At 47.1% G+C, this 558,684-nt stretch overlaps 31 protein-coding genes and 3 long non-coding RNA genes across 97 annotated transcripts; 17 read left to right on the top strand and 17 right to left on the bottom strand.

Moving 5' to 3' along the window:
* Positions 1-3,072: 3,072 nt before the first annotated feature.
* tcf7l2 (transcription factor 7 like 2) lies at positions 3,073-79,486 on the bottom strand. 19 transcript variants are annotated; one of them, XR_015103871.1, is made up of 17 exons: positions 78,829-79,485; positions 78,565-78,631; positions 78,289-78,413; positions 53,790-53,891; positions 48,356-48,415; positions 19,494-19,626; positions 17,776-17,878; positions 16,641-16,727; positions 12,597-12,737; positions 12,349-12,511; positions 12,147-12,254; positions 11,242-11,305; positions 10,442-10,492; positions 8,582-8,654; positions 7,982-8,054; positions 7,420-7,444; positions 5,404-5,523 (listed from the first exon to the last, which is right to left on the bottom strand). XR_015103871.1 is itself a non-coding variant. In XM_086137699.1 (16 exons), the coding sequence occupies exons 1-15, from the start codon at positions 79,015-79,017 to the stop codon at positions 8,012-8,014; spliced, it is 1,509 nt and encodes a 502-aa protein (XP_085993825.1). In that variant the 5' UTR covers positions 79,018-79,484; the 3' UTR covers positions 5,376-5,523; positions 7,982-8,011. The 19 variants fall into 19 exon arrangements, 17 of the variants coding, with proteins under 17 accessions (XP_085993813.1, XP_085993816.1, XP_085993814.1 ...); XR_015103870.1 differs by having other exon boundaries at positions 5,437-5,523; positions 7,420-7,480; positions 78,829-79,484; XM_086137699.1 differs by lacking the exon at positions 7,420-7,444 and having other exon boundaries at positions 5,376-5,523; positions 78,829-79,484.
* Positions 79,487-93,649: 14,163 nt separating this feature from the next.
* vti1a (vesicle transport through interaction with t-SNAREs 1A) lies at positions 93,650-163,939 on the bottom strand. Of its 4 annotated transcripts, none has more exons than XM_086099408.1 (9): positions 163,766-163,939; positions 162,427-162,485; positions 161,599-161,709; positions 150,067-150,144; positions 145,564-145,584; positions 140,862-140,946; positions 114,780-114,850; positions 113,695-113,767; positions 93,650-94,202 (listed from the first exon to the last, which is right to left on the bottom strand). In XM_086099408.1, the coding sequence occupies exons 1-8, from the start codon at positions 163,857-163,859 to the stop codon at positions 113,702-113,704; spliced, it is 585 nt and encodes a 194-aa protein (XP_085955534.1). In that variant the 5' UTR covers positions 163,860-163,939; the 3' UTR covers positions 93,650-94,202; positions 113,695-113,701. The 4 variants fall into 4 exon arrangements, with proteins under 4 accessions (XP_085955534.1, XP_085955532.1, XP_085955535.1 ...); XM_086099406.1 differs by having other exon boundaries at positions 113,706-113,767; XM_086099409.1 differs by lacking the exon at positions 145,564-145,584.
* A 265-nt stretch (positions 163,940-164,204) lies between these two features.
* On the top strand, positions 164,205-168,306 carry zdhhc6 (zDHHC palmitoyltransferase 6). Of its 3 annotated transcripts, XM_086138007.1 has the most exons (12): positions 164,205-164,328; positions 164,691-164,879; positions 164,951-165,221; positions 165,314-165,405; positions 165,629-165,788; positions 166,246-166,404; positions 166,620-166,673; positions 166,800-166,967; positions 167,050-167,091; positions 167,208-167,356; positions 167,508-167,554; positions 167,818-168,306. In XM_086138007.1, exons 3-12 carry the CDS (start codon positions 164,967-164,969, stop codon positions 167,916-167,918), a joined length of 1,227 nt encoding a protein of 408 aa, XP_085994133.1. In that variant the 5' UTR covers positions 164,205-164,328; positions 164,691-164,879; positions 164,951-164,966; the 3' UTR covers positions 167,919-168,306. The 3 variants fall into 3 exon arrangements, with proteins under 3 accessions (XP_085994133.1, XP_085994136.1, XP_085994134.1); XM_086138010.1 differs by having other exon boundaries at positions 164,691-165,221; positions 167,211-167,356; XM_086138008.1 differs by having other exon boundaries at positions 164,211-164,328; positions 164,721-165,221.
* A 146-nt stretch (positions 168,307-168,452) lies between these two features.
* coasy (CoA synthase) lies at positions 168,453-173,092 on the top strand. The gene is made up of 10 exons (XM_086138002.1): positions 168,453-168,994; positions 169,584-170,285; positions 170,576-170,790; positions 170,882-171,013; positions 171,198-171,387; positions 171,472-171,536; positions 171,599-171,683; positions 171,760-171,857; positions 171,948-172,094; positions 172,207-173,092. Exons 2-10 carry the CDS (start codon positions 169,610-169,612, stop codon positions 172,264-172,266), a joined length of 1,668 nt encoding a protein of 555 aa, XP_085994128.1. The 5' UTR covers positions 168,453-168,994; positions 169,584-169,609; the 3' UTR covers positions 172,267-173,092.
* On the bottom strand, positions 172,872-180,517 carry LOC147190107 (myosin light chain kinase, smooth muscle-like). The gene is made up of 15 exons (XM_086138001.1): positions 180,303-180,517; positions 178,797-178,895; positions 178,606-178,704; positions 178,149-178,279; positions 177,316-177,472; positions 176,939-177,250; positions 176,753-176,849; positions 176,320-176,523; positions 176,029-176,246; positions 175,838-175,961; positions 174,991-175,143; positions 174,758-174,884; positions 174,411-174,492; positions 173,823-173,963; positions 172,872-173,448 (listed from the first exon to the last, which is right to left on the bottom strand). The coding sequence occupies exons 1-15, from the start codon at positions 180,439-180,441 to the stop codon at positions 173,243-173,245; spliced, it is 2,289 nt and encodes a 762-aa protein (XP_085994127.1). The 5' UTR covers positions 180,442-180,517; the 3' UTR covers positions 172,872-173,242.
* pus3 (pseudouridylate synthase 3) lies at positions 178,173-185,105 on the top strand. Of its 3 annotated transcripts, XM_086138004.1 has the most exons (9): positions 178,173-178,318; positions 181,186-181,221; positions 183,166-183,541; positions 183,614-183,879; positions 184,013-184,196; positions 184,291-184,400; positions 184,504-184,676; positions 184,762-184,970; positions 185,060-185,105. In XM_086138004.1, the coding sequence occupies exons 2-9, from the start codon at positions 181,205-181,207 to the stop codon at positions 185,081-185,083; spliced, it is 1,359 nt and encodes a 452-aa protein (XP_085994130.1). In that variant the 5' UTR covers positions 178,173-178,318; positions 181,186-181,204; the 3' UTR covers positions 185,084-185,105. The 3 variants fall into 3 exon arrangements, with proteins under 3 accessions (XP_085994130.1, XP_085994131.1, XP_085994132.1); XM_086138005.1 differs by lacking the exon at positions 185,060-185,105 and having other exon boundaries at positions 184,762-184,994; XM_086138006.1 differs by lacking the exons at positions 178,173-178,318; positions 181,186-181,221 and adding an exon at positions 182,858-182,997.
* Positions 185,106-185,592: 487 nt separating this feature from the next.
* Positions 185,593-188,085, top strand: dcakd (dephospho-CoA kinase domain containing). Its single transcript, XM_086138011.1, has 5 exons — positions 185,593-185,859; positions 186,339-186,453; positions 186,678-186,881; positions 187,234-187,321; positions 187,448-188,085. Exons 2-5 carry the CDS (start codon positions 186,342-186,344, stop codon positions 187,731-187,733), a joined length of 690 nt encoding a protein of 229 aa, XP_085994137.1. The 5' UTR covers positions 185,593-185,859; positions 186,339-186,341; the 3' UTR covers positions 187,734-188,085.
* Positions 188,086-191,275: 3,190 nt separating this feature from the next.
* Positions 191,276-194,805, bottom strand: LOC147190104 (C1q-related factor-like). Its single transcript, XM_086138600.1, has 2 exons — positions 194,047-194,805; positions 191,276-192,051 (listed from the first exon to the last, which is right to left on the bottom strand). Exons 1-2 carry the CDS (start codon positions 194,656-194,658, stop codon positions 191,872-191,874), a joined length of 792 nt encoding a protein of 263 aa, XP_085994726.1. The 5' UTR covers positions 194,659-194,805; the 3' UTR covers positions 191,276-191,871.
* Positions 194,806-197,256: 2,451 nt separating this feature from the next.
* Positions 197,257-210,622, top strand: LOC147190103 (vinculin). The gene is made up of 20 exons (XM_086138970.1): positions 197,257-197,588; positions 202,466-202,536; positions 203,168-203,427; positions 203,589-203,711; positions 203,800-203,960; positions 204,636-204,726; positions 204,801-204,948; positions 205,083-205,236; positions 205,315-205,490; positions 205,647-205,837; positions 205,952-206,151; positions 206,407-206,535; positions 206,720-206,869; positions 206,943-207,051; positions 207,675-207,977; positions 208,040-208,164; positions 208,388-208,573; positions 208,742-208,945; positions 209,027-209,131; positions 209,217-210,622. Exons 1-20 carry the CDS (start codon positions 197,421-197,423, stop codon positions 209,361-209,363), a joined length of 3,201 nt encoding a protein of 1,066 aa, XP_085995096.1. The 5' UTR covers positions 197,257-197,420; the 3' UTR covers positions 209,364-210,622.
* A 467-nt stretch (positions 210,623-211,089) lies between these two features.
* Positions 211,090-269,977, top strand: LOC147190102 (adenosine kinase-like). 2 transcript variants are annotated; one of them, XM_086139036.1, is made up of 11 exons: positions 211,090-211,251; positions 213,029-213,103; positions 213,190-213,243; positions 221,406-221,484; positions 237,597-237,769; positions 238,630-238,738; positions 257,042-257,212; positions 261,481-261,516; positions 263,027-263,141; positions 267,846-267,932; positions 268,079-269,977. In XM_086139036.1, exons 1-11 carry the CDS (start codon positions 211,202-211,204, stop codon positions 268,201-268,203), a joined length of 1,074 nt encoding a protein of 357 aa, XP_085995162.1. In that variant the 5' UTR covers positions 211,090-211,201; the 3' UTR covers positions 268,204-269,977. The 2 variants fall into 2 exon arrangements, with proteins under 2 accessions (XP_085995162.1, XP_085995163.1); XM_086139037.1 differs by lacking the exon at positions 211,090-211,251 and adding an exon at positions 212,059-212,201.
* A 575-nt stretch (positions 269,978-270,552) lies between these two features.
* Positions 270,553-293,424, top strand: kat6b (K(lysine) acetyltransferase 6B). Of its 6 annotated transcripts, none has more exons than XM_086138776.1 (18): positions 270,553-270,698; positions 273,097-273,115; positions 273,181-273,945; positions 279,378-279,486; positions 280,079-280,194; positions 280,956-281,037; positions 281,409-281,538; positions 281,614-282,533; positions 283,754-283,875; positions 284,485-284,597; positions 284,716-284,857; positions 284,983-285,144; positions 285,609-285,702; positions 287,124-287,355; positions 287,610-287,769; positions 288,108-288,377; positions 289,232-289,520; positions 289,668-293,424. In XM_086138776.1, the coding sequence occupies exons 3-18, from the start codon at positions 273,325-273,327 to the stop codon at positions 292,247-292,249; spliced, it is 6,144 nt and encodes a 2,047-aa protein (XP_085994902.1). In that variant the 5' UTR covers positions 270,553-270,698; positions 273,097-273,115; positions 273,181-273,324; the 3' UTR covers positions 292,250-293,424. The 6 variants fall into 6 exon arrangements, with proteins under 6 accessions (XP_085994902.1, XP_085994903.1, XP_085994898.1 ...); XM_086138777.1 differs by having other exon boundaries at positions 273,097-273,429; positions 273,511-273,945; XM_086138775.1 differs by lacking the exon at positions 270,553-270,698 and adding an exon at positions 271,519-271,716.
* Positions 293,425-293,876: 452 nt separating this feature from the next.
* Positions 293,877-296,304, bottom strand: LOC147190100 (dual specificity phosphatase 29-like). Its single transcript, XM_086138786.1, has 5 exons — positions 296,013-296,304; positions 295,033-295,068; positions 294,722-294,948; positions 294,272-294,495; positions 293,877-294,141 (listed from the first exon to the last, which is right to left on the bottom strand). Exons 3-5 carry the CDS (start codon positions 294,868-294,870, stop codon positions 293,906-293,908), a joined length of 609 nt encoding a protein of 202 aa, XP_085994912.1. The 5' UTR covers positions 294,871-294,948; positions 295,033-295,068; positions 296,013-296,304; the 3' UTR covers positions 293,877-293,905.
* samd8b (sterile alpha motif domain containing 8b) lies at positions 295,866-299,926 on the top strand. Its single transcript, XM_086138780.1, has 6 exons — positions 295,866-296,066; positions 296,571-297,135; positions 297,266-297,361; positions 297,594-297,711; positions 297,849-297,999; positions 298,200-299,926. The coding sequence occupies exons 2-6, from the start codon at positions 296,588-296,590 to the stop codon at positions 298,502-298,504; spliced, it is 1,218 nt and encodes a 405-aa protein (XP_085994906.1). The 5' UTR covers positions 295,866-296,066; positions 296,571-296,587; the 3' UTR covers positions 298,505-299,926.
* Positions 299,927-300,854: 928 nt separating this feature from the next.
* LOC147190098 (non-selective voltage-gated ion channel VDAC2-like) lies at positions 300,855-303,792 on the top strand. The gene is made up of 9 exons (XM_086138781.1): positions 300,855-301,015; positions 301,669-301,757; positions 301,844-301,893; positions 302,125-302,277; positions 302,356-302,408; positions 302,535-302,762; positions 302,845-302,995; positions 303,116-303,173; positions 303,257-303,792. The coding sequence occupies exons 2-9, from the start codon at positions 301,691-301,693 to the stop codon at positions 303,346-303,348; spliced, it is 852 nt and encodes a 283-aa protein (XP_085994907.1). The 5' UTR covers positions 300,855-301,015; positions 301,669-301,690; the 3' UTR covers positions 303,349-303,792.
* On the bottom strand, positions 303,216-307,743 carry LOC147190097 (catechol O-methyltransferase domain-containing protein 1-like). Of its 3 annotated transcripts, XM_086138784.1 has the most exons (8): positions 306,701-306,853; positions 306,001-306,125; positions 305,746-305,851; positions 305,405-305,523; positions 305,011-305,065; positions 304,685-304,818; positions 304,351-304,551; positions 303,216-303,330 (listed from the first exon to the last, which is right to left on the bottom strand). In XM_086138784.1, exons 1-7 carry the CDS (start codon positions 306,780-306,782, stop codon positions 304,399-304,401), a joined length of 774 nt encoding a protein of 257 aa, XP_085994910.1. In that variant the 5' UTR covers positions 306,783-306,853; the 3' UTR covers positions 303,216-303,330; positions 304,351-304,398. The 3 variants fall into 3 exon arrangements, with proteins under 3 accessions (XP_085994910.1, XP_085994911.1, XP_085994908.1); XM_086138785.1 differs by lacking the exon at positions 306,701-306,853 and adding an exon at positions 307,661-307,743 and having other exon boundaries at positions 303,216-304,551; XM_086138782.1 differs by having other exon boundaries at positions 303,216-304,551.
* Positions 307,406-325,398, top strand: LOC147190096 (uncharacterized). Its single transcript, XR_015104119.1, has 6 exons — positions 307,406-307,555; positions 308,469-308,628; positions 321,766-321,866; positions 323,386-323,470; positions 324,424-324,487; positions 325,130-325,398. It is a non-coding gene; the product is annotated as an uncharacterized LOC147190096 (long non-coding RNA).
* A 25-nt stretch (positions 325,399-325,423) lies between these two features.
* Positions 325,424-328,473, bottom strand: LOC147190095 (zinc finger protein 503-like). The gene is made up of 2 exons (XM_086138779.1): positions 327,885-328,473; positions 325,424-327,297 (listed from the first exon to the last, which is right to left on the bottom strand). Exons 1-2 carry the CDS (start codon positions 328,164-328,166, stop codon positions 325,903-325,905), a joined length of 1,677 nt encoding a protein of 558 aa, XP_085994905.1. The 5' UTR covers positions 328,167-328,473; the 3' UTR covers positions 325,424-325,902.
* A 30,105-nt stretch (positions 328,474-358,578) lies between these two features.
* On the top strand, positions 358,579-390,863 carry LOC147190093 (short/branched chain specific acyl-CoA dehydrogenase, mitochondrial-like). Of its 9 annotated transcripts, none has more exons than XR_015097525.1 (18): positions 358,583-360,260; positions 361,432-361,481; positions 361,705-362,001; positions 362,082-362,246; positions 362,339-362,480; positions 362,570-362,723; positions 375,035-375,083; positions 375,443-375,521; positions 376,059-376,396; positions 379,406-379,582; positions 381,345-381,551; positions 381,691-381,796; positions 382,710-383,011; positions 383,563-383,700; positions 385,651-385,732; positions 388,769-389,165; positions 389,266-389,992; positions 390,091-390,863. XR_015097525.1 is itself a non-coding variant. In XM_086099460.1 (6 exons), exons 1-3 carry the CDS (start codon positions 382,946-382,948, stop codon positions 385,708-385,710), a joined length of 264 nt encoding a protein of 87 aa, XP_085955586.1. In that variant the 5' UTR covers positions 382,863-382,945; the 3' UTR covers positions 385,711-385,732; positions 388,769-389,165; positions 389,266-389,992; positions 390,091-390,863. The 9 variants fall into 9 exon arrangements, 1 of the variants encoding a protein (XP_085955586.1); XR_015097528.1 differs by having other exon boundaries at positions 358,584-360,260; positions 381,691-381,787; positions 382,839-383,011; XR_015097526.1 differs by having other exon boundaries at positions 358,584-360,260; positions 382,839-383,011.
* On the bottom strand, positions 382,627-389,030 carry LOC147190094 (uncharacterized). 3 transcript variants are annotated; one of them, XR_015097519.1, is made up of 7 exons: positions 388,890-389,030; positions 388,745-388,821; positions 388,631-388,682; positions 388,461-388,547; positions 384,703-384,759; positions 384,617-384,635; positions 383,373-384,537 (listed from the first exon to the last, which is right to left on the bottom strand). It is a non-coding gene; the product is annotated as an uncharacterized LOC147190094 (long non-coding RNA). The 3 variants fall into 3 exon arrangements; XR_015097521.1 differs by lacking the exon at positions 388,890-389,030 and having other exon boundaries at positions 382,627-384,052; positions 384,132-384,537; positions 388,461-388,682; positions 388,745-388,822; XR_015097520.1 differs by having other exon boundaries at positions 383,373-384,635.
* Positions 390,864-391,864: 1,001 nt separating the features above from the next.
* Positions 391,865-426,098, bottom strand: LOC147190092 (calcium-activated potassium channel subunit alpha-1a-like). Of its 2 annotated transcripts, XM_086099451.1 has the most exons (32): positions 425,865-426,098; positions 423,774-423,920; positions 420,016-420,077; positions 418,906-418,999; positions 418,670-418,781; positions 416,789-416,864; positions 416,562-416,637; positions 416,295-416,465; positions 414,474-414,565; positions 411,485-411,595; positions 411,116-411,221; positions 410,933-411,015; positions 410,738-410,807; positions 410,212-410,367; positions 410,035-410,144; positions 409,883-409,951; positions 409,708-409,794; positions 409,538-409,614; positions 408,039-408,071; positions 405,620-405,713; positions 403,554-403,677; positions 403,233-403,457; positions 402,565-402,757; positions 402,020-402,133; positions 401,735-401,865; positions 401,268-401,480; positions 401,002-401,120; positions 400,721-400,925; positions 399,696-399,741; positions 399,057-399,597; positions 398,455-398,985; positions 391,865-398,210 (listed from the first exon to the last, which is right to left on the bottom strand). In XM_086099451.1, exons 1-30 carry the CDS (start codon positions 426,096-426,098, stop codon positions 399,584-399,586), a joined length of 3,444 nt encoding a protein of 1,147 aa, XP_085955577.1. In that variant the 3' UTR covers positions 391,865-398,210; positions 398,455-398,985; positions 399,057-399,583. The 2 variants fall into 2 exon arrangements, with proteins under 2 accessions (XP_085955577.1, XP_085955578.1); XM_086099452.1 differs by having other exon boundaries at positions 399,057-400,925; positions 401,286-401,480.
* Positions 426,099-427,667: 1,569 nt separating this feature from the next.
* On the bottom strand, positions 427,668-446,472 carry LOC147190091 (disks large homolog 5-like). Of its 2 annotated transcripts, XM_086099449.1 has the most exons (34): positions 445,745-446,472; positions 442,389-442,457; positions 441,706-441,874; positions 440,905-441,048; positions 439,288-439,471; positions 438,914-439,170; positions 438,515-438,821; positions 438,106-438,336; positions 437,029-437,213; positions 436,813-436,938; positions 436,532-436,664; positions 436,333-436,457; positions 436,029-436,204; positions 435,809-435,912; positions 435,619-435,711; positions 434,478-435,296; positions 434,248-434,371; positions 433,834-433,978; positions 433,617-433,732; positions 433,318-433,401; positions 433,020-433,182; positions 432,741-432,812; positions 432,455-432,617; positions 432,252-432,385; positions 432,020-432,184; positions 431,706-431,889; positions 431,181-431,329; positions 430,793-430,963; positions 430,504-430,703; positions 430,179-430,322; positions 429,830-429,957; positions 429,318-429,427; positions 428,626-428,735; positions 427,668-428,479 (listed from the first exon to the last, which is right to left on the bottom strand). In XM_086099449.1, exons 1-34 carry the CDS (start codon positions 446,043-446,045, stop codon positions 428,376-428,378), a joined length of 5,889 nt encoding a protein of 1,962 aa, XP_085955575.1. In that variant the 5' UTR covers positions 446,046-446,472; the 3' UTR covers positions 427,668-428,375. The 2 variants fall into 2 exon arrangements, with proteins under 2 accessions (XP_085955575.1, XP_085955576.1); XM_086099450.1 differs by lacking the exon at positions 432,741-432,812.
* A 1,086-nt stretch (positions 446,473-447,558) lies between these two features.
* On the bottom strand, positions 447,559-453,682 carry LOC147190090 (annexin A4-like). The gene is made up of 15 exons (XM_086099458.1): positions 453,545-453,682; positions 452,256-452,625; positions 452,146-452,183; positions 451,884-452,009; positions 451,714-451,801; positions 451,496-451,590; positions 451,279-451,392; positions 451,041-451,131; positions 450,784-450,863; positions 450,637-450,693; positions 450,468-450,561; positions 450,259-450,354; positions 449,962-450,020; positions 449,615-449,737; positions 447,559-449,281 (listed from the first exon to the last, which is right to left on the bottom strand). The coding sequence occupies exons 2-15, from the start codon at positions 452,614-452,616 to the stop codon at positions 449,222-449,224; spliced, it is 1,482 nt and encodes a 493-aa protein (XP_085955584.1). The 5' UTR covers positions 452,617-452,625; positions 453,545-453,682; the 3' UTR covers positions 447,559-449,221.
* Positions 453,683-453,794: 112 nt separating this feature from the next.
* On the top strand, positions 453,795-457,958 carry armc7 (armadillo repeat containing 7). Of its 2 annotated transcripts, XR_015097518.1 has the most exons (5): positions 453,795-454,324; positions 454,532-454,675; positions 454,812-456,498; positions 456,747-457,413; positions 457,546-457,958. XR_015097518.1 is itself a non-coding variant. In XM_086099459.1 (3 exons), exons 1-3 carry the CDS (start codon positions 454,249-454,251, stop codon positions 455,156-455,158), a joined length of 567 nt encoding a protein of 188 aa, XP_085955585.1. In that variant the 5' UTR covers positions 453,795-454,248; the 3' UTR covers positions 455,159-456,687. The 2 variants fall into 2 exon arrangements, 1 of the variants encoding a protein (XP_085955585.1); XM_086099459.1 differs by lacking the exons at positions 456,747-457,413; positions 457,546-457,958 and having other exon boundaries at positions 454,812-456,687.
* LOC147190088 (uncharacterized) lies at positions 455,359-463,557 on the bottom strand. Of its 4 annotated transcripts, XM_086099455.1 has the most exons (22): positions 463,301-463,557; positions 462,946-463,090; positions 462,285-462,437; positions 461,932-462,128; positions 461,806-461,832; positions 461,427-461,672; positions 460,611-460,676; positions 460,076-460,192; positions 459,644-459,721; positions 459,276-459,345; positions 458,928-458,968; positions 458,703-458,857; positions 458,394-458,627; positions 458,041-458,121; positions 457,831-457,913; positions 457,590-457,716; positions 457,172-457,354; positions 456,959-457,043; positions 456,761-456,876; positions 456,305-456,472; positions 456,149-456,241; positions 455,359-455,737 (listed from the first exon to the last, which is right to left on the bottom strand). In XM_086099455.1, exons 3-22 carry the CDS (start codon positions 462,386-462,388, stop codon positions 455,621-455,623), a joined length of 2,388 nt encoding a protein of 795 aa, XP_085955581.1. In that variant the 5' UTR covers positions 462,389-462,437; positions 462,946-463,090; positions 463,301-463,557; the 3' UTR covers positions 455,359-455,620. The 4 variants fall into 4 exon arrangements, with proteins under 4 accessions (XP_085955581.1, XP_085955583.1, XP_085955580.1 ...); XM_086099457.1 differs by lacking the exons at positions 459,644-459,721; positions 462,946-463,090; positions 463,301-463,557 and adding exons at positions 461,163-461,288; positions 462,736-462,905; XM_086099454.1 differs by lacking the exons at positions 459,644-459,721; positions 462,946-463,090; positions 463,301-463,557 and adding an exon at positions 462,730-462,905.
* A 314-nt stretch (positions 463,558-463,871) lies between these two features.
* On the top strand, positions 463,872-477,567 carry heatr1 (HEAT repeat containing 1). 2 transcript variants are annotated; one of them, XM_086099180.1, is made up of 45 exons: positions 463,872-463,961; positions 464,261-464,416; positions 464,497-464,713; positions 464,914-465,055; positions 465,150-465,251; positions 465,568-465,708; positions 465,795-466,006; positions 466,120-466,250; positions 466,334-466,406; positions 466,502-466,603; positions 466,699-466,816; positions 466,999-467,106; positions 467,188-467,286; positions 467,874-467,962; positions 468,096-468,307; positions 468,382-468,503; positions 468,670-468,867; positions 468,985-469,156; positions 469,236-469,384; positions 469,492-469,684; positions 469,810-469,982; positions 470,061-470,216; positions 470,329-470,568; positions 470,723-470,854; positions 471,025-471,128; positions 471,345-471,491; positions 471,566-471,684; positions 471,770-471,891; positions 471,987-472,115; positions 472,434-472,646; positions 472,753-472,882; positions 473,088-473,272; positions 473,403-473,467; positions 473,537-473,660; positions 473,850-473,990; positions 474,142-474,446; positions 474,576-474,726; positions 474,902-475,075; positions 475,245-475,379; positions 475,445-475,549; positions 475,639-475,801; positions 475,889-476,043; positions 476,122-476,280; positions 476,371-476,479; positions 477,076-477,567. In XM_086099180.1, exons 2-45 carry the CDS (start codon positions 464,275-464,277, stop codon positions 477,162-477,164), a joined length of 6,447 nt encoding a protein of 2,148 aa, XP_085955306.1. In that variant the 5' UTR covers positions 463,872-463,961; positions 464,261-464,274; the 3' UTR covers positions 477,165-477,567. The 2 variants fall into 2 exon arrangements, with proteins under 2 accessions (XP_085955306.1, XP_085955305.1); XM_086099179.1 differs by having other exon boundaries at positions 469,810-470,216.
* Positions 477,568-478,188: 621 nt separating this feature from the next.
* Positions 478,189-481,708, top strand: arg1 (arginase 1). The gene is made up of 8 exons (XM_086139182.1): positions 478,189-478,424; positions 478,526-478,598; positions 479,663-479,837; positions 480,009-480,168; positions 480,386-480,480; positions 480,921-481,028; positions 481,098-481,234; positions 481,353-481,708. The coding sequence occupies exons 1-8, from the start codon at positions 478,278-478,280 to the stop codon at positions 481,514-481,516; spliced, it is 1,059 nt and encodes a 352-aa protein (XP_085995308.1). The 5' UTR covers positions 478,189-478,277; the 3' UTR covers positions 481,517-481,708.
* A 482-nt stretch (positions 481,709-482,190) lies between these two features.
* LOC147190085 (prolyl 4-hydroxylase subunit alpha-1-like) lies at positions 482,191-488,304 on the bottom strand. Of its 2 annotated transcripts, XM_086139178.1 has the most exons (16): positions 488,093-488,304; positions 487,135-487,209; positions 486,803-486,899; positions 486,559-486,710; positions 486,336-486,473; positions 486,198-486,236; positions 485,827-486,072; positions 485,592-485,749; positions 485,349-485,525; positions 485,061-485,131; positions 484,517-484,616; positions 484,377-484,430; positions 484,233-484,307; positions 484,073-484,141; positions 483,709-483,805; positions 482,191-482,488 (listed from the first exon to the last, which is right to left on the bottom strand). In XM_086139178.1, the coding sequence occupies exons 2-16, from the start codon at positions 487,205-487,207 to the stop codon at positions 482,418-482,420; spliced, it is 1,617 nt and encodes a 538-aa protein (XP_085995304.1). In that variant the 5' UTR covers positions 487,208-487,209; positions 488,093-488,304; the 3' UTR covers positions 482,191-482,417. The 2 variants fall into 2 exon arrangements, with proteins under 2 accessions (XP_085995304.1, XP_085995305.1); XM_086139179.1 differs by lacking the exon at positions 486,198-486,236 and having other exon boundaries at positions 488,093-488,302.
* LOC147190084 (testican-2-like) lies at positions 484,486-497,462 on the top strand. 3 transcript variants are annotated; one of them, XR_015104147.1, is made up of 12 exons: positions 484,486-484,633; positions 489,847-490,148; positions 490,717-490,744; positions 490,833-490,947; positions 491,530-491,638; positions 491,761-491,872; positions 492,734-492,853; positions 493,048-493,266; positions 493,346-493,408; positions 493,577-493,720; positions 493,815-494,038; positions 495,647-497,462. XR_015104147.1 is itself a non-coding variant. In XM_086139180.1 (11 exons), the coding sequence occupies exons 2-11, from the start codon at positions 489,951-489,953 to the stop codon at positions 493,940-493,942; spliced, it is 1,236 nt and encodes a 411-aa protein (XP_085995306.1). In that variant the 5' UTR covers positions 484,486-484,633; positions 489,847-489,950; the 3' UTR covers positions 493,943-494,806. The 3 variants fall into 3 exon arrangements, 2 of the variants coding, with proteins under 2 accessions (XP_085995306.1, XP_085995307.1); XM_086139180.1 differs by lacking the exon at positions 495,647-497,462 and having other exon boundaries at positions 493,815-494,806; XM_086139181.1 differs by lacking the exons at positions 484,486-484,633; positions 495,647-497,462 and adding an exon at positions 486,895-487,242 and having other exon boundaries at positions 493,815-494,806.
* ppa1a (inorganic pyrophosphatase 1a) lies at positions 494,653-497,690 on the bottom strand. 3 transcript variants are annotated; one of them, XM_086139185.1, is made up of 11 exons: positions 497,541-497,690; positions 497,398-497,462; positions 496,851-496,904; positions 496,649-496,768; positions 496,299-496,385; positions 496,066-496,192; positions 495,872-495,999; positions 495,708-495,793; positions 495,122-495,191; positions 494,859-494,898; positions 494,653-494,766 (listed from the first exon to the last, which is right to left on the bottom strand). In XM_086139185.1, the coding sequence occupies exons 1-11, from the start codon at positions 497,599-497,601 to the stop codon at positions 494,738-494,740; spliced, it is 867 nt and encodes a 288-aa protein (XP_085995311.1). In that variant the 5' UTR covers positions 497,602-497,690; the 3' UTR covers positions 494,653-494,737. The 3 variants fall into 3 exon arrangements, with proteins under 3 accessions (XP_085995311.1, XP_085995312.1, XP_085995310.1); XM_086139186.1 differs by having other exon boundaries at positions 496,299-496,376; XM_086139184.1 differs by having other exon boundaries at positions 495,872-496,192.
* An 835-nt stretch (positions 497,691-498,525) lies between these two features.
* lrrc20 (leucine rich repeat containing 20) lies at positions 498,526-501,387 on the bottom strand. 4 transcript variants are annotated; one of them, XM_086139189.1, is made up of 5 exons: positions 501,238-501,387; positions 499,982-500,063; positions 499,629-499,778; positions 499,368-499,535; positions 498,526-498,867 (listed from the first exon to the last, which is right to left on the bottom strand). In XM_086139189.1, the coding sequence occupies exons 2-5, from the start codon at positions 500,049-500,051 to the stop codon at positions 498,731-498,733; spliced, it is 525 nt and encodes a 174-aa protein (XP_085995315.1). In that variant the 5' UTR covers positions 500,052-500,063; positions 501,238-501,387; the 3' UTR covers positions 498,526-498,730. The 4 variants fall into 4 exon arrangements, with proteins under 4 accessions (XP_085995315.1, XP_085995313.1, XP_085995314.1 ...); XM_086139187.1 differs by having other exon boundaries at positions 501,200-501,354; XM_086139188.1 differs by having other exon boundaries at positions 501,284-501,307.
* A 295-nt stretch (positions 501,388-501,682) lies between these two features.
* Positions 501,683-504,330, bottom strand: ndr2 (nodal-related 2). The gene is made up of 3 exons (XM_086138867.1): positions 504,036-504,330; positions 502,268-502,995; positions 501,683-501,891 (listed from the first exon to the last, which is right to left on the bottom strand). Exons 1-3 carry the CDS (start codon positions 504,328-504,330, stop codon positions 501,739-501,741), a joined length of 1,176 nt encoding a protein of 391 aa, XP_085994993.1. The 3' UTR covers positions 501,683-501,738.
* A 1,093-nt stretch (positions 504,331-505,423) lies between these two features.
* On the top strand, positions 505,424-529,774 carry pald1a (phosphatase domain containing paladin 1a). Of its 6 annotated transcripts, none has more exons than XM_086138275.1 (20): positions 505,424-505,618; positions 511,927-512,118; positions 512,837-512,939; positions 513,916-514,095; positions 514,212-514,376; positions 514,519-514,679; positions 514,753-514,828; positions 515,043-515,197; positions 515,473-515,575; positions 515,650-515,754; positions 515,971-516,066; positions 516,131-516,265; positions 516,508-516,624; positions 516,737-516,916; positions 517,155-517,352; positions 517,555-517,695; positions 517,777-517,848; positions 518,377-518,517; positions 526,093-526,248; positions 528,668-529,774. In XM_086138275.1, exons 2-20 carry the CDS (start codon positions 511,940-511,942, stop codon positions 528,821-528,823), a joined length of 2,619 nt encoding a protein of 872 aa, XP_085994401.1. In that variant the 5' UTR covers positions 505,424-505,618; positions 511,927-511,939; the 3' UTR covers positions 528,824-529,774. The 6 variants fall into 6 exon arrangements, with proteins under 6 accessions (XP_085994401.1, XP_085994399.1, XP_085994400.1 ...); XM_086138273.1 differs by lacking the exon at positions 505,424-505,618 and adding an exon at positions 508,325-508,570; XM_086138274.1 differs by lacking the exon at positions 505,424-505,618 and adding an exon at positions 509,894-510,005.
* On the bottom strand, positions 505,566-508,204 carry LOC147190080 (uncharacterized). The gene is made up of 3 exons (XR_015104021.1): positions 507,751-508,204; positions 507,397-507,588; positions 505,566-506,556 (listed from the first exon to the last, which is right to left on the bottom strand). It is a non-coding gene; the product is annotated as an uncharacterized LOC147190080 (long non-coding RNA).
* A 4,026-nt stretch (positions 529,775-533,800) lies between the features above and the next one.
* Positions 533,801-557,273, top strand: adamts14 (ADAM metallopeptidase with thrombospondin type 1 motif, 14). Its single transcript, XM_086137904.1, has 23 exons — positions 533,801-534,316; positions 535,167-535,220; positions 535,380-535,762; positions 541,112-541,253; positions 542,212-542,414; positions 544,349-544,432; positions 545,326-545,482; positions 548,096-548,201; positions 548,371-548,514; positions 548,592-548,724; positions 548,807-548,920; positions 549,802-549,953; positions 550,644-550,816; positions 550,900-551,033; positions 551,768-551,891; positions 552,105-552,185; positions 552,529-552,692; positions 552,772-552,937; positions 553,489-553,621; positions 553,697-553,904; positions 553,997-554,129; positions 555,314-555,412; positions 555,540-557,273. Exons 1-23 carry the CDS (start codon positions 534,238-534,240, stop codon positions 555,968-555,970), a joined length of 3,597 nt encoding a protein of 1,198 aa, XP_085994030.1. The 5' UTR covers positions 533,801-534,237; the 3' UTR covers positions 555,971-557,273.
* The last annotated feature ends 1,411 nt before the right edge of the window (positions 557,274-558,684 follow it).

The following is a 558,684-nucleotide window of genomic DNA, read 5'->3' as shown; positions in this document are numbered from 1 at the left end:
GCACACAGAGACGAACAGCCATCCGCGCTCACATTCACACCTAGGGACAATTTAGAGCGTTCAATCAGCCTGCCACGCATGTTTTTGGAATGTGGGAGGAAACCGGAGTACCCGGAGATATATTTAAAACTTACAATATATATAAAGATGAATACATAATACGTAAAGTATCCAAAATGGTTCATATCATTTTTTTTAAAAATTGTAATTTATAAATTTCTAATTCATTTCATTAGCAAACTGATCAATTTTTTTGTCATTATTTTCACATTTTATGACAAGAAAATAAAAACTTAATATCACTCACGAATGATAAATAAATACATGTAAAATATAACTTTTACAATGAAATATTTTGTAATATTTTTAGCTGATAATAATTATGTAAATTAGGATAAAAAAACAAAACAAAACACGCTCTCGATCGGCCACAACAGTGCAAAGCTCGACTTGCGCACACTCACCTTGTCTTTTGTTTTTTCCTAACTGCAGGTTGCGATTGCGGATCACTGCACTTACTGAGACAGAAGGGGCGGGGCCACTGACGCCGGACGCTGGGGGTTGTTTTAATCACGTCCTGAAAATCAGAAAAAACTGAAAAGGTGAAAAACAAAATTGAACGCTCCACGAGTGCTACGTAGTGATGCTGAAACAAGTTTCACGTATTTAGAGACAAATCTCAAAATTCTTTTTACAGGGTCTTTCAATAAATTTCTCGCGCCAAACGAGCAAAAGGGAACCAAGCCACTCATTTGATCCACCTTTGCCGATCCACAGGACAGCGTTTTTATTATTATTGACATGTGACAGCCACGCAAGTTGCATCACCTTGACAAGGTGGGGGGGGGGGGGGGGGGAGCAACACGACAATTTTTTTTTCCTTCTTGAGGCCCTCTGGTGGGATGCGGCTTCAAATTATTTTTTGTGAGGAAAAGGCGCCAAGCAAGGTGTGCTATTAAGCCCGGGGAGTGTCAGGACTGTTTAATGAGGCAGTGTGGCAAACTTTCAGCCGTTCCAGATCATATGAATTATTTGTCATTGGCAACGTGTGTGTGTGTGTGTCCCATCGCAAAGCGGGATGAAGGCGGACCTTGATGGAGAGATGTGGCACTAGCCTGGGGGCACGCTCCACTCTGAGGCTAGTTAGCCGCCTGCACGGCACAGCGCCATCATTAGGGAGGAGGGCGCTCGTGGCGCCAAGGTGACACGCATGCAAGCGCACGCCCAGACTCGCACACACCAGTCGTCAGTCAGCAAGTGTGCGGACAGACGAGCGCGGAGGTGTGCCGTCGGGCCTCGTATCGGACTGGATGGCACTTTCCTTTTTGTTACAGGGAAGCAGGCTAAAAATAAAATAAAATGCAATAAAATCGCGACTTCACAAAAGGTCAAATGTCAACTGTAAAGGGAATTCGAGTCAAACGTTTGGTGGCCACACTCGACGCCGTATTCCGATTAAAATTGCAGTCGTGGACAAAGACGGAAGCCAATTAATCCAGCGACTTTCAGCCATGTCGGGGGCTGACAATTTGACATTGCGCCACCCTCTGATATTGACGACAGAGTGCCCTCGCAATGAAAACGTCACCGCTCACTTGACTTTTGCAATGCCAGCTGAGGGCACTTAGACGTCAATTTCACTTGACAGCAGAGGGCGATAGAGTATTCGGTAATGCAAAAAAAGGACATTAGTCCAAGAAAGTTTTGCTTGCTTGCGGGGATTTCTTGAGGTTTTGCCGATACAATACAAGCTTTAATACTCCCCCGGAAGTCAATTCAAAATCCATAAACTGACCTCACTGACTCCAATTTTTTTTTTGATTCGATTTTTTTCCCCAAAACTAAGGGCCTCCCTTCACAAAATACTCAAGTACGTAGCCGAGGAAGAAAACAACCTCCAAAACCAAAAGGACACTCAAAGCAGCTGAACTATGGCCAATTATCAAAGCTTTCAATTTGCTCAAAAGCATCGAGAAATGGGCAGGGGGGAGGGGAGGAAGACAACATATGTGATTGCGGCGAGCTGAGGGACGTGGAAAAATGGCGCGCTCGATTCGTACGCTCGCCGGCGGCGTTGGCCTTCGCCGTTGTTGTCGAGTCGCCACATCAAAAGGCGTGTTTCTTTGCCGGGGTATACAAAGCCTTTGGTTCTCCTCGCTATGAAATTGAACCGCTCCCGTGTTTACATGGCGCCAAGACAGTTCAAGGGCAAGGCCCACGTCGATGCATTGAGGGTGCACACTCTAGACGCTGCATTCACGGAGAACAAAGACCACCCCCCCACCCCACACTTCTCCTCCCCGGTTGTTGTTTGCGTGATTGGAGGACAGCCTATAGCAGAATACCTGTTCGGAATCCATATATAAAAGCAAGTATAGAAGCAATTTTACACTTAGAGGAAACAAACAAACAAATAAATAAATAAACCAAGAATGGAAAAGTCTGAGCGTGATGCCATCATGCGCTCGATAGGAGAGCACGGTAACCACGAATGAGCTGGTATTTAGAAGGTCAAATAACATGTATTTCTATGTTGAACATATACAAAGCCGCAAAGGCAGAACATGGGCAGATTCGTGTCGCTGTGCGCGCGCCGTACGGTGGCAGTAGACGCAACTCAGTTTGGCAGATGTTCAAGTGTTTTTTTTGGGGGGGGGGGGGGTTGTAAAGTCTTCAAGCCGTTTCTGCCAAACTGAACCGAGGACACTGTATTTTAAACAACCACACCATATTGCCTTCCAGTCTGCTAGCTTAAATAGCTTCCCTGTGACGGAACTGTAACACTTAAAGCGATGGACATTTGAACACAAACGGCGTATCAACGCCTGGAGGCAAGACAGTATGAAAATACACACGAGCATATATTCTTTATCCTCTGAAAAGAATATGACTATTCTAATACAAATGTTGCTGTAGCTTGGCGAGCTCATCACAAGCTCGCCATTTGTCAGAAGGACGAGTATGTATGAGGATGTTGCACTCTCCTAAAATCAAGACAACACACGCAAGTGTCCACATCAGTCTAGACATAGGACGTCCAAGTTGAGCGGAAGCAAAAGGAAGACGCAGGCGTGCACATACTAAGTTGCTTTTATTAACACAGAACTGCATGCTACAGAGACTGTACAGCATTAACATTTATTTTCGTTACAAAAAACGTGGTTTCGGGGAACCATTTCAAAAGAACGGGAAAGAAACAAACAAACAGACAAACAAAGAGAAGAAAAGATAAGAGCATAAAAGAGAACAGGAACATCACAGCCGTTAAGGAAACATTCAAACTATTTATCATTAGCATCTTAATAAACCAGAGAAGAAATCGACAGTTTACAGTCGCGTCGTGTCAACTACAATGGCACCGAGTGGATGATTTCTCTTGTAGCTTTTTTTTTTCTCAATATTTTACAGCCTCTTGCAACATCAACATGCCTATTTTTTCCTACCTACCTATATGTAGTAGTGTACTTAAAAGTGGCAGTTTGTGTATTTTTTTTTTTTTGGCATTTAATAGTTTTTTTTTGTATGAACCTCCTAATATACAGAATTTGGCCCGTGTGGGTTTTATACAGTATGATGCCCGTGATTTTTTTTTCCTTTTTTATTTTTTATTATTATTATTAGGTTTAAATTTTTAATATTTGACAATTTGCTACCAAACACATTTGTTATAGCAACATTTATACTACATACATAGCAATCTATGTAACGTCACAGCAAAAGGATGGCATTGAACTGAAACGAAAAGAGGAGGATCCTTACAGCGTGGTCTGGGGCAATGGGGGGGGGGGGGGGGGTGGCAGATGAAATTAGCGAAAAAAAATTGGCACGGAAAAATCTGTACACGGCGGAGCAACAGTCTGAAAGGTGAAAATGGTGACGGGTAGGGCTATCGACGCACTGGTTTTCGTGTCATGGCTTATCGACCGACGCGTTCCTCGAAATATGTGCAGACGTTCGCTTGGTGAGATCGACACGGGACACAAGGGCGGAATCTCGGTTTTCAGAAAGAAGATGGTGTGGGGGGAAAAACTTCTTGTAAAAATGGATCATTCACACACACACACACACACACATATATATATATATATATATATATATATATATATATGTGTATGTCGCTTACCTTACGAAAAAAATATTTGTACATTTTTTTTTAAGAAGAAATAAAAAGTCCAAAAAGAGACACGAACAAGATACGACGAGCAAAAATCTCTAAAGCAATAAATACTACTGGTCCTAGCGTGGTGACATTTTCAATCCAACGACCCCTTTTAAACACCCGCCCACCCCGACCCCTCCCCCGAAAGGTAAACAAAGAAAAAGCAGTGGAAGAATGCATAATTAACACGATATCCCCGACCCGACCAGCCCGTCCCCCTTCGCCTCGAAGCTCCAATTTGTTTGATTCTGTACATTTTAAACAACAAGTAACATCACAATTAAAAAAGTTGTTCCTTGGCGGCATCGCCGCCAGGCTCTCCGCCCTCGCGCGCTGTGTGAAGGGGTGTGATTGGTTCGCAAGCTCGTATTTAATACAAATAAGAAGGAGAACCAACGCTAGCCTTACGCTTGTCCTGTCCATTGTTGTGAGATCTTGAACAAGAGCTTCTTCAGTTCTAAATGTTGACTGGAAAAATCTTTTGGATTGTTCACCAAAATGAGGAAAAGTCCACAGTTTGTTCGAAAAGCTTTGGTCAAATTTAGAACTGACGAAGCAAAGTCATCAGAGTCACGACCGTCCGCAAAAGTCGAATGGAGGCAACCCAACTCTTCCTGGTTGTTGAAAGGCTTTCTGTCAAATTTAGAACCGGAAAAGCCTTTCGAAGATTCCAGGTCCTCTGATGACCACCGCATCTAATTTTGACCGCAGAAGCCCTTTGGCTCAAAAGTCTTCAACAACCAAAAGTTGCGTCACCTCCATTCAACTTTCGTAGAAAGCAAAAATAAAATAAAATAAAATGTTTGAGCTGGTGTTGCAGCTCCGGGTGATCGTTCTTGAGGACAATTCGACAGGCTCCTTGGCGGGTCAAATATTGACCAATGAACTTGAAAACACAACAGTAGCGAGCAGCGGCGGCTAGAAGGAAACCAAGAAGAAGAAGAAGAGGGTCCGACTGCTACTCTATGGACTTGGTCACGAGCGACAGAGGCTGCAGCGAGTGGGAATGACACAGCAGTGGCGAGGGCCGGGCCATGGGGGACACCACCGAGGGGCCCGGTAGCCGCGAGGGTGGGGCGTCGCCGGGTTCCGGGGTCAGCGTTTTGCCGCCCGCCGCCGTGGCGTTTTCCGGCGGCCCGGCCAGGAGGTGCGGCGGGTGAGGGAGGAGCGGCTGGTGGGCGGGTTTCATAGTCAGTGAAAGAGGTTGCATTTGTTCAGTCTGAGGTTTGGACTCTTTTGGCGAGGGGGACGGGACCACGGAGGAGGGCGAGGACGGGGGGGAGTCTGGGAAGCTTCCGTCCGAGGAGGGAGGACTGGCGCAGCTGCCTTCACCTTGGATGTAGCGAATGCACTTTTTTTTCCTCCTGGATCGGGAAGGGCAAGGCGAGACAAGACAACCTTTCAGACGTCTGATTCCATGGCGGCTCGCGTGAATGCACCGCGAGGCGGCGGTTTGCCATGCGTGATCGAGAAATGGCCCGCCCCCGCCCGCCCCCAGAGTGGGAAAACAGGACATCAAGCAGGCGGGAAATGAGCGTGGCGGTGATGAGGAGTGGACACGAAGATGGAGTAATGCTCCCTCTCTGGGTTTACGCTGCCGCGCGTCTTGTACGCCGTTTTGTACCGATGGCGCCGGAAATGCGATGACCGCGGGGGCCTCTTCAGAAAGTCAAATCTCCTCACTCTGATAGTAACTTTCCACAAGCTGAGTGGAAAGTGACGAGATGAAAAGTTGCAAAATGATTTCAACTCCACTTTGGCTCACCGACATCATTACGTGACGGCAATGGAAGAGGTTGTTTAGGAGTGGCCCATACAAAAAGGTGGATAAAAAATTGTTTTGAGGCACCCTCGGCATTTTGGAGCATCCGATCTCACTTTCCTCCAAAGCACTTCCGGGGTCAGATTGCTCGGATAGGAAAGGAAAGCTCTTTTGCAAAAAAAAGAACCCGAAGAGGCCCCAAGTCTGATTTCGGAGGAGGTCGCAGAGACGTAACAGAGGCGGGATGATGCTTGTGTGTCCGTGTGAAGTTCAACACCCAACACACAGACTTCAGCCACCCAGCAATCTATCAATCGGTCATCTCATGACCCGATTCTAGAATTTTCCGCGGGTGACGATTTCCCACCGTCACTTCGCGTGGCCTGCTCCTGTTGCGCGCTATCCTACAAGGATTTTAAACGTCAGACACTGTCGCCAGCTACTAGCGATCCAAATGCCTTCTTAGCTGGGTTCTGTGTTTAAAAAAAAAAACACTTTGATCCAGCGTTTTCTGTGTGAAAGAGGCTTTTCTTCTAGAGAAAAGCTACAATTGCCTATCAACGTGCTCCTGAGCCCCGACCCCCCCCCAACCCCCACTCTACGTCCTCCTCCTCCTGAGGGGGTCCCAGTTTGTACACTCGGCACAGAATTTTGCTTTCAAAAATAATCCAGAAAGATGCGCACTGGCGAGCACCTGCCCCACAGACACAAGCGTGTACATGAGGGGTCACGGCCTCGTGTTTGCATTCCTGTCGGGTTCGGGACCCCTCTCGAGTCCTAAGGTGACCACCCCGGGCTGGATCTGGTTAAGGGGGGGGGGGGGGGGGGTGAAATCTGCCCCCGCTCGTGCTTTTACCTTGACCCTGGCGGTGAACCTGCCTGAGGGCAATAACGGAAACTCAGACTAGCAAAACAAAACACAAAAAATATTTTTTTCCAATTTTGGGGGCGATAAAAACCAGAGAGAGCACATTACTGGGGATGAGGCAACACCAACAAAGCACATACATGCTCGGTGGGGGCAGGGGGGCTGGTTACACATGCAATTCAAGGAGGCGGGACTTTGAGAAAAGCATCGAGCGGGCCCACCGGGGTATCGTTTGGCCGCTAAGTACGTGGCCGGCTCCTGCTAACTGTCCGTCAAAGAGCAACAAATGAGCTCATATCCATCTTTTTTTTGAACACGCGCATTGATCCATCATATGCGCCGCTATTGATTTCTCTTTCTTTTTTTTGGCCCCCACCACCTCCCGGGAAATTACGGCGGATTTTCAGCAACGGGAGCCCCGGAGAGGACTCTTAACCTCTCGGCTTCTGTAATGAAGACGGAATTATCGTGCGCTGATCTTGCGATCTGGATTGAATACGGCGTGTTCCTATGTTGGAAAAGGGGGGTTGTCCACATCGGACACGGTGGTCACAACACAAATGGAATATGCCACGGAGAAAAAGGAAAGGAGAGGGGCAGGGAATTTACTTAGCAGAAACAAATACCTACCATGAAAGCATTCCCAATTCAAAGACTGCTTGTGTCAGAACAGAAAGACAACAGGTAGGGACTAAGTCAGGGTTATTGAAGAGGAGGAAGAGAGGGAAGGAAGAGGAGGAGGAGCACAGAAAAGAGTGTCACTGAGCGGGCCCCTTAAGAGGAAGCAGGGCTAAAATTAAAAAAATGGCGAGCATCACATCGCTATTCAATGAAAGGGAGGCGCCAATTAGGGCAGACATGACAGTTAATAAGAAAGGGCGGGTGTCAGGGGAGAAAATGGATTTCTAACATTAAAAGAAGAAAAAAAAAAAAAGAAATCCATTTTCTACCGATTGGCTCAAACTCATCCTAATGGAAAGGGATTTATTTATTTTTTTTCAAATTTGTCTACTGCAGGAAGTTCCGGTGGGGCGGGGGGAAAAAGCAGTTTTCCATCTGTTAAGCACAATGATGGAAACGTGGCTTCGAGAAAGACAGAGCGAGGAAATCATCAAGGAAATAAGGAGAGGAGGAGAAAAAAAAAAAAAGGCTCATGGCGGTCGCCTTCCTCTCATTCAGGCAAGTTATGTACCTGCACGGTTTGCACCATAAACTCAGCTGGTCAAGCCCGAACAAGGCACGACACTTCTTTGGGGTATTTGCATCTGTTATAGCCAAAGAGGTAAGGACACAAACAAAAACACACACACAGGAGACATAGGAAAAAAGAAAACAAAACAAAAAAATGGACACGTCATTGCACAGACAAACCAAACAAACAAAAAAACCCACACACACACACACACATACACACATGGAGCCTGGGTTGAGGTTTAGGCTGGTAAACACTGGGACCTCCTCCATTTTGGACCTCCCCAAGCCCCCATCTGCCAGTCAACAAATCCCCCCTCAAATTTGATCACACTCATACAAGCATCACTCAGGCACCCTTCGAGATAGAAGACAGACCGGCAGGGCGTGGCTGGAGGAAGCTGGCGTAGCTTGGCGATACAAACATGAAGGGGGGGGGGGGGGGGGACCAAATGAAAAAACAAAACAAACAAACAAAACAAGGGAGCGAGCGAAAGGAGGAGGAAGTCCCAGCGTGGCGTCACCCCCACCCCGCCGAGCCTGCACCCGACCCCGACCCCCCCCCCCCCCCCGACTAGGTGCAAGCACACCCCATACACACCTGCACGGGCCACACCAGTTATTCTGTTGATCGAGCCCAAAGCGCGCTCGACACTTCTTAGGAGCGCTCAGGTCTGATGCCGTGACGGCGAAGAAAGGGGGTGGGGGAAGCCAGCAAGGAGGAAGAAGAAGGGGAGAAAAAAACCCAAAACAAAAGTCGCACCAAAATAAAAACAAAAAAACAAAACAAAAACAAAGCACAAGCAGGAGAGAAATAAAGAGAAAGTTACACTGAGTCTATGGAGATTGACAGCTATTCTCAATAGTGCCTCATGGCTGGATTTACACTGCCTGGTTCCACTTTGGAAATGGGGTTGAAAAAACCCCATTTGATTCATTTGTCAGCGTGCAACGACGACGTACTGAGTGAGCAAAGCCCAAATATGCTACACTCATCGATTACCCCCAAATGGGGTTCAGGCCTGATCCCCGATCGATGCCAAAAGTGTCTCGCCAAAATTAAATCATGTGTGAGGTGAACCCAAACGGCAGCAAATATCGCCAACAAATATCGCTGACTATTTTCCGTCCTCGCGTGATCTGAAGACGCCGATTCATGCCACGTACAGGACGAGCAGCTACGCAAACAACACAAAGTAAAAGACGCATGTGGTGAACCATTTAAATATTGCATTGCTCTTTAAATATTGCAGTTCAAATATGGCGTTCAGCAAAAGGCTTTGTTGTTCATTCGTTCAATATTTTTATTTTTAAACATAAATGCACGCATTTTCTCCCTATTTAAAATGCCGTTTGTGTCACACAACTGCTCAATGGCCCCCGCACTAGAGCTGAGAACAGAATTGTGGCCGCCGCCATTGTTAAGTTGCCCATTCCTGCTCGAAATGGAAATGACACATCAGGCAAATAAGTTTTGCAGTTGAGTCACTGGAGATGATCTCCATTTCACCTGGACTTCGACCTGCAGTGTAAATCCAGTCTTCCATGGGATTGTTTCCAAGCATTATTAGTAGTCCAACCACATTCCATGCACACCATCAAATCAGGATATCAATCGCATTGCAGTAGCGGAATCTAAGCGGACAGTTAAAGTTAAGAAAATGCAAGGTGGATTCATCAAAACGGCCAGACAGTGGCGACTAGTTGTTGTTAGCCCTTGCCAGGGTTGAGGATTAATAAGGCGGAGGGGAAACCGACTTCCCAGATACTTTCAGCCACTCGCGTGTAGGCATGGGCCGGTTAACTATTCCAAGGTTCGACGTGAGCCTGACAACTTTTCCCTTTGTCAAAAAAAGTAAAGAGAAAACATTTAAAAATGCAGTGGACCCCTTAATTATTTAAGGTTCCGTATTTGCATGTTCACCTATTTGCAACTTCCTACCTGTTATTCCGGGAAACCCCTTTTCCAGTTTTTTTTTCTTTTTTAACTCAATCCCTTGCTCCACACTCGGTCCTGAATCGCTGGCAACAGTTTGGGTCCACTGTAATAGTTTTTTATTTGCATCAATATATATATCTATATATTTTTTGCTCATGGTTATCAGACCATCCAAATTTGCTCGAATCCGGCCCATGCTTAGTCGCTTGCATTAGTGCAGGAGAGTGGCTTAAAATAATCTCGAGTGGGCACGCGAGCCTACAGATGAGGCACAAGGGGGAGCGTTTTATCCATTAAGGAGGTTTACCCTGGCATCAAACCGTTCAGACAGTAAGATCATAAATGATATCAATGTATATCAACATTTTTTTTTTAGCATTTACAGATTTTTTTAAAAAAAGGCAGCAGAAAAAAAAGGAGAATATTTTGAAAGATTCAACACATCCATCGATAGATAAAGAGCAATTAAAAAGGAAGGAAAACAAGTTAGTATATTGAAGAGTCAAAAAATGACATTAGCACCTGTAATCGGAGGGAGTGAAAGGCAAGGGTTTGGAAAATATTCTCTGTGTTCTGCAACGAAAACAAGAACAGATAGAGAGGCCTTCAAGAGGAGATCACCGTCACCAAAAAACAAAACAAACAACCCCAAATTATAGATATTTAAAAAAAATAAAAAAACAGCGGCAATAATCACAATGAAAGCGAACGTGATCAGGAGAAATATATACGTGTGAATGATGAAAGATGGAGCAGTCACAGAATGAGGAAACCTCCTTAATTTCTGTTTCGATTGTGATCAAGAGCGAGGCAAGCGAGGGGGCAGCCCAGTTAGTGTCCACACACACGTACGCATGCACGCGCACACTGTGCACACACGCGCGCACACCGACACACACAGTACGAGAGTGTATTTGCAGGCTGCAGGCATTATAAAAACAGTTAATTTCATCGCAGGGTATTCTCAAATACACATATACCACACAATGCTAGCGGGCAAAAAAGGAGAGGGGGGGGGGGTATGGGATGGGACAGGAGGGGGTCTTAAGGGGCTTCATGCATATTCAGCTATTATTAGCAAGGGAAGACTACAGAAAAGAGGGAATGGAGGGAGGACGGGGGAGTGTTACTGTACAGCCAACGCTACCATTTAAATATTGCATTGCATGACTATGATGAAAAAAAAAAAGCAGCATAAACACACACGCACGCACACACACATACACAACAAAACTAGCTTGACTTTTATCTGGCGGGGTGTCACATGTGGCTGACACATGACGGGGCCGCTCTAATATGGGAGATAATTGCCGCTTGCTTACCGTTGCTCTCCGCTTGCTGCTTTTCCCTTTTTCTCTTCTTCCTTTTCCCCTGTTGGTTAGCCGCCAAAAAAATAGAAAGAGGGGGGAAGAAAAAGGGGGGAGACAGACACAGACAGGAACCTTAGTTATTATATTGCAGGACGCCCCAAAACATGAAACCGGGAGACTACAACTCTTCTTTGTGTTTACTTATTTATTTATTCACTGCTTCTTTCTCCGTCCTTTTTTTTTTTTTGCCCTGCGGTTGGTACGAGCCTGATGAGGATTGTGTTTTCTTGTAGCGCCTGCGCTCCTCTCGCTTATTTTCCTCAATTTGTCTTGATGGGCTCCCAAAACCGGACTTTAATGACCAATCGTTTGCGAGGCTGGATTCACACGGCGCTAAAAACGACTACGGGAGAGTCAACGTGGGCCAGCGTCGACACCAAAGTAAACAAAGACAGATAAATAATAGAAATACAGAGAGTTGCAACGGTCACAATTGGATTTGAACAGCAAACAGCAAATTATTGACTCTGGAACCGACACTGCAAGAACGACCTCAGGTGATGAGCCGCATGCTGCTTCACCAAGTTTACCCACAGATTGATGATTCTGTTCCGCTCACAACAGCGGGCGTTTTTGCTATTCACAACATGCCGAAGGTTTGCGACGTAACAATGAGTGAATGGCTTTGGTCTGGTGAGTGACGTGGGCGTCAGTGAGTGAGCGTCGCCGGGGCTGATGGGTGTTCGAAGCTTTCGCCTTGTGGAGTTACAAAGACTTACAGTTCTACAGAATGGTTTCTCTGACAAAAATTGATTTCTGAGGAAGCGGATCCAAAAGATTATTTGAAGGTGAGAGGCTTGGGTTTGTTGGGGTGAGGGAAGAGGAGCCCGTTACGACTTGTAAACTTAAAAACTTACATAGTTGTCTCGGGCCGACCAGCCTGGGTAGAGCTGCATGTGGAGCTGTCGCTCTTTCCTGGCCAGCTCGTAGTATTTGGCTTGCTCCTCCCTCGATAGCGCGTGCCACTGGAAGAGGACGAGAGGGGAGGTGGCAGATGAGGTGAGCAGGAAGCGGGGAAACGCGGCGCGAGACCGAAGCGCTTCCCGCGAGGTATCTCACCCTCCGCCCCAAAATCTGGTTAATGGCGGCGCTTTCCTTCAGCGTGCACTCGGCCACCACCTTGGCCCGCATCTCCTTCATGTAGAGCATGAAGGCGTTCAGCGGCTTCTTTATGTGGACCTGCTTCTTCTTCTCCTCCTCCTTTTTAGCATCGGACTGTTTCCTATGCCAAAGAAAGGTGGAGAAACTAAAAAAAGGCCTGCCCCAAGAAAGGGGGGGTTGGGTTCCATCATTGTGTGACTACTTACGAACTGTTGAGGGAGCTGATGTCGCTGTGGGAGGATTCCTGCTTGACGTTGGGTGTGACGATGGCCGGGTGCGGGATGCCCGTGGTGTGCAAACCGTGGTGGGGGGGCACCATGTGTGGGGGGAACCTAGAGGACAGAAGACTGTGTAAATCGTCAGAATGGACACGGGTGAAATGGGGGCAATGGCGCACATGTATCAATAACACGACAGTTCAGCGGGCTAGGTTCCGTTACGCGGATTGATCGTCGCGGGTAAGGGCGGGGCAGCAAAATGCAAAACAGTGTACATATTTACCAACAATCAGTGAACAGTCATTCAACGTTGAGAAACTTGTATAGTGTGGAAACGACTTTTTTTTTGTTGCGTTCCGAGAACATAAAGCTGCTACTAAGTGAGACACGAATGTAACGCCGCAGAAACCGAAAGCTCCTTCGTTTGTAAATTGGTGATTACAAAAAGTAGAAAAGTCGGCAAATCCTTCGATCCGTCCATCTGCTTTCTTCCACTTATCCCGTTATCAAAGTCCATAAATTGCTCCCTTGCAATCTAACAAGCTTTAACTCGGCCAGTTAGCTGCTAATTGGTGAAACATGGGCATGAAGTCGAACAGTACAGACTTGTTTCGGTGGTGGACTACAGAGCAGAAGTCGGCAAATCCATCCATTTTCTACCGCTTGAGTCGGACGGGAGAGCCCATCTAAGTCGATAAATGGCAACATCGAGCATCGGCTCGCCTCGTTCTTTTCTCTCATCCTGCCTTCTCTTCTTCCCCGGTCATTCCGTCTTCTCCGTCAATTTATGAAAGCGGGCGCGTTCCCGCAGGAATGCACTCGAGTGTGCACACATCCAGCCATCCGCAATTGTTGACAGTGCAGGGCCACCATGTGACCAAACATCCAAGAGAGAGGGATGAAGATGAAGGAGGAGGAGGAGGAGAAAAGAAAAGAATATTTTTTCCCCAATTTCTGCCATTTCTCTCTTTTTTTTCTTGTGTGTGTGTGTGTGTAAAGCTCATTATCTCGCCGTGCCTGGCTGCATGGCTCGGAGCCAGAAAATAATGATGAGGATAAACTCGCCAGGAACAACTACTTTCTGTTGGAGGCCATCTCAGGGGAGAGCGAGGGCGCCGCCCCCCCCACCCCCCAAACACACACACCCTTCACACTCTTTTCCCTTTCCCTGCCTTCATCCCTGACACGTTGGTGTTTGTGCCATGTCATGTGCTGATGGGGAGCTCGGCGGGGCGGGCGGCGGCTGAGCGTCGCCCATCATTAGGGGCTGCCGCCGCCGCCGTTTCCTCCCTCCCTTTCGCCTCTCGGTGCACTTGTTAAAATTTCCTCAGTTCCAAATCTATTTCCCCCCCCATCCCTTTTTCTTCTCTTTCCTGTCCCCTCGCCACCACCTCCACGCTGCCTGAACCAACCCCCCCCCTCGGCGGGCCCAGGTTATGGTTAAAACATGACGGCCGTCCCTTTGAAGAGCAGGGGGCATCGTCATCGCCATCGTCAAGAAACGCGGCGCCTCGGCCCAATTTAATCAACACAGAGAAAGGAACGCAGTGGAGGGCTCCGCCCCGACCCCGGGCCCGTATGTCTCAATCAGAAAGGTATGTCGGTGGGGGGGGGGGCGTATCGCGAAGCAGTGCCGCTTAATTGCCGAGGTGAAGCGCAACCCCCCGTGCCTGTTTAATGTGTAATGATCCGGCTGAGAAGGAGCAGGAACGACGGGATTTGGCAGTGGGTGGGGGCATATCAAAGGGCAGCCCACCTGTCACAGGCAGCTGTGTGCGCACACACACACACAATACAGGTACCGAGAGCCCCATTATTATCCAAAATCGTATCTCACCCCATGATGCATTTTTAACAGGAGGTGCAAGGTGCTAGCAGGTACCAGATCCATTTCCTGTCCGCTAATTTGGGGTCAGGTGTAAAGAGCACGATGGTTCCGAAGTCGAGAGAGAGGGAGACGATTCTTTTCTATGCTCAAGTCTTCAACCTGCCGCAGAGAGCCGTGCGGCCAAACCCTCGCACACCAACCAACTTGCTGTATCCTTTGGGTTCTTATCGGGTATTTTACACAAAAAAAAACAAGGCTCGATTTTTAAGGAAGACATGGTCATACTGTAATAATACAAAGCGAGGAAAGGGGTACGAGAGGCTGTTGGCCGCATAGTCCAATAAATCTATGGCAGTCATGTTTTGGCGACAGAGACTCTCCGCGTTCCGCTTTTTAGCTACAGGTGCATATTGTCAGTCTATAGCAAAATGGCCAAAGTCATTTTGAGTGTTTTTTTTTTTGAAAATAAAAAATAAATAAATTGAAGAAACCTGCTGCCTCAATTAAAATTTTGCTGATTATCATGACCTGGATATCTACACGAAGGGGGGGGGGGGGGGGGGAATGACATTTTAGCAAGTACATTGGAATTTTTAAAAATAACGCTCAGTCAAAATGACTCAATGACAATCATACTACTCGGCTAAGAATGTGAAATTCTAAGTAGAATTTCATTGTACTGTACATTTGTACGGCTCGGTGGTCGCATTGGTGCCCCCCGCCCCCCGTCTTTTCTCTATTGGGTAATTAAATTAGGGGTTTCATCACAGGGCATTAGCTCCCCACACACACCCCGCAGCCGGCAGATTCAATTAGCCACGATGGAAATAGGATGATGACAACGCCGAGAGTGAATTATCAGTCACTTAAAGGCCCAGTTGGGACGCGAACGCCACTGCCAGATGTCTGGACCTCTGCTCCCGCGGGGAGAATCTGGAGAGGCCTTTTCCATAAAGATCGTCTTCAACGAGGTAGACGAGTTACTGAGGACAGTTTAACGACTTGGGAACAGCTGTGTCAGATTGAAAAATCAGTTTACTCACCCCCCCACCCTCTCCCGAAATCCCTGGTTCCACACCGCCTGCCTCCCCGCATGGACGTGATCCATCAATGTCGCAGAGGTCTAAATACAACACCCACAGGAGCTGCTTTTCCATTCGGGCCGCAATTAAACTCCAGCTCCAAAGGGTCCCTCGGCGCTGAACGCAGCCCCCGAAGTCCCGGGCTGAGTCCAGCTATCGAGGAGGAGAGCTGGAAAATGGCTGACAAGGCGGTAATATGTACGCCAGGACACTAGTTGGCGGCTTTGCAAAGAAACTACACCCAAAAATGTCTTGTCCTCAGGGATTCGATCATTTTTGGACTACCTTTCATTGGCGCGATAGATAAATGAATACACGACATTATTTGTTTCCTTAGGTACATTCGAAATAGCAACATGACAAGTCGGCGCCATCTTTATGGAGTGAACGTGGAACATTGAGGACATTTTTTAGGCCAGATTTTCTACTTCTGCGACTTCTGAGCTTTTTTTTTTTTTGCAGCAAATTGATTTCCATGCGTCCAATTTTGATCAAAGTGGATTCGCCAATATCAAATGTTGGTGTATCCAAAGTGTCCCGCAAGAAATGCCAAACATGTTTAATTCATTTTCCACACAAAGCCAGTTTCTCAAGGGCATTGCATGACTGTAAAAACAACAAAAGAGGAAAACACACACACACACACACACACACACACACACACACACACACACACACACACACACACACACACACACACACACACACACACACACACACACACACGCATGTATGCACAAAATGCTTACACGTACACATTATATGCATGAACGTTCATAGTGGCACTTTGGAATAAAACTATGCCTCGTAACTTTTGTACCTCCCAAAGCGCTGTTGTGTTTTGTTTACGTCTGCCAATTACGCAGCCCGGCTGATTTAGCATTAGCCTGACGTGCAGCGGGGGCTAAATGTTCTTCGGGGGCCTCATTAAAGGTTGGGGTGGGGTGGAGAAGATAAATATAATTAATATTTGAGCACCCTTGCTGAAGATTTGGCCTTTTGAATATGAGAAGGCGTGAGGGTCCTTAAGGGAAAACTTGCAACGCTAGCTAAGAGGGGTTTGTGTACACGGATGTGTGTGTGTGTGTGCGTGTGTGTGCACGCGCCAAGGGCTCGACTCACCTTGACATGGATGCGTTGACAGTGAGCGCAGTTGGGTAGGGGTGTCTAAAACCCCCTGTTGTGATTGGATAAACAGGTTGACCTTGCCTGGGAAGAAAAAGAAGAAAGGTAAAGAAACAAGGTTGACAGACGAGAAGGTAGCGAGCCCCCTCAAGTCGGCCTCTTTCATTCTCATTTGATCGGGGACAAAAATCTAGGGGATTGCCGAGCGGCGGATCAAAGGCGGGGTGGGAATAAACTCCCGACAATATTTAACGCTGCAAATCTTGATAGAGGCGGCTAATTAAATTTCATAACCCTTCGCTCTGTGCGCCGGCCCCCTGGTGCCCTCCCCAAGCTGGAACTAGGTGTTTTGTTGTGATAATTAAAGACGAAGTGCGGCTCCCTTTAATGGAGCCATCACGCTAATTGAGGTCTACACCTCCAAAAGACAAACAATAATGAATGTAAATTTATACCAAAAATAAAGTGCAGCAAATCAAAGGGCGGCGTGGCGGCGCTCGGGGGCCCTTTCTCGCTATTTAGATGGCGGCGAGAAAACATTAAATTAACAGAGCTTAATTTGTAGCCTTTTGTCAAATTAACAAGTGTTGACAAGAGTTACCAAGGGAGAGTCCCAGTACGGGATTGCGGGTAAAAGGCGGGCAATCGCCATTCGTTTACTCTAATTTGACCCTACAGAGACATGCAAAGCAGTGAGCGCCATTAAAAAAAAATTTTTTTTTTTAAATGCTAATGAGAAATTCGTGTCAGGATTCTGCTGTTCAGCAACTTTTATTTACCGAGAAGCCAAATCCATGTCTCCTGAATAATATCGCTTTGGGTGCCATCTTTTGTGCTAAGGAACTAGGTTGAACTGAAGGGAGTAGCTTCATTTTGTCAGTCTAAAAGAAAAAAAAAAGGTGCTTTGTCGCCATCGTGTGGCATTTGAGGGCGGTTCTAAATCTTTTCCCGTGAGCGTTCAATCACTCGGCGATTTCCCTGGCTTTGCCATTAAAAAGCCGATTTTTCACAATATCAAGGGGTGTTTACTCACAACGGAAAGTGGACTCGTCCTAACTTTTCGCACAGTTTGTGAAAGAACAAAGTACAAAGAGGAGAAGTAGTAGTACAAAAAAAAAGGGGATTCGCTTACTGTGGTACTAACCATCCTAGGGGATGGGGGATCTGGCCGACAGTGCCAGGTGACAGCGGGTAATAAGGAGAAATATCTGGAGGATGCGGAGGCCTTGGAATTCCTGCGGAAAAAGGAAGATGACACATTGAGGAGGTGGACAGGATGAAGAATCAAAATCTTTTGTCAGAATCCGGAGCATCGCACACATCACGGGGGGGGGGAGAAGCCTTGTTGCTAGCGTGTACGTGTCGCAAAAAAGAGAAAAATATATCATAAATAAATAAAGAAATGAACACAAAAAAGGGAAAAAGAAAAAAAAATCCTGATCAAAGGCCTCGTCAGGCGACAGCGGCACAATGTGTTTGGAGGAGGCAGAGAGGGGAGAGAGGTGAGGAAGAGGAGGAGGATTGGAATGAAAATAAATAAATAAGACGCAGGCGTGATTCTTGTCACGTTTGTCACGCGAATTCGGGAGATTAATGATCTAAAATGACGCGGGTTTAGAAGTTAACAAAACTCAACAATATCATTACGCCGTTGCATGTGATCAGAGGGAGGTTGCCTCCCGATTCCCTGTCAGCCCCATCATTCTATATGCACAACAAAAGCTATCGGAAATGTGCAGCTGTTTAACATGGTTAGCAAAGCGGTTTAGGCTAATTGGTGACTACGACAATTGCTGTTTGGTGTCAGCGCCGGTGAAAAATGTACAATTGTCTTTGGGGAGCGGGCTCCTTTGATTTAGCCACATCAATCAAAGCGTGCGGATCGCGCAGCAGGCACGAGTGTCGCTTCTGACTGCAGAAGACGAATAACAATAAGGCGGATGAAAGGGCCTAATATTAGCTTTGGGTGAAGTGAAGGCAGTATGCTAACGCTGGCTATCGATCGCAAGTGCGCTCTATAAATCAGGATGTATTGTATTGCGTGAGGAATTTTGAGATACGTCGCACACACTGGCAAAGCGTTAAGAGTTGGTGAAACGACGTGACTTGCGGCATGTAAGGCTAATGCTAGCTACCGAGCCCGAGCTAACATCCTCAGGTTATTCCATTGGTATGTTTGAAAGACATTCTGTTCTCCTGATAAGATACAAATGTCCTTTGCAGCCAGTCTGGTTTAAAAATAACTTCTCACCTAAGTACGAGACTTTTTTTTTGGGCAGGGTTCTTCAATGGTGCCATCATTTCTGGAATAGCACCAGGAATGACTGCATCTCCAGGCTGCAGCGTTAAAGAAATCTATAGTGCATTTTTGGAGCGCTATTTTGCTTAAAAGCCACACAAGCAGCTCACCGGACCTAATACGCCTCGTTAATTAAACACTGAGCCCCGATTAAGGCCCCATTAGGCACCGCATTAAACAGCAGCTGCTACATTATTTCCCTACCCGTGAGGGCCGTTGTAATAAGACATCATCATTATCTAAATGACTGACTGGAGACCAATGAAATACTCGATAATAGAACGACATGGTTCGGCATGAAGAGGCAGGTTGACCATAAAATAAACAGACAAATAAATAAATAAGTAAAGGAGGGCAGCAGATCAAGTTCCAGTGACGGCCTGAGAATGACTCATGTGAGAAACTGTGAGACCCACGGGGGTAAAGGATTAATCACAGACTGGGCTATAGAGTTACCCCCCCCCAAAAAAAACCTTCAGGTTTCTGCAGATGCAAAAACCATCTTTGCTTTAGTACTTGGTGTTGACTTGATCCAGAGTCCCGACACTTGCCTGTTTTGGGGTCCACGTCTGTCTGTAGGTGTGGTGGCGGGTTCCCGGGTGTGAAGTGCTCATTGCTGTAAGTGATCAGCGGTGTGAGAGGGTGCACGTGGTGAGGGTGCTGAACCACTGGAACCTTATTCGACTGCAGAAGAGAGAGAGAGAGAGAGTGACAGAGAGAGAAAAAAAAGCGGTCAGGGTTCATATTCGGAGAAACATACAATAAAAGCGTCTCGTATTTTGTGCGTCCTGGAGGTGCCAAATCGCTGGGCCTCAGTGAAAACATTGCGGTTTGTAATTAAAAACACTTCTGCGGTGTCACCCTGGAATTCAGAGAGCGTCTATGAGGCCCTGGGGGGACAGGGGGGTGGTGGGGGGGAGGGGTTGTTGCCACTTCTCATTTGGAGCTTGATGAAGCACTTTTAACCGCAGCGGCAGCGCAAGTCATCGATCTTGTGCAAACCGCCGAAAATCAAGACAACGCATGTAAATCCAGAGTCATTAGTGGCTTCGGTCAACACGCCGCCGTTGCCTCCGTCTTCCTCGCACCCCCCTGGGCCTGATTCTCGAGGGGTAGTCGGACTATATCCTACTTAAAGGGTTAGCAGCTGAAAATCCATTTCTGCATTTTTGCCAAATTACTTGGAGCTATGTAATCTTTTCTTTGTGCTCCTAAGTGGCGCAGCCCTCCCTTCTCCTTTTATTTTTTTTCAATTACCCAAAGATTACAGTGGAGCTGCCGTGGCCATCTCCCCCTCCACCCCATAGTTCTGGGCCCGGGACTGTACCCCCGGCTACCAGATAACCAGATTAGAGCGGGTCTGTAGATTAGCCTGGTGGCTTTCGCCCGTTCACCCACACATCCTTATCCTACCCTCAGCAGTTAAAGAAGCAGCACTAATCAGGCTTATCATAACATGGATGATATGTTCAAGGGGAGTTGGGGGGGGGGGTGAGGAGTGGTGTCAAAAGAGAGGGAAAGGGGTGGATCTGCTTGAGTGCATGGTCTCGTGTAGGGCCTCATACAACCTCATTAGGGACTTAAATCTATGCATAAAAAAACAATCATGGCGGATGTAGGGTTGACTTTGAAAAGCATTAATAGGACCGGGGGGGGGGGGGGGGCATGCGACTCAATATGGGATTTTGGAGTTGATCTTCCCCAATGGGTTATGGCAACCCGACTCGGGTAAATTTTTGGACTTTGTTGTGTAGAGGAGATAGTCAACGCCATCTCTCTTCCAAGACCTTTTCTATTTTGGTTGGAGAATTGCGGAAGGTGGCCGGGGAGGTGGATGGCGAGGAGGGGGCGGGGGGGGGGCGCTTAGGGTGGCGTTCCCTATTGCCATGGTCCCAATGAAAGATTAATGAACCCCCGCAGAACTCCGGGGAGGCAAGCGAGACTCCTGGGACTCATTCACAGCCCTGAGCTGAAAAGGCTGAGGAGGAGCGGGGCTGAGAAGAGCAGGGAGGGGTTCGGTGGGGTGGGTGGGGGGGTCGCGTATATGTTCTTGTGTGTCGAGTTGGAGGCGTGGGGGTGTGAGGTGGAACGGGATTCGTTAGAAAGAAACACAAACCAAGGCGCTCGCGATCTGATCTGCACATCCACAATAGACGGATGATGAGACGGAAAAAAAGCAGGGTGATGACAGCTGTCGCATGCAGCTGACGAGTTCTGTCACTGTCACTCTGTTTCCCTTGCCCCCCACCCCCCACACTCTTACCCCCATTCCTCCTCCTCCTATCACCTCCTAACCTCTTGCTTCGCAAATGCCTGCTCCTCCCTCGGGTTAGGATGTGAAAGAATGTTGTCGATTCTTCATCTGTGTTCTGAAAAGCTTTACTGGCTATTTGAAGGAAGTCTTTTGTCCGCGGGCCTCGGCCATTGAGAGGACGGTTCAAAATGCCCGCGTCGCAACTTAAAGGGGGAAAAGGGCTCGAGACCAAGTCGATTTACATCATAAACCCCCTTTCTGTATTTGGCTACAGTAGGCAAAACCTTTTGGGGTTCTGGGAGTTGAGGACCAAAATGGCTGATGCGCGCCAAGCTCCCCTCTGAAAGAAAAAAGCAAATTCCAGATAAGCTTAAACACGTGACTACTAACGGTCTCCGACGACGCGAGTGGCGGCACGCGGTTGCATCCGCTTCGGCCGCCCATGACGTCAAGTCAAGAAGCCGGCGGTCCCCGGCGAGCAACGAAGCCCGGCACCTGCTCCGAATCCTCGCACTTTACTGGCGGGGAGGCTCGGGCGCTTCTGTCGCACAACAAAGCGCCCAGAGACAAAAGCGGGCGACGTGGGAGGCTTCTCTACAAGGGCCGCGGTAAGAAGAAAGAACGTTTCCTGCCCCGACACCCCCGCTGACTCGGATCCTTCGACACTAGAGCAAACAAAAATAGCATCAGACAAAGACGTCCGAGCTTTTCAAGGCGCTGAAAAACAACTGGCGTCAATGAACGCGCAGACTTCCTCAATTGTCCAGGACACGCAGGGCACCCGCTTGTCGAGTACGGCAACCTACTCAAGTGTGTGCGTGGGACTTGACACCTCCGGTTATGCTACTGAGATTACCAGAGCTTCTATTTATTTCACTGCTTTGCTCCTACTTCCTGCTGTGGGTGGGGCTTACATATTCAAAACAGAGCTTTTAGTCCCTTTTTCTAGCATGCCATTTCCAACAGGCTGTACTTTGCAATTCCCACGCGGCGACGGCAATTCCAACGGGAAGACAAAATGTGCGCGGCGCCGCAGCCGAACGCCCCGATCGGGATTCGGCGTTCGGGTTGGCTTAAAAGTCCTTCGCAGTCTTCGAGTCTCAACACTAATCTACTTTTGGAAAGAGCAGTCACTAACTGTTAAAAAGTGCCCCCGAGAGGCGGTCAAATCAATGTGATGCTTCAAGTCAGACCGCCAGTGAGAGAAAAGGAGCAGGGGGGGGCGGGGGGCGCGCGGGAGGTAGGCCGGAGGGGGCTCAAAAAGTGACAGCGGGACAGAGCGAGACAAAGGCGGCGGGGGAGGCGAGGTGAAGGCCGGACAGGAAAAAGCTGTTGGCCCGCATTTCCGCCTGCCGGCACCTCGCGGGGGCCCTAAATGCGAAGGTGCCGACCTTGCGTGCCCCCCCGGAAGGGGAGGGGCTGTCCTACGCTAGTGCCGCCGCCTTGCTTCTGCTTTGTGTCATGATATGATGAGTTGTCACAACAGCTCGCCGGGCCGCTAATGAGCTGCGAGTGAGGCCAAGGCAGGGGCCGACCTGGAGGGATGAAAGCGGCGTGATGGATCGGGGGTCCGCTCGGGCCGGCGCATTGCAGGGCAGGCTGGCCCGGGGGGGGGGGTCGACACCGGGCGGGAAAACAAAAGTGCACCACATTAAGTTTCGATTAAGTTCGATTCTCATAAATGTCAGCCCTGTGGAAAGCGGATTCTTCTTTTTCTTTTTGGCGGGGCCGGGGGTTTTGAATGCCCCTTCGGGGCGCAAATCCTCAAATTCAAGCAGACAATCTAAAAGGAATACTTAAGAGATTAACGGCAATGGAATATGAAATGCCGAGACAAATTAAAGGCTTATCGGAGGCTGGATCCGCCGGCATTCCGCGCTGATTAGCCCTCACAAATCATATTTCTTGGCCAGCCCGAGATTGATCCGGAAGTGTTGATCTCTCTGCCGAGAGAGGGTGCATCTCCGGGGGCAAAAAAAAAAAGTGGGGGCGGGGGTACCCCAAGATGTTTTATTGAACTTAATTATTCACTTTGCAGTTGCTTGATCAGAGTGCCGAACAAAAATATTACGCGGGCCGGGCCTTTGCTCCCCCGTCCTCACACTGCCACTCAGGTCGCTCGTCAGCGTTCATTTCCCCGCTTGCCGCGCCTTTGATAGTCGGCACATCAAATGGAATGACAGAGAGGACACGTTCTGATGTGTCACACGCAAATAAAGCGGCGCGCAAGTCGCTGAAATATGAAGTGCTATTTGGTGGAAGTGTTGACAAATTGACTCTCAGGCGTGCATGTGCGTTCAAGCTGCCCCCCCCCCTCCCGTACTCCACCACCGAGCTTCCTCTTCTCGCTACACTTTTCAACATAAACAGCCTCTTGAGCTCTCGTACCTGAGTTAAATGGCCGATATTGTGTCAAGAGCGCCAGCGAATTCTGCTTTTTGAAATGCAATCAGCCGCGCAGAATTTCACTTGAAAGGCTGGCAATCAAGATTTTGAATTGGACGCCGACAAAAGAATATGTTAGGCTGTCGAGCGCGTTGATCCCCCCCCATGCCGTGGATAAGACATGAGATTGATTCAACAGTTTCCTCGGTGAAATAAAACCGCTTTTAACGGGGGGATGAATAAAATCCACTTGTAAAACGGATATTGACGGCTTTTTAAAGCGGATGACGCTCAGTGTGTTTACATCAACCAAAAGCAGGTGGCCTTGCCTTAAAAACAACAGCTCAAATTTTAAAAAAGGGCCCCCCCCCCCCCCCCCCAAAAAAGACACGGCCTACTCACCCAACTGCCCAGATTGAGATGCCAGGCGCCCACCCTCTGGACAAGTCCCGAGCCCAGGACTCCAGCATCCTCAGACACGGATGGAGATCCATCCCGCGGGTACATGACCCCCGGCCCCCCTTTCCGACCGCCGCGCCCCCCTCCTCCAGCGATTCCCGCCCTCCCTTTCGCGGCGTGCAGAAGCGCCCCTTTTGCGGCGCCGTAAAACCTCTTCTTTCCTCGCCGCCTTCCCGCGCTGAGTGAAGCGTGCTTGCGTGTGGGTGAACTTGTGTTCATTGTGCACTCTCTCTTTACACTCGCCCGTGGCCGACCATTGTTCCCCAAGGGTGTTAGTCATTTGAGCAGCTCTCCGGCGGGCTGCGAGGCCTAGCGCTACCTCATCCCGCCTCATCCATCACACGCGCTCTCCTTGCAGAAAGTTTTTGATACCGGTGACAAGAGGTGGGGGCGAGGGGGATGGGGAGGCGGTGGATGACCTCAGGCAACAATAGTTCAGAAGAAAAAAACCCCCAAAAACTGCCGTAAGTATGGTGACTGTGTGTTGGGAGGGGGCGGGGGGGGGCTGCCTTGCCCCTCGGATGACAAGCTCTGGCAAAGGGGGGGAACACACAACATAGTTCACAAAGAGAAGGCAGTCGCTTTGCCAAACAAGAGTCTGCGTTCCTCACAAAGGGTGGGGGAAGCATTCTTTAAAAATTCGGGGGCCTATGAAAAAACAAAACAAAGCAAAAGCAGCAAAAAAAATAAATAAAAATCCTCTCAAATGTTATTTCTCACGGAACACTCGAGCAGGCCATTTCAGGCCCATGAGGTCCTGATTTCAAGAATCCCTTCAACAGGTTCACCCCCTAAAAAACGTCTCCATCCAAGACCTGACACAATCCAAACTTTCTCCATTGTTTGTACCACAGGGCACGGCCAATCAGCGACTGCGACTACCACTGCCTTGAAAAATGACACGGCAATAAAAGCTCACGGGAGCGGCCGCTTTGAAATGGTTTCCATCTTGGTGATATTAGAATGACGCATTTCCAACATCTCTCAAAAATAAAAAATAAAATTACAACTGAAAAAAAAAAACCCAAACAAAACATTTAGGTTCATCATATTTTTTACGGCCTTAAATTCCAACCATACAGTATGCTTTAATGACCTAACATCCAAGCACCTAACAACAAGAACCACACCAAATTAAATATTTATAGGCTATATTATTTAAACATGGGCACTGTAGCTCTGACGCGAAACACACCGAGTCGAGCCAAAATAAAAGTTTCAATGATAAAATACTTACAAATCAATCATGAAATTTTAAGGAGAAAACCGGGCACTTCTATCTCATCTCGACCAGGTTTGCCAAAGTCGAATTTCTGCGAGTGCCTGAATTTTTAAAACTTTCCCAAATATGTACCTGTACATTTTCCCCGGGCGTCCTGCAGGCCGCATCGCAGCGAGTCCCGTCCCGAGGCCCGAAAGGCAAAAAAGAAAAACAAAAAAACAAAGGCGGGGGAATGTCAGGCACAATAGCGGCGGGTGACGGCAGGGGGGCTCCTGGGCTTGACAAGTAAAAGAGCCCCACGACGAGGCGGCGGCTAATTGCCCGCCGTCCATTCAGCCGGGCCCGCCACGCTCCCGCCGCCTCCCTTTTGTCCCACGTGCACTTTCTTCAGTCAACGCAAAGTGATGGACAGCTCGCCATCGCGCAGGCACAACGCCATCAACAACACAGGACGGGAAAAAAAAGAGAGGGGGGGGAGCATGAAATAGTTTCCACTGTATTAAAAGTGGCGCAAGAATTAAGAAAGCAGGGAGGACAATTCAATTTCAATGATAAAACAAATTCTTTGCTTTTGAAATATTTTCTTTTTGGGGGGGGGGGGTCAAATGTGATGATTTTTACACGAAGAAAACAAGTGTTGTTTTGAGGAACAGAAAAGTCTTTGAAATATTTCCCTTGTTTGTTGCAACTTAATATTCATCACGTTGGACTCAAAACAAATACATACAAAAGACTGAATGCCAAAGTCCAAATGTGATGAAATAAATCAATACAACGAATGTCGTCCTTCACGTCAAATCAATTCTAAAAGACGGCAAACGAATAATCAGGAACATCTTCTTCGGGACGCCTCGGACTAATTCATTCCTGTCAGCCTGTCTGGAAAAAGCCATCAAACGCCGCCTTTCATCAATCCAAATTGTCAATCTGTCACTTAGCAACATAAGTGTTATAAATTTCCCAAACGGCGCCCCGGCCGCAGGAAAAGCAAGAAAACAAAATTCCATATGATCGTCGAAGCCATGCAGGGGAGAAACGGCATTTGCACACAAGGGGGGTGAAAAAAAACCAAGAAAAAGAAAGTGTGAAAAGTCTTACCATTTAAAAGAGCCGGATTTGGGATGCTGCTCGCTTCCTGGTTAAAACGCGCATGCCGCCACTCGCGCTCGTGCACTCACTCCAAGCAGACTCCCACCACCATGTCAGCCACTAATCCACTGGGGGGCAGCACCTCGTCTACGGCGGCCCCCCTCGCTCACGCCCCGATGGGTTAAGCCGATAAGACGGCCGCCGCTGCCGCCATGGCGTCCGGCCCGACACCGGCCGGACGGCCCTTTGGGGTCGCGCCGGCTGGCGCGGCCAACGTCGCCCGGGCCGGCCGCGCCCGGGCGCCATCCGACGCTCCGTCGACGCCGTCCACCCGGGACTCCCTCGCTCTCCACCTCGTGCATCTTCATATCCACCACCCCCCCCCCCCCCTCGCTGCAAACGGCCCTTTTGTGTCCGTGTCTCCCGTCTTTGATAAAGTGAAAAGAAAAAGAAGAGAGGCTTTCACTCACCGGCTCGGCGGACATAAGGCGAGTGGAGTGATGCGTCTTTTTAGGAGTTGCCCTAACTTGGCTAAACACGAGCAGCGGGGTGTCTCTCCCATCATGTCAGTAATCCCCCCCCCCACCCCAGGAAAAAAAAAAAAGAAAAGAAAAACTAGCCACGCTCCATTCAGCGCCGGTCACACTACGTTAGACACAAAATCGAGGGGTGGAAAAAGCATTCCGAAGATTTTCCACAGCTGGGAAAAAAAAAAGCGTCAAAAAGAGCAAGCGGAACACTTCCAAGTCTGCCGAAAAAGTCAGCAGCAACAACGGCAAGCCTGTCCGCAACGTCGCCGACATCAACAACAACAACGACGGCAGCAGCTAAACAGGGAAAAGTCAGGGGTGGGGGGAGAGAAAAAAAAACAACACAAAAAGTCAAGGCGGAGGAGCCGGCGGAGGGAAATTGCGGCCAAGTGGCGTCGGCGCGAGGAGGAAGCCCACTCTTAAAGCCGTGATCCGACCAGCCGCCGCTCACCACCGCTGTGAGCCTTTCAACCGCCGCACACCAAAAATGACTATTGATCTTCAAATGCTGATAATTGAAAAGATCAAAAAGATGAAACAAAAAGGAGAACAAGGAAAAAAAAGAAAGGGGAAGAAGAAAAAATCAAGAATGCGCCGACTTACCATTTTGTGCGTCCTCTCCTTTTTGTTGCCAGCTTTTTTCGGAGCGCTTTTGCGTTTTTTTTTTTAAAAAAAAAAAGAAAGGACCAAAAAAAGTATTTCGCATTGAAGGTGTCAAATTTTTTTCCCAGCCGCGTCCTCTTGATCGTATTACTTCCACGGTCCTGCGTTCCAATGCGTCTGAACTTTTTCCCTTTTCTCTTTTATTTTGTTTGTGCTACCTTGCCTTTTCTCCCCCCCCCCTTTCTTTTTTCCTCTTCTTTTTCTTGTCCTCCGCTTGAAGACTTTAAAAAGGCTCGCCGCCGCCGCACGCACACTCGCCCGCTCGCTCGCGAAAGCAGCACAAATTATCTCGCCACCTTGCGCGGCGCTCTGATGCTTTTGGCCGCCAACTTTGCGAGGCCCTTTTACGACTGCATCAAAATTAGCATTGTCAAAGCGGTTAATGAATATTAATATTGTATTTGTCATTGGAGCTGGCCCATTGCTGAACTCCGAGTCATCCATCAGGGACAAGATTAAGCACACAATTATTTCTGACTGACAGGGACCAAATCTGGAAGATTTTTTTTTTCCTCCCTCCCCTCCCTTCTCTCACCCCCCTTCTGACAATTTAAAGAAAAAGACACAACATCGTCTTTAAGGTGACTCCCGGGAGACCGGGCGAGATTAATACACTTTTAATGAAGCAAGATTCCGTAGTTACTTGAGGGGAGAAATGGGAAGGGAGGGGGGGGGCATAAAAAATATATACACTTCAAATCTTGTATTTCACTGTTTTGACGAAAGATACGGGATTTTGTCTTTTTTGGGGTGCGGACAACAGTGGATTTTTTTTTTCCTGCCACGAGCGCTGCTTAAATCTATCATGAAAGATTTATTAAGAAAACTCCGGACCCCCGGCATTCGCCGTCTCCCACGGCGGAGCGCTGCCGGGCCGACCGCCGCGGACCACACAGGCAGCCTTCTGCTGCACCCGGCAAGTGAGAAGGACGACCAAAAAAAAAAAGCAGCAACCGTGTCACTCTTCAAATGATTTCTGTCATTCCAAGTCAATTTAGCTCTCTCAACGAACACTTTTCTTCGGACCATAAATTTTCTTCTTTTTACCGATCATTATTTTGAGCAATATTGTTTTTTCCCTTTTCTTATTTGGCCACTCTTCCCTTTTTTTGGTGAAATAATTGTAACCTTTTCGCCACCAAAATTGCTTCCTTTATTTTGCACAAATTCAGACCCTCCCCCTCTCACAAGACCGAATAAGTCTCGCTGCAACAAAACGGCAATAATTCCCAGACTATAAATGTGAATTGCTGTTCCTTTCCCGGTCATCATTCTGTCCTGGGAGCTGTCATCATAAAATAAAGCGAAAAGAATTTTAAGACTCGGCAGATGTGGGGCACAAACGCCGGCCGCCCTGCGAATCGACGTCGAGTACGGGAGGTGGGAGAGGTGGCCCTCGCCAGACCCGACCGAGCAGCCGCCCGGACGGGCGACGGGGCGAGCGGCCACCCCGCAGGCTGCCCTAATACCATTAGCAACCCTTCGATGAACACACTAAATTGGCTTTTGTTCTCCGGGTTGCAGATCCGGCACGCAGATGGCGTTTTTCTTTTTCTCCTCTTAAGTCGGCTGCGAGCGCAAAGGGGAAAGTTTGCTCATTCGCTCCTGCCGAAAAGCTGTCGGGTTTGCTTCGTACACACAACCCAAACATTATTTGCTGGTTGAATTCATGCAGAGGAGACGCATCATTTGATGCTTTACTCACGTTAGTCAAGGCAACATTCAAATGATGTTATTTTCATGAGTAGATTTGGTGAGGAATTTTTTAGGAGACCGATTTAAAAATAACAAATCTGTCGAATAGCTAACATCAAATGATATTGTTTTTAATTTGCAATTTTTCTCAGAAACTTTGTAAATAGCAGGGGACAAAAGATGTTTTGGATTTTTTTTCCCAAAAAGTGAAATTGGCCTACAGAAAGAAATATAATAGTGGCAATAAAACCAATTGGTGTGACTTAAAAAATAAACACAATTTCAAAGAGGTAATTTGGGCTACAAATAAAACACATGATTACTCAGAAACAATGAATAATATTGTAATTTGCACCTAGACCAAGATTTTTTTTGGGGGGGAGGCAGATTTCAAAGAGGTTAAAAAAAAAGATGAAGCAGAATAATGAATTCATACAATGTGCTTGCGAATTCACATGAATAAATAATACGAACGCTAAAGACGTATCAAATGATCAATTTTGATGAACGATGCCGCTATCGAACGCTAACATCACAGAGATGTCATTCTTGCCCTACGCTGACGTCCCGGAAGGGTGATCGTTTTTCAAGGATGCTCCAAAAAAAGGAGGTTTAAATTGATGAGCAGACAAATCCTGCCGACTAAACACAGCTCCAAAAATGTGGAGGGGAGAGCAAGCGAGCGATCGACCAAAGAAAGAGAGAGAGAGAGAGAGAGAGAGAGAGAGGCCCAGCGTGATCACATCGGTGCTGGTATCAAATTAACGCGGCGACTTTGAAACTTATTGATCTGCTATTAAGACACTCGTGAAGTTGATGAAGTGAGTGCTGTAGGTGACTCGGGCCACTTCAAAGCAGCCGCATAAAACAAGATACGCTTTGATCAGGAGAGCGAGGCCTTCACACGACCGGGGAGGATAAAAAAAATAAATAAATAAAAAACACCCACCCCCAACCAAATTCGCCTCACACTTAACCCGATCCAGCCCGGGTTTAGATCCGGCTCCAGCAGGAGTCCGAAAGCATTTCAAGGATGCTGGTGACATTTTTCAGATTTTTGATATTTCGTACCTAGCAGATGAAATTGCATGACAAAAAAACAAACAAACAAACAAAACCCCACTGTGGCAATATATATATATATTTTTTTTGGCCCAAGTGCTTCTGTTCAGACGCGCTTTGCGATTCAAACGACAACACGACGCAACGATGGCCATTAACGTTCGGCGGCAATAAGAAGCCGGGATGGAGGATTCTTCGCGGCAAATACGGCATGTAATAAGGAGCACAATGAGCCAGACAAAGCAAGAGCGCGAGCGAGATAGCGGCACTATTGTGCGCGGAACACCCGTACCCACTTGGCTTCAGGCACACAACATTAAATGCGGCGCGCTGCCAATCACACCTGCACTTTCTTGTCCTTGTTACCGCTGGGTGGTGGTAGTAAGTCGATGTTTCCGCGCTCGCAATCCTGCCAATGAGACTGATAGACGTGTGCCATTTAAAGGATGCTTCCGCCAAACGCTAACATGGTCGTGACAGGAGGAGACGAGCATGGTAACGACTACATTTGACCACGTCAGAGGGATGACGTATTTTGTGGTGACATTTTTGACACACATGACAACTGCCTTTTTCTGCTTAAATTGGAAACATTGAAGTCAACGCAGTATGACTCTGCGAGCTAACAAACAAAGATGCTAACCTCAAAGAGATATTTAGGGAGAAATAAATCTGGGGAAGCTGGAAGCACAATAGGACACGTTTTATGTGCGCTCCACTGTGTTTGTGACTTGACATAAATATTAACGGCTACATTAATCGTCGACAAGAGGCCGCTCGTGTGTGTACGTGTGCATGTGTGTGCGCTAAGCCGCCTGTATTTCATTAAGGGGCCGAAAACTGATGACGGTTAAACATTTGAAGCGCGCTTATCCCCCCCCCCCCCATTTTGTTGGGCGGCGGAATTAAGAGCGGCCGACGTGTCACGACAAGTCAGGAAAGCGACAAAACAGCTGTTCGCTGACAGTTGCGTTGACGTTCTGCGACTTACTTGCGGGTGTGATGGAGTTAGCAAGAGGTTGGACGGGTGCGTGGTGGGCAAGGGAGGGGTGGGGGGGCTGCGTGATAAACCAAAGACTAAATGACAGCTCCACTTAATTATGTATATAGGGATGTTGAGCGGTGGAAGAACAATTGCAATTAAAATAAGTGAAATAAAAGCTTGTTTCTCCCTTTTATCCTGACTGCCAAAGACCTGATATGCTTTTCCGCAATGATGCCCATATTGCCTAGAGTCAATGTCAAATCCCAGCACAAAATAAATACATAAATAATAATAATAATACTATGCCCACTCTGCTTCATCATCACCTCAACTTGTAATGTGACTGCATTCAACTGCCAAAACAGCAACATCGTGACATTCCACGTGTTAAGATGGAGGTTCGAGAAGCATCGGATGCGGTGGTGGGGGCGGGGGCAGGAGAGATGATTAAAAATAAAAAATAAACGCTCAGGGGCCACATTTGATCTGTAAATCAGACAGATGGGCTTGGTCATTACAAGGTGAGGTAAAAAAAAAAAAAAAAAAAAAATAGAAACATAAAAGCCTAATTCTGTCATTACTTTCATTTTTAATTATGTTCTTTATATCAATTAAATGTACCAATTTACTAAAATATTTCTGAGCTGCGGAGGTTATTATTTATAATAAATAAAATGACGGAAGGACAAATTAATAATTTAAAGAATACAAATCAACAAATACATGTCAATTAAATTAACCAATTAACGGGGGGCGAACTGCTCAATTCATGCAAAAAAATACATTTTTGTATTCACTGTGTAATGACTTCCGTAATTAAAACGGTTTAATTATTAAACAAAATGAAAGAGCTGCTAAACAAAAAGAATTCAAACAATAAAATTATTCATCCTTATAACTAGTATTGAAAAAACAAACATTCTAAAAATATCTACAAAACATTTCACTATGTTTTGATTTTTTTTTTTACAGTTGATCAATTAAAATAACTGTTTTTTTAAATTAGCATTAGACTTTACATTACAAAAAGTATTTTTGAGATGTAAAAAAACAAAAAACAAAAAAAACAAATCTAAAAAATACTAATAAAAAAACCCCTGCAAGTATAAAAAGCAAGCTGGGTCAATGAGAGAGTAGAAACGGCAAAGGAGCCGGTACTCATGCTTGGGCTGCTTGTGCCGCTCAAGCTTCTGCCGCTGCACTCCAGAGTCGGCGGGACTCTGGGCGGCGCTGTCATGTCGGCGGGATTGATCAACAGGCCCGCCATTTCCAATCGCATGTGGTCATGGAGAAGCTAAAGTCACCTGCATCCGTCCTCACAAAACCTCCGTTTATGTAGATATATTTATGGACCCGAAAAAAATCGACGGGAAAAAAAAGGGACAATTTAACCGTGCGTCACATTTCAGCCAAAATATAACCGGCAAAAGTCGTCGCTCCGTTTCATTTCGGGGGGGAAAGAAAATTGCTTTGAGCTTTTGGCGACGAAACGGGCGCGCTTGGCAACAACGGGGATAAAGTCAATCAAAAGTTTACGGCGAACTTACGAGTTCAAGGTAGCGGCGGGCGCGGGGGTGGTGGGAGGGGCTACTCGGAGTGCATGTCACGTACAGTTAACCTTTTTATCGGGCTCGCCTGTGGTCTCATCAGTCGATGAAATTCTTCGCCGGCGGCCGGTGGCGGCTTAACCGAGGGGACGCCGACCAATAGAAAAATATTTCATGGTGTTAGCATTTCAAATGGCGAATGGAGGGCGTTGAGGGTGGGGGGGGGGGGGGGCGCCAACCGATCGTTGCCAGCGGAATTAATTGCCTATTTCGAGAATAATGTCCCTTATCCGCAATCCTCGAAGGGCTCAACGCGAGCAGAGGCTACTTTGTTTTTTTTTTGGGTTTTTTTTGTTTCAAAAAGCAAAGTGTCTAGTGGGGGTCGTGGCCCATTTAGGGCCAAAAAAGTGCACTCGACTGAAATAATCCACATGACAATTGTATTATTTTACTGCTACTTAAACAGTGTGCGAATTCATTCAAAACTACATTTAAAAGCAATCAAACAACACATTTTTTGATGTTTTAGATTTTTTAAAAAAATAATAAATGTTTGACACTTCTGCGTTTGGCTAGCCGCGAAAGCTCGCTAAATGGCTCAAGATGGTGCGACCCCGGTGGCGCTCCTATTCTTTTATTTGGGGGGGATTTAAGATCAGGCTCTGTTACACATCGGCCAAGCATATGCGCTGACCCCGACTTATATCGCAGCATTTTCTTTTCTTTTCCCCTCCTGAAGCTAACCCTTTCTGAAGCAATGCGGCTTTTCAAACTCAAAACGGCATTCAAAATGCGGATTGTTCCTATGCTAAGAGAGAAAATCTTGCCCCCCGCCCCCACTAGAAAAACTGCGCTCTCATTTGGAAGAAAACAGTCGCCGACGAAGAAAAAGCAAATACTAGCGTTAAATCTTTTGGTTTTGGTGACTTGTGAATGAGCGAAATTCTTGTTCCGACGGTGTCGATTTCACTCCTGGCCAGATGGACGCGCTAAATTCGCCGTCGACAAAAAAACGAAATTACGCGCTTCCCATGCGTTCATTGCGGATTCGGCCCGATGGAGTCAATCTTATTAACTTCCACGCCGGTTCACATGTGACATTTGCTTCAATTTTTCCCCGGCCAACATCAAAAACATCAATTAGCAGCTGGAAAATGGGAAAGCGCGAATGACGGACGCCGATAACGGCGGCTCATTTGAAGCGAGAAGGGAAATCTATTCTCCGGTTTTGAATGTGCTCATTACGATTGCCTGTTTTCAAAGAAGACCTCCAAATAGCAAAGAAATTAAATTTATCTCATCCAAATGGCCAGGAATTGTTTTTTTCCCCCTCCCTTTCTTTCTTTCTTTCCATTTTTAATCCGACGTCTATCTCGCAGCCTCAGCGCGGCAACACTTTGTGTCAAAGCTGCATTCTTTCTTTTTTTTTGTATTATTTCTCATTAGAACAGATCACAATTCCCCACAGAAGTTGAAACCCAACACCGTTGCCCCGCGCGTGACCCGTCGAGATTATTTTTTGAAGACGGTCCGGCGTTGCTTCAGACGGGGGAAAATTATGCGCTAAAGTCGCCTAAATGTGACCGAGCGTTCACAGCCAAAGCGCTAGAAACGATAAATGCCGTTATCACATGAAAAGAAATATAATTAGATGATTCTTTTTTTTCCGGAACGTGTGTCAATGTTGCAAATCGAAAGCATCCGCTATTGTGCGCGTTTGGTAAACAAAGCAGGCATTTGCTAAAGTTGTAACATCTAAATATTTTCATACACCGGCTATTTATTATTATTATTATTTTTTTAAATATTTCTATTCTGTTTTTATTTTAATTGTTTTGGTTTCAATTGTTCATTAAAATTTCAAAATAGGTAATATTGCAAGAGGATTATTATTACATATTTCAAAATATATGCTTGCACCACAAACGTGTTTTTATTTCCAAATATAGAAATGTATCGTCATTAAATAAAATCATTTTCAGATGAACCCTGATTTTGCCATTTCAAAACATTTTAAGAATTGATTGTGTATGTATCTATATAATTTATATAAATAGATTTTATTCTTAATTTGTTGTGGAAATGAATCACATCCCCAAAAAATATATATTTTTACACTTTCAGAATAATCAACGTTCCTAAAAGATCAAACACTGCAGGAAATTGAAAAAATAACCTGATTCAAACAAATTGGGGGGAAAAAAAACCAACATGATTTTTATTTTTATTTTTTAAAGATCACAGAGTGGCATTTGATTTAATTTAATCTCATGTTTCACGTCGGCATTGATTCGCGGCTGCCGTTTCATTAAAAATCTGAAATCGGATGCCGGCCACCCGCCGCAACTCAATAAAGCCGCAACCTTTAAGTAAAAGGCTATTTTGGGAGTCCAAATCCAGCTATTGTCAGTGGCTTCCTTATGCTTGAATTACATCTCCGAGGGACCCGAACAAAAGCAACTTTGGCGGCGGAGGGAAGACGCTCGTAACGTATCAAATTCCTCCGGCCCATCATCGATTCCTGCTCTTTTTGACGTTATTTCGATGCATTTTTTTTTTCCGTTTCCTCGGCCGTCTTGTTGCTCACGTGACACTAAAGACAGCCGCCGTCCAAACAAGCCACGCGGGAGAGTATCTACTATCTGTCAAAAGAGCGGGCCGGTTCCCGGTATGAAGCGGCCCGACGCTGGGATGCGGTGCCGAGAATCAGCGGGATGAAAACATCACTCTTTATAATGGAGGCTAATCAGATTTCGGGCTGCTGTTTGCCTCGGGGCTAAAGACAAGACAAAAGGTCTCGTAAGCAATACCCTCGCCGAGACAAAAGGCCAAAAGGAAACATTTTAACAAGCGCAAATGTGATGCTACGCTCATCGCTACGATTCACATAAGTCAACTGAACACATTTTTTTTCTTCGCCAAACAATTTCATTTTGGACATTTGTAGTTTAGCGCCGGGTGAACTAAAAAATGGGTGTCACGTGGCCACATGGGGCTTGACCTTCTGCCATCAAACCTTTGACACCAAGTAGCATGTTTTGAAAGTCACTTTTACTCTTATTTAATTCAGTGATTCTGAAGTGAGCCCCGCGCTCCACACTTTGAGCAAAACCGGTCGACCGTGTGTGTTTTAATATTAGATCACTTCCGAAATGGCCAAATGGTCTATTTGCAATTATTTGCATTGTAATTATTCGACGGGGGGGGGGGGGGGGGGACAGGCTGCTTCACAAGTTTGCACAGTGTCTGAGCAAACAAAAGCCTTGTGCATGCACACTGGTTGGAGAGAGCCACTCCAGGCTATTAACCCATTACGAGGCTAAATATCAAAATGACAAACAAACAAAAAAAACGGCAGCGAGGCGCAATTAGCATCGCGTATTTCCCAGATTAAGACTAACCACCCAAATGGACTTTCCACGACAACGGGAGGAGAAAGAGTACAAAGGCACTTTTGCATTCCGCGCACCGAGATGTTCCCCTCGCCTCAACATTGATGCGTGCGAAGTCAACGTTTGATTCGCAGGTGTTGACGGAATTTTGCAGTCGCGACAACCGTGCCCTGAGGGTCGACTTTTGAGATCCTGTTCTTAAGCCTCGGAGTCTTAAAAGGGTCCAAATTACTCAGCCCTATTATAAGATCATACCCTTACCGTTCCAAATGACTTTTAAGAGTTTGGACAAATTTGCACTTTCATGTGCGCCGTGTTGGCGGACAAGTCGCTGCTCGGTGGGGGCTCGAAAGGAAAGATTTATAATGAGCTGCGGTGAGGTTAATTGGTCCGAGTGATGTACTTCTTCCTTGTGAAATAAAGTCCATTTCTTGGACACCTTTAATAAACAATCACTTCATCCCAATTTTAGCTTCTTGCCAAAAGAGAGACAGACAGAGAAGGGCGAGCCACCGCCCAATCGATGGCGTTTTAAACAATACAGTTTTCAAGGGATGACACGATGATGACACTTGCCATGAGGCACCACAAGCAATCTCGTAATCAAGTGCGAATGGAATACGGCCGCGTACGGCTGGCCGTTCACTGGTCCTGCCGCTGTAATTACGGAGCAAACTATTCCATCCGTCTTCATCGCCGCCGGCGACGCCCCACCCATCGATGGATAGTTAGCATTCGAAAAGTGACAAAGGCCTGAAACAACTGAGGCGTATGCAGCAGAGTGCGTGCGTGCAGTCGTATGGATGCGTCCTGGCCGAGAGCCACCATGGCAACCTTTCCTGCTATTTGATATCACTCAAGGCAGAGATGGGAAATCCAGATCCGGAAAGCAAACACCCTGCCTCAGTTTGGCTTTGGGCCGCAGGTGCTCCGACGCAACCGGCTTGTAAACAAGCTCATCAAGTCCAATGTATGTCCTCATTATACATGAGAAAACCGTCACTCGGTAATTTGCCGTTACGTATTGTAAAACGTAACCCGCGCTTAATGAGGACCCCCACAAAGGTCTCCAACACAAGCACAAATGCTAACAATCATCACACACCCAATACCTGACACTTAAAATGCAACCGAGACATTCTCACTATCCATGGCAAACCTGACACGCTCGCTCTCACACAGGCGCACACACACACATTCCCATTCTTTGCAACTATGTATACGTGTTCACATACAGATGCAAAGATTTGGCTGGCGGTGAGCCCCACACGCAGAAAAGCCAAAAAGCTTGAGTAGCTAGCCTTTTATAGCACGCTGCTCACACACACACACAAAGATGCACGCACTTGCGCAGAGTCTTCAGCCAAAGATGAAAACCACACGCTGCCACTGGTCTATATTTTCAGTCTATATATTCAGCAGGCTATATATCTTAATTATGCATCTTCTCCGAGAAGACAGAAAATGAGGCATTTCCCGTCTTGACTTTTACGGGGACATTATTACACGTCTGCGCAAAAAAGAAAAAAAAATCACCCACGCGCACACACATTGGGCTTTATTTCGCTTGCAGGGCCCAATTCACATTGTCGTCGAAGAAGAAAAAAAAAGCAAACATGCTGTCAAAATGAAGAGCAGCAGGCTGTGCTGGATTAAGACCTCACAAGGTAGAGAAGACCGAGAACAAATGGCCCCCAAGACTTCCAGCTCAGTGTGATTATCTCCTCCCTTTTTCCTCATGGGTCGCAGCTTTTCGGGGTCACCACCATTGCGTTCACACACACGCACACACACACACAGGTTGAGAGGGCTTTGCCGTTTCAGTGGCTCAATGGCATCTGCAGCTCTCCAGCGATAATGCTCAGCGACCCGGCAAAGGCCCGCATGGCGGGCGCCCGGCCCCACCTCTCTCCTGGAATTAGATGGGGGCCCATATCACCGTTGGGCCCCCAGGTGGCGCTGCTGCAGGCGCGTGGGAGTGCGACTTGAGCTGCGGCCAGCAGGAAAAGCACGCGGCGATTAGTCCAAGATAGCAAAGAGCCAAAATGAGTGATAAGGTCTTAAAACAAAGGCGGCAGTCGACAAAACCAAACAAAAACTACAGCAGAAACTCCCTGACATAAATTTTGATCCAGTATGTACCGTTTCAGATTTGACGAATCAGTGAGAAGGCAAAAAGTGAACAGCAATATGGCAAAGGACGACTGGAGACTACCCCAAGATGGCACTCAGGAAGTCTCACCCAAAATCGGAATAAAAGGCCCTTCAGAATTGGTGACTCGTTATCTGAAAACGACGCCTCCGTCTGCATTGGAGGCCTCGGTGGGCCGGGTGGCCTGCTGCAGTTTGTTTAGCGACACTTTCTTTGACGACACCCCAAGGTTACAATTAAGCTCCATTAGAGCCTTTTACTGAGTTAAGAGGTGCAGACTGGTCAGTGGGGGGGGGGGGGGGGGGGGGGGGGGGGCAGCCGAGGAAAAACGAAGAAGAAAAAGAAGCAAGCGACTCTCTGGCAGGCCAGCAGCTGAACAGGCACGAAACAAATGTGACAGCCAGTGAGAGTCAACGAAATGCCGGTGTCGCTGGTGACTTGGCGGGTCACGTAACTCCGGCTGTCAAAAAAAAAGAAGAAAGAAATTTGACTTTATAAGTCTTTTTTTTAATCAGAGAATCGAGGTTACAAAACAAACCGCTCTATAAATACTCGTCGGGATGCAGATGCCACAAAGCAATTTTTCGGAAGGGGGTAAGTGGGTGGTGGCTGTGCGCATCGTTCCGTGGCCCCCCCCATACGCTGAATAGAGCAATACAGCTGGCTGCGAACAAAAAACGCCGCCTCTCTTTCATCAGCGAATCAAAAACAAGACCCCCCCCCCAAAAAAAAAGACGACGGCGAAGAAGAAGGCGGCAAATGAATGTATCATTTCCATCCCTCCTCCTCCTCCTCGTCCTCACAATTCCTTTTCCGTCGACCCCTCGATGAAGATGTTTACAGATCAGCTCTCATTCCCCCTCTTTTTCACATTTGCGCTTGGACACGTTTCAAAAGCGCGGGCCTTTTCATCTGCGGGGAAATTTTGCTCCTTCATGGCTTTCAAAACAGGAAGCGGCGACAATATGAAAGCTGAAGGCGCATCACTGCCGCCCCTTCAGTCGACGCATCCGAGTGCCAAGGTGCCAACTGTGCCAGTCATGCTGACCCCCCCACCCCACCCCACCCCATCTGCACCAGGCAACTCAACACCACTGCTCCACCAGCCTGAATGGCATTCACGGCTCGGGCTGGGAATTGTGGTTCGAGCTTGCGCGCGCTATTGTGCTCTTTGTTCACAGCTGCTGCGTTTATTCCAGAAAAGGAAAAAAAAAAACTTTATTCACGGATGTCAAGGGCAAAAGGATCGAGGAATAAATTAATGTGCAAATCATTCCGTCGTGAGCCTGACTAGAGACGATTCCCTGAGTTTTATTGGTGACCCGCAAAATAAACGATTTTTAACCTGACATGACCATAAAATCTCTTGTGCGTGCTATACAAACCAAAATATTCATTCAATCATTCATAAGTGACTTGGCATAGTACCGGGACGGTCCTGCGGGGGGCAGCAACAAGTCTAGGTTGCTCGGAAACCGTTAAAAAAAAAGGGGGGGGGGCGACAGCAGACCAAAAATCCTCATTTTGTCCATACTTTGTATTTAATGTCGCGCGGTTCAGATTACGTTGGGTACAGGAAAGGACGCTAACGCTAAACGAAGAGTCCTATCCAAAGACGGCCCCCAGAAAGTTTGGTCCAAATCTAATGTGGCATTTCAGGGTAAAATTCCTTTGACATGTGCAAATTTGATTCCTGTCTGAATTCAGGGTGGCATTCAAGTTTGCCCTGCTTCCACTTAACCGCTCCATTTGTGGCCATTGCTTGCTAACCCAGGAATGCCCCCAGGGAGCTTCGTGAAGATTTGCTGTCTCGTTGCAGAAGGAAAAAAAAACAAAAACAAAAACAAAAACGTATGGGTAATTATCTGCGGCTGTAATTGCCTCCGACTTGCCGCTTCCCTGTTATCAATCAACCATTTCAATTGTGGCTGTTATTAGACGATTCCAAGATGACACCCAGGAAGTTTCGCCCAAACGGACTCTCATTAACGACGGACTCTTTGAGAGCTTTTACACAGCCGAGGATGCTTTCCCATCCAAAACGGCAAGTGCTATTTTAATGGCACGTACGTAGGTGTCTGTTTACTCATGTTGTATTCATAATTCGGCCTCCTGCAGGGCATGCGCGTCCACCGAGTACCCTCGAACACGCCGTGAGGAGCCTTTCCAAAGGCAGCTACTTGTACACGCGCTGGTGCACGCTCGGATGAAACAAAGCCTAACCGCACAAGTCAACCTCACCAAAAGAACTCTTTTCAAATGTTCAGATGTTCTCTCCCTGGGTAGGAAAGGAAAGAGGAAAAAAAAAAAAAACAACAACAACAACAACAAAAAAAAAACATTTTTCCACATTCACAACTAGGTTCCCCTCCCGTAGCGCCGTTTCCACGAACCGGAGTGAATTCCCTCCCATCGATTTCCTCCCGGCTTTCCGAGCCCGGTGTCATCTCCTTGTGCCCTCCCCCTCTTTTTTCTTCCCGTGGCATGACGCTAAAGAGGGACGGGAGGATTCACTGATACGGGCGCTGCAAAGTTTTGGATATTGATTCCGTTTTGATGCGAAAAAGAAAAACAAGCTCAAAAGATGGGCAGAGTCTTTTTGATCAGCACTACGGCGAGGCCAGTTTGTGGTGCCGATTGCGCATTGCATTGCATTGCCGGCCATTGCGCAGCCTCCAAAAAGGTATGCGGGGCCTATTAGATGCAGTGACCATAAAGGAATGGCGGACAGGATTCCTGCTGTCCGATGGCCCAGAGAAAGTGTTACCATGAGGCCTCCAACGCTAAAATGAGAAAACAAAAACAGAACGACTGATGGACAGTACGTCCGTCCGTGTATTCAAGGACAGTTACAAAAAAAAAAAAGAATCAAAGGCACGTAGCGTGTCGAAAAGTGTGCTTTTCACCGTGCGCTCAATTGCTGTGATGTGCATCCGTGTCCACTGGGGGCTACAATTAGCCCATCAAACTTATTCCGGCAGGGAATCCACAGCAGCACACCAATCGCCTTTTCTGGCTCTCTGAAGCCGGGGCGACTTGTCTAAGGAGGTAGCCTTTCATGTGCTGCGGCTGCGCGCCGCCCTCCCCGCTCGTATTTTGCAGCCGTCAGCGCTGACGAGACGCAATTAAAATGGCGGCAGAAGCTGGTCGACGAGCGATCGACGCCAAATCAGGTAAAGGAGTGACTGAGGAAGCACCTAGAAGGCTTTTGGCTAACGGTGCCTTCCCTGCAAAAGAAAATAAAAGCTGCATGCGAGCATTTATTTCTTATTAGGAGACTATTTCGCCCAGGCAGTGAACTAACGCTTGCCGAATACAATCATCCCATTTTTTGGGGGTACAATTTTCTTTTCTTTTTAAGAATTAGCCTTCAATATGTAGCATGGAAATTCACAATTTAATTTAAATTACATCGTTTTTTTAATAGATTTTTTTTCAGGCTGATATGAATATTAGGTGCTTAATTATTTTTTTTTAATCACCTGATAACCGATATATTGGCCGCTAAATGAAATGATATAGACGAGATATATTCTGCACATGAACACAAATTCTCACGCGGAAAATACATCATTTTTGTTCATGGGCAAACAAACGTGCCGTTTCGGGGGGTTGATTTTGGAGTTACCAGGTTTCCACCTGACGCCGGCGAGATAATCCAGTGTTACACAACAAAGGTGGACGCGAGCATGCACAGAGAGCTCGCAGGCCGTGACCTCATCTTGGCCTCGCAAGGGCCCGCATTTCGCCCAGAACAGGGAAGCTCCAGAGGGCCTCGGTGGCAGGCGGCCAGGTGATTACACACAAACGCGCACATTTGTATGGAGAGCGCAACAATTGCACCACTGGCAATCTGTCCTTCTCCTCCTCGTCCTCCTCGTGACACACACTCAAACACGCGCTAATGCCTGGCCAAACACAAGGACGACATTCTGTCAAGGAGGATTACAACCATTCCAACTTGACCCCCGCTTCCAGCCGGCCCGCCTCTGGCGTGACCGCGCCTGAATTTACGGCAGCGAGGCCAAAGAGCGTTTAAACAGGTGTGCGGCCCATGCAGATGCTCGGCGGGCGAGCATGTGCTTCACATTAGCGAGCGCGGCGCGGGCCAAGGGAAGCTTGTCAGGCGCAGTCATTTGGCCGCCTCGTAAATTTCCCGCGTCGAGGAAGCCAATTCTGTCCGGGAGATTCTGAAATGCGCAACTCGGGAGGGAAGTGACAGTAATCTTGCTTTCATCGAGTATTTCGGAATCACGAGTGTCGACAGAAAATCTTGACCCGAACCCTCCCTGAACCGGAGTGCCACTCCTACCGAGCATCATCTTGTTCAAGTGTGTATGATGTTACCACAAACCGTTGCCAGCTCCCATCAACACAACGCCACCCCATAATTATTGGATAATGCTAATTGAACATACTGGGAAAAAAACAAAAAACATGACTCACGGTGCAATACGGTTGCAGCAGACTACAAAGGCTGCGATCACACCACACCAATGTTAGAAACGCGACGACTGTGGTTATAGCATCTTACCAAACTCTTTATTCAAAAGTCTTAGAGCCACGACTGATGCAATAAAAAAATAAAAAAATAAAAAACAATGAGCTGACTAATAGTTAAGTTGGCTGAAATGAATCGACACACAAACGTACTTTTGTGGCCGACCGGCCCCTTTTTGCACTGAAGCGATTGTAGCCAGCCTAACGAGTTTCAACACTTCTCAGACGCTTCGCGTGTTCCAAGAGTCGAGGGTTTTTGTTCTCCGGCTATTTGCGACACTTTCATAACCGGCGGCATGAGGGCAGACCAAAAGTATCGAGCGCTCTTAAAAGATATGAATTTGAAACTAGCCAAAACTCCGAACCCAAACTGCTAACGTTCGAAATGTGTACATTTAGCAAACATCCTGAAAAAGGTCTCAGCAGTTGCTTTTGTACAACACGGACAGATTTGTCAGATGCAAACATCAAGGCGCAATGAATCGAGTCGAGTAACAATGAGACATTACAAATGCGGAGGGGTGGGTGGGGGGTTTGGGGACAGTGTGGCTAAAATGCAGCAACAAAGCGAAGGGGTAGTCACGCTTCAAGGGAGCATCTTCCGCGTTCGTTATTCCAGAGTCGCCCCCCCCCCCCAAAAGAATCTGCCATAGATTGCCCCTGAATGCCAGCCACAAGCAAGGCAGCCATTCATGCCGGCGCTTGATTTAGGCACGCCTCACTGCACGCCAATCAGCCCGGCCCCCTTCTGCATCAGCAGCCACTCAACTTGTCTGACGTTCCGACGCAAGATGGAGACACTGCCAAAAGTTCCAATTACAATACCCGTTGGTGGGGGAGAGAGAAAAATGAAAGGAAAAAGAAAAAAAAATCACAACAAATCCAAACCAGATTAGCTTGAGGAGGTGAGTGGATTCAACGTCTGCCGATTCAACATCAGCGCCATTTGCTGTCCGCTAATGAGCCCGCAGAGGAAAAGGCGGCTTCTGTCCAGTTCCAATCACAACGCCGGATCTTTTTCTTTCCATATCCGGCGCAACTGTCACACAAACTGGTGCCGAAGCACAGCTCGGTTAACTCTGGGAGGGTGTTAACAAGACAAATGAATGAATAAATACAGCGCTAATGTGTTTTGGTCATGTTAATCATGAATGAACGCTAGGCTGCTTCTTTGACAGCGCCGCCGATTCCATGACAGGCTCGTTTATTCTTTCCCTGGCATGCAGTTCTCGGAATCTTTCACCGGTCCGCCGTTATTAGTTTGGACGTATCGGCCCCGATATGCCGTCAGGATTGAGCCATCAAGCATGATGATCCCCCCCTTAATCTCGCAAATCCAGCTCTCCTTTTCACCCCGTCACACTCGCCTTACGCCGAGGGTTTGTTTTTCCTCCCCCAAACGGGATCTTCAAGTTGTTCATTTTAATGCAACTCGCTACCTGAGCAGGTGTCATATTTTGTATTTTTTTTCTAAGATATTGTTTACTGATATTTCTGTGCCAACTTTTGACATCTATTAATTTTGTATTTTTTATTGGATTTTTTTAAAAACATTTTTGGAGAGTAATTTTGGAACTTTTTTTTGGGGGGGGTCACAACATTATCAAAATTGATGTGAAATATTTTTGCATTTCTTTTTGCAGTTTGTAACAGATATTTTGGTGGAATATTTTTTTTTCTGTTATACATTTTTCCAGCTAATATTTTCATGCGTATTTTTCCCCTTTTTTTTTTTAATCAGATGTTGGTATCATTATACTATATTGTGCTATTTTGTTGACAATTACCTGAATGTTACACATGATTTATGTTATATAGTTTATTCATATTATAAAAATGTTGTCGTATTTTTTGCACGCTTGCATGTTTTTGCTAGCTATGTCATTTTCGCGATATTTTTGTCATTCTCATGTCATATTTTGGGGGTGTGGGGAAGTGGTGGCGTGTTTTTTCTTTCCTAGTAAAATGGAGTTGAGTACCATCTTAAGCATTTGGCGTTCAACTAGGCCAGCGTATGTAATGTTTTGCCTCGTGCCACTCCCATTGGCAAACGCTGTATTTCTTTTTGGCAAGGCCACAATAACACCGGTAGGTTAAGGATGAGTAACCCGCCGAGCATGTGCACACCTGCACAGGTATGCGTACGCCGTCTGATCGCATCATCGCCCGTCTCACTCAAGTGGCCAAAACTTCCAGGACAGGAACAGGAAAGCACGCCGAGAGCAAACTACGCCTCATATCGAATTCCTTCCAAAACAAAACCCTGGCACGCCGACAACGTCTGCGACACCGACTTGGAAGATGGCGCATTTAGAAAAAAGAATAGAAGAAAAGAAATAGATATCGACACACAGCAACAAGACGCGCATCAAAACGAGTGCCAAACAAACTGGATGGAGTTCAGGTGGGTCTTTCTTGGAACTGCGGAGAAGAACAAAACCAACCTGAAAGCATTGTTTGCAGTACACCGGCAGCGTGACGGTGGAGTAGGACGGATGGGGCCGGGCCGGGTGGGGAGGGAGGGAGGATCATGACGCCAGACGCCTAAAAACAGAATTGAGCAGATACCCCGCGTCCACCCCTGCAAAACCTCCCAAAAAAAGCCCCTCTCCTTTTCTAAGGGGGCTGGAAACAAGAATTCCAGGCAGCTTAAGTACTCAAGGGAATCACTCGGCATTCCACAACAACGTTCAAATTTGACTGCGACGGTGTACTCATCCACAACTTCAAATTGTTCCTTAAGGGAATTCAAATATCCCCACCACCCCCACTGCCCCAAAAAATAAATGTCAATGCTTGCTATACACTTTTGTTTTGCCACCTTGACTTCAATGTGCACGCACGCACAAAACAGCAACTTTCAAGTCAATAAAACTGCAGAAAGGGTGTCTTGATGACTCGAATGCGGCATCCACTGCATTTACAAGTTTGCAACTTCCACCACAACCGAAGAAGAACCCTGACCCCGAATGCTCAGCATTTATTGGCACAATTGACGCACTCTTTGACATTAAGCCACATGGTTTTTTTTTGTTTTGGTTTGTTTGTTGTTTTCCCTGAAAGCCTGACACAAGCATTGTTAGCAAAGCCTCGGTCTCGCTTCTTCTTCACAATGATGCCCGTCTCCCTTTTGTTCGTGCACGCCGCGTACTTTGTCTGTGTCTGCGTGGCTTCAGACTGCCGCGTCTTATGAAAGGCAAAAAAAAAAAAAAAAAAAGCATTCACCTTCTTCTCAAAAGCTTGTCGTCTTGAAACTTCATCGAAAAGCGGGGGCAGACCTCTTGGGAATAACAAAGCGGGTCATTCACGGTGACGGAAATGTGACGAGGCCCACACATGTCGGGAGCGACAACAGCCTACGTGTTATTTTGTGGATAACTTTGAGAAAAAGGCCAATAGTTAGTTGGAGCTTTTCAAACTTCATTCCTGAGAGCAATTCATTTTCGGTTTCTCCCATCCAACCCCCCAATTTTTTAAAAATCTAATAGGGATTGTATTTTTTTTAATCTTTGTGATATTTTGCTGTTTTTACTTCTTTGTCATAAAAAAAAACGGACCCCCTACCCTTGAAATAATCTCCTTATTGTATTTTACATGCGTGTCGTTTTGTCAAATGACAGGTTTTACTCCTCATTCCATCACTGCAGCCAACTTGTCATCCCCCATCGAGCCCGCCCCCGCCATCCAACCCCTTGTTGTATTCCCTCCTCCTCCTTCTGGCTGCGCCCCCGCCCTTCCCTTCCCTTCCCGTGCCCTCAGCCCAGTGCTAATTGCTAAATCTGTTGAACCATGCCTGAGCCAACAATGAGACACCTGGAGTTCTGTCAAAACAAGTTTCCCTGTGAAACGGCCTCCGGTGTTCATACAGTAGCACAGCCAGCCGCCGGTTCTGTTGTCACTCAACGGGCCGGCCAGCCAGCTGCCACAGGCGGCTCAAGTTTGGACTATGGCAGACGGGGGCTGTGCAGTCGGCTGTGCAGTTCGTCAACAATACATTGGATTATTGATGCCACTTTGACCCTAATTATTGACGTAAAAGCTGCGAGTAAACTGTGATTACCGCATTTTTCCAACGCCTACTTAACACCGCCGGAGGGGATTAAACGAGTTCAAGTTGTTGTAGGCCGTGACAAGCGACGCTTGCGACTCGACCCGCGTCTGACGAGCTGTCATCTGAAACTCCGGTCACGCCTTTCCACGGCGGGCCGTGAAAAAGTGTGTTCGTGTGACACCAATGCATACACGCGAGACAGACAGGCAAGCGAGAGGGCACACCCAAACGCGATCCTGCCAGACCTCGTCAAACAAGTTCTAGCAAAGACGCATCGCATGAGAGCCAAAGCCGGCCAAGGTGACACGGGGAAAAACAGCACCGTTTCCCTTTGTGTTTGGCTCGTCTCGTTGGCACAATCAAGCGCGCTTTGTGCCTTGAAGGGCTCGGCTAGTCAACAAGGCCGCGACGAGCCAAATGATCCCGGGAGGAAGTCCCGACTCAACCCCTCCGGGATTGATCTGAAGTACTCCAACTTTGAGACAAACACGGACAAACTTTGGCGTCCTAACTCCCTCATCGTTGTTGATTCGTCAGCTGGAATCCAACAGTTTATCGCCACCGACAAATCTATTTGTCAAGTCCGTTTTGCGACAGGTGGGGGCGTTGGAGGAGGGTCTCGCCCAGCTTGTGCTTGTCAAGCAGTGGAATGACAAACAGAGCCTTGTATATTATCCATTTTTCAGAGGGGGTATGGTGCATGAAGCATCTATCTGTCCATCTATATTTTGGCAGATTGGTGACCAAGTGTCGCAAGTAAAAATACAATCCAAGCTTTGGTTTTCCATATGCGGACATGCGTGCACGTATTTATTTGTTTTTAAACAGACTCGGGCTCGGAGCTCAACAAGTATCTCGTCGTCATGTTACTGAAAAGGCTAATAAGCATGCAGGGGCTCATTTGCATGAAACGATACCGCCTCCTCAAAACAGGCCGATTTCAGAGGAGTGTAAAATTACGGGCTGGGGGGGTGCGGGGAGGGGGTATGTTGACGAAAGTATTTTGGCAGGTGTGTTCTGAAGACACACGCCAACTGTTATTTATTGGGAGGGTGGGGGGGTTGCACAATAGAAACACATCAGCTGGATCACCAAGGAATGTTTAGGATGAGACAAAAAAAAAAGCATGAGGGGGGGCGGAGCAAGCATACAGAAAGAGAAAATATCAGACTTAGTTTGGTTATGGGAAAAAAGCCCAAAAAGCCCAAGAAGCAACATAGCGACAAGAAAGCAGCAGCAACTGACTGAGCAACAAGCAGAATCAAAGCGGGATCATCATCATCATCATCATCATCACCATCATCCCACGGTATCTTTTTTTTTCTTTCAAATCAACAATTAGCAAGGGTTAATTTGGGTGGTGTGGAATAAAAACAAATCCATAAAAGTCTAGCATGATATCTTGGGGGAATTCAAAGGTCTCTCACCAAATGAAATTGGTGAAGGCTCAGATCTGACTGTCCAGGGAATTCCCAGCAGAAGGGCCCCTGAAAGGCAAAGATGGACGGTCCCAAGTCACACAATTATATGAGCTCTTCACAGACACGCGCACACACGCACAAAGCGGACCAGGATTTATGCAAAAGCAAGGCGCTCTCCTTAGAAAATCCCACACTCCCTTATTTTCTGACTTATTCAAACGACGAGCTCGTCTCTCTGGACTCGGCCTCCTCCGGGGTGCATGTCGGAGTCGGTTATTAGAGCTTTTACTGTCAGAAACCAGCAGAAAGACGGCGCTCGTTTCTGGTTACGTCGCTGTCTGTACCGGCTGGCTCCTTGTTCGAACAATATTACACTCTTGAGTACGTTCCGGACATTTTGCTTGCTTTTTGAGAAGAAAAAAAAAAGGGGGCCGGGATTCAGTGGCACTGCCGGAATTTGTTGTGGGGGAAAAGAATAGTCCAATTAAAATAAATAAATAAATGCGCCCCAAAAATGTGCAGATTTAAGTAAGAGTCTCACAATGGAGAAATTTACATGCCACCTTCAAGTCCTAAAAAATTGGGCAACCGTAAATCTCCCAAAGTTGCACGGGCCAAAATAAAAACGAAGAAGTAATAAATCAAAGTAACCGTAAATCCTCCAAAATCTATTCAAATGAATACAAAATAATCTATTAGTAGGTGCGGACCCACATCCTGCCCCTTCCTTTTTTTTTTTTTTTTTTTAATTCATTTGCCAAGTGTGCATATGCAACATTGGGCTACCTCGGGACATCCGCAAAAGAGCAGCACAGCCGATCACATCTTTGTACGTGTTGTTGAGCGTGCAGCTGTTGGCGCGAGCTATCTCAGCCGGCCCTCGGGGGGGTTAAGTGCAAGTGCAAATAGAAGCCAGTGATCTCAGCGCAGAGAAAGCAACTTGTCGGATTGCTTTCGGGCACCGGAGTTGGTCAGTACACCAAAGGTTAGGTTGGGTTTTCTCGGCAAAGTTCTCTGCCCTCTCTCTCTCTCTCTCTCTCTCTCTCTCTGCCTCACTCTTAAAGGGAGCGTCAAATTATATTTACAGGAATAGGTTCCATGCAGCCCCACTGGTCTGAACACGGTATATTCTGACTGATATCACGTACGTGGAATAGAAATTAGGCAGTAAAATCCAGCCTTTTTTTCTGTCCATGTCAGGGAGCGGCCATTTTGCCACTTCCTGTCGACTGACAATGACATCACAGCTACTCAGAGAAGAAATCATTCTGACAATGTTTTTCAGAAGGGGACCTCCTAGATACGGGTCCTCAATTGAAAGGATCAACGTGACTCTTTGAGTCATTGTTGTCTTGCTGACAAAGTCAACACTGTGAGTGGATTGTCTACGTCCAGACAACAACATAAGGCCCAATAGGGCGCCTGCCTTAAGCAAACTTCTGCGGAGGACGACGTGGAACAGATAGGCATCAACGCGTGCGCGGTCTCGGTGAGGTCCTAAGCTCGGTGCGTGGGTGGTGTCTGCTGATCACGGGGTCATTCATTCATAAGAAAATCCCGTCAGGCCTCCCCCCTCAGTCCTGAGTAAATGTTCCGACGGTCCAGGTGCACGGCCCATTCAGACCACAGGAAGCCCCCTTGTATCCGACTGGAGAGAGAAGTGACAAAGAAAGGTGAATTTGATCCGGTAACTGTCTATTCACTCGCTGACCTCATGGAGCAGTCACGTGACCATCCAGTGCCACTCAAGAGTTCAACGTGCTCCTAATGTTAAAGTTAAGGGCGCTAAAATGCTGGGGGGGTCCCGCTAGCCGTAAAAATGTCCAGATTCCATCACTTCCTCTTCGCTAATTATCACACACTCAAGGTGAGGGGTGGCGGGGGGGTGGGATGGGGGTGCGACGCGGCAAGGGCCCTCTTCGCCCGCCCCATTTCCTGGTCCCCGGGACGCTTTCTCTTCACAGCCTCGACGACACAATGACGCGCTCGTCGAAGCGCAGTCGGGAAATGGTTAACGCTCCAGCCGGCCCCTGCTGCCAGTGAAAGCCGGCGAAACAATGGCGGCATTGTTGCCCGCTAGACGTTGATGCTGTGAGCGCGCGCGAGTGCGTGTGTTCGTACTCCTGCCCCAATTGCGAGAGTGGCAAATTAAGACAACCAATCAGATTGTGAGTTGCTTCTACCTATGCCCACTTTCCTGTCACCAACAAATGATGTCATGGTATGACTTCTGTTTAAAAAATGTTTTTCAAAAAATATTTTTCTAAAAAGAAGACAAACTGTTAATGTGGCACTTTCCTTTTAAAAAAAAACAATATTGATGTACTTTTCTATAATAAAAAATGAACTATTTCTGTTGCTGGGGTTGATATTTCACATTCCGCAAAAATAAATGAAAAACTATCAATATAGCAGCGAGAGGTGACAAAGCAACAAGTGTTTTATTTCGCCCTTTTCCCTGCGGCGCTGCCATTTTCTTGGAATGGCTTCCTCGAAAGAAAAAAAAAAAACATCAACCGTTGTGGCAAAGTGTCTACAAGCTATATTTTCCAATTTGCCAAATCCGAAACGCGTGTCCATATCGCAATAGGTTTAATTTGCAGTGGTTTCGATTCTTCGCCTGGATGGCCCCTGGCCATTTGGCCGCTTGTTAGCAACACTCAAACCGGCGGCTCTTATCTCGCTGACCAATCTGCGGCGGCGTCTTATCGCGGCGGGAGCAGCCCTGATACAAGCGCTGCGGGCGGGGCCAGGTCAAGGTGTCGGGAGTGATTTCCTCTCATTTGCAAACAAAAACAAGGAAACCACTGTTGACAGCGCTTATTGATAAGGGGAATCGCGGTGCTGAAACGACGAGGCCGGCTTGCGGTCAAAAGATTGATTGAGTGACACGGGCAGGGGGTGGCGGGGTCGACAATGAACGCAGTCCACAGGAATCAGTCCCCCCCCCTTTTTTTTTTGCTCTTCTCTTTTCCAGATGCAACACAGTTGGTATGATGCAAACCAAGGAAACATTCAATTGCACCTCCTTCTCAGTCAAGAGGTTGATAGCAGAGCAGGAGGAAAAGAAGGAGCGCCAACAATACAAGCTGCGTTTCACGTTCAATTTCATCACGCGCAGCAACGGCAACTTGTGTGTGCGCGTGATGCTGCAATGCCCCGGAGCTTTGCGTCCTGTGTGCTGAAGGGGAAAAGAACGAGGAAAAAAAAATTAATAAATGGGGGGGGGGGGCCCTACTGAGTTATTTATCATCAAGTTCAAGAGTTTTTCTTGACCTAACAAAGACACCTTCAGAAATGGACGCATCAACTTAGCTACAGGGGTGTAATACGCTGAAAATAATTTCATACAAAGTGTTTTGCCATGGCAATACACTGACTTGTATTTGATTCACTGCGGACTTGTAGTATTCTCAAGCAATTGAGGAATTAGACACCATCACAGTAGAGTAGTGCCGAAATATCTGCAAATGGTGATAATCCACAAACAGCAAAAACTCATGGAGATCGACAATCCACAAACAGCAAATCCTGCAAATAGCGAAAAACCACAAATGGCGAGCTTTGCCCAAAAGTAATTAGCACAGCCTGTATACATTAGCCATCCATCCACCTACTATTTGCAGCGCTTTGACCTGACGAAGGTTGCAGACGCGCTGGAGCCCTTCCCAGCTGACTCTGGGCAGTGGGACACCCTGGACTGGTTGCCAGCCAATCACAGGGCACACATACAACCATTCACGCTTAAAATCACAGCTCGGGACAATTTAGAGTGTTCTATTAACGCATGTTTTTGGAATGTGGGAGGAAACCAGAGTACCCGGAGAAGACCCATGCAAGCACGGGGAGAACATGCAAACTCCACATAGAAAGCCCTGGGCCGGATTCAAACCCCGGACCTCTACACAGGGGTCCACCATTAATGTACTATTAATATGAGTGTTTGTGTAAACATTGCAGCTGTGATCATCGAATTTCCCCCAGGGGATAAATGATGTTGAAATATAGAGTGCAGTATTTGTCTGCAACCACTAGAGGCGCTGTTGATTCACACTCAGCCACGATGGGAGGAAGAAGAACAACGGCGACAGCAGGCTGCAACAATGAGCTGCGTGCGTGTCGATTTGTGCTTTGGCGTGACGCAGCAGCGTCAGGATCCAACTTAACATGCCGCTGGCGGCGATGCGAGAGCTGAGCACAGCAGAGATTGTCAAAATGACAAAAACGGCCAAACGTGTTCATTTTCCCCATGTAGCCAAACGCCAGTTTCGAGTTGTAACGCACTGCTGCCTTTTGTTTTGCACTTCGGACTGTTTTAAAGAGAAACAACAATCACAGCCACAGTGATGTCAGACGCTTCTTTGTTAGTGCACAAAGGTTGCAACGCCAAGCAATAAACTTTGTTCCCGAACTCCGTTTAAAAGGAGTCATAAAAAGCGCTCGTGGAAGTTGGAAGCAAGGCCCCGTGGGCATTTCAAGCCGGATGAGTCATTTTCAAGAAAAATAAAAAACAGGAGTATTTACCTGCCTACCACCGCTTTAAGGACTCATTTTCAGCGAGTCCTGAAATAACAGCGCAAGATAAAAAAAACAAAAAAGGGGGACCCGCTGAACTGGCGGGTTTAAAAATAACACCACCATTCAGCGCAAGAGAAGGAGCGATTCCAGCCGGTTTTGTTGTTTTGTTTTGTTTTTGTTCGCAATCACACTTACACTTTCACACTTACCAGGGAGGCTGAGGAGTGTGAACCCTCCGGTCCCCCTTCATAAAAAGAGGGACCACCACCTACCCCGGCCTGCCAATCCAGAGGCAATTCCAAACAATAAAATGAGAATAAATTCTGTTCTTCAAGTGAACATATTTCATTTTGCCCACTGCTGCTCCAACGAGCACTTTCTCAAATTCTCCATCTCAAACGCAGAAACTTAAGGTTGTTAATTTGCCAGCAACCCCACTCTCATTGATTTTCCCTCCTGGCTGACCCCGGCGGGCGACCACCGCCACCTCATCCTCACACTCAACCTTACTGCCGACCTCTGGAAAAACTTTCCGCCTCTAAGCGCAAACTAAACAACGAGGCTGGAAGTGCGACCGGCTGCCTCCTTCGGTATCGACATGCCCGCGGTGGACGGATGCTCGGGCCCGGCCGGCTTCTCTCGTTCTCGCCGACAACTGCCAGAGTTTTCTGTCCTGCATCTCCGCGGGGTCGGATAATCAATGTTGGACAACCGCCCACACTCGGCGTTACATCATTCCCGAGTAAGCTATCGAAATGCTTGCACCTGCCGCTCTCCCAAAGGTTAGCGCCTCGCCAATGGAGTCAAAACGTGCAAATAAACGCAGGCATTTGTTTATTATCTCTGTTGGTGAGGGGGAGAAGAGGCTGCATTTGGCTTTGGAGAGGGGGGGGGGGGGGGGGGGGAAGCAGTTGCTACTTACGACGATGTGTGCCGGTGACGGGGACCTGGCATCTTTAAGTGCTTGTCTACTCTGAAGACCTCCCGGTTGAACATCTAGCAGGGGCCATTTCATCTGTAGGTACTGAATGGCAGAAAGGAAACAGAATGGAAAGAAAGGGAACAAAACACGTTAATGCAGAAAGCAAACGAGAACAACGTAAAGTCAGACGACGACAACGGACATTTCTTTCGATGGCCGTGCAAAACTCAAAAACATGGATGGTGGATGGATGGTACGATTGATTTCACACTCGGCCAGTGCCGAGACTTTTTTTTTGTGTGCGTGTGTGTGTGATTTTCTGCATTATGTACATTTTAACCTCAATGAAAACCAGACAAGGTAAGGTGGAGGTTCCAATGAGCGCCACGCTGTTTGTGGCTCGGCGGTGACCTCATGTCATAAATGGGACTGTTGAGAGTCTTTTATTGACAGCCATAAAAAGGTCCGAGCGTGGCGTCTCAGCAGGCTAGACCTCCTGACGGCTCGCATAAATGATTGACTCGGCCCATATCAGACGTTTCACCCAAAGCCTTTCGCTCTCGCTCGCCGCTTCACACGTTCGCGCACAGATAAGCAGAAACAAGGGTTCATGTGAAACGTTTGTCAGAACGGGATGACACACTGGATGGACGATTCCGGCATGTCGTACTTTTTCCCAGCAAGACTATTCCCGGAGACTTTTCCTTTACTCGCAAATCACTTTTTTTTTTTAATGTGTGTGTGTGTTCCACCGCAATTCACCTGAACCTTAAAATGTCAACCTAACTGGAACGACCTGGAAACGTGCTTCAAATATGCTGACAATCAGGCAAAAAGATGTCTGGTAGAAATTTCGGGTCCCCCCACCCCACTGAAAATTGACAGTTTTGGAGATGCACGATTCTGCCCGACATCGGCGCCTTGAATGAGTAGTTCAAATAAGATTTCTTTGACCCTAAAATGGCTGCTTCAAAACAAAATGGCGGGTTCTTTTTAGGGATTGGTTTCTCAAATCTTTTTTTTTTGGGTGACTTTTCACACGCACATCAATTCAACTTAAATTACCCACAGGAAATTGACTTTAATGTCTCCTATTGAAATCTTGATATGGGTGTTAGCGTGTTCTAGAAGAAGGACCTTTTTGTTCCTTTGAGCACACTGCCTTTTTATGTCCAAGGAATAATATTGTACATTCCCACCATCAAGACATCCGCACGAAGAAGTTTGCTTGAGGTCGAGACGGTGTCAGACTGACGTTCCGTATAAAGCGTGAGCGCGGATCTTTGTTTATTTTTAATGCTGACCTTTTTTGTGTACGTTGCCATACAAGTGCAAGGTCAGATTAAGTATCTTTTGGGTTGCCATCCAGCAGGAGTGCCCGCTAGTTTGTATGCGCGTCTGTGTGTGTGCGTGTGTGTGTTTGAGTCAGCTCTGATCGGAGAGAGTGTGTCACGACCCTTCCTGAGACTGTGTCTAAATCAGTGGTAATTAGCGCAGAGTTCACCATGGGGTGCCTGCAAGTGGTCGAGGCTGGAGGGAGTTATTGACTCCATGACCACGGTTACAACCCCTGCAAAGGAGGGGGTGGACTGTTGCCTGGTGTTTCTTCACTTCTCATTTATGACCACAAGACAGATTTTAGTGCTGGAAAGCTGTCTTTGTTTATGCTTGTTTGTATGTGTGTGTGTGTGTGTGTAGGGAGGACGGGGGGGGGGGGGGGGATGAACCGTTGTAAAAACCTGCGTTGAGGTCTGTCGAGGATTTATGGACCCCCTACACGCTGGTAATTAATTGTCACGGCGGGGCAAGGGGAGAATGATGGGGAGCGGATGGAAGGAAGTGACGGAGCCGCCATGTATGCAATGTCGCCGCCATGTTGGATGTGTCAAAGTGGCGCGGTCGGAGAGCACGCGTCCATAATTTGCTGACTGAAGACGTATCGACTATTTGACAAAACCAATTTCTCTTGATTACCTGTCAAGTAACAACGTCATGACTGTATTTGGCCATGACAATGTCATTTTGCAAACAGAATTGGACGAATTGGTGCCGAACTGAAGTGCCACATTTGCAGAATATTGAAGCTAGCCTCCAAGCATTTAGCCTCTTTAAGTTATTAGGTTGATATAAATCATGAGTTCAATATTAGAGGAACAACGTTACATACACTGATAGCTGTAAACACTCATGAAAACATAAAATGACATGAATTATTAATATTTTGTGCAATGTGTTTTTTTTTAAATGCATTTTAGTCAAGTCATATTGTCTTTCAATACTGCCGAGTTTGGACTATGGTGCTTGCGCGGGCCAGGAACGAATCCCCTGCGATGGACGCCGTTCACTCGACTTGCATTCGTTTACGGGGGAAGATCTGACATTTTCAATTTGGCGGAAGTGCCGGCGGACTGCAGCAACAACGAGCCAATGAGGAGTCTACGCATGTGCTGTATGCTGCTGTCATCTATGCGGTAATTCAAGATGAGTGCGGGAGATGAGCCAGCGAGGCCGGCGAGGCCAGCGCCGCCGCAGCGGAGGGGCAAACTGCAAAGCCGACCGTTGGAATGTCCCGTCGGCGCATGTGCGCACATGCTCGCAAATATGTCAACGCAGCTGTAGCATGAGGACATTCTGAGGGAGGGTGAAGGTGACACCCTCTCGAGAGTGGCACAGGGTTGATTTCTGGGGGGGGACGGAGCGCATGTCCAAACAAGTGGCCCCACTTTAGCTCGCCGATTGCAAATGTCCTCGCGCACTAATCTCTCCTGCAGCTTTTACATGCATGCCAAGGAAAACGGAGCCCTGGCAAGCGCCGGCTTTTCCGACCAACGCCCCCTCCCCCCTTTCCCCATCTCTCTCTCCCTCCATCAACGGACACACTGCCTGGGCTTGAGTCGGCCGCAACCTCTGACCCGTCTCTGCTGCTCCCAAGCCCCTGCCGGCTGCCCCCCGCCCCTTTTCGCCGCAACCTGAAAACTCTCCCGCTATGAGGGGGGCCTCCTGGGTAACTCAAGAGCCATTCCAAAGTGACAAATTGCTGCAGAGTTCCAGGATAACTCTCTCGTCTCCGCTTGTCTCTCTTCCTGCACTCCCGCCCCTCCTCAAACAACCCCCCACATGGTAAGAACCACCCAGATTGCTCCTCTCTTCCCTTTGCAGCCCCCCCCCCTTTCCAAGGCCACCCCTTCTCGTCACCCCCAGCCGGCCCCACAACGGAAGCTGAATGACTCAATTGTCTGATGAAGTGAAAGACAACGGGGTCCTCCAAATCATTGTATCGCAATGAACTCAACTCCCGCCGGGGTAAATTTTTCACCCCAGGCAAACCAAAGCTTTTTGGTGGGGGCCGGGGGGTTGGAGTTGGGATTATTTCTGGTTTTCATCCTATTAAAAGAAAGACTTTTAAAAGGCAAAAGTCTTGAAATAGCTTGGGTGCTGGAAGCAATCATTTGAATGATCACGAGTCCAAGTGACACGCGTGTGTGATGACACACACGTGTCGAAATGGGTGTGTTAGTCATTCACAAAAGCCAAAGATTTCTTCAAATTTCCAGTGAAGACCAGCGCATCTCGGGATTTGTGTGGAGTCCTTACCTATTTATGTTGGACGAGCCATTCACTTTCCCATTCTCTCTGGAATGGCCGTTGCTCGTTTGTGCCTTGATCAGAATTTATTTGCGGCCGGCAGATTTATTGACCGAATGATTGATGCCGTTTCACTCATCCAAGTGCGAAAGGCCAAGTCTTTGGAAAGTTCTTAAAAAGAGACCATTGACTTTTCCACCATTTTTTTTCTGTCAATCAAGTTGCCACCTGATAAATTGCATCACACGACCGCTGAAACAGAAGCCAAAGCGCATCGCGTTCGTCGTGGGATTACGAGTAAACGCTAGCGCTCAAATTCTGTTTCGCTCTTCGGCAGGAGGGGGGGGGGGGGGGCGTTGGACAGACGAGGGGTCTGACAGGCACCCCGGCCGCGGCGGCAACGTTCGGGCCAAGAGGAGGGGGTGGCGGGGTCATAAACGGACAAATAGCAGCTTGGGTTTACAGTCAGCATATGGATGTTGTGTGTGGCGATGGGACTGCAGCAGAGCTCCAACCCCTCTGTCAGACACGGCCGACCATAAACCATACACGATTGTGCGGAAAATTCAGACTTGCGCAAATTAGACACACCTGAAAGCCGCATTTGGAAACACGTTTGGTAAAAGAAGCCCAGAAAAATAAAAAAAACAACAACAAAAAAGAAACACGCTCGGAGATAGGATTGACATCATACAGATTAACACACAATTAAACCGCTGGCGCTTTAAAGAGCTTTATTAAAGTCTGACGAGCTAAAAACGAGTTTGAGAAGCCCATTAAAAAGAAAACCCATGTGAGTAAACTACGCGTGGATTAACGGATTAACCCAACTAGTTTGACTCCAATCTGATCCCTCTAAAAGCACCCAGGCCGCGTCTTCACTTGATCTGTTTGCAGTGAGAGTCCGTTCTTGGGAACAGGTGGAAGGCAAGGCGCAAACAACAGTTGTTGAGGATGGGACACTTTAATTTGGTGTGCGACAGAGGTCAGCGGAAGCTTAATTCTCTCCCCCCCCCCCCCCCCCCCGGGTTGAAAAACAAATGCGGGGATACAGATGTTTTTGGAGAGGTCACTGGATGAAATTCCGACGCAAAACAAGCAACGCAACTACGAATACACATTTTATGAGTAAATATTGGAGCGGAGAAAAAAAAATACGCCCCACCTGCATTGATAGCCGGAGGCAATTCGCAAGCAGGAAAATAAAAGGCGGAATACGGGAAGGCCTGGGGTTTGCGTGCCCTGCGGCGGGAACGGGTCCAGCACAGCGATATTCACTCCACTTGGGGGATTGAGGGGAGGGTTCCGCCGGCCCCGAGAGCGCTCGGGCCGACTTGGTGCCTTGCAGGGAGGAGCTCGACCGGACTCTTACAAATCAACGCGAATTCTGACGGGTGGTGCCCGCGCGGCCTCCCCTGTCTCATGACCAAACGTAGACTTGACTCGCATTTTAAAATGAACGCACGATTGTCAAACTGCAATTTTTAAGTTGCATCAACCTCAGATATTCTTTCGCCGCCTGGGACTTTTATATTCGTCACTTGGAATCTAACCACGGACCAACATAAAGGTTTGTTTGTTTTTTTGCTTTAAGGTGAATCTTCTGCTTCTCATTACAAAAAAATGGAAAGAGCAAGAAATAGAGACTTTTTTTTCTTTTTCGGGTGAAAGAAGTCAACACTTTGTTTCAGCAGTAGAGGGAAGTCGGCTTTAAAAACGTTTGGCAGCGAATGAGTTGGTGTTTGTCAACTTGGTCATTGAACAGCCAAGAGAAGACATGTACACCACTCCCGTCACAATATCTTGCATGATTTCGTTCCAGAAAATGTTTCCAAACTCAGCACGCTCGATTAGTGGTTGTGTGTCATGCTTGGCATGCCTGCCTCAAAGAAAGGCGATCCGGGTTTCATTCTGCGCTGGAGTTTCCACGTTCCAGGTCCCAAAAACACAATTCTTTGGTTAACTGGACAGACGAAATTGTCTATAGGTGCGACTGTTTGTCTACATTTGCTCTGCCATTGGCTTGGTGACCAGTCCTGGGTGTCCACTGCATTAGTTTTTTATTCTTCTTTTTTTCTCTCCCTTGTTTTAAGACTCCGTCAACCAACACTTGACCTTTGACCCGGCCTGTCATGGATGTTTATCCTGCTCCCTTGAACATTGCTTCGTGAGATAAATACAGTTTCTGCTCTTGCGCTGTTGACTTAATAGGTGTGGACAAATGTGCGAGTCAAACACCGACCCCATTGACCAGTAAATGGTGAGGATTGCGTAACTGCTTGCTACCTTGTAAAATAAATTAAAAAACGTCCACAAGAAAAATGTTGCAAAACGACGGCGAGCCTGCTGGCTATTCTCAGCTCTACAGCGCAAACGTTCGGTGTCAAACGATGCATCTTATGTACAGTACATATCTGAACCATTAATCTGAGCGACAGAAAATGTTGAAATGATGACGTTAGCCATGTCGGAATTTTCCCCATTTTCAAATCAATTTACCCGTTAAAATGAAAATTACAGCTGGACTCGCAAATACCGTGACATCATCGGGAAGGTCAATTCAGATTTTTAAAATAGTTGAAGTGGATTTGACGTGAAGATCCAGTGACAGAACTTGGCTTCAGTGCAATCTTTCACCTTCTCAATTTGACTCCCGAGGAGTCCGCAGTGTTCCATTTCTTCAAACTCTTCCCTCCCCCGTCCCGCCTCCCCCCTCATCCCGCGCCATCAGGAGTATCTTGGACGCTCTATAAATAGCGACGGTGAGGATGGAGGGCCAGCAGGAGATGGCGAGGCTTCCATCAGCCTGACTAATGAACAGGCCTTCCCTGGCAACCTTTAGCATCGGGCGCCGCTGTGGAGCCTCTTTTTAAGATGCTTCCTACTCCAACAAGAGTCGCGCGAGCTGTTCATCTGCCCTGCGACTTACCGGCAACCAGTTCAGGGTGCGGTCCGACCCTCCGCCCGAAGTCAGCCGGGATAGGCTCCAGCAAGCCCAATGATCGGGATAAGCGGTGCTGAAATGGTTGAATGGATGCTAACCAAAATGAAAACATCCTTTTGCCTGAGGTGGAGCCTATCCCGGCTGACTTTGGCCACTAGGAAAGGCCCCCCCCGGCTGCTTCTAACTATCATAAGACGATGAAAATATTTGCGTCATCCAACCCCTCTACACATCAAAATATTTTTCACATAATCCTGTCAACTAAAAAACAGCATTCAGAACATTTTTGGGGGTGTCATCCGGCTAATCGACCGACAATCAACGTACAAAACTTCCAACGACCCAAACAAATGGCACTTGTGCTAACGGACAACGAAAGCAGCGACAATCTTTTTGAGTCATCGTCCTCAAAAGCTGGCCAATAATTAAAAAAAAAAAACAATAATAAAATTACACTTGAGGGTGCCAAGTCTTCAACTCTTTTGGCTCGAGCGCGCGAGACATCAGTTGTCGTTTTGCTGGCATTGGGTGAACACCCTTCACATTGTGAAAAGGGATCAGAAATGAGTCCCTTGGCTCGCCTGCCGACTCATGTTCCTTTCCAGCGTGCAACTCGCAATCTACCTGTGCTAACGCCGCAGAAACTGGATTTACTGGTCCGCCATCAAAAAGGCCGTCACATTCAGCAATTCGAAGTGCCCGAGAAACCGCTGCAGTTCAGCGCAGAAGCCTTTTCAAAAGCATTAGAAATAAATAGAAACATGAATGTTGCCTGAAGCCATTTTCCCGAAATTTATGTGGTTCAGCAAAATGTCCGGCCAACAATGTAACACAGTCTTCATACATATTCGTTCTGTCCCTTTGGGTACCTTGTAACGAGGTTTGACTGTATTATAGTCTACGCCCCAAAAAATCTTGAGTGGCTCGACTTTTTATTGCATTTAATTCGCAGTTATGTACACAATACTTTCAACTATTCAGATTGAAATCTGTAAAAACTAAAAAATTTTAAAAATCTCGCGTGGGTTGTAGCGCTCTTCCGTGAATCCCGCTCTTGGATTGTCCGCGCTCTACCGCGCTGATTGGACTGACCTACGAGATGGTCCGTCTCCTTTTTGGCGAAAGGCAAGGCCAGGGGGAGGGTTGGGAGGAGGTCGGGCAACCCTTATCATAAACTCATCGCGAAAGAGGGGGAGCGAGTTAAAAAGGTGAAGCGGCAACTGAGCTCAGCTGAGGGTGTGAAATGCGCAGCGCCCACAGTCTGCCGTTATTTGTTATAGCGCTACGAGGAGAGCTGCCCTTGATGTTTTTTTATTTTATCTGTTGTTTTTTTTTTGTTCTGCGAGAGTTCGCTGTGAATTAGTTAAACGGCAGACGGGATATAAGGAAGCTGCTCCTCACAGGGGAGACAATGTGTGCACTCTCAGGCTTCAACAAAGACTTCCGACACGCCGGGAACGCCGCCGCGCACTATCACACCAATCCACCTACACATATTCATCAATCCCAAAGTATCACGCAGGAGGCACCGCGTACACACACAAGCAATTAATCCTCACAAAAGCAACGTTCCGAGCGGCAAACAAACGTTTTTTTTTTTGTCTCGTCGGCACCTGAAAGTGCACCTCCTGGAAGCAGTCCAGCCTGAATATTCATGACTTGAGAAATGATGCATCACAACTCGAGTCCCAGTCAAGTTCTGGATTTATAAACACATCATTTATCAAAGGATTCGTTTTTAGCGTTGCGTCGCTCGCATCGTGGCGCAATCAAGATGTTTGGATGGCACCTTGATTCTCGGTTGGTCTTTTCCGTTCAAATAAAATTCTGCACGCAAGCACTTGCTTGGTTTGGCATCATCCAACCTACAAGCGGTGATCAAAACATCAACTTCCCAACCAAGGTCACACAGGACTTTTTTTTTTTTGTGGAATTCTTTTTATATCAAACATGATCAAAACATTTTTGCCACATGGTAGCACAACGACCAGTGATCAAAACATTTTTTGCATAACATGCCAATTATTGACGAATCCAACAGAACCACAAAAATACTCGAGTGAGACTAATTGACTTTCTGTGTGTTACAATTATTGAAATAAAGTCCATATTCTAACCCCCCCCCCCCTCCCCTGCCCCGACCCCTTTCCCACTTCGGTATCTTCAGGCCTCGCATTGAGTACCCCACCACCCGCACCCGCCCCTGGACAAAAATCCCACGCCGAAGATAACGTGTCAATAATGAGCTGGGGCCATCTATTGATCAGCTTAATTTTGCATCTATTAGCAAGGGAACAGTTTGCTCCGGGGGCGAGGGAGGCTGGGCGCTAACACGCACCGACAGGCTAGATAGAGATCATTACAACTGATGTTCACACACACACACACACGCATGCACACACACGGATGCCGTGACTGACGTGGAGATAAGGCAGCAGAAGCCGGCGCACGCCTCCCCGCACACCGAGCTAATGGTACACCAAAACATGCGCATGTGCTCAAGTCTATCAAGGAAGCTGCAGCGGGGAAGAAGAAAAGCAGGCCACACTGCTTTTTTTTTTTTTTTTTGTCGTTGTTGCTAATTGGCACAGTCAGACAAGGAAGCTCATATGCAAGAAAGAGAGCGAGAGCGAAAGTGAGAAAAAGCGTTTAGCGGAGCACCTTGGCTGGTCTCAACTCATTTAAATACTGGAAAAGCAAAGCGGAGTCAGGCTACGAGCGGGATTTAGTGGCACTCACTGTGGGGGAATAAAGAATTTTGCTTCCCTTGTGGACGCTCCATCGGCTCCTCTTTTTAATCGAGGCACGGGGACAGACTAATTCCTGGTTCATGGCAGCGAATGCTCACAAGTGGAGCATTTCGATTCTGTGGTGGACCGAAAAAGTGAAACCAAAATCTCTGCACCCAATCTGCATGAAAAGAAACTTTTGCAAACATCTGCTAAATATGATGGCGGGACATGGAAGATGAGCAGACAGAGGGTGAAATTCTCATTCATTGATGCGCAACTCACGAAACTGTGTGCTCTTATTGGGATATTTTCCTCACTTCTGGCAGGTGTGATGAAGGCAAGGGGGAGATTAATTCCCGGAATAACTACGTTGCGATTCCCCTCCTGCCACAACGGGCCTCACGCTTGGCATTGATGCAACCGCCTGAAATATACAGGAGGAGGTTGCCCTTTCTAACCACGCAGGCCAGACAGCAATACCTTTGTGTACGTCTGAAATTTACGCGGGGAGGAGGTCTCGCATCGCGCAACCTCGACTCGATGGAGGTGAGGTCGGAGGTATTAAAAACCTTGGCGAAAAACAGTTTGTGTTTTTCTGGTTGTCAGCTGAGAGATGCAGCAGAGGGATCGAGGGAGCGGCGGGAGGGCGTGTAGCATTGGGGTGTGCAGCGGTGGTGGTGGGCTAGAGGAGGAGAGGAGCTGAGGGGTGCAGCCTGGTGGTGGTGGTGGGGGGGAGGCAAAAGCCCTCAGCCAAGCCATCAAGTTGAACATTGAACTTCACAGTAGTAGCTGCCTTTCTGTGCCGCGGCGTTTGATGTTACCTCCAAAGCAAGCGATCAAAGGCTTGGAGTGTGTGGCGTGGGGAAGTCCCAAGCTCTTAGCCTGCCAGCTTGTGATATATGCAAAGAGCTAAAAAAATAAAATAAAATAAAATAAATACATCAATAAATAAAATAGAAAAACGAAAGAAATCTCATACGATGTCGACGAGAAGAACGCGTTGCAACCGGCCGCTTGCTTGCGCCGCGTTTGGATGGTGACAATGGAGCAAACGCGAGGACTGCGGCTGCAGGTGAGCGCCGTTGACTTGAAAAGAAAACGACAGCTCTATTTACAGCATGGTCGCCATTTCATCACCCAACGAGCACATCGGTACCATTGTGACTACATTCCCATAGGGGTTTCAGCCGTTGTGATTTCGACCACAATCGACTGTATCTCCTATGAAAAGGTGAAACATACATTGAACAATTCATTAGGTACTCCGACACAGTTGTACAACCATCATGTTAGATGTTCCAACAATTGTGCATTCAAGAAGTTAATATTTCGAAACTGTTTCCATATGAGCTTGAAAGGCGTGATTGTGTGATATGGGCAAAGTGTCATCTCGATATTTTTGCCAGGTATCTTTAACAGTACAATAATGTTATTACTTGTGACCTGTTGTAACTGTCATATGCTTGTGCAGGAGTTTTTTGCCTCACTCAAATTATCCTCAAATGAGGGTAGTTCGAGCGTGGTTTTTTTTTTCTCCCCCTCTCCCTCCCTTGTTTCTTTCTGACTTTCGGGTTGAGTGAACGCTGGCGCGTTTTGGCTGCCGCTGCTCAACCCGTATTGTTTTGTGTTTTTTGTTATTGTAAAGTGTCCTTGGGTGTCTTGAAAGGCGCTTATAAATAAAATCTATTATTATTATTATTATTATTATTATTATTGTTCCAATCCAGGCAACAGAAGAGTCAATTAGCCAACCCCTCAATGACGACATTTTAGGTGACGTTTAAAAAAAAAAAAAAAAAAAAACACGGGATTACAGGATTTAATTGATAGGGGGCTATGGTATGTGAGAGAGGGGGGGGGGGGGGGGGGGGTTGCTGGTGTGACAAGTACCTCCGAAGCTCCCTTCGTCAAGTGCTGAGAGACGGAAGTGAATATCGAGAGCGGTGTTTAAAGGCAGGACTGCGGTAAACAAACCTCGGTTGTCTCAATGGAGCGCAAACATACACGTGGACTCAGCTGCGCCACAGTGTTGCGAGAGGTGTGCATGAGAATTGACACACACACACACACACACACACACCCTTTCCCCAAGGCTGTAGGATTAAGAGGTCCAGCTGGCTGACAGCAAGCCCCTTCCTTCCCACGTATCCTGTCAGCCCGGCTTCACCCCACCCCTGCAGAAGCCCGGGTCTGTGTGCCAGTCAGCTGGGCCGAGCGTGCTAGCGCGACACACACCTGAATTTAAGGCACATCATCTCTCGTATCATTTCAGGAAGCGGCGGTCTGCGGCGCACGAACGTCGGTCGATTGATGGCGAATCGGTAAACTGAGCCCGGGAGCCTTAGAAACCGTTGAAAACATTAAGCTGGGTGTCCTCAACGCAAGCGACTGGATACGTTCCCACGCTCGGATGGTGAGGTCATATCAACCCTCCCCTACGTGGGCTACATGAAGTCATCTTTCCTACGAGCTCGACACCAAATCCTGATCTGGCCGGTCTCGGCGGCGTCCACGACGTCATCGTGCGACGTCTTATGCGGCGTGACACAGCCTCAAAGACTCATTTTGGAGTCTCGCTTAGCATCTGCAGCCGGAAACAAACACGGAGCGAAGATTTACCGTCGAGCAATCAATGGACTGGAGCTTCATCCAAACGGGGCTGGAGTAAGGCGGCTGGCTCTTCGAACGTTTCAATAAAAACGACGCACTGATGAGTCACGTTAGCATGAATTACACCGAGCATGGCTATACTCTCAGATAAAGCCGTACGCGAGGAACCGTAGCAGCCTTGTCGTATGGCAAGGAGGAAAAGCTTTTTGCACATCGTTAACGGACACCCTCCAACAATGAAGATGCAAAGCGGAAGAAAAAAAAAAAAGCCCACTGTGCTGCGCCGAACCAAAGGGAAGTCGAACGGCCTCGTCGAAGCAAAGGAATATTCCTTGAGGAGCGGCGAGCATCCCAACGAGAGAGCCTTTTCCTTTCACTAGCATTGTCATTTCAGTCTTGCGCTCATAAATATGGATCGCAGAGTCAGAGGTGAGAAGCCCCAAACACATCAATTCTTCAACTTCCTTATTACCGAGCCCGGCATGAGCGACGGGGCCTAATATGAGAAAGTTTCGGCGAAGACGCAACACGAGCGGCACAAAAGGTTGCGAGCACGACCACGGAACGCAAAGGCGCCCAACTTGGAGCTGCCTTGCTTGAATATATCGCTAATGAGAGCAGAAGAAGAAAAATAATTTATCTATCCAGCTACCCTGATGCTGTTGGCGGAGCGGAAAGGGGGCGGGGGAGACAAGGTGTACGGAAAGAATAAGAATGAGGGAGTGAGAAATGGGGAAAAGGAGAAGGGGGAAAGAAATCACTATGATGACACGTAAGTGCAAAGAGCGATTAAGGATTTACTTTCAAAAGGACTCCCATTGATCTTTTTTTTGATAGACCTGCAATAAATCAAACTGGATTGACTCGCATGAGAACCAGGCCTAATCCTTGAGTCAGATCCGGGAGAACTCCGACCAAACCAGCTGTTAATTTAGGCTTTGCAAGATAAAGAAGGAGAAATCCAACCTGATGTACCCTAGGGCAGAGGCTTACATCATCTCTGTAAAGCAATCAACTTATTGCCAGTTTGGAGAGGTAATCACAGCGCGTACGGAGAGAGAGCGAGATGGCAGCGGAGGGATTTCCAAGAGAGTTTGAAGGCTGCAAGCGTGGCAGACAGAAAAAGAAGTTGAGAAGAGGAACAACGTGAGGCATGCTGGGGAGACGTGATGACGGATTTTTGAGTACGTTTAAAAAAATATGCTGACATCATTTACAACCTGGGGCAGCACGGTGGGCCGAGCGGTTAGGGGTTCAAATCTCAGCTTCGGCCGTTTTCCCGCGCTGGTTGTTAACCGTCGCGCTCCGTCCACGGCGCCCTGCAATTTCCTTGGAGGTCAGCCCGGATCTCACCCCCGGGCCTCCCATGCCACCTCAAATCGGGTTCCTGGCTGCCACGAGGCCGCCGCCGCCGCAACCTAACGCAACCATAGCAATTTCGATGGTTATTTTTGGTCCGGCGGAACCAGAGGGATGTTGTTCCTCCCCGAAAGAACGGGGACGGGCGCGTTGCAAGGCACAGACCGAAGCGCGCTAATGTCTCTTACAGATCCGTTATTTCTGTTGACTCGAATCGGACCGACGCAGGGGTGTCGGCTCCTCTTCACCGCGTGTCACCGCGACAGCGGATGCAGAGGATAAGGCTTGAAAACTCCGTGCGCGGCCGCCCGCCGCGCTCACGCTGACACAAAGACTCATTAGCTCGCCATCTTTTCCCCCCACCGCCACCACCACCACCCTCCGTCTTTAATGTCCTGTTTACGCTGCAAAAACAACCAGATCAGGCCTGAAATCCAATAACGGAGCTTTGCAGGGCCCTTTACGCCGACCTGGCTGGAGTGCTGAGGAGAAGCAGGCCTTGTAGTCTCTGGACGCCGTCCAAAAGAGAAACCAAAGCTCGGGAGTCCGTACAAAACCACACGTATAATAAGGAGTTAAAACAGCAGTCGTCGTCGAGGCTATGAACGCACCGCGCGGACACACTCGGTCAAGCTTTCGTCTCAACCATCGTCACCATTATTTAAGGCAAACCCAAGACGGGGCGGAAAAACGTTTCATTGTAAACGGCTGTGTCCTCATCCAATGCAATTTGTTTTTTTAAACTTTAAATCTTTGGCTACTGGCACCCACCAGAATCTCCCTTGATGGTCCCCCCAAGGTCACATTTAATTACAGAGAGTATTAATCTCACCGGACAGATGGAAAGCAGGCTGCCTCTCAATGACTTTATGCCCAATTGAATCATTAAGCGGGGTGATTCGCTAAATCACGGCATGGCCGAAAGCGAGGCGAGGCGAGGGCTGGGGTGGGGTGGGCTACAAGTGGGGTAAAAGAGCGAGTCACAAGGGCAGGTGTGCCTCTTGTTTGTCAGAGTTGAGAATACAAGGCGATGACTGTGTGGCGATTTGGGGGGGAAAAAAGGGAAGTTTGGCACTGATCGCTGCGGTATTTAAGACAAAAAAAGAAAAATAAATAAATACAGAGGCCCTCTTTTTCTTGAAACTAAAACCAGAGCGGAGGGCTGATGGGGAAGCAGTCGGCTCCAGGCAGCCCGATCCGAGCAAACCGCATGGCAAGGCCAATTCCAAACATGAGGAAAACGATTGTCTCCTCGCCGTACGCCAAGAAAAGTGCGATTTGCTGTGGTTAGCAGGGGGTCGATTTTATGACAACCATTTGTCATTGGGGAGCAATCCCAGCGGGCTCCACTGGCTTCCAGCTAACCCCCCCCACCCCCGAGTGGAAGCAGTCCCATCGCAGCATCCACCCATGCTGATGCCTCAATCATCATTTTGAAGCAATTAGAGGCCGACTCTCTCCGGCGTCTCCGACCGCATCTCGTCGTCTCGCCAAGGACGTCGAGAAGCCAACAAAGGAGACTCTCATGGAGTTGGGGCCAGTTTTGTCAATTCATTTGTCGCTCAAATGTCAGCGGGGGCCTCTTTCCGCCTCAGCCGCAGAATATCTCAACCGTGCCGACGGTCCAGAAATACGTGCGGAATTCCACGCGTGTTCTCCAGGTGACGTTTTTTTTTTTTTTTTGGAAAACGATACCTTGAATAGCTCTGCAACTGAGCGGCACAGTGTGGAACTAAATCCAGCGGTAGTGAAAACCATTTGTCCAACTGGCGACCCGAGTGAGACTGGCATCCCGCCACTAACTGGGAACAGTTGTGTAAAGACCGCTGGCCCGACCGATGAAACTCGATCCGCAGGGGCGTATCGAAAACTTCCACAAGTTCTCCTTTTTCCGAGTCGGGGAAGGGAATTCCTCCTGACTAAACACGGCAGAAAACAGTTGTTCTCTCTGGAGATTGGGCAAGCACTTTGGGCGGCAGCTCGCAGCCGAAATAGGGGGAGGATGATGACATATGCACATGCAAAAGTTACAGGGCTGGATTTTCACACTCCCATGGATGGGGACTGGGGGAGGGGGGGGGGGGGGGCTGCCACGAAGATGCACAGAGGACTTCCTGGGGCAGCCCAGAGACCATTAGGTGGCTCCAAAAAGGTGCATCCAGCTCACTTCCGCTACGGGGATTCATTGGAGTCTTGTTGTTCCCGGCCGGCTCCTTCACAGTCAAGGAGGGAATTCAAGCCGAGGCCTCTGACCCGAACTTGACCGCGAGCCTTAAGTCCTTCCCCAGCTGCGGCGCGTCAAGCATGAGGGACAGCAACCGGCACCTGTCTTTGACAAGCCTCCAAATTCACGCCGAGGCCGGCCGGAATTTCTGTCAGGTGACAAATGCGAACACGCGCACTCGGCGTCCAACTGTGACGAGAGACACGTCGGAGGGACGCGAGCGACGAAAGGGCTTTTGTCCCACGTCTGATAGCAAGACGGCGGGATGAAGAGTTTGAAGCTTCCCTCGACACGGACACTGCGCTAGTCACTCTGGTTTTTTTTTGTTTTGTTTTTTTGCAACTGCTAAGTGATTCGACTCCGGCGAACGATGGACGAATTTCAGCGACTTCCGCGTCCGGGCGTCATTTGTTTTGTCCGCCAAGGAAACTCCTTTCGCGAGCGACGGGCATCTCTCTCACGTTCTGTTAATCCTTCCGCGGCCTCCCCCGGCGCCGCCGCGTCCTACCACGCCGGCGAGACGCCACACGCGCGCGCGTCTCCCCCCCCCAACCTGACTAATGTGCCCTGACACTCGTACATCACTCCGCAAATTGGCCAAATGAATTAAGCGCGGACCCTGCTGAGCTTTACGGGCTTTAAATGGATTTCCTCCACTGCGGGTCTGCCCAATAATTGCATTTATCCATCTTGTTGAAGGTGGGTTTACACACTCGCAAAAGATCACGCCAATCCCCTGGAAACATTTTCCGCTCCGGGGGCCGGCGCACGAGACATTTGTCATCGGATCATAACGTGCTAATTCAAACAACAATTAGCTCGACGACTGGACCGTACGTCAATGTCGAGCTCCTCGTCAGAGTCGCCGTCGACCTCTTCATCAGTCTATACGCACGCACGCGCACGCCACCCCCCCGCGAGGCAGGCATTGAGCACTTGTTTAGTAGTAGGGGTCATCTCAACACTTGGGAATGTTTGAAGAGACGTCCATTAGACACTAGAGGGGGTAGGAGACGTGGGGAGGGGGGAGCAAAGCACAATTCAACTATGTAAACACGGCAGCTACTTCCTTCCCTTCCCTGCGCTCCTGAAACAAGCCACTGTTCAAACAGTGGATATCGCATTCTTGCGCAAAGGAGCCGACACCAACGCCTGCCTGGACCGTGACGGATCGGGAGAAGGGCGACAAGAGCGACGGCTTCCGGAGCTGGTCCTCGGGGCGCGAACCCAGGGAGTCGCTCGTCTCCTCCGTCTTTTGTGACGAACCGGAATAGGCGCAAGCGTCGGCGGCCAATAAAGATAGGCGGCACCGTAAAAAGTGAAGATAAGGAGCCTCCAGGTTCTAAAGGGCACTGCGACGTGCGTCACATGACACGGAGGCCACCCCCGCCGGAGTGATGCCATCTTCTAATCTCGACTTTCATAATGACGGCTGTGGTTTCTGATTCATAGCCGGCGTCGTTTAGCAACCTTTCGATTGCGTGCCGATAGATTGTGACCTAAAATAACTTCCCATCGGCGACTCCGATGGGTTACGCTCATTTTATCACCCGAAGCGACTTGGGCGGGAACGGCCCAGATTTTTTTTTGGGTGTCCAAAAGTGAACGCCGTGTTATTCCAGAGTTTCGCATTGTCGCCGAGGCCTCCAAAGACACATTTTGCGGTGTTAATTTTGGACTTCCGACACTTATGTGGCTTCCAAACGAAACAAAAATAAATAAATTTTAAAAAAATTCGGTCTCCCACTCCCTCGGATAGGAAAAGAAACTGCCACTTGGGAACCTGCCGTAGAACTCGTCCCAATTTTGTTTCCAGACCCCGTCATTACAGAGAGAGCAGGATATCGCCCGCGAGGTGCTGAGATTCAAACTGCAGGGACGTGCGCGCCATAAAATTCCAATATATCCGTCACCGCTGGGGCTCGGCTCTGCTCGCCTCCGCCTCGCCTCGTTGCGGCAAAACAAATGCCATTGTTCAGCGGGGGAGATGCGGCGAAAAGCTGTCAGCCACCGTGTACCGTGCGATCATTATTCCAATCAAACAAGTCATTCCGGGGTGACCAAATTGCATCGCCTTCCGCCTCAAAAGTGCCAATTCTGGCCCATTCCCCTCACTCTCGCTCTCTCTTGTCGATAAGTCAAGTTAGTCAATCCCCGCCTGCTGGATGGCGAGGGTTGCGGTCGCCCACGCAAGTGACTTGATTCAATCTGACCCCTCCACGCAAGGAGGACAATTGACAATTCACTCAATGCGGCGAGTCAATTTGGGAAGTGACCTACACCTGATGCGGCGCACTGAATTGAACACGTTGACGAGGTGGAGCCGAAACGAAATAATGACTGGATTTTGGGCCTCAAAATGAGCACACCGTTCGGTGTTTCTAGTAATGCGCAACGGCGAATTTGTGTCCCGCAGATCCGAAAAATAACATTTTGGGACATGCTTGCGGCCCCACACAGGTAAAGGGTGATAACGCCCCACAACAAAACTAATTGGAAGTTTAAATAAGTCATCGGTGAAAGTGGCGTTAAAAAAAAGCAAATCAAACCAATTATTAAAAATAAAAACCCACAGCAAATCCGCTTCGCAATTTGTCGCCGTTGTGTTTTTGGAGCCGTATTAGCGACGCCATAGCCCATTACCTTCATTATAATGCTTGGCAGGGCCCACATGTTGGGGGCTGGGGGGGTGCCATGTGTGGCCACAACAAGCTGTTCACATGAAATGTTATCTCGAGCGGTACACAAGTTGACAGCTGTCTCTTTACAAGAGCATTATTATTGTGCAAATAGGTTTCCAAACATCTGCTTTAAGAGCCAACATTGGAATTTACTCTTAATCTGCTTTTCCACTAGAATTTGCTCATCAACCTCCGAGGGTGGAGGGATTTAAAAAAAAAAAGTGCACCGCGGGGGTTATTTTATTTATTAGCCTTTCGCATTTTCAAATCATGGCGCATTTTTTCCCTGTCTTTTAACGTGCAAATCCTGCCATAATCCGTCGATGAGCAGATGAATTTATTGCGCCGGCAAATCTCCGCTTACCTTTGGCATGCGGCTACGCGTCCGCCACTCAGATCGCCTCATTAGTGCCCTCGCACTGTTTTTTTTTTCTTTACACAATTGCACATAACTCCTCAGCGCTTATCCCGCTTCAATTAAAAGTTTAATGAGTAGATTAAAAATACACAGGCTGGAGTTTTATCGCCATTTAGGATACAGCAAAGCCAATTTCCAACAGGAACTCACTGCAGAGTGAACGCGCCAGATATAAATTATTAGCATGAATAAAAATAAATACATTGTAGAAGTGCATCAATGAGAATGGACAGATGGATAATTGGTGAGAAATTAGTTTTATTTTGACAACTATGATGACCCCATCTTTGACCCGATCCCATGCTGCAAACTAGGTCAACCAAAAAAACCAAAAAGACTTTTATGTATTTTCTATGAATTCATTTTGATGTGGTTTGATTGATGATGAAATGTGTGAAAAGTGCATTTTGGGGGTCTGCAATGAGGAGCGATTAAGCTGCAGTGGCGCTGCTCGGAGAGAAAACAATGACCAACAGTTGTCACAAGGCGCGTGTGGTGGTCAGAAAAAAACACCAAAGAAAGGGTTCTTTGTCAACGACAAGCATGTCAAGCACCGGTGCCCTTTGACCCTTTCCCAAACTTTCCGCACAATCCGCCGGCGGCAGACCAGCACAGCGAGACTTCAACACCTGCGGGAAAAGTGAGTTGGCCAACCGCGCTCTATTCCCGCTCTGCTTTTTGTGGAGCCATCGGGGTGGGTGGGGTGGGGGTGGGGGTGGGGGGTCACTGTTTAGACATCTAACCAGGAACTGTCACCGCTCTCATTGCCCCGCCATTAGGAGCAATTATGCACTCCATTCAGTTGGCTTTTGTGAGAGTGACCCCGCAGCCCAACTCCACTGCCGCTAACCCCCCCGCCACCCAGCTTGTCCCCACCCTCCGACTCCCTCCTCTCTACTCGCAGTCGTTTCCCGCTTTCTTGTACTTTCCCCTCCCACTTTACGACTTTCCCCCTGTGAATGAACTTGAATTTTAACCACGAGCAACTCTCCAAATCATCCCCGGGGGGTTTTGTGAGTAGGCTTGTCCCGATTCCGACCCACATGATCGAAAATCGGGGATTGATCACTGATCGGTATCAGCCGAAAAGATCGGATTTGTAAATGGACTTGATTCAAGAATAAAATATTTTAGTTCATTACTGCTGATATATAGCCATAAAAAATTTTTTAAAAAACATCATCTTAGGTTACTTTTACCCCCCCCCCCCAAAAAAATTAAGATAATTGAGACAATTTTGATGCGGTTGTTAATTTCTCAGTCATTGCATTGCAGAGGTTTTGAATCATGACAACATATTGGCGGGTACTTCAATCAAGTGGCTCGGACTCAGACTGCGGTGCAAAAAAAAAAAAATGTGGTTGGAACATCGCTCTTTAATAGTCACCTATCCGCTTTGGAGAACAAAAGGAAAAGCCATTGTTGGCACTTGTGACACTTGCGTTCATGTAACTGAACTTGAATGTGACACCACGAGGAAGCCTCCAAATCGCTGCCAACGGATTTATTCATCTTCTATCCACTTTGGAGAGGAAATCAATGCGGCATTTACGGACGTTTGATTGCGCTCGTGACGCCTGAGATACTTCGAGTTTGTGCGAACGTACTTGAATTTACCCGCTAGCGCGCTCTCCAAGCCGCCGCGGGTTGATCCACTCGTCCGCCATTTACGTCTTTGCTGATGAGCTGATCATTTTGACTCAGCTGTGTTAGAGGAGGGGAAACATCGAAAGCGCGCGAAATAGAGGCCCTCGAGGGCCGCAGTTTAACACCTGTGCTAGGAGAACAAATGAATCTGGCATTTGTGGCCCGTGTTTGCACTTGAGAAGCACTTGAGGCCAAACCGCGGAAGAAAGATGCCACTGACAAGCATTTTGATGGTTATCCATCGGACTCCAAAGCCCTCTTCGCAGCTTCTCGGACGCTGAGGTTGCTCTCGAGGCAAACGGAGGCGTGGCATTTCGGCGAAAATAAGAGGCCCGCTTGCGCTCCAGCCTTTTATTTTTTTTAAAAATATGTCAACTTTTTACCGCAGATTCGAGAGATGGAAGAAGGAAAACGGGTTAACGTAAACACACATGGATTTAAGAGCCGGATGGGGCCTGTATTTAACAAGATGACAAAAGTTGGCGTTTCGGATGTACGGTGCCATCTTTGTGTGCTGCTGCCACGACTGCGGCGGCGGCTATAGAAATGCACGGGAGAAAGAGCAAGTGAGCGCGGGAGGGAGGGAGGGAGTGAATAAGAGAGAGGGGAGAGCGACGGCGGGAGGGAAGGTTGGGAGTGCGGCTAAAAAAAAAAAAAGAAAAAAAAAGGGGGGGTTACACTAAAAAGGGGGTTGGGGTTACTCGTGCACAGCTGCCAAACGAATGCCTTTGTGCAAGCCTGTCGACATAAAACTAAAAATATGTCAAGATGTTAAAACAATAGTGTCAATAAAGTTCATTTTAAGAAGAAAAAAAATATCCAAGCTCGACGTGACTGCAGCTGAACCGCCCCGCCGCCATTTTGCTCAACACTCCCTTCGCACCAGTTAAAAATCTGATAGGAAACACATCCACATTTTTTTATTTTTAGATGTTTCAGATGGTGACAGCTCAGCCTGCCAACATCCTCCGATTTAGACAATTAAGCCCTGCTACCAGAGATGATGGGGGCCGGGGGGCGAGGGGGGTAAAAAAAAAAAAAAAAAAAACACACAGTCATCCTCTCAGTAAATATTTACGGCTAAAATCTTTCCCATTCATTCGCCAGGCACTGACAAAACCTTACTGTACTGCCTCTCCAAAGTCCCCCCACCCCCCCCTCCCTCCCTCCCGCGCTTCTACATCTGCGATTCATTGACTTCACAATTTACCACATGTCGAGCCGGGGAGAGGTCGAGCCTCCACGTGAATCACAGCACAAATATGCGAGTGATTTATTGTTCTGTTAAAAAAATTAATAATAAAAGTGAAAGAAAAAAAAGAAAAACCTCTCACTCTCTCTGCTCACAGAGCGTGAACAATTACATTTCGGACTAATTAAGCCGAGAGAATGCGAGGCCGATAATGTATTGCAGGCCCCGTTTTAGTGTGCCAAACTTCCTACCCCCCCCCCCCCCCCCCCCCCCGCAGTCGCTTAAAGTTAACTCGGCAAATCCAAAGCAGATTTTACGAGTCGTGGAGGGAAAAAAAATTCTGGAAGCTTCCACTGCCACACTTTTTTTTTCTCTCAACAAAAATGATTTGCAAGACAAAAGGGCCCAGCAACGTTGCGCGGTTTTGACGCCCAGCAGCCCCCAGCCCAACTCCCTGCTCCCCTGCAGACACCAATTAGACCCCATTAGCATGTAAAGCCAATTTGATAAGGTGTAGCCCCCTCCCACGTTCCACCCCCCAAAACGCGCATACACACACACACACACACACACACACACACACACAATCCTTTAAATCCTCATCTTTGGCCCAAAAAGGAAGAAAAGAGAAATCCATTTACAGGAGGACGAACACACGTAATCCATACGATGACGCATTGTTGTGCTGACAATGCCGCCATGTTGAGCCGAGATACCGTCGCTCAGCGCGCCAATTAGAACGGATACAAAAGGATGCCGTCGCTGCACGTTTCTCGGGACAATAAAAGCCACATGCATTATTGAAATGAAGAAAAGAAAAAGAAGCGTAGTGTGTTTAAATGTTTTTTTTTAATGAACTATTGTTTCAGTGTGGGTGGGGGGGTGGTAATATTACATCCGGATGAATACAATCCCTTGGCCAAAATTCTAAATAATGAGGCCATGGGGTGGGCCAACGTGGAACGATGGAGGGCATTTACCTGTTGCGGTGGGATGTAAGCCCACACTGAACCAGTGTTAAAAAAAAAAAAAAAACATAAACGAGAGGCCAAGCGCAGCCCAGCAAGTCTTTGTGCCGGCTTTAAGGAAAAGTCCGAGCTGAGCGGACGTCTGCCGAGTGAACAGAGAGTGGGGGGGGGGGGGGTGCTTTTTAAAGCCTGGACACGTGTCAAAATTATACTCAATTGGCGGCCTCTTTGGAACTCGGCGGCGCTTGACGAAACGAATTCCCACCAGAGGTCACATAAATGATGTTAACCCTCCCTGCCGTTCTGTTTAAAAAAAAAAAAAAAACATTGCCTCCAAATCCAAATCAAAGCCTCGTTTTTTTTTCCTCTCCGTCATCATCGCGAGTTGCCACGTAACAGACAGCTAATCAATGTCCAGGTGAATTATTAATGGCGGCTTTAAGTCGAATACATTGATATTAGAGCCACCGACCACTTCAAAGACGCTAATGGCTTCGACACAGCAGGAGGGGATGTTGGGGTGGGTTGGGGGGTTTATTTACAGACCATCCGCAGGCTCAAGGAAGTCCAACTGCGGACATTTTGAGGGTTTTTAGGGCCCCACCTTGATGAAATGTAAGAAAATATTATCACCTTACAAATAGCAAAGCTTCCCCACCACAAATGACTCGCAATGAGTCCGTCCACACAAAACACACAAAGAAAAAAAAATTAAGCAAGAAGTAGCAATTAATTTTTTTTTTTAAGCGTAATTAAGGCCTTCCTTTTGGAGTTCGAGGGATGTGTGTTATCCGGGAATCGAAGCTACTTTTTAGTTGAAGTGAGGAAAGTCTTAACTCTGAAAATTCACATGTTGAACGATGCATTTAAATCAGGGAAAATCTGGATCAAGAAATTGAAGACGATGCTCATTTATTTGTGGATCACAATTATAAAAGGATAACGCCGAGGTGGAATCGAAAGAGCAAAGTGCAAAGCGTCGTCACACGACTCCTTATACGAGGAAGTGCTTTCCACTGATGTGTGTGTGTGTCAGTTTTAATGAGACTAAATGATGGACGGCAAAAGACCTTAATAAAAAAGGGAGACGGGTATAGTCCCGTTTACCTTTTAAATGACATAATCCAGGAATAGACGCCTCAAAGATTTACAGCGGCGCACAATATTTTCTCCCTCATCCAACGTATTCATTTTCAGGGTGTGCACAATAGAGAATGGAGGAGATAAATATGAGGCGTTGAGCTTGTACTGAAAAAGGGGGTGAGGGGTGTATTGCGGCTTGGAGGGTTCCAATTTCCTACATGCCTCGCTTACGCCTTAACCTTGTAAAATGAGATGACAGGCCCTAAAGTGCTTGACTAGTAATTGCAAACATTTAAAATAATATAAGGGGAGTATGTAAAAAGGGAGGAAATTGGGGGTGGGGGCGGGGGGTTAACGGCGCTTAAGGCTCGCCCTTGCCCCAGTGGGAATCTGCGAGTTGTATAATTAAAACCCCAGCTAAATAAATAACCTGAATTTATTGATGAACTTGGAATTTCAATTTCGATTTCATGACAAGGTGCACTGCACCCCTGAAAATAACATGGCAATAATCCTACAAATGAAAATAATCGAATGTGTGGACGTTCTTCCTGCTTTTTTTTTGACACATGCAAATAGCAGCACACTTGCAGCTCATTTGCATATTTTATTGGGGGCAGCTTTCACATTGTTGAGAAGGGAAAAGAGGGCATTTTTGATGAGGGCTGAGCAAACACCACGTAAATGCATTATTCATGACTTAAAGAAATCCCAATCAAGCAATATCATTTTTTATAATAACAATAATAATAAAGAAGAATTGTTGTTGTTCTTGTGATCAAAAATTGAACTATGCACGCACGCACGCACGCACACACACACACACACTTGGCCTGCCACATAAAGCCCTTTTTTCATTAGCCACTTAGCATGCTAGCAGCGACGACAGCCAGGACTCGGGAGCCGCTCCAACTGTACACTTCACGGACAGTGGCAAAAAGTCGACTATTGATACACTGTCTACTTTTGCCCCCCCCTTCGCGAGACGCCGGTGACAGGGTTTGCGCGTGTCGTGTCGCGTCGTTGCAGGAAAGACAACAAAAAGGGTGAACTTACTGTGCGCGCTGTGGGAGAAAGTGATCCGTTGGGGAGGTAGGGGCTGGTGAGATCGGGGATCATAATAAACGGGTAGCCCGGGTACGGTGGGCTCTTGAACAGCCCTCCATCTTGCCTCTTCGCTGCTAACATGGCGGGACCGGAGTTGTGGTTGTGGCGGAAAGAACACAGTAAAGAAAGGGCCAAAAGTTTTGTTTTTGAACAATAAATAAAAAAGACACAAACAGGGCGGGTGTGTGTGTGCTGTGTGGAGTTTCAAATGGAAGCCAGACTCACCCTCCTCTAAACTTTCTCGCGTTTTGTCTCTGAAAGTTTCAGACCGAGGCGGAGGCCGTCTCTCCGCCTTGAGAGACGTTGGAGTGGAGAGACAAAAAAGAAAGAAAGAAAAAAAAACTATGAAACACGGGCATTGCGTGAGCGGGACCCCGGGCCGAACTTTGCCTACGAGTTGGCCGCCTCACGAGCCGCCGCCGCCGGCCACTCGGCTCGGAGTTGTCCGGGGGGTGGCGTTGTGGAGGGGCTGCCGAGCTCCCAACTTACCTCCGAGTCAGACGAGCTGTTCTGATTTGTTTCCGACTCGTTGACGAGCGACGACTTGACGTCCGCTAAATCCCTTTCGGCCGACGAGTTCTCCGAGGTTTTCTCCTCCTGCTCCCCTTCGTCTTTGAAGGAGATCATTTCATCGTTGGCGCCCAGGTCGTCCCCTCCACCGCCGTTCAGTTGCGGCATTTTCGCTCCGCTTTTTCCCCCCCACGAGCTTCACTGAAGGCGGCTAGCTTGCTGCTGCTGCTCTCGTTAGTGGTGGTGGGGGGTGGGCGGAAGTCCTCCAAAAGGAGAAACTTTTTGTATATATTTTTTTAAAGGACCCCTCACCGTCGAAAAAAAGTGCCACTTTGCGCGACTTCGGGGGTGTCGTTGGTGGCGTTGCCCCCCTCCAGTAGAAAAAAAACCCGCACACGCACACACAGCGTGTGGCGTTCGCGGTCCCCACTGAAAAAAAGTCCCCAAAAGAAAAAGAAGGGGACCCTTGCCGGAAACGGGGAAGCCGGTGAAGGAGCCGCGGTGCTCGGATTGAGAGAGTTGAAGTTGGTCGGAGTGGTTTTCAGTTCAAAGGCGGCGCTGATTGACAGATAGAGAGGGATGGAAATAGAGAGAGTCTGGATTCGGGATTATTGACAGGGAGAAACACACAAGAAACTAATGAGATTCAAACAGGGAGGGACTTGAAGTGACGTTTTCATAAATCGGAAAAAAAAGAAAAGGAGGAGGAGGAGAGAGGGAGGAAGGAAGCCGGCTCTGTCGGAGCATGCGAGGTAGGACAGTGAAGGCAACACTGCAGGAAAAAAGACACCAAGGAGTTGTTGCATGCATGAAAAAAATTAAATAAAAGCACACATGGGCGGGCTGAAACGAGAACTAGCTTCACCATTCCCTCACATCTATTTACATTTTAAAATATTTCACCATCTTCCTCTCCTCAAAGGCCATCTTGCGGGGAAAAAAACACAAACCCTTGTTTGGTCTGCAGTGATCTATTTTTCATCATATTAGGTAATATTTCCTCACAATTTTTTTTTTGCACTCGGCCTGCGTGACAGGTGAGGTGTCCTGTGGGACTAACCAGAATTCCTCGTGGCTGCTCAAAATAAGATAAGATAAGATATCCCTTTTTAAGGGAACCAAGAAATCTCTTTTTAAATTCCATTTTGTATTATCATCCTCAGCGGACAGGGGAAAATTGTTTGTAAATGAGATTGTGGAAAGAAAAAAAGAGAATTGTTTCTACATGTAAACATGAATTATAATGTAGACATACATATACATATATATATATATATATATATATATATATACACACATATATAAAATTGAGAGTGGGAAGAACAAATGTCCATTTGCTTTCTATTTTGGGGGTAAATGATGATTATTATTATTCATTCAAAATCATCTTCCAACCTTTTCTTTGAGATAAAAAGACAATTGATCCACATGTAAAACGAGATCACAATGTGTAAAATAAATTCTTTTTAAACCAAGTCTGAAAAATAAATACTCCATGTGGACTTGTTTGAGGTGTTTCTTGTTGTTTTTTAAATAAAATTATTGGATTTTTACCACCATCTTTAAGATATTTATTCTCAAGACATTTTCATAAAATTAACCCATGTTAATGAGATGATGAAACATGCTCACATAAGGTGTTTTCCATGTTGGGGAGAGGGTGTCAAATGATGAGCTTTTTTATTTATCTCTTTTTTTTTTTTAATGTACACTATCCTTATTTTCAAAAAGGTTAACAAAAGACACACAATGCTGTACTAGTAGTTTACCTGTAATGTAAACAAAAGGAGGAAGAATCATTTTCCCTTTCCAGGGGCTGTGTGTGTGTGTGTGTGTGTGTGTGTGTGTGTGTGTGTGCGTGTGTGTGTGTGATATCAATCGGTGATGAGCGCCGCTTCCACTATCTCCTCGTTTCAGAACATGCCATCTCCCTTTGGAGCTGTGGTTTAATGGAACTGTGAGCAAATTCACAATGAATTTCACATGGACGACACACACAAATGACACAATTATGAACACGGCATTGGCAATTCCAACATTCCAGCCAATTACATGGGGAGGCAGCTTACACACACATACACACGCACACACACCCGTTCCCTGAGCTCATGGGCATGAGCCCCCACTTTCCAGACCAAAGCAGACGAGCGCCGAGCAGTTGTCGCTTCGGATCACGACGATCCAACGTGACTGTCATTGTGAGCTCGATTTTCACCATTTGAACAAATACACGTATTTGTTGTTTTAAAAGTGTACAAAGGGCTAATTATGCATTTAAGCACCACCCCTTTTGTGGCCAATATTGCCATTTAACAAAAGACGGATCAATTCTCATGCGCTAATCCCCAAGGCTAAATCGTTAACAAATGGGACCAAACCAAAACCTGATTTGTGAACCTCGCAAAGAAGTACACAGGCGAGGTTCCGCAGGGCTCACCACTTCAGCCACAGATTTTTTGACGGAATTCAATCAATGACTGTTAAAATTCTTGGCATGGCTGTAGGAAAAATAGTAAAAATGTATCCAAATCAAGGGCTCACGGCCAAAGAATGTGAGTTGTTGTTAACACCTGTGTGATTGATGTCGATTTTCACCGCGCTGCAAGTCGCCAAGACGGCTGCTACTCACCCCCAAAGCATGATGGTCGCTGGAAAATGTATGACGTTTTTCAACCGCAGACGCGAGAGTCATTCATCATGGTCCGCGGCGGGTCCTGCACACACCCAACATGGAGTCCACCTGCGAGACGAGCGACCTCATAGGATGGACAAAAAGCACACACGCACACTCATAGACACAGGCTCACACGCCTCAGCTGTCCGTCATACCGCAAAGCCGAGAAGCAGACGTCTGCTGCCCGTTAAATGCAACTCAGAGGTGCATTTTGACAAAAGTGAAGTTGATCGCGTGCATCTCTTTTTAGCAGGGGCGGACAAAACCTTTTTTGCTCAAGGGGCCCAAGTTTGATCAAAGGTGAATGTCAGCAGGACACCCATTGACTTATGCTTATTCATGTTTTCTGTTTCGTCCCTCCGTTGCCTATTTGGTTTTTTTTTTCTTTTTAGTAAAAATTTTTTACGCATGGTTTAGATTTTCTTATTGGCAAGAAAAAAATGTGACCAATTATTTAATGATGAATCATTACATTGTTTATTTATTTTAAAATTCTTGTTAAATTATGAATTATTTAATTATACAAACAACTACAAATTTGCGGGAAATTGGCCAAATATTGCAAGAAATATGAGAAGGCTCGTGATAAAGTCCAGCTCAATGCTTGTCATCACGAAAGGAAAAAAGAAAGCACTTCCTGTTCCCACCCAACAAGTCCCACGTTTTGACCGAGGGGAACCCCCTCCCCCATGTTTTAATAGGGACAAAATGTCCTTTAAAAGGCCGGGGAGCATCTTGTCGAAGGGTCTTCCTCAAACAGGAAGCAGGAGGTCTGCTTTGTGACACAAGCAAAAGAGGTAAAAGGGTTCTTCAACAATTACATTCCAAGCCTTTGAGGGACTAAAAAAACAAAAAACCCCCACAAATTGCCTCTTTTGAGGGGGCTGGACACATACCCCCTTGCCCAAAAAAACCTCACCAATTTTTGTAAGCTCCTTACAACGATTGTATTGAAGGGTTACCGTTGCCTCTACCAAAATTTGGCCAACTCGACATTTCTCACATGCAGCTTCCCCCAAAGTCTATTGCGTTGTAGAATTTCGGCTAAATTCAAGTCCTGTTATGATATGACATGATTTTGTATTCGACAAGCAAATTCAGCCAATCGCGTGGGTGGAGCATGGCAAAATAATTTGATCACGATTTTCAGGATTAGCCATCAAGTAAATCCAATGTTGAATTTTTCCATTCGAAATAAACACACTGTGCAAAACCAAGTAACGTTTTTTTTTTCTTCTCCGATTTCAACGAGACACCGCCGCTCATTTGCTCATTTTACAGCTGTCGCAGGTGATTTTCTTCCACCACCGACGAGTCTGGCAAAAGCTGAAGAATCTTGTCGAATCTTTTCCCTTTTGAAACGCCACACACTTATTAACGAGGGCCACAATGGCGGCTGACCTTGAGTCAAACGCCGGCACAAACGAGAGCTACGTGTGCCGTTCATTAGCCGGAGGGATGGCACACGGGGGGGGGGGGGGGGCTATTGTGTTCGCCACAATGCAAAGTCAAAAAGGACGCCGAGCGTCATCAAGGTTGCGGTGGCGACGGATTTGTGTGAGCATATTGTGCTAATAAAGGACGGGTAAAGCGGCGCGCGCTAAACTACAGTCAATGTATTCATCAGAATGTTTCGAAAGTTGGTTTCACTTGCGAAAGCACTCCCACGCTTGCCCCCCCACACACACACACACACAGCACACTTGCGTTGGGCAGCGGCGGAAGACGCAATCACAGCTTCCGTTTGTGTCAGAAGGCTTTTTAATAACAGTCATTCTAGCGAGTTTGAAGACAAAAATGGATTTTGCAAATTTCGGTTTGACCCGAGCTACAATACGGGCCACCTTTTCTTCGGCGATGGCGATAGCAAGTAGCAGTCCTCACAAATTTCGCGGCAAAGCCGCTTTGTTGAGTGTGAGACTCCCGCACGCAACCGCCGTCTTTTGTTTGAAATTTCAGGCCACATTTGTTTCACCTATCGATTATCTCTCAGGTCTTGCCAAAATGTGGATCGTTAGGTGCCGCAAATAAACACTCGTAGACGAGCGCGCCTCGCTGACACTCGAGCGGAGTTTCGGGGCTGCGGCCCTTGCGGTCTTCCTCGGTCCTAATTTGAGAAAACGAACGCGGCAAAATCAATGGGCCTCAAGTTTTGCATCCGAAGGGTCTTCTTCGTCTTGCGCAACAATCAATGCGCTGCACATCGCTGCAGGATTTGGCCAGATGAATTTCAATGAAAGCGGCGGCGCTAATGAGTTTTGCCTGTGATGAAAAATGAATATTCCGGGCCGCGGGATGACATATTGTCTCGGCGTCACTGAGGTAAAGGCCTGGAGCTGCTGGATCACAAGCTTCTCCTGCTCAACTTTTTAGAACGCACGCGAGTCCGTCGCCCAGGAAAGATCTTATCAAACTTTGGACGACAATAAGCACCGTCGGATGCAACATTAAAACGAATTGCCGCCATCTCCTCAGGGCTTTCATTTGGACCATTACGAACACCTCGGCATCTTTTAGATTTATTAAAAAAAAAAAAACACCCCTCCTTTTATTTTATAATACCCGACACGCATCTCCTAAAAGCTCGAAGAAGACAAAGATTTGATTTGCATCCCCATACAAGTGTCGTTTTCAATTGATTAGCAAGCGGCTATTGATGTGGCGCAAATGGATGTTTTCCCCTCTGTTCTTAAGGGCGCCTAATAGAAGGGGGCGGGCAACCTGCAATGGCGGGGGGGGGGGCACTTTGCTACTTTGATGTTCAGTAGGGCGGAGGCAAAAAAAAAAAACTTCTTTGTCGGACTGTGTTTGGTCGATAACGACGAAAGGCAAAGATGGAACCAACGGACAACGTGCTGGAGCCTCTCTCAATTTGTGCAACACATTCCAACGTGACCTACACGTGCACGCGCACACACACGCGTGCGCACTAAAAATTGGAACTGAACCCCCCGAATAACACAACAGGTGGTTACGACAGTGGCACAATGGCATCAACCAACTGGAAGCAACAACAAATGGAAACAATTACCTGAAATCTAATTTAAAAAAAAAAAGAGAGAATGAATAATAATGTAAAAGACATACTGCAGGTAAATATATATTCATTCATCCGAGACAAAAGTGTAAGGAATAGAAAATGAAATAAACTTGCCCATTTATTTATTGTATGTGTTGATTTAATATGTTTCTGCAGCTCTCCTCCATGGACAATGATGATCATTGTCAATGGAAAATAATGAAATACTTAAATAATTAAATAATAGTCTAAAACAAAATCATAAGAATACAACCAACCAGAACAAAACAAAACGAGAAATAAAATAAAATAGTCATGAAGGGTGACCTAAAAAAGTAAAATAATAAACAACAAAAATTAAATGTATCTAACAAAACAAAAAAAATTAAAAATTCAAAAACTTGAAATAATACAATTAAACCTATTTCTAAACGATGTAAACGAGCACAAAAATATAAAAAAACAAGTCCCCCTACATAATAAACAAATTCATAAAAACAGCAGGGCGGCCCGGTAGTCCAGTGGTTAGCACGTCGGCTTCACAGTGCAGAGGTACCGGGTTCGATTCCGGCTCCGGCCTCCCTGTGTGGAGTTTGCATGTTCTCCCCGGGCCTGCGTGGGTTTTCTCCGGGTGCTCCGGTTTCCTCCCACATTCCAAAAACATGCAGGCTGATTGGACACTCTAAATTGTCCCTAGGTGTGAGTGTGGGCGTGGATGGTTGTTCGTCTCTGTGTGCCCTGCAATTGGCTGGCAACTGATTCAGGGTGTCCCCCGCCTACTGCCCGGAGATGGCTGGGATAGGCTCCAGCACCCCCCGCGACCCTAGTGAGGATCAAGCGGTTCGGAAAATGGATGGATGGATAAAAACAGCAACAAAAAAAAGAAATCTATTTAAAAAAAAATACCCAAAAATGCAAACAAATACAAAATAAAACATAATTAGAAAAATAACTAATAAATCGAATCTTTAACTTCATAATTAAAATGAAGCATTAACTCTTAACCGGTCCTGATTATGCATCCCTATTATTTCTCAATAGCAAAGATTGTTGCACAAGGTCATCCTAATTTGCGAACGACCTTTTCGTCTGCGCTGAGCCGTGCCGGGCGGCGAAGCTACGAGGCGGTTGAGCCTCGTCGGCCCCGCCGAGGACGGCCGTCGCGGCGGCGGCTCACTCGAGCCCCTCGCAGGTCAGCCAAGCTCAAAGGGAACAGAAGAGGCTCTTTCTTCCACTCGCGTCCCCAAAAAGCTTTGCTGCCTCAACCTCAGCCCAACATCAAGCCAAACTCCAAATATATCTCACCCAAGCGACTAAAATACAAGGGCAAATTTACATCTTGGTGCCAACCGACCGCGGGGAGAAAAAATATTGCGCAACTCTTATCTTTCTCGATCTTTTTATTTGCGGCTGCTGCAAGTGAGGACAATGAAGAAAAGTGGATCGGGATCGGGCCTTATTTCAAAGTATCGGGTACTCCCGAAGGCTCCCGATACCAGCCACGACACATAAATGATGTTGGCTGAAAATGATGTTGAGTAAGTCATCCCCAGCACTAGTAGGCGCAACACTACGGCAACTTATCTTCTCAGTCCGAAGGAAAGGAAGATCCTTGCTCACGTTTGTCATTTTGCTCACAGAAATGTTCTGTATCAAAAGATTTCATGTTATCGATAGTCAGTCTCTACTTGTTGAAATGAACTGTCGAGCTAGCAACAACAACAACAACAATTCCATATTATCATATGGCTTTAAAAAAAAAATCAAACTGTCCTTGGCAGCAAACTTTGTTGTCTTTGTCGGAGGCTCGAAATAAAAATTGCAAGAAGGGCAGGTCCACCCGCACCCGTGTCAAAAAGTCTGTTTGGGCGCAGGAGCTCATCTGCATATGTGAATAATACATGCTGCTTATAAGCATATTAAATGGCGGGCCGCAATGTGACGGCTGGCCACTTGGTGTCATGTGAGGAGGAAGAGATTAGACCTCGCCGCTTAATTATAAAGATGTCAAGTGTCAGCGGGTGAACTCGCTCCCGGGGGGGTCGGCGCCTTTAGTTTGCTGATTATATGCACAAACTATAGATAAAGTCTCATCATACGGGCTATTAAGGCGGCCGCATTAGCATGCTAGCGCTGTGTGGCTGAAGAAGAAGCGCGTGCGGGCGCGCGTGCTGAAGCGCGACGCTCTGTTGGAGCTGCACAATTCATCGAATTTCAAAAGAGACGACAAGCTAATTGACGTGAAGTGGTTGCACAAAATGAAATAATACGGACCCAGATGGAGATTTTTAAAGTCGCTGGATAGTCTTCTAATGGAGTAAATACGACAAAAAAAGAAAGTTCACCTGAGCTCAAATTTGACCATGTCCGCAAAAATAGCTTTGACTCAACTCAACCGAACTTGATTTCAAGAGCGCATGAAGAGCGGGACAGAAAAGACCATCATTGAAATCCTAACAGAGTGGAGTCTTTGCGTGAAGCTGGACGTCGACGAGCCAGCGCAGCGAGATCCAAGTCTCTGCCATTTTTTTAAAACCAAAAAATAAAAATAAAATCATAAACAAAACATCTCGAAACTGTCACAACGTTGTAGCATCAATGCTAACACTAACATAACATGGGGTTACCACGACAACCGTAGGCAATAGGATGACCTCTTTTTTTTTTTTTTTTTTTTTGCTTTTTGGGGGCGGTGTTGATTCCAAATAGGGAAGGACACCTTTAAATGTGTGTGCGTGTTTTGGGTGATTAGCAGCACGATAAGGAGCCAATCAGGGCAGCGGTGCGGTGTGCTGGAAAGCGGGCGGGCAGACTGGCGGAGCCCTGAGAGAGCACCTCGGCTTCATCCTGACAGGAGAGCCCGTCAAAGCGGGTCGACCTTTTCTGTGTTCCTGTCAATCTCAAGGAGAGCCCCCCCCACCCCCGAGGAACCCCCACCTCCACCCCCCCTCCCCAAAAAGCAGAAGTTGGTTTAGATCACAGGCGTGAAACATAGGAATGTAAACAAAATCATTTTACAAAAGCGAAACAAACAAACAAAACATTAATTTCTGAAGGTAAGGCTTTCATACGTTTGTTTTGATTTGGGGAGCTGGTACAGCAGCCCCCCACACGATCCCCCGTCTCCTGCCACCCATCAGCCCCCCCCACCCCACCCCCCTGCCTCCTCAATATTTCATGTGTTGAGCCCATGCTGAGTATGTGAAGGCCACGCTAGCAGGCTACAAAATGAAAAAAAAAAAAAGAGAGCAACAACACAAACAGAAAGGACGGCTACAATCTTGCCTGGATCCGAGTTGCAGATATTTGCCATTCACTTTGGCTTGTCAACGAAAACAACGTAAGGCCATTCTTCCTATTACAGTAGAGGAACACCTGCCTGGATGGAGCAGCCGACATTGCAGCGGTTACGTGTCCTGCCTGGAACCCCAGCGGAATGCATAACAAGGCCTCAATTTCTCTCTCAGCTCATTAGTGCGGCGCTAGTATCAGTCGCTATATTTGATATTTGAACGTGAGTCCTGTTTGCCCCGCGCGCATGTTGCTGCGCCGTTTTGTTTTCAGTCACTTGCTTGAAAGGTTAACACACTGCAACCTAATTAGCATTAGCATCAAGCTTATTGGATTGAGAGGCTCAGCGAAGGGAAAAAGTCTTCAGTCAGGCGCCACTAGATGAGTAAACGGAGTACAACTGCTCGGGCAAGTGACGACTCATAGATTAGATTGGCAGCTGTTAGCATTGATGCGAACCTCCAAAGTGGTAAAGGAGGTTGACCTGTTTGTTTCCCCCCCACCCCTCCAATTTAGGTTTTAGTTCATTGCATATCTCTGTTGGTTAGTTTGTAGCCCCCTCCCCCCCCCAAAAAATCTGCAATTAGGTGAGTTTATCAGTGGCAAATGGACAGGCTCGCTTTTGTTGCTTTTTGGAAAATGCCGTCCGGATGCATGCGTGGAAAAAAAAACATCAAACATTTGCCGTTTTTCTGCCTTCTTTTGTCTGCAGCTGGATGTCATTGGAGAGCAAAAAAATAAATAAAAAAAACTAAAAGTGTGTCTCTCTCGCCCCCCCCCCCCCACACTCTACATGCATGCGTGCGTGTGTGTGTGTGTGTTTCGCAAACGAACACGCACGCAGGCTTTGTTTTCCTTTTGAACATCCCTTTGATGCCGCTGCTTACTTATTTATTTATTTCCCCCCGCTCACTTGCCGCCTCGGCCGGATGAGGCGCGCCGAGTGGCATCCATCAGCGAGGCGCCTCTCTGGGTGACCTCCACTCCCTGTCAGCGTCGAGGGGGGGCAATTGTGAAAGAGGAAGCGCGCAAGCAAACCGGAAGGCCGTTATTTGTGACTTGCGATTTAATCCGTTACATACCCTGCGTGAAAATGAAATAAAATGATGACACGGTGGCGACAGTGCTCGAGAGGGAGCTTGAAAGAGCCCAGCGAACTGCCCGTGGTCTCGCCACATTTGTGAAGGTTCCCCAGAGAAACGCGAGCACCTGTTGGTCGGGGAGGAATCTTGAAAATGTGAAAGAGGAAAACAGCATAAGAATGAGTTATGGATACAAAAAGTGTACACACCCTTGCTCAAATGCCAGTTTTTTGTGGTATTAAAAATGAGACCAAGATAAAATGATTTCTACCATGAATATGACCCAACCACTGGTCAGCGGCATGATCGATGAAAAAAATAGATCTCTTACTTTGTTGTTGCTGTCGCGGAGCATAAACGTCCTGATCAGGAAGGTCCGTGTTTCCTTTTTGACTGGGAAGTTCCGACAGCATCTGGACAATCTTTCCGGTCAGCTCAACGATGAAGGAAGCTGCAGAATCTGTCCATGGTGCTGAAATCCCTCCAGCATTTTTTTTCTTTTCAAATTTCTTTTTTTTGGGGGGGGGGGTGCAAAATCCAAATGATTTCTTGCAGACATGCATTAATTCCTCTCTCACATGACAAGAATTTCTTCCCACGCGTTTTGGGATTAGAAATTTTCACCATATTTTATTTAAGGGCTTTTGTAAGGCGTCATATTCTGCGGCTGTGATCTGTGGTTGAATGATAATTTTCAGGGTCAAGGAGGGAGCGGGAGCAATGGGGAAAAGGGGTTGCAACAGGTGGCGTTGTGGTGTGGAGGGGGGTGGGGTGTGTGGTTGTGGTATTGATGGGATTCAAAAAATCTGAGAAAAGGGGACAGAAGAATCTCATGAGTCGTCTTTAAAAATGAATGAGGAAATGGGCAATCCCAGAGTCATGAAAGGAGGGGCTGGTGGGGAGGTGGGGGTGGGGGGAGATCAATATGGCCTCTCAACTCACGGGGGTCTTCAGCAGGCCTTGACATGAGCAAAAGTTGTTGCCTTAGCCCTCGGAAGACGAGTTTTGTTTACCCCAAGAAAAACAGTTGGGCTCATTATTTGTTATCATCACGGGGGGAGAGGGGTGGGGCACAAGGCGGTCCGCCCCTTCCTGCAAAATCTGCGGTTTCAACGGAGAACCAATCAGATCGTCACGTTCTCCACCGTGCCTCGGTACCCGTACGCCTGCTCCAAAGGAGTTTGGTGGCAAAGCACGAATTCTGCTCGCCGTCGGTCCATCTGTTCATCGCGGGTGCTAAACGCACCCCAACACCCACCCCCGCCTCGGCACCCCCAACCCCCTCATTCATTAGCAAGCTCTTCAGTAGCCTGTCACGGCGGATGTGCTCCATCAAAGCTGATCGGCCCGCCGTTTTTTCGCGGCGAGATGTCGCGGGTTATCACGCGGCGCTCAGATCTCGGGCTACGGGCGGAGCGTGACTGGCAGGCCGCCTTTTGAACAAGCTGATTCCTCCCAGTTGGAAATTTAGAATCGTGTCGGCTAAGACGCCGCACGCAAAGTAAATTGCCGGGCGCGCGGCTGGGCGGAGGGCCAGCAGAGTAAAAGGTGCTCGCTCTCGATCAACGTCCGAGCCACCTCCAGGAGGAATGTGTCTCGGCTTCTTTGGACTGCGATGGGACACGAAATACGCGTATTCTGTCAGAGACGTAACCAGACTTCTTATCCCGCCGTCTTCAAGTCTTCGATTGACTTCAAAGAATTTTTCCAGGCAATTCAATTTTACAGCGGCTGCGCATCATGCGGTAGTCTCAAAGGAAAAAAATAAATAAAAACAACTAGCTATCTCACGAAAGAAGAAAGGCTATCGGATGCTGTTGTATTGATATTGTACCAAAAGAGAGGACAGTATCACCATGCAGTGATAACGATGCCATAAGCCAAAACTCTGACAGACAAGCGTCAGCGACGCGACAATCTCAACGGATCTGAAAATGACAAACATTGGATGCTGGTGGATCGATACTCTCCCGAAAGCGATATCAGCGGCGAAAGCACATCTATGATACAAAAGGATATCGATGTAACAAAAGACGGAACGAAATTGGATGTCGGTGTATCTAAACCGTACCGAAGAAATAACGTCAGTCATGAAGCGATAACGGGTGTGAAAAACAAAATCCTGGAGGAAAATCATCGGTGATACCGTACGATATTGATGGATCTAGAACGACATGATATTAGATGCCGGTGGATCGATACTTCCTGTGAAAATGGCGGCCATTGTTGCATCAGCGGGAGAACCTGAAAAACTCTGCCGGCCAAACAAGCCGTTCGCTCTGGCGTACAAGCGGAGAATGTGGCGCCTCTTGTGAACGGCGTAACACTACACCGTGTGTCCCGCCATGCTGGGAGGAGGTGGGGGAGGTGGGGGGGCTTGACAACAACAGTGGCGGATTGATTGTGGCACTCAAACGACACCATTGTTGTGTCTCCTCGGGGAGTTGTCGCAGTGACGAGCCTTCTCATGTGCACGTGTGTCGGTACGTGTGCATTATAGGGTGTTACAGGTAGGGGGGTGGGTGCTGGGATGCCTTATCCAAGTGGACGGCCACCCCCCCCCCCCCCCCCTTGTGTGACGGTGCTCCTCTCGTCACGATCCCTTGTCATGGTAAATGGCTGACAAACATCAGGCAGGTGGGAAACTGGTACTGTTTTTTTCCCCACTTGCTCTCATAGAAACGCCCCACCGAGGACGTAAGAGGGATGCCATCAGCATTTTGTCGGTATGAAGGGTTGGGGGGGGGCAGGTCCGCAACTTGGGGCAGGTGCCTCTTTGAGTGGGTGCAAGAAGACCAGCGAAACAATCATTTGGAAATTCAAGCAGGAATGTCTCTCGATGGTCAAGAGTCAAGACCACTCGGGGAGTGGAGCGCCCCACTGAGGCCAGGGGTGGTATAACATCATGAAGGGTGGGGTGGGGTCCCAAAGTTTTATTGAGGGTCCCAAATCATCTTCCCACCATTCACTTTGTCAACATTGCAGATGGGGAGCAAATCCACGACACTTTTTTTTTTTTTAATGCTCATGTGGCGGAGGGAACTGAAAGAGGCGGAGAGTGATGTCAACGCTCTTTTGAACATTCAAGCAGGGACGTTTTCACTCTCGCTGGGCCCCCCACACTGAGGATGGGGGCGGCATGACATCATCACCATTTGTTTGTTGCTATGGAGGGCGGGAAGGGGGTCTGAGACTTATTTATTTATTTTTAGTCCTGCACAATAAGGGGAGTGGGGGGGGGGGCTTAAGCGATCATTTGAAAATATAAGCGGAGACGTGGGTGGCGTCTCAAAGGGAGAGGGGTGGCCGCCTTACCTGCCTGCTGGAGGAAGACCTAACCAATATTTGACAAGTTTAAAAGGTGGGATACTAATGAATGGGAAGGGGGGGGGTAGTGGGCTGACGTCCCTCAAAACGAGTCTTGGCTTGCCGTTTTTTTTTTTTTAATGCTGCCTCTTAATGAACATAATCGCCCGGTGACAGTAGTGACAAGAAAATAAAAACATCTAAAAAGGAGATGGGGGGGGGGGGGATAGTAAGCACACACCTCCCTTACCCAGCGCACCCCCAGCCCCCTCCCTCAGGTTGTCGCCGGCGCTCAATTATTTCCTTGTCAAGTGGCGGTGTTTTTAATGAGGCCCTGTGGGACTGACGTCTGTCAGTCAGCCCTGACTTTTTGACACCATTACAACTTCAAATAGAAGCCGCCGCCGCCCGCCACGCTGCCTTCCACCCTCTCGTCTGACAGGCTGGCGGGGGAGGTGAGGGAGGGGGGGAGGGAGGGAGGTAAGGAGGGAGGGGGTAGGAAAGGTGCCAGGAGAGGAGGGAGACGCAGGAAACACAAGAGCGTGCAGGTAGGCTGAACACACGCACGCACGCATCGCTGGTCATTAACCGGCCTACATCCCCCCCCCCCCCCCCCCCACCCGTGCTTCCTGCATCACTTCCCGTTCCTGTTTCGTGACAACATTCGGTGGGTCGCCCCCCACCCAGCGTGGGACGGGCTGCTATTTTGTCAATTGTTAATGGGAGACTTTGAAGCAGATGACGGTCGGTTTGTGATGCTACTACCCCCCCACACATTAAGGGAGGGGGGTGGGGGGGTAAAAAAAAAATTGCTAATCCGCCAAGACGGCAGGTACGAGCACCATGTTTCTCGCATGGGCGCCGGGGGTAAATCCAGGTGGTTTGGAAAATGGGCGCGGATAAGAATGTCGACCTTGCTCCTCTCTTTGCTGCGAGATTAATTCAGAGGCCTGCGGTTGGGGCAGGGCACAAGTTGCATCCGGCGCGCCACAACTGCTCCTTATGTTTGGATTGTAAATGACCTTGCAGACGCAGTAACAGGTCGACACTCCTTCCCCGGCCGTCAGGTTGTACTTGATCCGTCTCCTTGCCTGCTCAAATGAATTTAATTAACTGTCATTATCCTTAAAAGTTGTCGCCCCGTCTCAACCTCCAACGGGCTGGGAGGGGAAAAAAAAAAGTTTTTGCTCGGGCTGTCTTTTGTGTAAATGAGCCAATCAATCGCTAGCCTGCGAGCTAACATGAGCGCTGTTGCCGGCAGTTTTTCCAGTCGGATTTGCACAAAATGGCTACTTTGCACAAAAAAACCCCAAACAAACAAAAAAAATAGCCAGAGTTAGCTTGCCAAATAGTGAGCCCTGTAAATAACTGTTTAAATGGCTCAAATTGAATTTGTAACCTGTTAAAAAAAAAAAACTCAGAAAATAGTTTGAGCACAAAAAGTTACGCCTTTATAAATAAATAGCAGAATCACTTTCATAAACATCTCCAAGCTATACATGAAGTCCATTTCGACATTAGTGCACAGTGTAGAAAGTTGAGTCGCGCAGAGAAGAATGAGAGGGGAACGCGTCTGTACCATACATTGAAATGAAACCAATCATTGACATGAGATCACCATTTCTGACTAACAACCCGTCATTGATCTCCCGGTTCATTTTAAAAATTGGGGCGCGAGGACGGCGATCTGAAATAAGTTCCCGCGGATCCCACTTTGAGACAACAATACGCAAGACGACGACGACGAGGGGGGTTAAAAAAAAAGAAGTCCTTGTCAGCCGTTGGAAAAGCTTGATTCATGGTGACCATTTGTCCTAATTACAGTCCAACAACGCTTTTTGTCGCTATTAATCATGTGTGTGTGTGTGTGTGTGTGTGTTTGGAAGATCAGCGGCCCCGCAGATTGAAATAGATGGCCAGGATGATGGTGAGAACGATGAAGGCTCCCAGGACGAAGACCAGCACGCGATTCTGGATGATCCTGCAAACATAGAAAAAAGGGGTGGGACCTCACTTAGCATATCACGCAGGGCTGGGCAAACATGCAAAACGTTTATGTGTCATAATAAATCATTGTGTAAAAAAAAAAAGTGACAACTTGAAGCAAGCACGCTAGAACTATTTTTTTGGCCTTTGGAGGTCATACCGGAGCAGTAACAGAGGCGGGACACCGGCAGCTACGTGTAACACCCACGCAAGGCTGCGAGAGGAGTGTGAAGTTTAACACAGTTGAGACTCACTTCTGCCGCGCCGCAAGTCAGCAATTTTAAACGTGGTGCACACCCTATCTTTCTCTATGTCAAAGTTATCCAAGGTTCTTTTTGGTTCCAGCTGTGTGATCTCGCTGTGTGAATAACTGCCCGCCAAAGGGTTAAAAGGCGTGTGTGAGGTCAAAAAATTACAGTGAGAAACCTTGCAACAAACAAAAGTTACATGCCAGCGCAGAGGTGCGCCCCTAAAAGTTTATTTGCGAGCGCGGAGAAAAAAAAAAAAAGTCTATCACTAGTTTGCTGGGAGTCATAATAATAGCAAACTAACGACGGAATTTACCATCAAGACATTTTGACCAGGCCTGACTTTGGAGGAGGACGGAGGATGGAGGGGGGGGGGGGGGGGGGGGGAGAGGGGGTGGGGGGGGGCACAAGGGTGCGTTCGCCTGGTAAAATGTCCACAAGATAGATCGAGCGCTGAAGCATTGGTGCCCCCCCCCCCAAAAAAAATTCTCCACACTGGCTGCTGCTGACAAATGAGAGAATTATCACATTTGCTGACATGTGGAGGAGAGGGCGAGCTTGGGGAGGTGCGCGCTGTCCACTTCTCTAAGCGGGAGATGAATAGCCACCCCAGTGGTGGTCATTTATCACCGGGGGTGCTCAGTCACCCCGGCCCAGCCCGCTGCCCACCATCTTGTGCTTACGTCTTTATTTCTAAACGCGCTCATTACTGGAAGACGTGCATGGGTTCAAAAGTGCCGGCGGTGACGGTGGTGCGCCAGCTGGGGGGGGATGCCGCGGCGGTGTGTTTCGCCAAGCCCCGTCTCACCGCTATTAATTGACATGCATTATTTACTGTCATTATTTATTCCGGCCAAATATCCCAGAGGAGGGAGGGAGGGGGTGCGTGTGAGTGTGTGTTAATGCTAATTTTGCACATGAGGAACTTAAGGGAGGGGAGGGGCTGGCAGAAAAGCCTGCTCGCGTTAGCACGCGTGCTAACAGAGGGAGGCAGGGGAACGACCAACTCAAGGCAGTTATTGGATGGTCTCTGACTTCAATTGGGGAGAGTTGGATGCTCGTGGCCCACCACGCACCCACTCCTGCCGACTGTACCACAACAAATACTCATACAATCTCTGTTCGAGCATCAGGTGCCCAAACTTGTCATCCATCCAAAATGTTGCCATTTCATTCCCTCATCATCAACGTGACCTGCCGAGATTCGCCACCTCATCTGTATCTTCTCTTCAAAAGCTGTGCTGACCCTCTTCCATGCCTCGCCATTGGAAAATGTACTCGGCGCAGATATTGGCGGGTGGCAGAAAAAGCCTTGGATTCCACTGAAAGTAAGCCTCCATGGCAATCCAAGACTTCACACACACACACACACACACACACACACACACACACACACACACACACACACACACACACACACACACACACACACACACGTGCCTCCGCCCCCCCCCCCCCCCCCTCCTGTCAAAGCTGCAGGACGGATGTGGTTTGATAAGTTGTGTTCCGTCTCGCCACGTGTCAGGACAGGATCAACGAGTCGCGTGTTCTTCACACTTGAACTTCTCCTGGCTCCCCCCCCAGCCCCCTCCCCCCTTCTCTTTCTTCCTCGCGTACAAGCTGAAGCTGAAGCAGACGACACTTGGGTGCGTGTTACGGGGCCACCGAACCTTGTCACGCTCACCCAAAACACGCATCCGTGTCATTTTGCATCCCGGCGTGGGGAGCGCATCGCAACATTTGTGCCGAGCTGAACCTTGGCGGACTGTTCGCTCGCATTTGACAACCCCCCCCCCCCCAAAAAAACCCCAAAACAAAACTATGTGAGTCTTTCACCCTGAACTTTCGTCACTTTTTCTTTACTTTGCTTTGAAATGTCTTTAACTCTTTTGGGTGTGAATGCTTTTAAATGTTCTACTTTCAATTGTGAAGCACATTGAGCTACCTTGTGTATGAAATGCGAAATAGAAATAAAGCTGCCATGCCTTGGCTTCATTTCGTTTTACAAACGCACTGGCCGGAGGGTTGGAGTCACGCTTACGGTGCAACAGGTGAACCGAAAAACGGGCCGATGGCTGCCAACCCACATTGGTTGCTCTACAGACTGACGATGCGTGTTCAGTCAGCAGCTTTGGGGGAGAGACAAAAAAAAAGACAAGAGGCAAAGCTCTAAAGAAAAAGGACGGTGACGGACAGAACAGTGGAGAGAGAGAGAGAGAGAGAGAGAGAGAGAGAGAGAGAGAGAGAGAGAGAGAGAGAGGGAGGGTCCATTTAGCTGCGGGGGGTTGGGAGGGCTGGAAGGAGAGTGAGCTAGAGAGAGAGAGAGAGAGAGAGAGAGAGAGGCCCCTCGGAGTCCACATGAAAATAATGAGGACTTTTCTGTCAGGAAAGATTTACAAAATCGTACCAGTGTTATTAAAATTTAAAATCTCCCGTTTTTCCTCCTCCTCCTCCTTCTTCTTCTTGCTCCCTTCCATCCTCTTCTTTTTTGCCTCCCTCCCTCCGCAGCCTTATTAGCTGTAATGAGCGGCAGGGTACACCTAACCGTGCGTGCGTGCGCTCGCGCGCGTGTGTGTGTGTGTGTGTGTCGGGGCTCGGGTCCGACCTAGATGCCGCCCTCGTATCTTGGTACGCCGGCACCTTGATTGGCAAGTGGAATTTATTCCGCGAGCGCGCTCGGAACTCACGCGTGGCAACTCGCATCTCAAATCGACGTTGCCCATCGCGACGACGAGAAGGACACGAGTGGTCTGGCAGCGTGTCAAAAAAAAAACAAAAAAAAAAACAAAGGATTTTGGGAAGCTGATAGGCAAACTGTTTTGTTTACTGGTTAAAAAAAAAAAAACGGTGAAAACTGCTCGACACGGGCCCATTGCAAAGGGCTAGGCCCCACCCACTCAGTGGGCAAAATAAATAAATAAAAATAAAGGCCCCAACATGTCCGCTAAGAACAAAGTTAGCTGCAGAGTTTCATCTCCCAGGGCCTCCCTCCTCGGCACCAGAAGCCCGATAAAATAAAAATCAATGGCTGTCTGAGCTGCTCTGACTCTGCCCGCCAAGAGCCTGGGAAGCTGCGGCGGCTGGCGAACGGGCCAGGAACAGAGCGGGAGAGAGGGAGGAGAGAAGGAGGGGGAGGAAAAAAGGGAGGGAAAGATCAATGCGCTCACAAATGGTTTGAGTGACGGACACGGCGGAGGGGAGGCGCCGGACCAAAGCCTCCACTTGTTAGCAAAATCCCCAAAACAAATAAATGCTTCCTTGTGCTCGAGATACACGCGGATACCCCCCCCCCCAAAAAATTCCTTTTGTACAACGAAAAATTATTTTTTTGGGCATCATTTTCTTGATTTATTCTCAAAGAAATAAACCTATTTGTTGTTCACAGGATTTTATATATTTACATACACTTTAAGAATTATTCTTATTATTTTTTGTGAATAATTTGAAAGGAAACGAATATTCGGCTGACTTGAAACATGTTCCGCGCTCCGCGTCGACGCGAGTTGACCCGAGCCGCCGTCCCGCCGCCGCGTTTACGTTGCGCCCGTTGCTCTCGAGGGGGCCGTTCAAGATAAACGATTTGACTTATCTGTTGCTTTTATTTTGGAATGTTTTTTTTCCCCCTTTTGAGCAAAGCGGCTGCCCAAGTGTGGCGCCCGTCCGCCCGCCGCTTAATTGCAAGCTGTTTACGCGAATGAATGATTGAAAGATCATCGCTTTTATTTGTTCTTTTCCGACCAATGTTGACGACGCGTCGGGTCCAAAGTGATCGTTTCCGTCGCGGTGAAAGTGCCGAGGCGTTTTGTTGCAAATGATGTTGCAAAGGATCGGATCCACCGCATCAATGAGCAACAGGTTTTTATTTTGTGGGCGAGCTTGCTTGTTTTCCTTTAGGGTTCCCCCAATTCGCCCCCCCCCCTCCCAACTGCACTCAGTGGGAGCCGCGAAGGCAGGAGAACGGCGGCGAAGGCTGTACAGGTTCATCCATTTTTAATTCACACGGCTAACAAGGCTGGCTGCCTTCAACTGGGACCTCCTTCTCTCCCGGGCCACAAGCAGCCAGCCAGCAAGCATCGACTCTGTGTGAAATGGAAAGAGAGAACGAGAGAGATGAAGAGGACAAAAAATGACGCCAAGGAGGAAGAGAAAGCGGATACGCTGCAACCGGCACTGGAATTTTCCCTGTTTTTGTTTTTTAGCCGGCAGCAATTTTGGGTGTCGCTGGTGCTCTCTGCTTCCGTGTCATCCTTTTAACTCATCCTTCGCGTAGTGTGTCGTCCATTTGCAACTGAAAAGCCGGATTTTGAGGATGAGGAACAACGTACGGATGCTTTTTGTGAGCAACGGGGCGGTATTCTTTGTTTTGCCGATTTTTCTAGCGGGCGGCTTCGGCAACCTCCGCTTTTGTGAAAGTCGGGGATTTTCCTCACCCGGCTCGGCGTCATGCAAACGGACGGAAAAGCCTCCACGCTCGGCTACTTAACACCAAGTTCATTGTGGTGAAACGTGACCTCACTACTTCGGGCGAGAAACACAAGCCTCAAGTTCCAAGTTTCATGTGAACATTTGGGAAAAAGATGCGCCGTATCTTTGTCCTGATATCCTTTTCCTGCATATTAATGAAATACCCCAAGGATCAAGATTCAAAGCTTTGAAGAGTATGACTCTCGTTAGGGTGAAATTAGCTCGTTTTTAAACAACTCCCGCTTAGAACATATTCGAAAATCTCCGCAAGTGGTCAAGGACAGACGCAGCCAACGGTGCACTAAGAAAACAAACAAGCACGTTCATATATTCACACGGCCAATTCCGTGACACCCACGTCACTCACCGGGCTGAGCTCGGCCTTTCAAAGCCATCCGCGTTCAAAGTGACACATACGACACACTTGGCAAGTGGCGCATCAAAGGCTCCATCAAGAGCAACACAAGCTCCGTATACAAGGCAGACCTTCAAAATAAAAGCACGGGCAGGCTTCGAGATTTGGGACGTTTTTTTTGGATGTGCGCACGCGGGTGAGGTAGCGGAGAACGTAAGGGCTCTCATGTCATCCTCCAGCTGACTGTTTGACACTACAAGGGAGGCTTTAGTCATCCTAAATAATCCATGCCGTTCCATTAAATTTGCACACCAGCTTCCGCAGCCCCCTAACACACTTGCTTGCCTTTAACTGTTTAAGAGGAGAGAGAGAGAGTCTGGAAAAGGAAGTTTGATTATGACAACACATGGATAATGTCGCAGACTCAACAGCCGGGTGGTCAGTCCGTTCGGCAAAAGGAAAGGGGGCAAACGAGGGAAGAAAAGAAAAAAAAAGTTGTCTTTTTTTTTTTTCTTCCTCTCTCGGGTGCGAGAAACTCTCAGCATCAGCAGCATCGGCGTGGGCGTCAAGCGCCACGAGAGATGCAGAATCGGCAACCTCAACCTTTTGCGTTTGCTGCCGAACCGGGTTCAAGAGTCAAGGGGGCGCCCCCCTAGATGCTTTGGGACTTTTTGAAAATGCAAAAGCCAATCCATATTTGCAGGAAGCCACGGTGAAATCTCAGGAGTGGCTGATACATAGTGCAAAAAAGGTGCGTGGGGGGGGGGCGGGGGTACGAAGTGTTGAGAGGGCATTCATTGGAAGCACGTGCGTGTTACTCAGAAGAGAAGCCGTGTGACCAACAAACACACAAATGCCTGGTTTTGTTTTGTTTTTGTTTTGGGGGGGGGGGTCACCGGTCAGCAGGCCGAGGCTATCTATCTGCATTTGAGTGTTGGCCACATCACAAGCCCGCAACGATGCAAAATTCATGGAGGAAATGTCCATCAAGTATTCATGATCACGTTTTTTTTTTCTCCTCGTGGTCACCGAGTTCCCCGAAGAGCAAACACCAAAGAGAAAAGCAGACGACAGAGAGATGGAGACTGGAAGAGGGGATGGGGAGGGATGGGGGGGAGGCGAGGGCAAAAGGTGGTGGGCTAAGGAAAGGCTACAAACATCTTTGGGTGTACAATATTTTTCTTTTTGAAGGCCGGCGCCTAAAAGCTGGCTCTTGATATGCGGGTCCCCGGGTAGCAAACACAAACTTGTCGGCAGTTTGTGCCTCTCTTTTTTTTTTTTTTTTCCTTTGCAGCACGCCAACACCCAATTCACAACATCTTTTGAAACAGACACACCTGAAACAACCCGGGACTGAACTTTCTGTGTGTTCAGACAATAAAAAAGTCCGTTTTCCATCAGGCCAAGGATGGCAAAGAAACCCGACGCTCCCGAATGGGAAATTTCAGACAAGCTCCCGCCGACCACCGGGAGCGCGGCAAAAGTGCGAGGTCAGCAAAGTGCCCCTACGGCCTTGCTGACCGACACATAATCATAATCGCCTTCTCCTCGATATGGGGAGCAGGGGGGCTTAAGGAGCCGCTTGGATACGTTAAAACAGGGGGGGGGGGGGGGTGATCAAACGGGCAAATACCTCCCAGGTCAGCAAAAGGGCTACCCGGCATCAGTTAACAATGCAGCATTTAAATATCAGACGTATGCAAAGCGGCCGGTACACAGGAGGGGAAGGAGAAGGAGAGTTGTGGGAAGCAAAGCCCGCCCGGACCGGCGAGATAATGAGAAGCGGGGGCGCCCCGAGGGAGAGCGTCAGGAGCTGGTTAACGTTTGTCGCATCAGCGCCGCAAACATTTGGGATGCCAGACAAGGAACGGAAGATCGGGCTGAGCACAGGACTCAAGTCGGGTGACCGTTTTCTTGTCCGTCTCAAAAGTACGACGGCAGAATCTTGATGGGACGCTTCCGGAACTTTTACGAGGACAAACGTCAACGGCACCAAAATGAGACAAAAATGTCACTCCCTCATAAAATGGATGCCGATGGGCCGACAAGGGCCGCCGAACCTCCTGCCGGTGGACTTCTTCTTTCGGCTAGTAAGTGTAGAAGCAGAGGGCCCGTTGAAGGAATCACAGGGGTGAAAAGGTAGAAAAGGTTTGGGGGTTTTTTTTCCTTGTTGCCCAGCCGATTCCGCGTCTGCTTCTGTTGCTTGCTTGCTTAACCGACTGACCTGCTGTCAAAGGAGCCTTTGTGATGGCGCTCTGGCAGGAGGCCCATTCGATCCTGCGCTTGCAGGACTCACAGAGAAGGGGGGGGGCAGTCTGCCGTCGGCGGCAGGAATGTGCAGACAGTCTGACTGGTGTGGCCTGTCCGGAACGATGTCCCGGGAATTACCTGCTTGGCACGGAGGGGGTGCAAGGGACGTGAACGGCCCGCGTTGATTCACTTAGCGAAATTCGCGTCGGCATCGATACGCTAACGTAAATGAGTTTCTATGCGCACGGCCCGGAAGATCCTCGTAATAATTGCATGCGAGTGTTTGGACGCCGTCAACAAGGAAGTGACCAGGTGACAATTCAAAGTTGGAGAAACTCGGGAGTCAAGGTAGCACCGTACCGGACGGCCAACAACCGGAGGAACACTTGAGATAAACCAAACGCGTCACGACAAGAAAAGTTCTGACGGCGCTGCATTACGCTAAACGGAGATCACAACTTGAACACTGTACTTTACAACTTGGTAGGAAAAAAGAAAGGAAAAAAAACCAAACTTCGAACCTGCCAGAGACAGAAAACAAAAGCGCCGCGACAAAGTGCCACTTGTGACACATCATCGCGGGTAGCAAGTGTTTCCACGGCTGCTTCACAAACACAACTTCTGACAGTGGCGGATGATCAAAAGGGGAGCAGGTGTAAATGATCCCCCCCCCCAGCCCCCCATGCACCACCTTCCATACTTATCCGAAGCCCCGCTAAAGCTGCCGTAGCCTCGAGCGTGCCCCCGCCCCCTCGACTTCGCCCCGTGGGAGAAGCAAAGCGGGGCGGACCCTCAGGAAGTGAGTCGACAGGAAAGCGCAGCCGCATTTTGGAAAATGAAAGAAAGAAATCAATCGTATGACACCAACGCGTCGCTTGAACCCGCTTCAACTACGCTTGCGATTGCAGATCGCTAAGATGAAATTGAGCTACCATTTCACACACACAGGCACGGCCCGGTCACTTCGCATGGCGAGGTGAGCCGAGGAGCCCGAACACAAAATGCGCCGATAAAACCGGCGAGGGGGGGGGGGGGGGGGGGTGAAGGAGAACCAAAAGGGCCTTGTCGAAGCCTTTTGTTGCTCAGGTCGATCCAGAGGGCATTTATTGGTCAAGCGCCGTTGCCGCGGTGCCACGGCGAGCGCGGAGCGGATTTGGTCGACTGGTCTATTCTGGTCCGGAAGCCACAGATGAGAAGGAAGGCGATGTTTGGGGAAATCTAATTTGAGAGCTTTGTTTGTTTTTACTGCCTTATTTTGCAAGTTGGAGCTTGGCTCCAAAAATGCTCACTCTCTCTTCCCCTACTTTTTTTTTTCCCCCCGTCCCTGAAAACAACATTGAACAAAATCGCTTATTTCCAAGAGAGGCAAGAAGGAAGTCCGGTCGTCTCGGGCTGGATGTGCGCCGCGATTACGCGTCTGGTTAATTGCGAGGTTATCCCCGCGTGTCACCGGAACATATGCACGCGCGCAGCCGTATAGGCGCGTCTGAAAGGAGAGAATACGAGCAGCCATCGTTAATTGGGATGTATTCCCAGCGGGACAAGCGAGGAGCCGTTTTGGGGGAGAGTTAATGCGCATTAATGAGCGGGGAATGGAGCCAAGCACCATGATTTACAAACGCCCATAATCTGGAGCATTTTGTTTCATGTTACAGAAATATGGCGGCGCCGGCCGACGGCGGGGGTTGGCGGCCCGGGCAAACAGATGGGGAAGGCCCGAAGAAGGTACGCAGTGGCGCTTGGACGAAAAACTTTTTCACCGGTGAAACGGACCGAAATGCCATTCAGCTGTTCCGGTCAGTCGCCCTGCGGTTGAACGAAGTAAACAGCAAAAAAACAAACAAAACAAAAAAAACATGGGCGGGTTTCAGCCAAAACACTGGTTTCTGATCCAAAATCGGGGGGAAAAAAATGTGTCAGGCAGAACTGTGACTTTGGCGACAATGTTTTTTTGTTTTTTTTTGCCTCTATGACACCTCAAACTACAAAACAAAAAAAAATTCTTCATTAAAATAATGATTGAAAAACACATTTTCATGCGTGATAGGAGAAATAAAACCGGCAAAGAATATAAAACAAACCAAATAAACTTTTTTTTTTAAAATCAGTGGCTACTGTATTTGTTTATGAAATCAGGTCACGGAGGTGACAACCAAGATGTATTTTTATCCCATTATGTCGTTAGCCATGAAGGTTTTGCGTCCTTGAGGAAGCAGTTTAGACACGAGAGGGGGATTAGTTGAGCTGCTCAGACGGGGAGTGTGCTCACTGCGTGGTTTTAGGTAACAGTATCCGGTGTTCGCTGACACCGATGACACGGCCCGAAGCACCCCCACCACCGCCCCCCGCGGGAGACCCATTCGCTCTCGGTTGCTATCCTGTGTCCTAAACAATGCCGGCTGTCAAGGAAGTCAAACTCGAACTGCCTTTGGAGACGCAACGAGCAAGTCAAGTTGCATTGTTAGTCCGCTAATGAGACGGTGGCTGTTGTTTCCCAAACCCAAAAGTTGACGACGCCGGGCCACGAGATTGAACAAGGGCTTCGCTTGACCCCCCCCCCCCCCCCCCCGCCGCGAGCTGAAGGGAAACTTCCCAGCGAAATTCAATAGCATCCGAGAGGAGCGGGCGTCTCTAATTTGTTCATCCCAGCTCTCGCCACACTTGCACGACCTATTTTCCCTCCGACCGACACGCCGATCGATCTACTTATCTCTGCGAGATCAAAGCCTCGCACCGCCCGTGTACATTTAGCCCCGACTCCGGTCCTCCCACGTCACGTCTAAATATTAATGATAATAAAGTCTCACAGCCCTTCGCCGTGTCAGGCAATTACGGCCGACATTGATCGCCGGTTGGGCGCTCCAATTAGAAGCCGCGGCTCGCAACGTGTCCTGGCACATCAAAGGATATCCGCCATTGATCCACTCCGAGATCTTAACATTTACCGTTAGGAGACAGAAGACGGGCGGGGGATGTGTGATCCAAGGGAGAAGGTTACCCCCGCCTCCAAAAAAAAAGAAAACAGAGAATCTTTTCTTGCAGCCAGGTCCGACAAGGAAGTGTACGGAAGATGGGCGGAAATTGGGAGAGTGATGCGCCACGCAGGGGGTGACTGGAAAACAAAACCAAAAAAAAAAAAAAGTTTCCGACAAGAGGACAAAGGAAGTGAGGGTCCGGAACCCCGTGACGAGGCGTATGCAACACCGCGATGGAGTGAAACAAGTGGGAGCCCTTGAACATTTTTCCGTGGCCTTAAAAGACAAATATGGCTATTTTGCTAAATTGTTCATAGTCATAAACAACGTCATCAGTGATACAGTTTCGTGCATCTCGGTAAGAAAAAAAAAAGTTGACTTACAGGGCATAGTAGACGGAAATGGCGATTATTTTTTGGGGGGGGGCAAAATTGTTGATTCTTGTCTTTGTCAAATTGCAGTTGTGACCAATTCCTATTGATAGAACAGATATGTAAAACGGGAAAACAAAGGCACTGGCTGATTTGCATACGTGGTCGATGAGTTGTTTGGCCAAGCCGTTCATTAAAAATAATGCAGATCGAACAAAAAGGAATTCCACTTGGATGGATGAGTGTGGTGTGCAGCGGTTGAAAGGTGACATTTCCGACTTAAAAAAAACAAACAAGAGGGAAGTACGCTGAACAATTGGCCGCTGTCATCTTCCCTTGTACGATTGTCAAGCTCGCAAAAGAACAACGTCGCGCATACACTAAAGTACAATATCGCGCAGGAACAGACCCAAGCCCCCCCCCCCCCCCCCCCGTCCAGTCAATAGACAGCGACGTGTCCCCATTAAACCGGCCGCATTCCGCGCACAATTGCCACCAAACAATCGGGCCGTTGACTGCGTGACAGGGCTTGTTGTTGGCGTCTTTCTCCGCCGGGCCGATAGCTCTGATGGTCGCGAGGTTTATCCGTTGTTCTCCTTCACAATGCCGCGCTTCACGCCACTCATAATGGACCGCGGCGGCGAGCGCCAGTGAAATGCCGGCCCCTGTATGCACAGCTGATTGACTGGAAGTATGTTGGGAATGAGGCAAGTTAAGCGAAAGAGGCCAAATGAAGGAAAAAAAATGGATCAGGATGGTACTCGGACAATTTTCGACAAGCGGCCATTCATCGGGTTCTGTAGGGCTTGTCGGCTAACGACAGAAGACAGGCGGAGTAACAACCCGGAGTGGTTGCCAGCCAATCACATGAACCGACAACAACCATTCACACTCACACCAAGCGACCGTATCGAGCGTTCAATCAATCTAGCAAGCATGTTTTTGGAATGTGGGAGGCGGCCGGAGCACCCGGAGAAAACCCTCGCAGGCACGCGGAGAAAATGCAAACTCCACACGGGAAGGCTGGGAGGGCGGATTGGAAACCCCGACCTTTGCCCTGTGAGGCGGACGTGCTAACCGGTCGCACACCGTGCCGCCGGGGGAAAACCCTTTTCCCAAAACTTTTAGCCCATTTATGGTCGCAGAAGTCGTAGCCGATCATAGTAGACACCCAGGACTGGTCGCCATCAAATCAACGGGCACCTATACGAGGGAGACTACCATGAACCGGGTTAGGCGAGTGAATAACGACACCACCGGGGAGTAAAATCATTAAGCCCGCGCACCCGTGATACCTTCTTGCTTTTTTTCCAAGGTTGGTTTTTGCATATGATATTTTTGCCTGTGGATGCGGTGTCCCTCACTATTATACGCTTTGCGAACACGGTGCCCCACTTCAATTCCGTACCTCGGCTTTCCTACCAAACGATGTAATTAAAGATTGGTCGAGCGAAACCAGTGTTTAGAAAACTGTTTGCGTCAAGTCCCGTCGTCCCCGACATTCTCGTCCAAAGGAAAAACTTGTCGGCTGGTTGCTCTTGGAACATCTTGGAACAGACTCTTGAGACTATTCAACAGTCAAACAATCCAGACTAAAAAAAAACAACAAAAAAAAAACATGGGAAAACATTTGTTGCTGGATCCTGGCGTCTGTGTGCAATAGCCGCTGATGCAGTCGGGTCAGATGAGGAGATGGGGAAGGGATGGGAAAGTAACACAGGGACGCCAAGCCAAAACTTCAAGATCCTCACCACTCGCCTTCAACACTCAAGCGACGTTACAAGGCTGGCGCCGACGGAATACGGGGGGGGGGGGGGCATCAGGGGTTAAAGTTCAGCCAATGGCCCACAGGATGTGCCCGCGTGACCCCCCGACTGGGAAGACAAACAAAACCTGAGAAATGTGAATTTTCTGGGCTGTACATGATAAGAATTGAACATGGTGGACTCTGTGGTATGTGCCTTTTCACCATGATGTCAAATCCATTGGCACCACTAGTAAACATACCACCTGAAATAAACCGTCATCTGACCATTCGAGACTAACTGAGAAAGCTTTGGGCATGTTCAGGCCCCTAAAAAAAAAAGCTTTGAATTCATAGGAAGGCAACATGAAACACAAACAGTTCTCAAGACTTTTCAAACTCGCCCGTGAAGACAGTGCTAATGCCCCCCCCCTCCCCCCAAATTTATGGCTCGTACAGTTTCACAGCTTTAAGAGACAAAGGGTCAAGTTTGACCCAGGTCAGCCTCCATATTCGTGAACTTTGTAAGACCCGGACAAAAGACTGACTTTTGGAAAGAATTTAACGTCGGGTAAGTCTGTCAAATGTCGTACTCGTCTTCCATCTTAATTTGTTTTGCACAATTTCCTCAATGTGGAATTTCCAGTCGGGGGAATCGTCGAGTGAAAACCTGACGCAACTTAGCAACGGTAACTCCAGGCGTCGGGTCTTTTGGCGAATACATTCACAAAGGGCGGCGCGGCTAAACGGGGGCCGATGACCTTTTTGGGACGGCGGCCGCACCTCCGCGCGAGCTTGCAGAGTCTTCTGTTCTGCCAGGAGCCGTAACATGTTTGTAAAATGTGAGCCTTATGTTGCCGTGGACAAAACAGGCGTTGGCTGCCAAAACTATAAATACCCAATTACACAGTACAGTAGCAAATTCTTGCGCGAGACAGCTCGTGGAATGATGATGTTGACCCCTCGAGGTGAAAGCCGAGGTCCCGGTCGCCACAGAGACGTGAAGACCGCGGTGTAATCCCTCCCCCTACCCCCCCGCCACCCACTTGACCACCACAGGCTGGCAGTGAGCCTAGCCTAGCACCGGGGTGCTCGGCCAAAAGCCTGTCCCCCTCTGTCAGAACTCCCACCCCTCCAATCGCCTCGCGCATGCCAGTCTGTTTGGCTGTCGTGGGCCAAAGGCGAGAGGGGAGGGGGAGGGGGGGTGGCGAGAGAAGTGCTGCCAGCTGGGCCGCTACTTCGTCGCAGAGTAGCACTCTCCCCAAACAAACACAAGCCGTCGGTTACATGCAACCTGTCATTAGCAGTCGTGCATGACTGACTGGTCGACTCCCCGAAAAGCTCCGCCAAGGCTCGAACATGCGCCGCACTTGTCTCGTACAAACGTTTCGGCCAAAAGGAGATATTTTGGCTGCTTCGGAGCTTTATCAGCAGCGGTGCAACTCGTTTGACTTGTATGTATTTTTATGTTTGGAAGGTGCGAGACGAATGCCAAACGGTCTTTTGGGGATTAACTTCAGACCTTCTAATTACACAACAGTGAGTCAACTTCCACCGGCTAAAAATGGAGGCTCGGCATCGGACATTACAGGGTATCGATCGAGGCTCGACAGGCTTTTGCGGCGTCATTCTTCTTTGGGTTTGGGTTTACGTCGTGCTTGCCGGAAAAAGGCATTTTTGCGAATTCCCGAAACACTAATCAGTCGGCGGCGGGGGGAGTTGCCAGCGGAATGCTCTTACATTGGCACAAAAGGCATCCAGGCATGAGAGTAACAAACCAAATAATTTGCGTCAGTGCTGCGCACAAAGATGAGAGTGTGCTCCAACGGGTCTGGTGGCTTAATTCAATCGCGTCAAGGCGGAAAATGCACCTAAGTGGTCATGCCTGTGTCATTTATCTGAGGCTGATTGTTCAAATCAGCATGATGGCCTCATAAAATACGGCTAGCTGGTCGGTGGCTAACAAGACAAGTTCATCGAATAGTCTGCAACTTCACTCAGTGATCCTTATGATGGGTTTGCTATGGTTAAAAAAAAAAAAAGTTTCAAATTTTCAATAAATCTAACAAAAGGCATCTTCGTGGTCCACCCGCACCAAAAAATGGAGTTGATGTGTCGTCAAGCATCTTTTTTTTTTCCTAGCCCTCCTTTAACCCTGGCTGACTGTCACTCTGACAAGACGGCGGGAGATCAGTGGCGCTGGGGTCCCTTGAAGTGCCTCCAGGTGTCACTCCAAGGGTACCCGCCCCGTTTGATCCGCCGTCGACCGCCTGTTGGGCCGAGGTGGCCTCTGATTTTGCCCGTCGGAAGGGTGGGTGGATGGGGGGGGGGGGGGGGGTCCAGGAAGGCTTTACCTGTCCAAACGTTCTTCGGAGTGACGACTAGAGCTAAAGGACACAGAGTGGGAATCAACGTTTTCCTGTTATAGCTTTCCGAGCAGTTCGTAAACGCCCTACTCAGGTTGTAAAGAAGTTTTTAAAATCATAGAGGCGATTGTTTACACGAGCACCTTCTATTGCGCACCAAAACAGCAGCACCGCACATTTTTTCAACAGACCACACAGGGTCTGAAGAACAGAAGATAACCTCAGTGGATCGTGATGGTGCTTTCGAAAAAAAATAAAAAATGTCACCATTCTTTCTCTTGTCAACATCAGTTTCCTCTAACGGGGCCAAACCAAAAGCGCCGCATCAGCAATCTCTAATGGGCGAGCTGGGAGACGGGAGAGGAGAAAAGATGAAGCGCAAGAGAGAGAGAGAGGAGGTGGCGGTGGCGCTTGTTGGGCGAGTAATGAGGGTGAGGCGAGCAACGCTGCCATTGTCCCAGCGGCGGCCCGTACAAACACACAACCCGTTATTAGTCTAGCGTAAGTATCGCCAAAGTATTGTTTTGCCTACACGCAGCAATTCCTCAAATAGCGGCTGTCACCGTATGCGCTAGCCACTTAAAGACAAATAAATGCCTCCCTCAAATTGTAGGGGGGAAAAAAAAAAAATCGAAGCGGTCGTCAAGTAAATAAATGTTAAAAACGCCTCCATCAACTTATTGGGAAGAAAAAAAGATCGCGCATCCCAATTATTGCAAGATGGTCTTCGTTGAAAGACAAATAAAAGCCTCCCTCTAATTGTGGTTGAAATCAAATGGAATGGGTCCCAATCCGGTCACCGGGTAAATGAAACAAATCAATGCCTCCATCAAATTGTGAGGGGGGAAAAAAGATGGTATGTCCGAATTAGTTGCAAGGTGCATCAGTTAAAGAAAAATAAATGCCACTTTCTAAATACAGCAAATAACAATAAGTCACAATTAGCCTTTGGGTGTGTCGTCCACTTAAGTAATAATAAACAACAATAAACACCCGCAAATGACACGTAAAAGTGTCCCGTACAGAAAATAATGGAAATATTCACAAATAGTTGACAGGTAACCTGAAACCACCGAGCCCATTCAAACTCAGTTGCTGACCAAAACAGCAGTGCCTTCTTGAATGGTCTTTTGCTGTTCATGTCCACGACGGCAATAAATTCAGCACTTTGCTTAGCCGACCAAAGACTCCCAATCCGTGGCATGCGTTCATGTACAGAGCGCAGCTGCGCCCATTTCGGCACTTAAAAGTTGCAAGGGTGAGACACAATTCACGTTTTCAACTTGACGCCAGAATCAAGACATGAACATGAAAAGCTTCCCCGGCGGGCTCGGCGGGATGAGGACTGACCCACAGGGGATGTGACTATATGGCATCGTAAGCAAAGGCAAACGTGTTTCAAAGTACTACATGGAATCTATGGGCGAGATCACAGGGAAACGGGATCCGGCGGGAGTGTTCTGCCGCTCGGGCGATGATGAGTTCACGTTAGCATGTACGAGTCAAGTTCAACAGCCAAAACAGACTGTGCTTTTCAAAGACGGATTGCGCCCTTTTAAACTATGTTGCTAACCCAAACAGTGACCACAAAATACAAAAGCTTTGTAGGTTAAAAAAAACAAAACGTGTAGTACTTGGTCCGAATTGGTCGCGAGATGCACGTAAAGAAAAACAAAAACCTCCCCCAAATTGTAGTCTCATTGTGAAACTTTTTTGAGGGACAAAATATTCATCAAATGCCAATTTTACAAATAAAGGCCTCCCCCAAAAGATGACGTCCTGCGTGGAACTCCCCCCCACCCCCTTCCACGTTTTCCCCACTCGTCTGCCCCTAAAACTCGACATCAACACTAAATAAATCAACGGAGAGTACAAAAGGCGACGGCGAAAGACGTAAACAGCAGTGCGCTCTATCTTTCAGCTTCAATTATTGCCAAAATCAAATCGTTTCATTCGATCGTGCGCTTCAAGAGGGTCCCGGGATGCCACCATCAGTGACGTGACCTACATAGCCGTATTCCACAAAAACAGACCCACGAGCCGGGAACGTTTACAACGTATGTCCCTAATAACACCATAGCAGAGGGACAAAGGGAATTTTAGCCTGATTTGCTCAGATCCTAAACAGCAGACATAAGAGAATGCGGAGCCGGGGGGGGGGGGGGGGGGGGGGGTTATGATTAGTGATCTGGCATGACACCTTCTTGTGACTGGCTCCAGCCATTGGGATCCTTCCGGAACTCCAAAATTGCAATGCCTTCGTGAGTTAAAAATAAAAATGAAATAAACAGCAATAATGTTGCTGGATCCAGAAAAGACTTTACACACGAGGGTAACGGGAGCCTCCCAACTGCCAGTACTAGCAGCGGAAATGTCTGGGTTGGAAACGTGGCTCCCGGCCCAGTTCGGGACCAATGGGAAGAAGTGGGCACGGTAAAAAGGGGGCAGTGAAGCAGGCAAGACAAGGAGGAGTGAAGCGGCGGTGCCGTCGGTCGGACCCTGGCTGGCAGCTGATCCCACATGCAGGTGGTCGACTCGGTCGCCAGGCAGATCAAAAAAGTCAAGGCCCCGGGTGGACCTCCCTTTGAAATGGGAATGGAGGGGCCTGGATATCAGACGGAAAACATAAGCAAGCTCCCGGCCGCAGAACAGCTCCATATTCATGCGGCGCGGGGCTGACGGGATGGACACTGCCTCGGAGGTGGACCGCTCACATAAGCCCGCGTCAGGTTCCCGGTGCCCATGACAAAGCCAGAAACACAAAAGATGCCTCGCATTTTAGTTCTGGTCACCCCAAAATAACTGAAAGTAGATGCCCCGGAGGTCCTTTTTAGACAAAGCCGCGGCTACGTGGTGATGAGCGTTGAGACTAATTGGCTTTTCTCGAACCCTGACAACTGGCCTAATGGGTGTCTAATTGTTTCTCAGCTGAGGTGACAACTGGACAACCGAGGCGACGCTTGAACAGGAGGCGTGAGGGAAAACATGCCATTCAGGGCGGCTTTTTTGCCTTCAACAAAAACGTCATGTTACCACCACAGTCATTTTGTCTTTTTTTCATTTAATTTTTTTAAGAACGTTAATTTAGTTTGACATTTGCGACTATTTACACACCGAAAATCCTACGTATCATGCGTTACCATTTGAAAAGACTCAAAAGATCGATTGTTGACATTTCATGCGTTTAGATTCAATACCTTTGAAGACTTGAACGATCGGCTGTTCGAAGAATTCAAAGTGCGCAAAAAATGTCATCTGTGAGAGCGGCCAGCGCGGCGGAGCACTGACACAATGAATCATTTTTTATTAAAAAAAATACGTGTATTGGAGGCGTCAGAAATGGAGGTCATTTCTATTCATTCCTATGGGCAAAGTTGATTTTGAAGGAACAAATTACACTTGTAAGTCAAGAGTCCCACATTATCAATGAAAAGGGAAGGGGTAAATGCTGGAAAAAGGAGGGGGGGGGTGCAGAGGAGCCGTCTCGACGTACTTTTCTGAGATGCGCCTCTTCCAACTTAAAAGGCAAGTTTTCTTTTATTCAAACACAATCCAAATATTTGTGCTTTGAGAAGCGGCAGAAGGGGGATGAGAGCGGGAGCGCTCATAAATCCTGATTTGAGCTGGGCGTTCGGGGGGGGGGCTCGCACGTTGGTGGGATGCTACGTCTGATTAAGTCTTCCCATTAGGTGACAGCTGAACTTTAACATTAATATGATAATATTGAAATAAGGCTGTTATTTACTTAGCGCAGGAGACGGGATGATGAATGATTGTTGGACAGTTCTGGGTGACTGACCGCCCCTCGCCCAAGGCCCCCCCGCTGGCAATCTCCCTTCGCTTGCCGTAATCAAACGTGACAAAATGGAGACATATGCAGAAATATCGGTTACAGTCGGCCTGTCTTCTCTCGTAGCCAACCCCCGGCTCCGCCCCCCCACCGCAAGCCCAAATTGTCTACGGGCACTGAAGCATCTATTTCAATTGGCACTTCCTTCCCGGCCCCTCGATTTTACATTTAGGCGCTGTCATTTACATATTACTCTTAATCAAAATCCACAGTGGGGCGACAGCCAGAGGGGGTGAGGGGTGGGGCGACAAGAAAGAGGGAGCGGGGAAACAAAACCGTGGCGTCGCGGTTCAGGGGCCTGGCACTTTATGAAATGGAGATGTGATTGAGCGTGCGTGTGTAGACACGGGTGGCGCAGCAGCGAGGATTGAATTATTCGTGTTTGAATTGAGTGTTTGATGGCGGCAGCAGCAGGACACACACGGGGCTAAGGCAAAGTTTTACATCGACATCGCGCATCATCATGTATGAACAGAACAGGGAGCTTTCCAATGCTGTCGAGCTTTTAATCGTGTTTGTGAAGGGGAGGCCCACTTCTGGCTGCCAGAATGAGATTGTGTCTCATCGGCTAATAAATACATGGAGGCCAATCTTTTTCCCTGCGGTGTGCGTACGCTGGCGCGATTCCGCTACTTCAGTTGGACGCCACAAAATGAGATCGAGAAGTTTGAACATACGAGAGACGGTCGCAAAAGTTCAAAGAGGAAATTTTACAAGCGCGGAAATGGGAGTTTTTGGTGGAGGTGGTGACGACAAGAAAAAGAACAACACCCCCCACCCCCAAAAAGCCTCTATGGCACAAATGCGATGTCGGCGCTGTGTGTTTGCGAGCTGTTTGGACGGCACGTCGGTAGAGTTTCGTACCTGCCGCTTACCTTCTCAGCATGCCAGTGAGGATGCGAGAGCTCTTGCCCAGGTTGGCGTCCGTTTCTCGCAGCTGGAAGGGGGAGAGGATGACGTTAATGATTTGTTGTTAGGTCCTGAACCGTCACTCGTCAAGTCGAGCTGACTACATTTTTTTTTTTTTTTTGATGATTGACAATGAAAGACCAGGATGAAATGAAAGCAGGTGGGTCGGGAGTAGGGGTGCCCAAGTCCGGTCCTCGAGGACCGGACTTGGGCACGGCTGCTCTAGAATGTAGCCGCCATCATAAACGGGCATTCAAGATAGAAAGGAGATTCTTCGCTTGAGGTGAGACAACTATTTTGGACCGCAAAAGCAAAACAAAACGCTGCATCTTCTTCTGAGCGTACTGTAGCACTTGATGCTGTGGGTGCATATGGTGGGTTGTTTTAAAGGTGTGGGGGGAGGAGTGGTGCAGAGGCACGGCGGTTCAAAATGGAACAAATCTTCATGCATCAAACATTTCTATGGTTGTTAACTACCTCTTCTAAACGTGTCTATTTATCTCCTGGCTTCTTTTTACTTTGCTTCTGCCCCGCCAATGGACTTTAAAGTTGTGCGCGTGTGTTTGTGTGAGTGCAGTGGGGGGGCGTTGAGTAAAGAAGACTCTCGGGAAGAAAGTAGAGAGAGAGAGCAAAAAAAAAAGAAAGAAAGAAAGAACATAGCCTCAGTAGACACAGTGGAGCATTTTTGAAAGGAGATGTTTGATTTCCTTTGAAAAGGCCTGAGCGAGGCCCACTGCCTTGTTGTGATCCTTAAGCAGTCTGCGTTGAGGGGGCCGCCAGGGGTGGGGCGGCCCTTCCTGTCTTTGCTCTCCTCTTGCCTACCTGCCGTGTCTGTCTCTCTCTCTCTCTCTGTGTTTGGCAAGCGCCGCATGTGACCTGATGGACGCCGGTGTTTACGCAAACAAAACAAACTCATTCAAATAAATAACGAACGGAAACCCGCAAACACGAAAGTGCAGACGTTCCCGAGGCGACGCCGCGTCATGACCATGTTTGTCCGCGTGTATCGGCCGGGCCAACGCTTGGCTGGCAACGCTCACCCGCTCTCTGGCCCGCTGGATCTTCTCGCGGTCGGTGTGAAGGTTGGAGAGAATCTCTTGGCCCACTTGTTCTGTGGAACAACAAAGCAGTTGTGCCGATTAGATCTACGGATCCTTGAAAATGGTAACTAGCATGAAAAATAGTCCATCAACATCACGGAGGGAGGAATACATTAAATGAAGCAAAATGATCTGCCAAGTTGTACAGTAAAATACCTGATTGAGATTTTTCAGGGGGAGTTTGCAATTTTTGAAACTCAGCCGACTAGTGAGCGACTGACATATCGACAGACCGACACAGAAAGATACGTTTGACAGCTCAGTGGACAGATATTACTGATCCATCTTGGTGGCCTGATTTGAGTTTTTGCAGCATTAGTCACGATGAGTAACGGCTTTCTGTTTCTTTTTCTTTTCTTTTTTTTTTTAAATCCCTTTGTTTTCTTGAAATGCTTCTCGCCAGTCGTGGGTGCAAACGTATTAACGCACAATTACAAAAAAACATTGCCGACAAGGCACCTGACAAGCTCCACGTTGGTCACTGTCAGTCTTCTGTCCCTTGGGTTGGATACACCAAAAAAAGACCACCCCCCCCCCACACACACACAGAAAAAAACAAAACAACAACACTCCTTCCATCAACGTAGCTGCAGCATTAGCGTTTAAAAATGATGGAGGCGAAAGGATGAATCGGGAGGGGAGTAAAGAATCCTTGCGCGGATCAAAGACGGGCTTTCAAGCGCACCAAACAAATGCGGGATAAACAACACAGTTGCTGACTGTATTACACTACACAGGTGCCGCACACCAAAGGGCCCACGTGCTGAGCGCCTGTTTGGGAGGGGCGGGGGGAAAAAAAAAACGGGGCTACATCTGGCAGCTAAAGAAGAGAGTGCAACGGGGGGGAAGAAATAGATGGCATTGTTTTTTTCTTTTTTTGGGGGGGGTGGTCTGAAAATGAGACGACGCCGTCAAACGAATGACACGCCATTTATCTGCCGAACCTTTTAGCTCGCCGACACTGTAAGTGACTCAAATGCGTCGCTTCCTGCCTTCATTAATTTCTAATCCGGGAGTAGACAGATTGAAGGATACCCAGATTAAACAGCGCAGTCAGACAGTCACATGTGACAAATAGGGCAGATTAAAAAGACTGAGCGCAGGTATTAATAACCCTAACAGCCCACCCGGCCCCCCCCCCACCCCCGCCTCCCGTCGCTATCCGAGTAGAACAAGGGAAGGAACAGGAAGGCGGCGGGAGCGGAAATCTTCTGTTTTAAGGCACAACTAAGCACATTGGTGTCACGGCTGTGTTTTCTCTCCTAAATAAATGAGTGTGACAAGCAGCACTGCTAGCAAGTAGATTTGTGTCGGAAAGGAGGCCCCCCACCCACCCCATCATGCTCGAGGTTGTTCCATTCGAATTTCGGCCTGACCTTGTGTAAGAGGGAAAATTTAGACAATGACCTTCTCAAAGGGAGACTTTTTTATTATTATTATCATTTTTTTTAACATGGCTCAGTAAAGTCCTTTGCTGTCTGACGAACAAGGTTTAATAACAGCTTGTTAACGCAAATACTTAAAATGGCAACAACAACAACTTTATTGGATTGAGCGTACTTTGTTTCGAGCGTTACTCATTTTTTCTATTCATCACAATTCTCAACGTTTTGGTTTGCAGAGTTCATTACAGTACTTGATGGGAACAACAACGATATATGCGAAACTAACACGCATTCATCATCAGGAACAGGGAATGGAAACAAAACAAAACAAAACAAACAAAAAAAAGGCCATCCGAAGCCAAGAGCCGGAGAGCAGGAGAAATTCTACAGCCGCTGCCCTGGACTTGTTGCTCGTTAGCGAGTCAAATATTCCCTGGCAGTTTAAACAGTGATTAACAATTTAAATAACCCCGGCGCTGAGAGCTCGCGCTGACTCACTCGCAAAAGATGGCCGTACCCTAAGGTCTATTTAACAAGCCCATTATTACATTACGTGACGCTCCACAGCTCCAGTTTAACTGGTCGCTCCGAGCAAGCGCCGCAGGAAAGAATTAGCCTCAAAAACGAAGGCCTGCATTTAAGATTGTGAAGAGGGAAATCAGATGTGAAAAGAGATCTCCCTCCATAAAGCGAGGAATTGGCCCACTACGTTACGACGATCGCTGTGGCTCGCAGTTTTACGAGCATGGTTGGGAAGTGTGTGTCGTGGAAACACCTACCGCAAAGAGCAAAGGTTTATTGGCAGATGTACCCCCCACCCCCGTACCCCACAAACACACACACTCCAGCAAACAGTCTCTGGCGACCCCACAGGGGCATGCACAGAAACCCAGACAACATTTTAGACCACCCCCCCCCCCCCCCGACTTTTCTGTAGCTCAGACAGTGTGTGTGACAAAGCGGAGCAGCCGATTGCCAGCGACTCCCTGGTACATAAAGTTACCTGTCTTTGTACACTTTTTTTTTTTTTTCAGGGAGTAACAACTTCTACAACTGGCTGGTGACACACTTTCATCACCTTTCATCAAAGTTGGACTCACACTGGGACGCATTTGTGATGCCGAGCCCACAGGCCATGAGGCTAGCGAGCTGAAGTGCTCCCGCTTCTTCGGCTCGGAATAAAGCGGTGCCGAGCGCACAGCATGTATCGCACAAGATTCAGTCGAGGAACAACAAACTCCTGTCCAAGTTAGTTGGGAGTTGGCAGATGCTGTCAGCATGGACATGAGGGTACCAAAAGCATCAGGATGAGACTGTTTGTTTCGGGGTACAGTTTCGTTTTGGATGCGGCTAACTTGATGGCTTCAGCCAGGATTTGGATTAGGGTCGGGTTGGTCTTTTGCTTGGGTTAAGGAGTTTCTCCAAAACATTACACATTTACATGAGCCTGATTTTGTAAATGGACATTAAAAAAAAGAAAAGAAAAAGGTAATAGTCCTTCCTGGCCTGCTGTGGAAATTGAATATTCTGGGTAAGGCAGGCTGGACTCCATTCTATCCCACGTTAGCCCTTCCTCTCGTCAGAGGGCAGTCAGGGTGGATTTGTGGGGCCTTTCTTCACTTGGCCAGGCTGTGTTTTATTCATCGCCGGCGCCCTGACCCCGCACGGCTCCTGTTCTGACAAATCACTTCTGATTAAGACAGATCTCTGTTAGTCAGCCACTCAACTTGGCCTATTCATCATTCCCGCTTTCTCCTCTTACCCCCGCCGCCTCCCGCGACCCCTCCGCCATCCCTCGCTCCCCCGCCGCCGGATCGTTTGCCTGTCCGTCAGACCGAAGCGTGGCGCGAGAGAGAAATTTCCGCCGCCGCTTTAAACGGCTGATTATGGACAATGGCGGCACGGCGCGGCGTAAGGTAGTCTTATGGGTGATAAGACGCCAGTGTAATGGGTATAAATGACCGAGCTGGCAGGAGAACAGCTGCTAATAGACGCATTTGTTTAAAAATGAGCAAAGGTGCAGAGAATTGAAAGCTGCATTCCAGCCCCCCCCCCCATCCTCTCCCCCTTTCAAAGTCTCAAAGCTTCAAATTTACATGTATTATTTAAGCCCCTCAAAGTCACTCTTGTTCAGCCGGAAATCAACTTCCTCCACTGCGGCATTTTCCTGAAGGCCGGCTCATATTTAATACCTGGCATGACACGTGATATTTACAATAAATGCAATCACCAAAGCGAATCAAAAAAGCATTCATACGCAAAATGCTTTAGCGCCGTAAACAGACCCCTGACAATGTAGCCCGGGCGCGCGTCGACAGGCATTGTGTTCACGCGCTCAACAAACTCCATTAAATTAGCCTGAACGCCAACCGGCGCCGGTAGCAGAGGGCGGCGGGGCGGGGAGGGATGAGCGCGGAAAGCCCGGGCTGCCGCCAGCGCAAATTGCTTGGACTTAATCAAGCGCTCTTTACTCAAGCATCCAAATGAAAACTAATGGACTTTGGCTGTTTGGGTGTGACAAGGCAGGCGAATTTTTTTTTTTTTTTTTTTTTGGGGAGGTCATCAATTAAAAAAAAAGGCAATGATAAAAATTGAACAGACGACCGGTCAGCCAATACAGCCGAGCTGACATATGAATTCCATTTCCACTGTTGAGAAAATGTTTTTTTTTTAAATTTAACTTGCTGCAATTGGTTAAAAAAAATGGATGAAGCGCAGAATTAAAAGTCACCTTCGAACCTTGTATGCATTATTCAACACACTGTCGCGCAAGACTGTATGACAAAAAAGAAAAAAAAAGAAAAACAGTACACAAAAGAATAATAAGTACTGCAAGATGAAACTAATTTAAGTCCATTAAAACTGCTTAAAACGACCAGCGTGACGCTGAAGGATGGCGTACGATTAACGACACGATGCTGGTGGAGCAGGCGGAAATGTTCATTTGTCACCTGCAAAATCAATAACACTGTTACGGTGTGGATATGTTGTCAAATTTTATGGATCGGGGTAAAGCACGAGCTCCCAGAACAATTAAAAACAACAAATGATGACAGCAAAGTCATTTGACAGGCTAAGTGTCGAATTTTTCTTCTGAGTTGCAAAAATAAAGTCGAAGAAATTGGTTTTGTAGTTTGCGGTTTCCCACTCAGGCAGACAAATGGCCAAAACAGTGTTTTGTGTTTTTGTTGTCTTTGTTGTCAACCTGGAGTAAATCGGTCCTCAAATTGCTTCCAAATGTGCAAATGTGGAACAGATGCTGCTTTTGTACGCGACATGCTGCAGCTGAAATGTATTCGGGTTTTTGAGTTCCTACACAGATTTTGGTGAACGGACAGGGACTGACTCATGCGCTCGTCATACGTCCACTCTGAAAACAAATGCAGCGCAGCTCAGCCTCTGGCTAGGTGTCATCATGGCTACCGCTATGCTTTTGGCAGTGCAGTCAAGTTTTTGACTCATTTGAGATGGCAATAGCTGTTTGCATTGTTCGACTCTTAAAAAGACAAACGATTGATATTGCATTTTCCCGAACCATAATTTTCAACATTACACCCCATTAAAAAAAACAAAACCCTGCACAAACAAAACGCAACTTTTCGCACCCCCTTTTTGACTCTGTTTTGGCCACGAGCACACCATGGGCTGTCATTTTCAATCAAATACAACACGACGTGGGCAGAGGTGAAAAGTTTCCCAATTTGTCGGGAAAGCGGACGCGGCAAGAGACGTCTTCCCGGGTGGTGGGAGATGGGGGCGTGGGGGTAACTTGACGTTCAGTTTCAACAGTTTAAGAGCGCTAATCATGGCGTTACCATTGATTAAAGGTGTGGGCGTCTTTAATCAAGAGAGTTGACGGGCAGATCAAAGAGGCTAACACAACATTTCTTGCCTTTTAATTATGTGTACAACAGCACACCTCGGGCACACTCCTTCACTGCCCATCCTCTCAAACTCCACGAAAGGAGATCTAACACTCCAAAAACCAGTTCATTACCCAATCAAATGGGAGACGGGTGAGAAAAAAGAAAACACACACACACACACATTGACGCAAGTGTTCAGGTTTGATGATTAGCGAGGATCTGGGAGGAGGTCTTCCGAAGCCCGTTAACATGTCCCGAATTGGAACGCCTTCATTATCCTTGTCAAAAATGGGACACGGCATCAAGCTCATTTGCATGTTTTGACAAGGCCTGTCTGGGAGCCGCCTCCTCGCGCATTTTATTTTTTATTTCTTCCCTTTGAGTCCTCCAAGTGTCTTTACCTCAATGACTACTGATTACAGGCCCCTTGCCGCTAAATGAATTAAATAGCTTGTTAAACGCCACTCAGGCCGACCGACCGCCCGCCCGCCCTTCCGCTGAGCGAGCGAAGTCCACATGAAGGAGTTGCCGAAGGAGATAGCCACATCACAAAAAAAACAACAACAAAAAAAAAAAACAAGCGACAAAACCAACAAGAACTTCCAAACGTTGACTATGTTTGCGTCCAGCTGTTGGCTGTTTTAGGACGTTTCCCAAAGCCTGACAGCTTTGGCCACAACTCCTGCTGGATTTGTACAAGGGAGAAGCTCAGCAAACGTTGCACATCAAGGGAGCGTGGCACCCCGATTTCCTTGCCGTGCAAATATAAAGGCGCATTTAACAAGCGGCGGCGACAAAAGACCGATGACGAGGCAGCTCCAACACAAAGTTTGTCTTTGACTTGAGGGTTAATAACAATACGAGTGCGATATAAGGACAATAACAGCGCTATTATATATCGGCTGGCGACATCACGCGCCTCATTTAACAGCGAGCGGGGGGGGGGGGGGGGGCAGGGTGGGGGGGGCTCTCAGTTGAAGGCCGAATATTGTCATTTGCCACTGTGAAGACGCGTCGTGGCACCACATGCGAGGACATTTCAACACACTTGTGTACAGCATGAGGGTTTTTTTCTTCTCCCTCCCTCTCTGTCCCTTTCTTCGTTCAGTCGTCAAGTTATTGTGCTTGAAAGCCATGTCGCGCAGTGTGGGATATACAACATATAAGAGGACGAACAATGGGGAGCTCTTATGGCCAAGATCTTTTCTTACGAACCGCATGTTGGTTGTCTGCTTTGAATGGAAAAAAATAAAAAATAAAAATAATAATAATAAATGCATGGTCATTCACTGCTGATTGTGTTGAGGCAACGTGACTACACTTTCATTTTATCTGGGGGGACGGCGGGGAGATAGTCTACGCTGTCATAAAAATAAATTCGGAATAAAATTCTGCGTTTTCTGCCTCGGGTTAACAAAACGGATTATATTGGAACAAGTATGATGTTAATTTGGTATTATTACAGATTTGGAAAAATAACCCCCCCCCCCCCCACCCTGAATAGATGTTTTTGCAGCCAGTAGAAGAGTTCAGTAGAAATGAGTAAATAAATACCGGGCAGCTACTTAGGAGGAAATAGTGCAGCTGGACATGCAAATATTTTATTCCAATATGAGCACGCTCCGTTTTGATTGAGGCTGACACTTGACAGCCCGGTGCAGGGTCCCGGCCCGGCACGGCCACCTCGCCGTACCCCGGGGGGCGCCGACCCGGCCCCCTTCCGGGCACTCTGCCCCACCTCGGTCACCGGGGCGTCACGGGGGCTAACGAGAGCGCGGGCGGGGGCCGGGGGGGAGCCTGCTTAGCCATTCAAGCTCATCCGTCGGCTGGATGTGTAAGCAGCTCCCCGAGAGACCCTCGGCGAAACAAGTGTCAAAAGCTAAGGAGACGCTTTGTACCTGGGAGGTATATTAATGCTCTGATAGCTTCCGGAAGGAGGTGAGCAGGGGAAAGAATTAAAAAAAAAAGTCTTTGTCCTCGTAGAAGAAGATGAAGGACAAAGCCCGAGACAACTTTTGACGGCGTTAACTTGGACAGAACAAAAGGCAGACCTTCAGGGAGAAATCGTGAAACCGAGCTCCCTAAGACGCCTTAATCGAGGCGCCCTGAACAACAGCGGTGCGAGCACAACTTGCACGGGGATTTAAACAGCCTCTCTGTGCTCCTCCGATAGAGCAAAGCGTGAACAAATTACTCATCTACTTTCCTAAAAAGATCACAAACTTGATGTGACGCTTTCCTATGAAAAGAAGACAATATTTTGATGTTTTACTTACTGAAAAGGAGATAAAACAGTGAGGCGGCACTTGCCTAAAAAGAAGAAAACTAATCTTAAATTCGGAACTACTATTATGAGCTTCCTTGCGCGGGACTGAGTTTGAACTCCAACTGGACCCTCCCAACACGGGTGAGTCTACGGAGGCCTCCCGCCCTCCGTAGGGCGATGCATAATTGAAGCAACGCAGAGACGGAAGCGTGTTGCTACCAATGTTTTCATTAGGCAAAGCTAGCACATGGGACCCACCGACCACGGGCAGTTGAGCGTGCATAGAACCCGGAACAGGTTCTGCATCCTCTCATGGTCATTTAATCCCGACATCAGACCTTATAAAAAGGCATGCAGGCGTGCTCTTTTTTTTTTTCCTTCGCCCTATGATATTTTTTCAATCTTTCCAAGCTTAAATTAGCCGGGATTTTTTAAGATCAGGGAGTGTTTTTTAAGCTATGAAAAATGGATTAAATGAAGAGGAAGTCGGGCCTTAATGAGCTCCCTGGGCTACGGAGCAGCAGGGACTGTAGGGGGGGGGGGGGGGGGGGGGGTCGTGGGGGTTGGTGGGTTGGAATGAGGCGAGCCTTTGAGGAAGAAGGGGGGAGGGGGGGTTGTAGGGGACGAGGCCGTGCCCAAAGTGTGCCGGCTTCTGCCAATGGCACAGACGGCACCTGGGCAAAGCCTTCATGCCAAAAGGAGGCGAGGAACAAGTTTGCGTCCAACCGGGAAACTTCACTCCGAGTTGGAATTTCATCACTTCTGCACAAGGGGTGGGGGTCGATTTGTGAGCATGGGTCGGTGGATATGGCGCTGTTTTTGTTTGCTAGAGGTTTTGGAGAAAATGTTTAAACTACACAGATACGTTCAAAATCATCTGTTCATGACAAAAACGCAAATACCTCAACGATCCAGACAATTTCCAAGAAATTTCTAAGAAAACTACCCCCACTCCTAGAAAACAAACAAAAAAAAAGCAAACAGAAAGTGAGGTTCAGAGAAGACTTAGAAAGTAAGAAATGTTTCGCTTGACAAAAATGAAGTTCGCCCACTCTGCGGCTCAATAACAGCTTATTAAAAGCAGCTCATTTTTTCCGAGACGGCAAACACAAGCGGAATGCGCAAATATTACGTCTGAAAGTTGCACGCAGCTGTCACAGAGAACAGCAGTGGCGGAAGAAGGTGAGAGGAGAGATGGGGGTGGCGGGGGTCCATCTTTGGCACATTCCTGGGCTACTTTTTACCTGACAGTGATTAGAAGCTGTCAGAGGCTCTCCGACCTGCCACTCCTCAGCGCTCAGCGGAGGCCTGTCATTACAAATAGACCCGGATTAAAATACCACACCGCCGGGGTGCGCGGGCCTTGACCTGGACAACTTCCCCGGCTACACCTGCTTCAAACTGACAAATGTCGACATACACCAGCGTACAGGGAGGGGGCTGAGGTTTACGCCGGCCGAGATGCATCACTTCAACATAGTGCCTTGACACCGTCTCGTGGCATCTGAGTGTGTTTTAGCACACAAATGCAAATTGTTGAGTGTCCGGGCGAATAGTAAACGGCAAATAGGGGCATTACTGTACCGTATCGCCCTCAAATTGCGCGCGCCGCGCAGTTGAATGGGGGCTAATTGCGACAAAGCACCGAGCGCACCCGGCCGTTTTCCCAAGTTGCTGTCGGCGTCAGGAAAGCTAACGGAGAATAACGAGGCAGGCGAGTTCACGGATCTATCCGGTGTCAACGGCAATTGCCTGCCTTGACATTGACAAATGACCCATCTCGGCGGGATGACAGTCGCCGGCTGCAGCGCTGACAGGCCAATACAGTGCAGGAGGAAGGCATCAGGAGGATGAGCCTCCTGAAATGGACACAAACACAAACTCTACTAATGTAGAACACAAAAACAAATCACGTATTTAAAAAAAATAATTCATTAGACCATTTAGTACAACCGATCGCTGAAAGATTGAACAAAAAATATTTTACGGATCATCAGTGGCTGGAAGAAATGAACTCCATTAATTAGCCCGAGACGCGACCGGCTCGTTAAAGACAAACAAGCGCAGGGCTACAACTAAATACAACAAGAGCTTTCAGCGTTAACGGTGAGTTGTATTTTTCTGTCAAAATATTGCTTGACTAAGAAAGGTTGCAGTTCGTGACCTACATGACGGATTAGCTGAATGCAGCCTTAATCAGAGTGCAAACATCCAACCCGGGAGAATGTTATTCTAAGAGATTAGCCAGAAATCACCTGACAAACACAAATCAATGTCTCTATTGCTTTTTAGGAAAAGAAACACCTGCACTGGTTTCGGCATCGCCTGGTTTAATGACAATGGGGCGCGAATGCAAAAGAGTCGCTGCCAATTACATCAAATGAGCCAAAGCTGTTTCCGGCTAACCTGTCCGTGGAATGGGGGCAGCACTCTGGATGTTTCTCAAGGTGGCAACGCAGGTCACGCGCACCCAATCGTGAAAAAGCACCTTACCTAATTAGAATAAAATGCAAAAAGCAAATCCCTTAGCTGCCAGTTGTACGGTGTTCATACAGTATATGGTCGTATGACGGTACAAGCATATAATGTTTAATGTATAGTCCGCTCTCCGGGCACAAGTGGGGAAAAAGAAATATGCACATATTCATAAACCGGGAGGTGGTACACAAGTTCCAAGTGGCAAAAAGGAAAGGAAACCAATGCATGCTTGTGTGTGTGTGTGTGTGTGTAGATGTGCGTGCTTAGAAAAACTCCCAATAGTGACCCCGTTCCTCATCTCCAGGGCATAAACAAATATGTGTGCAAGGGCGCCGGTGGATTATAATCACAGAGAGAAAAGGGAATTCAATTTATTCCGCAACGGCCATTAATATTTCAGGCCCGTTACTGTAGCCCATGTGAGGGAGCATGAATGATTAATTTAGACATCACCTCTGTCACAAGCCCTTACCGGGCTCGGCCCGGGATCAACCCATGAGAGCGGCAAACAAAAGGGGGGCTCCCCCAATGTTTTTTTTGTTGATGCTGCTGCTGAGCTGCTCGGGTTTGGGGTTCGTCTTGTCTGGCAAGACAAGAGGGAGGACTGGCGGGTGCTTGTGTTGTTGGACAAGTTGGCTGCCTTTGTGCTTTTAAGGCTTTTCTTATGGTGCCGTGGCCGTAAAGACACAACTATCCGGAGGATGCAGTCACCGTGCTGAGAACAAAAAAGCCTGTGTTGCTAACTTCGAGCGATCAAAACTAGCTACTAAGTTGGAACACCCTTGTGGCGCTAGTTTCGTGACCAGCTTAAATCCTGCGCGGCACAAGGGTGTCTCCCCGCGTGGAGGCAAGTTGGACCCGGTAATTCGGGAGATGAGCACAGGCGGGCCGATCAGTGAGAGTGAGGGCTGCGCCGCTTTGGGAGTGGGCAATTAAAGTTATGAACGCCGCACAATCAATTGGTTTGCCCGGCAGTTTGCCACCGCGACCGTCTTGTCAAAAGACACTTGGCCCTTGTACCGTATGTAGGGTGTATGCATTTCGGCGTCAGATTATTGGTCACTAAAAAATGTTCAGTCGAAAGAGAGCAAATGAAAGCTTTTTTGCTCTGATTTAATGGGGTGTTAAGCGGCGGGGTGGCGGGGTATGCGCGGCAACCTGCAGTGAGCCTGGCGGGGGCGGGGTGGAAATCAAGGCGGGATGACACTGATGGAATGTGTTGGCACATGCCCTCGGGTGGTTTTGGTGTGGTTGTCATTTTGTTGTTTTCCCTCCGTCGTCACAAATGTTTCATAAATAAATAAGAAACACACGTGCACGTGCACGCACACACACACACACACACACACACACACACACACACACACACACACACACACACACACACAACAAGATGAATTGATGAGCTCTGATGTTTTGGTTGTTGTTTGGACAAAAGTTGTTGACAGGCACTTTTCTCTCTCGGGAGCTCGTCACAGAGAAAAAGAGCTGGCTAAGAATACTTGTGTGAGGGCTTCTCACCTGCTGCAACCACCTGGATGATTACCTGCATGACCTATGACACCAATTTCCAACATGAGGGTCGGGGGCCAGATTGGGACCGCCATATTATTTCTGGTGGTTTCTTAGAAGGAATTAAGCTCATCTTTATTCGCAGCCATGTTGTTAGTGTAAGCAGTGCTTCTCAACGGGGAAAAACTACAAAAGCACCGGGGAAAAAAAGAAGCGATTAAATAAAATGTTTGATGTTGTTCGTATTTGTCAACTGCGAAGCAGCTTGGAGACTTTCTTGAGATTAAGGGCCATGTGAGTAAATTTGACTTGTCTTAAAATCGCCCGCACAACCTTGGATTACTCGACATACTGCATTCTCTTGGAATGCTTTTCTTCCCGCACAAACACAGACTAAAAAACGTGAAACATATCTGGAAATTAACATGATAAAAAAAAGATTACATAGGGGTCTTATTTCTCGGCGCGTGGCTCATGGGACTTTCAGAGGTCAGCGTGCATCTGAAAAACTTTCCCCGGATGCAAGAGTTGGGAAAAAATATATATATATAAAAATGTGTAGGACTTAAAAGCAGAGTCAACTTCGCGACTCTGCTGGCTATAGTTTCTAACGCCAGCTGCGGATCGATACATAACCATACATATAGCGCAAGTGGAACAAGTCCTGTCAAAGGTTACTCCTTTTTTTTCTCCACGCTTGCCTCTTCATTCGGAACGAGGAGGCTATGGAAGAGGAGATGGAGGCGAAAGACATGAGAGAAGAAAGAGAAACCCGGGCAAAAAACAAAACAAGATCCCAGCGCTTGTAGTCGCGGAACCGGGCGTTTAATGGGCTTTGACGTGCTTGCCGGAAGGGCGGGGGGGGCGGCGAGGGAGTCCGGGGGTTGCATCGATAGCAGTGCGCGAGAGTGGCCGCGGGGAGCTCGGCGCGGCGGCTCGGGCCAAATCCCCGGTACGAGCACGGACTGGGGGCCTGACCGCTAATCATTAGAAAGTCAATGAGTTCTGAAGCGCTCGCAGCCACGCTCGGTATGCCGCGGATATACAAATGTATACGAGAAATTCATCTGCCGATGTAACGCAGCGTGTAGAGCCAGAGCACGACTGTGTTAGGTTGCCATTCATCTCAGATTTTCATCTCATCCATACGCAAATCGCGACCTCATCGACTTGTGCAATCTGTGATCAGGGAAGAGGAGGAATCGAGACCAATTCCAGACTTTGGGGATTTGGGACCAGGTCAAGACCAAATACCTCAAGGAGTTGAGACCAAGTCAAGAATAAAACAAGATCATGTCAAGACCTAGACTTTGAGGAGTCCAGACCAAGTTGAGCCCAAAGACTTTGATGAAGGTGACGACTTTAAAAATGCAGTCGCCCAATGAGCTCGACACTTTGCTTTCCCCAGAGCTTGAGCTGATCTCGGTTCATTTTGTGTTTCGGGGCCCATCTGTCAGTTCTAAAAAAGCTCATTTGGCCCTTGAGCTCATCAAGGTTCCCCACCCTGGCAGGAGTATCCGCAATCTATTATTTGACTCAAGTGAATCCCCAAATGATGTCTACTCAATGTTTGTTTTTTTTGTTGTTTTTGTTTTTTGCATCAGGTGCTTGTACATTCAAGCATATGCAACACCCTAAATCCAAATTGTGCCCAATCAATATCCTCCAAGCTACTTAGCCTCCCTCTGATCAATATGCACCCAACCTAAACATTTTTTTTAACCAACGTTACTACTCTGACCGTCACATAGATCGATGGCCTATCGATCAAGACGCTCAATCTTTTAAGGGCAAGATTTGGAAAGAACCCTTCAGGACATTTGGGTTTGTCACCTTTGACTTTAGAGATCTTTTACCAACAAAAGGGTGGAACTTGTTGGACACTATCGGTTCTGAAACGGAACACCCCGCAAGGGTTTGGACCAGGCGTGGGCAAACTTTTTGTGCTTTTTGGATTTTTAATAGTGACAGATGGGGCCCGGCTCATTGGTGGCTGTGGTAGAAAAAATAAGTTCAATGTAGATGTAAATGATGCAAAATTGTATCTGTAAAAAATGTTTGTTTGTTTTTTTTACATCTAAAATTAATATCTTTTTCATAACTGAGACAATCATTTAGTCAATCAAAATGTATAAGAATGCTCTTTTTTTGTTTAGTTTTTTATTGAGAGATGTGAATTTAAAAATGACTGACGCGTATTCGATGCAAAGACGGGAATCGAAAGGAAGCGATGAAAGAACATTTGTGGAAAATGCCTTTGGATGAGAAGATCACGCGAAATAGGAGCAAAAAAAAAAAACAAAAAAAAACAAATGGAAGAGTGACAGAGGGCGTGCGAGGGTGTGGGGCTGCCGCAAACAGGGTCTTGAGAGGTGACTGACGTTCACTGAGGCTTCTCAAAGCCGGCGAGACTCCTTTGAAGGGATTATTAACACATTTTGATTACTCTGGTCCAGTTGTCGCGGAAAATGTAACCCCCATCAGAGCTCGGGAACAGGCGGCCATAGTCTCCACCCCCCCCCCCCACTCCCCATTGACTCAAAGTCGGCCGCTAATTACCGCCTCAGACGTTGCGGAGAATCGACGATCACCTTATTAGTCTCACAGACGCACGTCGCTACGTCGGCCGTGACCTGCATTAGCAGCAAAGTAAGGCCTGAAGTTGAGCACAAACTTTTGAGGGGCTGGGGGGGGGGGGTTGGCCGGACTCTTCGAACTCATTATTTGGTGCAGACTTCTCAAAGTCTTGACTCGCTGCTGGTTTATGTGGTCTTGGGTCCACTGGGTCTCAACCCCTTCAGGTAGATCGCTTGGACACTTCCTATCCCTTGACCAAAATGCGAGTTAACATCGTGAACGTGGCGCTAGATACGGAGCCAGGTAGGAAAGCTAGCCGAGTGATCGTAGTTGCAATCGTGGGCCCGAGATCTATTTAAAAAAATGTTAAGCTGAAACTGAACATTTCTTAGCAGATGACGAGGGGGAAAAAAAAGAAATACCTGAGCTGACGATACAGTCACTTCATTTGAGGGTGTCAACTCCAATGGACGTACTGCACAAGGATATGCTGGTTGCAATTACATTTTGCCCACGTTGCAGTTTCGAGAAACTGTGTTGAGGCGCCGGGAACACTCGGAATTCCCTAGCAATTACAACCACAGCCCACAACGTAGCATACATTCTGGCTTTTGAACTGTGACAATTACTGTCTTCAAGAAAATATGTCACAAGACCGAAACGGGGAGTTCAATGACGGACCAGCTTTGGCTTTCCAAAGGGAGGGGGGGGGGGGGGGGGGAGAGAAAATCACCTTCACAAATAAACTTGAAATAATCAACAGATCGGCGGCATCCCTACTTAGGACATGCAACCTTTGTGATTTTGGCTGACGCCGGCTTACTGCTGGTCACCTCACATGAATAAGACGCCACACAAGATCTAAGACGAGGAAAAGCCATTCACAACAAACTCTGCGGCGTTGAAAAGAAAAGGCCAACTTTCAAGTTGCTCTTGATAATGAGCGCAGATAATGCTCACTTTGTAGCCGATCTGCAATGCTGGGTGTGAAATGTATCGTCATAAACAAACTCCAATGAGCCAAGGGGGGTGTTTTTTTTTTTGAGAGTACTGTACACATGGTTAGCGGAGAGGGCCAACAAAGTCGACATCAAAAGGGTCCGGAATGATGCGAGTGGTAAAAGTAGGCCAGGCCACAGCCTGGGAGGGAGAGGATGCGGAGGACAGTGAACGAGCGAGAATGAGGGAGGCGGCGTGGCTGTGGAAGGGCTCAGTCCCAAGGTGGGAGGAGCTCAGGTGCGAGTTGTGAGGAGGCACCTTCTGCTCATGGCTCGGAGGCCCCGCGGTGGAGAGAAGAGGGGCCCGGACAGACACGGGCTCCTCATGTTTGGCCCAAATAATCCAGGTGGCTCAAGACGCCCCCGTCACACCACGCGACTTCAGCCCCCAAACTCCCTAAACTCGTGCCAATGCTCAAAGTTGACTGAAAAGTGACTGTTGAAAATGGCTTGGGAGCAAAAGTACAACAGCAAAAGGTGCTTAGATCCAATGATGCATTCATAGAAATTGGTTTGGATCAATAACGTTTGGGGTTTTGACAGTTTCACGACTGTAAAAACAGGTGGCGAGTCGTCGTGGCGTAATCAAGACCACATAAACCAGGACAAAGTCACGAACAAAATTTTGGGGACTCCAAAGTAAGTCTTAGAGATGTCCAAGACCAAGTCAAGATAAAGATGAAACCAAGACAAAAATCTTTCAAGAGTCCAGACTAACATTTTGGAATGATTTGATTCAGGAATTTGAACCAACGTGACTGGTGCGACATGACCACACTGCTTCACGAAGTCTATACGTGTCGGGAAGTACATCTCATTGATGGACGTTCAGACAGAGAACCGTCGTTTATAATGGGGGGGGACACGTTCCAGACTCACCCAAGATAGCTTCAAACAAACAAACAAAAGGATGTAGACCCAGAGTAAACCAAAACCCATTAAAAACAATCGCTAAAATATCTGCGATATATAAGGACTGTGAAAGATGAACAGTAATGGAGTGGGGGGTGTCACCGCGGAAACAATACAAGATTTTAATCAGCGCCATGTCCTTTGTGTGAATGCAAGTGCACGTGTGCATGTGTGTGTGAAAGGCATTTCCCTTTGCTCTGCATTTGCATGAATTCCATACATTCGGTCTTTCACAAGAATTATCGGCAGGACCGCTGGTCAGGGCCTGAACGTCTAAACAGCTCATTAAAAGCTCCACAATACCTGACTTCAAGCACAGGAACCGAGGGGAAAATTGGCAGGCGACGCTACGGACTGCGGAAACGTCCGCGCGGGATAACGCACGCCGATTGCAGCCTCGTGGAGACCGCTGTATATTTCCCTTTGATTGTCAGACCCCGCTGGCTACCCCTGTCCATAAATGTCTGAAAAAGGAAAAGGTGCAGTTTCTTCGTTAAAATTTGGGGGTCATTGCTTCTCCGGTTGTTGTTCATGTAACTGTCCCGACATTAAAAAGTCAACATGAATTCTGCGTGTTGCCACGACCGCGTGCACCTTCACATCAAATCGCGAGACGGTCCAGACCAAGCAAACGGGTCCCTTAGGCCACCTTAGCCAGTCCTTCACAAGTCCACTTAAAAAAAATATATAAAATTTAAAAAAAGCGGGCGGCGGCTGGCCTTGATTGATGCTCGACTAACCCGAGATCAGAGACGCGCTCGGGGAAGGACCGAGCCGAGCGGCCCTGCCGCTACCCGAGCTGCGCATACATCAGCCCTTCAGGATTAGCGGCACACGTCTCACGCGGCGAGGCTCCGACTGATGTGAGCGTCGGGGACCATGTCGGCCACTTAGCCGCCAATTTCTACCTGCTAGTCAACAGTCAAAGTTGACACGAGAGCCATTAGAGTGCAGGACACAGGAGGACTTTTTTTTTCTCCCCCCCCCCCCCCCCCCGCCCGCCCGATTCGCTTCTCTCTTCTAAATCCGGAATGAACATATGACTTTAGGACACACGTGCTCATGTATGAATGTGCCGCTACACTTGGCAAAAGCAGGGGTGGATGAGTAACTACTTTCTATTCGCCTTCTCTTTTTAGGAACTTGGGCTCACACACCCGTCCAAATGATTGGTGTGTGTCTGCGTGTGTATCCAGGCGCACTCCCCTCAAGCACTTTGTGGTGAGAGCAGGCGGCGCCACTTTCTTCGGCAGCTCAAGGGCGCAGCCTATCTATCGGAGAATAGAATGCGGGAGAGGGCGAGAGGAAGGAGGAATTAAAAACTGCTTGGCTTTCAAAGAGCATTTACGGAAGGTTCTGGTTCTGGTTCTGCTACATCAACGAGCTACGAAACGAGAACGATACAGGGCCGAGTCATTGTAGTTGTTAATTTAGATGTATTTTTGGGGTCGTTTTTGACACACACACACACACAACAAAAAAAAGAAACCGCCACCCAACAAAAAAACCCAGAATTTGTTTTGTTGTCTAAAACTGTCATTCAAGTTGCACGACGTGCCCAGGTAGCGGTTACCCCTCCCCTGCCCCCAAGACAAAAGGTTGATGTGATTGCGCCTCAGATGGGAAGTTTTTGTTGTCTTTGGAGAAATATGACATGAATTTTGTTTATTAGTTTAAACTGTGACTCAGGGTGATGTGCTTGAGTAGTAGTAGCAGAGCGCTCACCGAGGCTTGGCCTTTTTTTGTTTTTTTTTTGTTCGGCTCGGGCTTATCAGGAAAATATTTTTTTTTTTTTGTTGTTGTTGCCACATGAAGACAAAACCCAGTCGTTTTCTTTTTACACTGCGACTCAGGGTGATGCGCTTGAGTAGCAACCACGGAGCAGTCCTGGAGTGACCTTCCTCCCCAAAGACAAAAGCTTTGGGAAATTGTTGTTGTCTTTGGTCCCGTTGTAACAAAGCAAATTGGGTGCATTTGGTGTCGCCTTAACTGTGACTGAGGGTGACACGCTCGGGTAGTAGCCACAGAGCGTTACCTGCCTCCCACAGGGGGAAAAAAAAAGCCTCCCCTTATTTTGTCTCAATATGGCAACAATATCTAGATTTTTTTTTTTTAAGGGCTTTGTCTTTTAAAAACGAGACCACCGTTTCTTGTGTGACGCACTCGAGCAGCAGCGGTTGAGCCCCGCGAAGGTTAGGCCCCTTCCCAAGACAAAAAGCTTTCTCTTCTTTTGCCCCAGTAAAGCAAGAATAGTTGTGTTATTTTTGGTAAAATGATGGCAAACAATATCATCTTCTAAGAGACTCAAGCTGAGCGACACGCTCCAGCGGCAGCAGCGCTACGGTTAGCCCACCTCGAAGACAAAAGCTTTTTGCTCGCTTTGCCCCGGCGTGGCAACGAGAGTTGTGTTTTTGATAACAAGCCGGGCAAATAAGTCGCTTTGACTCCGGTTGTGTGATGCGCTCGAGCGGCAGCCTCCGAAGATTCCTTCCAGTGACAAAAGCGTTTGCCTTGCTCCTGAAAGCTTTTGTTTGTTTGTTTGTTTGCTTCTTCGAGGGAACAACCCAGAATGGTTAAAGAGTTGTTTTTGTCCTGAAGCTGTGACTGGCAGTGGGCGATGATGACGTGTTCGGGTGGCATACGAGCAGCACCGGTCAGGTTAGCAAACGTCGTCGTCGTCTGTGGCCACAATGGGACAAACCCAAATCGGTTTGTTTTCGTCCACCTAAAAACGCCGGCGGGAGTCACGTAAGCGGGCTCGAGGAGCACCCACCGCCGAGCACTTCTGAGGTTACCCGGCCTCCCACCCACTCCGAAACCAAGTCCCCGCTGTGCCCCTCCCGCCACGGATGGGCAGATGGGCCGGCCAGCTGATATCCCGGCCCGGCTCCGTTTCATCTTGCTTGGGTGTCTTAAACAGGCGGCTAGTCCGTCTGATGGGCACTGGGACGGCAAAAGCGGGACGCTCCTTTGACACGCTCGAGGGAAGAGTGTATTGAGGGGGGGGGGGGGCTTACGGTTGGAGGTCCTTGGGCCGTCCTATTGAGGAGACGCGAGGACAGATGGAGACATTTAATGTGCCTGGGCGGATAGGAAGCCCAGGCACAAGCAGATGAGGAAGGAGCTCGTGGCCGGCGTTGAAAATGCGCGTTTCTTTCGCGGGACTTCCCGAAGGCACTTTAACTTCACAGATGCTGCTGCACTGTCCATTTCTTTCTTTTTTTTTTAATTATTATTTTTACATTTGAAAAGGTGTCACGTTGCAAAAGTGAGGCTATCAGGTCCGCACGTGCTTAAAAGAACACAAAAGATTTGTGGCGAAACGGCAAAACTGCTGCATCCTCAAGAGTGTAAAACAAAGACGTGCATCATCGTTTTTTTTTTTTTTTTTACATGGGCTTGCTTATTCATTTATGAATCATGCATCTTCGTAATTTTGGTCCGAATATTTATAGTGATTATCTGAGATGGAGATTAGAAAAAAAATAGACAAAAGCAATCAAACTCAAATATTGCTTCTTGAAATCTGCTTTTACTGTTCCATAACTGTTTTTAGATTTGTTTTGAACTACCAATTACTCAATATAGAAAAAAAAACATTATCTTAATTAATATTTAGTATTTATATAATGTATCATGAAATTTGAATTACACACGTATATGTAATATCAAAAATTGATGATGACACTGGGATTAGTGACCAAGTGAAATCGATATTTGATTCCAATTTAAGAAGCATCAGCAATTGCCTTTTTAGATACATTTAACTTTTTTTTGGTTTCTTTTTGTTTCAGGCCCAGCGTTAAATTCTATAATCAAATAAAACCCCTTGAGTAATTTTTCAAAATATATTTGACTAACATGCTATGAGATAATAAACATTTGATTCATAAATGGCATATGGACTTTTTGGTGGAATTAAAACAGAAGGAAGGTTCCATTCAGGTGGTCTTTTGGATTAAAAAAAAAATGTTACGCTAAAATGCTCGTTTCATGGTAAAAATATGATAGTTTGTCATCCATCGAGTCGTGATTACATTGTTTCTCTCTCCCACTTGGGTCTCCCTTTCCGCCCCCCCCCCTTTTTTTTCTTAAATATAGCGGCGGGCGCCTCAGATGTAGTGGCCCTTTCAAGCGCCCGTGGGGGGGCTCAGAGTCCTCGCTTTTGTCTCCCATTTCCTTCTGAAACTGCTTTTCTTGAACCCTGCGCCGCTCTTCACAGTTGTTGTCTCGACTCTCTGCTCGCTGTGTGGCTCCTTCTTTTTTCCTACGACCAACAACCCCCCACCCCCCGCCCCACCACCACCACCACCACCCAACACCACACTGCTGCCCCCCTCCACCACAGCCCCCCACCCCCTCCTCCCATCGACGCTTCCCTCCCTCCTCCAGCTCTCTCCGTGTCAGCCAGAGGTCAATGCTACACTTTTTCTTGTGCATGCAACAAGGCTCGGAGTGTGCATGTGCGTGTTGGGGCGTGTGGGGGTCTTTTTACTCATTGTGACCTAAAAATAGAAAACTATATTTGCCCATTTTTTAAGACACAGGTGTGAGCAGGTGTTTGGAATCTACTACCGATTGGATGAGGGGAAGAAGTGGATTAGTCAGTCCTACAAGCACATCTGTCTATACACCAAGACAACAATATGCTGTTATGTTGTTAAAAAAAAACAACAACAAAAAAAACGCTTTTTCATAGACTTCAAATATTTTGTTGACTCATTATTACTGCCATCATCCAATAATTCCCCCTAAAATATATAATTTAATTGGTTTATGGTTAAAAATTAGCGGCCATATTGACCCAGGAACATTTCTGGTGTATTGTGCCAGAGGATTCGGGTCAAACTGACCCAGGGGACAATCTCGCTATTAAGACAACACGAACAGAAAGGTTAAATAAATCTAACATTTTTTTTCCAAGTTTTGTGCCACCTGCCATATTTTATAATTCATACAGATCTATTTCATGACTTTTTCCTCCCCGCACGCTCGCTGTTTGTTGTCTATGTTCCACAATGTGCTTTGCATATTCTCTTTTCATTCGGCTGCTTAAATAAAAAAAGTAAAATAAAATAAATAAATCCAAAACAAAAGGACACTCCTTGAGGTATAGCATAATCAATGACTCTTTTGGTACGCCGCCGCAACGTAGCATTGTGTGTTCACACGGAATAGGGCGTCATTTGATAATTGTTAGATTAATGGCGCCCAGAGCCAGGATGTAAATATTTCACAGCTTTGAGAAAAGGAGGCCTTGGAAGAAAAAAAAAAAAAGAAAAAGAAAAATCATGTTTTGAAGAAGGAAGGGGGTGGTTGGGGGGCAAGTGTGTTTTTCTTCAAATTTAGTTAACTCTATTTCCTGAATGTATATGCTTCAGCTCTTTAAAAAAAAAAAAAATCCAGCCGCCGGCATGCTGTTTATCGCCAGATGAAAGGCAATGCTGTAATTATTCCCTCCCCCACCCCTTCTAATCGGACCTTGTCAGCACGCGGTCTTATCGAGAAGAGGAAAATGACACCGATGCTATCGAGGAGCCCCGGAGTCCGAGCCTGCGGCGCGTGTCCTCCCGCCAATCACGGGCCCGGGCCTCGTCCCCCGCCGTATCTAGCGCCGCCACAAACAGCGAGCGCACGCTTTTTCTTTTTTTCATGTGGACTTCAAAAAAAGCGGTCGCAAGTCATTAAAATTGCAGCGGCGTCGTCCCTTTTTCGGCGGCGGCGACGGGGATCAGCCGCAACGAAAATGGGATGTGGGACGAGGAGACTGGCTAAACGTGTTAATTCCGTCCTCACATGTTTACGGCTTAATTTTAATCTGTTTGAGGAGGAAGGGACGGCTGGCGAATGGAAAAGGGGCACGAGGGCCAATGAGAAAGCCGAGCGCCGCAATAAATCGCCATTATCTTTGACACCCTCGGACTGAGCTGTTCCGCGGGGATTTAGGGGCAAAAAGGGAAAAAAAAATTTTTACGCTTCAACTGCGCTCGCTGAGGTGCCGCTGGACAAAAGGCCTTCGGTACACAAAAGCCAGCTAGCATACGGAGCCCTCAATGGGACGGGAAGCGCTGAATCAACAGACTCCAGCTTGGCGAGAAAAAAAAAATACAGTAATTCCCCGGTGAGCAGTAGACCTTGTTATCAAGTTTGGAGAGAATCTGTGCCAGGGTACTTTCAGGTGGTGGAACTGGGAGTGACTACTGCTGACTTGAACTGAAAGCAATGAGGGGAAACTTAAGATGATAATATTAAATGTGATATTAGCCACCAGGGATGCTTACTGGAAAGCTCTCCACTTATTCGCCATTGCTGCCGAATCTCCCAATCAGTCTTCCATTTGACAAAGACTGATGATAGTTAGGCTTTAAAATATTAAGATAGGCGTTTATGACAAAAAATATATATACTGTATATATAGATGGGGTTGGTCTCGAACGCTCACACATAGCAAGGCCCACTTTCAATCTTGCGCTCAGCCCATTTTGGGAATCCCTGCACGACGGGGGACGAGCACAAATTGTGTAAATGCCATATTTAGTTGTCTCTTTTTTTTTGTTGTTGTTGTTGGTTTGTTTGTTTCTGGTTTTGTTCCGGCCGCCGACTAATCTTTTGGTGTGGCGCCGACTCTTCGCAGCCCGCCCGCCTGCATCCCTCCGTCTAATAGAGCCGCCGCCCCAAATCAAAGCGCTTTAACACAAGCCGGTGCGGCCTTTAATAGTGTCGTCACATCATCACAGCGCCCTTGCTTAGCTTAGCCTCTGCTACTGCTGCCACTTTGTTGCTCGCTTCAATGATTTATGACAAAATAAATAAATAAATAAATAATCAAGAGGGAGTGAGCAGGAAAGGCGGATAGAAAGAAACAATGTGGTGCGTCTCCCCCCCCCCCCCCCCCCCGACTCTGATTGAGAGTCTCTGGAACCTTTGATTGACAAGCTTTAATCAGCTTATCTACAATCCTAATAAAGTTGATGGCCCGCGGTGCTGCTCTCTACCTGGCACGCCGTAAACTTTGGGGGGGGGGGGGGGGGGGGTAAAGGCAGCAAAGCCTAAACCACTCGGCTTATCGAAACGGGAGTGAAATCAATCCCAAATGAGCTGTGTGTGTGCACACACACACACATATATATATATATTAATGTTTACGAAAAATGACAATTTCTTATTCGTCTCTTTAATTTAGATGAATGTCAGGAGCCCCTGTCATGTCCTACTATTGTAAACAAAACAAAAAAATACAATGAAATTATTTTTCTTTTTTTTGTTGTTGTTAAAATGACAGAAAATCTGAATTCAAGAATACGTGTACATCCACCCATCAGGTTTTTCTCCTGAGCCAGATTGGAAATTGCCCTTGAGCTTTGTTATTTACAATTCTACATCTTATATTAGATGAATAGTTAAGAGCGGTTTTATATATACATTTTTCTCCAAGCCAAAGCTAACTGCTATGCACGTTTGCTTGTTGCGGCCACTTGCCTTTTTTCTTTTTTTTTTTTGTTCTTATTCACTAACGAACTTCTATACTTTATTTATGAGAGAAACAGAAAAGCCTGCTTGTCAGTGTGTTGGGGAGGGGGTCCGTGTGTGGTAAATAAATAGCGCCGCGTGTCCAAAGAGTGTACTCGCTATCCCTTTGAGGGCTCTCACCGCTCTTGACAAGCCTTTGTTTTCTTTAAATACACGCGAGACGCTGAGAATAGTTTAAAAAGAGGGGAAAAAAACAAGAAAGAAAAACACAAATGCTAAAATGTGATGATGATACATGGTGAAGATTCGTCTTTTCTTAGAACAAGTGCACCCCCTCCCTTCCCTTTAAATCTGACCCAGAAGCATCCCGGCTTTTTGTTCGCGGTCATTACAAGAGACGACGCTCGAGTCGGGAGGGGGAGAAAAAAAGAAAAAGAAAAAGCGGAATTTCACCACCGTTTCTTTGTTCTCTGAAATAGATTTCAAACTTCCACTTCTCGATCGGCGGTCAATTGCATTTCTCAAAGGGCCCCGCCGTGAGAACGTGGGCCGCAACTTTGAATGAGCGCAAGATAATGACCACATCTGGACACAGCTGACGTCCGATTGGATGAATGACATGAATGATTGAAATGCTGCACCGCGCTTTGTTTTGCTCATTTGATATTTCCGCTCGCCGTTCTTTCCCTGCTTTCCTCAACTGTGGACTTGATTGCGCGTTTTCCCCCATAGGACTTTCTTCAGGCTTCTGATTGGCTCAGGTACGGCTCAAAAACGACTTGTGGCGCCACCTGTCGCTTTCGCCCATGTTTGCCTAAAACAGACGCCATACGTGTGTCGTCCGTGTCAAAGTACGGGATAAAAACATTGGGATCCTTCGGTACGGCTCCTTCACAAAAACGGATGTAAAGCGCAAGAAGAAAAGTACGTGCGCAAACAAATACAGTGCAGCTCAGCCTACGATTTGCGGAATCGTCACGGCCAGCGCTACGCTGAAGGCTGCACGTCATTGTTTCGAACGGCGTCACGTCATCATTCAAACATTCCGCCAAAACAAGTGCTCTATTTTGGATTTGGCTCCTGAACCAAACCATAACCATGGTTACGTGGCAAACTGCGATTTTTAAGCAACCTGTTTTTATTCTCGATGCTTTATTCTTTATGCTTCGCATTTCTATCCAAGAGCGGGCGAGAAAAATTCTTGCGGCGGTGGAAAGCGGCACGCTGTCTATTCCCAGCGTATCCTTCTTCTCTGTTGCAGATGCATCGCTTGTTTGACCCGAGCAGGCGTCGCCATTTCAGGTTGCGCAGCTGAGCACAGGGCTGCGATCGACAGGCGAGTAAAGCGAGGGGTCACAGATTAAATGCGCCGGGGCGAGGCATCAACCCCCTGCTTTCCATCCGCCCCCGCAACCAAACAGCCGACCACCGCACCCTGCCGTCGGTGCACGCGGGACCTCCGCGGGATTTTACTTGGATGAGTCGACCAGCGGTGACAGAGAGGGTCAGAGTTCACAAGTCAAGCGACCGCTTCAAAACGCGATTTTCCTCAAAACGTTATTTTGTTGCAGTGAGTTTGTATACATTTGTTCGTGATTTGTCCAGTTATGTCCTGCTCGTGCTTATTCCTGAACACTCAGCGCCGAGTCCCTCCACAGATAAAAGATCCAAGTAACTGCGTTTGCTCTGCGGGGCTTTCGCAGAATTTGCAGCATGGATGACGACGCCGGTTTACGCGCATTTTTAAGCATCCGGCGGCTTGTATTTATGTACCCATGAATAGTTACACGAGCAGAAAAATACAAAAGTCTGTAGTCCTCCCTCAACTTGAATTATTCAATGTGTCAATGTCGCACGCGCGCCATTTATAGTGTAAATTGACAAACTTTCTGGAAAACTACAACGGAAGCCGCGGAACGACACTTGAAGAACTCGCCTTTGATACCTCTCGGAGGAATACGGCGTGGCAAGGAAAACGAGACGGGATACAAAAAAAAATAAAATAAAAAGTTGACGCAAACTGGTTAAATCTATTTAAGAACCAAATGAGGTGATGGAATTATAGGCTGAAAAAAAACAACCTTATTAATAAGTTTGGTTTGAAGATGTTTTATTTATAAAATCTTCCACCTGAATTCGAAAGTTTATTTTTGTAAGAATTAATAAAACACCCAAACACACACACACACACACACACACACACACACACACACACACACACACACACACACACACGCACACGCAAGACGCACCCAGTGTGGTGCGGCATATGCATGAATTTTCCTCTTTGGGATGTGTCGCTCGCTTTCTCACTCTCAGCCTGCCTCACCTTTGATGTGCACCCGAAAATGTCATCAGGCGTCAAGGAACCATTTTTTTCTTTTTTTATATATATACTTCGCTGCCAAACATCACCCTTCCCACAATCCTCCTCCCCTGCCCCCCACCCGCTCACACAAACACACATTTCCACCTACCTCTCATCTGAGCGAGGCAATTTGCTGCCGCTCACTCATCCCTCACAGAATCGCACCCCAATCCAAAACAAGACGACGTACCGGTTTCCACCGCAATCTGGTAGCCGGCCTCTAGTCGTCGCGATGACCTTTCCAGCCTCTCTGTGTTGTCCAACAGATGCGCTCTCTACGATGACAACAACAAAATGGAGAAAACGTTGAGGAAAAACACAAACATTGATTGAGAGAGAGCGCTGGGACGCATTTCAAAAGAAACACGTCGCCAAGCCTAAACGCGGCATGACCGACGCAGCGGCGCCAAGGTTGCCAATAACCTTCACGGATAACAATGTTTTTAATGTGCTCGTGGAATAGCAAGCGCATGCATGTCGGCGATGACAATGACAACATTTAACCATTCGCGGACCAACGAAAGCATCGATACCGAGGTCATTAGGACCCTTTAAGAGACTGAACAAATACAAGGAGACTTAAAATGTATACATTGGACACAGTTGTATCGAGAGGTCGAGAAGGCAGAATATTGATATTGCCATGTTTGGTATTGTTAGCGGCGACAGTAGCGTATTGATACTTGAGGTGGGATGAAATATCAATTTTGTGACGTATTCTACCTTTAGTTCACATTGCACAGCATCAATATAAGGGATAGGACAACATGTAACCTTTGTGATGTATCGTCACAGTAGCTCGCACGATACTGATCCAATACAAGTCTGGGATAAAATATCTACAGTGCTCGCGACCGTATGGATCATATCGTCAGCGCAGACAACATAGTATCGAAGATACTTGATGGAACCAAATATCGAGAGTGCAATGTGTGATCTTGTCGGGTCTCAAGGACCGGTACGATATCAGTACTGAGGTCGGACAAAATACCGATACGTCGATGTATCGTTTCTCTATCTTTTAAAGTCAACACCACAGGTAGGGGGAAATTGTCGATATTGTGATGTATCATTAAGTTAGCTCTCATCCAGTCGACACCATATCTCACCATATATCATACGGTCGTTTACTGATACTAATGTATTGATGTGTATCTTTATCGTTTGGGGCCAAATGTAGATCCTGCAATCTACGTTAGGTTTTTACGGTATAGTATTGATATTGTGTCGTTGCATTAGCTGTCAGGGCACCAAATATATTTGATTTCCACCGCCTTCACTAGAGCACACTGAAGATCACGAGGATGCGAGACTTCCATGTTTACACAAACAGGGTCGGCGTTTGATGGCCTCTCTAATATGCGACGTTTGTTGACACCCAAAAACAAACTGAAACGAGTTGATGCCCACCACATGAGCGTAGGGGACAGGGAGAGCGGGGGGAAATAAAATCTGGTGAGTGGGTTTCGCTGTCAAAACACGTAGCAGCTAATCACTCAGAGGAAATGGGAAAACACGCGAGAAAGGTTGCAAATGAGTCGACACACTTTTCAAAGTTTGACAATAAGACGAAGGGGATGGAGAGAACTTGGCTTCCATCTTCTTGACAGATGTCATTTAAAATAGCGCAGAGTGGCTTTTTAGTCGCTAAAAGCCAGTGCATGCTAAGGATGGGGGGGGGGGGGATGGAGCAAATGTGAATGTGATGGCAAGGGAGGCAGCGGAGGAAATGACTTGTTTTCAAAAAGAATTTGCCGTGAAAAAATGTTTTGCGAGCTCTCGCCGGACAGCATTAAAACTTGGGAGAGATCAACAAAAAAATGATACTAGATATATCAGTATCTCTTCGATACTAGGGGTAGGGATAATTTTCATATTTGTAAATGAAGGTACGAAGGAAAATAGAGAACTCCTTCTTTCCCTCGGCTTCTATATCAGATGTTTCAAATACAGGAGTGGCTTTTTTTTTCGTCGCTAAAAGCAAGGGCAGGCTAAAGATATGTGGAGAGAGCAAGCGGCAGGAAGTGAGTTGTTTTTTGTTTTTTTTGGCGTGGAAATTGGAGGCGGTGGCGCAGTGGCGCGGCTTTGGCGGATGGCGACAGCCTCGTGTTTGGCTATATAATGAGCCCCCACGGAAGAGCTGAGGCGGCGGCGACCACGTATTGACGCGCGATGTCGAAGCCAACACACCTCGACCGTGGCTGCAGTGCGCGCACGGGCACACTGACAGAGTGGCGCACTCCCCAGGCTTCTTCAAAGAAGCCCAAGTGATTAGTATGTTATCATTACCATCGGAAACGTGATTTTTCTATTCCCTCTTGGCAAAAGGTGACACGTCTCGGGGAGAGACGGCCGGCAGACTCGCTGCGATGGGAAGCCACTTCAAAGCCTTCTCCCCCTGAATCGCTCTCGCTTCTCTTCCTCCGTTCTGGGCCGGGGGTGGGTGGTGAGGGGTTGGGGGAAGGTAGCTCGCTGGAGGTGGCAGAGTTGGATGTGTGTGTGCGCGCATGTGTGATCATTAAGAATAATGCGCCCCAAGTTAGACGGCAAAAGAACCCGAGGCGAAAGGGTGAGGGTTCAGCCGCTAAGAATGCAATAATGACACGCTGTGACGCTCCTAATAGTGACACAAACCCACCGGGATTTTTTTTTTTTAAATACCTCACTTAGGGCAAGACAATAAGAAGTCCTTGCCATTCTATAATCTCGATTTTCACCAGAACTGTCGGCGAAAGTACACTTCTAAAGTTGATGCATGGCATCATTAGTGTGCAAATGAATTCCGTTTTTTATGACATATATTACTCATTTGAATTCCTGAAAGGGGATAGTCGAAATTATCGATACAAGGGGGTTGAACAAAATATGGGGAAATATACGGCATGGTTATCTCTGAGGCTACAGTGTAGACACTACGGGGAAGGCAAATTATTGGTATCATTATATTGGATTGTTATCACCTACAGTACCGTATCAATGGGATTCTGACAATTATCTTAAAGCACCATAGCAAGACTAGGGCTGGGATGAAAAAGCGATATCAGCATTCTATGATGGGTCGCTAACACAAGCAGTAGAGTATTGATAATCGGGTGAGACAAAATACTGATATTGAAATCAGAGTATCGATAACCGGGGTTGGGACTTGATGTCAGTATCGCAATGCAGTGTATGGTTTTGGCTTCACAGTACGACATCGATACCAGAGGAAGAACAAAACCGATATTACTACGTACGGTATCAACAAATTCAATGCTGACTCCTGCGGTTGTGATCTAAAAAAAAAAAGCCTTTCGATCCAAATCTACAGGACAAAGAGAAATGACCTCAGCCCGAGCCTTTCAGTACATTACAGGCCAAATGTTGTGTAAATACAAGCGCAACTCCTTCCATCTGCGCATCCTTTTTTCCCCCCATCTGACGCCTACAATTTCATCTGAGGAGGAGCGAAAATTGTGTTGTTGTTTTTGGTGTGTGTGTGTGTGTGTGCGCGTGTGGCGAAACGCTCCTCAGTTGTAAGTTATTAACAGGAAGCCCCGGAACAATGCAGCTGGAGCTCAAAAGAAATCTCTCTCTCTCTCTCTCTCCCCTCTTCTTTTTCACTCTCCTGCCTCGTTTTTTTCTCCCTTCCTTCTTCCACTATCAAACACGGGCGGTTTCTATCACCATTTTCCAAAGTTCAGATGATTTCCTTATTATTTCAATAAGGGGCGGAGGAGGAGGGGGTGAGTCAAAGTGAATAATGATGACAGCTGTGATTCAGACTGACTGTGTGATCTTCCGCGCCGTTTGTTTGGGACTTGTAAGACGAGGAATTACAAGTGTCAAACAGCTGTGAATATGGCTGCTAAATATTTAAACATGTTTTGCAGCTGAAGAGAGATGGGTGAAGGAAAAAAAAAGTATAGTTTTTTTTTTTTTGCTCTTTCTTTAAAGCCAAGCTTAAGTGCGTATAAGCTGTGCAGTCTTTGAAGACTGGCGGCGAAAAGGGGGCACCCGATCGAGGCCGATTACACCGAAGCCGCTTAAAAAGGGGAGTCGACAGGTGAGGTAAACGCGAGGTGTCTCCTGACCCTGAGGCGAGGAGGAAATTAACAAAAGTGTAGGAGGAAGAGAGGCAAAATCGAGGACAACTAAAAAAAACAACACAGCATCTGGGCCTGTTGGGTTGGCACTCTTAAATTATGAATCACCATGAAAAGGAGTGCAGCTCCGCAGATTGGCGAGAGAGAGAGTGAGAAAAAGCAGCTGGAACGTTTAAAGGTGGCACGTTGCAGCACCTGCGAATAAAAGCAAACCGTCTCGTAGGACCTGAACGGGGTTTCGGCAAAAATAAGCAAATGCTAAATATTGATATGAACAATGTAACATATCGCACCGAGCTTGGCATGTCTGACTTAAAGTTCTAAGGATTCGAGTTTGGGGTACTCGGCTTCTTCCCACATTCCAAAAAACAGGCTTCTTATATCCACTGCAGATTCGAAATTGTCAATAGGTGTGAATATTGCGTGCGTTGTTTTCGTCATGACAAAACCAACAACGTTGACGAAACGCGATGGATCGTGTTCGCTCACACGCACCACAGCATGTGGTGAAGGATGATAATATTGCAAACGATTGTTGACCGATGACGTTATGGATTCGTTGCTTGAAAAAAAGGGGCAAAACTCTTCACCGTCTTAAGTTTGAGAGAAAGAAAAGCTCGAGAACCTGGCATTTTTGTGAACTCATTATCTTTGACTTGGCCTTTAAGCGCTTCAGACCAAAGTCGGTCCAAATGAGCCCGATTTAATTTTCTGCGCAACAGACGAAGAGGGCAAATGGAAATTGCAGTGGAGGGACAGTGGGGGTGAAAAAAAAAAAGCAATTTAAATAGTCAGAGAAGCACTTACCTCTTCGCGTAACTTTATCAACTGCATCACGAGAGCAAGGCAAAAGGGGGAGCGAGATAGAAAAAGAGAGAGAGGAGAAGGAAATGAGAGAGGAAATATTTCCACGATGAGTGATCCGTCACGCGGCGGCGCGTGCAAATTAACCTTGACGATTTTTCTGTTTGCACGCCGCGCGCCCGGAAATCAGCAGACAAACGCGCTAAACGCAGCCGAGCGCTGACTTTTTTGTGCACAAACAAAGATCAAGTCGTCGCACTGTCACATTAAACGACGGCAAGGACGTGGAGAGCGCCGCCTGGCACCATCAGCTAGCATTAGCCGCAAAGTCACGGGGAAGGATGTTGCCGGAGAAAAGGGAGCACACTTTCATACGGGCTTACGCTCTGTTCGAAATATGTCAAAACACGGACTTTAGCGTTGCTCAGTTGTCAGTCGCGTAAATTCTCTGGAATGGGATTTCGCGTAGCCGAGTTTCACGGCGTTGGCGCGACGGGAATTAGTCAGACACGTTTCTGATAAAACAGGCACCGAAACTGAAGTCGATCAAAAATGAATTTCACGGGGAAGAAAAGTGAGGCTCGGTATTCACGAGCAAACCATTTTCGCCGCAGAGGGGCGAACTTCCGTAGAAATGGGCGGCTAACGTTGTTTAACGCGACGACAATTACGAAAAATTGGTGGTCCGTTATCACGTGTTGTTACAAATTCCAACTCAATTCTTGCAGATTTGGGAGTTTTTGAGCATTCCAGGAAGAGCACCAAAAAAAACCCCCACAAACAGGTGTGTACATCAGCAAAAAGAAAGAAAGAAGAATACAATGCGTTTTTGAATGACACCAGAGTGCGTGGGTTGCCATTAACTCATCGTCGCAGTTCACTCATCTAGTTTTCTTTTCCACGAATAAAAAGACTACGCAAAGTAAACATGACAAAATGTGCGTCTTCCGAAAGAGCCGGCCGGTCGCAGCTAACAAGATGCACACAGCATGATTGGCTTATTTAAAAGGGCAAAGTTTAAAACGACGCTAAGGCCGGGGAGTGGGGGCGGGGGCGTGATGATGTGGGGGCTCACTGGAGAGTGTAGCAGATTTGATGATCGCTCAATGGGCCGCCAAACAAAACTTTTTCTAGGCTGGTTTGTGCCGCCTGACCGATTGCAAATCCTCACGGGAGGACTTTGCACAAAAGCCTGCTTGAGAAGTGTGTTTTTTTTTTTTTAAGCTTGATTTTCCTTCGCCCGACAGCGTCTTTAGCGCGGCCAACGACGCCGCTCGCATTGTGGAACGCCGTGAATGTCGTAATTATGCCGTGTTCGCCTTGTGTTTTTGTGGTGCCAGCCAGCCAGCATTCAAAATTGCACTGCTGCAATTTTTCCATTATGATAATCAGCATTTTTTTTTCCCCCCCAACAAAAGATTTTTTTTTCCCTTTCTTTTTTTTTTCTCTGCCGCCCCCTACCCCAATACGGAATTCGACACAAGTGGTAATGTGCTTCCTTTGTAGCTCCGGAAAATCTGGTCGGTGCCGGCTGAAACCGGCACAATCTCTCGTGGCCAAGCCTTCTGCTGCCACTGAAATCGAAACTATTCGGCGTTCCGTTTATGTGTGCGTGTGGGAGAAGAAAAAAAAAACAAAAAAGACGGGGAGGGCAAAAAAAAAAATGTGCCTAGCACGTGATAGCGCCAATTCCGCCTCTGCTGGCGTACAGATAACGAATAAATGTGCGACTCTATTAAATGGTCCTTTAGCCATTATCGCAACTTGGGACGCTGGCCTATTTCCTTAAGCTGGGAATCCTTTGGCCTTGTAACCAGCACATTTGGGAGCCGTAATGATCGGTGGTGGCGGCAAGGGCCTACGCCGCACCTTCCGGGGCCCCCGTTTTACAAACGGCCGACAATTTCGTTGACCCCTCCTTGCCCCCGGCTTCTGGTCCCTTCTCTCTCCGATCGCCGCCATCCTTTTAGAAAAATATTTTTATACATTTATTTATTTATAAGTACTCTCATTATGACAACACAAAAATTATTGACACAAGATGTTAAATGCAAAACCAGGCCAAGGACGAGTCATAAAGTCCCCAAAATATTGGTTTACTATTTCTGTAATACTCGACTTTCATTCTTGACTGAGTAAATAATAATTAAACAAAAAAAAAAACCTACATTTTTTTAGGGTAGACTATATTGAATTATATTCCGAATAAAAACAAAATTCATTTGAGAGGCATCTCAATGTTTTTTTAAAATACAAATTTTTGGCAAATTATTATGGTAGTTAATGTTGTTTGTTTCTCTTTTCTTTTTTCAGAAACAAATGGAACTAGAAATGAAAGAACAACATTAAATGCAAAACTAGGCCAAACTGGTTTATTTTAACTGTATTTTTTTCCGGGTTTTCAGTCACACTGATTTCTATCATCACACTCTACCAGTTTAGTTATCTTTTTGTGAAGAATTTTGGGGATTTTTTTAAAACCTATTGAGATCCACATAAGATCTGAAGATACATTTTTTTGCATTATCATTGCTTATTTTGAAAAAAAATAGTGCATCTTATGTAGCACATATTTTATTTCTCATTCAAATGTTTTGTTGTCGTCTCTGAATTTTTTCCCAAGCTGTCTGCAAAAAGCCATTTAAGAAAAAAATAGATGAATGGTATTCCAAACGAGACGGCACAATCTTTCTTTTTGGGCTTTTTCTTTTCCGTTTCTTCTTTTCTCCTTGATCGGCGGCCGTCAGCGTCTCAAACGTGACATTGGTGACAGCGGATCTCCTTTCCCACTTGCGCGCATCACTTTTGTGCCTTGCTAATTTGCCGGCAAATATGCATATCAATTACGCAGCCTGTATCAACACACTCACACGCGCACACACACACACACACGCGGGCATATGTTGGAAGATGGTGAATGATCATTGAAATGGTAATAAGGAGATGATAAGAAAAAAAATGTGCCTTATTTTACTTCTAAATATAATCTCATTTATTTTAGGCTAATACGATTTTGCATTTTGAATTGTCGCAATCTATAAATGAGTCGAAAGAGGTTTGGTCCGAGTTGTGTGTGTGTGTGTGTAGGTGTGTGTGTGTGAGTGTGGCGTAGGTTTCTATATCTTTAAGAATGCATACTTAAGAATGCATACAAAACAACACGAGACATATTTTGCACTTTAAAGGCTGCAAAAAAAAAGAAAAAGGTTGTGAATGAATATTCTACTTTGGTATGTTTGTTTTGTTTTTTTTTTATGAAATGAAGCAGACGCTACCATTTTTTGTGTGCAAGGGTTTTGTTGTGCGTGTGTCGCGATATTAAATAATTCCATACAGCTCTTGTCTTATTCTGAGTGTTAAAATTATGATTTTCGGCATTAAAAAAAATACTCTTGGAACAAAATGTGAAGTGCAAATAGGAACGCAAAAAAAAAAATGCTGATCATATAAAATTGACTGAATGATCTTTTTCATTACATTCAGCTTTGCTCATTTTCATAGCTGCTATGCAATAAACTGTTTTTTTTGTCCTGATAACAACTAATTTTGAACAAGCTTGCAAATTAGAACCAGGCCGAGGAAGAAAGCCGGAGTTGTGCACTCCATGATTGCTACTGTACTTTTCTAGACTCTCAGAAACACAACATTTGATTGGGGCTGTCTAATTGTGAAAAAAAAAGTTGGATTTTGCGATCAGAACATACGTGACCTATTTTGCAAAACCGCTGTGAATGAATATTTTAGTTTTGTTAATGCGCGAAAACAAAATTGTACGAAAGGAAACACTGGTTGTTGATCTCATAGCATTGCAATGTGATGAGTAATCCTTGAATTGTTTTTGCACTTTGAGCAGAGTTTGGAGTGATTGTTTTTGACAGCTTGTGGAATGAAAACAATCAGATCTTCAGCGATTTGTGCATGTTTTTTGCGCAATTGTTTTGCACTTAAAAGTCGGGGTGGGAGGCAAGTGAAGGGAACTGATATTTTAAAATCATGACATGCCAAACTGAGATTTAAGGAAAGTACAAAAAAAATTTTTATGAATAATCTGAATGCCCCTAAGAGTAAACTTGAACACACTAGTGGGTGATTTATTTATTTTTTAATCGATTGACAGATGTGCAAAGAAGCAGATTTGATCGGTTTGTGTTTGAGGGCCTATTACGGAGCGACACCCAGCTGCGGCATGACTGCGGTTTGCTATTGAACTGCTGCTTTGCATTGTGTGTGCATACGCGCGTGCGTGCGTTCGGGTGGGTGCTGTCAATCTGGCCAGTCCCATGCCCCGCGTCGGCCCAGCTTTGCATTAAACAGTGTTGCTTCCGCATGACTTGGTGACAATACGCCGGCGTTGTCCTCAGATCTGGCAAGGATGAGGGGAGCCCGCTACCGCCCCCCCCCCCCCCCCCCCCCCAGCACCACCACACCAAACCAACCCCCAGGCCCCGATGTCGGCCTCCCACACCGGTCGGTGTCCAGTCAGGCCGAGGCTGATTAGCGGCTCACCTGGCTCTCCGAGGAGCTGGCGTCGTCCCCCAGGAGCTCATTGCGCACCTCGTCACTGTAGGCGATACGTGACCTTTTCTGCCAGGAGGGAGGAAAAAAGAAAAGGGGGGGGTGGGGGGTGGGGGTGGCAAAAAAGAGAAAGACGGTTGAGAAATATTGCTTAGTACCGTTGTTTTTTGTATTGAGAAGAACAAGAAAACGACATTCCTGAAGCACGAGGGCCCCCTAATGGAAGTGGGTGACAAACGAGAAGCACCCCAAAAAAAAAATGTGGACTGACAAAAAACTAAAATCACCTAAAGGGCAGTCAAAACGATTTGAAACTGAAAGCTGAGATTTAGCTAAGCCAAACAGCAGCAGCCCTAAACATGAGGAAAAACATAACATGAATGTCTTGTTGTACGGGAGAGGTCCTTGCTCGGCTGGAGAGTCGAAGGGGGAGCTGTTCTCGCATACGAGGTCAACTCGTGCCACGGGGTGGTGCCCGCACGAGTAAAATCAAATCCTGGAATCATGAAAAGTCTGTGGGACGTTTGTGGTGATATTAGGAGGAAGTAGCACTTGTCAGCACTAAATCTTTTCTTCCAAGAGGAGCACTAGAGGCAGATGGGGGGGGGGGGGGGGGGTGACTGTCAACGCTGTCTTCCCAGTGCAGCGGCAGCCTCTGTGATAACGCCAATGCTGGGACTCAGACAGGGAATAATTCATCAGCCACTGGTCCGTACACACACACACGTGACAAAAATAAGACACCTGCAGGAGTGGGTTGGCAATGTAGAGTGTGTTTACAGACGGGTGCCCCGTGGAAAAACAACTTGTCGGCGTGCCCTCCTAAACCGAGCGTGTGGCGACAGACAGCACGGGCGCTAAAGTGTTTACTCAGCCGCATTCGCTCGCACCACCAACAACCAACCCCCCTGCCCCAACAAAGCCCACCCTGCTCTGCTTCACTGCTGTTTTTGCAAAAAAATATCAAAAGATAAACAGGCTGACAGGACGATTTCTTTCGTAGGCGGGCATTTTGCTGCATTAACTTTTCATTTGAAATGAGCTGAAAATTGAGCAGAAAGGGACGCAAATGACTTGTTCATGAAGGTCATCAAATAGAGGCCAGGTATCAATTTGGATTAGAAATCTGAAATTTTTGTCATTAAAAAAAAAGTATTAGTCATAGATTATCAAAATAAATCACAACATTTTGAGGGTAAGATCATTTTTACTTTTGTTTGATTTTATTGACTATATATCTAAAATTAAATGGGGTCACGTTTTTAAAAAGTTACAAAAAATTGCTTATCTCATCGAAACAAAACAAAATATATTTTTAGAGATTAAGTCCTTTTTTAATTTCATAAATGTTGAATATTTTGGTGAATTTGGGTCATATTTTCAAGACAAAAGGGAATATTTTTTAGAGGGAGAGAAAAAAGTCCACAAATTTAGCGGACACTACGTCCAATTTCACAAATCAAGTAAGCAACAACGGCGTGAATTTGCAAAAGGCGCTCCTGATTTTGCAGGCGAATCAAGAAACAGAGACCCCAAAACAAAAACAAAAAAAAACACCCACGTATTGCATTTAAGTGGAGATTCATCCTAAAGAGCCTGGGTGCAACTTCGGGGGAGCGCCGACTTGCAGCCGTAATTGAGACGAAGGAGCGTCGCGAGTGCCATTGATTCCGATGTCTTCAAAAACAACAAACGTGTTTCTAAATAGCTGTTTGTGTGTGAAGCACTTCCGCAATGCGACGGGTAACTAAAGCAAAACGGTACAAAAGGGCGGGGAAATGTCAGCGCAATGAAAGCGCCGCCGCCGCGCTCGCGGGCGCACGGGGGAAACGGTGGCGGGTTTTTCCGATTCCCCCTCTGGAAAACAACACCTCCCCGCAATGATTAGCACCTTGCCATTTCATGTCAAACATCAACGACGTGTGCCGCCGTAATACGCTGACACGTTTGATAATAAGCAGACAAAAATGTGCATTTGCTGCTGGAAACCTTCAAAATATGAATACGAGTTGAAAATAACGGGAGGCAATCATCCTCGGAGGCTACAGTTTTCATTTCGTGTCGTCTTTTTCCAATTGGGTTGTAAAGGTCAAAGGTCATTTAATGCATTGATCTCAAGTTTCATGTCTCGACGTCACAAACGCCTGCCGTTTGACCTGGGGTGTGTAGACTTTTCATATCCCATGTAAATGGATACACAGCCAGCATCTTTAAATAAAATCAGGCTTTGTCATCTAAAAAAGAATGGTCGCTTATTCCCGAGATTAAGGGAGGAGCAGGCTTTTTTTTTTTTTTTTGGAATCCTTTTCAAAGGTCTGTCTTTTGTCACATTTCTAATCTTGGGTGAACATTTTCGCATCTTATTCCCACAGGCGCACACGCGAGAACGGTACAAAGGTACTTCTTGAACTTGATGCAAACGCCGTCAAAACAGTGCAGGTGTTGGTGTCCTGTCAGGAAGTGGGGGGGGGGGGGGGGGACACATCTTCGTCACCCATCAAAACATAATTACATATGCATGCAGAACATTCACACCAGATATGCTAATCCATTTTGCATAATCCTCTGTGTGTATTATCTCATTATCATAACATGTTTCAACTTTTTTTTTTTCATATATTTGAGAAGTCGCAATCTGCCAATAAAGTCCTACGTCCTTTATTTTCAAGAAGAAAGGAAAGTTTTTGGGGGGGATGAAATTGTATTTTTAGATAATCTTTTTCTTATGTAAAAAAAGTTGCGCTTTTGAGAAAAGTCTTTATTTTATGCGATTTTTTTGTGTCCTGTTTTCTAGATTTAAAAAAAATATCAAACAAAACAGAATTAAGTCCGATTTTTTTTTTCAAGTGAAATTTTCTTTCACAAAATTGACAATTATATATATTTGGGAGGAAAAATAACAATAAGAAAAAAAGAAAAATAAGTCAATGTAGATTCTGTTTTATCTTGATTTTTTAAATGTTATTTTTCTTGGGGGGGGGGGTTGAATACAAGACATGTCTATTAAAAAAAAAAAAAAAAACAGAGGCAGAGTGTAATGAGGGGCCCCCGAAGTTCCATGCTCTGTTTGGCCAGCAGGCATGACGTGAAGTGCAATTAAGCCATTTCGCTGCAAGGTGGCATCTTCCCTCGCTTCCCGGCAGGAAGACCAAGAGGAGGGAGGACGTGGCGGAAAAGCGCCGCAAGTCAGCAAATGGAAAAAAAAAAAAAAGAGAGAGAGAGAGGATTTTCTTAATTCCAATGTTACGCCTTCAGACAACTTTCTTTTCTCATACACTATTGGATTCTTACATACAAATAATTATTTTTGAATTATGAAACATTTGTCTTTCCTATTTGTTCTTGAAAAATAGACACAGTTTCTTCAAAATCAGATTCAGCTGTCTATTTAAAAAAAAAGAAGCAGATTTCTGTCGAGAAAATATATGCCTTTAATCTTTTTTTTAATCCTTCTTTTCCAATGTGGCCCTTTTTACTTCCTTTCCGCCATCCAAAGTGGAAATCGAGCAGCGCAATACAGTGAAGCACAAGCTTGAATATTTTTTTCTCCTCGCACAGGAGGGTGTCGTTTGTTTTATTTCCGTCTTTGCCAACTTCCTTTGCTTCGCTCGCACGAGGGGCTACTGTACACGGAAAATAAGAAAAAAAAAAAGAGAGAGACAGAGAGAGCGCGAGCGTCCTTTGGAAAGAAAGGCGACACACGGCAGAGAAAAGAGGAGCCGGGTGCCTCAGATAACAGCATGGGGGCCCCTCTCATTAGCTCACAGGTTGGCGCCTTTGGTGGCTTTCCACTCGACGCCTTCAATGTGTTCACTCTCCTTCCATGAAAACGCAAAAAGTGTGTCACCCAACAACAACAAAATAAGCGCGCTAAGAGTGAGGTGAGAAGTCTTTTTGGGGGGGGGGAATTGCGTTTGCTTGAAGGCATCCATTTCACTTAAAATGACCACCATCCATCAAAGATGGAGTAAACAGTGTCCCTGGGGGGTCCAAAGGGTGACAAGGGGTGGGGGTGGGGAGGGGGGGCTTTGAAGCTCGGGCCTCTGTGATAGCAGCAAGCCGTCGAGTCATTTGAGCGGCCCGAAGACGACGACGGCGGCGGCGAGGAGTGCGGACCCAACAAAAAGGGAGCAAATTGATGGAGGGCTTTGATTGTAGGAGCTCTCCAAGGCTTGGTTGGGGGGGCTCTCCATTCCACCTCACATTAAAATATGGTGGTGCGCCTAATGAAAAATCAAAGGTGGCCCGTTTTTGCTGCCTCCTCGCCGCGGTTGTGCGGTAGGGACGTGTAAAGGCGAGAGAGGAACACGGACGAATGGGGGGGGGGGGGGGGGGGGACTGCCGGTGCGAAAGACAGGCAGACTGCGTCGATTCGCAGGATGGAATCGATAGAGCACAGCCGTCAGGGGGGAAATGGGGGGGTTTGTGGGGGAATAAAGTGGGCCTCCCCAGGTTAGCACCGGAGAGAAAGGTGAGATTACAGCAAAGTGGAGGAGGGATTTTCCTGACAGGCTACCTGGCAAGCCCAGCAACCAAGCGGCCCATTAGCCTGTGGCTACCTACACAAGGCTCACCAAACACCTCCCCCTCCTTGCCCGACACCTCCACACAAAACTGCGCACACACACACACACGTTTAGTTTTTTTGTCGAAAGAAATACCTTCACTTTTAACCCATTGCTCCACTTTGGAATGAGGCTTACTTCTGACCTCCACTTGTGATTCATTTTTGTTTGATGTCTATTCTCAGCCTCTTACCTAAAATTGAAAACTGTCATAAAAGAAAAAAAAAGAGCTAGACACAAAAGGCGGGCGAGTTGGTCTGGGTTTTATTTTTATCGCAAAATGAGAAATATTTATTTTTCTTAAAAATGTATGACTTGCTGAAACAAACATATGCCTGTTTTTCTCAAGAGATAATATCAAAAAATGGTGGCAAATAATTGGTTTCTGACGGGCAAATGCCGCTTTTGTTTGCAAAATCTTTTTCAATCAAGAAAACTTTTTGTCAGGAAATATACAATTTCTTCATCATGAAAATATTGTCACCTAATAACATAGTCGCCCAAGTCATATTTGAAGTATCAATCACGACTATGTAACTCAAAAACAGACATTGTTATGAAGAAAAAAATAATAATAAAAAATAACCCCCCCACACACAACTTTTAACTTTCAAGTATTGACATGAATAAATACACTAGACACTACAGTGGACTGGACTTTCTGGGAAATAAAGCGCTTTGGAAGGAGACTTACTTTTGACCTCCATTTGCGATTCATTTTTAGTTTGATGTCTGTTCGCGGGCTCTTATCTAAAATTGAAAACTGTCGTGAAAAAAAAAAAGGGAAAAAAAGCGAGACACAAAAGGCGGACGACTCGGCCTGCCGGTGTGTGTGTGCAGTGGACATGGACTCGCCGAAGACTATCTTGCCTTTTCTTGTAACGTGACAATTGTCGCTGGCCAATGGCAGACTTGATTAGCACAAGAATACGACGGGACTTAGCCAGATGATTATCGCTAACATATTGAGGTGTTACTTTGTTATTTCACATGGCGGGGGACGCATTCACATGCTGATGAGAACACCGTCCCCTCCCCCGAGCACACGCACGCTTGGACAAGCCTCCAATATGCAGAGTCCTGAACCACCCGAGCACTTTCCCGGGAGTCCTCGGGCCTTGTCATGGAATTTGCAAAACAAAAAAAGAAGACATTGTCATGGCAGTATTCAAATGTCTAACTCATATTTGAGCATTTTTGGAAAATAAGAACTATATATATATATATATATATATATATATTTATCACGCACAGTGGTGACAAATATATATATATATATATATATATTTATCACGCACAGTGGTGACAATGTAATGTTTGAAAATGACTTGGTCAATTATTTTATTAGGCTAACGACGTGAATAAAGAAATACTAATATGCAAAAAAATTTTGCTTTTTCGTGGTTTTTTTTTTAAGTTGTTGAAAATGTCTGACTTGCAGTCATGTTTAACTGCTGCAATGGAATTTTTACATTTTCGGAAAATGTTCAAATATGATTTTGGTAGCTATGCGATTAGCTACACTGTTTTTAATCAAAAACGATCAATTATTCTGAAAAAGAAGTGCAAATTTATATCTCTTGTTGCACAAAAAAAATCTAATTATTAATGCTGTCTTATGGTAATAAGTACTCTAAAGCCTGCTGATTTTTTTTTTTTTAAAGTAACACAGCGAACTCATCTTGTACAACGTATTTGCGGTCAAGGAAGTGTCAGAATCAACTGTGGCGGGGAGGAAAAAAAACTGAGCCAATTTAACTTAAGCAAAAATATGTTATACACACATGCACATACATATATATATGCGCATGAACCCTTCTGTTGTTCTCCTTCTGTTCAAGCAAAATTCCAATGCCTTGAAAAACAGCGATAGAGAAGCCAATGATTCATAATATATTTCATGAATACTTCATGAATCCTCCATACTTAAGCCAGTCTTGGAGGGAGGGGGAAAAAAAAAAAAAAGAACATTGTCACCTATTCTAGTACCCGCTTGTCAGCACATCACTGGGGAGCGGGTGTCACATGTCACTTCTGGTTTACGGCGCTGCGCGGGACGGGCTGCAGACACCGGGGGTAGGATGGCGAAGAAGAAAGTGATGCGCTAGAAGGGGAAGGGGGGGTGAGGAGGAAGGGGATGTTATCATATCATCACCCTGCGTCTTTATGTTTCCCTCCCTTATTATCTGCGCCCTCCCTCCACACTCACGGCAAGTCACTCAATCACACGAGCCCCGAGGACAGCGAGGGGACCATGGGAGGGCCTTTTTTTGTTTTTTGTTTTTTTGCACAGCCAGACGAGCGTCTGAAAGCTATACTGATCGCTGTCAGCCAACGAGTGAGTGTGCGCGACTTTGTGAGATAAGCGAGAGAGGAAGCAAAAGGAGAACGAATTGCGGGCTAACAAACAAACAAGCGGAAAAACGCGGTGGGCCATATAGACAAGTGTCAGCGAGAAGAGATCACGTGATTGAGGATGCGGAAAAGAAACGAAAAGTGGGGGGCGGGAAATTTTACATTACAAACATTAGCGTGTTAGCATAGTTGCCCAAGTCATCTTTGAATGGAAAATACTTTTTACATCGATTTTGGCGGGGAGGGAACAGGAAGTGAAAAATTACATGGGCCAATTATGTTACTAGACTAGCAATATACAACTTTTCCCCCCCAAAAAGATCAACTTTTGTTCTCCGGGTATCAAATCACAAAATATACAGCTTCCATGTCAAGCTACTACAAACAACCAAAACAAGACAGAGAAAGGAGCTTTTGATGGCAAAATGAGAATTGACTTTCAAATTCTAAGCTATTATTATTAATCTTGTGACGACTGTCCGTTAAGAACGTAAAAGGTTTCTTGAATCCTGTCCCGTGCAGTTCGTTAAAATTCATTAAGAGTGACATGCAAAAAAAAGCGTGCTCTGCATCAACACACCCTGCAGTTGTTTGTGCGACACCGTCCTCCATCCCTGCTCTGACCCTCCACTGCCAATCCAATATCAAATCCCACAAAAAGAAATGGAGTCAGCGCGAGCGGGGTGGAGGAAAAAAGGGGCTTATCCCGCAAACTTGCATGTTGTTAAAGATGAGCCCCTGACGACACGACAAATCCGCGCAAAAAGGGAAAGGACGCATGTGTACGACAACAAGATCCGTTTGTTTACATCATAAATCTTGCCTGGCTTTTCATGGTGAGCGGCGAGTGCTTAGACTTTGGTGTCACTGATGGGGCTGCCGAAAAGAGCCAATCTGCTTTGGCTCCTCGGCTGAATTAGAACAAGTGAGGAGGGTTTTTTTTTTTAAAGCACCCAACTCGTGTCGGACTGTCATGTCCGCTGCTGTTTAAGGACGACAGAGGTCAAAACGACGAGAGGCCTTCATCACGGATTACAACAATGTGAGCGTGTAATGGTGAAGAAACTACATCTCGGCTTTCAAATTAAAAGGAAAAAAAAAAATGACATTCAAAACTTTCCATTTTTTTGGTCAAGCCTCCGCAACCTTGACTTGTCCCCGACCGCTAATTAAAAAATGCCCGTGAATATTCATTCATGCCTTAAACAACCCACGAGCACAAAATACTGCGCCAACATCTCAAGAACGTGGCTTTGAGAGCAAGGACTAATAACATGCAGAGGCCAGCTCTAAATCGGATATAATTGAGATGTCATTTTAAAACCCACAAAAAAAAAGGACAAAATGTTATTTCGGTGACATCTCGCAAAATGGCTGTCTTTTAATGCAAAAATCCCACAAAATTGCTGTGACATCCTGCGCTCATAGATCGCATTTCCTCAGACATCAGAAAAATGAAGACATACCTCAAATGAACGCCTCCCATTTCCCATTCATGAACAAAAAAAAAAGTTTACACAACTCAGCAAAGTTGGAAATTGCAAGGACAAGTTGAGCTTTCACATTGCTACATGGCGCCCACTACGCAGATAATCGCATTTCCTCAAATGGCTGTGGGAAATGTGCCATACATACAAGTAAAATAAATACATGCCTGCTTACATTAATATCTGCGTTTTCCCAAAGGGGAAAAATAACGATAGGTAACACAGTAAAGTAGCATGCGATGGCAACTTTTTGCACTTTCACAATGGGCTTGTATTTCCTCAAAATGTGAGGGCCGGGTGCGTCATCCAACTTTGCAAAAATAAACGCCTTCCTCCAACCAATGTTTTTGACGAAGCAGTGACAATCGGCACAACAAATGCCATTGTTTACAGGCAGCGTAAAAGGGGGCAAATCATGAGCTCCTTCCCAGAGCAATTACCGCCATCATGACACAAAGTGCGGCACTTTCCCTCGATCTCTTTGCGAGGAACATTCACCTGGGTCCAGTTGATCGTTAAATGATTTCGTATGCGACCATTTGCACACAAGGGGGGGCTGGGAGGGTGTTTGGCGATATTCATTAAACACAGATTGCGTGGTTGTTGGGCCCATTTGAAAGCTGAAGTTATTTCGAGAAGGTCACGAATGAAACTGATAGAGCGGAAAAAAAGAATACAAAGAAAGTTGCGGAGGGTGAGGGGGGGGGGGGGGCTGGGGGGTCTGCACTAACATTCTATTCACCAGATCCGTCTGTCTGGCAAATAAAGTGCTCCGCATTTCAAGGTTGGGCTTTGGAAAGGCATTAATTACCTCCCTGGGCGGCTTCTTTTTTTTTTTTCCCCCCCAAATGAAAAGGCACAGTCACAGATCCCACTTGACCGTGACTCAAACGCTAAACAACAGAAATGAGCAAAGGGATAGGTGAGCGTAACGGCGCACAGAATGCGACTGAGGCCTCACTGAAGTGAAGTAGGGACGTAAGTGGCGGTAGGGAAGGGTCATCGATGACGCCCAATGCCGGCCATCTTATAGTCAACTCGCACAATGTGACGAAGACAACATGTGGAGCAATAATGACGGCGGATTGAAAAGAAGTGTCTGGATGAAAAAGTATCAGGCTCACAAAGGGGACTTTGGCAGCGCTGCCAAGCTGGAGGTAATCAATGAAATCGCCCGACTTATTGTGAGCGGGAACATTGCGTCCTCGCTTCTCAGGCCGACGCCACCTTGACCGTGGCCCGTCTCGATTTCCCACTTCTGCTGTGTCCATCAATAAGATTCTGCACGCTTTTGTGTTGAATAGCTGCCGACGAACCTTCAACTAAGTGGAGAATGCAAAATAGAAGGAGAAACCTCTTCACAATTTGCTTGTCAAAAGTACACGTTTGTGCGACAGTACAGGATATAGACCTGTGACACAATAACGCCAAAATGTCGCGGGGAAACCTGCGATGGGAAAATATGAAGAACAGTACAGCGATTATGGTCACTTAAAAGTGAGCTTCCGCGACGAGATGGCAACAGCCAACTTAAAAACACTCTGCCACAATCAGCTCACGGGGTATTTTGACCAACTTTCCAAATTAACCGTGGATCCCAAGAAAGTGAGCTTTGCGAAGAAGCGGATGGATGATGTCCATTCGATTCCAGCTTGAAATTAGAGGGGCAGTGATTCTGTCACAACTCGTCGATTTATAGATGAATCAATGACAATCAATTTAATGGTTCAGAGACACTGAAGCAGAAGGAGTGGAAAAAGAGCATCTTTTGGCATTTGAGAGGGTCTGGGTGGAAATGGTTTGCGTTACGAGCAAAGAAATCGAACCCTTAAGTCAAGGTAGCACCGTGCAGGAAGTTGTGCCACTTGAACAAATGACCAAATGATCAATTTTGGCCGAGGGTTTGGTTCCGTGTGCGGCAATAAATGGAGGCAAATTATCTCCCGCAAAGGACATTAGCGTTGCGTTATTTTCACATCTGTTTTACAAAGACGGAAGATCAAGCAGCGCAATAAGAGGATGTCTTTTATGATCAGACATCAAAAAAAGGGACGGTCATTTGCTAAATGGAGCCCAATATTGTCCTTGTCGTGAACCTTCCACAGAAAGTGGGTGGGGGGGTGGGATTCTTGGAGCAATGGTGCCATCAGCTGGAAACAAAGAGGAAGCGGCAAGCAGGGATGCTTAAAACACCCAAAAATCAAAAGGGTTGCAAGAAATGCTTTTTAATATTTTTTTTAACTAGCTTGTGTTGAACACAAGCTCGAAATTTATTACAATATTTTTTCTTCATTTCACTTAACTTAAACTCCATTGAAATTATTTATTGAATCCGACACAAAAAATATTTTTGTGTGTTTCTGATTAAAGACAAAATCATTCCATAATATGAACAGATTATAAAAATAATAATAATTCATTGTATTTTATCCCAAGTATATCATCGTCTTGATCGCCATTGTTTATTTTAATTCTGATTTTTGTTTTTCAATGACATATTCATTCTTGTCATTCTTACTATCATTATTCATGTAGAATGTTTTATGGCTGACATCTCATCGCATTAGACGTAACCAAAAAAAAAAAAAAACAAGCCCGCTCTTGACACCCGATCATTTTAAAAGCAAGAGGAAAAGAAAAAAAATGGGAGTGTTGTTCCCAAGCCGCGGCAGACGTGTGCGGACCCCCGCCGTCCCCGCTGGGACACGGCGACAGGCTCCTTTGAACACGGCGGGCTCTGTTTACCCGATAAATTTGATGAGATTAAGCCAACGTTGGGCCTCCTCTTTGCGTGATCAAAGTGGCGGTTGAGAGGCGCCAGTTTTCTCTGCCTCTGTGAGCAAAGTGCATCCGTCGGCGGCTGCTTTTCATGACAGCCTTTACTTCAGCCATTCTCAAAATGTCCTACAACGGCTCTCTCTGGTGGCAGGCCATTGAATTACTGCCTAAGGACTGTTCAGTTGTGTTTCACCGTTTTGGTGTGTGTTTGTGTGAAAGGGCGTTACCGACGGGCTGGAACAGTTACAGCGGGAAAATTCACAATTGAGAGGTCTCAGGGTTACCGATTGCATTTAGAGGATTTTGGTACAACAAAAAAATGAATTACGAGTACTTACAAAGTCCTTCTCCAGCTTCTCCACCTCCTGCTTGTAGCTCTTCAGGCGACTGTTGTACATGGCACGGCTCTGGACGGGGATCTCCCGCACCTCCAGGTCCATCTGCTCCAACTGCCAAAACACATTCAAAATGAATACGGTGCTTTCGCGTTGTGGATAAGATGGATGGGTGAAATGAAATTAAATATTTTCCTTGAGTTCCTCTTTGAGAGGCAACCTCCAATTTTATGACATTCCTGCTTTATTTTCGTCATTCTTTAATTCCATGGAGAGTTTCCAACTTGGCGAATTTCCAGAATTTTGGTAACCCTTCTCGTACGTCAAGGAAGCACAGAACACGTTTGTGTTCTTGTCAGTATGATTTCATTTACATGTGGCGTGGCATAAACATGACAGCTCTGAAAATAGTCAACTTCAGCAAATGACACAAGCGGCGTGCCGTTAATTAAGCGCGCTCCCGCGTAGATCGCAAGGCGGCGTCACTCATCTTGCCGCCATCAAAGTTGCGACAGAGGAAAACGTCGACAAAAATCTACGCAGATGAGGTGCAAGTGCATTTGATGCATGGCGAAGGCGGCTCTTTTGACTAATCACCGTGACATAACGAGACAATTTGTCTCTTGTCGGGCTTGTTCGCATGACGACTCCTACTCGGTGAGAACGGCTTGAAATGTGTCACGGTGGGTGTCACTTTAAAAAAAAAAAAAAGGACATTAGCGGCGAGTAATCGCGCAAAAGTGGGGAGCCTACTCGACGTTTGACGGGGCGCGGTGACACTCCCGCCCAGTTCGTTATTTCCGAAGTGGAAATGAGCCATCAAAGACGTACCAACTCTCTGACTTCTTCAAGCTGTTTGTCGACATTTAGAACCAGCTGAGTCTTCTCCTCTGAAAGGGAAGAAGAAGAGAACACATATTGATCAGGAGGCGCTTTGTGACAACAGCCCCCGCAAAAAGGTGCCAATGGTGGTGGCGGGTGGGGGTGGAGAAGAAGGGGGAAAAAAAAGCAACACGAGGACACGTTTGAAGCTATATTTACACGCTGCTGGTGCGTTTGCCTGACGCCTCGTAGTTATTGGCGTGCGGGGGAGAGGCCTTTGTTGCATCGACGGGAGAAGCGACGTCGTGTCAGCTCGCCTCGCGAGGCGGGAAAGCGCCGCGTCTCCTCTCACCCTGGAGCTGTTCATCTTCAACAATCGCCCCGTTGAAAACACTTTTGGACTGCTTGTGCCTTTATTTTGGCCAGCGACATCCATTTGAATGATTGCATCATACTGCTCTTCCCTAATTGAGGACATTTGTTGTGATGTTTTCCATGGCGGCAAACCGTAACAAAGGCCAATGTGGCCCTTCCTTATTCCAATACCAAACAGAGGCGGACAGTAAGCAATTCCGTTCCAGACTGAATTCCCAGTTCAACTTGATTTCCAATTATATTCTGCTTTGACTCGATTTCCGATCCAATTAATTTCTGATTCTATTGTTTTAATTTCCTATTTCATATCAGATTCAATGACCAATTAGATTTCAGATCCGTATCCCTGTCACCCTACACTTGATGCGGAATAGCTTGATATGATTACCAATTCAGTTTCTGTTTTAATTTCCAATTTGATTATCTTTTTATTGCTGACCACAGAGGCACGTGTTCTGAACTGCAATCAATACAAACTGAGAAGATTGGATTTGTTGTACAGCACTATTTTCTTTGACTTGAACCCCTTTGTGTTTTAATAATCAATTTATTTGTTCATTTTCATCAATTCATGTTAATTTGCTTGTATCTTTTGTAAGAACTATATTAATATTAGTTATTTTGGTACTTAGGGGTAATTCTCGTCGTGTTCACGTATTGAATCTTATTTTGTCTGACTTGAGTGACTTCAACGTGTAACCTTTGAAGGATATAATGTTAATAGAATAAATCTTATCAGGTGCGAACAGAAAGGTCAATCTTTTGGTCAGAAGTACGATTCATTTACGAGTCAGAGCAAATGACACAAAAAAATAACAAAGAAAGCGACAGAATTAAGAGTCCAAACTACTTAAAAACGTACATTTCCGTTTTGAAATGACGCCATTATGATTTGAAACACTCAAAACGTGAGGCTCCCCCTGCAATCATTAGCTTTCCTCGTCTACCGACGATGAGCATTGCACAAGCTTACCTCCACCCAGCTTGGGAATTCTGCCGATTTTGTTGGTAATTTCCGCCGTAACGGTTCCAAAGTCTTGCTCGTAGGCTTCGAAGTCTGAAGACATTTTGTCGTGTGCGTTTAAATCAAAGTTATCTCGGAGGTTTCAAGCTCACAATAGCAAAACCAGAAGTACTCGGCTATCACTTCCTTGTGTCTCTCTAAAATACATCCGCCAAAGAACTGACTCTGCTCCTTCTCCTGTTTTCCTTTTTTTCTGTCTTTCTTTTTTGTATGACACTACAGATTGTTAATTTGATATCAATCATTTATTATACATTATTTTCAATGAATTCATAATGTCATATGATTATGTTGACGTGTATTGTCAAATATATAATAATTAGTTGATGCCATAGGACAGTAACTTCCAAAAATGTCCGAAACAAACTACGACATGAGAAAAGGTTCCTTTCGCGACACAAACGAAGGCAGAAGAAAAAAACAAGGAAGTGGCCGGCTCGGTCAATTAAACTGACGGCTTTTTCGTTGTCATTCAAACCCAAATATCAGCACAAAGTGTGATTTCGAAATCTGTAAGTAACATTATCGTCTGGCGTTCGTGTAGACTGTCGTAAATTCATTTTTGACGCCTGTCTTGAGCTGCCCGCTCATGTGCTAGCCGACTAGCAAGTGTCGATTGTCATTCGTGACGTTCAACACGGGGTGAAATGGACACACACTTACACAAAAATCGTTACTCCTTCATGCAAAGTGCTTGGTTGATTTGTTTTTCTTTGGCTTGTGTGGCCCGTTGAACCGGTAACTTAGTTTAATTTCAAACGCATCCTCTCTGCTTACAAGAGGCTTCTTGAAAGCAATTTTCAACTTGGATATGTCATTATAGACACAGACCAAAGACTAGATGTAACATTTTGGGCGTTTTTTTTGTCTCTAGATGTCATTCGTACTGTTTCTTCCTTCCAAGATGGGGAGCTGGTGTGTGTCCCAAGCATAGCATCCTCCCAAGAGCACCAGTAGAGGATGTTGCTCACTCTCAGGACGAACAACAAAGGCACACAGGATGTCCTACTAAGACCAGATCATTCCCTTTACTGGGTCACCGGAGGCAGAAGCGTCAAAATATGTGCGCCGTCCTCACCGCTCACTTTGCAAGATAACACCAAATAACCCATTGGACCGTTGTGTTTCAAATAGTCCCTGTTGCATCATCATGATTTTGGTGGCGTGGGACAACTTCCACGAGGTGCGCCGGTTGTGCCACTGGGGGCCGGTCATCGCCCTGTCAGTCATTGCCGTGTGCTCCACGGTGGCAGTGCTGGATTCCATCATCTGGTACTGGCCCCTGGACACGGCCGGCGGCAGCATCAATTTCATCATGCTCCTCAATTGGACCGTCCTCATCCTCTACAACTATTTCAATGCAATGTTCGTCGGGCCGGGGTACATCCCTCTCGGGTGGAAGCCAGTGAGTAAGCGCTCTCAGTGGGGATCATAATGTGAGATTAGCAATCCTTCATTTATTTGTGTACCCCTCTGCTCCACAAACCTCCCAAACAGGAGAACCAAGACGACACGCAGTACTTGCAGTTTTGCAAAGTTTGCCAAGGGTTCAAGGCCCCGAGGTCACACCACTGCCGCAAGTGTAACAGGTACAAGTCACACAACAGGCTGCTTGTGTGATATTTAAAATAATTTGCAGAGGAAATAATGCAATTTATTCCAAATGCATATTCATTTTTGTCATCATTCTTTTACCCTGAAATGTGATAACTCAGACAGATGACAATGTACAGGCGCTACAAAGTGTTTGTTCACTCAGATTTTCTGCAAAAGCAAATTTCAGGACATATTAAGTGTGTTAAATCGCCACAGGTGTGTGATGAAGATGGACCACCACTGCCCATGGATCAACAACTGCTGCGGCCACCGGAATCACGCTTACTTCACCAGCTTCCTGCTGCTGGCCCCGCTCGGCTGCGCCCACGCCGCCGCCATCTTCGTCATGACCATGTACACGCAGCTCTACGAGAGGGTGAGCGAGCGCACCGCCTTAACCCTTTCTAACACCAAACAGTGAAACGCTTCTGTGGACGCCCTTAAAAATGTTAATAATTCCCTATATTGAGAGTTCAATCTGTAAATATATGACAAACTATGATATTTATTTATCTATCTATCTGTTTATTTATTTATTTATTTTACTCAGTGATGGAGTAACTCCCCACTAACGGTGGATTGGCACCGAGTAATTGACACTGCCTAAAAAGGTTTACAATTGCATATAAATGTCACGAGAGGGCGCCAAAGCACTCATTTTCTATTAGACAGGGCCCTGAGCACCATCCTGTGGCCTATTCAGGCATTGCACCATCACCACAAATACAGTGAATTGGAGAGTTTTTCACAAGCGTAAGCGTAAGATAGGTTCGAATTATTTTTACATCTATTCAGCAGTCCAGAAAGATCAATCACTGTGGGTTTCTGTTCAGATCTCCTTCGGCTGGAGCACAGTGAGAATCGACATGAGCGCCGTTCGTCAGAGCCAGCCCCTCATGCCGTTCAGCGTCGCCGCCTTCGCCGGCACACTCTTCGCTTTGGGCCTGGCGCTGGGTACCACCATCGCCGTCGGCATGCTCTTCGTCATACAGGTACGTTGGAATCGGGGGGGGGGCGCGAGCGGCCATATTGTGCTTGCTCGGGTTGAGCGCTGCTCAAGTCAGACTTTTCGATGAATTGTTTTAATTGTTTCCAACGGTTTTGTGGCATTTTTGTTTTGTTGGTGTGCCATGAGATTTTTTTTTCCTCATGTAAAATGCCTGCTTTGGCTAAGTGGTATGTAAATATGTCATTTATTTATTTTCAGATGAAAGTCATCCTTCGAAACAAAACCTCAATCGAGTCCTGGATCGAGGAAAAGGTCAGAATGGTTTTCTTATTATTTTTGCTTCTCAGCATCACAGAACAGATTGTGTTCGATTCAAGAGCTTTCCTTCTTGTGGGAGACGGACCACTAAAAGACCGGGCTTCTCTCCCGGCCGAGCAGGCCAAAGACAGAATACAGCACTACCAAACTGGGGAGGAGTTCATCTTTCCGTACGACCTCGGCAGCCGCTGGCTCAACTTGAAGGAAGTCTTCACGTGGTCGGGGGTGCCCAAAGGAGACGGCATCCTGTGGCCCGTCCACCCCAAGTGTCACCAGCACACCTTAACGGTTAGCTCGCGTTCCTTTTCCCTCCCACCGCGTCCATGTCATGATGGAGTCGGTTTTAATTGTCCTTGCCCCGTTGCCACAGATCGAGCAACTCAAGCAGAAGGCCGACAAACGGGTGAGAAGTGTAAGTACCCGGCGACGATGGGCGGCCAGGCTAGGATCCCTCAAGTGTCGACATTTTTAGGGGCCTGAAGCACCAACCTGGTCGAATAACCAACATTTGTGGTGTGGCTCGCCCAGCAGGTCCAGTACCAGGCGGTAGAGGACTACAATGGCGCTTGCTGCCCAATGACCAAGGGCGTCAAGACCTTTTTCCTGACCCCTTGCACCGAGGAGCCCAGGATACCCTTACAACGGGGGGATACCATCCTGGCCACCCGTGGCACCAAGTGAGTCTCACTTGCTCTTGGCTTTAAGGAGACATCTATTCTCTACATCCTCTGTCGTACATTATTATTGACATGCGTTTATGTGTGAACTTTTCTGCTCCGTCAATTGAATTTCTCTCAAATGAATAAAGCATCTCTTTCTCTTCTTTAGGTGGTGGATGTATGGAGACAAAGTCTTAAATGAGGAGCAAACAAGAGGTAAGAACAACAACAAAATGAGTCATGTGACAGCAGCTCATAGCTGCATAGCCACTGTCGTTGTGGATGTAACAAGGGTTCATGATTGTGCACATGCTACATGCAAAGTGTTGATGCTGTTATGTTTTGAGTCCTTTGCTGCCATTTTCTGGCATCCATACGCATTTACAAACCTCCTTGAGGCAGTCTTTAATTTGTGGGTTTTCGCGATCGGCGGGGTTCACTGTATTTGAACCGATACCGAAACTATCTTTCATTTCCAGCGGGAGAGCGCATCCGCGGATGGTTTCCCCGGCGATGCGTGGAGAAGTGCCATTACGACACCGCCGCCGTCAACAGCGCCGCCGATAAGAAAGCCAACTAATACGGTTGTCCACTCCCGTATGACACTGTCACTCCGGGTGCTACAGATCTCGCTGCGTACATATTCTGGTCAACATACATTTTGATACTGACTTGAATTTGTCAAAACAAAACAAAAAAACCTTACTGAGCATCATTCACGTGAGTTGAAGAAGAGTTTGAATTTCAACAAAGCTTTAATGTGACTTGAATTTTGTTCTTTTTTTACACGTGCCAATGTTGTGCATATTATGCTAATTATGCAACGCCTCTGCTGCCCCAGCCGGCCACCTCCCAGGGCCAGTCATGCAACTCTTTCTACTACTGTAGCCCAATAAGTTGTGCTTGATTTGTTTTCAATTATGTTTTGTAAAAACAAGCTGTTTGCCTCAAAACGATTTCGAAACATTCTCAGAGACTCTTTGTATTTGTCAATAATTATGTCATATCTCTCAACTTGCAACCAATATTGGTCACATGTTTTCCTTCCTGCCATTTTCTCTTGCGCTTGTCCTCGTTAGGATGAGGCTGGATCTGATCCCAGCTGACATGTGAGAAGCAGGCTACACGCAGGACTGGTCACAAGCCACGAGTAGGGCACATTAAGACAAACAACCATTCACATTCAAGTGGATGTAAAAAGTCAACTGTTCAAATGGCAGAATTCTTTGTACAAAATAAATCACTTTTTTAAAAAATCCCCTTAATTGCTAAAAGGTATTAGAAGAACAGTACAAAAAAATGCAAGGAAACATTTTGGGTGAAATAGATTGCACAGACGCTAATTGTTCATTTTAAAATATTGAATGAATGAAACAAAATGGGCTGCCGCAAAACGGGCACTTTTTCCCATCCTATTAGCACTATTCCTTGTCTAAAAATCCTTCACTTCCATAACGCAAAAAGAACTTCACATCCCAAGCATCACTTCGGTTTTTCACCAACCAATCAAGTAATCCTTGGGTGTCACGTGACAGTCCTCATACTCTCTCTTCCGGTACTGCTCTGTCCAAGGGGCTGTTTAGCCGTTTGGGCGAGCTTTGTAAACATTCCGTTTTCTTAAAGTGTGGACCAAAAAAAAATAACGGAATTAAGCAGGTATGTTAACAGGCAGACTACTTAAATATCACCCTTTTGTGTATTTTCCGTGAGTGTGTGTCAAGCTGACGAGATTTCTTTTTCACTGTGCAGTGAACAACTCTTGCTAGTTTTACGAACGCAATGCGTACGTAGAGCTTCCCAACGATGATTTGTGGATATTAAAAATAGATACGCAATTTTTGGTTGGAGTGTTTCTGTATGTCTAGCAAACTAGCTATGGCTGCCTTTTATATTCTGCTAAAAAAAATTAATAGCCAAAACTGCGCTAACTTGTGGTGAGCCAATGGAATAATAAACAGTTACAAACTGCATTCCCAAAGGCAAACACAATGTCTAATGAGTAACCACATTGATGACTGTGGTGTTCTTGTTGTGACCCAGTAATGACTTCCTCCCTCTTAAATACACATTTAAAAAAATCAAATACGATCATTTTAAACCCATGCAGATATTTTTTGTATTTCACACGCTAAAAACAAATATAATTTTGCTAATTAAAAGCAGACAAATTTGAAGATACAGGTATGTGATTTTTATATATATTTTTGGCTTAATGTTGTTCATATCTCGTCTTACCTCCAATCAGGTTTTTTTGTGGCAGTTACCGTGGCAATGGCATCCGGGACCATGTCGATGTTCAGCACAGGCATCCTGGTACTGACATCGCCCATCCACACCCTGCGCATCGCCCCCGTGCTTCGCTCGGCTGCGCAGCTGGTGGAGCGCACCCTCTACGTCCACCTGCACCCGGGCCTCAACCTGTGCGGCGGCGGCCAAGCGCGACCCGTCTTCATCCCGCCGGCCGTCGACCTATGCTCGCTCATCACGCGCCTGTACAGCAATGCGGCTGACGTGTGCTCACACCTCGACGTCCGCGTCCTGCTCACTCACATCCACCCCCCGTCCAACATGGGCGGCCCCTTCCCCACGCCGCAGTCCCTGTCCCACTCCCCCGAGGTGCTCCTGACAGACTTCCCTCTGCAGGACCCGGCGCAGTCGCACCAGGTGACGCAGTGCCTGCAGGGCTACGCCGGACACTGCTACACGTGCCAGCCAGGCCTGCCGTCGGTGTTGCTACGCCCGCAGCCGGCCACGCCGCACGAAGAGTCTGAGTCCGGGGTAAAGGAGCCCCAAGGGGATGGTAAACCATTGGAGACGTATCCTGACGTGGTGGTGGGTGGCACCTTCGACCGCCTTCACGGGGCCCACAAGACCCTGCTAAACGTGTCGTGCTTGCTCGCCACAAGACGCTTTCTTATCGGAGTGTGCGACCAGGGAATGCTGAAAAGTAGGACTGCACCTAACCATTATTTAAATCATTGATGAATCAGTTGAAAAAACAAATTGAGTGCATCACACTCAAAACATTTGAGTACTGGATATTAAAAAAAAGCATGAATGTGTTGAATTCATCTCATTTAATCCTGAACTTTTAACTGGTGGCCTAGTCGGGCCAGCTGAAGTAAATTCTGGGGGGGCCGACAGAGTCACGTGGTGGCCCTGGGCCATAGGGCCACTGTTAATATTGGACCCTGATTCAGGTTTCCGACATTCAGATTTCCTCCTTGTCGCCCACAGAAAAGGTCCTGAAGGAGCTAATCCAGCCATACCACCTGCGCGTAGAAAAGCTCCACGAGTTCCTGCGGGACGTCAGGCCCTCGCTACAGGTGGAGATTGTGCCCCTGGACGACCCGCTCGGGGTGTCGGTGGTCGACCCGCTGTTGCGTTGCATCGTGGTCAGCGAGGAGACACGCAAGGGGGGCGAGGCCGTCAACAGGACTCGCATTAAGAATGTAAAGTAGCCCCAGGTTTATATAGAAGAGTGACCGTGTTGTGTTTAACAGGGGTTTTTTTTGGGGTTTTTTTGCTTTCTGTGTCATTCAGGGCCTTCCCGCTTTGGTTCTTCACGAGATCCAACTGCTCAAGGATGCGCATCACTCCGAAACGGAGGAGGAGAAGATAAGCTCATCCAGCCTGCGCTCCCGCTTGCTGGGAACCCTCCTCATTCCACCCAAAGTAGATTCACCAATTTAGATTTTTTTTGTTGTTGTTGGTTTTTTTCCCCAAGAAATTGAAAAAGCTTTTGTCTGTGTTTTCGGTTCAAGTCAGCTGTAGCTTATTGTTCACAACCCTTAGGAAAAGGTAGGAAAAAATCATTCCACTGAGCTGTATCTCGGCTCCTCCTGTTTTCCCGGGTTAGGACGCGCCACATCTCCCCCTCCAGCCATACGTGATCGGCCTGACGGGCGGGAGCGGCAGCGGGAAGAGCGCCGTGGCCAAGCGTCTGGAGGACCTGGGAGCCGTCCGCATCGACTGTGACAAGCTGGGCCACCAAGTCTACGAGCCGGACACCGCCGCCTACCACCGCGTCGTGGAGGAATTCGGATCGGGTATGCTCTTACTTGGCCTCACGCCCATCACTGGAAAATAGTCAACCCTCACTTTAATTATATATATATTTTAATCATCCTTAGATATCCTAAATGAAGATAAAAGCATCAACAGACGCGCCTTAGGGAAGAAGGTGTTTGGAAAACAGGTAACAAAACATATTGAGTCACATGTTGCGGTCCCGGCTGATTTGTTTTTTTCCCTTTTCAGGAAAGATTGAAAGCACTAACGGACATCGTGTGGCCTGAAATTGCACTTCTGGTCAAGAACATTATCAGCCAAGCCAGGGAACAAGGTAGAGGTTTAATTTGTGACACTGTCAGAAGTCACAGAGAATACAAACTTGATTTTTTTCCCCCCCAATTGGTCAGGTAAAGATGTATGCGTGCTCGATGCGGCGGTTCTGCTGGAGGCAGGCTGGACAGACATGGTCCATGAGGTGTGGGTGACCATCATCCCCGAGGAGGAGGTGCGCTACATGTCATGCAACCGGTTGCTGTTACTCGGCCATCACTATGGTCTACCAAAAACCTTTTTTACGGGGGTGGATGTTCTCTAGGCGGTGTCTCGGATAATAGATCGAGACGGCGTGTCGCCGGAGGACGCCCAGCGCCGCCTCCAGAGCCAAGGTTCCAACGCACAGCGGCTGGAGCACGCCAACGTGGTGCTCAGCACGCTGTGGGAGCCAGAGGTCACTCGCAAACAGGTGGACTATTCCTCGTCCGCTAAGTATTCACTCAAAAACAAAGCTTTCCGTTTGCGCATCTCGTCAGACTGTGACGTGAAATTGTGTTTTGTCCACTTTCCATTCCAAAAAGGTATTAAAAGCCTGGAATCTACTTCAGAAGAGGATGCAGCAGAGACGGGCAGCACTATAGGAAATAATAGAGACGGCGGTCAAGCCGGAGGCGAAGAAATGGTACGACCATGAAAGTTGATGTGCCTCTGCAGTTGCCTTTTGACACGAAGATCAACTCAAACGTGTGCCTTTCACACTCAACCCAGCAAAGGCGGTCCCCTTTTCTGGACAGTGACAATTGCTTTCGACACAAAGGGCGGGAGAAAACTTTGTGCCCCTGATTTTTGTAGGCTGAATGAATCTCGGTTGTTCTTGTAACGGCCCACAAAGCGGGAAAATTGCCACCTCATCTTGCATCCCGTGTCAGTGACGCGGGGTCAAAACTGTGCGTACGGGGCCATTGACATCGCTCTGAATTTTTATTCTTTTTTTACTACCATAGCTTTATCGTGCGTGAAATGAGTGTACGGGGGGCAGTTAGTGTAGAAGATATTTTTTTCAAAGACTGCTGTGGAGTCAAATATTGGGAAACCTGAAGTGGGGCAACCACAGCTGTCTTTCAACCCATCCAATGGCGTATTTATGCACATCTTATTCAAGCCATTTAAGAACTTTGGTCTTTATGACTCGCACCGGTCAATTCTTTTGAGTTCACAAGGGACAGAACGTTTTACGATTAAGTCATGCTTTTTTTTGTGCCGTGGAGAATGTCCCCGAATAAAAATCAATGGTCTTTATTTGCTGAAGTCGAAATTTAGCAGTCGCTGCAGTGGGCAGCATTCTGCTACTGTCAACAACAACAAAAAAGCTACTGTAGTGACTGATGCGCCAGTGTGACTTCAACTCACATGATTGTTTTAAATGGAGCTTTTATTTACGAATGCTATTAAAAGATTCACATTGAACATGGACTATGCAAAAAAACAAAAACAATTTTCTCAACTCATGTTGAATAATGCAAACGTCTGACCTTGTAACAGCATGCTTTCTTTCAAAAGGAGGAATACTTGAGTAAGTGCGTCTGCCGGCAATGCGACATTGCCGTGTATTTCCCTTTACGTGTCTACTGTGAGTCGGGCGGAACATGAGGCCGCCCCCAGCTGGTTGCTGGCCCGGCACACGTAGACGCCCGCGTCCGATACCTCCACGCCGGACAGGACCAGCGAGCAGTGGCCGTCTTCGCTGTGTTGCATCTTCACTCGGGACGACTCGGACAGCGGCTTGTCATCCTGGAGCCATTGCACCTCCGGATGAGGGTACCCTAGAGGTAAAAGACACAAAGAAACACCCAAACATACAGTCAATATAGGCATCGTGTATCGTCTAAAGTTTTATTCCCATTTCGCCATAAGAACAGTGTCACGATTAGTGACATTGCGATATCATATCTTGATCACATTTCTTACATGATCTCCAATTGCATTGAAACAAAATTCTTGTCTTTTTGGGGGTCAACTTAGTTTTTGCACTGACTTCGTGACTGTGGCAACTTGTCATGTTCAGCTCATAACTGACATGATGCGATTTAATTAAAAATGCTCACTCCAATCAAAATATTCCTGCTGAAGTGGTTTTTTTTGTGTGTGGCTGTTGTTTTGCCTCCCGGGTTAATGAAGCGCCGGCGGTCGTTCTAACCATCCAGTCGGCACGCCAGACAAGCAGTGGCTCCCACAGGGAGGCTGGCGTCCCTCAGGGGCTCCTGGAAGCGAGGCTCGCCGTGCAGCTGCTTATCCAGTGAGCGGATGGCTTCCTCTGCCTCTTGGCTCCAGCTCGGCTCTGGATCAAAAAGAAAAGCGCGCTTTCGGGATTTTTTTGCGGCAGGGGGCGCAAACATGTAGTGACAATGTGAAAGTGAGAGTCATCTGACCGCCATCCAGATGGAGCTCCAAGACCGGGAGCTCCAACTGCAGTGCATCCACAAACGACTCACTTTTCTCATTTTGTGATAGCCTCATTCCACAAGGGAGTTCATTTTCCTCTTAAATTCCACATGCAACAGAATTATTTTTTGTACAGCTTCCTCTTTGCACCATTCTGAGCATTATGGCCAATAAAAAAATTTTTAGTACATTTTTTTTAATCCTTTTACATTTTAACAATGGGATATGTGTAGAATCTTGAGAAAAATTATTCCATTTTGAAATAAGACTAACGTTCCAAAATGTTAGTGTGCAAAAAAAAAAAAAAAAACACTGCATAGCTTTGTGTGTTAACCAATCTTACCGTCTGAGGAGCTGCCAGGAGAGTCTGGCTTGTTGGAAAGGTTGGCCATGCGCTGCAGGGCCAGAACAGCCTTGCCAGTTTTCTGCAAGTTTGAGAAGACAGCATGACTACACAGCAATGCGCTCAAACACACTTGGGATAAAATCGGATCCACTCCTCAAACACCCCAACAACCATTTTTTCCCAATTTAGGGCACGCAAGTCTACTCCAGCAGATGGCAATGTTGTTAAAAAAAAAAAAAAAAGCTAGTCGAACACAATTTTCTTTCCTTGCATATTGTGGTTTTATGATTATAATCGTTGCTCGGTGTTGATGTATGCTGTGTTTTTTGTTTCCCCCTCGTTACCTTCCACTTGCACTTGGCCAGGAAGCGTCTCATCTTCTCCTTCCTGAGGGACTTGGTGGGTCGGTTGAGAGCGGTGAAGGAGGCCATCCATGGGTGGACCAGGGCCTCGATGCACGACATCCTACTTCTGGGGAGGTGAAGCAAAAACACCTCACAGGTAAAAACTCAAATCTGCGTGGGTTGGAGGGCTGTAGCAAGAGTTGACGCCCTGCGTCCTCGAGCTTCCTACCAACCTTCGGTCTTTCTTCAGAAGGCCGCTGATGAAGTCTTTGGCTTGGTCTGAAATGTCCTCGAAGCTCTCCGGGTCGAAATTGTAGTGAGCTGCGGTGACGAGTGCGAAGGTCTCGGCCTCACTCCCTCCCTGGAAGGGCGACTCTCCGCTTAGCCTGTGGGTTGGGGAAGGAGGGAGGGAGTTGATGCCAGCGATCAATTTTTAAAATGTTATCACTTTGGCACCTTCTTGTGGCCAAGGAACTATGTTTTAGTGACAGGAGGCGCTTCATTAAATCAGGCTACAGTCTTGTTCAAGAGAAAAAGTACCAACTGGTGTTTTTACAGATAAGAGCGGCGACATGTGTCCTCACACTTCCAAGAACAAATCATATACAAGCTATTCATTTTTATGGGTAATGTAAGATGTGTTTGAAAATGATTTACAAGTGTTTGGAGATCATAAATCAGGGTGTCTTTACGGTTTAAACTATTAATATAGGTTGTTGAAACAAAGACTTTGCGAGGGGTGGGGAGGGTCATCTATCATTCCAGGCTTGGTCGCTAACCCCCACGGGGGGTTCGATGTTGCAAGAACTTTAAGAAGGGGGCAACTATGAAGGTGAAGATCCAAATTTGGCCTGTTGAGCCTTGGCGGAGGTCTGCGGCCCGACTCTAATTCATGTCCTTGGTGTACTACAGGGGTTAGCGGATTGTATTCTGCCATTTAAGCCAAGATGGAAATGCGTTGCCTTTGCCACAGTGTTATTTATAGAAGAAAAACTGGGGGATGAGAATTGAATTCCCTCTAGAATTTCAAACAGTATTGCCAGCAGGGTCGTTTAAAAAAAAAAAAAGTGATTTATTTACAATATGAAGCAGATGACTCCGATGCTCCACATGTCCGTCTCCACTCCCACGGCCTCGTAGTTGATCACCTCAGGGGCCACAAACTCTGGCGTTCCATGCATCACCAGCAGGGGCTTCCCCTCTTCTAAAAACGCACATCAACAGGTCTTGTAAAGAGCCCAAGTCCTGGCGGTCCTCAGCCGTTTCCTCACCCAGTTTACTAGCCAGGCCGAAGTCTATGATCTTGATGCGCGTTCCGGTGTGGTCGGTGCAGACGATGTTCTCGGGCTTGAGGTCCAAGTGGACAATGTCCTGCTTGTGCACGTACATCATGCCTTCCAAGATCTGCCGCATGTAGCCGGCGCTGGTGGGCTCCGTGTGCTCAAAGTTGTCATCCACGATGCGCTCGAAAAGCTCCCCGCCTGCGATGCTATGACGGACGGAGGAAAAGACCAAGTTGCGGTCCCGCTCGAAGTCCCCGGTTGCGCCTCTCAGTTACTTACTACTCCATGACCATCACCGTCTCGGTTGGGGCCTCGTAGGCCGCCAGACACTGGACCAGTTTGGGGTGGTGGAGGCAGTTCATCAGCTCGATCTCCTGCCGGGCGGCCGAGCATTCCTTGGAGCTCCTGACCCGATAGAACTTGCCCGCATACACCTCGCCCGACTCTTTGTGGGACAGACGGAACACCTCCCCAAACTTCCCCCTGCGCAGGAGAATAGTTAACAGCATTTGAACCCAATCGTAGATGCTTATCTCGCAGTACATCCATGAGCACCATATTCTGATACATTCAGTGCTGTATCGCGATATCATAAGATCATCACCAATTGTGAATGGTTTTCTTGTATCCATTGCGGTCTAAAATGTGTCTCATGGATGCTTTGATTCCACACCATGTTTCACAGAGGCTTCGATGGTGCAGGCAAACGTACATTCCCAGCTTCTCGTGGACGTTGTAGTGGTCCTGAAGCACCTGTTTGGTATCAATCACCACTTTCACAAAAGGTCGCATGTCGTCCTTCTTTTCTTCTAAAACAAACAAATGAAGTGGTACTTCAGCAAGTGGTCAATTTGGAACAGGTCAGGGGGCAAAGTGTCAAACGTCCAAAGTAACTAACTGGTTGTGGCCATCGTGACGGTGTCCGACTCCTGACTTGGCTCGCTGACGCCCTCGGCGTTGTAGGCCCGTACTCGGAAGCGATACTTCCCGTAGGGCTCCAGGCCCGCGCTGACCTGGGTTGAGGTGTTCTTACACCGTTCGGCTATTTCCGTCCAGTCTCCAGATGCGTCGGCACCCTGCCGCCGGACCTCCACGATGTAACCCAACACGGCCGTGCCGCCATCGAAGCTGGGACCCGTCCAGGAGAGGACGAGGGACTCGGCCGACAGCTGGGAGATCACCGGGTGAGACGCGGGCGGGTCGGGGCGATCTTTTGCAAAGGTTCGGGAATAAGTACTTGGGTATCAGAAGGTTATTTCAAAGCTGCACACTCACGTATGACGCTGAGGGAGACAGTGTGTTCAGAGGAGCCGCTTCGGTTCCGAGCGATGAGCGTGTAAGAACCCGTGTCGTCCGGGTGGGCTTCGGAAATCACCAGGCTGCTGTGCGCATCGTCGCTGCTGACGGACATCCTGGGGTCCGACAGAACCGCCTGTAGAAAAGCAGAAAATTCTGTACTGTAGTTAGCAGCATTAGTGCTGCGTCAAATTATTATTTTTTTTTACTTCCAGTACATCTACTTGCACCGTATCGCGATATTGTAACATGACGTTGGTCTGTTGAGGGTGGTTTTATTGCAATCTATCCATTGTCATATCACGATACAGCTCAAGTATCAAAAATGCTTTCCTTCTAATATTTGGGTCTCCAGTGACCCCGCTATATGGTGTAAAAACTGCTCAACCGATCAATGTCGGAATCAATAGTTTGCTGCCAATGTATCAATTAGCTTTATCACGATATCACAATGCATCAAAGATGTTTTCATTCCTTTGAATCCAACCGTAGTCTAGTATTTTGTGATATCATCTATGTATTGATTAACACAGTATCACACGACTGTATCATCATTGCGCTGAGATTTTTGTCTTGTGTTGTATCAATTTATGCCAGATTGGCACATCTCAGGATCATGCGTTTCCTCCAACACGCGCATTAGAGTGATTTGTGATGTCGCCACATCATTACGTGTCGTGGCCAGTTTTCTTCCAGTCACTCCGTCGGTGTTGTAGAGCGATATCACTGTATCATGATGTATGACACCTCTGCACCCCCCCAATATATCCATCGCGCTCAAAAGATCATGCCAAGCGAAACGATCCTGAGACCTTTCCTCTGTTGAAAATCCAGCAGCAAGCCACGGGGACACAGGCGGAGCGGAAATCGCAGCGTAAGCGGGCCTGCTCGCCCGCCCGAACCGCCACGTGCTCCGGCGGGTTGAGAAAGTCGACAGGCGAGCCTTGAAAAGACAGAAACAAAGCACCAACTCAAATCAAAGGTAATTATGCGCCGTGTTCCTGTCAGGCCTTTTGTTTGGGGCTCCAACTGCTCGCGGCCTGTGCAAACTGAAGAAGAGGGCGAGGTTACGAGGGCGTGACGCGATTGGCAGACTGAAATAAGATGAGACCAATCGTGAGTGAGCAGGTATTGATTTGCTTTTGGCGCCAGCTGGCACTAACCAGCCGTTGTCGCTGGCAGGTGAGCTCAAGACTTGAGTGATTGAGGTGTCACGTGATCACAAAACTCGATGTGGCTTTCCTCCAATGCTTCCTCTGGTGAACGTACCCGCTTCGGCTTCCGTCCTGTGACCGCTCTCTTCCCCGGACGCTTGCGTGTTGTCTGCCGCCAGGTCCATCGCGTCTGAGCTGCAACTTGTGTTTTTCTCTGTTTGAGTGCACACACAATGTCGTGGCACGCCTTTACTCAAAGACAGGACCTTGACCTTGATTATGTCCCGAAAAAAAATCGAAACATGCCTGTAACGTGACTTCCAGATGAATTCTCGCAGCTCAGTGTTGTGTCATCTCCGGTGACGCCATTTATGAAATTTGATGGACTCTGGTGAACCTTCTCACCTAGCCAAAAAAAAAAAAAGAGGAAATAACAATTAGCACTTGACTGATTTCAAAGCCACAACGCTTGTTTAAAACCCCCAAGCCTTCCCTGGAGTATTCATTTGAAACCCTAACCCAGGTTTTGGACCTGAATTTGAAGCCATATCCCTAGTTTGAATTCCTAAAAGAGTGTCGAAACCCGAATCCTTTTTGAAGCCCAAACTTGCAGCTCTAATTCATGCTTGAAACATTAGTTGGAGAGTCGAACCCAAAGCAAACACTCCAATATAAAACTCAACAACATGCTTGAAACCTTAATTTAAAACCCGAAACCTTTTTGAAGCCCTAATTTCCAAGCCTATCCAAGGCTTGTGTGTATTCATCCCCCTACCATTTTCTCACTCGCTACGCATTCCAACTCCTACTTCACGTGGCGTCTTTATGACCTCTGTTTTTGAACATTTTTTCACATCCAATTGAATGAATCACAATTCTTTTCGAGGTAAGGCGTCTACTTCTTCATGTGGACGACCGATACATCTGGACATGTTAAATACTGTATTTACCTTCACCCAGCCATCCCTTTTTTGTATGTATATTTGTTTTTGAGTATAACACTCGGAGGAAATGAAACATCAATTGCCGGTAGGGTGTTCATTCTTTTCAGTGGTCGACTAACACACCCGGTAATTAATGGCTTCTACTTTATAAAATGTTGCAGCATGAGAGCAAAGTATCGCCATCTCATTGTTGCATGTATTTTTTTTTTCGCATGTATCAGACAAAATGACACATGCATCAGTGGTATGGAATTTATTTCTCTCAGCGGACATCCAACGCATCCGGCGAATAACAGAGGCATTTTAAGAAATAGGATCGTAGCAAAATTGTCAAGAAGCTAAAGTAGCTCTAACTCTGTGATGTATATACAGTATTTGTCACTTGGATGAAAGGACTCATCAATTAGCGGTATGGCGTTTATTTCTCGCAGTAGACGACAAACATGTCCGGTGATTAACCGAGGCATGGTGTCTATTTTCGGAAATATGTTAGTAGCATGAGTGCAAAGTAACTCTACCTCTTTGTTACATGTGTGTGTCAGCACGTACCACTTAGACGAAATGAAATGTCAATCGGCAGTAAGGCGTTTATTTCTTCAAACGGGACGGCAAGGATGTCTGCGCATTTCGAGTGGCGGCGTGCAAACCTCCAAAAGTCATTAATGTCGCTCGCCCCTGGTGACGCTCTGCAATGTTCTCATGCAAAAGGCTGCGAGTTAAAAAAAGGTCAAGCGTGAAGCGCCCGCAGCCTCGCAAAGGGGGTGTTAAATGCTTCTGTACAGAAGCCAAAACGTTTCACAGGAGATGCGCTCAAGTTACAAACGGTCGTAAATAAGAAATGGGCAAAATGGAAGTCGAGGATTTTTACCTGTTGGACGTGAGAACCCCGCGGCGTTTCTCATCGCCGTCGCGTCGGCGAGCGGGTCGGCTTTGCTGCGTGTGCGCCCCCGCAGCAGCAGGCGCACTGTGGACACATAAGTCTTTGGCTCGCCAACATCCTCGTCCATCCTTGCGTTTTAAAATAGCAGCTGACTTTCACTTTGAGAGATTCATCCCACGGGCCTCCTCCTGTGCAAAAAAAAAAAAAAAAACGCCTCTTATGTCGGGAGGAGATTGCGTGCCGTGACCCCACGGGACCCCCTCTCCCCCTTCCCCTCCTCGCCGCACCCCGAGGGACGCAGGAAACTCCTTGTTTTGCCGCCCTTGCTTTCTCGAAATCAGACAGTCACATGTGATGGTAAACAAAAGAAAAGCACTTCAGTAGGAAATGTGTGGGAGAGGCAAAAGAACAGTGATGACGAGTACAGCGAGAAAGAAAAAAAAAAAAAGGAGTATAGATGTGCAAAACAAAGTGGAGGAGCGACCAGAGTGGCCCCGGGAATCAGGAAAAGCGAGTAGGGCGGCAGTGCCTTGTAAATGTAGACGTCTTCACCTCCATTCGTATGCTTCGGTGCTGCTCCTCTATGGAGGGTGCGGCCCGCCGAGCTGGCGCTCTTGTGGCTTTTTGTTCACTGACTGTTGTCGCCTTGACAATGGCTGACTTCATTCACTTAGATAACCTCTGAATAGAGCCCGATGCGCTATTATCTCTGTCGCTAATTTTCTGGTCGGCATACAACAGTCAATAAAAAAAAATTTTAAAAAACGAAACGGCGTCAGGTGTTTATTTCTATGAAATGCCGATGTCGGTAATTTGTAAGAATGCAATCGTAGCTCACGTGTGATTCTCTTTGTTGCTGTTTTGTTTCCAGTCAGCATGGAACACGTGGGATGGCTGTCAATTCGGGGTGAGGCATTTATTTCTTTAATTTGATGACGTCTATTTGAGGAAATGAGGACTGCATGACAAAAATTCGATAACCCATTTTCTTTGTGTAACACAAACACAAGCATGTAGCAATCTCGTTCTGAAGTCATTTGAGTCTGTGGTGGAGAATGTGTGCGTTCTGCTCTCACAGGAGCTGCTCCGTGTCAATTTTAACCATATGGGGGAGGGGCAAGGTGCTGGGGGTCACGTTATTTACTACCAGCCGGTCCCCTGATGCTTAAAGCGTGCAAAACGCTTGCGTCAAAATACCCTAAGCTGTCAACGTAGTTGCTTTTTGATCAGTGTGGCCCTCACGGTGACCTTTAAAACCTCCAACAGGAGCTTTGAAAAGAAGCAGATGCTCTTCACCAAATATGGAAGTCTCCCTCACAACATGAACGTTCGTCCTGATATTTCTGAGGTCTCCATCCGGCCCATTCGCTGCCGTGCCTCTTTTCCGGGCTATCGCCACTATCGTTCCAGCGAGTTCTGAGGAATTGTAAACAGGAAAAAGCAAACGCGAGGCACAAACAAAGTCGAGGCTGGCACCGGTTGGTCTTCCTGTTGCCAGGAAGATGAGAAGAGGCGCCGCGTTAGTAGTTTCGCATCCTGTTCCCACAACAAAGCCAAATGTGGCCGCTCGATTAGGACTGACATCATCTGGATACGGCTTAAAAAGAAGGGTGAAATGAGGCCCTCCTGTGGCTGAACGCTTCACCCCGCAGCAATTGTTGCCTTGTAACGAAGGCTGTGGGACGCCGTTTCAGAGCGCAAGTCGAATGACTGTCCTACTAGTCATTTTTTCCCCCACTACATGTGCCACTTCTGGCAACTTCGTCTTCATTTGAAAACATACTAATGTGTGTCAACTAGTTCCATTACCCCGTCTATGGCGTTTTGCGTGTTATGCAATTCGGAAGAGCTGTAGCGCCACAACAGTAAATCACAATTTGAAAGAAGTATTTTGACATTATGTGATTAATATATGGCAGATAGAAACACACTTTTGACATTTGACTCGAGACATTTGAGATGCAACAGGTGGTGTCCACGATAAAACCTTATCATGGCTCCAGGTGATGGAGACCAGAATTCATTCGATTTTTTTTTTTTTAAAGGAGCAGCAAATAACCTTTTTTGATCTGTATTTGCTGCCAGTTACTAACAACCTTTTCAATTTAAAATATATAATTCAAAGGTTGTGTTTGGACATCACTTGGGGGGTTGACTACATCCGAATATAGTGACTTGGTTTGCACGGCTGTCTCCGCAAGAGGAATCTTGGTTTTGGGCTTGCTGTGTGAAGTTTCTGCAATGGTTTTCTCCAGGAATTACTAAAACATGCAATTAGGTTCAATTAATTTTCAGGGTTTTGCATTTTTTGGTGCTTGTTTTAAATAACCATACTTACACCCTATGTGCATTCCGTATTGGTTTCAAGATATTGACAAAATACATGAGAAAGTGAATTAATGTGTACAAGAAATGGACAATTTTAGTCCATCGTTTTTATCCGTTTGCATCTTTTTCTGTCTGGAGATTATGACGAATGAATGGGCGTTTCCGCGCCTTTTGAGTCATGGACTTCATTTCCCAGAGGACGTCACTGAGTATCGTAAATTGTTTGGAATTGACGTAAAATCAGCCCGTAAAGTAAGCGTGGGTGCAAATGCAGCAACAACTCTGAAAATCGAATGGGATAAGCAATTTAAGAAGAAAATCACGCTCGTCAACTATCGTGACGTTAAAAGTGAAGGTAAACGGTTGTTTTATTGCAATATTAGCTATTACTGGCGTAAGAAGTTGAACCGTAATTTAAACGATAGTTTGTTTTTAATAGTCCGTAGCCCAGCATTGCTCCACCATCATTATCCTATTGGAACCTTTTCATTTTGGTAACACATTGTTTTCTGTCCGTTTGAAGCAAAATGTCTGAGAACTTAATCCAGAGGATAAAGCAGCTGGAGGGGGAAGTGGAAAAGCTCAAGTCCCAGCTGAATGGAAACCACATGGAGAGCAGTCCGCCCCCCAACAACCAGAAGATCAATGTTAAAAAAGGGAAGAAAGCAGGCAAGGAGCGGCCGTTTGACTTCTCTGCACACCCTCGCCGCCACGTTGCCCTACGTCTGGCCTACCTGGGATGGGCCTACCAGGGCTTCGCCGTCCAGGAGAACACGGACAACACAGTTGAGGCCAGGCTCTTCGAAGCCCTTCTCAAGACGCGCCTCATCCAGCACCGACAGAGTTCGAACTATCACCGGTGCGGACGCACAGACAAAGGCGTCGGCGCCTTCGCACAGGTGAGTTCACCACTTTTCTAAGTTTGTGGATTTTCACATTCCTTTCTTTGTCCTCTCCTCTCTCCTGGACAGGTGATAACAATCGACCTTCGCTCCACACAGTATTCCGGGTTGGGCGTCTCGCTTCCTGAAAACGCCAAAAAAGACGCCGTCGCCGCCTCCGAGCTCCCCTATGTGAAGATGCTGAATAGAGTCCTCCCTCAGGACATTCGGATTTTAGACTGGGCCCCTGTCGCTGAGGGCTTCAGCGCGCGTTTCGATTGCCAGTCCCGCACGTACCACTACTATTTTCCGCGAGGCTCTTTGGATGTGGCAGCAATGGCGAACGCTGCGAAAAGGTGGGACAAAAACACTGTCAAGCAGGCAGAACTACATGGCAAAATGGCCAACTGAAGTTGGAGTCCAATCAACTTTCTTTCATACATATAATGTATCTTGAGTGCATATAATCTTTTATGTCCTCACCATCAGGTATGAAGGCACCCACGACTTCCGTAACCTGTGCAAGATGGACGTGGGCAACGGCGTCCTGCAGTTTGAGAGGACCATCCTGTCAGCCAAGGTCAAGCCGGCAGAACCCCTATGTGCCGACAGCACAGACCCACACGACTTGTTCGTATTTGAGATTCAAGGACTCGCCTTCCTCTACCACCAGGTATCCCTCTTATAGTGATGAAGGTCTCTCCTTAAGTAGTGTTGAAATGTGATTTGAAGCATTGCCCCTAACCGCCGTTGCCGTGACGCTGCAGGTTCGCTGCATGATGGCCGTGCTGCTTCTGATTGGACAGAAGTTGGAAGCTCCAGAAATTATCCAGAGCCTCCTTGATGTTCACAACAACCCCAGGAAGCCACAATACAGGTGACGTCACCACATGCTATCGATGGATCTATCCATCCATTTGTCTCCTGGCTTGTATTTCAGAAAATGAATGCCCCCCACCCCACCCCCACTTCCCATCCAGCATGGCGGTGGACTACCCGCTTGTCCTGTATGACTGCCGCTTTGACGGCCTGAGCTGGAAGCAGGAGACCGAGGAGCTTAGTCTCGCCCTATCTTCTCTTCAGCAACAATGGACGCAGAGTGCAGTCAAGGCTCAAGTCCTGCGCGACATGATTCGGGGCTTGGAGCCCATGAGTAAGAATTCGCAAAGATGAATATGAATGGATAGGAGTAACTCTACGTATGGTTAAAGCTGCTCGCCCAACCACTTCAATCACAGGCGGGGTGTCGTCCAGCCTATGCTTGCTGGTGGAAGGCAGCCGCCAAAGGAAATACCGGCCCTTGCTGGAGCGCCCGCTCTGTGAAAGTCTTGAGTCACGCATCGAGCACTTTGTGAAGAGAGGCCGGCTGGAGTTGGAGGAGGGTGAGGGCAGCGGAGAAACTGTTCACAAAGGGAAGCGATCCAAAAATGCACCTGTTGTCTCTGAGGTGACTAACATAAGTCTAGAATAGAAAGGTTTTTCAAAAGATTTGTGTTGAGGTTTATTATTATTATTATTGTTGTTGTTGTTTTTTAGGTGGAGGGGGCCGGGGTTCCGTGAAATAAACACACCTCTCAATCAATTCAGGCTGCATCTCATATGTAAGCACGGTAATGATCCCACTGCAGAAAAAAAATGAAATAAAATGGCAACTTGTTATTGGAGAGACGCTCTACAAGCACCACAAATATTCAATGAGAGATAATTTTCCCATTGACAGTAATGAGTATAATAAATTAAAAATAGAGAGAGAGATATACACAGAGAGAGAAAGAACTCTCTCTCTCTTTATACATGTGTATATATATATATATATATATATACACACACACACACATACATAAATAAAAAGGGCCGTGTGTCTGTGGATTTATGTTGATTGATCATAAATCTAAATACAGTTGCGAGCGTGAATGGAAATAATTTTATTTTATTATGGAATTCATTTCTTGTATTATTAACTCAATTATGATATTGTGAAAAAATATTTTAAGTACAGTAAAGCCGCCTATTTAATGTACTAGGAGAGCCCGAGTATGCGGAACCATTTTGTTGGACTACCGGAACTATTTTGCAAAACACACAATCGCCAACATCCGGTTGGTAGCATGAAGTTGACCTCAAGTGACTTAACGCTGACATCTTGATGAAAAACATCAACCAATGCCGATTGTGAAGTTGTCGAGACCCGCTAATGAGAACGATGGCTTCTTTTGTTGGTCCATTTGCAGCCGTGTTGACGCCGTCGTCGACATTTAGCTTGTTAGCCTTAGTTTGAAGTCCGGATATTTAAGTGCCCATTCGTCTTCGTCTAAGGAGCGGCTAACAACTGCGAAGTAAGGAAACAATTAGAATAACTTTTTATTGTTAATCATTTAACAACACACACACACGTGTGTGTGTTGTTAAATGATTAACAACACACCCACATAGTTTTTTGTGGGCGTGTGTTGTCCTCAAATGAAGTCTAGTCTTGCTACAAATAAGGCCAGCTGGTCAAATGGTACACTTATGCAAGGAGTGGAAAATACTCTCATGATGCCAGAAGATGTTGCAAACTACTTCAGGTCAGCGAGCTCATGAGGGAATGACTCCGCTGCCTTGTTCATCTATGTCAGCGACGTGTATTGACAGCCAGAAAAATTAATTCCTCACCCAACTACATGGCAGAAGGTGCATGTATAGTCTCCTCCTGACATAAAACTGTTCAATCAAGGTCGATGAAACACCCGTTTAGATAGTACAGGGTGAGCCTTAACCAGGTTTAGATTTCAATGTTATCTTTATTTCATGATTTTTTTTGTTTATTTTTTAGGAGATGTTTCTGGTGGGCCTGACGGGAGGTATCGCCTCAGGCAAAAGCACGGTTTCTGCGATGCTGCGCGAGCTTGGCTGTCCCATCATCGACGCGGATGTCGTGGCCAGGAAAGGTAATTTGGTATCAGTGGTACAATTTCAAAATTCCGCCAACACTTTCTTCCATGGGAGTGTAATGGGAATTTCCAAAATTGAAGGTTAGCTCTTCCTAGGGAACTTCCACATATTGAGGGAAAATCTTTTGGACCACAAATTTGCTCCAGACCACAAACACTGTCGACTCTTTGAGTGTGTTATTTTTTTTATTTATTTATTTTTTTATTTTTTTTTAATGCAGTGGTGGAACCCCACTCACCCGCCCACTCGCGCATCGTCTTCCACTTTGGGCGTGAGGTCTTGCTGGAGAGCGGCGAAATTGACCGGCAGAAACTAGGCCGCCTCATCTTCGCCGACAAGGAGAAACGCAAGCTGCTCAACACCATCACACACCCGGAGATCCATAAGGAAATGCTCAAGCAGATCGTGTTCTACTTCCTCCGAGGTAGGACTTGATTTGAAAAAAATAAAAATAAAATCGGCATCTTCCCGTTAGGAGTTTTATATTCCAGGCAAAGCGCAGATCGCATTGCGTAATCATTATATGTTTGTTGTTGAGTCTGTCAAGTGGGCTTGGCTGACAGTTTCCTCCGAATGAATTCTGCTTAGCAACTGACTGGCCAACTTCAAAAAAGCATTCAGATAGTTCTCTTGAGTTTGAATTTTTACTGTAATTTTTCCTGGTATGGAATCTGCCATCTTGCATGGCGCTGGCATTTTGTGTCACCCTTTCAACATGTGTTCATTTATTATTTTGTATCTTATGATGTGCATTTAATGTTTTTGTTTTTTTTCAGGCTATCGCTACGTCGTGCTGGACGTGCCGCTTCTCTTTGAAACCAGAAAGCTCACGCAGTTTCTCAACCACACTGTTGTCGTTTACTGGTAACTCTGATGAAAAGCAAGCGTCAAACAATTGCAGAATGAAATGAAATCAAAAACTGTGAAATGATTCAATGTATTGTCATTACATTTAGCACATTGAGCCATCATTTAATTCCCCTTTCCCAGCGACCCGGCCACTCAGCTGGCGCGCCTGATGCAGCGGGACGGCCTGACGGCGGAGGAGGCCGAGCAGCGGCTGGCGGCGCAGATGCCGCTCAACGAGAAGCGGGGTCTGGCCAGCCACGTCATCGAGAACTCGGGTGCGCGCGAGGACACCCACCGGCAGGTCCTGCGGCTGCACACCAAACTGGAGGACTCCATGGACTTCCTCCTGGTGCGGGTGCTGGCCGTGGCCGCCGCCGCCGGCCTGGGCGGAGTGCTGCTCTATGCCGCCAAGATGCTTTTGTCCTAACGGAGGGCGGATGACTGTAATTGGGTGTGAAAGGCAGGCAGGTTGGCAACCGGGTGCTGAACTGTGAGGTGAGGCACTGGAGCCACGTTCTCACTGGGATTTCGAAGGATTTCTGACAAAAAACGTGCACTTTAATTTATAGCCAACTGACTTTTACTTTATTAAACACGTTTTACGACAATTTCATGGTTGCTTTCAAATGCAAAGCATGTACGTATCTCCACAGGGTTTTTTTCAACATTTCGTTACTGTTCTGAAATTCCCAACTTTTAGGTATGGGGGAATAAAAAATGCAGATACCAGGATGTTTTTGTAAAACCAAGCCGCTTAACATAAACGAAATCAAACACTGTTTCTTGCGACTTCTTCCTGACTCTCTGCTGCCCCCCGAGTAGAATTCGCGGCAAAGGCCAAAGTGCAAAGTAATCGAAAACTTTCTTGGACAGAAAAGGAACATCAAGACCCGCGGACAGGAGGATTGACTCACCCCCCACCCCCCACCCCACCCCTCGCCGATGTATGTCACTTGGCTCGGTCTTGGGCCCTCCAAGCTACCGAGTCGCTAATGCGGAGTGATGGGTAGCAGGGCTGTGCCTTCAATACGTCCAGCGGCACAAGAGGTTACGACTACGACTCATATCGTACGTATCAACACCTCAGGTAGCAAAAATAGTCATGCACGCAATAGTGAGTACACACCTCAAATTAAAAAAACAAAAACAAATTTATGACCGCTTTTCAGTGTTGAGCTTGTATAACAGTGGAAGTTTACCTTCACCTGGCAACAAAAGCGAGCACACCCCACAATGAAACTGTCCAAATTGTGCCCAATGTGTTGGCGTCGGTGTCTCCCAAACAAAAAAAACCCGGCATACACTAAGAAATATTTATGTTGCCTTCAACCGCGTTTCCCGCATGCCCCCGGACAGCAGTTTGTCTTTTAACCGCTGCGTGTCAGGAAGGGCACATTATGCAAGCTTGGACTTTATCTGAACCAGCCAGCGTGAAAACTCCCGAGGGAAGCCATCCTGTCGGAATACTAATTGTGGCTTGAACAAAGCCAAGAAAGTTGACGGTCCTAAAAGCGTCGCGGAGCCCGCCGCCACTTGCTCACCGTTTCCCGACAGCGGGCGTCTGTGATCTGGCCATCGCCGAGCCCTGCCCCCCTGCGGGCGCCCGCAGAGTGTCATCTGTCTGAGTGCTTTTTCATCACTGCGCGCCCACCGACCATCAGGCAAGACCAAGCTGGGTTTGTGCTAAATTAAAAAAAAACTGCTCTAGCTGATAAGCAAGCAAAGCAAAATATTAAGGATGGCTTCACTGTGACATTCAATTGCAATTGTTCACAACATGAATGCTAATTATTTTTTAACCCCATAATGGAAAAATACGTTGGTTACGTATGTTTGCGTGACTGAAAGCTAAATTGTGCATAGGCCTCAACAAGTTTGTCTACATGCCCTTGCAGTGACCCTGTGTGTGTGTTTTTTTAGAGCCATTCAGTTGCAGCTCCACACAAACGCCCTTTCGCACATAAAGAAAATGGATAATCGTCGACCGCAGAATGCCCCGTCGGCATCCAAAACTTGCTCGATAACTAGTCCAGGAATCTAAAAGTCGCAAGGCGCAAAAGCCGACTGCTGGCAAATGCAGCTCGACACCAACGGGTGCCGTGAAGCGGCCCTCCGTGGTCAGCCATCTTGAACTCTGGCGTCACGCTAGGCCGAGGCGGGCCGCGCCTAGCGCCTCCGTAGCGTGTTGTCACGCCGCATCCCGCCGACATCGGGTGAGGCGAAGAGACAGGCAACACGCCAGCAGAGCATCCCCGGCCACATGAGTCAACCTGTCCGCGCGCGTTAGGCCCCGCTCTGTCAGGGGCGGGGGGGCCACGAGGGCAGCGCGGAGGGCCACTGGTGTTGAGTCACTGACACACTGGACTTGTTCCCTGGGATGCGGCGGGGAGGGCGTGCGGCGTACGCGGTCACGTTCTCCCAAGGAGCGCTAACACGCGGCGGCGGCGGCGTGCATGGCTGCACACATGTCGGCCCACCGCCAGCCTCTCGGCGCTTTCCTATTGCCGCAGCAAACTTTCTGCTCTATTTGCTTTCCGTTGGCTACAATGTCGCATGATGACAAAGGGTTAAACGTATCGGGCAAGCAATTGTTAGTGTGCTAGCTCACCTCGTTTGGATTTTTCAAGAACACCGGCTGATTATTTATATACTGGTGAGATGCGAACGTTACTGAGCTCGCTTCTCGGAGTCGGTGAATTGGTGATGGGTTCACTGCTTGCTCAGTTTGGGAACGCGGCGCGGGAGGCGCGGGGCTAATTTAGCCGAGGCATTAGCCTCTAATTCCGATACCTCTCGCTGAGTTAATTGGGGCGGGGTGGCGACGCGTAAACAGAAGCGAGCCTGGATGAATGTCACAGTTGGTCGTAACGCACACAAAGTAGCTGCAGAATACTATTTGCGCATCTCTGCGGGATCGCTTTGGGGAGTATCTGGAAAAGCCTTTGCAATCCATCTATATGACGGGTGCCAAAGTCAAGGCCCGGGGGCCAGATCTGGCCCGTCACATCAATTCATGCGGCCTACTGAAGCGAGGGAAGTGTCGAGTTTACGGTTCTTGCTCAATGGACTTGTTCCTTTGTTTGGCTGTTAAAGCTGTCACAGAATTGCAATTTTTCTTTTGCCCGTTTTTTTTTTTCCGCCAAACGCCTTCCTCCCGTATTTTGCTTTTTTCTTTTTCTCCTTCCGCTTATTCTTCCTGTTCTCTTCTTCGTCCTCTTGATTGATTTCTTTTTAAAGCCGAGTCTTTTCGGCGCGCCCTTTGCGGCGTTCAGGTCGGCGCGGGATGCTCTGAGGACGTCCACGGCAGCCGTTGCGACGCGTTGTCGCGGCGCCTCGGGGCCGTTCGTCTTTGACATTGTGACATGAAGTCTCTAATTTGACGATGCTCTCATAAGCGCCCGAGGGGAAGCCAGCTTCTCGGCCTCCCCCCGTGGCTCGGCTGACCTCTGCCGAGGCACGGTCGCTCACTTTTAATTGTGTCTGGAGGAAGTGAGCTGTCCGTCTCCGAGGCATTAAATAACACTGATGCTCTGACACTGCAAAGCAATCCAGTCGTCGCTGCTGTTTTTCTTTTTTATCATCTGCTGACTTTTTTGGGGGGTCTTTTTTGGATGGTACTGAACACTGGTAACTCTGACACCGTCGCAACTTAGCATTGGATTTTCGGTGGTACTTGAGAGTTTCGCAATACTGAAGATAACTCGAGGGGGGAATTAATCGGATCTCTTAGTTGAAGTCAGGAAGCGACTGTCTTGTCGCCGTTTTGCCCTCCTGGATGATGTGCTGATCTCAGCTTTGTCAGGACACATCATCTGACTTATCAAACTGTTTATGTGCTTTAATTTACAGAACGAACTTTTTCTTTAATTAGAAAAAAAACACAGGGGGGTATGCATTGAAAACCTACATTTGGAACATACAGCTCTGGTAAAAAAAAAAAAAAAAAAAAGCAAGAGACCACCCCTGACGTGAAGAACTTTTTCTTTAATGAGAAAAAAAAACATTGGGGTTTCCATTCCAAACCGAGCAAGTTTGAACACATTTTCTGCATGTTTAGTCGTCGTCGGAGGGCTCGTGGATTTTTGCATGCAAGATGGTCATTGCCAGCACATCACATGAAAGAATCACGACAGTTTGAAAGGGTTTTAACAGACACACACCGGCACCGGGATGCATGCGCACGACTCGGATTGACAAAATTCACTAACACATATCACATTTGATAGTGCCCAGTGAACCCCCAACTATTGACAAATTCACCAATTGGCATTTTCCCCGTCCAAAAAAAAAAAACGACGAGTGGGTGAAATTGTAACACGTGTATCGTCTCCCAAAGCAATCACCTCATTTTGGCAGCTGAATTAAAAGTCTTGACACAACAGCTGACTACGAATAAAGCAAAGAACACCAACAAACATGTCATCGGGCGGTGCGTCTTCCGAATCGTGACGTCACGTCAGCACGGAGACGACGCGGAGGTAAAGAGGTAGACCGTTCGCCTCCCATCCGCAAATTCCGGGCCAACGCCGGCCTGCCTTCCGGCCCAAGTCATCGACCGGCGCTCGTCAGTCGGCGTACAGGATGAAGCCCGAGAAGGTGCTGTACTTGTTGCTGTTGCCGCCGTGCGCTTTGCCCCCGTCCAGTTTAACGCACACTTCGTCGCCGGCGTCCAAGTGCACGATGACGCTGTTGCTGGCGTAGTCGTAACTCTGGTCCTGGTCTTGAGCGATGGCGCTCGCCCTGACCTGAAATTAAGAAAATGCTCCAATTAGAACAAATCGGGCCAATGAACGCATGACTGGAGAACGAGCGGTGTTTATTGGTATTTTGCTTTGCTTTGTGAGCAAGAATTTGACTTGATCTTTCTTGCTTTCCCGGACTTGGCCGCTAGACGGCGACAACAAACCCGGTGTTCCATTACATTTGGTCCAAATCTTTTCTCTTCTTTCATGAAATATGACTATTTCTCATGCGGATGACAATGACGTTTTGAGCATAAATAGCAAATGCATCCACAAAAAATGTGATTTTGTATCAAACGTGGAGATAATGCTATTTTTCAACTTAAAAAAAAAGAAAAAGGGAAGGTTCCATTCGTTTCAATGGAGAAAGTTAATTTGAGATCAGAGTGATTTGGGGTCACTCAGGGTACCACTGCATTGCTATGAGCATTCAAAATGTGAACCTATGATGCCTATCTTTTGCAGACAACCCCCCCCCCAAAAAAAAAACAACAAAAAAAAAAACGTGCTGATGAGAGGAATCCTCTGCGTCCGTAGTGGCTACAAGAACGTGGTGACTCAAGTGTAAAGCTTCGGCTTGACTCACCCCGCCTGAGAGGATGCACAGTGCTGCCAACGATCCCCCTTCACCCACCCCTCTCTCTCCTGGTTTTTTTTTCTCTCTCTCTCTCTCTCTCTCCAAGTCTTGAACTTTGATCATCACTGCCTGTCTGCACGGAGTATTTGAAACCACCACGACTGGAGTGCCACGTCCCATAGGCGTCATGAAGACACCATAGGGCGAGAGGGCATTCAAATTCCCCCTTAAAACATTTGACAGGTGGGAAGCGGAGCGCCTCGGACGGCCACTGCGCATCTGTCGTTGCCTTTTTGTTTTGATAAAGTACATGTAGTCACCACAGTGCACATTACAGATGAACGGTGTGTGCATGACGATAATATGTGCTTTGGGTCCGTAGAGGTTGCTCAAGAGTGTCCTTAGGTAAACTAGTGTTATTTGAGGTTACACGTTGTATCTGGACTCCCATCATGTTTGCGTTTCAGTTCCGATTTCTGTGGTGTTTGATCAGCATCACCACCTGAGGCCTCCAAGACATTACAAATCATCCGTGAACGTAACCAATACCTCATTTTCACGCCAACGCTGCCTAGCCCGGGCAGGCCGCGCGATAAACGGAATGCGCACAGACGTCACGGCGACGGCGGCGAAAGAGTTTGTATTTTGTATTTCAAAGCGCTTTGAACTTGTTTGCTAAGACCTCGGGCGACGGTTTGATGTGCGGCGGGGCTGCGGATCGCACTCGGCTCGTTTTCCCTTTGCGTACGCCATCTGGCTGCCTGCCGCAGCGCCTTTGTCGTTTTTTGCGGGCTTTGAACCGAGATCGCGACACACGTGAAGGCATGACGATACGTTGCCGGCATAAATCGATGAACAACAGTTCATTATTTGAAATACAGTAAATGAATCATTTTCAGACCCATCCATTATCCTCATTCGGGTCTTGGGTGTGCTGGACCTGATCCCAGCTGACTCTGTACAAGAACCAGTCCATCCCGGACTGGCCGGCTGTCTATCAATCAGAAAGTGAGCCTTCCCACCGTTTGCGAATATCTGTAAATAATTGACGCTCTGAAAAATGGTGTGCAATTGCCTACAGATGCCACAAGATGGCAGCACGGCATGTGGCCTGACGAAAAGAAGCTCCTGGCCTCAGTTCAACATAGTGGCCTGGCAGCAAGATGCCAGCGGGTGGCGCCAAGGTCAGATTTTTAGATCACAAATGGCAATCAGCGAATAATGGAATGCGGATAATGCTTGAAAACAGTCTGCACCAAGGTAGCTTACGGCGGTCGAGAAAACTAAAATCGTCATTCCCATCGGTTAGCCCGTACTCTCAACTGCTCTGACCTGATCAATTGACTTGTTGTTTCTGAAAGATGACACCTGAGCTTTTTCCACCTCATGGCGAAAAGCTCTTCAGGAAGTCAGTTACTCACCAGACCGTTCTTGAGCAGGTCGGCCCACATGCTGGTGCCGTCTCCTCCCCTCATCAGAACGTTGTATATGAAGAAGTAGGTGCCGGGAATCTTGCAGGTGAACTTGCCCGTGGCGCCGTCATAATTCCCCCCGATGTTGGTCACCACGTCATCGAAGCGCAGGACGTCGTAGCCTTCCTGTGGGTTCCGGAGCCCCGCGTAGAAAGCCACCCGGGGCGTGGTGTTGTACATGGCCGTGCTCACCGAGCCCGTACCCCCTAAGCCTAGAATCCCGGTGCGTACCACGTCCACGCCGTCCCCGGGCGGACCCTTGGGTCCCGGTGGGCCCGGCTCTCCGGGAGGCCCCGGGGGGCCCGGCTTGCCAGGGCGTCCGGGTCTTCCCTCTGAAGCGTGAGCGGCGAAAGTGGGCAGCGGCGGCCCGACGCCGCGGTCGCTGGTGTCGGCTTGGTCGTCCACCTGTTGCTCGGCGGTTATCGGCTCCTCCGCCGTTGGGAAGGGGTCGCACACCATCCGGCAGCTGCCCAGCATCTCGAACCTGCCGCCGCCCTCCTCGCCCCCTCCGACGGAGCTGACCAGCACGGGGATGAGCATCACCAGGACCAGCACCAGCATGACCCCTACGGCGGCCGCCACCAGCGTCTTGCGCCCGATGCTCAGCCGGGGAAGTGGCTGGGCTGCCAGCGTGGAGCTCTCCGGGGTGGGAATGGTGACTCCGGGTGGCGGGGGTCCACTGGGATGAACGTGAGGAGTATATTCCGAAAGATGCTGAGAGCTGGGGAAGGTTTGAGTGACAAGCGAGCGAGCCGAGTGAGCCGAAGGAAAGCGAGGAGGAGAAGGAGGAGGAGGAGGAGGAAGGAGGAGCGAGAGGAAGCAACATGCACACACCTACTCTGAGTCAGGGCTGAGGAGAGCACTTTCTCATGGGTGACGGCGGAAGTATCTGCTCCATCGTCTTTTCCTTGGATAATAAACTGGAAAAAGATGGCCAGATAAATAAACAGGTAGAGCAAAAGCAGACATCTCCATTTTTTTGAATTGCTGGTTTCTAGGTTAAAGCTAATCAATCTTATATGTACACAATCTCAATGATAAATCTAAATATTGAATATGTGAAGGCAGACCTCAATCGTACATTAATATAAATTCCGAAAACGGGAGTGAAGAGTCAAAACAGTTTGGGTGGAATTTAGTGATAAGAGTTCTTTAATACCTGATTCGACGTCAAAGCTTATTTTTATCGACAGACACTTTCGCTTTTACTCATATTCAGGTTTCAATCAGTAAAATCATATTTACGATTCTTTCTTACGCTAAAATCTGTACTTCTACTTCGGAGAGTGCACAGTTTTGTATGATATACTGTATGTTCCAGATTCAAAGAATAAACTCAAAATAAAAAAAATGACCATGTCCTTATTTTTACTATGCATAAAATTATTGATTAGAATAATGATGCGAGAGTAAAGTTGCAAAAGTAACGTTGTACTTTACAAGAAACGAACCTTTAATATTACAATAAACTAATTTTCGTTGGAAGATTTTAGTGCCCTCAAGTGGTCATGAGGCGCAGTAACACTTGGCTTCGCTTCCTTCCTTTGTCCAGAAGATGGCGCCCGCTTCTCACTTTTCCTTCGATGATCTTTTCATGCCACTCGTTTCACTGCGCTTGGTTGGACTTTTTCATGTAAGCTGCTCTTATCTGCTCGACTGGGGGTTGAAGGTATGAGGGTCAGGGGGTGTGCGGGGCGGGACCCCCCCCCCCCCCGCGTCAACAGCGAAACACATTCCACAGCGGGGAGGGTCTTGTCAGCCGTAAGCGGAGAACCACAAAAAACAGTAGGGCATCTCTGATGTCGACATTGAGACTGGACATGATATTGTAAGAATAAGTCAACGTGTGTCGGAAAAGTACCCGTACTAATTTGCTTTTCATTTTTGTCTGCTCAGCAGGGGTGCGCAACGGGTGGGGCCATTGGGGCGGGTGTCCCGAGCATCCACCTGAGGGGAGGGGCGGCACACACACGCACTACTGTTTTTGATGAAGGGCCATAAACATAGAATATCTTCCATCGCACCCCCCCTCCAAAAAAAGTAACTTTTCTCGGTAAAGTGTGACTTTCTTCTGTGGATATTACAACGGCTTCAAGGAGGGCACCCATATATGCTGTCCTGCAAATGTCAAGATGGAAAATACATGCAGCACTGGCTTGTTTACGCAGGTCGTCAAACTTCCTTGAATCCGTCCTCGGGCTCTCGAGTCCTTTTTAGGAAAGGAGCAGCTGCCTTGCAGCTCTTTGCGGCATTCGCTGCAAATTCCTTTGCTGCTTTTCATATCAATACGTTCAAAGCCGGGATGTCGGACAGATGGATTAATAAATCGCTTTAATTGTCATGATGTAGTGAATTCGTTTATTGTATTGGTGATAACAGAGTGAGGGCAAATATTACAGTATCCATTTTACTGATAATTAAATACATTATAAACCGCATTTCCCCCATGACATACATTATTATTATCATAATCATATGTATCCTACTTCAAATAAAAATAACCGTCTACCAGAGAATTTGGAATAGTTTAACCATGATGGCCATTTTGTTTTGAGAATAAATCCAGCTGTTTTTTTATTGGGGCGGGTGGCGGGGGTAAATTCCCCTTCATGTCATATTCTCGCTATTTCAAATGATTATCCATTCTGATTGTTTTGTTTGTTTGTTTGTTTGTTTGTTTGTCTGTGTAAAGTGCCTACCATGTCATACTTTGGCCAACTAAAACCATCCATAAAACGACAATAATATTTCAACGACATCAGATTTGGCGTCGTCATTTTATCGTTTAATCAGGTGCGTATGAAGTTAGTAATGTGTTGTTTTGTTTGCGGTGTGATCAGCTGTGCAGCGTGTTAAAAAAAAAAGAAAAGAAAAAGCGATAACACGTCCAACCGGTTGAATTTCCGCGTGTGGAATGTGACAAACACTACACACACATATTCGCCTTTTTAGGGCATAAGAATCTATTACGTAATCGCAGACGGCAGCTCTCCGAATCTGCTCTCCAAACGGGATGCGGAAAGGAAAGAAAAGGAAAGGCTCGGGATGTTGAGCGACGGCTCTCCTCGGCCAATGGGAACCGAGAAAGACCGCCCTCCCGGCATTGTGATTGGCCAGATGGTGGGGCGTCGTAACGTGACGTCGCCCTGCTTCAGTTAGTCATGGGAGTTTGATGGTTCTTAGGCCGAGTGTCCGAGCTTGCAGGGGCGGAAAAACGTCACTCGAAAGAGGGCGTCTGACTGGGAGAAGCGGCCTCCTCCGGTCTTTGCAAGTTTGACTTTTCCCCCCTTTCTTTCTCCTGTGTTTGAAAAACCCCTATCGCCATGCCGGTGTTTCACACGAAGACGATAGAAAGTATTCTGGAGCCGGTGGCCCAGCAAATCTCCCATCTGGTGATCATGCATGAAGAGGGCGAGGTGGACGGCAAGGCGATCCCCGACTTGACGGCACCGGTGGCGGCTGTGCAAGCTGCAGTGAGCAACCTGGTCCGGGTGAGTGAACCGCCGCGTTTGCTTGTGACGGCGACCTGTAGCTCTCCGAAGAAACTTTTTGGGACGTTACTAGACGGTTGGTGGGGAGTCGTCTCGGGCATCAAAGAGGTGCAAATGCGACTCAAGTTACTGAACGGGGCAAAGGCGCTGACGCCCTTTTTCCCCTTGAGAATGGCCCCTCTTGCCTCCCGTAGCCTTGGCACGTTGGCACAACTTTGCACCGAAACTGCAGATGTATTATGCACTTTAAATCATAATAAAGTGTATCTTGAGCTAGCTACCTAGCCCTCAGTTCAATTGATTATTTGAAAATCAAGGTTCATAAAAGATTGCATTAAAATTAAGAAAATAAATGAACCTCAAGGGCAATCCCAGACCCCCTGCAGGTCCCAGGTAAGAAGTATGACATCCTCTGTTAAAAAATGCATATATAATAATAATAATATACCAAAGTTTTCTCTGAGGGGTGTCCTGCGAGAAAGATTCCTAAATCCGAAGGGTCATTCCAGTGCCTGTAGGCCACGGGTGTCAAGGTCTGGTCCTGGAGGGCCACTGCTCTGTATTTTGAAGACGTTTCCATCCTCCAACACACCTAATTCGAATGATCAGCTCATCAGCAAGCGCTGAAACAAACTATTAATTAAAAAAAAAAAATGACACAAGAGGAAATGACAACCGCTTGGCTGATACTGTAAACTTTATTCAGGTAGTTCCTGTGTGTGGTCAGTTTTCTAGACGTTTGAATGGTCGCCACATTAAAGATGGACTGATAATCGCCGTGTCGTGTTTACGGCCATTTTTAGTTTAGCTAACTTTTTTTTTTTTCCTGACTCTCACTATTATTATTTTTTGGGCTGTTTAATCAATGGGTCTTTTACTGTTTCCAGTTGCCACGGCAACCATATAACATTGACACCGCCATGATGTCACTTCGGTTCCACGGTAGTGATCCATCTGGTTGTGTGTTCATGATGACTCATACATACAAAGTTCAGAGGAAAAACTGGAACCCCGCACCCAGCTCCGTCCTGATTGGCGATGACGTGAATCCTTCCAGAATGTATTTCACCGCTCTTGAGTGATCTTTGCCACGCAGCTGTCAAGTAGATGAGGGAGTCCGCGACGCGCTCTTCCAAAGGAGCAGGAAGCCACCGTCTCATCTAAGTGCATAGTTTGTTGATATCCGACGGGCGCGGCTGCGCCAATCGTCCTTTTCAGGGCTGGGTTAGGAAACCGCATGTTGCGTACACGCTTCCTGTGAGTGAATTTTGATGGATGGTCTTGCGACAGAGCCTCGAGAATGTTACCAAGGCACATTGGAGACGTTCAATTGACTTATTTGACAGTGTTCAGTCCCAAGAATGCCCCCCCCCCCCCCCCCCCGGGGTGATACTCGGGCTTGGATTAAAACATTTGCATCCACCGAAAAAAATCGGGAGGCATCAGGCGGCACAACGAGGCACGTTGTGACACACGGACTGTGGTTTGTGTGCTTCTCTCTTTTTTTAAATTTATGACCTTGAAGTGTTTTTCGGAGCAATATTTACTCCAGTTATGACGTTACTGTTGCGCTGGCGTACAGTTGGTGAAAAATCATGCACGATATCTCATTACAATTGATGTAAAAATTGTTACTTTTACTTTTTGTGAAATAAAAAGTCCCACAAAAGTCAGTTAAGGGAGCCAAAAAGGTGTTGAAGTGCTCTTTGGCTGATTGAGCTTGAAATGATGAGCCGGATGCTGATGAGAGATGAACGTCGGCTATGTGAGGAATTCCCAGCGAGCAGGCATGCATCCCGATGCACTTTGGAAGTGTACCCCCCCCCCCCCCCCCTTAAACAAGCAGCTTAAAATGAAATTTGGAGAAGACGGGATGGAGCTCGACCTCAGTTCACATTTGCAGACCAGTGCTTCAGTTTATTGGCAGAGCGCCGATCAAATGACCTCCTTCTGTTCTGCCGAGGCCGCTAATCAAATATGCGAGACTCCGGCTCTGTTTCTTCCTTCCGCCGCTTTCGTTCGCTTGCCTCTTAAGAGTCAAGCTTTCTTTGCGTTTGTCGTGTCCTGAAGCTACCTCTGTCCAAAATTCTGACAACTTTGAAGAAGACGGGCCAAAGCCGGCTCAAAAGTAGGCTAAAGTCGGCGCCACGAGGCGCGCAATGTCGTTTGATTTCAAGTGCACGGCTTCTCGTGTCGTAACGGAGCCTTGCGCAACAACGACGCGGCCGGAATTACTCGCTCGTGAGCCGCATATCAACAAGCCCCAAGCCGGCTCGCGGTGCGCGCGGCTGCGTGCGGCTTTAGCGGTAAATGACACGGGCAAACCGATGCAGGGGCTAAAAAAAGGAACCTCGCTATTGTAAAGCGGGACGCCACTTTTATCTGTTGGGAGTTCAGACTCCTCTCTGAGCCGTGTTGGGCCGCATCCATTTTTACGGTTTCTTTTTATAGACTTTGGGAGAAGGACAGGAATTCCCGGGACACGCGGTTCCGCTGAGGGTTCGCTTCCTGTTTGTGTTGCGCCCCGATCACAAGGCTCGGACTGCCCCTGGAGATGCTGCATTACGCGGAGCGTCCCGCCCCGTCCGAGCACTCCGGGGCTGATTTCGCACAATCTCCAAAAAGCAGCATGTTTACTCTCTTCTGGAGTGTTGCGGGCCGTCTACTAAGATTGAGATCTTAAAGGAAGATCCTTCATAGGGGGCGCATCAAATCGCGTGCGTTGTTGCCAACAGGGGGGTCTCAAACGCTGAAATGCCCAAAATCGAAGGGAACGCAGGCTCGAAAGCACTTTTGCCAGAGATGATATGACATGACACCTTCTTGTGAAGACGTTCGCCCTGAGATGACTCAGAATTTCCCAAATTGCATCGCCGAATAGCCCCCGTGTGTTGCTCTCATTTTTGTTTCTGACGTTTGCAATACCCGCCGTCGCGGTTACACCCGGCGTTGCCCGTTTGCACGAGAAAAAGATGTCAAATCAGCCATCCCAGGTTTGATCACCTTGCGCCTGGTAAAGTCATCGGTGTGGATATACAGTCCGGTCCTGCCTGCGTCAAAATTTAGTTTTGTCTAAAGTGATCCTGGTGAGCTCCCACATCTGTTTTGGTGCACGCGGTCTGTTTTTGCACGTGAAAAACTTCAATAAATCACGGCGCCCCACCCCCCCGTGTCCTCTCTCAGATGGAAACTGGAGTACAAACGGCGCTTTGTTGAGGTTTGCTTGAATCTCTTTCAGATGGGGAGCGTCAAGTGGCAAGCCATTCTTAGTCTCGCTTCAGTCTGGAACAAGAAGGACAAGTCTCGGGACACACCTTTCTACCTTTCAATCTTGCCAGGTCACACCCTGGAATAAACTTGCGGGAGAGCTTCGGGGGGGGGGGGGGAGCTCTGTCTTCTGTTAAAATGATGAATGCTTCGGGGGATTTGGTGTGGAAGAAGCCCAACAAATCTTGGGAACAACTCCCGAAAGCTTCCCAGATGAGTGCCACGGCCACATCGTTAGCTGGCATGCAACATTCAATTCAAGATGAACGACCGGTGGGGGGGGGGGAGAAGGGTGCACGGACGGCATGCCACTGGTCCACTGTCGCATGGAGCGTCTGGAGTGGAAACGTGGAGGCAGATGAAGTGGCCGCTCTCAAGCGGGAACAGACTTGGCTTTGTTGACGGCACATCACTCCGCCGAGACAATGAAAGGCGGCTCAGACGCGAGCGGGCCTCTCGCACGGCGGCCAGCTTGAGCACAATGCTTCGCCAGTCCCCAGAGAACAGATCGGCCGCCGTAGTAAGGATGTGTCGAGCCGCCGCGTGGTTTTTGCAGCCTCGGGTTCTTGATTCCCCGACAAGGGTCCAAAAGTGTGTGTGGGGGGGATAGGAAGAGGAGTCAAGTCACACAGTCGCAGTTGGAGTTTTTAGTCTGTATCCATGTCGTTGTCGTTGGCAGTGGCGGTGGTCCAGCCGTCCTCAGGACCACCCCCACCTGCCATCGTCGGATCCCTTGAAAAACAGCCAGTCAATTCAGCAGCTATCAAAAAGCCTTTGACCAATGTTGAGTCCGCATCGTATGCCGAAGGCCGCGCGTGCCCTCCGAGGTCGACGCCTTCATCGCGTCCGTCAAGCGCTATCGATACATCGCGGCGGCTTGCCTCATTGATGCCTCGTCTGCGTCGCTGGTTACAAGTCGTGCGGAAGTGGCCCGATTCAACGCATGAGCCGTCGAATTCAGTGGCCGGTGAAAACTGATGTGTTTGCTCAAAGCAAACAATGGGAAAGGCAGAGCATCCTCCGCTCCGGCCTGTAGCCTTGAACGTTGTGGAGGGGGAGAGGGCCTTTCCCTTTTGATTGGCTCCCCGCAGCTGAGCCGGGGGGGTGACAGCTGCCGCGTCTTCCTGACTTGGCTGCCTGCATTTCCTCGCCAATTTAACGCTGCGCCACGTATGAGTCTCCGATGTTGAGGACAAAAGCGACAGGAAGACATGAAGCATCTCTTCCGAAAAACGCAATGACATGATAGGTTGAATTGGTGTGTCGGACTGATTCACTCACACGAGATAATAGAGGTCCGCAAAGTCGGAAGTGGTCCAAAAAGTCTTGGTCCGAGGAACCGACTGAACCAATGACATTAGTTTGTCCATGAAGCGTCTTTACAATCCGATGCAATGAGAAATTTAGGACAACCGCTAATGTGCTCTCAGGCTTCTTACGCCCCTCTTGACATTTTGTGTGTTTGATTTGTCTGCCCATCTGGAATGATTTAAGCGATTGTCTTCAAATTTGGCACCGGCGTCCCACTTGGACTCGGTAGATGAACGGAGAGATTCGATTTTTGTTCGCTAGTGTTTTGTTATTTACGCGTCTTGTCGTCGTTCTTCCAGGTGGGGAAGGAGACCGTCCAAACCACAGATGACCAGATCATGAAAAGGGACATGCCGCCGGCGTTCATCAAGTAAGTCGTCGTCATCTTTGCCGCTCCGACTGAAACGGAATGGTTGCCGCCCGCGCAAAGGTCACGTGTGGCATGTTAAGCGCCTTTGCGCCTTGGCCTGCTGGAGCAAAAATAACGGATCGCCACAGCCTTCGACTCGTGTGGAACCGGACTTACAGTCTTTAATGGGGAAAATTTGATTTGAAATACGAGTAAGTCAAGCCAAGCTATCTATTTTTTGCACGATCTCAAACGTGGCTTTTTGTTTGTTTTGGGAAGATCATTTTAACCATTAAGCAGCGCTCAGCTGCCGCCTGTTGCATCTCACCGAGCGCAGCCGAGGGACATATCTCAGTCCCTCCGAGCCCCCCCCCCCCCCAAGGTTGGGGATGAACTGCATTGGCAGGCGCAGGTTGGCCCGCACGATGCATTTGGCGCCTGCGAGTCACATCGTCACCCTGCCGTCATCCGTCAACGCATGTGTCGGAATGTGTCGCCGGCGGCTAAATATAGCAGGTGGGGGGGGGGGTCCGATGAGTGGACGCTTGTTGCGCCTGAAGGACACTTGGGCTCTGAAATAGGCGTGCCTTAACCCCCACGGTTCTCCTCAAGCGCCACAAAATAAAATAAAATAAAAAATGTCCTTCCGCAGAGTTGAGACCGCCTGCACCAAGCTGGTCAAGGCCGCCTCCATGCTGAAAGCCGACCCGTACTCGGTTCCCGCTCGGGACTACCTCATCGACGGTTCTCGGGGCATCCTCTCGGGAACCTCGGACCTGCTGCTCACCTTTGACGAGGCCGAGGTCCGCAAAATAATCCGGGTCTGCAAAGGCATCTTGGAGTACCTGACGGTGGCAGAGGTGGTGGAGTCCATGGCGGACCTGATCACGTACACGAAGAATCTTGGACCAGGTAGAGGTGGCAAACGTGCTCTCGCTCTGTAGGCGAGGCAAGATAGCGCGATGTGCTTCACAACATGGAATACGCAACGTTTCAAAAGCATTGACAAACAAAAGAGTGAAAGACATCTCAAAGCAAAGCGTGGAAATGAAAAAAGGCGTTTCAATGTCCAGGAATGACCAAGATGGCCAAGATGATCGACGAACGGCAACAGGAGCTCACCCACCAGGAGCACCGCGTCATGCTCGTCAACTCCATGAACACCGTCAAAGAGCTGCTGCCCATCCTCATCTCAGGTAGCGACGCGGCGGCGAGCACGGCCGCCTTTGCCCCCCTTTTTTTTTTTTTTTGGGCTTGGAAGTCTCATTGGCGTCGCTTGTCCAGGGATCAAAATCTTCGTGACCACCAAGACGTCGGGCAGCCAGGGCGTGGAGGAGGCTCTAAAGAACCGCAACTTCACCGTTGAGAAGATGAGCGCCGAGATCGTGGAGATCATCCGAGTGCTGCAGCTCACGTCCTGGGACGAGGACGCCTGGGCGAACAAGGTGCGTCCTCCAGTACAACCTTGTTTTGTTTTTTTTGCGGGGGGGGGGGGGGGTTAACTGTCCTAAATCCACTTTTCTCACCTTTTTGGTTTCGATTTCTCTTCCTGCCATCAGTTTTGGGATCAGTGCTTGTATTTATGTGGTTATTCTTCTTCCTGTTTTATCTCTCTTTTTTTCCCCACTGTTCTTTTCTACCTTCACTTCTCCCCCCCCTTCTGTAGAAGGTAAGCGTCACCTCTCTCTCTGTCACTGGCATGCCTCAGCTGTTTGTTTGTGTTTGCGTGTGTGCGCGTGCACCATCTTGGTTTTTATTTTATTTTTATTTTTTGTGACGCTTTTGTTTTCCAGTGCGCAGATCCAATTTGGGATGCTAATAAATTGTTGTGGATTGAGGAATGGTTAAACGATGAGCATTTGCTGTTGTTTGACGGTCAATTTGGGATTTTCCTTCCTCCGCCAGTGTGCATCTGCGGCAGAGGTCGAAAGTCACCCTTGAAGTCGGCGATTTTCGGACTTGAACACTTTAGGAAGTTGACTGGAGTTGGCTTGACTTGCTTTTTTTTAACCCAAGCGACGGCACCAGTCACTGAAATTTGAGTGTGGACTTGCCTTGCATGAGTTTCCTTTGATTTCCCCCGTAATAGATTTTCCATCCTTTTCTGTCTATCGCTAAAGGACACGGAGGCCATGAAACGAGCCCTGGGGCTCATCGACTCCAAGATGGCTCAGGCTAAGAACTGGCTGCGCGATCCCAACGCCCCGCCGGGTAACAAAGCCGTGAGAACGCTCGCGCCGCCGCTGCGGACTCGTTCGCCGACGCCGATCTCGTCGTCTCCGCAGGGGACGCGGGCGAGCAGGCCGTCCGGCAGATCCTGGACGAAGCCGGCAAAGTCGGCGAGCTGTGTGCGGGACGGGAGCGCAGGGATATTCTGGCAACCGCCAAGACTCTGGGTCAGATGACGGACCAGGTGTCGGAGATGAGGGCCAGGTACGGACGCCAAAACTCAACTCACCGCATCGCGTTTCTTGTTTCTATCCTGCGACGTGTCACGAAAAGCACCGAAAGCAGAGTCGCGAGGCCTGATGCGCGCGTGGCGCTTTATTGCCCGTGTTCCACCCCAGAGGTCAGGGTGCGTCCCCGGCCGCCATGCAGAAGGCCCAGCAGGTGTCCCAAGGTCTGGACGTGCTGACCGGCAAGGTGGAAAACGCCGCTCGCAAGCTGGAGGCCATGACCAACTCCAAGCAGGCCATCGCCAAGAGAATGGACGCGGCCCAGGTGAGTTGCCGCACCCCCGGCGGGGAAATCATTCGGCCGCCGGGGCCGCTCTTTCACGCCGCTTTTCCTTCTCGGCAGAACTGGCTGGCCGACCCGAACGGCGCCCCGGAGGGAGAGGAGAACATTAAGGCCCTGCTGATGGAGGCCAAGAAGATCGCCGACATGTGCGAGGACCCCAAAGAACGCGATGACATCCTGCGCTCCGTCGCAGAGATCGCCAGCATGACTGCCAAGTTGTCGGATCTCAGGAGACAGTAAGAACTTGAGCTCTGGGCTCTTCGTGGGGGGATTTTTTTTTGGTAACATCACCAGTTTGTCTTCTTTTTAGGAAAGTGGAATCTCAACGTCGTTTCCTTTGTCGGTTGAGTCGTTTGCGTTGAGTGAAACCAGATTGTCGATGTGCCCCGCAGAGGAAAAGGCGACACGCCTGAAGCCAGAGCCTTCGCCAAACAGATCGCCAGCGCCCTGCAGAATCTCCAGTCCAAGACCAACAAAGCCGTGGCCAACAGTCGACCCGCCAAGGCCGACGTCCACTTGGAAGGAAAGATCGAGCAGGCCCAGCGCTGGATCGACAACCCCAACGTCGACGACAACGGCGTGGGTGCGGCCCCCCCCCCCCCCTCCCCCTCGTTGTTTTTGTCCCTCCGGCGCCGTTCCCCTTTCCTGAAATACGGCGAAAGCCGCGAATGGTGAATTTCCACGCGTGCGTCTTCAGGCCAGGCGGCCATCCGCGGGCTGGTGGCGGAGGGCCGCAGGCTGGCCAACGCGCTGCCGGGCCCCGTGAGGCAGGAGCTGCTGGGGAAATGCGAGCAGGTGGAGCAGCTCATGGCCCAGCTGGCCGACCTGGCGGCCCGCGGCGAGGGCGACTCTCCTCAGGCGCGCGCCATTGCTCGCCAGCTACAGGAGGCCCTGAGAGTAAGATCAGTTTGCCGTCACGGACTGCCAAACGACTCGCTCTGCTGGCGATCAGCGGTAGTACAAGGCAATTTCGGGGCTGCCCTAACGCAGTCTCGGGACAGAAAAAATAATGTCATGAGTGTTTGAAGAAAATACCAAGAAACGAGTACAACAATATTTAAAGAAGACAAAAACAAACTCGACGACAATCCAAAATGTTTGGTCGCGCATCCAGTTGCCGCGTCACGCTAACATCCGCGCGTCCCTTCGCAGGACCTGAAAGGGAAAATGCAGGCGGCGATGACTCAGGAAGTTTCCGACATCTTCAGCGACACCACCACGCCCATCAAATTGCTGGCCGTGGCCGCCACCGCGCCGCTGGACGCGCCCAACAGGGATGAGGTCAGCGTTGGGCTCCAAAAGACATTCTCGCCGTGATGCCAATAGCGCGAGCGTTCCAAAGGCCGAGGCGCAGAGAAAACAAACAAAAAATAATAATTCTTAGCCGCCTTCTCTAAAGTCGTAGTTGGAACTTTTGAACGTCGCCGAACCTTGTGGCTTACTTGTCCGATCGGATGGCGTGCAGGTGTTTGACGAGCGGGCCGCCAACTTCGAGAACCACGCCAACAGGTTGGGCGCCACGGCGGAGAAAGCGGCCGCCGTGGGCACGGCCAACAAGAGCACGGTGGAGGGGATCCAGGCGGCCGTCAAGTCCACCCGAGACTTAACGCCGCAGGTAGCGACTCCTCACGGCTCGCCCGAGGCTTTTCCCAAACGTAGTTGACGACTGGGCGGGACTCTGCGTGCAGGTGGTCTCCGCTGCCAGGATCCTGCTGAGAAACCCCGGCAACCAGGCTGCCTACGAACATTTCGAGACCATGAAGAATCAGTGGATCGACAATGTCGAGAAGATGACGGGTACCGAGGAAAATACTCCAAAAAATAGATAGCGGCACACAGGCATTTATGACTAAGGATATACATTGACTAAGAACAAAAGCCCACCCCCAAAAAAAGCTCAATGATTCATATTATATGTCATAAAACAAAATTACAGATTTTTTTTTAATTCGCAAAATATACTGCAGCAAATATATCAAAAATTGATATAAAATGTCAGACAAAAAAAATACAAATGTAGTCCACAAATATGAGAAAAATACAAAATGTGAAAGGAAAAATAATTATAATGGTGAATAATTATATGGTCAAATGAATGATAAAATAATTAGCGTTCAAATATGAGTAGAAAATGTACAAATTGTGGGGGAAAATACAAACTTTGATCAATTACACAGATATATTATGAGAAAAATAGTCGAGTAAAACTGACACAAATGTTTTGACAAAAAAATAAAATTTTAGAAGCATACAAAAATAGAGAAAAAAATATGCGAGACAAGAAAAATACGATCATGTATGAACCCACAGGTATTAAGGAAATAATACAAAAATATTACAAAAGATTTGGGGAAAAAATATTTGCCCCCCTGCCCCCCCCAAAATAATAATGATAAATAAAAGCACGGGCGTGCGTTTAGGTCTGGTGGACGAGGCCATCGACACCAAGTCCCTGCTGGATGCGTCGGAGGAGGCCATCAAGAAGGACCTGGACAAGTGTCGCGTGGCCATGGACATGCAGCAGCCGCAGATGCTGGTGGCCGGCGCCACCAGCATCGCCCGCCGGGCCAACCGCATCCTCCTGGTGGCCAAGCGCGAGGTGGAGAACTCGGAGGACCCCAAATTCCGCGAGGCGGTCAAGGCGGCGTCGGAGGAGCTCAGTCAGACCATCTCGCCCATGGTCATGGACGCCAAAGCCGTGGCGGGGAACATCCACGATCCCAGTACGTCCGTCGCGCCGGCGCCGCCTCTCTAGCCGGCCTTTTCAAAACGTGTTTGCCTGCAGATCTCCGCAAGGGCTTTCTGGACTCGGGTTACAAGATTCTCGACGCGGTTGCGAAGGTCAGGGAGGCGTTCCGACCTCAGGAGCCCGATTTCCCGCCGCCGCCTCCCGAATTGGAGCAACTGAACGTAAGTCCGACCGAACGCACCATTCACTATTGTCACGGTTTGTTGCTGGCCTTTTTGCTTATCGCAAAATCGTCTGACGGTGACGTTATTCAAAACAAGCTTTCCTCTTTCGGGGTTTTGCTTTCCTTCCCCTGATCGCAAAGAAAAAAAAATCCTGACAACTAGCCCGAACTCAATGCAATACAACGATTTAATCGTCCGCGAATATTTGTCTGGCCCGCAGCTCAACGATGAGCCGGCTCCACCCAAACCTCCTCTTCCCGAAGGCGAGGTTCCTCCGCCCAGGCCGCCGCCCCCCGAGGAGAAGGACGAGGAGTTCCCCGAGCAGAAGGCCGGCGACATGGTCAACGAGCCCATGATGGTGGCCGCCAGGCAGCTGCACGACGAGGCCCGCAAGTGGTCCAGCAAGGTACATGCCTGCCATCCCTTGAAAAACAAGTCTTTACGGAAGTTGAAGTGAGGCTCGCCAAAGATCTCGGGATTTTTAGTGCTTTAAAAAGACAAAACGGCTCAAATTTCCCTTGAGCAATGTGGAACGAAATCGCCAGCATCCTCACGGTGGCCATTTGCGCCGTAGGGTAACGACATCATCGGCGCAGCCAAGCGAATGGCCCTGCTCATGGCGGAAATGTCGCGCCTGGTGCGCGGCAGCAGCGGCAACAAGCGCGCCCTCATCCAGTGTGCCAAGGACATCGCCAAGGCTTCCGACGAAGTCACGCGGCTCGCCAAGGAGGTGGCCAAGCAGTGCACCGACAAGCGCATCCGCACCAACTTGCTGCAGGTCACGCGCTCGCGCAACTTGCAAGTGAATTGACCGACGTGATTCCAGTCGCTTTAAATTATACTCTGACCTGAACTCCAGGTTTGCGAACGCATTCCCACCATCAGTACCCAACTCAAGATCCTGTCCACGGTCAAGGCCACCATGTTGGGTCGCACCAACATCAGCGAAGAGGAGTCGGAACAGGTGATGTTTTGCTTTGCTTTGTCTCTTCGAGGATCATAAATGAACATATCGCGCGTGTCTCACGGTGCCTTGTTCGCCCCGCCAGGCTACCGAGATGCTGGTCCACAACGCACAGAACCTGATGCAGTCCGTCAAGGAGACGGTGCGCGAGGCCGAGGCGGCTTCCATCAAGATCCGCACGGACGCTGGATTCACCCTGCACTGGGTCCGCAAGACGCCTTGGTACCAGTGAAAAAGACCGGAGGACGCAGGACGCCACTGAATGGGCAGAAAAAGCCTCACCGGGGCTTCCATTCGGACTGTGAACGTGTGTACAAATGTGTTGACAAATCCCGGGAATTTACAGGATATATTTGGAGTAGAACTTGCATTTCTTAGAACTTAGATTTCTTTTGCTGTACTCTTGAGAGTTTGGACATCGTCGTACTGATAATTGCGTCTCACCTCCGCAAGATAGCGTACAGTGGTTTGCAGGTTTTTAAGATAAAAGTATTTCTAAGCTGCCAGGGAATGATGTCGAAGTGAGTTGAGGAGCTGCTTTTAGACAAAAGTTGTGGTTTGCTGCCGCCATGCTGCACCTATAGGCAATCATAAACCTTTTTAAGGGCCGACAGTTCCTTGCGGATTTTTGCCTAACACGTATTTTGTAAGTGTTTCCCAATCTTCCTTGAGAAGGCACATGTTTCACGTTCGAACAACTTTACGGCACACCACCAAGCAAAAAAAACCCAAAAAAACAAAAGCTTAAAAATAAAAGCAGTGCATTTACTGTAAAACTGACACAACATAGAATTAATCATTGTAAAATTTGACAACAAAATGTTCAACTAAACCATTTTGGAACTAAAGTCTGATAGCTTAATGCTAACTACTGCTCCTTAAATGCAAAACGCTATAGACCGGCTAATGTAAATTAGATATCCATGTTTTGGACCAAGTTAGCGGAATTGAATAACTGGTTTACACTACTTGCTGTATGATCACAAACATTCAAAAGAAACACTGCTCTTTTATTTTTTGTTGTTGTTGGTTTTACGTAGCAATACGGTTTTAGCAAATTACTTTTGCCAAAGACTGGTCTTCAGATGCCTCACTTGCGTTGCGTAGAGATTAAAATGATTGCGCTGTAGAAATTCAGACAAAAACTATTCCAAAGAACGCCACGCTGTTGTGCACAATCATGGTCAGGAATTTTTGTCAGGTAGGATGCGAACTAAGAAGAAGCACATTGTCACCGTGAGCAAAAAAAGAAAAACACACACACACACAAAAAAGACCGCCAATGTGCCTTGAATTGACACATTCTCAGATGTTTAGTATCATTTGCGCAAAGAAAAAAAAAACTGCCTTGCTATGCAAATATCCTAATGAGGTGTGCTTATTAACAGAGTGCCTGGATCATGCCAAGTGTACTCCAGTGGCAACGATCGGGCCTCCTCATCATTCACCATTTTTTTTTTTTTTTGTAATAAAGCATTTTATAGCACTGGAGTTATGTTTGGTCCTGTGTGTGTTGTTACCCTTGAGTCAGAAAATTCAATAGAATTCTGTAAGTAAACCACTTAAGTGCTGAATATAGTAATATAAAGATTTGTTTGATCAAAAAATACTGTACAATATGAGCAATAATCAAAAATTTCAATTTTTTTTGTGTGACATGGCTTTTTTTTGAGTGAGTTATGTTCCTGAAAGATACCATTGCATAAATAAAGCATTTTTTAAAGGAAAAAAAAACATTTTTACTCCAAAAGACAATTAGCAAAGAACATTAAAAAAAAAGTTTATTTGTTCATGAGAGTAACATTTGTGAAAAAAAATGTTTTCAGAGCTTTATTCCCCCAGTTGTTTTTAAATTATAATTTACATTATTTTGGCCATATACATATTTTATTCATTGACGACTGTTTAAGTTAGAGAAAGACACAGCCCGATAGAAATCTCCCCCCTGCAGTGAACTTGGCACCATCTGTATTTATTTCAAGAGGAAGCTGCGGTGTCTGTGTGTCATCACGAGTTCTTTCAGCATCTTCATCCTCCACAGCAACATCCAACAAGATCATTGAACCAACCATGTCCCATGAAGACACACATGCTTCCAAATGGAGGAAAATTGCCTTGAGGTAAGTGTTTTTTGATGGGAGCTCTTGTGCTGTTAGCCACATAGCTAGCTAGCCACTAATACACGGTGTCGCCGCGATTAATGTTGAAGAACCGGATGCGAACCGGCCACCGGGCACTTTTCACGCCGCTGTTGACATCGTCTTCCCGGGCAGGATAGTTGTTAATCGCCGCTAGTCGCCCCGGAGGGTGGAGGGTGCTCGTCACGTGATTGACCACAACCGCCTATTAAGTATTTCTTTTTTATTATCAAAATACGATTTTTCATTAAAAAAAGATAGATTAATACCAATTTGCCTTGCAATCGACCTTATCTATGAATTTTGAATGTCTTTTAAGTAACCATAAATGAATATTTTAGCATTTACTCCCAGTCAGCACTTTCGTCATCGGTTATTCTGTACCTCTCTGTAAATGTTTCCAAATCACACTTTCGTCACTCTTGAAATACAAATTAAAATTGCATACTAAAAATTCTGTTTCATTATATTTTTTATGTAATCTGAAATGACTTTCCACTTGTTTTAAAAATTGATGAACACAAATCCTGCTTTACAGTAAACCAGAGCCCAGAAATAACTGGAGGGTTAACGTGGGCGAAAATAAGGCGTCGCCATTTTTACACCCGTTGAATTAAAACAAACCAAAAAAGAAGGTGTGTGTATTTTTCAACGAATGTTAAATAATGACCTTTATTCGGGTTTTAAATGTATGGTGTTATATTGAAAACGGAATCCCGCTTCGTTGGAACTGGGAATAACTGAGTGTACACGGATGCTGATCTGTCCCATTTGCCGGAAACACAACCCGCCTTCTTTCTCAGCGAGCCAATCAAATGCTCCTCGCCAAACTGCTGAACTTCCGGTATTCCCAAAAACCACGTTGCTAGTCTTTTAACAAACCCGTTAAATAGTTTAAAATTCACATTTCGGACAATTATGACAGCTCCAAGGTAAGACAGCACTTGTGACACGCTTTCTATAATGTAAAAGTAAACTTTGGCGGTTACCGGACAGTTTAACATCATTAACTTGAATCACTTTTGGCCGTGAATCCAACTGAAGAACGTGACACCGACATACTATCTATTTTTTGCTAGTTCTTTTCATGTCTGAATTTATAGTGCGCTATGTAACTTTTTACACGAGACAGTTAGTTTGTGCCGAAAGTTGGCTAACGTAATAAAAAAATAGACTTTGACCACAGATGTCACAGATACCTTCTACTGTTCTGTGAATGGCAATTGCGAGTCCAGTGGCCGGCAACCTGCGTTTTTTAATTAATAAAAGAAAGAATATTGGGAAAGATTTTTACATATTTTTTTCAGGAAAATCACTATTTAAAAAACAACTCTGACCTCAGCGGATTTTTATGTAAGGGGAGAAAATTTGAACCATCAAGGTGCTCACAATATCTACTGTGTGTGCGTGTGTGTGTGTGTGTGTGTGTGTGTGTGTGTGTGTGTTTGTGTATATATATAGATATATATATTAGATATATATATCTATATATATAAGATAAGATAAGAAAACCTTTATTAGTCTCGCAATGGAGAAATTCCCGATTCACAGCAGCAAAGTTATGAAAGGAAGAAGTAGAACAACAAAATATAGGAGCTGCTGGAAAGGCAGCCACTCATATATCTATATATATATACACACAGATGCTCACAATAGTCCTCATCCCACAATAATCAACAACAATCATAATACAATCAAATATTGCCTCTGCCATGTTGTAAAAAATACCCCTCTCTCCGCCAAAACAATGTTCTTTCAGTGAAAACACCCTTTTCGGGATGGGCAATCCCCTGCTGGACATTTCTGCAGTGGTTGACAAAGACTTCCTCGATAAGTAAGTGGGAGTACAGTATATTGTCGAATTCCTGTCATAACTGCAATTATCTGTGACTAACGACACCCGTATCTGTCTTGAAACAGGTACGGACTGAAGCCCAATGACCAGATCCTTGCTGAGGACAAACACAAGGCCTTGTGAGTAATCAAAAAAAAAAAAACTCAGAAAATAATAAAAACGCTCAATGTTAAAGGATGTGTGTTGGAGCCAAATAAGGGCTCATGCTGGTCATTCATCCCAAAGCCCAAAATAGCCACGTCATATATCCGCCCTGAACGTGACACGCCCACCGTTTGGCAACACGAAGGTGCAGCCATTAATATCATGTGGCTTTAAAAGTCAATAGAAGTGCATTTGCATGTTAAAAAGTAAAATATTTGTCTTTACCTTTTATTTTCTTCAAGTTACTGCACCTTACCGTAAGTCCTCCAGTTTTCATTTTTTATAAACACCATGAGGAGTACATTGAAATAAAGCTGGAGAAATATTTCCTTTAAAGTATGTACAACTACTGTACTATGAAATAGCCAATCAAGTAAATTACATTGATTACATTTATTCTTATGGTATCAACATGTGTAACATCTAACATCGTAAAAAGTGCATGCCCCCCTCCTTCCACAAAACATCGGCGTTTTTCGTGAAACATGCATGACAAGGTGGCCCGTGCCAGGTCAACACACACGCGCTGACTCAGGCTGGCGTCTCAGCTTAGGGGAGAGTGCAGATGGCGCCCCTTAGGGAGTCTGTCTGGGTTCACTTGGTGCCCACATGGAAAAGCGTCGCCATCTGTAGCACGCGTGACGGGAGCCCACACCAATATGCCATCCAATATGTCAGTAGGAGTCATCCAGTCAAGACGTTTTCATCGCGACATCACGTGTACTTCCGGCTGCTGCGGTCTTATCTGCTCTAAAACCAGATAAGCGTTGTTCTCAGAAATCGTGCAACACGAGTGTGACTTGTAAGCCCGCAAGTGAACTTGCGAACCTTTTCTTCGCAGGAGATTTTTTAAATATCTGTCCACGAATGTGGTCCACCACTCTTGAGTTGCGTTTGTGACACGGACACCAAAAACTGAGCACCCAAGTCTGAAATTAGTTGTAATTTAATTATTTTTCCATGTGTACAGTTTCTCTCCCTTTATAAAAAGATGTTCAGTTGAAACTTTGATCCAGTTATGTTCAGATATATGTAATAGTCTGCATTTCCCCATTAAAAAAATGCAAAAAACAAACTTTAGTTTGTCTGGTGAAAGAAAAGCTTCATTTTTTTCTTTTCATTGGAGAGTATATTGTGTCAGTGAGTTTAAAAAAAAAAAAAAAAAAAAACAACGTAGAGCGGCTTTCAATACTGTACTGTGCTTTGAAAAGAGCTGGAAGTGAGTGATTTTCCCCTTTAGATCTCCACTTGGTGTCCACCAGGAGGCAACAGTCGCCTGTTGTTTCTCCTCCTTGTGCCTCCTGCAGCTTTCCAAGGAGCCTCAGCAGGAAATAACATGTCATCATGGTGAATGCCCGCCTCTTTTCTGCTGGAGATGACAATGTGGGCAAATACTGGATTCCAGGGAGGCACGTAGCATTCCGTAACACTGCAAAAAAACCAACAACATATCACTGCTAATGATTCGAAACAGTGTGTGTGTTTGTTTTTTAATCCCTACCATTCCATGATAATGAATTGTTGATGGTCTTTGCAGAGGTTGTTTGCTCACAGCAATTAAATTCATCAATCTCCCTCTTCCTCTGCGCTAAATGCAGATTAGCCGCGTCACAATCGCAAACTGCTCATTATATTGTGCGTGTGACCCCCTTTGCCGCATGAATAATTCAAGCCACGTTAGGGAAGAAGGGGAGGTGTTCCTGCGAAGGGGCTGGGCAATTTGAGACTCACGCATCGTCTTCGCACGACACGGAAGATGAGACGGCGCTCCTCTAAGTCTCGCGTGCGCCCCGCCGTGTGGGTACGGCGCACGCACCCCTCCCCGCCCCTCCCACTCAATTGTCTTCCCAGGAGGGGAATCGACAAGGATTGCGGCTGTGTGTGACGTACTTTGCTTCGTCAACATACTCGACTGCCGCGTTTCGAGGGCTTTCCCGAACTCCAAAACGCAACAAAATAGCGGTGAAAATTCACGTGTGACACCCAAAGTTGGTCCCTGAAGCCAGTTTTGCTGAGCAGCATTTCAGGCGAGGCCATTCTGGCATTTGTGCGTGATCCACCTTCACAGGATGCTCTCATGCTTCGCTGAGTGTGTGGATACAAAACAACCACCCTGCCTCCTTCGTATGCTGCTAAGTGGCGCTATCAGAGTACACCGTTTCAATCCCCCCCCCCCTCCCACAGCCACGGTCAGATCATCCAGCAACCCACCGGCCACGACCAGCGTAAGGTCACGGGCCGGCATCCATCAGTGGCGGACCCCCCGAGCCAAAGAGACAGCGCCGAGATTAATGGCATTCGAGCCGTAATTGAAACATCAGGAACGCGGCGCTCGTCATGTTTTATTGATCCGCATGAACGTGATCAAGTGGGGCGCTTGCATAAATGTGACATGGCCCCCCTCGCGCAACGGCTCAGCTGTGAGAAATGTGCAGCCGAAGGACATGACTTGACATGACTGCCAGAGAGTTTTGTGACTAAAAAGAATTTTGGGGGTGCTCATTTGGACGCCAACAAAGCAGGAAGGAAGGTTAGCTTCAGGACAACATTTTAGTGCATTTCCATTGTAAAAAGTTGAAGTTCAAAACGTTTTTTTTTCCTTTACTGGTTTGTTACTGGACAGTACGCATTTCCGTTGTCACAAGTTCCCGAAAATATCCAACTTGATCCAGCTCGATCTTGACTTGAATGAATGTCAGGACACAAGTGTGGCATGAGAGGGGCTCCGGCTGATGCAATGGTTGGCTGGGGGCTGTTGTCTTGTTCGGCATCTGTTGGTGGCCAGCAGGTGGTGCACCAAACATGATCACCCCCCACCCCCGCCCCCATCCCTCCTTGCCAGTCGTTTGCTTCCGATGCTCCCTTTGAAAGAGCATTTTATAATTAATCCGTGGGTGTCTCAACTGCTGCATAACAGTGTGTTTTAGGAGGAAAAAAATAAGCGTGCTCAGGGCTATTTTTAGCCATCTTTGATTCCCCCCCCCCCCCCCCCCCCCCCACCTCCTCCAGCAGCCACAGAGGAAAAGCCGCGGATGGCAGCAGCTTCTCTCTTTTTCAGCGTGGAGACTGATATAGTTCAAGTGTGCTATGTGGGCTGATGTTTGAGACGTGATTGGAGGGGGTTCACACGGGGCCACAAGGTCCCCCGCAGGAGGGGAGGGCTGCGGACGGCCAACCTCTGAGATAAGCAGAACGTCTCCCCGGCTTGGAGTCTCAGTCCTCGGTTAGAAAACAAAAAACCGCCAGAAGCTTCCTCACGTCCTTCCGCTCACCCACCCCTTCCTCTTTTCCGCCACTGTCGCACTGTGACAAACAACGCCGCCCTCTGCAGTGCAAAGAAAGGGGTGGGGGGAGCAAAAGAAAAACTGTGAAAGGAAGTGATACGTGTGAGTGTGGCCTCATTGAGTACACTCAGTCCCCACGCTAACGCTAACTGAAGGGGGCGTTAAAAAAATAAAATTAAAAAAAGCACAAAACCGAAAAGCAGCGCTGCCTGTTTGTTCTTCCAACATTCTAATGCAATTAGTCCCCCATTACCGCCGTGTAATTGCGCAGTCATTAATTGTGCACCCGAAAGCTGGAGGTAATAGGGTCTTGTTTTCTCCCGCTCAATGGGGATTTCGCCAAAACAGGCTGCGATACCTGAACAATGTTTTGATGCTTTCGGCAAACGGGCGCTCATCCCACTCTCGATTAGAGCGTGTCCTCCAATCATGACTCATTTGCACTCAGTACTTCTTTTTCACTCCCATGTTCATACAAACGGCCAATTCATTCTGCGTTCATCATCCTCGGCGGGTTGGGAATTAAAAAAAAAACAAGGCCCTCTGTGAATTTTGGCACCGCTGGTTAAGAAGCGTTTGAAGCCTTAAAATGAAGGCTGTTTCCAAATGAAGGAAGTAAAAGGCAGGATTTGCCAGAAATAGAAATGCTCTCATCCAGATACCTGCAAAATCGACTTAAGCGTTCGAACAAAAGAAGTAGCTTCCCTTCTTTGGGAGGCGTGGGGGCGGCGGGGATCACATCTTTTTCTAAAGGCCGAGGAGATACTTATTGATTTGCGAATAAGAAAAGATAAGGCTCAACCTTGAGGCGTGGGGCACCGGCGAATAATTAATGGGGCTGTCTGGCATCGGGACCGGCACTCGCGCAGAGACGCCGCAGATCGATTTTTCAACAGATCAACTGCCTAACCCCCCCTCACAAAGGCTTTGATAAACAATTTAATTGGGGGGGAGGAAACAAACAAACAAACAAACAATACCCCTTGCCCTCTTCCATCTACCTTTCAAGCTGTTTTTTTTTTTCCTTCCCAAGTCAGCCTGACCGATGGAAACAATTACTGCGCATCGGGCCTCCAGACTGCCACGGAATGTAGGCTAGCGATGCACATGCTGATGGGGCTTCTAATCAGCCATGCCACTCGGCTCCACTCCTGGAACGGGGATTTCTGTGAGCCCCCCCGTACTCCCTGTCAGATAGACAGATTGGGTGGCTTTGCTTTGGTCCAAGCAAAATCAAGTGAGGTAAACAGTGGCTCTTAACGATGACCCTATTATTATTTTTAAAAAATTGTCAATTCAATTGATAATTGATTAGTAGTCATTTTCAACAGCTCTTGTTAAGATCAGCTTGTTCACAGAATGAATTAAAGTTGTCAGTCAAGGTACTGCTCTTCATCGGATAGCAACCAATTTGGCATATCGCGTTTGTGTGTGTGTGTGAGAGAACGCAGCCCAAGAGTGTCTGCTTGCTCTTGTCAAATCAGAGATAATTCGCCCTCCTCCTCCTGACTCCCCCGTGGTGAGCAAGCAAATGAGTCCTCCCTTCCCTACCTCCCTCGTTGGCCTCTCTTGAGCAGTGATGGAGGAGAAGGTTTTTGATGGTCCCGCGTCGCGGAGATTTGTTGGCTGCTTAAACGTGAACGAGGCAATTAAATCAGGCCCGGGCAGTGCCGCCGTGATCATCAGAGATAAACGACCCGCGGCGCGCTCAGCCACTCTGGGACTCTTCTAGGCGCTTTACCCGTCCCGAGTATCCCGATCCCGTCTAGCCATTGATTAACGGGGACTCGTTCGCACTCGACGGGGATTGTCGGGCACTCATCCGGCCTTTTCGAGATGGGCTAACATCAAAAGGGCCCTGAAGAGAAATGGGCTAAATGGGGCTCCTCTTGCATCTTGGTGGAAGATCTTAAGAGGAGCAAGTCTTGAATTATTGCCTCGTGTAAATAATCTACTTGGCTTATTTTCGGTAGGGGGGGTGAACGAGGAAGTCGTGAGTCATTTTAAGGCACTGAAAGTACTTTTGGATTTCCCTTTGATGGGAAGCTCTGGTGATTGAGGTTGGGGGTGGGGGAGGGCGTCAATGACAATAATGTAAACAACCCAGTATTTCGGACCCCCACCTCATGATTTAAAGTGTTAAGCCACAGATATTACGGGTTCACTCGAGGGCTAAATTAAAAATCACAGTAGTCCACCAAGTGGCAATAAGTTTCAAGCCATGAATCTCCCAAAGGAAACACAAGATGCGTTTTGTTCACTAGGAAAAAAAAAGTGTTTTCCATTCTTTAGTAATCAGCACTAGAAAATGGGTTAGCTTCACCCAAAACACCAGTTTCGGAGCAAAAAGATGGGAAAAATTGCTTCTTTTTTTTTCTTTAAAGTAACTTGACAAGCAGAACAGTGACTTCCTGCTAATATTTTTACTTTTGTGTCACTTCAAACTATGAAATAAAAACGAGCTTGAGAAAGAGCGTGACATGGTAGATAATGTATTCAAAGGCTCGAGTTTGCTTTTTTTTTTTTACATGTCCTTCCTCCTCCACTCTGTGAATGCCGTCGTCTTTTGACAACCCTCCATAATCAACGTGACATGCTAATCTTTTTCTTCTTCTCAAAAGCTGTGCCGATCTCACATGCAAAGCGATGCAACGCTGCCATCTACAGGGATCTGTTAGTCATTAGAGTGCTTCGCAAACTCGTATTTCATTTCACAGACCAGAGCGGCAAGACTGTCTTTCAATCAGAAAGTCATTTTGCCAAGAAATTGTTGGCAAAAACCCTACACGGTTTGGACAAACTCTCCTTCAGCGGAATGTATGACCGCATAGCTGAAATGTCTCGTCAAGTAAGCCCCACCGCCACCATGCTTGTGTAAGCACACTTTCGTAGCCGAGGACATTTTGTCCAAAACAACCCCCCCCCCCCGCCCCCCCCTCAACCCGCCCTCCCCGCTTCCTCCCTCCCTCTCGTCCCCCGGCTCAGCAGCTCGAGAAGGGATTTTCTCTCCCTAAATGGCCAAAGGGAGGCCGTTTAGGCTGCCACTACTGTGGGATCACATGTTGTTTGCGGGTGTAAAGGTCTCCAGGCAGCTGCTCCCTTTTCGGATGGGATTTTCGAGACCCCCGCCCAACCCCCACCCACCCCTTGAGCCCTGCCAGCCCCCGCTGTGCTGTCTGCACTGAAAGGTGGAGTAAATGCTTCCAGGAAGGAAAGGGAAGACGTGAAGGGGGTGGGGAGTTTTGGGGGGGGGTTATCCTCAGAAGCTGATTTGAAATGACTTCTGGAGTCCTTTGCCTGCCTTCGTGTTATAAACACCCACAGTGCTTTTTAATTCCTCCTTTGTCGAGGAGTCAGAGCGGGTGTCTTGGGGTGGACAACCCCTTCCCATCTCGCCACCTGGTTAGCTTATTTTCCACTTGCATGGAAAGTTTTCAGAAACATGTTCGCCCCCCCCCGTCTCCTTCGACCGCCTGGAGACCTGCGATGAAGACTTTCTTTGAAGCCGGAAAGGTTACTTTCACACTCGCTCAAAACTCTGGCCACGCTACGTTAAAACATGGCCAGAGTTTGGAGCGCCGTCGGATGACATTTTGACAAGCAAACCGCGGCTGATTATTTGCTCGGCAATTGCGGAAAAATTGAAACGGCGGCTGCTTCGCCCGCTATGTCACCGACGACAGGATTGTGTCGAGTTTAATGGGGAAAAAATTGCAGTGTGGGAAACAATGAGAGCAGGATTGAGATGATACTTTTCCAGGGTTGTTTTTCAACTCCTCTCCAAGTCTTGCGATGTACAGTTCTCTTTTGGCAGTCCGCCTATTGTCGAGTGCCTCGGTGTCACTTGAGCTCATAGCGGCTCGCTGATGAACGCGCTTGTTCGATGTTTATTTTGTTAGCGTTTGGTCAATAAAGCGACTGAAAGTGCACCTGTGCAGCACGTGTATGCTCGTTCAAGCCCATGTTTATTTGTCCGGGCCAGGGAATTCCAAGCCTGCTCCCTTGGAATACATTTCATGTTAAAAAAAAAAAAAAAGAAAGATCCTAAAAAGGGAATGCTGCTTGACACCGTGCAACTCTTTGTTGATACAAGCGGCGATGCTTGTGATTTACCGTCTCCTCCACGCTCACTTCATTTAAGGGGGAATTTCACAGCACCACGGCGCGTTTGTTGGCGAATTGCAAATTTGTCGAGGAATGGACGCTATTCCGTTTGGGAAGGCGGCCGGCGTATCATCTCGTCGGCCGCCGGGTCAATTTTCTCCGCGGGGCGGTCGCGTTCACACACGCGGCCTTCCCGGGAGGGCAGCGCGTGTGAAGAATGCACATTATTCATGTTTGCCGTTCCCCGGATAACACGAGCACCTCGCGGCCGTACATCACATACGCCAAGCATGGGCGCTATTTGTATAAAAAGGCCTTTGGAAAGATGCAGGATCGATTGAAGTGTTACACTGAACGTTTGTTTACTCCCGCAGTGTTTGTCTCGCAGACGTCATTCTGTGAAATGTGCTGGCATTTCCCCAGCAAGCTACACGGGGAAATTGCTGAGCACGTTTTTTGCACACTGCCCTGAAAATTACATTGTAAAATTGTTGTTTTGAATTTGAAGAAACAGTTGGGGGCGATTTTAGCTTGTTTTTTATTTTGTCTCTGATGAATTTTTTGTGTGTTCTCTCAAAAATATATATTTTTAAAAATCCTGTGTAATGTAGTTAACCATCTATTGTTCGAGTGTGAAGTGTTTATTTTTTTGTCTCTGCCCACGGTTTCTTTTTGTCTTTTGCGAAGTCATTGACTGATCATCCATGAGCATTAAGAGAGACTCCTTTCAACTTGTGCTTTCTTTCAAGGTTTGAAGAAATTGTCAAGAGGAGGGAAGTTGAATATCACGCCGGCGGCTCGACGCAGAACTCTGTGAAGATTGCCCAGGTTAGTCATTTGTCTGTGCAATTTATCAGAGGTGTCACACGGAGAAAGAAAAGCCTTTTATAATATTTGTGCTATTATCTCGCTGGCCCAATTCCCCGGAGAGGCGTCAATTAGAGAGAGAAATTACCAGCCGCAACACAATTGACGCGTCACAATAAATTTCATCAGACAAATGTTGCGCTCTGAGGCGGGTCGCTACATAAAAGAAATTGGTGCTTGTCCAAATCTTGACTGGCTGTCTGAGTTAGAAGATTCGTCACGGAATCTCCCGACGGCACGCGCCGATGATCAATCTCTGGTGTGCATGGAGTCAACGAAAGGGATTGAGTCTTGTTTCTGTGTTAGACCGAAATATAACATAGCCCACGTTAGTGGAATCTAGGTTGACCTCGGCCAAGATATGACACTCGGGAAGACCGCCCAAAGGTAAGTTTGTAACTCCCATGTGAAATCAAGCGCAAATTGTCCTCGGTGGAGAAAGTCGACATGCTCCCTTTTGTGAGAGGAGCCTTCAGTCAACTAAATTGCTCCTCTAACGGCATGGCAGAGCCCGCTCGAATGTTATTCTTATCTGTTTATTGAGCTTTCTTCAGAGGAAAGATGTCGTGTTGATTCTGTGAGTGTTTTCCTTGCAGACTCTGTTGGCTTTTATACCTTCAAGGTGCCCTTTTATGACAAACGCGCAATTCATAACTCTGCTCACGGATGATCACGTTTCGTGCACCTTGGGTAAAAATAAAAAAATAAAAAATTCGGCGGACGCAGAGGCACCCCGCCACCTGAACAAGATGCCCTGCTGGTGTAAAGCGAGGGAGGCGTACTGTGGGGAGCCCCAAGTGTGCGTGTGTGGATCAATGCTCAACACGCGTACTTAAGCACCAACCGCTTCATCGGCGGTTGTAATGGGGTTAAATAGTTCCGCTCCGTCCAAGGCGAGGATCAAGGAAAACCCGAAGCCGGGCTTGAAGAAGAGGCCCAATCGATGGTAATTGGATTCAGTTAAATGGGAATTGACCAAACAGAAGCTTAGAAGGATAACTAGCAATTTGCTCCAGTGCGTCTCGGAGTCACAAAGCTTGGATTGAAAGCGACCATGTTGCGCCGTCCGTTGTTCGGTGGGACCCGGTGCCGGCCTCACCAACCAGGGCCGTTTGATTACGTCGCCGGTCACCAATTTGAGCGAAAGCCTTGTTTCTCTGGGATACAATCCTGACTCTGCTGCAATAGGGAAGACGAACCAGTGTAGACATCCGTGCCCCGAAGCCGACATGAAGGCTCGCTTACAGGATGTGCAGCAGTGACAAAACCTCGACTGGCACATCAAAGAGCCTCCGAAGCTTCTCCCTAACGTTCCCGGTGAAAACGCTGACCTTCTGAAATGTGTAATGGCGTTTTCGCAGGTGACTGGATTGGGAAAGGGAGGTCGTCGTCCCCCGGGGGGGATTGCTGGCGTATGCCATTTAGTCACGACATCAAAGTCCTGCAGCAGCTCCTCAGGAGCCCCCGGGTTTTGGTCTCCTTGCCTGCTGCCGGCGAAGTGCGTCCCACTGCAGAGATCCCCAGCGCAAATTGTGTGTTTGCATTAGAATCGGAACAAATCAGCATCATTGCCTCATTTGCCAAAACAGACTTTCAACAATGAGACAAATTACTTTGGCGGAGCTGTTAACGTGTCACGAACCAATGAGGCTTTTCATGATTTATTCCGATTTTCTGCAGCGTTCGCAGTCCGTATCATCCATTTACAGCGACGTCTTAATTATCGATATATATTGAGAAGAAGAAGAAGAAGAAGAGGAGGGGGGCTGCCGTCTCTGTTATGGTTATGATGTCTGTTTAACATTACCTCAGACCTGGTCAATTGCAGAAGGGCTGAATGGGGGCCCCAGGCTTCGGAGCTCCTAATTGGAAACGCATGTGCGGCACGCTGTTGAAAGTTTTATTTAAAAGCCAGAAAGATCTCACACTGCATCATTTTAACCAAAAAAAAAAAAAAGTCTCTACGCTTTAGGAAATACGAGGTTTGATGTCTCATTGACTTATTTCTCCGGGTGAAAATATGCCATGACCTAATGTTTGGCTTTTATAGCTCATTCCGTTAAATAAATAAAGAGCAGTGACGGGCTAAATGAAGAAATTCCTGCGCCTGGTACCACTTAGCGAAGACGGGGACCGCCACAGGAGAAAGAGTGGAGCTTTTGTGTTGCCAACCACCAGCGTAGGATGAGCTTTCCCCCCGAAAAAAAAAAAAGAGGCCATTAGGCCTTTTTACTATTACTTACACCTAATGACTCGCGTTAGGACAGACATTCTCTGTGACTGGACATTCGGTATTAGTGGCTCGGTTCTTCCTAAGAGCCCCGACCTCGCGCCTTAATCATCTAGCTGCAAAAATGTTAGCAGCTGCTCTGCGAAGGGCCGATTAAAGCCCTCGTGAGTCTTTCGATTACAGCGGCTTCTCAAGCGTGCGGTTGACCCGAATGTGAGAAAAAGCTTCCCGTTTATTATCTTTAGGACGCGTTAGGCCCACCGCGCGCCGAGCGACGCAGCCGAAAGCGACTGAAGTTGACCATCGCAACAAGTTACGGTCGGCGACTCTCCGCCCACGCACGAAGCAATAAAGTATCGGGCGTCGGTTCAGAGAAAAAACGCGACTGTGTAACATGTTTAGAGACTCTAAATGAAATACACCGGACTGTATTTTTAATCATTTATTTTTACGGAACCACAAAAACGCGGTGCGGTTGTCAAGGAATAAATTGATGGCCACAAAGAATAGGAAGTGATCGGTGGTACTCACGAGTAATCATCCAACCCGACAAGGCACAGAAGATTGCAGTTTTCATCTCGATTTACTAAAATAAATTTTTTTCGTGTGACAGAAAATTGTCCGCGTGCGGGAACCGCCGGAAAATAGAATTTACGCATTTATCTATTATCAGTTCACCACAATTGAGATTGCTCAATAAATCTGCAATGATTATAGAATGCTGGGCTTTTTTTTTTTCTTTTTTTTTTTTGGAACCGAGTGTGTCTGACAGTGGAATTTATTGGGCACATTTCTCTCCTTCTGTGGCTCAAGTGTCGCATAGCAACAAGAGAGGAAAAACACATTTCAATATTTGGGTTTGAAACCATAATTTTGTTCCCTCTCTTTAGGAAACAAAGCCCAGCCTGCAATTACTGTCACCGTTTCTCCCTTGCGAGTTCAAAAGTTTAGCGAGTTGTCGTGACTTGCCAGGCAATAAATGAAACCCCAAATGAGTTTTTTTTTTCTTTTTCTTATGTTGGGATGGAAAAACTGACAAGGGGTGCGTCTGGAACAGAACACAGCGCCTGTTCAGTTTATCGACAGCTGTTTTGTTTATCAAATAAAAACTTCGGCGACACTTGGGTTTGAGTAATTTCAGACCCGACTGGCCAGGATGGAAAGTGTGTAGGTGAGTGCACAGTGGACGCGGCGCGCACAGAAAAAGGCACAGTCGAGTGACAGACAGTCACTAATACCGGTAGTAATGGCACTTATCCTCCTGCCGCCCACGCCACCGCTGCTGCACTCCCATCTCGCAAGGGGTAGGGGGTGGGGGGGGGGTTGCTGCGGCCCGTTGAGTCGGAAAGACTCCGCCGAAAGCGCTTCGCCCTCACATATAAATTGCGTCATTAACATCGGCGAGATTATTCCTAGCTCTCCCACCGGGTTTATGGCGGCAACAGCGGCAGCTCAACTTCGCAACTTGACACTCGGAAGACATGCGACTTTCTTGAGCGGAACCGCGCGAGAGGGAGGACGGGGGGGTGGGGTGGCAGGGGGGCATGTGGTGCTTCTATTTTTACTGAAGCTTTTAAACAAACTCAGAAAAAGGACAACAGGAGTCTTATTACGTGCCCTGATGAAATTGGCGTTGATGGCAACTTTTTTTTGAGTTGCCGATACGTTTAACTCGGACGCATGACTTAACTCGGTGTTTCCCAATTTTTAAAAAAGAGCACGGCGAAAGTTGAACTTCAACCATTCCTTCCTTCGATTCACGCCAAATGCTACCCGATCTCGTCTTTGCTTCAATGCTTTGGCTGTGTTGCACACCGCACCCGCGTATCAGGTCCTCACAAGGAAGCTTCACCCAGCTGTCAACCACATCGTAGCTGCATAGATCCTGCCACCCCCACCGCACCACCCCCCGCCCGTTGCTCAAATCAGCAAGCAATTAACTTGTGATTACTATCCGAGGTCAGGGTTAAGCTCCAAGTTAAAGGTTGAAGCAGCAAACATTTTAATATGATCCTCTTACTCTATTATCCCCTTTCTCCGCTGCCGGCTCCTACCTCATGGGGAGAGTACCTAACAGTACGTCTAACCCCTCGGCAATTACGAACGTCCTCGCTCCGTACAGTCGGTATGATGAATGTGCGATCCCTCGTAACCCCCACCCGCGACTCTTTTCGACTTCTGCTTACCATGCAAGTTTCCTTTTCACCTGAACAAATGGCTCCTTTGCACAAAAAGTGCTCACCTTTTCCTTTTAGTGGAGGGCGAGCCGAGGAGTCTGCATTGATAGCAGCGAGGGGGGCGGCGGCGGGTCTGTTTGACGCCGACGAGCGTTCAGTCAAGCGACGTTTATTTTTGTGCTTTGGCCTGTAACCGCCGCAGGAAACGGCGCAGTCTCTTGATCGGTGAGCAAAGCCTATTAAGTTACAGCACTTTCACCCCTGGCTCTCGGAGTCCATTTTAAAACCATCCGCCCCCACCCTCGCATTAATGGCGAGGTCACCGGGGCACGCACCGGTCACGTTAAACAACCTGGCTCCGAAACGCTAGGACGTTGATAACTGAGCAAGATTCTTCAACGTGGCCTCGACGCAATACCTGAGATCAGGTTAGTCTTCACCCCTGAGAGTACTTAAGTGTTTCCCGAGCAGCGTTTGCTTTCCCTGGACTGATCGGAGGCATCATGTCTTTATACTGCCTGGCTAAAAGGCTACTCCGGGGTTAGATTTGTTTTTCTGGGAGCGATCGTAGTTGTCATGTAGAACTACCGGGGTCGAAAAGGACCTTGATGGTCCTTGGGTAGGCCGCCTTTTTTTCAGGAACTTACTCCAAAAAGTTGATTGGCAAACGCAGTTCCAATGTCTGCGTCTTGTTGTCTTGATGTTTCCCAAATGTCTGTATCTTCGCCACATGATGTAATTAGCCAGCTGTGAGAACCACCGGAAACATGGGAGCTGCTCTATCAAAGCGAAGCTCCACCAATTACGAGAATCGTTCCCTGTTGGGAGCCAACAGACTCTCCCAAAATTAGCAAGCAAATTGCGCGTTTGCCAATATTGGACGCGAGAGCTGATGTTTGCTTTAAATCGTGACACTTTTCTTTCAAATAAGGTTGAAAGTTTAAAGACCGCTTTGGGATTTTTACATTCGGGTGTTCAGCCAAGGTTAGGGTTACACATTAGGGTGTCAATCTCGGTTCAGGGCTTTCAAATTTGGGTTCCGTAGCAGGGTTAGGGTTTGGAATGCAATGTGAGTGCGTATCTCCCAGTGTTGTGGACACAATATGACGAGTACGTTGGGAATGTCGTATTGCAACGCCCAACAGCCTGCGGGATTAGCGCCTGCTGATGAGCTGTCAGCGAGCTTTGTCGGCCACAATAAAAGCAAACGAGCGCACGACAATTAGGGTGTCTGTCGGGTGTAATTGTCGCCTGCGCTGGCGGCTAGGATTATGACAGCCTCTCATGTCAAACCCGGCTGATTCGGTTCCCAGCGCGTCTTTCGCGTTGATTCGCATCTCCCCGGCAATTAAGATAATATGTCATAATTAGAGTTTGAATTTAGCACTGTGAGACTTTTTAGTAATTGTGCAGCCAAAAACCCTCGGCGGCGCCTTTTGTCGTCTTCACGCCTGATTGAGTGGCTGTCTTGATTAAATGCTGATGCTAATCAGAGCACTTGTTGTAAAGGCTAATACACAAAAGTGAACCAACAGTTACCCTCGATTGTTTTGATGTTAAGGGTTACAAATTGGAATTACGGTTTCCAATTATAAACGTTTCAAATTAGGGTTTGAAGTTGACGTTACGAGTTCAAACTCGGGCTTGAAGCAAGGGTGAACTTTTCAAATGAGGGTTTGATGCTAGCGTTAAGGTGTCAAGTGATGGTTTCATGCCATGGAAGGAGCTTGAAAATCCCTTCAACTGAGCATTATTTACTCCACCTGCACGCAAGAGTCGATATTGCCGGGGGGGGGGGGGGTAATCTTGGCCGTCGCCCCGGCTTGTCGCGCGACCAATACCTGCTCGTAAAGGATGATAACGGGGGCTTAGAGAAAGGAAGAAAACCAAAACCCGAAGACCGTCTTTTGTGTTCTGCAAAATTGGCCACCACAAAGGAACTAATGACGGATCCTGCCGGCGTAATTATGTAATTACGTCGGGGCAGATGGGACGCTCGCCGGCTGGCTGGCTGGTTTTAACTAGGACACGTTGTGCTCGCCTCTCCACAACAAAAGGCGAAGCGCCGTGACAGCCTCTTCAGCACCGAGTGGGCGGGAGAGTGAAAAGACAGAGTGGGGGGGAAAAATCCAGAGTAGAGGAAGAGCCAGAGGGAGGGTTGCGTTCAGCAGGCCATTCCTCCGCTCGATCTGTTACCACAGAAACAAACATGGTGCCCAATCGCTCCGCCTTTAAAAGCCTCAATTACAGACACGTCATACATCTCAAGGCAAGGCCTGAACCTCCTGAGATCCACACATCCATACACTGATACCTTGACTTGCGTCTTTAAACCCCCCTGGCAATGCTCGCGGTGACATATCCGGAGTCACCTATTCGCAGATTTCCAAAATGATTATTTATGATTAATTATTTTCTTTGTATCCAGCTCATCCTTGTTTTTCATGGATAACATTGTCGATTGATTCCTCTCTATATCATCGTCAAACCTTTTTTTTTTTTTGTATTGATTGCTATTAATCCATCCCAGGTTGTCGTAGGAACCTCACCTCACTGAACCTCCGGAATAATTCGCAATATCGAAGGATTAAGATACGTGAGATTGTTTGGCGGTGCGCTGTGAAACCATTCAAGTTTGAGAAACACCGCTTGAAGCCCTAAATATGCTTGTCGAATACTAAATATACTTTGTACAGCACGACTGAAATGTACAGTACTTCCAAACGTGATCCCCAAATCTGATTCCCAACTCCTTTTACAACACTTGCCATGACAAAAGGTTTCTGTTTACTCATTTGCAAGCATCCGTTTTAGATAGCATCTAGATTTCCAAACACAAATCTGCGTTCTTGTTTGCATCCCACCATCTGCGGCCAGCGTGGACTATTTCCACGCGCGTGGCTCCATATGGCACTAATGTACTGTACACAAACAGAACACTGGGAGCGCAAACAGACCTTTGAGCATAATGAATTTTGTCACGGCGACTATTACGATATGAAAATAGCACACGTTTAGAAGTCGGGAAAGTGGGCGGTTCGCAGCGCTGCTGCCTTGCACAGACGGACGGAGCCGTTTAAAACCCGACTGCGAAGTTGAAAGAAAAGCGCGTGGATGGAATATTCTCTCTACTACATGTTGAAATTTCAATGCTGTATTTGTGTATTGCCGACGAGACTGTGAATGACTACAGCACAATATCCCGCTCCCAGAGTAGCACAAAAACGCCATGAATTGCCACCCACTCAAAAAGGTTATTAAATAGATGACACAAGATAGCGGTAATGCACCTTTTTTTCAATTAGACAAAGCTGTGGCTTGGCAACCTAAATGACGGAGGGGGCAGAGCACAACAAAGATGCCATTAAATTTTTTTTTGTAATTTCGATATTTTTTTGGGGGGGGGTTATTTTTTTTCCCCTCCCCAGTGCAAAGGACTCCCATGAACAAAAATGGCAATTCAAGGATGGCACAAACTAATATTAAATGCAAGAACTCATGCATTTTTTCACAAAAATCAACTCACTCAAAACTGTAATGTTATTGAGCTCCAAAGTTTATCCTGCATGTGATTCTAAATATATCTTGATAGTGAGCACTTTTTCACATTGGCAGCCCCACTTGAATGACAACGGGGGGGGGGGGGGGGATATCCTCTGAATGAAAGTACGTCACGTGGTGAATGAATGAACAGAATGAAATATGATGCTGTAAAAACACTGACGCATGTCATTACTCCATACACGACGTAATCAGTATTAATCAGCGTCATGTCGACCTCAGACGATTAATCGGCGTATTCCCTGACTTGTGTTTTGCTTCTTTCGAGTGATGTGATGCGTGCGTGGCGTCTGGCCTCCCCCGCCTGCCCGCCCGCCGCGGCTCAACATGTTATTGCAAAGCGGGTGTAACTTCCCCGTGCCAGTCACAAAGTGCTGCTTTGGCATTTCTGTAGTGCCGCTGCTGGCAGCTGTTTGCAATTTTGCATGACGGCTCTCGGAGAAAGACGAGAAAAGCTTCGGGGGTCGTTTTTCCCCGTCGTCCGCGATTAGAACGTCGTCTTCGTCTCCAGCAACCGACAGGGAAAGCGCGGCAATACGAGCCAATGCATTGATTATTATTACACGTCAAGGGCAAGTGAAAGGAAATAATGATAATCACATACAATGCATAAATTAGCTTTGTTGGTATGCGTGACGGACTTGGAGATTTTGCAATCAGGCGGGGTGTGCTATTCTAATAAATAACAATAATAAAGTCAGAAAAATAATTAGCGATACACAAAATCTGAGTCAGTAGCGCAGTTTTGAAAAATGTGTTTTATTTTCTAAATATTTTCAATGCACAGTGATGGCTTGGGATATGATAGCTTAGTGCTAGCACACAATACAAACAACCATAGGTAGGCTAACGACTAGCATCGGTAGTGTTGAATACATGCATCGAGACGTAGACAGACAATAAGACACTCAATAAATTGTTACCTTGCCTTTTTAAACATGCGATATTGGAGAGTGCTATTTTCCCGATTTAAATAAATACAATACAAAGGAAGAGGTCAGTTTGGCTGAATTACCCCCCCCCCCCCCCACCCATTTTATTCATTTTTGTATACACGTTTGTGATCATAAAAGTCACAAGTTGAGCCCAGCTGCGTGACTTACTGCATTTTCCGCGAAATGAGAACACAGTGCGCGCCACGCTTGTAACGCTTAACTGCTGTTTGGAGAGCGGCCGTTACTCTCGAGCCGTAATTACACCCACGGAGGATTTTTTTGGGTGTTGTACTCCACTCCCGTGGCGCTCCTCCCGCCAGCGTTGATTGACCTTTTCGGAGAGATTTCCGCAACACTAGCAGCGTGACCTCGCTTCTTCTCTTGAAGAGCTGCGGGTCCGTGCGGCGTCGGCCAACAAGTCGCCGTCCAGCTGCCAAAGCCAACAGGAGGCGCCTCAGCAAGAAGGAAAATAATGAAAAAATGTGCACTTTACGGTCCATTTGCGTACTGAAAACAGCCTCTTGCTGTTTCTCGCTGCCATAATTGGCGGTGAGACAAACATCTGATTTGTATTCTTTTTACCTTTGCCAAAGTGTTTTTTTTTTGGGGGGGGGGGGGTTGAGGTTAGGGTAAGGGCTTTAGGTCACGTTTCAGTTAGGGTTGACGTTTAAGGGTAGTCCAGTATAAGCTTAGTTAAGTGTTTAGGGAGCTCGACTACCACAAGCGGGTTCGATTTTTTTGGTTGCAGGGTACGGTGCAGGTTGAAGATTTTAGTTTGGGTTAAGAGAGCGTTCAGTAATTTGGGGGGTGAGATTAGGATGAAGGTTCGGGCCAGTGATGGGGTTGGAGGAGGTCTCTTGTTGCAGTTGAAGTTCCCAAAGCGTGTCTCCCGTCACGAAAAAGAGCAGCTGGATCGAGCAGTCTTCATCCTGTGCGCCCTCCTTCAACTTTTCCAGCGCTCGCTCTCATGGGAGAGCACACATGAATTAGATCAAATTCACTTTTTGGCAAAGGGGAAGGCCTGGCGCAGAGAGTCATAATCTAAATAGCAATCACATTAGTCACTCAGGTTCCATTAAACTGGAGCGCATTGTCTTCTTCTGGCCGTCGACAAAGTCGCCGCATCCAAAGCTGGGCTGGTGCGATGATCTGGCGAACGGCGCTCATTTTTCGGCGAGTGTTTGGAAATGCGCTCCTCTCGCCTTAACATGCCAAGCGTTAAATAGGTCAGTAACGTTTCCATTGCTCTTCTCGGCTTTTGTAAAACACACATACACACATACGACACGCGGGGGCCCGCATCGGCCGCGTGGACGCAGGCCAAGCGCATTAATGGCAACCAGGCCGAATCGGATGACATTGTTATTGCAGCCCTTCCCGGGAAAGTGCGGCCGGCTGAAAATCTATATTTTGATTTATAGCGCCGTCTGAATTTGCCTTTAGAGCCTTCCGCCGAGGGGGGGAAAAAACCCGACGGCGATACTCGGAGCAGAAGGGCCTCACCGCATCATCTGGTTTAACAAAACGCCGGTTCCCCCTCCTGAGAATGTCCACCTGGAGCAGGATATAGCATTACTGTGTTGACTGGAAGCGACTCAAGTGTGAGAAGTGGCTCGCCATAAGAACGGGGAAAGAAACAAGTTAGCAGGCACACTTGTGTTACTCTCTGCCAGGGAGGTCTTCATTGACCACGCGATGGATTTTCACCAAACTTGGCGGACAAGTCGGAAACAAAACAGAAAAGGGCTTTACGTTTCCTTTTCTCTTGACAGCGGTGTGCAGTGAACCCCCGTTTAAACTCGCGGGGGACACGTTCCAGACATACCGGCAATAGGCGGGAAAAAAAAAAACACGGCAAAGAGATTTAAAATGATCAAAACATTAAAGGTGGATAAATAATAATATGCGGATTGTCTGTGTTACATGCATGTGGTTTCAAGAGGCGGGACCTGGTCAAGTTTATACGTCAATTTACAAATTACGACATGACGGTTTCTCGCTGCCGTTCACCGTCTTCCAGATGACATTCGTCTTTGTTTAACCCACCGATGGATCGTCCTTCTCGCAAATGTAAAGACGCCGCTCCATTTGTTTGGCTTAAGCGCGGTGATTTACCGGCGGAGTCCAGCAGCGCGTTAACGAGAGCAGACTTACGATGCGTTCTTGTAATTTCGCATCTCGCTATTCATTATCCGCTTGAAGTGATGATACGGATTCCCTTCTTTATGGTTCGCTATGAACCGTCTTATTTTTCACGCAATACGGGGCATCGGCCAATTTATCACTGGCGACTCACATGTGGGGGGGGTAAGAGGGAATTGAGCAGGTGGGGGTTGAATGATGGATGGCTCCGGCGGCGTTGTCTGGCACGCCGGCACCAGCCAAAAGGAATCTAGAAGGTTATCGGAGCGATAAATCCAAAGTTTTTTATTTTATTTTTTTCCCGACGCGTCATGATGCCACGCCGGCGCTTTTCTCGCCTCTCGCCGTAAGCTGTCAGGAAAACATACATACCTGAAAAAAAAAGACCTGCTGGATAGATAAGAGAGAGGATGGATGAGAGCTCAACTGGCCTTTCATCTCACCGCTCGAGAACCTCGCAGGAACTCGACACAATTGCAAGAAGAAAACTCGGCAAGTACTTTGTTTGCCAAGCCGTCAAATTGTCCAAAAAAATGTCCAGATTTGAAACATTACTTAAAATGCAGCATTCAACACATTCTTAACAAAAATAAAAAGAAACAAGTTTGATCATAATGTGCGCGTTTTTATGAAAAGTGTATTCAGCAGTGGAGCAAAAAAATCCTTGCACCCGTTTTCGGCAATCTTCCCCCAAAATGTCTAAAGTAAATCTCACTAAAATTCATGCAGTGTTTCAATGTGACAGGATGACTTTTGCACGTCCGTGATTAAAAATGTCCCCTGTTTATTTCATTCAATAATCTGTCCTTTCAGTCGCTCTCTTCGTCCGGTGATAGGCCGCACAGAAAGCTGGCTGATTGAATGACGTCCATCTCAAGGTCAGACAGCAGCTAAGAGCTTTTTTTTTTTCTCCTTCTCTTTTTTTTCTGCTTACCTGTGCAGACAAGCGTAAGCGGAGAAGCTCCTCGTTGATATTTCCATCTGTCAAAGTCTGCAGAGGACATCAAGACGCCCGTAACTCGATAGGAGAATCTATTTATTTATTTATTTCTTCTTATTAAAACCCGGACCTGCACGACCAATCATATCCAAAGCCAAATGTCTTGCCTGTCAAAGTAAAATGTCCCAGTGGCCTTTTCAGTCAAGGTGCAGACGATATCAGAGGTCCCTTCCCACGCACTTTCCGGTGTGCACTCGGCCCGTCGGATCTCAGGACTGCCTGTTAGTCGTTTTCATGTTTGCTGAATAACTTTGTCTGTATTATTCATTTGAACGGCAACCACAAACCAAAATGATTCCCTCCCAGTCACTAAATACAAAGGTGATTCGCTAATTGGCAACCTTGCGCATCCGTAAAGCCTTGCAAAATGCACATTTTTGATTGCTAAACAACCCCAGCGTCAGTGCAAATTTGCGTCACCGCGATGGCAGCGTGTCAGCACAAACCAGCAGCCAGGCACTAATCGCAATACAATGAGGATGTCTGGGAGACAGGCTTGATTCCCCCTTTGAGTGCCGATTGCAGACAAGACTGATCTGAAAGGAAATGAGAGGGAGTGAGAGCGACCCAAGTCTTTGACTGATCATCAGCTCATTATCGTGTTGATCATTCTACTCCCGCCTGCCTGGCTGGCTAGTCTTTCACTGGTGCCACCAAAGTGCAAGCTTGCAGAATTTCACTGACTGGTGTCGCAGCCATGAAAAGCAAGACCGGAAGCACCGGGACTTGAAATACATAGCTAACACCCCCCCCCCCCCCCCCCCCCCGCCCTGAATGAGGACAGGCGCGATAGAAAACGCATGATGCTGAACTGAACTGAACTTTTTTTAGAAACATCAAACCACAGTATAGGAAGCTTGGAGAGACGCCCACCATGTCTTTTCCGGACCACCTTCAGAAGGCGACGCTTTGTTTGTGAGTCTTCTGTCAGCCTCCCCGCGAGAGCGTCGTTACATCGGAATTGCATCATTAATAGTGCAGAAATGATTCAGACAACTGGCAAAGAACACATTGACCCCAGGGGTGGGGGGGGGACTGAAAGTGAGACCATTATGGCATCATCTACATACAAAAGTAATTTCATAGCTTAAAGCGGTGTTTCACAACGTTTATTGAGGGAAGGCACATATTTTACATGAGAAAAATCTCACACAAATATCGCAAAGTATATACAGTAAGTTTCATTCCCGACGAAGCGATTCTACGCCCTAATTCTAATAAATCCCAAAATGCATGCCCACTTCCACCCCGCACACAATTGTTCGGCATCATACCGCGATATCGCCGTTTGAGGGAGGAACGTCAGCGAGAGGTCAACCGATACTGCTCGCTGGCTATTCACGCTTTGCCGCAACCCCAATTATAGCGCGGCGCCCGAGGCGGGAACGGGCCAACGCGCAGGCGGGCGACTTCATTATCCGGGCGGGCTGCGCCGGTCTAAATCAAGCAACAGCTGAGACGAGCGTTGCGCGGGCGGCGATGACTGAAGTACGCAGATTGTTCTTGAAAAGGCGCTTGGATGTTGGGGGTTGAGTTAAGCGCTCATGCGACACTCTTGCCTGTCATTACACTTGAAGCCGGTGATTCCCAACCAGCGCGCTGCGGCGCAGCGGTGCAGCAAATGAGACAATTCACCTAATTAATCTGAAAATGATTAACTACAGGTATGTGGTAGTTCATTTATCTGTGGCAGTGATGTGGAGTGACTGGTTGAACAAAGGCACGTTTAACCTGTGGGCCATTTATGCAGAAAAAAAAAATCTGCCCAACTGAACAGGCCCGGATTGCACCCCATGTCCGTTTGTATGTTGAATAACAGCAGTTTTTCAAGTTGGGAAAAGTTCTGTCGGAATTGATGAGCATTCCTGGGAATAAACCAAACTGGAGCTTGGTTGTGATGCGCGAGCAGGCGAGAGCATCCGTTGTCTATGGATGTCTGCCGATGACAAAACCAAGTGTTGGATGTGAAACCTTTCCATGAAATGACTTTGACTCCCCAATTCATTCCCCCTGTGGAAAGTTTCCAGGTTGGAAGACTTCCAAAAATTCCCTTTCTTCACTTTCCACGGAAAATTACCAGTAATTTTCCAACCCTTTTGGAAAGCTGAAAAGTGACATTATCACATGTAATTTGTGAATGGAGACAGATTCTCCCCAGGGCAGAAATGGAACACGTATCTTTGCAGACAATTCCTTCTTATCTATTGCTGCTTTGTTTTTATTAGTGTAGGAAGGCAGCCTCTGGCAAAAAGCAGAGGTGTTTTGAATTTTTCGTGTGTGTGTGTGTGTTTGTCAGGCTTCTTCTCTGCGTGGGCGCACCGTGTACTCATGCGCATGTCAGTGTATGTGTGCCTGTTAACGACCCTGCAAAATGACAAGCTGAGTTGGCAGTGAGAGTACAGCCGAGGGTCATGGAGGGAGAGGAAGAGGAGGAGGAGGAGGAGGAGGTGAAGACGAAGGGCGCTGCTGTGATTCACCACGCTGTCATCAGAGGGGACACGGGGTGGCTGGACGTCGGTGGGGCGGGCTGGGGGCTCGGTGCCCGTCATGCATTCCCACCTGAGTGGCCGGCACATGTCGTTATTTACAGCCTAACCTTGGGCTCTCATCACGGCGACGGCAGAATCAGATTGGACTTGACGTGTACCCGAGCCGCTGACCTTGACAAGCGCGAGGCGCCTGCAGCAAAGAAGGTTAGAGCGGGAAGAAGAAGATGAAGAAGAAGAAGAAGAAGAGTGCACTTGTGTTGGCTTTCGCCGGCAATTTGCGCGTGCACGTTTACGGAGGGGGGCCGGCGGCGGGGGTGGGGGGCAGAGTGGATGGATGGCGTCGGCCTGATCGACGAAAGCAGCAGCGGAAAGGACACTCTTGTCGACCTGCCCCGTCTTTCCATTTAAACACGAGTCATCTGGGAGCTTTACTGTTTATAAACAGGAGGAACACTTCACCATATATTGTCCGTGCAGTAGGAACATTATACAGTAAAAGCCTATTCTTCAAAAATGGGTTGTTCCAAACTCTTCCCTATCTTTCAGTGATCAGATATCTCTTTCTGACTTCCGGGTCGAGTGAACGCTGGCGCGTTTGGCTGCCGCTGCTCAACCCGTATTGTATTGTTTTGTGTTTTTTTGTTTGTAAAGTGTCCTTGGGTGTCTTGAAAGGCGCTTATAAATAAAATGTATTATTATTATTATTATTATTTGGGAGTGGAAAAAATACCACAGCCCTCAAAATAAAGAATACAAATACTAAGAATAACAAAATGCCTGGACTGACAGTTCTGAGGATTTAAAAAGAAAAAAAAAGAAATAATCTTGACCTGACAAAATGGCGTATGACTCCAAGAAATGCCAAAATACAAATTTCATGAGACTTCAACATTTCGTTTCCTGAGATTTTGACAAATCTTGTGAGGCTTCAAGCAATGTCCCAACGAAATCCTGTGAGATTTCAGTCTAGCAGGTATCACAAGAGTTTGAAAACAACACAGAACAAATCTTTTGTGCGACTTGAGCACATTTTAGGAGACTTAAAAGAAGTTTGCGGGACTCCAGCAGATATTGTTGAAGCCTCAGCGATTTCTGCGAGTCTTCATCCAATGTCGGGAGACTTCAGAAAATCTTTGTGTGACACTTCAGTGCGGTTAGGAAAACTCGAAAAGAAATCTTGTGAGACCTGGGCATCATTTGTGCAACAAATCTGGCGAGACTTGAGCAAACGCCGCAAGACTTCCATTTATATCTTCAGACTCTCTTGCAAGACTTCAGCGTATGCCAATGAGACTAAAACGTCACATCATGAGGGTAAAAAAAAAATAATAATGTTTACGGAGTGCGTTCAGGTACAAGGAGAGTCAGTGTTTGTGTAAGCGAGGACGAGGCCTTGAGTTACTCCACTTGTATGAATAAAATGAGCCTACGATTACGGCAGAGGCTCTCCAATGACAACAACTCCTTTGCGTGCACACTCCAGGCTTGTTCACGATGGCTCTTGAACCCTTTTTTTTTTTTTTTTTGTGCCCACCCCAGTGGATGATCCAGAAGCCTCACAAGGTGGCGACCTTCTTCGGCTGCATCGGCACCGACCGTTTCGGCGAGATCCTGAAGAAGAAGGCGGAGGAGGCGCACGTGGACGCCCGCTACTACGAGCAGAGCGAGGAGCCCACCGGCACCTGCGCCGCCTGCATCACCAGCGACAACCGGTCAGTTGTCGTCAACTCTACAGCCGATGCCTCAGCTAACTTGGTGAACGGACGTGAAAAGAAATCCGCCCGGGTGGCATGGGATGAGCATCCTTTCATGGCACAGTTTGTAAACCAGCCTTTTGATATTCTTGGAGCAAGGCTGCTCTCATCCTCTACGTCAGTTTGCATCTAATCGTGAAAGGAGCCCTAAAAATCAAATTCCTGGAATTTTGCAACCCTGCTGCATGTCATTTCCTCTTTCCTCATTGAGATCCCTTTTGAAAGGCAGCGAGCGCTTTGTGCCGCGGCACCTGCTCTCTCATCAAGTCGCTCTGATTGTTGCACTCGCACTTTGATAGGCGCTCATAAAGAGGCCGCTTTGGAGGGGCTGCAAGCTAATGGCCCGTGTTAACACAATGCCACCTGCCTCTCTTTATATCCGCCACTCCCAACTAAATGCCACCGTCAGCACTCACAACTCAATGATGTTCATGATGTGCTGCTTCTTTTTTTTTTTTTGTCGTTTTTGTCACCCCCGCACATTTATGCGTTTCCGTGTTGGCAGCTTATCGTTAGCCGTAAAAACACAATTTCCAACACAATTTCCACTCATGTGAAACGGACACGATGCATCGGATTGGATCCGTATTGTTTCCTCTTGCAATATAGTATCAATACATGAGTTCAAATAAGAAAGTTGTCACTATAATATTGATACCGTGACCATATTTGTAATTTTATTTCTCTAACCTATGATACAGCATTGATGTCAGTGTCCATTTTCACTCGAACTTGCAGTTTCTTCATTTTTTTTCAGTTGCAATGAAGCACAAACACACTGGGGCACATTTGTACAATACTTATGATGTGTGCGCCAGGTCCTTGGTGGCCAACCTGGCTGCAGCGCAATGCTACAAGAAGGAGCAACACCTGGACCTGGACAGCAACTGGGAGCTGGCCACCAAAGCCAAGGTCTACTACATCGCAGTAAGTGTCAGCCTGGCCATAAATGCCGGTCCACATGGGTAAGACAAGAGCAGCTCCGTTCACCGCCTGCCTCCACATCATTGCCGCCCGCGTATTGCCTTCATTCACCCCGTAGAACCGCGACACGAGGCAACAGGTGCTGCTCCGGTAACAAACGGAATGTGCTTTCAAGGCAAAGGAACGTTTATACATCAAAGGAAATTTCAGAGCGATACCGATTCCCTTGTCTCGCCGATATCAAGCGCTCGTATTGATATTTGACTCGCCTTCGAAATTGGGCGCGTCTCAATTGCGATATTTTGTTGCCTCGAGGACCACCCTCATATCGACATCAAAGATGGTCTGTCAACGTTGTAAAAGAAGGCGCCCTCCCTCCTTTTCGCCTGGACGTCTCATTAGCAAGCGCGGCGCAATCTCGGTCAATTGGCATCCCAGCCAAATGGTGCACGGTTGGGTGGGGGGTGGTTAAGCTTCTGTGGGATTTGAATTGGGGGTGGGTGACAGGGCGGGCGGTGCGAAGTGGGCCCACAAATGGGTGTTTGAACAACTCCTCGCGCGAAATGCGACAAATCATCACGACACATGCACTGGTGTTGTATTTGTTACATGATCGACGGCCGGTGCCAGCTGCCGCTACATTGGTGCGATTCGATCAAAGGATCATCCTCATGGCTGGTGACGGAAGCGAAGAGAGCAGGCAGGCAGGCACAAAGAGAGAGAATGTTGAAGCGCTGCCAAATGCTCAGTGGCAGGCTGTTGCTAGGAAATGTGCCTCCTTAGGCAAAGCATTGCACAAAGAGTAATATCAAAGGCGCAAGAGGATGGGGAGGGGTGACCGTTTTTTTTTTTTTTTTAAGGGTTGGGGGTGGGGGGTAATAGCTCAGTAACTGACTCCAGACCGACATAATATCCACATTTTATGCGAGTGTCCAAACGACATCAGGAGACAAACGGAGATGATCCCAAACACTCGTTTGTCGAAACTGTATTGTGACAGAAAAACGACACTCAGACATTTGGAAACCTGTATTGATCCGGTATCTGAAAAGAAAACGATAAGGTGCGACCCCGCGTGGCTGTTTTCTACCACCCCTGCCAGACATGCGACGCTTGCATATCGATGTTGTGTTATCACAATAGAAGACATTTCAAACGATACGGCGCAATCCAGGATCGATGTTTTCTCTCACCCCCCTACCGGACACGAATGAAATCGATAGTGTGGCGGAAGATGAAACAATACGAGACATGACGCGATTGCTATTTGGTCCCAGCCGTGCAGTCAGCGTCAGACAGGGAGCCTGATGTATTGATGTATTGTGTGAGTGACTCTAATTGCTCGGGATGATGTGTTCATGCTGGCCCAGTTAGCCTCCTTCCCTCCCTCCCGTCCTTCCTCTCAATGCCACTCACCCCCTCCACGCCTCACCCCCCAGTGTGAACACCCCCCTCCCTTTTCCATGTTCTTCTTTTATCCACTCTGCAGCATCACCACCAGCTTGTTTTTCTTACCGCTGAGCGCTTTGCCCTGTAATTTGATCTCCACTCGTTGGATGCATCCTTCAGCTTGCCACTTTGAATTAATCTGCATGCCATGCATAGGCACGAATAAAATATAGATGTATCTTAAAATAAACAAATAAATAAACAATGTCCACCTTCCAGTCACATCGGGGAGAATGATGAAGAGGGAGGGCGGTAGACGAGCAGGACAATTGGCTGTAAAAAGGCCCCGTTAATTAACGGCGGGCGCAGATGGTCTGAAAGTAGCCAAGGAGAGATGGAGGAGACACCGGCCTCTGCCAACTGGCTCCAGAGAGAGAGAAAACGGCTAAACTACCGCTCGCTAGCAGCAAAACATCAACAATGCTCACGTGAGAAAAGCTTTGTTTTCAACCCATGGCAAAACTACCAAAAAAATGGTGAGGTGTTCCTCAATCCCGCTAACCACCCAGTTAAAGGGCAACCGTGGGCACGATTAGCAACCACGTGCAGCGTGGCGTCCTCACGCTGACCTTGAGATTCCTCGCCACCGCTGTTTGTCTCCGGCATTGCTTTTCCTCCCGCCTCTTCCTTCTTCCTCGCCACTCTGTGCTATCACACACTTTGGTCCTTCCATGTTGGGAGGGGAACACAAGTCTAAAATACAGCCAGGGATGGGAAGGGTGGGAGGAAAAAAAATGCGGTGGGTGGGAGGGAGGGCAAAAACTGGCAGTCTCCCCGCTTTGTTTGCAGCCGATCAGTTACAGTGCCGCTTGCCCACCAAACTGAATCCCCGCCGCATTTACATGCCAAGTTGGACTTGTGGCCAGGCTTATTAAATACATTTGTACATCGTTTCATCCCTGTTCAAATCGACTCTCCCGAGGGTCGACATTCCTCACGTGTTTTTGTTTGTGCAAGCTGCTCAGGGTTGCCAATCTCTGCAATCCCTTTTTTAAAAAAGATTTCTCTTTTATTTTTTATTTTTGGGTGGGGCGGCAACAAGTGACGAGCGCCAGGTTGGATTCGATTTTCGAGCGAGGTGATTCAGTTTGGCGCAAATTCCCATTGACATTTCCCCACCCAGATGAGTGAGTCATTTGCCGCTTGTGTGTTAACACTGTGTTGCAAGCGAAAATCATACCGTTGCCTTATATTTTTCCCCCCTGACTCCTATCAATATGGACACTGACCGGCTGCATTTGGTCCCTAACCGGCAAAGCCCGCATGGTCAGCGCCCCCTTCTGGAGGCTGAGTTTTGCCAATTGCATCAATAATATAATTCCCTAATTGCCTGCACGCATGTCTTGCTGAATCCCCAACGACAGCATCGCGCTAAATCGGCATGTGTGGCCAATTACGGAATTTCAATCAAGCCTAATAAGAGGCGTTTCAGCGCTCAAGTGTCTGTCTTTTCCCGGCAATGTGAAACACACACGTGGGAGCGTTGTTGTCGTCGGTGGGGAGGGGCGAAGGGGTGCGCGGCTGGGCTACACCTGCCTAATTGAGTGGTAATGAGCTGTCGGGAGTATAGCGTAGGGGAGCAGGGGTGGGATGCGCGGCCCCTCAGGCATGAGGGAGCACAGGCGCATGCTAGCTACAGTAACAAAGTACAAGCACTCTGCTACTGTGCTTTTACATTCATTGTCGTTGTTGTTGTGCTGATATTAGTTTTAACGATATTGACATATATCCGTTAGAGCAGAGATTATTACTTTGTATCTCATCAAAGGTGTAATTGTACCGCGTCGGACAATTAAAACAAATAAACGATAAACTGTTGCGCCCGTCTATCATCATAAAGTTGAACGAAAACATCTCATATGTCTGTCTTCACCGAACTAAAACTAAGAAACTAAAAAATGTCATCACTGCACCACGGGAATAAAACACGAAAACAAGAAAATGGCGTCCTTCTGTCTTTTCCCACAGAAGTAAAATAAAGTTTCAAAAAAAAGAAAAGAAAATATAAGTGTCCATCACCCCCGAAGCAAAACAAAGAAATGAGGAAAATACCATCGGTGTCCATCACCATCGAAAAAGGGGGAAAAAAGGGAGCAAATGCCATCACGGTCCATCATCACCGCAGCAAACGTAAGAAGTGAGAAAAACGCAGCAGTCAATCATCATCATCACCGCACAAGTCAAAAGGAAACATGAACAAGTGGCGCCGCGTTTGCCGACACGGCCGCAACTTTCATCTCATTCTCAACCCTTTGCGCGAGCAACGGTGCATCAGTGTGGCACAACCAGTCGGCCATCTGCGTTTGCTTGAGCAATATTGTTGATCACTTCTGTATGGAAGCACTTACAAGTTGGCTTTTGCTGTTGTTGCCAGCGCCATAATTTGATCCACCAGGGAGAGAAATGCTTTAATCCTCTGCATCTTGGGCGATCGTCGCCTGGCCAAAAGGGCCGCTCATGTTTGGGGGGGGGGGGCTGTTCAGATGATGGTGTGACATTGTTCCAACACTTTTGCTTTAGCCCGGGTGTCCCTTTTCACCCCGATGCGGCGCGTTGATGCAGTTTTTTTTCCCCCTTTTTCCTCTCACGTCGTCGCTATTCCTCGGCTGCCTCAGCTTCAGCCGATCTTACTACGACGTAGAACGGGCTCCCGCCCCCCCACCGTCGGCGAGAGCTTTAATTGAATCGACTTGAGTAATTATTTGCCGAGTAATACCGAGGCGAGGGAAAATAAATAGCCACTTTGCGGCGGCGAAGGATGCCTGATGGCCATGTGTTGATACTCTCACCAGGGAGTGCGAGGAACCTGCTTGAGCGGGCTGAGTGTCTGATTAAGATTCACTCGGCACCGTTTGAGGAGTGCGCGTCTCCTGGGCACAAAAAGATGGCGAGTTAGAGTGCCTTTTTTTCACGATGGCGCCTGAGCTTCGACGGAATCGATATCAGCGAATGTGGGTCGGACCGCGACATTTGTTCGGCTCAAATGTCATATCGTTTGCAAATAGATGAGCTCTTTCAGGGAAAAAAAAGATGGCACAAAAATGTGGATGCTGCGGAAGCATATTCATATTTTGTTTTTGTCTGTATCGTGGCAGTAAGTTAAACGTGGCTGAGGCGATGACGAGGGGGTGCAACTAAGACTGATTTGAGTCGGAAAATGAATGAATCGTCTTTTATGAGAGATCAACACCAGATATAAACCGGTTTGAGCTTGCTGATGATTTGTTATTTCTTCAAATTTCATTCACTCGGATGGTGTTGGCTTTGCGGAGCTTTGAAGCGTTGTTGCGTATTAATAAACTTGACCAAAGCTACATTCTTACCATATTAAATACAATCGTAATCCCCCTGAACCGAATCGAATCGTTATACGTTTTTTAAATCGCTGTCCTTGAATCGTGTGGCATGTCGGTCACCCCGATCATAAAGCGTGTGCTTAACAGATGTTGAACTTTGCGATTATCCCCCCCCCCCCCCACCCATTTTTTCTCCCTTCTCCTTCTTTTTAACGTTCTGTTTACGTTTTGTCACGAGAGCCTCGCAGCCCGTTTGGCCTCCCTCCACTCTCAACTGCCAATACCTTTCATTGACGAGGAGAAGCGATCGCCTCGTAATGTTTACAGCCGGCTTTGCGTAGCGTCTCATTACCTCGGCGGGCCATTACTTTGCATTGTTAATGGCAGTCAAGTTTGACCCGACGTCTGTAACTCTTAACCTTTTTCCCCTGATGTCTTTGAATGCATCTCGAGTGGAGGAGGATGACATTTTTGCTCTGTTGTCATGGAGACTGCTCACATGCCACCATGTGACTAAATATAGCGCCTTGGGTGTCCCCCCCCCCCCCCCCCCCCCCCGCCCCCTTTCACACACACACACACTGCCGATCTACTCGAGCCGTGCACACACACACGCTTGCATTTCCAATTTCGCCAAGCCTTTGCCGGGCGGAACTATTGAGACACCTTTCCCTGAAACCTACTACTTGTCAAAATGGAATAATTAATCCAGGAGTTGAAATAATATTCAAGGAAAACTGGTTAACTGTTTGGTATTTGCTGTAGAGGGTCTACATTTTACCAGCGGTGAAGTTGGCGCTTTATCGATAAAATGGGCTTGACCTGACACTTGCGGCACTTCGACATAGATTGCAAAAAGCCGTGTTGCTCTATTTGGCCTTTGCTTGGTTCGGCGTCAAAGGCAAAGTTGGTCAAAATTGTTTCTTGCAGTTTTGCGGTGATTCTCCCAGTCATTAAATGCATAAAAAATTAAATTGCCCGTAAGAGAGGGGGAAAATAAGCCCCCCCCGTCATCGAGCCTTATTTGGCTCTTCTTAGTAAATGGTAAAGCGTGTCTACTGAGAGATTGTTTTCTGATGATGTTTGTTCCTTGCCACTTGGGAGGCTTCACAGCTTCTTGTCATGCAACATTTGGACTGTCTGGAAAGTGTCGAAATGTCCAACCACACACGAAATAACATCTTAACCTACTTCTTCTTCTTCTGTGCTGGCTTCCTTTTGGTCGCTGCTACCCAATTCTAACAAGTTGCCTGTAATCTATTTTTCATATGTCGCCCCGTTGGCTCTTTTTATTAGCCTGCCGTACGAAGGCGCTTGTGAAAGTTTAGCGTCTTGTCGTCGTTATTCTTTCGAACCTAATTTGAGGGTTTTGCCACACTCCAAAACTCACAGGCGTGAAACCACAAAAATGTAGAAAGTAGTTTCACTTTGCGACACGAAATTTGGGAGTCTTGTGTATTTTATTTGCATTTATTTATATCCAGGTAAGGTAATTGAAAACAGATTCTCATTTGCAATGCCAACCTGGACAGCAAACGTAAATAAAACAAAATAAAAGTAAGCGTGTGGCTAAGATTTTAAACGATTATATCCAGACCAATGAGGTGATTTGTATCATTTGCTCCAAAAAAAAAAAAAAAAAAAAACTCTTCTCGGGACTCTGTACTCTAGTGCCATTGGTTATGCTGGTGCCCAGAGCCTTGAGGGCAATGTCGGCGGGGGCAGAGGGGGGGGTCTTGCATTGTTTGCCAGAGCATCTGCAAGTCCGCGGGACATTGCGATTAGCGCCTGCCTGCTTGAACATCATGACCGCATCCCGCCAAACAAGACTGTCGGCCGCGGTAAATAAAAAGCAGACCTCGAGTCCTTTTGATGCTCCACATGTGCGTGCCTTTGTCGCAGATGCTGTGGCGCAATCACAGTGGGGAGGGGTGGCGGCGGGCAATCACAACAATAACATCGGCCCCCTTTTGACAAAGCCCCCCCGGCCCTTGATTGTCAGAAGATGTAAGCTGACTCATGCATACAAGAAGGGCATGTATCCCTGCGAGCGAAGGGGGGCCAAAAAGGGGAAAAAATGGGTGGGGGGAACTTTGCTTTTGCCTGGAATTATGAGTGCTTAACTTGGCATTGCTATTTATTTCTATAATCGTTGGCAGTTTCAGTTCATTCAAGACCTGTGAGCCACATGCTCAATTGATGCCAAAACATGATACAGTATCTTCTTATTTTTAGGTTTCATAAAGGGCCTTCTCAAAACTACAACTATTTAAAAAAATTCCGCCACTGAAGCTAGTTTGACTTATGAAATTTGGTATGCGCGACCACGAGTAGAGCCACAAAAAAAAAAAAAATCTCAAGAACACAATGTCTGAAATGGCGCTGGAAGTCTTTTTGCTTTGAGGCGGCCATTTTAGACTGTTTTGGAAAAATGAATTGTTAGAAAAATGAATGAGTTAGAGACCCCAAGTCTTAATTTTGCTTTGAGGAGAATGATTTAGCGTACTTTGCGTTCAAAAGTGAACTTGAAATTTTGTCCAATTACAAACGTGTCCCTAGTATACTTGACAAATACCACAATAAACTTTGAGAACTTAAAAAAAAAAAGCTTTGTATTTGTATACATGGCCTCTGAGTCATAGCTTGCCCACCTCGCTTTAATTAATCAATTCACGTCTTCCTCTCTTGTAATTCCAACATTACTTTTTCATCCCCGGTCGAAACAAGAGCCAATTGATTATTTCCCATCAGCGCTGGAGAAATAACACGCCTCCCCTCTAATTGGTTTGTTTATCATGAGCAACAGACTGCGGCCTTGTTTGGACGCTGGCAGGCATCCATTGCAACATGCCCATTATTCACCTCGGGAGGAAAAGGAGGAGTGAGCTTGATGTCCCGTCCGCCTGTCACTCTCACCGCTGACGTGACGGCGTCTGCCAAGGCAGATTTGTTACGGGAAAAGTACATTTGGGATTCAGTTAAGGACGGTGGACAGAAGGATGCAGATTTATATCCAAATGCCAACGGTGGAAAGAATACGGCTTTTCTTGTGTAATTGATCACCTTCGTGTTTCCATCCCACGGTGCTTAGCAATATTGTCTTCCAATATCAGCACCATTTTTTTTTCTACAAAAATCCAATTTTAATTGATTGCCCCCAGCCCCCTCCCATTTTGGCAGTTAGGCCATACAGTAGACGGCGCGCTATCAGGCCAAATCATCATGCTCTTGACACGTTGCGGTTTTAATATTAGCGATGCGAGACTATCCCGCTGAAAGCAGCATAAACGGATTAACGCAGCACTTCTCCTTTCGGAAATAATGCCCTTTTATCGAGCGGATTTGACACGGGGGGGGGGGGGGACTAATGATGATATTGAATGGCGCCAGAATGTCGCATCATCCCGCCGTGCGAACGAGCGAGCGCCCTTGCTATTTGCATTCCGCCAGATCAAAGCCTATTGATCGGGCTCGCCCAGGCGCTGGCTACTTTTTTCCTCGGCTGCAATACTCGATCAGGGGGTGTCCAGCGGCTACTGGCCGCCGTTTCCCCGCAGGCCAGATGACACGCTCGCTTCAGCGTCAAACTCGCCGCTCAATTACCATGCAGGAAACCCGATAATTGTGATTCATTTGGGCCCTGTCATGCGGCGTTGACAGGGACAAATGTTTACAATTGCCTATAGTCATTTCTTAAACCGGGGGTGTGTGCAGCCCTTCGTGCTTGAGTGCCACGTGTGATTTTTTTTTTCTCCTTAGATGAACAGATGGGTCAGCTCATTCCTAGATGATATATTGACACTTGTGTATTGGTACTGTATCACAAGAGAATAGATTTGCTACAGCACAGTTATGATTATGATATCTTACACTTGTTTGGAAATCCTATGTAATAAAAAGAAAACGATGCGGTACTTGACAGGAGTGAATATCTGTCCCACACATGTCGGTAAGTCTATTTCACGCCGGTACTGTATATCATGAATTATCTCGCAGTTATGACAGTCCCAATAGCTCACCACAGCAAAGCATATCAATTTTTTTTCTCCATTCAGACGTGCCAATCACTTTGTACTCTGGACAAAAGCCTCGGGAACGTCTCAGAGCCGTCGCCATGGCGCTGTCCCATTCAAATAAGAAACATTTTCCCCGGATGTTCCACAGCGGCGCACCCCCTCCCTCCCTTCCTCTCTCTCCGCCCAAATCACCTGCCGTTACATTTTCCGCGTGAAGTGGCTAAGACGAAATAAGTTTTCTCCACGAGCGGGAAGAAAGTTGAAAAGAAGAAGAACTCTTTTCCCTTGATTTTCTACTTGGAGCACTTTTCACTGAATTTCCTGGAGTGATGAGGGCTTAGCCAATGTAATCCTCACAGGACCTTTCCCAGGCATGCCAGAATAAAGAAATCCTTTTCCTCTCCGAGAGACACGAGTGTGTTTGGAACACAAACTAACAATACAATTGTGAAAAATGGGGGCGGGGGTGGTAGCGCGGGGAATTGTTTCAACAGCACTACAATTTTAAATGAAAATGAAACCAAACGGATAAAAACAAAAAGTATACTCTTATGCACTTGAATGGACACATACTGTAGAGTATATGAGAAGAAAACTAAACTAAACTAAATCAAATCTTGTGACTTTCTTCATGAGGCGGGTGGCCACGCTCCACCCAAAATAGCTCCTTTCAAAAAAAAAAAAAAAAGATGCATATCTCGAAAATGCACAAAAGTAAAAAAAAAAATTCTCAAAAGTCAGCAGGCAAGTCTGAAGAGTCAAGTCATGTGATTCGAGTCCTCCGCCTTTCGTATGCAGTCCATTTGAAATGAACGTAGCTCGCCGGCAGTATACAAAAACACAACCAAATAAATTTGCCGCTCATTTCAAATGAGCAAAGTTGATTTAAGGTGGGGAGCTCTGCAGGCATGGTCACAGAAAATCCTATGCGATACGTACTCTGATTCATTTTCCAGAACAGTTTGAACATCTCTCCCTTGTTTCCGTTTTTAACTCAACTGCTGAAAATATTCCGCATCCCTGGTGAACAAAAACAAACGTGTGTGCACTGAGCAGCAGTATCACGGGCAGCCATTTAAAGAGGCGTGAGGAACGGCAGGCGGGCGTCGGCTCAGCCTCTCGCCGGGTGGTTGCTCGCATGTGGTCGACACATTTTTGCATCTTCAAACACAATATGTCCAACAGAGTCACAGCGACGTGACAACGTAACCGGAGTGTGCGTTTCCTCCCTGCGAGGAGGCTTCATGGCAAGTAAACACGCGGCAGGTGGTCGTTGGCGTGCGCCGCGCGAGAAAACCGACTAAATCGGCGAACCGCACTTAAAATGTAGGGATTGACAGCGTTGACGGCGGGGGTCTGATCAGAGTACGGCTTTCTAAAACGTGCTGTAGCCACGGCGAGCAAAAGAATAGTCTAAAAAAGTTTGATTCTGCCTTTTCCTGATTTTTTTCTACTCAGCAGTGTACAAACTCCAGCATTCTTTCTCCCACTGGCCTCACAAACTGTGCTGATGTCGTACCTAAAACGGGGCGCTGGTGCAATCTACTGGTGGTCGTGCATCAGTAAAGTTGTTTACAAATTGAACATGTATAGTGGAGCAGAGTGAGACGCTCCTCCCACCCTTTCCCGTTGAAAAACGTAATTGACAAGTATACTCGTCAACGGAAGCTTGGTCGGGTTTTGCCATCGCAAGCCGTCCCCTGGTGAACTGAACCGAGTTCCAAGGGTTGGGCTTGCACGTAGGCGGAGCCAGTGAATATGCAATTCATGGCCCTGCGCGGCCCTTTTTGGTGTCTGGAAGTGAAGCGTAGCCGGGGGACTCGGCGGCGGCTCATGAAAAATGCATCTGCCGTTTTTTGAAATGTATTTATATTTAAAGTCTTTCCCTGTAATCATCGTTTCATATCGGATCCGTGTGGCGTCAGTGCGCCGATTAATTATTGACCAGAGTGCAGTTGAGGGGACAATATTGACACGAAACGGCCGTATTACTTAACTGACGATGATGAAATATAAAGAAGAGTCAATTAAGGCTGCATTTCATGTTTAGATGGGTGAAAGTCATTCTTTACACAAACCAATCCAATTGCTTTTTGTTTGACATTTTTATTCATTTCCACTAGGCTGTGCTGCTTTCTGCCCATTCCGAGCATGCAGCAAAATCCCGCAGCATTTAACGTTTTCTTCATTGGTGCCTCACCACTGAAATGGGAAGTGTGTGTGTGCCGAGCATTCACGTTCACGCGCCGACTAATTCAATAATCAAGAGTTAAAATCCCCCCCAAAATATAATCATCCTCCCTAGAGGTGGTCGCAGTCGTTGGAATTAGGTCACCACATCCTCATCGTATTCAACGTGCTGCAATCTGATACAGTTGCGAGCATTTGGACGTGCACATCCACCAAAATATCTTTGCGCGCAGCCCTCATTAAAGCTGTTGGCACTCAGCCCAATGTAAGCAAACAACAATTTTAGTTGATACGTTCCGCTCCATTTTTGCGCTTCCATTTCGCATGAATATCATTGTCGGCTTTTCGCGGTGTCTGGTGGAAAGATTGAAGTGGCCCCGGCAACTCTTGTCGAAACGTTGGCGGTCGCGATTGAATCCCTGACTGTTGCGCGACGGTCTACAAGAGTCGGAAGGGATGCGGCAATTTAACACGGAGCGCTCCTGAAGTGGTCGCCCGCTCGAGGCAAAATGGCCCCATCCTATTAAAAACATGACAGATTGATGATGACGTTTGTTTAACCTCTTTTATAATCAAATCGCGGCGGTTCAAGGAGACTCTCTGCTGGTGCATTACGCTGGTGATTTACATCCGGCTCGGCTGCGCACCCCCCGTTTGAAGCCGCTCGGCACGTGCGCGCTGGAGACGGAGCTACACTTTTTCAATTTGCCACATTACAAGGTCTTTAATTTATGTCATAGGCGCAAAACTCATTTTTGAGAAAATCTCAAACCCACAACGCTACTGTATTTTAATATTGGACAAAATATAATTTGTTTGTTTGTTTTTTTAATGTGGTAAAATGTTTGCAATCCACTGCAGCGGAGAATGCAGTTGGGAATGTGGCCTGACTTGAAGCACCGCTCTCCCATGGCTCCTCTGTCAGGTACAAATAACCAAGATGTGAAAAAGTTGACGACATGTCAAACGTGGTCACATGCACTCCTACTAACACCCCCCCTCCCCCTCGCCCCCCACCTTGTGATGTATAATGCTTTTAACTCAACCAGCTCTTTCCCTCAGCTATTTTGGCACTCCCTCCCCCTCGGTGCGTTTGCGCTCGCCTTGGCCAAAGACCAAAGGCTCTCTCCTCGATATAATCCCCGCCATCGATCAGACTTTGTTTACTCCGACGCGGCTTCTCTCTTCGGCCGCAATTAGGAGGCAACCTTGCACCTCCCTGCTCCTCACATCGGCTTTTATCGGGGGTTATTTTTCTCCTTAAGTGGACATTTTTCATGGGGCGGCCGAGTTCAACTTGTGGGCTAAGTAAGGGAGGCTGTTCAGTGATTTTTATTTTGATCAATGCAGCACACATGTTTTGTTAACCTCTGTTTTGTTTTGGCTGATAATGGATGTAAAATAAGTCTGAAATTGCTTAGTTGCAAATTTCTTTCTTGTAAAAATTTTTTGGTGGGAATCCAAACTCTTGTTCAATTTACGAAAAATGCCTACTCAACCTGTAACAATTTTTAAAAATTTGTATGTAATTTTAAAAATTTGTAATGAGAAACAAACAAAAAAACAACAACTGAAGAATATATTAGTGATTGAATTAACGATGTGTTGTGTGGTGAATGGTAACTGAAAAATTAAGTATTTACATATACGAATATATCAAATACCATCAAAAATTAACCCGAAGAAATGTATTTTAAAGCTGGGCGTGCAATATTTCTGGCTTTAGTGTCTTTGGCACAGCAGCCTGACGCCTACAAGCCGAAAAGTTCCACAAACCGTTGCCGGCCGCCTAATTTTCTTTGGCCCGCCCGCCCCACTCTCTGCCACAAATATTTGACCGCATTTATGGAGGCGAGCACGTAAACGCCATAAATACAAAAATGCCTGATGATAATTAGCCGCACTCTGGCTCAGCCCCTCTTGCGCCGCTCAGTATTTCCCCAAAACAAAATGCGCAAAATAAAGAAGCTTCAACTTTTGTCCACCTGGGAGTTTGTGCGGAGTAAAATGTCTTTTACATAATTCCACAGCCGCATCGCCTCGGCTTGATTTGATTCAGGGCCCACCGCTTTCAAGGAAATTGGACTTAGGGTATGAAAGTTCACACTTCTCGCCTGCGGGCAATCGATTTTTCTTTTTCTTCTCCCCTCCTCCTTCGCGCTCTCTCTCCGGCGCTGCAGTTGCTGCTTGTTGTGAGTGTAAAACATGCTGTTCGTGTCAGCAGGGTGGAAAACCTCAGCGTGACTTTGGCGGAATTTAATCATTTTTTCGGGAGCAGATGATCAAATGTGTTGTCGGAAATGTACTGCTTTGCAGCAAGTTTACTCTCGCAAACGGTTTCGTTTGTTAGCGCTCAGATCAGAAAGCGTTGATGAGCATTTATTCAGCCGTGGCTCACTATTTGACAAAGCACTTTATTCAAATATGATTTCACAGCAACTGTGCCATTTAAATATTGACAACTTCCAAAATCTTGACCACCAGCGAATGTAAGCGCTCAGGATGGGGCACAGCATGCTCGTACTCTCACCAGTCAACCCTGTGACATCACCGCCTTTTCATGACTTTTAATGGACAGCTTACTTAGCTAAGTCAGGGGTTGGGGGCAGGGGTCAAGTTGAAAGGTGGCAGACGTCCATCAGTCAGTCGGGTGAGGAAAAGGACCTCCTTTGTTCAACCGCTGAAGCATGTGGGCTATTTACGTAGCCGCCAATTATGTGTAACACTACATCTTCTTCAGTACAGTCCGAGTGGAATTATTAGGCCTGCGCGGAGTTTGACAGCCTTCACGCGATATTGTGCAAGGGCCCTCCACTCACCTTCTCCCCGCTGCTTCAGCGTAATCTGGCAGATGGAGAGTATTTGCAAAAGGGGGATGCGGAGGGAATGAGGGGCTCTCACCCAGCCCGAGTACATTTCAAGGTGGGTGTAGAAATGTGTATCAAATTAACTCTTTGGGGCCTCCGAGCAATCACAGCTTTGTTATTTTAGGCTCTCGGGCGAAGCCAAACTGGATTCGATGGCTCGGCCAATTACCTGTAATTTTCCGAGCCGCTGCGCCGGCTTTCGCCAGGCCGGCGGCGAACACTGGACCACTGTCTCCCGCCGCTCCGTCGCAGTGTTCAACCTCAAGTGACCCCCCCCCCCCCCCCCCCCACAAATAGTTTGTGTCCATCGCAGTAGCACCTTTTGGAGATTTTCACAGAAACCAGAAACCTGAGGCGATTACTCACTCAACTGCAGATGTATTTCCAAAACGGTGATGTCAAGTGATTTAAGAGTTGCCGTTTTGTCCCATTCATACTCTCGCACATAACATCCTAATTTGTTGTTCCACCTGTTGAGGTTCCACACGGTACTGTGACGGCAAAAAATCTATTTCAACGCAGATATTTGGTCTTAAACATCAGTAATATAAGGGGCAATCGATGATATCAATATCGTACTGTGAAAGTTCACATTAGTATCACTATTTTCCCACCCTAGTATAGATACTGTGCCTTGAGATTTCACGATGCCAATACCACTATTGATATTTTGATCCAAGCGCCCTTATCAATAAGTAGCATGCAAGTTAACGATATGCTGCATATTGGTATCTATATTGTCCAACCCCTAGTATGTGGAGTGTGCTGTAATGTAAGCGCTAACGATACTGCATGATACTAATCTATGTTGATACGTTTTCCCCATCCCTCGTGTTAATATTTTACCATGAATGCTAACGACATGATGCATTTTGGTATATTGTCCCACCCCCAGCGTCGATATTGTAGCACGGGAGCTAACGGTACGCATTGCAATAGCTGGCATTTTCTCTCACTGCGTGCGTGCGGGTTTGTGCACTTGCCGTTTTCCCCTTCAGAGTCACTGAAGGAGAGCGAGCCGCTGGCAGTAAAATGCTAATTAAGTGCAACGTGGCACACAAGGACAACGCAGAACGGATGCGGGAGTCCGTTTTAACCCATTTTGTTCCGGACTGGCCAAGTCACTGTGATACTCACGAGTGACTCTACTTCCCTTTGAACCACGATTGACCTTTTCGGATAGCTGGATAAACGGATTGATGAAATGATAAATAAGGCAGTTGTTTAAGAAAAAAAAGGGGGGGCGGGCTTTGGTACCGAACCTCCACAAGGGGTTCACAAAATACTCCTCTTATCAGGATGACCTTGACCAGGTCCGATCCGTCATAGTTGCGCAGTTGCTGCCTCTTTACAGCTCCTTGGGCTGCTTTTTAGGGAAAGATAAAGCAGTTAGTTTAAGATGTCCGCCCAGGTTGTTAAATCCCAATTCTGTTGCCCCGGGAGATGCTGCTCGGAAAAGCGCAGCCCGCCCGTATGAATTGGCTTCCCCCTTCAACTCCCCTTTGGCAGCACTGGGTGAATTTCCAAGTGATCTGATAAGTTGGAGCAGAACACGACGCCTGGACGGGAGCTGGGAGGCGAGACCAAGAGGCAGATGTTATCAGCGGCTGTGTAAAAGCCGTCCTAATGCTCCTCAGTGGCATTTAGTGCATTTACTCTTGCTTTTAAATGTGCTATTTATCTCACGTGACAGCAGTTAGCACCTGCGACTTTTGCTGTGCTGCTGTTTTGGCTGGCAACAGAGTTTCAGTGGGCTCAGCGGTTATTTCTTTGTCGTGTCAACGATAACGATGCGAGATAGTTGCGGTTAAATTATTCAAATAGAAAATAAGAACGATTCCGTTTGAGAGTGAGTCGAGTATCAGTACAACATAACGCGGACAGCGCACGGCAAGTGTAGTTATGCTTTTTGCCCATCTGGCGCTAAATATCCTGTAATTCTCTCCAGGCTATGGAATTAAGAGAGGGGAGGGGTGGGAAAGGAAAAAAAAAGAAGCTTGCCTTGTGTCATTCTTAAAATAGATTTTTTTTTTTTTTTGCCATTTCATCATCCAGTTGTATTTTAAGCTGGGTGACACCTCACCATCCATCACAGCCAACCACCCATCAAGCGCACACACCCACGCAATGGCGGGACGCTTCCACAACAATGTGACTTCTCCCACTGTGAGCAAAATCTTCCATCCTTTCTCTTTTTCTATTTTAGGGGCTTGCGCTTGTCCTCATTTGGGTGGCGAGTGTGCCGAAGCCCGTCCCAACTGACTTGGGTTAAGAGGCGGGGTACACTCTGGACTGGTCGCCAGCTCATTCGCTTCAGTCTTCTTTCCGTTTAGTTAACACTTGACACGGCCAAATAGTCCGAGTGGCAATTGGGCCACAGAGATCATCCTGATTTGCAAACGTGACAACCCCATCCCCACCCCCCACCTCGCCACTCGATCCCGTGCCGCGGCGCAACCACTAAAGACTTTTCCGTCTTCCGTTTCACAGTTGCGGATGCAAACTGGAATGTGACTTGGCGCTCGGCCGGACACCGCTGGAGTCGCAACTGTGGGACTTTTCTGTGTCGGGTTGCTGCGGTATTCCCTTGATTTGAGCGGCAGGCTCTTGGGAACCAAGACATGTTGGATTCTCATTTCACAATGATAACTTTCCACTGGCCTTGAAAGGTCCAAGAGTGAAAAGCCAACCTGGCAACTGTGACAATGACAATCTGCTTAATTTTGGACCTCTTTTGGTGCCTATAATTCAAAATCGGTCTCTGTTGTCCTATCCCTCTAGTGTTGGGTATGCGTTTTAGGAAATGCTCTCTTTTGTAAATAATAATGTCTGCGCTATGTGTCTCACTCAACGCAAATGAGCGACTGTATATGCGTTGTGCTGGGCCAGTGGTGAGTTCAGAGTTTGTTACCATGACAACCGAGGCGCAACTCTGACAATACAGGCTTCTACTTGTCAGAACCGAGCCCCAAAAGAAGACAAACTCATGACGTTGCGCTTTCCTAAAAAGGAGACACGCTTTCTGTGTTGTACTTGCCGCAAAAAAAAAAAAAAGGCAGCCAACCCGTGATCTTTCTCTTTCCTCAAGAGAAGACAAACCATTGAAGTTGCACTTTCCTTCCCTAGGATACTCCTTCGGGCATCAGTTGATATCGTTCCACCCTTGACTGCTGGGAAATGTGGCGTCATGGTTCTGGCACAGTGTGACGAGTGGCACGACTCATCGCCACACCGCAGCGAGCTTTTCAAAAGTTCTGAGGCCCCGAGGATATTGGAGCGAGCCTCCGGGTTCCTTTGATCAGCGGCGGGTTTATTTGGAAGCTCTCGTGTCAAAAGACAATCTCCGTTTGACGCGGCGTTGGCACGCGGCAAAAGGAAGATGTCGAAGTAGCTGACGGGCCATTAGCGCAGTGTGGCTTCCGCACCTTTTGTCTTCTTTTTGCTCTCGGGCAGATGGTACCCGCGCCGTCACGATTCTTCACTCGAGCGCCATTGTCCGACCGCCAAAGTGACTGTGTAGTCTTACCTTGTAGCTTTAATTGAGTGCTCAGTCGCTCGCCTTTGCAGCTGATGTCATCGGGCTTTAATGAGCCCCAGAGAAAGTCGCCGGATTAAATGGATCGGCCGAAACTCTTTCTTATCTTTCTTTCTTTTTGTGGTGGTTGTTGTTATTGAGTGCCCGACTGGTTTTGCAGAGCAGCTTGTTGCTGGAAAATAAGGTTAAGCAGATCTGTATCAAAGGAGAGCAGCGCTTCTGTGCGCCTCGTGTCAGGTTTCCACCTGAAACGCAAAGGTGTTTTCTTACCCGATTTGTATTCATTCACACAATGACCAACCGTGCTTCTCTTGTTTCCGAGTAAGGGGAGTGCAGACCAGACTTTTGTTCGCCCATCATCGGATACGAGCGTGTTGTTCCCCTCACCGCAGGGTCCGTTCCAAAGTGACTGCCCCCTTCCTCACCACTGTCCTTCTTCCCCCTCCTTTGTGCTCCAAAAGCTCCTCTTTAGATTCAATCCTTCCACCCTCAAACCCACAAATTAGTGGTTTCAAGTGTTTCGGTTGGTCTGAGCCATTCCGGCTCGCGTTACACTCTTCTTTATGCCGCACTGGGTAATTCCTTGAAGTTTGGGTTACTAGCTAGAAAGTGCAATAAGGCAGCAGTCGATGTTGAACCGGTCACTTGATCTTGACAGCCAAATAAATAGATCAGAATCCTCGTTACGTCGTTTGCGGAAAGTGACTTGTTACCCCAAAAGTTGCATCATTTTGCTGTGTGCAAGTGGCTAGCACAAGAAGCTAAGGCAGCAGTTTACATTGTAATTCAGTGCTCAGTACAAACCGATGGAACACAATCTGACTTCTTAAAAAAAAAAAAGAAAAAAAAGCATGATACCGTCAAGCATTCCAAAAGTTGCAGAGTTTAGAGCTTGAGTTCATTTTGACATTTGAAATGATTTGGGTATTTTGTTTTTTTTGTTTTCTTTGCAGGGCTTTTTCCTGACCGTGTCCCCGGCGTCCATGCTGAAGGTGGCCAAGCACGCCTCGGAAAACAACAAACTCTTCTGCATGAACCTGTCGGCGCCTTTCATCTGTCAGTTTTACAACGCCGCCATGATGGAGCTCATGCCGTTCGTGGACATCGTGTTTGGCAATGAGACGGTCAGTCCTGATTACTCCTCGCATACAGTATGCACGAGTCATGAATTACTCTCAAGTCTTATCCGTGACATTTCAAGCAAGTCCCGAGTTACTGTGGCAAAAAAAAAAAGAAAAAAAGTCAAATCTCAACCCGAGTGTGCGCAAAGGAATTCTCCACAGCCGAAAGAAAACACCCGTTTATGTCTTACTCCAGCACTTTGCGCAGCCCGTTCCTCCTAATTGCATTGAGGAATGATTCCGCCTCCTGAGCCGCGCCGTGTGTGTTTTGCAAACACCGTGTGTTTTGCATCTGCGGCTACTGTAACCGTTTGCCTCAAGAAGTTCTCGCGCACCCCGAGTCATTATTGACTTTAATGATTCGGGATAGTAATTGCGTGCTTAGCTGACGGATTAGCGTCGGAACACTCTGTCAGGACTCGTTCTCCAGGAACCAAAATAAGAGCAAACGGCGGCAAACAGCGCCGATATTCACCCGACGCCTCAAGCGAAGAGCGCCGCGGACGACTAATGTCTGCCTGCACTGTTTTGACTTCTGTTGGCCTCCCTCCACGTGGGCTTGTACGGTCCAGTCCCAGCCAGACCTCCCATTGTGCGCTTTGCGGATTAGCATATAAAAAGTCATTGGCCTTCTTCCAATGACTTCAGGGCCAGTCGACGTCCATCCATCCGTTCTCTGTAGCGCCTTTCCTATTTCGAACTGGGCTTGAGCTGGATTTGAAAGTTACAACAGGAGATTTATGACACGGGAGGAGAGTGACGACGCCAAATTTAGGGGGCTAACATGTCGTGCAATAACCGGACATTAATTGACTCCTCTTGCTTTGTCCCTTTGACCACCTGACACAGAAACAACCATCAATTTCACTTTTTTTTTTTTTTTTAAATGGCGGCAGTTAATACTGCCCCCGACGAGAGAAATGATTACCGGTGATAAAATTAGCCGCGATTTACCAACGTGCTCTCTTGAGTGTAGGAGATAAAGAAGCACACAAAAGAAGGGCAGCGGGGATGAAACCATTACGCTCGGGTTTGCATTGCGGTATTTAAGAGAAACGGAACGATCATTACGGAATTAATCTCCTTGACTGATTGGGCTTTTAAGTGTTCTTAATGTCTGCATGCCATTTATCTATAGCCACGCTCTTTTGGGGATACGCCGTAAAGTAGTTTCACTCATTAACCAAAACATTTTGAATTTTGACCCCATTGCCTGAAACACATCATTTAAAAGCATTCTTGCGTGGATGTGTTATAATAATCCCGGGAGGCCAATTAAGTGCACACGTGCCGATTCATCTCGTTCCCATGGGAAGGTACAAAATGGATGTACGTTTTCTGATTTTGAATAAGAAATGATCTCAAATAATAACATATTTAATCCCTCATATTTGACTCCTGGCAGCCCATGGTAAAACAACTTTGACTACTGCAGCCGTCAATGGCGGTGATTGAGTTCAGAAACTTCCGGAGGGCTTATTTATAGGCACTCCGGCCTCGTCTGCTTCATTTTAATTAACTACACAATAGGTGATCGCATCAAACAAAAGGCTAAGTGGGCATTAAACTGTGATTCGAAACGTGAGCCGCGGTAATTTCAAGCCGTTTAAGCTGTCCGCTTCCCCAGCCCGGCTATCGCAAAAGCAAAACAGTCCGCCTTGTGATTGACAGACCGATCACAAGGTGTCATTGAATGGAGGCAGAGACACGGGAGCATTTCAAGCCGCTCTCTCTTTCTCTGTGATGAGTCACCCGCCCGGAGAACGGTGACCTTCGCTGCGGCGTACAGTTATGGAGCCAGATGAGTCACGCTGCATATTAGCTGGGATCATTTGCTAAATGGAAGTTGGAGGGGTTGGGGGTGGGGGGGGGTACAACCTGCTCTAGTGGGTTTTGTCCATGTGAGAGAGACAGCAAAGGACACATGTCAGACATCCACCGAAGAAAAGCACAATGCCACTCTCTGAAGTTGGAATTTTTCCTAAAGCATTGCCACCCGAAATAAGATTTGTTGATGCTCGGCCTGGTTTTAAAGAAAAAAAAAATCAATAAAATTGGCCATTTTGAACACCCCACAACTTGCGAGAGAGGAGTTCTGCTTCTTGTTGGAAGCGAAGCCATCCGGAAATTTGGATATTTCAGATGCTCAACCAGGGAAAGTACAATCCCTTCGCACGGCCCCCCCAATCAAAAAATACGGAGGGAAGAAGAGATACCGTTGATGGTGCTGACGCTAGTGTTTTTCCTCAGACACCCGGCAGGCATTCCGAGATACCCCTACAGTCCTAATTACTGCTGCTCAGAGTTTGGCCGCTTGCTCCCGCAATCCTCTTATCCTCACAGAGTTGGCGGGTGCACAGTCCTTTGTCTCCTTGCGATTGTGTTCCCGGCATTTGGCAGTCGCGTTCCGGGGCTTCGCTGTCATTCCCGTGCTTGGGAGATGACTGGCAAGCCGTCAAGAGCGCAATCAGTATGCGGCATCGCCCCGATATTACGGCTGCAGAATCAAGTTCAAAAACTTGTTTATGGAACTTCAGGCATCCCGATGCTAGTAGCCGAACCAGATGCTGCAGTGAGTCGACTCTGTCGTGGGGTATGCACGGCTCCAAACAGTTTGTTAGCCATCATAAACATTTTTTGGGGGTCTACTCGTGATAGATTGTCAAATTTCAGGTCGCTAAATAAAACGGTCTGTGCGAGGTGAATTTTTCAAAAGGTTCACGACAAGCAGTGAATTTCACCACGCCTTAAGTACGACCTGGAACTAAAACGGCATCCTTATCGTGTCTTTTTGTGCTTGGTTTCTCCAACCTTTTTTTTTTGCGGGTCTACTCATGATAGACGCGTCTACCAGATTTCCGAAGTAAAACTGCCTTTGGGGTGGATTTTTCTTTTTCTTTTTCTTTTTTTAAACTGGATGCTTAACCCAGTCCAAGCTCTCCTCGAGAGATAACACTTAAGTGTTTGCCGGCGTTTACGGCCTGAAAATATTGCCCCGACAGACAGACATCGTAAAAGGCACGTCGAGTAACTGGATATTGGCAAACTTCCTTGAGGGAGATAACGGCTACCGTCACACTCTGACCTCTTGTCCGAGCGCGAGGTGAGATGTGTGATGGAGACCTTTAGAGCTGATATTTAAGCCGCCTGACCCCCACACAGCGGCGCAAGGTCCCAGCAGGCGAAGGTTAACGTCGCTCGTCACAACCTCCCTTTTATGCAAACCGCCATCCCGTAATTGCTCTCGGATATATATACTATATACACTGCGCAATTTCCGTGTTTTTAACGCCTGCCGCCCGTCCGTCACCGCTGCCCTTGTGGCAGTCAGTCCGACGGAGACGGATGGCAAGCCAGGCAGGCCGCCACCACCTCAGGCGTGTTCTGAAGTGACGGGGCAAGGGCACGGTTATATTTGGTTGTTTGTTAGCATGTCTCGTTCCACTTCGTCTCGGATCTTTTTTTTTTTCCTCCAGTGACTTATGAAACTGTCCTACAGCTGCTAATGATTATATCATTGACAGCGTTTTTTGTTGGCAAAACGTCAAGTGAAGATGAAAAGTGGCACATTTCGTTGTGCTCTCATTTGTCTTGGGCATTAAATTGCCGACTGTGGATTATTAGCTTAAGCATGCTAAAAATAGCTTCTGGACTGTTTAATCCTCTGACAGCGGCAACATTCTCAGCGCACATTCTGACGGCTTTTTCAGCCTCTCTGGCTGCACGCCGCCCAGTTACCAAATCTCGTTGGGCCCGGCGAAAAACATCTCTGTGTTCTTTGCGCCACTTTGGCCGGCGACTGGCAGCTTATCCATCCCGTCGCAGGCCCAGATGTCACTTGAAGTAGCCGGCATTGTGGCGACAGCTGTGGCGGCAGGCCGAGCGCCATCGCGAAGCTATCGAGCTCAACATCCCAAAACAGCTTGCATCACATGTAAAACGCACGGACAGCAAGGCCATCAAAAATTGATGCGATGGGCTCCTTAACATGAATGCGCTATTTGTGGCCCGTTATGTGATTTTTAAGACCCCCGATGCAGCTTTAATATTTGGACCGTCACGGAATGACATGCGCTCATCACCCGCAGGTTAGCGGTATCGGGGAAATTGTTTATTTTTATACATTTTTATCCATTTGTATCATGTAAAAGCTTGTACACAAAAAAAAAAAATCGAAACCCAGTTTTTATACATTTTAACCATATTTCAATATACATTTTTTTCATTGTTTTCATATGTGGTTCTTCTATGTTTATATTTATCACTTGCAGGAGGCGGCCGCATTCGGAAAGCAGCTGGGCTTCCAGGTGAGTTGTCCCCAACAACACGCGAGCATGCTAACATGCTAAGGTTTCCTACTTTCTTCTTGATTTCTGCTGATACTGAAGTTCTTTTTTGGACAGTGATTGATGCGCTATTACACTCGCCAGGCCTTGCTGCTGTTGCCATGGCAATGGGGCAGTCGTCATGGTTTCTTTGTTCAGCTGCCTCTCTCTCTCTCTCTTTCGCTCACTCTCTCCATGCACTCTTGCTCGCCCAACATCGTGTACAGATGTTATTTATCGAATTTTTTTGAAAAGCCTTTTGGGAAGCCGATGCATCGGGCACGGCGTTCTCTTTTGTCGCCAAGGCGAGATGGCGCATGATACCCGAGCATTTACAAGCTTCTTTTAAAAGCACGCTAAAAAGCCAGATTTTATTTTTTTGGGGTGTACTGTATCATCTTTTTTTTTTAGAAGGTCTTCTCGGTTTTCCTGACCAAAAGAGAAGCATTGATGACACTTTGGCCCGACACGGGACAGCAAAATGGTGGATGGGACCCCTGCCATGCAACACACAATACAGTGGACCCCCTCATACCTATTGCTGAGCACCCTTTTTTTTAAAAGCATTTTTAAATGCCTTAAAATATTTTTAGGGGTGTGAGTGGGCCTTTGCATGTCGTCAGAATTGTTGGAGACCACCACACCAGCAGCCCGTTTTAGCGGCTAACAATCTGAATGATCTGAATTGGCCTCTCCGAGTTAAAGCCATTAACTTTGTGTCTGTCCAAATCGATAAAATTGTCCTCAATCTGTTATTTTGGTCGCTGTTTTTCAGCCGCGTGCCTGTCGGCCTTGCAAAAGTGCCTCTGAGCGCCTTCAACCTGAGTCGAGCACCTTTTTTATGTCGGGAACATAAAAGCGAAGGGCGACAATGTGCCAAAGCCTTGTGTGCTTTTGCGTCGGCTCTCTGAGGGAGTGCTTGTGGTTATATGTGGTGACGCTGACAAACTGCTTTCTTCTTTTTCTTCCACCCGCTCCCCACCGTCTCCTTACCTTGGCTGGTAAACAGCTGCAGCATTAACCTCACCATTAGCACTTGCTTAGAGTGTTACACCTACTTTTCTCCCTCCTCCGCGGAACTCTCGGGGCTGATTAAATGATGGTTGGAAAGCGTTTAGAGGTGGAAAAGATCACTGGTACGCATTGGGGTTTGCTTTTTTTTTTTTTTTGAGAACTGTCTGATTGCGTTGTGGGTGCTCCATATCACCCCGCCGTGGGGCCACCATCACGATGCGTTAATAATAAAGTGACACTGAGAGATGCAGGTTCCCCTCGTTTTTCACCGTCATGATCAATGTTTTTTTCTTTTTCAGAAACTATTATCAATATTGCTTATTCCATTTTGATTGAGAGTACATTGTGTTGATTTCAGCATCTCACCCACATCTTATGTGATCATTTTCTCATATTGATCCACCGCACTTGATGGCTTCCCTCTGCTTTACCGCCTTGCTAAATTGAAAGCGGTGTGTTCCTGCGCATTTGTTTACAGACGGACGACATTGGTGAAATTGCCAGGCTGACCAAAAACCTGCCCAAGGACAACTTAGCCAGGCCGAGGGTGGTGGTCTTCACGCAGGGCAAGGACGACACCGTGGCGACCACCAGTAAGCTTTTGCCGACTCGGCAACATGTACTCTTCACGATGCTCTTTCAATCTACCCATTCGAATCCGTCCCGATACTTTTGTCCTCACCGTATAGTTGCTCCTCCCAATTTGTCCAGCTGCTCTTTTTTCCCCCCGCGACCATTTGTCCAAATCGTTGAGTCCATATTTTAAATTTTGACGGGGGTCTGCAGACCCCCGCCCCATGTGCGGCCCCCCTCTTTCAGTCGTGCGTACGCGTCCGTGACTGATGTGTGGTGTCGTGGTCTCAAAAGATGGCCGACATGAAAGAGGCAAACTCCATCGGGCCGCCTCGACTTTGAAGTGAAGCTCCAGTATTGACGCCAGATGCCACAAAAAATAAATTAAAAATAAACAAAGAAGGATTCAACACGCAGGCATTGATTTGTGAAGCACGCCAGACATTTTTTGAAGGCTTTTTCTCCTCTTTTGGGCTGCTTTCAGACCTCCCTCTTTGTCAGGCATGAAACCCTAACCCTCCTTGAAACCGTCAACCTATCTTGAAAGCCTGATTTTAAACCCAAACCCACTCTTGAAACCCTGCTTTGAAACCATATTCCAAATTTGACAACGCCCACAGTAATTTGAAACCCTGACCCTGACTTTGAAGCCTTATTTCAAACCCTGACTCTGGCTCGAAACCTTCATTTGAAGCCCTGGACGTCAGAAATAATAGTTTGTGATTACCGGTGGGAGCGTTTGGCCTTGCGGGCTGGTCTCCTCGATGCCCTTGCGCTTTTTATTTGAGTTTGCTGGCCTCAGGTAAGGACTCCTATCACATCTCTCCGTCCCCCCTTTCCCCAGGAGACCTGTTAGCGCCACACTCGTTCTGCTACATTCATTGTCTTTTTTTATATTCCATTTTTTGCCAGCATATTTTCTCTTTTATCAGCCGGCTGCCCTTTTCGCCCGGGATAAAAGAAAGGTGAAAGCGGCCGTAATTGTTCCGACAACGGGCGGAGCCAGCGTGTTGCCTTTTGGACTCACCGGCCGATTCCTGATTTTAATCGCCCCCTGCTTAGCTTAAAGGAAAAGTAAATGCCACTTTTGTTTTGTTTTACAAAAAATAAGAGGAGTGCATTATGACTTGAGGATAAAATCTCAGATTTCCAATTTTGATTGTTTCTTCCCTTTGCTAATAGAAAAAGCAAATGGCAATGACAGCCAACTGAAGTCATCAAATAGCCAAGTCGGCAATACCGACTACGCTTTTGTAAATGAACTCTCGTCTCTACTCGCAGCCTTGTTGTGACTGGACTACTTGATCAAATCTAGCGGAACATTGGGGCTCGTATTAAGTCAAACGTGCAGTGTGCCTTGAACAAGCAAAAATAATAATAATAATAAAATAAAAATCAAGCAATAAACATGCTGCTGCGCTTCGACTGATCCCCCGCACCCTGCCCACCACCTTTTCCAGCTACTCCCCTCAGGCAGACGCTACAGATCCATGCGCACCAAATCCAGTAGACACTTAAACAGCTTCTTCCCTCTAGCCATTAACTCCTTAAACAGTCACTGACGTAGTCACTCTTCTTGTACTACAAATACTGCTACTGGTTACTCTAAAATGGTTCAATGATTTGTTGTTTACGATGATACTAATGCAGCGTGTTATACCGGAGACAAATTCCTTGTGTGTTCTACATACTTGGCCAATAAAGATGATTCTGACATCAGATTAAACTATTGGAGCGTATAACCAGCCTGCCGGAATTGAAATGGATCCAGGCGAAATTATTTGCCCCCCCAAAAAAACAAACAAACAAACAAAAAAGACAACAGCAAGCATGACATTGAAATTTGCACTTTGTCACTGTGCGAATGATCTCACTGTAAAACCTGTTCAGATCACTCAAAGCCCCACACCGTTTCCAAGCGCAAAACTTGCAAACGGCGACAGATTTGATGGATTCATCATCCTCCTCGTGTGCTGCCGATTAGATTCGATGAAAGGCAGACGACACGTTTCAGATGTCACGTACAAACATGATGAATGCCGCCGAGCGCTTCCAGTGCGACGCGCTGCGCTTCACAGCCAAATAAATGTCAGCGGAACAAAAGAAAAAAGAAAGAGAATTCAAAGTTTCCCAGAGGCGGTGCCCCAATAAACTTGACGGCTCATTTTGTTGGCAATTTGTCCTCCTGTCGGCATTTGAGCGTTCGCCAGCCTCACCTTGCCACGTCATGCTCAAACTGTTTTCTGGTGATTAAGTCGAGACGATGATGTCACCGTGTTGATGTCCACTCTAAAACACGAACAGCGTTTTGAAAATCCCCGTTTGGCGTTCGGGATCATTCTAAACCCAAGCCATGACATTCTGCGATAGACAGACTGTTTGAAAACGTTTTGGGCGATATAGTTTTACCTCCCTCACACGCATTAAAAAAAAAATCTTTAAACACCAAAATATTCACTTAAACCACAACATTTTAACCATTAGCTTGATGCTACACCGTAAATCCAAGTGTTGTACTTTTATTATGATTATTATTAATGAGATGAAAATTTGACCGACACAGTGTTGACAAATTGGACGTGCCTTTTTATGAGACGGAGAAGTCCGTCGAATGTCGAGGGTGCACGAAATACTTTTTTGGATGCACCGTAACGATTTTTAGCAGGGCTAAACATGAGTTGTTTGTTGGCTGAAAAGCGGCTGTGGCCTCTCGGAGCAAAAAGCGAGCGGATTGAATGGGAATGTTTATGTTGCGTGCATCCTATTAGCCCAAATCAATTACCGCAAAAGAAGCCGTCCTGGCACGGCACGTCGTTCGTGTTTTCTTTCATGTCTTGTCTTTAAGGATGCATGTTGGCGACGTTCCTCGTGCCGGCGGTTGCGGTAATTACAGGCATGTGTAATGTTTTCGAGTTGACTCTTGCTATAGAGAAGCAGATTGAATGTCGACTTGTTTCCCAATGTTTCGCCTTTGCCAAGAAGGCGGTTTCTTCCTCTCGCTGCGTTTCCACTTTTTGGAACGCCACGCAACAGGAAGCGTTTCAGAAGAACAACTTTCTCACATGGAGCGTGTTGTTCCACTCGGATGGGAGCGCAACACCCTCCGGCGGGCCTCGTTTTATCGCAGGGATAACGTTCCAGAATACAGACCCACCTGCAAATGTGACTATATTGAGATCACATTTTTGTGACACGGGTGTTTTGGAGGAGGCAGACCTCGAAAACGGTGAATAGCATGGACATTATTATAATATACAGTATATATATTTTTATGCTGGCCACGCAGGCAATTCTGGATGCGAGTGAGGCAAGCCCCAGTCACTCAAGAGAAGCTCAGCGTGATCATAGTTGGAAAAAGAGGACATGACGAAGAGCAAACCGAAAGAATGTAGAAAGAGAACAGGCCACACAGAAGGTGACATGATGATGACAAAGCCGCAGCAACCTGCCACTCAAGTTTTGATGAGTGATTGGCCTTTGCAGACAGTTTCCGAGCCTCCGACACCAGATTCAGCTATCGACATGAAATTCGCCCAAATGTTGCAAGCACACGCTAACATTTCCAAGCGCTTTCGCCGGCATCGTATAATAGAGGCAGCGCAGAGTAACGACGTTTGATGAAGGTCGTGACGAAGAACGCATCAAATCCTCGCCGCGCTTGCTCCTCATTGAAGGAGCGACGTCTGAATTGCACGTTCGTCTGCTTTGTTCCCCCTTCGGTTGGCACTTTTGAAAAGAATTGTGGGTAATAAAGGCCTTAATTGGTACTAATTTCAAAGAGACTCCTGTTGAAAGACCTTCTCAATTTTAATCAGCGCCACACAACAGCTGTAATGAAGCTGTTATGAACAAAAAAAGACACACCATGAGAGAGTGCCTCTTTCCTCTCCGTTGTTCCTGGTTATGTGTCAAAAGCGTGCCAAGTTTGACGTTCTTGGAGCCATCGCTCAGCCACCAACCAGTCCAGTGTTTCTAAACTGATGTTATACAAAATTTGATTCTAGGAAATTAAGCTTGTTTTTGTTTTATGAAAACTGAGACATTTAGAAGGAAAAAAAATTCAGACAGCCTATTAATAAAATAAGATCTGTAGTTCACAATTTGACATAGGCAATTATTCTGAGGATATTCATGCCGCGGGTCAAAATTAACTGGAATCATAAAAATTGTCCAGTATGTCTCCCTTGCTCTCGTTATTAAGCGTGGCATTTGTTGTGTCCAAACGATTTGGCGAGTGATGCGTCGCGCCGTTAACCAGACCGCGCCTCGTGGTTCGGTGCTGTTTATCGTCCATATGCCAGGAAAGGAAAGAACAAACAAACAAAACACCCAAATTAGCAGTGTGATTAATCCGCAGCGCCTGACTGCTAATACAATGAGATTTTTTGTGTTTATTCAAGAACGTTGTGTCGCGTTGTTGTGTGTTTTTCCCCGCAGGAAAACGATGCAAATTTTTGCTTCGGCAAGGCGGATTGTTGTGTCTGCAGACATTTTCGCCAGGATCTCACACGGACGAACTTCTGGGTGGCAAAAAAAAAGTCGGATTGTGCTACTCGTAAACAAAAAGCCTTTCATGTCATTTGACATGTATTTGATTTTTTTTTTTGGAAGACTTGGGATTGTTCTTTCTGACAGACTGATGACGTGTCACTGTACACCTCCGAACTTGGCCATTTGGTGTGGTTTTGCAATCGAGGTGAACCTTTTTTGTGTCTTGTTTGCAGGTGACAAGGTGACGATGTTCCCTGTCCTGGACATTGACCAGAACCACATTGTGGACACAAACGGAGCTGGAGACGCCTTTGTTGGAGGTATGTTGGGGGAGAAAAAAAAAAGTCTTTTTTGTTTTTGTTTTTTTTCCTTTTCTTTTTTGGGGAGGGTGTGTGTCAGATAGCGGGGGTGCGCCTATTGCGGCACACTATTTACTGTACTTGTTGGTCATGTGCGACCGCCGAAGGGTTCCTGTCGGCATTGGTCCAGGAGCATCCCTTGGAGGAGTGCATCCGAGCTGGACACTACGCTGCCAACGTCATCATCCGACGAGTAGGCTGCACCTTTCCGGAACAGCCCGACTTTCACTAGACGCGTCTTGCACCTTCCCCCAAACGCATTCGTACGCACGCGTGCCTCGGCATTTCATGTACGTTGTTGTTTTTATTTTCTTTTTTTCTACTCACATTGACCATCCTGGAAGCAAGCGCTCATCGTCTGTTTTTACCAGTGTCAACCAAATGGCACTTTCTCGTCAAACTTTTTACTGTGCTTGGTATCAGCCCAAAACATTAAGTAGACCCGCACGATGCGCATATATCAACATCGGTACCTGTTGAAATGGAATTCTTGAGAATTTCACCTAATTTGATTTTGATGCCATTTCTTAGTCAGAGATTCAGTGTTATGAGAAAATTGTGTTTTAATACTTTGAGGAATTTTGCTGACACTTACTCTCATTTGACTCTTTCTCTGCCGTTGGTCGTTATAGACATCAAGAATCAATTTGGGTTGGCAGCGAGTTAGTTAACAAACATGGTTAAAAATACATTTTTAGTTGATAAATAAAATGAAGTTCAGTTAACCTAATTAATAATTCATGTTTGACGTCTCAATGAATTTACCAGATGTAGTATTGTTACTTATGAATGGAAAATAAGCGGAACAATTTCTGTTCATTTTAATTTAAAAAAAATATATCATACACACATTTTATATTGCTCCTCCTATCCTAACATGTTACTCCTCGGTGGTGTCAATCAAGGTGATGGGTCCTGTCAACAACAGCAACAAAAAAACTACCTGCTTCTTTCACACAGATGCGCCCTGAAAGAAATGGGGGGTCTTGGGGGTGTTTGCGCATTTGTGATTGGGCAAGATGTCCACTCACATGGCAGCTGGCCGCTTGGCCTCCCTCAAGATGACAGATGGCAAAAGACAAACACACAAAAAGGGAGGCAGACATGATGAAGTCATGACAATGGAAGGGAAAGTACCTTGTTTTCTCCACGCCTCTCTCACTTTCTCCGTTTTTGCCTCGCTCCATTAACCTCATGTGGAAACGCAAGCAGTGGAGTCATTGCTGTTATGTCCGTATTACAATCAATTCTACCGCCGTTTACCCGAATGATTTACAGCTCTAATTGCCAATTGTGCAATGCTTGTTTTTACAATCAGAAAACATGTAACAAAACATCGGTTGGTGTTTAGGGGGGACTCGATTATTGACATTTCTAGTGGTTTCAATGGGCAAAGTTGATTTGGGATACAAATGATGTGCATTATGAACATTACACGCTAGTTGTAATCGAAGTAGAGAGAGACTGGCGGGTGTTTTTTTCCCCCCCTCACCAGATGGGCAGCAGTGTTTGTGTGGTAGTTGGCAAGGATTGAGGGATGGGACAGGGTGGGGGTGTCACAGTGGGCTCAGGGGATGGATGCGGGCAGACCGCAATGGCGGCACATGCTTGTCCAATTGAAATGATGGAGGGACCGCCGGCCCGCCCGGCTTGACATTCATTGGAAAACACAGCAGCCCGCTTCTATTCTCTGAGTCCACCTGCCCCTCACTGGCGGCATTCACACGTCGGATTGGCGGCCAATTAGCAGCACGTACGATGAACAACATGTCGGCAGCACCGTGGAAGCACGAGAAATGCTGGCCGCCAAACGCCACCCATTCAAACGCAAATAAAGCGTCACTGGCCGGCACGTAGTTTCCTCCTAGATAAAACGTGTCCCCTTACTGTTTCAAAACACAAGAATGGTCATTAGTTATTTGTATGTTGACATCATCCACAGCAGATTATTTTTCCCATGGCCCTAATTCTCCTCTTGAATAAAATGTGTCACCATCCTGTGGTAATGCTCGATTTTTATTTAGATTTTTTGGTTTGTTTGTTGGTTAGTCATATTTTTGTTTAAAGTCATCCACAGCACATAGTTTTCCCTCAAGGCCCTTAATCTCCATTTGGATAACTTTGGTGAATTGTTCCCTGCAGCATGATTTTCACATATGACCGTTTGTAGCTGTACAAGATGTAATTTGCCAAGACACTTTTTAAGTTCTCCCACGCTATATATAAGATATATACTGTATCTCTCTACCCTCTCATTTATTTTGACAAATAATGATGCACACTATGCTGCCATGTTTTAATGGCTGCTCATTAATTTGTCTTGATGGTGGCAAATATTTTTTTAGGTAGTACTGAGAGTAAAAAGTTTTAGGAACTACTGCTACTCCTTTAGAGTGTCAAAATATTGGAAGTGCGTCGACATCTTCATTTCACATCCAACTTGTGAATTTGGGCTCAGTGGATTTTGCAGGTCAGTACCTACAGTGTAATATTGTAAACCACTCCACTGAAGAAAAAGGAAGGAGGGAGGGAGTGAGGAGGGGAGGAATGGAGGAGGAGGAGGGGGAGGGTACCATTTTGTCACAGACTGCTATGTAGATTAACCTTTCAATTAGTTGTTATCAACTGCTCTCCACGCAGCGAGCTCGGCATCTCGGATTATGACTTCTGCATCTTTCTGTCATCACGTCACCATCATGGAGACGAGAGGACTGTGGCAAACTTGAGGTAAAAAGATGCCCCGTGTCTCTTTGCATGCAACTCTCCACTATTTGGGCTGCAGGGATGATTTGCGACTTTAATGGCGAGAAAACGCGACTCAATTTTGCCTTCGTTGCGCAACGTACGCGGCGCGGGACTTTCACTGTCATCGCAAGAAAGATCGGAAAACACAGGCGGCCGTGCGTTTTTGGAAATCGCTTATTAACGAGGCGTTTATGGGGAATTAACGGTGGGGAAAGAATAAAAAGGGAGGTGGTAGGTGGACGTGCTGCTGCTGGTGGTCGCCTTCACGCATTTTTATTTTACCCCATCCTCCCTTAGGAATCGTTAAACGCGACACCTTGGATTGGCGTCCCACTTTTTATTGGCGTTTACGCCATTATAGATCGCCGTAATGAATCATTGAAGAGCGTAAAAAATGAACGAGACACTTTCAAGCGCGACCAACTGTTTCAAGGAGGAATGTGTCCATAAGGTGGAGCGGCGCAATGATGTTGTTTGACCGAAATATTTGCCTCGATCGGTTGTAACAAGGTGTCCAATTGCAACAGCGTCCCCTCGGCGTCCACGTACGAGCCAACGAAACCAAATAGGCGTGTGAATAAAAACGTTTTCCGGGCTGTCGACGCTAAGTAGTGCAGACACGACTGCCGAGCCACCTTAAGAGGGCGGGTCGAACGTCGGGGAAGTGACAGCTATGTCAGCCAATGGCACCGGTCGACAAGTAAAGATTGACAGGGTTTTTATCAAACCAGCCATCGGATGTGGTCTGTTCCCAACCAATAATGAAGTTGTTAGGGGTGGGCACATTAGTGTCGGCGAGGTTTAATGAGACTCCATTGGATTGTAATCAGCGTCATGTCGGATTCGGTGTAAACTACAACAGTGGAACAAAATGGCGACTGTTTAGGTGACGCCACATTTTAACGCTGCTAACGTTTTAAACAGCATAATCTGTCGTGTGCTGCTGTTGTTGTTTTTTATTTATTTTTATTATCCAGCTCGGATTCACTTGGAGCACAAGGTTTGTTACTGGCGGGGTTGTTGTGTTTTCTTGAGGGGTTTGGCCGTCAGCTGTCAAGGGAGCAAGCATCGATTGTGCGGCCGGCGTTGAGCACTTTGTTGTGGCGGCCATTGAGCTGTCAAAAAAAAAAGAATAGAAAAAAGGAAATAAAACAAGTCGAGTGAGGGACAGCTTCAAACGCCGAATGTCCACCTTGTCGTTGTCGTCGTTTCTGTGCCGTTGTCGGACGTCCGTGTGTGTGGCACTTGTGTGGCCCGTAGAGTGTGTCGTGTTCGTGGTTGTGTCAGAGAAGCGAAACTTGAAGCAGGCGTTTCACACGAGACTTTCTTTTATTCCCAGAGCACAAAAGTTTAGGGCGCAAGAAGTTCCTCCAGATTTTGTGTTATACTGAATTTAAAACTCGACATTTCGTTGCCCAACAATAATTTTCCAGGGTAAATTTTGGGGGGAAAAGTCACAGTATTTATTGTTTATCAGTTGTTGGCAAAAGTTTTTTTTATGCATAGTACCACCTTCTTAATTATTATATGATTACATTTTAGAAGCCAATGTAACATTATACACAGTTTGAACATGAGCACCGTGCTTAAGTACAGGAAAATAAGACTACTCTAGTAGCGATTCCCCAAAAATACACAAAAGTTAAAAATAGTGCCTAAATAAATTTCTAATTGATCAAACGCTAATGTTTTGGAAAAAAGTTAAATCCAACTGAGCTGTCATTGGCAGTGATTCTTTCGCATGCCACTAGAGGTATTCCGACGACCACTTGTGTGAAAAGCACTCATTTATGAATTCTAATACTAAATTGCAAATGTCAGAGGTGGACAATGATCTTGTTGATTTCACTTATTAATGAAATAGAAGTTTCATACTTCAACTCTGTGTCATCCTTTTTTTTCTTAATGTTCTTCATTGACTTTTAAAATAAGATAAGAAAACCTTTATTTGTCTCACAATGGAGAGATGCCCAATGTGTCACTGTGACCTGGTGACATTACTGCATACGCATTTCAAATACAGTAAGTGACTGAAGTCTAAAATTAGACGTTTGGGTCATTTTGAAAGTCACAAAGCCACAAAAAATGTGTAACCACTACTTACTTTACTGCTTGAAGTTTTTTTTCCCTGGTTTAACCATGACCACTTGAAGCAGATGCTTCCCCCCACGCCTACTACCTACTGCCAACATTTAGAAAGTTTCTTGCATTTCTGATTTAGAATCAGTGTCATCGCAAATTTGCAATATTTTCTCAGTAACAGCACTAATGTTCTTTGTAATAATGATTCTTTATAGTTCATTATCAAATCAAAATTAACCAGTTGTCTTTGTTGGCTATTCCTAAATGCATATAATCACCAATTGTGTTTTTTTGCCAGATTTAGAGACGGCGTCAAGGTCAGTTCCCGGTCGTGGAATTTAGCAGTGGCACTTTTTCCCTCAAACGTCAGTCGTCTTTACAGGCCGGATTTGACGAGCAGTTTTGGAGGGCTCCGTGGAACGTACCTTTTTTGGACCTCGCCAAAGGATGTGGAAGTACCCGTTGGCGCTTGGCAGCAGGTGGGATTGCGCACGGATGGCGTTTTTGTTAGTCTCCAGGTCCAACCATGGTGAAACTCGCCAACCCTCTGTACACGGAGTGGATTCTGGAGGCCATACAGAAAATCAAGAGGCAGAAGCAGCGGCCCTCGGAGGAGAGGATTTCCCACGCGGTGGGCACGTCGCACGGACTGAACCGGAAGACGGTCCTGGAGCAGTTGGATTTAAGCGTTCACGATGGCTCTATTCTCAAGGTTACCAACAAGGGTAGCACCTCGTACAAGGACCCGGGGATCACCAGGAGAGCGGGATCCATCCCGCCTCCCGCCTCGCCTATGCCGACAAAGGATTCAATATGGGGTTCCGGCGATCTCCGCCACCTGGATTGGAATAAGATCCTGCACAGGGCCATTGAGGGCCTGGACGACACGCACGGCTCCTCGCTCAAAAACATCGAGAGGTACCTGAGGAACCAGGACGACCTGGCCGAGGCGGCTGACAACCCGGCCTTCCGCCAGCGCTTGCGGCTGGCGGCCAAGCGCTCCGTAAACAGTGGCAGACTGTTCAAAAATGGCCCGCGGTACCAGCTCGGAGGGCGCGGCGGCACCGACAGCAGGACGCCCAGGTGTCCGATGGCCGCCCCTTTGCTGCTGATGTCGGCGACGCTCCTAGCGCACGAGCGAGAACAGGTATACCCGCGTGACTTTTGTGTTTACTATACTTTCATATGGCCGGTGGGAATCACTGCACAAACGAGGATGCTGAATGTTTGCCCACAATGGTTCGAGAACGGCTACTCAGGGGGTGCCCTCTTTAATACGAAACCAACATTTCGAGATTCCAACTTTGCGCTTGAAGGAAGTAGCTTGCACAGCGGCGTAAGATCCAAACCATAGTTCATCTTTGTATCCTGGCGGGCATAACATTTGAATTCTTTCCTTACTAAGATTGAGCGCCATGAATTCTGCTCGGCAACAGGTGCCTGTACAAACCACCGAAAGTCCTTTTGTGGAGCGAGCATTTTTCCCTCCCCATAATGAATCCCAAAGGATTAGTCATAAGTCTTTTTTTCCTGGAATGTAGCAACATAGGTAGACCTTGGAGGACCCCTGAGTGCGTTTTGTTCTATTGTTGTTAAAATGTTGACAAAAACACTCTGATTGTGTTACTATGGAGGGTTGCATCATGTTGCCGGTCTTGATAATGATAATAAAAGCGCCCCAATAGCTAGGATGTCACGCTGCGCTTGTGTGGTCGGCACTTTGCTGTAGGCTTCCCACACGTTACATAAGCTCGGCCAAAGTGACCCATAAAGGATGCGGTTGGCTGTCTTGTGAGGAGCAGTGAATATATATAAAAAACAATTTTGTTGAGGTTTAAGAACTAATGTGCCTCAAAGAGTATGCAGGAAGACGTAATATGAGACTGAGACCGTTTTAACCAACAACGCAGCTCATTTGTGGAGAAGTGCAAGGTTGAGAGTATCTCCACTTAGTGCGTTTCCATGGTGTAGAAATTGAATTTAGCCCCAAGGGGGGGCACTAAAGGATTGTCCTCGATTCCTGCAGGGTGCATTGTTTTCCCTGCATTTAGCGCCTCGGGGGTGGTCGACAGCATGAGGCAAGATGGTGTCTATCACTGCTGGGTTCTCGCTTTTAACACGTCTGACGAGAACATCGCCTTGAATGACGGCTCGCTGTCCGTCACTGAAGATCAAAACTAACGAGTAAAAACATTTGCCGGACAAGCTGATGGAGAGGCGCAATGCCGTTGTTGCCGTTCTGCTCAAGGCCTTTGGTTGTCTCAAGTGTACGTTTGCGACTGTTGGAGGCTGAAGAAGGCATTTAAATCAGCGCAGGATATTAATGCGAGAAATAGGCAAAGTACAATTCGGAGTCACAATTATTGGACAATATCTGTATTAAAAAAAACTAAACTTCTAAGTGAGAAATATATAGCAATCGCACCAAAAATAGGACGCGTGGAACTGTGCCGCTTGACATCCTAATCAAACTAGTTCTTTGTGTGACGTTTTAGACCTGTAAACAAGTGGTCGAGTGTAAATAGACACGGCTGCGCGTGCGCTTTCACTCGCTTTATTGAAGGAACGGTAAGACAACAAACTTCCAGTAAGCGCATTCAGACTCGAGTCATTCAGCACGCAGACTGGCTAACAGGTTAGCCGGTTTACAAAAAAACCCCCAAAAAAAAACACACAGCCAACTCGACACTGTCAATTGCAGATGCCCACGTCGTTCAGCGTTACAGATACTGTACTTGAAAAGTTAGACCTGCAACCCTTGTGCACATTTGGTACTTAACAATGAAATATTAATTTTTTTATCAGATTCATTCATGGATACTCGGTACCATACTTGATGTTGAACGTATTTGACATGTTTGGCATTTTTGATTGCCACGGTGTGTAGCCAAAATGCAGCATAGTTTCTACTTTTTGTCGTTTTTTAGATGTGCTCCCATGTCAAGGTTTTGTGCACGTATAGAGATGTCGCCTCGCTCCTCGCCAGTTTCACAATGAATAATCAGGAAGCGACACCTCTAATTCTGTAGCCACATCTCTGTGACTCTCTGTGGTCTGAGAACAAAAAAACCTCGATATTTAGTAAAAAATGGGACCTGCAGCTGTTTTCCATCTGTAACTTTTTTTCCTTTTTTTTTTCTTTTGGACTTCACCAAGCCGAGTCGAGGTTTACCTTGCACTTCGAACTGCTGAGACTGCTCAGCCTCACAATGGCGATGTTATGTGTTGAGAAAAACAGGTACTCGCTGGCGGAAAAGAGCAGTGTTGGCTCAGAGTTTATAAGAGTCTGAAGAGACTGTGCCAGGAACAAAGGCGAGGAATTGGAGCCCCCCCTCCCACACCCACTCTCCCCCCTCCGCTGTGTTATGCAACCACTTGAGCTCTCTTTCCACCACCAGCGTTCTAATCGAGCCCCACCCCCTCACTCAGGACAGCCTGCTCTTTTCATGCGGCATCATTTCCTGTCATGTACTTAATTTAGACTGCCCGAGAAACTCATCGGCGCTCTTTCCTCCTTTTGGTGTATGTGAAACGCTGTTTCCAGGAATAACTCCTTGTCTCCAGGATTAGATTTTATCACTCAGGACTGTGATGATGATAGATAACTGTGTCAGAAACGTTCTCACATCCAGACTTGTTGTCTCCTCTCCTTGTCTTGAATCCAAAACTCCCACCGCAACATTTTGGTGCACCATACGGATCCTTTTAAGGGTGTTTTCTGCCCCTTTTAGTAGGCATGTATTCCTGGACTCGAAACCTCCCAAGAAAGTTGTCTACTAAGGGCGGTTCCTGCGGGCCAAACACAGGTGGTGCGCAGACTGGCCTTAAAGCGCAGATGGAAAAGCTCCTCAAAGATTCTTTGTGCTCCCGTCTTGAGGCGGATTATGTCATATCCAAAAGATTTTCTCTTTTTTTTTTTCTTCAGCAGAAACGGAGACCAAAAAAAACTCAGCAGACACTAATTCAGAGCAGAGTGATTTGTACGCCATGTCGGGAAAGCAAAGCTTCTAAAGCCGGGCATATGCCAGAAAAGCCAGTTTGAAGCCCGCTTCCCGGTTTGCGAGTGGCCATTCCCGATGTGTCGTACGACGAACAGGTCATATGTCAGGATTTTGTACCCATTCCGATGGCAAGATGTATCTTTTTGTGCGCGCGATATCACCCGTGGACAGTAAATAAAGTTTAAAGTCGTTGAGGACGTTATGACCTCTTGGCGCTGAATGTCTTTTGAGCACAATTCAATGGAAGTCTTTGTAGTCGGTGGTTTCTGTTGCGAGTTAAAATGACAGACATCTTGTTGTTATTAACGTTGGATGGTATTCTGGATTTTTCAGGGTGGAGGCTTGCGCGGCCAAGACCATAATTCATAAAGCAACTCAAGAATGGCCAAGAACAAAAAAACATGTTTGTCTGATTAAACCCCTCGGATCTGTATCAGGAGAGTGTCGTTGTTTTTGGAGTTTGCAGTAGCTGTTTAATTAACTGTGTACTTTAATGATGATTCGATTGGACTCATGTTCTTGCTTAGTGTTGTTTGTTTTTTGGGTGTTTTTTTTTTTTTTTTTGTGTCAGCCAGCACGAGGTGATAAAGCATGCCCTTTTATTTTTTTGTTCCATTTGTTCAGAAGAGGAAAGAAACACAATCTGCTTCAAAGGAATTGCATTTTAAAGGCAGTAAATCAACACGAACTTCGCGTGACACTTTTTGTACATGAAGAGGCAATAACTTCTGCAAGCAGAACATTTTGGGCCTTGTGTTCCGAAGAAAATGATGTCGTCGTTCATGGGGCGGCGGAGAGCCTTTTAAAAAAAAAAAAAAAACCAACCCAAAACGTCTTCATATGCCACCATTCAGCTGCATAAATGTCAGATGATTTGTAGTTTAGGACATTGTGCACTTTCTTGGAATTGATGTCATACGATGTGGTTCACGGTACTGCTGTGAAGGGCTTTTCACATTGTAACTGACATTTGCAGCCCCCCCCCCCCCCCCCCCCCGCCGCCCTCCCCCCCAAAAAAAGTGTTGCCATTCATCCAACAGATTGATAGCTTTGTTTTCAATTCGACAGGACCAGATTTCGGAGTGAATTCACATGATGTCGTTATTTCAGTGGTCATACTTTGGATGATGTTTTTGTTTGTTTGTTTGTTTGTTTGTTTTGGTGCTCAATGAGATTTTTGTGGCCACGAAGGTTGGGGAAAATACTCCACTGCCCTATGACAATTCCAGAAGCAACCAGAGTGAAGCACACAAGTCAGTGTCTGTGCTCCACAACTGTGGAACAAACTTCCTGAGCACCTGTTGGTACTTGGCATGGACTTGTAAGTGTCACAGCGATGACATTTTCAGCAAATTGTGACTATTAAATCTGCGGCGGTTTCAATTCTGTTGTGCACAAGGTGACAGGAATTGACCTATTTTTTTATTTTTTTATTTTGCCTTCGAGGGACATCTTCAAGGTGCGAGTCGGTCCATTTCAATTCCTGTCAGCCTCCAGTGTGGGAACCCGCTGTCAAATATTGACCAGGCCGGCTTGAAAATAGAGTCATCATTGACGTGGGAGTACCCGCCCCCCCATCCACACACACACACACTCGGCATCTAATTGACACGGAAGCCCTCAACAAGGACAACATCCTCAATGTATGCCTGCCCCCCCGGAGGACGCAGCAGGCCTTGAAAGAGTGCTCCTGTCATTTTTCTCTTGACGGATGAAGGGGGAAAACAGCATTCATTTGTAGGTCAGGAGGTGGTCACAAGGATGTGCTTTCACAGCAAGCAATAACTGTTTGTGCACCCCCCCCCAAGTGGCCGTTTGAAGCTCGATTGACAGAGCCGTGATGAGATACCATCAGCGCACCTTTAAGTAAAGATCATATCTGCTAGTTGTTCACAAGCCGGGCCAGACGGCAGCACTTGCTTTAATGCTCCTCCAGGGGCTTTACCAAAGTGATCACTTTTTTTTTTTCCCAAAGGTCTTCTCGTCATTTTTAAACGGGGGGATCGCTTTCAGATCCAACCGGTCGGCGTGCAAAATGGCGCATTGGTCTGCGCGAATGGCGACATTTCGACTGTTGTACTCGTGCGGTAATTTGATCAGACGCTCATTAATCCTCTTCGTCTCGGGTACTAACCCCAAAGAAGAATCGGATTAAGCACTCGGACTACTTTGACTTAGATCACCGTGTCACTAGGGTGGAATGGTTATCCAGGAGTTGTTTGTTGTCTCCCGCTGGGCTGGCTACCTTGGATTCATAGTTGGCGCAATTGTCTGCTTCGGTTGCGCTGAACAGATGGAACACTTTGTTCGTTTGTAATTTCCTCTAAGTGCCACCAAATGATGCCAAAGCAAAGTCTTTTTTTTTTTAAATTTTAGATGTGGAATTTGCAATACTGTCCCTTAGATATTTTTTGAATTAAGTGTTGCTAAAGACTTTAAAGTTGTTTGACTTTTGGAGTGTATCACTTGTGAAGGTTCAACTCTGTCTTGATAATGTTCCAAATCCTGACCAAACATACATTTTTTTTTTGTTTTTGCCCTCTTGAACACTTTGTCTGTTTTGTGTGTTTCCTCTCAGCTGCGGGTCGACCCCATCCCAATATGCAGTTTCTGTCTGGGCACAAAAGAGTCCAACCGAGACAAGCGTCAAGAGGATCTTCTTTCTTGCGCCGACTGTGGGAGCAGCGGTAAGTTGACATTTGCGACGTATCGCCAAGCATAGAATGAATTTGATTGCTCTCATACGCCCAGGATCAAAGATCCGTTTTGTATTTTTTTTTAACTGCAAAATGGGCGGTGTTTACATTTTTTGACTTGCCCACCGCCACCCGTGGTAACACTCATGTTTGAGCAATTATTTTAAATGCCGCGAGGGATCGTTGCTGACATTTTTACAGCGTAAATTTGACTAACTGGCGTCGAGGTGGTTTTCATTAAATGTACACAAACGGCGGTCGCGCTGCAAAACAGCTGTTTCACAAGCATGACGGAGTGCTTTTGGACTCTTCGTGCATCGGCTTATGTTCGAAATGAGCGCCGCTACTCTTTCTGCCTCATTACGATCAAATTATGTCATTAGCCACTGCGATGTTTTGATCAGACTGGTTTTTACACACCGATTGTGGCAGCGAGGAAGGGAGGGGGAAAAAAAAAAAAAGACCGTACATGCCACTGATGCCAGTCATTAGTTTTCAGCGCTGGGCGTGTTAATCTTTAAACAGCATGAAGTGGCAACGTTGATTAAACGGGCTCATGTGCCATTTTCAATTGCTCCTCTAGGGCATCCCTCGTGTCTGAAGTTCTCCCCCAAGTTGACCTCCCACGTGAAGCGATTACGGTGGCAGTGCATCGAATGCAAAACCTGCAGTTCCTGCCGAATACAGGGGAAAAATGCAGTAAGTGCGCCTGCTTTCGACAAATGCCGTCAATTCCATCCCGCAGCCGGACCTCCAAAGTTGAACACGAGCTGTGCTACGACGCCAAGCGACTTCAATGTTGCGGTAATGTCAAAAGACGTTTTCCCTGCAGGAGATACTGAACATTTTCTCCGTCGTAAAACGTCGCATCATTAAATATGTAGGTACATGTTTTCAAGCTTGATGTAAATAGATTAGATTGTTACATTCTGAAAATGTGGTCACACTGCAGCTCTGCTTCCCTTTCGGTTTTAACGTTATATTGGCTCTGGAACTGCCAATTCATTGGTGGAGAAATTCTGTGTTTGGGTAGTTATTTTCATTTGACGGAGAATGAGTTGGAAGTGGAGAAAGGCTTGCAAAAACGTATTTAGTTGCTTAATTTCACTTTTGATGCTTGTTCAGGCACTCTGGAGGCTGTTTCCATCCACACTTTAACAGTCATTTGTTCACTTTAAATAACATTTTCACTTTCTCATGTGTAAAGATAACGCAGCCACTGTATGACAGAATTAAAATAAAGTAAAACTACTTGCACTGTCAAATGAAGAGGGAAAAGGAGGTTGTTGTTTTTTTTTTGTTTTTTTTGGAGTTATACTGTCACCTGCTGGTGATTTTTAGCTATCTGCTGCTCGCACATCATCATAATTCTCTCCTCTGCCACCCATGTTTACTTTGCACCCGCTTTGAAGGCGACGATAACTATCCGCCTTACTTACACGTTTCCGCTGTTCCCGCAGGACCAGATGCTCTTCTGCGATTCGTGTGACCGGGGCTTCCACATGGAGTGCTGCGAGCCACCCATTTCCACAATGCCTAAAGGTGAGGTGTCAGTTGCTTGGGCATGCATATTGAATGATTCCAGCTTCCCCCGGGGGGAGGTATAAGCATTACAGTGCCGAGGGGCCAAGTCATGCACAAGCTGCCGTCGTGCACTTTGCCGGGCTATTCATCCATTGCTGACTTGGGATTCTATTTAAGTGGCCGCACAGAACGCAGCTGTATGGATTTCCACTTTTTGTGCTGACTAACTAATTGTCATTGTGAGCGGACCCGATGCCGACCAGCTCAAGGAAATTGCCCCCCCCCCCCAAATAAATAAATAAATAAAAATTAAAATAAAAAACACGCTGTCCTTGGTATTGATGAACCCACCCCCAACATGACGGTGTGTGTGTTTGGATGCCCTCCAGGAACGTGGCTGTGCCAGTTCTGCAGGCCCAAGGACAACGGGAAGAAGCTGCTGCACCGAAAAGCTGACGAGATCAAACGCCGATACGCAAAGCCCATCGGAAGACCCAGGAATAAGCTCACGCCACAAATGTATGTGCGCGCGAGTCACTCGGCAGCATCGCCGTCTCTCTGAGACGGGCTCTTAACGCGGCCGTCTGCTTGTAGGTGTCTAAGCAGCCGTGATGGTTCCATGGTGGCACTCGGAGGAAGGGGGTCACCCGGTAGGGGTCCGAAGTTTAGCGCGTGTACCTCATCCCGTCATGCCGCATCTGTGAAGGACGCCAGAGGCAGCTCGGCTATTCCAGACGCCACCCAATTCACCATCCCAACCCCCACCTCCTCCACCGTCACCGCCGTCACCCCCCTCCTCACGCCCTCCTCCGCCACCCCAGCTGCGCTCGGCGTTAACAAGAAAACCAAAGGGCTCATCGACGGGCTTTCCAAATTCTTCACCCCTTCCCCCGTGGGGCGTCGCTCGCGAGCCGTAGGCGCCGAGTCGCCCTCCGACAAACGGTTAGGCGTGGCCGCTCCAGTCGCTGCCAGTCACCAGATAGCGCCCTCGTCTGCACTCCCCGCCCCCGCCCCCCCAACATCGCCGGGATTTAGCCCGCCCTCGCAGGTGTCCTCCGGCTCCACCTCAGCTAACTCGCCCCAGAGCTCTTCCAGCCAGTCTAGCGCTCCCTCCCTGGGTAGCCTCTGCAATAGCAGCCAGCTCAAGGGACTGTTTGACGGACTCTCGCACATTTACGCCACTCAGGGACAGTCGCGGAAAAAGAGGCTCGCGTGCTACACGCCGCCCAAGCGCACCCAGCAAAAGCGGGACTCGCCACACGCGTCCAAAGCGCCGGCCCAGTTCCACAGAAAGAACGAGTTTAGTAAAAACCGGCTCAGCTCCACGTCACCCGGGTCGGGGCGACCCCCAGGACACGCCTTTAAGTTGGTCGGCCATTTCAAGCGCAACCCCTTCCTTAAAAAACGCAGGACGCTAGGCAGGCTGAGGTATAAGGTGAGCCCCCCGAAGGGAGCGCCCTCGCCAGGGAAGGGAGACTTGACAGACGGAAGAGTTAAGCCAGAGAGTAATCATGGTAAGCAAGGCTCCCCAGCGCCAGCCCGGGCCCGCGCCTCCACCCTTTAAGCTTCTTCTTGACTTTCTTTTGAACGCTTGCCATTATTATTTGTCTTCCCGACGAGAGCTGAGACGCCCCTCGGCGCTCTTAACGGACTAATCTTCTGCCTAATTTGAATGATTTTTGACTTTCTTAACTTGGCTGCGGAGTTGACGTGGCTTCCGTCCTCCATGATGCATGGCCCACTAACTCCCCCTCCCTCCATGTCGCCCGTGGCTCCGTCCTTGACCGCCCCCCTGGCCCCCATCCTCCACCCTCCGCATTGTCACGTCGGGATCGCCGTCATCGCATCTGCACTCTTCCTCATCCGCACCCTCGTCTTCACTCACAGTAGTCATTAAGGCAGTGAGTCAGCCACAAGGGCTGACTCAGAGATGACAGGATGGCTATAAGCCACTCTGGCAATCTTATACTTCGCCCTCGCTCAAGAAGCCCGAATCTTTAAATGTTAATTCACCAACAAAGTAGCCCAAAACCCATACTCTCATAAATACTGTTCATCTAATAGTGTCCCAATTGGTTGTCGGTTCATCAAAAAACAGGCCGGAAACTTGTGATTACTGCGGTTCTCTCATCAAATTATAAATGCTAATCCTATTTGTTGCAAACCAAAACAGCAGCACAGATCAAAGCATGTTAAGCTTTTTGTTCCCCTGTTCGGTTTTACAAAAAGTTTTTTTTGAAAAAGTTAATGATTTTTTTGAAATGTATTTTTTTTTTCCTTTTGGGGATTTGCTTAATCTCTCCCGGTACCAAATTTTTTCAGCAATTATTCATATCAACTTCCACAGAAAATGTTCTCATTTCGCTCTGGGTTGGGTCCCAATGTCTCTCTCGGAAGACGACGTCCTGCCTGCTCTCCAGCATCACTCATCAGCATCCGTGTCCGTTCCTGCGCTGCCTCCACTGCCTCTGCTTCTTAATTCACCGGCTCTCGGAGGATGACTAAGCACATGAAAGCCGTTATGCAATTAAAGTGATTTAGTTTCACTTCATTCCATTAGGGATTTCTCTACCCCCCCAACCACCTCTCCCACATAAACATGGAAAGATGATACATTAGCAACATTTCCTCCCGAGACACCCGGGCTGTGCGGCAGTAGCGGCAGTTTATAAGCGCATTTGCATAGAATGCAGTGAGGAGATGATTCATTGTTCGTTCATTGTGCCGCTAATAGGCCACAAAAGGGAGCTGCGGGTGAAGCAAGAACCCCGCGCCAGCTCGGCCGCCATGTCTGGCGAGCACGTGACCGACGAGGACGTGGAGATGTTCGCCAGCGTCCGAGAAGTCACTGCCCAGGTGAATGGAAGTCCTTTTTTTCAGTGAACAATTTGTTGTTGAGCTAAGTCCCCGAACGATAGTGGCCCGAGGTTTGCTTCTGCCATTAAGCAGTAGCAATGTCTTGAAGCTCATGCCTAAGTTACTTTTCCTCTCCTCGTAGAGCAAAAAAAAAAAAAAAAGACCCAAGCGACCACTGGATATTTAAAAAAGCGAACTGTTGACATTTAATATTAATATAAGGTTTGACGGCCTTCTCATATGTTTATTTTTTATAGCGTTGTCTTTAGTTTAAAATCGCTCCCAGAGGACGCTGATGCTTTTCTCCAGGCTAGGACTCCTGGGACACAACTGGAGGAGCGGTCTTTAATCTTTGTTGTCTTGAAATGCTTGAATTTGCTCGTCATGATCATACTTTCAGAGAAATGAAACAAACAACCAAACCAACAAAACAAAACAAAAAAGGGTATTTTGTCAAGGGCTTTTGTTTATTTGCATTTCATTATTATGGGTTGTTTGCAAAAATCTGACATTCCGAGTGGATTGAAGGACATTTCAGGGAGAATGCTCAAAAGAAATCTGCAGCAGGATACCGTCGCTAAGACTTGTTGTTGCCGCCAACGTTCACAGAGGACGGGATGTCAAACCAACGCGAACGCCACGCGATGTCCGGCTGTCATTGAATTTGGGAAGTACGAAATCCAAACGTGGTATTCGTCACCGTACCCGCCTGAATATTCAAGGTAGGTTCCCGCTTGGTCATTGTTTTATTTTCTCTTTGTGGCTCGGATTGGCCCTATTGTGTCAGTGTAAAACCGCAGCGTTCCTCCTTGTGTTTTTGTTGTGGTCTTTTTGTTTCAGATTACACAAGCTTTATCTGTGCGAGTTCTGTCTGAAGTACATGCGAAGCAAAAACATTCTCCAGAGGCACACCAAGAAGTGCGGCTGGTTCCACCCGCCGGCCAACGAGATCTACCGAAAAGATGGACTCTCCGTCTTTGAGGTCAGCCTTGCCTTTCTGGCAAAGAAGCGTACGCTGCGTGAGATTTGTGGGCGGCGGAGGGAGTGAGAAAAATTGACTCTCGAGTGTACGCTTGGTCTTTTCTTTTTTTTTTCTGCCTCGCTTAGGTTGATGGAAATGTCAGCAAACTGTTCTGCCAAAACCTTTGCCTGTTAGCCAAGCTTTTCCTGGATCACAAGACCCTGTATTACGACGTGGAGCCGTTCCTCTTCTACATCCTCACAAAGAACGACCACAAAGGCTGTCATCTCGTAGGCTATTTCTCCAAGGTAAGCAATTCGACGCAGAAGGAGGTCATGTCATGTCAAATTTCCCATCCTAATGAATTATGTGTTTTATCGAGGCCAATACGGCCTTCAAACAAAATTGTTTATTAAAAAGAATCTCTTGAGATTTTATTTCATTTTAAGTCCACGTCGCCCAGCCCAATTAGAAACGTGACAGTGACAAACGTGGACCGAAGAATTTGGTTCCCTCCCAACGTCCTTGTTTCAGAAAGTGTCACAAAAAGGTGCAATCGTCCACAGGAAGTCGCTAATCCTCTCGTGCAAAATGAAATGAGGTCTCGCGAGGTGCACATTTTCAAGGCATACTCATCTTTGTACTGAAATCTTTTGGCCGCGTGTAAAGGAAGCGACGGCGTCACGGGCAGGGACAATGGCAGGTGCCGTAAATTGCGCCAGCTTCAGCACAGCTCTTGACACACTTGATTCCTTTTCTCCTTCCCCTGCAGGAAAAGCTTTGCCAGCAGAAGTACAACGTCTCCTGCATAATGATCATGCCTCAGTACCAACGGCAAGGATTTGGGCGCTTCCTTATTGATTTCAGTAAGTTCTTCTGTGCTCCATTTTTGCAGCCCCCCCCGCCATCAGTCTTTTTTACAGAAGGCGCTTTCAGCCGCTTCACTGTAGTTGGTGGCAAGGTGCTGCGAAAGGATTTAGAGAAGGAACACCGCATTCTGTCGACAAACATTATTTAAACGACATTATATTGCGTTGATTCATCAGCCCAACTCCCCCACACACTTCTTCTACTTCACTCGAGCCACAGCATTGGCCCAAGTGAGGTTCCTGATTTCAGCAGGGTTCAAAACAGGGTGCAAAGTGTGCAAGCAATCTTGATCTTTGAGTATTGGGGGAAGTGTTTTAAACTGTGAAATACAGCCGATTATTATTATTTTGGGGTATGTCTACTGTATGACTACATTTGGGTTTTTAATTCGGTCGCTGAGTGGCTGCCAAAATAGAAATTCTGTGTCCCACTTCGATATTCAAGAAGTGATTCACGGAGGATGAGGCGGACATTTGATTTCCTGTTCGCTTTGGGGAGCCATTGAGACACACTGTCATATTGAAAACGCGGCGGTAACAAAGACGGGAGGATTAAGGGAGATTGAACGCAGCTGAATTCTCAGCTCTGCCAGGGCTTTATTGGAAGATGCAGTTATGGAGCGCCGAGTTGTTTAGATGAACAGATTTCCCCTGGTGGGATTGTACTGAAGAAAGGATCCAAGGGTGATGTAGTCGTTTGTTTATAAAAGAGACACATTATGGAAAAAGAACTTTTTAATGTTTGTGTCCAAATCGTTTGGTCTCTGGAGTGCCTGCCCACCCATCCAGTGGGAAAGTCGATTTGTTTTCCGTCCATTTCGCAAGATCCCTTCTGCCACGTCACTGTTGCTAAATCCTACAGGTGCCTTGCGATGCACATGACCTGACTTGTGACTTTTCCCAAATACAAGTCGTCGCTCGGCTGATTTTTATTTTTTGAATTAATTAATGACAATGCGTTTTTGTTTTTCGGTGCTTGCTTTTGACTTGCAAGCACAAATGGGATACAAGATGATAAAGGAAGTGTGATGAGGATTTTCATCGACGACTCAAGCATGCCGCGCTTAGTGTTTGTCCATCAGACTCGCTTGCCTGCTTCTCGGTGGTGGGCGTACAGTAAAACGTTTTCATGAATTCCGTGCAGTTCATAACGGATGACCCTTGACACGGGGGTGCTATGAAACTAATTACACACAGTTCCATATTTGTTGTTCTTGGCTGGCTTGTTATTGTCGCTCAGGCAGTCTCTTTCAAAGCTAGCTACGTTTTGTCACATCTTTATTTCTCTCCCGCTGGCATCGTTTATGGAGGAGGGGAGAACTGATTGCTTCTCTTTGACTATTTGAAGGTGAAATCCCAAGCAGGACGCGATGGCTTCTCGCCTGACTCAAGCTTTTTTTTTTTTTTCTTTCCTTAAGGTTACCTTCTGACCAGGCAAGAAGGACAAGCCGGCTCCCCTGAGAAGCCGCTGTCAGATCTGGGTCGCTTATCCTACCTGGCGTATTGGAAAAGTGTCATCCTGGAGTACCTTTATAGGCAGCCGGATAAACACGTCAGTGTTAAAGGCATAAGCAGGGCCACGGGGATGTGTCCGCACGACATCGCCGCCACTTTGCAGCACCTCGGCATGATTGACAGACAGGATGGACGGTCAGTGTGCACACCGACACCGCCGGGCTCGCTTTCTCTTGCACTCCCTCGCCACCTTCTATGTGTGTGTCATCTTGACTTATCCAGGCCAGCGGGTTTTTTTTTTAACGATGTATCCATTTAGTGCAGTGCAATATTGACAAAGGTAAGTCAGGTTAGGCACCCCCAAGACAGTCGCGCGGAAATGCCGATATATTTGTATGTTGTGTATGACTGTGGATTTGACGCCACGGGCTTTGTTGTGCGCGATTCAGAGTGGTGCTGATACGAAGAGAACGACTGATCCACCGGCACATGCAGAGACTGCGGACCGACCCGCGTCGTCACAAGGTGGACCCCGAAGCCCTGTGCTGGACGTGCTCCACGTCGCTCGACGCCGTCCTGTCCGAGGAGGAGCGAGAAGCGGAGATGGATGTAGGTTCCCCATTCCGACGGCGTGTGTTTACTTACGCTCGCCTGTCTCCGTGAATATTTGTATGATGAGTTGCCGAGTTCACAAGGAGGCCAGAAGCAGGCTGCGCGCACTCGCTGTCAACATTGCTGTAAATCACTTCAAGGGATTTGACAGCAATTTAGATGCGCGCTTTGAAGGATTGGCGAACCTCACATCTGAGACCTGGATGTAGTTTCTCATACAATGAGTAGACAGTAAACCCGCGCTATTTGCAGACCAAGGCTACCAAAAATCCACCACTAATCCCCCCCCCCACTTGTCACAAATTCCCATCTTTTGTTTTTCTGGCTGTATTCAGGCTGAGCAGGCCAGCTGCTGGGTGAAAGAAGAGCGAGGTAGCCATGCGGCGACTCACGGCCGCAGACAGACGCTCACCAAGATGCACTGTAAGGTGCCCTACAGGACGTACGAGCGGCGCCACGCTTCGTCGTGGAGCAGACGCGTCCAGCCGCCCCGGGACGTCAGCGACCACGTTGACGACGACGAAGAAATGAACGATGACGTGGACTCCGACGGCTTGCCGCCCGTGCTCACAAAGGCGCATGCCATGCTGGCAGCCAAGCGAAAGGTGACTTTTGATTGTATGTTGTCGTTAAGAGTCGCATTCCTTTCAAACCAGATGCTTGCGCAGGTGGGAGTTTCACGGTGATCGTCTCCCGTAGGATCATGTGGGCATCGTCCAATATTTCCTCCCTGCGCTTTGCCAGCGAGCGTGTGGTGCACTCAGGCGCGATGAAAGTTTGGGATAACTATTCATTAATTCAGCCAAGGCTTTGGTGGAGTCCCGCTATCATCCGGAGCCTCTCCCCGCTGCCTGCGGCTGTGGATAATAGATCGTGTTCACCGCTGCTGTCCGCATCGCGCACGTTTAAAACTTCCCACGCGGCCCGTCAGCCGATGATGGTTGACTTCCAAGTTCGTGGTATGGCAAAACCATTTCCATCCATTTTCTCTGGCGCTCGTGTGGATAAGCGGCTCGGATAATGGAGGGCTCAAATATATAGTCATTAACCACAGCCTTATTCACTGTAGTGTGGCCACTTTTTGGTCAACATGGTCATACTCAAGTTCTCTTTGCACTTACTGCTACCCTTGTGTGCTGGCATTCAACCCTCGATGGCCTATATTTGTCCAGAAAATGTCGGTTGAACTGCTGTCCAATTCACATCTGTTTGTATCCCACTGCCCCCTTGTGATGGAGATCATATTACAGCCGGTTTCCTTCAGTTCGGGGAGAGGAAGAAGGCAAAAACAAAAAAAAGGAAAAAAAACACAGTATGGCTACATTTTATACAGTGCGATCGTTCCATTTTTTGATTTCACGTTCTTCTTGCAAACTCAATTTGCGGTATTATGCCCCCTCCGACCCCCCACCTCACTGTGCTCGTGATTTCATTCGGCCCGGTGTTATTTGTGTTCCAGAGGAGCAAGAGGGGCCGCAAGAGAAAGAGAATTAACAGCAGCGTCACAACGGAGACCATTTCCGAGACCACCGAGGTCCTAAACGAGCCCTTCGATAACTCTGAGGACGAGGGTCCCATGCCGCGATTGGAGCGCACCCGCGGCGTGAGCGCCATGGAAGAAGAGGAGGAAGAGGGAGAGGACAACGAAGAGGAGAACAAGACCCAGATCGCACCCGTGAAACGGCGGCGAGGTCGACCGAGGCTGAAAGAAAAGATGCAGAGAGATGATCTTCAGCACTGGAATGAAGGTGGGAGTGATGATGCATCTTCATTTTCGTTTTTAGTTATTTTGCTAGTTTTCGTTTATGATAATAACCTTCTCCTGTAAAACTGGGAAGCGAAGGCACAAATGTGTCTCTGTTAGATTGCGCCTCAAGCCTGCATTTTGTCTGCAGATGCTGACGTCGCCTCCAAGGGACCTGGCAGACCTCGTCCAGTGAAGCGAAAGAAAGGCTGGCCCAAAGGAGTCAAACGAGGCCCGCCAAAGTGGCGCCTGAAGAACGAGCGCAAAATGGGCTTCAAGCTGAACCTTTACACGCCGCCTGAAACGCCCATGGAGGCGGAGCAGCACCGTATCCAGTTCGAGGAGGTGCAGGGCCAAGCAGACCGAGAGCTCCATGGTGGCAGGGTGGCCAGACGCTTCCGGTCGGTGCCCCCGAGCCCGGCTGACCGTCCCTCGCCCAAGTCAAGGTCCCCCGTCAGATCGCCCGCCGCCTCCCCCGTTGCCGTGTCACCCGGGAACGAGGACGGTGATGATTCGCCGAAACGTCGAGATGATGAGCTGCAAGAAAGTGAGCCTGAGCTGGACTCACCGACCAAAGATGTGGATCGCAGAACTGAAGTCGCTGCATCGCCTCATAACCAGAACGAGGATGAGGAGGAGCAGATGACGGTAACAGAAGATGCGAACGAAAACCAAGGCCACGTGAAGGCAACGGAGCGTGAGAGCAACCAGTGCGAGGCCCCGCAAGCTTCTAAAGTAATATGTGAAAGTTACTTAGCCCAGGAGGAAGACAGTGAGGTTGTGTCAAGTCAGCAAAAAGAAAATGCCACGCCTGTCACAGAATGCATCCATGATGCAGAGGGGAAAACAAAAGAGGTTTTGCCACTCCCTCCAGGCAAAGTAGCAGCTGGCGATTCTGAGTCGGAAGAGGAGAGCGCACCCAGTCCACGACAAGGTCACGCCCCGCCTCCAACCACCAAGAGCCCGCCCCTCAGTCCCACGCTCAGGGACGGCCCCCTGATCTGCACGGAAATCGACTCTGAGACGGCGCGGGCCGTCCGGTCCCTGGCACGAGAGAGTGAGCGGGACACTGTGTACCAGGACTGCGTGGAGAGCCAAGACGCCTGCAGGAACGTGCACACCTACGCCCCCGTGACTCCGCTGGAGGACTGCCCCCAGTCAGACCACAGCAGCCCGCTTTCGTCGGCGCAGTCGCATCCCAGCCAGTCGGTGCGCTCCGTCAACAGCCCGGCCGTCTCCATCCTGGAGGCGGGGGGCTACACGCAGATCAGCCCCGACCACAGTGCCATCTCGGTGCCGTCCATCCACAACATGGAGACCAGCCCCATGATGGATGTGCCGTCGGTGTCGGACCACTCGCAGCAGGTGGTGGACAGCGGCTTCAGTGACCTGGGCAGCATCGAGAGCACCACCGAGAACTACGAGAACCCCAGTAGCTACGACTCCACCTTGGGGGGCAGCTGCCCCTACAGCGGCATACCTCCCGGCGGGCTGGCCCAGAGCAGCTGCGCCGTCGGCCAGCAAATGGCCGCCGTCAACCCGGGAGGCTGCGGCATGATCCAGCAGAACAGCCTGAGCTCTCCGCCGCAATGCAACGTCAAGTCGCCGCAGGGCTGCGTGGTGACGGCCGAGCGGCCGCCCAGCGCCAGTCAGCGCGGCCAGCCGCACGGCAGGCACGGCCCCCACAATCAGCACAATCAACACAATCCCCACAACCAGCATAGTCACCACCACAATCACCACCTGCAGCACAATCAGCTCAGCCAGCACAATCAGCCAGCCATGCACAACCTCCACAATCAGCACGCCGCGCAGGACGCCGCCGCTGGTGCCCAGTGCGCCCTTCCCGCCAACTTCGCAGGCGTGCAGCTGCCCGACATCACAGAATCAGGCAACCCCAATTTCGCCCTCTATGAGAGGATCAACCACCAGGGCGAGTACGCCGGCGGCCACTACCCGCAGCCGTCGGGCCTCAGCCTGGCCAAGCTGCAGCAGTTCACCAACACCTTCATCGAGCATCCCCGCTCGCTGCCTTTCAGCCACTCGCCGTCGCACCCCATCACGTCCTATGCCAACACCCCCTCGCTGTCCTCGCAGCACTCCGGCCTGGTGTCCCTGTCGCAGACCCCGCACCGCGTCCCCAACCCCCAGGTGCAGGCGACCATGACGCCGCCGCCGGCCATGATGCTTCAGCGCAACATGGGGATGCCTCCGGCCCAACGCATCCAGTCCCAGACGGTGACCAAGAGTCACGCATCGGCGCGCTCCAAGTCGGCACCGCTCACGCACCACCAACACCACCACCACCATCACCACCACCACCAGCAACAGCAGCAGCACCAGCAGCAGATGTACGCGCGGCAGACCCAGGGCGTGGCCATGCAGGCGCCCGCCCGGACGCTGGCGGGCATGCCGCGCGTCAACATGAGCGTCAACATCATGCCGGCGCCGGCCTACAACTCCATGAACATGCCCTCGCTCAACGCCATGAACGGCTACGGCATGAGCCAGCCCATGATGAACAGCGGCTACCACGGCAACCACGCCGCCTACATGAACCAGTCGCCCCAGTACTCTATGCAGATGGGCATGATGGGAACGCAGCCATACGCCCAGCAGCCCATGCAGGCGCCGCCGCACGGCAACATGGTGTACACTCCGGCCGGTCACCACGGCTACATGAACCCGGGCATGTCCAAGCAATCGCTGAAAGGGTCTTTCATCAGGCGGTAGCCCGCCGCAGCTGCGTCTTTTCGCTTTAGATGCACTGATATGGCCTTTGCTCTTCTGCTTTGTGTGATCGACACTACTCAGAAAAAAAAAATGTTGATGAGAGGTTGGACTTTTGGGTGAAATATCAGGTTGAACATCAAATACACTTAACTTGACCATCTCTAAAGTTGGAATGCACTTGTCTGACTGGTGAAAGTTTGCAGATGATAAATTCACCAGGAGCCAAACCGGATGGAGCTCGGACCGTTTCTATTGAGCTTTTGCCATTCCCGAATGACCTTTTTTTTGTATTGTTATTTTCATAAACACATCCAAGATGGTGAATCTGAAATCAGACCAGGCTGGCAGTGGTCAAGAAAAATGACTCCCTCCGGTTGCGCAGTTTAGCTTCTTCCTGAAATTTCACCCAAAAGCAGACATCCCTCATTTTTGGGAGTTGTGTATATAAATATATAGATTTTTATTTGTTTTTCTTCTTCTTTAAAGACAAAAACCAGCAGCAGCACTTGGAAAGAATGCAAATATTTTCATTCAAAAAAAAAAAAAAGAAAACAAAAAAAAAAGCGATTTTGTTCGTCCAAGATGGGAAGCCTTACAACATGGTGATGTTGAAAATGAAATTCTATTTAATTAGCGGCAGGTTCAGCGGCTGCGAGGTCGGCTTACCGTCGCCACATAGCAGCCTCCCACGGAAGCCATTTTTGTTTTCATGTGCCTGCTCACGAGTGGAACCTGTTCGGTGTGTTAACTGTCCAACAGTGCTCACGCGCAAACCATTTAGTTTGTACCATATTCACGCCTTTGTATATTTAAATTATTGTACTTTTTTTTTTTTTTGGGTCAAGTGGCAAACCTTAGCATGCTTGGGTCTCTCCTTTAGTGACAGTGCATTGAGTAGTACTGTACAAGTGTTGTGCTTAACAAATAGCAAGCCATTTTCAAGCTACCGGGCCTTTTATTAGGTGAAAAATAAAAATTATATTTTGTTAATGCTAATAATGTAAAAAAAACTAAAACAAACAAAAACAACTGTAAAACTTAGTCCTGTTTTCTGTTGCGCTTTGAGAGGTTTTATTGCTCTATGTGTGTATAATTCTGAAGTCTTTTTGTAACAGATCTCCTTGAGGCAGCTTTCTGTTTAATAAAGCAAGACGGATTTCTGTCCAAATATGCGAGCACATCTCCCTCTTTGTACACTCCAAATTATGATCTATCTCCCTAGCGAGCGATCGGTTGCTCATTCTATCTACAGTATTAATGTAAATAATGTAACAATAAAGAAAATATGAATTTCATTAATATTTTGGGCAATGCCTTTTAAAGCTTTCATTCTCTTTCTCAAATGTTTTCTGGAAGTGGCGGGGGGACTCCATTATGGCCATTGTATTGGACTCGAGAAAAGACCACTGCGTGAAAGCGAGGTGCAGTTCCAATTTTGACATATATGGTCATCATCACTTGACCCCTTTTTGGCTTTTTTTTCTCTTTTTCTTCTAATCAGTTTCTTTTTTTTCAGGCAGCCAAAATGATACTGGCCAGGTTCCAAGCTATGAAGCAGAACATCAGCTGCAGATTAAAAAGGTCCAAGTCACAAATTGGAGGAAAACCAAATGAAAAATCACAAAGGTATTAATCCCTTCAATTTTATTGCAGATGTCATCTCAACTCAGCTGCACCGCTCGCCCGATGGGCGCCGCCCCGCCGCTCTTGCATGAGTCGTGCGTCCAGCTGCCTCAGCTGCTTGAGGAAGCCCCAGTTGGGCAGGATCCTGCGGCGCGTCTTGACGTGCTCGGCGGCGTCGGCCAACGTCATGCCTTCGCCGATCATCAGGTAGGCCAGGAACAGCGTGGCCGAGCGACTCCTGCCCATCACGCAGTGCACCAGCACTATGTCTGCCGGAACACAAACACATCGCCGTGAGAAACGGCTCTCTGGTTTTCTTGTTGGTTACACCTCCGGCCAACTAGTCTTAACGAAATCTGAAAGTGAGCGTTGACTTGTTTTTCTTCTTTAGTGTCTTACTGCGAGGGTCGGCTAGCGCCGTTTGTATGAAGCGGGCGGCGGTGAAAAAGTACTGGCTGAGGTCAAACGTAGGCGTGTCCGACGCCACTACGCCGTGGTAGACCACGTCCATGTCACCGTAGTAACCGGCGCCCGTGTCCACGTTGTTCCACGTGCCCTCGGCGGCGTTCAGGACGTGCGTGATGCCCAGCTTCTTCAGCTTCAGCTTATCTTTAGCCGTCAGCCTGTCGCAGTCAAAATACATTATGTTTCCTTTGTGATGAGCCGTTGCAGGTTTTCTTTTAAAATTTAAATAATTACTGGACCTGATTATGAGATTCAAGAGGAGGGAAAAGAAAAAAGTACTGTATGACGATTTTACAGTTGTTTGCGCACGGGTACAATTCTATATCATGACTCTGCGGAGCACGCAATGTATCGAGGGAGTGCTTTCGATATTTTCCTACTTACTCATCGCCAATGTAGACCCGAGGCCACACCTGGTTGTACGGGGCGTAGGCCGCGCAGCCCCGCTTTAGGATCTTGTCCAGCTCATAGCAGCTGGGCGTGACATCATCATCATCGTCGTCGTGGTGACGGTGGCTGGGCCCTTCGCACATGCTTTCGTCCGCTTATGTCATAACGCCAAAGCTTAAAGCGCATGTGTCGTTTTGGCGCCTACGCTCGTCCTGGGTGGACTGAAAGTCACGGCAAAGGAGACGGTTGTGCAACGGCCGTCCGATGCAGAGGATATTTTTAGGAGCGGTGATGATGTGGCTGACCTTTGCTGCCGCGCTGCAACACTTCCACCATCGCCTCTGAGTGTCCACACACACACACACACACACACACACACACACACAGGATGGGACTCCAGCTTGCTTACTCCGTGTTTACACCAGGCAAGTAGGCAGAAATTTGGCCCTAAAAGCTAGAACACGAAGCTGGGGGATATACCTTTTGTCCTATGTTTTTAAGCGTCTAATTTGTGAAGAAAACCTCAAGCATATTTCCTGAGTTTTAAAGTAACAGTGCTGCTCTGAGGTCACTTTTTATGAAAGACAAAATGGCAACAAGTGTGCTTCAAATAATCTCCACTTCAGTGTGTGTACAGGCTGTTTGAGCGAGGGGTCGATTTGAGGAAGTACTAATTTTGATTGGTCCCAGCAGCAGCTTCCAACCTCCATAAGTCACCGCATATTCTTGTAGCACTCATCACAATAATGAACATCATTATGTACCATAATATGTTAATGATGATGATGCTTCCTTTTTGACTGCTGCAGACAAAGAAGTGGTCATTTATTTTTGCTAGGTTTAATTTCCAAGGTCACTAAACCGACTGGAGCATCTTGTTGACGTCATCTTGGAACAGAACCATAGCGCCCTCGGACGGATCAGCTCATAGTTGCCTTTTTTGAGCTTTTGACCTTTAATTGAATAAATCACAAACTATTGATGTGTTTAAATAATTATTATGGTGTCATCTGTTGGTTGTTCAACAAATTATTGCGATTTTAAGTTGAAAAATAGACAAATGGATATGCAAAACGGTTCTGTAATACGAACCATGTACCGATTCTAGCTTTTGGTTGCGCTTGTATTGTGGCTATGACCACCCGTGTGACGTCACTGGTGAGCAGGATGCCAACTAGCAGCGCGACATGATTGCGCACAAGCGCCGCCGCGATGTTATTGTTAGTAAAAACAACAAGGCTGATATTATGAATTGCTCGCGCGGTGCTCTTTCCACTTGGCCGACCTTCGGAAGTCAAACGTGCCGCCGATCGGCGTCCTTCGCTTGAGCTCAGCCCGGGTGAGTGAGCCCCGAAAGCCGAGCTAACGCCGCTAGCAGCCGTCTCGTTAGCCGTCTTTTGCAGATGCAAAGCTGCCGTTAGTTGTTCCTCCTCTTTCTATTCGTTCTTCCTTTCGCTTCTCGCCTGCGGCGTTGGACTCGCTTGGCAAATGTTGCTTTTGGTTCGTGTCATTCAGACTGCGGTTCACACCTCGTCGTGGAATGCTAAGCTTTGACAGCGACGTGACAACCCAACGTTAACTCACATCGGGTTGTCCAACACCAATAATAATGACACCTTTTAGTGTTTTGATCGAGGAATGTAGTAGAAATACTAGTCATTTTCTTTCGTATGAAATGAAGAATTGTTTCCAACACGTCAGCACTCACATGTCACCAATAATAGAATACTAAGACCTCAAATTGTACCCAAGTCCCCAATTTCAGCGAATTTCAGCCGATGAATTGGTTGGTCCCCAATATCGATTAACAGCCCAGTCATATTTTGTTGTTGTTGTTTTCCAGCATTAGATGCTTGTGAAATGATCCCGCCAAGTGTCCGCCGCTGGACGCCCAAGCACGTGGCCAAGTGGCTGAAGGATGAGGGCTTCTGCGATTATGTGGACCTGCTGTGCCACAAGCACCGGCTGGATGGCATCAGCCTGCTGGCCCTCAGCGAGTACGACCTGCGCTCCCCGCCGCTGGAGCTCAAAGTGCTGGGTGACATCAAGCGCCTCATGGCATCCATCCGCAAGCTTCAGAAGCAGAACCTGGACACGCTGGAGGAGCTGGGCCTGCCCTTCGACGGCCACTCACCCACCGGCTCGGGCGACTGGTTGTGCAACGGCGAGGCGGCGCGGGCCTGCGATGGCGCCGACACGGCACCCGTCGGCGAGGAGTACCAGAAATACACCAACGGCAAGTACAAGCAGCAGACGCGGCGGCTGGACCCCGAATGCTGGAAGACGGTGCTGAGCTCCGTCTACGTGGTCTTCGTGTTCGGGTTCACATCCTTCGTCATGGTCATCGTGCACGAGAGGGTCCCCGACATGGCCACGTACCCGCCCCTCCCGGACATCTTCCTCGACAGGTTGGTTGCTCATTCACATGAAACGCACAACGCGCCGGTAAATTAATGTCAAGAATGTATGTATGTAATGTGTAGCACTTCCATTGATATATGAAGAAGAAAATAAGGTCTGGTTATGTTTTGTCCGCAGTGTGCCTCGAATCCCGTGGGCCTTCGCCATGGCCGAGGCGTGTGGCGTCATCTTGTGTATCATCTGGCTGACGGTTCTACTGCTGCACAAACATCGGTACCTTGAAACAAATCAGAGTTGGAGAAGAAAAAGGCCACTCAGGACTCGAGTGGGATATCCTCCACTTTTGTCATTTTGCAAGAGAAGGATTTAAAGTTTAATGACTGCGGTAAAAACGGGGGGGGGGGGGGGCGGTCTTTATGTCTTATCGATTGACTGAACGGTAAAACTGCTCATGCTTTTCCAAGACGCCAAGGAAGTTCCATCGCCTTCCATCCTTGTCCTGCAGGTCCATTCTCCTCCGGCGAATGTGCAGCCTCATGGGGACGGTGTTCATGTTGCGTTGCATCACCATGTTCGTCACCTCCTTGTCCGTGCCGGGACAACACCTGCAGTGTTCCGGGAAGGTAACGGCCGACTGTGTCCAGAAAGCGACGCTCTTATTTGCACGTCACAACGACAAACGAGAAGACTGGGGGGCGGTCACAACTCGTCCGTGAACTGCAGTAACATCAGTGTCGTCGTTATTGTTGCTGCTGCGCAGATGTACGGCGACACGTGGGCCAAGCTGCGTCGGGCCGTGGCCATCTGGAGCGGCTTCGGCATGACGCTGACGGGCGTGCACACGTGCGGAGACTACATGTTCAGCGGACACACCGTCGTCATCACCTTGCTCAACTTCTTTGTCACTGAGTGTGAGTCGCGCAACCCTCATTTCATCAGAACGCTTGTCAATATAAACATTTCACATTACGACAACTTGTGGTAGTTTGTCGGTCATTTTAGCTGCCCCATGATTGAAGTACATTTAATTTTTTTCACCTGTATATATTTGACACCACATCAACGCAGCGTTAACGTTGAGTCTCAAGGCAGGTTGGTGTGTTCTGCGCAGACACGCCGCGCAGCTGGCACTTCATCCACACGCTGTCGTGGGTGCTCAACCTGTTCGGCATCTTCTTCATCCTGGCGGCGCACGAGCACTACTCCATCGACGTCTTCATCGCCTTCTACATCACCACGCGCCTCTTCCTCTACTACCACACGCTGGCCAACACGCGCGCCTACCAGCAGAGCCGCCGCGCGCGCATCTGGTTTCCCATGTTCTCCTTCTTCGAGTGCAACGTCAACGGGCCCGTGCCCAACGAGTACTGCTGGCCCTTCTCGCGGCCCGCCGTCCTCAAATTCGTCATCGGCTAGAGGGGAGGCGCCGGCCGGCTGTCCGTCCGTCCGTCCGTCCGTTGGAGTGACTTTACACAGCCTGCCTTTGACTTGTGTTTGGTCGAAAGTAAGAATCAGCCAAAATTGTCTTTTGTCTTAAAGTGCGATTCCATTTGCCAATGACCTTTGCCGTAGGTTTCCTTGTGTAGAATTGGGGGACCATTTTCCTATCAGGGGCCATACTAGAGTCCATCTAGAGAACCCGTGGTGCCCTGAGATACGAGTGACCTGATTCCGGTTGTATGGTGACAGCGAACGCACCTCAACTCACTTCACAACAAGCACCAATTTGACACAAAGAGCCATTCCTCAAAATTGGTGCCTTCAAGCTGATGAGTGCCACTCACGGTTGATGTTCACCGTCAAACTAAACATTAACGTAATGCTAACACGGAACGGGAAAACCCTAGACGGCTAACGAAAGTAGCATCAATGTTGCGGTGCTTATAGCGCTTGAAGCAGCTCATATGCATCTATTCTTTAGCCTCTGCAAAGAATGACTGATGGCAATTTATTGAATCCCTTAACAGTAATTCAGAAACTGTCTGACTGACTCTTTTCATTTCATCAATATTTTTGGGGAAGAAATAAATGGCATTTTCAGCTTTTAAAGGGGAAAGAAGACTTGAGTTGTGAGTGTGGCCATTCAACAAATGAAACTTGTATCTGAAGGCACAACTGTAAGCAGCCAAATTCCATCCATCCATTTTCCGAACCGCTTGATCCTCACTAGGGTCGCGGGGGGTGCTGGAGCCTATCCCAGCCATCTCCGGGCAGTAGGCGGGGGACACCCTGAATCAGTTGCCAGCCAATCGCAGGGCACACAGAGACGAACAACCATCCACGCCCACACTCACACCTAGGGACAATTTAGAGCGTCCAATCAGCCTGACATGCATGTTTTTGGAATGTGGGAGGAAACCGGAGCACCCGGAGAAAACCCACGCAGGCCCGGGGAGAACATGCAAACTCCACACAGGGAGGCCGGAGCTGGAATCGAACCCGGTACCTCTGCACTGTGAAGCCGACGTGCTAACCACTGGACTACCGGGCCGCCCAGCAGCCAAATTGTACAATGGATTCAATTCACTTTTTCTCCCATACATGGAAAATGTATTTCGAGAAAAATTTATTTACAGGGACTTGAAAATAAGGAAAAAGTGGATGTGAAGAAAATAATGCAAATTTAAAAATTAACTTTTTTAAAAATAATTGCATGTTGGATGTGATCTTATGTTCTGACGAAGCCATACCTGCTCCATGTACTGCAGGTTTCCCACCCCTGACGTAGTATTACTACTAAAACAATGTTCTTTCGTTATTTAAGGGATATCTGTAAAATGTGTTAATTTATTCAACTGTGTTTCTTATTTTTTCTACTAAAGCGGCAACATGCACACACCACAGACTTAAGTTTATAATTGCTCAATATTGTGTGTGTGTTTGTTTTTAATTGCGAACTGAGTCTTTGATCGGCAACAAGGTCTGATATGATGGAGAAAAAAACCCCCACCCAGCTACAGTCTCAACATCTCATCTTAACATTTGAACTGTTACAGAGGACATTCGTTCATTCATTCTCGACACCGCCTGTTCCAAAAAGGGTCGCTGGAGCCAATCCCAGCCGATTTCGGGCGTTAGGCGGATACGCCCCGGCACCCACACCGTCACTGTGCACAAGTCAGATGATGATAACAGATGACGTACGGCAAAAGTGAAACTGAACAGCCAAGTATATCTTGAGCGATTTCAGGAAATATATAAGTGGGTGAACCGTGCAGTAAGGCTTGGTGATGAAATGCTCTCTCCATCAAGCATTGGAACTTACTTTGTAGATCCCTCAACTTAGTAGCGAGGTGCTTTGTGGTTAGCTATGCGTCCAGATGCGCCAAAAATACTTTGGTTGTAATAAGCTACAGACGCCCTGTAAAGTGTGCCAATGACAACTATGGCAAGCTCTGCTCTGAAATGGGATGTTGACGAAATATGCTGCAGACATGTTGGTAAGACCCGTGGCAACTTTTTTTCCCAAAATAAATTAATGTGCAATCAAACCGAATGTATTTTTTCGTTGTTTAGTTTGAGTAGTTTACAGAAAATGTCATTATTTTACCTTACTTAATCGGGAAAGTGACAACCCCTCCTGTTACCATAGTAACTTAGAGACCTGCATATATGCTTGTTCATAATTCGTAAAAAATACGCATTTTGATTTGACAGTTCGAGAATTTAAATATCTGTCATCGTTTTATTTGTTGTACAGTGCAATTGAAGGCCTAGTGTGTAGTTGAGAATGTTTTTTAAAAAACATTTCTTCCTTTAATTGTAGTCAGGCACACCGCGGACAGCTTTCAGGGGCTTACGGCGCCGAGGTCAGCCGTGTCTCCTCCACAAGCCACAATCGTCCTGAACCGGCCGGCCGGCGTCTGAACACTTGTCCCACTGTGCAAATTCAACCCTGCGACGATCTTGACAACAATCCATTTATCGGTGAGTTAAACACCTCATAATTAATCGAAAGGTTGCTTTGCAAATTCTGCGTTGTCCTGGCTAAAAAAAGGGAAAAAACCTCGTGTCCTATTTGCTAACTAGAAAACGCCCAAGCTAGCCTACCTTCTACTGTACAACTATCTAAACCATTTCTGAAACATTTTACACCAAGGACCACCGAATAAAATGTTCTCTAAGTACCACCAACATGACCAACATCCTTCAGGATGTAATAAGACAGTTTGCTCATCAAAAACGCAATCGGCTTTGTTCATTAAAAAATGTATTTAACATTGTTAAAAACAGTTGTAACATTCTGCACAGTTGAACATTAACACTGGAAAACACTGCACCTAAATTATGATTAAAATAAAACGTATTGATAACAAAACTGCAACAATAACTGTACCCAGGTAAACATTAAAAAGTCTTCTCGATTAAATGCAAATGTATTGATCGTAGAGGTTACACGCAAGTGAACTTTAATCAGGCAGTGATATTTATGTGCCGCTAGAGGGAGACATTGTAACACGTGGGAATCACCAAACGAAATTAAAGCGGTCTATTGATTAATGAAATCAAGTCATTTTCAACAAGTGCTTGTTCTTAACATTTTGTTTCCTACACTTATGGAATTCACTTTATTCCTCAAGCCACCAAAAAAGCGTCGACACAATGGCAGTCCCTCCAGCATATGCAGATCTGGGAAAGTCGGCAAAGGATATATTCAACAAGGGATATGGTAATTAGATGTTAATGTTATTTCTCCCCCCACGCCCCCGCCATTTAATTAAACACACTTTAAGACCATTGTCATTGTGTCTGCAGGTTTTGGATTGGTTAAGCTTGACGTCAAGACAAAGTCATCAAGTGGAGTGGTGAGTTGAACATTTTACTGGAAATGGTTGGAAGACAGCAGATTTTAGATTTAAAAAGAAAATGCAAAGCAAATATCTATTTAGCTTTTGCCACATTATTGCACAATGGCCTCGCATATTGCTCACTCAAGACGGAGTGGGGGCCACGATTTGAGGAAATACATTCATTGGTCTCGAACAAATGACTGGATCGGAATAAAATGGACTGACATCGATGCGCGTCCATTGCAGGAGTTCAAAACGAGCGGCTCGTCCAACGTGGACACGAGCAAGGTGACGGGAACACTGGAGACCAAGTACAAGTGGGCTGAATACGGGCTGACCTTCACAGAGAAGTGGACCACTGAAAACACACTCGGCACGGAAATCTGCATCGAGGATCAGGTGCGAAGCTGATGGGTCTTCTCAAGGTGGAAAATTGCTGGGTTGACTTTGCAATAACGAAGTCATTTTCTTCTTTAGATCACCAAAGGCCTGAAACTGAATTTTGAAACCACATTTTCCCCGAACACTGGGTATGTAACAAGCCGTCGTTCAGTATTTATTGAGTTTTAGTTTACTTGGTTTGTGTTTTTGGGGCGGGGGGGATTAATGGAGCTAAATTTTGCAGAGTAGAAAATGAAACTCGTTATTTCCCGCAGCAAAAAGAGTGGAAAAATCAAGACAGCTTACAAGCGGGAGTACCTGCACGCCGGCGTGGACGTGGACCTGGACTTCGCCGGCCCCACCCTCCACGGCGCAGCCGTGGCCGGCTACGAAGGCTGGCTGGCCGGCTACCAGATGAGCTTTGACACGGCCAAGTCCAGGATGCTCCAGAGTAACTTTGCCGTCGGCTACAAGACGGGAGACTTCCAGCTACACACCAACATGTACGTACGCGCATGCCGGAATACGGCAATATGTAGAGAGTGCACTTGAATCAAAGCTGTCTATTTTTTTTCCTCTCTCCAGAAACAACGGCTGTGAATTCGGAGGCTCCATCTATCAGAAAGTGAACGAGCAGCTAGAGACGGCCGTCAATCTGGCGTGGGCAGCGGGCAGCAACGGAACTCGCTTTGGGATCGCCGCCAAATACCAGATAGACTCCAGTGCCTCCATATCAGTCAGCCCCTTGAACACTCATTGCATTACTCAAGAAATCATGATTTGCTTTTAACATATTTGGTATGTTCAACATGAATAATTAAAATTTAAATATTTTGATTTGTTGATGTTTCTCCAGGCAAAGGTGAACAACGCCAGCTTGGTTGGAATCGGATACAGTCAGACTCTTCGACCCGGTGAGAAAATTCTTTCATATCTTGACTTTTTAGTAGCACCTGTTTCGTTTCAAAATTGGTCTTATTTTATTGAATGCTTGTAGGTATGAAACTGGTCTTGTCCGCGCTTGTGGATGGGAAAAACATCAATGCCGGCGGTCACAAACTGGGCCTGGGTCTGGAGTTGGAGGCATGAGGATCCATTCGGGGAGAGAGAGAGAGAACATATTTTAACCATATCAGAGAATGAGAAGATCCCCCTCGCCATTCTTGAGCACCGCTGAAACATCACCTCCTAGTCTCACTCGTAAAAGTCACAACAAATCCATAATGAAGCTCTAGTTACAAACGGCCACCGAAGCCTACAACGACCCATTAAATAAGAACGCACAAAAAAGGTGTGCCTGGTTGATCGTCAACAAAACAATATATGATGACCTAAAAATTTAGCGTGGGAAGGGGCCACGACACACAAATTGGAAAGTGTGGCTTTCGATCGCTTAAACCCGAGCCGCAATTGACTCCATTCGATTTCATGTTGACAAACCAAGCGAGTGGGATGCCGAATGTACATCAGAGCTGTTATTTTGCACACTCGACTAATCTACCTTAATGAATTAAAGCTCTTCCTTTTTTGTTATGACGTCTCAGTGCGCTGAGTTTTTTTTTCTTAAGATGGGGAAACAATCCAGGGAATTTTTCAAATAAATGATTTCCTTGTTTTTGTAATTACAAATTTGTTTAAAAAAAAACATATTCAAACTTTCCATGTAAAGCTGTATTTCCTGGAATAGTTGCCCCCGCTCTCATAAACCCACTTCTCTACAATACTCTATATCACTTAGGCTAGGACTCCCCCCCAACATTGTAACTGGCTCTTAACAACTTTATTTAACAAATGCCAATTACTATCACAAAAAAATAATCATATGTCTATAAAAACATTGGACTTGGGGTAAATTTATAAACAAGCATATTAAATAATTTAGGAATAAAACCTTTGTCATCGATATTTCAATCTTGGCCATTAGAGTGGTGCAGAGAAGTATTTTTTCTTTTTTTAACTGTTTAAGAACCACTGCCTTAAGACACCTAATTCTTTGCATTTGAGCAAACAAACGCCCCTGGCCACTATTTGAGGAAATACAAAGTGAGGTAAATTTAGCTCGAGTAAAACCAAACAGTGCATCATAGCTACACAATTCTCCTTGGAACGAGCAGCCTGCTGGTCTTGGTGCCGTCCGTCCTACAATTTGATGGCCAGCGTGAGGCCGTCGCCCACAGTGAGCATGCTCAGGCTGATCCGAGCGTCTCTGTGCAGCTTCTTGTTGAGCCTGTCGATGGCCAGTGTATCGTGGTCGTCCGCGGCGGGTTGTAGCACCCTGCCGCCCCACAGCACCTGCACATGGAAAAAGTAAAAAAATAAAATAAAATATTGCAACCGGGCTGGGAAAAGTACTTGAAATTTCCCACCTTTTCGCAAACCCATTGCCAACATTTAACATCCATGTTGGCGGGGGAAAACAACTTACGTTGTCGATGGCAATGACGCCGCCTTTTCTGACCAGCTGCAGAGACTTTTCGAAGTAGGAGTCGTAGTTCACTTTGTCGGCGTCAATAAAGGCAAAGTCAAAAGTTTCGGCCTCGCCGGCAGCCAAAAGCTCCTCTGCGAAGAAGAAGGGGGGGGAAGTTTTTTTGTCATGTGTTCTGCAGCTGCATATGAACAGATTACAAGACTGCTTTTTGACGGCGTCACAAAAGTGCTAATTTGCCAGTTCCTCAGTGATCATGCTAACTAGCGTACAGTACGTCTCGATTTCCTCCCACTGTCGCAGGGTGTAGTGCATTGTAACTTTACCCAGTGTGTCCAATGCTGGCTGAATGCGGAGATCAATTTTTTTCTCCACTCCTGCCTGTAACAAAAAAAGTAGTCAAAATAAATTCTCCAATACATTCAGAAGTTTGACTATAAATGAATACATTTGAAAAAGACATCTTAACGATGGTAAAGTGATGGAGCTTTAGCAAGGTGGGAAAACTGCATCCATTTAGGACGTGTTGGTTAATTCAGACAAATGCATGTTGAAATCAAGGTTCAGTTCCCACTTTGACGCGTATGCGGCAGTCCATTGAGCTACCACTGGGTCAATTTACAAGATAGTCACACCCACCCCCCAAAAACATTCCAGAAAGCTCGGTGGAGAGATTTGTACAAGAGTCACCGTCTCGAGGGTTGCGCTTTTCTTTAGTACCTCTTGCCAGAACGGCTTGCCAATGTCGGCGTATTCCTCGCTGACGTCGCACGCCACCACCACGCCGTCATCAGGCAATGCCAGAGCCACACTGAGAGTGTTGTAACCTGTGTACACTCCTGCCAAATCACACACACACACACAAAAAAAAACGCTGATCTAATGGAGCAGTTGAACTATTCATATTTCTCTCGAGCTTTTCATCATGTTTGTGAGGCGTAGTTGCCAGGCGACTTCCAAGTGGCAAAAAAGTCAAATGACACGAGAAAAATGTCATGACTGGAGCTGCCCTGCCAACTACGCACAACTGAGAAGGGCATTACGGCTTAACGACACATTACCGATCTCTAAGGCCTTCTTGGATTTGATCAGTCGGACCAAATTGGCCATGAACTGTGACTGCTCGCAAGAGACCATCATGGCGTTTCCGTTGTGCTCCAGTGTCCTCTGAAAAAGGGAAAGACAGGACGGTTCTATTTTTCTTTATTAAAATGTGTGTGTGGGGCTAAAATAAAAAAAACTAGTTTAAATTCAAGGCCATTTTTTTTCTCGCAGCCCTACTTTAATTTTGAAAACTATTGGCAGCGTGTGCGTACCAGTCTGAGTTTGGCCAAGGCAGGATGCTCCCTCATGGAGTGGCGCAAGACGTACTGCATCAGTGGGTTGTTTTGCCCGCTGCCATGACTTTTGGAAAAGTTCATTCTGAAAGGTTTCCACTTCCCTGTGGGCAAAAGTACAATCACAGTTTGCTCGGCAGACATTTTTTTTCTTTTGGCAGTAGTAAAGCTCAAGTGCACACATGGTCAGTGTTTTTGCTGAGCTGTTATCTAACCTCCAATGTTAACAATGCAGTCGGGAGCTTTTATAACGTTTAAGGTTCAAACTGTGATACTTAATGCTACTATACAGTATTAAGAAACATTCCATCGTGTGACTGTAATGTAGTACTTTTCGTCTCTTTAATTTATCTGGCTGTTTTGCTTAAGAAAGCTTTCTTTCAAGATTGGCCAATAGTTGGCTACATTTTAAACAAAAGCCACAATATTTTATAACTATATAAATGCATTTGACATTCATTGAGTTTTTTCTGTTAGTCTGTTTTTTTATTATTTGTATATATTTTTCAGTAGGTTCCCCGTTAAAATGCTGTACTCGGCTACTTTTTACGATTTTACGTTACAAACGTATATAAATGAAGATTAAACAGGCACAAATCTATCGATCGCTAGTTGCGGTAGCAATCGTAATTGTTGATTTCGGGTTACTCAAGAATATACCAAAAAAGCGCTGTCCTACCGAACAAATATCCCGTGATAAAAACAACTCCGAGCGTGACGGTCCCAATGAGTGCTTCTTTCGATATGTCGCGGAAGGCCATGGTGGCTGGCAAGCTAGCTGGTCGGCCACTTGGCGGTGCGTTGGACAGTCTTCCGCCCTCTCAGCACTTGGACGTCGTGACGTCATTCGACCGTCCACCGCGAGGAGAGTCGTCCGACATTTGAATTATTACGAAAATTAAAGAGATTTCTCATAAAAATGGAACATAAATTTACTTTACCCAACCAACTTATATCTTTTGAAATGTAATAATTATTGAATATGATAGGGTGTGCCCATGCGCAATGTTTGTCATAAATCTTAGTTTGGAAAAATTATATTTTCATAGATTCATTTATGCAGAAGTAACTGTTGTTGTTTTTTAATGTGTTGTAACCTTTCTGGCGTATTTTAAGATCTATAGCATTCCAATATTTGAATTTTCTAGATTTTCTATTAATAAGTTCGTTTGTTTTGTAATTTGAATCGTTTGATAAATAAATACATACGTCCATGAATAATGATTGTTTGACGTTTGAAGTCATGTGTATCTTCAATTTTTTTTTTGCAATTTATAGTCTTTTTTAAATTTATGTGTATCTGCAGATTGTCCACAATTGTCAGCTCCTAAAGTGACGCACTAAGCAGGCGCATTTTGTGAAACAGTGGACGCGGTTAGCTGACGTCACAAGCAGTTACTTGCTTTCGAAGTCGACCTCTTCATTTTTGTTTAAAATGAAAGTATCCGACTAAATGGCATCAAATGCGCTGTCAAAAATGTAAACGACCCCCACCCCAAGCGACGCTATGTCAAAAAGGACGACAAGACTCGGGGTTTGTAGAGTTAAAATGCAACATGAATGAGTCAGTATGTGTGTGAGACAAACAAATTGGGCAAAAGCATTCCATGTTAATAATGATGAAAATACTAAACTATACCTCTTTTGCTTCAGTGGCGGTTACTTTCGTGTCTTTTCGGCTCGCAGTGAATGAAATTTAAACCCTGAAGCCAGCCTTAAAACATTGTGTCGAATCATGCGCTGCCACGTCACCGCTTGAAAACTCACTTCGAATTGAAAAGCCAAGCGCGATAGTTCCATATGAATATGATAATAGCTTCCTATTATATCATCACATATATGTTCTTTTGTATTGTATTGTGAAAAAAATGCATTCAAGGAATTGCTGTTCGTTTTGTCGTGTAGTATAAGTTGGCGAACAGAAGAGTGCAGTGTTCTCTCATCAAAAATGGCGGTCCTGAATTTCATGCCAGAAAGTCAATTTCACGCAGTAAAGGTCTGTACATTAACTTTCAGTTACGTAAACGTAATGGTTTAAATACTTGTTTTAAATTACAGTCTCATTAAAAGGAGAACAGTAGTGGTGAACATGTCTGCAACACAGTTCTGAGGGTTTGGGTTTGAATCTCAGGGCTGAGCTGAGACTGGGAAGTAAACCTCCCCCATTTTGTTTGTGGAAGACATTTTGTCACACGTAAGTATAAAAAGTTTAGTTGAGTTGTCTGTGAGTAATTTCCCAAAAGTAACTTTTATTAAATTCATCCTTTAAATGAAGAAACGCTACCTTCTGCAAGCTGTGCGTTATCTAAAAAAATGTGGTAAAAAAAATTAGATGATATACAGTATATATCATATTGTGATATATTATTATCATATATATACTGTATATATATATATATATATATATATATTATCATATTGTGATGCTTTCTGGTTTTGCTTCCCAGGTTTACCAAACGAGAAGAGGTCTGGCTATCACCCATCTCTCCGGTACCTGCAACGTCTGGCGCCATACTGGTTGCCGAGCTGTCTCGCGCGCCTCGGGCTGAGCCTCTTGTTGTGAGCCGTCCTGCGGAGAATGGCACTCCCTTCCCGGGGAGTATTATGGTATGTATGTTTTATGCTTTGTCGTGGGATTTTACGGTGCTCATTTTGAGTCTTTAGAGTTTAAAAAAAAAGGATTGTGGTCATGGCGCATGACCACACGCGAGAGCATTACAGTGCCTAAATTCACCCCCCCCCCCCCCCGCCCAATTTCACTTGAGTGGGACATCGCTCTAAATGCCAAAGAAAAAGCAAAATGCATGTCCAGAGTTTATACTTTGATGCCAGCTAAAATGAGGTCTCAGATGTCCATTGGAACTTCACCTTTTTATGCAACCCTCAAGGCCTAGTTCCACCCCGCATCCCAAATTGTTGCCGATATCTGTGGCAATCTGACTTCCATCCCCCTTTAACTCCCACACATGCGCTCTCTCATCTTCATTATAAAAGCAGTGGCGTCAAAATTCTTCCAACGCCTGGGTCTGACGAGTGCCGTCAGTCACTCGCTTCACCCCGAAAATGAAATGTCATGTAAGTATCGCGTCTTTCAACTCTCTCGCTCTCCTTCTCCGCTTGAGTGACGGATGAGCGAGCGATGCGACTCCATCAGAGAGTGGCGCCTGACAGTTTGATTTGACAGCCCTCTTCAAAGCAAATATACTCCTCATTCCTGACACTGCATCAGTCTGACAAGAGGGAATATGCGTAGAGGGGGATGGACCAACAACCACAGAAAAAAAGACATTTGTGTACATTCCCATCTGTACAAAATAGTACAGCTATTAGTACCCTAGTACTGGGCAGTTTATATTTTATTTAAATTAAAAAAAATCTGAGACCCTCTCAAGTGAATTCAGAAGTTTGTTTTCTAAATACATTATGTAAGATAATTGGTGGAAACGTGCAAAGACTTGGAACTAGGTAGGAACTCGTTTACCCAAAAGCTGGCTCATGCTTAAGTGTTGCTTTGGCCCCATCTGGTGGCACAGGTACTATGTTCAAGTGAGGGGAGTAGCTTCATTTGGACAGGCTACAGCCTTGTCTAAAAAAGTGCTCTGCTGTCATCTTGGGGTAGCTGGAGGCAGTTACAAATATAATTTTTGCAATTCACTCTGATCGGAACTGAGCCCTGCTGCAAATACTGTAGTAAAACTCTATAAGTAACATATCAACATCCTCAATTCATGTCATGTTTTTTTTTCTTAATTGAAAATTTCATTTTTGTGCGAATCAAACAAAATGTCAACCATAACCTCAACTGGTACCCTTTGACCATTATTAATAAATTAAAAAAAAAAAAGAATAAATCTGATGTGGTTCCTGCCATTAACTGCGAAACACACACCCTTGAGTGTGTAAATATGACGTGCTTGGAGCACCCCCCGTTCAAGTAATATGCAATGCATAGAGCTAAATGATTCATGGCAAGCTTTTACATAATTTATAATTAATCGCAACCCGTTGGCTTGGAATTTATGAATAGTGAAATTGCCTCACCGCCATAGCGATATACTAATTAATATCTTAAGTGCCCGTTGCTCACTATGCCGGGTGTACAGGGCGGTAATAATGCGAGGCAACAACGGCTGATCCGGGCATTTCAGCGGGGAACGTCTCAACGCGATGGCCGCAATATGCATTTGCCCGAAGAACTTAACGGGGCGGGGAATCTTTTATCGGAGTTGTCACATGTTGAGGCTAATCACTCGGAGCGCCGTTAAGATTAGCGCTAATGCATTTCCACCCTCTCAGCTGCAGGGCATCTTCAATCGACTCGTTTTGCCCCGGTCATCATAAACAATGAGAATAAGAAACTCGGCCCGTTGACGGGAAAATTAGGCAGGCTCGCCGTTCGAAGGCTTTGTGTTCTCTAAGTGAGGTCCCAAAACAACAACAGAGATGACCTTTTAAACAATAGTCCCTAGAGTACTTAGGGGTTGCAAAAACTGAATGACTGTGCATGGCGTCCTCGGTTTACAACCGTATTTTACCGCAAAATACGTTTTTAATAAATGCAGTTGATTGCGGCGTGGTCAAAACGTAGCTGATGGTGTCCATTAAAAGCAAACATGACAGTTGCCGTGACCTCAAGTTGACACGCGAGTTTTCAGAAGACGCCCATGGATCAAGCCCAACGAATTGTGTTTACGAGCCCCAAGTATTCTTAGTTTGGACAGTTAATTCACAGGCGAGCGTCTGCTCACTCTCCCCGCCAGCGCGCCACAAACAAAGGGGGCTCCTCTTTGCTAATGGTGCCTGAGGCTTCGCCACTATCTATTGATCTGCTGTCGCCCAATTTCTTGGTGACTTATGCCCCTTCTTAATTCCTATTACTGTGCACACTGAAGCCTTATCGCCGGGGAACAATGGGCTTGTTGTCACCGGGGGCAAGAAAAAAAATATGAGAGTGCCAGCGCAAACTCGTGACTCCTCGCCGCTCTGTGACCTCCACGCACTGTGCTAGGCTAATGCTAAGCGCTTGCTTCCCCTCCATAAAAAATGCACGCCATAAAAATGTCGCTGCGATGACTACTCTCCGTCCTGGCCTCGGCTTCCTTTCAATTATGTTTCTCTTCTCTTTTTCTACAAAGAATAATAAAGCCATAAATTGCGGATGCGGCACAAGGTACGGACATTCCGTCTCCGAACCGCAGTTGAAGGTGCCATAAACCTCCAGCAAAAGTCAAAGATAAGGATTTACAGTTATTTAACATCATCGCGGTGACCTAAATCAAGAGAATGAAACGGCGGCTGTAGCTTCTTCGTCCTTTAGCCAATACGCTCTGTTTGCTTCAAAATGGAAAATGGGGAATCCTGTTCGCCATATTTTGTATTAAAAAAACAAAAACAAAACTGCAGGATCACCATTAGAATGTTTTTTGCTTCCTTAACAATCCCGCGAAATTATGGGTCAAGCATAATTCGTGATCATAAGCGGATTAGAAAATAGATAGATGGATATGGAACAGTTGCCCCACTTATCTTATTTTCGGCCATAATGCCACGTGGCCTAGTTTGGCTTCCTCAGACCCAAACTCGTGACTTGATCTGCAGGAAGACATCCTACTTTCTTTTCCGGACGGGTATTAATAACATAAATGCGTCAAAAGTCTGCTTGTTAAAGTATTCATTGTGTTGGGCAACCCCGGCGAGTGTGTGTCGCTCGTAGCGTCCAAATGTCCCCGTTTGAACAAAGACGCATTTAGCCCCGCTGCAAATGACTTGCTCGTTTCAGCGTGAAAACGCTCATGTCAGTGCCTCGGAGACGGCGGAGACGGCCGCCATTGGTGCTCAGCGTCTCCGGGTTCACGACCCCGCAGCTATGATAAATGTCAAGCGCGACAATATCCCGCTAACTCGGCGTGCCAGCGCCAGCCAATCATCTCGTTATTGACTGGGAAGGCGTAAAGGGAGCCTGTAATGTGACTCTAAATGCTACATAACAGCCTATTTATCCGACTAAGCATGTGGGCCGCTTATTCCGGCTCATGCTGTCATTCACTTGGCTCCGAGCTCGCCTGTCAGGTTCGACGCGGGAATCGCCCAACAACGCCAGCCTTTGAATGGAGAGTTAGTTTGCCTATCAATCACAATGGGAATGGCTGCCATTTCGGTTTGAATGGGCAGTCTTGGGCTCCTTTTGGTCCTGTGAAGTGAAAAATGTCCTTGACCATATGTTCTATGTTCTAGTCTAAACGCGGTATTGTGATTCATATTGTGTTTGAGGGGGGGGGGCATTTTGCACTTGCGTTGTGTGTTCGATCCCAGCTTTTGTTTTCCTCCTGTCGTTGACTTGCAATTTATCGCTCATCGAGATGTCACCCTCAGCTGTTCACTTGTTTGAGTGTGATGCAGCGTTTGGTGAGAGACTTTCATGATGTCCTGGCGTCGGATTCCACCCCCCCGACGTGGTGACAGCATTTGATGCAGTCAATCCCGCCGCCCGTTAAAATAGTCCAGCACCGTTTCCTTTATCTTGACCCTAATTTATTATTATTTTTTCAAACTGCTTTTACACCCCCTGACCCTTTGACCTTGTTACAACACCCACTCGCTCCCATGTGGTTTGAATGGAGAATTTGGAATGGATGTACCACATGTACTGGTTAGCACTACTTCTGACCCGAGTGGCTAGTATTAGCACGCTAACAACAAAACGTGAAACTGACAAGAAATCAGAAGGCTTCTCCGAGTCACGAGCGCCAAAGGTATTTATGAGTGTTCACAACTGCCGAAGACCGGAGGCCATATGTCAATCCACCGGGAAATGCTAAAGGGTCACTCCTCTATGTATAGCCAGATGGGTTTGACACTATTTTGGTTGAGGGTGTCATTTCATCTTTAGGACAGACCCCCCCTTCCAGTTTGTCAAATCTTGTAGTGCCTGCTGAAGGAGGGGCGGGGGGGGGGCTGAGGTGCTAAGACACGATTGACTGTGACTAAACACATGCTGAACTCCTTTCAATCGGCGTCTATTTTCACCGCACTCTCCCCATTAACACCCGCCGCGTATAGAAGCAAGGGGGGGCCTCCTTAAAATAGGTCGGCTCATAGTGTGGAGTACGCATTGTCACAGGCCGGCCAGCTTTACACCTGCGCTCTTTGACGACACAGAGCAACCCCAAAGACGGCGGCTCGTCTTGTCATGACCCTTAAGGTGTATTTGCGTTTTGGAACCTGGAAAATGCGTATTAATTGCCCTTCTTAAAATGTTGTTAGTTGGCTTGTAATTTTGAGTTCACCCAACTTTTTTTTTTACTAAAGTCCAGCCCAAGAACCAAACTTTTGTCGTAGTCAGTTCGCATATTCCAGCGGAATACTTTTTTTTTTTGTACTTAAATAGATGTAAGAGCAAGCCAACGTGATCCCATTTCAGTGGCTCTGCGGGAACAAAAAGATGACAGAGGAATCCAAAAGGCGCACACAAACATGGCCTGGTGTGAATTTTTGCTCAAACGTAAAACTCCCAATCAAATCCTGGATCGCAAAAGTCTCTGGGGCGTCGTCCAAAACTCCGCCGCCATCCATCAACAATATTGCCGAACAGGACGCGAAGAAACTGCTTCTTTAAGCATTTCTCCGGGAGGCATAAAAAGTGTATTGACGGTCACCGCGGGCAGGTATAAAAGAAGATTGGCAAACATGAAAATCAAGTCCTCTCGCGGGTGCCGTGGAGCCGCGTGCCGTCACGCTAAATCATCGGCGGGGGGGAACAGCAGTCTGGTGAAAAAGCGCCGCCTCTGGCCTGAGCTTTTTGCATTCTCTCCCGAGCTTGTTATTGCAGTCGATGTCTTTTCTCCCGCCTGTTCTCGGCCCTCTAATGAACTTCATCTGTCTTGTCCCGCACGCCAACGACGCGTCGCAGTTTAATGTAACCTATAGTTTACCGTTTATTACCCGGCGCCAAGATTTAAGGATGCTGAGGATCGTGTTTCTGCGCATAAGTGATGCAGGATTGATTTCCTTTACAAATATATGAATCACCGGGGTCGTTACGGCTCTGGGCTCTTTCATTAAATTGAGCTATGTCTCCTGCTAGACCTTGCACCAGGAATATACTGTACCTCGCCAGACGGCTTTGGGAATGGCAACATGTAAACTATAGCTTCATTTATTCCACCGTTGCAGCACGTTGATCCCCCGTCTGGCAAATAGATGACTGCTTACTCCTGATGTCCCCTTTTTTTTTTTTTAATTAATTGAAATGTAAACGCAAAGTGTGAAAAGATGTGCAGATGTCATAAATACAAATGTAGTGCTCTTTAAAAATACCAAGAGGGCTTAATCTGGTAACGGCAAAGCCATCGTAACGGATGACGGTGCAAGAAAATTCCTCACGCGCATGGCCAATATTGACTTTTCAAATAAAAAGACATTCATGTAGATAACGGCCATTTTGACTCCTCATTAGTCACCGCTAATCTGGAAACGTGGACGACGCGCTACGCCGGGAGGGGGGGAAGCGATGAGTCGGTGTTGGCGGCCGGTCATTAAAAGGAGAAATAAAAGAGAAAATAAATCCAATCTTAGGAAGGCGAGCCGTTTGTCACGTCGGCCACCGCTGGCTGCCTGCTGAACACTTTTATTGAGTCATTCGCCCCGGCCAAGCTGATAATCCATTCACCCTGAATCACGCCTGCATTCAGGTGATACCACGCTCTGCTTTGTTTTCATTTATTTTATCCACGTATTTAGGCGCGTCGAAACCATGCAGAGGAGCGAGTTGCTTGTCGTTTGAGGTAACGCAAAACAATTCTTAAGGCGGACACATTGCTGCGACGATATATGCCTGCTCGAGATCTTGACAAGCGCATGTGTCTGCAAGCGTACTCGCTGCTGACAAGACACTCGACTGAGATACAAACCGGATCCACAAGGCTCTTATTCACCAGCGCCAGAACCCCTCCTCAAATCCGCTCACCGCCCTCTAACGTGCGCCCGCAAGACTCCACACAGTCTCTCGGAGAGATGGCCACTGTTTTGCTGAAAGTGATGCGCTGACTCGTCGAATGAATTCCTAGCTTCACTTTTGTTTACATTGCCTGAGATTAAGCTTGCTCGTCGTTACCTTGGTGGAGGTGTGAGATATCGTAAGAGCCATCACAATTGCTGGACGGATGCATCGTAAAATGCATTCCTGATTCCAAATTCCTTATCATGGGTAAATATACACGTTTAGAAAAAAAAAACCAGCTGGGGTTTTTCAAGCCCAACAAGAGTAGTCTGTCACGGCTCAAGTGAATTTGAAGCAGCACCGTACGGCAATCGGTATTTTCAGCATTGCTGGGGGACTTTCTCACAAGCACGAGAGGCCTATCAAGTATCCCCCTTGCCTCTCCCTCCCTCCGCCCGCCTGCGCAAGTCCTAGCACCTGACCACATGGTCTTCTGCCGGGAGTTGCCGCTGTCACAATAAATCAGCGGCGGACGTGATACGGTTTAATCGGGCCCGTGCCCCCTTTCACTTGCCAGAAAGATGGTGACAATGCTTGATGGTTGACTGAGCATGATAAAGCGTCGACTACTCAATCTGTGACCGAAAGTTCAAATTTCTTGAAAATGGACCCTCCATTAGTCTTTCCACTTGGGGTGCGTTTCGCACAGTATGAGAATCCCCGCTTTCAGTCCGTAACTGTAACAGTAACTGCATGATGGCAGTGAACTGAACTCATGTCACAACAAGCGGCGCGTTTCGCTTAACACTAGCACACAATGCAAAACGCCACAGACGGTCTAATGAAGAGTATGTATTGTCAGTTGCAATGTTATTCAAGTGCACCCCTGTAATTCATGGGAGACGGTGACCGAAAAGAGTGAAAATCCCCATCGCGTCCAATTCATTGCAATATAAATGAATAAAAATGCCGATTACCATTCAGTATCCACCCAGCTTCCACAAAATTTTGAGGTGACCCAAAAAGAAGCACTGATTCGTGTTTCCACTGTAAACCTTAATATTTGAACGCAGACTATGGCGCAACACATGTAGACAGGCAATTTAACAATACCCACAGACATATATTCTTTATCATCTATAAAGAACTATTATGGCATACAAATATAATTGTAATTGTATGTTTTTATTATGTTCAATATTTCCAGAGTGCTATTTTTATGATTAAAAAAAACTATACTGCATTTATTTGGAGTAACTGAATAGATTGCAAAAGATTAATGGCATTTCCACTCACTTTAATGCTGAAAATGACGACACATGCCAACCACACTCAACTCGCCTTTACTGATATAGAATGTGCAATTCTTCCAAACGGCGTTCCACTTGAAATTTCTCACATAGTCAGTGGTGCCCATATCATAGTTTGCCAGTCCCTGCTTTTGAAAGCAACACCAAGATGTTCTGTTTTCTATGTCACACATGCGAGAGAATTTTAAATACGATGAAATTTTATGACCTGGTTGACTTTAAAATCGCCCAATTAATGTACAAAGCACACAATAACCTGCTCTGCCAAAACATTCAGAAGTTTTTCGAAATTCGAGAAAGCAGCTATGATTTAAGAGGTACCAACTTATTCAAAAAACTCAAAACAAGAACAAACATCAAGCAAAGAAGTGTATCTATCAAAGGTGTTAATCTGTGGAATAATCTCGAAACGGACCTGAAAATGAGTAAATCGCTTGCTGAGTTCAAAAACAAATTCAAAAAAATAGTACAAACAACCTACATCAATCAGAGTTAAAATGATAAATTCAAAACATTAAATATAATGATAAATCAGAACTAAGTTGATAAATAGAGAAAGGTATATAAATATCCATTATGAATACAAGAGAAAATTGACAAAGAGTGTCAGGGTGTGGAAGTATATAATCCCGATACAAACCAAAAGTTGTAAAAATATCACGGTTAAGGGTAAAGTATGAGCCTTAATGGAGACTTCTTTCTTCTTACTTTTTTCTTTTCTGATTGATATAAAAATGATTTATTAGATACAATCACATAACGGGGTAGGACTAGATAAGTTTTTTACTTCTTCCTACTCCCTTGAACATAATAACTGTGTTGTATGAAGATTGATTTCTTTCTTTTTTTATCTACCTTATTTTCTGTCAAATTATTACTGTATATATGTTTTATGTTCAATAAACAAACCAAACCAAAAAAAAAAAAATGGCTCAAGTCTTGTGAGCCAGCCGCAATAAATCCAAAATCCTTAAAAAAGGGGGAAAAAAGATCCTACTGTCCTGATTCTCAGAAATGATTAAAAAAAAAAGGGCGACTCCTTTAACTTCTTTAAAGATCGAATTTGTGCTCCGAGTATTCGCCGTCCCCTTATTTTTATTTTTTTTAAATAAACGACGCGAGTTGGCTGCGTTTGATGTGCCACCAAAAGCTCGCCATGATGGATGATAACTCAGGGCGTCACGCTTTGTTGTGGGACGGGCCTACTGTGCGGCTGCGAGATGTGAGGGGATGGGGGGGGTGCTTGAATGTCTTGTGCCTTCAAAAAAAAAGAGAAAAAATCATGACTTCTTTGAACTTTTTGAATGATTGCAAGGCAAACACACTAAAGCACAAGATTCTCGCACACTCGCACCAAAAAACATTCTTCATTGGGGTTTTCGCCCCCAGCTAGCAAAGCGATCTTCAGTGTTGATTTAGAGGTGAAGCGCTAGATTATACCACCTCTATGTTAAATGTGATTTATCAAGCCAGAAGACGGCTCGTGTCATTGCCTTCTGATCTGGACCAAAAAATTGTTTGGGTTTTTTTTTTCCTCTTTTTTTGCTTTGCAGGCGCCTTGCCATACCCGCTCTCCATAACGGCCCTCTTTGATGTTTACTCAACCAGCCTTAAACTGCTAATCGCGGCGCTCTTTACACTTACGAGCAAACATTTACCGGCATTTAATAAGCCGTACCTGTGAGAGTGGCGCCTAATTAAATCCGTCTGGCTGCTGGCCATCGTCATTCGTCACATGGAACAGATTGCTGATAACGCGTCTCTTATAAATTCACCAGAGACGCATAACTATCGCTTTCCTTGACTGTGTTTGCCCAGCAGAAAACACTACAATTTCGAGACCATTTCCATCGGTAAAGAAAATGATAAAAGTAGAAAGCATCTGGATGGTTTTGACGTGACAGAATAATTACCGGCGCGAAGATGGACGACGCCTTTGCACCTGCGTGGACGGGAGAGAGCGTTTTCACCCCGGCCCGCCAGATGCAAATGAATCACGCGTGATAGCCTAAGGCCAACATTTGAAGGATATCAAGCACCCAGGGTGCCTCAAATTGACCCCCTCGTCTTTGCCGCTTGCGCTTGAATTTTAGTCTCCCGTGCAAAGCTGCGCAATGTTGTACACAACATCTGCTTTTCATTTCCTGCAAGAAAAACAGAGGCTAATGGAGTCAGGGTGTAAGCGCTCACTCGTTCTGTTGCAGTCGTTCTCAAAGGCTGGTGCGTCAAAGAGTCGCTGCCCGAATGCAGTTTCGGTGCCTTTCACTTTTCGGTGCCGTGCATTGAAGAGTTGTCTGCCTTTCAACGTTTATGTAGGTCAATTTTACATTTGACGTTTAACTTCAATACATTTGAATTGAGTCATCAATGGTTAAGATGCCTTGAGATCAGACGGGTGAATTCACTTCACAATCGGCGTCAGTTTGGCAGCGTGGAAAAATCTTCAAAAAGAGTTTTCAAGCTGTCACTCCAGTTGAAGTTCACAGTCGAACGAAACAAAGAGTGAAACGCGTCTCTTGAAAACAACTACGTAGCCTTTCTTTTCAGTCTGCGAGCTTAATGCGACTGCATAATGGCAAATGTCATGGAGTAGCTAATGAGTAGCATCTGTGTTGTAACGCATGGCTGTTTGAACACAAACGGTGGAGCAACACATATAGACAGACAATTTACCGGCTCAATTGTTAATCCTTGCGAACTGAAGAATGATAGTCTGGTTTGTTGAGTAATAACTGGTCTCCATGTATGTTTCTATTATCCTGCCCCCAGGAGGCCAATTTAATCCATTACTGCATGTTTTTATAAACATTTACAGAGTGTGATTTTCCTCATTAGAACAATGTATCACAAAAAAAGATATGTATAATTTTTAGTGGCAGGCCGGAACGGATTAATGGCATTTCAATTCATTCCATGTGGACAGATGATTTGAAAATTGAGTGTCGCAACAACTAGCTTTACTGCTTTTTAATATCGGTCAGTCGGTTGCTGAGTACTTTTCATTTTTTCGGGGTGCTACTTGGTGGCAACATTTTTGAGAGCAGCTTGTTTACCGCACTGTGATTTACAGACGACGAGCGAACTCTGGGAAGCAAAACAACCAAGTCTGAGTTCAGGGACTAGCAACCGGGCCTTTTTTTGGCGGCGGGAGGCCGCGGCTTTTCTTTCGGCTCATGCCAAAGTATTTCGCACGGCAATTAGCTCCGTCCTCATTTGGGTCTCCAGTCCCGCAGGGTTAGCAGAGCCATTTATCATCCTCGGGGCTTGGAACGCCGCCACTCCAGCTTCACTACTTTTTGTAAACAGTCACTAGCACTTTCCATGTCATCGCTTTTGAGGTTCTTTTTTTTCGTCCGAATGGCTCGCCCGATGCTTTGCTTTTTCTCTTCGGATGGCGAATGTCTTGACGCATGGCTCGTTTCTCACGTGATAAATACACGGGTCAAAAAGAGTGATGACAACGCCGAGCGACGGAAACCGAAACCAGATTGTTATTTACGCTCGTTATAACCCTAACGACACGGAGCCGCCGCCACCGGCGGGTCAAATTTACAAGGCTCTTTATGAGCGGACTTGACATTTAGCTCGTGTTTATACACACATAGACGGCCAGATAAGTAACCTTGTTAGAGCGGCATTAAAAGCACTATTCTTGTTTTATGTTTGATCCGCGCCTTGCGTTACCCCAAAAGTGTTGGCTGCCATACAAGTATTTATATCGCCTCCAAATGCCTGCGGGGCGTCATTAAAAGACGTGTTTGAGTAGGCAGAGCCGTAAACGGGCGTCGGATGCTTCCTGGCTCTCCTTCGCCGCAACATCTTCCGAGCCGGCCAGGAAAATAATTGAAGTACAGCACGTGCACGTCCAAGTGACGAGGCGAGACTCATTACTCGGATGAGAGCTTGCCAAGTGATTCGGAATTTGTCACGTGTTTGAAACATTGTCCTTCTGTCTTCATCATTCACAATTATGGAAGTCGAATAAGCTCCTTTTGGCTTTTATTGAACCCTCGCATACAGTTGGGGTCAAATGTAACCTTTTCTTTTTCTTTTTGGGACATCTGACAGCACTAAAAATGGAATATCATTCTTTCACCCTGAAATTTAGTGTGAAACATCAAAAATAGAGTCGAAACAAAACTGAGAATTACAAATTGTGCATTCCAAAGAATCACCATGCTTTAGCCTTTCGCGTCAGCTAGCTGAGTGCTAATCCTAAACACATAATGGGAAACGCTAACGAGTAGCATGTAGTAGACGAATACTGCAATTGAGGTGTTGTGATGTCTCCTCTGGTTCCCATATCCATTCATTCGTGTCAGGCAGGCGATGAATAAATGATGAAAATATCTGTCGTTGATAATTTGATCTTGACAATTCTAAGGATATTCCTGCCCGGGGAAAACAAGCAGCGTGTAGTGCTTAAGTGGAGTCGCAGACATTATCAGAAGGGACTCATTGTCAAGGTTGTGTGTCTGGGCGCATGATTGATGCGAGGCTGCTCCGTCAGGTGGCGGCAGTGTTTAATGTTCTCATTATTGTCGTTTCTGCTGTGTATATTTCTCTGTCAGCGCCACCGAAGCCGTGTGACTCGCCCGCGACACTTGAAAGACCTCCGGGTCATCCATCTTGCCTCCGCCTCCCCCCCTGAATGTTCAGGCTCACTCGAGCGCCGGGGATTTGTTATGACGCCGCATCCAGCTGACAGACGGCTTTTCTATAAAAAGGAGGAAAGCATCCGTTGGTTCTCTGGCTTTAGCAGCCGTGGAAACCATCTTGCTTTTGTAATTAGGTGGAGGAGGGCGGAGGCAACGGTGTTGTTTTGACCATTTGCGGTTCTCAAGTGTTCTCCCTATTTTTACCAAGTCACGACCTACTTTGTGGGAAGGGGAAAATGAGAGACAAAATGTGTTATTCAAAAGCATTCCTTCGGAAGCATCTGTAGATCGTGTTTTTCAACACGCTTGTGTGTTCAAAGTGCTTTTTCAGGGCCCTTTTAAAGAAACTCTGCGAGGGTTAGCTAAATGCTGAATGCATAAAAAAAAAAGGGAAAAAAGAAGGGGGGGAATTTCAATTCTTTTCCCAGGCCCGTTACAAGATTGATTGTGTTCTGCTGTCTAATTTCGAATCTTGCAAAAAAAAAAAAGCATTTGTCTTGGAGGAAAAATGACATGCCACGTGCTCCAGATGGATTTTTTTTTTTTAACTGTTAAGAGAAACTGCTGCTCTTCAAGCCTAATCACGAGCTGTACATTATGGCGGCCGTTAAAGCAGATGGCAGACTTGCGACTTGGGGTCCTTCCACTGTATTAGCACATGCTCGTCTGTCATATTTGACTGGCCAAAGTGACATGTCCATCACCTGTAATGGTCCGCCAGCTGGCAGCGAGCATTTCGCTCCACTTTACTGCCATTTTTCATTTCCAGCTATATTCGAGCGACTTGCTTTTTCCTCATCTGTCACTCCCGTACTAACTTTTTTTTTTCCCCTTTCAGTGGCAAGAAATTAAGTTGTGTCCACAGCTTATTTCCTCTCATCGGTCAGCGCCATAATTCAGCCACTAAAACCGTTGCAACTGGAGTAACGGGTTCACATGGTGAGATAGTTTTTTCTTTCTGTTAACAAACTCAATAAGAATAATCGGGAAGCCGGCCGGTCACGTGTCCGCCTTAGAAGGCAGCTGGCAACAGCGTGTCGACGCCGTGTGGTTGATTGTTGGCGAGAAGGCGTGCTTGCTCATCTTTTTGCTAAAAACGGACTTGATTGAAATGAAATAGCACAGCTAGCACCCTTAAAATCAATCACAACTCAAGACAAAGAAATCCACCAGTGTTGGCTCGTATCTGGAAAAGCTCATAAGTTGGGCTACTTGTAAGTCAACATGCAACTGTATACTGTAAAAAAAAGAAACTTCAAACGCTTCAACACCTGCCACACATAATAGCTCAACACCGTATTTGTCGTGACTATAGCACGAACCTTAAAAGGCAGCGCGCTTGTTTGCCAAGCAGCAAAATCTCCCTCCGTGAAGATGCCAAGTGTAATTTTAAGCGTGGGTGTCGGGGTGGAGGTGATGCGGTTGGGTGAAAGGAAGGGGTTGGCGTACTTTGGCCGCATTTCCCCCGACGAGGGAGCACGAACGGCGGGGGAGGCGCGGTGCCAGCGTGTCATACATTTGAACACCCTTAAATTAGCGGCTGTTTTCTGTTCTCGGCGGCCATTCATCTTAGTCAACGTAGCTCTGGTCCTCGCAAATTTGTCAGTAAGCGCTTCCACATGCCACCACCAAGCAGGGGCGGGTGGGAGGAGGAAAAGACGGGGTTATCGGAGGCCCTTCAGTCAGCCTGCAGTTAATTAGCCATCTCCACACACACACACACACACACACACACACACACACACACTAGGGCTGGTGGTCATTAATCACACGCAAGTGGCAGTTGACAAACTGAGCAAGATGTTGTTGGAGACCAAAAGGGGGGGGGGGGGGAAAGTTTTCAGCCAATGACAGACATCCAAAATGTGCTCTTGTCAGTGGCGTGTGTTAATTCTAGGGTGTGTGGAGTGTTGAAAGACAAGAACTTACTGTTTAACTCACCCTTGCGATTTCTTGCATCCACCCACCCCCTTTGTGCGTTGAGATACTGCGGACATTCCCCATCGGTTCAACTGCTGCGCTTCTTGTGTGTGTGCAGGATAAACACACCCCAAGAATACGTTTGCAGATTATATTTCTGAGTTTGCCCATTTTGCAGATTTTTCAGGGGATCTTTCTTCTGTTAATTCACTCACTATTCGCGTTATATAAAAAAAATATATTTTTTGTACTCAGGCCAATACCATGTCTTGTATGAATATATTGCTTTGGTGCCATCTGGTGGCTAAGTAACGGCGTTAGCGGCTAGCTTCATCGAGCCGTGTTTTCGCCTTCCATCTTGTCATCTCAAGGCAATTACAACGCCTCGCTCATTGTAGTCGTAGCCTGTTAGTGATGTTCTACGCTTCTGGTGTGTGTTTAAGTAGAAATTGTTGTAAGATTTGTCATGAATAATAACATGCATTCGTCTATGCCATCGCCAATAATTGTCTTTTGGGTTTTTTTGTGTGTTTTACAGTAAACTTCCACGAGGGGTGACAAACAACATATTTGAGGAAATCTGCAAAGAAATTCTCCGAAGAGCTTCAATGTGTTTCTCGCATGTAGGAGGCACTTCCATTCACGACAGTGGCAAAAGTTGATTTGGGTTACAATTAATGAGTTCCTGTGGAGGTTTTAGTGCTCACTTCTCTGTGTAGGTGTGTAAACATGATCTGAAGTCCAGAGGCAATACGCCCTATTTTTCTCTGCGGTCAGATAGATAGATGCTCCTGATTTCAAGTTGGTCCTTCGGGCCTTTAAGTCCAAGCCAAGCAGCCTCTTCAAGGGTCGTAAATTGAGAGCAGGAAGTTAATGCAGGCGGTGGGGGGGGGAATCCCCCTGATTGGATCATTAATAAGCTTGACAGCAGGCTAGAAGGTCCACATTGCAACAGACAAACATTTGGAAATGTGTTGCGCTGCAGGTGGGGCCTCGGGGAGGATCACCAGCTCGTGTCAGTCACACATTGTAAACTTGAACTATTCTTAGCTCCAAAAACAAAGAATAATAAAGAAAAGGCTTAAATGCATCCGATACAGTGTTTGCCATAGCGTTGAGTTGACGAGGACAGATTCGAATGATTCCTGCGATGGTTTGGAGTTCGACTGACTGAGTCAATGGACTGAAAATGAACAAATACAAAAAGTTTTCACAAAATAGATGCTGGAAGTTAAAATTAGCACCAGAATTAACGCATATATTTTAAAAACCTAGAAGTATGTGTAGTGCTAATGATGCATTAATGCGGACACTTTCAACCTTATATGAAATTGTCACTGTTGAAAATGCAAGGATAACAGCCTTTTTTTTTTAGCATCACACATTTTAGTTGGCCAATGAATTCATCACGACAATTTTGATAATTGTCAATAATTTAGGTCAACATAATAGTGGGTGCCAAGGTAATACCATTTCTTAAGCACGGCACACATTTTGAAATGTAAATTAGTATAAAGGGGATCATTAATTTTCCCAAAGCGTCTCTAACAATTCTTTTCACTTTCTTTTTTTCCAGCTGGAGGTCATCCAGTCCTCAGATCAAAAATCCAATCGTGGTGTCTCCCGTACCAAATATCACGGTGAGAGCGAAAGACATCCACTTTTTCGTCTCTTTATTTTTCTCCCCCCCTATCGTGATCTGCTTTTTCTCTCCTAACACCAACAAGCTTTGAAAACTATTTTTTGGTTTTGTTCCCCCCCCCCCCCAGTACAGCTAAAAACAGGAAGAATATGAATTTGGCTGTCTTCAGCGCTATTGACACTGCGATTGCCTGCTGCAGGACTCCTTCCGTGACATATGCAAGAAAAAAAATGTCAAAACTATTCCTGTCGCTACTTGTTTCTTACTGTTTGGTGCTTTCTACCGCCTTTATTACGGATTTGTCTTACTGTTTATTGTGCATGTTAAATTGCTCCATGTACAGCACTTTGTATGCAGCGATGGCTGTTTGAAAGTGCTCTATAAATACTGTTGACTTGACTTGACTTAGTGGGAATTCAACTCGCAAGTTGCTATTTTAAAAAACAGTCACAAGAGTGGACAGAAAAGTCACTAAAAAACATTGCAACCGAATTGCTAAGCTAGCAGCAACGACTGTGCTTTTCTAAACTAATTTCTCAGTTCACAGTCAAGTTGTGAGTCCATGTCAGAATGACAAAGCGCTTGAAAAACGGATGAAAAGGAAATACTAATAAAAAATCCTTATGTGCCATCAACACAGACCGTCTCAAGTTGTCAAGATCGCTCCGTGTGTACAGATACCACCAGAAGAAGAAAATCAACAAATACCGGTATGTGAGTTTTGCTTTTCTTTAGAACATAAAGAAACAAGGTGAGTAAATATATCCCCAAGCTAAGACAGGGGTGGAAAACATGCGGGCTGTGGGCCATAAAGGCTCCCCCGAGAATATTTGATGCAGCCAGTCACACAAGACACATTTTGCCTAATTCTTTGTGTATTATCATATTTGGAGTTGGGGGGGGAAAAAGACAGAAATTGAAGTTACAACAAGCAAATGGTGCAGATTGGGTTTAATTCGTATGAAATGTTGAACAAAAACATGACTTTTAGATTTTAATAAAGTAAAACCTTCAGGTCCTTGTAAAAATGAATTTGAATTTTGTAAAAGTTAAATAAATAAGGCATGTGCGCTTCATGGTGGAGCCCCTGCACTCAGCCAATCAATAAATCAATGCGGATTGTGTAGAAGCTCCTCGTGGTCTTCCACATCCATCACAGTGCAGACAACTCTGGAGGCCCGTTTAGTTTTTTTTATCCTTTGGAGGTGGCTCCCAAATAATGCACATCCACGCTGTTGCAAGTTATATTATAGATTTTTTTATTTTTTTTTAAGTCACGCTTGAAGCTATCTTAAATAAATACATTGATCCCCACATGGATCCAGTCCCTGCATGAAGTACATATAAAACTCATTGGGCCTAAAATCTCCTTTATAAATGTGTGTGTGTGTGTTTTGTCTGTGTGAATGGTCTCTACTGATACCCCAAAGCCGAAGCTGTGGTCAGTCTTTGTCCATACAAAGCATACGGGGAGTAATAAGGGCCGGTGGCCGCGGGCACCGGCACCGGGGCTCCGGGGGCGGGCAGTGGGCTCTTGGAGTACGGGTGATAGCGGCTGCCTAGTCCAAGCGGGTGATGCGGGCCCCCCCTCAGGGCGAGGGCGCCGGGGCTGGACGGGCTCCCGCCGGAGGTCATGTGCATGTGGCAGGCCATAGCCGCGGCCAGTGTCGACGAGCCCGGGTAGCCGGAGAGCAGCTTCTCCGAGCCGGTCGCGAAAGCCGTGTGAGTCCTCAGGTGGCCGAGCAGCTCCTCGGAGCTGGAGAAGCGCTTGTCGCACGCGCCGTTCGCCGACACCCAGTTGCAGACGTGCGGCAGCGGGTCGTTGGGCAGCACGAAACCGTACGGGTACAGCGGGTGTCCGCCGAACGACGGCGCCGACGACGGCACGCCGTGCAGCGGGTGGGCAGAGTACACCAGCGGGTATCCGGACTTGAGGGCCGAGGCGGCATCGTGCGCGCAGTTTGCACCCGAGCTCGCCGACAAATGGCTGGCGCAGTGGTAGCTGAGGCAGTACGGGTCCCGACACAAGCTGGCGGACATTAGCGAGGGAGGGGATGCTCCGGCCAGGGGGCTGGTCCCGGCCTTGCTGCACGCCGCGAATTGCGCGCTCAGGAGCTGACTGCTCGATTTGGCGTGCTCCAGGCTCATACCGGGGGGCAGGAAGGGCTGGGGATAACCCGCGTAGGCGCCCGCTAAACTCCCAGGGTAGGAAATGCCGGCAGGCGGCAGCGGGAATACCGCGTGGCCGGGTTTGTAGGGGGAGACCGGAGCCACCAATCCGGTGCCGAGCATCGATGAGGTGATGGACGGCGAGTCCGAAGTGATGGCCTTGGACCCGGGTGCGCTTTCCTGGCTGCCATCGGGGCTAATTCCACTCGTCCTGTTACTCTCCGGCGACGACGTGTTTTTATTACGCTCGCACTCCTTTTTGTCGTCCTTGTCCGCCACTTTGCCGTCGCACGGCAGCGGCGAAGCTGACGGAGAGGCGCAGGAGCTCGGGCTCGCGCTGCGGCTGCCTGTCCTAGGCGTAAACGGCGGGCAGGTGGCGCTCGGCACTCGGAAAGCGTTCTTGTCTCCGCTCAGGCTCGACGACTCCTTGGTGTCTGAACACGACGACGACTTGGCGTAGGGCTTAAAGCTGGACTTGTCGTCCACGCCGATGTCGCTGATCTTAAGGGGCCCAGCCTTGCTCTCCTTGTCCCCGCCGGACGCCACCGAGGAAAGCTTGGAGGAGGCTGGGGGGTCCGGCTTGCCGATCTGGGAGCATGTTTGAGCCAAAAGCGCCAGCGGGCTCTTCTTGGCGTCCAGCTGTGACGCACAACAAATCTCAGTTAAGCACTATTTTTGAGACTTATTTTTGGCCATCGTTTTTGCGCGTGCGAGACTGCAGCTTCCTTTCAAGCCCCTCAAATCCAAAGTGAGTTAAAAAAGAAATCCTTAACACCATAATAAATTCACATTTTGAGAAAAAATAGACATGCTTTTATTCATCTCGTCATTTCCTAGGGAGGCGTGCCAGACTTATTTTTGTCGCAGGCTGGATCAAAATGATCCTTAAATGGGCCGTTTTATGGAGCTGAAAGTCTTTATTAATGCATGGATCATTTCATACTAATACTCCCCCTGCGTTTCATGTAGCTACCGTATATGTTTTTAACAACAAATTGAATTTGCAAGCGGAAAATAGTGGCAAGCAAATATTGAAAAGCACAACCAAACTCTTGTTCAATTTAGATTAAGAAGCGAATCGGCTGTAATTTGTCCACATGAAATGATGTGGCAGTCTGGATCTGCCGCCCGGGCCTCAGGTTTGACACCATCGACTTAGAACGACTCAAACAGCCCGAATGCAGGCTTCTCCGTGCCCCAGCAAGAAGCGCCTTGGGCAAACTCACCTCGATGGGGCTGATCGGCGTAGACGGCAGCGGCTGGAGGTACTCCGGGTGCATGATGTGTCCCGCCCGAGCCGTGAGCATTTTCAACAACTTGATGGGCAGACGGCCGGCTTGACGGTGCGGGTCTGCAGGGGAGGAGACGCTGTTGTCGGCGGCGGTGCTGCGGTGCGCGTACGTGCGGCCGGCGGGGCTCAGTGCGCCTTTCTCCCCGGATGAGGAGCGGCTCTCCCACGCTGGATTGGAGCTGTGTCTCAGGACAGACGCCGCGGGCGCTGCGATCATGACCCAAAGCTCGTGCGAATGGCCGAGAAATGCATGTGCGGGGAATGCGCGTAAGCCCCTCGGAATCTCGCTAAAAGCCTCAGCCAAACACAAAAGCGTTAAATCCTCTCATGGATGTTTGTGGACAATCCGTGTCGTGTCGTCTCTGCGTCCGCCGTCGCGCCTTCTCTCGTCGGCGTCCTGTGACAGTGTGGTCGCGGGTCCGAGAGCGCGCTCGGATTACAGGAGGGAGGAGAGAGAGTGATGGTGGTGCGCCAAAAGCAAGGCACGGTCACTCCGCCTCCGCCCACTTGCCTGCGTGCGCGCGCGGATTGGAGTCCGCGAGAGTTGATCCGAGGTGAAAAGACGAAAGGAAAATGACGTCGCGCATCCACGTGAGGGTGCGTTTCGCGCTTGCGGCGCTTTTTAACGCGGTGTCTTTGCATGTAATTGCTTCTGTGTGCATGCTCAGACCTGCTAGATTCGCGTCGACTAGCCAAGATGATCTCATCCAGTGTTTCCACGACCTCGATTGAGCCGAAGCATTTTAAATTGGGGAGGAAAAAAAAACATGGCACAGCACTAAACGAAATAGAAAGTATCTGTCACCTAGTGATCATCTGGTCTCAATAATTTACAAGCATTCACAATTTTAGAGCCTTATCATCCTGTTTTTTGGAATGTCAGAGGCTCAAGCACAGAAAGTCCCAAGTGTTTTCGAGGGGGTGTGGCTAAAACATTCCCACTGAGATATATATATATATATATATATATATATACTTCCCCCGCGATATAAGAACCTGAGCACCTTTGCGTGCGTCAGGGGTCATCTGTCATATTTGTGAGTTCCTTAGTAATGATCTTGCGCGCTAGCTGGTGGCTCACAACTTTCGACGTGGCGTGCGAAGCCTTGCCTATTTCGCACAGGAAAAATTTGGTTCCAAATTATTAGACCATCAAGTCATCCGGCGCCACTTCAGATCTTTCACTGTTCAGTTTTCTTTCCCACGTAAAGTTATTCCCATGTTGACAAGACAAAGAGCGCATTTTTTTTCCAGCGGGGGTTGGGGGGGAGGGCATACATGAGTCATTAAGAAACAACCCACGGCTCGGGAGAACAAGCAATGCTGGCCGCCGTCCGTCCGTCCATCCGTCCGTCCGTCCAGTCCCCATCCATCCATCCGCATGACGTGTTTTCAGGTCCTTTCTCCCCCCCCGATGCAGCCTGGCATCTGTCACTTCTCCGTCCTACTTGCCAGTTATCTGTCAACCGTCTGCATTTCTCCTCCTCAGTCACATTCAGGTCAACGCCGAGTGCAAAAATGAAGAGTAGAAGGGGAAGTCTCTCTGCCTGAGCCTTCCATCATGTCGGCCTCTATAATCTTCCTGTAAATATTGTTAATGAAAGACAAACACAAGGACGTTGCTCGGCTTCGGCTCCTCTGTCCCGACTATATTTCACTGTCGCAAGCAGTCCATTTCTCTTTTTTTGTGCGCCTTGGGGCAGGGGAAAAAAGGTACCTTTATATTTGCAAGTGTGAAACACTTGCAAATATAAAGGTACACTTGCAAATATAAAGGCCTTTTGTTGGGGGGGCCCGCCCCCCCCCCCAACAAAAGGCATTCTTTGGTCTTGAATTGCTTTTTCTAAAATAGTTCTCTCACTTGCTCATCGCGACCAAATTGTCAATGAGTTTGTTTGGAACCGCATTGAGAATCGGTTGTTGTGAACCGCACCGACGACCGATGAATTTGAACCGACGACCAATTCGCTTGATATGCACCGAATAGCGGTTGAATAAGTTCACAAAAGTCCTAGTTTAAATCGGAGTCCTTCCTCAAGACTAATCTCGGTAACACGGGCAACTGTTCATAATGTTTCAGGGCCCCAAAAAGTACAAGTATTTTCCCAAGATGAAAAAGCGGTAAAAAAAATAAAAAGTCAGAGTGATGAGTGTTTCTGGAATGAATTAATGGCATCACATTGAATCCAAAGTCACATTCTTTACAATGCAAAGCGTGTTTTATAAAACTGTCTTGCGGTTGCCATTAATCATGAAATCTTCCATTTCCCAATTCCCAGCGCCCCACTTTGAAATAGACCCACTTATCTTATTACTCAATAGCCTATAAATGTCTTGCTGATCTGGCGAAAGTTAAACAGATGCAAGTGTTTTTTGATTGATAACAGCGCTGCTGTTTTCGGCAACGGCAAGTCAGCCGGTGACACGGCGGCTTGACTTATTAGGACAGGGAAGGGCGACCATAAATTCCCAGCGTCAGCCAAAAACTCTTTTATTGTGGCCCTGATGGATGGGCCGCTGAGGCGCGCACCAAATTCCCGGCTCGGTCCCTAAATGGCTGCACATTTTTCCACTGCCCCCACCCCTCCTCGCTGTCGTCGTAATTCATTACTTTTAAACAGAGAGCCTGAAATCTCCCGCTTGTATTTCACTTCGGCGGGACACATTTATGGACGGGCCACAGCCCGCTTGCCAATACGGCAGCTTCAAAGTCGGACGTCGGCTGAGTAATCAGCTCCCGGCGAGCTTTCAGAGATTTGAGCAATTTGGACAAACTTTCTCGGTCATAATTCGGCACGGCTTCATTTTAAGGTTTTGCGCGCTTCCTGTTCCTTGCCCAGGATATACGCGCCATCAAATAAGTCGACTTCAGTCGACGTGAAAAAAATGCTGTCGCTCGCCAAATAGTACCATCCTGAAACAACAGTAACCAGGCCACGCCCCTTAAAGGCACGTATTGAACACGTACTGACTGAGGAGCAAAGCTTTGTCGAGTCTTTCTGCCGCCGGTTCGAACGAAATAATAACGGCAGTGCTTCCAAAATGTTGTTACCTGCTAACAACACTAGGGGTGCCATTTCCTTGCGGTTGGCCAGGGTCAGTCACTGGTGTGCGGCAGGTTTAAAACACCCCGGAGGACTTGGAGGAACAACCCCTTGAAAACCTCCAATCGGCTGCCGCGTGCAAACAGAATTTCCTTGCCTGCCGCGATGTGGAAATTCTCGTGCCGCGTCGTTGGTGGCGACGGGCCGATTGGACGTGACAGGTAGAAAGGGGAGATGACGGCCGGGAAGTGCTATTGTTTCATGCCGCTCGCCTGCCCCTGTCGGCTCCTTAAAATGGCCTGAAAATGCCGCGATCCAGGCGACGCTGATTGCTCTTGTTTAATTGATTCGCCTTGCGCCAAGGCCTGTCACATTAATAATGGTTAAGTACAGCTCCAGTGTGTCGCCCGCAGTGGCGCGTCTACGGGGAAATTAACGGCCTTAACGAACTGCCGTCTGCCAGGCAAGAACTGCCTTTTATACTCTCAAACGACTTCGAGCCACTTCCGTTCTCAATGATACATCTTACTAGTTGCTGTCTTCATACGCCGATACCTCACAGCTGGCCCAACTTGTGAACTCACTCCGAATTTGAGCAGTCGCTTTGTCGATTAAAAAAAACAAAAACAAAAGCTTTTGTGTTGCGAACGGAACAAAAAAAATACATTTACATGGATGTGTCAAAGGCTGTTCCCAGATCCACAGTAAATTTGTGACTGGTGAACTGCGACTATGCCGGCCTCTTGTCAATTCTTCTGTATTTGAATTTCTCTACCCCCGAAAAACTCTGCAACAATTTGACCTTTTCATTTCAATAGCTTTCAATGTGTCTTGATGATACCCCGATCTCATTATGGTCTCGCGTGCCGAGATGGTGTTGGGTGAATAAGATCCAGATTAGTGCGAACTTCACAGGGCCCTTTGACAGCCCGCAGGAGACACGGGAGTCGCCGGGCTATTTCCGCCACTGAATGACAGTTTGAAATTGCTCCCGTCACCTCGATAGCTGCCGTAATGCACCTTGAATGCGCCGCGTCTTTAAAGTGCAAGGAATTAGACTCGCAAGTCGTCGAGCCGTCCTTCAAGCAAATATGACAAGAAAATAGACGAGCGTTCGTCTTTGAAGGCGGGAATGGGGGGGGGGGGGGGGGGGGGGCGGGCGGTGCCCCCACGAGAAACTGGCACGGAATAAGAACTTGTCGGGTAGCGTTACCAGTGTGATGCGGCTAAGACGGGACATTTCGGATACTTAGAAGTCAAGCGTACGCCGCCCTCCTCTCTCTTGCCGGAATCTGGAAGCCAAGAGTTGGCCGGGTTGAGGTGGTGCCGAAGATGGCGGCGGTTTGAAGGCTCTTTTTCCACGTTGTCTCCTCGATTAGTCAAAGCTGGTCAGGAGCGGGAAGTTAAAGCCCGCTGAGATTAAACACTGTCGTCCACTCGCCGCTGTATCAGGCAGGTGAGGATGTCATGCTGTACGCACGCGTTAGCTTCAAGCGAAACCCCGTCCCACGACGGCCGACAGCTGCCACATTTCCCGTTAAGAACTTTGTGGAAACTTCGTCAAGTCGCTCCTGTGCTGTTATCTGCTTGTCTGGCCTCGGGGATTAGGAACACGTCTCTGTCATCTTTTTTTTTTTGGCACAAATGTAGTCGCTTTCGTTGTTTTCCTCCCTTACTGATAAACCAGTCATCCACAAACATAGCAAACGTAATCTTCGATCCCTGCGATTTACTTTCCGGCGGGTGAAAATGTATAGGTGGCGTGTTTTGACATTCGTGGGGGAGCGGGATGAGCGTCTGTGATGGGCAGATTGCTTCTCGTAAAGCAGCGCCCCCGAGAACGATTTTGTCACATTTCACAAGCGGGATTAGGGATTCGCGGGAGGGGCTCCGGAATTAGCGTCAGGCGGTCGGTCGGAGCCTTTCGACACTTACCGCTCCATTTGTCGACTTAGTGATCAAATGCTCCGTCTGACGCCTCCTTGGCTTGTCGTCGGCGGTTTGTGCGCTACGCGCTCACCCAAGACACGTTTCCATTAGGTCAGTGATTCTCAAAGTGTGCTATTCATCAAAAGACAGACAGGAGGGCTTATTCCTAAAAAGTCAGCTTGCTATTATTGTAAGACGCCCAAAAATAATGCGCTCCTTGAACAGTATCATTGCACAAAATGAAAGTTTACTTCAGTAATGATTCACTTCTAATCGATTGCCTTTGTTTGGGTGCCAAGATGGATTTGATTGGCAGTAGCCGGCGACGGATCGCGGTCGGGCTGGAAGTTGGATTTGACGGCAGACGGAGACGGGTCTCGTTATTTTGTTTTGCTGAATTACTCAAAGACAATTTACCAGCGAGACAATGCTTTCCACAAACCCAATAACGTAATTCAAGTCAGCCGTAGTCACTCGCCACCCGCAAATACACTTGGAAAAAAAGGTCTTTTGGCCATTTTAGTCACACGTACTGTCGTTCTATTTTTCATCTAAAGGCGAAACCTCGTGACAAGAAATCAATTTGCATGCTCCGCCGGTGAACAGTCTCGTTATATTATGATTTGAATTTGCAGATCGCGCTGGTTCTCGTTCATGATGCGGCAAGCAGCCTTCCTGAGCACATCTGGCATTTGTGAACGGCTCGCTGTAAATCAATGAGGCGGCTGTAGCGCAAGCGCTTCATAATCGCAACGTTTCTGCCTCTAATCTCCCTCCTCTCGGCTGGAGGGACGGGGCGTAAATAAGTAGCCTGTACATTGCCGCGCTGTGCATTGATCACGAGAGAAAAATGGCTGCCGTCGCCCACGCTCATCCGAGGCTCCGGGCTGCCTTTAATACACAGAATCCGAATGTGAGCCGCGGTGTTGCGGGCTTTACGAGACCATTACCACTATTTATTTAAATTTTTTTTTTGTAATGGTTTATCCCGAGCGCGCAAATGGCTTTCTGTAGTCCGACTGATTTATGGCCCTTTTCAAGCTTTGCGGCTGTCCATTAGACTCGGGGCTCGACATGGAGCCACGTCTCCGGCAAGCACGCCAGCGCTCCAGAACACGGACGCTTGTTTCGAAGACCGTTTTCGTGCGCGGGAGATGCGATATTGACCGCCACCTTCTCGGATGCACCCAAGCAGACAAACAGGAAGGAATGTTTAATTTCAAGGGGATTGTCAAAGGATCACCGACCGACAAAGCCACCTCAGACTTGTATAGACCAGTTGGCTTTTCGTTGACCTTTTTCCAGAATACTGCCGCCCCCCCTTCTTTTTTAATGTACAGCTGGGCTAGTTTTAAATTCTTCGGACAGTGCTCTTCCTTCAGTTAATCTGTCCCTGATCTTCCGTAAACCTCATTTTATTAGCTCATACACAAGGTTGATCCATGTGGAATTGGGCTCAGAAAATCTATAACCGTGTCAGTTTAATTTCATTCAGATGTCCGCGCAGAAGATGGCACAATGAAAGTCTGATAGATCTCGCCAATCGTTACATGCTAGCCATAGCGAGGTCAAGCAGCCTTCGGTCTTAGTAGGCCGTCGGCGTTGGAGGTGAAGCGCGGCGGAGCACATGTCTGACACCTCCTGACTTTTTTATGAGGCCGCGTTTGAAGTTTTAAAACGCCCGTGGAGGATTCTCAGGGTGACGAATATATATATATATATATATATATATATATGTATATAAATTTAAAAAAAGAGGTGCGGCTTTAGAGCTCAAGCGTATTAATGGCGAGCATGGACCGTTACGCCGTTTGATGAGCAAAGTCCAATGAGTCGATTTCACCCCAAGTAAAGTCATTTCCCAACCGTGCTTGTATTACACTTTTTGTAATTTACGTCAACGTAATGGCATGTGTTTTCTCTTACCATTATCCACATAAGACCCCCTTTTAAGTCTTCCTTGTCTTGAGGCTTACGCAAAGAAGAAGAAAAAGCGGACGAGCGTGACCTCAAAGCGTCTTTTGTCGAGCAGGCATGATTCATGTGATGGGGAGACGGTTGGGGTGCGTGGGGTTAATTGTGAGTGATGGGGTGTGGAGGATTGAAGGGTGGTCTGACAAAGACCAGCTTGAGTTCAGCGGTGCCTTCGCCCCCGCGCCGCAGTGCCGGTGGTCCCGATCGTTTGATCACATTTGGTCTGAGCTGTCGTTTTTGGCAACGTTTCGATGGAAGCTCTCGTAGTGGCCCAATTTTCTGCAAATAGTAAGTGTGGCGGTTTTTCGCCAAAGATCCAAAAATGAAAACAAATGAAGTATTTTCCAGTAAAACGAAACCGCATATATTTTTTAAAAATAAACACTTTTCTTTTCGCAAGGTACTCAACCAATCGTTTGTTTTCTTTCTGGAGAAAGTGCATCACTCAAAGTGTCTTTCTTTATTTTTTTTTGTTTTTTAAAGGGAAGTGTATCATCAATAGTAGCAGCAACTGGCAGCCCCGCCTCCCCTGCTAACGTCATTGACACACATTTCAAAAGTCAGGTCATCGTGCGCGCGTCGTCTTGTCTCATCTTGTCCCGCCGAGATCCCCGATTGACAGCGCCATCGGTCTTGTACCCCCGTTAGCAGACGGCTCGCCCGATACCCCCTGCGTGCGCTTGTTCGGCGGAGGAGATGGGCAGCCCAGATGCTGGCCGTGAAAAACGGTGAAGGCAAGATGAATTTGGCCGTCACGGCTGCCTTTGACAGTCGATATAAATCTGATTTCGATGTTGAGCGGGGCCAGTTGGACGTTAATAAATCAGGGCCGTCCAAACGTGTTCCTCCGAGGGCCGCGTACGGAAATATAGAAGGATTCAAACGATGCTTTTTACATTCAACTTAAATTGATTCCACAAGCTAACACCGATCCATCAAGCAATTGCAGATTGTTTTTATCGACACAGCGGTGCCTTGCGAGTTTCATTCATTCGTGACCGTCCTTGTTGATTGACTCAAATACAGTCGGGTGGTTACTTAGTCCGCATGTGAGCGCGTGAGTGTGAGTTGTTGTTGTTGTTTTTTTTTAAATTCTACTCCAGTGGCAGTGCATGTGTAGCATTGACTCATTGAAGTGATACTTGTGGCAAGGTTTGAGTACGACTAATGGAGCAGGTTTGTAGTAGAGGAACCGTGATCCAATATGGGGGAGCACCATATTTCCCCAAAACTTTGCCCCCCCACCCGGCGTAATTTACGATCCACACCCTGCCGCATGTAGCTCAAAAGTTGCTGTGTGTATCGTGGGGGAAACAAAATGGCATGAAATTTGGATTTTTAAAATGTAGTAAGGCGTCAAAGGAGCCATTTAGCGCTGGACGGATAGGAACAGGCGATACGGGGTGCTGCTGGCATCCTACGACCATCTGCACGGGGGTCACGCTCGTTTTTTTAACACGGCACACAGATGCTCGGCGCACAGCAGCCGCCTCTATGCCGAAGCTTGGACGCGTGACGCGGCGTGAAACGCGCCCAGTGGCCATTGAACAGGTTTATTTCGAAATAGCCAACTGACAAGAAAAGAGCCGCTTTGTGTCGCCGCTTAACGTCATCGCGGTCAACTTTTTCCAGGCCGCCGTGACGGCGTCAACGCAAGTTCGAGAAAGTCGGACGTTTTCTGTGCAGAACACGCTGCGTGGAGGCACTTAATTTGCAGATAAAATGTCACGCCACGTTAAACCGTCAAGTGTTGGCGAATTTCCGGCTCTGACACCCTTTTTACGATTCTTGATCGTGAAGTTAAATTCACATTCGCTTTTATTGTTGTTTACACAGGACTAATATCGGAAGTAAGTAGAAGGGGGGGGGGGGGTTGCACGCCTCTCTCTCGCCGTGCCACAGAGGACAGCGGGAAATATTTGACATGTCGACGCGTTCAGGGCCAGAAGTAGGATTAATGGCCGCCTGCCTGCCTGCAAGGTCCTCTGGCGGTAATTGCAAGCAGAATCGGAGTCTGTGATCTCAGCAGCGGTATGCGACATGTCAAAACAGCCCAGCCTTTGACAGATTGCCTTCCCTTCAGAAATAACTTAAGCACATTTGTTCTCTGAAATGAGGTATCGGCGCGCCTCCCACGCCACAAAACGGGGGCGGCGGCTCCTTTCAAGCGCATTCCGTTGAGTGCGGAGCCGCTTGCGATCACATCGTCTTTTATTCGCCACGTCACCTAATTGCAGCGGACCCAAACGGGACGTGTTTTGCTCTCTCCCCGCTTTGCACTGGAAATCTACAATGTCATCTTGACAGTTGTAATATCCTGATGCAATCGACACTTAGCGATGAATCATCACAATATCAATTGGATATGTATATCAAATATTGCCATTCTGGCATTTTTATTTCCATTAATGGTGTCAATACCAGTGAATGATACCACACATTCTGATAGTGGTATTATTTTTTTCCACCCTTAATATGAATACTGTACCTAGAAAGATAATATCGGCCTATTCTTTCCCCACCCTTATTATCCATAAAATCTTTTCCAATGCCGTATCAATATTTTGCTGCAAGTTCGCTCTTATTTCGGGGGCCTCCTCTGGTTTTTGCAGCCTCCTGGCCCGCACTAGAATAGCTCCCCTGTGGTTGTCCCGCACTCGCATTCTCCTGCTTGATAGTTTAGTATATCGCCCGAGGACAGAGAGATTCATTCTTCTGCGCCCTGGCCTGCGCTGTGGCTGGGCCGTATCCTCGGGAGCGACGAGCCAGCCAGCCAGCCAGGCAGGCAGCCTCTCGCCTCGTGACTGTCCAAACACACTTGACTCCAGGCAGCCACATCAAAAGCGCGTCTCTGCACGGCCTCCTTTGGAAAGCGTTTCACCGCAAGGGTGCTAAACCTATTTACTTTCCACGGTTAAAAGGAAGGAAAGGAGGGGAAAAAAAAGGCAAAATGTGCTCATCAAGATGGTCAGAGGCAGTATTTGAAGAGAGGTTTTTGACACGGGAGTGAGTTAGAAGAGACAAATTCATAAAAGATCCTTTTAGTGCATCTCGCTACAAGTTTTCTCTGACTACTCTGGCAAATCTGCAAATTCCACGTTGGCAGGTCAGAGCCTAGATTCAAACCCCGAACTTTGGAACTGCTTGCCCACTGTGCTGCCTGAATTATTCTGTCTTTAAGTCAGCACTTTTACATATTTTCGCTTTAAATGTGGCGCTTTGAGCACATAATATGAGCCCATGGCTGTGCTAAGTAAAACTACATAAACAGTACTTTGCTAAGGATTGTAACTTTTTTTAAGCCGGACCACTTGCTATGAAATCAAAATCGGTGGTTTTCTAAGTCAAATCGGAAATAACATACGACAACGTTCCCCCCGGCTGGGATGCTTTAGCCCTCACAGACCTCACCGTGCGTACAGGATGACAAAACATCCCTTTTCTGCCAACAGCTAAGCACGAGGAGGTTGACGTTCTGCCTCGTAACAATAACGCAAACATCTGAACCGCAGCTGGCCGGTGGGGTCAGCGCACGGCCAACGCCGATCGGGGCCTCTCGACGTCGAAATGAATGATGGCGACGCGCGCGACATCAACGCCAAAACTATAAAGTTCATGACCCCGAAAGCTCCTCCAAAAGTTTCTTTCCATGTTCGGCCTCAAAGGTTAAAGTCATCTCCATTTAGCCATTTGCATTAGGCTAGGTTAGAATATTGGGTCGCCTCCCTTTGGTCATTGTTGCCAACGTGAGCGTTGTTGGATCTGGTCGCGCTGACATTGTTTCCAGTCCTGCCTCACAGCTTGATTGAACCAGATTAGCCCAATGAGCGTAAATGACAGGATGCGGTGACATCGGGATGTTGTGTAGTGTTGCCACTGCTGCAACCGAGCCACTCGGAGTCGCCGATTGTCAAACAAGAGGCCTCCATCGCCGATACGCTTGTTCTTTTAATTAACCGCTCAGTAAAGCGTCAACATCCACACGCAGCCATGACAAACTCTGTCACTTTTCCGCCAAATTCCGAGCTAACGTTAGCTTCTCCTCCAAATACAGAGCTCTTGGAACAGCGGGGGTGTCACACTTTGTTGGCATTGATGAACTCTCACTTTCATGTTTGTTCTCCAAAGCCTGAAATCAGAAATCGGCCTTAAAGAGCTGTGCCGTTGGTTTTTTTTTTTTTTTTTTTTTTTTTTTTTTGTCGTTGCGGTGGACTAACGTCAGCAGTTGCTCGGGGCCCCCTTTCAGTTCGGGGCCCGAGGCAACTGCCTGCTTCGTCGCCTGCCCTTTTCAGGCATGTGTGTGTGTGTGTGCGTGTCTGCTCCAAGTATTAATTTGTGTAGCGCCACCCCGTTTAATTGGTCTTAATCTGAAGTGAGCGGCTTTGATCTGCCTGACAGTTTGACTGCATTAGTGCGAGCGCGGGGGCTAATCCTCGCCGTAGCTTGTTCTCGCGGCTCAGCCAGAGGCCTGTCCAAGCATAATATGTCAGCTGAGGGGATAAGCCGTCATCAAACAAGCGCGTCTAAGCTTCTGGAACACGAGGGTTGAAGGGCCGCCGTCACGCTGCGCCGACACAACAACCGCCGAGATTTTGAGCCGCCGCCAGGCCCGCTGTGCACCTTTTGCCAACGAATTCTGAGTGGAACGCCGTCAAGTTGACGACAGTTTCATTTTGACCGACATTGTTTTTCAAGGGGGGGGGATTTCAAGTTTGAACATGTAATAAGTCATCTCGCGCACCAGTGTGCCAGGAAAGATTGTCATGCATCATCGGAAATGATCCAGCGGTGTTGATTCCGTCCCAGATTTTGCATACGAATGACTCGCTACTTGGAGTGACTATAAGAGAACAAACAAAAAAAGAGAGAATTTTGTGCGAGTCGGGCTCTTCTGCTCATCACCTGTAAACAAAAGGCAACGTGTGATCTGCTCTGACGACAGACCGAAGAATTGCGGTCAAGTGTGGTGCTGGCATTCGGTCCTGTGACCACACTTGATGCCTGATAATAAACATAGTTACACGGCCGCGTAGCCCCAGGAGCCGGCGTACAATCGCGTCTTTATCTCACATCTGTACAAACACCGGCTGTTTTCCACCCGCATTTTTAAAATTGTTTTGTATCCGCGCCGTCATTTCACATCCCGAACTCTGACTGAACTGTGATGAACCGCGATAGCCATCTTGACAGGCAACAGTGAGTGCTTTGAGCGCAGGCGAGGCGAGGCGAGGGCAGGGAGAAAGGGAAGTGTTTCAAATGAAGAAAATGGCAGCAATGCCTTGATTCCAATTTATACGACCAGTTTATTTCTTTACATCCTCTTGTTTTCATACGGTAGATTTTTACAATATGGTGATCCAGTATTCTTTGTGATTAAAACAGTCACCTTAAAAAAAAATAAAAAATGGGGGGCCGGCGGGGGCGTACGAAGAGATGAATGCCATTTCAGTGCATTTCATGAGCCGCGGCTGAGCAAAAGTGCAGCTGCCGACAGCTGGGGCATTAGCACGGCCATTAAGAGGTGTCCAACATTTCCAGGGAAAGCATTTGAAAAATGACAACCTCCCGGCGCTGCCGCGATATTAATTGTACACAGAGGCCGGCGGAAAAAACACATGTGGAAACAGTTGGTGGGACAAAAGGCGCCTTGTTTTCACCCTCACAAGGTGCCTTGTTTGCGCGTCAGCCGTTCAACGCCAACAACTGGGAGCTAATTGTTTGCGGAACGAACTCATTAAACACCGCATGCGCGTGTGGGCGCATTTCTTCAAATGATTTTCTTGGAACACAAATAGTGAATGTTTATGAGCGTATTTTGAGGGGTGTGGGGGATTTTAGGGGTTAAACCCCCTAGGGTCCTGACTGGAGTGCACCATTCGAAGACCCTCACGGTGGAGTCGAGTTGAAGGTTGTCATCATCCTCTCAGAACAATTACAGTCTTGACTTAAGCAGAAAGCATGAGCTCAATCTGCCCGTGATATAAATTGAGGATTAATTTGCCGTGTTTTCGCTAAGACGACGACCTTAACAAGGATCCAGCGAGGGCCCCGTAATTAAAAGTGCCAATTCCCCAAAGATTGCGATTCATGAATGGCTTCCGGCTCGATTCCAGCGCCCGGGGTTCGATGGCTTTTCCGCAGATGACGGCAATGTGATGTTGCGCTTCTCATGGCGTCCGTGCCAGCCCTCGTAGTTACTGATGCAGATAAATGCGGCGCCATTCATCATCACCTCCTATTCATTAATAGCCAATAAGTCATTGCCGCTTCCTCGCAGGAAGATTTGGGAATGTGACTTAACCACCGCGAGTGCTTGAGTCCATGGGGGAGGGAGGGAGATGCCGCCGCTTTTGCTCATTATGTCTTATTCTACGTGGCATTTGCCTGCCCAGCTGTCATCTCCATAAAGAATCACACAGGAAGCTTAGTATTGTATTTATTTCAGCTGGTGCATTTTTCTTCTTGGGGAAGAAGAGGCCAACAGAGGTGCACCGACTGATGAGAAAGGATGATAGATGTTGCGCCCGTGTCCCGGCTCTCCTCTGGCCCGTTGTCATTAATCAGCGCCATTAGGCCGCGCTCTCGCCCACCACTGCCGCAGCCTCCCTTTTGTCTCATATCCATAAAGGGAAAAAGCCGGATATACTTCCGCTTGCTTCTGCGGCGATGCTTGCAAGCTAAAGGTAAAAAAAATATATATAAATATATATATATATATATATATATATATACTGTATAAAAAAGCAAGGCATTGCAGGAAACCACAACTTGAATTTCAACCATGTTGCTATAGGGAGTGAAAGCAGAAGCCAGAACCGGGTTGCCCGGTTGGTCTGCGTGTCAGCATCGAAGTGTGAGGTGTGGCCAACAGCTGATTAAAAGTCTGCAGGTTGTTTAGACCGTGAGTGAAGATAATTTGATTCAAATCGAACGAGCAACAAATCATAGTCTTGTCAAAGAGCACCTTGCTCAAAAGTTAAATATAACTGAACTGTACTTTGCAAATGTACTTTAAGGGGTTACGCTATTATCTGACGTAATGTTACGTATGCTCACTTTCAGCATTTAAAGTCACTCGTTCTTTGCCCACCACCACTTTAAGGCGTTCGAGGGACTTTTTTTCAGGCTGATATTCATCGTCGGGCTTTCATTTGATCTTAAGTTAACGAGCATTGTTTTAATTTGAAGCTGTTATCATCCATGTTGTCACTAATCGGCAGTGTCAGTGCAGCGGTTGAAGCCCCCACACAACACACACACACACCCACGCACAGACACACCTCATCATCATCATCTGTGTCATCCAAGCCAAGCGGTCTGATAGGACGATAAGGCGTGAAAGTGATTCACACGGCTTCATTCCGAGGGGCTTTGCGTGTTTGATTTGCATAACTAGAGAAAATGATATTAGATGGGCATATTGATTTAATTTTGTCTGGGTGCGCTGTTAATTACGCTATCGTGAAAGTGTCACGGCTTTATTGCCTTGGTTCAGAACGGTCGAGGGGGGGAGGGTGCGTTGCTTTATGGCCGCCGTTGTTGCCTGGCTGCGGCGAGGTCATCAAAATTATATTGTCAGGCGTGATTTTTACATGAGTGGGTCATCGTTAAAAAGAGGAAAAAAACTCGTATTAGCGGCGCTTTGAAGGATTAGCCCCGGCTCATCTGACTTTGTTCTTTGGTATCGCGTGGAGTGAGTCGCGAGTGTTTTCCATCTGCCTGTAACCCCCCCTCCACCCCCTTGCGCTGACATCTTGATTTATATTCGGCTTTTAGCAGGACTACGTGTTTGACATCATTCCGAAGAGGACAGTCTCCTTTCATCTCGATGGAGAACACATGGCTCCCGTGGGCCGCGACTCGCATGTGCTACGAGTTGTTGGCGCAACTCGAAAACAGGAAAGCAGGTGGCTTCTTTGTTAGCGTCGATTTTAGCATTAGCATTCGGTGTCATTTGTCATAGTTATTCACAGCATTCTTCTCTGTGGTGTATCAAATGTACAAGATATGTTCAATTTTGAGGAATTTTGCATGCTGGAGGGGTAAATCTTTGTCCGTCTTCGATCTCCATCGTGCAGATTTTTCACCTATTGTGGCTGGGTTGAATATATTCTTTACGATAAATGGGGTTCACTCTGAGTAGTGACCGGCCCGTTGCAAATTTTGACAATTGTATTTCTGTGTCCATGTGTTATTTTGCATCCACGCGCATACCGTCGACTTGACGCAGGAATTGTAAGTCGAAGGATGCAAAGTGGATGACGTAGCCAACCTCCAGCGGAATTTGGATCTTTCCAAATGGATTGGCCCGGGCGCAATTCAGTGAAATGAGCCGGTGTCACAATTGGGAATGCGGCCCATCCTTTGAGGGGCTCTCAGCAATGTCAGGCGGGCCTGTCAGGATGTCGTGATCTCCAGTCTTGGGCAACACAAAGCAGTGCATAATGTGCAATCTGATAAGTGTTCTCCCGCGCCGCAACCTCCGCCCGTCATCCTATACGTCAACCACGACTGCTCTGGGCCGTGCAGCCGGGGATGTTTGTGGTTGAAGTTGATGAATTAGACCACGGGCGCGAGGAACTCCGGGGGCCCGGCCACTGGTTTGCCCGCCCCCTGACGCCATGTGATGCTGATTGGCTGCGTCCTGAGCGAGCATGAAGATTAAGCGGCGCTGTCTGGTCGCCGAGCGGCGCACTGCATCACATCGGGCCGGAAGAAGAAGAAAGAGGAAGAAGACGACAGCTGCGGCAGTTAATCCTTCATCGCTTGGGCAGGCGAGATGGACAGCCAAAGATAACCCTCGGTAACTTCTGCTACAGATCAGAAACTCGGCCTTCCATCTGTGCTCAATTCACGCGTCAAAATGAGGAACGAGGCTGAGCAGATGCTGTGAAACAAATAACATCCACACGCAATGCAGTCTGCCTTCGCTGTTTGCTATTATGTTCCACTCAACCCCCCGCCATAGGTGAAAATCGGCAATAGTAATGCATGTTAGCACGTGTGCTGTTTGTTAGCGTGTGTGGTGCTTTTAAATACCCAGCTTGGAGTGTCACTTTTATCCCTCGACATTTTGAGCATTTCGCATCCCCAAATGTCCATTTTTTTGGCATTGTTTTTATTTCAGGTCAGCAGTTCTTATACATTAGGAGAAGCTGTACACGCAACATTGATATGAATCACTGCAAGATTTGAGGCTTGCACAAATGAATGACTGACAAACCAATCGATTTCCCTCCTGCGTGCAATCGCTCTTCTTCCGTCTGCGGCGAACAGTCTAGCGCGTACTTTATCACACATAATTACGGATTACGGCAAGTCCAGGTTGGGGACGGCAGATCTACTTGAACCGGGGCGAAGCTAAAGTGGCGAGTATTTACGCGTGCGCGCGCCACCTCTGCACATTGCCACTGCTGCCTTTGCGTGTTTGTTGTTGCCTTGATGTCGCTGTCAGGCCGTGATGGATGAACATCATCATGCGGAGAGTAAAAGCTTTTCGGCCCAGAAAGACACGGCGGCGGAATGGCTCTCTCCAACGCCGTCGTGTTGTAACGTCACCGTTTTACATTTTCCTTCCCACCTGTACTCTGAATATGCTAATTCCCCTCCCCCATCCCCCGCCCGCCCGCCTTAAGAGATCATTTTGGGATGATATATTCAGCGCGTGTGTACGTAGCGCTTCGCTGACAGTGACGTATTAGTTTGGGTGTCTCTCGCAATCGGGATAGCTTTAAATTTGCCACCTTGTTAGCTTTTGATTTATGTGATCGCCATTTCCCCCTCCTTACCCGCTCAAGTAATTGGCCCGGGCCCCTTGTAGGAAATAATCAGCCTGTGCGCAGAAACAAATGCCGCTCTGATACTAACGAGGCAGCGCGGCTGACAGTTATTCATGATTGTTATGATAAAGAATTGAGTTGTAGTGCGGAAAAGGACTCGACATGGATGCGTCTGAAAAATAATGAACTCGTGCACTGCCAGGGAAACAATCATGTGTTGTCAGGGCGATGTGGAATGACTGCCGATTGATGAATTCGTCGCCTCGTTCTGGGGACACGAGAGCGGCATATGCTCGCCGTTACTCGGGCCAAGTCCGCTGACCCCGAAAGGGAAGCCAACCCACGCATGGACTCAACTTAGTCTTTTCGACGGGGTTGCCTTCTCAAAAAAAAAATCCACTCGCTCTTTCGTTGGTCATTAACTCGCACGCAGTCGTACCTTGACAAGTGTCCGGTTGACCAAAAGCTCTATTTGCTATGTTTGCAGATGCAACAAACCATAAACGGGCTAAACCATGGACCAATCGTGGTGGTCGGCACACAGTTGCGATTTCATCTCTTTGCCGCGACACCCTCCTGTCAAAACTCTCGGTCTTTGTTTGCCCACTTGAAGAAAAAAAAAAAAAGTCCTCACAGCCGCTTGCTGTCACCGTGTCCACCAAAGACTCACCCTAACCCGCTCGACCTCCCCCGTCCCCCATCCAGTCGACCGCTTGGACCGCAAAGAGTTCCAGTCCCATCAAAACAAATTAAAGCCGAGGCTGCGGCGGTGGCATCGCTGCTCGGGTGTCGCGCGCTATTACGCTGACGCAAACGCTGAATGTCCTTGTCAGCTATTATTTCAATACGCGAGCACGTCGGGCCTCGTTTGGAGTCGACGTCTTCGCCTCCTGCTGCTGGCTGGGACTTGCCGCCCTTCAAATGCAGTTCGTGGATGAATTAAAAAAAAAAAAATTTAGCTCCACTCAGGAGCTTGTTTTTTTTTTTGTGTGCATTTATTTGCTTCTTGAGTTCAAACCACTTGAATATTTTATCTTGCAGCCCTGGATAAGCTGAAAGAGGATTTCATATTCTTGCAAGAAGGAACAACAATTTAAACAAACGTAGAAGACAAACAAAAAGCATCGATCTCCAAATTGTTAGATAACTATTTTACGCACGAAAATGAGAAAATTGCATTTATTAACAAATATTGAAAGCATATTTTCTTGACTGAAATTTAAAAGTAACTTTTTTTTTTTCGTGTAGCAGCACGCCATTGATACGCCGCGCGTTTGCGGGTTGTTCCCGACTTGAAGCCAATTAACATATTTTTGGGAAACCATAAATCTCTGCTGAGCAAAGAGTGGATGTGAAATCACGCGAAAGGCCCAAATTCCACAAGGCGGCCCCGTTCAACGTGTGCTCAGGTCAACCGTGACTCAGCGTTTTGGACATGAGACATTTTCACGGTTTCTTTCTCAGTGCGACGCTGGCCACACGTTCCCTGATGGGCACCCGGGTGGCAGCATTTTGATAAGAGGGTTCTGTTGCTTAGTCCGCTCCATTAACAGGGTCGGGAGTTTCTGCCCCCCCTCCCCGCTCCTTGAACTCCTGACCTGTCGCGCACAGAAGCTACATTTACAAAATGCATGCTGACTGCATGCCGGCTACGCGCATGATAGCATCTCAACCCGCCAGCACCGCACTCCCTGTTTGTATTTATGGCCCCAAGTCTCGTGGTTCCCCCTCAGCCATAAATCATGTTAATTGGTTGACTGATAAAATGTGTACCGGGGCGCCCGTTCACATTGCGACCACGCTGCTCTCACTTGCCGTTTAATCTTTGTTCCGCAATAGTTCATCTTTTACCCGCGGCGCAAAAAAATTCTGGCACTTTTTGTGGGTCTGGAACACCCAAGTGCCCTCGGGCTCCCCTCGCAAATGTCACGTGAGCTAACCGAGAAAGCAGGTGAGCAACGTGAGCTCGGGCTTACTTTGGGGTCAGTATTGGTCATCAAGTGTGGATTGAAAACAAATGCTTGATTCACCAACACAATATAAAAAATAAAAAAAACAATAGCATGTTTAGACGCGTACAACATATTGGAATTCCCGACCAACAAGCAGGAGTGACGAGTTCAGTCGGCCTTTTGATTGTGTCGTGGAGAGGGGCCTGGCTGACAGGGATTATTATTTATTTGTCACGCCAGCAGTAATAAGCTGTAGATAGGGCGGCGGAAGAGCGCTTGATTTATTGCCATGTCCAAACACCAGCGGCGGAGCGTGCAGGATGAATACCGCACTGTCACTTCTGTCCATCCGTCAGCATCGCCGCCCTCCTGAAAAACAAAAACAAAACAAAACAGACAAAAAAAAACAAGCAGCCCTACCTTCTCATGCCGCGATACGTAAACAATCTTTCATTATTGCCATACATTATTCTCCTGATGGGCTGTCAGCATCAATTACTGGAATGAATGGGCTTGTTCTCATGCTTGGGGGTGAGCTACCTGCTATTGGCTTAATGCCGATAGCAAAATGCACAATTCAAAACGTATTAAAAATCCAAAATTTAAAAAATAGAAGACAGCACAAAAATAGTACACCAAAAAAGACAGCAAATGGCTCATTTGTAATGTTAGACAAAATAACACAAAATGTAAAGTAAAAAATACAAAATAAATCACTAAATGTGACACAAATATTAGAAAGGAATCCCCAATCAGAAATATTCACATAAAAATCCACAAATAATAACAATAATAATATAAAAAAAATAATACAACCCCCACACGCTCCCCCCCAAAAAAATATCTGGAAATAGCCCAAACAAAGCGGTAAGTTCCATTTCCTATGACATGGTTGTATGGACTTACTTCCTTTATGGCCACAAGTCTCCGCTCCGTTCAGGCCACGTAATCCCGTTAAAAAGCCGTCACACTTTTTGGATTATGTTATTGAAACGTCACATAAGTGGATAAACTTTCCCGGTTCACGGTGGATCTTGTTTGGTTATATTGTGTAGAAGCAAGCGTCCCTCGCTCCAAATGCGAATATAGATATTGAAATATTAGATAGTGACCAATAGTCCCAAAACATACCAAAATAGAAGATAGAAAGACACAAATAATAACAAAGGTTTCTAGAAACACCACTTCCAGCGTCACCTTTGTCAGCCATTTTTTCTTCCTCTCAGCCGTGCCTTTGTTTTGGCAGACCCTTCCTGTCACACCCCCCCACCCCCCACCCCAAAGCCCTCCGACGTCATCTATGGCAGGCCTGACCGATATCGGTCTTCTTGAAAGGCTTCCCCTTGCAGATTGTTATTTACGATCTTTTGTTTGTACTCGGGGCGTCGCGGCTAACAATACGGCTAATGGCCCTCGTTTGTTATTGCGCGACGGGAGCGCTGAAGTGAGAAGACTCATTTGGAGGTTTAGGAGCGCCTTGACGGGGACCATTTATAAGCTGATCATTGCCAAAATGTCCAAGTCGTTAATAAGCCACCCATCAGCGTCTCATTAGTTCTTCCTGCTGTTCGAGTACGCAGTTGCAGGATGCAAAGGTCGATGGATGCTTATTCTGGTCGAACCTTGAATATTCTGCGTGGACGCGACATACGAGCGCCCTGACCAGTGGCGTGCAAAGTGGTGGGCGGCGATTGAACTGAAAGTGTTTCGGATTCGGATACGTGTTTCTCAAGGCACCACTTAACTTAAAAAAATGAGGAAGAAATAGATCACTAATGTAAAACAACAATGGCAACCCATTCTCAAGTAGCCCAAGTGATTGGCTTCACCTTGGTCCCACTTATGGGCAAACTGCTGTAGCAACGGACATTTGTAGTAAATTTATACTTAATATACTTAATCTGGATCAAAAAGTACGTGCACCCCAAAAAGATTGTCACGTCCCAAATCTTATTTAACCATAACGGACCACCTGCTTTTGAGCAAAAGGGACTCCTCAGCAGGCGGACAAATTAGAAGCAAGTTTCGCGGTGCTTCCCCCGTATCTTTTGGAGAGCTTAATGAAGTGGGTCGTCGCACACGGAAGCCCTCGGCAGTGAGGGGGGGGGGGGGGGTGGCCGCCACAGCCCCGTGCTCGGAGTCGATGAAGGTGGCTTAAAATTGCTTCTAACTCCGTGACGGTGATTAATAAGAAGGGTTCTCATCGGAGGACCCATGGCATTCGTCTTAATCTCACGCCGCGCACCTCGTGCAGTTGCCACCGTGACATTTTGTGCAGTACTAGTGAACTGATCTTCATTGCTATTAAGAACTGGGCGTCTCACCCCAGAGGCCTTTTCCAAACCATGACATCAGATTTAGTTCCGGGTCGACCTCTTGTCGATGTAATTCAATTTTTTTTTTAATGGTCGTAAAACTAGTTGCAGTCCATCAGCAACTCATGAAAACTAGTTGCAGAAGCCCAAACGCACTGCCAAACACGTCCCACCGTTATTGGCCAGATTATGCCCCCCCACCCCGTTTGTATGATGTCACCTGAATAACGCTCATGTTTGGTTCATAATTAGCACTTGTCATTGGAACTCAGCTCTCTTTGACATTCAGTAAATGTCTGCCCACCCGCCCCCGAGCTCCATAAACCCTGCAGGGGCCGAGGCAGTTCCTCGCTGGGGAAGTCAATGTATTCTGTAAACACGCAGGCAGCAAAGTAAAGGAATCTCTCATAAATCTTGTGATGTAGCAGGATGATTTCCTTCAGTTGACCTTGGCGGGGGGCTGTAGGACAGGAAGCCTCACATGATGTATGGGCCAAGGGACCATGGTTTGCCATGAATCATGAGCGCTGCACCATGAAGATTTCCAACATTTGAACTCTCCTGGCTGCGACTCATTATTCAGCCACCGGTGCGCTTGACCTTTTCAACTTTGCAGTTGAGCGTTTAGTGCCCCGAAACATGGCGTTCTGCAAACAAATGTTCAAGCTCCGCGAGGGCACTTTCTAACTTTCGTTCTTTCTCGTTTCCCTTCACAAAACGCTTGAAGCTTAGCTCGCTGTTAAGGTTCCTGTAATGATGCCGTTAGTGATGGATGACATGGCTGTCCGACTTGCGTGGCGTCGCCATCGTAGGAAGAGAGCGTATTTATCGATGTGATGCCGTCCATCAAAACATAGCCTTTGTGAATGTATCTTGCCGTCGCAGGGAGCACGCTTCTCTCGCCCATATGCTTATCAACAAACCGTGAAGCCAATCAATGAGGATAATCCGTCCGGAAACCTGTCGATATGGTAATGATGCCATCTCATCGCGATTGCCGCGTGGCCGTATCAATCATCGGCCCCGCCGGAACGCTTTGCAGCTGTTGCAATAATCCACCTTTTATTGTGCGGCGGAATAAAGTGGCCCCTTTTGTGATTAATGCCCCCTGCATTGTGCTGCGCCGCGCACTGATTGTTTTCAAATTCTCGGCAAAAAAGCCTACAAGAAGTCAATGGGCTCGAGTGTAGAAGCGGACTCCTGCGCCATCGCTCAAGATTTGCGACGTATCGACTAACATTTGCATGAAAAGAGCAGAACTGCGATGAAGAATCGGCTTTTAATGATCAAATGTGCGTCGTGGTAATGCAGGGAGACAACATTTGACTGGAGGTGGGAGCTTGAAACGATGGAATCGGTTTCCGCCAAGTGATGCAATTTGTTACCGTGTTGTGTTGAACGTTAAATAATGATCCGGCATATGTTTCCCCACTGTGAATGTTGCCGGGATGGCGTGTTTGTAAATGAGAGGTGCTAGCGGTTAGGTCAATTAGTCGACGAGTCTCGGCTAACTGTTTCGGTTAAAAACCTAAACACTAGCCTGTTTGTGGTTTGAATTCATAAAAAAGGGGTGTTGATTGTAACTACATGTGAGGATCGTCCTCCTCTCATAGGGAGGCAGGAAGGAGCTGCCCACCAAAAAAACAAAACAAAAAAAAAACAATCAAAACTGATAGCGCTAGTGTGAACGGCGGCCCGGATGGAAGCAATTTATTCAAACAATCATCCAAGTACATGAAGTGCGCCCGTGTCGCCACTTCTTCGACGTCGATGTTGGAAAATGTGACAGTTGTTTCCCCGCAATGAATCACCGGTGGGCAGGATGCAAAGTGGATTGTTGTGCGTCCTGATAACAATTTAAATCCTGTTATGGGTAATGCTCGGAAAAGCCCCCCCCGCTGGAAATTGAACATGACACGCGAGCGATTTATTATCCTTGTGTGTTCTTAACCTCGGATATCAGATTGTTTGTCGAAGCGTATCCTTGTGATCCCCCGCGGAAAGTGCACTCTCGATGAAAATGTGTGACGCGGGTGGGGGAAAAAAAATGAGCGATGATGAATGCATCTCCAAGCGAATTCCGTTGCCTTCACATATCACACAAAACCATATTTATTAATAGACAGCGGGATGAATTCAACTTTCACGTCGCAGTTTATCATCCTAGTGGAGGGAACGTGCAAGATGCGAGGCGGCTCGGGAATAAATCACTTATTTTATTTATTTATTTTTTTTGCAGTGGAAATTTGTACGTCTGTAATCACGTCGGGTGCGTCACCTCGTTAATGTCAAGTCCGAGTTAGTTTGGGAATAACAAACAGTTCGTCATGACCCTCGCTTGCGACCAGCTGCTTTCACGAGCCCAGCTGCTACAAAAAGGGCCCGAAAGACAAAGAAGAAAAAAAGCCGCACAACAAATAGGCCATCCTCATTGTTGCCGAGCGTTTCCTCCCCCGAGTGGCGGCCTGACAACGGGGCCGGCCTCTTGCTCTGATTTAAGAGGCTGGCCTGCTGGTGACCCCTCTCCGTCTTTGGCTGCAGCTTAGCTTGACTTTGGGAAATGCTTGCTCATTCCCTCCACCTCTCATTAATCCGCCCAACATTGGAAGCAGCTGAGCACTCTTGTGTGTAATTCCTTAATGCGCAGCTTTTTACTGGTGGGTACTTTTGTTTTACAAGGCCACTGCTTTGTGAGTTTTCCAATAAATCCTGCACTGGGGCAATCATTTTTCTTTTTCTTGCAATTTAACACCCACTATTTGGGATCTGAGCAAAGTACCGGTAGGCCCTTAGTATAATGTCGTCGTCCCCCACCCCATTATTCTTCGTTACGTTACCTTGTGTACATTACATTTTTGTAAGCATTCATTTGCTGCAGATTTTTACAAGTAGACTTACGTTAATATTTTCTTTGCATGCGCGAAGGGTACAACTATACCCCCAAAAAAAAAAAAATTGGGCTGTGGTCATTATGAGGACAGGCCCACATTAGCACGGCCTCGGGGCACTTCCTGGTCGTCATGCATAATTTAAAAAAAAAAAAAAAAGATTAGACGAATGAAAGTGGCTGTGGGAAACAGAAGCGGCGTACATGAAAACGTATTTTATTTTCCCGGGGTCTGACAGGAAATCAATTAGACGTGATGCATTGTTTGGTGAGCATGGAGATTGGATCCAGCTGTTCTCATTGCGACCCACACTCTGTACATTATAGAGCTGTGCATGCGTACGTGTGTGTGTGACAAAATGGATGAAGGCCAGGAGACAGGGAACTCGTACAATACATACTTGTGTTGCAGTGATCGTATCGTATTTCATCTCATCGTCTCACATTTATTCCAAGTGACATAACAAGTGCCATGTCACTGGCAGCTGTTCTGCCATCAAATTAGCATCATTTTTGTGACGAAACAATTTCAATTGGTTCTGATTACTTTTCAGATAATATATTTTGGTTTATATTACGGCTTATATACATAGCTAACACCATCATGTGGAACTAATCAGGAGTCCCGTTTCTCTCGGTGTTCCTTGATTGGATGGAACACGCCGTCACATGATAAATGAACGGCAGGGTGTGTGTAATCTTTGCTCAAGGCCACGTGACAAATAAGATGGAGGGAATCCGTCCAGATTGATGGTGACATCCCGGCAAATCCACCTGATGAAAACCTCCCACTCGTAACCTTCTCCCACTTTGCTTTTTAATATCGAAATCTCTCGCACCGCCGTTCCCAATATGAAGATAAGGAAGTGAGGCATTCTCAAGGCTCCACCCACCGCACCGGTTCGAGTCCCGCATGATTGATGCCCGCAAAGCTGTGAGACCGAGGGTGTGATTGAAGTGGCTGACGCCGACATTCATCTCATGCTGGGCTGAGTCACGGAGGAGGAGGAATGACGAGTTTTGTTTTTGCTGTTGCTGACAAACTTGCTAAGAAACTCGCTGACTGACATGGCAAACTCACGAGATAGCTAGTTAACTCACAAGATCACTGGATAGATTGCAAACTAACTTGATCGCTAAGTAAATAGCTAACAAATTAAATCCAGTATATGCAAACTAAAAGGATGAAATAAGTAGATGGTAAACAAACTAACTAGATGGAAAACGAGCGCGCTAACAAGCTAAGTCGATTGCAAATTAACTAGACAGATAGCAAACTAACTAGTTACTGCAGCTAAACAGCAAACTAGCTTGATAGCCTACTAATAAACTAAACAGACAGCTAACTATCTCTTAACTACCAGTAAATAGTAAATTATCTGAGTAGAAAGCATGGTTAGCTTAGCAACAAAGTGTATATACAGTATCTGTATTTTATGCAAGGATTATTTGAAATTTCATGTGTAAAAATGTCCTTCAATTCTGGAGTGGCCCAGATACATCCACAGTATGCTGAGGTCATGACCGAGGGCACGACAACACGGCTCATAAATCGAATGTGTTTTGGCAATGCAACGTCGACATGTACGTGCGCACAAGCCCTTCGTCATGCTGAACTTTGGATGTCCCCCTGTTTCAGGGTGGCGCCATCTTTCACATGTCTCTGTTAATTGAGATGGCTAACGGGCGAGAACTGCCCAAAGTGTGGCGCTGACACTGGCGCAAAGAGGCAATAAGAAGCCGTGACTGTAACATAAGCTGGGGATGAGCAAGGGAACCAACCAATCAGCCAATCAAATTCTGAAACATCAACTTTTTTTCTGAACTGATTCACTGTAGTCCCGATTAATGCGAGCAAACTTTCTCGATGAAAGTTAATGAACCAAGCAATCAATGTCGAAAGAAATGTCGACTTGCTTCGGCAGTTACCTTACTTCCACCGATTGCTGGAGGCACCTGCACGCAAACATGCCGGGCCTTGCCCCTGAGTGACGTCTCCGCCCTGCAGATATAGATTGCGCAACACGAACGGGACAAACGACGACGCTGCGTATCAGGTTGCCTGCCAGGAACTATTGAACTTTTCCTTAGCGGGAGTGCGATGACTGTGCTTGACACGCAATTCCTCGCACGCTCTTCTTCTTAGTCTTCTTTTTCTTCTTCTGTGGTACCTGTCAAAGGAAGCGGGCCCGCGTTAGCCCAGGGATATCCTGAGAACGCCCTGCTCACACAAAGGCCAAGCCTCCCTGTCTTGGCACTGTTTATTTTCACTCATAACACGGCACACAATTGCGAGCGTGGGTCAAGGTGAGGCTACGACGCTTGCAACGGTGGAACAACAAACAGATGTTCTTTGATGATAATTGCAGGGAAGGGAAAAGGTATGTGGGCTGGCGGTGTCGTAAAGGCCTTCCACCTCCTCCAGAGCCCTGTGGCTGTCTGTCATTTGGCCGCAGGAGTCAGCGCAGGGATGCCGGTGCCATTATCGGGCACTCACCCCCGGGTGACAACTCTTGCCACACCTACTCAAATTTTTTCCCACAGAAATGAAAGATGCATAATGCACAAATGAATCAGCCAGGTTACCAGTGGGCTAACATACAACAAAGTGAAATAAGGTATGTTGAGAAATACTGCTAACTAGCTAGCAAGGCACCGTACAACCGACCAACTCACAAACGAACTAGCCAGATGGCAAAGGATGGAGCTTAGCAGACAGCTAATGATCCATGGCCTCGCCTTGACCCGAGCTGCCTGAGGAAAAGTTTGTCACTCTGGAGCTCTTAATCAAGGGTGTCTGTCAGCAGACGCCCTGTAAAAGACAGGTCACCGCTGTTGCTAGCTCGCTGGGAGTGATTGATTTGTCTAAAGTAGCACGACGGATGGTGAGGACGCCGTCATTGGATTAAGTGCTGCCGCTCATGCCGGCAGCTGTGGGCTGCGGTGATTAATGAACATCTCGCGGCATTCCCGATGCTGTCGCCCGAGGTATCAAATCACGTCAGGACTGATGAAGCCCGCGCAATATAATTAGCAGCTGCCATTGATGCCGCGTCGCTCTCGCGTCGACTCCGCCGGCTGTCCGTCAACCGCCGAAGTATGCTGGCACTTTGTGCGGGGAAAAGATCCAGAGAGATCTTTCGCGGAAATAATCCTTTTTGAAATCTGTATTTTGTTTTTCAATGCATCAATCTGTCAGTCCGATTTATGTAAAAATCACTGAAAAACAACAGCCTGCCAAAGCGCTGTCCATCCAGCTAGCTAGCGAGTAGACACGGAAACCCTTTGTAGCACCTGTACATGATAGACATTTTCAAATATTTTTTGTGTTTATAGGAATAGTCGTCTATTTTCATGGGGGGGATTTCCAGTGTTTTATTGGTATAATATGGACCCGAACAGGATGGAGGGTTTAAAAACAAAAAAAAGCTAGTCATTGTTTGTGACTGTCCAGGTATGTGGATGCAGTCTACCTCAGAATTCTCCAATGATGTCATCTCCACTCGTCCTTCTCCGTTAGTGTTGTTCTGCAACTCCTCAGATTTGCGAGCCGGCAGGCCAAGGAAGCGGCGACAGCGATCGAGCTTTTCCACGTGTCATCATCTTTCCCTAGAGGAGGATTGCGTTGCTATTTTCCAGCGTTGATTTGAAAGCTATCATTTCCTGGAATTCATCGTCGGAGAAACGCCATCGATTTGGCCGCCTGATAGATGGCCACTGTCCAGCTATCGACGGGCATATTGACGACTCTTTGTTAGCTGCGCATCTGATTACCACTCGGTTTAAACAATACGTCTCGTTGAACGGCACAGATGGGGAGTAACCAAAATAGCCACTAAATACTGCAGTGCATTTTTCAGGTTTCTGTACTTGTTTATCTTGGCATGCATATATTTGAAAACAGATACCTGTGCTATTTTAAGGCTACTATTGCTCAGTATAATGCACGGCAAACAAATTCCATCAGACTCCTTTCATGACGTCCCCTCTGGGATGTGCCCTGTCAAATTTGGAGGGGGAACGTTTTGGAAGTCCTTAACAATAAAACAAAGGCAGTTTTTACTATAATTTATTGACCATTTGTATCGTTAGGTCTGTTATGGTTCATGCTAGTTGCGTGTGGTGATGTGAATGGTGGCTTAGGCGAACCTTTGCTCTCTGCTGACAAATTAAACGCAATAAGATGTGAAATAAGCAAGCTTTGAAAAGAAGACAAAGTGCTGCACTGCGTTCAGGAATTCCGATGTTAACGCGTATATTTCTAAATGCAGTAACCCTGTCGGGAAAGTTTGCTGTAGCATGAAAATGACTAACGTGAAGCCCTAAATGTGCCGTGAAACAACCGCGTTGTTTACTGCTTTTATTTGACTCTCCGAGTTTAGTGCGTCTAAATCCAACCTTGCTTCATTTTCTTGTTGTCGTCGCTGCAAGGATGCCAAATAATGTTGCGCCGCCAAGCCCGGCTGCCGTCTCTATTTGTTTTTACAGTAATACACAATTTAACCTTCGCAGCAGCATTTGCGGGATCATAACACTTGCGACGGGTGTAATTTTTCTGGAAAGAAAAAAAAACCACCCTGCCGCCATGTGACCAGATTTATCTTGGTTGCTTATAATGCGTCGTATTCATCTGCAAGGCCGTTTATGATGCATTACCGCCGCGGTGATGATTCTCCAGTTTGTGTGCGTGCGTCCGTGTTTGTATTGTTTGAACGTAGCACCTTGCGGCTGCGCGTGTCGTCAGTTGTGTGTGGGAGTTTGCTGCTCTTTGCTCGGGAAGCCGTGAAGTGTTGGACTTTATGGAGAGTGAAATAGGTTCTCGTGCTCGAGACGCTTGGAAACGTGACTTCCGGCACTTGACTGCTCCTTGCGATCCATTTGTATGGCCTGCATTTGTTTTTACTCGCAGATGTTGAAAAGTGAAAGAAATAACAGGAGAAAGTTTAGGTGTCATCTTAAAAAGAAAAAAAAAAAAGGACCGAAAATCCCGAACTGTCTGTATCCCACAATAAATATCAAAATAAGAGAATTTCGCAACTCTCCATCACAGTAGTAAAACGAGAACATGTTGTGACGGTAAACCGAAAGCGTTGGAAGGCTTGCTCTTTTTTTTTTCTTCCCCCCCCCCCCCTCTTCCGCCAGTTGCCAAGATAAATGAGCGACGTCTAAAAATGCAGTCCACCCTAATTCTCTTTGACTAGTCGCGAGAGGGATGACGGCGACCCAACGAAATTGGTCTTCAGCATAAATAACGAGCATATGAACTGATAGAAAGCAAAGTCCCCGGCCGTCATAAATCAAAGGTGATCCGCCGGGCCGTGGAAGAGGGCGGAATTAGAAGTCGGCGCTCCTATTAATTATGTTGCCTTGTGAAGGTGACAGCGCGATAAATCAGCGCTGAAAGGCCCCTTTCGCCGCCGCCTCGCACGCAGCACTCGGAGCGGCTGCAAATTGCTTTGTGTGTGCTCCTAATTGTTTCTTAAATAAGCCCCCTTTTTGCGAGGCTACTGGGAGGAGGTGAAGTCTACGGGGAAGGGTCGCTCACACTCGCCAAAGCCCCCATCACCCAGAACGCTCCCATGATCCGTCTCCGTGTGAAATGTGCCAACGGTTCCCGTTCCCGCCCTGCGGTGGTCCTTTTCACCACGATGCCGCACGCGCTTGTTCAGCTTCCAAATTTCCATCAAAAATCTTTATTATTATTATTATTTTTAAATACGAAAGACCGAGTTCTCAATTCGCCTTGGCCACTCTGCAGCCAAAACGCAAGTGGCAAAGGGTAACCAATCGGGTATAAAATTCACTTTCCTTTCGTCATCATCCCGACACAAAATCTCATTCGCCTAATCGCACAGTCCTACCGAGTGTATAGTTTGTGTGTGTACACAGCACACAGTGTAGTGTGCATGCATGACCTTGAGCCCCACTCTAGATGTTGAAATAATGCTCCTGTGAGGCGGCGGCAATAATGGCGTGCACTTTGATGACATTGCGTCACAGCCAAGGTGACTGAGTGGAGGCGGAGGAGGAGGAGTTGTGCCGCCAACCCCCCCACCCCAGCCACCCATCGCCCCCCTTCTCACCCTGTCAATAGCGAGCCTCTTGTCTGATGGAGTCACATCAGGGCGGCACACCTGACACCGCCGCCGTGTCTTTATTTCCTGCCGCCGTCCCTTCGCAGCACACATCACTGGTGATTAATACGCTGACAGCGGCCGGGAGGTGAAACGCGCGCACGCAAGCGCACACCACAACAGCTACTCTTACTGAAACACACTCATCCAGCGACATCATTGGATACTCACTCGCCACCTGTGTCATACAACTCGAATACAAATTATTAATGTTGCACTTTACAAAAAAATAATAACAATAATCATGATAGATGTTGCAGTTTCTCGAAAAGAAGGTTTTGTGTTGATGTTATACGGTCCTAAAAGGAACTTCACAAGGTCCGCGTTCAGTAAACGGAGGCAGTGTTGCACTTCTCAAAAAAGAACAAAGCCCAACTGCTGTCTGAGGTTTTCCGGGCTGCCCTGACCATTAAGTGGCGCTGATAATAATAATAATAATACATTTCATTTATAAGCGCCTTTCAAGACACTCAAGGACACTTTACAACCAAAACACGAACAATAAAACCACAGATAAAATTACACACAATAAAAGGATGGATGAATTTAAACTGAATATGCGATTTTAAATAGCGATTTCAAATAGTTGACGCCGGCAACATCGCCGTCGCGAGGAGCGCTAGCCGGGCCGGCCAACCGCGGATCGGCCGCCGTTTCTGCCGTTGTCTCTGCGTGGCCGGCGGGAGGACGACCAAAAGGAGGTGATGCCCCTGGAGCCATCGAGGCGGATGCACCTCCGGGAAGGACGAGGAGCGACGCCCGGGAAGCGGCCCGACCGCCGGAAGCGGAGCCCAAGAAGCCTCGCCACCGAGCACCGCAGCAGTCCCCCCCACGGGCAGACGGAGGAGCGACAGGACGGTCCACGGCAGCATGGCCCAGACACAGGCCCCGTCGACCCCCACCACGGAGGCGGAGGGATGGAGAAGGCACGGGGGCCCCGTCCGACAGCCGAGCAGGCAGGACGCCGCGACAGCGCGACCCAGGACGACCGTCCAGAACCACAACGAATTGCTGATGAATTATAGTCGTCGTCGATTGGACATTATCGGCAGCAGTTGTGTCGACGACGTCCTTTCCAGTCGCAGTGGACTCGTCGCAGCTGTTAAACGCGCGCGCGGCGCCCTAAGTGACACTGCGTCCGCCGCTGTCTGCCGGATGAGACGTTAATAAATCAAAGTGACCTCTGGCTGAAGGCACAGCCGCGTATGTAAATCCCCGAGTGATGCATTTAACGGGGAAGACCTTGGATTTAATAACAAGGAGGTGCGGCCGTTTGCTTTAATAGAAAAGACATTTTGAAGCAGCGGCAAATCATCAAGTGCCATTGATCGGGTGTAAAGTGCAGCGAGCTTGGCAAGCTGCTACATTCCTGCCCTTCAATGACTCATGTGCACAGGCTACACGGTCGTAAAAAAAGGAAAAAAAACAAATCGGTTGCTGCACTGATTGTCCACTGTCAAGATTGAGGGATACACATTCAACTAATAATTCCATTCAGACTTGCCAGAGAGTGGTGAGAGTGTCGAAATTATGTACCTCTACATCTGCTACTTGATGATGTCACATGCTCAAAAAATTTTTAAAAAAAGTGATTGTGCTAATCTTGTTCGCATATCAATGAGGATTCAAATGTAAGTTAGCATATTGCTAATCGGGAAAAGACTATCCACTTGCTTGTAAACTACTTTTTGGCAGTCACGTGTTCAACTGTTACTATTGTCCTCATATCTGTTTGTGTGATGTGATGATTCTGGATGACATTCACCTTGAAATGTTTGGTCAGATTTGGCATCCTTTGGCGGGCCTGCCTATATTATGTGATGGCACATCATGCAAAACTGCCATTGTGTCATTTGTCAAGCCAGAAAGAATAGCCGACGAGGGATGCCGCGCTGCTTGTAAGTCATCAAGACACAAAGCGTGGAGACTCCTTCACTGATTTGTGTGTCAGCAGGAAGCAGCGTCGAGGGCCACGAGGTGGCCCGCTTGTGAGTAAATGTCACACGGAGGGCGGCGGGCGACGAGTAGCGGCGTCCCCTCAAGTAGCCCAGCTGCAGCTCTCACCTCTGGGTCATTAATTCTCACGCCGAGCTCGTAATTAGGACTCCTCGCGGTCACCGAGACACATTCTGCATCGGGATACATTTACCGAGCTGTCGTTCTCATGACACAGGGCTGTGTCATGAGCCAGGACGGATCAGCCGGCGCCACGCGGTATCGATGTCACCTCGTCATGGAGACTCCGCCCCGAGAGACACCCTACTATGTCCATCCGACCTGAGCCTAAAAATCCTCAGGTGGGACTTTCCCGACATCTTGCTTGCATTCAACATGCTTGCATTTTTAATTTATTTTCGAGCTGTAATTGTAATACCGCGTTGCCGCCATTTGCTCACTGTTCTTATACCGTACAGTGGGCGAGCACTGCGCTGAATATGCGTCCGTGTATGTTTACTCATTCCGAATATATTTTCAAAGGCGCAGCGAATGGTGATTGGCTCTCAAGGTCGCCTGAAAAAAAGGATAACAGGCTTTCTGGGAATTACAACAAGAGGGCCGGGATTCAATTTGAATTGCATTTATAATGGGATGCCGTTGACAATCCAATTCCTCAAGTGTCAAATATGCCGTGTAATAAGGTCGGACCTGTCAGAGTGATTAATGAATTGTCACTGGGAAAAGTAACGGCGGCGCCGTCGGTGATTTGTACCCGCGGGCCCGGGGCGGGGGCCCGGCCTCGGCCCCGACACCGATTGCGCCGTATCCCGTCCGTCGCCCCGGACGGGTTGAGCAGGTGTGACAGGCGGATTCCTTTTCTTGTCAATGTATTAAAGGTCTTTTCCCGCGGTGACAGGCTGCTCTGCTCTGCCACCTTCTCTGCCGGGCCTTCACAAGACTCTGGGCAGCCACTGCGTCTTGACAGACCACTGTCACTTCCCATCACGCTTTTGCCTCACCCCCTCCCGCTCTCCCAGACCCACTTTCTGAGCGCCGCAATTATTTTTTTGACAAGCCATCCATCAGCTTTTACTTTAAAGCACTTTTCCGCCGATTGCCATTGTTGCACTTCTCCGCCTTTTTATGCGCGAGTTGGCCGGGGGAGAACACGATACCGCACACTCGCGCCTTCCTGCCATGTAAATCGTTTTCGTAACCGTATTTGTTCACAATCGAGGTGGAATTTAGTGCAAGCAACATGCCCTTGTCAGGTCTAATTAACATGGCGGAGGCCCAAAATGATAGTCGAGCTCAATGCCAACTCTGCCATCAAGCAACTTTAACGTTGTCGTAACTCATAACTGTCAGCTGCAAACACTCACCCCTTTTACACTGCTCATTAAAAGCCTGAACCCTCCCTTTTGTTTTTCTGCACGCTTACTTTTCCATCCACAAAGCTGTGACGCGCGGTGGGGGGAACAAACCTGACATTTAAACTGGCATAACTTCTCCTGTCCTTTTGTGTTAAAGGCATCGCCGCTGTTCATTGTCCTTGATACGTTCCAGCGGGTGCGAAATGAGTGAGTAACTATTCACCGCTGAGTCAAAAATGTCACCAAATGGCATGTGTATGGGTTGCAAAGAAGCATTTCCAGTGCCTTTTCGTTCTTAAGGAAGAAGGTTCATTCTAGAAAATAATAATAATCTTTTGGCCTCCTGGTTTGGGGTCTTGTTATGGTTTAAAGTTAATATTGGCACAATTCAGAGGCTACCTTTGCTGCATTTCTTCACTTTTTTCATCAGCACCCGTCCTGTACAGTAACGCTCTCCTTCACGAGGCAGCCGTTTGATTGGAGGGGGATGACACGTGGCGTGAGCTCACCGAGGATCAACGGACAGCTAATAGATGGAGACGCAATTCAGCGAGGACGAGCCGTTTGCCGCTGTCAATACGACAAAGGCGGCGTCGGCGGCCGCCCATCGATCTCCCGCAGCCCGCGCCCGAGACAGCTTCAAAATTCAGCAATAATCCTGACAAACGAGGAGCGGCGCCGCGGCCAGAAAATCATCAATAAACGGCGGCGGAGACAAAATGCCAAGGTTGGAGACAAAAAGATAGTTCCGTTTTGGACTGTATTGACAAAGAAATAAGAGGCAAGTTATTAATTAGGGTTTTGCAGCCCGCGGGATGTCCTCCAGTGATGGATTCTTTGCCAGCCACATTGAATGCCAAGGGCAGAAATATCGTTATGTAAGGCTGACTTTCTGATTGAAGTTGATTGTGACAACCTTTCAGCCAGTTCCTCTCATTTCACAAATGTTCTCATTGGCCCAAATACTCACAGGTGAACTCGCAAATCTTGCAGATGTTCTTCAAATTGGACGACTGTCTGACAAATCCGATTTCAAGTCTTGTTCAATGTCTTTATTGGCGCAGGGCAAACAAAAAGCAATTGGCAGCTCCCGACCACTTTTAAGACCACGGCATGAATTCCCGTTGGATTTGGTCCGCTGTGACAGTCGGTGGCAGAAGACTGTCGAATTCCACTTGATGAATGTGACCATCCACAGCAGGAAATGCAAGCAAATACAAACGTCTTGGAATTTTTGCTATTCACGTCGGGGCTTGGTTCTGAACCCACTTTTGTTTTTTTCCTTTTCAATTTAGTCCAACGTGCCTGTTGTGAAGGCGAAGGTTCAACAGGCCAAGAGGTGAAAAAGCCAAGGCAATCATTTACCCGCCGTGTCACGCCACCGTGATGGAGTTGAATTCTGGTGCTGGACCTGCCTACCTCGGTGCGAAAAGTGGCATGTGGCTGAAGGTATGTGCACACCCCTTTGGAGGGACCCGTTCTCTCATCCCCGCTCCAAACTCGCACGCCACTAAGAACAACTCGGGTTATTAATCGTCGGCTGAGGTGCGAAGCAATTAAGCGTCGCCGGCTGAGGTGAGTTGAGGAAAGTTGGTGCCACCTCGCACACAAGTGCGCCTTTTTTAAAAATACCCTTCGTAACGCTGCCGCACGTGCCTCGTGTGGGATGACTCGTATTATTCCCGCTCACGTCAGTGGTGGGAAACACGTACAAATACTTTGTGATTGTACTGAAGTCGATTTATCAGGTATCTGTCCTTGAGTACAGAGAACATTGCGGTGAATAGAGAAAATCCACGAGTAATTGCCCGTGATGAGTTTCTCAGGCGTCGCTAGCGAGCTAGCGAACTGCACACCGCACGTGAACCACATAATCACTAACGTGAACGAAGGCAGTAAAATAGTTAATAGTGGGCGAGGACAGACTCACACGGCTGCCCAAGTGCGTCTCTGGGCAACATTTTAGCCACGCCCCTGAAAAAAATCCAGAAATAGAAATAGTGAAAAACTATCGCCACAATTGAACGCGACATAGGTGTATGTCTGAGCACATTTATTCAGCAATTACCTTTCAACCTGTAATATTAAGAAACTAATCTCTAAATTGATTCTTTCAGTGCAGACATAATTTGTAATAGATTTTTCTTTTAACTTCAGTATAGGACTTGAATTAATGCTTCTCCTTTAAAACGATCTTTTACACGAGTATCCGTAGTTCCAGAGTATGAGTACTTTTGCCACCTCTAGCGTGCACACACGCATACACGCACTTCCTGTGCTGTAAGGATGAAGTGCAGTTCCTGTTTTTCGGCGACCATCTGTAAGGGCAAAACTAGCCCAAGGTAAAAGCGATGACTGCAACTTGGCATAAGATGAAACGGGCATGCCGCAAAAGCCATTAATAATTCTTACATTTTGGAAACAGAGCGTACATACAGAATCTGCGCTCTTTAATCTCCTTGTGTGGAGAATAATTTCCACCCAAAAAAAAAAAAAAGGTCAGCTGGTTCCTTCCTCCCAGCCCGGGAATGATGGGCCAAGCTTTTCCAAGGCAGCCCATTTGTCTGTCAGGGCGGTTGATTTAGCTGCCGTCACTTGAAGCTCATGTCGGCTTGATGATACCGCTAGCTCAGGCGTGGGCAGAATTTGTCAGCCGGACCTTTGACAGTGAGATAATTGCTGATGGTTAGCAGAATAATAGCATTCGGGCATCGGTGGCCACATGAAAGGAATATTTGTTGCCCGGCCGATGCTTTGTTTAGTGTGAGAGAATTCACATTTTCGTCACAGAGTGACTCATGCGCTTGACATTTGGCAGACCTCCTTTACCTGACACGAAAATGTTTCAAACAAAGTTCCACTCGTCTAAAAGCATCAAAATATGTGATAAAGTCAACAAATATCGTGACGCTATGGAATCACCAGTCGTGTCGTCCATATTTTGACAAAACATCAAAGCAAATGTTGCGTAATGCCACTGCTGGCGGAATTCCGTACCGCAATATCGAATCAGAAGTTGTAATTTGATATTATTGATAGTGATCGCAATATTTATATTGTGTCACAAGTTATATCGTGATGATAAAGAACGAGTGTGAGGAACGCCCTTCATGTGCCCTCTTACGTGGACAAACTCGTGATCAAAGCTGGTGTCCCACTCTTTCCCCTCGTGTTGTGCAAAGCCCTTCCCGCCCAAAAATAGAGGACAGTGGCACCCTGACGTCCAAATGCCCCAAATTAGTTTTTCCAGTTACAAGCCGTTGCTTGGTCTTTTTTTTTTTTGCAGCAGCAGCAGCAGCAGCAAACTTCATGAGTAAAAATCAGCGTCAGTTAAATTGGCCAATGTATAAAGTGACTGCTTATTTCAGCACTACCCAGGGAAGGCATGAATACAATTCTGCACTCTTTTACTTTATTCCTTCCTCATTTTTGCATTTGTGGGGTGAGGGTAGGGGGGGGGGGGGGGCGACGCTCTGACCTTGCAGCTTTTTGCGTGGCCCATCCATCTTGAGCTGTTTAGCCGTTTCACTGAATTCACAGCGGCCAGATTAACACAATTCATCACCGCAATCATCCTCCATTCATCACCCCCCCGCCACTCCCCCCGCCTCCTCCTCGCCCCATGAATGTTTTGACGTCCAGTTAATTTTCTGCTGATGATTTATCAAACCATAATTACCATACTCTGAAGGAGTCATTCGTTATCTTGATGAATGATAATGACGCCAAAGTGGATTGAATTTTAAGCAAGTTCTCTCTGATGGTAACATGCGTTATTGTGAGTAATGGCTGACCAGGAGAGACATTGGGGTGGGGGGGAGCGGCAGAATTTCAAACCCCGTGTCGTGATTTTGCAAATTTCCCCATTCTAAATGATCATTTGTAAGGCAGGTGACTACAAAGCTTGCGTTTTCCCTGGCCAATTGGATTAGCAAAGGAGATTAGCACAAATGCAAAAATTGCTTCATCCAGAATCATGACAGCCGCAGTTTTATAGAACGCGTCACAAGGCGTATATCGATGGCAGAATGTAGCAATAATATTGCTTTGTATTGCACATTTTTGTGTGCCACCGAATTTAAAAAAAAAAAAAAAAGCTTTACCACCCACGCCGTAATGAAATACGTATTGAACAGCTTTGGCCATATTGTTTTGCCCCAATTTAAGGTCTTCTCGTGCGCTCGCCTCGTCGAAAGTTTTTGTTTGCTCGCGCCGCGAACGTCCCGTTTTACACATTGCATCCCGAGGAATTCGCAGGCTTATTTGGAAGAAGGCGGGGGCGGCGGGCTGCGCATTAAACGTCTCAGCACCCACAAGCCCTCTGTGGCCTTGTCAGCTGTGATGTGCAGCCATTTGCCGTGAGATGTGCGGCTTACTCCGGCCTTCCCAAGGTCGCTGGCTGGTAATTGATGTTGCTTATTCATCTGTTTCCTGTGTCTGTTCTCTTGCCCTTTACATGCCTCCCTCTTTGTTTGGCTAAATTATTTGAAGATTCTCTTCTCCACAAAAAAAAACCAAAAAAAACCCCAGAGGTACCCCCAAACTCAATGTGTGCCCTTCCTTGCAGGAGGTTGACCCCTGATGACACTCTGGCGGTCGCCGACAAAGGCTTGCCTTTCACCCCTCTTGCCCATGTAACAATGGAGACAGAAAGTGAATGAGACTTAAAGTCACACAGCGGACTTTGTACGCAATGATCACAAAGATGTGCCCAATTCGGAAGTAACACAAGAAGCTAAAAAAAAAAGGGAAAAAAACCAAATCCTTAATCCCAGATTGACACGGCTTTGAAGTGACAATCTTTTTGGACCACCGGCTCATTGCACAAGAAAGACCACCGGAAGGGGCTACGGGGGGGGGGGGGGGGGGGGGGGGGGGGGGTGTGGCTAATGGGGGGAATTTAAAGTCACTTTTAACTTTGATGGGAAAATTTGATCAGCAATTAGACATTCCTGAACCGGTTTCACACAGAGATCAATCAGAATTGTCCACTTAGATGCGGGTTTTGGGAGTCTTGTCATCATGTCTGTCTCTCGAAAAAGATTCGATCGACATCATTCCGTGTCGGCGCCGTCTGTACAAAATAGCAACGCGAAAAAGGGTCGCGTCTTACAGTCAGGTGTAGAAGGGTGAAAAACGGCACCGTGTGTGTTGTGTCGGTGGCATTAGTCCTGAGTGGGGATTACGCGCCACCACTTGGGCCATTATCCTCACGGGTCCCATTATTGGCCTCCTTATTAGTTTTTTGACGCAGCGCAAGGAAAACGCGAGCACCTCCTGTCTTTCTGATCTCTTGCGCGCTGACAAATCCCTTCTAGCCTGCCGACCGGTCTCCGCTAAGGTAATTAGTGCTAATTAAAAGGGTTCCAGCTGCCTCATGTGCGTTTTTCTTTTTTGTGGCGGAGGTGTTGTGTGTGAGCAACACATTGTCCTAACAGGTGACACGCGCTGTCTTTAGCGCCGGCCAGCATGTCACTCACATTCCTCCCCGCTTGTTCACAGTCAGAAGATCAAGGAGATTTGGACTTTTGTTGTTTACAAAAGGAGCGAAACTTATTGCCAGTGGAAAGCCGTGAAAAGACGGGTGGGTGGGGTGGCTTGGCTTGTCCCAGACAATGAAAACTTCTGTAGGGTATTTCTATATCGCGGGTTGTAACCCTTGCAATGACGAGAGCGTGACTGTCAACTCTGTCCAAAGCATTTTTGGCGTTCTTTCCGACTTGCGAATGTTGACTTGGTCCCAAACTCCCACCCAATTACGAGGGTTTCCTGTTTTGAGGTGACGTCGACACTTTTCTGTCCAGTATCCGCAAGTGCTCATGCGACTATTAGGTAAAGCTGTCAGGCAACAAGTGAAAAGTCATGACTACACAAGCCAGAGGGTGCGTGAGTTTGGCTGTCACAAGTCATCAAGTCAGCCCGACGGTGACGGTGTGCGCCGCGCGGGGCTTTTATGTGCAGCCGGGTCAAATCCAGCTTAAAGTCGCTCCCCCCCCCCCCCCCCCCCCCCCCCCGCTTTCACATCCAATTCGGCGTCACATTCTTACCTACCGGCAACCTTTGCCGAGCTCCGGTCATTAATCAAAGTGGAGTGCTTGTCCTGACCTCAGCCCCCCCTCCCACCCACCCAAACAGCCCCACGCCCCCTCCCCACTGCTTCACTTTGAAGTGCTCTGTCCTCTGCGGCATGAGGAAATCATTTGCTGCCCGATTCAATGAGCCGTCAGTCCGGCCCGGCCACCTAATGACATGTGAGAATATTAACCTCCCTGCCACCAAGAGTGCAGCTTTCTCTGGAAGCGCTCCATTATTCATCCCGGTTCACACGACGCCTCCGCTTGTAGTCGTGTTCGCAACAGCGGAGACCTTTTTACCTTACCGTAGGCCTGCTAGTAAACGAACCCTTCTGTGTCAATTGAACATCGGGCGCATTGCGCGACGTGTCAGTCAAAAGGATCACATCCGAGGTCAAGTTTTTAGCACGGAAGGGAGATGGGATGCCAGCATCGATTTCTGTTTCAATAGGCAAGTCGGTCCCAAACCACTTGGAATAGAAATTCAAACTTGATTTGAGATACAAGCGAGCATAGTCGCGGAATGAATTCCACCCCTGCGCGAAGGCACTCGTGTGTTTGTCGAAGCCCTCGTACTCGCTGGCATCCCCGGCGAGCTCGCTCCTTGTCATACGCAGTCGCCGAGATGTCCGGAGTGACGCGGCGCGCCATCCGGACTGACAAGTGACGAAAAAGCGTTTTGGCATGTAACGTGGCCGGCGGGTCAGGCCGGGCGCCCTGCGGTCGCGGGTTGAGGACATCCGACCTGAAGTGCGTGCAAACTAACGGGCGACGTGACGGACAGCCGGGCAGACGAGCTCCAAGTGTTTGGCCCGCTGTCGGCGGGAGTTTATCAATAGGCCCATCTGCATATGCGCTCGTCTATCGATCCATCCGTCTCTGTCGGCTCGCCTCGCGTCAGCCGAGCCGTCGCTTGTGGTTTACTCAGCCTGCGGCCGCCGCCATTTGTGGGCCGTTCACCTTGGCGGAGGGGGTGGGTGGGCTCTTATTTATTGGCGCTGACATCACATTTATATTCATATTTACATTTAGATGTCACATTTTAACACATCTCGTAAGTTGATGTGAATTTGACCATATTTGGACGTGGGAGGGGTTGTCTTTGGTGGTGTGCCACAACATTTTTTGAATGTGAACTATATGCCTGGCTGAGTACATGTTGGGAAGCGCTGGTGTGCGTCACTGGGCCTTTGTTCACGAACTGACGCCGTGTTAATCAGGCCTGCTTTGCAGCTTTCGGCCCCACCAGGACCGACGTAGCGTTTTGCTTTCAACGCCGCGACTTAATTGCAACACGGGGCCCTTGTCCCTCCTGATCGGGCCGGCCGGCCGAGCCGACGCGCTCTTGATTAGAGGAGCCGAGACCGTGCGGCCAGGTGAGGGAGGATAAAGAAGCCTCTTCATTTCTCTGGGGTCCAAGGTCCTGAGGGACGGGAGCAAACAAGATTGTACCTGTGACGGAGGGAGAGACAAGTTCCCCAAGTCATTAGTGGACACACACGTTCACACGTGCACGTGCACACACAGCTCAGTGCTTATCAATTTCTCTGACGGGGAGGGCAAAGATTTGATATGAATCTGGCTCGCCAAGCATCTCTGCATCCATAGTCCTGTCATAATTTTTTTTTAAATTTAGTCCAAATAAATAGGGAGAATTTGATGTACTTTTGCTTTTAGTGATATCATTTGTTCATTGAAATATTTTTACTTTTTTTTTGAAGTCATCCGTCCCATTAATTGGTTGATGTAGTTATTATAAATAGTGAAGTCACAATATTAGTTAGCTAATAGCTAATAGGCTGCCTCTTGTGTCAGCCGGTCAAAGCAATCCTTCAACATGAGCGCACATTCACATCGGAAAATTGCGCAAAGGATTGCGCGATGCTAATGCGACGAACATTACAGTTCGCCCAATCAATGTTACACGGACGCCATGCGTGTAAATCACGCCGGTAATGGCGGCTTTGTTGCTGTATATGGTCTCGGCGCTTGAAGGCTTGTTCCCACTGTGGTGAATTTAGCTGATTAAATCAGCGGGTGCACACAGCGGCTGTGACACCAAAACAATTAATAATCTTAACCCCCCCCCACCCCTACGCCTGTGCTTTGCATGTAAGATCATAGCTGCAGTAATAATAAACGTAGCGCATCTCCTCAAATGTTGACCTTCACTCTTTACGATCTTTTCATGGTGGTTGTTAAAAAAATAAGCGTAACACGACATCCGGGTGGCAGAAACTTCACGCTGTAAAATACTTGGCCAATGAAGATGATTCTGTTTCGGAATTTGTGAGTAACAATTCAATCTATGTGGAGAAAGGTACATTATCAAATGAGCTTGTTAGTTGAAAATTGAGTCTTGGGCGGGGGGGTGTTAACCTGCTTAGTCATGTTCATAGCTGAGGTCCGAAAGTCAATACTGGGGGTAAATGACACAGAAGGGTGATGGATGACAAGTTGAATTTGCATCCAGGGACTGAAGGTGAATGTTGACAGAGGTATTTATCTTGAGAAAAGGGGTCGGGCGAGGCAAGGCAGGCCGGTGCCTCGAGGTGCGAGGACGTTGACAAATTTTTGTAGCGCTGGGGGCTGTTTTCTTTGTTTTAGAGCCCAAGTGACCCCCCCCCCCCCATCGCTCAGGCTGCCTAAACTATCCTCCGTCGCCTAAACTACGGAATCATTTTTTTAAAAGCCCTTTTGAACCGGCTTCTGGGTCCGCTTGTTTTGCTTTTGAAACCAGCAAACTATGCACCGAGCAACTCACCTTCTGTATGTCGATTTTTGTCCTGCTGCTGTCGTGAACCTAAAATACCGCCTGAGTTTTGGCTTCTGCAAAAGTAGTACAGTGAACCCGTTTCTTGCGAGAGATATAAATAATAATAAAGAAAAAAAATACATACGTATTTGAAATTTGAATTAGAAATGAGTAGCGCTGTCTGGTTCTTTCGAAGACAACTTGAACACTTCAAAAGGAAATGACGCTGATTAATATTAATGATTGCCGACCATTTGCATGTAAGTGCCATGCATCTGTCGTCTCATTTTCTAATTAGTAGCACATCGGCCGGCGCTTGATGCCATGTGCAAACACTCATTTGCTTTCATGCTTCTGGAACAAGTTTTGCGAGCCCGTGTGACGGGAGAACCACTTAACCGCGTGTCATCCATCATGTTGTCAATGCGTTAATGTTTTGGGCCCACACGAGCTTGGCACGGGGCAAAGCAGTTTGGCCGCCTTTGTGACACCCCGACGTTTGAGATCGCTCGCCATTTGCGTGTTTGCAAAGGCGGGAAGTGTGTTTTGGGTCGATTATGATAGTTATGAAGTTGGAAATTAAAAAACGTTGACACTGTGTTCATATTTTAACTGTGCAATCCCTTAGCTAACTGTAGCTAACGTTGCTGGGTGTTACCGGTGACGTGTCTGTGGTGGAAAAAAAAGAAAGAAACCTTAAACCTAAGGTAGTGGGAGAGCTACTGCAAGTCTTTGTGGAGGTGCTACCTGGTGTTCAAAGTTTGAGAAGCGCAGTTTTCGGAGATGCCAGGTTGGATCCGCTCAACGTGCTCCCCCTTGTGTCCGTGAACAAGCGCAAGGCATTAATATGCTTTCAGACAAGCTTTTATTGACTTGAAGAAAAGCGTTGCCCCCCACCCCGCTTACCCCCAACCTCCCTAAGTGGCGTTTTTAACAATGTGGCTGCCGCGATGAATCATTTAGCGTCCAGGAGTACCTTAAAGGAATCGTTTGCTGCGGGAGTTGTTTGATTCCGGCGAACTGACAGCATGGCAGGCTGATGGAATATATTTATGATCATGATGTCACGTTGTTGCGCGTCGAGCTGAAAAGGAGCCTTTGTTTTGTGGGCATGAGCAGGTCAGTCATTGTTAGGCCCAAGCGAAGAATAACCCACAGAAAGGTGTTTCCTGTCTTTCGGGCCATGTTTACACGTGTGTCATGAACCCCATTGTGGAAGAGAGCCCGCAAAGCAACATGAAATTTGTGAGGCGCGTCTATTACGGGAAGACCCCCCCACCGACCCCCACAAAACAAATCGCCTTAAGAAAGGTAGAGACAGTTAGAAGCTTGCCAAACATCAGATGGTGGACGTCACAGCAAATCCAGATGTTACGCCTTCCTCAAAAGATAAATACAGTCTTTGTTTTACAATTTATTTAAAAACACAAAAAACTGATGCTGATGTTTACTAAGAAAAAAAAACTACTGGTGCTTCACTTTTCTAATAGGGAAACAAGACAAACTAATGATGCTCTGATTCCTAAAAAAAAAAAAAAACACTCAATTGATTTGACAATTTCTTAAACGGAAGAAAAAACAGTTTTGTTCACTCAAAAGTCAAGCGTGTTCCCGCGTGTGCCGTTACTAAATGTGCTCACGATTGACGACGAGCTGTTCTCGTGGCACATTTCAAAAGTGTGTTTGAAATCGCCATCAATGAAGCGTGTCAAAACAAACATTGGCGACACTCGGCGTGTTTGACTGCCTGTCGGTCCGAGCGAGCACATGTTTGGGATTCAGATTTGCGTCGGTGGCCGAACAATGCCTCCTTGAGCTCCACCTGCCAGCTGTGAAGTCTTTCATCCGCGTGCGTGACCTCCAGCCGGCCCCTCTGTTGAAACCAGCCGGCGGTCGGCTCCTCCGTCTTTGTGGCGGCTCTTTGATGCTTGACCGAAATCGCTGCTGTTGAGGCCACGCCCCCCTGACGTCATCGCAATGCCGTTTCCGCTTGTTGTTGGCCAAGATCGCAGCTGTTGGCCTTCTCTGTGTGAAATCTCAAAATCTGGTGTGAGGAACAGGCTTTAGGACTCTAGGCTGCTAACTTTTTTTTTTTGTTTTTAAACAATAACTCAATATATTTGGCATTTCATTTTTTTCCATAACTCAGTCATTTTAATTAGATTTAGTTTTTAATGATACATTTTCATTAATACCCAGGAATTTTCCAACTCTCGTATTAGTCGTAAAAGTGTAACCCGGGCGAACTCTTTTGCGAACCAATACGGAAGCACCAACTAGCGATCCCTCATTTTGTTTTTGATGCAAAAGTCGTCAATACCGTGCGGAGAGGTCATTGTTCCCCATGAACAACAGCAAGGGCAATTAGAGTGACGAGACGGGCCGGTCGGGAGGTACTGGCGTTGGAGTGCGCCTCGTAAAGCACGCCGTTAAACTTTAAAGCCAGCGCCATCCTTCATAATTGCAGCGGGAAATGGATTCATGACGACTAATCAACCATAAAATGTTGCGACATGTCGTTGCTTTTATTATGGCCGCGCCACCAGATTAAGCACATTTGCTTTGCTGACAATGTTGCATGTTGTTAACCATCCATCCATCCATTTTCCGAACCGCTTGATCCTCACTCGGGCCGCGGGGGGTGCTGGAGCCTATCCCAGCCGTCTTCGGGCAGTAGGCGGGGGACACCCTGAATCGGTTGCCAGCCAATCGCAGGGCACACAGAGACGAACAACCATCCACACCCACACTCACACCTTGGGACAATTTAGAGCGTCCAATCAGCCTGCCATGCATGTTTTTGGAATGTGGGAGGAAACCGGAGCACCCGGAGAAAACCCACGCAAGCCCGGGGAGAACATGCAAACTCCACACAGGGAGGCCGGAGCTGGAATCGAACCCGGTACCTCTGCACTGTGAAGCCGACGTGCTAACCACTGGACTACCGGGGCGCCCATGTTGTTAACCTTACATACATATTTAACCGCAATTTAAAAACAAAAACATTTTTTCAACCTCTTACAGACAACAACATCTCACAGTAACATTCCACTAAGTAATTTGCATGGCATTTGTGATAAAAAGTTTGGGTGTTAGCAGTTTAAATGACAGGGCGCCTCACTTTACACTTGCCTCTGCCAGCACGGAATGTCGCAAACCGCGTCGTTAACGTCTCGCGCTAACCCCTCACTAGCCATGTGCTCATCTGTGATCGAGTCCTGCATTTCATTGTTTTACATGAAGTTAGCTCTTGACTTCATTTTGCACTTTGGAGCGCTAGCACGGCATCTTAGACTGTTTCATGAGCTTCTTGCGCTAGCCTCTTGCTAACCATATGCACACCACTCGTGATTTTTTTTTTGCAAAGTGAAGCGGTTGGGGCGCACTCATACTTTGAAGTGGTCATTGTTCAGTGTTTTTTTTTTCCCCCTCACTCCCGACACATCAGTACTTTTCAGGACCATTACGAAAAAGAAAATAAATTGTTCCCAGCTACTTGGAGTGCCGTCATGGTGACATCTGCCCTGTGATAAATTCCTCCTTCATTAGCTCGGGGTATGGGATTACCCGCGGAGAGCACATTAATCACCGCTTTCCGTGGCAGCCCTCGAATGCGCTGCTTGAGAAAAAAAGAAAAAGAACAACTTTTTCCTGACGCGTCACTCTTCTCTCAAGGCGAGCTGCAATCAATCATGTTGATTGGCAGCACTGTTAGCTTACACTGTTTATACAATGTGTCATGAATGATCAGGTTAGCCACTATTGTTGTTTGGGTGGGGGGGGGGGGTGAGGGGGTGATGTGCAGCCGTATGCAAAGGACTCACTGCATTCAGTGTTCAAACTGGCCGTAATATTACAGTGCTGACATTTTTTTAGCACAGTGCATTTGTGACATAGAGTTCAGTTGTATTTCACTTGTAATTCTTTTTTCAACTGTTGGGTTTCAAACATTTCGTTTTTTCTCGTAAAACAAAACATACGGATACAGCGTGTTTGCAGATGTACACGAGTCCACCTAAATCGACCAAGTGTAGTTTCACCTCAGTGACCAAATATGATTGCATTAAAGTGAGCAAATTCGGTTACACCTATATGAGCAAGTATTGGTGCAGCTGATATGGTTTGCTTCACCTTAAGTGACCAAATATGATTACACTAAATATGATGGTTCCACTTGACCAAATAGGAGTCCACCTGATATATTAAATAGTGTTGCACTTCGGTGACCAAACATGGTTCCACTTAATGTCGCCACTAAAGTGACCACTTAAATATGACCCGGTGTGGAGACATTCTGTTCATTTACAGCCATGCATTGTAGTAGTAGAATTTTTTGTTTTATGCTTGTCATCTATAGGATGGATACTCTTTCAATTCATCTTCTGGGGGGGTTTTTTGTCTGCCCCTCTGGTGTGACCTTGTAATAATGCCATCTCAATGACATTCTGTCAGCGCCTAATGAGAGCCGAATTAAAATTTCAGGAGTTCCTACACATAAAGCACTCGTACATCAATTTAATGCGGACACTTTGGTAATTGTGCTCCTGAAGGTGCTCAATCAGCACCCGCTCCCACCTGGAGTTATAATTACACCCTTAGACTTTGTCTTTGGCACTATATCAGAATCTCCAAGTTCCTAAAAAAAAAAAAAATTAGAAAAAAACGTGTTCAATTAAAAGCGTGTGTACTGTTAACACTTCATGGCACTTCTGTTTGATTTCATTTCACTTATGCATTAGGTATGCGAGCTATGTATACAGTAAAGAAAGACTGCTATGTTAGCTTGTGATGCTAGCCTTTAGCTAGTCCTGTACTTGCCACTTGTGGTTAAAATTGCAAAGTGTGATTCTATTACGTGACATTAGCGCTCAATTTATTTTTATATTAGCCTATCTTTGGTAACTAATCCACCATCTTGTGTCCACTTGTAGGTGATGCTCGACGAATCCCCGGAGGCTGTAAGATGCTCTCAACATCACGGTAGTCATACACCATTGGCCAGCGACAAAGATTGATACTTGCGTGTAGCGAGATGAAAGCAAAATATAACCATGAAGCTAAACGTTGCATTCAAAAGCTCATAAAAGAGATTTATTTACGCGGTGAGATCATCCTCCGCGGGCGTGGCGCCGCGGTGGGAATTCTTGCACAACGCTCATGTAACGTCATTAATTTGCAACCATTTTTAACTCTTCCGCACTGTTGTTGTTATTTCCTCTCCTAAAATTTGTCAAGAGTGAAAAGCTTGAGCAGACACTTGGTGCATGATGCAATTGTTTCAAAATGTTTTGGGGTTGTTGTTTTTTTTTTTCATTTTAAACTTGTGACTGTATTTTTAGGCCTTGATGTTGAATGACTCACGCGGCAGTGGATTGTTTGCCAACGTTGCTCTTCATCCTGCGTATCACAGATAAGCTTGTAAGTACTTTTTTCTTTTATCGCACATTGCACGGGCAGCAGTGTCATATTTTCTGTTTTACACACACACAAAAAAAAGGAGCTGTCATTGGAATGGATGGAAAGAACATGATTAGAGATTTAATGTTGTATACTTGCGACGTCAAATGGACGCGTGATGGATTCGACCATTAGCCCGGCAAAATTAGCACGTCACATTTCCACTTTTTTGCTCCGTTCATGTGTTGTACTTCAAGAATTAATATTTATTCATGTCGTAGCCATTTTTGTTTTGCGTTTTATCGATACATATTTTAGGGTGATGCCTCTCCATCATTGTGAATCATTGGATTATTTTGTTTCATTGCACAGTTGCCATATGTTGCTATAAACTAAATGACTACTTTGGAAATGGCAGGACGTTTGCAAACTACCCCAAGTTATGGCTCCCCTTAGGTTTGAGAACTGCAGCTTTAAAGAGTCCCTTAAATACGAGTCAGCCAACACCAGCTTCGGTTCTTCCCCTCTTTTCCTTAAAAGAGGTCTTTGTGCCTGCAGGGCCCCCATCAGTTACCTGCTGACAGGCCGAGCATGACTGATACGCCGCCTGAGGGCCCCGCCCCCGACCCCACAGCCACCCACCTCCATGCTTTATTTTGTCAGGCAGCTCATCATTTATACATCTTATCGGAAACAAAAGGCAGAGCACCGCTGCGTGGAAATGAAAAGAACGACTTGTGTCTGGACGCTTGAAGTCACACGATCCCACCGGGGCTGGCTCGGGCAACATGAGCCGCCCCGCCCCGCTCCGCAGAGCCCTTTTCGTCTGCCCACACCTCCGCCGCGTGAGTGTTGGACGCGGTCCTGGCACTGTGAGGCCCGCCTCTTGGTCTCAGGTGACAAAGACATGAAACACAGTGCTGTCGACACATGCTGACGTCTGTTCCTCTTGTCTGGTGGTTCTTCAACTTTTTATACCAAGTACCACTATCATGACCAACATAAATTTGTGTGTGTGTGTCAAAGTATGTTGATCATTTGGAGGACTGGTGCGTTCATCGCTGCTTCATCTTTAATTTTCGGAAAAAAAGATTCCCTTGACGTGTCCATAACAGGTTGAAATGATTAACTCCGCGCTGTCGTTGCGAACGGTAATCCATCTTTCACAGTCGCGCCGGACCAAATTTCACCGACGCGTCACGCCATCTCATTTGATTTGCGGCGTTACAAAATGTTAATAAAGTTTTGCTTGGCGCGCGCGGCGGAGCGCAAAACTTGAAGTCGCTGGCAGGATATGAAGGAGTGATCCTTTGAGCCAAGATGAAAATAAAAAGTCAGCGGGAGGCCCAGCGGCGCTCATGTTTGACTTTGCTTTTCGTATCGTATCAGTCATTCGACGCTGACGGCACAACTGTAAGTCTTAATTTGAGTAAAAACACATGTTCTTGGCAGCCTCGGAAGAATGCGGCGAGAAACGGCAAGAAGACAGGCCGAGGGAAGCTCCCTGTCACGTAAACAACGGACGGACCAGCACAAAATTGGCACCTGGAGTGTAAATTGAGCGACTCCCGCTAACCGGAACTAAAAACGATGCCAAAAGTAGACGAGTCCAGTTTTGTAACCTCTGGGTGAGGAAGAGAAACCGAGTGGATGTGTTGTGTGCCGACGCCACCGTCCGTTGTCGTTTTGGCGTTTAATCTGCAGACGGCTCATTATACGCCCGCCGCTTCCTCATTCAACAATCGCGCTGAGAAACGAGCAGATGCTTGAACTCGTCAGCCCGTTCTCCGTATCTCTTGATTCTTTTGGGCCTCCTGGATCGTCAGCATCATAATCATCATCCTCCTCCTCCGCCCGAGAGAGCGCGCAGGGGCTTTGTTCTCATTCGGGGATGTTTGGCAGCGCGCTGATAGATATGATTATCCTTAATGTCGGCGCGTCGCCGCGTCCTCGATAACAGATTGTCTCCGTAGAATTCATCCTGCTTATCTGCTCTCGTTAGGCCCTCTGCACTGGGACAGCGGGGGGAGTTTCTTTTTTGCTTTGTTCATCAGGATGAGAGATGCGTTTCTTTACCATGAAGAGATAAGCGGCATCGTGCTGCCTGGAAATTTGCACTCCGCGATCCGCTGGTCCGGTCGAGAGGTCTCCTCGCTTCGGGCCGTTCCGTTCCTACGATGGCAACGTGACCACTTCGGCGTGTGCCAAAAGTAGATATGCGGTGAACCCTCACACCGTTGCCATCTTGTGGCAGCTAGGTGCCAAGAAACTATGTTGAAGTGCGGGGCGGAACTTCATTCAGTCTTCGCCGCGGTCTTGTGCCACCTTGGGCGGGCGTCACGTCAGTTGCCATTTCGCCCGTTTTCTTAATTGCGCCGCCTTGGTCAAATGACATGCAAGGATTTGTTCACGACGAGAAAGCTTTTTGCCACCCGAAAGTGCTGAAATAAGTCTGTCGAAAATGTCTGAACATTGTGTCGCAGCGCAGGGAGTTGAGCGCATCCCGTTCAGCGCAACGCTCAGCAGCCGCCCAGAGCAGCTCGAGGCCTGAGGGCCGTCTGTGTGTGCAGATTAGAGCCGGCTGATGAAGCTCGGTGGGGGTGGCGGGTCAAGCTTGGGAATGCCAGCTGCCAAACGGCTCACCTGGCACAACACTCGTCTCTCAGCACCCACTGTCCCACTCCGCAAAGCCCCCTTCAGCATCAGGACGGCTGAAGAGTTCCTATCCTGTGACGGGATGCGAGATAAGTCGTATCTCTGGAAACCCTCCGCAGGTGTACCAGCCCCCGAAACACTTTTCTGCACACGCGCCGCCTTTAGTGGGCATGCTAGCGCCGCCTCCATCTTTCCCATCCAATTATGACGCAAAATAAAGGCAACGAGGTGGCGTAGGAAGACATTTTCATTTTAGTCCCCCCCACCCCCAATGCAGCTTGTCTGTCCTGTGCATTTAGGCTGCCTGCTTGCCTCCAAGGCCTCGTTTCAAAGTGTCGTTCAGGCATCCGTCAGACCGTTGTGAAAGCGAGCACAATAGCTTTTGAAGCGCAAGTGCTCATATCGCCCTACAACTGGCTCCACTTTGAAGGCAAAATAGGCAAAAATTCCTCTTCTTTTCAAGTGATGCCAAGCTATTCTCACAGCTTTTTATCAGGCCAGGCCTAGCTTCCCCCCCCCCCCCACCTACCCTCCCGACCCACCCCGCCTTGCCCCCTCTCCGCTAATCACATGTGAACACAAGACCAACAAAGGCGGCATTGTTTCACGTTTATCTGCGTTTAGGCGACTCCGACGTTAGAGATGGCTGATTTGTTGGAAAGGAGCTCAAAACGTTGGTTTTACCTGAGAGAATGTTTTTAGGTGCTGGATGATGCAAACAGAACTCTTTGTGTCGTCGTTGCATCATATTTTCTCCAAAATGGGCCGTCATCGCCAGTATGTTAGATTGCGCAAGTGTGCCCAATATTGTGAGCGGTGTGCGCGATGGTTCGAAAGGCAAACGATAGGCCGAGGACTTAAAAAGTCCAAAGGGAGTTATTTCCACTTTGTGTTTGCACGAGGGTCTTGCATGGCCTTGCCCGTGGGTGGCCGCCTTAATAATGTGGCAAGATGAATTGCGGACAAGCTGCCGTATTATGAGGGTCTTGGCCATGGGGGGCGGAGGGGGCGTCCTGATCTGGCCTGTGATCTGTGAGGCCAAGAGGAAATGAGTCAAGGCAGGCTGGAGCGGCCTTTTCAAAGTGTGCACCTAAGGAAATGAAAGAGCTTATTGAAATGAGCGGCCAGCAAGCGCTTGCCATTCTTGAGAGGCCAGCCGTTAAGATTCCTTGTAAAAGCTGAAGAAGATGTGATTGCTGATTGAATTTGTTTTTTTTTTTTTTTTTTTTTTTCCCCCCCTTCCATTTCAGTGACTCCAAGCTGGCAAAAATGGTTGCACTCTCCAGAGGGAAGGAGTCTTTCGCCACCTGTTGGATTCTTTTCGCATCGCAGCACAAACTCTGCAAACAAGTTGGGCTCACCTATTGGCTAGGTTTTCTTCATTTGAACCAAATGGAACTTCTGTTTGATTCAATATTTGTATGGAGGTAAAGTTTGGGTGGGTGTCCCACCCTTCCCAAAAAAAGTGGCGTAGGTGCATTCACTAACAAAAGATGACAGCTCTGCGCCTTGCCGAGCTTATCGAGGACGTTCCCGTGACCGCGGTTGGTATACTTCTTCCCGCGGCCGCCGCCGCCTCCTCCTCATCGCCTTTCTCATCGTAGCTCAGCTGCATCGCTGTCGCGCTGCCAAGCACGAAATGCGCCGTGAGCTGTGTATCATGTCCCATTCTAATTAGCTTTGTCAGGCCCAAGCCCCGCCGCCGCCACGCAGATCATGCTTTCTCTTAGCACTGCCACAATTTCCCCATTTTGTCCAAGAGCTACACTCCCTTACCTCCAGATGCAAGTTGAATATCTTCCATGGCCAACACTTGCATCTCAAATCATCTCTCCACATTGAAACGAATGCCAATGCCATTAATCCATTCCAGTCAATAACAAAAAAATCCCAAATGGTGTCACTCATATTCTGAAAGTGTGCTACAATTATATTAGTCCCTTTTTTGCCGGGGATAAAGAATATGTCCGACAATAATATGTTATCTGTCTCGATGATTTCACGCCGCACTTGTGTTTAAATCGCCATTGGCCCAAGTGTTGACGTCCGATGCTATTTGTTAGCTATGACGTTTCTCATTCGGCGTTAGCAGTAGTGAGCACACTTTTGTGGTTTTTAAATGTATAATTCTCTTTGTTTATTTTGACAGTAAACCACAACTGGGAGTGGAGTTCAAAAATAGATGAAGAAAAGCGCAGGTCATTCAGAAGAATAAAGGTCAACAATTAGGCTGGCTCATCCGCATCCAAATGTATATTTTGAAGCCACCGTTAGTTTGGACTTTTGGAAGCCCGCCCGGGTCCCCGCGATTACTTTGATCTCGTCTCGTCTCCCAGTGCTTCATCAGCGAGCACCTGAGGGCCTCCGTCTCTCGAACCCTGATTGGAAGTGGCAAGGAGATGAGGAGGAAGAGCGAAGGCGGGAATAAAAAAGAACAAGGGAATAAAAATAAGTGCGGCGGGCAGGCCCGAGCCGAGCGGGGCCCATCAACACCGATGAGCGTTAGCGTGTGTCACTGCCAGACAAGTGTCAAATCACTCAGGCCGCTGCCTCATTTGACTGGAGCGCATCAATCAGCCGGGCCCGATGCCGGGCGACGGGCCGGCATCGGGCTTCACCTCTGGCTCCCTCATTAGCTTGCGTCAGTGTTAGTGAAACCTCCGCCTGTCAGGGCGCTTGGCCACGCTCTCCCCGCACGCACTTTGAGGGGGTTTTGTTTGTTACTTTCACGTCGCTGTCGCCATGTTTTGGGTATTTGAGGTGACCCCGGAGAATCAAGCCAGCATCCAAATGGATGAGATTTACCGAAGGTAAAACATCAGCTCAATTTCGCTTCAGATTGAACAAAATGGAAATGCGCCCAATTTGTCAAAGTAAAAAAAGAGCAAAGCGATGATGCCCTCTGCGGAGTAAAAAAAAAAAACTCATGCGTGCTTTGTTTTCATTCATTGATGGAAAAATGGTGGGGGAATTTGATGGAACAAAAGTTACAAATTCCCATATTCGACTACCTGTGAGGAGCTAACGAGCTATCCATGTTAAGCGTGTCACATTTTGGATGTTAATACAAGGAGACAGCTCGTCGCACTCCAGTGTTCAGATCACCTCGAGTCGCTCGCGTATCGGAAGAAATGAGCACACTTCTCCTGCGAGGTGACCAAACGCACGTTGACTCTGGCTTGTCCGCAGGCAGGCTGGCCCGGGTCCCGGCGCCGCGACACAACGGGCCTGCTGGTCACGACGAAAGGGAAGTGTGGACGGGAAGCTGTCGAGTTGGCTGAGCGTCACGCGCCGCAAGTTGGAAGATGCCGGCCACTAATACGGCACCAGTGTCTCTCGTCCTCGTCTCTGCTACCTGTCACCGCGCCCTTTTCGTCATGTTTGGAAACAACAGGCGTAAGTTAGCAAAATAGAATAGCTAGGCTCTGAGCTCATGTCAGCTCGACAGCATCCAAAGAAGACATCTATTTCATTAATCCCAGCAACAGAAAACTCAGTTCATCACCATGGCGTGTATTCTTTATCCTCTGCGCAGAATAAACAATCTGGCCATACTGAGAAGATGGAGAGAGGAGCCGAGTCTCCAGAACAGCACTGTTCGACTCTGCATGACGAGATCTTACTGCACCCAGGTGGTTGAGGTGCAAAACAATGTCCATTGAAAAATGTGGCAAATACGTTTGCTTTCATGCTTTACGGGGGTCCACCGACACGGGACCTGACGATCACCGGCTCACGCAGCCCGTCAGCTCCACTTTGGAACGGGTGGCATGCGCAGGCTGACGTGACTGCCTTTGAGCAGCGCCGCTGACTTGCAGCTGCAGCCGCCACTTGCCACTGCTGCATTCTTCCTCCTCCTCCTCACGACAGGGAGAGCACCTTGATGGATTGCTTTGCCAAAAGTGCTGATCACAGAGGGTTCAAAGGTCACGTCAGGTGCGCGACTGCAATCACCCCAGAGCCAGCCTACCATAACATTGCTGACTGTTGCTTCATTATTCATTGTAATACATCACATTATTTTTAATTTGTTCATGTCGTGTGTTCCACTCGATAAAAATTGTTTTTTTTTGTTCGTTTTTCTCATCGTTCTCATACGTTAAATCTTCCCTCCACTTGTCAAGCTCGAGACTGTGGCACATTTCCAGTGCATCCCGTTAGATGCTCGGCTCTAATTTGAGCCGGCTCGTTAGCTTTGTTGGCTAATGCGACGGCTTGATTTTTGTACGCGTATCCCGCCGCACGCCCCGATCAAGCGCATCGCCGTGCCGAAAAAGAGCAGACATGTAAAAGTTTGTGACATGTGTCAGGGCGGCATGGAGACGATGTCGCTGATGTCGGTAGAGCTGACAGGCGCAGATGGCTTTGGGACATTGCAGGTTTGGTACATGTCAACTTGCATCGGCGTCACCCGCTGGAAGCTGTGCAAATATGTCAGCGCTGTCGTTTAAAAAAGCACCATTTGGATTGCTTTGTTTTAAGTAGTAATATTATTGTGTAAGCCTTAATCATTTCAGAAATTCACATTTTCAGCCCTTTGTGCTCCAAACACAGCCCAAAGTACATCTTTATTCGTCCACTTGGGGGCTGCGAGAGGCAACAAGATCCATGAGGCGAGAGTAAGAGAACCAACGGTTTGAGTCGTGAAACTTGCAGAACCAGAGTGTTTTTCATTTTTTGCAGTGTGAAGTCGCTATTTGGGGCAGGATGCACCAGCGAATTAGAGCAGCGTGAAGACGAGAGCCGGACAAAAGCGGTTTCCGTGCTTTGGAGGGTGGAAGAGGAGCCTGATGAACCACACCGTTCCTTACACAAGACCGAGAACGCAGTTTGGAAAACGTATCTTTGACTTCCAGGTAAATCAAACACCTAGCATACTTCTTTTTCCCTGAGCAAAATATTCAAGGAGGCATATTGTGCATTTTCCCCCACAATTTACAACGGTTCCCAGTTGTCTTCATAACATCTCAGCCACACTTTCTTCCAAATAACCCAAGTGTTATCGATTATGAGTACACTGTACAGGTCGTCCTCTCATCAGGAACAGCTTTGTAACTCATGGAGGAAGCTGTCAAAAGTCGAATAAAAATGTGTATGAAAGACACGTTTTAAAAATAGACAGAGGGGGCCTTGCACCTACTCACAGCAGCAGTTTGGACCAACTAGAGACGCTTATGGGAGGACTGGTTGACTCCAAGTAGTAATCCAGCTGCGATGTCATAAATCCTCTCTTGTTTATTGCAATACACAATTTATTGCTTCTATTTGTGAAAGGATATTGGAAAAAATATGACATCCCAATTATTGAGGGGGGGGGGGGGGAATCATAATTAGTAAGCCCGTAGAAACCTTTGGAAGGGCGAGTGGCTGAACAAAATCTGTGTCTGTTGGTCCTTTTGCGGTCCAGGGGATGCAGCACCAAATCGCCCACGTGGCGATGCAGATCGAAGCTGCGCGCCTGCTGACGTGCAACGCCGCTCGTCTGAAGGAAGCCGGCAGAGCCTTCATAAAGGAGGCCTGCATGGCCAAATACTTCGCTGCTGAGGTGACGACGCATACTCCTCAGAACATTCGTTGTTGTTTTTTTTTTTTAACTATTGTTCTATCAGGGCGTCAGATAGTGGAACCTGCAGTGTGAACTGTGGCCATTGGAAATGATGTCAATAGACCTTTTAACCACAGAGACATGGGCTTACTGTTGGAACTCTCCAGCGTGCCGCTGTGCTCCCTCTTGCACTGCATAATTTTGTCTTCATTCGTGTCCTCCTGTCATGTTCATTTTAGTTCCGTTTCTCTGATACTGTTTTGAGAGTTCGGTGTGGCCACTGAATTTGGGCCAAAATGGTTGAGTGTTGTCACAGATAGTCAATTTGGCCAGTCACTTGAAGATGCCAAGCCTGTGAACAGAAATTACACAATTACAACAAAGATCAGAGTCTCATTTAAATTGTGAACATAAAAACGCTGGCAACTTACCTTCTCAGCACGCTGGAAAGGGAAAATAAATCAAACAGTGCGATTTAAAATTGCAGCCTATTTACCTTTGCAGAGTTGAACAGCCCGAAAACGCGAATTAATGTTAAGTTCCAAAAAGGTAGCAATGACGGGTGTAAAAAAAAAGAAACCTAAAACGTTCGGTTTGTCAAACGCTGGCAACTTACCTTCTCGGCGTGCTGGAAAAGAAAAAGAAAATTGCAAAATGAGAGTTGGTTCCATCGAGCATCGTGCCGTTGCAAATTGCAGGCGACTTACCGTGGAAGAGTTGAACGGCCTGAAAACGTGAATTAATGTTAAAAGTTACAAAAGGTTAGCGATGAAAAGACGAAAAAGAAACCTCAAACGTTGAGTTTGTCAAACGCGAGCAACTTACCCTCTCTGCACGCTGTAAAGGAAAAAGAAAATTGCAAAACGAGAGTTCGTTCAAAAGAACACGATGCCATTTAAACTTGCAGGCGACTTACCGTGGAAGAGTTGAACAGCCTGAAAAGGTGAATTTTTGTTCAAATTTAGCAATGACAAGACAAAAAAAGAAAGTTAAAACGTTCACCTTGCCAAGCCTTTTGGTCGTCTTGCCGCGACGTGGACGTGTAGTCAGTCGGTCAGCCTGGAGAGGAAAGAGCCCGCTTGTTCAATTTGTCGCATCTTAAATAGGTTTTCGCAATCGACGTCATCACGTGTTGTTTTTTTCAAAAGCTTTATTTAACAAAAAAGAAGTAAAAAAAAAATAATTGTGAGAAACAATTCCGAAAGAAAAATCTCGGTAAATGCGAGCTTCAGGTGAGGCTCGAACTCGCTGTCACCGGACCGCACCGTTTGTCTCTAACCAATAGGCCGATCGTGCCGATGACTTTCGGCATTGAAAGTCGCATTTTACTGTTCAACTTAATTTTGGAGCAATACTATTGTTGATACAAATAAATATAATCTCCAAATCCTCATTTTTCAAATCCGAGTTGGTCTAGTGGCTAGAGACTATATTTGGCTTCAGTTTATTCGTGTTCGAGTCCCCTTTTCTGCTCACCTGCATTTAGGCACCTATGTAGATATGGAAAGCGACAATCAACATTTTTGCCTATTTTCTGGCATGTGACGTGACAAAACAATAATTACGAGAGCATTTTCTTTTATATTATTTTGAATAAAAAATTTTCAACAATTGTATGGAGATGAAAACGTTTATTTTAATATACATATTTTTTTAATTTCTGCTTATTTGTGTCCAACAGGCTTTTTTATGATTATTATTTTTTAAGGATGAGTCATCTTAAACTTTTCCTGTGTCTTTCGACGCATATTAACTAGGTCCAGAATGTATTTTTCAAGTTCTCGGAGCTGAGACCCGGAAGTAAAAGGCGGACCAGAACCGGAAACGAGTCATTGTTTTCCTTGGCGTTTCTTCGCTCATATTTTTGGTGTTCTTCAAACACGTGAGCGAAGTTAGTTTAGGTACTTTCGGTCTAAGTCAGGCATTTTTGGATTTTTTGAAAATGCGCAGGAGACGACCACAGTGCAGGAACGTTGTCTCCGCGTCGGCTGCTGGCTGTCTGCGTGCTAAAGTGGCGACGTGTTGTGCAAAGGTAACGCGTGCTCAACTTTTCCTCCTTTTCACTGGATGCTTCCCTAAAAGAATATTTGTCTCTTTAAAAAAAAAAAAAAACATTGTCTTCTGTTAAGCTTGTCTCGATTCGATCAAAACATTGGGCGCATCTACACAATCAAGCGAGATATAATGCTAATATGATTTTTGAATGGAAATTTATTTCGACCGTCAAAAACGATCAATCATGTGAGCTATCTTGGAGTACAAATATGTTTTGAATGCAATAATAGATCACTCTAACTGGCTAATTATATTGTAAACGACGGTTTACAGTTGCTTTTTCTTAGAAATAATAACAAAAAATATGACATTTAATGATCTCTCGCGTGTTCTCTAAAACATATAAACTGTTCCGAGACGTCCATTTTGTTGTTTTGCAGCAATAAGGAGTCAAAGTATACAGCCCTAAATTGGTAATCGAAATTTGAATATTCAATGAGTACTCATTAACTATTCACAAGGCCAGACAGAATGACTATTTTGGTCATTTTACAGATTTATTTTACATTGTTCGGTTGGCTGAACGTCAGCATTTAAAAAATGACCAAAATGCACATCTGTGCTTTTCACACGACGGCGTTAGACATAACAACACTGGCTGACACCTCCGCCCTCGATGTTTACTCGGCCCGTAGTGTTCATCAAATAGCTCGCTGATTTTTTTTTCGATACATCAATGGATGCTACTTTCTTAACATTACGGTGCTAGCATGCAACTGTAACACAGAGAACGTGGTTTAAACTGTCGTCGCAGATCGCGGCCGCCGCCATGTTTCAATGTTGTTGACAGACGATAGGGCAAACGGCAAAAAATGCCGACCGTAAAGTTTTTTTTCGACGTAGAAATTCTCGGTCGGTCGAGTTATTGGAAATACACTACTTTTTTTTCTACGCCTTACCCCTTGTTACAATTTCAACAATTTTTGTAGATTTTTGCGTGTTGTCATCTTTAAATCAAAGATAAAGCATAAAAATTGTGTGATATGAAATACTCCAATTCATATTTTATGTATATAGACATCGATATTTGTTTTGGTCATAGCACGGTACCGCTTTTATTGTCCATAAAGGGCAAAAATACAAAAAAAAAAAAGAACTACATGTGTATGTATAGCGCTGATGCCACTGAACATGTCAAGTGGTTGAAAGTAAAATAAATATTCAGGAATAATACTTTTACAAGTTTTAAAAAAATTGTATGTTGCATTATATAAAATTATTTACATCAACTGCAGCACAAGGGTTAAATGTACTGCCTGTCAGCCAGTGTCGGTGTTAAACTTGAGTCAAGCTTTATTGCTAAAATGATGTGAAATTGTTCTAAAAAAAAATGCTTGTCAACATATTGTCCGGCTGGAATCAGAGTCTGCGTGTTTTGTGTCTCACTGAGTTTAATTAAAGTGGCCTTGTTATGGACGGCAACCGGAGTTGTTGGGGTTTTGTCCTGGAAGACGTTTGGCCTCTGGTCCGAGCAGACTTCTTGGATTGATGCTCAAGGCCAGAAAGGGCGAGCTGTCCTTTCTGGCGTTCGCGCATGAACCCATGAAACCTGCTCGGACCAGAGGCCAAACGTCTTCCAGGACAAAACCCCAACAACTCCGGTTGCCGTCCGTAACCGCACCCACTTTACATAGCCCCGCACGCAGGACCAGAATTTTTTATGTAAATTTGTTTGCAGACCACGCCCACATCAACCAATCACAACGCGGCATGTGAAATTTACTTCGCATAGCCCCGCCCACGTGAGTCCGGAGCAACCAATCAGATTGTGGCATGTACATTTTATTTGCATATACCACGCCCACCCGACCAAAATTTCAATATGCAAATCGATTTGCATGGTCCCGCCCAGGCGGCCCAGTAGTCGAGTGGTTAGCACGTAGACTTCACAGTGCAGAGGTACCGGGTTCGATTCCAGCTCCGGCCTCCCTGTGTGGAGTTTGCATGTTCTCCCCGTGCTTGCGTGGGTTTTCTCCGGGTCCTCCGGTTTCCTCCCACATTCCAAAAACATGCATGGCAGGCTGATTGAACACTCCAAATTGTCCCTAGGTGTGGGTGTTCGTTTCTGTGTGCCCTGCAATTGGCTGGCAACCGGTTCCGGGTGTCCCCCGCCTACTGCCCGAAGACGGCTGGGATAGGCTCCAGCACCCCCCGCGACCCTAGTGAGGATAAAAGCGGTTCGGAAAATGTATGTATGTATGTATGGTCCCGCCCACAACTGATTAGCACACCCAATCAGATTCCGTTATGCATATTTATTTGCATAGCCACGCCCACTCGGCCTAAATGCCAGAACATTATTTGCATATCCCCGCCCACAACGGACACCAGCCAATCAGAATGATCTATTCAAATAAAATTTGCATGGCCCCGCCTACATTAACCCCATCCAGCCAATCAGATGGTGACATGTAAATTTATATTTGCATAGACTCCACCCACTGCAGCCTGATTATCAATTTGCATAGCCTCGCCCATTCACAGCAGCCAATCGGATTGCTTCCCTATTTGCATAACTACACCCCCAACCCTACCCACTTTAATTGATGAAGGAAGTCGAGATGTTTATTTTATTTTACAAGAATACATGTTAAAAGACAAAGTTTAAAAAAAAGTTAGTTACAAAAAAATAAGTTTAAAAAAAGTTTAAAAAATTACAAAAAAAGTGTCTAAAAAAATTACTAATTAAAAAAAAAACTACTCACAAAAAATGTCCAAGTTGGATGACTTTGCAGCCTTCTACTTTTCGTTGCCTGGCAAAGTCAGCCTGTGACAGCAGAGCTGGACCAACACTTGGACCCAAGACAAAAATGAGATTGGAGAGTCTCAAGTCCCCTTGTGCAGGAAATGCAATTTGAAATGTGATCAAACTAACCAGCACAGAAGGTGATGCCACATAAGTTGTCTGGGACTCTCGCGCTCAGCTCCTGTGCAACAAATATGGCGTCAAAGAAGGGATTAAGAAAACTGTCAAGCTTTCAATACTTACTGCCCATTGTGGAACCTCTTCCAGCTGATTGCAGCAAGCCAAGTGTTGGACGACAGTCGCCGCCTGGTGAAGTGGACCTAAGAAAAAGGACACCGGCTTACAGCGCATTTCTGGTGCAGCAAATTTTAGACTAGAAGAAACCCACCAGGGAGGAAGAGGACCTGGGACTTCTTGGGCAGTCATCGGACCTTGAAGAAAAACTGCCAAGTTGCAGCGCGCACACACACGCGCGTATGCACCCGTGCAACTTTTCTTGTTGGCACGCTGCTCCAAAGTTGGCTTCAGCCCCTTCTGGACATCGTCCTCCAGCTGACCAAGCAGAAGCAGAGTAAGCGGTCAAAAAAAATGGATGCTGCGTGACGGGGGATGTCCAACCGCTTGCGAGGGCCTCAGAGTGGACAAGCCTGAACACAAACAGGAGGTACGCAATGGACCCGTCAAGCTTTTAATTCAGTCTCATTTTAATGTGGGTCAACTTGAAAGATTTCAGCTGCAATTTCGAAACGCTCTTTGCCCAGCAGGCGCAGCGTCTTGGTGGCCAAGGTGCAGACTCCACGATGGCACCAACTGGAAGCTTCTCTGCACAGTCAAAAAAAAAAAAAAAAATGCTTGTTTGCGTCTTGGCTCATCTCGTTGAGCACGACTTCATGTTCGCTCCACCACCTGCAACAACAAACAGTCATTTTTAAAAATCTGTCTTTTCCAACAACTGGCGAAAAAGATCAACGGTACTCGAGCCTGTCCACCGTCTTCCCGAAGTGGCTGCAGATTCAGGTTCTCCGGGGCCAAGAGCCGTTTTGGCGCCGCCTAGTGGACATAAGCAAAAAGAAAGACAAAATTAGTACAGGATGTTAAATGTACCTTTAAACTGTCCAGAGACATTTGTCCCAGCGCAGCTTTGGGGGAACCTGCAAAAAAGAAGTGTTAAAAATAAGCCATTTTGCTTTGCAACATGCTCAAACCCAGCAGACGGCCCCATTCGCCGTTGTCTTGTTCCTCTGGCAGCTCTGGATGAAGTCAAGACGCCGTTTGACCTGCGCACACACAAAAAGGATGACGGCGAGAGCAAATTGAAGTCATTTACGACGTCCTTACACTCCTTCCGTCTCATCAAGGAGCAAAACGGCAACTTGAGGCCAGACTCTCAACCTGCAGAGTGCCGTTGACAGCACCAACTTTGGCAATCCTCGAAAATGGCCAACTGCTTCCGAGGGCCCCAGAGTGGACAAGCCTGAACACAAACGGGAGGTACGCAATGGAGCCGTCAGGCTTTTATTTCAGTTTCATGTTAATGTGGGTCAACTTGAAAGATTTCAGCTGCAATTTCGGAACTCTTTGCCCAGCAGGTGCAGCGTCTTGGTGACCACGGTTCAGACTCCACGATGGCACCAACTGGAAGCGTCTCTGCACAGTCAAAGAAAAAAAAAAAAAAAGAAAGAAAGCTCATCTCAACAAACGTTTGTTCTTGCAAGTGAAGGAGGAAACATGACAATCACATTTTTTAGTCTCTTTTCCAACAGAAGCATCACTGGTGAAAAAGATCGACTGCAGGGCCAAGAGATGCTTTGGCACCACCTGAGCAGAAAGAAAAACAAAATGAGTAGCAAGTACAGAATGGTAAATGTACCTTCGATGGTCCCAAGAGACATTCGTCCCAGTGCAGCTTTGGGGGAACCTGCAAAAGAGAAGATGTGTTATAAAATGTTCACTTGAGCCATTTTGCTTTGCAGCGTGCTCAAAATCAGCAGACGGCCCCATTCGCCGTCGTCTTGTTTGTCAGGCAGCTCTGGATGCCGTTTGACCTGCGCACACACAAAAAGGATGTCAGAAAGAGTGGATTGTTATTTACGATGTCCTTACCTTCCTTCAGTTTTGTCCAGGAGCAAAACGGCAACTTGAGGCTGGACTCTCAACTTTCTTTTTCAAGACATCTGGGGAGCGCAGTTTGCAACGAGGTAGTGTGCAGCACCAAATTTTGAAATCCTCACCCTAAGAAAAAAAGAAAAGAAAATTGCACACTTTTTGTCTGTGGTTCCGACCTGAATCACGTCATCACTCGAAGTCTCCTGTAAGCTCATCTTCATGTGCTGAAAAATTAAAACATGATTTCAGAGTTGTATGCGCAGGAGTGTTTTTGTCTCTTACCAGTGACGAGCGCAGGGCTGAGCTGTACACCTCGGCAGTGGCCTGCAGCGTTAACGGGTGGGCTGAAAAGACAGTGAAATAGTTCGCAATGTGACTTTTGGTAAGCACATTTAAACAGCCCCCCCCCCCCCTCCAAAATTGGCCAGTCACTTGAAGATGCCAAGCCTGTGAACAGAAATTGCACAATTACAACAAAGTAAGAGCAGGGTGTCATTTAAATTGTGGAAATAAAAACGCTGGCAACTTACCTTCTCAGCACGCTGAAAGAAAAAAAATAAAAATCAAACGGTGCCATTTAAAATTGCAGGCGACTTACCTTTGTAGAGTTGAGTATAATTTCTATGGAACCCGAGTCGCCTGAACCGAAAGCAAAGTTTTAGACCGCTGGACCATCCTGGTTGAGATTTTCGGCCGATTTTTGGACCTATTCAGACTATACCTGAACATGACAGTTGCAGAATAGGTCTAATTTCTAAATAGTGAATTTTCAAATCCGAGTTGGTCTAGTGGTTAAAGACCATACTTTAGATACAGCTGACTCGTGTTCGAGTCCCCTTTTCGAATCACCTACATTTATGCACACATGGAGGTGAGCGCGGGGATCGAACCCGAGTCGCCTGAACCGAAAGCAAAGTTTTAGACCACTGGACCATCACCGTTGAGATTTTCGGCGAATTTTTTGTCCTATTCATAGACTATACCTGAACATGACGAATTTTTTTCAATTTGTTTATTACTTTGATGGCGATAAGGCGATCAATTTTACTCTCCGTTTCGATCATTCAATACGAAGTCATCCCCATTCCCCATTCTTGAGTGTAGTTACCCTGGAATTCACAAGAGAGCAGTATTGCAAGGCACCTTGCCCGTATCCCTTTTCCTCGAACCTTTTATCAGGACTTCAGCACACGAGTATTCTACTTATTTATTTTTGTTGTGTCTGTGACTGACTTTAACAAAAAGAACACCAAACAATTGTTGGTTATTTCAGCTTTATTTGAAGTCAAGTCAACTGTATTTATAGAGCACTTTCAAACAGCCATCGCTGCATACAAAGTGCTGTACATGGAGCAATATAACATGCACAATAAACAATAAACCATAAAAATGAAGGAACACAAGATGACCAAAAAACGACCATGTATAGTAAGGCCATTTGAGCCAAAAAAAACGACATAGTATAGTAAGGCGTTTTTAGCCCGAAAAAAACGACATAGTATAGTAAGGCGTTTTAAGCGGAAAAAAACGACATAGTATAGTATGGCGTTTTTAGGCCGAAAAAAACGACATAGTAGAGTAAGGCGTTTTTAGCCCGAAAAAAAACGACATAGTAGAGTAAGGCGTTTTTAGCCCGAAAAAAACGACATAGTATAGTATGGCGTTTTTAGCCCGAAAAAAACGACATAGTATAGTAAGGCGTTTGTAGCTAAAAAAAAAAAAAGACATAGTATAGTAAGGCGTTTTTAAGCCGAAAAAAACGACATAGTGTGTAGTAAGGCGTTTTTAGCCCGAAAAAAAACGACATCGTATAGTAAGGCGTTTTCAGGCCGAAAAAAACGACATAGTATAGTAAGGCGTTTTTAAACCGAAAAAAACGACATCGTATAGTAAGGCGTTTTCAGGCCGAAAAAAACATAGTATTGTAAGGCGTTTTTAGCCCGAAAAAAACAACATAGTATAGTAAGAAGTTTTTAGCAAAAAAAAACCACATAGTATAGTAAGGCGTTTTTAGCCCGAAAAAAACAACATAGTATAGTAAGGCGTTTTTAGGCCGAAAAAAACGACATAGTATATATAGTAAGGCGTTTTTAGCCCGAAAAAAACAACATAGTATAGTAAGGCATTTTTAGGCCGAAAAAAACGACATAGTATATATAGTAAGGCGTTTTTAAGCCGAAAAAAAACGACATAGTATATAGTAAGGCATTTTTAGCCCGAAAAAAACGGCATAGTATAGTAAGGCGTTTTTAGCCCGAAAAAACGACATAGTATAGTAAGCCGTTTTTAGCCCGAAAAAAACGACATAGTATAGTAAGGCGTTTTTAAGCCGAAAAAAACGATATAGTATATATAGTAAGGCGTTTTTAAGCCGAAAAAAACGACATAGTGTGTAGTAAGGCGTTTTTAGCCCGAAAAAAACGACATCGTATAGTAAGGCGTTTTTAGCCCGAAAAAAACAACATAGTATAGTAAGACGTTTTTAGCTAAAAAAAACCACATAGTATAGTAAGGCGTTTTTAGCCCGAAAAAACGACATAGTATAGTAAGGCGTTTTTAGGCCGAAAAAAACGACATAGTATATATAGTAAGGCGTTTTTAAGCCGAAAAAAACGACATAGTATATATAGTAAGGCGTTTTTAAGCCGAAAAAAACGACATAGTATATAGTAAGGCATTTTTAGCCCGAAAAAAACGGCATAGTATAGTAAGGCGTTTTTAGCCCGAAAAAACGACATAGTATAGTAAGGCGTTTTTAGCCCGAAAAAAACGACATAGTATAGTAAGGCGTTTTTAGCCCGAAAAAAAACGACATAGTATAGTAAGCCGTTTTTAGCCCGAAAAAAACGACATAGTATATATAGTAAGGCGTTTTTAGCCCGAAAAAAACGACATAGTATAGTAAGGCGTTTTTAAGCCGAAAAAAAACGATATAGTATATATAGTAAGGCGTTTTTAAGCCGAAAAAAACGACATAGTGTGTAGTAAGGCGTTTTTAGCCCGAAAAAAACGACATCGTATAGTAAGGCGTTTTCAGGCCGAAAAAAACGACATAGTATTGTAAGGCGTTTTTAGCCCGAAAAAAACAACATAGTATAGTAAGAAGTTTTTAGCAAAAAAAACCCACATAGTATAGTAAGGCGTTTTTAGCCCGAAAAAAACGACATAGTATAGTAAGGCGTTTTTAGGCCGAAAAAAACGACATAGTATATATAGTAAGGCGTTTTTAAGCCGAAAAAAACGACATAGTATATAGTAAGGCATTTTTAGCCCGAAAAAAACGGCATAGTATAGTAAGGCGTTTTTAGCCCGAAAAAACGACATAGTATAGTAAGGCGTTTTTAGCCCGAAAAAAACGACATAGTATAGTAAGGCGTTTTTAGCCCGAAAAAAAACGACATAGTATAGTAAGGCGTTTTTAAGCCGAAAAAAACGATATAGTATATATAGTAAGGCGTTTTTAAGCCGAAAAAAACGACATAGTGTGTAGTAAGGCGTTTTTAGGCCGAAAAAAACGACATAGTATATATAGTAAGGCGTTTTTAAGCCGAAAAAAACGACATAGTATAGTAAGGCATTTTTAGCCCGAAAAAAACGGCATAGTTAGTAAGGCGTTTTTAGCCCGAAAAAACGACATAGTATATATAGTAAGGCGTTTTTAGCTAAAAAAAAAAACGACATAGTATAGTAAGGCATTTTTAGCCCGAAAAAAACGGCATAGTATAGTAAGGCGTTTTTAGCCCGAAAAAACGACATAGTATAGTAAGAAGCTTTTAGCTAAAAAAAACCACATAGTATAGTAAGGCGTTTTTAGCCCGAAAAAAACGACATAGTATAGTAAGGCGTTTTTAGGCCGAAAAAAACGACATAGTATATATAGTAAGGCGTTTTTAAGCCGAAAAAAACGACATAGTATATAGTAAGGCGTTTTTAGCCCGAAAAAAACGACATAGTATATATAGTAAGGCGTTTTTAGCCCGAAAAAAACGACATAGTATAGTAAGGCGTTTTTAAGCCGAAAAAAAACGATATAGTATATATAGTAAGGCGTTTTTAAGCCGAAAAAAACGACATAGTGTGTAGTAAGGCGTTTTTAGCCCGAAAAAAACGACATCGTATAGTAAGGCGTTTTCAGGCCGAAAAAAACGACATAGTATTGTAAGGCGTTTTTAGCCCGAAAAAAACAACATAGTATAGTAAGAAGTTTTTAGCAAAAAAAACCCACATAGTATAGTAAGGCGTTTTTAGCCCGAAAAAAACGACATAGTATAGTAAGGCGTTTTTAGGCCGAAAAAAACGACATAGTATATATAGTAAGGCGTTTTTAAGCCGAAAAAAACGACATAGTATATAGTAAGGCATTTTTAGCCCGAAAAAAACGGCATAGTATAGTAAGGCGTTTTTAGCCCGAAAAAACGACATAGTATAGTAAGGCGTTTTTAGCCCGAAAAAAACGACATGGTATAGTAAGGCGTTTTTAGCCCGAAAAAAAACGACATAGTATAGTAAGGCGTTTTTAAGCCGAAAAAAACGATATAGTATATATAGTAAGGCGTTTTTAAGCCGAAAAAAACGACATAGTGTGTAGTAAGGCGTTTTTAGGCCGAAAAAAACGACATAGTATATATAGTAAGGCGTTTTTAAGCCGAAAAAAACGACATAGTATAGTAAGGCATTTTTAGCCCGAAAAAAACGGCATAGTTAGTAAGGCGTTTTTAGCCCGAAAAAACGACATAGTATATATAGTAAGGCGTTTTTAGCTAAAAAAAAAACGACATAGTATAGTAAGGCATTTTTAGCCCGAAAAAAACGGCATAGTATAGTAAGGCGTTTTTAGCCCGAAAAAACGACATAGTATAGTAAGAAGCTTTTAGCTAAAAAAAACCACATAGTATAGTAAGGCGTTTTTAGCCCGAAAAAAACGACATAGTATAGTAAGGCGTTTTTAGGCCGAAAAAAACGACATAGTATATATAGTAAGGCGTTTTTAAGCCGAAAAAAACGACATAGTATATAGTAAGGCATTTTTAGCCCGAAAAAAACGGCATAGTATAGTAAGGCGTTTTTAGCCCGAAAAAAACGACATAGTATAGTAAGGCGTTTTTAGCCCGAAAAAAACGACATAGTATAGTAAGGCGTTTTTAAGCCGAAAAAAACGACAGTGTGTAGTAAGGCGTTTTTAGCCCGAAAAAAACGACATCGTATAGTAAGGCGTTTTCAGGCCGAAAAAAACGACAGTATTGTAAGGCGTTTTTAGCCCGAAAAAAACAACATAGTATAGTAAGAAGTTTTTAGCTAAAAAAAACCACATAGTATAGTAAGGCGTTTTTAGCCCGAAAAAAACGGCATAGTATAGTAAGGCGTTTTTAGCCCGAAAAAACGACATAGTATAGTAAGGCGTTTTTAGCCTGAAAAAAACGACATAGTATAGTAAGGCGTTTTTAGCCCGAAAAAAAACGACATAGTATAGTAAGGCGTTTTTAAGCCGAAAAAAACGATATAGTATATATAGTAAGGCGTTTTTAAGCCGAAAAAAACGACATAGTGTGTAGTGAGGCGTTTTTAGGCCGAAAAAAACGACATAGTATATATAGTAAGGCGTTTTTAAGCCGAAAAAAACGACATAGTTAGTAAGGCGTTTTTAGCCCGAAAAAACGACATAGTATAGTAAGGTGTTTTTAGCTAAAAAAAAAACGACATAGTATAGTAAGGCATTTTTAGCCCGAAAAAAACGGCATAGTATAGTAAGGCGTTTTTAGCCCGAAAAAACGACATAGTATAGTATGGCGTTTTTAGGCCGAAAAAAACGACAGTATAGTAAGGCGTTTTTAGCCCGAAAAAAACGACATAGTATAGTAAAGCGTTTTTAAGCCGAAAAAAACGACATAGTGTAGTAAGGCGTTTTTAGCCCGAAAAAAACGACATCGTATAGTAAGGCGTTTTCAGGCCGAAAAAAACGACGTAGTATAGTAAGAAGTTTTTAGCTAAAAAAAACGACATAGTATAGTATGGCGTTTTTAGCCCGAAAAAACGACCATGTATAGTCAGGCGTTTTCAGCCCAAAAAAAATGACCATGTATCTATATCGTAAGGCGTTTTTAGCCGAAAAAAACGACCATGTATAGTAAGGCCTTTTTAGCCCCCCAAAAAAACGACCATGTATCGTAAGGAGTTTTTAGCCGAAAAAAACGACCATGTATAGTAAGGCGTTTTCAGCCGAAAAAAACGACCATGTATAGTAAGGCGTTTTCAGCCCAAAAAAAAAAACGACCATTTATAGTGAGGCGTTTTCAGTCCCAAAAAAACGACCATGTATAGGAAGGCGTTTTTAGCCGAAAAAAACGACCATGTATAGTGAGGCGTTTTCAGTCCCAAAAAAACGACCAGGTATAGGAAGGCGTTTTTAGCCGAAAAAAACGACCATGTATAATAAGGCGTTTTCAGCCCAAAAAAACAACCATGTATAGTAAGGCATTTTTAGCCAGGAAAAAACGACCTTGTATAGTGAGGCGTTTTTAGCCCCAAAAAAAACACCATTTATAGTCAGGCGTTTTCAGTCCCAAAAAAACGACCATGTATAGGAAGGCGTTTTTAGCCGAAAAAAACGACCATGTATAATAAGGCGTTTTCAGCCCAAAAAAACAACCATGTATAGTAATGCTAAAAAAAACGCCTTACTATACATGGTCGTTTTTTTGGGGGCTAAAAACGCCTTACATGGTCGGTTTTTTTTTTGGCTGAAAAGGCCTTAATATACATAGTGGGGGTTTTTTGGCTGAAAAGGCCTTACTATACATGGTCGTTTTTTTGGGGGCTAAAAACGCCTTACTATACATGGTTGTTTTTTTGGGGCTGAAAACGCCTTACTATATACATGGGTCATTTTTTTCAGCTAAAAACGGCTTACTATATATGGTGGGGTTTTTTTGGGCTGAAAACGCCTTACGAAAAAAAGGACCATGTATCGTAAGGTGTTTTTTTTAGCCAAAAAAAAACAACCATGTATAGTAAGCCCTTTTTAGCCGAAAAAACCCCAATCACGAAGAGGAAAGCATCTTCTGCCCAAAAAAAACAGACCACATAAAGTAGGGTATTTATAGCCCCTAAAAAAAAACCAACCATGTCAGGCGTTTTTGGGGTTTTATTCTGGTCAAAATTACCTTAGTATACACGGTCATTTTTTCAGGCTTAAAACACCTTTCAAGTCAAGTTCAACTTTGTCAAATTTGTCTCAACCAGACAAGAGGAGCCGCTGCGGGTGCCCCACACCACCATCACAGAACAGTGAACATAAATGACAAAATACAACAACACATAAGACAGACTCTTAATCCTGCATACACTTTGTTGTTTGAAGCAGTTTTCGATGAAAGAAGTGAATCAACGACGTCATGCCGATACGTTCATACGTCTGCTCCAAGCGAGTTTGAAAGCGACACGAAGCTGTCGCATCCAGGAAGCAGTTGTCGATGTAAATCTGCTTCAATTCCAAGCCGCCACTCGCAGTTCCACAGCCGCGCTGACACTCCTTTCTTCTCATCGTCGGCTCCTCAAGCCATGCATCCATCCATCCGCAAACTGTCCCACAGCACCGACCTTTTCGCTGCGCAAAGAGGGACTGTGAAAATGCTGCCCATGACGGGCGCAAAACACAAGCGCCCCCGGGCTGTCCAGCAACGACAGTCAAGTGGCGCCGACATTCCTCCCAATCAAAATCAGTGCTGGTACACGTGTGCTGCCGAGAAGGCGCAACCACCAAGCACAGATTCTTCTTCTTCTTCGATTGTCATGGCCAAAAATGCTGAAAGCAATCCACATCAGGTCCACATGACATAAGTTGCGCTCACCTCAGTCGCGACGTTCACCTCGGAGCCCCTTTGATGAGAGCAAGCTTTCTCTTCCAGATCACATCCATGTCAGAACCCTGAAAGAAAGAGGGGAAAATCAACATTGGTAGCCTGACGCCACTCATGGATTTATTCACCGTGTGTTTCATGACATTTCTACCCTTCTTACGTCCAGCAAAACAAGCCTGCCTACACTGTTGCCCACAAACCAGCTTTCCAACTGACAAAAAAAGTTGCTCTGGATACAGAGAAGCCAAACAACTAGCTGACCATCTCCAACACGCCTTGCCAAAGAGCATTCGAGTGCCCACAAAGACACGGGTTCCACCGCCGGCTTCAAACGCACCGCCCGCGACTGCCACCGTTACCATCAGATCAACCCACAGTGACGACCGAGGCACACCGCAAAGCTCAATCCCCCGGCCCCTCCTGCTCAGCATTTTCCAGGCAGCCCGTGGACGGATGATCCTCATCGTTGCGCCGTTTGCGGAACTGCTCCTTGTTCTCACCCCATTCGGCTCCATCTGAGGCCTGCAACCCAAAAAAATGTCTTTTTTTTGCAGGTACCCCTTGTCAATGAAATTGCCATGCGCTTTTGTTACCTCTGCACCCTCTTCCAATTCATCAGGACCCTCTTCCAATCCTCCAAACCACACAGACTGCTTTCGTCCAGGTCTACACTTCATACTGCTCTGCTTCTCTGGTGTGTCCTTTCCTAAATTGCTCCTCCGCACTGCCAAAAAAACAAAAACGCATGTGTACATGTACTTTCTCCCCAATGCTTAAGGTGGACCACTTGAAGTCACTTCACATTTTTATTCAAGTACAAAAACAGCGACAGAAACGGCTTACAGGTTGCTCCACACCCCCCTCAAAAATAAACTGCAAAAACATATCTGAAAATACTTCACAGAATACAACCGAAGCATCGTTGCCTTGAGAAGGGTCTGGTTGCCGCGATTCATTCCCGTCGCCTCCAACAAGCTTGCGGCCGAGCATAAGCGGTGACGAGTCTTCAGAGACTTCTAAAAATCCATCTGAAATTTGTGTGCCAGTTGTCATCTGCCGAGGCCTGCTGGAGAACTGAGGTCAGCGGGGTTGGCACATTGATGAGCTGAAAATGATGGCCTCAGTCCAAAATCCCTATCATGCAGTCAGTGTTAGTCAGTGCACACCCAGTGAGTTAGTGAGATCGGCGGCGGCGACGACAAACATGTCACTTGACTTTTTTTCTCACTCACCCCTCTTCTGCTTCTTTAAAGTGCCTCCTGTGCCAAACGGTTCCCCCTGCAAATAAAGAAATGCAGAAAGAGTAAGCGTGCACAGTTTTATGTCGCCAACGTGTGTCTCCTTTGCCAATTCGAGCCATCCAGCCTGAAAAACAAAAATGTAAACAAAAGGGTCAAAAGAGGGAAACCTGAAAAGGGGCCACATCGGACCACTTGCCAATGGGAAAATCAGATCGTGGACTGGGACAATGCAAACATCATTTGGAGCACAAGATAAACATCAGCGATGGATCAAAGAAGCAACACAGATCAGGAAATGGGGCACGTACGCAAATGAAAACTTTTATTGTTTTCGTACACGTGGAATCGATTTCTCCAGAGCCCACTGTGGACGGAGCGGGTCGGGAAGATCGCAGGGTCGAGATGTCAGGCCGGCTTTAAAAAAAATTTAAAAAAAGGCTGCACACACCTGACAACTCCTGAAACGTTCTCTTGTAATATTCAGGGAACTCACATATGAGAACATGCAAACTTCATACAGGAATCGCAGAGCCAGAATGGACGCCAGCGCGCTAACCAGTCGACCGCCGGGCCGATTGCAAATGCATGCCAACAAAGTACACAATAAAATTCACGTCTGGATCGAAGAAATTTACACTTACTGTCACCTTCATAAAAGCTCCAAGAGCCGACCACCAAGGGTTAACTCGGGCGCGGTGGTGGTTTTGTTTGTTGCAAATTTGCTGGACTTTGAAATGAAGGAAAAGTGTTGTCTGGCTCACTCTGTCAGAAGCGAAGATACAAATATATCTTGAAGAAGGTGAATTTTTCAGTATAAGGACTTGTGATACACACAGAAGCTGACCCCCCCACCCCACCTCCAACCCCTTTCTAGCTTGCATTAGAAGCCCTGATGGTGGGAAAAAGTCACCTTATTCATTGAATGAGCCTCATTATCAAGAAAAACAAACGAGTGATCTGGAAAACATTCGTCAGGCCGGCTCGTTGCGAGGAGATGTCCATGCGCCTTTTCGTACTTGAGCTTGTCCCGTGGGTGCCTTGCTCTTGTTGCGGTTGGCTCGGTTGATGGCGGCGATGGAGTGCGCGGACGCGCTTTTCTTGCCGGACGAGTGCGAGAGGCTGGCCCGCGCCCGGCTGGCGTTGTGGTCAAACTGCATCAGGCAGAAGATGAGGTCGGAGGGCACCAGCTCGAAGGCGTAGGGCGGATTCGTAATGACGTAGCTTCGGAGGACATCCGGGAGGCCGATTGAAAACCACCTCGCTGACACTTTTGCAACACGAAGGACGGAAGACTCACCGTTTGGTGCACTGACTTTGCGTGTTGAGATGGGCGTCACGGAGCCGATAGATGCCGAAGCAGAGCATGTTGTATGTTTTCAGTGCTTTGCAAAACAGGTCGCCGTAGCAACCGCCATCCTACGAAACACATCGCAAAGTGTCATTAGGTGACGGAATCTATTTGTGAACCACCTTGAAGAAAAAAAAAAATCGTAGACTGGCACTCAATCTGAATTTCAAAGCACTTCGCCGACGCGGAACAAGAGCATCGGCTACGGAGCGTACGAAAGGTGGCGGTCTCACTCCGAGGTCGGCGAAGGGCCCGTCGTACAAGGCCAGCTGCGCCACGCGACAGCGGTCCCTGTTGGCCAACGTCTGCGGCGTGCTGTAGCCGCCGCGCAGGGCGTTCTCCTCCGCCAGCAGCCCCTCCAGCTCCGGGGTGGCGCCGCCCGTCACCAGCGTGCGGATCAGCGTCAGGATGTTGTCGTTGAAGTACGTCTCGGGTGGGAAGGAAGGCGGCCCAAATCACATCGCCATAGAGATCACATCGTATGTTTCGCTCAATTTGAAAGGTGGCCATTTCGAGCCATCCCCGCCCCCCCCCCCCCCTCCTCTTTTTCGGCCATGATTCAGAACGCTTTTTGAACGTATCCATTTTTAGGTTCAGCGAGGTGATGATGTCGTACACAGCAACCTTAGCGAATTTTTCATTTTCCCCCTCATGGCCAGTGAAGGAAGTGTGGTCAACTTACAGCGCTCATTAAGGAGTCGAGCACGCTGACGGCGAAGGCGGTCCCGCAGGCGAACGGCTGGGTCAGGTACAACTCCGTGTCGGGGTCGTCGTCGTCGTCCTGGTCCAGGAACTGAACGTTGGAATCGTTAACTATGAACACGACAAAACAAATGAGTTGGGGGGTCTTTTTCTCTTTTTAACGAAGGGGGAAAAAAAACATTTAAATGTCACATTCCAGCGCTTGGAACAGCTTGACAGAATGCGGGTTACTCTGGCGTGTTGGCGGCATGGGTGCTCAGCCTACCCAGTTCGGTTATGATGGGAATGTTGGCCCCCGTCGTCACCGAGGTCTGCCGCACGATTCCGTGGAAGGGGCTGTTCTCGGGAGACGAGCGCTCCATCCCCGGCGGCGTGAAGCCTGCCACGCCCAACACAACGGACGCAGATTCTTAGTCATCCACACACCGTCCAATATGCTGGACACAAGTCGAGCTGGAACGGCTGTCGCTTTAAGGTGCATTTCGTACACGAGGTCAAGTCCAATGCGCGTCACATCATTTAAAGGGCAGAAATTAAACGACAGACGTTGAAAGGCTAAGACAACATAGCAGATGAAAATTACAAGTACCAGATTCTGGAGAGCACGATTTTAAAAAGATCTTAGTATGGGAAATTAGCAACATTGTAATTTTGCTTCTCTTGGCAGCCTTTTTCCATTTTGCGTGCGGCATAGCAGCTAAATGCTGCTTCACCGCGTCTATCGAAAGCAAAAGTACTCACGTCTCGTCTCGTCTGTCGGTTGCTACGCGAAGAGACTCTCGACTCGCGTCGACTATGAAACGCGCTCACCTTGGGAATTGGCCTGCAAGACGCCGATGCTGTCGTCAAAGAGCATGGACTTGATGTTGAGCGACGCCAAGATGCACTCTTTGTCCTGCAGCGACGCGTCGTCGATATTGTTCTGATTGGCCGACAGGATGACGCACATGTCGCAGAGATTGATGTTGACGGCCCTCAGGTCCGCTCGACTCAGCGGCGTGCCCTGATGCACAAAGGGGGGGAGGGGAGAAAGTACGCTTGCCCAGCTCCATCTTTTCCGGCCTTCAAATAGCCGTTGTACATCGACGTTACCGCATTTCTATTTCAAAAGTTGGGGAAGATTTGATGCGTTCATTTCGATTTGTTTCCCCTAAAAAGATTCAAATATATGCATTAAATTTCATCCCTTGAAACTCAATTCAATAATTTGTTCAAACACGCCGACACGATGTTTAGTCACTCGCCCGTCTATGGCGTTTTCATTGGCTAAGCGGCGTGTCCAAACGAAAGCCTTCTGGTTGTTTTAAATGCAACATGCGTAAATTTGTCAGGGAAAAAGAATCATTTAAAATTAAAATACATTTCATTTGGGATTTTTAATTTTTTGAAAGAATTGTAGCCAATACGAAATGATGATTCGCCATCGACAAAATATCGACCGTCGGCGGCGTTAAAGAAGTGCGCGGTCGGTGACTGACGGGCAAGATGGAGACTCTGGGGAAATTGCGCAGCGTCTCCCACTCGCGCTTGAGGTACTCGAGCGAGCCCACGAAGACGATGTGCTTGAGCTCGTGGTAGTGGAAGTTGCTGGCCCGCAGCGGCATCACAAAGTTGCGCAGGCCGATCACCGCCGACTTGACGTCGCCGAAGACGCACACCACCACGTGACCGCTCAGCACCGTCATGGCCGCCTCGTTTCGAGTCTGACGAGGGAAGGACCAGCGCGTCCCACCAAAATGACCGCCAGGCTGCATTTGACACGATGGCATTTATTTTGTTTGCACTTTTGCCACGCTCACCAGGACGACCTTGTCGATGTCCTTGGACGGGCACCAGTGGAACATCCCCGTGGAGTCGTACTTCTTCACGTTCTGGTCCACGCTTTCCATCTGCTCGTTGACGCTGATGAGGAGCGGCTCGCGTCTGAGGGCGGAAGAGTGCAGATTGGTCAGACCTTCGCCGGAGTCGCGCTTGACGCAAAGATTTCCCAGCCGCCGCCGCCGCCGACGGCGACCGTCCGGTGGAAAAGGCGTCCACTGGCACCAGTGAGGGGACAATGACGGCGGCTTCTTGACGTGAGCTTGGCACTCTAAGAGCTTTAGCAGACCAGAGATGAAATATTTCAGCCATTTGCCCGACCCGATTGCCCGATCTGGATTGTCGACTGTAGCACGAGCCGATAAGGGGGGTAAAAAGAGGACAGCGGTTATCAGCTGAGGGGTTCAAACGACGTCAGCCCCGACTGTCAGGGCGCCGTGCTTCCATTTGCACTTAAAAAAAAACTGCCGACATCAAAGTGGGCGACGTGATGTTCTTGAAAGCCAAAGACAGCAGCCTTCTGTCTCCTTTTTCCAAATGCGTCCAGTCCCCCCGTCCAGATGGGCTCTCTGGAAGAATGCGACGTTAAGTACGCCGTTAAGTATGCATGAAAATGCGCGCTGAAACAGGCCATCCCTTCAGGCTGCACTGGAGGCCGAGCCATCAAGCGCCTCCTCCGGGGGTGTAAAATTTTGGGGGGGAATTTAAATGTATTGTACTTTGGTATCGCATCATTTCCAATCTTGTGTCTTCTACACGAGGCCTAATAAACAGGAAAACATCCCGTGCTAAATATTTCATCACGAGTCCGAGATGGGGCGGGTTTGCTGTCACTTGGGCTCAGCCGTCGGCACGCGCGACAGGCGAGCCGGCATCCGGGCAAACGCTTTGTGACACGCTAACCATTAGAAGAGTCCCGCAAAGCCTTCAAGGAGGCCGCGCGAACGCCGTTAGCCTATTAGCATAATTGTCATTTTTCAGCAAAAACAAGACATTTAATGAGAATCTACACAGATATTTTTTTTAACAAGCACGTTTTTTAGTCCATTAAAAATGTCTTAAGTAATCGCGCTATGAGACGACCGATTTTAACTTTTTTTTTTCCATCACCTGCAAACGTGCTGGCCCATCTGACCGTTAGAAAATAAATGCGGCCCCTGGAGCGCAAACGTTTGCACACCCACCGTTCTGCGGCGGCTCTTTGCGCACATCATGCAAACTGTCAAAGGCGTGCTCTTCAAAATCCAAAGCCGATCTGGCCACCATGATTTATTCACCAAGGCCTGCAGGCCACACATTGACTGGAGATCCGCATTTCACCGAGTACACACTCGCCTTGTTGTTACGGCGGAGTCGCCCCGAGGCGACATCAGGAAACGCGACTTCAGGCAGCGCAGCTTGTCCGCGGTTGGCTCTCTCTCTCTTTTCAGCTCTAAGGCCACGCTGAAGCCTTTGTGAGGAACCGAGCTGACTACTTTCCTCCATTTCTTTTCAGGAATGTGTTCCAGACACCCGGAGCAGTAAGTTTTTGCGCGCAAACTAACGCTACAACTCTATTGAACGGTGGTGCAGTTCGACACTGTAAAACCGGAGTCGATTCCCGTCAAAGTGGAGCCAACAACAGCGTTATCTGTGCTTCACAAGCATCCACGTAATTACACGGGACAAGATAAGCCACTGGCACGTTTGCCTTCTAAAGCGGGCCACAGCGTGTGAACGTCTCCGCAGTGGTGGGCGGTCACAGTCAGTAAAGCCATCTCTGCTGCTCTGAGCTCAAATGAAATTCCGTTCATTTTGTAGTAGGGCTGCACCGTTTCCAGCATTTTAAACGAGACCGACATCATTTTTGAATTTATAAAGCGGCAACCGGCCTTGGCATTCGTTTTATTTTAGTGACTTTAAATTGTTAAAGCTGTTTATGCTGACAGCAATTTTGTTGCTCCAATGTTGATTTCAAATGATTACATTTGGTTTTTATTTTATTGGTAATATGCTTTGTTTTGTTGTTTTTTTTACACACGCGGTCATCGTTGAAGGGCCATCCTACCTTGCGATCTTTGGCGAGGAGTTGGGGGAGTTCCTCATGCCTCCGTTGCGCTGCTTTTTTTTCGACGACAGTATCGACTGTTGGTCATCTTCGACTGCGACGACAGCGAACATCAAGAAGCACAAAGTCACATCACAGCCCCATGGCATGAAGACTGCCAAGATAACAGCAACAGGATAACCCAACGAGTTTTATTTTTTGGCGCTTTGTCCGTTTGTTTGTTTTTAATACGTTGAGTCGGTCCGCAACCGAGCAAAATTGTCTTCGTAATATCGCGATTTGAATGACGAGCTTGGTCACGGGCCAAATTCAACTTGTAAGCCCCCACCCACCCTCCCACCCCCATCGTCCAATGTTGGCCGTCACAGGCAGCATGTTGTGTTTTATATATGAATATACACATATCAAACACAGCCAACATGCTGGAGGGTGACACCATAATGGAAAAGGGCAAGGGAGGGAGGGTCGGGGGGGTTGTTCCAGCCATGCTCCGACAACAATGTCCGCTCACGTGTTGGCGGCCCGTTGAATATTTCATGCGGCGCAGCTGACATCTGCACACGCCGCCTCATTATTCGGCAATGCTGACACGCAGCGCGCACTTATCACCACTGGCGCGGTCGCTACTTGACTGCGCCTGGGGCCTTCTTCAAACACCCCGGGATGGACCGAGGCCCGCCCGGCCCACCCCGCGGAGCGACGTGTAAGTTTTCCTGCTGGTGGCTCACCGAAAAGCCTCACCCAAGGGGGGCCGCCCCGCTGCCGAGATCCCCGCAGGCCTCGCCAGGTGTCCATTTAAGATGACCTTTTCGTCCGTTTCTAATTTTTTACAATTTTGTTCCGGTTTTCCATTCACCTGCTCACTTTTCATACCCCAAATTAAACTAACCCGGGAGGCTCGTTATTGCCAATTAACAGATTCATTGGGATTTGCATTATTCCCTATGAGGACTATGGCTTTGGGTTTCATGCAATTCAGTTAAGTCACTTTTGTTTTCCCCACCACAAACGTTTCCACTGTATCGTGTTATTTGAATAAAATTTACTGTAAATGAAATTGCTCTTTTGACAGAAAAAAAGCATGCTTTTTTTTTCTGAAAATCTTTAATTGGCATTTTGGTGGGTGTAACCCAAGCCAAAACAGTTGAATGTGAATAATATCGCCGTTGAATAAGTCATGATGTGAACACTTATTCGCCATTAAAGCATTAATACCGGCATAATCCTTCCTGGCACAAGAATGCTAATATTTGAATAATTTAACAAAAGACTCATTCCTATTAAACACCACTTAAGCGCCACGTCGGACATTCATATTTAGAACTAACATGAATTAGTAAAAATGCTTTCAGGTGTTCCCGTCAATTGTTGTGCCACAGGAACACGGGGCGGCTGACAACGTGGATTAGCAGCAAGATTCCCAACTACAGTCTCCAAATGTGACTGGCGAGGTGGCTAGTGTTTTTTTTTTTTGGTGGACCGTGATGTCGGAGCACCATCTGCTGCTAAGACGATGGAACAAAAAAAATGAAATACTTGTATGTATGACGTTGACAATGAAAATTATTTGACAAGTCCGGTCATATTTTCAAAAGCGCCTGACGACACATGGTCACCTTTTAAAAATAGCGCTCGACTACGCATGGCTGGAGACGATGAACAGTACCTTTATTTGCAGAATATTCCGAGCACCAATGATGTACAGACAATGGCTGCTGGATCATGAGTGCAAAGAAGGATTCACAACATATTTATATCTGAAGGGCAGTACCGAAACTCGTGGTGTGACCTCAGAACTTTCGTTCCTCCTAAACCGGTTCTTAGCTCGTATCAACTGGCATATTCCTACGGTCTGTGCGTCCCGACAAGGTCTTCAGTAGGGAGTGTTCCAATTTTAAGTGATGATTGCTTCACATACGCCAAGTTACGCTGCGGGCATGGGACAGTTATACAGCATGACTAAATATGGGCAGAATACACACTTCATCAGCTAGGATAGGCTCCGGCGCACGGCCGAACTTCGTGAAGATAGTAGTTCAGATACTGGATGGATACGTTTGCGTTTTTCCATATTAGCCTCCTAGCTGTTAAAATTATATTAACTTGAAAATAGCCCAGAAAAAATGATTAGCTTCAACTTGGAAACCCTATTTTAAAATATCTTTGAACAGACTCCCTGCACGCACTCAAATGTGAGGATGAAGGATTCAAATGTGTTCGAATACGACCATGCACAAGTGCTACAGGTAGAAAACAACTCATCAACATCAGCAATAAATAGGATGAGTTATGGAAGACAAGATGCAGCTGCATTCATGTCACGATGCGCGTTGATAGTGCAGGGGAATGTTGCCACGTGATTGGTTCAAATTTCTCGGGAGACAAAGAGTCACGAGAAGAAAAAAAAAAGCACACTTACTTGCTTTGATGAATCCATTATAGGTGTTTTTAGCTGAGAACAAACAGAAAAAGTTGTTACATGGTTGATAGCAAACAACAAAAAAGACGGGGATGCATAATAAAATGTTTGGTTGTCATTTTGTAATTCAGCAGAACAATACGGCTAACCTGCTTGCAAATAAAATAAGACGATAAAATAAAATAAAGACGGTTATGTTGAACCCCCCCCCCCCCCACCCCCCCTCCAAGCGTAATATAAGGCGCCAAGGTTGTATGTGTCGCTGCTTCGTGCATGTGAAGGAACCATTGCCTGGGGGCGAGAATTACTGTGACATTGATGCAAAAATAAAAAAAAATATTCCTCAAATCGCCTCAGCCTGGGCAAATGGCATGCAAGTTGTCGTTTACGAGTGGTGCCATGCCAGTTTCTGCCACCCGGAAGTGGGTGGCACGTCACAGCGGAAAGTTCCAGAAAAGGCCAGGTTGGGTGGGCCCCCCCGAGGCGGCGCGCTGACAGCAACGTTCAAAACGACGGCCCGGCCCGTCCCGACATGTGTCGCCCGCAATCGGAGGGTCGCGCCACTAACAGGCGAGCATCTGTCCCGCTGCCTGCTGGTGAGGAACTGTCACGCCGACTTTGGTGACGAGCGGTCGCGCTCCCCCACCCACAAAAAAAATGAAAATGCAAACATAATTTCCACGTCAGGCCATGTAAGACTCTGCCGCCAGACTAGCAGCGAAACACAAAAGTGCGCGGACTCATCAGGAGGCTTTTGGGCTAAAAACGGATGACAGTCGACAAGGTTTTGCAGCAAATTGTACGCACGCACACATTGCGGATGCCCTGTGCAATACGTCAGCACAATCGAACAAGTCCTCTGGCCTTGAAGATACAAGAACTCGATTTCATTCCACTCATATCCCCTTTACGATACGTCTTAATTTGTAGAAAGCTTTCATATCACCTGCTGGTATTTGACTTATTGCGTGGCACTCATATCCGTTCAAAATCTGTGCATCACACTAAATTATTAAAACAACAAATAAACACGTAAAAATATCACATCGTAAAATATTATTAAAATTACTCATCGGAACACTTTTGACCATTTCCCTCACATCATCCTAAAAAGGTGCGAATGGTTTGTAAAACTGGATGCGAGTTATTAATAGAATAGACACGTGGTAACATGTTTGAGTTAAGTTCATACAGTAAAATAAATAAGTGACATTTATTTATTATATCAGCTGCTTTTGTGGTAGGGCTGTAGCGCTCTCTGCTGGTGATTTGGTGAAGCGGTCCAAAATATCCAATTTAGCTGCGTACAGGTTATGGCATAATTTTGGTACTTACTTCAAAATCTTTTTTCAGGAAATCAGATGCCAATAATCTTTGCACTTTATTCCTTATCTACACTGACGAATCGACTGCTGGAAAATACATTTTTGACCAATCTGTTCCGTTAACCTTAGTGGACAAAAAAGCATTGGGACACCAGTCACCATTCCACAACTTACATTTCTTACATCCGCATTTCTTTATGCGCTTGGGATCGGTGACGTCATCGTGGCACGCTTTGCAGTAGAACAACGCCCTGTCGACATAAACAAAACAATTGCAGTTAATCACCCCCCCCCCCAAAAAAATAAATAAATAAGTGTAGACAGAGGAATCATTTGTCAGTCACCTCTTGACTTCTTTGGCGTCGCTGGCAATGAAGAAACCCAACATCCCCTCCTGCATCTTCACGTGGTTGCCAGGGTTGATGAGCGTGCTTGATCAACCAGATCAATCAAAATCATTCGGAGTTTAGAATTTTTTTTTAAAAATCGGAACTTCTTGAACATCAACGGATAGGTTACCTGCTCTCCCTCTGATCAGACTTGTACTCGATGGCTATCAGCAGCAGTTTCAGCTTCACGTAACACAATCTGAGAGAGAGAAAAAAAAAAAGAATGTACTCTCGAGATTTTATCAATTAACGCGGATGAATTTGTCAGGACTGCATACTCACTCGCAGATGACAGGAAAGGACAGGCCCACAAAGGCACTTGACAGGTACTCTGTGTACATCTCGTTGGCGACGCCCTCCAGGTAATACTTCTGCCACGTGTCCTCCTCGATCTGCGGACGACGCCACCATCAAAATGCACTTTGGAGAGGTCGGCCGCCGCCGTGACGATGGAAGTACCTTGATGAAGGACCTCATGGAGAAGAGGTTGGCCAGCATGGTGGACAGGCCTTGAGCCAGGCAGCTCTGAGCGATGAAGCCCAGCTTCAGCTCAGCCAGGCAGATGGCGTCGTCGCCTTCCTTCCAGTTCCAGCTGGGGATGTTCAACAGGTGCGCCTGTCAAAACATCCAAAAAGGTGACCGCGCAAACATCAAACTCATCTCAAAATGTAGCTACCCTAAAAAAAGCCATTTTTAACTCCTTGACTGCCATGATCGAGGGGTGTTCCACAAGGCTCAATACTGGGTCCGACACTGTACATGTACAGTATAATATTGTATACTCCATAAGAGACTACAATGATCAGACCTATTTTCAAGTGATTGAAATGAGTAAAACTGCTTTCATTTTTTTCTGGGATACTTAACACAATTATTACCACGGACAGTTCTAAAAGGATTAAGCACTATTTTGCTTTTGATTGTTTTTAACATTTGCCAATGATTTAAATTAATAAACCTTTTTTAAAATGTTGACATTGCCTACCTTGTTGTGATACTGCAACATCTGAGTAATGATGCGGATCTTTGGGTGGTAGTTCTTGATGGAAATTACTCTATATAACATGACAAAAACATCAAAATGTGCACATTTGATTGTTTTGCATTTTAATGTTGGCAGAACAGTAATATTGTAAGTTGTGCGACATGATGACGAAAACAAAGGTTGGCAGTGGTTCACCTCATGATGTTGGAGGCATCTTCAGCATCAGGATCGGCACAATATTTGTTAGCGAGGATCAAACAGGCGTCGGCTGATTCAATCTGAGGGGCAAAAAAAAAACAAAAAAAAAACGTTTTATATATATATATATATATACACACGACAAATACAGCGGTGAAAATGTGCTGGGCACCCGTTTACTTTGACTCTGGCCAGATCGTGAGGGTTGAGGACGGAGCCCTGGTAGAACTCCACCTGGGTGAAGTGGCGTTTGAACAAGGCTTCCAGCTCAAGATTAGGGGAAATACTGACAAACACAAAAAGGGGCTTCATGTTGTTTTACTTTCAAAATAGTCTTCGTGCATCCAGAAAGTATTCACAATGCTTCACAACCTTCAAAATTAATTTGTGAGTCCATGTTCTAAAGTGTGCGGCGTGTTTTAAAGCAGCCCCCAAAACAGACAAATAAATCAGTAACGTAAGAAAATGCGGAAAAAGTGAAGCGCTGCGGATGCTTTCCAGATCCACTCCAAGACCTCAAGATGAGTATGATTCCGTCTTGTTACTCACTTATGGAGAAAAACAATTTCTACATTGACATCATCCCTGTCCTTGTGCAGGAAGTCTTTGAGGAAGTTGGAGACGCTCTCCAGAGTGATGTGGCCGCACACCACAATGTGCCTGACGGGAAGGCCACAGACATTTTAGTCACGTTTCCAACGGGACGCATGGAGATGAGAGCATCATGTGATGCAACAGACATGAGAAGCAATCAGCTGTCAGGCGATCGGTCCGGAAGGACGAATGAACGCGCAATGAGCTGGAGAGAGCGAGCGGGCGAGCATTGGTGGATTATGAGGGATCAGAGTCGATTTAAAAGGAGATTATGACATCCGCACATTTCCGATTTTCATTTGTCCAAGAAACAATTTATATTTAATACGAGCTTAAGTGTTTACACGCAGCTCTACATTCGAGAAAATTGCTTAAAAACAAAGCACTTGAATTCCTGAATAGTTGACCGGGTAGATGAGGGAAACTATATCGTCATAGTCCTATTCTGTTTCTTTTCTTGTTCGCTATTATTGTAGAATATAATTTAGCTTCCGAAAGGCATATTTGGATGTGTTGAATTATTTTATGTCATTTTATATTTTAGTCTTCTAGAGGCCCCTTTTCTTATATTATTAAACAGTTAACTTGATATTTTATTATTTTGTATATTTAATTTGGATATGATTATTTCATTGAAGTATCTGATATGGTGAATGTCGAAAAACATTTCATTTTTGGTTACTTTAGTCAAATATAATTTTGTAAATCTGTCAAACGCAATTAATGCAGAATAAAATATACAAAATAAATGCAAAATTTACAATTTCATGTTAGTGAAATATACCTTTAAGAAGTTGTCTTTAAGTACTTTCTAAATATATTTAGCCTCTGCCGCTCAAAGTTTTAAGGGACACCAAAAGACTACCTTTTGGATTTTTTTTTTTTAAAAGAACTTTTTTGTTAAAAATGATTTATATCAAATTTTTATCTCACCGTGACTGTAAAAGAAAAAAATGGCAGCAAAAGCAGAGGAAGGGAAATCGAAACATGATCCAAATTCAATCCAAGCTAGTGTCCACATTAAACTAAAGTGAAATTTCAGGTTTCAGGTCAAGATTCAATACAGGGAATGGATTACTTCATACATACCATTCTTTTAACATTTTCCAAATCCTTTGGACAAGTGGATATAAAATGTTTGCTTTTCTCTTTGTTTGCAGGTTTAAAAAAAAACAACAACAAAACTTTAAGGCAAACATGCTAATAATAAATTGCCACGCTTCCCATAATTGATCGCTTATAAAGCCATATTTTTCTTTGGAGGCATTTGTGTCACTTTGGAAAAAAAGGTGTTTAATCAGCTTCTTGCCGAGAGACGGATGAAAAAAAGCAATTTGTACTCTGTACTTTGACTCTAACTTGCTTAACTTGTTGAGGAACAAAAAAGTACACTAGGTGGTAGCATTCACTTCCAACTGCTACTTGTTAGGTAGGGTAGTGGTTCTCAAAATTTGCCACCCAGTAGCACCTAAATAAGCAATAAATACTGTATTTATAGCTCTCAAATTGTCACGATCATGACCAACTTTGAAATGCAGAAAGTAGTAGGACTGACTGTGAATCGTTTACAATGCATCACTCCGAATGATCTGCAATAAACATGGATTACGCTCTCATCTGATAACACATGGATGATTATTATCAATGCTTGATAGAAAAGGAAAATTATTCAATGTTTTGCACCAGTCATACTGTCAGCAGTTTTTAGTATCGTATGTATGACCATGTTTATGCTAATTTACTTTTTATGCTGATCTGAAACTCCCGTAAGCTACGTAAGCTAAGAAAAAAGTTACGTGTTTCTTGTGTCTGTCTGCTAGCAAGCATGGCTTCAGATAGCAAGACAACACACACACACAAAAAAAAGCTTCAGTGCACTCGTCTTTTCATCTCACTACCTCGGCAAGAAAACAAAGGAAACACATTTTGTCAAAATGTCACCAACGTATGGAGCTAAGTCCTGAGGGTGTAGGTCAGACTGAAGATAAAGGCCAAGAATGTTCCAGAAGCAAAGCGTCAAATAAAAAGAAAAACAAGAAAGCACAGCCAAAGCCAATTAACATTGTTTTTTTCCCAGCACTGGAAAAAAAAAACTCTAGCAAGATACAGCACATAAAGTAACAACATGCTTGTTTTCATATGAATTTAAATACATTTTGTATATTTTAGTCAACATTCGATAAAAATGAGATATTACTATTATTACGCGTTCACACGTTTGGGTACTCTATTATTTCAGCTCCTTTAAATGAATGTACTGTAAAAGGTATGGCTAGATTAAAGGATACGTGTGAGTGAAAGCAAACACCGAAGACATACGCGCGCACAAACAAATGCACTGACAATAAGCGGCGTTTTATGACATGGAAACGTCACAAATGCGGAGTGCCATGGAACAAGCACAGTGAAACAGAAAAAAAATCAAATGCACGCAAAACATCATCAAAAGCTAAAATGGGGTCGAAATATTACCGTAATGACCATACACAAGGCGCACCGGATTTTAAGGCGCCCCGTGAGCTTTGAAGAAAATGGAAGACTTTTCGGTGTGCCTTATCATGCAGAAAATACGGTAATCTTAGGAGGTGAAGGTTCTATGAGGAAAAATTGCAATGCTATTTATAGATAAGAATAAAGACAAACATGACCACACGAGTCAACGTGTTGACTGGTCGAGATGGCGACTAGTTGGCTCAACACCCGACGGGGCAGCCACATTGTTTTTAAACGGCGACACAAGAACGATACCTAGCGAGCGGACACGAAGCAGCAGCGGCGGCGGCGACGACAACACAAGCAAACAAGACGAACGAACCATGGCCCAGTTCTTCAGTCACGGTGTGACTTGAACGCGGAGATGTTTACATCTCACATTTCTCACCAGGAGAAAAGACAAGAAAAAGTCACACACAAAAACCACACCAGTCAACATGGTTGGACTTACTTTCTGCCTCTGGTGGAGTTATAACTCCCTCCATATTTCTTCCGATTAAGGATGAGAGCGGCAATTTCTGGCACGTAGCGAGCAAACATGGCCTACATGCGTGGAAAAGAAAAAGCAAAAACAAAAAAAAAAAGGGAGGGGGGGGGGCATGCAAGAGAAGCCTTTACTGCGGCCTCCCGGGTAATACTTACTTTCTGCCATTAACAGCACTATAGGAACCACCGTATTTCTTGCGGTTGCCTATTAACTCTATGATTTCAGGCACGTAGCTCGCAAACATGGCCTAAGGAGCACATAGGAGACAGAAAAGGCGAGCAGAGAAATCAAGTGCAGGCCCACGGCCTTGAAGATTTCATCCAAGTGCAGGAAAATGATTTTTTTTTTTCTGGGAGGGCGGGGGCATTCCATGGTTAAGAATGACTAAAAAACGTTGTCAATGTAGCTTGAAATTAAATCAGTTACATTGCAAAAAAATCTATGTTACAGTGGTATCTTGACTTTGAAGTCAATTTTTTGTATTATAAGCCATGACGGGGATTAATCCTTTTGCTTTGTGTTGGGAGGTGGTAACGGAAAGAAACAAACTAAAGTCAAGTACCACTGTGTTTAGAACAAAATATGTATGTCAAGGATGTTATAAAGAATTCATCCGAGTTAGGAAAATGAATTTTACAAAATAACTATGAAAGAGGAATCCTTAAGTGCCATGTTTTGATCAACAAACACAACGCACAATGATTTTCACCGCTGCCCTCTACCGAAGATGTCACATTTGTTTTGTCTATCAATATTTGTAGAAACCACAACATCGTAGTTTGGTGCTCGCGCTGAAGAAAATACTGGACCAATTCAAGAATAAAGTCAAACAATTACAAGTATTTTAAAAAGTTTTTTTTTTCTTGCAGGAATTGTTTATTTAAAAAAAGAAAATTCATTAATTTTACACAAATGACACGAATGGCTATTTTTAATATTTGACTAAAATTGTATAAAAATATGCAACTTTATACAGAAAATACATTTTTAAAAATTGTGAGAGGACTCCTATGATTTCCATTTCAGAAAAGGGTCATACAAAGTTTTTAATTGCATTATTTTACAAGACTTTTTTTAGGAAATATTTTTTCCAGAACAAAGTTGCGATATTAGGAGTTCTTTTTGTCACAAATAATTGAAGACTTTTTTTTTTTTTTTTTTTTTTGAAGGTGTGGTGGCGGGTAAATGACTCATTTATTAGAGGGCCTCAGAGCAAATCATTGTAGTGTCAGTGTTTGTTGTGGTCGAGAGGGGAGTTAGGCGGTTGGAGGGTCAAGAGGTCAGGAGGTTGGCAAGAGGGGCACAAAGGGGCAGAGCTACCTGAAACCGCAATGCTGAAACAACTCACAAGAAATAATCAACCGTCAGTCACTACCACATGGCAATTGTGTGAATGCTGAGACAGGACGTCACCGAATCGACAATATTCCGAAAAAAATGTTCATATAATAACTATGAGCAGACATTTTGTTTAGTGATGCGAATGAAGTCGCAACATCAACATGGACATTTATTTTCTCCGTAGAATAGTCATAAAAGTACAAATGATTTTTAAAAAGCTGCATTTCACGGGAATTAAGTTATTACAAGAAAATTTGGTATTTTTTAGTCTGTGAATGAGTGACGTTTTATGTCCAACGTTTCCAAGTCAATACTTTTTTGGGGTCAAAACGTTAGGAAGTCTAACACTCATCTCTCAGCATTAGCACAATCAAAACATGACATGCAACAACACTGTGGCATCCTCTGTCATTTTTTTTAAACGAAGGAGAGGCTTTTCTTTACCAGACCACCAAGGATGAAGAAGACCATAAAGAGTCGGCCCAGGGTGGTTTTGGCGTAAACGTCGCCGTAGCCCACCGTGGACATGGTGACCATCAGCAGGTACACACATTCCCAGTAGGAAAGCGCCTGAAAATTCTCGAAGTTCTCCCAAGGATCCCCGGAATTTTCCACCTGGAAAAACAGGTGAAAAACCGAGTCACGCTGCAAGGCACAAGTTCTGATATGGGGAAAGCTTACTCTTCATCAACGTGCCGTGATGCGATTTACCAAATGGATGAATCCGGCCGCCGTGAGCCATGTGCTGATGAAGATGGAACACAAGTTGACCAGCTTGATGGAGTTGCTGATTCAAACAAAGGTTCGAGTTATCATCCGGTCAGCTTGGCTGTCCAATTACTTCCAGTCAATGATGATGAGTCGGTTATTGTAAAACTTCACACACGCCAAAGAAAAAGTGTGGTAAAAAAAAAGAAAACGGGATTAAAAGGTCTTACCTCGTCTTGAGTATATTCAAAAACTGCAAAATTTCCGAGAACTGTATCAACCTTAAGGCCCTTAAGAACCTCAAGCCTGCCGGAAAAAAGAAACAAAAGACCGTGCGTGTTAAAAAGGAACATGGGTGACAAAAAGAAATGACCTTTCACAAAATCGCACAGCGGATTCATTTCGACACTCAACAAGGACTCGCGGTTACTTTCAACAACTACCAACAAAAGGTCCCGCTGCCGCATGCAACTTGTGTTCAATTCTCTGAAAAGACTCAAAAAATGATGACAAAATCTAATGCTGAAGAGATAAAATGAAGATCAGTTGCTTCAGAAAGTATGCACAGAGCTTCACTTTCCTCCTATTTTTTGTTGCGTTGAGGAATGTTAAATTGGAGTGAATTGCTTTTTTTTGCTCCAAATGGGGAAAGGAGAGGACGGAAGTATTTGCACCTGGTTACTTGGCGTCACAGAGTGGTCACGCGTGTCTTACCCCAGTATGAGACGGCACGGAAGCAGCAAGCCAAGTGCGAGCCGCCGGCGATCTCCTGCTCGTCTTTGTCGTGGCCGTTGCGGACCCGGTATCCGTTTTGGAAAAGCTCGCCGGTGGATTTCTTGCGCCGCCTGGTGGCAGGCACGGTCTGGACGGCCCCGTCGGCCCCCTTGTACGCTAACATCTTTGTCGGAATCATTTCGGCACGTCTTCGAGCTCAAACGAGAAACTTTTGTCCTCCGCGCTAGCCGGCTAGTGCGCTTATGGTGAGCTTAAAGTCGACAGGATATTGACGTGGTGTTGCAACGGCGACGTATAAGCTTCTTTCGGATTCATCCGGAGAAGCGGGAAGCAAGCGTGTCCATCAATCTGACCTCTGGGTCAGCCCTTAGAGCCCGCACAAATGTCCTAGCTCCCTTAATCTTCGCAAAAGAACAGCTTGTTGTTTTTGAAAGGGGAAAATTCCGATCACATGACAACATGCGTGTGTGCGCAACGACGGGGAAAAACTGGTGCAGTTTTTCTTTTTTGTGATTCGCTCGCTTAATCCCTGAAATAATGGCAGATGTTGCAAACAATAAGTCATAATTCCAGATGTCAAATATATTTATGTGACTAAAATAAGTTACATTAAAAAATATGATGCCCGTAATATCAATATGATTAAAATGATCAGAAAATTACGTACAGTATATATTCAAATGGCACGGATACAAATGCAGTGGCTGAGGGGCAGACGGGACAATGACAGTGCTGCAGAACGTCCACTTGGTGGCGCCAGCTTTATAATTCAAGTCGCCCCTTCCACCTTAAATTTGAGCAAGACGTTCAAAGTCCACATGACATTACGCAACACATGATCACACCGTTTGCTTGGGAGCGCTTGGCTTTGTGGCTCGTCAGACAAGAGGAGGAGGAGGAGAAAAAAATAATGCATTTAAAGCCGTCTGCAAAGATCCCCATAATCCTTCATTTCCTGTCACCATTAAAGCCTGTTTCTGTTTTCATGAGGGCGGGGTTCCAAATCATGGTCCAATTCCACACGCACAACACTTTGCGCGTGCACACACAAGTTCTCAAACGAGAGTCAAGGGACACCCTGAGGTCTGCTTGAGGGTCCAAAATATTTGTAGTAAATTTTGTAATGTCGTTTCCAAAAAAAAAAAAAAGCGTAGAAATATGAATCGAATTTATAAATCTGCGAATACGCAAATTTGTTATGAGCTTGATCACATATCCCCCCGCCCCCCTAAAAAATGTGTTATGGGAACAATACGAGTTTCTCCGTAGGCAACATTTTCATTTGAGGTACATAATGTTTCACTGCCGTTACAAGGCAAAGGTGTCACTGGACCCCCAGAGTTTGAGAAGCGGTGGCGGTGTGCAGTCAAGCTTACCGAGCCAGCTCCGGTTCAGGTAGACGGACACGAAGACGGGCGGCACCGTGAAGAAGTCCACCACCGAGTTGACCTCCAGCCAGAACCACAACTTGTCATTGGCCGCGATGAACTGCCGACAAGCAACATTTTATTGGTCGGGATTAGTTTCATGCCAGCGCGCTTTAATTACAATCGCAACTCGGGTTTATTCATATGCCGCCTTGCAAAGTACAAAGTGCTTTGCTTTTACTCACTCGGAGGCCAAAGTAGAGGAGAAAGAAAATGTTGAAGGCCATGTCGATCTGCAGAGTGACGTCCTCGTAGAAGTTCTGACAAGACTCGATGGGACTGCGGGACACACAAACCCCCCCAAAAAAAAAACAACAACACATGGGCGACCACCGCGCAACAATTGCGATTCACGATGGACAATTCATCGTCTTTTTCTCCCGCAAAAGACGCCAGGGAAGCGTGACTTCGTCGTAGGTGCAGTTGGTGGCAACGTAACGCATGCACTCGCAAGCATTGCCTTGGTGCATATCCGTCGTTAAACCCTTAAAAAGCTGCCGCAGGTACACACACACACACACCCGTGCCGGTGTGCGCGTTTTTAGGTGGGGCGGTGGTGTTGAAAGCAGCAGTTTAAGGTTTAAGTGCATGCAGAAGTCACGTCCGCTCGCAGGAGGATGTCAGGCAACCATTTAAAAAATAAAAATAAAAAATGTCGGGGAGTCTCACCCTCAATAAACCCTTGTATCTGGCACAAATAAAGAGAAATCATTAAACCAGGCACGAGTTAGAAGGATGCTGCATTGATTTCAACAGGTCGGTCATCTCTAGTCCATAAACGCCGCACCGCTGGCCATTAGGTGGAGACACCGGGCAGCGCAATAATTGCAAGTGGACGGGCAATGTGACAAGTGTTATATCAAAGTCCGGACTCATGAAGCCAAGCAGCCTAGACGGGTCTGCTGGGTCGCTTCCAGACGGACCGCAGCGCCACCCCGTCATCGGGTGCAGAGCTAATTACAGGAAGGAAAGGCTGGACTGCACCAAAGTGGACTTGTGGACAGAAACGAAAGGGGGCCGGGGGGTGAAAAATAAGCGCCGGAAAAAGGCCGAGGATTTAAAGTTGTGAAGCTCATCGGGTGAAAGCGGACACCGGCTCGTTCAATTGTTGAATCCGCCGGCGTTGAATAGTTTCAGGCTACTTCCTAATGGCCACTTCCTTATTTGTCTTCTTCTACTTCCGGCCGTCTAGTGAACGAGTGTTTTCTCCCGCAAACAGGATCTTTGGACTTTCCTTTGTTTTTAAATGACCTTTTTGCCACAAAGTCACGCCCCTCTCCCCAAAAAATACTCACTCTGAGGAGTCGATGAAGTAGATCACCAGAGCTCCAATGCTGAGGGCAAAGACGAGCACCACCTGAAAGACAAGAAAAGTTGATGCTTCTTGTTGCTAACACAAACTTAGCCCGGGGTTACAAATCAAGGCGTGTTTACGTCCAGTATTTGTGTTAAATGAGCAAAAAGTTTACTCACTCCTCACTTGGCGTCTCCATGTCAAAGTGTAAATAAATACCAGAGGTGACGGATGGCGGCGTCCTCTTTCAAGCAACACACACACACACACACGAGCCTCTGTGCTAACAGCTAAGCACTGTTGCACCAACACAAAATATCATTGTGGACTTTTTTTTTTTTAAGGTCGGAACCCCTCAGTCAGCCTTTTTGTATAAAAATAAATGTTTTTTTGATGCAATGCTTCAACAATAAATACGAATCCACTGTTTTGTTTTGCTCTCACCAGTAATGAAGGAAATGTTGCTACGGGTCATTTCCAAGTTTTCACACTTCCTAACGTAAGTGTCGGTAACGCGTGGACACGCATCCTCCATGCTGAAAGCCCACATGGAGGCGGGGGGGGGGGGGGGTGGAAGGAGAGCGGCAGGGCTTTGACGCGTGAGGCGAGCCGCCGCTCATCCATTTCCAAATGACACAAAAGGCCGCCCAGAACAGGAGAGCAGCCAAGCATCCATAATGAATGAATGTGGCCCCAATTCATCTCCATGATGTGGAATTGCAGTGGCCAAAAAAAAAAAGTCACCAGCATGAATTTTTAATAAACATTTTTCCTCTTTTCAGAGACAGAAAATCTCTTTATGGCTCCATGAGACAAGCAGAAGCAGTAAAGCCGCTACTGCTTTGGCAAGGACCACAACTTGTGGATAAGTATAAAGTTGTTGTTTTTTTAAACTATTATTCCATTATTGATGTCATTAGATTCATACGGTCTGTGCCAAGGCTTTCTGGACCCAAGTCAGGCATGTGTGCCACCATCCGTGTCGTCTATATTGCACTGCGCGCATGAATAGTTAATCGCCAAGATGTAGTAAATAAGTTGTTTGGGCCTTGGAGGCTCATTAGAAGACTATGACCGAGTCCACCGGGACGAGATAGTGACGTCAAGAAAGCACAGAATGGTGCGCTTGTCAACATGGAAAAGAAAATAATGTCCACTGGGTAAGCGGCCCAACTTGCGATCTTTGCCCCCCCCCCCCTCCCCAGCTGAATTCTCACGGTATTTGCGAGTTCACAAAAGCCCCGTGCTCCTTTGAGTGATTCACGCATCAATCTGGCTCTTGGCAGGTCCTTGCTTCAGCTCGAGGCACTCTGCCACTAAATGGCGCCAGCAAAGCTTACAAGATCCGGCCACCATCGGTTCGAAGCAAAAGCGCAGAAATGGCTTTTGCCGAATGTTTTCTCAGAAAGTGAGTCGATTGGAATAAAACTTGGTGCAGAGGGTGCTTAAAGCACTCAAAAAATGGCTGCGTGATGTTCGACAGGCCGCACGGTAACTAGCCGTCGGCACCTGAAATACAATCAAGCATTGCTTGCGTGCCGCATGCAACATGTCATCCGGCACATGAACGCCACTACACTGCTGCCGCCATGTTTGTCGTAGCGTCTCTGTTGTGATTTAAGCTTCCCTGGCAGCGGGCCAAACAGCCCGAAGAGCTTAGCGTGGCTGAGGTCCACTGGCGTACACCAACTGCGCCCACCACCAGCATCAACATCATTCCAGGGACATGTGCCAATTCAAGCGCTTTCTTGCCCAAATCACATTTGAGCTGGCAAGCGGGGGGCAACAACAGACCCTTGCAGAACTTGGGGCAATAGGAAGTGAAATGATGACCATGTTGTGTTACATGGTTGGGTTCTCCCCCCCCCAAAAAAAAAATAAAGTCACCTTCGATCCATCATGCGTAGCTCGGCAGAGTTCCTGAATTGTGAAATGAAATGAAATGCATCACGTTTGGGAGATGCAGACGACAACACAGAAGAGGACTCCCTCCGCCATCTGTCATCTGATCTTTTCGGACTTCCTCGACACGTTGGCCTCTCGTAACGTGAGACGGCGGGTGACTGACTCATCAGCTGTTTTTATTGGACAGATGCTCAAAGGCAGCAATGGCGACCCTGTACGGACGCGTTGTCGAGTACGAGCAAAAACAGGTCCTGCGGATTAGAGAGGATCCCTTGCTACAACGAAATATCTAGCACGCAGCCCAGGTCAAAAAAACTATTCATAATTCACTTTAGGAAAAAGGCAAACTCGCATCAAAGTTTCACTTTCCTAAAAAGAACAAACTATGTTTTACTTTCCTAAATAAGACAGCAAACTGATGTGTCAAACTGCCGCAAGATAGTGCCAACTTTATGTCCGATTTTCTTAACCTTATCGGGAAATACTCAATACCGAAAAATAAAACAAGGCCGGTTTCAGCTCGCTAGCGACGCCTCGCGTTTGGACATGCAGTCATTATGGTCATCGTGAAAGACGTCGTCGTGTTCAAAGGGTGTTTTGGAACAACTTCTCTCGACTGTTGTGAGCTTCTTTAAAAGCAGGTGCAGGGCCGGGGGGTGACGCCACGCAAACGACGATCTCGCGCCACCGTAGGAACCAATAAGGCATCGAATGACAGACGGGATCCCCCCCCCCCCTTGTGGCTTGCGTGTCATCGCAAACGCTTTGTTGTTCAAGTCAACACGCTTTTATTTCAGGCTCCCGAGAGCCCAGAGCAAATAAAATGTTATTGACTCAAACACTACCCGCTGCTAATTAAAGCACAAACCAGACTAAAAGCAATTTTTGGCAACAGTTGGGGTTTTTTTTTCATTTTAGTTTATTTTTTTTCATTAGTTTTACTTTTTTAATGTATGGCGTATTTGTCTATGACAGGATTTTTAAACAATCGCCGAGTAAGGACTAATAAAGTAAAATCAACGACAATTGCCAAACGACAGTTTGACCTTCCTTCGTCTGTACGGACAGCAAAACTGAAATTTCAAACGAATCCCAAAAGCTCTTGTATGGCATTGACAAAAAAAACGCAACCTAAGGGCATTGCCGCTATGATTATAGTTTGTTTTAGAAAGTCTTATCATGAAGCTCAGATATAGTTTGCGTTTCTTCAAAGCATTTCTGACAGAAAATGATTACATTTGAGTTATTTCATTACTTTTTGTTCAATCTACTCACATTGGTTATTACTCCATATTCCACAAAGTACAAAACAGGGTTGTCTATTGTTTTGTCTACCTACGCGTGAGCTGACAGGAAGGCCACACACGTGGTGCATGCGTGTGACAGTGGACTTTAAAGGGGTGAATGCACACACACATCTGTCAGGTGAAGCTAAGCCGGCGTTGCTGTGGCGACACCGCTCGCTACTTCTACTGCTGCTGTAGTTTCAGCTCGTGAGCCAGCTGCGATTGGGAGTTTAAAAAAAAAAAAAAAAAAGGTAAAAAGAGTGTTGGGCCTCTTGTTGGGCACTTTGGTTTCCAACATAAAATAAATGCCTTGACTCCAAAAAAAAAGATTGGGATAGCCTTCTCGATGAACTGAGGTCATTCCCCTCACGAGTGAGCCGCCATGGCAACCGCCCTCACTTGACCAGATGTGATCCTCGTGCTCTCTCTCGCTCTGCGAGAGGCATTCTGGGATGCCAGCGTATGACCTTAATACACTGTCCAAAGCTCTCTCCGCTCTTTGTCCGTCTCTGCGGAGACGAGCCAGCCAGCAATCATCGGACGCCAAACGCCGAGGCTCAGCACTCACCAGGACTCGTCCCGTCAGCGTCTGAGCGGAGATCATCACTCCCGCCCAATCTTTCACCGACGTCATCCATCCCACCTCGCTGGCCGCCGCCTCGTCTTTGTCGGCACGTTTGAGGACGCCGTCGGCCGGGGTCAGCCTGTGCACGTCCTGACCCGCCAGAGACGAGCACCACAGGGGAAATAAAAGTGGGACATTGGTGTCAATACTCATGTAGGATTCATAAAATATATACATTGGACATTAGAAGTCTACTCACCCCTTTCCAAATGCCAGGAGAAGGAAAAGCCTACTAGAACATTTCAACTTTATTTAGGGATAATCAGCGATATTATTTTTGTGCAGTTGTTGAAATAGGCACGAGTAGGTGCTTTTAGTTAATTATTTGCTGTCCTATGATGTCATTTCACTATGACGTATGCCAATATAAAAATGACAAAGCGCGTGGTAAGTGCTTTGTCATTTAAGTGCAGCGTGCAGGTCTCCATCAAGAACCTCCAGCCTATGTACAATCTAAGCATCAGCTGTAGGTCAGTCAGAGTGGGTGTCAAGAGAGGCTTAGGCCACAAATGCAAGGCAACCTTGAGGCTAACGCGACCTCTACGTCCATTAAGTCATCCGTTCTTTCATGTCCAAAGCTGTTGCCGTGTTCTTATGGACACGCGTGTGGCTAGAAGTCCGTGCCAGCTATCTTAGCGCGTCGCATTCCGGACATGCACAGCACGCAAATGTTTGTGTGCTGTGTGTGTGTGTATCCCATCACAAGTATGCTGCACATGTTTTTCCGCTCAGTTGTAAATCTACATCTTTGTTTTTAGCAGTGCTGTAGGAGTTAAGGTGTGAAACAGCACACCCAAGGGTAAAGTAAGGCAGCATCTACAAATGCTTATTCTACCAAATATGCCCTTAATCATATGAACAGACTACCGGTACTCATTTTTGGTACCATTAATACCATTTTTTTTTTTGAAAATTCCTTAACATCTGTTTTCTCTCTCTCTTTCTAAACTTAATGTTAGCACGCGGTGATTAGCTCCTCTCTTCTTGTGTCGCAGTTTCGTTCAAAATATAGCTTACAATTATTTTGGAAAAGCACGATACTAAAAAGACTCATGTGAATACGATGCTCCGGCACGGTTACCTTAGTCACTGTTGCTAAGGGCTGCCAAGCTGGACAGAAGGCGCTCCAAGAAGCGCAGCCTGACTCCACGCAACAGGGGGGGGGGGGGGGAGTATCGATTTGGTGGTGCGCCACATGGTGAATTCTAGTCGAAAAAGCCATCTGACGCCTCATCACTCTGAAATCATTTTGTGCATAGTCATACCAAAAAATAATAAATGCACGAAGACAAAATGTCCTAGAACCGTGCAGCTCTCTCCCCAACACCTCACTCATCAGTTAATCGATGGCGGCGCTTGAAAATGCTGTTTGCAACTAACTCAACTAAGGTGAGAGGAGACGGGAAGTGTTCCTTGTGCATGCAAGTGCGTTGGAAGCGCACACACCCGCTACTTGCCTGCTAGTTGCTTAGCAACAGCAATAACAATAAGAGACTGACGATGCATTTCTGATACGGATTTATTTCAGAAGTGGGGGCGGTAAACGGACATTGAGGGTACGGAGGGTGCGTGGTTGGAATGTGGGCCACCTCGTTTTGAAAGTGACTCAAGGAGCTTGACTTGTTTCTCCAAAATCCGACTAACTTGGACGTGTAAGATTGTATTTGGTGCTGCTATCAAAATGGCCCAGACTTCAAAACAAACATTTTTTTCCCTGGTGAAAGAAGAGAGTATACTTTTCTTCATTTTTGGTGCTGATATTGCCACAGAATACAACATTTTGTGAAAATGCGCTCAAGAGCCGTGTTGATGTTTAAACTGTGCGGTTAACAATATGACGCATTTATGACCTGTTTTTTTTTCCTGAACGCGTAGGGCGATAGTGTCAACTATATTTCACTGCAATGCACGTATTTTTGTGGTGCTATTTAGGGTAAAGTTTGCGAGTGGGCAGTCAGTGGGTGTCAATGTGAGCTGCGATAGCCAACAAGTGTCAGCTGAGCATGTTTTTGTGCCTTTGATTGGCGCTCGTACCTTCTTCTTGTCACGGCAGTGGCAGCAGACGGTCCACAGGTACTTGAGGGTCCGCCACAACAGGATGATGAAGAGCCCCCCAAAGAAGGTGACCATGGACGAAGCGAGGAAAGCCCACCACATGCGCTGGCCGTTGCTGTCGCACGGCACGTCGGGCGAAAAGGGGATGATGACGTTCATCTTGTCCATGTGCACCGACGGCTCCGGGCTCAGCCGCTCGCGGCTCTTCGCCATGTCGTGGCCGGGCGATCGGTCGACTCGTTTCAAAGCGGCGAGACCCGCCGGTGCTCGGGGGCCATGGCGAGTCGGCGGCCAAGCTCTGGCGACTGCCGCCGAGCGGCCGCAAAAGTTGGCTGGACGCTGGCTGGGGAGCACCTTGCTAGAGGATGGGAGGATCCAGGGTCGCGATGCCGACGTGGCTTGCTTCGTCGTGCGTCATCCGGTGCGTAAACGTCCAATTCGATCGGCAAAAATAAGGTGGTTGGAGGGGGGGGGGGGGGGGGTTGCAAATACAGCGACGACGTTGAATCCGCCTCACGTTTCTTTTCCAACAAAACAAACAATCAAAAACAATTGGTGGTGGGGTAAGAGGAGCGATTCACTGCTCAGTCTCCGACCGTCGCACGCAGGGTAGCGGCCTGGCTTGTGGCAGATGCACAGGTGGTGCTGGATGGAGGGATGGAAGGAGAAGGGGAGGTGGACGGAGTGATGTGAGAGGAAAAGGAGGAGGGGCGGCGCTAAAGAGCGCAGACGTGATGTTTATGAGGGCAGGAGGTGGTTCGTTCGGGGGTTTCATAAAGCCGCCCCTAGATTTGGAGTCTGCGTTTATATGGGGGGAAAATGCACATTAAACGTTCAATTAAAACAAGAGATTATGAAGTCAACGATATACAATGGGGCCTTGAGTTACAAATTGAATCCGGTCCGTGATCACACTGTATCTTAAAGCACATCATGATTCTTCCTCCTTGATTGCGGGTCGCCTCAATTCATGCCAAAATTGATGACTGATCATTCTTTATTAAATGTCCCCTTGATGGATTATAATGTGCACAGAGTCACCTGAAACAGAATGACCAAAATGGTTTCGAAAAACAAATGTAAAGTTGAATAATCAAGAAAAATGCTGCAGTACAAAAAAAGGAGACAACGTTGCCAAACATGTTTATAATATAACCCAAGGCTAACCTCGAACAACAATAACAATACTGCAACTCAACTTTTCTTTTACTTTGAAATGATCTTTAATCCTGCACCTTTGGCCCGCTGATCATGTCACACGCTGACACTATATCGGTGTGGGGGTGATTGTTATGTTAACTGGTTCACTGTGATGTTACAGTGGGGCAGACGTGCTCACATTTAGCATTCTGTGGTGAGAAAGATTCCGTTTATTGTTGTAAAGCATCTGAAAATTGTGGGGTTAACATCATATAAAATATGAATTAAAATATAGTTTTCAGTTTGGCGAGTTAAGTTGTGCATATTATCTTAAGATAACTGTCGAAAAATAAACGGTTGATTTCACAGTGAGGCATCAGTGGCGTCGCCAGTGGATTTGGCTCCGTCTTGTGGACAAATAGGGGAGAACATCAGTTTTCGCCAAATTATTTGTACAGTACATGTGATTCTTTTATGGGTGTCGGTGAAGCCATGAAAAAAAAATCTGTAGCCCACTAAAGCAAACAAAAAATATATTTTTTTGTTTCTTGCTAAATTGACACCTCCCCAGTGTTTTCTGGTCTCTCAATTTTGTCCAGAGGTGATTGTGATTGTACATTTTCCCAGTGAGAAACTACAAAATAATTTTGACAGATTTTATTGGGTTTTAGAATTGCATGTAAGAAATATTCTTTAAAAAGAATGCACAAAAAACATTCATCCTTCGTACCCTTTTTAATCACGGTAAAAACAAAAAAAAAACTTATGATTTTTCATTCCAACATTTGAGATGTTGGAAGGAAGGACAACCGAGAGGCAAAACATCCCTTTAAAACAATCAAACTGAAGGAAGAACGCGAAACGCAATTGAAAACTCAAGTAGAACGCGCGCGCGCACACACACACGCACACAGTAAAAAGCTGTTTAGCTCTTTGCATTACACACATGCAGTCATAATAAATATTAGAAAAGCTTGGCACGATGACATCATAATGTGAGGCCTGAAATGATGAACAGAGGGTGAAAAAAAAAGTTTATCCTCCATGTTAAATATCATTAAGCTACATATCTCCACGATTTGATAAAAACAAATATTTAGCGAAAGGAGCCATCTTGCATGGTGGTCCAGGTTGTGTTTAAAAGGAGTGCTTCAGGATCGAAACGCATTCATTCAAGTAGTATTCAATACTAGTGTAAACAACTATCTGTAGTACAGTACATCATCATCATATAGTGTGCATGTGCAGTGGCTTAAAGTGAAACGTAATGAGTTAATGTACCGATTCACTGCTATGAAGAAGTCGTGTGGAATTGGTTTTTTTTGTTTGTTTTTTGTGTGTGCCTCACTTCTACGGCGCCCCATCGGGGATCCACAGAACTTTATTCTGCTCCTGCTCCACAATGGTGACAATCTGAGTGCAAATGTAGGAGACGCTGCCACCTTGGACAACACCTGCGCGCAGGGGCAAAATAAATGGAGGATGAGAATATTTGGCTGAATTTACACAAAGGGTAGTTCTGATTTCAAGTTTGCGCAAATTCTCATGCGTTTTCTTTTTTTTTCCTGTCGTTTTCAGCAGCGTGCAAGTTTTGGCTTACCTGTGAAGAAAGGGCTGTACTCCTGCTCCGTCTTCTGGGCCGCCTCAAACTGCTCCTTGGAGAGCTTTTGCGAGAGTTTATCCCGGAGGTACAATGGATCCCTCTGCTCTCTGAGAACACACAAGAAATCGACGCCATCAATCCACACAAAACACAGCTCATTTCCGTGTTTGTGTTCAGGCAGGGAGGGCGGTGCCGAGCATTTTTGCCACCCATGCGGGTACCAGTGCCACGGGTTTCTGGCCAGGCTTTCCCCGGGACAGCTGGCACTCAGCTGACGACGACGAGGGGGGGGTGGGGGGGGGGCCTTAGCGGGAATCAATTTCCCCCTGCGTGTTTTGGACACGTGCAGCTTCAGGAAGTCTGTCGTGACCGTGATGGACTGTCCGGGAGGGGGACGGCCGGAAGAGTTCAACTTTCTCCACCGTGTGATGGCAAATGAGAAATTAAACCCGCACGTAGCGATGAACGTCACAGCAAGCCTCCAAATTGTCAATGACAAAAAAAGCTTTGCAATTTAGTGTCACAATTTAAAGTGCCGTGCATCAAGATTTCACATCAAACAAAAAAATGCAACACATAAAAATAATAAAATAAGAAATGAAGTGCTATATTTGAGTGAATTGTACTCTGTGTTCAGTACAGGTTTAAGAAAAAAAAATAAGAAGAATGCAAGGCACGGGTTTACTCACCTGATCTGCTTGGCATTTTTGTAGCGAATGAAAATGACGATTGGGTAGACGTGAACGCTGTAGAGGCGTTCGATGGCGTGTGGGGCAATGTCGAGCAAACAGTGACAGTCCTGCGAGAGAACAGCGCCCCAGCGCGGGAGAATGCACCATGGTTGTCAGAACACAGAAACTTGGCAAGGACACGCAAAATGAACAATCGATGTGGAAAAGGGGAAACTAAATCTTAAACTCTAAATACTTACCACATCCATTGTACATGTGACTTTCTAGTCATTTATTTTGTCATTAAACTGTGTGTATGCATTCGATTTTGCAATTAGGCTGTAACATTAAATATGGAAAAAAATGAAGCCCTGGAAATACTTTCACATACGCTTGGGGAAATGAATTTTATGCATTCTGGACTACGGCTGAAACAAAATATGTGAAAACTGAAGCGCTGTGAATACTTTCCCAACGCAGCCTATTGTGGATGCACACGGTGGACGACGTATGGGAGCGACAAAGTCTACCTTCTCCGTCATCTCTTTTATGGACGCCACAGTGGTGACGTCAAAATGGCCGCTGCGTCGCTTGTAGTCGATGAACACGCAGTCCTTCACGCCTCGCTCAATGGCCTGCTGGGACGCCTTCATGATCTCTACAAGAGAAACGCGCGGCATACTTTTGCTTTTGGCGTGTGAATGGGTAGCACATTACCTGCGTGTCGGTGAAGGTAATATAGATTGAATGATTGTGACAAAGTCTGGAACAGATTCATTCATATCCGACTAGTTTTCAATCAAGCATCTCGGCTTTCCAAGAGTGAAACCGTCAAACTTGTACCTTACTATAAAGTTCTCAGAGTGAAGTGCATCTTACCCGGCAGACAGCGACTGAACTTGGCGGGCGCTTCGTTCACCAGCATGTCCTTGCTGGCCTCTGCGAGCGGCCCCAAGATCAGCACTGGTCTGGGGGCTAAGCACTCCACTTTCTGCACTCGTTGGTACATCAGGCTCACGCCATCTGAGCAGGCAACAAGACAAAACACTGATCTTTTACGCACGTGGATATTTCGAGAGGCTGTTGTCAATAATGGATCACCCCATGTGCGAGGGGGGTGGAGACTCTTCACGCTGAGCTTTCTCGCCCCACGTAGACTTGAAATTCTAAAAATATTTCCCCCTTAATAGTATAGCCGTCTCACCTTCTGTGATGGGCAAGTAATCAGACATCATGGCTTCAGATGCCATCAGGTCCTTCCCGTCCTTGGATCCGTTGCGCTTGTGCTTCAGCCGCCGACGAAAGAAAGACCTCCGGGCGGCGGCAGACAAGGTTTTGCTGCCGCCGCTGCCGTCGTCTTTCGCGTCGGCTACGCCGTGTCTTCTGTAGAGCTCCTGGTCAATCCTTGGGAGACAAGACAAGTAGCTCCACACAATGTTCCTCAAGATGAGAAGTGGCTCTACACATCGATCCATCTTCCGGGTTGGACTTGCATGTATTTGCTGGGAATCTGCCCTTTCTCCATCTTCTGTGCTTTCTCATCAAGGTGCCACGCAGTCCAGTAGCCAAAGTTGCCGTTGGGCAGGGTATCCTCCACGTAAAGGATGTCGTCCTTCTTGAAGCTCAGCTCCTGCTCCACGTCGGCCACCCTGTCGTAAAGCGATCTGGTGGAACACATCCCAAAGCATGAAGTGAAGGTCAATGAATGTAACACGCCGACAAAATTGCAGCATCGGAGGCATGACGGAATCCAGAAATCTCGCCACACACTGTCCTACAATGGCCCAGATTGTGCCTTCTGTTTATTCGGAAAGGGGACGGTGGAACTGAATGTCATATCGGCGATTGTGTGACAAGTCCCAAAAGTGTCCTTTTGTATACCTGATGAAAAATCCGTCTCCGGGTATCTGACTGATGGCGGCGAGCTCGTCCACGCAGTTTTGTACCTTGAACGTGACAGTTTCAGCGGTCTTTAACAACTCCAGGTAAGCCTCCTCTTTGGTTTTGTTCTTCATGCTGACGCCATTGTACTGTTGGCAAAACAAAACAGATGAGTCAGTGGTCCAAACATAAGAGAAGTGAGTCAACGTGGAGTGACTCATCGTTTGAGGTAAAAGAAAGTGCAATGCAATTTTTTTTCCTTACAGTACACTGGTCAAATCACATTTCCCCATAAATGGGTTGGGGTTTTTTAAGAGAAAAAACCCCCAGTAAAAATTCAATCGAAAGTCAGGAAATAAACAGTTTTTGTTCGCCAACTGTGAAACTTCTCAGGATGCAAGGTTAGACAAAGACCAATTTTAGCTTGCGACACAAAAACAATCATGGCCAACTGACGGCTCGTAACTCGAAGCCGGGGCACCGGCAAGTCAAGGTGCCATTGTAGTTAAGCGAGTCAGACGATACCTCCAATAACAGGTCTCCAGGCAGGAGGCCATCAGGAGTTTTAGCAGGACTGTCTTCATCCAGACTCTCCACCAAGATGCCACACAGATTGCCTCCGCAGATCTGGACTCCCAGCTCTGCGTGGATCCTCTTCAGCCTCACCAGACGCGGCTCCGCCGTGCGACGCACACCGGCAACGGGAAGCCTGCGCACGAACACGACACCATTGTGTCACTATTTCATATTTAATTCCCCAGCTCAACCTGCCATGGAAGTTCTCCAGGTAATGCAAAGCGAGCGGTCACTGCTAATGATTAAATGTGTTCCAGTGGTACCGAAAGGAGCTGTGAGGGCTGGTGACGGGGGTGGTCTGCTTGGAGGGGGGCGTCACGGTGCCCTCGTCCTGCTCGCTGAGGGTGTCGACCACGGAACGGTCGTCCGGGGTGCTGGTGCCGCTGCCCCGCGAGGTGGGCTGGGTGCCGATGGACTCCATGCGAGAGCTGAGGAGGAGGCGCACAAATAGCTGATGCAATGCGCTTTCCGGCGCGGTGTCTCAAAGTGCTCTACCTGGATCGAGAGTGATTGCCCAGCTGAAACATGTGAGGGTTGTACTGAGCCAAAATGGTGACCGTGTCGCACTGCTGCCCGATCACCAACCGCGCCTGCTGCTCGTTGGCATTGCGCAGGTTGATCCCATTAAACTGGAGAAAGCCGCCGATATTTGTCACACAAGCCAGTAAATCAACAAGATGTTTGTTTTGTTTTTTTACCTCCAAAAGCTGATCACCATACTCCAAATGAGCTTGGTGAGCGATGCTTCCCGCAGTCACTTTGGACACAAACACGCCACCGGTCTCGCCGCTCACGATGGAGATACCCAGCGGCTCGGCTCCTCTCTGCACCGTCACGTTGCGCGGCTCCTCCAAATACGGCCTTCAAGGAGACATGTTCAACTCAGTGGAAGTCGGCATTATTGACATTCGTCTCTTTGCCTGCCACCCAAAAGCGCTCTTTTCTGGAAGTCATGAGAAGGCCCATTAGCAACAAGAAACAAACCTCAAGCATCTCAAAGAGAGGAACTTGGGCCGAGCAGCCAGCCGATGTTTGACAAAGGGATTAGAGACAAATCTGAAAGCAGGCAAACGAGGAGAGAAAAGGAAGGAAGCAGCAACAGCAGTTTTAATGAGCAGCAGAGAGGAAAGCGGAACAGACGGCCATCCATCACGCAAGGCTTTGTTTACTGCTTTACGAGGCACTTCATCAAGTTGAAAGCGGGCGGCACGTCACACTTTGAGCGATGGCGGCTGAAGGAGCCGAGCGAGGGGGCCACCTTACCCATCCTTCCGGCCGTCAACGACTGGCGCGCGGCTGACGGATATCCTGAGCTGCGTAGAGATGGAGCTCGCCAATTGGCTGTTGGCGAAGGATGACGTGTCCAGGCCGACTGGGGACTTGGGAGGCGTTGTCGGCGAATTGCACTCTGAATGGGAGCGAGATTCTGGAGGACGACGAGCCGGATGTGACAAAATTTTATTTATTTATTGATGTCTACTCTGAGACTGTGTCGATCGCAGGTGTCATTTAAAGTGTGAAAACAAGTTTGATAGCCCTGTTGTAAAAATCACTCCCATACCTCTATCAGATCCAGTGGAGCACGGATAACGAGTTGGTGGCATCCTAATGCGCTCAGCCCTGAACTGCAGCGCACTCAGGGAGACTGAGAATCAAAAAGAGAACGGTTGCATTCACAATTTAGTGTCGAATGAACCTAACATGCAACATTAAAAAAAAAAGAGGATTTTTTATTTGCAGGGGGGTATTTGGACAATTTTTCATTTTGTGCGAATCAAGGCACTCTTGGCCACTATAAGTGAAATTTCAGGATATTTCAAGATGATGTCAAAAGGAAAACAAGCACTGTTGAGTATATACCCAGTCTGGAGCTGGAGGGGAGGGAGTGGGTGCCGTGAGATGGTGGGGTGCTCTCGCCGATGTCTCCAGCCAGCTTGTGGTTGAGGTCCACACTGTGGCGACCGTGATGCTGGGTGCTAAAACGTGCGGCGGGGCCAAGTCATTTACTTAATGATTGTTGGGGAGGGGAAAAAAAAAAACAAAAAACATGTTTTGAAAGATGTCCACTTGACTGCACCTTGCAAGTGAATGCGTTTGGACGCTGGGGCTGGGCCCGGGTGGGCAGTTGCCGGTTTGCATCTCTTGACCCCAGGTGGGGTAGACGGCGTTCCTCAACGCAGACGTCTTCGCCGGACACGGAGCTAAGCCTCGCTGGGTCGGGTCTGATATGACACAGTCATGTCCGTTTATATACTGTAGAGCTTTTCATAATATTTGTAAACAAGAGGCCTCCGGGGTACTTCCGGAAAACAGGAAGTATTAAATGGAATCATGTATAGTTATGTCATATTATGTAGCATGGATTTATGATTGCGTACATGTGAGAGGCGTGTTGTATGAACGGTTTGTTCGATTGCAGTTTCAATGTGAGACAACGTGGTGATAAAGTCGACGAAAACCACATGGCCGGATGTCGTTTTTGCCGACTTACGTGCCACGGCGCCGCTGTAGCTGGGGGGTGCAAAGTGCATGCTGTAGCGATTATTTCGCATCGGGGAGAAGCGCAACAAATCCATCGGCTCAGGGGAGTGCTCGTCATTGGAGAAAGTGTGAACCTGGATGTGCGGTGGGAAAAAAAATCAAACGTCCTATTTTATTGAAACATTTTGGACAGAAGATTTTCAGATTTGTATGTTGCATCATTGGATATTTTTTACTGACCTGCATTGGAGGCGGGATATGCAACGGCGTCACATTCCGCCGCAGCGCCGGTGCCGATTTGGGCCGGCACCTTCTCTTATCCGGCTCCCGGTGTTGACTCCCGTCGTCATCCCCCGGCGTCATGGATTCTAGTTGCGAAGCTTCAGCTGAGTAGTAAGCCTGCTTCGCGGCCTCGCCTTCGGTGACGGGACTACCGGCTCGACTAGGAGAGCCCGGGATGGTGGAGTCGGACGCCGAGCTATTCTGCTGGGAGTGCTTGAACCTGAACGAGTCGCTTCTGGCCGGCGGGGTGGGCGGACCTTGAAAGGATTCGGCCACCGAGCTCTGCGGCGAGTGTTTGGGCAGCTGAGAAAGCGACATGTAGTCCAGTTTTGGAGGCGCTTCCGGTCTCCTGAATGTGTTCATGTCAAAGATGGATTTGCGTTGTTTAGATCTCTTGTAGATGGAAAGCTGCGCACACTCGGGGACGGACGCTCCGGCAATGACTTTGGGCCACGTGCCGCCGCCGGCTTTGCCCGACGGAGCGCCGCCGTCGGGGAGCACGGGCGTGAAAGTGAAGGGCCGGCGGTGCAAGTCCTGCCTCCTGTAACCGAACTCGGCCAGGGGCTCCGAGGGGCTCCGTGAGTGCAGGGAGTCGCCGGGCACGTGGTGGTCACGGTGCCCTTCCTCGTCGTCGCCCACCCGGCACCTCATCTCGCAGGCGGAGCCGTCAGCCTGCGTGCAGCACTTGCGCTTGGTGTTGCGGCAGCTTTTGCAGGTTTTCTCAGATTCCCTCAGGCTTTCGTATAAACTCTGGCCGGAGCAGCTCTGTGGCAGGAACTGCCCACAAACAAATCATAAATCCCGTAAACATATCCAACACACTGCGGCTGTCACAAGCGTGTGGTGGCTGTGGATCAATAATACATGCTGCAAGGTGATTGAAAACTTGGCAGGAATAAGTGCTATCATTTTAACATAAAAAAAAATTTCACATTCAAATATTTACTGCACCCAACTTTGGTTACGAGGTCTACTTTGTTTTGAGAGATGATTGACAATGGCGACAAAACTCAGTCATAAAGTCACTTCACTGTAAAATTAATCATTTGGTGTGCTGGTGTTTCTTAATTTTTTTATTTTAGGTGTATGCAATCGTCACCTTGGCGAGGGAGATGCAGAGCGACTCGCGACATGCCCTCAGCAGAGCGTCACACTCAGGCAGTGACTTGTTGTCGAGCGGGATACCGTTAATCTGGAAAGAGCGAAAATAAAAACAGGGAATTTTGTTTTTCTTGAGGGGTGAATGTGGCGTTGTGCAGCAGGGGGTGCTACAGGCACGGCGTACTCACAGCTAAGAGCCTGTCCCCGACTGTGAGATTATTGTCTCGGACTGCCGGACTGCCGGGCGCCAGCGAAGCAACAAAGACACCGCTTTCCAGGCAGATGCCGCAGTCTGAGAGGACAATGTCGAGTCAATTAATCGGCCAGTCTGAGTTTTAACTAACCTCAAAGAGTGAAAGCCTCAACATTGCACCTAAAAAGCGATATAAAACACAGATAGTTTTGGACCTTTGTGTCCGGAGAGGTTAATCTGAACTGGAGTGGCGACTCGTCCCCCGAGCGACTTCCTCCGTCGGACCACCATGTTGAGTACGCCCTCGCCGCTCAGCACGGCTTTGATGGCCTGCTTCCTGTCCTTGCTGGTCAGGTCAACGTTGTTGATCTTCAGCAGCCAGTCGTTCACCCTGTGCGCAAGACAAACTTCTTGTATTTCAACCACTGCTCGACGCAAGCGGGAAGTCATTTAGTTCACATACTTGGTTACGCTACTTAGATTTTTCAGGTATGGGGGTTGCCGGTGTCAGGCGTTTACCTTAATCGGCCTTCTGCTAGACTTCCTTTGTCCACCTTACTGACAAATACGCCACAATCTCCCGGTAAATAAGGATCATTTACCCCCTCTGCAATGTCAAAGCCAAGTGCTTTCAAATCCATGTCCTACGTGAAAAGAACGACACGATTAGATGGGCCTTGTTCCATGGCTGCGGATAAAAACAGACAAGTCGCCTCACCCTGCGCTTCTCAAACTCAACAACTTCCGTCTCCCATTCAACCGAGTCCATGTCGATGGCGGAATCATGTGAACTGTGAGCCATCAACTGGCGGTACCGAGCCTCCTTTTCCAATTGGTCCTCCATTTTTTCCCTGCACAACAGAGAAATGTACTCGATTTTTTCACATTCAATAGAAAGCTGAGCCGAGCTCCACAACTAGAGCTGCAGCTAGTGCAAGAACAGGAAGAAAATATATACCCACCCCCTCAAAAAAAAAAATGGGTAGGAGGGGGGCTCACTTGAGTTCTTTAAGCTCTCGCAGGGCGTCGTTTTTCTGCTTCCTGGTGTCATCTAGGTTCCTGAGCGCATCCGCCAGGTCGCTCACAGCTCGGTCCCTCTCTCGTCTCAGGTTGTCGCACAGCGTGCTGAAAGAGCCACGTCGCACTTGTTTTCAGTGCGGGCCGTTGATCAGCAGCAACAGGACGTCAAATGACACACAAGCGGAGTCATCTCACCGAACGCTTTCCCTCTCTCCCACGATCTTGTCTCTCTCTTGGAAGGCCCAGTCTCTGCGACACTTGGCCACCTCGGCCTCCTGCAGGGCCTCGCTCAATTCCTGACTGGCAGCCTCGTATTGCTTCCTCAGCATCTCGATCTCCTTGTTGGCTCGCTCCATGTCCAGGGAAGCTGAGTCTTGTTTCTGGAGGTACAGTTTGGGTACACTTCGGGCATTTACACTAAATGGTATTGAACACAGGCAAAAATGATGGGGAAAGCCCACAAGGCTATTTAAAAATTTAAAAGGTGAGTGCAAGGGGCAAATTTTTTTAATAATCATATGTACATACATATACACAAACACACACATATATTTTTGAAATAATGTATTAATTGTTTAACCACCATGAATAGCAGAGTTCCAATGTATTATTAGTAGCATAATTCGTTAATGGTAAAATATATACACAAAATAATAATACCTTGGTTCAAGCTCTACAACAAAAATAGCAACATATCTCTGTCACTCTCTCTCTCTCTAATATTAGCATTTGATTTGGGACTATTTGTTGCGGTTGAAAAGTGGGTCAGGCATAGTTAAGTGAAATTTGCTTGCCTGTTTATTCGGTTATCTACGGCAGTTTGCAACCATTTGGAAGAGGGCGCATAGTGATGACTTGAGTTGGGAGTGGATTTTATGTTTTGGGCGGGTGTGGGATTGAGCTGTCGAGAGGGATGAATAAAAGGACAAAGAAGTTGAATGTGAACTATTACTGAGGATTAACAGGCATGATTTAATTCAGGAAAAATCTCTTAGCGGTCTTGCTCGACACTGAGAAAATAAACAAGGAGTTAGGGAGAGCGTTAAGACCGCGGTTGAACTGATTGCCGTGGATTTTATTGTTGGGATTAATTATTTGACCTCCAGAGGAGGAAAAGCTCTGTGCACTGATCATTTTCTGATTGGCAACAAAAACAAGGCGTGGTAGCGTCCCAGCAGCTAGGAAAAAAAATATGACTATTGTATTAGGTGAAAGGATTATCATCGGGGTTCAATCCGTCCATTTGTAAATAAATCTGCCTTGTGTGCGTACCTGTCTGGCCTGGTAATACTCTTGCAGCAGCTGGTCCCGCTGGATGATGGCCTCCGTCCTCTCCTTGCGAGCCACGTCTCGCTCCTCACGCACCGTCTCCATGTCCCTGCAGGCCTGGCTCAGCTCCTTCTGTGCCTCCGCCTTGTCCTTCACCTCATGGCAGTATTTTTCCAGAAGCTCGTTCTTCTCGCAGAGCGCCCGGTCCCTGTCCATCAGCGACGACGACAGTTCCTTCAAAACAGGCACAAACTGAGGAAGCGCCAATGCAACCACTATCAGCTGTTCGCTCATGATGTTCTCAGGGTGGAAAGTACAATCAATGACATAATCGACTGACTCAGACAAATACCCCTTGACACATCGGAAATGCATATGAAGGGGAAAAAAAAATTCGAAATACAGGCCTTACCTGTCGGAGGGCCTCCAGCTCCTCATTGGCCACGCGCTGCTCCGATGAGGTGTTCTTCAGCTTGGCCTCGGCCACCTCCAGTCCGGTCTGGAGCCTATCCACCTCCTTGATGACCTGGTCGCGCTCGCTCATGATCAGGCGGTACTCGCTGATGACCGAGTCACGCTCGTCTTTGAAGTTTTCGCACTCCTTGGTCGCTTTGAGCTGCTGGGTTTTGAAGCGCGTGACCTCCGACTGCAGCCGCTCCATCTCGTGCTGAAGCTCCACGTTCTGGGCAGCCACCTTGGACAGCTCTTGCTGGTCCAACCTGCGACACACGCAAGGCATATTACACAGGTGGGAGGAAGTCATAATTATGTGCGGGTTGATTTTTTAATTTTTTTTTTCACCCTGCCTCACCTCCGTATGGATGATGAGTACTGCTGCTGATAGTGGATGGCGGCGTCCCTCTGCTTCATCAGCACGTCCAGCTGCTTCTGGAGGCGCCGGTTCTCCTCCTCGGCGTGGTCTAGGCGACTCAGGTCGGCGTTGTGGTTGGCCGTCTTGTCGTTGTAGAGCTTGCGCAGACCCTCGTAGTCGTTCCTCACGCTCTCCAGTTTGTCCACGGCAGAGTCGTATAGCTTGTTCAGGGCGTCCGAGGAGCCCTCCCGAATCACCTACAAATTCACACACAAACTCAACTGACGCATGGAATGTAATACGAGACATTTCAGTTTTCGGAGGATAAAGCTGGATTTTTTATTTATTTTTTAAATAAAGGAAAAACATGCTACCTGTTGGTGCAGCAGGCGCATGTCGGCCACCTCACGCTGGTGGTCGTCGCGGAGCCGGCGCAGCTCCTCGCAGGTCTGCTTGGCGTGATCGTGCTCGCGCAGCAGCTGCACGTTGTCCAGCCTCACCGCCTCCAGCTCGTCCTTCAGCTGGCTGTGCTCGCCCGCCAGCCGGCTGTGCAGCGTGCTGAAAACACAATTAGAAACATTCTGATTAATTATTGTATTATGTTGAAAAAAAAAATCCTTCAGCTCTCTCTAGTGGTATGTGAAAGAATGGTCTCCAATCTAGTACTGTACATATGTTAAGTAAACACAAAGTTTTATGAACCAGTCAACATGACTGAAAGCGCTTTACTCATTTCATAACGCTGTTGAGGCAGACCGACGACACCGAACCAGCTCGAAGAGGAAAAAGGTTAGCAGCAAAGAGAAGATTGTTTTCCCAGGAGTTGCGCAGGCTAAAAATAGTCTGTGTGGTTTAGTCTGTCAAAAGGCCAGATGTTCTCCCTTCAAGCTCATTACCGTGCTTATGACTTAAAGTGTGCTGGCAGTCAAATGATTGTCTTATGCAACAACACTTCAAAAAGCAAACTTGGAGTGTTCCTGTGGGGTCAAAATGAAGTCGCTGGGATATGACAAGAAATCATACGACAATGAGAAATGAGTTTTAATTGAGTGGAAAAAAAATAAAGTTGTCATATGAGGAATAAAACTGCTGTTCTCGGAAAACAAAGACTGGTTGTATGTAGGGGAAAAAACTAATGGAAATAAGGTCAATATTCAGTATGGGGGAGTCAAAAATCTGAAAAACAAAGTTCATTTTAGGAGAAAACAGTATCACAATGGAAAAAAGGTTACAAGATTCCAATTTAAAAGTTTTTGTTTTTTTTACTGAAATACGGGAGAAAAAAAAGTTACGATTTGATGTGATGACTGCGCCCAGTGCAAACGGTCCACAGAAGGAGCAGCTTAAACAGAGCAATAATCTTAATAATAATCTTCTGTCGACATCTGTGTGTCTGTACCGCGGCCAGATGTTGCTCGGGAGGAGAGAGTGCTGCAGCATAAACGCCCCCCCCCCAACCTGTGGAGGCGACACAACAAATGCAGCGCCTGTGGCATCTTTGGTCAGGGCACTAATTACAGAGTGTCATTTGGCGCGTCCTCTTCAAGACGGGCAGGCGTCACTTCCAAACTTTGCAATGTTGACTTTGAAAATTAAAAAATATATATATATTTTTTTACATTCGCTGGTTTGCAGACTGGCTCTCGGGCTATCAAAAAGATGAAATTAAGTTGATGGAACGGCTTTTAGGGCTTAACTCACCCGGCAGCTTGCGGACGGCGATGAAGAGTTCATCCCTATTACTGTCACACAAATAAAATCTGTTCTGTGCAATCAGTAGCACAAAAACAAAAAACAAACAACAGCCCAAAAGGGGCACCTTCTCAAAAATGCCAAGCTCACCAATGTACCATAGTCAAGTCCGCCTTCTTCAAAGACAAAATATTGTGAGAAAAAAAATTGCAGCCGAGAGTGAAGATAAAATACTTTAGGAGAAAAAAAATGTGGGGGAGTGGAAATATAGAGTGCTTGTGTTGCGGGCAGGCACTCACTGGTAGAAGTCTGCCTTCTTGACGGCCTCCTCGCACCTCTTGAGGGTGCCGTTGTGCTGGTTCTGCAGAGACTGCAGGTCGGCCATGGCCTTCATGCACTGCAGCTTCAGACGCTCGTAGTCGTGGCCCGCTTTCGAGTTGGGCCTGCGCCGCAAACACGCGCACACGGACAGGCGCTTTGAAATGACACAAACAAACTAACAGGAAGAGGCGCATTCATAATTCAATGCGCTCCGTGTCTGGCTGAGCAGTAAGCACGTCGTGCAAAAACAACGTGCGGTCACATTAGACTTGTTCACTGGTGCTCACTCCCCGCTGGAACACGGTTTCCAGTTAGACGACAGCAGTAACTTGACTTAAGAGTTTAACTCGTTCCGTGGCCAAGCTAGTAAAGAAAAAAAATAAAGTGTGCTTGCGCAGAGCCGTTCGTTGCCACTCCCAGTTCAAGTTTAGTGTCAAACTAAGAATAAAACGGAGAGAACAACGTTCTGCATTTGACCAAATCAAATAACTTGCCACTCCCGGTTGAATTTCACTGTGAAACTAAACATGAAACTGAAAAGAATTACAAATTGTGTATTTAAACAAACCACATCACTTTGTCTTTGGAACATCCACTAGCTTAATGCTAACACACAATGCAAAATGCCATCAATGGGCTGGCAAAGTTAGCATTGTTGCGACCTGTAATCATTTGTTTAATGATTACAGGTCCTATTAACCTCTTGCGACCTGTAATCATTTGTTTGCGATGAGAACGCTCGTGACATCACGGTGTTAAGCTGTACGGTGACGACGTACCGGCAGTCGTCAAAAGTGCTCCCGGGCGAGGAGAGCGCCAGCCGCTTGCGGAGCTCGTCGCGCTCGCGGGTCACGTGGCGGAGCTGGAACAGGACCGTCTCCATCTTGTCGTGCACCCGCTGAGCGTCCACGTGGGCCAGCGGTGGCGAGGAGGCTGGAGTGGGCGTACCTGAAACACGAGAGAGACGTCGGCACAACTAAGACACTGGCCCATTTTCCGATTTTTTTTTTTCCCATTTGTAAATTCTTGTTGTTGGTAACCCCGACACATGCCAGCAATCCGCCACAACTTCCCGCACTCAGGCCAATCACCAAAGCTCCGTTTCTATTTCAGGCCACACAGTGGAGTCGCAGTGGGGGGTTGGGGGGGGGGGGGGGGGTTGACCAAAAGAAGCAGGTCTGTGTGTATGCGTGTAGTGTGTGGCGTCACTAAATCCCTCTCACATCTGTGTAATCAGCAGCATGTGCTCAGTCTGAACAGGGAAGGGCCAGTGGCTAATATAGAGCCCCAGATTCCACCAAGTTGACGACGGTTCAATTTGCCACGCTGGGAAGGGGACCCAAGGAAGTGCACTGCACCTCTTTGCAGACTGATCAGTCAATAGATCGAGACAGTCGACTATCTATTGATTGGCGCTGGCATGTTGTCGCAGGTTACAATCCTGGGAATAGCACCGACTCACCAACGCTGCTGAGAGAGCCGCTGCTCTCAGAATCTGACGGCATGGTGGACAAGACGCTGTACGTGGACCCTGCAAAGAAGCAAAAAAGGCTTTCATTCAGAAGCCTCGACAAGGAAGAAAGAAAGAAAAAAAAAACAACAACAAAAACAGAAAACGGTCCAGCTGGAGGAACAATAAGGTGGGACTTTCCCCCGAACGGGCATGACGGGCCTGCGGGTCTGCCGGCCGAGTCTTGCTAATTATCGGTTGCGCCGGGAGCTTGAATAGCGACTGGCCGGGCCCCCAAAGAGGCCGCAGCCTTTTATCTCCAGTGACAAGATCACACAGCAGCCCACTGAATGCCCCCTTCTTTTGTAGCCCACTGTGTGACTCACAAGTGACAGTAGGGCATTAACACAAGACACTGGAGGAAGACAGTGTTAGAAAGGCGGTCAGCTGGAAAAGCTCAACACTGTCCTTATTGTCAAACGGCAATTGTCAAGGGTCAATACAAACGAAAGTCGGGGGGGAAACGGAGAGGCAAACTTCTGTTCAATTGGCTGTATTGGTTGAATGCGCCGCAAGCGCTTATAAAGACGTTACAGTAGACGCTCGAGGGTTGAAGACACGCCGCTGTTTAGAACCGGTTCTTTTTTTTTTGCATTGTAAATTATCAGAACAAATCCGCTTTAAAATTTTTGATGAGTTTCTTTGAATAACTCATCAAGCAAACCAGACCACAGCAATAAAAGTACTACTTAGACGCCATCTTACAGAAAGTAAACACATTGCAGTGAGTAGGGGGTTTTCATTTTGACAAAAGCAACACTTTGGCAGCATCTTGAATCATCTCTCGGCAATTATGGCATGATATAAACCTTTTTTTTAAGGCGGGGGGCACGACAGCAGCATTTGGAAACGACTGGAGACGGCTGGCTGACTCCAAAAGTAAAGCGCAACCTGCTACAGGCCAGAATGGGATATATGTGCTTGTAAAACTACTCGCCAGTCTATTTTCAGAGGAGTACAAGTGCTGTTGTGGTCATTTTCATGCTAGCCAACATGCTTTCAGCTGAGGCAGTTGCCCAGAACCGTGAGTTTTGCGCAACATGAGAAACTGTGTTCCAGTCCCAACTTCAAAATGATCGATTGTGTTTGCGATCATCCGGAAAGAATGGAAGCCAGTATTTCTCCATTTAGGGCACCAGAACTCCAGCTGCTGTAGTGAAACAGACGATTAGTTTGATTCAGAATAGCAACTTACCCCTGTTTTCCCCCCCTCAGGCGAGGAGTGAAAGAGTGGAGGGTATTTAAAAAAAAAAAAAAAAAAGAAAGGATGGGCCTTGCGAACGGCGACATCCCATGGATCAAGCCCTTTTTTGTTGTGGTGCTCACCAAAGTTTCCCATTCCCATGACTGTTTGAGAAGAGCATCAAGCAGGCTCCCTAAAACGAGTCACGTGTGCATGCTGGCGCCTGACTTTTGACACTCTGGCATCTCGTCTGGGTTTGCCTTTAAGAAAGGTTCTCAAAAAGCAGAAGTCGACCTTTCCTGAGGTTGTCTTCAAGGGGCTGCCTCCCGTTCAGGCCACATTACTTTAAGTGACTCAATAAGCTCCTGCAATATTCATCATTTTCCGCAGCAGATAAAGAATATATGCCCTTCAGTATTGTTAACCGAAGTTGCACCACTGTGTTTTTATTCTTTTTTTTTTTCTTTCTGCCTGATTCAATGTGATGTGGTGAGTGGGTGGGGGTCGCCCTCGCGCCCCCTCAAATGGCAGGCCGCAAGTGACCGGAAGCATTCTGTGTCAGTCCAGCCGCGTCACACCAAGGTCGCCGTGCACACCCGACCGGCATCGTGTGCTGCTGGCTGTCACGTTACGGCGCTCACAGAAGAGGCCCGCGGCGCACATGGTAGCATCGTGAATGATTTTAACGATGCAAACCGAGAGAAGGTGGCTTCACGCCTTGATTGCGACTGTTATCCTCCTGTTGCATGCACACACTGGAGGAACCTGTCCGCCCTGTACTCCATGTCGACTCTGCCCACTTTTGCTGCACCCTTCGTGAGCAGGCGCACAAAAGAGCGCTTTAGCGCATCGGCGGCAGCTTTACACGCGCGGTCCCTAATTGTGAAATGCAGCGACAAAAAGGGTAAAAAGCCAGGGAAGCTCACGGCGCAGTGCCCATCCTGCTATAAATAATACGAGGAGGATAAATACATAATTGACACGCCGCCGTTCAGCTCACTGACACGAGAGCAGAGGGTCAAAAACTAGGTGCTGATGCAAATAGGGCAGGAAATGGAGACAAAGTTGCAGGAATATTATTTTGTTAAAATCACAAAGAAAATCATTTTGGCACGAAAATGCAAAGCATAAAAATGCTTTTAGTTTGTGGTAACAGGAACACAATCAAATAAACCAAATTCAATTACTGGCAGTAAATCCTCCTTCAAAACAATACCTACAATTTGCTTTTATTTGATTTATTATATTCAATCTCTGACGGGTGGTGATTTTCAAAATTGATCACCTCCGGTCTCCATACAAATTTACTGAAAACTTTCCAGAGATTTTCCAGCATTTTTAAAAAGGGGTCTGCATAGTTAACGGAGTCACATTTTGTTCTTTTGTGTGTTCCTGTTGACGCTTTATCCTTCCAAAGCACTGCAGCCCACATTGATTTGCATCGGCTTTTAGAGCCATTAAAACACAGACTCTGGGAAAAGGGTTTGGGATGGAGGGGGGCAAGTTAGTGGCAGTAGTGGCAGGTCAAAATTGCTCCCTGTGATTGAGTAGCAACCAATCCCAGGCGAATTTCATCTTTTTCCCCCCAAAATCACTTGCAATGGGTTCTTACATTTTTTTTTCCGCCTTAAGTATCAATTGCTGGTATTGCAGCCATCACGAGTACCTGATATACTGGATTGAAATAAGACCACCAGTACAGTGTATCGGATACCAAGTATTGGTACTCGTCCATCCCAAGGTTTTAGATGCTGACTTTTTCTGCAAAGATCATAGAATTAATAACAAATTGGAATAAAATGCTTACACCTGCTAAAATGGTTTGTAATCGCCTAAAGATTCTAAAAGATGGTGGTGGTAAGTGAATATTTGCCCAAATGAAGCTTCTCAACTCACTTCAAATCATTTTTTCGGGCCCAAGACCCCACCAAATTCTATTATTCAATGGAAAAATTCATCGTCAAATGCTGAACAATAATACATATTGTGATATTTTATGTTCAGTCGTGTTCCACGCGTTGTTTCTCCTGTCAAATAGCAATTTTGGCTTCATAAAAGTTGGGAAACGCTGATTTAGAGAACACTATCATCCACGGATAAATTAAAGTTAAAGTTTTCGTCTTACCGGTGCCGTGGACCATAGGCCCTGTACCGGTGCCGGTGAGCAGCACCGGGCGCAGGTGAGGGTTGGTCTCCTCCAGGGCCGAGCAGAAGTCGGCGAAGTGGTCCCGGTCCTTGCGGAGCAGAATCTTGACGAGGAGCTCCACTTTCTCCGCGCCGCCGCCGCCACGGGCCAGCTCGTGTCGCTCGGCCGGGCTCAACGTGCCTCCCCGAGACAGGACCTCTACGAGCTGGTCGGCGTCGGTGACGGACTCGGCCAAGTTGTGGTGACACTTTTCCAGAAACTCTCTGTGCCGCGAATCCATGGCTGTCCTCTCCAACAGCACCACAATCACCTCCGGCAGCAGCCTCGGTTCGCTTTTGGCTAATCAAATCCTTCCGCCGGACAGTTTCGAAGCTCTAAGCGAGGAAAAGAAGAAGCAAGAGAGGCGACCCGGATCAGTTGGTGCTGCTCGACGAGTAGCCATGTTTGTTGATGGCGCCGAGATGACAACACTTTTTTTTCCTCCTCTTTCTGCGTCCCTCCCCGGCTGGGGAAAAGTCGTCGTCAAAGCCCCGCTCGCTCGACGCTACGAGGTGCTTCCGAAGTGCACGCGAGTTGTTGGGACATGTTGAAAAGTGGTGCGAAAGTAGTGCGAATTCGATTCGTGGTTTGCTTGGAGAGTCCGAGCGCAGGAAGAAAACGAAGGAAACGCACTCATCTTTCAGAGCACGGGGATTTTCTTTTTGTTTTGTTTGTTAGGTTTTTTTTAGGAGTTAAAGTGGGCGGGGCTTGGTGGGTGGACGCACCTGGCTCGCCGCGCACACACACACGCACACACACACACGATAGACAGATCGTTTTTACAGAGGACAAAGAATATATGCACATAATTATTGTTGTTATATTGCCTGCACATAAAGGTTCATAATGCAACTTTAATGCGAGTTTTGTGTTTCAATTGTGTGTTAGTAGTGAGCTAGAAAAAGTGTGCCAAACAAATAATGTGAGTGACTCGTGGGACAAGCTGAAGGTCTCAACAACAACTTGACATGCACCACACTGTATTGTGTATTCCGTGCATAGCTTGCAACAAAGTCATCTTTATATCATAATAATAACAAGAGATCGAAATTGCAGCGTAATTACATTGCATGAGGTCCAAATCCTTGAGAAACAACGCAATCAAGTGCATTTAATCCTTTGTGACATCATCTATATGGAGCGAAATCTACTTAAATGCAGGACGCCGTGTTCTTATAGCACACACACATGCACACGCACACTGCCCATGTTTAAACAATGCAAATGGTTATGTAAGACTTTCCCTGCAGAGAAAATCCATGTGGCTCCCGACAAGAATTTGGAATGTAAATTCCCCAAGTGGGGGCGTTGCGGGGCCGTAAAAAAAAGAAAAGCGTAAATGTCACACTGTTGTTGTCTCGGTGCGAGTCGTGCCATCATTTACTGCTGGCTGTATCTTCCAAAGACAGCGCAAATTAAAAGAAAAAAAAAACAGGACCAGCAGGTTTTTTTTGTGGCAATTATGACATGATGAACCACATTCATCACCGAGCGGTGATGATAACCATAGAACAGGAAGTGGAACCTGGAACATAACGCATCTCGGCATATCAGTGGTATAGATATATGAGTAAAATACAATCAATTGTAAAATCTAAGCAGGTGTAAATGTATATAAAATCAAGTAAAAAAGGTCACATATTTGACATTCTTCTGAAAAGAATTTTGTGGGGAAAAAAACAAAATTAACATGCATTTTGATCAAAATTAAGGACAAATCTAACAACATTGAAATAAATGCATTTGGCTCTCTCTTCTTGGAATAGACCATCTTTTATTGACACTTGTATTTTGTGTATTTCTTCCCATTTTCAGTCACTTCATTCCACACGCCAGTTACAGTTCATTAGCTACAAACGCACAAAGCTAATCCAGAGGTCACAGGTCAATTGGAATCTATTTTACTGATTGATTGCGGACCTAGATAGCGTCGGTGTCTCTTACAACGTGAGCTGTGAGTGCACATGCGAGCGTGTCTCCTTCTGCTTGAATAATTCAAGTCCCGTGTCTGGAATTTACGATCAGGGTCGCTGCAGGGCTGTTGTCCCCCTAAAAGCAAGATAGTCTATTTCCACCGAGGTATCACCACAACCTCCCAAATATTCCCATCAAATAATCATCCATGCAGCCCCGCTTTGATAATGGATGAGCGCTAGTCAAGGGGAAAAGGTGCTGAGCCGAGCCGAGTCATTTGTGGGGCCCCGCGAGGCCTGCAGCCCGTCCACAAGATGGACGCTATTTATAGCCCGCAGCACGCCGCTCGCTCGGCTGTCCTCAACCGTTTCATCACATATTATGGCTTATGTAAGGCATATTTTGTTGCACCTTTACACACAATAAATATGCTGTCCGGGAAACTGGAGTTCAAGAGAATTGGGGGAGAGGCGTGGGAGGGGGACGACGACACTCAAGCAGGTATGATGTCATTATTTTTTCTTTTTTTAATTGAAATAAAAATGATGGTATTAGTTTGTGTGTTTTGTACATGTCAAGCACCGACAAGATTGTCGCGGGAAAAAGACATTCAGTTGCAAAATGTGTTGACAGTGCCCTCAAGTGGCATCAACAAGACTAAGGCCACATACCGAGTTAACGCTCGGAACGAGCAGAAAAACAAAAAATGTTTCAGTAATCTCAAGCGAACGATATAAAGCGGTGGCCACTTTGCATAGGCGAGCAGGCGCGAGTACGACAGGTTAGTGCGCAGGCGTTCATTGCAGATATTTTGCACGAATGACAATTTGAAATGTGTTGGCGACCCCCAAAAAGTAACAAAACACATTTTGTACACTGTGCACATATATATTTTTTAAAAACTACTTGTAAATTATCACTTGGCAGGAGAGCCTATTGATTTGGCTTTTTAAATACAAGTGCACCTCTTTTGAAAAATAAAAAATAAAAAAAAAGACCTACACAATACAGTGGTACCTTGACATACAAGATTTGCGTTGCAAGCATAAATTTGAGTTAGTCAAGGTATAGCGGTACTGATGTAGATGTGCACACAAAAACAAAGAAAAAAAAAAAAAAGAATTGCTTCCAATTTTAAAACGAGACTAACCAAACAAAATATGGCAAAACTCAAGCGATGCGACTACCGGTACTTTTACTATTCACAGCACTTCACTTTTAGAAAATTTGACAATTTTGTCATTCATTCGTGTCGTTCGGTCAGATAAGGACGCACACGGTTAGACTTTGTAGTTTGCATGAAATTTCCAGGCACGCCCTTCTATAGTTTGGTTATGTTCAGATATATAAATCGGGTCTATTTGGCAAGCAACGACTACAACAAATACGCAAAAAATAATCACGACGTATCCAATTAAGAGATAACGTGGATATGGACGAACTCGCTGCAGGTAGTTTTGAGTATGAACTGGTCGTTTCGTCCTTGTGAAAGGTTGTCATTTCTTAGTCATTACCACCGCAAAGCTTCAACAGCAGCTTCTTGTAGTCACCGGAGGTGTCGCCCTGACAAAGACACAAACATTCAAAAACATTTTTCCCATTATCACTCTCATGCAAAAAAAAAAAAAAAAAAAAAGAACCCAAAAAAACATGTTAACAGATTGTTTGTGCCGTGCTTCAGTCAGAATATCTCATGGGATAAAATTACAGTAGACTACACCCTATAACTTTTACTTTTATTGATGTATAATTATTTATCACGTCCTTGAGCACCTCAGTTAATTTCTGACTAAAAAGAGGAGCAAAAATTACAAACCTTTCTGGTGGGCCTGAATTAATCTTGGACTGAACATTGGGTGATTGCGGAAGGAACGCGAGCGTGGTGATCAGACTTACGGAGATGTGAGTGTACAGTGACTTCCCGTAGGTCCTCACGTACACCTGCCTGATGTCCATCATGTCAATCTCGGAGCGGGACACCATAATCCGGACCAGAGTCCTGTCCTTGGTCCCAGCACCCTGTCACCCGATTGTTAAATCGTTAGCCTGATAGCATCATTGTCCGAGTCATTTTTAACTTACTGTCATAAAATCAATTTTTATTTGATTATAAATCAATAACCCACAAAAAGGTTGAGTATTGGCAACTCCTTCTTGTTTGTTGGACTTGTTGTGTTTTTACTTGCCTCCCCAAAAATGACATAGGGAGTTACAGGTTTAGGATACCAAAATGATGCCTGTACCTGCATGGCCTTGTGCAGTCGCTCAGCAAAGTAGGCGGGGGTGTTCTTGATGCATTTCACTAGGGAAGGGACACACATATTCATGATATTGATATTAGTTACGACTGCGTTAATATTACACATCATCAGCTGCAAGTCTACTACCTTTAATTACTGGCAAAAGATTAAAAAAAGGGAAACAACATTGAGTTGGTTTTTTTTGTTAACCGTCTATGTGTGTGTGTGTGTGTAAGGGTGCGTAGTTAAGATTTTATTTTGGTTGTATTTATACCGCGGCGAACTTGGTGCTTGACTTACCCACCGCCACCATGCCAGACTCCACATTTCCCGACATTTCCCTGCAGATGCTCTTCTCGATCTCACGACCGCACATCTGCTGGTACTCCTGGAAGACTAGAACAAGAGTCCAACAATCAGATGTTCGTCTACACAGGGGTTCACCGGTGGAGAATCTCAGGGGTTTCAAGGAGGAAACGAAAAGTTAGGACAACAACATATCTACCCACCGGCCCGCAGGTGAGGCTTGCTACGGGCGCACAAGATGGCGTTGAACTGACTCTCGTCTGTGCCCACTTTGTTCTCCCCCGCGGCGTACAGTTTCTGTCAAGGAGACACACAAAAACGTTGAAGCACGAAGCAACGGCGAGACCAGAGTAGATGACTGCAGGGTGGTACCTGAGCGTCCTGTTTGGCAAGCGATATGTCCACATTTTCCCTCTCGTCGCGGTTGCCCTGAAGCAATCCAACAGTTCAGTTAGCGCCGTACATACACGACCGTACGACTATTTGAGGAAATATGTCTCTGGCAGTGCAGTTATCTACCTGGCAGAGGGAAACCAAGAGTCTTCGGAAGTGACCGGAGGTGTCACTGTTGATGGCGTCCTCCAGAGTTTTCCCATACTCTGGAAACAAGGCGCAACATTTTAGGGAATTGGAAGGCAAAATAGTCACAGTTCAGCCGTACTATCCGCTTTAATTGAATGGAGATCATCCATTCACTCTTAAACTGAGCCACTTGTAAGTCTTGTCAGATTGTTGTTGTTGTTTTTTAAAATATACATAAATAAATATAAACTAACCTCCTTTGTAAATCCTCGCAATTTCACGAATATCCGCGTTGGAGCGAGACGAGAGGATCTCAATCAGGCAAGCTTCGTCTGTCCCAGCACCCTAAAAGAGAATTCTTCATTTCTCAATTTGTATTCTCTAGCATGACACTATTTTTTTGTCTACGTGGGGCAACAAGCTGAAATGGTAGCAAAACTCCAACAAGGCCCAAGTGTTCATTCAAAGACGACTAAGTGGGAACCTGCCAACCTTTATTGCCTCCCTGAGTTCGGACGCGTCGAAGTGCGCCGGACTCTTCATCATGGAAAGAACAAGATGCTCAAAATTTCCAGTCAGCTCAGACTTCAGATCGTGGAGCAAATCCTGCGGGAGGGAAATGCGGAAAATAAAACAAGAGAGCGGACGTCACAAGATTCCCGGTCACCTCGGTGTCCATCACAAGATAAATACGAGTCAGTCCGCAAACCTTGCCATAAGTTGTTTTGTAGGCTGCCACCATGGGGACTCTTTGCTTGTTGCTGCGACTTCCCAAAAGCTCAATGATGGCATTTTCGTCTGTGCCTGTACAAAGCATTCCATAATCTCAATTAGAGATTTAGAAAACACAAAAATCCAAACTTGACAAGGCACTTGAATACGTTCAGTCTGGTAAGGTCAAACCAAACGTCAAATTAAGTGACTCACCGAAACCCTTCATTGCCTTCCGAAGAACTTCCACATCCCTCAGGGGATCAGCCCCAGGGAAGTCCTTAATAGAGCCTCTGTAGCCCGTCTATTTATTCCAACAGAACAAAAGTTACAATTAGGAGTGCATTTTGCTATGTGGAAAACTTGTGTAGTATGAGTCATCTTACAGAGATGGCGGATGCCTGAGGATTAGTTGGAGCCCCGCTTCCATATCCCCCTCCGCTGGGGTAGTTGGGCGCAGGTTGCTGACCTGGTGCCGCCCCTCCTGGGTATCCCTGTGGAGCGCCACCTGGCTGCAAACAGAGGACAGGTGTCAAAGGTCAGTGTTGTAGCGCACGACCAGACCATTCTGTTTATGGAGACAAGCTAGTTCTAGAACTCATGCCCGATGATGAACAATGTTCAGTGTACTGAGAACATTTTACATACTGCGCCATAGCCTTGTGGCGCCGCCCCCCAGCCGCCACCTACGAAAATATATATACAGTATATCAAATTTTCTTCGAGCCACAGTCAAAAGGAAGCACTTGAGATCTTACCTCCTGGAGGCATGGACGGAAAGCCTCCACCTGGCTGAGGTTGTTGATATCCTCCGGCCTGAGGTGGGAAACCTCCAGCTGGGGCAGGGTAGCCACCACCCTGGGGAGGGTAGCCCCCCGCTGCTGGTGGGTACCCACCCCCCATCTGAGGGTAACCGCCTGCCTGTGGTGGGTATCCGCCACCTGCCTGGGGTGGGTAGCCACCCCCTTGTGGTGGGTATCCACCCCCTTGTGGTGGGTAGCCCCCGGTCTGTGGTGGGTATCCGCCACCTTGTGGTGGGTATCCGCCCGATTGTGATGGGTAGCCACCCGCTTGTGGCGGGTAGCCGCCTGACTGAGGAGGATAACCTGGGTAGCTCATCTCCACAACCTGAGAGTGACAAGAAGTAGGTACTTCTATAAATGTCATGTGAACAGAAATACGCTCGTGTGTAATCTTAGTTCCTCATCCTGCAATTGGTTCCCCAAAACCTTGCGTGTTCACTTGTATTAAGCCTTTCATAAATATGGCTGGCTGGAGAATTGACCATTGTTACGGTAGTTACGGTTAGTCTAATAAAAGACTAAACATTTACAGAGCACAAAAGATTCCTGTATCCCAAGACCTTTTTGTGTGAGTTCCCACCACTGGCTTGTTGACATACCAAGACTGTTTAGACTGACTGGCTGACTAATACTTGAACCAAGAAAACACTGGGACCAAATGAATAAATTCGGGGTGCAGTGTGTTCAAGTGTACTTACTTGTCCCAAATCTAATCTCCTTTTTTATATTTGTGCCTTCACTTGCACAAAGTGCACCGGAAGGTACCATTACACCACAAGCTCGTCTTAGCAATAACGACAAAATGACAAAAACGTCCTCTTCAAATATCGGATGAGACTATTTATTCGCCTGATGTCATTTGAAGTTACATAACATCAACCCATTCACCCCCGCCCCGGCAACCCTCAAGGGAGTTAGCTTCCTTTTAGCATCCGCTTTATTGGCTCGCTAGCTTGCTCGTTCGACGTATAGATCAGTGCAAAACGGCGAAAACAAACATTAGAACGATGTGTGTGTGTGTGTGTGGGGGGGGGGCTAAAGAAGAAAATCGCTCATTTAGTCACGATGCTATTAGGCAACCTTAAACGTTTTCCGTTGTTCTTGTACGGGAGGGGAATTTACATTCCAATGGCAAGTTAGTAAGGGGAAAAAACTACAGTGGTCTCTTCAGCAATGGACGTCGGCGTCTCGAGTGTCGTTTAAAAACAACAAATTTAAAATGAGAATTAAGTAGCTTTACTTACGTATCAGATGGTGGTGCGCGCAACAGGAAGAGAGGGTCGATCAGGGGAGTGGAAGTAGAGGGCGTGTCCGTGGAGCAAAAGTTTAAAAAAAAAACTCATTTGCACTCTGCTGACCATCTTATTGGGTTTCATTTGTTTTTGTTGTTCTGTTGCCAAGGACACTCGATTAGCTCACAAATTGAGGACAATGCAACAGCTCTGCAAACAATATTGGTCTGGTCATTTAAAGAATGCAAACGACTCATACGCATACTTTTGTTGGTTTAAAAAAAAAGAACTCGTGTTCTCCATCAGCATTCCTCGTCCCCTCAGCATTCCGCGTCCCATGCCTATTCAGCTGTCACTGTCAAACGATTTCATCGTCAGACTGGATGAGGAATTTTATCTATCACGTTATGACATGTAATGTATCACGTCAAATTGAAATGTGTCATAAATTCAGTTTTTTCTGATGTGGCAGCAATAGGCTTGCATGTTATTTCATACACAACGTTGGGAAAAGGTGGCGAATTTTCAAGGTTAATACTTAAGCGGAACTCAAGTACGCAGAGGCGAGCAACCGTTGGACTTATTTACCCGACGGACAGGTTGAACTGAACCATCCCTGTGCTTTGTTTATATTGACACATATTCTTACTTGCCTCTGCAGTCACACTTAATGATTTTGACGCTTTACATCAAAAGGTAAATTGTGAAAATAAAAAATGTGGAAGAAGGACTGTGACCGTTTCGAGTATTTGCAAACGCTCGTCACGGAGTTTCAGGACACAGATAGTGATGGTGAGCTGCATCTTTTATATTTGTCTTTTATATTTGTTTTTACGACTTTAAATTAATGTTTCGTGTTAAGTGACTGTCACAGGACACGATGCATGGTTATGAACCTCAAGGAAAATATGGATACGTGTGTAGCTAAAACGATCATGTTGTGTAAATAATTTTGTTTTCATTCGTATAATTTTCTAACACTTGCAAATGTGTTTTCAGAGGCAAAGGAGCAAGTTCTTGCCAACTTGGCCAACTTTGCTTACGATCCGAAGAACATGGAGCACTTGAGGCAGCTCCAGGTGGCTGATCTCTTCCTGGACATGCTCACAGAAGACAATGACAACTTTGTGGAGTTTGGAATAGGTGACGATTCCCATGGCACATACTGTTTTTACACCATGAAATTAGATTGAGCGGTCTCCTCGATTTGAGGGCCATTAACAAACACACACATTTTTCTTACCTTATACTGTATTGTTTTTGCTGTTGACTGCACCAGGAGGACTGTGCAACCTCAGCATGGATCCAGAATGTCGCGACCTCATTCTGCAGAGTGACGCCATCCCTCTGGTCACAAACTGCTTGTCCAGTCCACGGGAGGAGACGGTCCTGTCCGCAATCAGCACACTCATGAACCTATCAACGCCGTTGTCACGTCCACGCATCAGCGACGTGGCCATCTTGGAGTGCATGCTGCGCTTCTCCCTATGTGAGAGCCCCCACCTGCGCAACCTGGCCCATGTCTTCCTGCAGGATTGCTGCAGCGAGGAGCAAGTGATCCAGGCCCAACAGGGAATGGCAGGACAGACACAGACAGCACTTGGCATCCCGCTGCCCAAAGACTGAACGAGAAGGAGTTATTATGGGATTTCCAGTGGACGTTTGAGTCAACTATATGTTGACTATAATCCAGACATGAGGGTGTACATTGAGATGATCAGAGCTAAGAGCTCGCTGGCCATTCTTCAGGAAATGTTTGAAATGCACAAAGTAAGTGTAATCCTCTTTATTGTTGGGAGTAAGAAAACACTTGTCCCTCAAGGCACCACTGTAGAGTAAATCTTTATTTACATCTTAAATACAACATTTAAAAAGACGAACATGTGACACAAACGCACTCAAAGGCAACTTTGGGAAGCTATGTTGCATTCAAGGCCACAAGGTCAGTTTAGTTTGTTTAAAAAAGAAGTGCGTAACGAAAACAGCACAACTTCACAAACAAAAGGCACCCCCCAAAAAAAAAAATTGGCAACAAGCCCTTTTTAATCAGGAAATGGACGATGTAAACAAACGATACCGGAGCTGTATTCAGGCATCCCGGGGAGAGCCGTGCACTCTGAATCGATACAGGCAAGTGTACTCTTGGTGGCCCCAGTTGGACAGCACCTGCACCTCGATGATTTGGAAGGCACGTTCATTCTCCTCCTGTAAAAAAACAACCCAATTCCAATTTAACAGTCACTTGACTGCACATGATAGAAAAATGCCAAAATGTCTTTCCCATATCAAAAGGCGGGATTTTCTTTTTGAAAATTTTTTACTTTCACAAGTGTCTTTACAGTTATGTATCAAATGTGAAAATGACCCTTATTAAAGGTCTAGAGAGGGCCCGAGATGTCTAAAAGAAGCCCCTCAACTCACTTTCATAGTTCCTTGGTATCAAGATGCTGCCAAAGTAATAATTTGCTTTGGCCTGAGTAGGTATCACTATTGACATTGCAATCAAATCGGATCTTGTAATCATCCCTAAAGTTAAAAGGTAGGTAGAAATCTTTTTTCTTAAGACATAATTTACAGCTGGCAATATGACGCATCGTGGTGCAAGGATGGACTCACAGTGACGTGATAGGTCTGCAGCGCTTCTCCGTCCTCTTGGTATGTGTACAAGCCCAGAAGCGTCCCTCGCTCCTGACCGGCGTCATCCAGACCCTGAAAGACAAAGTCAACTCAAATGCCGAGCCTCCATACAACTTGGTACACGGCGAGGCTTACATAGACTCGGAAGTCTCTTGGGGCGCTGCGCAACGTGCCGCTGGGTGCCAAGGCTTTGGGGATGTGTTCCAAGGAGAAGGCAGTGGGGAGGATGCTCATGGACAAGCGAATAACCAGGAATCCCGTGGAACCTTGGAAGGCCCAGCAGTTCCCAGGATGAACGTTGGGCTGCGGGAACACAAGCAAACGTGGAGGTGGGCCTTAAAAATCCAAACTAGATCCTTAATTATCAATTTGTATATTCAACTATATACCATAAAATGAACCATCAAAATGCATTGTTCAGTGGTCCATCATGTTCGGTGAATAGCATTACTGCCTGAGTCACTGAACTTTCTGAACACAATATCAACAATAAAGAATGATTCTTTGCATCTACTGTATGTAGATTGTCAGTCATCCAATCACTTTTTTTTTTTTTTTAATGTCCAACTGAGAACAGAAACGGCGCATCACTTGAATGACGACTCTCGGAGACTGCGAGAAGTACCACAGAGGAACTCCAAACAAACTGAGCAGTGCTGCTTTGGTCTCATACGTCTCGGAACAGCGAGTGCTCAGGATGCTGCCTCCTATCGGATGACAATGACATTAATTTAATAAAAATGTTTAAAAAAACAGACGAACATCACAAACAGCGAGTCCCTTTGTCACCTCCGGACTCCAACGCATAGTCAGCAAGGCCAGTTCGGTCATGGGAGAAAAGGCGCAGCGCGTTCTTCACCATCAGGTCCACATCCTGCACACACGCAACAAGCCATCAGGTAGCAGAATGAAAAAATAAAATAAAATAAAATGTAACAAATATTATCTGCTTGGATATTTCTAAATAGGTCAGTTATGTGTAAAAGGACTTCACATCCTGACCTCTCTTGTTAACGCCATTCCATCTGCGTCTCTGAGCACCTCCTCACGGCGGCGCTGCTCGAGACGAAGGCTGACATTGCGGAGGATGCCGCGCTCCAGTGAGGCCAGAGACGCCTGCAGATCGTTCCCCAAGAGCAGAACACGAACTTCCTTCTGGACCTGAGCGGAGACCTGAGATGAAATCTGTTAAGGAAGAGGAGAAGATGAGAAAACATGAGTCAGGCATATTTAGTGTTAAAAAGGTGAGGTCAAAATGAAGATAGAACCAGAACAATGAATCAATTAATTTGATTTAATTTAACAGATCGATGGCTTCTGTCATTCAAAGTACGTCCCCAGATTATTTTTTTAAATGTTTATCTTATATCACCCAGCCCTATTTGACGACACAAATATGCCAAAGTTGCAGCCGTCTCACAGTCTCCTGGTCCAATTGCTGACATCCCAGAAAACCGTCCACATCCCGCCTGATGTCCTTCAAAGCCGCTTCCAGACGTTCCACCTGTGCCATCAAGGCATCATGGGACTGACGGTCCATAGAAACGCTGTGAGGGAGAGCGATTGCCATGTTGCAATTACAACACACAAAACGTCAGAAAAAAAAAAATACGCACCATCATGCAGTGTACGAATTGAAGCACAGGCGTGGTGAAGCTCACCTGACTCCATCCCAAGTAATTGCCGGTGCCACTGTGTCGATCGCTTCTTGCCTTGACATTTCCTCCTGGAGTAAAAACCTTTGCTGAAAACAGTGTGGGACAAATAAAGGATATCTTATCTTATTATCTTATTGCCAATTTCATACCACATGCATGTTTGTGTGCTCATGAAGAGGGGAAAGAAATGCAGGGGGGGGGGGGGCAGCATACCTCCGCCTTGGCTGCCAGGTTCTGCAGATTCACCTCCACAAGATCCAGACGAGACATTTGGCTCTGCAACCAAAATAATTCCTGAACAGAGACAAACGACAACAATCAGTCAAGAGAAGTTGTTTCAGTCACAACTAAAACACTAAAAACTTGTTTATATGTCACTACCAAAAGCTTTTTTTTTCCTTTTTAGCTTGGACTTACATTTATTGCAGTCGTTCTAATGCTTCTAGTTCACACTTTGTCGGAGGGTGTAAGTGTAACCGTTACTTTTGTGACAATTCAAATAAAGTATCGAAACATGGCCCTTGTAGAGCACCAACATATCCAACAACCAAAAGTTGAAAAACCACCTGCTCCCTCTGCTGTCGGTTGTCATCCATTCGCCTTCTCAGCTGGGCCAGTTGGCGTTCCACCAGTCTGCTAAGCCAGAGTTTGCCACTTTTGCCGTTGCGCTGCAGTTCGGTGTGGATCCGCAGCATCTCGCCGTGTCTCTGCTCCGCCCTCTCATCGCCGGCTTCCACGCGCTCCCAAAGCAATGCCAGGTTGCGCTCCAGACGTGCAAGGTGTGCGGTACTTGTACGAGTCTGGCTTTTGAAACAAACTTGGCCCTCTCACTTCTAGCTCTGAGTGCAAACTGGGTGCAAGAATTTCAACATCACCTCCTCCGAGTCCCCCGCAGCTCCCCTCGTCGCTTGGCTCCCTGAAGTAGAAACCAATCCATCGACCGCGGACAGGGGAGGGCTGTCAAAGATAGAAGTCCCCCACTCCAGGACCCTTACACTCGGTAGACCGTAGAGGCCAAACCAACACAAACCTAAAAGACACAACAAGACAATACTTGAAATTGTAGTTTTGTAGAAAATGATGACTGCGCAGGAACCTACTGAAGAGGATTGGAAGAGCCAAGAAGAGTGCAAGAGGAAACCTGTAAGGGCAGAAATTGGAAATGTCTGAGTCGACATCATTTGTAGATGAACAAGCTATATTCAAGATTCACAGGTGTCTAATTTAAGGCCAGATGTGGCCCACTAAAGCAATTGAAGTTTTTGTTTTACACCATCAACGGTCCTTTGAGGGGAAACCAGAATTACACATTGGCCCATGGTGTAAATTGGGTTGCCAACCTTGAATTCATATTAAAATAGGTGACTTAAGAATTAGCTCCACATTGAGTTATGGTTTTTCAAGCTGCTGTGAATGATAAAAATCATTATTGGGCACTCTGTAATTACCGGGTTAGCAGAGGGCTGTCACTTCGTCTGCTGATCCACTTGAACACACCTCCCAGGTCGGACGACCTACCTAAACACAAACTTATAGTTCAGTGACGATAAGAATGACAAAATTAGCAGTCAAATAACGATCTGAAATCAAACAGAAGAGAGAAAAGAAGCCGACTACCAGGATGGAAAGATGTTCTCCAACCTGCTAGGAAGAGGAGAGCAACACTCACAAGAGCTTGATTAAATGTCAGCTACGAAACATCAAAATCAATGCACGCGTCTCGACATCGAGGAAGAAGACATTAGCGACAGAAAGAAAACATCAAGCCGCCTCCCAGGACAAGAAAGTACTTTTGGTCTACGGGGGGGGCAATGACCTGCAGCGTGAGATGATGATGACAACATTGTCCTGGTCAAAGTCCACAACGCCGAGGTCAGCCAACACAAAGAGCACACTGAGGAAACAAGGCTCCTTCATAATGGAGACACAACTTTGCATGAAGACACTTTAAGGTACATCTCCACAATCTAATCTCTTCACACTTGGACGTCATTATGCTCATTTGTGACCGGCATCGGACATACTGTACATCCATCCGATAGTTTGAATGCACTCTGCGGAGGTTCTCAGTATGATGCATTCAGTATACAAAAACAACTGCAAAATGAAGACCTCTCAGACAGCGTCAGAATTGTTACCGTTCTTTTGTTTCAGATTGTGCGGATGTACCTAATGAGAGTATAAATCAGGGATGGGCAAACTTTTGAGGCGACGGCGGCAGCAGCAGCAGGAGCAGTGTCAAATTAACCTGTAAACACAGTGATGTTCCGCAACAAGCAGCGGAGCGCCGAGGCCCGAGCGGACCAAACCGAGGCGATGGCGACGTGCGTCGGATCCGCGTGCTGTTTCTCCTTGCAGTCATTACCTGTACGTAGCAGCAGTAAGTGCATGAGAGAAAAACCAGGTGGGAAAGAGAAAGCAATAAGGAAAGGCCTAAATACTGTCAGAAGCAACATCAATTATATCAGCTACATCATATTGCATTAAATTATTCCCCAATTTGTATTTTCTTCCTTTCATAGTAAGCATATCTTAGAGGCTGAAATTTAATTGGATGCAAAATCTGTGTCGCCATGTCAGTCTCACCTGCATCACTACAGCAGACCCACAATTCAACTGGCAAAATATGTCTGCCGCAATCAGCACATTTATACTTGTGTGGTGCCACACTGCATTTTCGTGTTGACGTGACGGTGGCGGCATTAGGATGTGGCTTGAGTCAGTCTCGCTACCAAATGCGCGGCTCGCCAGTGATCAATGTATCCAAGTGAGTGCCAACTCACATAGAGATCCGCCGGGGTGAAGCTCCCTCTGCGCACTCCTCATGTCTCCGCCGCGGTCCCTACGAGCTGCAACGACCACACAGCAAACGCAGTCAGGACAAAAAGATGCTTGCTGGCGACGCCACCGCCGCGCCGCACCCACAGATGAAGAGGGATTTGCATTTCTCCACAGAAACAGCCAAAGTCAAGAGAGGTGCAGCCCATTTGTGTGATAGGGGAGACAACATGTGAGTGGGATGCAACTGTTACAAACAAGCGTTTCAAAAAGTTGAGTTTGAACACAATGCATCATGGGGAACACTCCGCTTCTTGATCTTCTGCAGACGTGTGAATCAGATTGGTGCAGGCTGTTTATCATGTCCCAAAGTCTTTTTTTTTTTCTTAACACAACAGGCAAGTGGCGACAACAACCCTGGGAGAGAAGGTGAATCCTCACTGAAGTTGAATCTACTAGTTCCTCAAAAGTTAGTGAGTTATTCAAAATCCACTAAAGACAACCAGATCGGCCACCCTGCAGATGTGGGGGAAGTAGGGAAAAAAAAAAACGCTTACAGGCAGGCCCCCCATGTTTTTTGTCAACCTGACACATCTGCCATGCGCGCGCCAGTGCAAAGTGGCAACTGGCCGCCGCCTTCCTCGCACCAATCAGAAGCCAGTCCAACCACGGCTGCAGCACATCTGCAAGTACCACACACGGCTCAACGGGGAACTGTCATCCCCGCAGTTGGGGAATCCTCAGAGTGAAGCTGTGATGTCACAATTAGACACAAGAACGAGGATTGCAGTGTAGAGGAGATCATTTGATTCCATCCTCACCTGTTCTGGCTCGCCGTCTTCGGTCACTGCAGTAGATGGTGGACGCGTCCAACGTGGGTGATTGCAACGATGTGTACTTGGAGGAAAATGAGACGTTTGAAGTTCCGGACTCCCTCCTGCCGCAGTCGCAATCTTTGCAGGAGACCCGAGTCGGCATCTGGACCCGGTGTTTGGGACAGCGGGCGTCGGAGCCAATCAAAGTGCTGTTAGCCACCACGCTGCTCTGCTCCTCCACAATGGTGCTCTCTAGAAAACAGCAAACCATGTACAGCAGCTGACATACAGTATTACACATTCAAACAGCACTACAAAAATTCATTATACATTAGGTAGAGTGAATCTGAAAACAGCCAAAGTCAAATTTGAGAGTTTCACCAACCTCTGGGATCAAGGTCTTTGTCCAAACCTAGAGTACCACCAAAGCGAGATCATCGCATCATCAGTCAGGAGTCATAACAGGGACATGAAAACGACGCTCTCAGGTTTATTCCTTGCTGCTTCTTACCCCAGAAGTTGTCAATCACCGTGCTCTCCTGGATGGAGGCCTCGTGGAGGGAGGATTCATCCAACAAGGATGAGAGCAGAGAGGCATCGGAAGCGTCGCTGTGGAGCGACTGGTTGGAGGATTTACGAGGTGTGTGGGCGAGGAGCGACTCTGAGCAGGATGCGGAGTGTTGCAGAGAACGGCGAGATTTCAACATCCTGAGGGAAGAATACAAGGAGCAAGTGAGGACCAAACAAACTCACGAGTAAAGAGTACAGTGATGTGTACTGATATGCCGAGAGCGGGTGGGAAGACAAAACAGGTGAAAAGAAGAAGATAAAAGGCAAGGCGAATAAACGGCAAGTGATGTCTACCTTGTGTTTCTCCAGCCGTTTCCCTCTACGTGGAGGGAGGTGCTGCCGAGTGGCTGGCCGTGGTCCAGCAGGCCGTTGCCCAGACGTAGACTGCGCCTGGACATGGTGGCGGGCTCGCAGTCCGAGTCGGACGCTGCGGACCAGTAACTGGAGCTGAGCAAGCAGAGAAAACATTTCAAGTACAGTTGTCAAAATAAAAGACAGATTGTGTTGCTGTTGCTGCGAGAAGATCGTGTCAAAGATTATGACATTTATGATTATTTTCCTCTCACAATTGCTTTAAGCATCACTTTAGCAACAGCAATAACACATGGCATGACAGTTCTTCTACAGTGGAGTAGATTACTTGTCGCACCTTTATCATTAGCTACCCTAAGTAACGTGAGGGCCAGGCACACTGACCTACATAGCGAGTCCACCAACAACACACTAAACATGAGCATACACACACAGGTCTGTCCAGCCCCAGCTCTGTAGATCCTCGTCCTTGTCAGCAACGATCATTGCTTGTCAGGCAGACGTCAAGCGCACGCATCTTTCTCACAACATACAACAAAAGCAACTTCCTGTCGGAGCCGCAGGTCAGTGCGCTGCTAAAGCCGCTCCCCTTCGTCCCACACAGATAACCTGAACTCTGACCAAGCTCTACGAGAGGACTTACCGCCAGCTATTGGCAAGATGCCGTTTGACTCTGTCCACCTGCAGCGGATCAGCTGCCCCGGTGTGGTGATAAACGTCACTCAGTCTTTCTGTCAGCCTCCTTGGATTAGACAGCAGTACGCACACTTGCAGCCAATTATTGAGAACTGAGTAGAAGAGGGAGAAACAAAGTAAATATCTGTAACTTTTGTGAGTAGTTTATACGCCGTAGAATTTTCCGATAAAACCGACTTTAAATGGTGTTTAAAAACAAGACACTTTCACACGTGCTTTGAGGTCTTTAAATTGCAATGTGAACTTTCAGCCAATCACATCGGAGTATTTGTGTGTAGGTCACAAAAACACCAATCACATACGTGGTGCGCGTAGCCCCGCCAAATATGAACAGTGGAGTTGTTTTGGCCGTTAGCATTCGTCGTTAGCTCTGTAAAATGACATACTGGATACAAAAGAAGACAAGAGAAAACAAACACCCGACCAACTGGACGATCCAATGTCGGGATTCAGGCGAAAATTTCAGATAGTTAACACAATAAAAATTGGCTATCAGCTTATCTGTTAAGCTATTTAAATTCTTGAAAACTCGAAACACTGTCAATTACTGTACCAAATTTCACAGAGAAAATGTGGCGAAAGCTTACTGCCCTTTCTTCTTTGTGATTTTTATAAGCACCAAAGTTACACTAGCGCCTCTGTGTGGTTAACATGATAAGTGCCTAAAATAAGCGCACTGGCCAACTAGACATAACGGTGCAGAAAAGAACAGAGCACAAAATAAAAAAAATGTGACTTTCATCAGATAGATAGTTTACTTTCTGTAACATAATTATGATTCATTTTCTCATCATATAAAGAAAAGACAACATTTGAAGATAACTCTTCCCCAAGACGAAGGCGGATGTGAGCGATGCGAATCGTCTTTGCTTACCCGGATGTCACCCGGAAGTGAAACTATCCGGCACGCGGTCATAACATTTTCAAGCTTTCGCACGTGTTAAAGGGAAAACACAAAAACAGGTTTGTCTATAAATTCTTATGAAAGCAACTGAAATGTGGACACGATAAAACTCTTTTACGACTTGTTCGTGGTAGTTTGGTGCGTGTTTTATTCGCTAAACTAATCTGTGATAAATTTTCGCCAAGCCCACTTAGAAATATTTTCGTGACCACGAATGTTTAGAACGCAACATTACTCGTATTTTGCGTCCATTTGCTGTTTGGACACAGCATAACAAGAAGCATATTATGGATTTATTGCCTAAAATATGGGTCACGTTGCACCCTCTCATTTTATATTGATTCGACTGATGTTTCAGGTTTAGAATCCACCATGACGTCTTTAGCCTACCAGCTGAAACGGCTGGCGCTTCCTCAGAATGACCCCAATTTACTGTCACGGAAAGAGGTTGCGTCGTTTCTTTTTGACCCCAATGAGGCGGCGACCCTCGACAGAAGCACCTTCTATGCTCTGGGTGAGTCTCTTTCCTCCACCTCCTTAGCTTCTCCATCCTTTTTCATCCTCTGTAACCTTTCAAACTTTGCCTTTATGCAGGCTGTACGGGCCTAGAGGAGCTCCTGGAGATCGAACCGGCCTTTAAGGAGTTCCAGGACTCTCTCTTCAGCCAGGCATCGCTCACGCTGGAGCGCAGCGTCCAGTCGAAAGATGTCAACAAGAAGCTAGACGCCGACATCTCTCTGTTCCTCACCCGCGTGTCCCCATACTTCCTCCTCAAGCCGGCACACAAGTGCATCGAGTGGCTGGTACACCGGTGCGTCATTGCTTCATCCTTCAAATTCAACCCGACAATATTTATATCTTTTATGTTCTTTTGTAATTTCAATACACTTTAACCACATTCACCATATTAATACGCACCTTGGGGAGTATCACTGAGCGCCTGTTCACTCTCTTACTGATACTGACAAGAAATCGGACACCATCGTTATCTCCCTTCTTGTGTGTGCGCAGCTTCCATGTTCATCTGTACAACGTTGAGAGCCTGCTAGCTTGCGCGCTGCCTTATCACCACACCAACACGTTTGTCCGAGTGGTTCAGCTCCTCAAGATCAAGGATGCCACACACCGCTGGAATTGGTTGCAGGCCCTGCAGGTTAGACGTGATGATGTCTCCCAAACGAAAGCTCACGATTCAGCTAGTCGGGAGGTTGCTAAATGTTTTAATTTGTCCGTGTTTGGTTGTTTAGAAACCGGGCGTGCCGCTGGCCAAAGGGGCTCTGGTCACCCACTGCTTCTCGGACCTGGGCTTCATGGACTTCATCTGCAACATCGTCACAACGTCCATTCAGGTAGCCACATGTCACACATGTTGGGATGCAAATGTCTCAAACTTAAGGGGAATGGATCAGGATGGGAAATATTCGCAATGACGGGATTATAATGGAAAAGTATCCTTTTCAAGCACAAATACTGTATTCAGTAATCATTTTGTTTTGTCATACGTAGATGTGCAACTAAATATGTCAGGTTATTTTTCAGTTCATGATTCAGGCAAAAAAAACCAACAACCCAAATATCCCTTTTTTTGTCAATATTGGGACATTATTTCAAATTGGAAGCACACATACAAATGGCATTCATCGTTATTTTGTTGATTTCTTTCAGGCTTTTTCCGGACATTCCCAAAGTTTCTCCCAGCTGCGAGTGGTCTTCTCTTTCTACGCCTCCACCATCGTGTCAGCTCTGGGCGCCGTTGACAAAGTGTCAGACACCATCATTTCCAAACTGCTCCCCTATGTGCAGGAGGTACGGATCGATTAACATTGATTACTTTTATAATGTGAAGTGTGATATTGGATCTGATGACATTTTGTCCCGTTGCCGCTTTTCAGGGTCTGAAGTCAAATCTGGCTGACTACAAGGCGGCCACCTACATGATCGTGTGCCAAATGGCGGCAAAAGTGGTGATGGAGGCCAGTCTGATCAACACGCTGGCGCTGCGCATCAGCAACTCCATGCTCAAAGACCCCGTGTTGACCAAAGAAGGGCTGGGCTGCCTCATCGTGCTGCTGCAGAGCCAGAAAGATGGCGCTGCCGGGTCCAGGTAGGACGGAGCAACGTGAACCAGGGAGCATTAACGACCTTAATGGAACAGATTCTTGTCATTGCCATTGAATGAGTTAAGTCCAGAGTGCGAGTACTTGTGTATGTGCTCAGATTCTGCAGCCACGTGTGTTCCATGCCTGCGTTGGCATCCACGCTTCAGCTCATGGCCGCCACCCACGACGTGAGCCCTCTGCTGCGCTATCTGCTGCCTCATCTGGTCCACGCCGCCTTTGGCAGCTCAGGTGAAAACGGAACCCAAGCAAAGCCTTGAAAATCAAACGTTGGCGCTTTAAACGTTCCTGTGCTCTTTTTGTGTTTTCGATAGATGACACCCATGTGTTGGAGTCGCTCCTGGAATCTGTCCCCCTGACCAAAGGCCTGGATGAACAAATGGCTCGGTAAACATCTTTTCAGTCTAAGGGTAGCCAGTCAGAATTATGTGTACATGTTCAGCTTCGCATTCAATAGAATTATGGATCTGTTTGCTGCGCAGTTGGCTGCTAGATGATTACCTGAGTCAGACGGCGCTCACCGAGGACAACATCGACACCCTCAACCAGCGTCTGCAGCCCCTGGTGCGACTTTTCGAGTCCAAGTGAGTGCACGTGGTACCTGACGTGTCCACAATGTGACTTCGGATTCCTCCCACATCCCCAAAAGAAGCTTAAGGTTGCTGTTGTCGCGCCTCAGATACTTCGGGGCTCTGGACGGCGTCCTCTCCGGTCACGTGAAAGGCGTCAGCAACTTGGAGCAGAAACGCCTCTTCCATCATTTCCTCTCTCTGTCCATGAGCAGTGGAAAATTCCAGGTGTGGTGACTATGGTGACGAGACGGAGTAAATAAAAAGCGTTAACTTACATTTGGTGCTTCGTGATATTGGAAAAATGGATGGTGACTCGAGCGATATTTGACACGTACCTAAAGACATGTAGTTTTTATTATCTAATGAAGAAGTACTTAAAAATGTTTTTATTTATTTGTGGGAATCAGATTGTGGGCGACTCGGACACGTCGCTGCTGCTCAGCCTGAAGCACCCGCAGCCGTCACTACGAGTCTCGGCTCTGGAGCACCTGAGGAGCCTCGTTGCATCCGGGCAGGTGTGGCCGGAGACCTTGCGGCTTTTTCACGTTGTTCTGATGCTGCCTGGCTACGTTCTGACTTTTGTTTCCTACTCGCAGCTTCAGAGTTTGGACCGGGACTTCCTGAAAGACGCCGTCTTGGAGCGCTTGAAGGATGACATGCTGGAGGTCGTCAGTGGGGCTCTTCAAACCTTGGAGGTCAGGGAGATTTCTGAGAGTAGTTTCATGACCAGCATAAAACAATGGGATAGATCCTTTTTGTTTCTCTTTCTTTTTTTTTTTTTGCACCTTTGACCAGTTTTCACTTCAAGAAATAATTTTAAAGACCGGCATGAAAACAAATGAAAGATTAAAAAAAGTACAACACACCAACTGAATGAAAAACTGCAATTGAAGCTCTGCACTTGTTTCTCTTCAATGAGCTGGTCCTATCTCGGAGGTCATCTTTTTTTCTTCCCAAAAACTCCACCGCTTTATCTTTCTGCTTAGTGCTTGATCTCCAGGTGGCAAAGCACTTTTAAAGGCTACATGGGCTTCAAATTTTTTTTCCCCCCACATGACCAGATGAACGCTTTGACTCTGATGATCAATAAAATATCTTTTGTTCGGCCTTTCGGTACGGCCTGCGGCATGATTGTTTTGGAGACCGGCACCAAAGGAAGAGGAAGAAATTAGGCATGATAAATCAATTATATCAGGATTTATTTATGTTGTCAAATAAAATGTGATTTTGTGAGGCAATTAATTATGATATGAGTGGATCAAGTTTTGTTGTTGTTTTCCAGATGTTATTTGACGTTTTGGACGCCGAGGCTGTCGTGTCCAATTTGCTGTCCCTCCTCCAAAGAATCGATCAACCCGAGGCTGACAGCTGGTCAGAACTTGCTCTTTTTTTTTTTTATTAGTTTGTATTTTTCCAACTTTAAAAACTGTATCGAAATTAACTGAAACCTAACCGCCTCCTTTTCGTTTCCTATGGCGATGGATTTATTGCTCTTCTCCATCAGGCTGCCAGTTTTAACAGAAGCGATGCGTTTACTGACTGATTCCCGGCTCGGAAAGGGGAGTGCCGAGCAGGCGGAGAAGATTTTCTGGGGCCTGCTGCCCTTCCTGGTGGTCACCACCGCTCGTCCAGGCTGCGCTCAGCTCCACCTCGCACGCTGCGTCGCCCGCTGCGACGTCCTCGCCCGGCATCCGCTCACCATCACCTGGGCGGAAGGTTGCAGCCAAAACCTCCCGTAGGTTTTCCTGATCTCCGTTTTGGAGCTGAAACCGTTTCTTCTGCCCACACAGAACTGGACGAAGTGATGAAGCGGAGCTCTCAAGCCAACAAGGTCGGTTTGGCCAACCAGCGTCTGGTTTCCACGTTGAAGAAGAACCTCGCCAACATGGAGCAATTGGACAAGCGTAACGCCGTAAGTTGTTGTACTTGTTTTTGCCATGTTACAGGCTTATTTCAAAATGAACATCTCAAAGTGCATCGGCTCCCCTTCATCCTCGAGCAAGGGCATGAGCTTAACATTTCCATTCGGTTTCTGCTTGTAGCAGCGGAACTAACTTTGCTGCTGCTTTCCCCGTCAGCTGGAGAAGTTTGGAGTGTTGGGGGAGCAGCACCGTGGCGCTGGTGTCAGAGGCTCCGCTTTCTTCGCGGTGATGACGGAGACTCTTCTCCTGGGCCTGGAGCAACTGGGCGAAACTGAGCACTTGCTCACCGCCCAGCAGGTCTTCACCGATCTGGAGGCTCCGCTGCTGGAAGTCATCAAGTTCGATGACGCCCTGGTGAGCCTTGGTCCAAACGAGATTGTAATTCTAGCGACTGCCTGGTCGGACCTAACTGTATGACTTGCACCGACATGTGACGTACGCTGAGAGTCGAACGCTACCTCTGTGTAACAGGAAGTCCCGCCCTCTGCTGTCCCCGCGTCCTTCAGTGAGGCGCTCTCCTTGTACTTGAGCAAATGCGAGCAGAACCCCGACGGGCGGCACGAACGAGAATACAACCAGATGATGGTCAGTCTCCTCCGAGACTTCATCTCTTCTCTCAGGTGTTGCGACAGCGCTTTTAAAGGTGACCAAAGCTTTAATCCACGTTCGCATTTTCCCGTGATCACAACCTGACTGTCTTGAGTGTCTTTCTTCTTTGCCAGCTGCTGTGTGGTGGAACCCGGAGAAGCTGGACACCAACACCTGCTGCTACTTGGGGCTCGTCTCCCGCCTCTTCGCCGTTGTCATCAGCGGCGCCGGCGAAGGGCCAATGGCCGGGAGCTTTCGAGAGCTCACGAAGCTCCTTGTTAAGGTTTAATTTCTACACATTTGACATCGAGTTATTTCAATAAACCGTTCCCCAACAGGATCTTCTTTTTGGGCCGTGAAATAAACGCAAACTTCGGACATTCCCTTCAGGTTCACCTGAGCGATCCAGCCGTGCTCTTCAAGTTTCTCTGCATGCTGTGGGGATACGGCGACAACCGCGGGGACCAGCTGGGCGTCAAGGTCGGTGTAGTCCTGCAGACCCAGGCGCTCTACGTGAGCGGCGCTTTGCTGAGCGCCCAGCCTGTCACGACGCTGGCGCAGCTTGCCGGAGCCAACTCGCCCGGTAAATAAATGAACACAGTCAATACGAGTCAAATATTTGTCAGGTCAAAAAGCGTGGACATTTTACAAGCATGCTTTTGTCTGTGTGCATTTGTTTGTCTCTGCATGTGTGTGTTTTTTTGTTAGTGGTACCTTCATTGCTGTGCTGTCTGACCTCACCCATCCGGGAGATCCGAAGAGCTTCGATCAGCGCTTTGCAGAGCCTGTCGGTCGCGGACGCCACTCCCTTCCACCCAATCGTAGGAAAGCTTCTGAACACTTCAGAGGAAATTGTCGCCGACCCGTCGTACTTGAGCACGGTGGGGAAACTCGCATTTGCTCGCTTGCTCTCGCGCATCACGTCTGTACTGTCGTCTAATGCGGATGTTACCCTGCAGGCTCTCGGTGGTTTTCATGACACATGTGAGTCCGCTAAAAAGAAGACGCCGCTACAGGCGGCGTTAACGCAGCTGCTGCTGAGCATTCAGGATCCTTGCTGCCCGTCCTATACCGCCTCCTGCCTGCTCAGGGCGTTGAGCCGCGTCAACGGGCAGGCGAGTACACCTACGCGATACCACAACATCTGCGGTCCGTGAGCCATTCTCGCAAAAGTTTGCGAGGACCTAACATCAACGGACACTCAATAGCTCCGTGCGTTCTCCTCAGGCCGTCCTTTCCGCTCTGCTGCCCCTGCTGGATCGGCTGCTCCACAATGACCCCGACATGTACACCATGCTGCTGGACGAGTGCCAACTTTTACAACTCGTCCTGGGCAAGTACAACGAGGCGGTGGCCCCGCTGCTGGCTGCCGACCGCAACTGTCTGGACTTGTTTCTGAAAGCCATGAAGACCTCCACCCCGGCATTGTCGGGGATCCTCAGCTGCCAGATCATGGCTCTGGAACAGGTCAGGGCTTTATTTTGGAAAATAATTGTCCAGGTTAGGCGGCTTGGTGCGCTAGTACATCTGCGGTTCATTCGACACTGTAATGAGGACAAGCTCAGTAAAAAAAAAAAATGGATGGATCGCTGTTATAGACCTTGCCCAACTCATCCCACAGATCAAAAAGCCATTCTTCAACGCCTTGGGAGATGAGAAGGTCCAACAGGAGCTGCTCACGGTCATGTTCGACCTGCTGGTGGAAAGCAGCAGTCCGATCCTCGCCGACGCCATCGGCAGTGCCTTTAAAGCGGTAAGCGCGGGATCGCCGTCTTGTCTTTCAAATTGAAAGCTGGCAGCAGGCATCCAAATGGTTTGTGTATGTTGGTTGAAAAAAAAAAAGAGAGAGAAAAATGTGTTGTTGAAGCAGTGAACAATCAATCTCATAACCACCACGATCTTTGTCTTTGTTATTGCATACAGATCGCAGTGGATGCTCAGTTGGTGGCTAATGAGCTGGCGCCACCGGAGAAAGCTAAAGTCGCCGTGACAGTTCAGCAAACCCGCCGGAGCAGATTGATGCAAAGGTGGAGTTTCGCTTTTTACACAGGTGGAAGCGAGAAGTCCTTGAGAAAAGCGCTACATGCTTTGCTTTGCTTTGACACGCCATAGATGGGCTAACAAAATAGTGGTTCGGCAACATAACTTTTTGGGGGGGGGGGGAGTCTGGAACGAATTTCATGGCATTTCCTCTATATTCTTCCTCGGCTTTGCTAACGACGGCCCCTCATCCCCTACCTCAGGAAACCTGACGAGAGTAGTGACGTATCTCCAGACGGGGCCACTGTTTCTTGGCGCAGAGTCACTCTGATCCTGGAGCTGCTGCAGCACAAGAAGAAGTTGAAGCGAGCCCAGACGTTGGTGCCGGTTCTCTTCTCGCTGCTTGCCAGGTAACGCTGGAAGACTCGAACGGTAAGCGCGTCGCTGATGCTACTTGATTTCTGTTGCTCCGTTTGTTCCTCAGGAGCCTGGAGGCAAGTTCTGTGGAACAGCCCAACATGGAGTACACCAAGCAGCTTTTGCTCAGCTGCCTGCTCATCGTCTGCAACAAAATGGCGCAGAATGAACAACCGAATACGCCAGGTGGGTCCGGCGGCGGGGCTGCTTCTGTATGGTCATGTGTCACGCTCTTGGTTTTATGTTATCCTTTTCATTTTTGTCCATCCAGACGTCCTGGATGAAGACAAGTTCAGCGTGGAGCTGGTGGTCCAGTGCATCCGAGCAACGGACGTGCCGCAGACTCATCATCACGCTCTGCTGCTGCTGGGCGCCGTCGCCAACATCTTCCCTGTGAGTCGTTTGGACTTTTATTTGGGGGGGGGGGGGGGTGATCGTCTCACATCTGAACAAAACTGACTTGCGTTTTGTTGTTCTTGGGCTTCCAGGAGAAAGTTCTGCACAACATCATGCCCATCTTCACCTTCATGGGCGCTAACATCATGCGTCTTGACGACGCCTACAGCTTTCGAGTCATCGACAAAACGGTGCAGATGGTCATCCCGGCTCTGATTCAGGTCAGGCGCGGTGGAGTTGGGTTTGCCCGCAATAGCCCGGTTGTATTGGGATCCAAATGCAAAACAAACCTCTTGAGCGCGGGACTTCAACGCTTATAGTTTTTGCTTTTCCGACACCCCAGTCTCCAAAACAAGACTGAGAAAGGACTTTTGATGGCAATTTTTATTTTTTATTTTTTTTGGCTATAAAACTATGAAATGCCCCGTGAGCCACGCCTACTCATTGCACGGCTCGAGTTGAATTCCAATTCCAAGCTTAATGTTTTGGGCATTTGTGCTGATTCTGGTTAATAATAATAGTGGACTCCGCCCCTGCAGGCCCGCGGCCAGTCGGACGACAGCGTGGACGCGGTGGTGACGAGGATCGTGCACGTCTTTGCCGACGCGCTGCCTCACGTGCCCGAACACAGGCGGTTGCCCATCCTGGCTCAGCTGGTCGCCACGCTGGGCCCGGCCCGCTTCCTCTGGGTCCTCATGCTCCTCCTGTTCAAGCTTCACACCACACGGGCGTCTGGCTCAGAAAGCGAGAAGGCAAGGAATTTCGATCAGCAATTGTGTCTCCAGTGAGACGGGTTTTGCTCAATCGTGCCTTGCCGCGTCGAACAAGATGTAGTGACGGTGATGACTGGTTTCTCAGGAAGCAGCGCTGGAGAGAGATGTGGACTTCTGGATCTCTGTCTGTTGCCAGTTCGAGGTGGCCGAGCAGCTCACGTCGCTCATCAACATCCTGAACTTCCTCATCAAGCTGCCCGACGACAAGGAGGATGGTGAGTGAATGCGGAGAGTTTTGCACCGCAATTCCTGCGGCAACAATATGTCATCCGCTCCGTGGTGGAACGTCCAATTCGTATTCACCCAGCGTGCTGTTTTTTTTTTTTTGCAATACAAAGTATTTGACGTGCTCAGGAATGTTTGGGAAACACATTGCTGCGGCCGTTTTTGTCTGTAACCCATATTTGCCGTCGTCGGCAGCCGCGACGGCCAAGCCTGCCGTCGGCCGGCGAGGAGCCGGCAAGAAGAAGAAGGAAGAGGAGGAGAAGGTGGAGGAGCTGATCTTCAGCGTGGAGGCCCACAGCGGCAAAGAGTTGAGACACTTCAAGTTCCTCTCGGTCTCCTTCATGGCTCAGCTGCTCGGCTCGGCCAGCTTCATCGGGAAGGTGAGTGATGTCTGGGGACGAAAGTGGAAGCAAATGATTTCACATTGTCTCATCCTACTTTGGTGTGAACAAAAAGGGTCCTCGTGCATTTGCCATGTTTTTTTTTTTTTTTTTTTTTTTTAAATTTCAGGTAGCAGAGACTCAGGACGTCGTTGATGGCGTCCGCGCAGAGTCTCTCCAGCAGCTGCAGCAGCAGTGAGTTTGCGTCTCATCTCATCAAAAAAAATCGAAAAATGGTTGCTCAAAAAGGATCCTTTGTCCCAGGCTACTGGAGGACAACCTGCGTTACATTCAACGTGTCGCGCGCTGTGTGGAGGAGAACGCCGACAAGCCCATTGCAAAGTTTTGGAGAGTTCTTCTCAATAAATCGTATGACGTTCTGGATAAGGTGAGGCCTTTCTCCGCTTCAACTCCCCACACCACGACATGAGTTTGTTTAATGTCAATCTTTGCTGAAAACTTCAACTCAGCGTGCCCGTGTTTGTATCTGTTTTTAACTTTGGTTTCAGTTGTTGTATGGTCACGTTTTCTTCACGTACTGAGTTGGACAAATTTCTTTCCTTTCCTCCTCGCCAAGTTGAACGCTTTGTTGCCCACGGACACGTTCATCACGGTGATGAGGGGGCTGATGGGAAACCAGCTGCCGTCAGTGAGGAGGAAAGCCATGGAGCTTCTCAACAACAAGCTGCAGCACAAGACCCAGTGGGCAGAGCAACAGGTACCGTCGAGAAATGAAATACGCTCCCTCTAGAATGAAATGGATCCGATTAACCGAGTCACTGATGCACGCCCGTGACTTTAATGAGGATAAGCAGCTCGAATAAGCGATGGATGAATGTTTGCAACGTCCAAATATCTTCCCGCTGCAGGTCAGCGTCCTCTTACAGCTCATTGGGGACCTCATCACCATCGTGGGCACACCGCGCAGGAACGCGGCGGCGCAGGAGGCGGCGACTGAGCAGGCCGTCAACAGGCAGACGGCGCTCTACAGCCTCAAGCTGCTCTGCCGACTCTTCGGCGCGGCTCATCAGGACGCCTTCGTGCCCGTCCTGCTGCGCATGGTGGAGATCGTCACGTCGCCGCACGAAGACAAGAACGTGATGGCCAGCGCCCTGCTGTGCGTCGCCGAGGTGGTCAGCGCCATCAAAGCTCTCGCCATCCCGCAGCTGCCAAGGTTTGCGTCGAATGCGCTTTCCCCCCGGCCACAGTCGATCGTGTCCAGGTGTTGCCGGGAAAGGCAGCTCGCTAAAACTTGCCCAACGGAGCGGCAAAGTCGACATCGATGCATGTGGCCTGCCTGCAGGTTGATGCCGGCCGTGCTGCACGTGCTCACCGACAGGAAGGATCTGCTGACCACTGAGATTTACTTGCTGAGCGCCGTCACCGCCCTGCAGCGCGTCGCCGAGACGCTGGCGCACTTCATCAGCCCTTACCTGCAGGATACCACCCTGCAGGTTTGTCAAATCAAGCTTTCCCAACCACGGTTGAAACAAAAGCACATATTGTACGTACGGAAGATGAGGATCGGGATGTGTGACCGCACTTTTTATCCAAAAGTTGCCACCTCGCGGCTTTAACAGTTTGTTTTGCGGCTCACTTGAATCCTCAAACAGTCCAAATCCCTTCCAGGTGTGTTGGCTGACGCGCCTGCTGGAGGAATCTTTGCCGTCATCCTCATCCGCAACCAATCAGCTGTCCCTGCGACTGGCCTCTCTCAGGAGCTCCCTGGCCAGCAAGCTCCCCCCCAGGGTCCTCTTGCCCATCCTGACCAAGTGCTACACGATCATGGTGGTCGACAAGAGGGTGAGCGAGAACATACAACGTTTGTGCACGCCTTGAACGGGCGGCCTGTTCCTGTGATGCGTCGCCGCGTCCACCATGTTGGATGTGGCGAGCTTGTTCCTTCAGAAAGCGACAACCTGTGCACAAAGCTGCGCCAGGCAGTTACTGACCCAGAGTGCTTCTCCCTCAGGACCAGCTGGGGGCGCTGATGAGCATCCTCAAGGAACACATGCGCCACATGGAGCGAGAGCAGCTCGGCTTCCACCAATCGGAGCTCACCGGCTTCTTCCTCGCCGCCCTGGATTTCAGAGCCCAATTTTGCCAGGTGCGTTTGGTGCTCTCGCGCGAACCGTCTGTCTGTGGGACCTTCTGACGTTTTGCTTGGTGCAGGGCGACCTGGCGACGGCAGCTCAGATCGAGGGCAGCGTCATCGACTGCCTGCTGGTCATGGTGATGAAGCTGTCCGAAGTCAGCTTCAGGCCGTTCTTCTTCAAGGTGACTCGAGCGTGCCGACCTTTTTGATTTTGAAGAACTTTGACGTGCAATTCTGGCGAGATGAAGTCAAGATTTGCCTTTTTCCTCAGTTGTTCGACTGGAGCAAATCGGGCCGGAAAGAGCGTCTGCTGACATTCTTCCGACTATCCGACTGCATTGCCGAGCGCCTCAAAGGTCTCTTCGTCCTGTTTGCTGGAAACCTGGTCAAACCCTTCGCAGACCTCCTCCAGCAGACCAACGTCTCCAAGACTGGTGAAGCTTGCATCTTTTTACCCCCCCCCCCCCCCCCCCCCACACACACAACTCGGAAACTCATAAGTCTTGGTCTCCATTGTCCAGAGGAGCCGTTGTTCGATTCCGAGCACGGTGCCGAAAAGAGCCAGCTGCTGCTTTGCAGCGTGCTGGACTGCCTGCACAAAATCTTCTTGTACGACACACAGCGCTTCCTCAGCAAGGAGCGTGCCGAAGCCCTCCTGGTGCCCCTCGTTGACCAGGTGAGCAATATGACAGGACGCTTGAGCATATCGAATAAAAGAAGACATTTTTAAAATTTCTGTGTGTGCGCGAGTCAGCTGGAGAACAGGCTTGGTGGCGATGAGGAGTACCAGCAGAGGGTGACCAAACATCTTATCCCGTGCATGGGTCAGTTTGCCGTGTCGCTGGCGGATGACACCCAGTGGAAAAGCCTCAACTACAACATCCTGCTCAAGAGCAGACACGCCGACGCCAAGGTGACGGCTCCCGGGCGCCTTTCGTGACGGCGGTTCGCGAGGCTCAAAACGGGAAGTTGACTCCTCTTTATCCTCCTCCTCCGTTCTCAGGTGCGCTTCTCCTCGCTGCTCATGCTGATGGAGCTGGCGGCCAAGCTGAAGGAGAACTATGTGGTGCTGCTTCCAGAGACCATCCCCTTCCTGGCTGAACTCATGGAGGGTCAGTACAATCTTCAGATAATACCTGTACCTAAAATGCATGACAAATGTAAATCCATGCATTATTGACGAAAAGGAGCTAGTAGAGACCACAAGATTGTGGCCAAGCATTTCAAAATGAGGATCATAAAGCATCAACCATGCAGCCATGCAGCTAGCATCAACAGTTGCCACAGTTACCACGAAGAAGTAATAAAAGTTGCTGTTAGTTTACTCATTACTTAATATTACATGTAACTAAGGTAGGTTACAAGTTACTTTATAATTTACATTCAGCAGCCGCACAAAGCACATTTTAAGCAGGATCAGCTTGTGGACCTAAAATCGTAGCACTCGCTAAGCTACCATACTGCACATGCCCTGTTGGTTTGTATTTGTGTTGCGTGTTTATTTTCCTTTCTCTGACTGGAGAATGTGTTTGGTTTTGTGACCTCACGGTGTTTGTTTCAGTTGTGTTACTCAAGAAGTTGCCAAACGAGAAAGTTGCCTTCCTACTGATTGTTTATCAAAACGCCTCGACTTTTCTCATGCAACTCATTCCCGCTGCAATTGTGTGTGTGTGTGTGTGTGTGTCAATTCATTCCATTTGCATTCCAGACGAATGTGAGGAGGTGGAGCATCAAGTTCAGAAGGTGGTTCAGGAGATGGAGGACATCCTGGGGGAACCGCTGCAGAGCTACTTCTAACACGCACACAGTTTGAAACATCACGCACCATTTTGGCACGTAACGGCGTGCCTTTGTTGACCTTATCAGAGTCACTCCCATCATGAAAACGGAGCAGAATCATGACATGGTTTTATTTGTTATAAACGGACCACTATTTGCAGATTTCCTTAGGATAAGCTATTTTCTATTTTCATCACCCTTTTGGAGCAACTAGTAAGTGCCCAACCTGTCAGAATGGTGTGACTGCCACTTTAAGAATCCCTGTCAGCAAGCTCGCGTATTGTGCCGTTTGCATGTGGATTTGATTAATTTTTAAAAGAAAACTTTTTTGTGGTGAAACTGTCAAAGTCTCAAAAGGCGCTTTTCGGTAATATGACTTTTTCCCGATTATTTTGTCGGAAATAAATTGTTGCAAGTGTAACATTTTAGTTGGGTTTTTTTGTGTGTGTGTGTGATCCTTTGCCCCCTCAAGCTTGACTGAGGAGTAGAGACCCGTATTATACTGCCCCCGAGGTGGCCTTGGCGTGCACACAAGGGGGAGGAGCATAATAATGAATTGAAAAAATATATTTTTTAAACTTTCATTTTAATGGCTTTGCTGTATGTTTTATAAGGTATAGAGTTCTATTTTTATTTTTTTGGGGGGGTGGCTGAAGCGGATTTGAGATCCATTGAATCAATCAGAATCATGTCACCACTATTTTATACAGGGCGCCGCCACAAAAATCGACATATTACAAATTCTAACGCGATCTGTTTAGACATCTTTGATGTGAAATTTCAGTTGAACACATGACCTTTTTTTTTTTGAGGTTGAAGAATGACATTCATTTGCATTGTAAGGCCTTTTTTAAGCAGATTCGATGCAAACACCAACTGGATTTTTGACAAAAAGAAAAATTTCTTTTTCTAGCACGGTTTTGGTTATTTGCTTTGGTATATTTGCTTAATTGATTCCAAATTGTCTACAGTGATGACGGGGGCCTTCTTGTGTTGTCAGTGCAAGCGATGATTAACCCGGGTGGCGTCACTCGCTGCTGGTGATGTCACACCGTCCCGGGCGAGAGAGTGCTCCTGCTCCCTCTCTCTCTTTGTCTCTGTGTCTGTTGTCTTCATTTTCCCTTCAGCAGCATGCAGCGAGCCAAGACCTCCCTGCAGCTTCTCATCACCTCCACCACACGTCCTCTTTGCCATCGCCATTTTCACCGTCCTCATCGTCGCCGGAATCAGGTGGCACACTCCGTAGGGATTATCGGAGTGCCTTTCTCCAAAGGACAGGTGAGGCCTGGTGACCCCACGGCTCCCTAATCATCCGCTCGACCAACCTTGGGAGAACACATGAAGAAACGGTGTTGCGTGCGTGCGTGTGTTTGATGCAGCCCCGGGACGGCGTGCAGCTCGGACCGGACGTGATCCGTGCCGAGGGACTCGTGCAGAAACTTCAGGGGCAAGGTGACAAATCCCAACGATTGGTCAGACGTTCTTACGCGACTGATTTTGACGCGCGCGCGCTCAGCGGGCACTTCGTTCGGTAGACCTGAAGAGTGACACAGCGGTGCTCAAAATATTAGGGACATGTCTTTCTGTCAAGAGGTAAGCAAACTCTAAGAGTGGAGATCTTGTTTTCTCTACCTACTGGCCACTTGCGTGTCAATATACTTAACATTTTATTTATTTATGTAAACACAGCGGAGAGTCTCGTGTTTTCTTGGACTGAGCAAATATGTGACCAAAAAAAAAAAAAGCAAACAAGTTTGTGCTAAATAATCGATCATAAAATCAATTTTTCATAGGCATTAAATAATTCAGATGGTTCCAAGATACAACTTGTATTATTTGAATTTGTGCAAATCACGTAACTCATTTTTTATTGCGCTGTTTTTGTTGTATTCTCACATTGATAACATCTCATTTGTGGCATGGAGCCCTAGATTTATTATTATTTATAAAAAAAAAAAAAGTCCGATTTTTTCCGTTCCATTTATTTTGCATGAATTTATTCTCTTCATTTGGTAGTTGCTCTCGTCTGCGCTACTTCCCTTACATGAACGTGTAGCATTTCGGCGTTTTTCAATTGCCACAGTGGCCGGCACATGCGTGTAACTTCAGCTCTATTCATGACGGGACTGTTTCTTTCACCGAGTTGGCGGCGCAACATAATTTGCAGTGATGTGCACTCACGAGTACATCAAGATTGCATTTGTTCGCTTTGTATATTTGTAACGTGGCAAATGTAAACGCACTTGCTCGCTCTCTCACACTTTTACTCGGTTACATATTTGACAGCGGGCTGGTTACTGTGTCCACAACTGGTTGACTTTGCTCGGCACGATGCACAAAACACACACAAAGTTGACCGGCTGTGTTCATCTCACTTTTGGGGAGCCTGTTGCTCCTCTTCCTGTTTGTTTGTGTTCCTGTGTATGTTGTAGTTGTTTGCACAGAGAGCACCGCGTGTCCCAACAACACGTCTTTTTAAAAAAAAAAAAAATTCTTCCGAATTTTTGCTACCCCAGGCTGCGCCGTGAAGGATTATGGGAACTTGTCCTATGAGGAGGTGCTGTCCGACAAGCCGGTGGGGCGCGTCAAACACCCCCGGGCGGTGGGCGACGCCAACCGGAAGCTGTCGGAGGCGATGCGGGCGGTGAAACGGGACGGGCACACGGCGGTCGTACTGGGTGGAGACCACAGGTTTGGATCAAATGTGGGAGGATGGCTTACTACCCTGTTGAAACAAGTCCAAAAAAAAAAAAGTGTCAATCATCCACTGACAGGACGTGGATGACACCATAACCCCGATCTATGTAACCTTCAACATATAGACACACGTTGTATAACGTTTTGCCAACTTGATGTTCCCAGCCTGGCCATTGGCTCCGTGCACGGGCACGCGTCTGCCGTGGGGGATGTGAGCCTGGTTTGGGTGGACGCCCACGCGGACATCAACACGCCGCTCAGCACGCCCACGGGAAACATGCACGGCCAGCCTGCGTCCTACCTGCTCCACGAGCTGCGTCCAAAGGTCAACAAAGAAGACACGCCATGCTATTTGGCCCAAAGGCGCAATGTGATGTCAAAAGGAGATTTGTGCTCTTCTGAAAGAGCTCAACTTGAAACTCTGACAAAAATGGGAGCGTCGGTCGCATTTGCATTGACAACTAAAATAGTGCACAAGTGAGGTGGCCACAAGTGTCCAGTGTGGCGTCGAGAGTTGACGTCCAAACGTTTGTATTTGTCAGGTCCCCGTCCTCCCCAACTTCTCTTGGATGACGCCGTGCGTGTCGGCCAAACATTTGGTCTACATCGGCCTGAGAGACCTCGACCCCGAGGAGCAGTAAGTCTTTCTTTACCACACCGCCATTCCCAAAGTCAAACAATTTGGAGTTCAGTTGTTATTGTTTCCGTCTATGTGTTCTTTTCTTTCTGTTTATATTTTCCTGTTCCTATACACGGGTGCGTTCTCCTTACTGTGAGTGTGTTCCTGTTATATATTCCTCTTTTTGTGTTCCCGTGCATGTCTGTGTGTGCGCTGCTGTTCGCCCAAGAGTTCCTCTGTGTGTTTGCTCTTCTTGTGTATGTTAGTGAGTTTGTCTGTTTGTTCTAGTTCAATTGTAAGCACCTCCTGCTGGGGTGACACCGCAAGGCATAGATTGAAGTCCACACTCCGATATGTAGAAGTGAAGAAGCCGGTTCGGTTTGGAGGTCAAAAGTATTGAGCCAGCCAGAAACGTCACGTCGGCTATGCGTTGTCAAAGTGTGTTTTCCGGTGTGCAGTTTCCTCCTGAATCTGGTGGGTTTGAAGTCCTTCTCCATGACGCAAGTGGACGCCCTGGGCATCGGCCGAGTGATGGAGGAGACGTGCGACTTGCTGTGTAAAGACGGGTAAGTACTCTAGCCCCCCTTCTGAGTCTTCTTGACGTCACATGTCATCATTGAACGCCGCCGGAGCAGGGCGAGAAGGCCGATCCACCTGAGCTACGACGTGGACGCCTTCGACCCGGCCGTCACCCCGGCAACAGGGACGCCCGTGATGGGCGGCCTCACCTACAGGGAGGGCGTGTACATCGCCGAACACCTCGCCAACACCGGTCGGAAACCGACACGCTCACATTACAGACAACAAACTCGGTGCATGTGTGTCTAGCTGCCAAGTGCGCACGCATTCCCGTTAATTCGTGTGTGCATTTGTGTCTGTGTGCGTTTCAGGGCTGCTGTCGGCGGTGGACGTGGTGGAGGTGAACCCTGCCGTGGGCGTGTCCGAGCAGGACGTGCGGCGGACGGCCAGGGTGGCGGTGGACGTTTTGCTGGGCTGCTTCGGGCGGCTGCGCGGAGGAAACCACCCGCCGAATTTCTGCCTGCCTGACGCGTAACCAGGACGCGTAAGGCCTGAAGCCCCTTTTAGCTTTTCAACCGCCCTCCCTTCATATCCCACTTAAGGTCCACAGCTGAGACAAGTCAGTCGGTTGTCCAACCACCGTCTTTTTGTCCAAAAAAACAGAAATACTTCATTTGGATGCTGGTTAAAGCCAAAGAAATTCTCACGCACGCCTTGAATGACTCAAGACGCTTTTTCGTTTGTTGTCTTTGCACATTTTTGTCTTCCTTATTCCACTCACTCCACATTTGGACTGATGTTTGCTGATGCTTCATTTTGAAAATGGGAAGACGGGCCCGCCCATTTGTAGAAGAGGTAAAAAAAACAAAAGTTAGACTGTAGTTTGACAATAAAATTAACAATTTTCTTAATTGATAAAACATATGTTCTATGCAACCCGTCTAATGCAAACATGGCGTTTTGATTAATATTGCCTTTGTGAATATGAATGAAGCAGCAAAACGCAGTCGTCTTCATCCATCGCCACCATTTTGTCACTTAGTCAACTAAAAATGACACCACGGTGTCCGGCGTGCTCAGGTTACTACCGTCACAGTTCACCTCTAGCTCAGCTAATGGGTTTGGTCATGTGATGGTCGCAAGCTGAGCACGGCAGACACTTTTTAGCTGACTAAGTGGCAGTACAAGACAAACAAGCCAAAGGCACACTTGAGTGGAACAAAATACGTTTAATTCTTCATGCAGCCAAAAGGAAATTCATCTCAAAATATTCCAAGAATCAATTATTCAGCCTTGGCTTCATTTGAGGTCAGTGGTTTTATTTTATTTTTTTCTCCAAAGATGATCATTGTCATGATAAGAGCAACACAATAATACAACAACATAGCATGTAGCTGAGTGCCGAAGGTGGGCTTGGCCCAGTTGACTCCCCTCGTTCAGGTGGAACTTTGCAGGCCGCAGCGCCTCCTGAACTCCTGACCTCGCTCGTGCAGCCACTTGTTGCCCACTGCGGAGGCAAGCCACAAGTACAATTTTTAGAGCATGGATGTGGATAGTGGCACCAAAAAAAAAAAAATCCTTTTGTAGGGTTCGTGAATGATTCCAAACGCCCCATTCATCCCTGAACGGAACTGCTTTATCCTCACAAGGGTCCTGGGTGTGCTGGAGCCTATCCTAGCTGACTTTGGGCAGTCGGCGGAGTACACCCTGAACCTCTTGCCGGCCTATCGCAGGGCACACCTTGACAAAACAACCATTCACAAACGCAATCACGCCCAAGGACAATTTAAGCGTGTTCAATTTACCCTACCATGCATGTTTTTTGGGATGTGGGAGGAATGAAAAGAAAACAAAAGGAATGGTATTTGGTCCCAGTGGCCTTTGTGCATCCCATCCTGCTGACCTGGGCCCCTGGCTCCTTAGCTAAAGTCAACAGCCTCAAACTTGCGTTACCTTGTACTTTCAGATAGTTTTCAATACGTATAAGTGAGGGGGGTGGTACTCATAGTATGACATTTAAGGATTGGAACCGACAAAGTATTTTCCAAACCAAGTACTTGCTTTAAAAAATACAAATAAAGTAAACAAGCAGGTATTCGCTTGCCGACATTGACGCCTCACGACGCTCCTGTCTTCGGTAGTCTTCGGAAACACTCGGCAACCACCGGCTCAAACTCGGGATCATATGCTCGTCTTCGGTTTTGAGATCACGTATGATCACGCGAGAACTGAGCCTCGGAGGACTAATGTGTGGATTCTGGACAGGTGGTGCAACAATGTATGTATTTCCAAAACTCTTACCGGTAAATGGACGAGTTTTTCGTGGAGTCTGCCAAAAGGTAAATCATATTTTAAGTTGAGAAAACTCCTAGTTTGGTGAGCTCAGGTGTTTGTTTCCTCGTCGCTTCCTGCACGTCGAGCACCAAACAGCAATTGTTTGGCTTGTTGTCTGTGATCAGTAATTTGACTTGATCAATAAAGATTATCAAAAAGAGCACGAAGCAGCAAGACGGCCACTGCCTTTCACCTCCTTTTTTTCCGTTTTACTTTTATTGTTAAACGTTAGTTAGGTGTAATTAGGTTTTTTTTACATGCTTTTAGGTTTAAGGATTATTAGTTTTGTATTGTTTTTTGCAATATGCTGTATTTGTCAAGTGCCAAATGAAGAAAAAAAAATTATTTATGTATGTTGGGGCACAAGGTGATGACTGTCTTGTGCAAACTCACCCCACTTGCTCCCCACCAGGACGGGACAGGCGGCGTGTTGGGTATCGTAGTTTCCCTGTCCGTCATGCAGAAGGTTGTACCAGAACACAGCCGAGCCCTGGACATAGACGACTATGCCATCAAAACCTGGAAAAAGCATTTACACTTCCAGGCACGCACCAAACACTTCATTAGGTACACCCTTGCCTGAACAACCTGATGACGTCCGACCACGTTGCGTTATTCCCGAGACATGTTTTTGAAATTTGAATATTTTTTTTATGTCCCACAAGCTCAGCCAAACCTTTGAAGAGTCCAGTTGACTGTGTACCCAATAAAGTGGCTGCTGTGTGGACCACGTGCGTATGCGAAAAGAAAAACAAACCTTGATGGGCCAGGCAATCGCACCCACTTTGGGGAAGACGGTAGCGCCCCCTGCCTGCACGTCACTTAACTGCAGCACAAAGTTGAAGCCATGAAAATAAAAACGTAGCAACGCTTTTTCTTGATGAAAATTGAGATCCAAGGAAGTGTGCTTTACTGACGTAAAGGAGCCAGGTGGCGATTCGGTTTCCTGTGCCCAGATGCGCGTAAGGCTCAACACTTTCATTCACTGAAAACTGAATAACATACCACTCAAAAACTTGCATAGATTTTCGATTTATATGATCGATTTAGCTTGTATTTACCCGTTGAAAGTCGACATGAGGTTCGTACTGTCCTCCGACGCCGTAGTTGGCCACCTGCACAAATTTGAGCACTCGCAGTTGAGTTGATTTTTATTGATTTACGTCGAAGGTGAGGAGGTGGATGTGAAGGAACTTGTCACCTGCAGGTCCTCTGCGGTGGACACGTCCAAGCCTGTGATGTCTCCCATTCTCCTGACCATCCTGCCGACCCTCTCGTGGGCCTTGTCCTTCAACCAAGCACTGCGGAGGAAGAGCGCGTGAGTATAAGTCTACACACCCCTGTTCAAGTGATAGTATTTTTGTAATTTGAAAACCTGAGACAAGGGATTTGAGTTTCGTTTTTTTTTTTTTAATCATCTCCATATCTCTCTTGGAAACAAACTGAACGGGGAAGGGAAAGAAAACGGAGAATGTGGTTGTACATGGGTGCACACCCTCACGCACAACTGCCGGTACAGATTTTTGCCAATCTCGTTTTTTGTTTTTTTTCCCGCACCATAAGCAACAGCATCCACCTTTAATGTTCCTTTTATTTATTTTTTTATTGTAAAGCATTGAACAATACCTTGAAATGAAACTGTTTGATGATACTTTATCTCTTTTTTTTTTTTTTCATCTAAGCCCACACAAGTGCCACCCCCACTGCCCAAGTGTCTGTGCATGTGTCCATTTAGTCATCCTTACTTTTGGGAGACCCTGGTGCGAACCGGGTAAGATTTCTCTGTCTTGCCATCTCTGACTTTGGAGCGCATGAGCTAGCTCAGCCATCACACGATTGTTCGACAAGAGACACAAAAACACGTCAAGGCAAGGCAAGTTTGGCAAAGAGCACAAAGATTCCGATCACTGCTGGGGTCAGGAAGTGTTAACACCGCAGAGGAAGCAATTTTGTCTTCCACCTGCAAAGATTTGCATTTCCCACATGTGATCGGGGAGACACTGGACATAAAAAGAAACGCATAGCGGGCTTACTTTGGGTTGAGCCAACGCTTTGTAGATTGCCATGTCCTCCTCCGACACGATGTCGTAATAGCGGACGATGCGGGGCTGGTCCCACAGCTCTTCCTCTTTGACGGGAGCGATCAGGAGGTTGGGATGGCCGTGGTTGTCGTGGTAACGGCAGGAGAGGAGGCTCTGTCTGAGCGGCGTCTGTCACAAAGACAAGCCGAGAGAGTACAGGGCTGCGGCGTCGGGGATTTTGCGGCGTCTTCTCACCATCTCAATGCTGTCGCCGCGACACAGCCGCTCGTACACGTCGTTGTAGGGAGCGCGACCCTTCTTGAGCATCTCCGGCGTCACCTCGCCCGTCTGCTGTTTCGCCAGGTTTTCCTCAAAGTACTTGAGATTCTGCTTGGCCCGCTCGTTTTCCGGATCTAAAAGCCAACGCCAGCGGATGTTCCGCTTCAGCGGTGCAGAAGTTGAGCGGACGTTTTCCTTTTGGTCGACTCACCGATTTCCAGCAGCCGCTTGGTGGACACCAAGGCGGCTTCCAGATCTCCTTGCTTGTAGAGGACGAAGCTGTGGTAGTCCAGGAGGATGACGGCGTCCACGATTTCGGGCGTCTCACCCTGCTCCAATTGCAGGAGAGCTTGAGCCATCCACAGCTCGGTGTGGTAGAAGTCGTCGTCCCCGTACGCCGCCATGCCCACGTCGTAGCAGTCGTCCACCGTCAGGCTGCTCAGGAGCAAAGCGGTTCCTGTTTTGGGGGCGAGGATTGGACTTAGGACTTCTGGAGTCTGGGTCTATATGTGCTAAGTTGGTCTTGGAGACAGACAATACTTTGGCTCCCGCACATTCGCGGCACGGCATGAGCATATCTACCCCATTTGCAGTTTCTTTTTTGAGCCAATCCTCCAAATCCTGCGCTCATTACAGCAAAAAAAAGTCATTGCTGCCCACTCTCAGTAAAATTTTTAGAATTGTAATATAAGTAGTTTGAACCGGGTGTCGCCCGCTCACCTGGCAGCTCCCCTTTGGCCATGGTGTCGCTGTCCAGCTGATAGGTGTCCTGCAGCCTCAGGAGGGCTTCGGCCCCGCCCGTCTGGTCACCCTCGTCGGGGAGGTCCTCACTCCTGGAGGTCAGGTTGGACACGAAGCCTGAAACGCAAAAGCCGCAGCGTCCAAACCGACTCGTACTTTTTGGAGCGAGCGTTCGGGCTTCGGGACGTTTGTGTGTTTTCACCGTCGGATACGTTGCTGCGCACCAGCATCTCCAGGGCGCGCCACTCTCGGTTCATCCTCTTCAGAAATTTAAAGGCGTTCACGGGGTGGCTCAGGAAGCGTTCGGGATTTTTGATGACAAAGGCCGACATGTTGGCCAGCCTCTCAGACCACCTGAGTACACGCGCACACACACACAGGAAATTATCTGGTCAGTGTGACCTCCACCAGATGCGAACGTATTGATGCGAAAGGTGGTTTTGGACCTTTTGACCCTCTCCAGTTTGTTCTCCTCCGCTTGGATGTAATCGTCCAGCGAGGCCAACAGCTGCTGCTCCGTGTACAGCAGCTCCGTCATGCGACCTCGTAGTTTGGTAATGTTAGTGAACGGAAAGAAATAGAATCGCAAATAGATGCCACGGGAATTACAGTAAGACGGAGAGGATCCTAAAGCATCAACAGCATAGATGACATGCTGGGGTGACCTACCATCACATTAACAAATGCGCGACCAGCACTTTACACAAACGTGTCAGGACAGTACGGTACAAATAGTACCTCATTATTTTTAATAATAGTGATATTATTGAAGACTCACCTATGGAAGAGTAGAACTCATCAGCAGCCAATGAGAAGCTGATGAGAATCACCAACAAGCAAAAGACTGCCATGTCTAAACGGACAACAATGACTGGATATGATGACGGTAAGTAGTCACTTTTTTGTTTTTCATTAATCACTGTTACATTCATCCTGACAACAGGCACAAACGTGCCAAAATTAGACCACAGATTATATTCTCATCGTTTATGACTTGCTTATTTATTTTGTTAACCCCCACGAGAACATCTGAACTTTATTTGGGGTTTATCGAACACGGCTGCATCCAGAGTTAAAAGAGAGACGATCTTAGCCGTTTATTTCTTCTTGCACTTCTTGGAAAAAAAAAAAAAAAGCATATTTTTGAGATTTCTCTCAATTTTTAAGCTTCATCTTCCTCCCGGAGCAGCACATGCGCAACCATCTCTCTGCACATGACGCGCACGACGTCGACGTGTGTCCTCTTAAATGGTTCCACTTTGTCGACTTTGATCGTCAGTCAATAATCTTTATGATCATTTTGCCACACAAGCCAGAAAACACCTCAATTATTACCACCATTGCATGTTTGTCAAATTCATCACCCAAATGTGATCAATGCTACGATAAAGAAGCTAAAGATGAATTAACTGCATGTCGATTTTTTTTTTTTAAATAAGCGAACCATCGGGCCCACTTGATTTAGGACCAATTCTTCCACTATCAAAGCCTTGACAAAATTACAAGAATCGCTTGTCAAATTCGTCTGTTTCAATAGGATTAAAAGCCAACCCCTTCCCCAATTCAGAAAAAAAACCCCCACAAAGGTGACCAAATTAATTCAGGGATTAGATTACGACCTCATTCAACAGTTGAAATGAGGTGTCAAATTCGTATTAAGATTGCAACAAGGTTTGACAGGTTAAAACCGACTCGTGCAAATAATGTTCAAAGATTGTCGACGAGGTTTGACGCACCTGAAGTGCCGAAGTCAAACCGAGCAGCCCGCCGTTCGGAATCAACCGAAGTCTCTGAAATGTGTCCAATGTGTTGGATTTCCACTTATGACAGTTGCTGACTTTGAGTCGCTTCTGTGAGTGATCGTTGTGACGTGTCGCCACGTCTTGCTATGAAATTGCTTTTGTTTTGCTTTTGCCTCTTTCGGATTGCCTTACTGTCCTTTGATTTTCATTAACAAGTTGGACTGGAGTTTCCTGTCGGCTCAATCACGCCCTAGACGTAAAAGTACACAATGGCCGTGTTGTGAACCCAATCCTGAATCTACCACAACGCCATATTGGATGTGGAAAAAATACAATTTGATCAAATAAACACACACACTTTGCTGGTCGGATGTGAATCGGTTGATGGAGCTGATTGTCCAGCGACGGAAGGGGGAGCTATTCGAACCCGACTGCGAAGGTTCGCCGTCGAAGTGCCCTTGGGCAAGTTGTTGAACCTCCAACTGCCTCCAGGTCTACATTTTTAAATGAAAATCAGTTCAAAAATTGCTTTACGTGGTTAAAGAATGACTAAAAAGTCCTCCGATATATGTCGTATCTCCTTTTCTCCTATTGGATTACTCTACACACAATCGTTTGTGAGTTAAACGGATGAAATCATCTATTTCTAGATTCGCAGTTGCTCTCCCGACAGTGACGCAAACGTTTCAATTGTATTTTGTCGTATGCAATGGTCGCCACAAGCGATCCATCTAAAATAATTTTACTTTCTGCTTTTGGCAGTATCGTAACCAAATATGGAAAAACTGCTTGTCTGTCTGTAGGTCTGCTCGTCCGTTCGTCAATTGCATTGAATCTCTGAGTTGTTCCCCCCCCCCCCCCCCCATGTATCGTAATGTTAATAGTTGTACACAATGTTGTTGTTGTTGTTGTTGTTTTTTTTTTTACATGTTACAGTGGCGTATTAATTTTCAGCCAAATGCCTTTGAGGAATACAATATTGGGGTGGAGTAAAAAAAACAGAGCTAGTGTTTTGTCTATTTGCAAATAAAGGTCAGAGGTCATTTTCCTTCATGACGATGACTGATGACAATCTCTTGATGAGCATGTGAAATCTGGCACGTGTCAGCGTTTTGGGGGTGTGTGTGGAGGTGGGAGGGGGCTTGTCTTCTTTCTCATCTTGCTCTTGCTTTGCCCTTGCCTTAATGTCCGTCCACTCAGGAGCTCAGCGTGTGTCTGTGCCGCATCGGCTGTTTTGATGCCGATGGCGGAGTCAAGTCGAGCCAGCTCAGCGGCGTCGCAACCCTTGGCTGGCCTCCTCAGATACTGGCGACCTTAACCGGGGATGGCTCAAGGCGGATGCATTGTGTTGATCATCTTTACAAGGATAAACACACCGAGCAGAGGGTACAGGGAGTTGAGGGCGAAAATGTGGACAGACTCCAAAATCAGTTGTGTCAAAACATTTTTGGCCGGGTTATTGTCCATCTGGACTGCGAAGCGCTGATCAGTTCATCAGAATTCATCCTGCAGGCATTTCCAGTGGCAGTCATAGGCCCCCCCACCCCCCCTCCTTCGTTCATGACACCACCCCACCACAAGGTGACATAGTAGCTGTTTTTGTTCTTTTTTTTTTTTTTTAATAAAACAACACCACCACCTATCCCAGCCAGCTTTAAAAGCAGTTGCTCAGGACACTAAGCTCCTCCTCCTCCTCTCCCAAGTAATCCCTCCTCCCTCTTGCACCCCCCCCCTTTCTTTCTAATCAGTGTGGAGAGAGAGCAGCAGTCCTGCATGAGGATCTTCCACTGACGGCGGCATCACTTGCAGCATCCCCTGGACCAGCAGCGCGTGTCCCCAAGTCCCCATCACCATGGCGGCGGGTGGCGGCTCCCCCACGGCCGCCTTCTTGCTGTGCCTGCTGCTAGGCTCAATCTCCCTGCAGCTCGACACCGGAGGCACCGAGGAGGAGGAGGTGGCGGCGGCGGCGCAGAAAGCAGACAATTTGATGCAGGACGAGCGCTGGCGTTACGGCAGCCGCAGGACGGAGACCTGGAAGCCTTTCCGAGACGTGAGTCTTTCCGGCCCTGTGGCAAAAAACATGCGCGCTTGCTTGTTGTCTGACGATCACGTATTATGCGGGCTTTGCGTGCTTATATGTGTGTGTGTGTGTGTGTGTGTGTGTGTGTGTGTTTTGTGCTGCTGCACTGTGGAGGTGCAAATGTTCCAAGTTTGTGGGTTAAATGGCTGGCAATAGACGAAGCCATCTCCAATGGCACCTGTAGGAAAAAAACGAAACAAAACATCGCATCATTTTGCCGTAGAATTAGCAGTTTTTTCTCAACAATGACATTTTACCTCTTCAAAAAATGTTAATATATTCTCTGAATAATTATGGAATTTTTTTTCTTCTCCATCCAGTGAAAGGTCACTTAAATTGTGACCTTTCACTTTTATTTGATTTTTTTTTTTTATACTTGTGTAAAATCATAAAATGTTCGTCGCTGCTGTGCCTGTGCCTCCACGACAGGAAGTGGAGGTTTGTTTTGAATTTGCATTGCGCGGCGTGTCATGTGTTGTGCACTTCATTCTTTTTTTTTTCTTCCTCGCTTTCCTCTCGGGATGACTATGTTCGAAAGGTGGAGGACAGCGCGACCTTGAATGAGAGTAAGTCTCCCTTCAGAGACGGATTTTTTTTTGTTGTTGTCAAGTTTGGTTTGTTTTTTTAAGCACCGTCTCGTTGCTTCGTTTGTAGACACGGACGGCACCGAGGACCCGTGTCGCAATGTCAAGTGCAGCCGCCACAAGTTGTGCGTGGCGCACGCTTCCCAGAGACCCGTTTGCGTCACTCGGAAGAAGCTCGAGCAAAGGTACACAAGCAAAATATATATACAGGTATATATTTTCTAGAGAGCTCTTGTCACTTTCGGAAACAAATCGGTAAAGTTGAACCCTTTGGTTGTCATTGTGAAAATGTCAGAAATGTACAAGAAAAGGGTCCGTGTGATGAGGAAAATATAATTTCGCGAGAATGGAGTCAGAATTTTATAAAAATGCGATCTGAATGTCACGATATGAACCTCAAGATGATGAGAGAGGTTGTAATTGTATGAGAACCGAGTTGCAGTTTTAGCATAGCGAAATTTGAATTTGATGATATTAATGTCAGCGTTTCTAGAAAAAAAAACAACAGTGTACGTTTTTGAGAGTAAAGTTGGAACATTCTGAGAATCACATGAAACCACCAGGAATTTTTTTTAGCGTGAATGAGGAGAAAAATAATTGCACAGTCGGTTTTTGAGAAATCGCACAAGAATAACAGCTTCGTCTTAACATGGAAAAAGTTGGAGCTGTACAAAATAAAAAGTCATGTAAGTATTGTGAGGGGGGGGGGGGAAAGACCGTTCCATTTGTATAATAGTCAAGAAAAAAACAACTTCTTTTTCCCTCAGAATCCAGATGGTGGAGGAGCCGGGGAGGCGCGACCCCAACTGTCCCTCTTGTCCCCCTGCCGCCTCGGCACCCGTGTGCGGTTCCGACGGGCATAACTATGCCTCACAGGTAATCGAACCCCCCCACCCCCCCAAAAAAAAAGTGTCTTATGTTGTAGCCTTCCTCCAAAAAACATTTTGCCTTTTTCAGTGCGGTGGCCTCATGAATATTTCCACTTGTTTGTTTTTCAGTGTAAGCTCCAGCAGCAGGCCTGCCTCACGGGCAAAGTTTTGAACATCATGTGTGCTGGATTTTGTCCCTGCGCCGCCTCCATTACCTCCGCCATGGCCGGAGTCAAACCTGGTGAGAATCTTCTTCCTGTTTTTTTTTTTTTTTTTTTTTGACCCACGCGCAAGAAAAGCGATCGATAGGCAGCTGTCTTAAGAGATTCAACGCCACCCTTGGGACTCGGTGCTTTTTGAGTCTGCTGCATAATCCGAAATTCATTATTTAGAGTGTATACATCATCCATCACGGCAGGCCAACGCGATCGATCGATGGTGCACTTTGTGGAAACGCCGATGAATCAATTCGAAGGCAGAGGGGAAAAAAGGAACGCCTTCATTAGTATCTGCAGTTGAAAAGCAAACTTGATTAAATCATCGCCGGTGTGAAAAAGGAAGCAAGTGGACAAAACATTAGGAACAGGCATACAGTGAGAATAGAGTTTGGTTTATTTTTTGGATCTCCCTTTTTTTTTTTTTTTTAAACTTGAGATCAGCGACTCTCTGAGTGTGTTACAAGCATCGCCAGTGGCACCCAGACTGTCTCTTGTGGTATCCCAAAGAATAAATTCATTACATACAAATATGATTTCCACCAATTCAAAAGTAGTGCAATCAAACATAGGAGAATGTAGCGACATCCGGTTTATTGAGCTTTTTTTTCCACCCCCCCCAAAGATATATTTGTAATACTTTTCAAACTTTTTTTTGGGTGGGGGGGACACAACCCATTTTTCTTTTTTTGTTTTTTGTTTTCATTTTAAATAACCAGTATCACCGGTTATTCAAGATTTTTTTTGGGGGGGGGGGGGAAATTAAGAGAATGACCCTTTTTTTCCTTTTTTAAATGCAAGCAGTTTTTCAAATTTCAATATACATTTGAGTGATGTTTTTAGTTGTTTTCCTGAGGTGTTTGTTCTCCATTCCGTCTCCTTTTCAGAGAGCTGCACAGGCGAGGCGCTGGCCAGCTTGGGAAAGCGTCTCGGGGATTGGTTCCAGTTGCTGCACGGAAACGCCAAACACAACAAGTCGGCCAAGCCGGCGGCCGCCACTGCCTCAGGTTTGCTTTTGCATGCCTGCCTGCCAGGATTCCCAAAAGAGATAAAAAATAGCCTCAAGGTGGCAAAAATGCTCTGTTGGCGAAACTCATTCAATGCCACCCCCAGTCAAAATTGATCTTTGAGGTCTTTCACCGTCAATGACAGTGAAGGAGTGAAGTGAACAAAAAACAGCTAGCCCGTTTGCGGTTTGCAGCGCTGGAAAGGAGCTTGCTGGCCAGCTGCAAGGACTCCATGTTGTGGATGTTCCTGAAACTGGACGCTGACGGCGACTTGCACCTGCGGGCCGGCGAGCTGGCCGCTGTCAACCTGGACAAGTACGAGCCTTGCGTCAGGCCGTTCTTCAATTCCTGCGACAGCATCGAGGACGGCAAAGTCTCCGTGGCCGAGTGGTGCCTCTGCTTCTGGAGGGAAAGTGAGTCACGTGCTGCTTGACCCCAAAACATGACCTGCTCGTAGTGTACAGGTGAAAATTGTTTGCCTTTTTGCGGTAGAGCCGCCGTGCCTGGCTGAGCTGGAGAAGATCCAAGCGCACCACATGGCCAAAAACAAGCCGAGTAAACAGATTTTGACCTTTATTTTCATCTTTCTCATTTTGACCTTTAATTCTGCTTGTTTCTTCTTATGTGTTATTTTCCTATTTGTGTCTTAATTTGTCCCTTTTATGTTTTGATGTATTTTTACTTTTACGTGTGTGTGTGTGTGTGTGTGTGCATGCACAATAGTACGCACGTACATACCCACCTGTGACGAGGATGGCTACTACAGGAAGTGGCAGTGCGAGCAAAGTGGTGGGGAGTGTTGGTGTGTGGACCAACAGGGCGGCAGCGAGGTAGCCGGCACCAGAATGCGCGGCAACCCCGAATGCGGTAAAGACAACCGCAATAAACGCACAGAAAAAGCACGAATAAGTGAATACATTTTGGTCGAGCATCAAATATTCATTTTCCTTGTGCTTTCCAGATGAAGCGTTGGGATACTCCGGCCATTTCGGGAGCGGGGTGGGCTGGGAGGATGAAGAAGAGAAGGAGGTGGAGGAGGAGGAGGAGGAGGAAGAGGAGGAGACTGATGATGGAGGCTACATCTGGTAGCAGCTGCCGCAGGGAGCCCAAAACGGCGAGCCCCGTTCAGGGACAGCAAAGATGTCAGTAAAGGGGTCTGGATCAGGAGAGATTCCCCATAAGGAGGTGACAAGCATTCTATTTTTTATTTTTTTTGTCTTGGGTATTGCTAATCGCCTCATTCTGTATTCTGGACATATAATATGAACGCAGCAAAGTGTTAGCTTAGCGCAAGTACCCGAATGTTTGGGTAATGACAAGAAAATAATAAGGCCGACACACCCAAAATCAGTGCAGGTGCATTCGTGAGATGAACGGTCGAAAAACATGTTTCGGCGTTTCTGTCCATGCAAAGGCAACTGTTAGCAACATTGAAGAGTTAAATAAATGTGAAATATCCGGATGGAAAAGATTGCCAAGCTATGTTAGCTCAGCATAAAGACCCAAACACACATTTCTTTTGACGCAAAGTGTTAGCGTATTTATTTCACGCATCAGCGAGTCCGTTTTTAAATTTAAAAAAACATTTTGAATGGAAGCGTTAGAACTTCACACGGGACCTTTGAAGTGTTGCTCATTTGCATACACGCCATCCGCTGTACAAACATTTACACGCCTCGTCCATCCATTCAGATGCATATGTGGTAGACGCTAAAGTCTGACTTTGTAGCCACACAATCATTTATTAGTAACAAAAAAAAACAACAACTATGTTTATTGACCAAGAATTGCACACGGAATGTGATTTAGTGTCATTTTATTTTTTTTTGTGGACAAGCATGAAATGTCCACAAAATGTAAATTGATGTGCCTTCCACGCCATCCTTACTTATCGTAGTAGAACCATTTGTCAACTGAAATAAATAAACAAATAAAATAAAAACCAGAGCACAGTATTGTGTCAGAAATCAACAGCACAAAGTGGACATTTTAACTTGATACACACCAGAAGTGGGGATGGGTTCCGCAGCTCCAAAAGGACCAGCCTGCGAACGGTTCAAGAGCACATATGAGGAAACGTACAAAAATGTCATGCGACTATTTGTATCTATCAATTGAGAATGATGTTGTCAGTAGTTGAGATGAAAGGAAATGTATACATGCGTATCGAAAAAATATTGACACTTTGGTCAAGAATTTTCACTGAGCGTTTTTGGGGAGTGCGCCCCTCGGCCCACCTTCGAAAATTCTCATCCTTATCCAACTTACTGAATCAACCACGGCGGCGGCATCTTCGGCAGAGCAACAAAATGGACTCTCGGAGACGCTTGTGTTCATGCTGATAAAAAAAAAAAATGTATTCAATATTAATCATATGATACGGCAACCCCCTGCATAATGTGTAGTTTTTTGTCGGAGCTTTTCCACGCAGAGATGTCTCCATGCCAGATGTAAAGTTACGCTTATGGTGGTGACAAACAGAGTCAACTGTGTTCGCGCCCACAACGGCGCAAACATGCCTTTAAAAAAAATAAATACGCCAGCTTGCGCGCGTCTTGCAGTGCGTGGCGCTTTGAAGAGGTAGCAAGCTATGAATAGCCAAAAGAGCAAAGACTTGTAGATTTCCGCAGGCACGTGTTGAATTGGTAGCCCCCCCCCCCCCCAAAAAAAAAGGACAATAACTGTCATTAAACATCGCCGGCATAGATAGGTGGCCAAAGGTTGTGATTATTTGGATGAAAAATACACCATTTTCAGATCAGTTCGGTAAAAATAGATAATTTCCTATGTCAGATCTGCCATTGGCCCGCCGGTTTGGGCAATATTTGGCGTTGAAGGGCTGCGTGGAGCTCACCAGTTTAACTCGCCGGCGTCAGTCTTCTGAGCGATGAGGGCTTTCCAGAACTGGTGGGTGCTCTTCACCGTCTCGATGGCAAAGTCCTACCATACACGACAGACAATAACTGCCAGGAGGTAGGAGCACCTTCATTTGAAAGCGCAGCAATTTACACGTTTTACCCTGCCCTTGAAGTGTCCGCTAAAGGCAAATTGATTTTCGGCTTTCCCGTCAGGGACTTTATATCGCTTGAACCAGTCCAGCGTGGCCTCCAGGTAGCCCGGCTTGAGTCGTGCCACGTCGTCGATGTCTGTGGGGGACAAAACGCAATCGTCGCCATCTGCTGTGCGCCGCTTGACCAAACGCTCGCCCGTACCGTTAAAGAGCGCGGCCTCGGGGTCATCCGCATTGATGACGACGACCTTCCAGTCGGTTTCGCCCTCGTCGATGAGCGCCAGCGTGCCCAGGACCTTCACTCTGATCACTTCCCCTGCGGCGCACACCTGACGGAGGGAGCACTTGTATTACAACTGCAAGATCCAGCCCACCTAACCAAGGTTTACACACCCACTGTAAGACTTGTTGTGAAGGAATTTAGGCGTTTTATACCTTGTCCCCAATGTCGCATATGTCAATGGGGTCATTGTCCCCGCAGCAACCCGTGTCGCTGTCCTGGTGGTGAGGGTCCTCCCATGTCTGTGCCAAAACGAGACGCACGATAGTTAGCACTCCTCTAAGTGAAAATGTCCAAATTAGAAAAAGCCTCAAAACATTGACGCACACGTTGGACTTTTTCACCTCGGGATGTACTCACTTTTGTTGCAATTTGATTCATAGCCGCGTGTTGAGTTATGTTGAGAAATGCGATATAAGCTGTCCAGTGATGACTTGACACCGTTGCCCGAGTTTCTTCACTGTCGTACCATGAGAAGACGTCATCCAATATTTTGGGAACATACCTGCGGGATGGCTCCGTAATTCCAGATGTAGCCTTTGTGCGGGAACACGTTTGCCACGTAGCGCGGCTTCCCGTTCTTGACGTCCTGTTTCAGAGGATTGAGAGCGTCTTTGGTGGCTATCTGGGAAAACAATCAAACAACGGTGTCATTTATGAGGAGTATGGCGTTAACATGACATAAGATCAACAATCATGGACAGTACCTCCATCTTTGCGTTGGTCCACCTGGGAACCTCCACCACGGCGTGAAATATGTTCTGCCGGATGAATATGATCAATGAAAGAATGACATTTCGAATCTTGTTTTTGTGACCGGTGAAAATCCGATCGCGGCGGGATCTCGCGGGTGAGCGCAGTCTGGCTGATCTGCGGGTGGGCGGGCTGCGCCGCTGTGGGAGTGTTTACAGCCGACCTTGATAGTCACCAATCGAATCGGGTCCTCGCATTCCCTTTAATTCTCGACAGGCACATCAAGATCAAATTCAACAAAATGTCTTGAATTGGATGTGGTCTGAGCGGGTGCAAATTCCCATACAGGGATCATATCGATAGCAAGTCAGTAGCAGTATCGGATCGATACTACCGTGATGAGATTGGTACCATAATTTGTTTCCCTCTTACTACAGATTCTGTCAATGAAAATAGAGCCCATGTGATATTTTCTTTGCCATCAAATGTCTTCATGGCACAAATTTGACCTGAGCTGGGGTCAAGGGTCAAAGAAAATAAAAATAAAAAGAGGACACTCACCTGCGCTTCATCTGCAAAGACGGGGATGTCGTGGAAGGGAGATATGTATTGGCCCTCTGCGTTTTCTGTGCAAAGTAGATATTATTTTTTTCCCCCACCCAAGTGACAAGAAAAGCAGCAAAACGTGCCGGTTGACGACTTACTAAAAAAGAGCCTGTAGCCGACCGTGTTGGGTTGCCCTCTCGCCTCAGTGCTGAAGCTCATGGCGATGACCTCCCTTTTCCCGTTTTGTTTCCTCGTCCGTGGAGCGGAGACGCGCCGCCCTTAAGCCAAGCGTCGGCGGGCAACGGGCCGACCGACCACGTGACGGCAAACGTTCAAAGAAATGGCGCCGAAAGACGCAAGCTTTACTTCCACAGAGGCAAGGTTGTCACCCGGAGAGCAACCTTTCAGGCCTTCGCGTGCTCGTCACTTTTGGATGTTATTGACGCGCCGCGAAGCTCTTGAGACGCCCCTTTCAGACAAAAACAGATGGTGCTCACTTTGCTTGCTTCCAATGCACGCGTGAGCTGTAAACCAATTAGCAGGCCGGATTAGCTGTCTTCTTCCCGTCTCGGGGGTTTTGCTGCAAGCGTTTGATAACGTATTTACAAGCTCGATTTGTTTTCGTTTGTGGGCTGTGCGGCGTTTTCACGTTGCAGAATTCCATGGATGTGACTTGGAGCGAAATATTCATGTCGCTTTACATTAGGATTGTTCAATAATTTCCACAAATACACTTTGTATTAGGGATTAGGCATTTCTAATCACTTTGGTGTTTTTTTTTCATCCCCATCATGTAATTGAAATACTAGGAGCCCAAATATTTTTGAAGGGGTGGTGAGTTGACACAATTAAATATGATTTTCAGATAGGATGTAAAATGATGCAAAAACTAAGGGGTATTTTTGCGAAGGTGTTTGCTATTATTGGCATCTAGAGGTAGAGATGATTGTTACCCATGAAGATGTTTGGTTTTTCCACAAATAATTACAATTTTTAAAAATCTGCAATTATATTTCTGAAATATGACGAATGCCAAAGCACAACTATTTTAAATTCACCAACCTTGTTCACGCATTTCCATCAGCCACCTTGAGAGTCCAAACCAGTTCAAAACGTGACTAAGAACAACGTGACAAGGGTAAATCGGAGGAAGAGAAATACCTTTATAAAACCAAAAATAATAAATTAAGAATTAAAAAGATCCCATCCAAGTTTTGGTTTTCTTAATTCAGAGTTCATCCGACTCTGGATGCAAGCTTCAAGTACAAAGGCCCCTCATTTCCAAGCACACAAAAGGATCAAAGGATTTTTTTTTTAAGGCAACTGACATGCAGTGCGCACATGTTGTTCACGACTCCTTTTGGGATAAAATGTCAAATATGAGCGGCGACGTGAGAGCAGCTTGAGTGTTTACATCCAAAGGGTTGGACAGCACGTTGAGCCACTTGAGTGCCGGCATGGCCGACAACTTGTCCACTGGCATTTCTGTGAGATCAAACGACAACATAAACAGGTTATTCCAAGGAGAGCACGTTGCGTAAGATAAGATAACATGAGGAACTTGATTGCTGTGAAGAAAACAACTTATATAAAACCGAAAAATGGATCAAAACACTTGAATCGGACATCAGCTTTCTCTATTTAAAAAAAAAAAAAGAAAGGAGATCCGCTCCAACTGCCTCTAAAAAAAAATTGACATTTTTGTGTGTTGTCATAAAGAAAATCTCACTCTAGAATGTTTTACTGTTTAAAAACATTTTAAAAAAAAGATATGATGACAAACGACTGAGTTATTTGTCAGCACTCTTTACAGAGGATAAAGAATATATGCCTGTGAGTATTGTTAGTGTCTGTCCACAACACTGATGCTATTTGCTAGCCTGGCTTTGCCAATGCCCGTTACATGTTCAGATTAAGCTAGCGCGCGTAAAGCCAAAGGTATGTGGTTGTTTAAACTAGCCAAGGTGTAATGAATTGCCCATTACCGGTGATGTTGTTCCCTTCTAGGTTGATCCGCTCCAACGTGGCAATTTGCGTGAGCTTCTCAGGGAACTCCGAGAACTTGTTATTGGCCAAGTTGATGCTGATCAAGTGCCTCATTTCCTCCAACGAGTCAGGCAGTTTGCTGAGAACGTTTCCGTGCAAGTCCAGTTCTGAAAATATATATATATTTTTTCCTTCTTTTAAATCCGTCAATCAAGGGAGCTACTGCTCGGTGACATTTGACTGTACTGTAAATTGGGCACCTCTCAGTTGAGTGAAAGTGGAAAAGAACTTGCTGCTAATGGCCTTCATCTCATTATCCGCCAGGGTGATGACCCGGATGTTCTCCGACACGCTGCTGAGAACCTTGAAAACGCCTTCTGGGAATGAGATGAGCTTGCAGTTGGACAGGTCTGCAGGGAGAGCAAGAAAAAATCAAGCGCACAAGTTCAAATGGGGGTTCCGAGAGGAAAAGAAACGCATCCTCTGCTGGCCTCTGCAGGCTTGAATACAAATGGCACCCAGGACAGAATACACAAATGGAGTACTGTACCTTCAGTTAGGAGTTAAATTCGTTCTTTTCCAACCCAAAGCAACAAAAAAAGCCTGCACTTACCCAGGTGATCTTTTCCTTCCTCGACGGTTGCGTTGACCCGCCTAGCCACGTTAACCACCGCCTCCGCCATTTTGTGATGTGCCTATGGCAGGTCACATTCCATTTAATTATACCTCACAGAAAATGTCATTTTTCATACCCTTACAAATGAAGTATATGTGTCCTGAATGAAATTCCGTGATTTGGAACAAATTTTCTGACGATTCTAATTACAATGATTAAATGCATATGATTTTTATTGGATTGTATACTATTCCATTCCCATGCAACCCAACACAAATTAGTGTCTTAATGGTAAAGCTGTGTTAACTGTTTACCATGAATCTCGCAAGTGAGTCGTCCAAGGCGGAAGTGCATTTTCCTAATGGCCGACAGGGGGAGCCACTATTGATGAGTTAAAAATGGATCTACTGTGTTCCAACTGCCGAACGAGTTGTCGTCATAAATGTCACGACTAAATGTGTACCCCCCACTAAACATGCATTATCGTTTCACGTAAAACACACACAGAGACAATGCTGGGGGATTTTAATCAAAATAAACTCGTACTCTCATAGACTAACTACAATGACAATGATTTTGTGTGGCACTTGCTGCACATCACTGAGGAAATTAGTTCCAACAGTCGCATTAGATGGCGCTCATTTAAAGCCATGATGAGGTACATACAGGAAGTATATTACGAGTATTTAACGAACATTTGAAGTTAAAAGGAGGAGAGATTAACGTACCCTGACAATCCTGTTCCGGAAGTTAGTCGGTAGGTAATGATACCTCCCTTGACAAATTTGACGTGTGGTATTTTTAGCTCAGTCGAGAGGCCAAATCAACCGAATTGTCACCGGATCGCGAGAAAAGATGTCTAATAACGCAATAAAGCATACTCGCGCGATAGTGTGTGTTTAATTTGGAAGCCAGGATACTACATTTTAAAAAACAACAACAAAAAAGCCGGCTATGGTATCGGCATGTGGTAAACAGCTTCGTAAGCGTCAAAATTGCGCAAAATAATCGCAGCCCGATAAACAAAACGATTTCATTTGATTTTTTTGTTTGTTTTTCTACAAAGACCTCAACAACATATTTTAAAATCTAACAATCAAAAAAATAATTGTAATATATTTTGAGTATTTCTGCTACAGTCGTCCGGTTACACAACTTGAATTCACAAACTTTTCCGCAAAGAAATTTAAACTTAATTGTAAATTTCCTACTTACCGTAATTGTATTTCCTACTTGAGTTAAATTCATCCTACCTGTCAGTGCTGGTCCACTTCTCTATATTACCTTAAGCCTACTTACTTTTGCTCTGACCCTATGGAACATTTGTGGTTAGTCAGTGAAATGTATTCACCAGGCACTCTGGTAAATAGTTCTGTGTTCAAAACCTTACAGCATTTGCTAGATTTCCCTCCACCCCAATGCTTTTGTTTTGAAGCCGCACGAGTCATTGTGCCTAGCCTGAACACTCACGAGAAAAGTTGACCTTTTTCTCTCCTTTGTGTTGCGACCTTTCCGTCATGACGTCGCAACATGTCAGACTGAGCAAAAGCTCCACCATTGTCATCAACAAAATGAAGGTTAACGGGACAGAATCTTTGCAAAAATAAACATAAATATGGCCGTTTTTAATATCCACAATAAATATACATTAATTTACAGATCATCATACAGTGCATGGTGAAAGAAAAAGAGCTCCCCCATTTCCGGTATTAAGTGTGTTGTTTTGTTTGGTTTTAAGTCTGCTTCAGATCTGCTCACTGGCAGCCGCACTCGTCCACCATCATGTCCTCATGATGCCGAAGGAGCATTTCGCCGTTCTCATAGTAGAGCATACTTAGGGGGCTCATCTTGGTGGGGGCGCAGCATGGTGAGGCCACTCGGTTGGGGTGGTAATGTTTGAGTAAGCTCTGCGCAGGGAAAGAGAGAGAGGACACGAGGGAGGCAGGCATCAGTGATGGGATTATGCGGTTAAATCGGTTCAGCCGCTTGAACGATTAATCGGTTGGTCGATATTACCCCATTTCAGAATAATTACAAAAGAGTCCATTGGAAACATCAAGGGACCCCAAAATATATTATTGTATTCATTACATTTTTTTTAATTAATAGATTGGTTAATCAGTTTTCTGGAGGGTTTTTGTTCTTTTTTTCTTCAACAAATGTCAGAATCGCCCTCCAAAAATTCATGTCAGTTGGACCGTAGAAAGAAAGGAGGTAGGAGGGATGGTAGGACAGACTGAAGAACAGAAGGAAATAAGGAGATACGGGTTGTTTCTCGCTTACCTGCATGTAAGCATGATTGGTTGGGTTGAGGTGGACCCCCAAAGGTCCTGGGCAGGATCCCTCGCAGCGATAAGCATTGTATCTTTTGGGGAAGATGATCCAGGACCCCCAGCCGATGTGATTAAAATCCACGTGCAGGTCCACTCTGCGGCACAGGGACTCATTCGTTCGCCACTCTGAGGCACCGCTTGCCTGTTCCCTGTGACCCCGCTTGCTCCTGCGCCTCTTGCCGCCCCGTCGCACAGGCCGCCTTGTCTCCGCCGGGCTCAAGAACTTGGAACGCTCGGCCGTATGGAGCAAGCTGGCCTTGGCTTTGGGGTTCCGGTCGGAGCCGGTGTGCGAGAAAATCACCAGCAAGGCTCGGTCGGCCGGCGGGCCAAGCTCGGGGGGGGCCGCCTCGGCCTTCCTCCTTGCCCGTTTGCGCCGGACCTTGAGCGAAGATTTCTGCCGTAGCCAGGCGAGGAGCGGGCTCGTCATGTTGAAGACCCTCCAGCTGCGGGAGGAAGAGACCAAGGAGGACGGGCCTAAGAGAACCACCGGCTGCGGCGTTTCGCGGCAGATGTCCGACGCCCGCTGGCACTCAGGGCCGTGGTGGTACACGGCCACCGACGTGTTGGGGGCGCTCGGCGGAAGTCGGATCCTCAACTCGGCCGCCTGGATCCGCTTGTCCGACAGCAGGGCGTGGAGGTCGAACGTGGCTGCCCAGAGCCCGTGTCTGTGTGCCAACCCTGGTGGACAACCAGATACAAAACAACAACTCAGTAAGTAGCAAGTTTTGTCTGTTTTTGTTTGTTTGGTATGTTCAGACCAAAGCCATGTATCGTATAAGAATATTGTTTTCGTCCCATCTTAGTGTCAAAAAAAAAAAAGAAAGACACAAAAGTAAATATCATGATTTTGTTGCAATGCACCAGAGGGATGTGGGATCTAAAAGGCCAGATTACGGCAGACAATTTCGCATTCATAGTAGACAGGATGAAATAACTACCTCCCCAAATATATTGCATATGTGTTTGAGATTCAACACATACATCGAATATTTAATCAAATAAATAGAATATTAACCGTAATCAAACATGAACGAAGATAATAAACAAGACAAATAAAGACAGAAAACTACAAGTAGAAGCCATTAGTGGAACTAAATCTTTGATGCGATGGGGGGGGGGGGTATTGTTATTCAGGTGTGGTTCAAATTAATCTAAAGGATGAAAGAGCATCTTCAAGTTGTGAGTTTTGTGCATCACATGATCAACTTAATCCACTCAAATCAAGCTGCCTCGAAACTGGCTAAGCCAGCTGGCCATTATTTATTTTCCATCTCGGGCGAGTTGGGCTTTGTGCATTTCCTCCTCAGCCACACAAATAGGTACAAACACTTGACACCTAACAGCGAAATGGGAGCCAATGCCGAGTTAACAAATCCCCCTGCGCCTCTAATCTAATCAGGGCCAAGTGTGAAAAGGCAGGGGGAAAAAAAAGAACTAAGGACACTTGTGTAGTTGAGATTTGAGCAGGAGGGGGCGCGTCTGGCGAGATGCTCAATCAACAAGACCTATTTAAGCAAAAAAAAAAAAAAAACGGGGGGAGAGAGAGAAAGAGAAAGCGAGAGAGACAGGTTTGCTTTGAGAATTAGACTGGCTGATCCTCACCCCGAGTGGGATGTGGATTGTAGCCCCTCTGCTCGTCTGGCATCCCCCCCCCCCCTCCCAACACAACGCCCTCCCCTTTGCAGGAATGTCATGAAAAATGTTTGAGAGCAACATACCTTTGGCCATCAAACTCCTGACTGTGTCCGCTCGCCTCTCGGCATCTTGCTCGGCCGCATCCGACGCGTTGGCCTTGAAGTTGCGATACAGGTGGACCATGTAGGTGGGCAGGATGTGCCCGCTTCCTCCAGCTCCGGCTCCTCCGGCGGCAGCTCCGCGCTCCCGCACGCCGTGCGGCCGAGCGGCATCGCGGGCGTGCCGCAGGTGGACTGCGCGGCTTGGCTGGTGCTGCTGGTGGAGAAGGAGCAGGAGGAGGAGGACCGGCAACAGCGGGGAGGCTCGCAATGAGCGCATGTTGGCCCACGAGAGCAATAACAACGATTTTGGCCCACATGTCCAGGGGTGTCTTATATACCCTCAGACGCCCCCCTCCGGTGCATCGCGGACCCCCTGCTCACCCCCCTCCTTTCATGTTCCACAAGTAGCTGAGAACATTAAAGGAAGTTGACATGCGTCCTCAAGACGTGTTACCTGACAGCTCATCAGCCATTCAGCTGCTAATGAGGGCGCCTGGGTGAGATGGGGTGCGTGTTTACAAGCAGGTCACCCGCCCCCTCTACGGGGGGACCCCCCCCCCCGACCTTGCACTCGGTTTTGCCATTAGAGCGAAGGAGGAGTGGCCAAAGTTTTGCACTCAGTATAATTGAAATAAATATATGTAGCAAATGGGCTTCCACTCGCATTGCGCTTTTCTACCTTATCTACTCAAAAGCGTTTCAAAACTGGTTATCCATTCACCTACTGATGGATGACACTGCACCAGGATCAACTGGGGTTCAGTATCTTGCTCAAGGACACTTTGACATCGTCACAATAACCGGGATCGGCCTCTTCTTAATCAGATCAATTAATACATAATAGAATCAATCAAGTCAAGTCGACTTTATTGTCAAATATGCTCTATGTGAAACATACAGCGCAGATGAAATTTCTTTCCTCTCAACCACAGTGCAAACACAGGAGAGAGAGAGGAGCCGCCGTCAATATCTATGTTAGTCAAATATTTTATTGTTGATGATTAGTTGGCTAGAATATTAAACAAAAAATCAATCAGACCATTTTGAATTAGTCCTTTTATTTACAGTAAATAAATGAACACATTTAAGATGTAAGAGACAATGTCTAGCACTTTTTTTGGAAAAGTGTTGTAGAAATAAAGTTGAGTTGAGTTTTGGATTGTCATTTTGGATATTTCCCACGACATCAATATGTGCTCAACGTTTAAATGACACCATCTGTGTGTTTGTGTTCTAACAACCAATAGAAACACAAGTTATGATGATTTCAATAAATTATTATTTCGGTTGACGTTGTCATTAATCGATAAACGTTTTCTCTGCCTTTCCATCAAGTTTTTACGCATGCGCAGTTCGACTCCATTCTCCACTGTGGAAGCTCGCGTTTCCCTCCCGTCGACATCCCCGAGAAGGAAAAAATTAAATCAAATAAAGATAAAATCAATGCGTGACCCGGCGTGACGGGGAAAACGTCAGCCACCGGCTCCATCCCGTTCCCGGTTCCCGTTCGTGCACCAAACGGTTTGTTTTTTGGACTCTTTTCGTCGTCCCCGCGAGCTGCAATGGTGAGTTCGCGTCTTGTGAAAAGTTTGGGGGAGCACTTGGTTGATTTTCGGGCACCCTGGCTAGGCTGCTACGAGCTCGCTCTTTCTCTTTCTCCCTTTTCCTTGTGTTGCAACGAGGATGCCAACCTTAGCCTCTCCCTGCTAACTCATGTCGTTTGGAACCGTTCACCAAGGAACAATACAGAACGTTGTCGCGATGCAAAGGTGCGGATCAAGGAGAAAGTGGGGCACAGGGGCACCCATGTGTTTTTGGGGACACCCCAATCCCCTCCCACTCCTTTGGCATTAAGACAGCGCTCGAAAATGCAAAACTAGTGCAAATGATTACTTTTGGTGAGGTGGCTATTTAATAAAATAAAATGGAGAATTACTGACAATATGATTCCCAAATTTCCAATTCAAATATTGTCATTTGGATCATTGTTTCGTCATCGGGGGTCAGTGAATAGCCCCCCCCCCCAAAAAAGAAAAAAAGATCCTATGACATTTATTGAAATAGGAATATTGTACTCAAATGTGAGCCTCAAGTGTTTCAATGGTCACTCTTAATAATGCTTCCATTGATAAACATTTTTGGGCAAGTCTTGTGAGGAAACACAAAATAGTTGCACGGTTCTCGTTAGCATTTGAAATTGAGCAAATGTTAACGTCAGATGGCCATACAATCGTTGTTGGGGGACATTGGTTCATCATTTTGTAAAAATTACCAGCATTAACATCCATTTGTGGAAAAGATGTTGACCATAGTTGCCTTGTCTATGTCTTGAACTAATTGTCTTTTGCCTAGCACAGTCCTAAGTTTCCCCCAGTTGAACTTGCAAAGTGTCTGCGGGGCTCGACGGCAGATCACACGATGCTCTTTGATGCGTTGTGCCGGGACTCAACCTATCGCTTTTCCTCTTACCCCCAGGGACTAACGGCAGGGCCAGGGGGTTGGGCTGTAATGACAGAAACCGACAGCCCAAACTGCAGTTAATCAATCATGATGCTAAAGCCCCCCCCCCCCCCCCCGCACAGTGCCTGTAACAGCACTGCAAAAAAATGGAAACTATTCAGTCCTACTCAGATTGGAGGTTTGTTGATCTCTCTGTGCCATTGATAATCACAAGTCAGAATATTTCAGGGCTCTGCCACTAGAGGGCAGAAGACGCATAAGGCTAACCACCTAACCACCAAAACAAAAAAAACGCCATGTTTTTTTGTTTTGCGCTCTATCATCACATTTTCTTTGTCATGTTAACGAATGTGCGTTGGCTTAATTAAAGTAGCTATCTTATCTGGAGGGCATTATAGCTGGAATCTTGATGCCACATTTCAGGAGTATGCAAGCGGTTGGAATCTGTAGCAGCGTTGTGGAATGTTTGACACAATAGTTTGATTTGATTCATTTCAAAAGGGCATCTCTGGTGAAATTGTTCCCTCTCCTGGTTCCTCTTCTGAGACACACGCCAGCTCCGAAACATTTTGCAAAAGAGGATGTTTCTGTCACTCTGTCAAGAACGGAACACTTGCTTTTTTTTCCCCTTTTATTGTTGTTGTTTTTCTCAAATAATTGCGTGTGTCTGCCAATTTCAGGTTTTAATAGCACAACCCCCCCCCCCCCCCCTCCAGGTTTGTTGCACGTGTATGGTCCCTCGTGATTCTCTCGTCCACAGTATCCAACGCATCGATACCAAGAGCGGAAAGAACAGCCGCATTTTCCGCCTCATGTGTGGGGTCCAACACATTTCAAATGTGATGGGAAGTGTTTCAAATTGGCGTGTGAGCGTGTAGGACACCTTGGCTGCTGCTGCTGTTGCTGCAACTGCTGCAAGAGTCTTGGCCCGGAAGGAAGGAAGGGAGGAAGGAACAGGTGTGGCTGCTTTCGATTTGCCTTTCGAAATCGTACTGTTGAGCTCATCGTTTTTGGGAAAGAATGTTCCCATGTCGTCTTTGGTGGAACAGCTACCGATGTTTACGTTCCTGAACATCTGCGGATGAAACGGAACATTGTCGGGATGATGGACGGATGCCGGCTCGTCGGCTTGAAGCCGACTTATTTGCCCAGCTGTGAGCGGTGTTTGCCTCCTGCATGACACGCGTTAAGCGCTAATGAATGCACTGATTAGAGCGTCGTACGGAGTTAGGCTTACGTGATGTCATCTGTTTGCGCTCGTCTCGTCTCGCTTGCGCGGCGTCTGAATGTTAAATTCAGGGAGGTCAGTTGGTCTCCTCAGAGGGCCTTCATCCATCCGTGCATTTTCTGAAACGCTTATCCTCATCCTGGAGGACTCGTTTCAGCCTTAAAAGTAACAATATTCTCTGGCATCTATTCTTGATCCTCTGTAAGGAATGAGTAGCATTAGTGCAGGTGGCCACGGCACACACACACACACACACCAGAAGGAGCAGCACAGCATCTGTTGAATTGGAGCAAAAATTGTGAGAGTTGTTTTTGCCGTGTTTGTATAAATGACACCGTCAGAGGGTACAAGTTTGAGGGCCGCTGGTTGAATTGTGTTTGGAGAGTCTTGTTAAAAGGTCTGCGGTGTCTGTATGTGTGTGTGTGTGTGTGTGGGAGGCAGCGGGTTGCCAGGAGGCTGCGCTCGCAGCGATTGGATGGCGGTGGAGGAGCTGATGAGTAAGCCACTCGTCCGGGTCCGCCCCCACATCCTTTTTTTTTTTGTTAATGCAGCGGCACATGCTCTTCACACCGCTGCGCCGAAAACACAACAAAAGTCTACCGCCCGCTTCTAGGACGCGTCCATTGACGGGATGCGCGACCGCCTCCTCTCGCCTGCCTGCAATCATCAGCCGCGCACTGATTGACTCGCACGGATAGCAGCGATGCCAGCCGGGATGTGCCACTGAGACAACCACCGCCTGCCCTGGATAGCCATTCGCCCATTTTTAAAAAAAATTTTTTAGGTGTACCATTTTTCTCGGATGCTGGACTCGGCAGCGGAGCGCTAGGTATGACGCTGATACTTGACAATGCACACATGCGTCAATGTGACTGAAAACCTTCCTTACTACTATAACTTACTGATGGTGTCATGCGGGTGTAGGCAACCTTTTGTGCTTAAGGGCCACGTTTGATTTTTAAAAACCTACAGATGGTCCGCGTCATTTGTAAAAAAAAATAGGTCAGATGTCTTGACGAGTCGTTGGTTGAAATAATACCGTGAAAGCAATTTATTCATTTTCATCGCTGGTGTTGAACGGTTGCGGTGGGAATGCTGAGAGGCTTTCGGCTTGAATTTGCCTGCCAATGGAACCGCTTCCCTCGTGTTTATTGATCATGTGTCAAGGCGGCAAGATCGATTGAGAAGTGTTTCTCGGGCAATCTGCTCACGTTCAGCCAAATGCCTCCGACGTCATTGGACAGAGCTTCACACTGCAGACGGACAACGACCCAAAAGCAGTTTGCAAAGAGTTTTTCAAAGGAAAGAAGTGGAACGCTATGCAATGGCCGAGCCAATCACCTGACCCGAATCCCAACGAGCATGCATTTCGCTTGAAGACAAAACTGGCAGTAAAATGCCCCGACAGGACTGAACCGGGAGCTGAATCTGGCACATCACCAGGGTCCGTTGTGGGGGTGTTGAGAGCCCAAAAACCGAGTCCCTGTCCCAATACTTGACTGTACAAGTGGCCTGTGATTGACTGGTGACCAGTCCAGGGTGTAACTAGCCTTGCACCCGCTTTGGCTTTCTAGATTCCATTTGATTTTGGACTCCAGGCCAACTCGCTCAAGTTGCAATTCAGTGCAGGACCGCCGGAGACGATCGACCGTATTGATAAAAACTCGCCGACCGCACGTGAAGGTGGTTGCACGCAGAATGCTGCGGTCGGTCGAGCTTGGAGGGGGGAGCGGGGACCGTTGGAATGACTGCAGCTTGGGAAAAGTGTCTTCAACTGAAATATTTTTATAAGTCGATCTGCTGAGGCTTTTTTTAGTAGCCTGTCATTGGGCTGTCAGGAAAGCAGGCGGAAGCGCTACCGCAGGATTTATGTCATATTCTTAGCACGGGCATACTTTTTTTTTTTTCTGCTTCTGCCGAGCGAGCGGTTTTGACACGGCGACCGTGCAAAACAGCGGTCGGACTGGCAAAAGTTGGGAACAACGTGTCGCCGGGAGTCCTCTGCGGTACAGAGGAAGCACTGAGTTCATTTCCTTGCCGCATCAATAGTGCAGCGCAGGAAAGCGCAATGTCCTGCGCAATCCTACGCTTTGACTCGGCGCTGACACGTGTGCGCAACCTCAAAGAGGATGTTGCATAGCCGATGCGACCGAGCGCTTCCTGTTCGAGGTGCTCCAACGCTTCCTTGTGTCAAATTTGCTCTGTGGCTTTGTAAAGATCGGCTTGGACCGAGACTAAAAAAAGGATTCGAAAATCGGGAGCAAGTAAGTGTGTGTCTTATGAGGGGGACCGAATGGTTTCGTCCGATTGCATTTTGAAGCCAACGCAATCACGGGCCACCAGATTGGCTAGCAGTATTGTCGTTTATTTTTTATTATTTTTTTGGGCCTGTTCGAGGAGAATGAGCATTACTCTTTGATCACGTTGTCCCAACTTTGGACTTCATCCAACATTGTTGGTGCGGGAAAGCTCTCCCGAGTGTCCGTCGAAGCGGAGCATCTGCGAAGGAGCGCAGCGCATCGCATCCTTCCTCGGGCCACCAACAGATGCATCCTGCAGCTGCAGGCTCCTTCCTGCCTCGCACGGCTTTTGTCCCAAAGACGATGGCACGCAGAGGTCGGGACGGCGGCGGAATTTCAATGGGCCCGCGCTGGCAGGCGGTTGCGGTTGCCATGGTTTTCTTACACCAGTCGCGGAGAGTTCACATTCAAAATGGGACGCTAGCGGATCAGAGTGGTTGACCGGAGAAAATTAATTCAGAGATTTGTTTCCGAATAAATGATCCGTATTGGAAAGCATCGGAACCGTGAGCTCGCTAAATATGGCTACACCCCCAAAAATTCCTTATCCTTTTAAAAAAAAAAAAACTTTTTTTATTGCCTTCCTACTGCCAGAGGAAATCCGAATTGTTATTGGTCCCGTGAGGACTCGCCGTGACAAACTGCCCCTCTGATAAGTTGACTCGATCGGGGCTTCAGGAGGATGTTTATGACTCGGGGCTATTTTCTGCCCTGGCCTCCGCCCTGCGAGTGAGCTCGCTAATTCGGGCTGCGGCATGCTGGAACCGCTGTGGTCAAGTCCGCGCGTCTGCGCATGCGCGCTTTCAACCAAGTTGCGCGTCCATCGTGCGATTTTTATTTTTATTTTTTTGGAATTTCACGCGACTGAACCGCTGCGCCGTAAACGTGCTGCCGCGACCGGTTCTCACGAGTGGTTGTTTGTCTGCAACCGGTTTTCCGGAATCCGTTTTCGTCATTGATGCAACGAAAGGCATTGTCCAGATCTGTTCCACAGTGTGACGCTTTCCTCTCGAAAGGCCAAAATGCTGACGTTCTTCTGAGATCTCTTTTTCTGCTTCCACCGATTGGATCGATGATGTTGACCAGATGGCCACCAGATGTACCTCTGTACCATGCTTTTTTTTTTTTTGCGACCGCCCCCAAGTAGGATGACTTCTGAAAGCTCTGTGCCAAGGGGAGGTCTTCCCCCGTCTCTTCCTCCCCCACCGCACCGACGCTGGCGGGGGAAGAGGAAGGTTTCTGTTGGGACGGAATGCCAAGTTCTCACACTCCTTTTTGGACCATGGCAGACAACAAGCAGCGGCGAAAAGCCTCTGGAAGTGCAAGTCTCTCGTCAAGCCACTCGTAAGATGCCTCTTTGCGCTGACGTTTTTTTTTTTTTTTTTGCGGGAGGCTGATGTTAAATCCGAGGGTCGGAGATGCTTTTGGTATGTGGTGAGGGAAAGGGAATACTTGACTTCCTTTTATGGAACGACAACTTGTAGATGGTGATGTAGGACTCTTAATATTTTCTTCAGGATGGGACAATTTTATTTTTATTTTTATTTTATTTTTTTGGTTAGGACCACACCTAAAGTACCCGTGGTTTCTTGTAGACTTGGAGGTGGTCCAGTCGGGACCGGCCCATTCAAGACGCAACAAAAAGGAGAGCGGCGGTCACTGGAGTTCGCATCCAGTCCGGAGACGAGAGGATGAACTTGTGTCATCCTCCGCAGAATGAATAGAAATTAATCTGAGCAAATGAGCAAAAATGGCCTTCCTGTGTCATCCTCGTATCCTGGTCTCGTCGCCTTCTCGTCATGCTTTGTCTCAGTGACGCCGATGTTTCTCTTGTGTCAAAAGTCGCGCTACCTTTTTGTAATTTCCCTCGCCGTGTGTCCCGCAGCTTCGGGTGGAGCATGGGTACGACTGCCAGCGCAGCGCCGCCGCCGCCGCTTGAAGGTGACCAAGGTGTCCACGACGACGGGATGGCCGACAGCAGGCCGTCGCTCAGCATGAGCCCCTTTCACACGGTCAACGTCCACAACAACAAGGCCAAGTCCATTATCACCAACAAGGTCGCGCCTGTGGTCATCACGTAAGTCCCTCCCCGAATACGCGTTGTGTGGATTGGGTGCCGATCCCCTTTGATCACTGCCGAGGTGTGACTCCCTCTCTTGGTTGTGGAGACCCCCCCCCCCCCCCCCCCTGCAACATAAACTAGGGCCGCAGTAATTTCATATTTTTAAAATCGAGCATTCTACTGATTGTCGATGGAATAATCAAGTCCGTCGTTTGTCCGCTTGGGGTTGCCGTCCTCAGCTTCTTCTGTAGTATGCGTACATGGTTTTTAAAAGGCGGGGCCCGGTCTGGTGAGTGACATGGGTGTCAGCGAATGAGTATGTAATCGTTTCCTCCTGGTTGCCCGCCGCCGCGTTTGCGCAAACTCATTTCAGTACGCTCTGGCTCGCGCGACTGCCGTAACGTCACTCCGTGTGGAAAAGTGAGCGCCGCAAAGCTCTGAGGCCGAGATTTAGCTTTGACTTTTATTTTTCCCCCCCTACTCAAATTGTTCAAGTGATTCCATTTAATGATTGCAGCCCTTGTAGTAATCCCTCCTCACTTGGTGACGTAGCCCCCGCCCCCCTTGGCCTCCAGCCTCAGTGTTTGCCCCTGTTATCATCTCATTTGTCAGCGTAGGCTTTGTAAACACCGGCTGATAATTAAATTGACTCCTCTCACCATGCTGCCGCTATGTGTGTGTTTGTTTTTGCATGTTTTCATGTTTGTATGCATGTGCGGGCGCACACTCGCAGCTACAATTGCAAGCAGGAGTTTCAGATTCACGATGACATCCGCAAGAGCAACTACAAAGTCGGACGGATATCAGACGCCATGCCCGAGCATTACCTGGTGCAGGTGCAGTGTGCTGGATCACACACACACACACACACACACACGCACACACGCAAAGGGCAACGTGGCGCAGGTACATTGTCATGCAGCGTTTTAAGAGGCGGTGAGCCGTCTTTGGTGTCAGGAAGCTTGTGGCTCTTGAATCAGGGCTTTGATCGGCCACCTCACTCGCTTGGCAGCATTGAGCCTCGGCTGCCAAGGATAAGTCAGTTCACGTCGCACGTGATCTTCACAACATCCAGGCGACTTTGCTGTATTCTAAAAATGAAATTCACACCTCTGTGATTAAAAAAAAAACATTCAAAAACCTTTGAATCTTTATGGTGCCACGGTGTGCACTTTGGCTGCATTCAATTGAACTTCCAGCGTGCAAGCAGTGACATGAATTAGCTTAATTTTTTTTTTTTTTGGTGCATGTTCATGCGACACAAACCTCAAAATGAAGCAAAAGCTGCCAATGAGCCCACCCTGTCATTACTTCAGCATCGGTGCCAGTGTTGATGATGATGATGGTGATGGTACTTTTGAACTGGAGGACCTCTGTGATGTTCTTTTAAATCACTGACAACATATTCCCTTGCCAATAAACAAGACACGCCACCCACAGCTTTTGGATGAGCGACGGTCTATACAAGTGTCCGCTAGATGGCAGCAGTTCCCACGCAAGCGTCTTTGCTAACCACACACCATCCATCCATTATCGGAACCGCTTAATTTCGCACGAGGGGTGGCGGGCATGCTGGAGCCTATCCCAGCAGTCTTTGGGGAGTCGGCGGGCCAAACTCAAATGTCCGAAAAGGTATATACACATCTGGAAATAAATTAAGAGACAAGAGAAGAAACACTTGACCTTTTTAGAGTATTTTGGAGCATTTTTTCCCTCCGCCCATCCATCTTCAACAGGTGAAAAAAATTCACACTCAAATGGACAGTTTAGGTGAGTGGCCAGACATGTAATTGTTCTGCGCTTTCCTTCTAGGGCGAGTACTTCATGGTGCAGGACGTGTACAGCAAAGCGGACGTCCTCGGCACGACCGGCTCCTTCGGGGCACCCAACTTTCGTCAGGTGAAGGGATCGTACCCGCTGTATGGGATGGGTCAGCCCAGCCCCAGCGGCTTTAAACGCGTCCTGCAGAGGCTCCAAGCGCAAGGACACGAGGTCACCTGCCACCTTTGGCGTTTTCAGAGGATTAGCTCACACTCCTCCGGTGCTGGCCTTCAAAAAAAAAAATATTCATCTGATGTCTCTGGTCGTTTTTTTTTTTTTCTTGCCAGGAGGTTGTTTTTGTCTGCGTGCGGGAGGAGCCGGTGGTCTTCCTGCACAAGGGTGACGACTTTGTCTCGTACACCCCCAGGAGGAAGGAGAACCTCCACGAGAACCTCCACGGCCTGGAAAAGGGGCAGCCGGTGGAAGCGCTGGAGCTTACTGTCAGGAAGGAGGTGACTTTGACTTCAAACTGGGGCGGGGCCACTTTATATAGAATGGTGCAGACATACAGTACCTCCGGGTAGTTTTTTCGGATCGTGGTCCGGTGCTTTTTTAAAATTTTATTTATTTTTTGCCGTTGTTGTTGACTCTTAGCTCCACGACTTTGCCAAGCTGAACGAAAACACCTACTACGTGTACGACGACATTGAGTACCTGAAAGACGAGCCTCAGAAGGTGGTCATCACGTGCGAGGAGGACATCCACGTGACCGAGGAGGTTTACAAGCGGCCCGTGTTCACCATGCCGGCTTACAGGTGATCTCCGCTCTTCTCCTTTTGGCCGTGGCTCGGAAATTGCCGACCGCGTTTGTTGTGTTCTTCATTCCAGATATTACAGATTGCCGCTGCCCGTCGAGGGAGCGCCTTTAGAAGAAGACTTTGATGCTTTTGTCAACATACTCAGGGTGAGTCCAACTAAGCTTGATTAGCGGGGTTTCTGTCCAGTCGGGTCCATAAATATTGGGACACGGAGACGGGCTCACTATGAGAGCCACATATACAAACTTCTTCATGTCTTTGCCTTGACTGCACAGTGATCGGGACCGAGACGGGCCGCAAATTTGACAGGTAGTTGTACTCGCTGCACTCCCACGGCTGACTTAATTTCTCCCCTGGCAGGAGAGTCCCGGCTTGTCCCTGCGACACGACGCAACGCCGAAGCTTCCCGCGGTGCTCTTCAGCTGCCAGGTGGGCGTCGGCCGCACCAACCTGGCCATGATCCTGGGCGCCCTGGCCATCAACCGCGTTTGGGGCAACTCTCGCCCGCCGGCTCCGTAAGGCCTTATTTTCATCATCCGGTCACTGGATACCCATCAGAGTTTACTTTTTTTTTTTTAATGGGGTTTTAAAGTACTTATTTTTACATTACTGCACTTCTGTGTATCCAATTTTAAAATCACGTTGAATGGGTCAAAGTGTAAATTCATGTTTTTTTCATAAGCTGTGTGTCGTGGCTTCTCACCTATTGTGGCCGTGCCGAAAAAGTATCCCCCCCCCCCCCCCACAATAAATGTAAAAACCCGGCACACTTACGTCATGAATATTTCAGGGTTGAGGAACCGGCAGAGGCGCGTGCGGAACCCAGACCCGTTTTCCGCATCATCCAGTCTCTGATCGTCAAGCTGCCAAATGGACAGCAAGTCTTGGAGGAGGTGAGTTTCTCTCACCGGATTCATTGTGGGAGAGTACGCCGGCGCACTTGCGACGCTGTTTTGTTTGTCGTCAGGTGGACCAGGCCATTGCACTGTGTTCGGAAATGCACAACATCAAAGAGGCAATCTACGAGAACAAAAGTAAATTGGAAGGCATCGGAGACGATTATCAGATTCAGGTTGGTGTTTTCCGGACAAGTTAATGCTCAATTTTTTTTCCCTCCTTTTGCTTAATACTTCCTGCCTTTTCCATGAAAAGTTACACAAATGTTATTTCCGAGTTATGGATGAATTTAGGAGGCCGTGAACGAATATAAACATCCCCGACAGTTAGTGACTTAATAAGCGGATGGAGGCCTGACCGGACGAATCTCCTTCTTTGTGTTGCCCATTAGGGAAGCAGCACCAAAGAGTACTTCCTCAACAGAACCCGGCAGAGCTTGGAGCGCTACTTCTACCTGATTGTGTTTAACGCGTACCTCCGCGAGCAGGTGGGTGTCGGGAGTTCGTCGAGCGCCATCGGCCAGCAGCTAAATTCCTGTGACGCCTTTGCAGTATCCCCTCGCCTTCGTGTCCAACTTCAGCCAGTGGATGTGCCGCCATACTTGGCTCTACCGCCTGCTGGCACGTATGGACCTTTCCGAGCTGTCGGCGTCGCCCGAGCTGGTCACCAGAGGAGCCCGCGTTCTGGTGAGCAGCCGTTACCTCCGCCAGGGAGCTGTGGCTGTTTGGTTGTTGCTTGCTTCAAATTGTTTTTTTGCCACTTCCACTTATAGTCTAGTAGCTCAATGCTAACAGATAATGGGAAATGCCATAGACAGGCTATTGCAATTGTAGCATCCTTATCGCCTTAGTTAGAAACCTTTAAACTGTTAGATTTGTAAAACAACAGCAGCAACATATTGCAGACAGACGTTTCCTTTGTTGTGCAGGTGGCTGGCGAGTATTTAGCGCCCGACGTCCTGAGCACGGCCAAGGAGATGAAGGCGCTCAACTTCAGACGCGTGCCCAAGATGCCCATCTACGGAATGTCGCAGCCCACGTCCGAGGTGTCGCGCCACCCGCGCCCAGAGTGTTTCATCGTCGCTTGTCGATTGTCCTCTTTTTATTTTCCTGTCGCTTCCCCGTTCAAAAATGTGTTCTTTGCGCCCGCGCGCGTAGGCGGCCGCAGCCGTGCTGGCCCACCTGACGGACGAGAAGCGCAAGCACAGCCGCATTCTGTGGGTCAACCTGCAGGAAGAGCTGGTTTTAGAAGCCAACGGGCAGATCTTCACACCCAGGGAGCCGTCGCGCTTGGATCAGCACATTGCCATCCCAACGTCGGACCCGCTCATCATTGAGGTCGAGAGGAGGGTCAAATCTGAGCCGTTTTGACTGCAAATATAAACTATATAACGTACCCCTCCCACCTGCTTTAAGCACATTCAAACTTAGTGAAAGATTTTTTTATAAATCACTTTCATCATATTTTAACACAAATGTGGAAGCATAATGTACAGTGTAGAAAATGTTGTCGGGGAAAAAAAAATACTTTGGGATATGACGACTCACTTGCACTTGGACTTTGTTTTGATTGAAGAAGCTGGAGGCGTCCCTCAAGGAGGAGATTCTGCGTGCCCAGAAGTGGCTGGAAGTGAGTCTTGAGCAAGAGAAGCAGATGAAGATGTTCAAGAGCGTCCTGACGGCGCAGGAGATCTTGGCGCAGCACAAGAAGGCCACGCCGGCCCTCGCCTACAAGCGCATCCCTCTGCCCGACTGCGCCGCCCCCTGGGAGCAGGTAACCGCTAACCGGCGACCGCGCAGATTTTATTCGCCAAAAATGTTACTCAACGCGCGGACTGGTTAATTCCCCGCTAACCTGAGCTCAGAGCCATCTCTACGTTCTTATTCTAGACTCCCGTGTCACTCACCGTTAATGAATGGATCAAATGGATGGACTGTCTTGCCTCATATTTGTTGTGGTTTTTCTGCGCGGGCAGGATTTCGACACGCTGCTGGACGCCATGAAGGGCTCGCTGGCCGAGGACTCGCGCTCGGCCTTCGTCTTCAACTGCTCCAACGGCAAAGGCAGGACCACCACGGCCACGGTGCTCTCCGTGCTCACTTTGTGGCACTTCAATGTACGGTGCGCCGCTCTCGCGTTTCCGCATGGCACGGCTATGAAAGCGGAACAAAGTAGGAGTTATTTATCCCCCCCGCAGGGCTTTCCGGAGTTTCCCGAGGACGAGATCGTCAGCGTCCCTGATGCCAAGTACACCAAAGGGGAGTTTCAGGTAATATTTTCTTGTGCACACTTTTTTTGGGCTAATAATAAATGACTGGACTTTTTAGATTCAGATTTTGCCTCCAGTAGAAAGAATCATCAAGTGCTCCTTGGGCACATGTGAGCTAATCCAAATCTCAAAAATCCAGTACGCTGGCATGTGGGAAAGGAGAGCTACAGTTGCGCACTCACACACTAGAGTAAATTTCTTTTGGTGTGTCTATCTTCGGTTTGGACCCATTTACGGCTTTGTGTGGACCGCATCGTCTGCCATAAATCCCGGGGCTTCACAGCTTCTTTCAACTCTTGTTGCATTTCAAAAATGCAATGAATAGGCCCGGAGCTCCTCAGGACAATAGCAACAATCTGAGAGAGTACCGGTAATTGACACCCATCCACAAGATACAGTAAGTCTATATTTAGCTACCACAAGATGGCGCCAAAGTATTACGAATACACAAAGCGGCCTGTCAATGAGCCGCCTTGTGCCCCCCCCATCGCCAGATTCTGGTTTAACAGGTTTTCCTTTTCTTTGCAGGTGGTGATGCAGCTGGTGCGCCTGCTCCCCGACGGCCACCGCATTAAGCGCGAGGTGGACATGGCCCTGGACTCGGTCTCCGAAACCATGACGCCCATGCACTACCACCTGAGGGAGATCATCATCTGTACCTACAGACAGGTCAAACTCTGTCTCAGAACTGGGGGGTGGGGGTGGGGGGGGGAGTCCTCTCACTACTGCAGTGTACACTTCAAAAGGACCCTGAAATGATGGTCGTAAACATCCGTCGCAAGGCACAAAATGAACCCGTACATATTTATCAAAAGATGTAGCGCGCTGAGTGATTGCACTCACCGCCAGTGTCCCGTAGAGGGGGAAAGGCAGCCTCTTTTTTTCCCACCTCAGCCGGTGTCCAGCGCGCATGAACGAGAGGAATGCGGGCACGAGCGGCCGAGCGTGGAAAAATTGATTATGATGTAACTTAATGGAAGCTGGTTGGATAAGAAGGGGCCAAGAAAAGCAGTGAAGGAAATGAAATGTTCCTTAATATCCGTCGCGGGCTTTCAGATAGCTCATCTATCAATTTCCAGTCTTGCGAGATGGAAAGTCCTCGCCGGATGCAGAAAGTTGGCTGGAAAAGAGGGAAGTCTTTCCGAACAATATGTACAATATGTTAAGATGCGTTGTTTTGATTGCTTTCGATTGGTTTTCTCTGTGTAAACTAACAAAGTCGAAGGAGAACAAAAGTAGCTTGTGAAAGAAAAAGGCTCGGCTTTATGCCTTTTTGAACAAACGCTGCAATCATTGCGCCTCTGCACTTCGTCGGCAACCGGGCCCGCTCGGTGGGCCTATCAATGGGACTTATTGTCTTCCGCCTACAGTCGGGGTCCGGGTCTGTCTCTCGGTGACGCGGCGTAGGAAAGCCAACGCGAAGAACAACCGCTTGCGATTTTTCGATTTTATCGGGAAGCCAGATTAGGGTGTGCCAAATCTGTCCGGATGTTCAAGCGGGTATGTCCCTTAAAAAGTTCATGGAATGAAAAAGTTGATGATATGAATGAGTGAAGTGAAGCATTTTCCACACTTTAGATTGGTCAATCATTTGTAAAAACCACAGACAGACCTATGCGGGCACTGACCAATAGGATCAATTGGAGAAAAACATTTAATTGACCAAATATGTATATCAGAGATTTCCGGCCGATGGTAATGACATTTATTGGGTTTTAAATAATATAAATTTAAAAAAAAATACATGTGACTAGCTTAATAGATGGAATATGATCTCAATTGAAAATATACAGGATATCTGCCCCATTTTTCAAGGGTGCGTATGGGGGCGAGTTGGGGATGCTGAAGAGTTTGGGAAGGGGGTGCGTTTGGGAATGAGTACATTTGAATGGCGCCTTTTGGGTTTGCTTGCATTTAGCGCCGCGAGTGTGTTTAGCTTGGAGTTTGTAACTGACACAAATGAGCTCCCGGAGTTCAAATCCAACTTGAGATGAGGCTTGACTTATCCGGAGGCCACGTGTTGGCACTGCCGCCATTGCAGCAATCCCCCCCCCCCACCCCCGCCCCTTTTCCCTTTCCTCTTTGCTTGAAAGCAGCAGTCCAGGTGCTAAACAGTGCCAGATGTTGCTGCAAGAGGGGAAAATTTCACCACCACTCCGTCCCTCTTATAGCGGAACACCCCCCCACCCGTACTGCCTTAAAGACCCCCTCCTCCACTTCACCAGTGGTTGGAAAATGTGTCTTCCAGCGAGAAAAATATATGTTCACTCAGAGACCCCGGAGGATCCGGCAGCTCCCAGAGGGGGCCCACTAAATGAAGGGGGAAGGGAGGCTACGAATCCCCTTGCGGCCAACCAGGCGTGACCCCCACACGGCGCATACGTCTCCCGACACTTGGGCCCAAAAGAGCAGGCGGGCAAATTCGCCTCCTTCCGGGGAAACGTGCTGGCTGATGCCTGCCTTGCACGTTGGGCTCCCTGCGCTGGCGTTGACAGGCGCCCCCGTCCGTTTGACGCCCGGTCTGGCCTCTCTTGGCATGATTAGCACCGGATGATAATGAACATCGCCGTTGAACTGAAGGCTTCCTTTGAATTCAGCCTGCCTCGGTGACAACGTCTCTGCGTGCGTTCCATCATGCGAGTGCGTTCACTGAAAACAATTCAAAGGAATCGACAAAGCAAAACGTTCCCCCGCGCAGGCAATTTCTTCTGACACAAAAACTGCTAATTTGACATATTTTGTAAAAAAAAAAAAAAAAACCTTGCTGCGTTGTGCTCTAGTTAAAGTGGCCATTCCAACTGCACTTAGCATTGTGACAGATTGACTGTCATTATACACTGTCATTTCATTCTGCATGGAGCCAAATGAATTGATTCCAGACAATTGGGTGACAATGACTTGCCCAACTCATTTTGCTTCTGGAATGGCTTTTGGGCGTCATAAGTTTGGCGGAGTCATCATCGTAAAACAAAACAAAAAGAAAGAAGGCTTGTACTCTTTGTTTTTCACAAAGCCCGACGGTCACACTGCCTCATAATCAAGCAGCAGCTCAGGGGGACCTTGTTTATGAATTGTGTAGCCAATCAATAGAACATTATGGAAAATTGCACATTTTCCCCTCACATCGCAGCTCTACAGAGGACCGAGTGCTGCCTGATGCCTTTCCCCCCTCTCGTTCACTCGTGAAAGGCACAAATTAAGAATGAATGAGGGCAAATCACAGTGTGTTGAAAAAGACGGGCCCTTGCGGTTTGGACGGGGGGAATGGAAAAAATAGTTGGGGAAAGGGGAGAAGGCCTTGCGAGCAGGTTCTCCGAGGGGAAGCCGGGAGACGTCTTTGGGAAAGATGGCGGATGCAGTGAGAGCCAAAAGCTTCGGAGGAACATTACGCATTCCTATGATCCGTTTTTTTTTTTTGTTCATGTTGGCTGTACAGTGTTAACATTGTCATTTTTTTTCTCCCTTCTTCTTGCTTGGAATACATTTACATTTCTTTGAATTCCTCCTCAAGGCTTCCTCCTCAGATGTTTTTGAGTTGCAAGCCGCAGCTGTTGACAGGTTCATAAAACACGTCGGCCGTCTTGGTCCCTGAGTGACCGTGATGTCATTCTCAGGTGACAGAAAGTGACAAAATGACCGCCCCCTGAGGCGGACAAAAACAGGTGCATTTTGCTGCTCAACTCATTTTCCCCAGACGCAATATTCATCGGAATGTCGTGTTTAGATTCACGGAGGCGCACATAACGTATTCTTCTCAAGACTTCCCCTTTTAAGTACGGCGACTAAATATTTGCACTTGGTCGCTTGAGTTTCCTGCACCGGGCGCAGATGCGGCCAGCTCCGATTTTTTTCAGATGCTACTGGTGATGTAGCCGTATTTGCTTTTTTACGAGAATGTCTGGCAGCATGTGCGGGGGGGGCAAATAATCATCTCACGGGACTTCTCAGTTAGCTTTGGCGAGTCAGTCGAAGGGGGCGAGCTGGGGGTGGGGGGGGGGGGGGGTGTCAAGCAGCTGTCATCAGTCAGCTGCTGTTCCCGGAGCGTATTTATTTTCGGGGAGTTTCTACATCGGCGAATGAAATGATGCTGCAGTCCGTGTTTGACGTGACGCTTGAGGGCACCGTGGCCTTTGTTCGCGTAATGTATTGCTGCGCAAATACATGTGGAATTAAAAAGTAATGGACCTTGTTCATTTGAAATCAAGGATAAATAGGATGCACAGTATAATGCCAGAATGGAGCAAGACGAATCAATTCATCTCATTTAAATGGCGACGGTGCAGACCTTTTGACACACCAACTGCCGGCTGTTAATAGAGTGCGCTTTTTGGCCCCGATGGCAAGATGAGTTAACAAAGCCCTCCAATGTCATCGGTGCATTGAGAAGGCAGTGTAAATCGCTTCAATTATCATTTATGGCCTTCGTCTCTACCGCCCGTAGTTTAAAATACATGTGACGTGTTACAGGGGAGCCTTTGTAGACCAAACTGCGTGAAAACCAAAGCAATAGTCCCCATCGGAAATAATCTAAATCAATTAAACCGTTTCAGATACCCCCAAAACATTAACCAACAAAATATATTTCATGGGTAATAATAATTCTAGTTTAGGGGTTAGGCCTCTGCTCTAATTTGTTGTTGCCGTACGGATACTGACTGCATCTACATTTACAGTTGGCATGTCGGGAGCAGCCGTTCGCACGAGGTAGCAAGTAGCAGCAAATCAATTCCACTTTCCCCATTTTGGAAAAGACCTTTGAATAAATACACACAATTTCAAGTTTTCTTCTCTGCTTCACTTTTCACGCGTCTCAAAACGAGCACGTTGGAAATCACGCCACTCACCGCCTGTTCCCGTCGTCATCGGCTGATGTGCTGATTGTATTTGAACTCTAGTCCAGGAACCAATCAATGGAACGGCTCAGCGGAGCAAACGCGCCTCACAAGTGTATCGAGCCAAAGCCGTTGATTGCAGACGGTTTGCCCCCCCCCCCCGGCCCCATTTCCTGATCCGCCTTTAAGAGTTGTTTGGCTTAAACGTTGCATCGTTAATAACTGCAAATTCACAATCTGCCTCCTGATGGAATGGCCGCCAAATGTGCCTTTCGAAGCACATTGTTATACTCGCCGAGCGGCATGTGCAGTGAAAAGCGAAAAACAGAACTAATTGAGGCCCCCCTCCGACTAACAATGAAGGATAGGATAGAATTTTCCCGCGGCCACAAATGTCGCTTCCAAAATGAGTCTCGGGCTACTTGCGGTGACAAAGATTAAGTTCAGTCAGTGAAGTGAAGAAATGTTGTCATGAAGGGAAATATCTTCAAGGTTGTTGGTCGATGGGGGGTTTACTTTTTCTGCCTTCAGGCCACTCAAGGCACTTAAAGCTCGCGCCCTCGTTCGCCCCCCGACGATGCGGCGCCAGGCGCGAGTATCGTAGCCATGACCTTTGGCTTTGGTCTTTGATTATCTTAGTGCTTGTACGCTTTGAAACAGTTCATTGCAGCACTCGATTTTTTTCGGAGGGGAGAGCTCATCTCAATAGACCGATTGCAGCGCGTAATAAATGCTGTATTTTTATCTCCAGCCTGCCGTTGTGAGACACAGACTCGCTGTGGGAGTAGAACGCTGATGGCGCCGTGCCTTCATGCCAAGCAAGAATGGCAATGCGGCGGTCGGAACCATTTGAAGGTGCCCGGGAAATACGCAATTGCGCTTCACCCGGCGAGCCGCTTTCAGTCAGTGACGGGTTCCGATGCTTCAAGAATTCATTTTATTTGACGGCGTGTCAATCAGGTCGGCTTTTTCAGCACGAGCGGTCGAAACCGGAGACAACAATAGTTACTGTCGTTGAGTCGGCGGTGAACGCGGCCAGATATTTTGTCTCCCACTGCGGCTCTAGCAGGCTTGTTCTCTGGAGACCCTTTTGCACTTTGGTCCAGAGATGGAATTGACACACAACTCGTCTGCATTCCTCCCCCCACCCTCGTGCTTGTGCGCTGGCCAGGCCGTTTAAATGTTCATGGTATGTCTGATATGCATTCTCCCAGAGGTCGTGACGCACGAGACTCGAAAGAGTCTTAACCGCAAGAGTACAGAGTTGCATTAATTTGCTGCCGCTTATGCAGTACGCGGTTTTCCAGCGAGCCCTGCTTCGAGAAATCCACTCTTGACTTCGGGGGATTTAATGGTGACAATGTGGCTGAGCAACTGGAAAAAGACAGATGGCTGGAAGCCGTAGAAGCGTTTAACACGGAGGCGTCTCCTCCTCTTCGTTCCCGACTCACTCAGCTGCTCACTCCTCGAGTCTGAGGCCGGACGGTATTTGTTTGATCGCGCGTGTATGCTGTCAGAAACGGCCGCGTGACGTTTGCTTGGTAGATTCTACAGTGGGACCGAGGCGAAGTACTTATTTATGAATTTATTTATTTTGCGAGGCTTGCATCGGGGTTTTGGTTCGTCGCCCCCTGCGAGCCCCCCCCCCCCCCCCCCCCCCCCGCTGTACTGGAAAGCGCGAGAGCGTACGTGCTCTCAACATTCCCACGCAAAGCAGCGAGTGAGGGGCCGGTCCATCTAGGAATTGCACTTTGGCTCCACTTGTGAGCCCACCTGAAAAATCAGCACGTATGCTTGACATTTGCCGCTCTGTGCATTGAGTCACGCACGGGGCGGCGCATGTGTAGGTCGCCTGTGCGCTCCAGACAGGTCGGCTTTGGTTTGGTTTAGGATTTGAGTGGGAGGCGCCCTACACGAGGTGATGAATGACCGCTTGTGCTAACCTGGAAGGGCCAATATGGATCTATCTGTTTATCCCGCGGCAATCCCGTCGGCGGCTAATTGGCACCAGATGTCAGTCCGATCGACCTCCGGTGACCTTTTCACCACGCGGCACGCACTTCTGGTTGGAGAGTGGCGTGAAAGATGATTTGAGCTTTGTTATGGCCCGTTTGGCTCATTTAGAGGCAGCGACACTTTTGTAGCATTTTACGTGCATAAACTTCACTATCGTAGCTGGCGTTTTAAAATGCTGTTCCTGGTGCTCCGGATTCCCTTTCCTGGACAACGCCATCGGTGCACAGCAGATCAAACAAACTTTTGAATGCGAATCAACAGAAAAAAATACCGCTTTTGGGAACGTGTCGTGATCGTAAAATGAAGTTTGACGTGACAGACTTGGAAGCGAAACAAACACTATTGCACTTTTTGTTCCAGTGTGTTAAAATGACAGAGAAAGCAAGGAAATGCAGATTTGAAAGGAGCTTTGCTAGAGGCCAAATCGCATGACTCCTTCTTGCGACTGGCTCCAAGATTGTTCAGAAGCTCCAAAATGGCATTGCTGAATAGCATACATTTTTTGTTTGTGCCACTTCGAAACGGTGACATGAGGGGAAAAAGATCCTTTCTCCCCGGCCTCTCCCGTTTTGCGCGTGCCTCCATGTCATATTTATGTATGTATGCAGCGGTGGAGACTACGTCCCAGACAGTTGTATATAATGGAGGTCATGTTAAGCAGTTGGGATAAATATGTAGATTGTCGTTGGTATTTTTTACACAGTAAGTGCTTCTTTGGGGTCCAGGGCACACATGGTAATTGGGTTCTCACAACCAAGGGCTCGTATCTCTTGAGAAATGTCTGACAATTGCGCACATTTTCAAAAGACTAGTACTCAGTGGTGGGAAGTATGAAAACCAAGTTTGCGGCCGTGATGAGAAGTGCTTGAGGCTCAATAAGAAAAATGTAGTTAAAAAAAAAAATCTCCACTCCACCTTCAATTGAAGTGCAACCTAATTACGGTGCCTTTGTGAGAAGTCCAATTTTTCCAACTGACTTACATGGGAGACCTTGAAACTTTCAGCCTCATCATTGATCAAAAGAAGTCTGTTTTGCAAGGAAATGCGCTTTATGTTTGCAAAAAACACTTTTTGTTCAATTAGCTCTGCCTTGTCCTCTTAATGGCTTTCGTTCTGCCCTGAATCACGATGATCTTCATTTATTTATTTATTTAAAATTAGTGTTCTGAAATGACAAGCCAGAGGTAAAACGGCAATTCTATTATAACCCCAAAACTATTGCTTGGTTTTATCCCCATTCCTGTCACCTTCATGCACTTTGGCTTTTTGTGACGTTATTCAATCACGCAGGGCCTCGGCTTGAATAAACTTGTCAACAGTCCAAACCACTCGGGAGTGTTTGTTGAAGAAGCCTTTGAACTCCCCCTTTTTTTTTTTGGTGCCCTTTTCCTTCCAGATCAAGAGCGGCAAGTCGGAGAAGGAGCGCCATCAACTCCTGCTGAGGAGCCTGCAGTATCTGGAGCGCTACATTTATCTCATCCTCTTCAACGCGTACCTGCACCTGGAGAAGAAGGACTCCTGGCAGCGCTCCTTTGCACTCTGGATGGAGCAGGTAACTTCTGCACTCAAGTTTCTCACGCACACCTGACAAAATAAGGATACACTCAAAATGTTCCACGGGCGGCGTTGCACTTCGACTAACCTGAATTTGTACGCAATTCACACCGTCGGTAGTCGTTAATTCCAGATATTGACAAAACAAGGTTTGTCTGAAACGTACTTGGCGCACCGCGAAAGCAGACCAACAAAGGCCACAAGGTCTTGGTTGTGATTCCGTCAAAAGCGCTCACGGTTTCTATCCCAACGAGAAGAGAAGGGCCAAAAGAAAAGAATGTTTGCAATTCGCCGAATGGAAATCCCTGCCGTCATTTTTGTCCTTATCGGGGCGGAATAAAAGCGGGGCGGAATTCCAAAATGGACAGGAACAATCACTGAGAAAACAGCTGTCAGGGAAATATGCTCGGTCAATGGAGGCATATCCTTCCTGTTATGAATACCAAATATGCGCTCTGCGTCTCCAAAGTGTGCCCGCTCACGCTGGGAACCCGCACGGAATAAATAGATACCGAACGCACCTCGCTGTCGCCGCGGCGCTCAAAGATTTCACGTGACAAAGGAAAGGATCGCTGGCCAAACATGTTTCTTTGCCAAACAGCATCATTTGTGTCACTGCGGGGGGTTCGGCTTGAAAATCAAATGTCTTTAGTTCGCACCGATCAACCGTCGGCAACTCATTGAAATGTGGAAAAAGGCCTCACATGTCTGATGACGTCGCGAGCAAACGTGTCTAGCGATGAGGCAAAGTAAAGTAAGTTGCTGCCACGGACCACAAAAACACACGTCATCCTGAGCCAAAGAGCCAGCAGGAGCCAGACTTCAGCAGGATGCGATTGTCTTCAACAACTTGACTTGAGTTGCCCGATTCCCTCAAAAACGCCTTCGTCTCGCTTTGAGCTGTCATGAGCGTGGCCGGCGGGTTGAGTGGCCCACTTGCTGCTGAGCCTGGCGCTTTCCCAACCAATCACAGCCAAATGGCCTCCGGGCGAGATCGTTAGCCTGTCACCAGTGACCGTGGCCGGATCATTCATGACGAGCCCCAAGTGTCAGAGGGGGCCGCGGGGGGTCCTCGCCACCACGCACTCACACACACACACTAAGCCGCTGTTACGCAAGCCTCCGCGTTTGATGGGTACTGTCCGTTCCACAGCGTGTGCTGGCCCTGTGTGTGTGGGTGTGCGCGCGCCCTAATTTGATATCCGCCCTGAAGGCAGGAGCTCATTGGTCACGGTCACACGTGGTGCCGGATGATATGAAGTCTCCGATTTCCAAAGCCCCACGCATTAACGTGGGCAAAATGAAAAATAAATAGGTTGTATCCTGTGGCCACAATTCACAGTACTGTATCTCACAAGAGTGAACACACCCTCTCACATTTTCGTTGATGTTTTATCTTTTAATGGGACAACACTGAAGAAATGACACTTGGACGGATTGAATAACCGTGTAAATGTTGTGCGCCATTTTGTTTTTAGCTTATATAGCGTTTGAGAATTCACATTTTTGCAGATTTCTCTTAAGCTGTACTCTCTCCATTAAGATGGGTGTACCCCAAGGCTCCCCCGCAGGGCCTCTACTTTCCTCTATTGTTTGACCTCCATGCATCCACACAAACTTTACAAAAGTTACCGTCCAGTATTTGGGCTGCGGGTGTCATGTGCAATTTGTATTTTGTATTCTTTTCTTTTGTATGTTTTAACTTTGAGTGTGGCCCCCAGTGCTGTGCAAGCATGTTTTAAAAGCTTCCTCCTGTTCTGCCCTTGTTACTTTTTCATGGCAAGTGGATCCTGTCCTTCTGCAGCAAATTTCGCTCCTAAGCCCTCCGTCTCCTTGCTGAACCAAATGAAGAATTTGTGTCTATTTGGCTACTGCGGCGGCTTGCATCAGCTGATCAGTTTGCCGCGGTTTAGACAGCTGGGTCGCGGAGTCCGTGAGTCACGTTAAGTGCTGCGCTTTAATGGCAGCGATCCAGACGTTCAGCTGCAAGTCTCATCCGCTGGCTGTCTTAAGAGCTTCAGTGTGCCGACTCATTTGTTCCCCGCAAAGGAAAAAAAAAAAAAGACCCTGAATGGAACATTATTGCATTGTAAAAGGGATTTGCAGTGCAGTGAAAACCTTGTTTATGGCGGGGGAGGAGAGTGAATGGGGGGGGATGCGGTCCGAGCCCACAGGCAGTTGGTGAAAATCTGCGCTGTAAAGAGCGCATGTAATATACAAGGCATTTAAAGTTAATTTGGAATACATTTTTCATTCCTTACAATCTCAAAGTGCTACAAGCATCCAGACTGTGGAGCTTCCCCCCCCCCTCCCCCCAAGTATCGCTCAGCGCCTGCACTTTTTTCTTTTTTTTTTTAAACACCAATTTTCTTGTAAGATTGACTTAATTCCTGTCAACGTCTGACTTAACTCGCCAGGTGGCCTCCAGGGCGGGAGTGTACGAGATCCTCAATCAGCTGAGCTTCTACGAGTTCAAGAGCCCGAGGGACGACGCCCCGCTGGGTCGGCTGCGCTGGCGCTGGCTGCAGCAGAACCGTCTTCCGGAGCTTCCTTTCCGAGGGCATTTCCTCTGAGGGGAAAGGACGCCGGCATGCTTTTCGCCTTTCAGAAAACAAAAAAGAAAAAGATACACAGAAGGTAACAATGAGCACGTGGCTTTCAGTGCGTCGCGGAGAAAAGGCGCTTGAGTCATTGCAACTTGGACTGGCGTCGACTCGAGTCATTGTTTTGATGGCTTTTGACTTGACAAAAATTGCAACGCTCGAAACTCAACCTGCAAGTTGAAGACGTGCGTCTTGATTTGACACATGCCGACATAAAAGATTCGACTGTTATCCATTTTTACATATGTTGGGTTTACAGTTGACGTCAACTAATATGCGTCTGTGATTTAGTCTTCGCACTCAACAAACAAGCTCAGAAACACTTGACCAAGTACATTGCGACTCACATTAAAGACAATTTCCGATTGTCCGATAAGATAATTCATCTGTCTGGGGTCTGTTCATACTTTACCAGCCATTTTCAGACACTTTTTTTTACCTTAAGTCTTGGGGGAAAAAAAACATTTATTTTATTTAAATGAGTACCTGGGATTGAATGTGTAAAGTTTGAAAAGACGGATGAATACGTCTTTGGGAGAAAATGAGTTTCAGTGTACATTTGTCCTGATAATCGGGTTCATGTTGTTTCTTTTAAAATGACTTTTTTTCCGTAAAGACTTCATTCTTGTAAAATGACAGAGGTATTTCCTGAGAATTGTGTTTACGTTTAAAGATCAGAATTTGAGTTCACGGTTGTAAAATTCAGACTTTTATCTGGTCCTATAATGAGTTGTTGTTCTTATGAAAATGTCAGATTCCCTCAGAGTCCGACTTCTTTTCTGAATCCTCCTCCGTAGCCACTAGTTTTAGCAAAGGGCTAACAAAAAAACAAATCTAAACCGGTAGCTAAAAGTTAGCGACTAACATTGCCTTCTTTTTAAAAAAATTTTTTTAGGCGCTCAAATAAAGCGTTCAGAATCAGGTGGTCTGCTTTTTATTTCCTTTCGTCATCAGCAGTAAAGCAGGGCCAAGAATTTTCCAAATCTGGATTCTAAGCTTCAGTTTGACTTTTTCTACTTTCTTTTTTTAACTGTCCTTTTTTTTTTTTTACTAGGAATTTCTGCAACCTGGTTGCTGGAGTTCTTGTTTTCTCACTTGGAAGTTTTCCATTGAGCGCTCGAGCCAAGAAATGATCCCTCTTTTCTGCTTCCTAGCCCCCCCTCCCCCCTCCTTCTCACTTATCTCCTCATCATCTGGTGCTGTAAATGCACCGCCGCCGCCGCCGAGGAGGCCGCTGGCATATCCAGCCGGCCTCTTGTCTTGTCTGGCGTCTGCGCCGTGAGGGGAGAGGAGAGGCCGAACAGATGATGCATTGTGGCTCGGGCCTGACATGCTTGCGTCTTCCGTTGGCGGTAATGGGGAGCTTAGCTGGATCAAACGGGCTAATCTCACTCGCTGGGCTTTTCCTGCAGACGGCTCTTGGGTTGAAAGTGTCCTCTTTGTAAGTCTGATATCGCAGATCGCTTCCCGTCTTTTCTTATCTTTTGGAGCTCGGAAGTTGTCGCCGTTATTGCATCCTCTCCGCAAACTGAAAATTCGGCCTAATTCTCTCAGGAATTTCCCCAATATTCCTCCAACACAAATGGCGTCCTCGATGCCTGGCACGTTCGAGTATCCCTTTGAAAGCCGGTCGCCTCAGTCGATGAGGCCCCGTCTACTTGAAAGCACGGCCTATTCCGGCCGGCCGGCCGACTTCTTAACTCCGAGTCGAGATAAGCTTGAGGACGTGAGGGTGGGGGGTAGGGGGCGGCTCTCGGATGCTCCGGAGGGCCCCTTCCTTCTCTTTGAAACCGTCATTGCGATCCTCTTTAGCATGAAACCCTAACCGGAGGTTGTGAAGGATCCCGAGATTACGGCGGACAAAGGGCGCCATTGAGAGTCGAGCAGCGGCCGGAGGACGTTGCGAAAAAAAAGCAAAAGCTAGGCCACGACGGACAGGGAGGCGATAGGCGATCTGGCGTAAATGCCTCTGCGACGCACCTCATTTTGTTTCATCAGATGATCATAATCTGAAAGTTGAGATGCTCAAATTCAGTTAATACACACCTCGCCGCACAAGTTAATGAAAAACCTTTTGTTGGCGCCGACTCGATCGAGAGATGCCGTAATGTATCTGTTGAGATGTTGCCCAAGCCTATACATGCCGACAATCTGCCATATTGCTCTGTTCTTTTCTTCCCCAAATCCTCATTTAAGCCTGGCCAAAATTTGCCAAATGTTTTTCATCTTGTTTTATCTCCAGGTGGCAAAATAATATCATGTGCTATACGTGACAACAATCTCCCCTCTGTGAATAGCCTTTTTTGTTTCTTTACAAAGCCAAACATCAGCATTAATTTTGCCAAAACTTTCTTGAAGCCTGAAAGGGAAAAGGTTCTTTTTCGAATGAACTATGTCAAAGCTCAGAGACATTGTAGCGTCATCAGTTTCTGCCAACTATTGTCCGTGTCCTCGACCTGCCAACAATCTACTGTATTGTTGTGGCCAAAGACTGCCAAGTCTTTATACCATGTAGGTCAAGGTGGCCAAACAATACAATGTACTGGCTATGTCCTACATGTGACAACAATCTCCCCTATTTGCGTATGCACATTTTATCAAAATGTACATGGAGACTTGTTCTTTATATATAAATTGGATTTCATTGGCATATTAGTCTTCTTTGTTGTCATATATTGAAAACCTTTTAAATATACTTTCTTGTCTACATGTGTTGCTCCATCCTCTGTTACTGAAATACCGGTTTCTTCTCAAACCACCTCTATCGATGCTAACTCTTAGCATGAATATTTTAACGGCATTTTCCATCTTATGTTAGCATGAAACTGGCGGGCTATTCCACTTTTTGGGTGGCAGAGAAAAACAAGCCTATATGATATTTCCCCGGGTTGGAAGCGGCTCAAAAGGGAGCGGCTCCAACAATTAGCATGGGAGTCAACTCTGAAAAAGGGTTCCAACACCAGGAAAAACAAAATCAACGGAAAATTTGCTCCGCAGATGTTTTGCGCTTTTGTCCGCTCGCGGTGACACTGGAGCTGTCAAGACGAGCTAGCAAGGTCAAGGCTGGGCACAATAACAAGCTCCACAAGTCTCTGGCTCTGCCACTCGGCACAACAAGGCCAGCAGCTGCTTCGCATCTTCTCCTCCAACCCCCTTCAGAAAAAAAACAAAACTTGCATATTTTCTCTGCGTGCTGGCATATTTCAGCCGACACCGTAGCTTGTGCTAATCAAGCCCAGAACTGAATCCAAGTTGGTGGGATTAATTGCATTCCGGGAGGGGAACAGATGTCTGACGTGCTGCTAATTAAAAAGCACGAGAAGTTTAGATGTGAAAATCATTCGTCTTCCTCTTGTTCCGTGTACGTGTGCGTGTGTGTGTGGAGCAAACCACAGCAGTCGCTTGGATGGCGTAGCTAGTCATTTCCCACAGCCTTCTAATTGAATACTCGGCTCGATTGCGGAATGTCATCCTGGCTCTTCGCGGCCTACAGTTGCGCTCGGAATGGAAAAAGAGCGCAAAACGTCATCCTGCGAGGCACTCGACAGCCTCCGTTCCCGTTTCCCACATCTCCCTTTGCGACATGCTACGGTCAGGTCCATAAATATTGAGACCTCGCAATTCTCAATTTATTTTCACCTCGGAACACGACCACAATGGATTTGAAATGACACGGGGCAAGATGTGCTTTAAACGCAGACTCTCGGCGTTAATTTGAGAGCATTTACATCCCTGTCAGGTGGAGGCCAATGGATTCTGAAGTGTTTTGGGCTGTATGATGATCAGTTCCTATCCAGCCAAATGCTTCAGAATGTTATTGGACGGTGATGCGTTCGAGACGTTTTGCAACTAAGTATTCAAAAGTCAAACTTTGATGTAGGATTGTTCATTTGTCCCATTACTTTTGCTGCGTTCAAAACGGGAGCACGTAAACAATGCTTTGTAACCGCAACACTGTTCACCTGATTTGCATGTTCAAGTCTGCAGTTAAAAGCACACCATGTTCCTTTCATTTCAAATCCATTCCGATTTTGTCTAGAGACAAAAAAAAAAGGACAATTGTGTCCTTGTCTCAAGATTTATGGAACAGACTGTCTCTAAATCTTTTGTGGGTTGTGTTCTAAATCAAGAAGGATCTGTGAAAAATGTTGTACATAAACTTGTGAATAACCAGATTTCCCATGAAGCATTAGGTGTCAAACTCCGGTCCCGGAGGGCCGCCGTCCTGCATGTTTTCCAAGTCTCCCTGTTGCAACACGCCCGGTTCAAATGATCAGATCATCAGCAAGACATTGAACCTGTTCATTTCAATCAGGTGTGTTGCAACAGGGAGACTTGGAAAACATGCAGGACGGCGGCCCTCCGGGACCGGAGTTTGACACCTATGCGGATTAGGACAACAGGCCCTGAAATGTATCCAAAATGGCTGCTTCGCTTCCTGTTCAACTTCAACCTTTGGTCCTTGAGACTCCACTCATGAGAGAACCGTATGGCAAATGTCACTTCTATCTGTGGAGTTCGTGTCGTCGGCAAGGTTTTTTTTTCCAAACGTTTCAGCGACCGCTACGGAGTAAATTTGTTTTGGATTGTCACCAGATTGCACACGTGTACAAATAAAATGAGGATTCTTCTCATTGACCTCGTGCTTTCGAAAATGTTTGAATGGCGCTTCAAGTATGTCAATGAGTTGAAACAGCATGCATTCCATTCCCCTCTTCTGAATTATCTTTCACATTGTTATCTTTCGTTTTTCTTCTTTCAGGATGTGACGATCTTACTTTTTCTCCGGGTAGGTGTTTGTTTGTTGTTGTTTTTTTTGGTGGTGGGGGGTGTGGGGGTGCTCTTTTGGCTAAATGTGCTTGTCTGAAGAGCAGGTAAGGCAGCCGCGACTTTTAGTGGTGCGCGCGCACACACACGCACGGACAAACATTTTTGGGGGGGGAGGCGGGGGCTGTGCGTGTGCCTGTGCCTGTGCTTGGCAGCACACAAGCGGTGCTTGCACGACTTGCAGATGTTCCCGGAGCGAGTGGTAACTTTGTGAAAAGTTTCCGACAGGAACCCAAACGCCGGATTCCAGGAAAAGGCGACGTTCTTGTTCCTTCCACGGTTGTTTTGTTTGTTTGTTTGTTTGCTTGCTCGCTCGCAGCGGGCCCGGTTGCCATCCCTCCCTGCCGGCCCCCTTTGCCCCCCTCCCACACGGATGGCCCAGCATCGGTCTGTGGCGCTCAGCACAGGCCGAGAGACTGCGCGCAGCTTGCGGACTCGGGCGCCGGGACGAGCCGCCGCGTCCTCGCCAGCGATCCGCTTTGACGACTTGACACGGTGAAAACAAAAGAAACGGGGGGGGGGGGGGCGGGGGAAAGCGAAGCATCCAAGCCTCCGTTATGGGGTGCGTGCACGTTCTCATGTGCTTTTCACTCAGTCAACTTTTGCTGGAGCTTTCTCTTGCTGCAGGGAAATTTGGTGAGTGACTTTTCATTCCATGCAAATCGGCGCTGTTCAGAATGTTTTGGACGATGTGCAATGTGTGGCAAGTCTTTGCGCATCAGGCCTTGGCAGCGGTTTGTTAGTCTGTCGAAGTTGCGTAAACAAATGAGAGAGAAAGACGGTTCCAAGATATCCATGGAATCGAATGTTGCTGAAGGTAGTTTACGTTTTAGTCACCGTGGCGCCGCTGGATGTGGCCTGCTAATCAAAGAGCAAGCCTTGGCAGAGATTAAGTGGCAAAAAATGAAATGAATAGAACCCAATTTCCAACAAATTGCCTTTGGGGTTATTTTTGGTATTAGTCACTATGGCGCCAAGTGGTCAGCTCATCAAAGAACACGCCTTGGTGGAGGTTGCAAAATGTCATTGCTTTATCTATTTCCAAGAAGTTTAAAGTTGGTGCTGATCCAGACAATTATCCAGATTCAAGGCTTTATTCTGCCATCGGAAGTGAGCGGCGTTTGCTTCGCCGGGAAACTAGTTATTTATGTGTAGACAAAAATATTATGCATTTCCACAAAATCATATTTTGCTGCTGATCCAGACAAGGGTCCAGATTCAGAGATTTAACCATCCAAAGTTAGGTAGATCGGGCGGGAGAACCCCCCCCCAAAAAAAAACAGTTCCCAATTTCCACAAAATCATACTGCAAGGGTGCAGATCCATGGGAAGTTACCAGAGGCTAGTTGCTTTGCTAGTTCGCTAGGAATGTCCAGAAAATGTCATTTTGGTGCATTGTGGCCTGTTAACTAAAGAAACTGGCCTTGGCTAAGGTCAGTTACGTAGCTCGCAAACACAAAATAATCAATTTCCACCAAAATTGCAGATCCGGAGAAAGGTGCAAATACACTGGAGCCGTCTTTTGCTGCTGGTGCACATGGTAAGTGGCTGTCAAGTCAATGCAAATCAAGATTGGATTGATAGCACCTAACTGTAAAGTATTCACTTTCCGAATGGCTCTCGATACTTTTTGTGAACGCCACAGTTTTGCCTGTGAAACGATCGATTGTGTTAAGTGACTTTGTGAACGTGCCTTCAGAAAAACTTTCCGGCAAGTTACGAGACTACGGCCTCGTGGTGCCGTTCAGCACAGACGCCCATGGCCGCTTCAAGTCTCACGTGCTGTCCATGGATGAGGAAGGAAGGAGGAGGAGGACGAAGACCCGCAGGGTGGCCCGCGGCGCCCCCCAGGCGCCCTCCTCGGGTCCTGAATTCTTATTCTTCAATGTCACCATCTTCGGCAAAGAGCTGCACCTGAGGCTGAGGGCCAACCGGAGGCTGGTGGCCCCCGGCGCCTCGCTGGAGTGGCAGGAGGACTTTGAGGCCAAGGCCGAGGAACATCTGCACGGCGACTGCGTGTTCACCGGCGACGTGAGTGACATGCCGCACGCCACCGTGGCCCTCAGCAACTGCGACGGACTGGTAAGCCCCGTGTGATTTCCTTACAAGTAGCCTGCTAAACCAGACAGCAGACCTTGGGGGAGGTTAGTTTGTGAGGATATTGCAGAAATGACCATCCATCTTGCTACCACAAGCAGTATACGACGATTGATTAATAAAGATACAGGGACTTTATTTTTGTCGGGTCGCTATAGCTACGTTGCAAGTAGCCTGCTAACCATAGAACAAGCCTTGGAGGAGGTTAGTTCGCTTGGATTATGCAAAAGAGGACAAACATTTCCACTAGATCTAAATAAAAGTAACAGTTATGGTTTGCGTCACTAGGAAGTAGCCTGCTAACCAAAGAGCCGTGGTGGGTGTCAGTTAGCTCCCAAAACAAAAGAAAACAAGTATTTTTTTGGGTGAAGATCCAGAGGAAGGTTCAGATACAAGGCTTTGTTTCTGTTAACTCGGGGGGTCGGCAACCCAAAATGTTGACAGAGCCATATAGGACAAAACAAAACAAAACAAAAAAATATATATATACAGTATGTCAGGAGCCCCAAAAAAAAATAAAAGCCGATAAAACTTGAATGAAGGAAACACATGCTGTATGTATGTAGGAGACTGGACTGTCTAGAATTGTTTGTTATTCATTCCTTTGTTGTGTGTTCACAAACGCCCCCATAGAATTAATTTTGTGATTTCCCTCGCTTGATTTTTTTGTTTTTGGTGCATCATTTTCGCTTTTCTTAGTGTCAGTGAAGTGATCATTAATTTCTGTTTTTCGGAAGCTGTCTTTGTACGCCTCTCGAGTCAAACGAGAAGAGAGAAGGCACGGAGTCGGACGCGTTTGTCGAGGCTGTTAAAAGCATAAAGAAAGTGTCCGTTTTAAAAAAACCAACACCCACAGCTCTCCTTTTTCGGAGCTGCAACACGTATCTATATCTATTTGAGCTATATTAGCCTACTATCGAAATCTTTTTCCATTTTCAAACATTTTTTATAAAGCGCCAGGGAGCCACTAGATGTCACTAAAGAGCCGCATGCGGCTCTGGAGCCGCGTGTTGCCGACCCCCGTGTTAACTGCATAAGCAGTAGCTCGCCACTGAGAGCAAATGCCTTGGCTGCGGTTAGCTAGCGAGCTAGGCCCCATTCGAGTCATTGGCATTGAGTCATTGGTATTGTGACATCAGAATTAGCCTGCTAACTAAAGAACAAGCCTGACGGAGGTTTATCCGAACCAAACGAGGGCCTCCATGTAAGTGTTTGTGTTTTAAAGCATGTTGACGCTAGCCCAGTCAACAGGTGCAAACTTATGTTGATGACATACAACGCTAAGTAGCACCCACGTTAATTAGCTCGCGACACATCGTGTTTAATTATGCACAGCGTTAATGACCGCTGGTGCTAATTAGCTCCTCGATGACATCCAGATGGGCTTTGCATACCACAGTCGAAATTGCTTCACTGAAACAAATTCATTTATGGAGTTGATTAAATTAATTGTAGCTCGAGGTCTTTAACGAAGACCTCTCGCCAAGTCTTGCGGGGTTTGGAAACCGCTTTCATGTTTTCTCAATTCAAAATTTGAACGGGAGTTGCGTTATGTGGCGTCGTCGCAGATTACAGCCAATCAAAATGCGCATAAACGTTATCGCAAGCTAACGCAGCCGGCCGTCATCCCCGCCGCCAAGCCACACAAATACATTTTGAAATACAAATACCTGACACCTGACCTCCCTTCACACCGGTGACCTGCTGCTTACTTGTCAACTGCAAGCTTAAAAACAAAACAAAACGAAAGGAGAAGAAAACACAGATATTACAAATGGACTGAGGAAAACCTCATCAGAAAAATGAACACTCAAGTCAAGTACGCAGCCCGAACGTGTTTGCACTTGTTTACTTTGAGGGCTTGAGTCACACTTCCGTGTGGGTCCTCTCACATCCACGCCAACACAAAGACGGACGGACGTGTCTGTGCACGCAGGGCTTTTATTTATGCGGGATCTCCCCCCCCCCCTCCCCAAAAAAGGATTGTGTCTGACTGATGTGTGGAGGGGCGCGTGATAAAAAGGGAGGAATGCGGGCCTCTTCACACCTGACACGCTCTTGTGTTGTTTTCAGTTCTTCCCTCTCGCTTTGATGAGCGAGGCCGATAGAAATGGAAATCGCCGGCAGATAACCAAGTACAAATGCTTACTGTCGATACTGACAGAAGGTTGTCAGGTTTCAATAAGAATGAAGAAATACGCATTGTAGAGAGAAATCTTTGTCACCGTTGTCTGCAGCCGGAATTGGACGGCAGAGGCGATAGACCGTCGCGTCAGCATCCGTAATGATAAGTCGCATCCGGGATGCGCTTCCCATTCATGGCGCCGCCGTTGCGATTGGTGACGTCGGCGCCACGCCGGCTGCAAGTAGCACGCACGGCTGCATGGCTGCGACTGTCGCTAATGAGCGTGGCGACACGTCTGTTTGTGTGCGACTGCTTGAAAAGAGGAGCGAGCCTCCTAGCAACAGCTTGCCCCCAAACGTCTGAGAATTCATCCTCACACCGTCGATAAATACACGGCAAGACTTCAAATCTGATATAAGAAGGACTCGAGCGCTAATTCCCAGATGCCATCGATCATTTCCAGGCCACGACTGGCTGATCGCAGGTCCTGCTCATGTCCGCGCATTTTTAATTAATTTTTTCCTCCCGGCGTATTGATCGTATTTGTCCTCATTCAAGGAAGGACTGCTTCAAAGTCCAAAAGTTCAAAAACCTTGAACATTATCATTATCAACTAACAAATATAATAAATCTATCATTCATAAAGTCTAACTACTGTCTGTTCTGTAATATTCCATTTTTAGATGGAGGGCGGCTTTAAGGGGCGTGGCCGAGTGAGTAATGCCGGGAGCTGGCTGCTCTGCGTGTGAGCATTTGGGCGTGAGTTGCGGCTAGCAGCAGCTCCTTGCAAGTGTTTGTATTTTGTATTTGTCCGTTTGCCCCGTTTAAGAAACGCCGAAAACAGTCTGTGGCTCTCCTTGCTCAGATGCCAGGGCATAACGGGACCTGAATTGCTCACTTGAAGCGGGGCATATCTGAAAGGGGCTCGTAGCATGCTTATTTGTTGTTGTTGTTGTTTTTCTTGTTTACTGAAGGTATTTGCTGCTTATCCCGCAGTTTGCCTTGTGTTTTAGGCCCTGTAAATGTCAGGCTTCAAAGTGGTTGCTCGCCCAGTGAGGAATTTAGGGCGTCGGTGAGGCCAAGTGTGTGCGCGCTGTGTTTGCCTTTTAAGCAAGCCGTCAGTGGCCCAACGTCGGTCCCCCGAGAGGGCTGCTATCCTTCCAAAAGATTGGGATGCTTTTCTCAGATTTTTTTTTTCTCTTTTTAGCAGTGGTCGATGCAAATTGAACTCGGCGTACTTTTCAAGTCATCAAGTGTTTGGAGAACAATTTGGAATGTTTTTTTTTTTAATGGCCGGCAATGGATTTCGGTAACCTCCTCATGACTGCTTTGTTTATTTCAAGCAAAAGTGATGTTTTGATTTTTGGAAGAAGAAAAATGGTTACCATTGGGACGTTTGTTTCACAACATTCAAATGATTCCCTAACAATAGATGACTTGGAAAATTAGGATGAGTGCCTTTTGCGAAGATGAAAATCAGTGAAAAGCGCAATCATTTGGAATGCGGCGGCGAGTAGCCTGTCAGTGTTGACGACGGTCCAAAAGTAGCGTTCGTTCATTCATCTGCTGGTGATTCTGCCCATGTGTCCATTCATATGCTCAAATGGTCCCTGACAGCCCCGCAGACTTAACGTCCGTCTGGTTCTGTGTACACTCTGCTCCTCCAGATGTTGCCTCGCTTTCCACCCCCCTGATGAAATGCCGAGGAAGTCTTACTTGGCATTTCCTGCAATGCACTTTTTGCCTCCGCGCCGCTGTCGGATGCTTTTATGCTCTGCTTTTATGGGTGAAGGTTTGGTGCTGGGCAGTGAGAGCCTGTCAGCTGTGAGAAAATAGTCCAAGCTTTTCAATCTGTTGGTGAAACTTACTGTCTTTTGTAAAGCTCAATTCCAGCATTTTCTAACGGCCCAAATATGGAAAAGGGGGCGTGGCTTCCCGCCAGGCCCAAATCGCACACGCCCACACGCACGAGATTGGGTTCGGGTGCGGGAGTGCAAAACTGAAACCAGATTCTCCCCAGCGCGGCTGCTCCTCTGCACCCGGAGGCTCTTTTGAAACCAATTCATTGTCCCAAAACTTCTTCTTCATAGATTGTCCGCTTGCTCGACAATCTATGACGAACCCCACCTGTGTGGGAAGCCCCCCGGCGTGCTCCGGTCGGGCATCGGCGGGTATGAACAATCGAGGGGAAAACAGAATTCCCTGGAGTGCCGCTAATGATTCGAGCAGCGTCATGCGACACGGAGCCCATGAGCAAGCAGAGTCCAGCCGGAGACAGGAAATGAGCAGCTTTGTCTGGGTTCTGTGCCAAGATGACGTAATGAAGGTGTGGGCCGCTAATGGGGCCCGATTGTCTGCGAGCGGACGGAACGGCAAGCATACCACAAAGTTTTTAGCCGTTTGTGTTCAATGCAATGACGTGTTTGCACTGTGGTTGAGAGAGGAAAGTCATTTCATCTGTGCTGTATGTTCCACACCGAGCATATTTGACAATAAAAGCTGACTTGACTTGACAACGCCGCACAAGTCGACTGGAAAAACGTTTAGGGTATGTCGTCGAGTTCCATATGCAGTTTGGGTAACCGCAGTAGCCCCCCCCCCCCCCCCCCCGTGGACAAACTGTTGGTCGGTCAGAATAAGAATCTCGCTGACAAACAAAAACATGACTTTTTTTTTTGTTTTTGTTCTTCTAACAATGAGACTGAGGACCGCAAGAAAATCGGCTGCTAAAGTTGCGTTCAAATTGTTCTCGTTCACTTGCTGGAAGGCGCTCGTGCAACCTTGCCTTAAGTGATTCGATTGCAGTCAAGGCAACAATGTGAAAAGATGATGGGTCTCTCATCCACCCCCCCCCCCCCCCCCCCCCCGAGTGACTGCTGCAGTTATCAGAGGCATTTACCTTCACAATACAATTCATCAGAAGGTTGCCCCTTTCTGATTACGGCAAAATGAAAGTCCTCGCCATCATCTGCCATTTAAGGACAAAGCACACAGAAATGTCCAGCTCAAGTGAGATTGGTCATTCTAAAATGACATGTCTACCTGCGTCACTGCCCCCCCCCCCCCCCACACGCCCTCAAAACCTCCTCGAATTGGCCTTCGCTCAAATTGCCACCCTTTCGAGTTGTGGTCAAGGGGGAGAGAGCGAACGCACTCATTTCAAAGCCTGGTTGTTATTATTATTTTTCTTTCTTTACTTTCCTTTCCAGGCGGGCCTGATTCGCACCGAGAATGGCGAGTTCTTCATTGAACCCCTCGAGAAGGGCCGGCAGGACGTGGAGGTGAAGGGCCGCGTGCACGTGGTGTACCGCCACTCGGCCGTCAAGCGCGGCGACGAGCTCCACAATGAAGGTGAGGGCTGAAAAACAAGAGATAAAAGATCCTCGAGGTGGGGGGGATTCGGGGGGGGGGTTGTCTTTAGTGCAGACCATCATGACGGACAAGTCGCAGGGGTTGTCGGAAAGTACAAGGAAAAAATGGTCACATGATGGCAGGGAAGGATAAAAAGAATGGCCAATATAATGATGTACACTATTTTTGGGGGTCGGGGGGGGGGGGGGCGCACACAAAAATCAACAGTTTCAATCATCAATAGGGAAGGAAGAGCTGTGGAAATTCTGCACCGATTCTGACAAGGAGCTGGGCGACCTGCTTTTTTTTTTCTTTTGTGCACCTAGCTAACGAAATTGGATTTGGTTGGTCATCATTTACAGGCTTCTGGCTTTGATCTAGCTCCATAAACCCTGAAAGTAAAAGACCAATACCCGGGAAAAATTCCACGGGGTAGAGGCCGCAAATAAAGGAAGATGAATTCTGATCCTTTGAGGCCGCCTGGACCGGCTTTTTGTGGGTTCTGGTTTTGACGCGGAAAGGTAAGCCCTTGACAGTCTGATGGCCATCCGTGAAAAATGACCCGCGGTGAAGTCAAAACAAGGAAGACTCGAGCTCCCACAGTCCTCGTTTGTGGCTTATCCTTCCAAGAAATGCACGGGAGGAGCAAAGGCAACGACCGCAGACTGTACACGCTGATTCGTGACCTTATTTTTAATTTTTTTTAAGGCCCCCGACAATAGATGTCACCAAAATGGTAACTCGCTCACAAAGCAATCATTCCTGGCACTCTGACGCTTTTTTTTTTTTTTTCAGCCTTTGCAAAGGAAAAATTACAGGGGAGCCAAATTGTTGCAATCCAACTAGTCAAATTGGGTTGACGGCGAAGCAGTTGTATGCCGTCAATTTGGGTGTTGGTGATTTATGAAATCTTCCGCTGACTTCAACTCTCTCGCGGCCTCCCGTCTTTCCGCGGCAGTGTACGACGACGACGACGGCGTCGCCGACCTCCCGGCAGCCGTGGACCTGCTCCGGCGCCAAGTGTCCGAGCCGGAACGCAAGCGGCGGCACGCCAAGAAGGACGACTACAACATGGAGGTGCTCCTCGCCGTGGACGACTCGGTGGTGCGATTCCACGGCAAAGAGCACGTCCAGAACTACGTGCTGACCCTCATGAACATCGTAAGTCGCTCGGGGGGGGGCGTCGGGTTCCTTGAGTTCCTCAGATGTCGAGTATCATTTTTTTTCTCCCCCAAAAGACCCCAGCTATTTTTTTTTTTACCCCCCGTACTGTTTATGGATTACAGGAGAGGTTAAAACAAATCTTCAGCTCATTCATTACGGACTCTAGCAGCTCCTACCACCATAATCTACTTAAGCGGCCCAAATCCCTCAAGTCAGATTTTCACAAGGCGCTGGTTTCACTCGGTAACAGTTACCACCCGGAGCTCGCACGGTGGTCTGATAAGCTGCGGTGGCCCAATTAAAGAGTTGATTGGCAGGTGGGTGGAGGCGGAGCTCGCATTGGAGGTCCATCGTGGAAACCTGCAACGCGGCGGCGCCGGCGGCGCGCTTCAGGGGATTGACAAATGAGCACGTGATACATAACTCCACCGGCTCGACTCGACCAAAAAATCATTTGGCCTAATTATAACTGCGGTGAATCTCTGATAAGCACAAATGGAAGGATGAGTACCGATTCGATGCCTGTACTGTACTTTATTCCATCACCGGCGTCCCTTTTCTGACCTGCGGCGTTTTCAAGTCTCCTCTCCTTCGTCAGAAAAAAAAGTTTTTCTAACATTTGTCATTCTGCAGCTATCTGCCGTAAGAACGTAAGCGGGTTTTTACCCCAAAAAACCCCCCCCCACCCCCGAGGGATTGATAACTTGAAGATCCCGTCCGCGGGAGGCCAAGGTGGCCACCGAGGTGCCTGTGACCGCAAAATGGCCGTGTTGTTCCAGCCAACGGGCGGAGATGCGACGCTGCGTGCAAGCCAGGGACGCCCTCGCGCCTGCAGCCCACAGCTGCTTCTCCCATTTGGAGCCCAATTCCTGCCCCCGGTCTGCGTGTGTGTGTGTTTGGACATGTGTGTTCCTCCTGGCTTTGCAATTATCCTGGCGCACATGGCCCCCCGAGGACATACCAGGAACTTGCATCTGGAGGAGGAGGAGGGGGGGGGGTGATATGCAACTTCAGCAATGGCGAGTCCGGCGGTGGAAGCGAAATCCAAGTGAACAGTTGCAGACCAGCAAAAATTCAGGTTTTATTCCGCCATCGTCGAAAATGCAGGCAAGGAATGGCGCGTTGATGCCCGTCAGGACAGTCCGGTGCTTCATCGATCAAAGCGACGACTCGCTGACCCGTGTCCGAAGCGCGCGGAATGTCATTGTCCAGCTGAGCCCGCTTCACAGAAACGTCACCAAAAAAAAAATCTTTGAAAGCTTTCAGGAAAAGCCAAACGATCGTCTCTTCTTTCCGGTTTCATTATCCAGCGGCGGCGTCGTTCTTTTAAGTCGAACGGAAAGCCTGCAGGGATACGCCACTGAAATTCTGATTTCAAATTTAAGTCGACATCTGACGAAACGTTCACAGGTCTGTGTTCAGACTCTGGGTCACGTGGGGGCGGGGGGGGACCATGACCTGGCCCCGGCGTCAATCCTCAGTTTAGCTTGTTAACGACACGCCGTAACGTGGAGCGAGCGACCTTTTGTCCAAATTACAACTCGTTCACCTCACAACGGCTCGCAATGGAGGCGGAGCGGATCGCGCGGCGCCATAAAGCTTCCGCGGCAGCCGACACGTTTCTGGGTCAGCTGAGCCTTCCCCGCGCATAACGTCACCCGTTGCGCTTGGAGCCCCGCCAAGTCTATGAAAACTATCGGCCCGGCCTTCGGATTTCATTTCAAATCTTCTTTGAATCTCGGAAGATCACTGAGGCCAAACTCTCATTTGTTGACGTTGAGAGGACAGAAACCGAAACAAAAGTGATTTTTTTTCCTTCTTTTTTTTAGTTCGGAGGTAAAATCACCTTAATCCAAAAACTGCTGGAAAAACGTTTTTTGTCGCTACGATCAAATGCTTCAGGTCCCTTGCTAACACGTTTCTACTTGCAGGTTGATGAAATCTACCACGACGAGTCGTTGGGAGCCAACATCAACATCGTCCTGGTGCGCATGATCATGGTCGGCTATCGACAGGTCAGACCGAGAAAATCATCTTTTATCTTGGGCGGGGGGGGGGGGGGTGGAGGGGTGGTGCTGTATAAATCAAGTCGAGATGCGCTTTTTGCCAATTTTCAGGATCTGTGCCGCGGCTTTTCGGTTTGGGGTGCAACTAACTGTGATTTTCATGATCCATCCATTCATCGGTGACGCGGATGCAAGATTCTTTTTTTGGGGGGGGGGGGGGGTTAACTTTCCATCCCTTTATGAGATGCTGTCTTAAAATGCATGCATATTGACATCTGTTCTGTTCTGCGACGTAGTGCGTCTCCCCGAAATCAAAGCTGTGTCCGAAGCTTTCTGCCTGGAAACGGCCCGCCTTGCAGGATGCTTCCTGCCGCCGGTTGCCAAAGCAGAACGGCGTTTGTTTGCCCGGCGCCACATTGCGATGAGCTCCAACGCCCCCACCCCACCCCCATCAACCCTTGACCCCACTAAAACCCGCTTTGCGCACTACTCCCTCGCAAGGCGCCTTGACTTTTTCCGAGCCGGCCACCCTGCTTTTTCTGTTTCTTCTCCCTGTTGTTGTTGTTGTTGTTGAGGATCCCAAACAGTTCGCCAGACTGGTCAGGGATTTCACCAGCATCAGTGATGTCTCGTTTTGGTGGAAATATTCTTGGTTGCCAATTTCTGCTCTGCCTCACGCAACCACGCAAACAAGACTTGAACTCGAGGCTGGGCCGAGTGCTGACGTATTCGAGGCATTCATTAAGCTGTACGCTTACTTATAATTAGTCGTTGATTTATTGTAATGAATTAAAGAAAAAAAAAAGCTTCCAAAGGGTGGCTCGCGATGAAAATGGAGCTTGCTAAGGTTTGTGAAGTTGCAGTAACTTCTTTTTTTTTTTTTTTTTTTGCCTGCGCGGCAGTCCATCAACCTGATCGAGCGCGGCAACCCATCGCGCAGCCTGGAGCAGGTGTGCCGCTGGGCCAACACGCAGCAGCGCGCCGACCCCGATCACACCGATTACCACGATCACGCCATCTTCCTCACCAGGCAAGATTTTGGCCCCGCAGGTATGCAAGGTACTGTATTCTACTCTCGATCGAGGCCTGTGCAGACTGACTGCTGAATTCTGCTTGCGTTCACAAAGTGGAGGTAAGGTCCACGAGGGCCACGCGCAGCCCCCCGTTTGCTGTCCTGCCGCCCACTAGACAATTGACCTTTTCGAAAAAAATTCCATAGTGTATCTTTTACCTTAAAAGCAAATTTTTTTAATCGTGGAAAAACATTGTTTTTTAATCTCGTATTTACAATTTTTTTTTTGAAACCGTCAATACTTTGAACTCAAATGTACATGACTTCTTCCCTTGAATGTACACCTTTTTAGCTCTTATTTTGAAAATATATGAAAATTGATGTAACAAATCTAAATCTGAAAATGACATTTTACTCATCGGAAAATGTTTAAAGATGACTTCATCTGGAATATGTACAACTTTATCGTAAAAACATCTATACGGATTTTTTTGTTTCTCTTTCGATACATTCTTGACCTCAAACATCCAACTTTTTCATCTCACACTTGAAATTATACACGGCGTGGTTTTAAGCGACAGGTCAATTGAGTGAGCGGCTCTTCAGAAGCGCACACTGGACGTTTGACGACCGCCCCCTTCAAAAGGGGATTGCCCAACGTTTTTGGCATGGAGTGAAAAATCTGAAAGATTTCTCATGGCAAACTTTTCATATCGGCCGAACGGGGCCCTCGCGCTACATATGTGTAGTGTGAGGGCACATGTTCCCAAGTGTGCCCAGCGACAACAAAACTTGCTCTGTGCTCGCGAGGTCACGTTTTACCTGCCGGGCCGCTGTCGCCTTGGCGACAGCCGTGTTTGTGATCACAACAACCTGAGGGGCTATTTTTGGGGAAAGACGGGCAGGCAGAGGGGCTCTTGTTCTGGCTAAATCGACATTGCACCGGCTTGTCAAAGTTTGACTTTTAGGCAGGGATCTTCCGTGTTCAAATAAAAATCCGGACGACTTATGACGTTCCCAGGAAACTTTGGCTCCCCGTTTGTTCTTCTTAAGCCGGGGTGCCCATTACGTCGATCGCGATCGACCGGTAGCTCGCGGCTTTGACCCAAGTGGATCGCGAGGGGTTTAGAGGAAAAAAACCCAAACATTTGTGTATCCGTGTATGTACAGTACATGTTAGTAATATATGTTTTGTGTTAATGTACACTGCGTCCTAATCTTTCTATCAGTCTCACTTTCACAAAAAATATGAAAAAAAAATAAAAGGTGTCACCTTTTACCCATGGTGGCGCGTGACTTGCATTACCGGTAGTTGTTAGCGCTCAGCAGTCTGCAGTTGCAACTTGCGATCAGAGCTATTGCCAGAGAGCTTTTTTAATATTATTATAAGTCCAAGTTCGTTTCATCGATGGCACTCGCAAAAAATGGCAATCTTGGAGGGTTGAGAGAAGCCTTTTTAAACGGTACGCGTGAGCTACGATCGCTAACAGGCTGCAAAAGTGCGTCGCATGCATCCGCGTCAGGAAATGCTTTTCGCAAACTCGCGTCTACTTTCTTTTTGTTCCGTTCATCTTCGAGGCTGTTATGGCTGTTGCTCATCCTGGCATGCATGTGCAAGTGCGTGCATATTAAACTGAGCACAACATCTAAATTTTGTCAGCAAATTTTTTTTTTTTTTAGTTGGCTCGCTAGTTAGTTAATGGTTAGTTGATGATACTGTACTGTTAAATTCCATTGATTAAAAACAAACCAAATAGCTTGTTTGTTGCTTAGTCAGCTAGTTATCACGTTATTTATGAATAAACATTTGATAAGTCCAACTGTTAACTCATTCACTCCCAAAGACGTTTTTAAACGTCTTTTCAGACTTGGTCTAGAATTGGCTGGTACTGAATGAATTAAGCAGAGAGAACTAAAGTGAGCCACATGATCAAACCAGCAATTTATTTTTAGTTAGCTTAATAGTTGAACAAAGTTGTTTTGCAGATAAAACTTCACATTAAAATGGGGGGGGGGGGGCATCCAAAAGTAAAGTAATTTTGACTGTGCTGCTGCTTCTGCATCATTGGCATAATGTCGCTTTCCGATGCAAAGGGTCGACTGTCTGCTTCTTTAATCTTTTCATCCGCCTGCTGGATAAAAGAAATTGCTTTGGTGTCACGCGCATCGCTCAAGCCATCCGTTCCTCCATCCTTATGGCTGTGCCGGCGCAAAGAAACATGACGCCGACATTGGCGCTCAGAATTATTTTTTTTCTGTCCATCTCCCTTTCTTTCTGCTTTTTACCCGCATGCCAAAAACGTTTCAGAAGCGGCATCGCTGCACACCTCTTGATCGAGTTGATTCGCGTCCTCGTGCTTTGCTCCGTTATCCATTTGTTTGCCGACGTCTTTGCTTACGGTGAAGATCGAGTCAAAGGTGACGAGGCTCGCTGCGTTGCCAGCATGAACACGCTGCTTTTGGGGTCTCGGATCGGACATATTTGCCCCTATGTGTAAAAATATATATACACATGCCTTTGTAAAGGTCAGGCGTACATAATGATGAGTACATACTAATGAGATGCGTTTCCACGATGACCCGCGCTTCTCGAATGACAATCGCGGTCGCGAGTGGCATAATTCAGGTGACGTGTCCAGCCTCTGTTTGCTGTCGGCCAGGTTACGCTCCGGTGACCGGCATGTGCCACCCGCTGAGGAGTTGCACCCTCAACCACGAGGACGGCTTCTCTTCCGCCTTTGTGGTCGCCCACGAGACGGGACATGTGTGAGTGCCACAACCTGATTTACGCAGACTTTTTTTTTTTCTTTTTAAATCCGAGTCACTTTTTCTTTCACTTTGACTTGAGTTTTGAACTCCAGTTTATGTGTCTAGTTTGAGTACGGCGGGGTAACCATGACGCATATTGCCGCGTCTGCGTTTTGTCCGCCGGCAGGCTGGGTATGGAACACGACGGGCAGGGCAACCGATGCGCCGACGAGACCAGCATGGGCAGCATCATGGCTCCGCTGGTCCAGGCCGCCTTCCACCGCTACCACTGGTCGCGCTGCAGCAAGCAGGAGCTCAGTCGCTACATCCAGTGCGTCCCTCCCCTTCGCCCGTCCCATTTTGTCACACGCCACGCCGTGGTGCATATTGCTTCTTTTCGCCCCTCAGCTCGTACGACTGCTTGCTGGACGATCCCTTTGAGCACAAGTGGCCCAAACTTCCCGAGCTGCCCGGGATCAATTATTCCATGGACGAGCAGTGCCGCTTTGACTTTGGCGTGGGTTACAAGATGTGCACAGCTGTAAGTACGACAAACCGGGCCCGCCCACGATCCTGCTCCTTTCCGGGTGCAAACTCGGACCCACCGCTGCTCTGTCCTGCAGTTTCGCACGTACGACCCCTGCAAGCAGCTGTGGTGCAGCCACCCCGACAACCAGTACTTCTGCAAAACCAAAAAAGGCCCACCGGTGGATGGAACGGAATGCGGGCCGGGAAAGGTGTGGCACATTTGCCATTTTTCATTCATTCATTCATCTTCCGAACCGCTTCATCCTCATTAGGGTCGCGGGGGGTGCTGGTGCTGCCCAGCTGTCTTCGGGCAGTAGGCGGGGGACACCCAGAATTGGTTGCCAGCCAATCGCAGGGCACCATTTCCCATTTTTTTTCCTACCAAAAAAATAAAGTGAATGTCAAACAGATCAAATACATTTTTCTTTTTAACTGAAAAACAAAAATAATGCATGGAACAAAATTCTATTTTTATTGTTTATATTTTAATGTTTATTCCATTGTACGGAACTAAAACTGTGATATTGTTTTCCTACAAAAAATGAAGTGTAAAACAGATCAAATACATTTAGGTTTTTAACTGAAAAACAAAAATAATGCCTGGAACTAAATTATATTTTTATCTTTTAAAGTTTCTTCCAATGTACATAACTAAAACTCATTTTTTTTCCTACAAAAAAATAAAGTGTAAAGTGTAAAACTGATTAAATAAAATTAAACAAAATGTATGGAACTAAAGTATATTTTTATTGTTGATCTTTGAAAGTTTCTTCCATTGTATGTAACTAAAACTCTCATTTTGTTTGGAGCAAAAGCAAAAAAATTAAAAATCGGTTGGCCAGTGAAATCACAATTTTTGGTTTTCTTTTGCAGCTAAAAATGAAAACCATATTGGAGAAAGTAGCTTTGGATTGGTGCTTTGGCATTTTTGCTTGGCAACAGCATCTCCCATGCGTTCCCATGAGAATGTCTATTTTTGGAACCGATTCCGAAAGTAGAGGCTGGAAATGAGTCGGGGAGGCTCTGAAAATCTTGTCATTGTGTGTGTGTGTGTGTGTGTGTGTGTTTTTGTGTGTGCATGCGCGCTAAGTGGTGCTTCAAAGGCCACTGCATTTGGAGATCCAGCCAGGAGGAGCCTGAAGGCCACGACGGCAGCTGGAGCTCGTGGTCCAAGTTCGGCTCGTGTTCGCGGACGTGCGGGGGCGGCGTTCGTTCCCGCACCAGGCAGTGCAACGACCCCCCGTGAGTGGCCGCCGCTAAGTTTAGTTTGTGATCCTTTGCTCGGGTGCCATGACAACGTGTTGCCATGGAGCCTGTTGGTATCGTTTGGAGTTTGCGAGCTGGAGCTTGGTGTTCCATTAAAAAAAAAAAAAAAACAGCATTTGCAATCAATGGCTATGTTGCGTCATCAAAAAAACAAAAAGCGCCCTGGCACACCCCAAAACACAAAAACGCCGCTTGTCAAACTTTTAACATCAAAACCAGCTCCGGTGGCAGCCAACGCTGCCCATGGAGGAGCAGAGCAGCCAATTTTTGCTCCCGCCTCACTTTAGCACGATCCTGCACCGTTCACTTGATTTGGATGTGAACATCCTCAAAGGAATTTTGTTCATTTCATTGCGGAGTGGATTTGAGAGAATCGGGTTTAATTGGCGTGTCGCTCCAGCGAAGGTTTGCCTGGACCCGCCGGTCCTACGGGGCAAACTGTTCAAGGTCATCAGGTTGAAAACTCATTCAATGCCAGCGACGGTTTTTCATATTTTTACGAATGTAGGGTACTCACTCCCATGTACAGCAATTTTTTTTTTCCTCCGTGTGGTTAAAGTGGCTGGCACTGAATGAGGTAATTGTCGCTAAGGGATCACTGGACACTGAAAGTTTGCACACCCCCGTCCGACGCGACGTACTCTACACGTGCGCGTTTTGTGTCAGGCCGGCCTACGGCGGTCGCGAATGCCCCGGCTCCGACTTAGACTACCAGATGTGCAACACGGAGGAGTGCGCCGGCCCCTACGAGGACTTCCGCGCTCAGCAGTGCCTCCAGAGGAGCAACAAGTATCACAACAACATGAAGCACACCTGGCTGCCTCACGAGCACGAGGACGGTAAGAGCCGCGTGAGCCGCAAAACCAGGAAAATGAGCGGTGGGAGTTCATGGTTATCCTGTTGTCGTCGTTTGTGTCGGCAGAGAGTCGCAAGTGCGAGCTGAGCTGCCGGTCCAAGGAAACGGGCGAGGTGGTCTTCATGAACCAGGTGATGCACGACGGAACCCGCTGCAGCTACGCGGACCACTTCAGCGTGTGCGCGCGCGGCGAATGTCTGGTACGTGCAACCGTGCTCTCGCGCTCCGCCACCACATCGTAATGTGCCATGAGAACATACAATACCATAATCAGAGCCAGAACCCTAACCTAAACCCTATCCTATACTATTAACCAAATTATCTTTTTTTTTTTTTTTAAATTCCGTCCAGATTTACATCCCTTTATTACACAAAAAGAAGACATTACACAAAAAGAAGACATTTGAAATCATCACAAACATACAGAATTGTTCACTTGCTGCTTTGGTCTGTAATAGTGCGATGTGAGGGGAAGGGGGGGGCGGCGGACGCAACACTGCTCACTGTCTGCTCTGGGTTGGCTGCAATTGTATGAGCTGAAGGTGATAAAATATAAAATATTTAGCAGGACTTTCAGAGTGAGAGTCATTCAGCAAAGTTTATTTCTGTGATTTGCTGTGTTCAATCTCATTTCGGTCCAAGTACATTGATGAGTTGCTCACCCCCTGCGCATTTAACAAGAACGACCGGATTTCACTCGCACTTTAAAGCTTACGCTAGTGTACATGAACCAACACATTTGGAGTTTTCCTCAAACAAGATAACTGGCGGAGCAGCCGCCGCCGCCGTGGTTATTTAGTCTCTACCCACGAGGTGGACTTCAAGCCAGCAGCATCTCTCATGAGGTCTTTTTGCCGCGGCATCACGTCGACGATAATCTGGATTCTAATCATCCTCACGGCGGCCGCCTTTGCTCTTCCCTCCCTCTCGGCAGCACGTGGGCTGCGACAAGGAGGTGGGCTCTTACAAGGAGGAGGACAAATGCGGCGTGTGCGAGGGCGACAACTCGCACTGTCGCACCGTCAAGCAGTCGCTCACTAAGACGCCCAAAAAGAACGGTAACCCCAGCGATGCCGGCATCCACCTTTGTCAACGGTCGCTACTTTTTCGCATGCAGTTCATGTCCGTGGCCGTCACTCACTTTTGCCACTCAGAAGGAAGAAGTTAGCATGTGTGGTTACTGTTCTTTACAAATATCACCAAAAGGCCTTTTCAGATGATTAAATTGAAAGAAAAAAAAAAAAAGATGGTCTGTCTGTATGTCTCGCTAGGAATGCTGAAAATGTTCGACATCCCAGTGGGCGCCCGGCACATCGTCATTGAGAAGAACGACACCTCGCCTCACGTCATGGGTGAGATGAAAGCCTTTGTGGCTGAATGTCGGCGTCTTTTTTTTTTTTTTTCCCTGGTCACGTCAACGAGCTTTAACACTGACTTGACACGGCCATTTTAACGGCATGACACTTGGTGGGTTGGAGTGGAAAAGGTGGAGGGATCCAGCTGTGCAAAATTCTGAATGAATCACTGGGGGTGCCTCGATGCGGACAAAGTCAACCTGCTGCTTCCCGTTCCATTTGAGTGGCACACCGATTATTAAGGAACAATGCTATTTTTTTTTTCTCCCCAAGGAAATGTCACGGGCGACTTGATCTGATCTCGGGCTATACACTTGCATGTTGATTTCCTTCCTGACAGCGGTGAAGAATCAAGTGTCCGGCAACTTCATCCTCAACGCAAAAAGTGAAGACGCAGAGTCCAAAACCTTCATCGAGAACGGTTTGCGGTGGGAGTACACCCTGGAGGACGGCAAAGAGGCCCTGCGGACATCCGGTCCGCTATACGAAGGCATCTTAGTGCTTGTCAGTGAGTGCACGCACATCCGAGTCCATCTCTTCTCCCCATTTAATAGCGCTGTTGATTTGTGCGGGCAATCGGCAGGCGATTCCGCGGGAAGAGGAAGCCAAGATAAGCTTGACGTACAAGTACATCATCCACGAGGACCTTCTGCCTCTCATCACCAACAACAACGTTCTTCTGGCCGAGTTGGATTCGTACGAGTGGGCGCTGAAGAGCTGGTCGCAGTGCTCCAAACCTTGCGGCGGAGGTCAGTGGGTGGCTTCCGCTCAGAAATACACTCAAGCGAGGAGTCTCAAATGAAACCTACCGGTAATCGAGTCCACGTCGCCGCCAGGTAAAATGAGACGGCCGTAAAATCCACCAGAAGCTGCGTCTGTTCAACCGCGATTACCGTTGAAAGCCCGAAAGTTAAAATTAGACTTGTGTAAATCTCCACAAAGCTACACGGGTTAAAAATAAGACCGTTAAAAACTCCCCAAACGTGGTGGAGGTTAGAATTTGACAACTGTAAAGCCCCACAAAATTGTGCCGCTTAATATAAGGCTGCTGTAAATCATGCAGAGATCGCTGCCTGGATAACTCTCAGCTCCTCAAATAAAATCTGACAAGTAGTCTGGGTTTAAAAAAAAAAAAAACCTGAATTGAACAGTCTCAGAATCTGAAATGGACAACATACGGTAAATGCGGCCAAAAGGTCCTGAGAGCGGCATCCCCTCGGTTTGAATATTTTGGGCTTTGAAAGAACTTGATTGAAATCCACACAGAATGACAAAGCGAGGAATATTTCTGCTCCCTCAGGCATCCAGTACACCAAATATGGCTGCAGGAGGAAGAGCGACAGCCGTTTGGTGCATCGCAACTTCTGCGATGGCAACAAGAAGCCCAAACCCATCCGCAAACGCTGCAACGTCCAAGAGTGTAGCCAGCCTGTGTAAGTTCACCCAGAGGTGCCCCCTGGTTACGGAAGCGGTCAATTGTGGACCGAAGCGTGTTGCGTGTCCTCCAGGTGGGCGGTGGACGAGTGGAGCGCCTGCAGCAAGACGTGCGGGAAGCAAAGCTACCAGACCAGGGCGGTGCAGTGCATGCAGGCGCTGCACAACGGCACCAACCGCTCCGTCCACAGCAAACACTGCACCCAGGAACGGCCCGTGCCCAAGCGGGCCTGCAACCACACGGCATGCCCCGCCCAGTGGAGGACGGGGGCCTGGTCGCAGGTTGACACACACACACGTGCAGTGATTTCAAACTGGATCCTTGATGAGCTTGACGTGATGAACGACGGGGCTACGTGCGTGATGCTCTCCAGTGCTCAGTGACCTGCGGCGAAGGCATCCAGCAAAGGCAAGTGGTGTGCAAGGCCAGCGACAACACCGCGGGACAATGCCAGGGCAACAAACCCCAGATGGTGCTCCTCTGCAAGCCTGCGGATCCTTGTCCAGGTACGTGGCCAACGGCTCGCGGGTGATTTAGAGAAGAGAAACTCGGTTTACCAAATATGGTACCACTTCCGAGACCAAGTATGGCTCCATGTCGGCAACAACGCGGTGAGCAAATATGGGGGGCATGAAATACGGTTCCCCTTAAGCGACTTTTCATATGACCAAATATGATTCCACTCAAGGACCGCATAGGTGATGGCTCCTTGCTGGAGACATGCTTCCAATGTTCTAACTTGCTGTCGGTTCAGTGAACGGTGCCACTGTTTTATTAAATAAGTTTTTGTTGCAGCTCGGAAAAAAGGAGAGCTGTGGTGTTGTTTTTATTTTTTTTAAACGCACTTTATTAATGGTTTTCACAGTCTCAACAAATACAGGTACGTCTTCGTCCGTCTCCGTGCCTTTTCTTCTTCCGTTCGACTGGAGAGGCATTCATGACCGCCTGTGAAAAACGTAAATTAACGATTCCTTCAATGAAATGACGAACATTGAAAATAATGCATCAAACCGGCAAATCAAGCAAAGAAATCACAAAATAAAGTCTATAGTCCCCCCCTACAGAATTTAGTTTGTGATTTCTTCGTTTGTGAATACAGTACACAACAAAGAGATAAATAACAAACACTTCTGAGACAGTCCAGTCTCCTACATTTTACTGACATCTGATCGTTCTGTTGGAGCTTCGCTCAAGGAAATGCCAAAATAAATTCTGTAGGGGGGCTATAGAATTTATTTTATAATTTCCTCGCTTGATTTTCTGTTTTGATGCATTATTTTCAATGTTCGTAGTTTCATTGGAGTAATCGTTGACGTTTTTCGGAGGCGGTCATGAACGCCTCTTGAGTGAAATGGAGGGAGCGCAGCTCCATCTAGTGGATGCATTGTAGATTGCGTCTTATAACCCAGTGCCTCCAATATATGAAGAAAAAATTTACAAAATAGGCCATTAATTGAAGGTGCGCCTCATAATCCAGTGCGCCTTTTAGTGCGGAAAATACGGTACGGCTTCATTAAATGAGCAAATATGGCTCCACTTAAACACCGCTCGGTGAAGATAGTCCAACAACTGTGGTTCCGTTCGGGTTGACCAACAATGCTTCCACACAAGGGACATCTGAAGTCACTGAAAATGGTTCCACTTTGGTGCATTTCGCCGGATGGTAGCAATATTGTATTTGCCGTTCCAGGACAACCGGTGCCCCCTTTTGGCTTGGAGAATGTGACCATCAAAGACGAAGCCTTGCACCAAACGGTGTCTGGCCACCCGGTGCTTCAAGTCATGTCAAGTATGAAACCTTTGGTGAACTTCCTTCCGGGTGGCAAACACTCGAGCAATCTCCAGTGGCACCGCCAGTCAATAAAACCTTGTCACGAGTTCAAATGTCTCTCATGCTCCTCTTCTGGTTTTCTTAGATGAGGCATGCCAGGGGGATAAATCCATCTTCTGTCAAATGGAGGTTCTCGCCCGCTACTGCTCCATCCCTGGATACAACAAGCTTTGTTGCGAGTCGTGCAACAAGAACATGGCCACGCCCCCTCCCAACCTCTCCAACGCCACCAAGACCTCGACTGAAGCCAGGTCCTCCAGCGATTCCCTCGTGGCCTCCCCCAAGCCTCCGAGACCCACTTCTGCTCAGAATCGGGCGCAAACCACTAAAGGCATCAACAGGCGGACGCAGTCCACCGGCCAGACTCCCACCGCTCGGGCACCCACCGCCCCGACGGCCACAGGCAGCAGCGCCCACTCGGGGCCTCTTCTACCTCCTGGCAAAGCATCACCCGAGGAGCACGGCCCCAACAGCACTTTACACCCACTCGCCGCAAAGTCAAGAAGGGACCGTTAAGGATCCGAGTGGGACTCCATCCACAGATGAAGAGCTGAGCGGTGACCTCGCGGTGGCGCGACATCATCTCCGACAATGCGTCATTTGAAAGACGGTGTTTTTCTTTTGTTTTTAACAAGGATTTTTCCCTGGACCTGTGATGGTTACCTCATCCAACCTCCAAAGAGTGACTGACGTACGGGCGCTCTGTCCTCGGTGCTGTCCAAGCGAGGTGCGTTGGAAATGTGACGACTGCGTTTTTTCCTTTGTGTTTGCAAACGCGTACAGTTGTTTGAACCCCACATGTAGAAGGACTACTAGTGAACTCGTCTTGCGAACACATGGAGTCTCACGTCTGGAATGACGGGGCAAGCAAAAACTGATGTTTTCATTTTTGCTCCTTCAAACCGATCAAAGGTCCCACATGACACTGCTAGAGCGCCCTCTTTGACCTTCCGCACTGGACCGCTAACATGCCGACAAGACCTCATCTTTTGACGCTACACTGCAGGAAAGCTGACTAGACTCGATATGTGCTGAAGGAGACCCAATAATTTAACAGACTAGTCTGCAAGACCGTCAACCTGACTTGGAACTTAAACACCGGACTGCTAGAGTGCCGACTAGACCTAAACCTTCCACTTCAGTTTGTGGATCGCTCATGAGACCTCAAGTGTCCACACAAGACATTAACAACGATAACCCTCTTGACCAGACTGCCAAGGGTGCTCATTAGACCTTCCACGTTAGAGTTCTGAATGACTAGACGGACTGCTAGAGTAACAACCAGGCCTCCTCTAACCTCTCCACCAGATGCCTTCAGTGCTGCCAAGACGGAGACCTTCCGCATTTAGACTGCTAGAGTGGTGACTACAGGGTGTCCAAAAAGTCTGGCTACAGAGGAGATTGGAGTGGCCCCCTCGGTTCAAGCAGATTTTTCCTCCTCCTTTTTGTGGGGTATGCGCAAGGAGAAGGTATACTTGGTGACAGATTCGAACCCTTTCAAGGACAGCGGTTACTACAGTGGACAGTTGATGTAATTGGGATTACAGGGTGCATGAAAAGGGTTAACCTTACGAGAGAAGACGTGAGCAGACGAGTTTGAGGTAACGTTTTGTGCGAATGTAAATAGTCTAAATGAGCCCGCCGAGGTAACAAAACAGAAATGATGCAAAAGGCGTATGTCGCATTCGCACGTGTGTCGCCTTTTTGTGTTTCTGTACATACAAAGAGCTTGAAAGGTGAATATTTATTAATGAGATTTTACATGCCACCCACAACAGTAAAAAGCTGCGGGGAAAACAAAAACGAGATTGTCTTTTGATTTGTGGCATGGTGTCTGTTGTGTTGAGATGCGACCAACCCAAATTAGAAATCCTAACCCGAGTATGCCACCTTCATTGGAAAATATAACCGCAGTTTGAAGCCCAAACCCTAATTAGAAACTTTGAAACACTAACTCAAGTTGGAAACCTTAATTTGCAACCGTAACACAAGTTTGAACCTTACTTTGAAATCCTAACAATTTGAAAAGACGACCATGTATACAAGGTGTTTTTTAAAGATAATTGTGTGCAGTAAGGATTTTTAAAAAGACAACTACATAAAGGAAGGTGTTTCTTTTTTTTCTTCCGATGAGCATGTATAGTAAGGCATTTTTGCCCCCCCCCCCCCCCCCCAAAGACCCTGTATGGTCAGGCGTTTTTAGCCCCCAAGAACAACCATGTATAGTTTAATAAGCTCTTTTTGGCCGGAAAAAAACGGCCATGTGTCGTAAGGCGTTTTTGCCCGAAAAGAGACCATGTAGTAAAGCATTTTTAGCCGAAAAGAATGACAATGTATATACAGTAAGGCGTTTTTAGCCCCCCCCCCCCAAAAAAAAACCACCATGTAGTAAGGTGTTTTTTAGTGGGGAAAAAAAAGTATAGTAAAGCTTTTTTTCTAACGACCATGTATTCCCACGGGTCCTTAAAGTTCATAAAAATCGATAAAGTAGCAATTTTATGTTATTGTCCTTAATTTCCGGGGAAATTTTGTAAAATCAATAAAAATCCTTAAAAATTAACCTGTGGTGTTCATTTCATTAGTGTATGTCATTTCTGAAAGATGTGCCCTTCCTTTGGCAGCAATGATTTGAGCACCAGCTCAGTGATATGTGGCTTTCTGTTCATTCAATCCGCCGTGAATCCCCTGCTGAATGGAGAAAAAGTCATTAAAAAATGGCTAAATTAGCCCTCAAGTCCTAAAAAGTTCCATAAATAAAAAGCAAGTGGAAGAGTGGAAACCCTGCAATCGCCCAAACCCCTAAAATGCCCTAACCCCCAAAACGCCTTAACGCCCTAACCCCCCAAATGCCAAAAACGCCCAAAACCCCCAAAACGCCCTAACCCCAATTCAGGGTTTCCACTCTTCCAAGTGTTTTTTATTTATGGGCCTTTTAAGGACCTTGAGGGCTATTTTAGCCATTTTTTAATGACTTTTTCTCCATTCAGCAGGGGATTCACGGTGGATTGAATGAACAGAAAGCCACATATCACTGAGCTGGTGTTCAAATCATTGCTGCCAAAGTAAGGGCACATCTTTATGAAATGACATACAAAAAAAATGACCATGTATAGTAAGGCGTTTTTAGGTGAAAAGAAACGACCATGTAAGGCGTTTTTAGGCGAAAAAAAAACCGACCATGCAAGGCGTTTTTAGGTGAAAAAAACGACCATGTAAGGCGTTTCTAGCCG

This window comes from Hippocampus guttulatus, chromosome 19, assembly GCF_054856545.1.
Source record: "Hippocampus guttulatus isolate MCC_2025c chromosome 19, RoL_Hgut_1.0, whole genome shotgun sequence".
In the NCBI taxonomy this organism is placed as follows: Eukaryota; Metazoa; Chordata; class Actinopteri; order Syngnathiformes; family Syngnathidae; genus Hippocampus; species Hippocampus guttulatus.
Note: the sequence above shows the minus strand (reverse complement) of the source record. Positions and strands in the feature narration are given on the sequence as shown.

Bases quoted from the DNA above. Each gene is read 5' to 3' on its own strand.
- arg1 (XM_086139182.1), top strand. From the start codon at position 478,278: ATGCAGCGAGCCAAGACCTCCCTGCAGCTTCTCATCACCTCCACCACA. The intron at 478,599-479,662 runs GTGACAAATCCC...TTGCTACCCCAG, and splicing joins GCAGAAACTTCAGGGGCAAG to GCTGCGCCGTGAAGGATTAT. The intron at 481,029-481,097 runs GTAAGTACTCTA...CCGCCGGAGCAG, and splicing joins GACTTGCTGTGTAAAGACGG to GGCGAGAAGGCCGATCCACC.
- LOC147190102 (XM_086139036.1), top strand. From the start codon at position 211,202: ATGTCCCATGAAGACACACATGCTTCCAAATGGAGGAAAATTGCCTTG. The intron at 211,252-213,028 runs GTAAGTGTTTTT...ATGTTCTTTCAG, and splicing joins TGGAGGAAAATTGCCTTGAG to TGAAAACACCCTTTTCGGGA. The intron at 213,244-221,405 runs GTGAGTAATCAA...CTTTCTTTCAAG, and splicing joins GAGGACAAACACAAGGCCTT to GTTTGAAGAAATTGTCAAGA.
- pus3 (XM_086138004.1), top strand. The intron at 184,197-184,290 runs GTATCCCTCTTA...GTGACGCTGCAG, and splicing joins TCGCCTTCCTCTACCACCAG to GTTCGCTGCATGATGGCCGT. The intron at 184,971-185,059 runs GTGACTAACATA...GTTGTTTTTTAG, and splicing joins ATGCACCTGTTGTCTCTGAG to GTGGAGGGGGCCGGGGTTCC.
- LOC147190098 (XM_086138781.1), top strand. From the start codon at position 301,691: ATGGCAGTCCCTCCAGCATATGCAGATCTGGGAAAGTCGGCAAAGGAT. The intron at 302,996-303,115 runs GTCAGCCCCTTG...ATGTTTCTCCAG, and splicing joins ACTCCAGTGCCTCCATATCA to GCAAAGGTGAACAACGCCAG. The intron at 303,174-303,256 runs GTGAGAAAATTC...GAATGCTTGTAG, and splicing joins CAGTCAGACTCTTCGACCCG to GTATGAAACTGGTCTTGTCC.
- LOC147190091 (XM_086099449.1), bottom strand. From the start codon at position 446,045: ATGGATTCGCGGCACAGAGAGTTTCTGGAAAAGTGTCACCACAACTTG. The intron at 439,472-440,904 runs GTGAGTGCCTGC...TTGTGTTTTCAG, and splicing joins AAGAAGGCAGACTTCTACCA to CACGCTGCACAGCCGGCTGG. The intron at 433,402-433,616 runs GTATATACTCAA...TTTGATTCTCAG, and splicing joins CCCCTCCAGCTCCAGACTGG to TCTCCCTGAGTGCGCTGCAG.
- LOC147190103 (XM_086138970.1), top strand. From the start codon at position 197,421: ATGCCGGTGTTTCACACGAAGACGATAGAAAGTATTCTGGAGCCGGTG. The intron at 205,838-205,951 runs GTGCGGCCCCCC...GTGCGTCTTCAG, and splicing joins CGTCGACGACAACGGCGTGG to GCCAGGCGGCCATCCGCGGG. The intron at 206,536-206,719 runs GTCAGCGTTGGG...GATGGCGTGCAG, and splicing joins ACGCGCCCAACAGGGATGAG to GTGTTTGACGAGCGGGCCGC.
- dcakd (XM_086138011.1), top strand. From the start codon at position 186,342: ATGTTTCTGGTGGGCCTGACGGGAGGTATCGCCTCAGGCAAAAGCACG. The intron at 186,882-187,233 runs GTAGGACTTGAT...GTTTTTTTTCAG, and splicing joins CGTGTTCTACTTCCTCCGAG to GCTATCGCTACGTCGTGCTG. The intron at 187,322-187,447 runs GTAACTCTGATG...CCCCTTTCCCAG, and splicing joins CACACTGTTGTCGTTTACTG to CGACCCGGCCACTCAGCTGG.
- heatr1 (XM_086099179.1), top strand. From the start codon at position 464,275: ATGACGTCTTTAGCCTACCAGCTGAAACGGCTGGCGCTTCCTCAGAAT. The intron at 466,604-466,698 runs GTGAGTGCACGT...GTCGCGCCTCAG, and splicing joins GTGCGACTTTTCGAGTCCAA to ATACTTCGGGGCTCTGGACG. The intron at 471,129-471,344 runs GTGGAGTTTCGC...CCCCTACCTCAG, and splicing joins CGGAGCAGATTGATGCAAAG to GAAACCTGACGAGAGTAGTG.
- LOC147190092 (XM_086099451.1), bottom strand. From the start codon at position 426,098: ATGGCGAAGAGCCGCGAGCGGCTGAGCCCGGAGCCGTCGGTGCACATG. The intron at 411,596-414,473 runs GTAAGTCCAACC...CCTTCCCGTCAG, and splicing joins AACTCCACCAGAGGCAGAAA to GCACATTGTGGTGTGCGGCC. The intron at 401,481-401,734 runs GTAAGTTGACCA...TTCCCACCCGAG, and splicing joins TCGACTCCTTAATGAGCGCT to ACGTACTTCAACGACAACAT.
- zdhhc6 (XM_086138007.1), top strand. From the start codon at position 164,967: ATGATTTTGGTGGCGTGGGACAACTTCCACGAGGTGCGCCGGTTGTGC. The intron at 167,092-167,207 runs GTAAGTACCCGG...TGGCTCGCCCAG, and splicing joins CCGACAAACGGGTGAGAAGT to CAGGTCCAGTACCAGGCGGT. The intron at 167,357-167,507 runs GTGAGTCTCACT...TCTCTTCTTTAG, and splicing joins CTGGCCACCCGTGGCACCAA to GTGGTGGATGTATGGAGACA.
- LOC147190090 (XM_086099458.1), bottom strand. From the start codon at position 452,616: ATGAGCTACCCAGGTTATCCTCCTCAGTCAGGCGGCTACCCGCCACAA. The intron at 451,132-451,278 runs GTTGGCAGGTTC...ATTCTCTTTTAG, and splicing joins AACTCAGGGAGGCAATAAAG to GGTGCTGGGACAGACGAAGC. The intron at 450,694-450,783 runs GTAGATAACTGC...GGATTGCTTCAG, and splicing joins TCTTGGTTTCCCTCTGCCAG to GGCAACCGCGACGAGAGGGA.
- LOC147190088 (XM_086099457.1), bottom strand. From the start codon at position 462,788: ATGATCGTTGCTGACAAGGACGAGGATCTACAGAGCTGGGGCTGGACA. The intron at 458,122-458,393 runs GTGGTTTTTCAA...GTCTCTGTTCAG, and splicing joins ACCGACAGCAGAGGGAGCAG to GAATTATTTTGGTTGCAGAG. The intron at 455,738-456,148 runs GTGAGTCCATCC...GTTTTTTTACAG, and splicing joins TGCAGACCTATCACGTCACT to GAGGAGAATGAACGTGCCTT.
- LOC147190095 (XM_086138779.1), bottom strand. From the start codon at position 328,166: ATGATCGCAGCGCCCGCGGCGTCTGTCCTGAGACACAGCTCCAATCCA. The intron at 327,298-327,884 runs GTGAGTTTGCCC...TGTGCGTCACAG, and splicing joins CGCCGATCAGCCCCATCGAG to CTGGACGCCAAGAAGAGCCC.
- armc7 (XM_086099459.1), top strand. From the start codon at position 454,249: ATGTGGAAGAAGGACTGTGACCGTTTCGAGTATTTGCAAACGCTCGTC. The intron at 454,325-454,531 runs GTGAGCTGCATC...ATGTGTTTTCAG, and splicing joins TCAGGACACAGATAGTGATG to AGGCAAAGGAGCAAGTTCTT. The intron at 454,676-454,811 runs GTGACGATTCCC...TGACTGCACCAG, and splicing joins CTTTGTGGAGTTTGGAATAG to GAGGACTGTGCAACCTCAGC.
- LOC147190084 (XM_086139180.1), top strand. From the start codon at position 489,951: ATGGCGGCGGGTGGCGGCTCCCCCACGGCCGCCTTCTTGCTGTGCCTG. The intron at 491,639-491,760 runs GTAATCGAACCC...TTTGTTTTTCAG, and splicing joins GGCATAACTATGCCTCACAG to TGTAAGCTCCAGCAGCAGGC. The intron at 492,854-493,047 runs GTTTGCTTTTGC...TGCGGTTTGCAG, and splicing joins GGCGGCCGCCACTGCCTCAG to CGCTGGAAAGGAGCTTGCTG.
- vti1a (XM_086099406.1), bottom strand. From the start codon at position 163,859: ATGTCTTCAGACTTCGAAGCCTACGAGCAAGACTTTGGAACCGTTACG. The intron at 161,710-162,426 runs GTACGTCTTTGA...GTGTTTTGGCAG, and splicing joins TTGAAGAAGTCAGAGAGTTG to TTGGAGCAGATGGACCTGGA. The intron at 150,145-161,598 runs GTAAGTACTCGT...CCCTCCTGGCAG, and splicing joins AGAAGCTGGAGAAGGACTTT to AAAAGGTCACGTATCGCCTA.
- coasy (XM_086138002.1), top strand. From the start codon at position 169,610: ATGGCATCCGGGACCATGTCGATGTTCAGCACAGGCATCCTGGTACTG. The intron at 170,286-170,575 runs GTAGGACTGCAC...TGTCGCCCACAG, and splicing joins CGACCAGGGAATGCTGAAAA to AAAAGGTCCTGAAGGAGCTA. The intron at 170,791-170,881 runs GTAAAGTAGCCC...TGTGTCATTCAG, and splicing joins ACAGGACTCGCATTAAGAAT to GGCCTTCCCGCTTTGGTTCT.
- ppa1a (XM_086139184.1), bottom strand. From the start codon at position 497,601: ATGAGCTTCAGCACTGAGGCGAGAGGGCAACCCAACACGGTCGGCTAC. The intron at 496,769-496,850 runs GTACTGTCCATG...TTGTTTTCCCAG, and splicing joins GGACCAACGCAAAGATGGAG to ATAGCCACCAAAGACGCTCT. The intron at 495,192-495,707 runs GTGAGCTCCACG...TTTTTTTATCAG, and splicing joins GACGCCGGCGAGTTAAACTG to CATGAACACAAGCGTCTCCG.
- ndr2 (XM_086138867.1), bottom strand. From the start codon at position 504,330: ATGCGCTCATTGCGAGCCTCCCCGCTGTTGCCGGTCCTCCTCCTCCTG. The intron at 502,996-504,035 runs GTATGTTGCTCT...GTTGTCCACCAG, and splicing joins CAGGAGTTTGATGGCCAAAG to GGTTGGCACACAGACACGGG. The intron at 501,892-502,267 runs GTAAGCGAGAAA...TTCCCTGCGCAG, and splicing joins CCAATCATGCTTACATGCAG to AGCTTACTCAAACATTACCA.
- pald1a (XM_086138272.1), top strand. From the start codon at position 511,294: ATGCCAAGTTCTCACACTCCTTTTTGGACCATGGCAGACAACAAGCAG. The intron at 514,096-514,211 runs GTCACCTGCCAC...TTTTCTTGCCAG, and splicing joins TCCAAGCGCAAGGACACGAG to GAGGTTGTTTTTGTCTGCGT. The intron at 514,829-515,042 runs GTGAGTCCAACT...CTCCCCTGGCAG, and splicing joins CTTTTGTCAACATACTCAGG to GAGAGTCCCGGCTTGTCCCT.
- LOC147190097 (XM_086138782.1), bottom strand. From the start codon at position 306,782: ATGGCCTTCCGCGACATATCGAAAGAAGCACTCATTGGGACCGTCACG. The intron at 306,126-306,700 runs GTAGGACAGCGC...TTTTGCCCACAG, and splicing joins TATCACGGGATATTTGTTCG to GGAAGTGGAAACCTTTCAGA. The intron at 304,552-304,684 runs GTAAGTTGTTTT...TTCCATGTGCAG, and splicing joins GCGTCATTGCCATCGACAAC to GTGCTGTGGGGCGGCAGGGT.
- LOC147190100 (XM_086138786.1), bottom strand. From the start codon at position 294,870: ATGTGCGAAGGGCCCAGCCACCGTCACCACGACGACGATGATGATGAT. The intron at 294,496-294,721 runs GTAAGTAGGAAA...TGACTGCGACAG, and splicing joins CGGGTCTACATTGGCGATGA to GCTGACGGCTAAAGATAAGC. The intron at 294,142-294,271 runs GTAAGACACTAA...GTGTTCCGGCAG, and splicing joins GGCGCTAGCCGACCCTCGCA to ACATAGTGCTGGTGCACTGC.
- LOC147190093 (XM_086099460.1), top strand. From the start codon at position 382,946: ATGAACCACACCGTTCCTTACACAAGACCGAGAACGCAGTTTGGAAAA. The intron at 383,012-383,562 runs GTAAATCAAACA...TTTGCGGTCCAG, and splicing joins AACGTATCTTTGACTTCCAG to GGGATGCAGCACCAAATCGC. The intron at 383,701-385,650 runs GTGACGACGCAT...GAAAATGCGCAG, and splicing joins CCAAATACTTCGCTGCTGAG to GAGACGACCACAGTGCAGGA.
- tcf7l2 (XM_086137687.1), bottom strand. From the start codon at position 79,017: ATGCCGCAACTGAACGGCGGTGGAGGGGACGACCTGGGCGCCAACGAT. The intron at 78,632-78,828 runs GTAAGTTGGGAG...ACGTCTCTCAAG, and splicing joins ACAGCTCGTCTGACTCGGAG to GCGGAGAGACGGCCTCCGCC. The intron at 16,728-17,775 runs GTAAGCGAATCC...TTTTCTTCCCAG, and splicing joins CTAGGATGGTTAGTACCACA to GCAAGGTCAACCTGTTTATC.
- adamts14 (XM_086137904.1), top strand. From the start codon at position 534,238: ATGGGGTGCGTGCACGTTCTCATGTGCTTTTCACTCAGTCAACTTTTG. The intron at 552,693-552,771 runs GTCAGTGAGTGC...GGCAATCGGCAG, and splicing joins ACGAAGGCATCTTAGTGCTT to GCGATTCCGCGGGAAGAGGA. The intron at 552,938-553,488 runs GTCAGTGGGTGG...CTGCTCCCTCAG, and splicing joins CTCCAAACCTTGCGGCGGAG to GCATCCAGTACACCAAATAT.
- LOC147190085 (XM_086139178.1), bottom strand. From the start codon at position 487,207: ATGGCAGTCTTTTGCTTGTTGGTGATTCTCATCAGCTTCTCATTGGCT. The intron at 485,132-485,348 runs GTAAGCCCGCTA...TGGCTGAGCTAG, and splicing joins AAGCGTTGGCTCAACCCAAA to CTCATGCGCTCCAAAGTCAG. The intron at 484,431-484,516 runs GTGACAAGTTCC...AAATTTGTGCAG, and splicing joins CCACCGCAGAGGACCTGCAG to GTGGCCAACTACGGCGTCGG.
- lrrc20 (XM_086139187.1), bottom strand. From the start codon at position 501,232: ATGAATTTAACTCAAGTAGGAAATACAATTACG. The intron at 499,779-499,981 runs GTAAGTGCAGGC...CTCTCCCTGCAG, and splicing joins GGAAGGAAAAGATCACCTGG to ACCTGTCCAACTGCAAGCTC. The intron at 498,868-499,367 runs GTAATGGGCAAT...TTGATCTCACAG, and splicing joins AGAAGGGAACAACATCACCG to AAATGCCAGTGGACAAGTTG.
- samd8b (XM_086138780.1), top strand. From the start codon at position 296,588: ATGATCCCGCCAAGTGTCCGCCGCTGGACGCCCAAGCACGTGGCCAAG. The intron at 297,136-297,265 runs GTTGGTTGCTCA...TTTTGTCCGCAG, and splicing joins CCGGACATCTTCCTCGACAG to TGTGCCTCGAATCCCGTGGG. The intron at 297,362-297,593 runs GTACCTTGAAAC...CTTGTCCTGCAG, and splicing joins CTACTGCTGCACAAACATCG to GTCCATTCTCCTCCGGCGAA.
- kat6b (XM_086138776.1), top strand. From the start codon at position 273,325: ATGGTGAAACTCGCCAACCCTCTGTACACGGAGTGGATTCTGGAGGCC. The intron at 279,487-280,078 runs GTAAGTTGACAT...TTGCTCCTCTAG, and splicing joins CGCCGACTGTGGGAGCAGCG to GGCATCCCTCGTGTCTGAAG. The intron at 283,876-284,484 runs GTGAATGGAAGT...CAACGTTCACAG, and splicing joins TCCGAGAAGTCACTGCCCAG to AGGACGGGATGTCAAACCAA.
- LOC147190107 (XM_086138001.1), bottom strand. From the start codon at position 180,441: ATGGACGAGGATGTTGGCGAGCCAAAGACTTATGTGTCCACAGTGCGC. The intron at 176,247-176,319 runs GTAAGTAACTGA...CGTCCGTCATAG, and splicing joins ACGGTGATGGTCATGGAGTA to CATCGCAGGCGGGGAGCTTT. The intron at 174,885-174,990 runs GTTGGTAGGAAG...TCACCTCCCCAG, and splicing joins CTTCTGAAGAAAGACCGAAG to AAGTAGGATGTCGTGCATCG.
- LOC147190104 (XM_086138600.1), bottom strand. From the start codon at position 194,658: ATGCTGGTGCTGGTCCTGGTGATGCTCATCCCCGTGCTGGTCAGCTCC. The intron at 192,052-194,046 runs GTGAGTAACTGA...TCTTAATTTCAG, and splicing joins ACCTGCTCAAGAACGGTCTG to GTCAGGGCGAGCGCCATCGC.